Genomic DNA, 576,716 nt, shown 5'->3' on the forward strand with positions numbered 1-576,716 from the left:
ACAGCACCTAAAACTAGAGAACTTCATTTTTCATTTTAAAATCTCAGCAGCACTCAACCTCTAAAACACCTTGAGTACAGCAGTCAGATCCAAAAAAAAAAAGGATCGAAACCAAGGCTCCTAACTGTGGCTTTCTGGACTTAAAATGTCTGTGTCTCAGTGGTGAGTATAAGTCCACTGGGTACATCGTCTTCTACAGCTTTTATATAACAAAGCATCACAAATATTTAGATTGCAAATGATGCCTGCTTTTGTAATTCCTTCCTTTTATCTTTTTTTTTTTTTTGTACATCAAACTAACAAACAAATAATCAAAAGACTCTACACATTTTACTCTGTTGACATAAAGGTCAACTTAGGTAGATTTTACTTCAAAGTTTCTAATTCTTTGCTCATGCTGAACACTTTCTTCAGGGACTACAGAAAAGATGTAACAGAGGAAAAAAACCCAAACCTCTATTTCAGATAGAGAGTTAAAATCACATAGGATGCAGGTACTCTGATTAGTCCAGAAGTATGCAGTGGGTCACTGAAAACGTCTTTGTGAAAGGGAAATAAAACAGCAGTAGCAAGTACAGAGTTGCAGTTGTATTCTGGGTCATCTTCCTACAGGAAGAAATTAAAACTATGCAGCCAAACCAGGGTAGTTACCACTAATCATTTACGAATTTCCAATAAATACAGTCCACAACTTGCAATAAGAGGTTGAAGCTGAAAAGTAGTTTTCTCCAGCTCTATCTCCTTGCTTTTTTTGCTAAGTATTGTGAGACTGCTGATTGGGTACAAAAGCTCAATGTTACTGCATCTGCAGTGACCAAGGTGAGAAACTGAACTGGAGAAAGGAAGGTTTTCAGCTTTTGTTTGTTAATCATCATAAAGCGTTATCCCAATGCCATTCTTCATAGTCAAACTGCAGATTTGAAAGAAAAAGGTCAAACTTTCAAGCTCACAGCCATTTGGCAACAAAGTTACTTTAATATTTGTGACAGCACTTGAGCACTAGAGATCATAAAATGGTGTGGTTCCAGTTCAGAAATAGGCACTGTGCAAAAGCATTTGTTTTAACGCACCCTTGACCGTAGAAGATCAGCAAGTTCAAAATTCAGTCAGCATTATCCCAGGTCTGAGCTTTTGTCAGGTTAAATACAAGTTGGATGAGTGCAATCTGCTCTAGATACAGTGTGCATTATGAATGCACTGAAAGTTGGGCCGCAGAATTTGATAATGCCAAAATGCATCTTGCAGTTTAGCATACCTGTTTCTTATCACACTGACCATCCTCCATCCAGCTCCAAAGGAAACCTGGGAGCCATGTTGAATGAGTTTCATTAACCAAGTAATACATTCGCATCAGATTTCTTGAATTAAAAGAGCAAAGAGTGTACGCACAGCAGCAGCCCAGCCTGCCTCTTCTGGCCCAAGGTAGCATAACTTCTTCCCTTCTACAGTTTTCCCTCCACTTTAGTTTGGCTGTTGTCTTTGTTCCACACTGTCTCCAGCCACTTTTTACCATGCATTCACTTTCTATATCAGCCTTAGCCACCAGAATTAGAAGGTATACTTGCTGTATCTCTAGCGCATCTGTAATCAGACATGGACAGCACTCGACATTCGGTAGCAAATCTGTTTCTACAATTTCTAAGGCTACACGCACATACTGAGCCAAGATATCAAAGATAAACTATTTAAAAAGTGTATGTGAACCTGGCTACTTTTAGTTGTAATGGCTATGCAACTTCTCAGCAGTCCCTGCTATTTAACCAATGGGACAGATAATCTCTGACAGACAGGCAGCTTCAGGAAAGTAATTCCTTCTCCTGGCGCAGCTGACATGTTCACTCATTCATCTCAGAAAACAAATTAATTCCTTCAGTAGATCTCAATCTAAAACCAAGCAGATAGGGAGAGATGCACACGTTTCTAATAAAAATGTGATGACTATCTATTTCCTCTGTGGTAAAACAACTTGTTGCATTTTGACCAGTCACAACCTGAGGTCAGCAACTCAGCACCTCTGAAACAGCGCTGAGAAAGGGAAGCGGTTATTCTTTCTCTCTTCTGCTGTTCTTATTCATTGTTAGTATTTTTTAATTTTTGTGAGCACCTATTTATAGAGAGGGAAGCTATAAATACTCAGTGAAGGAGAATCCAGACTTCCAGCTAGCTTTATTCAAACTTATTTTTACTGTATTCAAACAGTGTTATTTCAGGCAGGGAGGAAAAAATGTTCAAAGAAATATGAAATAAATGCTATTCAATAAATTATCTATTGACTAATCTGCTTAAATGCTACCCAGATGTATATAATGATTAGTTACACAGGGAAGAATAGAAGGGAAACTAAGAGATGGATCTGAGATAGGCAAACTTTGAAGCAGTTCCACCAAGTCTGCTGATCCTAAAAAGGTGACCTAGGATTTCAGGAAAAGAGCTTAAGGAAAGGCCTTCCTATTGCAACAAACATATATTGGCAAGAACATATTAAGGAGAAGGCAAATCAGAAGTGAGTTTCAATTTCTAAAAGCACCTTTACACTCCGGTCATTGTTTCACCTTTCCCATATGGAAGAAGAGAAAAAGGTGTTAGAACTGTATGTCTGAAGTACAGCCACACAATTGGCTAGGAAGGAAACAAAAATGTCCAGGACCTCAGAACAGTCAAGTTCAGGGCAAATCTTTCAGCACTAGTGGCAGTAAAAGACATATGTGGAGCCATGGCCATGGCCTGATGTGAACAGCATTACCGGCCTCCAAGACTGTCAGAGACAACAATGAGGGAACCTCTGTTAAGAGCTATGGAGCTGTGTTGACTACACTGGTTTCAGGTTAATGAATGTGCTGGTTCCATGTCTAGCTGCACTGATCAAAAGGTTTAAAGAGTTGTGTGCTGAATTAAACGGGCCACCAGTCTGCCTGGGTTTTCACCAGCTGCGCCCTCTATGCAGTGTCTCAGTAGGAGTCACTGCTTCTCTGTCCACTGCTTTTTCCAGAAATCATATTTAATCAGTGCCTAAACAAGATACGTATTCCTCCAGAGAACTGGAAAAAATAGTTATTTACACTTCAACTCTCTGATTTCTATTTTAACGAATGGCTTCTTATTTTAGCTTTGAATTGAACAGGAGACTAAGACAGCTTCATTGTTTGGACAACAATTATTTTTGTTTTTTTTTCAAAGCAAATTTGGATCACTCATTTCTTCTGCCATTGGAAAAAATCAATGTACCATGCAAAACTCAGCTGGAGAGACACTTATTTCAATTCAGTTCAATTAAGCAAAAAGGAAATAATATCAATGTGTTCTTTGACTGCATTTCATACATAAGTTGTAGGCAAGCAAATAAATGAACTTTTTTTTTTTGCTTTTTTTTTTTTTTACATATATGTACGTTAGTCCACTTGCTGCAATGACACATTCATTCACAACAATAACATACTTTCTCAAATTTTTAGAATGCTTTTTCATTCACGTATTTCCCAGGATATCTGTGTAGAAGACATGGGGTTTGGAACTTGATGATCCTTGGGATCCCTTCCAACTCAAGCTCCAAGCTATTCTGTGATTCTACAACAGGGTAAATCAAATCCCAGCCTTTTGAAGGGAAACAGGAAAAAACATGGATGATTCTTATCTATACCTCATATATTAAGGCTACTAGTAAGAACAACTCCTGTACATCATGTATTTAGCATAAGCATGTTAGAGAACTGAGGCTGCTCTATAAGCTCCCAGCCACAGAGTCTGGAGGACTAGTTCATCTCTTTTGCCCCTTGGCTAAAGCAAACACTAAAATTATTTTTGTACTAAAATTAATGTCATTCCTCCTCCTTCCATTATCAGGCTGTAGGTGAGCTTTGCCTGTCTGAAGGATGTGATTGTTACTTGTCATCACTATTTCCATTGTGCCAATCAATACATATTTACATTCATATTTACAGGCATTTTCTGCCTTTTTGATTCTATGAGTCTACGAACTCCTTTGCAGTGGGTTCTACACACTAATATAGGATAACACTTTAATTTTGTCAAGCACTAGTAGATAAGTTTGTTGCTCCAACAAAAAAATAATAATCATCTAAAATTCTCAAATGCTTCTACAGAATTGAGTCATAGAATCACAGAATTGCTCAGGTTGAAAAAGACCTTAAAGATCATCAAATCCAACCACAACCTGACCATACTACGCTAACTGTAGCAGCCCTCCGCTAAATCGTGTCCCTGAGCACCACATCCAAATGGTTCTTAAACACATCCAGGGATGGGGACTCAACCACCACCCCGGGGAGCCCATTCCAGTGCTTAACAGCCCTTTCTGTAAAAAAGGTTTTCCTGATATCCAACCTAAACATTCCCTGATACAATTTAAGGCCATTTCCACTCCTCCTGTCACCTTCACCAGAAAGAAGAGACCAACCCCACTCTCGCTGTAAGCACCATTCAGTTCCCTTCTCCAGACTGAACAGCCCCAGTTCCTTCAGTCTCTCCTCATAGGCCATATTCTCCAAGCTCTTCCCCAGCCTTGTTGCCCTTCTTTGGACTTGCTCCAGCACCTCCAATGAGGTGCCCAAAACTGAACACAGTACTCCAGGTGAGGCCTCACCAGTTCCAAGTACAGGACCAGGATGACTTCCCTGGTCCTACTCACCACACCATTCCTGATCCAAGCCAGGATGCCATTGGCCTTCTTGGCCACCTGGGCACACTGCTGGCTCATGTTCAGCCCACTGTCCATCAGTACAACAAGGTCCCTTTCCATCATCAGGCAGCTTTCCAGCCTCTCCTCCCCAAGTCTGTAGGGTTGCCTGGCATTGCTGTGGCCAAAATGCAGGATCTGGCAGTTGGCCCTGTTGAAACTCATGCAGTTTACCTTGGCACATCAATCCAGTCTATTCAGGTCCCTCTGTAGTGCCTTTCTCCCCTCTCACAAATCAACACTTCCTCCCAACTTGGTGTTCATTTGCAAACTCAATGAGGATGCACTCAATCCCCTCATCAAGATCGTTAATAAAGATGTTAAATAGAAGCAGCCCCAGTGCTGAGCCCATAGGGTAGATACAGCTAGGTGCAGAGAATCTACAAAAAACTTATATAAAAGCACAACTACTTTTGAAAGACATCCTACCAAGGACACAAATCATTTGTGAATAAATTATCATTACATCCAATTACAGCTGTACAGAATAGAAAGCTAAAGTGTACCAATGTTTCATTAAAGTATAACAAGTTCCCATGGTCTAGTTTGTGAACTGAATAAGAAGACACAGCAAATCTTGTATAAAACATAGCACTCAGCCCTGTGTGCTAGTATCAAAGCTATCCAGAAGTAGTACTTTAGATATGTACATTTTGTTCTCCTCTCCTGGATATATACTTGTCATTTCAAATACCAAATACTTAGCAGTCATATATATATATATATATATATATATATATATATATATATATGTTTTGCTTTTTGTTGTTGTTGTTGTTTTCCTAAAAACAAATGTCAAATTTTTGACAGTTACAAGAATCACCATATTTTGAAAATAAAGAGCACTTACCTTTACTTCTGGAGATTTCTTGATTTTTTTCCTGCAGTAATTAAAATTCAAAGTAAAAATAAATGTATTGTTTTAAGTAATGCTCACAACCTAAATTGTATACAGACAGATTCAGAATATCTTACAGTCTAGTTCATCCTCCTTCTGTTCCAAGATATCAGCTATACTGTGGAAAGAATAGTATACTGCCTGTTTTTAAAATTTCCTAGTCTTTTTGACAGTGGCAGCAATTGAGCACTTGAACACTTGACCCAGAGAGGTTGTACAGGTCTCTGCCACATCACATCTATCTTGGGAGATACACAAAATTCCGATGGCTAAGACCTTTACAAAATCCTATGAACTTACAATTTTATGTACCTGTGGGACAGGCAATCCGCCCTTTCATACGGTGACCACAATAAACAAAATATACCACGTGTTCAGTGTTAGAAATACACTTTTTGCATTGTCTTCAATGACACAAGAAAAAACTACATGGATTGACTCAAGGCAGCAATTTGTCCCCAAAATTTCAAACTCTAATTTTTCACGGTAGCTGCTCAAGAAGATGTTCTCCGTTTTGCGTACTGCAAAGCATTCTTCAGAACTATTCTCTTTTTTATGAATTCATATCAGGAAAATGGTGTTGGGAACGGACTAAAGCACTGCTAAAAGTCTTTTTCTATTATAAGATATATTCATTTTATATATTTGAATAGAAAAAGGAAATACTCATTCATCACAGAATCATCAAGGTTGGAAAAGACCATCAAGATCATCCAGTCCAACCATCCGCCTGTCACCAATAGTACTCACCAAACCATGTCCCTCAACACAAAATCCAAACGTTCCTTGAACACCTCCAGGGTCAATGACTCCATCACCTCTGTCTAGCAGATTGCAAACAATTCAAGAAGAATAAAGCTGCAATCAAAAATGCAAGAATGTTTTATAATTCACAGGGACATGGAAACGTGTAGCCACCATTAAACTGAACAGTGAGTCAATCCGATTTCCTTTTGTAAAACGCTGTTGCAATGTTCCTTTCAATCCAATCCTGCAAATCTACATCAACATGTGTTCTTTTTCTCTTGCTTCCAAACAACCAATGGGTCAAAACCTGGAAAAGTATATATATAATACATTTTCACAAACACGCCTAACGTTTTCTGAATACAGCTAAGGTATTTCCTGAAAAACACAATTGAAGCCTAAATTTCCACATCAATCTGAAGCACTGATTTTCAAGTCATTCCAGGTTCAGCACTGCTTAACTCCTTTGACATTTCCTTTTAATCTCTGGTGAGCATTTGGTTAAAACAATGTAGCCAGTGCTTTCTTTTTGTCCTCACAAAAGAGAATATTTTTCTTTTCATTTTCTCTTTCTTCAGAGGTCAAAGAGCGAAGGTCAGACTTTGCTCTAACAAGCTAGCGTAACTCAGAGATATCTTATTCTTGTTCAGCAAGATGGAGTCATTAGGAAAGAAAAAAAATGCGGCAAGAAGTCAGAGCTGAGTTATGTTAGCCTTCAGACTCTGTAGTGTGTAAGCTGAGAGGACACTTTGTCACCTCATGAGCCTGACTAGTCTAATCTATGCTTCTTCCATTCTTTTAGTTTGCAATTAGAAAGAATGGGATGTTTTTTTCCAACAAAGCTGCAGAGCCCGTACCTGCTGCTTAGGCTACGATGAGCAGATCTGAAGATTAATCCAGGCACTGATTAATAAAACGGAGCAGCCTTGCAGGAAAGCAATCCTAAATTAAAAAAAAAAAAAAAAAAAAAAAAAAGACAGGTGCTATAGAAGAGTAAGATATCAAAGAAAGAGGAATTAACTCACCCCTCCCAGCAACACTTCATGAAAAAAGAATGCGTGGAGGAATGCAGCCTTCTCTGGTTCAAATTCTTCACTGGAAAGTGAGGGAAGACCCATGCAGACTCTGACTGCATACATTCTCCTGGAAGCACTGCTAAAATGGGGAGAGAGAGGAAGGGTGGATCTAGGCTCCCCCACTCGGGCCACTCACGTGCTCACATACTGGCTCAGGCTGTGACCTCTGTGGTCCATCAATATGGTGACAGTTTGAAAAATATTAGTGAGAAACTGACAGCCATGCAGCACAAGCCTTATTGCTTAAGGAATAATGCTGACACTGGGGCATTCACTTTTTCATTGGGGAAACTCTAGGAAACGATACAAAACTCCAAAGTGTGACACAACAAAGAAAAGAGAAGTGATAACACAAGCTCCCAAGTGTCTAAAATTTAACTAAAACAAAGAGCAGAGCTGAAAACATCAGAAACATTCATTCGACACAGGAAGAGAAGTGCTGTGAACCAAGGTAAGATATGATGCTTTAGTGGCATGAAGCTAACAGATGGAACTCAAGTGGAAAAAGGAAGTTAATGTGAAAAAAGTAGAGTAGCGACTGCATCCCTGTAATAAAATGAAAGTACATAGAATTAAGGTACTGTCTCCTGTGTAATTGTACACCCTCACTGTATGATCTCGCATCCTAACAAATGCGATTATTGGCAACTTGAGCATTTGATCAATTCTGCACTGGTCCAGCGAGCGTGAGTGCTAGGAGTGGCAAAATTAAGAAGATGCAATAAAATAAAACAGACTCCAAAGAATAAATGATTACCGGAATTACCAAAGCTAGCATTCTGCTAAATACTACCACACCGTATCTAGCATTGCATTATCTTTCTGTAACTCCAATTCCCTATCCACATTAAAACAAAATACTCTGAACTAGGCACATAATATGCAACTGTAGGCTAGAATTTTTTTTCTAATTACAGTGACCACCCACGATTAAGATGGACAAATTAAGTATTCATGGGACAAAACAACAGGGAATCTTTTCCACTTCACGACGGTAGGACGACAGACAAAACAGGGAAAAGAGAGAAATTGAAGTGCCCTTAGAAGTATCAAGAGCACCGAATATTTTTACGCTCTTTTGAAGCAGTGTCAAGAGTATAATTTCAGCAGGGAACTCTGTAGCTGCATCAGCCAACATTCCAGAAAGGAAATGGGTCAGGCAGTAAAAGCTCATTCTTCAAGTCTCTTTTATATCCCTGTACTAACGACTTAAAGATTATTAAGGGTTTTGTGAAGGCAGAAGATTTTTTTCTCCTCAACATCACTGTTTCAAACATTCATTCTGAATCAAAGAGGTAAACAAGGAAACGTGTGTTCCTGTTAAGATCAAAACTCTTCCAGAAGCAGTTGTCGAGTCTAGGCCCACTATCTTCTCATCACCCACCTTAACTTTAAACCGAGGGTTATCATATTGAAAGTATGACCTGGATTCATTAAATCAGGTGGAGCAAGAATTGGCCACATGGAAACTGAGAGTTTTGTTCATTCACCCACAGAGCCTAGTGAAATCGGTGGTAGAATCTAGAAGAAAAAGAGAAGAGCAGCAGGAAAGTTATTCATTGTGCTAAACTACATTAACAGTAGCACGACGAGGAATTCAAAGCCCATCTTAACACTCAGAAGTCAGGAAATGCATATTTATGGTTCCCACAGCCACCATAACTCACGGCCTTGGACATAGTCATTATTTTATATTGCATCCTGTTATTCCTGTTGTTTCTATAGTTGTGCTACTTTGAAATCCTGAACAAGAGAATGTAAGGCCAGTGAGAATAATCCTTCATTGGATTACACAGTCGTATGCTCGAGTCTGCCCAGTCTCTGTGAGCAAGCAGAAATTAAACGTAAAACCCAGACGCATTTTGTCGGAACTCAGCTGCACTGTAAATGATAGCACACCTAATTGCATAAGTCAGTCGGTATCAGTGCTCCACGCAGCTGAAGAAAACACCCTAAGGTTTGAAATAAATTAAGCTGGACACAAGTAACACAGTTGGCATAGTATGGAAAGACAAGCTCTTAAAATTCTCTGTGTTGATATGTCACAAAAGCTCAAGAACTGCGGTTTTCCACTGCAAGGGAAAGCAAGCCCAGAACTGTAGAATAGTAGAATCATCACAAGGTTGGAAAGAACCTGAAAGATCATCCAGTCCAACCGCCCTCCCATCACCGCTGCTACCACAAGCACTAACCCAGATCTCGCAGCTCCTCGTCCAGACTCCTCTTGAACACTGCCAGGGACGGCGACTCCACCACCTCCCTGTGCAGCCATTTCATGCCTGACCACCATCTGAGAGAAAAGCATAATTGTAAAAAAAAATTGAGTTTTCCTCTGCAAGTCACCGTCTTCCATAGAATTGACTCGAACTCTGAATACACAGGAGTTACCTTGAACGTACAAGAGGATAGGTTTGACTACAGACAGATAATGCCTTGAAACTACTTGTGCTTAGGATTTTACTGTTTCATTTCACTCCCTGCACTCGGGTATAAATAAGACAGAGAACAAGGTATTTCAGAAGTGTGGTGTCAAAGAGGGAGTTCATCTCGGATAAGCATCTTCTGCCATCTCAGCCTTCAGCATAAGCCTTATCCAGTCACTTCTGCTCACTTTTGCACAAAATTTCACTCGTTTTTATCCCAGTCTCTCCCCTTGAGGTTGAAATAACGCTGGCTCAACTAGGACAGTTACAGTGCAAAGTACCCCCAACATCTTCAAAAATAGCCTCAAATATTCTTTTAGACCACATTTTCATTGATATACAAGATTTCCTCTGCTTCCCTTTTCAAGCCATGCCCTTAACAACTTACCCATCTCCTTTGCCACCTTGGCAAAGTGAGAGATAGGGAATGGCTCTTGTAGGCTTGATTTTTTTTTTAATCAATCAGTGATCTCAATTGCCCTTCTTTTGTCAGTCTGGTGTATGAACCTGTAAGCACTCTGTCTATCTGGCCACATTACTATGGTACACTCAACAACAAACTCAGCAGGATACTAATAGGCTGTCTTCATTAACCTCTGTGGAGCGAGCTATTGTCCATTGTATTTAAGCCTTGCACATTTGTGATGTCTCAGAGATTCATAAGGGGGATGTTAATGGCAACAAAGCCTATGCACAAAATTAACTGTTCACTAAAAAGGAAGAATGTTTGCAGGTGATGACAGACTTTTTTTTTTTTTTTTTTTTAATCTTTTCCTTCATCAAAACTTTGGCAGCACTTGAGAGGGTAAATGGAACAGAGAAATTGATCAGAGAGACTTCACCAGTGATCGCTAGAAATAGGGCAAATGGCAACAGAAGATGCACCTGGTGGGCATCCAAAATAAAGAGACAACTTTTGAGAGAAAAAGCCATCAGAAGGCATCAGCGCTGGCTAGTGAGGCAGGGGCAGTTTGGTGTAATACATTCCCTTCTTGAAACATTACCATCATTGCTCACAAGACAGCATGGAAACCAGACTCAGAAAGCTGAGCTGCAGAACGATTTACAGTTAACTTGAGAGGTTAAACACCTAGCCTTTGATTTACCTGTGTAAAGTCCATCAAGTATTTAAAATGGGCTTCTTAACTTACAGCTCTCAAAGATTGAACACCTGAAATTCAAAGTAACATTCAAGCTGTGCAGAGGATGATTACTGAATGACTTAGAATTTCATTATTTTTTTTTTTAAAGTAAAAAACTTAAAAATGCTCTGGATTTCTTAAGGAAATCATTCTACACGCAGTAGTCTGTAAGTTTCTCACCTTCTCAATGCAATAATGAAATGACTGCAGGTTAGAAGCATATGAATTGCTTGCATTTTAATTAGAGTAAAAAAAAACAAGACTTACGATACTAACATTTCAAAGATATGCAAAACCATAAGTAGAGAGTTACAGCTGAATGAGCATAAAAGCAAATTTAAGATAGCCATGTGAATAAAAATGAGGAAGGAATTTTCAGAGCCTGTAGCTCTCACTACTTGATGATTTGCTTATATTAAACAAAAACAACAGACGACGGAACAAAAGTTGACATTGCTGCTCTATATTAAGCAGTGAGTACCTTTCTGGCTGCCATCTCAAAGCAACTCAGTAACTTCTCCTGGATGGAGGAAGAGCCCTTCCCTCAGACTGTGAGGAAAATTAAACCATAATTCTCTGTCTTTCAGTTTAACCCAAGTCTGTAGAAGAAGTCTATAGAAGAAGCCTAACTATATTGTACAAGTAGAGAAGAGCTGAAGTCTCCTAGACTCAGCAAAATCAGTAGAACGGAGACAGAATTCTAACTTCTGTATTTCTTATTTATACTTTGACAAAGCAAAGAGATTTGAAAGTTTAACAGTACACATGACTGTCCCATTCTGATTGCCATGCCTTGCGAAACTGCTATTTACCATCCCAAGCACTCTTCCAAGCAAGAGAAAAACCTTCATTACTCATCAATAAACATGAAAGAATGGTCTTAGAGAAATTTAGCCACTGGAATCAAACAGGTCTCCACACTACCTTTTAATAAGGGACTGAAGTAAGGGGCAAACCTCTGCAAAGGGTCAAACATTTGAAATGCTTTGCTCTACAGCATGGTGCCAAATGTAAAAAGAACAAGAAAGAAGGTGCCCAGTCTTTTGCTGGGCGTTTCAATAATTTTTGTGATTAAATTAAGTGAAAAGAGCAAGAGTTATTTTCAAAAAAAACATACACTGAGGAATAAGTACCTGTTAATTACATTGCTTTAGAGATGAAAAAGATGACCATCATTTGTAACCAGTGATCTGGAATGTTGTTTCTCTTTCTTTTTGAAACTCAGGCAGGAATATTTAAGATCCAAATTACTGATACCTGGTGCTTATTAGGCCCCCCCCCCCCCTCCTACTTTCCTTCCCCTATGCCACTAAAGAGGATTCATTCTTTTTTAATCTAAAAACAATTAATGCAAGATGTGAAAGGTTAGGTTTTGAAATAAGATGTGATACGAAGGGGATGGCAGGCACCCTATTGAGCAGCAGATTGGCTCTGATCTTCTGCAAGCTGAGTGTAATGTTGTTGTTCTGCTATGGATGAAAGGGCCCATTATCCCAAAGATAATTGTCCAGATGCCACACCGGTGAGGTCGCAGAAAACTCGGCCGCGGTTGCTGAACCGGTATTGCAGCTAATTAACGCTTAAGGCTTCGCGCAGCCATTTTATACGGACCTCTTCTCAGCTGCATATCTTCCTCATCCTATTAAAGTTAACTGCTTGCTCACCCTAAGTTTTGCTGCAGAATGAAAACATTGTCTTGTCTGTCCAAAGAACAAACGCTTCAATATTATTTCTACAGCATTAAAGTTCATCTTTTCATCACCCTCTTTGTTTCAAAGGAGCATCAATTATTTACCAAGGTCAACCAAAGATTTGGCATCTCCTCTTGTTTCATGCAGGATAAATAAATAAATTAATTAAAAGGACAAATCAGATATTGAAGGTAAAACTGAGGTTTGGAAAAGAGCTAAATGATAGGCAGCATGACACGACATTTTGACTTGCCACGATGACTATTTTATCTACTCTCCTGGATTGCATGTCTTGCTTAAGAGGAAAGCATGAAATGAGGCCATCTGCATTTGGCACTGTCAAAGACAGATCTATATTTCATCCATACCTGCTTAGGGGGGCAGTTTCATCAATAATGCTGCAGTAAATTCCATACTTGAAAAACTTCTGAGTCCCTACAGGCTCCCCCCTTGATTTTAATGGGTATTTCACATGAGTGCATGCATCCAAGCAGAGTTTGCTGAAGCAACAGAGGGTTAACCATGAAAGCAGTAGGCACGTCAAAAGGTAGTTTGTGTTCAACATTCATTTGCTGGTTTGTTTGTTTTTCAGATCCTATACATTCTTCCTGCAATTACCAAAACTTGACAGTTCTGCATTTCTGTAACAAAACTGAGTGGAGTTTCAACTCTTTGCCCTTGTGAATTCAAGTCAACTATCGAATATCTTTATAACTAAGAAGCATTTACTGTCACAAAAAAAAGTTCTGAAATTGATCAAAATGGCTTTAAAGATGGTCACATTTAATCAGAACAGTCTACTTTGTGCTTTTTATCATCAAAGTGAAAGAATTTGAGCTGTTCTGGGGACAGTTCTTGTCTTGTTTTATTATTCATATTTTATACTTATATATTTTGGGGGGAGAAAAACCATTCTAATATCAGCTGTTTCAATCTCTGTTAGCTTTATTCTCTGGACCATTTAACTATTAGTAGGGATCTTCTCCAAGATTTCTGACGAAATTCCTGCACAGAGAACTTGCAAAAGCCCGAATGACCTCCACTGCTGGGAGGCTTGATTTCGTCCAGCTTTGCCTGGCTCTGCTTTTGCCTGCTACTTGGAATGTTTTGACTTTGCAACTTCCAAACCTTCTCTTTCACTTTAGAGGGCCAGTGTTCCACATAGCCTCATGCAAGATTTATTCCTGTCTTTGCCAGTAAATTCAAATAAAGTCATGTTTTCTTGTTAGTTTGTTTCCCAGCAGCTTCTTTCCAAAACCCTTTTGGCCAAGTTTGCTTGGTTTATTATAAATATGTATTATTGAGGCCATGTCTGCTCAGCTTTAAAATTTAGATCTGCGTTTAAGTATATACATTATACGTACATACCTGTATGCATATCTTTGAGGAAGTATCACCACGGATACTCTAGGGTATTCTCCCAGATTTTTCTGATTATATGAAGGTGTAACATTTTTGAAAGCCTGGAGAAAAAAAACAAAAAACAATAATCCAAAGATGGGCAGTATAAATAGTGATAGCAGAATGAAAATAAAAAGAAATCTGAAAATGCATCTCTGGGGAACCATAGAAGCTGTTGTAGAATGGCTACAAACAGGTGAAATCTACACTGGAAAGAAGATATAGAGTTTATTTTTTCAGGATGCGTGAGAGGATTACATGCAATGTAAATCTGCTGTGAGAAAACTTGCAAAGACTAAGGTCATCTTTTCACTGAATATATAGCTTTCAAACAAACCTAGCCATAAAATCATCATTTTTTTGCATGCACGTGTATGCTTATACCTACAGTTTTACCACAACACAAAGAATGATTCATCAGCAGAATACATCCCATGAGGAAGAAAAAAATGCTAGGCAAATATTAATTCCATACAGGCTCAGAGCTGGTCACGGCCTCGAGGCCTGGTGTCACATTGACATTATTCTACGCATCCGAGATTTACAGGTTCTAAACTTGGAATAATGAAAAGATAGCGGAAGGTAATGCACAAAGTCTGACATGGAATGCAATACACTGACTTATCTAACACTAAGGGCCAAATCTATTTGTATGTAGTTTCAGAGTGCAGAATGTCTGGTTCATAAAGGTGCGATTTCCTTGAAAACACTGCTGTAAAAAAAATAATTTGCATTTTCTTATGGAAAATGCTCAAAAGTGCTTTTTCAGCCTTCCGAAAAGAAGTTTGGGTTTAAATATGTGAGCATAGTGGTAAAATCAAACTCCAGGTTTTGCATGTTTCTGTGTTAATTTATGTGGTATTACACAACTATAATATTCTCTTGCAGAGACACAACGCAAAAAAAAACAAACATCTGACCAATCATTAGGTGACAAGTCATCAGGAACACGGGAAGTGAAAAGACTTTGCAGCACATGCACATAAGTAATGCATATCAGAAGCTGAATCTGTTGGAGTCCTAGAATTTGCTTGCAAACAGGATTTAACATTCCATAGGTTGCTCAATATAAAGCGTAAATATCTAACTTCCAAAGCAGGCAAGGAAGAAAATGGAGAGATTTTCTGTTTTACATTAGTGCATCTAGTACAAGCTAGTTAAACTAGACTCTGAACAAGATGAAACTAAAGGTAAATATTTTTAAAGGTGAATTTGGAGAAATTCGTTCCTTGAGTTATAACATAAATAGTCACAGCAACTCAACGCTTGGAAATGAAATGCCGGTATCCAATATTGTCAAGCACAGCATGTGAACAATTTTGGAGAACAACGAAGATGTGAAACAAGCAGTATTTAAGTATTAATGGCACTGAGCAGGTACTTGACATTTTCAACGTTTAGTCAGTTTTGCCTGCAATGCAGATGTGTGTGCTCTTAACATGTCACCTTTTAGCACCATGGTGGCCAAAGTTTTGTTCTCCTGCAGACAGTGAAATAGACAGTGCCTTTGGAGTAACTTTCATCACCTAGCTTTCTTGAACCACATCTGCCAGCATAACATACATAACGACTTTCTGACTCTTTCAAAGTGAATGAGGCTAAAAAGGCATCTTTAACAATTTCCCGCTGTATTGGGATACCTGTTTACAAGACTTGTGTGGAAGTCTCATGAAGGTGGCCTAGTAATAAGCAAATAAGGAGGCACTCTGCTCCCTCCAAACAGTATAAATATAAATTGGTTGGTTTTTCAATCTATTGTATTTATTTAGTTACACTTATGCTCTCCTTTTCTAGGCTCCGGAACTGGATCTGATATGTGGTGACCTGGTTGAAGTATCTGAATAATATCCTGAGCAATTGCTGAATGCGATACTGGAACACAATCTTGAATATATGGGATTTAAGGGCCCATCCTGCTGCAATGTGTGGACTGAAGTTTTACATCAACATCAGCAAAGATATCTGTACTTCATCTATAGGCTGAGAATACCAAATATTCTTTCAAAGATCTCTCTATAATCCAGACCCTCTCTGTCTCCTCCAAGTCATGCAGCAAACCATTTATCATCCTTCTGTTCCACCTCTCCTGTTCTCGTGGTGGCCTGCTTGCCTTGCTTACAGAGCCGACCCAATCTGCAGAACACATTACTTGACAGCAATGAGATTTAATATATAACACCCAATCTTTAGAAATAAATATATAGACTGAAATAAAATAGTAAATATAAAGGAAATTTAGCTTTAGCTCAGGACTGCAGTGTCTCTGAAGGCATTAAAACCTCACAGAACTGAAACTTTTTAAAGCAGTTTAGAAGAACAATAAACCAACCCAGAAATACTGCAGAGAAGCAATAAACCACACTGAGCAATTTTCTGAGTTTCCTCTGACTGATAATGTCCCGGTGGGCAAGGAAGCAGAAACTACATCTCTGCTTCTAAGCTGCTTCCACTCCATCCTGCGGTCTCTGTGCCTGTTTGGTTCCAGGATACCTGCTTCCCAGTAAGAAATTCATCTCATCTCGATCTGTTTGACAGGTATGCACACTTAAGTAGAATAAGAATACTGAAGAGATTCAAAAACCAGGAAATGAAGAGAAATACGAGAGAAATTGAGCAGTTTTCTATCCTCTGTGTTAACTGTATCCCTGCCACTTAGCATAAGCTCTTCCACTTTTCTCAGGTAGTGAAAACAGCAGCCAGATCATCTTTTCTGAATACTGAGAACACTGAGGGTTCCAGGATGCAACCTGGCACCCACATATAAGCCCTCCCTTTGCTCCTGAAGAGTTTAGTTCTTCCATGCAATGACAAAGCACAAGAAGATGCACTTTTTGCAGGCTCAGAAGATTCAGATAATCCAAAAAACAATTTCTGCTTCATTTTTATGAAGACCTCATTGCTGTAACTGAGCGCAAACTAGTTTCTTTAACGAAGGCTCAGGGAAGAGGAAAAAGCAAAGCACTAATTTTGCTCATATCTCCCTGCTCAACTTCAGTCAAATTTACCTCAGTGGGGTTTTGTTCTCCCCCTATCCACACCATTCACTGTAACGGCTGAACAAACCCAGGCAAATCCAGACCCCTTGCTTAGGTCACCAGATAATGCCATCTCTGATCAAAGCAGGAGCTTCGTGGTGGTGTTTGCTGCCTCTGACCATCCTTCTTCTCATTCCAACAAACTCCTCTTTCTTCCATGCTCAGATCAGAGCAGTGCAGCGTGTGGCTGTCCTTGCTAAGCAAGCAGCAGAGACGAAGGTCTAGGAAGGCTGCGTGTGGAACTGTGAAAGGGTTTGCTGTATGTTCACAGTCTGCCTAGAAAGGAGAAGAAGAAAGCAACAGCCAAAGAGGAAGAAGAAAGCAACTGACAGTCTTTCCAGCTGTGCAAATGCCAATTTCCCAGGGTGTACTCCGCTGAATGAATCGCTTACATTCTGTCCTTCCTTTTTCTTACTGCTAACAGCTCTGATTGAAATTCCTTTCCAACTCTTCTTCACCCCTTCTCCAAATCAAAGTCATCACGTAATAACCCAAGCAAATGATATCACTACAATGTAGCCATTTGTTCTTCAAAGCTATTTGCCCGTTTCATTCAAAGTAGTTTCACAGTAATGGAAATGCCATTCAGAGATGAATAACTTAATCCTTTCACTTAATGGCCTTCCCTATCTCTTCTGTTTGATTTGGTGTCCATGCTGGCTCAGTATCTGTTTAACTGATATTTCTTAAAGCAAAGACTCTATTTTTTAATATATTTGTACAGTGGCTAGGCAAACTTATGAATACGCTCTTGTAAGTGCTTTCATTTTAAGAGAAGCACTGCAAATATAATGCTGATTTAAATCATTACTGCCTGTCAAAAACAATCAGTTATTTTTGACTTTTAGGTAATTACCCTAACTGAATAACTATAATATATAACTGTAAAATATATAGAGAGAAATAAAAGGAATCAACAGCAGAATGAGATACTGATGCTCTCTAGCTCCATACTGCTAAGTACACTGCACAGTGAGATGAGTTTCGTTGTAGAAAGACTGTCTGATTGCATTGTTCTAAGTATAATAAGTGTATTACAGATTACTGGACAACCTCATCTAAACCAAATTAATCCTTTGTAAAAAGCAATTACTGTGTTGGAATTCAGCCTTCCTTAAGGAGGACTGGCAGGCATGATATATCTGTTAGGGGCAAATTCACTTGTCTTGGGCACATTGTGGAACTCAGAAATCCGAGTCAAGGAGAGGCCACTTTCATTTGGCATCAGACATCTAAACACATCAACACCAGTCAGCATGTGCAGTCACACTATGATGAGCAGCTCATTCCAGAAACTTTTAAGGAGATGGTTCACCATGTCTTAACTTCATGTGGAAATACAGCAATTAACCACCAGCTGATATGTAATTCAACATCAGAAATACATAACAGTAATATTCCAAGTGTCTCTGTGGATCCTTTCATTTTCTTGTGACCTCTCAGTCTTGTGGGCGTCACAGTTACCAGATGATAACAAGATAATTAGTCTTATAGATTAAAACTGCTCTGTGTGTTGCCTATCCCTCAGTTAAACCAACCAATTTAGAACCCCTGTCTTGCTTCCATCTGGAGCTGTAGAAACTGTAGCTGTATAACATGTCACCATCTGAAATAACAATCTTATCCAATCCCGTGGCTGCCTCTCAAGACTCTCTTGCTGTTTACAACCTTTGTTTTCTATTGCAAGTTCTTCCAGCCTTATCGTTATTGACCAAGCGCATCCCCCAGAATCACAAAGCACACCAAGGTTTGGTAGGATTTACCTTACTTGCCTCCATAGCCATCTGCAATTCGCTGCCAGCCCAGACATCTTTTTTGCTGTTGTTGTCATCCTTTTTTTTTTTTTCTTATCTATTCCTGTTTAATTAAAAAGTTAAAAATAGCAACCTATACCTCGCTGTGTGCATTGTGCATTGTAGTAGAGCTGAGATAGCACAGTCAGAAGCTACACAACGCTCCAGTAGACACTGTGTTGTTTTCTTTCCTTAACAACCAACTCATTTTCCACTAAGTCATTACACGTGAAATCATGGATTATACATTCTACACCAGTACTGGTGTATCCCCTGATATTATCATAGATTCATAGAATCATAGACTGGTTTGGATTGGAAGGGACTTTCAAGATCGCCTACTTCCAACCCCCTGCTATAGGCAGGGACACCTCCATTTAGACCAGGTTGCTCACAGCCCCATCCAGCCCGGCCTTGAATGCCTCCAGGGAAGGGGCAACCCCAATCTTGCTGGGCAACCTGTGTCTCACCACTCTCACAGGAAAGAATTTCTTCCTGATATCTAGTCTAAATCTACCCTTTTCCACTTTAAAAGTATTTCCCCTCATCTTGTCACCAGGTACCCTTATAAAAAGTCACTCCCCATAATGCTACAGCTGTTTCCTACGAAGAGATCTATTTTTTTGAAGCAACAAAGAAAGCTCTAGAAGTTTCCTTAATATCATTCTTCAGTTGAAGAAAGCAAAAGGCATCTATGATCCCTCCCTTATACTTTTCAATATCAAGGATCCTCACAGCATCTTTTTTTCCTCCTACTATTACCAGATGTAGCAGTCATTAATACATTTTCACACTGCTGTATTTTTGGCTTTTTTCCTCACTCCTTTTAAATATTTGTCATGTGCCTCTTTCTGCCACGAGGAAGCAGTCATTTGTACACATTAGTACAGCTAATATTGCCAGAGTACATAAAATCCTCCAAAACTAATCATACTTTAAGACTACTGATAGATTCCTTTAGTTTTTTTTGGTTTGTTTTTGTCATGTGAATATAGAGCTTGCAGATATGACAGAAAACAAAACACTGCATAAACTTTGTCCTGATTATTTTCCAGGGAGCTTCAGCTGTGAATGGGATTCTTCTCAGCCTCATTTTCCTTCTCAGATTATTTTCTTAGTTTCTTTGATCCCTTTGCCACGCATGGGCCAGTAACCACGCAGAAACTGACAGAGGGGTCTGTTTCATTCAGTGTCTGTGTTTTAACTTCTCAGCTTCTCACCACCACCAACTCAGTGCTTCACAATTCTGACCAGCTGGATGTCTTTATGGGACAGCTCTCAATCACTTTGACTAGCACCTGTTCGCTGCTATCACAGGTCTGTATGGACTGTTGCACCCAGCAGAAGTAAAGGATTAACACTATTTCCAGTGACTTTTGGATCAGTTTAATCAGGCTAAACCATCTGGGTTATTTCAGCTCTCTTTCCAAACTTGCAATAATTACGATGTTTGTGTCAATTGTTGCCAACCAGCTGTGCTGAACTGAGTTCTGTGACTGGCTCATAATTAATTCTCCTTAAAATAATTGTCATTTCTCTGTAAATAGGAACCAGGATCAAACGGATGGAAAGAAATTTCCCTTCCATCCCCACCTGCCAGCTTTCAAAAAATATTGGATGTATCCTTGGCACCTCTTGCTCAGACCAAATAAATCTGGAACATGTTACACCGTCTATACAAATGGCATTTGTTTATATAGAGCAAAGCTTTCTGAATGCAAGACTGTCTTACTCTCCAATAAAAGCTATCTCCAGCAAATATATTAGCAACAAGTAATTTAATCTATGTTTAGTCAAGTAACACAAGGCCTTCTAACAGAGAGGAGGACAGTCAGGAGGAGAGAAACTCTAAAGGAAATGAGCTCGTGAGCAGAAGGATTTCAGGGCATCTCTGGCTTACATCTTGCAGCATATTCCTAGTTGGAAAATAAACATCATCAGCCTCTGAAGTAGTAGCCTATTCCTGTCAATAGCTGCATTACAATGTGTTAAGGTATAAGCCAAACCTCTGAGCTGTGGCAGCCGCTGGGCTGAGAAGCATCTGCTGCTCCCACTGTCACTTTACACCTTGGCTGCTACACCCCTCTGTGCCCTGGGTGTTAAATTAGCTTAAAACAGTATGGGGATTAGTTTCATCTTCCCAACTAACATACATTAAATAATAAAAGGTTGTGTGCAAAAGTGTATGTGTGTGTATATATATATATATATATGCATATGGTGTTTAAGCCAGATTCCCCTTTGCCCCAAAAAAGTGGGGATAAGCAGCTTCTTCCCCTACCCTGTCACCTCCGAGTGCCACAGCAAAATCTCCTTCCCAGAAACTCCACAGCCCTCCTTTCCTGAAGGCACATTGCCATCTAGCAACAGCAAAATGAAATCCACAGCCAGTAAAGGCACGACAAGGTGATTCACACAAAGCAGACACACGCACCGTGTCCTTCAGAGCGACCTCATGTCTGGCTGCAAGCCCAGGCTGGGCAGGGGGTAGGAAGGTGAGAGCTGCACAGGGCAGGTAGAGTCCAGCTCTTGTAGTGCTGCACACACCATTACCTCCTCCTGAAACCAGCCTCAGACAAGCTGAGGTGCCTCTGCCAGACAAAGTAATTGACTCAGGTCCTTGGGCATCCCTGGCAGGGGAAGATCCTTGGAGACACCAGAAACTCCCTACAGCAAGGTGGTGCCAGGAGTGGCTTCAGGATGGAACCTTTTGCTAGAGGAAGGGCTGGATGCCATCCACAAGGACTAAGACAGGCTTGAGAGGTGGGCCCATGGTAACATCATGAACTTCAACAAGAACCAGCGTAAGGTCCTGCACCTGAGTTGGGGCAATCGCAAACAGATACAGGTTGGGCAGAAAATGGCTTGAGAGCAGCCCTGAGGAGAAGGATTTGGGGATGTCAGTTGATGAAGGGCTCAGTATAAGCTGGAGAAGCATACTTGCAGCCCAGAAGGCCAACTGTATCCTGTGTTGCATCAAGAGAAACGTGACAAGCAGGTCAAGGGAGGTGATTCTGCTCCTCTTCTCTGCTCTTGCAAGACACCACCTGGAGTACTACGTCCAGTTCTGGGGCCCCCAACACAAGAAGGACATGGAGCTGTTGAAGTGGGTCCAGAGGAGGGCCACAGAATGATCAGAGGGCTGGATCACCTCTGCTACGGGGCAGGCTGACAGAGCTGAGGCCCTACAGCCTGGAGAGAAGAAAGTTCTGAGAAGACCTTATAGCAGCCTTCCAGTACCTGAAGGGGCCTACAGGAAAGCTGGGGAGGGACTTTTTATAAGTGCGTGCGGCAACAAGATGGGGGAAAATGGTTTTAAACTCGAAGAGGGTAGATTTAGACTAGATATTGGGAAGAAATTCTTTCTGTGAGGGTGGTGAGACATTGGAACAATTTGCCCAGAGATCTTGTGGATGCTTCCTCCCCGGAAGCACTCAAGGCCAGGCTGGATGGGGTTGTGAGCAACCCGGTCTAGATGAAGGTGTCCCTGCCTATAGCAGGGGGTTGGATCTAGGTGAACTTAAAGGTCCCTTCCAACTTAAACCACTCTATGATTCTATCATACTCTTCTGGCTACAGTAGGTACAGTGGGAATGCAAACTTCTCTGGTAAATGGGCTGAAAGAAAGGGCAGAAACACTGCAGGTCATAAAGAGAGACAAGAGTGGCTCAAGATCTTAAGAAATATCTGACTTAGTTACAAGGCAAAAAAGTTTTGAAGTTAGTTATCCAAATTATTTTTTTATCTTATATCCTGTGGGGTTTTTCCCACTCCTGTATTTTATACTTAGATTTTAATATAGAAAGTGGGACTTTGGCACTAAATTTGATATCACCCAATGTAGCTTGAGTTTAACTGTTCAAACTGCTACAGGTTTTCAGCACCAGTGACTTCCATCAATAATGGTGGTCTCTCTCATTACAACACATTAGATAAGGGAATGGGATACAACACATTGCATCAATTGCATTTCTCTGTAAAACCCACTGGAATAGTTTGAATGTTTTTCATGAGGATGCCAAACCTTGACTCAGGTCCTCAGCAATGCTTAAAAAGAAGAAAAGCAAGAAAAAAAAAAAACCGTAGGGTTATTTTAATCAATAGCACCCTCTGTTAGCAAGGTCCCTACATGTCCTAGATCAAAGAAACACAAATCATCCCTGGTAGGATAACATACCTCACAGCCAACTTCTGAGACTGAAGTGAACCAATCCATTTGTGAAGCTGTGCAAGCTTCAAGCCAAAAGCACCTCTCACTGATTTAGTGCTCAATACTGTACAGTGACACAAGCTATTGCTTGCCCTATAAACTGCCTTGCAATAATATGCACTCATGAAGGCCTCACAGAACAAAACGCTTTGATGAGTGCTACTGTGGTGCTTAGAATTACCAAGCCAGATTGCAAGTATTTATTTCACTGTCTCAGAAACGAATTGGAAAAAGAATTTCTATTCGGAACTGCACCGCAGTTTTATCACTCTCTCTAATACCTTCCTGGAAAGCCTGACACTGAGCTAAAAATGCCATAGCTTCAAACTACAGTTGTCCTTTGGACCAAAAAATGCAGGTAAAGTCATTCAGACAGAGCAGTTACTTCACAACACATGCAAATCTGTTACAGGAAATACTTTGGGCTTTTCTTTTTATAATGCCATCTCACGTTTTGATACCAGTTCACAATTCATTAAACATAGAGCCCAGAAAGTTAGAGTCATGTATTAACAGGTTTGAGATCACTGTGTGTTCACACACAGATGGAAATACGCAGCTATTCCAAAGGAGAAGATATCAGAAAGATAAGTAGCCATCAGGCTGAACACAGCTACTAGAATAAAAGGTAGCCTATAGGCAAGCCCCACTGATACAGCATGACATCATAGCTTTATCACTGCTCGAGGTTAAATTAATTCTTGCCGAATGTGACTCTTCATTCAGCAGTCCTTCCACAGCAATGATTCCAGACAGCCAGGTCTCCTTATATAACGTCCAGAATCCCAAACACACAGCAGGCTCTGCTGTCACAGTGGCACTGCCACCCCACACCTTGGCTGTGGCATTCCCTGGCTCACAGACTGAAACGGCTTCAGTCAACACTGCCCTGACAAAGGTGATGCTTTTAGGTGAACACCTGACTCACTTATCTCAACACCCCCATCTCAAGTTCCTTAAGCGTTGCTTATTTCTCCAAATTATGTCACTTTCTGAGATGTCAACGTCGTAAGATTTGAAGATTTCCTGTGGCAGTGCTGTTAGATGCAAGTTGTATGCAGCCAGTCATATGCAAGGCACATCCACATTGCACAGAAGAGCAGTGTCTGCATCCCAACCTGCCCCAGCATCAGATTCGATACAGCAGCATCCCCACAGCATGCTCCCAGACCAACCAGCTTTGCAGAGATACTAACTAGCACACGGTCAGCCACTACAACGCAGGTATGGCACATCCAGAAATCGAGTAGGAGTCTTTGTGTACTCTGGTAGACATCCATTTAGTCAGATTTCTTTCCAAATTCAGCCTGGTGACAGAGATGAAAAGGGTGCAGACAAAGCACCTGCAGAAACTGCTCCTCTAGCAGGCAAAATGGAACACTGGTAACTGCCAGAAAGGCTTAAAACCATCTGTTAAGTCAAACTGCTCTAGAATGTTTTTTAATTTATAGCCACAATTTCTTACAATTAGTAAAGTTCTCCCTGGCTCCCCTTGCCTACCTGATTCAGGAGCATCTTGGTGACAGACAGAGCTATAGCTGCCCCACTTGGGGCTTTCCTGGTTTGTTGTCTTCATGTTCCAGTGTCACTCAGGGCCTGGTTAGCAGAGAACATCTTCCTTCAGCAATCTCAGAGAAAAAAATCTCCCTGGATAGGGAAGAGAACTACTAGAAACAAAAGATAAATGCGTGAATATATGAAAATATGAAAATAATGTGCAGGTACTGGAAATTCCTTGAACGCTGCGTTGTCAGCACAGTCCATATTATCTAATCCAAACTGACCTAAGGTCTTCCTGTAGTTAAGAGAAACAAAGAAGGCCCTTCCTGGGTCACTTTTGAGCATTTAAGTGAGCTATAAATCACTCAGGTTTGCCTCTCTCCTCAGCGAAGGCAGAGAGAACGACGTTATTAGATGGTTAATTCAGCAGTCAACAGCCAGGAAAAAGTGAAATATTTTCATGTCAGCTTTAAGGGTCCACACCAAAAAAGGAGCAGATTTTGGAACAAAATGGTGGAACACGATTCACAGATAGAAGGTGCTTGAAGTTATGCTACTGCATACTGTGAAGAATCACAGACACATCTGTGAACACACAGCCTCATCTACACCACTGGTCTTGCTACGTGCGAAAACCAAATGCATAGGCCAGCTGTCTACTCATTTTCCACGCGCTGAAAGGTTGAGATTGACTCCAGGTGTGTTCCATGTAGGCCCAGGGACTAGAGAACAGCAGTAGTCCTTAAATACACTGATTAATCATTGGCTTGCCTGCCCTCGTACCAAGAGCATGTTCCCTGTCATACACTAAGGTCTGACAGCCAAATTTCACAGCAAATACAGATGCATTCAAACTCCTTGTCACTGTCATAACAGAATTTGACAGCAGCCACTACTACACAATTTTGTTCTCATTTTGCTAGAACTGCAGAACTCTGGCCCTTCATTTCAGGCATCTGTGGAACTACGTATTATATGCTTTATGAAAGCACTGCAGAAGACTTTATGATGCTGCAGGGACACATATAAAATAACAATGTTAAGGATGTGAATAACATCCACTAGCTAAGAGGGAAAAAAAAAAAGGTATAGCCCTCTTCCTTTTAATAACTGTCTGGTGAGAAGAAAATTTACACTGTGGGGCCACGAGGACCTCTGTCATCTCGTTGCTATTTTTTGGTAATAGATTAAACTTTAATAAAAAGTTGTTCATAATTCACAATTATAATGTAACACACCTCAGACATCCATTTTTAATATGACTACTAACCTCATAATAGATGTATGCTTTCAGTCATAACAATGATTCCTTATTACGCTAATGACCTTCTTGCCAGTAACGGAGGAGATGCTATTAATACATTTTAATTCTGTCAGAGGACACCGTTCATGTGCAAATCTATTTGCTTCAATCCGGTAAAAATACTGGAAAGTCACCAATTTGATGTTGAATGCATATTTAAGATCTCACCCCTTCTCCTCCCTCTTCCCTTCCCCCCCCCAAAAAAATAACACCAGCCTGCCTCAGCCTGAAGCTTCAGGTTACTGAATATCCTGGTATCTGTTTCTGGTAAGCTCTTACCAAGTACTGCAGCAGTTCTGTCCACCACATTATTCTGCAGACTCGGACACCACCTATGGAGCATGGCAGCATATGGCAGCATGGCACTGCAGAACACCAGGCCAAGAGGAGCAGATATCTGATGAAAACAAGTCACTATGTTGTGTCTGCATATGAAATCGACTCAGTCTGTCAACAGATAGCTTGATCCCTGCAGTCAGTCATAGCAAGTGGCAAGTCCTGAGCTGTTCAGATCAGTTCACTGGGTTATCAGAGGCTTCCAGGCCACCTGGGAGGTCGAGCAGGTGCTTTGAATGTTCTATTTTTAACAGCAAAATGAATTTTGAAACTTGAAGCAGATTTCTGGTTTTGACTAAATCTAATATTTATAGCTAATATGTGGCATTTCATCAGGAGTTGAAGATGTATTTGAGCAGATAATTCAAATTGAGCATCCTAAATCAAAGCACGATTTCAAAATATCGAAACAAATGCAAGAAAAATTCAGCCAGAAAAGTGCTCTCAACTACTAGGAAGAATTTCAGGAAAGGCTAACAAAAGGAAGAAAGAGAATAGCCAGTATTTGAGGTAGTTATTTTGAACAGAAAATGCTTAAGACTTAGTTTCCCCTACCTTATATCCAAGGGTGGCCCACACATGTTCAGCACAGCGCTGGATGAACCTGATAAATCTGTACCTTCCTTAGAGACCAGATAGGATGATAACCTGTGGCACCTCCAACAAGTACCAGTGTGAGAACAGCTGAACTGGACCTCAAGTGTAGGTTTTATCCCAGATAAAGTGATCCTAGATAATCTGGAAGTTACTTGTCTAAGCTTACATGGCAGAAAGCAGGGCTTTGAACCACCTGCCTGCAATTGCTCAGCGAACAATGTTAGTATCAGATAACCTAACCTTACTGGGAAACTACTCAGAGTTCACCATGTTTCATAGTAAAATTTATATTTTATATCGTTTATACCTTATATTATTCATATTTGATATTTTTACTAATTTATAGTAAAATAGCATCACACATAGAGACTGCCTATGTGTAGGATGTGAGCCTGTAATATTACCACTGCACTAGATAGTATATTAAAGATAAGCCAGAAGTATGTTTTTCACATTAAATATGTGTATATATATGGCTAGAGATTGTGTTGTTGCTGTAGCATATTTTCCATGCCATTTACAGTAGTTCACAGGTGCAAGCTTTTTAAGGTGACTTATTCATACTAATGATACACTTGAAGTCTTAGCTAAAGAGGTGAGGTTTAGGCTGCACAGTTAATAACTGATGAAACAGTTCTGTGCATGCATCCTTAAAACGTCGGTGGATCGTAGCATACTTTAAATATCTTCGGTGTAAGGGTGAGGAACTGATTCGAACAGCCTGTAGTTACTGCAAGCTGCCACTCCGGGGAGACTGTTACCCACCGTAAACTAAGGGCAGAGCTGCTGCTCACGGCGAGATCAGAGACTATTTAAGCCTCAAAGTAACTGAAACAAAGAACAACTAGCTCTCTGCATTAGCACCATATTGCTACAGCATGTAATTGCACTTTAAATACTGACAGAAAGAAGCAGCACCTCCCCCCCAGCCTCGGGACTCTCAAAAACAACGGAAAAGAAAGGGTCAGCAATGTTACCAAGTATATTTACTGAATATGTACACCAAAATATTGCCAATAATTTGTTGGGGGGTTGCAATCTTGTTGGTATTCCTCCTTCTGTGGCACACAGGCACCCTGATCTCGCTGTGCTACTGGTGCCAGAAACAGCTGCTTCCTGATAGGAGCTGTGGAGATCCCATCGTCAGGGGTCTGCAGAGCATCATGTGCTGGCTTTGCCTCACTGCAGGTCTTCCAAGTGAGGGAACAACAAGTGCAATGGCTGTCATGCAGTGCTGGGCACTGCAGGGCTTAGATGGGCCCTCTCCGCAAAATGCTCAGTAAAATTAAGTAGTACTCATTTGTACTGGTATTCTTGGTTAATAAACCAAGCATCACCCACTGTGGTGAGAAATGTCATGTCCCCTGAGATAAGAAGAGGCTGCAATGTCACAAAGCTTAGAAAGTCTTGTAGAAAGCAACAGAGAGCAAGTTTAGCAAGACTGAAAGCCGATGTCACTAGAGGCAACCTGCATGTTCTTAACAGAATTCCATTTTGTAGAGTCATAGAATCATTAACATTAGAAAGACCACTAAGACCATCAAGTTCAAAACCATCAGCCCATGTCCATGAAGGCTCCAAACCACGTCCCTCAGTGCCACATCCACACAGTTTTTGAACACCTCCAGGGACAGTGAGTTCTCCAGCTCCCTGGGCAGCCCATTCCAGTGACTCCTGCCACCTCCCCAGGCATTCCAGTGCCTCACCACTCTTTCAGAGAATAAATCTTCCAAATATCCAACCTGAACCTCCCCTGGAGCAACTTGAGGCCATTGCCTCAGATTGTGCCTTATTTCTTCACATTTCCTCCACGTACTTTACTGAATAAGACTTAGTGTTTTCATGCAATACAAGACATTGTGATTGCATACATCCTTATACCTCCTTCCAGATGAGAGCTTAGCTCTCAGGTGCTGAGAGCTGAAGTGAAGTGAGCCATTACAAAACTGGGTATTCAAAACTAAGAGCTCAACTGTGCTGTAAATGGTTCTGAGGTCAAAGCAATCTCTGCATTTTCCAATCAGCACCCCTCATTTTCTGTAAACTAAGGGGGAAAACACAAGTATTGTGTATTTCCTCTCTTAAATAATTAAAACTGATCATTTTGGGTGGACACGCAGACCATAACATTTAAACAAGACCTTATTTAAGCGGAGACTTTTTGCGCATGAGAGCATGTTCTGAAGCCCAGACCCAGCTGCACCAGCTGCCTGGGGACAGTGTGGAAAACTCCACGAGGTGGCAGGGCCAGGGAGATTCTGCACACAGCCATGGAGCCAGGGAACAAACCAGCACCATCCCAAGGTAACAGAAGTAGGGATGATAAGGAACCGCAGGGTGAGTGAACGCTGTTGCCATAGCTGCCAAAATCAGGTCACTGCTGTTTTCTGTTCCCCTTCCTGTCCACGTGTTGCCTTCTCTCCTTCTGTGGCACCACTCGTTACAGGAAACCGATCCAGCTAATTTTTTTCCCCTGAAGTTGTTTTCAGTTGCATCATTTTCTCTACCTGAATATTATGTGTCTGCTGAAATACCTTGCCAAAGAAGGGTCCACCATTTCCAGAGTTGCTACTGCTTGGATTGGCTTAACTAATAAAGCAAAGCCGCGCAGTGTGGGTAGCAGGGAGCAGGGAAAGAAGTAGAGAGAGAAGCAGAAGCAAAGGAAGATGATATTGCTAATGAAAGACAACCTCAAGAACATTCTCCATGTAAAGTGCACAGAAAGAGTGCACTGCTTTAAGCACTATTTCGGATTAAAGTTGCCACCTCTCCACTCTCACCCCCTCAAAAAAAAAAGTCCTTTCTTAAAATAGAACAGGTTCTTCTGAATTATTTAGCATTTCATATTTGAGGATTGAAAAATATATTCTTACATTACCCAGCATTAACATGATGTCTATATGAAGGATTTTGTTTGAAGGCAAAAAATTTATCCAGCTTGCAAATGAACCTGCTGATATATGCTACTTTGGAACAGCAGCACAGCTTTTTTAAGCCTCTACAGAGATTGGCAGCTGCAGACATTCAGCTTCCATGCATACATCACTAGCTGTGTGCATGGAGACATACAAGTATGAAATGAAGTCACCCAAACTCGGCTGATGTTATTCCACAAATCTAGTCCTTGAATGTTGGAATTAATTATCAGTTAACAATTCAAAGAAACTTTATAAAAATAAAGTTCCTGTGCTAATGCCAATACCAATGAGAAGGAAAAAACAGATTTATTTATTTATTTTTGATGGCCAATATCCCACTAAATCAGTACTGTTTTTCTATTCTTAAAGTAGGTTATAGTCAACTGGTACAAGTGCATGAAGCTTCCTATTACACAATGAATCTGTTCAGATAATAAGTACCAGCTGGATCCATCCCCGACAGCAATAACAGCCTGTAGAGCACAATTATAATGTAACAGATTGTGAAACAGAAGAGATGGCCTTGCTTATAATAAGGCCCTTATGTCAATACAGAAAAGAGAGCTTTGCTTGTACACAGTGCTTGTGGCAAGGCCCTTTTGTTAATATAGTAAATTTTCTCAAAGGTGAATTCCCTGAAAATATTGCCTGTGAACAGTGAAGAAACAAATTCTTAGGATTTTGATTACATGCACAAATGAGGGGCCATTTGGGCTCATTGCTGAATCCTGATGACACACAGGATAGGAAAGGTTGAATATCTCGCCCTGTTGTTTGCCAGCAAGACCAGTCTTCAGGAACCTGGAATCCCAGAGAATAAGGGCAAAATCCAGAGCAAAGACAACAGAACTCCTGGTGGAAGGGGATCAGGTAAGGTAATACTGACCTGGCAGACTGGATGCGTCCAATTGCCGTGATGGGGTGTGCATGTTAATGCTGAGGGAGTTGGCAGAAGTCATCACAAGATCACTTTTGATAACCTTTGATCAATTGTGTCATTGGGAAGAAGTGCCCAAAGACTGAAAGAAAGCAAATGTTGCTCCTGTTTTCAATAACGGCAAGAAGGAGGGATGGGAGGAAGCACAATTGCCAGCCTCATCTTGATCACTGGGAAGATGACAATGCAGCAAGGCCTGGAAATCATTGCCAGACATGTGAAAGACACAAACATCATCGGCAGTAGTCAACATAGTCAACACGAGTTCAATAACTTGATCACCTTGATAAACTTCTGTGCTGAAGTAAATAGCCTGAGAGGTGAGAGAAGAGCAGTGAATATTCCTTTTAAAGCTCTTCTCACACTCAGGGTCCCTTTCCTGCGTGGATGCAGCTTTAATTCAGAACTACTTTTCTTTCCACACTGAGGATATTTAAAGTGTCTCATCCCCTGTGTCTCTCTTCCTGGACATCAGGGAGACCTTTAGCACTGTGACCCTTCAGATCGTCACACAGAAGCTGCTGAAGCACTGTGCTGGGTGAGCAGAACATGACTGCACTGAAAACTGGCTGGACAGCCAGGAGCAGGGCATGGATATCACATGTAAAAAGTCCAATAGATATGCAAAAAGTCCAATAGAAGACCAATAATTAGTGGTTCAGGACTGGCTCCAGTCCTGCTTAACATCTTCATTAATGATCTGGATGATTGGCAGAGTGCACATTCAGCAGTTTTGCTGTTGACACGAAACTAGAAAGAGCGGCAGACGCACCAGACAGTCATGGTGCCTCCCAGAGAAACCTCAAGTGGCTGGAAAACTGGATGACAGGAGCCTCACAAAGTTCCTCAAGGAGAAGCAAAAAGTTCTGCACCAAGAGAGGAACATGCACCTGCACCCAGCTGGAAAACAGCTTGGCAGAAAAGGATGTGGAAATCTCAGTGGACACATATTTGAACAGAAGCCAGCAATGTGCCCTACCAGCAAAGAAGGCCAATGGTTTCCCGAGCTAGATAAAGAGTAATGATGCCAACAAGTCAGGGGAACACAGTGCTTCCCCCGCTGATGAGTCTACATCTGGAGTGCTGTGTCCAGATCTGGGCTCCACAGTACAACAGAGACCTGGACATACAGGAGCAGATATAAAGAATGGCCTGAAAGGTCCTTTTATGAGAGACTGGAGCATTTCTCCTTGAGGAAAGGTTAACACTGAGCTGGGCCTGTTCAACCTGGAGAAAAGAAGACTCAAGGGGATCTCATCCACATGTACAAATACCTGAAAGGGTGGGTGCAAAGAGGACGGAGCTGGGCTCCTTTTAGCAACACCCAGTGCCAGGACATGAGGCAACAGATGCAAACTGGAACGCAGGAGGTTCCCTCTGAACACCAGGCAGCTCTTCTATGCCATGCAGGTGCTGGAGCCGTGGCACAGGCTGCCCAAAGAGGCTGAGGAGTCCCTCCTCCTTGGAGATCTCCCAAAGCTGCCTGGACACGGGCCTGGGCAGCTGCTATGGGTGGCCCTGCTGCAGCTGGGGCTGGGACTGATGGACCTGGCAGCCCTGCCAGCCTCAGCCATCATGGGTTTCTCTGCAATCTTATACAAACCACTTCACAAGTACTGCATGCTTTTAGGAAATGGAAACACGTACACAGGCTAAACATCATTCGAAAGGAATTTGCAAGCATAGCTGTGAAAAAGACTCTAAATATCAACACGTAACTTAGATCTATGTATCACAATGTGCATAAATGCAAACGGTTTAAATTAGCTGATGAGGAAGGCTTTTATTTAAATCCCTCACCATGTGGGCTCTCTAAAAGCCATTTTTCTAAGCCGCATTTATGCTTGATTTTGAGATCTGTTGGGCTGTTCTGCTTTTGGCTGATTTCGAAGTCGTCAGTTCAGACACAGTGGGCAGTACCTCCCAGAGCGACGTCTTTCTTGTCCTGCAATTGGCAACGCTTACTGTGCATCTTCCTGAACTGAAAAGTAATTGCACATGAAGTCTTTTCTTCTAAAATCAGTGACTGAATAGTCAAGCAGAACACCAGCTTGGGAGTAAAGCTTGTTGGAACGCTGACTTGTTTGCAAATGCCTGTATACCAGCTCTCATCCAACACAGCCTGCAGACCTCCAAGAAACCGCCAGTGATGCACTTGTGGCCGATAAAGCAAGTTGAAGACAGCCCCTGCTGTCAGCTTGCATGATTTTGTTTTTCTAAACAAGGCTCCCAGCATTTGGTGCATGTTTTTTCCAAAAAGCTCCAACGTCCAGATTTTTGCTTTCCAGTTCTGATAGTACAACAGAGACTGAAACACGTTTTGCAAAAGCATGTTTTGGAGAAGATAATTGCTCCTCCAGGCATTATTACTGAAGAAAATCCATATTTATTTTTTTTTCACCCTCATCATGCATTGCATCTTCACCTGAGTAACCAAACTTATCTGCACAATATTACTCACATCCCTCTGAAGTATCAGAGCATCCCTCAGACACATTACTTGCATTCGTACCACATACAGAAAATCATAGGCAAAAGAATGCTAGCCTTCAAATCTCAGAAAATCCATACAGTGGACAAGGATAAAAAGTGTTTTATTTCCTCCTACAATTGCTGCCCTGTTTTTAGGTCGTTTCTTCTGATACTGGTGCACCAACAACATCCAATATATACGCCTAGAATGACCAAAAAAATTTGAACTGCATGTGGCCTGCACTTCATTCACATCAATGAATATATAACAGAAAGCCAACGCAACTAAAATAAGTTTGAAGACACCAATACCTCATTCCAGAAAAGAGACTTGAGTTGCAGAGATTACTTAATAGCTAGTGGCTGTATTTTCCTGCCATAGGATCTCCTTTTTGTTGCAATAAGATTTTCACTTCTCCCTCCCTCCCCCCACCAAGATTTCTATAAACCATTTAAAAGAGAGATTTCACTCACTGTGGTCACACAATTCCTCCAAATGTGGGCAGAATACTTGTGCCTCCAGATCTTCCACAGGTTTGAAGGCAGGCTGCTCAAAACTGAATAGTAAAGGTATCAAAGTTGGACTCTGTAACAGCTGAGTAGGATTATGGTTAGTATGGTTTAGAGCATCATGTTCTTAACTCTTCCATTCTCCATGGGCATGCTGATCACAAACAACAACTTGGAGCTGGCCCACAAGAACCACATTGGTGTTTTTTGGGCTGTAGATAACACACATAAGGAAAACTAAATGAATACAACTCCAGTATCTCATTACGCAGCAAATGGTGCCTCTTCAAGTAGTTAACACGTGTGGGGAAAAGCCTTCTATAAAAAGCCAGCACTTCTTCTAGTTATGTTCCTATCCTAGTGAAGGAAGAGATTCCATTTCATTTAGAAACTGTAAGAATTGCAGGGTTTCCCAGCAGCAACGTTAGGAGACGAAAGAGGAAAGGAATGAAATCTTTAGGTATCAAGAGCCATGTAACACTTTTACAAGCAGAGAAACCCCCAAATAGCTTTCCAGGCATCTCCAGGGGCTGCACAGTGACACAGAGACTCACCGTCCCTGCGGTTGCTCTAGAACTGTGTACAAGTGGCACTGAGGGACGTGGTTGGTGGGCACAGAGGGATGGGCTGATGGTTGGGTGAGATGATCTTAGAGGTCTGTTCCAACCTTAACGATTCTAGGAAGAACTGGTCTATTGTGCTTGTAAAAGGTGAAACTGAAATAAGTATGCACGTACACATTCTGCAGACCTTTGTAATACCAGAGTTTTTAGTCATTCCATTACTGTTTTTCTTCCCTAGGTATAAGGCCATGTAAGAGGTCGATAAATTTAGCTGAACTCTCATCTTCAAAAAACATAATTTATTGTAATAGGAAAAGAAAAGCAATGTCATCAGAATGCAGCATTCTATTAAGTGCATATTTTTAGCAGATTTGTGAAAGGTATCGATTGGGTACATCTGGCCAATTCCATGTTCCTAAAATCCCAGCACATTTCATTTATAAAATAATAGCTCAGGTGAAAGAAGGTGACCTTCACCGAACAAGCAGCGCTTTTTAGAAATGATTTACCTGTGTATCTACTGCTCAAGAAAGCTGCAGAGATGTTTGTTCTGTTCTTTTAAATCTTGGCAATGCTGAGCATGCTTCCAGAAAGAAAAATTTTTCCTTTGTTGGGGAAATAAATAAAAATTAACATAGATGTTACTTTACAAACATGCATTGCCTTTCTCAAGGGGCCTTCAGTCTAAATTATGCACCGTATTTGATGTAATAAGCAAAGGTAAACAGCAGGGAGGGGACCCAAGGGCAGATTGTGCTGACAACACATGGAAAGCTCAGATATTAAGCAAATACTGGTGGAGGTTAAATAAATGCACAAAGATTCCAAGAAGAACAGTTGAAGGGAGATGGGAAGCAGTGAAATAACATATAAAACACTAACCTGCAAGCCCCAAACAGCAGCCATGGCAATTTGTCTGACACACCAAGGTGAATAAATCTAAGGATCACTGCTGATGACCATGTTATGCCAGCCCTGTGTCCTTGTCCCTGCATGGACTCTGGGTGTCAGGGTCTTGCAGCACACTGGAACTGGGACATGGCACCTGGTGCCACTGGTGCTTGAACTGCTGTCGAGCAGCTTGCTCCACACGATGAGGGGACATGGCCACTCTCAGTAGGCCAGCAATTTGCATTCTTCCCCCGCCTCTTATTTACATGCACTTTCAGAGAATCAGAAATCCCTCAAAGCTGCTGCTTTCAGCCATTTCACTGTTTTTGGGTGAGCCACACCAAGGGGTGACCTTAATGAGCACGCAGAAGGGCTGAGGGCAGGACCTTCTCACTTTCAGAGCATGGGTTGCTACAGGGTGAGCCAACCCAGACTTTTTTGCTACAGAACAAGTACATAGCAAATAATATAGTCCTTGGGTTCATCCCTGGAACAAAACATGACTCAATTTTCCATCTCAATGAAATTATCTTATCCTTTGAAACACTGGATGATGCAGCTGCAATGTCAGGGAGGGGGGGAAATAAAAGGATTGCAAGGATTCTAACATTTGCTTACAGAAATATTGCAAAAAACAACAAACAAACAAACAAAAAACCCAAAACAGCACACTCATTTTTTCATCCTTTCACAAATTAGCATGTTTTCTCCATTCGCATTAAGCCTGGGGAATGCCAACTCCACACTTCATGTTCTTCGTGTTGCAAACAGGGACTAAAGAAAACCTCCTGCAGGCAGTTTGTGAAAAATTGAGAATTATAACTGTATAAGCCAATACTTTCCAGAGTGCTGGAGAAAAATTCAGCATTCCCCTTCATAGCCATGTTATAGAATTAAGATTGGGAAGACCACTAAGATCATCAAGTTCAACCGTCAGCCCATGCCTGGGACTGTTCCAGACCACATTCCTCAGTGCCACATTCACACAGTTCTTGAACATCTCCAGATGGTGACTCCACCACCTCCCTGAGCAGCCTGCACCAGCACCTCACCACTTTTTCCACAGAATCACAGAATGGCCTGGGTTGGAAGGGACCTCAAGGATCATCAATCTCCAACCCCCTTGCTACAACCTCCAACCAACCTCCCTATAATACTAGACCAGGCTGCCCAGGGCCCCATCCAATGTGGCCTTGGACACCTCCAAGGACAAGGCATCAACAAGAATAAATTCTTCCCAATGTCGAACCTGAACGTCCCCAGAGCAACTGGAGGCCATCAGTTCTCATCCTGTTGTTAACATCTGGAGGAAGAGGCTGATGCCCACTTCTCCATAAGCTCCCCTTCAAGTAGTTGTAGAGGGCAATAAGGTTCCTCTGAGCCTCCCCTTCTCCAGACTAAACAGTGCCAGAATTGTTCTGTGTGTCAAGAAGCACCCTGACAAGAAAATGCCCTGCCTACTGGCCAAAATCACTGGCAATTACAAATGAGAACATGCCAAGGTAAGCCCATCCTAAGTGTCAGGTACAGATCAAGCACATTGCATCAATGTTCTTCAGCACAGGGAAAAAGCTGCTTGTGACACTTGTACGAGAGGCAGAGGAACGGAACACCAGCTGGGATTAGGTGCAATGAATTTTTCAGCAGTATAGAGGAGATGGTCAAATATCAATCAAAGCTATTAAAAGTATGAGAACATGCTGATCAGGACAACACTACAACCAAGCAGAAGTTCACAACAAAGAAGGAAGAAAGGCTAACCCTGAAGGTACTACAAAACCACCACACACTCCTGCTTTCAGTTAAACCGTGCAAACTGAGGATCTCCCACGTCCCCAAACCTGACAACTGATTCATAAAATGCATGAGCAAAACATAATCCAGAAATATTCCAAGAACAAAAACAACAAAGCATGATATCCCAGGAGCTCAGAGGCATGCCAAGATTTAACAAGATGCAGAGTGTCCAGCACCTGCGACAGAAGAACTCCTTGCACTCAAAGGAAAAGCCAAATCCTGGGAAACAAAGGCAAAATTGCTGCAATCAGGCACCTAACTCCCAAGCCAGCAGTTGTAACCACACCAAAACCATGTCAGCATTGGGTTCAGACAATTGAAGTGAACGGGAAACCAGCTTATCCCCCAGCTGGTTGAATACAGAGAATCAAGTGGGGAGACGTTTTGAAAGCATTTGTCCTCAAGGTAATCACTGGATGTGCAATAAGCCTTTAAGGGAGCTGCGCCCACAAGTGATGGCATTTGGGGTCCCTAACATAAAGATAACATGAAGGGAACTACAGACACGTCTTCAAATGCCTGTCAGAAGTTAGAAAATGAAATTAAAACTGACTGCACTGCTGCTTTATGGGACACTTGCTGATGTTTGCAAGCCAATCCCCTACAGGGCAAGCGTGATGCTAGGTGCCTAAAGATATTATCTCACTTAAGCTATTCAGAAATTATTAGAATTTGTAAGCTACCCCAAACCAGCTTAAGTTGCTGTATTACATTATACGTCACCAGAAAAGGGGGGGAAAGCAACTCATCGGCTCCTTAACATCTGCAGCATGAATGTCCAGGAGCTGGAAACTATCTTCAAGGAAGCACAGGAGATACAAGATGTCAGAGGCGTTAAATAAACCTGCCACGTGCCCTTTTGATGAAGATCCAAACAGAGAACTGCACCTGAAAGAAGGCTTCTGCCTGTCCCTCTGAGAGCTGGCCATTGGGAGTGCCAGAATGGAGTCCTTCTATGAGCAAGTGTCCAACACCTGAAATGAAGGCTGCATAGTCCTGCAGGGTCGCTAGCAACACCAGTTCTGCAACCAGCTTCTGGAATCTAGAAAGCAGCACGTTTTTCTTGAGAGAGCATATATTGGTCAAACACGATTAAAAGCAGCAGAACGAGTGTAACACTATGGTTAATTGTAGAGCTTTGTGTATGTAGACAAAGAAATGAATCACAGAATCGCAAGGCTTGGAAGAGACCTCAAGAGATTGAGTTCAACCCCAAAGCCTGAGCTTGCCCCGTCTGGAAGTACTTCTGGCTTTCTGAACGTTGAAGTGTCACCTCCCGGCATTGTTTCTGGAGACTGCACACAAACCACGTCTGGAGAGGAAGGAAATGGGTGGTACTGTGCTCTGCACAGAAGCAGAGAGGCTATGTGAGCAAGCAGCAAAGATAAGTGACAGGAACAGGTTAACGGGAGGGAGAACGAAGCATCCGAAGAACAACGAGGCATGAGTGATGGAAAAGGGCATCTGTGCTAGAAAGAGGAAAAGCAGCTGAGGACACCCTTTCTTAGCCAACAAAGCACTTAAAACCAGCAGTTTTGGTTATACACATTAAAAAAAATATAGCCAACTATGCAATATGCACAGACAAGTTCCCACTCCTGGACTACTCAAGTCTGACAGGGACAGGATGAACCTAATACCACAGGAAGAAAAAAAGAAGGACAAGAAGGAAGGACAAGAAAGAAAAGAAGGAAGGACAAGAAAGAAAAGAAAGAAGGAAAAGAAGAGTACTATTTAATCTAAGAGAAGTTTAACGTGACAATAATGTTAGCATTACCTTTCGACTGCTGGGGCTGTGGCAAAGCCGTCCATAAAAGCAGCAACAGAAGCCATCTTGTCCCAAGACCGAATGTCTGTCAAGGGGGTTATATGAGGGTTCCTGAAATAAGTAAATTAACTAAAATAAAGCATGCAAACTTCTTCAGATGGCCAAGGTTGGACACTGAGTTGAGTTTAACATCAACTTTTATTACTGAGGATGCCATTAAGCGGCCTATGTTACTTGAAATACCTTCTTCAGGCACAACTCACAAATGGATTATTTTTTCCTCCTCTCCATGCACATTCTTCACTTTCACACCACACAGAGTATGAAACCAACACGAGCCTTCCTTTATAACCATTCACATGCTACACATACGTAAAAGCTTTCCTATAGGAACTCCTCTCTCTGGCTCCCAAACTCTTTCTGCTGGGGATACACAACAGTCGCTCATTCAGCAGGACGCACACAAACTTCCTCTTAATTAACAGTGGCACAAGTGTGTATCAAGAAAAACTCCACGCTGATGGTTTGCCCAACGTCACTTGGCAATGTCCCTTTAATATTAATACACAGAGAAGTAAATTTTTTTCATAAATTTGTTCAAGTATGTGGAACAATGTAAAATGCATAAGAATCAATATGGACATCATTAATGTTATATTTATTTATTTTCCAGCTTCGTACAAACTGGATGTAGAAGCATAAACATAGTACATTTCTACCATTTTCAACAAAAATATAACCAATATGTACAATTATTGTATTAAAAATACAAAAGGGATACAGACTCCACCAATGTCTTTCTAAAAGACATACAGGTACAAGTAGTATCAAAAGTATGAGGAAATCACCAGTTAATTGTACATTCTGCACTTGACATCACAGAGCGAACTGAGATTAGCAGTCCTATGGTCTACAATTACTTTATGCTTATATAACATTTGTGCAACTTGTGATAGAGCTAGGATTTTGTATTTCTATATGCACATGAGGTCCATAGCCTTGAGAATAAAACTGGCAAATAATGCATATTGCATGTAAAATTACAAATGCATAATTGACAACGTGATATATAAGCAAATAGACAAAAGCTATGATTACAGGAGAGAGAATTAAATAAAGCACTGACATTTGCCTGATACAGTGAAAAAACACTGCATTTTGATCTTTAAAAGTTGAAGTTATTTACGTTTATCTACTGATCAATATGATCAGCTGAGTTCAATGGAAAAAAAAAAAATATCCAAGACCAGCAGTTCCTCACATTTGAGTACTACTCGGATTGGCAGCCTTCACTTCTCCGGAGTCTGTGCAAAAACAACACAAAAATAGAGGGGAGGGTCATTTCAGTCGTTATAGGTTAATAGCAGCTGTGAGCAGGTGGTTGCTACACATTGGCCTTCTCTACACATGCAGTGTTCCACAAAGCCATTAACAGTTGTGACTATTTCTGCATTGCAAAGGCTGGCGTATCTAAAAAGGTTATTCTTCTTTACTTAAAGGCTTGTTTATCCCCCTAATGCCAAGTCAATAGATGGAGGCTATTAAATCAATATTAACAGCTGTCAGGAGCTGTGACATCCCAGCTTGCCTTCACTGCAACGTTATCCAGTTAATTTTTCTCGTAACATACCTACTACGGAGTAAAAAAAAAAACAAAACAAAACAAAACCAGAAATCATATATAACTTAAAGGTGAGGTTGCCATCTGTCTCGTTAGAATGGGATACTCTGTTTTGAGCACGCCGTCCTGTATCCCACAAGGCACAGGTACGAGGCATGGTGTCCGCCGTTCCTTCGTTGGAGAGCTGTAGGCGCACGGCTCTGCACTGATCCTAGACCCAACGCCATCCCCGCTAACGGGCACGAGTCTGGAAGCTTCCAGGGTGGGGGATGCACTAAGAGAGAAGCTGGATGGTTGGGAACCTCTGCCTTCCCTTCTGCCCTGCTCAGCCACGCGGCAGGTCGATGCTATCTGGGAGCTGAGGCTGGCAACCCTACTTACAGGTAGGAAATAATACTGTAATTACTAGGCAGATGCAGGATTTGATCTCGGAACGTACAAAACTGTAACAAAGGCATTGTAAACAAGCAAATAAGCACTGCCTCCTTGAAGGATTTCAATGCATTCCACTCTTGGTAGGTTAAAGGCCAAACGTAAATTGACAACTAGCTTATCTCATTATCCCAATGAGACTAAGTGCTAGGATCACGATTAAAATTGAAAAGGAAGATTAAAAAACCCTTCCAGGCATTGGGAAGTGCAGCCAGAATTATCATCTTGCTGTGATGATCTTGGAATTTGGAATGATACTGTGTGATGTGGCAGACAGCGACAGTGGTAGCTTGGAGATTGCTGCACTGTGCATTTCAAGCAACACAGTTTGAAAAGTGCCAGGGCGATTTCTTCACAGTATTTCACATGCAAAGGGGAGAGGGGACAGAAGGGGGGTTTGAGGGGGTGGGGGTGGAGGAAGAAGCCCCATGCTGCTTTAAGGCAGGGAAGGAGGCAAACAGGTCCACCATCCTTTAACTATAGTTCCAAGGCTCCTATTCTAGGGACGTCTTCTTGTGCTCTCCTTTAAGGTGGTTCACTCTGGATCCAGAAAAGCCCCAAGTCTTAAACAGCAGAGACTTGTTCATCTTCTGCAAACACAATAAGACAGGGGAAAACATCATTTAGTTCACGTAGACAAAGACTGCGACTAAATGAAACAACCTGTACTGTGTTCACATGCTTTCTGTCCCTATCAGGTACATTAAAAAAAGAAAAAAGGAAAGAAAAAAAAAAGACTATCTGAATATCTCTACATTTCAGGTCTCATGAGAAGCACTTCTCTGAAATTTTATTCTCAAAGAAAATAAGACAATTGCTATTCTGATCTAGGTGCAGTATTCTCAGGTCAAGAATGTGACAGCTACTCCTAAATATCTAACAGCTTCATAAAGCATTTATTACGTTTTTCCTTGAATGTATCTGATAGAAGTCACCATTTCCTAGTGGAAATTTTGAATTTTGCCTTAATTTTTGAATTAAGGTTGCATAAAAATGACCGTGGCTTCCATTGTCACTGGTAAAACACAAAATTCTCAAACTGCCACAGCAGTTCTGAAAGTTTGAGGTAATTCTATTAAAGGGATCTCATCTTTTTTGTCATGTTTGACTGCAGAGTTCATGCACACAGAGCTTTAGTAACTAAGCAGTTAGGGAGGGAAGGAGACAGCCTTTCTACCATTAGACATGACAAAGCATCAAAGATTCAGATGCATGACTTGAGCATTACCCTGCTTAGGCTGCAAGCATCTAGCTCTGAAGATGCAATCCAGCCACACTTACACTCCACAGAATAACAGAAAGACCACGTGCACATGGTCTTTATATTGCAATAGCTGAGCTAAAGCATAAAGACTGGCAAAGCAAGATAGCAAAATCATGTGAAGCAGTTGGTATGGAAGACCCAGCAATGGGAAACTCCACAATGTCAGAGTTTCAGCTACATCACTGAGTGATTACCCATCTGAACCCCACCAACGATGCTCTCTGGGTAGGCATTTGTAGACTGAGATATATATTGTGAGCTAGTGCCAAACACTGGATATTTTCAGGGCTGCCAGCTCTTTTTACCTGGAACGTAGGCACCTCAAAAGAAGCTGCCTAAGGCAACTGCTTGGTTGTCTAAGATTCAAGGCACATTCCAGATTTTAAATGATGTTTTGAGTGAACTGAATCCTTCCCCTTCAAAAAACTAAACAGATGGCAAGGTTTGAAAGATGGAAAATCAAATTATAGCAAGAATTTCTACTGCAGTAATCACTTGCATAATCTACCCTGCGACTGTGAAAACAATGAACACACTGGCACGCAGCACACTTAAAATTTAACAATTAGAAATTTACCATCTTCCTCTGTGGGAAACCCTTGAGACTGATAGTGAGTAAGACGTGGATCTGACTCGTTTGGTTTGTGCCACTGAGGTTTGCTCACAGGCCTGCTAGTTGAATGGCCATGTGACTGCTGCTGCTGAGCTGACGTCCCATGGGTCTCACACGTCCGTGCCACCATTCTAGACCTCTGAAGTGCTACGTTGTAATCCGGAGGCTTTCTAGTTGGATGGGAAACACCTTCTGCAAACTCAGCAATGGGTATTCCGACATAACCAGGAGGAGTTGGAGGTGGTTCCCGATACCGACCTTCTTTTCGTGCTGCAAGAAAAACAGATCATTATGAAGTGGTAAGACGAAAACTGCTCGAATTAAACAGTGAGAGTCCAACACTGATCAACTCATGAACCTGGGAGGAAAAATCCTGAAGAAGGCTGAAAGTTAAACACTACATAGTACATAATGAGATACTGAAAAATAAACCATATGAGAAAACCAAAAATATATAACATATGCACGATCCCATTATTCTTCCAGTAATGAAGTATTAATGAAAAGACATTCACCAAATCACATGAGGAGTTTGCTCTAACTTAGCAGCTGAAGCTGCTCCATCAATTACACAGAATGAAACATTCATTGGTCAGAGACCAGCGATGTGGAAGACACAAGAGTCCACAAAAGCGACAGCCATCATGAATATCAGCATCTCCCCAAAAGCATGTCTATCTTAATCTTGAAGATGGACTTAGTCCTTAAAAGCTCATCTCTTTCATTCTTAGCAGCTTGCTGGCAAAGGAAAAAAGGAAAGAAAAAAAATGAAAGAAAAGAAGAAAAAATAAAAGGACCGGATTTCTTTCTACAAACCTTACTAACTAAGGCAAAGCTACAGAGGTAAGAGACCTCATTCTCCTGCTTTTTGCATGCATCACCGACCACTGCTCTTGTGGTTTTAATTTCTGCAAAATTAAGTCTTGAAATCATTCCTGCAAGAACACTAGTTGAATAAGATTTTGTACAGGAGATGGAAAGCCCACATACTTCATGGATCTCATTGATGTTGAGCTGTTTACCTGAACAAGAGTTAACTCTGGCCATATCCAGTGTACCCTCGCAGAGAGAGGGAAGAAAGAACGATGAAGAGTTTTAAACAACTTCAGGAACAGACCAGATGGGCACTGATTTCATGATTCTGTATTGTGGAATTTCATATTTAAAGATGTTAATTAGGACTTCGATCTTGAACAGTTTTTGTGAGTCTAACCCTTTTATGTGCCTAGTCACAGTACAAAGGCAAACACGGCAGGTAAAAAAAGCCTGGCACAGCAAATTTACTCTTCCAGTCTTGTCATACCCTGTATATTCTTGCACAAGTGATGAGGACAGTATCAGCCCGCATTATGCAGTATGAAATTGACTGAAAGGGCAGTACCAGCTCACAACTGGCTTTACTGGGCTGGTGGGTTTTTGCTTTTACTATTAGCAAACCAAATCATCTCACATGGAATCCAAACGCTTTTCTTGCACAAATACATGCAACTGAACAAAGCAACATGAAGAAACTTTGAGAATTTTTGTTCAAAGATTTCAGAAATTTTGATTTTAAGTAATTTTGACATAGAATAAGTTCTGTAGAAAAATTCCACTGCAAGAGATCAATGATACCCAGAGCTGCATTTGCAAGCACAGGTATTAGCACTGAATGCATGGAAGTTACACAGCTGCAATTTTTGGATCTTTTTCACATTCTCCAAGGTCTATAAATGTATATAAGTGTAGTGGCAAGCTCAGCCATGAGAGGCAAGTCTGGAAGCACATCTGTTGGTGAAACCAAATGCATCAAAGAGTAAAATTAGAGACTGGCACAAATCAGAACCTCGAGTCCTGAACTGAGCAGCTCCCTCCTTTTCACAGTTCAAGGATCCAGAGCTGCACCCAAGCTTTGCAGCAACAGGCCATGGCTAAGCAAAATACTTGGGCAGAAAATGGAAAAGCAGCTTATCACAACGGTCTCAGCATGACTTCAGTGTGGCAGGCTTTTTCAGCTGTGTCAAAGCAAAATGGCTTTCAGATGGCTCTTCGTAATAACCTGAGGAAAGGCACTCCCAGCAAAGGGAAGTGAAAGATGCAAAAAAATGTGGAGGGGTCTTGGGTGGCCCTACGACATCTGGGATGTGTAGAAGGAAAAATATGAGAAGTGTTAAAACACTGCCAAAGCTACCTTTATGTTAATTTATACATTATTACCTCACTGGATGATTATAAATGTAATACAGCACTAATTTCTTAAGGAATTTCTTCAATTTGAGTAATCTAAAGAAATGCCTCAGCTGGTGTCTAAACACAAAGTGACCCCATTGTTACAAGGAAGGAACATTCAGAAGTAAGGAATCATAAGGAATCACCAGACTGGTTACACAACTGCAGGAAGGAAAACGCTTCTAAAAAAAAAATAAATCAGGCCACATTTATAAAGATACCTAAATATAGAATGCAGAGCCTTACTGTGAAGAGAATGCACATTTCAGAACTGACACCTATACACAACAACTCAAAACAATGTCCAGCAGTTGAACTAGTTTTGTCTTTTTTTTAATGATGTATGGCAGAGTGTCTCGAAACACGAAAGAGCTGCCTGAACTGAGAAGCAGCTGTAAGCGGTAATTTCTCTAGCAGCAAAAACCGAGTTAGAGGGCAAAAACTGAGAGACTACAAAATGTTCCATTGTGCTTTCAAATCAAACCAGACAAAAGAAAAATAGGTTTAGAGCAACGCTACACACTGTAGGTAAGTGAATTGAAATTGAACTCACCAATAAGCCCCTTTGTAGTACTTGACGTTACTGGTATGTGAGCAGGCACGGGAGCTGGCTTTGCCTCCTCTGCTGGTATGGATGCCACGCAGCTGGTTTCAGCTTCAATAGAAACATCCTTCCCACCCCTTCGCTTTATGGTACCTGTGTCACCTTCTGAGTCCTCTCCCCAGTAGCCCGTTGAGGATGCCCAGCTTGCTCTGGACTGCGCTTGCTCGAGGCCCTCCCTGCCTTGACTTTGCCGGCCGTACTTTGTGCCATGATCGGAGAACATCAGCTGGTCCACGTGACTGCCTGAGGCCCACAGTCCTGCCCCATCGCCCGAGTTATCAAAATGAATGTGTCCAAAAGGCAGCGTCTCCCAGCTTCTCTGGTGCTGTATTGTCTGTATGTTGTCATGGGAACCACTTGAGCAAGAAGTCCAGCTACCGCGGCCACTGTCAGCTGCATCGAGTGAAGCTCTGTCCCCCTGATCCTGTGACAGTTCTTCCGTGCTGGGAGAAGACAGAACAGTAGCTCCAGCATACAGGCCTCTGTTCTCTGACAGCGGTGCATAAGATCTAGATGCACATTGAAGAGGGGGAAAAAAACATCCAGCGTTGAAAGCAGAGGTCCCTTACAAAGCACACAAAGAACTAAGCAATCAAAAAAATGAGCACACTGAAAGTTTTGAATCAACTTACGCTGTACTTGCTCAAAAGACTAATCTGATTTTGAGCACAGAACACTTTCCTTTTAAGCTCATCCTTAACAGAGCCAATAGGAATAATCACTGGGCAGCTCTCTTGATGAAACTAACACTCTAGTGGAGTCACCTCAGAATGTAAAATCTTCACTTTGCAGCAGTCCTTTAGGACAGGCAAACACCACTGAGATACACAGAACAACAGGGAGCAGACTGCGAGACAGCTCCCTACCGCTTTTCCAGACAAGCAGTGCAAATAACCCAAAGTTAGAAACTGAGGTTTACCAGGAAGTGACTGAAGCTCAGCTTTAAGGCTTCTGCTCATTCACAACACTGAATGACAACTTACCAGTAGTTCTTGCAAAGGAAATTGACTGCAAAGTTACTTCTGGAGAAACATACTCCTTAATAGAGCAAGTACATTCTCTGTAGCCTTCCAGTGGCTGATCGAGTCTGTATCACTTACATAGCAGCAGGGAAAACTGACCAAGTGTCAGCTTGGTTTAGCAACTATCAGGACTGCTGTGAGTTGTGGTTTGAGGGCAGCTTGCTATGCAGATTGGGACCCTCATCTGATTTTATACATCCTATCAAAGAGCTTGCACAGCCTGGGATTCCCAGAGCTGAAGCACACCACTTTCGGAACAGGTCTGTCATCCACAGACCCTACAGGACTCAAAACCAGAGAACTAAAGTTTCCAAATAATAGCTCAGAAAAGCAACTGGGTCTCAGGCTCACTGACAGAGATTCAGAGAACTCCTTGCAGCACTAGCTTACCCACCTTTAGAGAAGTTAATTACCTAGAAAATTACTTAGAGAGCCAACAGCCAACCACGAATTTTAGCTTCCAATTATTGTTGACTAGGAGAGAGATTTGGGGTAAAATATTTCTCAGATAAAATTGCACTTTTCTGTAAAAACAGACTGGAAAATTACTAGCTATTTCTGCTCACAGTGCCATTCCCAAATAACTGCATCAATAATTTGTCATCTAACTCAGTTAATTCCCCATCTTAAAAATTGTCAGAATACTCATCTGCTACAGAGGGGAGTCTACAGAAACACTAAGTGCTCAGATAAGTCTACTGGAAGAAAGGTCTTACTGCCATAGACCTAAAAAACATGTGTGAGGGCAAAAGAAAACAGAAACAGAAGACGATCACAAAATTCAGTAGCGAAATAGTGGAATTTAAGGGCAGAGGAGAAAAGGAGAATTTGAGAGAGATCCAAGGAAAGTTATATAAACAAATATACATGCCACACACTGTATGAAAGTATAATTTAAGTGAGAATAAAATTCCTACCCTAAGCTGTATTGATCTGGCTCAATCACGATCCTTCTATCAATTCTTCCCACGCCAAGGTTAGTCTCCACAATGCTGACAGAATGCCTCTGTCTCCTCTCATCATGCAGGGACGCTGGCATAGAGTCAAAAGAAGAATTGCTGACAATACTAGACCTGGAAGAAATTTCGCTGTGACCAGAGTCTGAAAAGTTATCCACTGTGCCACTGGGAGCCAAAGTGTAACCTGCAAAGGGAAACATCACTTCAATCAGTCTCTTACAGGCCCACTCAGCTGGCAAGTTCAACTGCTGCAACTGTAGTAAATCAAAAGTATGATATGTTTTACACACAGAAAAAGCACTGAGAAGGAAAAAAAGCAGTTTAAGATTGTAGGGAATGTGAAACACTCATTTAGAAACCAGCCACTCACCTTCCTTCCCTTCTCCCTTCCTCCCCGAGATTATTTTCAAATGCATTGTATTTGTGTTCCTACATCATGAAATCTCACTTTTCATGGGAAAAAAAACAACAAACAACAGCCTATACATAAACACTGCCACCAGGTTTGGAACAGAACAGGTACACTAGACAAGATTAATGCTCAAAAGTAATCCATCAGACTCTCTCATGCAGTTTTTGTGCTCCCCAACACAACCCTTCAGAGGCGAACAACATGTGCCACGTGAAGCACATATGTTTGGACTCACTGTTTATTACATATCTTGGTGAATAAAAGGCCTATAATGCTTTTTAATTAAATTTAAAAAAAATAATCAAGGTTTTCAAGCCTTCTTTGTGGTACTTGGCTAACTAATTAAAATTCAAAGGACAGTATTTTTGAACTATGAGAATTACACCATCATTTGGAGGTAGCACTGACACTGCCAGACCTGCAAACAAGTCACATAGGTAAATTCAGCTTTTATTTCAACACTGACAAAATGCTCTTACAAGCTAGGTTGAAGGTCATTAAACAACACACACCTACAATTGTTTTGCTTTCTATCTATATTAAGTGTCAAGATGACTTGAATGATCTGTCTCCATTCACACTTGCTGAGAATGTGGAATGAACACTCTCAGACTTTCTGAAAGTACCTATCATTAGCTTAGTGTCACCACCAAGATCTTGAATTTTAAAATTTAAAAGCATCTTTATGATTTGCTTTTCAAACAGTAAAATACCTTTTAATGGCAGCTCTGACCAAAATTACCTAAATTCACTTTTTGCTACTACAGCATTTGGGAAAAATTGGGCTGAGATCTTACAAGGCCCAAGATGATAACCTAAGTCTTCTTCACATAGCATTCTCCTCAATCTCAATATACATCACTTCAATAGAGATTTTGGATAGGCTTTTATACTTTTATGCTATATTTCTCTCTCCTCTTTTCAGATCCCAGCTTACCCAGTTGGACTTATTTTTCTCCCTTTGGTTTCCATTAACTCCATCTATCCCAGAGCTCTATAGCAAATTGATATTCTTGCTACTGCTCTCAATTCCAAAAAGAGAGGAGGATCTGGATGGATCCATTAGTTTGGAGCCACAGGGTCTCGGTTACAGAGTACTGCCACCCACCAGGTTAAGGAAAGGGTTTAGCTATCCACTTGATGACAAAGTAGGAAAATTGATACCTGCCTGTTTCAAAACCTTATGATCTCCATCCAATTTGGGGAAAGTTACTTCTACAGCAAAGCCTCCAACACACGCATTGCTTTGGCATTTTATTACAGGAACTCAATCTCAATATATGCATTTTAAATTCATTTTAAATGTAACCAAAATCTTTTAAAAATTAACACCTCCAAGAAAGTTCCAATGTGCAATTCCATTCCTCAAATATCCGTGTTTGAGTAATTAATTATGCTTCTATTAAAATGATCGTTACTGATTTGTATCCCAACTATCTTAAGCTTGCCTGCCATACATAGGTCATTTCCCACCCAGCCGGGTGACAGAGCAAATAATTCCTTTAATAGGTTAATGAGCTTAATGAAGTTTAAAATCTTGTACAGCAATCTGCACGTACTGCCACTGGCAGAAGATGCTCTGATGGGAATATTTTTGTCAGAAGCAGCTGTAATGAGAGTGACCTAATGCATCACAACCCGTACCAGTTCAGGCTTCCTTGCCTACTACTATCAAGCAGGGCCTTCAGCTGTCCCACTTGAGCACCACCTCCTGCTCTCTTGCTGACCATAGGTGCCTGAAACAGGAGCAGTAATTTATTCTGAATGTACAGATTTTCTTTCAGAAACTTCCAAAGCCTACGACCTTCAGGAAACAGAGGGAGAAATGTTCTGCATCTCGTACCTTTCCTGGGAGAACTCTGTGGTGAGGTGGGAGGAGAAGACAGATGTGAAGATGCACTTGATACTGCGTCTTCAGATTGTTTCTTGTGGCGGTCCAGGCTTCCTTCTTCAGACAATGAAAGAATTTTCTTTAAAGCTTGTGGGGAGTTAATGCCTTTAAGTAAGAATGAACGCAGGCAGATGTAAAGTTTAATATAAATACATCTTCCTATTTCACAGTGCATTTATGGAGGGAACATCATCTAAGAAAAAACACTTTTCTCTTTAATTTGCGAGTTTCTAACAGTGGCTTAAATGAAGTAAAATTTTATGGATCCAAGTTGAAGGAGGGAAGATTTAGGTTGGATGTTAGGGGGAAGTTCTTTACAAGGAGAGCAGTTAGGCCCTGGAACGGGCTGCCCAGGGAGGTTGTGGATGCCCCGTCCTTGGACGTGTTCAAGGCCAGGTTGGACGGGGTCCTGGGCAGCCTGATCTGAATGTGTATGTTTGGTGGCCCTGCTGGGCAGGGGGGTTGGAACTACATGATCCTTGAGGTCCCTTCCAACCCGGGTGATTCTGTAATCCTACTGTTTGAAACACAGTGCTGCATTTCTGTAACTCAGTTAAACCAGTCTTTCATTTTTGCCACCGAAAATAAATATTTTGCTGCAGAAAATCTAATCCAGAGGTGGTGCTTTGCAGTACTGCCTGCACAACATACAAATCAGGAATAAGCACAGCTGTGGTCTCTGGCAAAAGAACTGAAATGATGAGAACACACAATGCTCAATGCTCAGTTAAGGTTTACATTGTGAGAAGTGAAACAGCTCTGTTTCTTTTCCAGACACAGAGCAGTCCAGAAGGGCCAAGGAAGCTAGACAGATTAAGAAGATTGGCTTACAAAATAAGGCCATCCTGCAGTTGCCTTTCTCCCTTTAGAGAATTATTTCTGCGCCGGTTTATTTTGGGAAACCAAAGAATAACAACATCTTTAAGATGATGTATGATGTAAAGATCTAGGGCACAAAAAATTGCTTTTCTGAGGCAACATTTATCTTTGTCTTTTTCCACCCTCTCCTCCCCTCAAAAAACACATCCTGGCATACACTTAAAAGCAAAAACGGAGCTTCTCTGGCAGTTTTGTAAATTTCTGTTTTGTGGTAGAGGACATTTTCAAACCTTCTACAGACTCTTCCTTTGATCTGCTGGATCACAACGCTGCTATCAATAATTCACAGCTCCTTCATCAACATAACCCAGTCAACTTTTCAGAAACTTTCCCACCATGAGGAAAAATACCATCTATGTAGCTTCAAAATGCTTTTAATATTAAAATTTAATGGTAAAATTAAGAGGGAGATGAAGACTGAGTTGTTTCTTGCCCATTTTGCTGCTTTTAATTCTTCTCTAGCAGTCTAAGCTGTGCACAAATAAACTAATAAAAAGCGAGAGATGACTTCAGCTCTTAAGCAGATCTTAAAAGTTCACTTTACCTACATATATAGGAACATAGATTTGGAAGACAAATTGGAAGTAATTCCAATACCCCTTAATCTTTCAGCTTGACACGCAGGCAGCAGCACCAGCTTAATAGTACAAAGCACTAGGGATCCAAATCCAGGGACCCAACTCTCTAATTGGAACGTAGGCCCACGTTTGTAATGATGAGCACACCACTTTTGTAATTAGTCTGGCACAACTGAATTTCTTATGATATGTTCAACTTTAAAGAGAGAACAAAACAAAACAAACAAAAAACAAAGTAGAAAAGCCATCAGAACTTCTGAGGCACTTCAGGTCACTGAAAAACCTGATGTTTGTTAATCCACTTGGAAAAGCCAAGGTGTTAGTGCAGATAGCCAGAAAAATTCATTATTTCCACCTGTTATTAAGAGGTAAATAATTACACTGATTAAATTGACAAGGATGCTTTCCTGGCAGATTTCTTTCTTCCCATTTCTAGAGAAGATACTTTTACACATATGCTGCATGAAACTGCATAATTTTCCTATAATGCTACCATAAATTAAAGTCTCCATCTTATTTGATTAAAGTACTTCCCTGACACGAGCAAAGAAACCTCAGAGTACTCCACTGAATGCTTCTTTGTTTGACTTACCAAATGGTGGGAGGTCTTTGACGGGCACTTTCTTGCGAGAGGGATAAAGAGATACAGCAGGGACCTGCAGAGCTTGGTTTGCTTTGTGTTGCTGCTGCTGCTGCTGCACTTTCTGCTGAATTCCTGCCCGGGGAGCCACTGGTGACGTTTCGGATTTCCCAGATCGCTTGTCTCCTGTATTCTTTGGCACTTTGCAAGAAATGGGAGAAAGCAAAGATTGACTATCAACCACAAATACAGTAGGAGTTCTAAGCTGAGAAGTGCCAAGCCCTCCAATTCAAAGTTTAAAAAGTGATGAAATACTGAAACTACAAATGCAAGAGGACACATCTAGAGCTAAACAGGAGGAAAAGGAGATTTAATTTCATTTAAAATCTGTAGATCACCAAAGAACCTTTTCTCTTTCTCAAAATAAAACTCTCATCAATTGACTATTGTTATAGTTCTTAAAACGTGACCAGAAGTACACTGAGCTATGATAAGGACTACAGTTGGTTTAGGGCAGATGTAATTGATACAATACAACCCTAATATCGTAATTAGCATTTTTCGCCATCTTGAAGGAAGGGAAAAGCATAAGATACAGCATTCTCTAATTAAAGTGTGACAGATTTCCAGTTCTGCTTTCCCCACCGTGCCTCTGAAATACCTGGACATGATGGAATTCCTTTTTCTCTCTCAAGATGAGGTCGCCTGGGACGACTAGCCCTATTCATACCAACACCCTGAGCGCATCAGAACTGTAGAGGATCTTTTGGTCTCTCTGGATCCTTCACACAGACAAATCAAAAGAACTCTTGTGCACTTCAGCATTACGCCATCCGAAAAGCCTACATAAATTTCTATGCTGTTAACCTCTAAGATGACTCCCTTAAGATTCAGAGATGCCCAGTACTTGCTCAAGATGAGTTATATGATTTTCTGCCTCATTTTCTAGTTGCCATTCCAAATAATTCCTTGCATTAGGAAGAAATACATTTAACAGCCTCCTTACAACCCACAGCAAATGGTAACGCTCACATGTGTTGGTGGCTGGCTCACACTGTAGAGACAGAGTCTGGAGGCTTTCTTCATCCATTTCCAGATCCAAGTTTGAGAGATACTGCTTCACTTTCCGTGCCATCTGAGCATCTTCATAGAGCTTTTTAGCATTAAGGAAGGAGCTGCGACGGACCCTCTTTTTATGACCCCCCGCTTGTGCGACATCAAGCACAGCTGCATTTGTACTGCCCTGGCTGAGAGACCTGGAGTGAAGGAAGGGGGATAAGAAGGGGAAAGGATGAGTTAGTTTGACACGGAATCGCTTAACAAGCATGAAACGTGCAAAAGATTGCATGAATGTCAGTCTATGGTCAAAGCTCACATGCCTCATTCCAGTAAGTCAAACAGCTATAACAGATAGAAGGATGAGGATCAGGAAAATCTTTTTATTTGGTTACAGGCACTACTTTGATTACATAAGTATTTTAACCTGTTCTGCTCCAACTAGGCAGTATCACTTCACACATCAAGAAAAGCATTCAAGCTAGCTCTCTCACATAAGCCAGCTATTGAGAAGACTGGGCATTAGGAAAAGCTCATGCAATAAGGCAATGCTGACAGAAGACTATAGCTGAAGTTTATATTTCAAGACATGTAACAGAAGGCATTTTTTACAAGTATCTTGGGAGCTTTCAGTCTGACCATATACAGAATGTATAACACAGCTTTAAGGAATAAAACTCACTTGTAACTTCCTAGCTCGAAAAGAGCTCTTTCTTAAAAATGATTTGCCTGTTCATGCTGACATAAAAGTCATGCAGATTTTAATGTATGTACGTCAACATAAAAGCTATGCATTTTTCCTGAATTGATAAGAATAAAAGTTATGGTTGAATTGTAGTGGGAAAAAAGTTTAGCAGGTTCTGGAGTTATAACGTTTGTATTTGACTTAGTAACATGGTAATTGTTTATCAGCCTTAAGAAAGTTAACACCAATTTTTAGCAGTTGCTAACTTCCCACTTCACAGTTTCCCTTTTACTTAAAGTCACTTTTTTGGCAACAGATATTGGAGGTGGTGGGAATAACACACCACTGCTATTTATGATCACTTGAGTATTTTACAGCTTTTGTGTATTAACCTCAAAAGAACTCCTGATCTAAAACATATTGTCAGTTAAAACAAAACAAAACAGGGTTAACAAAAGAAAGTATCAAAGCACCAGAAAATTAAGGATGGCAAGTAGGAAGTAATGCAAATGGCAAGGGAAGAATGAATGGCTGTGTGCATTGTCTACCACTTACCCCAAACTCCTCCATTTCTTCTTCCTGCAAGTGAGAGCCAGGAAGAGTAAAGCATGGGTTTAAGAAGAGACAGAAAGATCACAAGCTCAGAAAGAAAAAGACCAGATCTAAGGACAAGCAGTTTCTAGAAGCCCACAAACACTAAAAAGATTCAGCTACACAGTCAGATATTACAAACTCTTCTAAGTTCAAATTAAGAAAAACAATATGCAATAAGCTGATTTAACATAAAGGCAAAGACCATTCACTCCACATTTTTAATGACTCTAGCTTACACTGTTTCAAATACAATCCCATGTATTAAATCAAAATGATAAAGGTCTCACACATTGACATTTCAAGCAAACTAACACATCTCCCCCACCCTTCACCTGATGCAATCTTTTTTTTTGAAATAAAATAACCAGCAGCTAAGAAACAATAAAAACATCCATATGTGTGTGTGTGTCTGTGTGCAGAATCACAGAATTTAACGATTTCTCCCATTTCAGAACTTCCTTTGATGAATGCAATACACGGTTTGGGTTAATTGTTAACAACAAAAAACCCCTCCATACTGCTCCACTGCATCAAAGGGGCTCAGAAGCGTTAGACATCAGCCCTGAAAATCAGTAATATTTCCTGTTCATACAGAACTCGCTGAACAACTGCCAAGGACCTGCTGACAGGAAGAAAAACATATCCTTTACTCTCCAAGTGCACGGAGAGGCAAGTGAAAAGCACCTCTTAGCCTCCAAACTGGTAACAGCTCTGCCTTCCACAACAAGCTTACCTAGTTCTAAACATTAAAGCAGGATCCATGTTGACAGATGCCATGCGACCAACGTGGCGAATTTCCTTGGCGATCATCCTCAGCTTCTCAAAGTTGACTAAGCCTTCCACTTTGGAATCGTTTCCTAAAATCAACCATAATTAACATCACCAGTGACCGGGTGCCAAAGTGAGTTTTTCTTAGCTGGTAAGAGATGAAGCACTTATGTTTTTACCTTCGTGAAGGAATGTAAGGTCTTTTTTGATAACGGGAAACAGGGGAATAATAGGGGGCTGCAGATTTTGGCTGTTAAGGACATTACGGTATTTTGCCATGTTCCTAGATGGATCAAACAAGTCCTGTAGATCTTGGAACAGTTTTTCATACTTGCTTGGAAGCTTTTCCCAAGTAGTTCGGAGCCTTGCAACCGGTGCCAAATTCAGGCCACTTGAAACAAACAAAAAAGTGCAAGAAGTTAAAGAACAATAGGAAAAAGAAAAAAAAGCCATGCTCAACTTTTAGGGAAAAATATCACTTAACCAGAATAGCATAGCACAACACCAACAACACCACAAAACTGAAAACTTCCTTTCCCAGTGTGCATTGCAGAAAAGTTAATAACAACACAAGTAGTTAAACATTTTAGAGAATATCTACTTATTCTTACTACTTTGGAGCAGCTTCTGCACTGGATAACAATGTTGTATATTATAGGTCAGTATCAATTATTTCCAGATTCCCAGAAACGTCACCTACATAACGTTTAGGTGATGACAGCACAGGGACCCACCTTCTTGCTGCAGTAATCCACCTGACTTGATTGCATCTAGCTCAAATTTTGCTATGAAAGACTCCATCTATTTGAGGCTATTCTAAAGCTGTAGCTGGTACACTGTCACTGTCACTGAAGACAGTACCTCATGCAACAGCCAGCACGTCTTGCTTATAATTTCTAACTCTTGAAAAATTTGGTATAGTAGCATTTCTAATAGTATTTCAGCAAACATTACAGTTTCAAATTCAAATTACAGGAAAACACCTTCCTGATTGGATTGTCAAGTGCCACTGTTAGCACTATGAATTTAATGCATTTTTTTAAACAGAGATAGGTAAGGCTTTTCTTTTTTACTCAAAATAGAATTTGACATTCAATACCTAATGATAGCAAACATCGAGTTGAAATTCTTGCATTCTCTGCAGTGCAGTGCTATCTTAATGAAATGCTTGATGATTTTCATCCTTTTCAACTGGTTGGTTTCTCTTAGAATCTCCGAAGCTACCCAGAACGTTTCTTGATTTATCACTTCTTCAAACTTCTTTAGATTAGTGCAGCCTGTTTTTGATTTGAGTTTAAACAAGTCATCTATGTATTCTGTGGGTTCAATGTTACGGAATAGCTCAAAGTTCCTCATGGAGAGCTGGGTGGCCACCTCAACGGTACTGAGCTGCAGTAGGGAAATTTGACTCTCTCTTAATAACTCTTGAGCATCTTCATCTGAACAAAGAGTTTCTGTTTCCATGTTGTTCTTCAGGTAATATCTGTAAGAACAAAATTCCAAAACAGACTTGATACAGTATACTCAAATACCAGTGAAAATTAACATCTAGCTGTAACCACAGAATAAATTGAATTTTAACATGCTTTGATATTAATTAGAAATTAGAGAAGAGGTGATTTCTTGTAAAGAAACAGAATGATAGTAATTAAACAATGCTTCTATTAACAGGATTCTTACTTAGCAAACTAGCATAGTCAGCTCTAGCTTAGTCTCTAATCTCACCTGCCACTTAGCTGTATCCTGTCAGCAAGCTTGGATAACTGATCAGGAAGCCTCCTTTGTTTGATTACACCCTCAGGTGTGACAGAGACTTCACACAGTGAATACGCATCAGGGGTAGCAGTGAGAGCAAATTCCCTGATGGCCTGGATGACCACTTCTTTTGCAGTTGTGTCCTTACTGATCATGATGTAGCGACTTTGCTGGTCCGCCTTGAAAACCCTCAGAACTTGATCTGGTAAGTCTGAAAAAAAGTTGCATGCAAGAAGTACAATTCAGTAATGAGAGAAAAATCAAAAGAGCTTAAGAACGAGCAACATTATCAGTCACGTTGAACCAAACCCCTAATGCTATTTCTCTTTATTTCAGTATCACTGTTATCTCCCATTCCCACGGAACAAGAATGCTGTTCATTTTTTATTCTCGTTGTTTTGTTTTTAAATGAAAGACTAGTTCTGCCAACATTCAGAAAAATACAGCTATCAAAGGGGAAAGCTATGCAAACACTTCCCACGTATGGACAGACGAGCTAATAGGATTTTCTCAGGTGTTGAGCGCTGGTAAATTCCATTTAAGTCTGGGAGTAGCTAGAAATGCACATATAATAGCCAGCTGTATGCAAAATAGACTGCTGTGGTGTTAATGCATCCAAGTTCTTAACTACCAATGAGACTCCATCCCTGATAAATTTAACTCACTGTATCAAATGTGTAAATGATTGAAAATGTCATCACTAAAATGTCGTCACAGGGTGTAAGACTTAAACAGTCAAAGAAAGAAAGCTTTTCTAAGCATTTAGGGTTCATATATTCAATTCAGTTCACGTTTCAATTCATGACAATTCCTGAACTGAATGTGTACAAGAAAGCTGCTTTTAGGAAACCTGGAGAATTGTCATCCTAATTTCAAGGCTGCATTTGGTATTTCTACCATCTTATTAACAGTTTGAAATCTAGACCCATTAATCAACTCAAGTTAGATTGTTGTAATTGTATTATAAAAAGAAAACAAAGAACTAAAATTGTACTTCTGTCCAGCATTATTATTATTATTTTCAGCTTTTAAATGACAAGATAAAGTACTTTCAATTAATTTAATTTAATTTTTTGTCTTTATTACAAATAACCTTTTCTAGTATTGTACAGCATGTTATCTGGTCATCTTTATCTGATTAGAACTTTTTTTTTTTTATTATAAAGGTCATATGAACAAGATAATAGAAAGTAACAGAAAGTCTTCTGAATGTACAACCAGAAGTGATCATTATCTTCAAGACACTGGAAAAAATGACATACTGAAAAAAAGAAACATGCATGTTGAGAAAACAAAGGCCTTATTTGACGACTTATGGAAGAAGAGACCTGAAAGTGCATAATACCTATTCAAGGTACTGTATAAAACTTAGGTCAAGCAACAGAAATCTTGTGAGAAAAGAACAAAAATTAATGTCTTCCCACTACTGCTCCATTTCTCTAAGATCATTTGAAAGCAGCAAGGTAAATCCTTCTGATATGAATGGACACAGGTGCTAAAAAGGCTGTTGAGACATAAATGGAACCAACCCCATAACTGTCAAGCTCACGGTAATATTTTTTTGCATCTTGAGGAGCAATAATACTCAAGCACATTATGGCTAATTACATTATTATTTACCCAAAATGCATAACAGTGTAGGCCAATTTTAAGCCATTCCCAAGTACCTGAGTTAAATTTATGAATACCTTTGACAACCAGCAAGTCAATTTTGCCCATCACCACCAACTCATTGACCCATCTGTCTTCAGTAATTAGTTGAAAAGGGACCCAGAGCAGGGCCTTGAAGACATTTCAACATACTTTGACACTGTAGGGAAGGCAGATGCCAAAGACACAACCATTCAGAGGAATTACTAAGAATCAGAATGCTCTGTAGATCCTGTTGTGTCTTGCTGTTACAGAAATCCTTGCCACTCAAAGAACTGTCACGAAGATGGGAAGCTCTTGCACACAACTGGAGGAACTCACTTAACACTCAAAAGAAACAAGTGTTTTGCACGAGGAGAAACCCTGCTCTGCTAAAGCAGTGAAGTTAATATGAATTATTAAGTATGCATACCTATCAGAGCTGGTAGCAAAGCACTAAGCAGCATACAGAGAAGTCTACTACCAATCAAAACGATTACAAATGCAGCAGTATTAACATGTAATTCAGCACATGAGTTTTTAAGTAAAACAGATCTTGAAAAGAATTGTAATTATCCCCTTCACTCCTTTTTAAAAAGGAAACTGGAGTGGCAGACAGAAGAAAGCAATGCTTTATGGTAGCAGTCTAATCCCACAGAAAACTTGGGGAAGAGTACCAGTGACTGATAGGTCATCGTTACTATATTATTTTGGTTCCAATCGAAGACAGCACAAGAGAAGGGAAGTCAAAGTATTATTGACTATATGCATGTTCAAAAATAAACCTTTGCACGTACGTATTTGAAAACGTCTGTATGACTGAGAAGAAAAACTAAAAGGACTCCGTGCAGTTTTTAAGCTATTTCAAGGAATTAGGACCTCGTTTCCTCCCCAAAGACCACCCTTTCAACATCAGCTGTTTTATTTTTTGCCCTGAGAGATATCCCTTAAAGCCTCAAAGGATGGCCACTCTACTACTATGCATTCAATTTCCTGCAAGCTGCCTCTGTCTCCATCTTTAATATAGCCCAAGGTAATATAAGAAATTAAAGCTGTAGGCTTTAATTGTTTCCCTGTCTTAAAGCGTATAGTGGCATAACTCAACTTTTATCTCCAGCACAACTGCCTCTGAGGCCCTTAAGGTACGTGCTTTTGATTTCAGACCTCCCATTCCCCTATCGCAGAATGGCCAGGGTTGGAAGGGACCTCAAGCACATCATGAATCTCCATCCCCCTACTTCTCACTGAAGGAAAAAAAAAAAAATCAGAGCTGCAAAGCAATTTGAAAATATTCAGTAGGTGGGCATTTGATTAAGTTTTCAGCAAAAATAAATAAAATAAAATGAAATGGGATTTCCTTGAGTTCTGAGACAGCACTTCCCACAGTTCTGGAAGTGAGCCACTCGCTGTTCTTGGCACATGCTGGAAATTGCCCACTCTAGCAAAGTAGCAAGCTGGAGAATGGATTTTACACACACGTAACTTCTACAGCCATGGCACTGATTAAAGAGTTATAGGCTCTTATTGATAAAATATCTTCAAAGTATTGGACATAAACTGTTAGATTAAAAAATAAAGTAATCTTCCCACTCTCTAAGAAGCAATCTTTGGCACTGGGACAAAAATAACACCAAAAACATCAACAGCAAAAAAAAATTTTTTTTTTAAATCACTACCACACAAAAGTTTCTTGTATCCTTCTCTCATCGTGTCCCCTCTCTCCCCATTATATAAATGATGCTGAGCATCACAGTTTCAAGAGGGAAAAAACTGCACAAACTTCGACAGTCTGTAGACTGACATTCAAGCAGTGTCCTTTTAGGTAAGGTCTGAAATCCCTTGGACTTGGAGGGTACTCAATTTTTGGTTCTATTTTTGAGAAAAACACTAAAAATAACTCAGTATCCACACAGCTACCACCAGCACGTCATCCTTCAGAAGATAGATTTTAACAATAAAGAATCATATACCTAATGCAGAGAAAGAGTCACTTTAAGAACTTTTTCTGAAGCCAGATAAGAGCCCAAATCCCAACTCTCCAGGAGTTCCAGCTAAGCCCTTCTCGCATAAGGCTCTCAAGGTTGTCATATTCTCTCCCTTTCTCACCCTCATTTCCCCCTCATAGTTTGTTCCTCTCTACTAAATATGTGTTGGCTTGATAATTTTGTTCGATGGGGGATTTTTTAATTATTACTGAGAAAGGATTTCAAATCACTGTATACAAAGCATTCAGACACTTCTGTGGGGCAGGATGATTAATAGGCAACCCAGAAACTCTATGCCTTACAAGATTACATAAGAAGTGTGTTCAGAAAAAGACCAAAACACACAGCGTGCCCAAGCTCAATGCCTTTCTGCTTGATTGTAAGCTTGCAATCTCCCATGCTGTTTGAAAATACTGCAGTCTTATAAAGACCGACCTACCACAGCAGATTATGAAGCACCACGCACAAGTTTTCACTAGCCAGGAGTATTCAGTCAGGAAGAGATGCTCTGTATTCAACATACTTCCAAAACATTCACTTATACACAACTGGGCAAAGTGGAGGAATATAGCAAGCATTCATAAGTGGCTAATCAGGATGACGGTACAGCTAATAGAAACCTCTCATGTACTTCAGACTCTGAAGCCCAGAAAAAAAACAATAACAAATTAAAAATAATCAAAGAAACAAAATCATACAAAAAAGGATCCTTACCTGGAGTTGTATTGAAGTCCAAGATGCGGTGATGAGACTGCAGCAGATCAGGATTACTGGATGACAGGGTTCCACTGACAGGTAAAGCAGGAGGAATGTGCTTTGTTTGCCTCAGTCCTACAATGCTGTCATCCTGAGACTGGCCAATTCCAATGTCACTGCATCCAGAAAGAAGCAAATGTTCAGAGCTTGGATTATAACAGCGGGATGCAAGTGTATCTGTAATACTACATTATCCAGACTCTCAGGAATTACTATTTATGAATCAATATTCTCCAGAAGACAGGGATTGCTGTCTAGCTTTGTCAACAGCACCCAAACGTCCAATCGCCTCCATCAGATCAGCTTTTTCGTGCTGACAGAAGATTCCCATGCTTACCACTCAGCTCTGAGGAGCTGCAACTCTTGCCTTTCTTTAATGATTTTCTCACAGAGGCCAAGATCTGTGAAATGCTGGGTCTCAAAGGTCAGTAGTGTTAGAGATGGATCAGGGACAGAATTATCATACTACATGCTTACTGCATGTCGAGTTGAGAAGCTAGGCACTGAACTTTTCTATAAACACACAGCTGCGCATCCTTAGTAAAATATTGTGTGTGTAAAATGTTGAAATGCAGATGTTGTAGAGATTGAAAATGAATTAAAACTCAGCCATTATAGGAAAAGACTTTTAAAAAGATTAACACAACTAAATCTGTATCTACACACGTAAATAAAGCATAAATCAGCAACTTCAATTTCATTGCAAAATGATGCCACTCAATGCCAAGCTACTAAATTAGATGACAGAACACAAATGGCCTTTTGTACCCCAACCTAGGGGCCCTCTGGTTTTTGTCTAGTTTTCTATCCATCCTCTGAAAGCCCACACAGAAGTAATTAAGGGCCTGATAATTATCCCTGTAGAGCTGTTACAGCATAAGCATCCTTTTGTGTGCACAGGAGGATCACTTTGCCCAGTACGCTCTTGTAACACTTCTTTAAGTGCTATGAAGAGGGAAAGCATTCTGGGGAGCAAGGACGGTATCTGCACCATGTGAATGACACACAGCCACTGCTCTGCAGAAGGCAACGTCACTTGAAAGCATCTGTGTATGTTTTTTGTTATTTTGAGGTGAGTTTTTGTTTGTCCTTTAAAAAGCAAGGCAGCCCAGCGTTACAAAAATACTTTACGAAGTGCCATGAGAGAAAAATATACTCAAAACCAAAAAGGAGTTGCTGGATTCCCTCCGCTGTAAGATAAGCTGAATCTGAACATCTGTATTTCTGTACTGCCACATAAAGCACAAAATGCTGTGACAAGCAGTGATCTACACAGCACAACACCCTTACGCCAAGCCAGAAATCAACTTTGCTAGTACTAAAAAGCATTCCCAGCAATTGAAGCTTGCTCTTTCAAGTAGGAGCCACTCTCTACACACGAAAAAGCACACAAACAAACAAACAAGACGAACAAAATGCTTTCTGGCAATTATAGAAACTATGCAGTGTAGTTCATAGAAGTGCTAACACTAGCTTTTCTCTAAATTCAGTCAAAGGAAGACAATGTGCCCCCCCCCCCCCCTTACATTAAGTAGATTCAGTTACATCACATATTCCTTTTTGGGTCTGTCAGTGTTATATAAGCTTTTCATGTTTTACTGCACCAATCCTGTGCGTCATAACCGAAGTAGCTTCGCTAAAGTGGATCAACTGACAAACATCAGGCTTTAAAAAAAAATCAGAGAAATGTTCCTAAACTTCTTCCATCTTCCCCCTAAGCGTTCATATACTAAACTGGAAAGAAGTTACTCAAGTTGACTCTATTTTTAAAACAAAGAATACTCCCCCAGTTCCGAATTCAAGTTACACAAACAAGAAATGAACCTCAGAAATTTCAGATATAAATAACAGCACCAGAGGATTCCCAGGTCCCACGAAGACCAACTGCTCTCATCACTAGGCAAAACATTTCATTTTCTGGGTGAAAGGAAATCGTGCTTTTAAAGGAAAGCATTTATGTTATTTTCTGTAATGCTTGCTGTGCAGGGATAGCATTAACTGATAAATGACTTCCCTGCTGAATGTCAAATGCGGTAGAATGGGTAGAGGAATGGCAGAAGTGTCCAAATGCTTCTTGCTTCAGTGTAGCACGCTGATTATCCCACCAAAGGGCTGCAAATAGAGAAGGGGGGGGGTGGCTTCCTCCTAATATGAGGTGCTGCACTAGGGAGCAAGCATAGCTCTGTCAGAGCTGGAAGGGGGACAGTACTTAGTTCTTATTTGAAGGAAAACCACTGCTGGATGACAAGTGGTGTCAAGTGCTGCAACCAAGGTGCTTGAGTAGTGCCTACGAAAAGGAGGTTTCCTAGTAGCCCCAGAGGAAATGGAGCTGTTTGCTCAATTTGGGAAGTTACTCAACGTTATCGGAATGAAAAGCAAGACTGAAGGAATGTACTATCTCCTGATCAGAGTGATTTGTCTTTGATACTGGCTTGATGTCTCACAAAACTGATAAGTTACCTCAGTTAAGACTGGTTTCATTAGGCTACATATGGAAAACACACACTGTGTTCACTTTCAAGACAAGGTAGATACCTTAACCTCATAAGCTGGCGAACTGAGTCATGAAGTCTTTAAATACCTACTCTAAAATAAGTAAATCAGCTTTTTCATCCTCTTTACTGCTGTTTTTAAAAACTCTTGAGAATAAGTAAAGTCCCCTCATTTATGCAACATCAGACATAATCAAGAAGAACAAGATATAAGTTTCTACAGAACGTAAAGAAAAGAACACAAACAAGCAAATCTACAGCTACACATCTCTATGTAGAACTGTGCAGGCAAACAGCAACAGGCAGGCAAAACATCAAGAGGCTTTGCAGATAAATTGCTGTATATAACATGAAGTAAAGCCAGGAAAAGGAAAACAAAATAGGTCAAGTGGACTGGTGTTGTTTTGTTTTTTTTTTTTGTCTCTTACCCAAAGATATCCCTGAACAGAAAACATGCACAAACAAAACAAAGTGAAAACAAACAAGAGAATTTTATGTCAAAGCTATGAATCACGAGCAGTGCAAAAATCACATCAACAATATACACGGTTCATCAAGGGAAGACACGTGTAAGAAAACAAGAGATCATTCTAAGGACAAACAGCATAAAATGAGGATTTACATATGCTCCCCTACTGAAACCTACCCCCAGCAATTTTAGAAAAAAATCATTATTTGGATGTAATCTTTTATATCTCTTTAACCTCTACATATCAGTAACATCCTATTTATCCCATAGCTGATGTTTCAGAAGAGTATTATTTTTTGACAGTGCTGGTCATTAGCAGGAAAAGAACCTAGATTTTTGGCAGAAGCATCTTAACGAATTTTGAAAAGATTTTTCTCAATAGCATGCAGAAAGGAAAACACAGGAGAAAACTTTTATTAGACATCAACTATCCTCTACCATTCAGCCTTGCTGTTTCCACGTTCCTCCCATTGATGGCACTTGTCAAGGACAAGTTCTAGGTTCCCATAAAAAACATATAAAACTAATTGTTTCCAACAATCTTCATCAGAACTCTCTCTCTAAAATATGCTTGTAGAAGAAAAGGTATCAAACAAAATATTTCGCTTTCATAAGAAACACTCACTTTTATCAAAGACCCCAAGTTTCAACCTCAGCCTTCTCTTGATGGCAGCGTGCTTAAATTCTTACAGACCACTGGATTGTGTACAGGTAGAAATTCTTATTCCCATCAGCAATTTGCAAGCAAATCTGCTTTGCAGTTATACAAAAATTAATTGCCCGGGCTGCTTCCAATTAACAGTCATCTCAACAGACAACTGTAAATAACAAAGTATGCTTTTGCTGTACCTGTAAGAATTAAATACCTTCACACTGACACCACAAACTGCTTTGTTAGGAGTCTATGGACATGTGAATATTCCAACTGGTACTCCCCAGTATACTGAAGATATACACATGTTTTGCATTAATAACTAAATAAAAGTTTCACAACAAATTGTAAGTATCACATGAAGTTAGTAATATGTAACACAAAGCAAATACTTAGAAGAAATCCAAAAACTCACTTGTATGGTTTCTGAGGCAGAATGCTGATTCGAGTCTTGTCAAGTATCTTCTTTAACTTATTTCTTCCCCCAACTGTGTTGGCTTTACTTTTCTTATTTACTTTCTCTAATCCTATTACCTGTTCCACGTCAACGGCCAGATCTGGGATGGAGTAACGGCTCGCCTTTTTAATATCACCAATTTTAGGCAAGTGAGGAGCACCGTTTCGTTTTTCCTCTGACAACCGTGTTAAAAGTTCTTTAAAAACTGTACAAGACAAAAGGAATGAAAGAAGAACAAAAAACGTAAAAGAAAACACTGCACAGCTGACCAGTTCACTATTAATCTATAGCACCTTCTGTTACTTCAAATATTAACTGACTTTAGAGATAAGACTAAATAATTTACAGCTTTTTAAGAGCACGCTAATTTAACTGTAGTAAGAATCAGAAAAATCTGAAAATGAGCCCAGCATGAAAAAGAAATACACTAGATAATCATATTATTGCTTGGATGTTGTCAGCAGAAGAAATTTGACTTTTCAGTCTAAAGATATGGACTTCTGTGGGATAACAGCACAGTAAAAAGAAAACAAATTAAAAAGAGAAATAGGCAAGAAAATTAGCAACTTTGAAGGGAAGTTTTAAACTGACGGCCAGCAATGAAAGCTCAGAGGTGGGCAATAACAAGCAACATCAAAAGTCAGAAATCAGAGGGGAAACTCACCAAATTGTTAAAAAAAATAAAAATAAAATGAGATGCTATGAAAATTGTCTGACCTCTTGGCTTTTGTGTCCATGTGCCAGATGTACAAGAACACCTGGAATCTTAGAAGGCTAACAGGCTGGGTATAGCAAAAGTCAGAAGGCCAAACTTCATACTGCTCCCAAATTTCTCCCACATCACACTAGCAAACAGTCATCTACAAGGCAGAAATACCTGAAGAATTTCTGAATCATTTCTTCTACTCAGGTTTAAATTTAACCAAAATGTCAACGTATTTAAATATATTTAAAAAACTGATATGACAATGAATCCAGATCAATCTGAAACAAGACAGTACCTATAGATAAATAGAAAAAAATATCATATCTGATAATTTGATTCGTAATGGTCAAGAGAGAACAAACTGCAAGATTAACACTGGAGGACAGATAAAAGGGATGCACAAATCTCTCCTAGGAAGCAAGAAGAGAAAGGTTTTTTAAGTATTTAGCCAGAGAGGTTGAGGATGCTCCTTGCCTGTAAGCATTCAAGACCAAGTTGGACAGGGCTGGAGCAACTTGGTCCAGAGGGAGGAGTCCCTGCCCACAGCAGGGGGGGCTGGAACTTGGTGATCTCCAAGGGCCCTTCCAACACAAAGCTGTCTATGATTCTATGATTCTGCTTTTCTGAACAAACAGAAAGCCACTGCTATGAGCCTAGTACAGAACACACAAAAAGTAACAACTCATGCACGGTCTTGTATATAGGACACTGATGTAAGAAGGACTTCAGTTATTTACATATCCTTGCAAAGAATAACTTGTCTGTACAGAAATAGTCCAATGATTTTTTTTTTTAAGTGTGAATAATTTTAATCTCAGGAAAAAGAGCAGCTCTTTGTATTTTAACAGCTTAGAAGTAGAAGATCTTCAAAGAAAATCACCATAAAGAAGGAAGATATTTTAAGAAAGGGAAAGAGTAAGAAAAAAAGAATATTCAACCCAAGAGTTTGAGCTAGCACAGATTTCGAGAAGATAAACTAAGAAATAGGAATTTATGTTGGCCAATTGGCACTTGCTGCAGAAGGCTATATTAAATAAACAACAGGAATCTCTCTCAAAAGTGAAGAAAATCAAAAGCAAAGAAAGCAGTCGTCGTTTCTCCGGTATTTTCTATGAAACTGATGATTAAAAGTAAGGAATTGTAGAAGAAAAGGGAAAAAAATGGTAAGCAGCTAAGAATGAGAATTCAAAGTGAGGTTTTACTCCACTGTATCCATTTTTGCCCTTAATAATCTTCTCCTCCAGCGGTACACAAGAAATTACCAGGTAATCTTAACAGCTTCAAATATGACTAAAAGAAAAGCAAAGCAAAATTCGTAACAGTACTGTAGAAAAGGAGCTGGGGGCTAGAGAGACAGCTTAAATAACACGCAGGAAAATGCCAGTAAGAAATAGGAATCTCCTTTGGAAAATTATTGATAGGAATATTGCATGCAATTCAGCTGTCTCGATACACTACTGTGATGCCATTTCAGTATTAGGAGTGGATTCAAAACTTAGAAAGCACTACTTAAGAAATGGGGTTTAGCCTAAAGCAACGCACACAACTAAAAAAATCCAGAGATACTTTTGCAAACAATGTGCAGAGAAACAAGCACGTACAGCTAAAGAAGCACATACAGCTGCATTAATAAATGCTTTATTATAAATAATTGAAATGTTAGAATCATGATTGGAAAGGAAAAAAGAGAAGCCCCAGGATATAGATTTCACAAATAACTTTTGGAAATAGCCTATGCATATTTAACCATCAATTAATTAGTGCAGCGGCATCCTGTGGAAATATTCCGCCCTACTTATTTACAGTGAAGAACATCATCATGGAAGAAATACTTAGGGAACACATCACTAAATCATATAAGCAATCTAAGTACCTACTGGGGAAAAAAGAAAAAAAAAAATCAAGTAAAATGCACAAGATCTATTTCTTACGATAGTAACAGAGGTCCTGAGTTGCTTAAAGACTCCTTCAGGACTGTTTTGGTTACTTGTTAGAAAGAGAAATGGAGGGAATAGACTTGGGCAGTAACAATCCCGCTATCCCCCATCTGACTAAAGTTTTTATTAATCTTTCTGTACTCATCTTACAGCAGAGAATGAGGAAGTATGCAAAAGTACAGATTAAGATCACTGCCAAAAAAGCCTTTTTGTTGAGACAAAGCTAAATCTTGCAAGTGCCAAAGTGTTTCACAAATTCAAGCTAAATGGCCACTGCGGTTCCTGCCTCTTAACCCAAACATAAGCACTTCTGAGAGTTAAGTGACCTCAAAGAAGCTTATTTGTAAATTTTCCTCTGCCATTTTGAATTCAGATGCTTTAGGACACTCAAAGCTCCTGTTCCAATTCTTCCCACCTCAGAAGTATTTCAAGTAATTATTTTAAACCATTTCCAAATGTCTTCTGTGCAAAATGAAAAACTTCATCTAAATTAGAAGAAAAACCGCATGTGAACTTACCAAATAAATTGGTTTTCACAGTGATAGACAGATGAGTGTTATTTCTAAGGATTTCCATGGCTTTTGACAGCTGAACATTTTCGAAGTTCTGACCATTCACTTCCAATATCTAAAAAGACAAAGAAATTAGCAATATTTTAATTTAGTGCAGAGAATGGAAGAAAAAAAAAAAAGGAAAAAACCCCCCCATTTAAAATACATACCTGATCTCCACGTTTCAGGCCTGCTTCGGTAGCTTTACTACCAAAATCTACACTGTCAACAAAGATTCCAAACCCCTTTTCTGACCCTCCCAGTAAGATAAAAGGCAAAGGGGCTTCTCGAGATGGCTTTGTTAAGGTTATCAATCTTCTTTTCGCTTTAGCGGCACAAGCGATATTTAACAGCCTCAAATGTCCACCCATTTTCTACAAATAAAAAAGAAGAGCACGGTGAGTTATATATAATAACAGCCTATTCCTTGCTATCTCAAACTGTTAGAAAACAAACTTCTTACCTCCCTCTCCAAATTGTTCTCAAATTCTTCCAGAAATCGAGTCATAGCAGGATCTCCTTCAAAATCATTGAAGTGATTGTTCACCCACAACAATACTACCCGTGTAACCTGAAAATTAATTAATTCAACTAATTACCAAACAGTACTATTGCTAAGTTCTTTAAAAAAAAAAACAACAAAAAAACCTGCTTCTTACAGCTTCTGAAAGTTTTCATCAGGATCCTGAGTGCTATATACCCTAACTTCACTGATATGCAACCATTTACTAGGAGGAAAGAATGAAGCAGAAAAATTGCTCGAGTTGTTATTACTGAATAGAGGGAAGGGAATAGAGGATACACACGTATAAGGCATTGACATAGATCAGTTTCTGACTTGCATCAACCATTTCCTGTCTGCATATATTTCAAAACCTGCTTAACTCTTCAAGCACGTGATCGTGAAGTTTCTGATGTTTTCCTTAAACTGGCTCTTGAAACTCACAAAACTTGATATAAGCTACCATTAACTCCATTAGGCATTTGCCTGTGTAAAAGAGCTATTGTACATTTACAGAAGCAAGAAAAAGAAGCTACTGTGAGGAGCAGGAAAGAGGTCTTAACAGTGAATAGATGCAATTTTCTTCCTTACATTCAACCTCCCAGCTTACACCTCCTCTCTCTTCATCCTTACTCTCCCCATTCAACTGTGATTATCAAGTTCAAATGCATATTAGCTCGTACTTTACAATTTATTGAGAAAAAAATAGGGATGCTATCTGTCAATTAATATTACTAAAAGTAAAGCTAAAAAAACAAGAGCTTTTTTTTTTTTTTTAAATGCTGTTTTTTTAAATGTAGGCTTCCACCCCAAAATTTGATCTTAGTGCATGATTTGACCTAGAAGATCAGCAGCTCTTGTCCTCACAAAATGCAAGATTTCTGATGCTTAGAATTAAAATTCATTCACACCACTCTAAAGAGACTCCTGAATCAAAAATGGTGGTGCCACTCAGAGATCTCACAAACACAGTATTTCTTGTGTTAGGATGGGAAGGCAACTCAGGAGGGAAAAGAACTAAAGAATTCAAAAACCAAAGCTTAGAACGGAATCTCATACAAATTCTAATTGCAAAGCTAACCACTGTCAGTTCTTTGTCTGTGCACAAAATACAAACCCCTGCAGTTTCTTGTGCTAAAGATCTGAGACAAAGCATCCAAAAGCAAACCTCAGCACCCTCATGGGAGCCGTACCGTTTGTATTTACACTGTTTCCAAGCGGGTTCCCTTTTATGCTGAAAATGAAGTGAATTGAGAAGAACTGTTCAAGTTCTCAGCCAAACTAATCAAGTGTTTTAGAGAGACTGGATTCTGAAAGGGAATAATTACACACTATCTGTTCTACAGCCTCAGAAAATAGGCGAGGGGTGGCATTTCTGACATATTTGAGATTTTTCCTTCTTTAAAACAGAAGAAGGACTGCTTTTTTGTTAAGCATCCGTGCCATTTTTCATTAATGCAGATCACACTGGAAGACACAGACGATGTTTAGATAAATTTGGAGCAGTCACAAATTTTTAAAATCATCTGGGAAGTTGTGAGCCACGTAATGTATTTTAAATCACTGCAGTGAAAGCTTCAACATCAATACTGCTTTCAAAGTTGGGACTTAGTGCTGTACTCAGCAGACACAGCACTGAAGTGGTTTGAGCAGTGACTTCCAGAATAATGTCATCACTAACATTGGTACCAGCAGAGTAATGCTATTAAAAAAAAAGAAAGAGTAAAGCTTTAAAATCAAGTACCCTGATACTAGACAAAACCATAAGAAAGGCTAGATCACAAATATCCCAGACTGACTACCAAGTACTGATGGTACTCATGGTGTTTTACTCATTCACTTCCCTCTCCTCACCATCTGCCAGCTCCCAGTAGAAAACAGCCAAAATCCTCCAGATCTTGTTTGCCACTTATTTTTGCTCTTCCCAAGCTATTGTCTTTCCTGCACTTGAACCAAGCAGCATTTTTGTCAGCGCTGCTCAGTGTCAGAGGGCTGGTTCTTGAGATGGCAGAACAAAGAGCTGCTCTGTTTCCAGTGCTGACAGCAACTACACTTGCTTATGTTCTTAGAGGCTGAGAGGATTATCCATAGGAGGACAGGAAAAATAAGTTTAAAGATGAACCCTGGTATTAGAGCTCTGAAGCTCTAGCAAGTCTGTGCTAAACAATATTAGCTGCAGCTTTCCAGTGTACATAGCAATCAGATTTTCACAGGAACAGCTAGTACTTCTCTGAAGCAAAGCCTAACCTTCTGCCAAGAGAGGCACAGACACAAAGACAAAGATACACTAGCATTTCTAGTCAAAGAAATATCTGGGTTTAAATACAAGTCGAATAGCAAACTTTTCTTTAACCTTTCTGATATTATTTCCTTGGTTTCAAATCTTAAAATAAATTGTGCATTTTCCAACTAGTGTTTTACATTTGAAAAATGTATAAAGCTGTAAATAAAGCATTACAGTGTGAAGCACAATTTGGCCTCAATAAACATTGTGTGGCTATCAGTGTGCCATAGTTGGATAGACAGGATGCTCTTCCATCATGGTAGTCTTGTCCTGGGAAGGAGCTGTTTGACTGCTGTGTTTTTTTCCTAATACTGTGCAAGGCTCAGCAGATTTCTGACAATGGCTGTACTTTCTAGAGTCTTTATGTAAGAATAAATTATCACCAAACGTTTGCCAAGATGGATTAACTAGTATTATAACAGAAAACACAGGACTTCATTTTATGCTCAGATTTCCAGGCGCTACAGAACTCCATTGAACAATATTAAATAAATATGCTGATTATTGGGAAAAAAAGCTTTTCTTGTACTAGCAGCACTTGTATTCTGCTGTAGAAACAAAGAATGTAAAAGACAGCTTATGTATGTTGAACACTGTCATTCTTACTCTTACCCATGCAGCTTGCCATTAAAATACTTCACCAGCTATTTATATCTTATTCGGCTTAGTCACTCAAATTATTCACTTATTCAGTTACATATACTTTTTCAGTTTAGTCACTTTTTATTACTAATGGCTTATTTTCTTATATATACGATTAAAGGTATATAAACTTCAGGGGATTTTAACCTTATCCCTGAGGCTGGGGTCATTGAACCACTCCAACAACTTTTTCCCCACTTCCATTGGGCTGGAAAGAAAGGTCCGATATGTCAACAGGAAGTCTTCTATAAATGTTGGGTCTACCACAGAGTGTTCTTCCACCAAATGCATTGTTAACCTTTCCGCTGTTCCCTATAGAGAAATTAAGCCTTAATTATTAAAACATATTTTCAACAAATGAAAATTTGCTTTCTTGTAGCATACTGAAGATGAATGATGCTAGAAAGAGCAGTACTGTCGCTATTGACTGATGAGATAAATGTCACAGTTTAACCATTTTTACAGGAAATGTTAAAAAAAATTCTGTAATTATGTTTTAGAAAAATCACTTAGTTAATCATGTGCATAACATTTTAAAGTTAAAAAGTAGAATTTTACATCTTTTAATTTCAAAAACATAGTTTTATAATACATATCTCAACTAACCCTTGAGCCTTACTTCCCGATCATAGAATGGCCTGGTTTGGAAGGGACCTCAAGGATGATGAATCTCCAACCCCCTGCCACAGGCAGGGCCACCAACCTCCCCATTTCATAGCAGCCCAGGCTGCCCAGGGCCCCATCCAACCTGGCCTTGAACACCTCCAGGGATGGACAGGGCATCACAGCCTCTCTGGGCAGCTGTTCCAGCACCTCACCACTCTCTCTGTAAAGAACTTCCCCCTGACATCCAACCTAAATCTGCCCTCCCTCAACTTCAAACCATTTCCCCTTGTCCTGCTGTTATCTGCCCTGTCAAAGAGTTGACTCCCCTCCTGTTTGCAGGCTCCCTTTAGGTACTGCAGGCTGCAATGAGGTCACCCCACAGCCTTCTTTTCTCCAGGCTGAACAAGCCCAGCTCCCTCAGCCTGTCCTCATAGGGAGGTGCTCCAGTCCCCTGATCATCTCCGTTGCTCTTCTCTGCACCCTCTCCAACAGCTCCTTGTCTTTCTTGTACCGGGGGCTTCAGACCAGTACACAGCACTGAGATGGAGCCTCACAAGAGCAGAGTAGAGGGGGACGATCACTTCCCTGTCCCTGCTAGCCACTCCTCTTCTGATGGAGCCCAGGATCCCATTTGCTTTCTGAGCTGAAGAGCACACTGCTGGCTCATGTTAAGCTTTTCATCCACCAGGACCCCCAGGTCCTTCTCTGCAGGGCTGCTCTCAAGGACCACTTCTTCCAGTCTGTATGGATGCCTGGGATTCCTCCAGCCCAAGTGCAAAACCTTGCCCTTTGCTGTGTTGAACTTCATTAGATTCACCTGGGCCCACCTCTCAAGTCTGTTGGGGTCCCTCTGAATGGCACTCCTTCCTATCTCTGCCAAGTACAGAGGTTTATAAACACAGACATTTCCAAGACTTTCCCCCCTTTCTGCTCTTACCTTGATGACAATGTGACCTTTTCTTGTTCCAGTGCGATCAAGCTCTCTGTGCTCCTTAACCATCACAATCTCTCCTTCCTCTTCTACCTTCTGCATGTTCTTTTCCACTTGATTGAGGATGCGGCAATAATCTTGCTGAGCTATACAAACAAACTGGAAAGAATCACCACACACCAGTATTAAAAGGTAAAGTCTTAAAAAAACCCAAACATTTAGACTTACGATGCAAATACTCTATCATCAAAAAGGCAGTTGTTCAAACTGCAGTCAGCCAGATTTGTCTTATCAGCAGTTCAGCTGTAAGAAGCAGATGAATACACAGTACTTCCAAAACAATCTTGCAATTAGAGGAGCCCATTGATCAGAGCAGGATGAATTAGCATTACCAGCCATTTTTGTTCAGCAGCTACAACTGCCCTGCTTCTAGAGATGAAGCTCAGCATCCTATAGCTGATATTGTGCCCTTTTGTTTGCTACTTACAAGGGTAAAAGAGATAGAAAGAAAAACTTTGCTTCTGGTTTGTTTTTTTTGTGTGTGTGTGTGTTTATTACTATTCCAATTATTTTCATTTATTGTTAAAGAAGTCAACCATCAAGAAAACTAACATTTATTCTTTTTCATGAAAGCAACCACGTAAACACATCAATTCTGGACTAAAGCATACTGCAGGAAAAAAAAACGATCATCTGCTCAGCCAATACTTAGCACTAGATATCTTAAGAATACTCCAGCACCTACACTATCTAAATGTGACCACTCACTACAACTTGTAAAAAAATATATATGCTTTACAACTTTTTTTTTTTTTTTTTAAAATATTTGAGATTAAACTGTCTTCTTAAATAAGCCTAGGCCACCAACAGAAAGGAAATTACAGTGTTTGTCTTATTTGACAAGTTGCAAAATCGTTGTGTATGATGGTTTTGGCATGAGATTCCCAGGTAGAATTTCTCTCTCACTCTTCATAATGAATCAACATAACGTTTCTGCTTCCAGTAGTTACCAGGAGCTGAAACAGAGCTACTACAATCTGGATTGCTTGCAGAACACTATTCTAAGATGCCATTTATGTGCTTATTCAAAGTTAGATGGACAACCTAAACCAGGTGATTTCATTAGCATATTTTCACCTATTTCAAAGGGCATCTCATGAAAGCTAATTAGCCATCAAAAGCAACAAAAATGCTTAATTTACCTACATTAAGTCAGCAAACACTATGTGTCCAGATTGAGCTGGTTATTTTATGCTACAAGAAGTGCACCTTACTACTGACTGCTTGTGTTACAGCTAATGCCAAGACATTTTCCTTCAAAGGCCAGGCTGGCTGACACTAAAATATCTACTCTTAAAACCAGAAGACAGAGAGATGTATTCCTGTAAGATTCAGTAGCTGAGTCCAGTGAGGAAGAATGGCTATTATCTACAGAAGTAAAAGAGCCTTTAATGGGTAATGGACCTTGACATTCCACTAGAAGAATGAAACTGAAAAGCAAGGTTACATGCAATGGAAAAGTGAAGCCATGGATATATGCAGCAGGCTGCTGGGCCTTAAGCTCTAGAGAAAGCACATTAACCTCATCATTCAAAACCCTACCATCCCTATCCGGATGAAGAGAATTCAATTTCCAGGACCATGCATACAAACACAGGAGCCATATTTCTCCAGTACTGCACTGGTTATGCACTGCAGATCTTAAATTAAATTAAACGCTTAAATTAAATTAAACGCTCAAATTTAAAAATAAGGCTGTGTCTGGTTGTATTACTTCTTTGGTTTTGCTTGTACAATCGTACACTCTACCTGGCAGTCATCCACTTTGGTCCTCATCACTCCTTTCATATACTCCTTTTCCATGGTAGGGGAAACTCCAAAGCTGTTTCCCATGCACAGTATCTCTGTTCTTCCATCAGGATACGTCACTTCCACAGAGCCATTCAGAATGACTGACCAGGAGTCCAGCTACAAAGTAAATGTTGGAAGGTCGAATCACTTGACATTGTAATATCATACAATACAGTTGCAATCCCTAGGATTTTTTCCTTCTCAAAGGAACAGTCTTTTCTTCTGCATCTATTAACAAGATGTATATACTAGGCCATGTGTTATGAAGACCATTTTCTTAAACTTTTATTGAACAAGAAACACTGCATACGTACTTACAAAAAGCTTGTTAGGGCAGATCAAGAAGAGGCAACTTTTACCTGCTCAACATTACTTTAACTTTATTTATTTTTTTTTTTAAGTCAAAAAACAGGACCTTAACACTGTAGAAGCTGGGATGTCTGGTATAACAGGAGAGTCAAAAGTAACGCCCACTGACCTCTTCCCCATCGTTCAGCACAATAGTTCCTGCTCTCTCCACAACTGCAAACACCATTACAGCACAGAGCTCTCTCCTCACTGACATTGTCATGTTGGCAAAAGCAGGCAACTGATGCATGAATTCCAGTAGTTGTTCTGAAGGAGAAAAAGCCCACTGAGTCACGCATGTCAAAACAACAAAGCACAGCAAAGACGGTTCTTCAGAAAGATGCCTAAGGCTACTTAAGCTAAAATGCTGCACAATCGTTTCTGTATACTAATAAATCATATACAGAGGCCTGTTGTAATTATTGAGTATTTTGTAGGCATAGACTAGCTGGCCATATCGTCAGTAGAGACCCTGCAAAGTAAAAGTCAGCATAGTGGAAGAATTGTAATGTAATCAAAAGCTTTGAATACAGCCAATGAAGCTAATTCTCCATTCAGACAGACCAATAACTCCATTAAAACTAAGACAGGCTTATATGAAATGCATTAAAATATTAAGAGAGGAAATTTCACAAAATTGAGCAAGTTCCTTGTAAGTTCATTCCTTCTGCGTCCAGTATAGACTTAACAGTAATTTGTACATGGTTGTAACTTGAAATGTTCAAAAGGTCCCTTAGGATAGACTGGATAGAACAGGATTAGTGTTGTTCTGTCTTCTGTGTATACTGGAGTTCCACTTGTACTCAGTTACGAGTTTCTCCCATGTTTTGATTTTTCACACAGCTCATAGCTAGACAGAGCTCATTTTTCTCCTTCATAGAGAGTGATTATAAGCCCTAAACACGAGATGTTTTTGCATTTATTTTTATCTAAGTGTACTGGAAATAGTCCATCCTTTTCCTAAAGTTTTATTTATGCATAATCCTACGATGGCTGAGGCTGGCAGGGGCTGCCATGTCCATCAGTCCCAGCCCCAGCTGCAGCAGGGCCACCCACAGCAGCTGCACAGACCCATGTCCAGGCAGCTTTGGGAGATCTCCAAGGAAGAAGGGACTCCACAGCCTCTTTGGGCAGCCTGTGCCACGGCTCCAGCACCTGCACGGCACAGAAGTGCTGCCTGATGTTCTGACAGCACCCCTTATGTTTTGCTTTGTGCCCATTGCCTGTTGGCCTGGCACTGGGTATTGCTGAAAGGAGCTCAGTTCTGTCCTCTTTGCACCCTCCCTTCAGGTATTTGTATGTGTAGAAGAGATCACCCTGAGACTTCTTTTCTCCAGGATGAACAGTTCCAGCTCTCTCAGCCTTTGCTCATATGAGAGATGTTCTAGCCCCTTAATTATCTCATAATCAAACTTAATCATCATTTAGTTATACTCCGATTAAAGAAAAAAAATAAAAAACAAAACCCGAGCCAGTAAAACAAATTCAATTAGAAATGGTAATTACTGTAATTCTAGTTATGCATTGCTTTGCTTTCAAGATATTAGTCTGTACATTAACATAGCAAGTTAGTTTTAGTAGATTCACATTTATGTGAAAGGTCTTACGCCTCCTTATGCTTAATAAATAAAAGCAAAAATACTTACTTCATAAAGTCCTGTTATCTATTAGAAATAGAACATCGAAACACAGAAGGCCAGCACTGATTGTTTTCACCCGTGCCATGTGTATTTTCTGCACCTTTGGCTGTACTCATTCACTGTTCTGTATGAGTCAACTAATAATACGAATAACCAACTAACAGTAAGAATAAACACTAAGCTTACCAACTACAGAAGCCAAAAACTAAAATCCTCACATTTCAAAGGTACACTTTTTGGTGAAGTCAAAATAGATTTGATAGCATTTTACTACACTGTAATACTTACCAATGTCATCATCTGTCCTGTCTATTGGGTCCTTCTCCAAACAATCTCTGACAATATCTCTACTCATCAAAGGATCTGATGCCCTTTCAATGTCTTCTTCATCGTCATCATCCTCAGAATCCACTGCTGTCTCTGGCAACCCACTGAGATCCATATCACCAGCTTCACTTTCTGTAGCCTAAATTCAAGTACAAACATTTTTTTTTTAAAGTATTCAAATATGCTCAATGCTGCTCCCGTTTCCCACTTAGTATACAGACATCAATTCTATCTGATCTCTCAGCTGATTTTTATATATACATATTTTTTATGATTTCTTTTCAAAAGAAATCAAAACAAATCCAAAACAATGTTTAAACAGCTTTCAACATATTTTAATCAGTCATACATAAACAGGATTCAACATACATTATTTACTTAGTATGTCCTGGGGGAACTGAAAGCAATTTATCCCAAGAAATTGTTCCTCAAAATAGACAAAAAATAGATTACAAAAATACCACCAAAACAGTTAACTTAAAACATTTTATGTTCCTGCCCCAACATTAAATTTTCAGACATCTGTGAATGCAATCTTCTAATGAGAAAGTTTTAAGCTATGGCTTGGCAAAGCCAAGTTCTTCAGATGTTGTATGAATGCAAAAAATGCCTCTGTGTCTTTAAAAGTACTACATGGGACAAACACAGATACCAAAGCCTGTTTCAATGCTGTGAGTTACATTTAAAAACAAAACAAAACATAGGTTGGCCTGTAAACACAGACAAAGTAAGCCAAATTATAAAATAATATTTGTATTTCAATAGAGTTCTTCCATACTCATGCCTGACAAGGCATGGCTGACTTTTGTTACTTTAATGACTTTGCACACAATCTCCTTGCAAGTGACGGCGCGTGGCTGGAGGGGGATCAGACCAGCCAGCAATGCTCCTGAACACTTCAACCCTACAACATAACAACCCATGTTTGCAGCAAGCTTTCACACTATCATCTGCTAACGTGAAAATCACCACAGCAGCACCTAGGCCATATTCACATTATTCTTACTATGCTTTTAAAAGGAGAAAAAAAAACAATGCTGAGCACTCCTGAAACAGGATAAAGAAGCCTGTTTTCAGCATATAAAGGAATCAAAAGAATACAATACTGCTAGCAATGCTTTCATTAGCAGTCTTGCTGTGCTTAGCATCAACACTCCCTATGATACATTTGAAGCAGTTGCTCCAACTACTCTTACAAAACACATTTCATCAAAAAAGACTGGTGGAAAAATTAGCCATGATGAGTCAGTAGACTCACAGCTTATGACACGGATCTGTCAGAATAAATCCCCAGCTGTGACAATTCCAGAGACGGTGTGACTAATTCACATGTTGGTTTTGCAAATCCTCCCTTTACTAACGAGTGCCACTCTTACCTGCTCAGAATAAACTTTCTCAAAAGCAGGATGGAAAGCTGAATACAAAATTAAGCTTAGTCACACAGCGCTAACATACCAGAGGTACTCTGGAATCCAAGAAAATTCCACATATTGTATAAAAAAAAAACCAAAACTTGACTGCCCACTTTCAGTTTATTGCTTTAAGATCAAAGCCCTAAGAAAAAAAAGGATGTCATATCAAAAAAAAACCAAAACAAAACAAAACCAAGACAAATTAAATGCAACTTGGTATTCAGAAAATAGCTTAAACATCGTAACTAAAGGATACAAGTATTTCCTGAGGGATGATCATGTCTTACAGAGCTAATTAAATCCTTCTAGCAATGAGTCATTGACAGAAACAGGAACAGCTGCTTTATCATTCAGATATTTAATACTTATTGATAAGTACAAATCCTTGAAACTCAGAAATGAATACAGCAATCCACAGAGAGCAGCAGTAAAACGTAAGACATCTCACCATGCAAGAGGGAGATGCACTTCTTCAAGCATCATGTAGTTATCACACCAAAGTCAGCCAAGAAAGAATATGCAGCCTTTGCATGGAGGCACCACGCATTTGCTGTAGAAAACAGTGAAGAACCTCTTCCCACAAATACACCTACCCAGTTCAGATAGGCAAAAGTTTTGCACGAGTTTCGCTGCGTTATGTAGAATAATTGGATATGCCTTCATGTTAGAAGCACACATCCATGTATCTGCTCCAAATAAATTAGTTGCTTAAAGCTTAATAACATGAAATACAACATCAAGTGTTCGGTATCCTCTTAACTGCCACACTGAACCTCATCTCAATCTAGTTCCACTTTTTTACTCCACCATGAGTTAGAACATGCAGTGTCTGCATAGGAACTCTTAGTTATGGAAACAACAGCCATACATTTGTGTAAGACTAAAGGAAAATTAGTGAGCTCCATTGGGGATAGGGGCTTCTTTGTACCAAGAGAAAATCCAGAAAACAAGATGCATCTCCTGCAGAGTTTATCCCATGCTCAGTGGTGAGGCTTAAGGATTTCCAAGGCATTTTTCACAAGGATGAAATACATCTCAGCACGCTATACGCTGTCATAGGTACATGTTGTGTCCTTTACTCTCATGCACTCTTTTTACATTTACGTATGAAAAACTGGTTGCAGCTTAAATTCAAGAGAATGTCTCTCCAAAATTGCAATACCAGTAGCGATGAAAATTTTCTGCACGGTTGAAAAGATGTCACAAAACATTTGGTGAAGCTTCCAAAGGAATCGTGCAACAGTGACAGCCTGGGATTTCATTTGTCACATCACCAACAAGAAACTCAGGAGGCTGAGATTCTCAACCTTGAGGCGAAGTGTTATTTCACTTACAATGCATGAAGAGACCTACCTATTTCTAAGCTGTGCCTATTAAGACTAAGAATGAAGTAATACAAAAATGCTTGCTTCAGTCACTGCGTCCGAGACCAAAGTAAGTTCTGAATTTAAGTGGTGAAAGTTAATTAAGTAAATATAGTAAAATGATGACAGAAATATGAAAAGTAAAAGCGCACTAAGTTCTCCTCAGATAGCCTCTTGAATGATTTTCGTAGGGAAAAATGTAAATAAAAAGACTGCCATTCTCATTTGGCCCAACTTGGCAGACTGGAGAACGAAGACCTCGTTGGTTTTGTTCGACTGTGAGGCAAGTGATTAAATCCAACTTTTCTGGAGGTAACATGAACATAAGATGAGAAGGGATGGACAACATGAACCGCTAAGGAAGATGACTGCTTTTACAGTCTCCTTCTACAACTGATTTGGATATCTGTCACGGAACAGGTGAGAGGAGGTCAAGGGGACATGTGCTCATTCAACAAATCTGTTTATATACAATCAAGCAGCTCTACTTCCTTGCTCAATGCCTGCACACGCACCAAACACGCACTCTTTACTTTGCTAAAGAAAGAACAGAACAGTTCAGTTCAAGAGAATCATCCTGGAGGTGTTCATGGCCAGGCTGGTTGGGGTTTTTGAGAAAACTGGTCTATCAGAAGGTGTCCCAGAACCCCGGGCAATATTCAAGATGAGGCCACACCAACCCCAGATGTAATGGGGTCCTCTTGTGACTGTGGCTGTGACGTGTTTAATGCACACATAAGGGGGAAGAGAATGGAGAAATGTTCCATTTTTTAAGGTGAAAACAAATACATCAATTTTGAAGAATGAATGCCCCTCTGTGACAGAAAAATGCAGAATATGTAAACGTGCAAGAAAAAAACAGTGAAGAAAAATCAAGACTGTTATTGTGCAGATCAAAAGTAGGTTCATCCATGCCGTATTTCTAGTTCATAAAGGAAACAGACAAGCCTCATCCAAAAATATCCCACTTTTTTTTTAATCATTGTCATTATCACAGCCAAAGGGCTAAAAATGATGTATGTTTATTAGCATACATGTAAAACAGTGGATGTTTATTAAGTGAAAAGTGAAACGATGAATGTTTATTAGCAAAAATATTCCTTTTTTACTTTTCAGTGTATAAACTGCAAAACACCAAGGATGCTGACACTACAATATCAATAAACTGCTATGAAATTCAACCCCTACAACTAATTGTAATATGAAAATGTGTGTTACACAATTATTATAATACACATTGCAATCAATTTTAACTACTGCAAAAATACAAATCTTACACAACTTCAAGGTTGTCCAATTATTTTCTTACAACTGCACTGCCAAGAGGGCAAGGGGCCATGAAAATCCTACACAGACCTTGCTTCAAAGAGGACCCATATCAGACTCATGGGAAAACAAAGCTGACATCTTGACAATATCCTAGTGCTACAGGCATCCTGGGAGGGTCGTGGAAAGGATGTTGCCCACTTCCTTTACTGCTGGGAGAGTCTGGGACAGATGGGAGGGCACTTAGGGCCAACGGGAAGCCCCCAGTATAAGGACAGGATAAGGCAAAGAAAGGCTGACGAAGGAAAGACCTCCAACAACACAATGCCTTCCCAAGAGAGAGAGGGGAAGCCACACATTCACAGGCTTAAATCACACTCTCTGAGCAGGATCATCAGCTGGTGATGAACACGTCAGGGATAGGAAGCATTTAAAAAGCGTACAGGAAGAGATACATGACTAAACAGGAGAAGCTGCAACTAACACAAGGCAAAAGCAAAGTATTGTTCTTGGACAACACCAGTCTGCACACAAGCCACCAACACTCTGCATCCCCTTCCTCTGCAGCCACATTACAGTCACTCTTTGAGTCTGATTTCCTAAAATAAAAGTTCTAGCGTTTAATTGCCTTACTGATGGGCACCTGAAATGTATTTTTAGACTTAGGTGAGCCAAAGACAAAGGATTACTTGTTTTATTTTGGTAAATAATTCTTATCTTAAAAAGAAGTTCTTTCATGTGCAACATTTGACAAACAAATTTAGTTACAGCATTAATATTTAAAAGGAAATGATCTCAGCTGAACACTGAAAGCATCTACAGATTCAGCTTCATGATTTATTAAAAAAAAAGTCTGAGGAGGCCATGAATGTGTTTTTATTGCTGTTCTTCAAACTATAGGGCTAAAGTACATGTTCTAACATAAAATATTCCACAATAAATGCTTATAGCACTTGATGCCTACAGGGTTATTTTAATAAATTCTTGGGCATTGTGTGAATGTACAGATTACAATAAATCTGTGCCAAGAATTTTTTAAATGAGGAATTAACTGAAGATGAATTGACAAAATCAGAAAATATTTTTAAGCACGTGACAAAGTGTCCTCTTTCTAATTAGACTTTATTTTTTGTATACTGTAATAGTAAATATTCTCCATGTAAATACTTTTAAAAAAAAAAATCAGTAGCTCTCTCTACCATCCTGAAGACTCCATTTTTGTAAACAAAACTTACTACAGGAGTCATGTATCAAATTGGAGACCACAAGAAGCAGTGTTTTCTCATGCTTCTCCCCAGTATAGCCTTTTGATAGATCAGTTTAAATTAAATTTGATTCACCTTTTCAGAAATTGCTATGGTTTCCTATTAGAGGATGTGGCAAGAGCTAAAAATATCAAGAGAAGGATCTAGACTTCCTGAAATTATTTTACCTAATTTTTGTTTTAATGTATATTCATAACAAGCATGTGCACCTCAAACATTCTAGGCACCCTTAGGATCCATTTCACGTTAAATGCCTCTAAACTCAGGCTACTCCAAATGAAGAGCACAGGACTTTGCAACAAGAGCCTCCCCCCAGCAGAGTAACAACCTGAAATCTCACCACTCCTAGCACTGGGTCTCCAAAGGGTGGAGAAATGGGATTCATCCCTCAAGTCAGATTCTTCTCACTGAGAATGTTTTCTTTTAAGTACGTTTCAGAGCGTGAAGCCAATCCGTATCAGAACGGATACATCATTCAGAAAAACACTTTACAACATTCCAAATCTTTAATTTTGAAATTCTGATCTAGCTTTTAACCATAATGCCAGCTCAGGGCACTTCTTGTCAACAGATCTCAAAGTCGTATTGAAGTAGCAGCAAAAATCACAGCAGTTGTTCTGCAAATGGCAAAATAGATGCTCAGAAAAGGTGAGGCTGGCATCAGAACCAGAGTTCCTTTGTTGCTTTAAGTCCCACCAGAAAGCCCTGCAGAAGTGCTGCACTGGATCTTCGAACTGAAGTTGAGGACATGTCCTCTCCAAAAAAAATCACAAAATGCAAACAAAATTCACAAAGTGGAATCCTGGAACATTGCAAAACACTATTTATGCCTACACTGCTGACTTGAAGGTGACAACAAGTTACCTGCTGCGTTTTGCAACATCATGTTAAGTGTTAGATAAAATCTTGAAATTATGCTGATTCAAACCAAAATTTGTCTTTTGAAATCTGTTAGACACTTCTTCAGACAAGAACTGACAATACACAGTAATCCAGGCATTGATCCATCAACACTGTCAACACCTCCCAACCGGTGCACTCCAGTCTTACCTGGTAGATATCAGAAAGGCTGCTGCTTCCCGAATCACTTGTGATGCTACATCCTGAGTGACTGGATGAAACGTGGGTCACCTGTGGGTGGAGACTGTCAGTAAGGTGCAGCTTTGTGAAATCTGCAGGAAGCTACAGGTGGAGCAGAAAAAGCATCATTACAATTTGATGTGGACAGACAGACAAAGGAATTTAAATCATTTATGTCGCGCTTTACTCTCTGCCAGTACCAACGGTACTAAGAAAACCATTGGGGTCTGAGGATAAAGCATAACATTTCTACAGTTTTTTTACATTGGTGCAGGGGTCAGCAACGTAATGCAGGCACTGAAATACAAGAACAGATGCAAAGAAAAAAGTCTGAAAACAAACGTGATTGAAGCAATAATTTTTGTGCCAAGACACTCCAGCACTCCAGTTTCTTGCTACATATTTTGAGTAGAATTCAACTTCATGTGAATGTTACACTGCTACAAACATCAATGGTTTCCTTTAGACTAGGATTAACAGTGAGTAAAGCCACAGAATTACAGCAAAGACTGTTCTGGATTTGACCAACTCTTGCTTCCGAAGTAGGCAGGGTGCATTACAGATAAGTAAAGTAAAATCCAAGCCACTGAACCACCTGTTCTACTTTGGGTGAAAGAATACGGTGGCAAAAAGGAAACATGGAAAAACCAATACACCAGCCAAGAGCTGCAATCCTGAAATGAGATTGCTAATGTGCTTTGCTGAAGAATGAAACAAAATGGTGCATTTGATCTTTTAACAAAGATCTGTGATGTATACTTTACAATTGCTTTACACACACAGCTCCCATCAAAATCTGTAAGAACTGTAAACCCTACCAGATTGCAGAAAGGAAAGATTGATGAATAAACCTTTAAATGCTATTTCTCCTCTCCCCAAAAAGCTTTCATTCCCTTGATCACTAATAAAAGTATGTTAAACTATCAGTTTGACACGCAACAAATGCTTCAATAATTGGGGAAAAAAAAAAGAAACAAAAACAAACAAACAAACAAAACCCCTTTGTTCATTTTTTAATGCTTCCACTCAGACAAGGAAGATGCACATCTCAACAGAGTAACAATGCAGAGTTGTCCACCCACGTCAGTTATTAATGCAACCTTGGCACAACCACCATTTGCCTTGGATGGAAACGGAATTAAAAGCTCATCCAACATTAAGACAGGAGAAGTCAATCAGTAGGAAAGGTTAGGCAGAAAGTCAGCTGTAAGTCATAAGAACGGCTGTGCTTCAGAAAATGACTGGCTCGATACAGTTAGAGGTACTGCAAGGTTTTACAGCTGCATGCCTGACATAAGGCTGCTCACAGTACGTGCCCTGAAAGAACCCTGACTTCAGGATGTGTGGTGAAACCACAGGCAGCCAGAAACCTCAGTCGCATTTTAACTGACTGGCACTTCCTATTCCAATCTGCTGATCCTGCTACTGCCTTTTTCATTCCTTCAGTTTGAATCAGCACAAAACTACAGAGGGTGTGCTGATATTCAGGCCATTGTATTAATTTCTGATCACAATTCATAGAATCATCTTAGAATCACAAGGTTGGAAATGACCCGTAAGATCATCTGGTCCAACCGCCTTCTCCTCACCACTGCAACCATAAACTAAACCATATCACACAGCTCCTCATCCAGGTGCCTCTTGAATTCAGATCATTCTAAAAATCAGAACATATTCTATACATAGGATGTGGAGGAAGTGAACCTCCATGGTTTTTATGACACGTCAGTGAACGTTCCACTTGGTTCTGAAAATACAATCCCTTGAATTAAAGTACTCCAGGGATATTTGCAAATCCTATATATTATTTTAACACATGGACACACGTCGCCTAACGATAACTCACAAAATAATATAATATTTTGAAAGATTTTTCAACTCTTTCAATACTATTTTGAAAGATTTTTATTTCAGGAAGTAGCAACTGTTTCAATTACAAATAAACTAACTCCAAAGGAAGCTGATGATCGGCAGACTTGAGCTCAGCCAAACACATTTGTTTTTCACAGTGCCCTTCAAACGTCTCCAAGTCACTAATAATTGCATTTATTTTTAATCAATGCAATAACAATTCTTTTAAACCTTACATCAAAGCAAAGCCAGTTAGTACGTTTAAAAGAAAAAGAAGCCCATCTTTGTTTAGCATAATGACTGCAATTAGAGTTTTAAGTGGATCTTTGTTTTGCTCCTACATAGGGGATAGAAGAGGCAGGAGATTGCACCGCAGCTGATAAAAAACAAGGCAAATTAAAAGCAAGCCTTCTGAATTCTAGCTGCAGACAATCAGCTGAACGTCTGGTGACTACTGGTCTCAGAACAGCTCCCAGAGTCAAAGCCATGCCGCATGTGATGGGCTTGCCAAGTGGTGACAGCAGCAGATCAGAAGCAGGCATTTTACTTAGGGCAGCCCAGCCAGTCACTTTGATCTTAATCAAATAGGACTATTCACAAGCAGGAAGCACATGCTCACATCTTTGCAGAATACTCCATCACTGTGCAACATGCCCAAAAGCGACACCCAGTTCAACTGCCCTACCCCCAAACAAGTTAAGGTGAGAAGCTGTGTGAGAGAGGAAATAAAAGACAGTGTAGAGGTTGAAACATTTCAATTGCGAGCTCAATAAAGAGTGTGTGAGAAGTGCAAAGCGCATGCATTTCTGTCTTAGTCACACACTCCTCTTTAAATTATCTAACAGACAGAGCTGCACACCATGGGGAAAAGCAAGGTGCTGCTGACAACAAAAAAAGCATGCCTCTAAATCTTTGAGATAAGATTTGACAGCCCTTTCTATTGCAGAGGATGACATCAGGTAAACAGTTTTCAGTAAGCAGTGCAAGAATAAAACGCAGCTTTCAACACCCTGAGCAGTGCCAGCAACCTGCACAAAGCTGGCTGGCCCAAACCAGGGCATTTAGACTTAATTTCCTACTTGCAGCAAAAAAAGAGAGCTTGATTCGAAAATAACATCAGGAATCTCCGCTGTTACACCCAGTCAAGAAATGACTAAGAACATCAATCCCTGCCTTTGCAAGGCTTGACTGCTATGGATCTATTTGTAGCGTTCTGGAATATCTCTTTCTTGTGAAATTTAAGCACTCATGCTTGTTTTCAACTAGCATTCCATTCAACAGCTTTAAGACTGCCTTTAGCATTTAGAGTAAGGGTTGCCTTGTAGCACTGTAAGTGCATAAAGGCTACATACAGCACTTGTCCTCTGGATCCTACCATAATATCAGAAAACCTAAGGGCATATTGCTCTCTCCATGCAGCATCAACTATGAGGGACTTGAGGCATTACCAATGCCATCAGAGCCAAAGGGCACCTTGTGCATCCTTCTCTGCACTTCTGTTAAAACATGGCTAGTTTTAAGGAATCCTTCAAAGTAACAAGGGGAAAAATGCAACTTGTGCATTCTGTATAATTATCCCTGCAACAACACCAAACTACAGCTCTGCTGTAGCCAGCAACTTACAGTGACTCTGAACTTTGTCACCAAACACTCGCAGTCACAGCATCAGGATGAATTAGCAGATGGAGCGAAAACATGGCAGACTAATTTACAAAAATAAACGCATGATTCATTCTTCAGTAAATATAAGTTTAAAATATGACATGGACGCTATATTAAATAATTAACAGCCACGACAAGGAGTAGGTAACTGTCCTGCTAACCAATTTTCAGGGACACGTTTGGGATGTGAAAAATACTACGGTATAACACAGCTGGGAAAAGAAAGTTTAAAACAGTGCACACAGCTGTAGCTCTTGGAAAGCGTGCATGTATAGAGGAACGCATTTCAGATGGTTTCCATGCACATAGATAAAACGGAGGAGAAAGCATCTGGGAACTTGAAGCATTTACTGCTTGAAAATAATAAAACAAAGGAAAAAAAAACAATTCTGGGAAACTTTCTTAAGGACAAGCTGTATCTCCATGCTGAAACATACATATCCTAAACCATATCATAACTGTCTATCTTAAAAGCAGCGCTTTATTACTTCCACCCTCAGAATGAGTCACTATTCCATGCATGCAAAGCTAACAATTACTTTGCTCTGAATGTTTTCCTCCTATTTTAGGAACATCATGACTTTCTCCTATTCTCCAGCACGCCTTTCTGTCTAACAAGAGGCCATCACTACATGCCACTGCAGGGACTGTGCCAGGTTCATCCTCCTCCTTATCAAGCACTTGAGCTCGTTGGGTTCACCCTACTGAACAAACCAGTACAGAACTGCAGAGGCTGGAAGGAACCTCAGGTAATTAGGCAACCCAAGGTAGGCAAAGCAAGCATGGAGAACATGAGACAACACAAAATATCTCCTTCTATGACATGCTTATAATTTCTGACCTTAAATAAATACAAACATTAATTCTTTAGCCTCTAAACACATGCATCTCTGCACTTGTAGCACCTGTTGCTAAACAAAATAATGTAAAGACACTGTAGTGCTATGAAATACACTAATTCTTGTAATTACATGCTGTTACTAAATGCATATCTTAAGCCTTCTTACTAATGAGAGAATAATAAACACCATTATATACAATAAATACTATGACTTAGTCTTTCCCATTTTCCTCTATTGAAAACAGAAGTTACACTGTACTGTAGTCTAGCTTACAAACCCAGCATTCTTTATATTCCTATCAATACAGTAACATCTTATTTAGCTATTTGATGCAAACATTTAATTTACTATTAAATATTTGTAAATTTGCTTATGCTTTTTCTTTTGATACACTCACATTTGTCATATCTAATGAAGAAACATTTCTACTGATGTTAAGTATTCATCAGCACGCTATTTGTGTGCTATTTCAACACAATTCTTTCTCAAATCAAGAGAGACATCAAGGAAAACAATTTTTTATGGTTCAGTAATTGAAAACACAGCAGTCAATGTAAGTAATTACAGAATAATAAAGTAACTTCTATTGATTCTGCCTAAGGACGTGATGCAAGCTGACATGTCCAGCACAGAGTTAAATTAAAAAAAGAGTTCAAGCTACACGCAGTTCAAATTTGGATGCAATTCCCATGGAAGCAAGATTTCCTTTTATGTAGGGGTGGGATGGAAAATCTGAAGTATCTATGTATTTTCTCTGCTAACTTGAGCAAGAGAAGAGTTAAATGATAAAAAGGGAAGAAACAAGAACCTTCTGAGTTGAACGATGAATTTTGTGCACTGTTCACTTTATGCAAAAGTAGCTCACGCATCCTGAATCCAGATATTTCCCCAACCAAACAGACATCTTTGTGTGAAGTGGTGACTCAAAGCTCATGCAGACTTATTCTTAAAAACATTCTTCATCTCGAGTACAACATTTGAGACGTAATGCGCGTTCTGAAGATACTGCATTTGTACAACCTGTTAAGCAGACTGTTCACATGCAAAGCCCATGACAGAATCGCTTTAACAACAGAAAGCAACACAGACCTGCAAGGACTTTGCCAGGCAAACTCGTCAGAATTTTCCTGCACTAATACTTTTCTGTAAGTACTCCCCCATAAAACTATTCAGGGGCTTAGTGCAATGCAATGTGCCCTGCTGGTCTCAGGGAGAGAATGAGCAAGATGTAGCACATGTGGGAACTTCATTTGGTTTCCCTTACAAAACACACAACGCCTGCCACTTAATGTACATCTCATAGCTCTCAGCAGCTAATCCTATGAGCGTTTAATGCATCGAACATAATTATCCCTTGCTTGGAGGACTATTGACTTCTGCACAGGGACAGAGGTGGTGAAATGTAAATGGGTGTCAGGGGAATGGAGAAAAGCTCTCAGGGACAATCCTTTTCAAAAGAGATGTGCAAAATGGATCACTAACACATGCTTATGCTTCTTTAACTTAACTGCCTTATCTGCTGTAGAACCAGGTCTGTAAGACCAGCCTTTTTTTGTCAGCTTTAGTGCCATGGATTCAACATAATGTTCTACATTCAAGCATCTTTTGCAGGAAACTTCACGTAAGCATTATTCCTTTGGCAAACAAATTTACTGGCATCAACTCAAATAACGTATGAGAAAAGAAAAAGAGTATCACACAGATATTATAGTGACCATGAATCAAGAATACAAACCAGCAAAAAGTGTAGTGGATTTGAACTAAAACATACTGAACTGAGGATATAATTCTCCAAAGCTCCCAGTCAGGTTTCTGAGACACAAAGCGTTATAATATACTCTACCCAGTAGCAACAATTCTGCTGTCTGAAGCAGCAGTTCTGCAAGATCAGAGTATTCCAATTTAGAAGTTTACTCAGAAGTTTATTCAGAATTCTGTCTCGCTCAGAAGTGTAACTTCTTCATTCGGCAACAAAAGATAATTTGGTACTTGTAAAACGCTGGCTCTGTTGTTTTTAATGTCGGAGCAGTTCTGCCCAGAGAATCAAAATAAAGAACATATTCCTCAACTGCTGGCTGTGGATAGAGATGCACATAGAGACAACTCTTTGAACCTCAGCTGCACACAAGACAGAAGTCCTGCCCTCTCACACCATCTAGGTCGTGTTGCCTCACCTTGTCTTAGCAGCCACGTTGATTTTGCAGAGAATAACCATCGTAATTCAGGCCCTGTGCACATTCTTTTACTCTATCTCACAGAGAAGATGTGCAATTCTGTCTGCATCTGCAGCTGAACTGCTGCAAGATTTTTGCTCTATCTGCTAACATTCTCTCGCAAGCAGCAGAGCTGAAGTGAAACACTGCAGAATGAAGGAGGTAGGATTTGCAGGTCTTACTCCATTAATAGCATTGGATATTTCATATTGGTCAATTCTTTCTGTTTTAAAAAGCATCTGAAGTCTACATAGGGTTCTACTCCTTGTCACACTGAACTAATGCTCAGATGGTAAAAAGCAAGATCTCTGTTCCAGCATTTCAGCCTTGCACACGAGTAATGCTGCATCAGACAGCTTGGAATTACCCTCAGCAAGCATTTCTATTTGCAATCCTGGAGTCTGTGCTGTGTACAGCCCACAGCTACCTACAAGCTAACAGCTTCCCTCAAACACTGACTAAAACAGGGAAGATACTGCGGAAATAATGGAAACTGACAGACAAAGAGGCCTCAGCTACAACTGCAGACCACTGTGTTACATCCCAGTTTTCATCTGGAATGTCTTGAAGGTGAAAGAGTAGAAAAGAAGTTAAAATAATAATAATAATAAATAATCACTCTAATACCACAGTGTTTTAATCATCTCCCTTAAAGAAATGTACTGTCTCAACAAAAACCATACTGCTCTGTAGGTAAAATGGTAGAGAATGGTACCTGTGACCATCAAGCAAAAGACTCTAAACATGTCACTAAACTCAGTGGCCTAGACAATGGTTAAGGTAGGTCACACAGCCATAAGTATCCTACTTTCAGGAATGCAAACATTTCTGCATTGCTGTTAGCTCAGTTGATAATTCTGAAAAGAGGTCACCTAGTGACCAACTGCTCTGTCCAGTTAATGAGCCACTTCACTTCAGCAAAAGCTCCTGTTATTTAATTGCAGTAGATGTGGAGGACAAAATTAATAAAGCCTGGCTTTGCAGAGATTTGTCTCCTGGGAATAATTGATCTCCATACTAATCTAATACATGTTCCAGTTGATGGTATTTCTAAATACTTGGTCTCGTGGCTGCTTTGTTGTTTCATTTGCAAATGTCTGTTGCTGAACTAGAAACTAAATAGCCTACTTCCTGTAGTTTTGGAGATCTGTAAATGCTAAACTCTTTGACCTGCTACGTGCACTTGCGGAAGAGGAAGGATCAGACAGCATGGTTACCAATTCTGCTTCCATAGGAAATCAGAAAAAGATTTACGTTTAAAATTGTAAAAATAAAAAAGGTTCAAGAATACTGTGTGTATATATATGTTTACAGGAAATGTGAATTCAAACATTTTCAAAGAAAATGTTTTAAATCCTGCACTATGTTTTCATAAATGATGGGATGCACAAGTACACCTTGTATTCAGACTCAGCGTAGGTCTGCTAAGCAGCACTCTAAAATGCCAGGGCCAGCAGAGCTAAAAACTGAAGGAACCTCTAGACAGACCTTATTTCTGGCTTTAAAACATGACTGAGGTGCTTTGAAAACCACTGCAGAAAAGAGTCTCGATCAAAACTAAAAACATACGCTGTGTATGCAATGTCAAGTGTTGAAGATTTCATCAGAAGAGCTTTCCTACACCTTATGTTGATTTTGTTTCATACCCAATCACAGACATAAACTAAGGCCAAACCAAGCAGTAAATCTTTCCAAGCAGGGTGTAAAAAGCATAGAAATTGATAGAGGTGGGGATGCATCACAAACAATCCTGCTGGTACAGCACGAAGGGATACGGATGGCACAAAGGATGGGCAGGACACGTCCATGAGAGCAACGCGATGCCTATGTGGAGCTAAGGGCTGGTCAGTGTGCCGTATAAAAGATGCAAGGTCAGGCAATTAGAGAAAAACCAAACAAAACAATCACAGCCCAGGAATTTATCTGTCACAAATGATCATGGAAACAATTCCAGCCAGTTAACTGATTAGGTGACTGAACTGCTTAAGGTGATGCAGCAGAAAAGGAACCCAATGAGATCACTGCATGCATCATCCAGAAACACATTAGTTTGGGGCTCTTATCCTTGGCTCCAGGACAGATTTTCCCTGAAAGCTTGCACACATTCCCAGCTGTGCGTTTTCAATAAAGGTGAACTTAAAGTCACACATTTGAAGAGATGCAAAGAACTACCAAAATTATCATAGGAAGTAGTTTGAGAAGGTGTATAAAGCACCTTCTAGCATCAGCTGAGAAAGCATATTATCACTACCAAGAAATAGGAAGGACAAAATGAAGCATTTACAGTAAAAATGCAATGCAAGCGCAAAACGAGCAAAAAGATGAAAGAAAGTTGTTGCCTAGCGAAACACAGATTCTCAAAACCACACTGGACAGGAGCTGTGGTAGAGATTTCAAACTGAAGCTAGAGAAAGTCCTGAGCATGCTGTGCAACCCACTGCATAAAGCCAGTGACCCAGAAAATCCCTTCTAGGTCCATGTAATCTGTCCAAGCAGAAAAAGCAGCAGCCAGCTTGGTTTTTCTCACTTTCGTTGAGAAACAGACTAAGCAAAGGAGGAAAAACTCACAAGAGTCAACATGATTGAAGTTACATTTTAGATTTTAACTACTTGCAGTTTCTCAGTAAAGACTTGTATTCTCTAAACTTGCAAGGAAAAATTATTTTAAAAAATATAGATACGTAAAGAGTTTCTATGTAAACCGAAGATTTCAAACTCACATGGAGTTATACCTCTATAAAATACCAAATAAAAATACATCTGATGAAATAGACATGAGAATTCAGAAGTTACATGGTGGAGGTTTCTTTCTGCAGCTTTTTCTTTTCTTTGCTTTTCAAAATTACTATCTGTGGCCATATCAACATCACTACTGGAGTTTTAACTAAGGGATTATATTTGCTTACTACAGTACAGCTCATGAGAAAAAGAATTTCTAAGATGGCTTTGCTTTTCTATAACTTAGGGTATAGGAGGAAAACATAATTCTTCCACTCCTGCTGGTTTCCACGTGCTTACTCTGCCACAGAAGCTTATTTTATTTTCCTCACTCATCAATACAACGTTCACACTTCACCCTCAAAGTAACTGAAGAACTGTAATACTGCAAGATGCATACCTCAATACACAAATGAGTGAAGGACTACTAAGCTTTTTTAATAAGAATATTATGCTTGTAGTGTTTTTTAAGACAGAGCAGAAATGTGTGTTCCCAGAGTTGTATTTTGGAGATTCCTACTCGCATAAAGCGAGCATTCCTAAACAAAGAATGGAAACAAAATTTTACTAATTGCTTGGAAGAATGAGAGGCAAACAATTTTGCTTCAAAAAGGAAAAAAATGAGGATGCTCTTACTTGAAGATTTCTAAAAGAAAGGTACTAAAGTAAAAAGAGAATCCCTTTGAGATTAATGTACGGAGAGTAAGAAGGTTTCATATTTGCATTGTGAAATTAGTCCATATAATGTCTCAAGGTTTTTCTGGTAGTGTAAAAATAGCACAGCAGCTAGATGACAGATTATTTTTAAATAAGCTTCTCTCTTTCGGCATGGTTAATGCTGCAAAATCCTAACAATGTTTTTACCTTACCACTGATTCTTAATGCTACACCAACCTGCTAGTCAAACAGCTTCATTACTTACTTTTATTGCTCTGAAATTATAACAGTACTTACGTTATGGCAATATAATGGCAGAGAATGCTGCAGCAATGCTTGCAGCTTTATTACCTACGCGTTGCTTATGCTTTCCTTCTGATGGTATCCAAAGAAAATAATGAAAATGCTTCACACTGACACGAACATTTAGGACTGTGTATGGTAACATGCCATCCTAATACCCCTGGAGTATCTGTTCTGTAAGCACAGAACGAAGTTTAAGGTTCTTTAAATAACTGTGACTATTTGATTTTAATGGACAGAAGTCCTCCTTGCACGTGATTGTACAGAAGAAGGAAAAAAAACACTCTTTTTCTTCCTTTTGGAGAACCTCCAGGTAAGTATAAGCGTTCCACTAAATTCAGCATCCCTGTGCAGAGATGCTTGAGTTTATTTACGCAACTCAGTGCAGACCTTCTTGTACATTAACAGTACGTCCACTGACTTCTGAATCAACCTGCAGGTTTACTTTACAGCCAAAGTGTTATTCAATATACTAATATCAAATGCTAAGTTCAACAGCCCAGCCTTGTCATAACCTAACATTGCCAAATACCCACACAAACACATTCACAACAAAATGGTTTCCCAAAAATCTTTATCAATGCAGCTGAAAGGAACTACGTGGCACCTGCTAAAAACCAGAACATCTTTAGAGCAAGGAAATACTCAACTGAAGGATTGTGTTAGTCTGCAAAAAATGCTGACATTCAGATGTGGCTTCTAGAAATCTATTTGTGTCTGTACAGCAATGCACACAAACTTCAGATCAGCTCTTGTACTCCTTTCTTAGCATGAAAGCAGCATACTAATAAATAAATAATATCAATCCATGTAGCAACACATATTCGACTGATACCACAAACAATTTCACTGATGCCTTTTTATGAAGAGACATTTTAGATTGCCAAACTGCAGAAAAATAGTAAATATAGCAATAAATTAGAAACTTGAGAGAAATGCATTTAGAATCATGGAATCACCAGCGCTGGAAGACATACTTCCAAGACCATCCAGTCCAACTGTCCACCTGCTACCAATATCTTGCCCTTAAGCCACATTAGTAAATTTAATCTTTGTTTTTTTCTCCCACTGAGCAGAAGATTAGCTACAGAGACCTATAATGCATGTGTGCACATCCCTTGTTTCATTAGGCCACCTTGTGATAACGAGAGAATTTGAGAGCCAAATTCTAACCACTGATTGCTGACAGTATCCAAACTGTCTTGGCTAAGCCATAGACCTTTCAGTCATTTGCTATATTAACTGTGTTATCTTTGCATGCCTAAGTGATAAAATCCCAGCTCCACTCAAGAAAACATCACATTACTCTAACACAGGAATTCATAAATTTAGTTTTCCCGGAGTACCATCCCCACAGAAGTAATAATAACACACAATAATAATGGAAGTGTCAGGTGTGGGAGTGACATTTATCTACCTAAACAACCTCTTCCTTCTGCAGGAAGAGACAGGTAAGTAGATTTTCTGTATACTATGCTGACATGCATGGCACTGTTCAACAAACTAATGCTTCAGTATCCATTTATTTAGGAATACCAGCTGTATTCGGGAATCTTGGAAACTGCTAAATGAATTATCTGAAATCCTTATGAAAGTAGGAAGTAAAAATATTTGTTAGCAATTAAAAGAACATATTCTTTGGAATCAAGCAAGATCAAACGGAATAGAATCCCTGGAGGCAGACAATAAAAAGCAATTGCAGAAGTTATACACCAGCAGGTGCATACATTCAGTATGCACACATTATACAGACTCCTACAGTAATTAGCAGAAACAAATAGTTTTCATTTTAGTTTGTGTTTTGTTCGGCTGCAACATTTAAGATTTTGTTAAATATATATATATATACTCTTCATAGCTGCCATGAAAAAAAAAGCAGTGGGACACAATTTCCAGACAGAGTTAATTATTCAAGTTACACATTACAAAGGCTCTTAGGTCATTAAATGCATTCGTTTTCCTTTTCCTCATGGTTCCTCTGCAGCAAGGATTTGAAGGGAAGGAACAAACAAACGATTTTTATCTTTCAAATAAGAATCTTCCAAATAAGAACTTCTCTATCTTCAACTTCTTCAAAGGCCAAAAGACCCAGCTAACAATCCACAAGCAATGTGGGTCAAAACTGAAAACACAGACACACCAGGAAGGCATCTGGCTCTTTCCTGAGCAACACAGAATAGAAGAGAGGCCAATGCCTGCCAAGTATTTGGAAGATTTTTTTTCTCTCTAGCTTGCTATCAGGAATAAATGAAGATTTAGAGGTCAAGCTGTATTCTGATCAGGGAAGCAGCAGAGGCAGACTCCGCACAATGCAAGTTTTGAAGCACTTTTAGCTTGAAGGAAAGAAATAACAATCAGGAGAACAAAAACTGTAGTTGGGTCAACTGAAAAATAGATTCCACAGTTTGGATTTCCAAAATCTAGTCCGATTATTACTTTTGACCACAGCTGAATGCATCCAGCTTTCAAGCACGATGTTCTCCATCACACCACTTCCAAGCCATCAATCCCACTACCAAGATTAAATTTAGGTTCCAGTACCACAGCCACATCCCCTCCTGCTATGCCCCTGCAGAAAGTCTCCCATCAGACCTTTCTGACACTCATGCAACTCCTACTGCATTCAGGAGTTGGCAGGCATGCAGCAGCAGATAGGAATTTAGGAAACAATGCCATGGGTGGAGTCCTGAGAACACAATCCAGCTCCCATTCTCTTGACTCTGCAGGAATAACAGCCACATAGTACAGTGAAAGCCTATTTTTAACTGTAAAGAAAGCCAACATGACTAAATGCACAAAGGGAGCAGACCTACAAAACAGCACAGTGTCACTTCTATGAAATCATTCTTCACAGAAGGAAAAAAGGCTCTTATCTATTTTTCTGACTTGCAAAAATCACGGTTTGCAGTCAGGCTCTAAACTAAAAATCCCACCCCAATTGACATCCAAACGACATAATGCTCAGCACCTGTTCTAGTAAGAAAACAAGCTGACAGACTCCACTTTCACAGGGTAAAAGATCACAGACTGAGGAATAAGAGCCCTGCTTACGGTCCGGGTCACTGTGATGGCCCTTCCCAGGCTGCCCATAAACTTTTGAGGATCAGGTAGCTGTAGTTAGCAAGAAGATGCACTGCTGCAAGCAAACATCAGCAGTGGGTTCACCTGGACACCAGTACTAAATTATCTACAGATCAGAAATTACAAGTGCCACACGGAGCTTCATTTCATGACTGCATTAGCATTAACTTATTAACAGATATTAAATGCGGCTATAATAGGATGCAAACAAGAACAGAGCTTTATAACTCATGAGCTTGTATTTTTCTTTGATTTAGAAAAGAAATTGCTGAATCCAGCCAAGAAACCTGGGCGGAAGAGTGTTGTATCAGCTTTCATGCTCCCATTCCAAAGGAGAAGCACCATGTCCATTATAAGCTATAAAATCCATGCAAGTATTTATATACTTGAGCACAGAGAGACATCTTCCCATTCAAGCAAAATGTCTGCATTTTGTCAAATAGTTCAAAGATTTCTGTAGTCGCCATAGTGCCTAACTGAGCCTGCACTCATACAGCACGTAAAGAAAATTCAGGATAACATTCCCAGCTCAAGGAGGAACATTCATTCTCCCACTCACTCCCACCCCAGGGACCACAACACACTTCTTAACTTTGGAAAAGGCCAACTTTTTTTTTTTTTTTTACACCCTTCTAAGCTGCTCCAGTCTGGCTTTGAGAGGAATGGTGTCTTACAGGAGACAACCATTTGACCGCCTATAACACAGGGCTCCAGAACAGCTAGAATAGTATCCAACCCAAGCTGCTAGCTTAGCAAGCTGCTCTCCATTTAGAAAAATCCTCCAATGTGATGGAAACTTCAGATCACAAGCAGACTGCTGCCCTTATTTCAGCTTTTTCCCCGTGTTAAGGTTTGGACCAAGTAGAGGATGCTAAGTAACTAAGTGCAGTCAAGATGCATGCTGGTGGTGAGAGCAACCCAAAATACAGGATGCCTTCTGACCAGAGGCTGAGTGCAGCACCACCTAAGTAGCTGCATACCACAAATGCAAAATACAAACTACATCCAGCCAAGGTTTTCCCCTATCTTCCAGTTTTTTTCACCAAATATAATGGTTAAGATGCTTATCTTCTCCAATTTAAAAATAAAAGATAAAAAAATCAGACAGTACGCTTAGTTATATTAAGGGTTATACATCAACATCATTTGGGTGAGGTAATATGTTAATACAAGGCTATTTACCTTCAACATCATCTCCATAAAAGCTCTGCAATCTGTCATCCTTCATCTACCCTCCTCATATCCCCATATAACAGATTTAGGAAGGAATGACAAACACTGTTATGAATTCCAGCTCCTGGGCGTAGGATCAGCTTTCACAAACAACTCAGTGAGCAATGCTCAGGTAACCCTTCAGCACAGTTCATTCTTCCTGTGCTTTTCTGCTGAATCATCAGCATTTCAAAATGAACAGCAAAAAAACAAACAAACAAACAAACAAACAAACCCCAACCAACTACTGGCAATGTATGAAAATGGGAAGAACAGCCAACCATCCATTGCTGGAGTAGTGTACAAGTGTCAGTTACTTTTCAGGGACGGATTGACAGGTTAAGCACACTAAATGCATTAGGTACAAGACCCTATGGTCAAGGGCAAATCTTGAGACATCTTTCCCATTTTTCTCAAATCCTGAACATTGACTCCATTCATCACGTGGGGTCATCACAGTCAGTTGTACTTGTCTGCTGACAACAAAAAGTACTGGAAGCACTGCTTCAGGATTATCCCATATGAACTCATGAAATACCCTACCGTCATGACTTTTTTTCCTTTAGTACTCTTCTATTCATTATCAAGTGCAGAGAATGCTAATAAGAAGGCGCCAATCACAGTAACTGAAGAGAAGTGTAACTACATATAAACTACTGCAACTAGGATATCAGAAAATTAATATCAGATTTTAATAAGAATATCCCGAAACCTTGAAAATCTTGTATTTATTTCAGATAACAATCACAGAACTGTGTATTTCTGAGAGCTCAGTACAGCTTCTCAAACACCAAGGATGTTGTTAAAGACTAATTTGTAGTAATTTAAAGCCCAGAACACAACAACAAAACCAAGCTGGATAAAAATTATTTTGCAGCACAAAAATCACTCATTATCCCAGAGCATTGATGGTCAGAAGACGGTTTATATGTTACCCAAATCCAGTTTACAAAACTGAGCAGTAGGGAACTGTGATTTCTAATTGCTAAATCATGCGCTGCTGTCTTTTGGCACAGATAATTACTTCTGCAGTTCTGCAGACCTGTAATACTATCACATATGCAAGAATTTTTCAGATAAGCTCCAGGTCATCTTAGCAGCAGAGCAGAGTACAGACCACGAGGCACACATCCCCCTCACTCTTGCATGCTGGAGTAGCACCAGCAGCAATCGTAACTGATGGAACAAGCAACACCACCAACAGCAGTTTCTAATCTTCTTATAAACCAGGTATTTCTTTGCATATCACTATTTGAGGTGCCCTGCCTTAGGTAATTAAAGATGGAGCTTCCAAAAATCTAATTTACTCCATCTTGCTGGAATATTTTTATAGGTCCATTTCCTAGACCGTTACATTTACAGGCTACACGGCTACAACCATATCAAAACTCTTAAGAATTCTGCAAGGGAGAGCAAATACTTTTCAGGTGCAAGATGCTTGAGATACTGAGGCACAGGATTCTCTTAGCTGAACACGCATGCTTCAAGTAACAATGGACTTCATGTTACTCTATTTGCATATTGGTAATTCCCTACCCTACTTAGCACAGCATTCTAATATTCCCTATGTATCAGAGCTTCTATTAGTCCTCTGACTTATAACTGACTTATAACTGACTTATAAGAAGCAAACCAATGGTACCTTGAGGGCTTAAAGGACTTCTAATTTTCTTTCTTTAGAGGTTAGGATTTTTGGTTTTTTTTATTGCTGGGTACCAACAAATCTCAATATTAGCTGGATTTTTCAACTTGTCTGAATCACAGAATCACAGAATCCCAGAATGGCCAGGGTTGGAAGGCACCTCAAAGATCACGAATCCCCCCTGCCACAAACAGAGCCACCAACCTTCACATTTAGTACCAGACCAGGCTGCCCAGGGCCCCATCCAACCTGGCCTTGAACACCTCCAGGGATGGACGGGGCATCCACAGCCTCTCTGGGCAGCTGTTCCAGCACCTCACCACTCTCATAGCAAAGAATTTCCCCCTGGCATCCAACCTAAATCTCTCCTCCCTCTCTAGGTTTTTTGCATATCACTATTTGAGGTGCCCTGCCTTAGGTAATTAAAGATTATAAATGCCAGAGAAGCTGTGGGTGGCACCGCCATCCCTGAAGGTGTTCAGTGCCAAGGGTGGATTGGGCCCTGGCTAACCTGAGATAGTTAAAGGTGTTACTGCCCATTGTAGGGGACCAGAACTTGATAGCCTTTATGGTCCCTTCCTAACCAAACCATTCTATCATTCTGCGATTCTAAATTATTTCCAAATTTCATTCTGATGTCAACTCTCTATTCTGACCCGAAAAGACCTGCCTGTTTCTCAAGAAGGCAGAGAAAGCCAATTATTTGCCTTTTTTTATGTTTATAAACATCTATATAAACATACATACATACACAATCTGTTTTTGCACTACCTTTTCAAAAACTATATATATTTTTAAGTATATATTTCCACATATACAACGCAAGCACACAAAAACATGCATGCTGTACAGCCTCCAGGCCTTGGTACAGTAACAGAAAAAAGGCATGACATATACCACATGCCGAAGACATTTTCATTGCCATCTGTACAGGTCACTAATGCACCCACTGTCACTCATATGAGATGACCCATATTATGCCAATGATAAGCTATTGACAAAATTTGCCTTTCAATGTTGTCCTGGAGAATAAGAATTTATCCAGACTATCACAGATTGCTGGTATGACGCCAAGCAAGCTACTTAAAATTAACCTTTCAGAAACTCATTAGACCATGGGTGCCTGATCTGGGCCAAAATACAGAAAAATCAGTAAAAATCCATACTTTGAGCACTTACTGAAGTCAACATACACTGATAAACAAACATTTGAAGTTTTCAGAACTCTGTCATCAGATTTTGCCCAAGATTTAATTCATTAGGACTACCTGAAAAATGTAGAGAACGTCACTCCGTGCCACAGCTATGAATCTCATTAACTCCATAGGTACAAACTCCATAAAAAGCCACAAAAGGAAAAAACAGTACTTTTGTCTTCTGAATAGGACTTGAATAGTATGCCATAAACATAGTCTGACAGTTAAAGCAAACAAACCTAACACAAAACATCAAATATATACCAAAGCTTATCCATCTTGAGATTCATTTTAAGGAAAAAACTGTACGTGACCATGCACAATTAAAGACTATATTAAAGAGCATATTTGAAGTAGAGAAATAACTACTCCTAATCACTAAAAAAAAAAAATCCACAACTACGTCATTAGCCTGCAGAGAGAACCTTTTTCAAAATACACTAATGAAATGGAAAGAGCAGTCCAAAGGGAATAAAACAAATCTTGTTTGTCAACAAGCAACAAAAACAGATGTCCCTTAAAGCACAACTCCATCAAGTCCCAAGGTAGCGTGCTTCATTAAGACAGACGATCAAGATCAGCAGCAGCTAAAGCAGATAGCAGATTACTACCAAGTTGGAGGTAGGCTTTTTCATATATATGTTTGTTCATATAACTTTTTTCCTTGCGTGTGTGCATACACACAAACAGTATGGTCAAGTCATCTTGGATTGTTCAGCTTATCAAGCTCAGCATATACTTTTCTTCCTTGCAGTGTGTGATGCTTTCCCAAAAGGGCAAGTAACTATCCCTGGCTATGTTTATTTTCTGAGTTCTAAAACAGTACTGATTATCCCTTCCAGAAAAAGAAAATTATGCTTCTGCTATAACATTTCACGTTTCTGAGGAAAGCATCCCACAATCAACACCCTTATTGCACACCAAATTCAAATAGCCATATTTGCATAGTTGCAACTCAAGACTCTTCCTCAAAATATCATTCATTTCCTCCTCATTGTTGGGAGTGAGGGGGCCCATAGCACGGAATCACAAATCTTTGTGAACTACCACACAGCGAGAGCAAGCCAAAGACTTAATGCTTTCAATATCTTTCAGTAATCAAGACGTGTCAAGATCATCAAAAGGTTGAAGTGTCTATCTGAGCACTAAAGGAGAGTCACTGGGTTTCTGGTAAAACACATCCCTTATTTGCACACTTAATTTCTATAGTACCCAAAGTAAAAATGTAACTTTTCTTACAGACTGTTCATAAGTGATGGCAAGGTACTGGGCAATTGATGAGCTGTTAATCGTTACATAGTCATGGAAGAGCTACGCATCTCAAGTCACATCCTTAAGTCTTCTTATTTTAAATGTTCATTTAGTAATGCCAAGTAAAATTTCCACAAACAACACGTAGGACAGAAAAGGAGGAGTGAGATAGCTGCTGGGCAGCTGACAGTAATTCAAGGAACATCATCCACACAGCACCCAGCACACACGGGCAGCTGCAGCACTGCCTCAATCCCTTCCAATTTATGACAGATATATAAGACCTGTACTCTTCATGGATGCCACTGATCTTTAAGTTCTTACATTAATTAACCTACGAAATTTAAGTTTTCACTTCACCTCCTTCCAGTCCAACCATCATGAACATAATGGTCATTTTGCACATCATTCTTCACAGAACAGTAAACTTACTGCCAATTAAACTAGTGTTAAATTAGGAACTTGACAGCATTAACTACAATTAGTTTACAATTTCGAGAAACCCAGCACAAGAGATTTCTGCACTTGTTTCCAGCTTGTCTCAGCAAATCAAGCTGCAAGACCGCAGGTGGGGATGCCACAGAATTAAGGAAGGGTCTTTTCTTGAAGTCCATCAGACATCAATAAAAGATTCAGGGATTCTGGAAACATAGAAACGTGAAAATAATTTCTCCTCACCATTAATTCAGTCAGTTTTCCTTTTTGGCAAAGCAACAGAAAGTCTGAATACCATAAAACTCTGAACTTGTCTTCCCTCCCTACAATAACTCAAATCTCATGTTCCAAACAAAAAGCCTCTGCTTGGAGAACAAGCATGGAAAGTCTCATTGCCAAAGTAGTGTTTGACTGAGCTACACGTGTGCTAACAGTTTCATTTTAAACTGTACAAGCCCTTATCTATGAATTTTGTTAATGTAAAATCTGCAATTGTGTGACAGCTCTATGTCAAAAATATGAATTTTTTTTTTTCATTTATATGTCAGCATTTCTTAGAGCAAATTCATTTTCTTATACTATGATTATTAACTTTCACCTTTCGTCATTGCGGTATTTTGGTCTATAGAGTGGAATTTATCTCTGCGATTTAGTTAATTCAGAATAATGCATTTAAAACGTGTCAGAGTTTAGAATGTAAGGTCTCTAAGCTACTGAGTTATTTTTTCCCTCATTTACAAGCTTATTATTTTACATTAGACTTGCTGTGTTAGAAGAATCCATCCAGAAACTTTCGTTAACCTTCTCTGGAGAGCAAGAAGAATGCATATGCATCTGTCTCGTTTTATTTCAATTTGCAAATTCAGGGTATCCTATTCTATTTCAGATTCATCAGTACTTGTGTTTCAGGAGAAATGGAGTTGTGGTGGGTTTTTTCTTAGATTAAGTTCTAAATATTTCATGAACACCAACAATTTGGTAACATGAACTCCTTCATACTCGGAATGTAATTAAGAGGAGAAAGGAACAAAACAGTCCACAATAAGAAACTGCGATACGTCTGCTGCATGCATAAAAATAAATTCACTAGACGTGTTCTGAAATGTTTCTAGACTGGTTTGTGTTTTCTAGACAAAATCAAAGCTGAATTTGTGATGAAAATATTCTTCCTTTAAGAAGTTCCTGATACCACATTATCCCCACTATTTACGACTACCCTGAATATACTGTACGCATTCCCATGCAGACTCCCGTACACACACTAAGCACAGAATGTAGAGGTTACAAGAAAGAAATAGTGAAATTAAAAGTTACACATAAAATCTACCATGAAGATATTAATGTCAGCAAAGTGATAAGAATCTATTTCTATCATCTTTTTCTACTGTCAAGCCTAGATTTCCGGTTTCTGACACCTGAGGCCTTGTTAAATCATGTTTGCTGTTCTGCTTATGAATGCATTTATAACAAACAATAAACACAGGCAGCCCAGGGGATTAAAGCCTGACAAAGGTGTAGCTGACTCATGGGATCAATTATAAAGCATCAGTACTTATGCCTTTTGTTCATGCCGTGTTTTACTAACAGTTTCTGCATTTTCAGTGCAAGCCTACCACAGATGTTCAATGCCATGCTACAAGGCAACAGCACGCCCGTAGCACACATTACACAGAACAAATCTATTCTTACCACCAGCTACAATTAAACCACTTGTTACAAAGCTCAAATGCCTCTTTAAAGTTTCAACAAATGCACAGTCATTTTACCTGAATACTCATAGCTTCGCGACCAAATAAAGTATGTCAATATTTCCCGAGTGCACTTCTAACCTTCAAAAAACCGACAGAGTTGCCTTTCCCAAGCTAAAAAACAGCCTTTAGCACAGACACAGATTCTAACGCCACCTCAGGTACAGCTTTCCCTGAAAAACCCGCTATTAAATTCCCACACCAGGAGAAGTACACAAGGATAACGACAAGCAGTTCCAATTTTCCATGCAGCTCGCCTGAGACAGGTTAGTGATAGAACAAACAGAATTTGCAATACTTACTGAATGTTTCTCCTGCTGGCCCATAACTCCATGGTTAGCTGGGATTGCAAGTGGTTTCATAATGAAGAAACAGAAGCTGAACTGAATTTACACATCATGTACCAATTTCTTACGGATGGCAAGTCACCCTCTACAGCATTAAATTAAAACGAGGAGGAGGGGGGGGAAGCAAGCTGGAGCTAAAAGTGTCACTACGGGTAAGCTCAAAAAACCCCTCACACTTGTAGTGCAGAGAAGCAATCCAAACGACAGCGTTAGTCTCCATTTTTGTAACACAGAAAGTCTAACCATATCAGGATGCAAAGAGCCTGATGAAACCCTACATATCCAGTGCTCATCCAGGGGAACAAAACCATTCCCCGAGACAGAGAAATGGGAAGAAAAAAAAAAAAAAAAAGCAGAAAAAAAAGGAGGAAAAAAAGCTAAAATGGCTGACTGCACAGAGACTCCCTCAAAAAGGCTTAATAGAGTATTATGTTAGTCAGGGTGCAGGAACCAGCCCCAGCACCCAGCCAAGCATTGTTAATACTCCTGTTTCATTTGCAACGCTCACACACGCAGCCCCCCCCGCCACCACCCTCCACTCCCCCAAAATCAGGGCAGAGCATGCGAGCAGGGACCTCCTCCCCTGGCTGCCAGCGCTACCAGCAGTAGTGACCGGTGATCCGTGCGCCGCTCAGCTACCCAAGTTTGCACAATTAATCTCGGCGGCGTGACATTGACGGACATTGGATTTTATGACGCCCGCTCCTCACAATCGAGACGAGCACATCTACCCAGCAGGAGAGCCGGCAACAGAAATACAACACAGTAACACACACAAAAACCCAGAGAATCATGAGTCTGAATGCAATACGCCAATATAATTACGTTATTGTGCTTACTTTGGAAGACCATGGCTGCAGGCAGTTGGCATAGCAACGCACAAGGAAAGCCATTTCCTGGGCAGAAAGAATGCTTCCTTTTCTAAATAAAAAATTCCTCTTAGGATACAAACGGCATTGCTGCTTCCTGCAGAAAGCAAAGAGACTGTAGTCTGTCTCTTAACCTGCTCAGGCACACTCAATGCGGTCCTAGTGATGTAAGTGCATTTCTCACTCACTCCCTCCCTCTCCCTTTATCCACCGAAATATTTGAGTCAAATGGAAGACACATTCCTCGAGGCTCGTCCCCTCTAACACTTAACCTTTTCACTCATTAAGGTAGAGGTGGACGACGCAGAGAAAACAAGCGGCTCTTGCCTTGTATGATGTCAGCCCCTGAAGACGAAGGCAACCCAAGGGGGAGGGATGTGCTCACGGCTGCTCCTGAGGGCGCTGCCAGGGTAAGGACCAGCATGTATCTCCACCAAGCAGGACTTCTCAGGAAGATGAAGGCAAAGCAGGTTTCACATCACCTTCCTTTCCCCCCCCCCCCCCCCCCCCCCAAAAGAGAGCTGCTGCAGAGCTGTAAAGGCTGTTATCTAGTATTTATAAACAGTGCACTTGACAAGTTCTCGCAGATTTTCAGCTGTTTCGCTGTTAGGCAGGCCACAGACATCCATGGCCTGTAGCCCGTGAGCGTCAAGATCCTCTTAAAATGCAATTTTTCTTCCTGAATATAGATCTTGCTTCACTGTGCGCACTGTATACACAAATCCCCCAGAAAACAAAAGGGGATGCAAGATCTGAAAGAGACTGACATACATATGGCTTTTATAATCCCCCTCTCTGACCGTAATTGCATCTTAAACTAGGAAATCTCCCGGTGCCTCCCCTGGTAGGGCTGTGCTGCTGGTCGCACACTGCCAGCACCAGGCTGCAGAGGAGCCAAGGCGCAGAGGCCGGGCTGCAGCAGCAAAGCCAGTGGGCAGCCCTCACCGCAGAGCCCAGATCCATGGCACCTGGCAGTGGAGACCCAGACGAGACCAACGGGATCGTGCCACCTGCCCAAGCAAGCCTCAGCCTTCTCAGGGCATGTTTACAGCATATTCTGTCAAATCAGCGACCATCTGTGCTTAAAGCCACTTCAAAGTCTTTTCTATTTCCTTCAATAATAGGAGGGAAAAGGATTTAACAGTTGTTACAAAGGCGTAAACACAGGAAGAAATGAATGCTGCAGAGTACCACATAACCTAATCTGCAGCTGCCTTCCACCAAAATACATGTCCACTGCTAATTACGGAGTGATTTCTTTCTGCGCGGACAAAGATTGCTAGGAAATGAGGCTATAAATTTAATGAAAACCAATCTGATCTTTATTTTTTACACTTACTCTAAGGACACCACTTCATACGCAGCATATTCAAAACTAAATCTATTTACACTTATGAAAGTTTACGACACTTGTGCCCTTGGTTTCCTAGTATATGCTAAAAACTTTCCACCAAAGAGAAGTTACTCTTTAAAACGTCTGAATTACAAAAATAAGTTTGTTAAAGTCTTTGTGACGTGCCAATGCCACCCAACAGATGACTTTAAAGCGTTAGATCATGCTCGAGCCCTGTAAAACTGTGAAATGCTTAGCACCATCAATTTTCTGATCAAGTTCTGAACCAAAATAGGAAAAGATATTCACTTCGGGAAGGTCCAACAAAACCCACCTAGTACAACATCAAAAACTGCCACTTGTTGACACACAAAGCAAAACTTCCCAATTGAGTGACCTAGTGTATAACAGCACAACCAGAATCTGAGTTGAGTGCTACAAGCTCGTATCAGGAAAAAAAAGAAAAAAAAGAATTTCTGCCAAGACAGAAATTACTCAGCAGCGTAGGAAGGAAACACAACACTTTTCTGGACTGTTATGTACTTAACTGAGCTACAAACATGTATCTGCATATGGAAGGGGGGGGAGTGGGGTGGTTTAAACTAAAAGAGAGGAGATTTAGATTAGGCACTAAGAGGAAATTGTTTATTCAGAGGGCGGTGAGGCCCTGGCACAGCTGCCCAGAGAGCTGTGGGTGCCCCATCTCTGCAGGTGCTCGAGGCTGGGCTGGATGGGGCCCTGGGCAGTCTGAGCTGGTGGGATCAGTCCAGCCCACAGCAGGGGTTGGGGCTGGGTAAGCTTTGAGGTCCTTTCCAACCCAATCCATCCTGTGACTCAATTACCACCACCTCCCTCACTTCCCAGGTACAGTAGAGCAATGTAAACGTGTACCTCCTATTATCACTCCAGAAAAAAAAATGAAGACTGCTCTGAAAGTAATGCTTCTTATTTTATTGCGTTGGCCTATGACGTCAGAGCTGGATGCTGGTGATAGGATAGTAGAGGTAGAACCTTCCAACCAATGCTCATTTTGTTTCCACGGGACAGACGGCAGCAGAGGGGCAGTCTGACAAAACAGCACCTGACATGGAAATGAGTACGGAAGCAAAAGGGCACGTCTTTGAACTATTCCAAGCAGAAAAAAAATGGCACCCAAACCAAACTGACATTCACCAACGCTTGCTGAATGTTTCTGGAGACCAAATAGTGGAGGTGAGAAAAGTGAGGTGGAGTGTGGTGCGTTTCAGCAGTGGTGACAGCAACAGTGGGTCACCTCCCACAGTGCAGATTTCTAAAAGCATGCTATGCAGGCTCTTGTTCATCATTGGTGAAAAATGCATAGCTAATGGTGGGACCTACGTTGCAAAACGATGTTTTGTAGCTGAGAGTTTGCTTTATCAAGTGTTTCTGTGCTCTTCGCATCTGTAGTTTCCATAGAAATAAATAGGAAGCATTACTTTCAGAGCTACCCACGTAATCACATAACGCTTCATAAAAATTAAATAAAGAAGAAGTTCAATTAATTTTTGCATCTTTCAGCAAAGAATGAAGGGCATTTAAATTAGCTAAGGACACTAAAGAATTACATCCTGAAAAGTTGCTAACATAAACAACTAGGAAGCCCCTACAAAGCCTAAACGCAACATCGCATTCACGTGCATTTCCAAGTTCACGTACAAACTCCTAGTTTAGACTTGAAGTTTGACAAGAGCAAAACATGTCCTTGGACGTGTTCAAGGCCAGGTTGAACGGGGTCCTGGGCAACCTGATCTGAATGTGTACGTTTGGTGGCCCTGATAGGCAGGGGGGTTGGAACTACATGATCCTTGAGGTCCCTTCCAACCCAGGTGATTCTGTGATTCTGTGAAAAGGCTTTTTTTGCAAATGCTTTTGTAGGTGGTTGAAGTGAGATGCTTATGAACCTGATGTGCAATAATAGGACGCAATCAGTTATCCTCAACAGCTTTCAAAGTATTACACGAATAAGAAAGCAGGCATCTCTCCCTGAGCCTCATAGAAAAATGTAAAAAATTCCTAACAAATGTAACTACAGATGTTAGGACTTCCTTGGATGGAATTCAGAATTCATAAGCAGAAGTCCTGAATTTAAGGTAGAAACTGGTACAGATCTCAGCAGCGTGCACCACCTAAAATAACGCCTCTAAACTATTTCACATTCCAGAATACCATCTCACAGAGATTCTCCTAAATGGTGCCACTATTGCTTGGACTTTTAGATTAATGACTAATGCTGCAACAGATTTCCTCAAATCTTCAATTTCAAACAATCATTTTAACTCACAACTATTTGCAGGAATATTTAAAATTTGACACAGATGACATACACGCCAAATATTCTTTTTATCTCATAGACAGGAATTATCAGATCTTTCCCCTTTTCCTTTGAGCACAGTACAAAGAATCATTTCCTTCTTGTTCAAAATCTAAGTCAAAAGACATCAAAATTTTCCCAACCACCGAATTTACTGTCACTTTATGACTTCAGTGAGACAAAAAAAGAAGTGATCTAGAAAAGGAGACTAAGTAATAAGGCACGAGCTCCACAATCATTACGTGCCCTCAAAACACTTACAGCAAAGGGGCAATTACACAGACACTGCACATGGCTGTAGGAGAAGGCAACAGCATTTGTCAAATTAATGTTTCAGTTGATGCAACGTCACCATCATTACACTGACATTCACTGCACTGCTGGCAACACCAAAGTCTGGTTTAAATGGAGCAATCTGTGCTGCTTTGATAGCGCGTTTATTGATGGTCCAGACCATTTGAATAAATGCCCTTCTGCTGAGCTGCTGCTGCAGATGAACCTGTAATCTGGATCTTTAAGAGAGCGATGAGCCTGGAGCTGGCAGGCTGGTGCCTGAGCAGGGCGGATGTACAGCAGCCACCAATCTTCCCTGTGACCACAGGCTGGTTTTTCACCTCCAGCATAGCTCTGGCATCAGAAAAGTAAGCTTCCAGCATGTGTGCCAGCCAGCTCAAAGTAAAGCAAGCTATAACCTTCCTCTAAAACACTTGCCATCAAATTCTCCTTTATGACACATTATTTTTTTTTAAAGCTAAAACAATGTCTGCTCATCCCAAAAGTGGCAGCGTCCCATCTTCAGAACACCCAAATCTTCCAAAATCTACTTCAGCAAAGAATAACCACAGTAAGAGCACAGAGAAACTCATTTGTGCTCTGTGTTTAACCAAGCTTTAAATCTAATTTTTTTCTTCAAAAACAAATGTAACACATCCTTTGTGTCCCTGCAACATATACTGCAGTTGTACTTGTTAAATCTTATTTGCATGAAAAGATTTTTGATTATGAATGCTTGCAAAGTCACTTCACCACGGTAATGTTTTACTAATTTACTTCTTGACTATTGGTTACATAAGCCTCAAGTTTTATGCCATTAACAAGGCTTTAAAAGCATACATTATTTAATGCTAAGAACTAGACATTAAAACAGAAGATTTTAATGATTTCAACTAGCAGAACAATCACAGAGGATCGTTCTTAACTGTTTCAGAGCTTTAGGAGTGGAAACTGCATTCTGGCAAAATACAGGGAGTTTTTTCCAACGTTCATCAAGTTTTCTCCCCTCTTTGGTATAAGAACAAGAGATTAAAATAACATTAAGCAAATCAGAGAACAAGAGAATGCATCTTTTGCTTTGAAATTGTGAAACAAAAGTACACAAGCCAAAAAGAAAATGCTTCTTCCAAGGTCAAGAATTGATGGCATACACAATTAGCAAGGCTCCTTTGCCAATGATGCCTTGCCACCCACACCTGCTAGGGCAAAGGTTTGCTGCTAAGACACAAATCTCCCTACTAGCTTGGGGCAAAAACAAAGCAAATATAAATTGTATCACTTGGTTCCTAACAAATTCACAGCAGGAATTTCAGGGTTCTTCAGCGATGTGAGGTGCCCCCACATTTCACACTTCACTGCATGCTAAAGCAGGAATACATTACAGCTGCTGGATAATGGAACACCTCTGTCATGTGCGTCCTACTGCCAACATGGTTGAGAGGAAGAACAAAAATCAAGGATTTTTTTAAGGTCAGTTAACCACTCAAGTTGTAGCCCATAAGTTCTTCACCAGCCTCCCTGAACCCTATAACTGCTACTTGCAACAAGCTGACAGGTCTGAATTACAAGCCATACTTGTTCTGGCACAGAACTCAACACACCTGAGACCACCAGGGCAGGATTTCCAGTATTAAATGGTAATGGATTAAAAAACTAACAGAAGTCACTCCATTTTTTTCCTAATCTCACCTACACACTAACTGCTTTTCTGTTCTTTTGTTTGCTTGTTCGTTCATTGCTTTGGCACTTGCGAGATTTTGGCAGTAGTGGAAGGATATTTTTGCTTTAAGAATATATGAGATGCTTTCCAGCACTTGTCCTTGAACTTACATACAAGCTTTAAGAGTTTGTGAAATTCCCATCACTGTGTTCTCAAGTAATAAACCTCCATCTTCCACTAGCTTTCCAGTTTCCTCCCATGCTGGAAGTTGTCATTTTCTCTACCATATCTGAAAATGACTGCTTTCTGTCTGTCCTCTTGACTGTTTATTTGGACATCTCCTGTGGTCCATATCTAAGTATTGCTGTTATTTTAAGGAACTTTAGGTTTGACAGTGCTGGATGCTATTAGAGAGGATTTTCATTCACTTCAGTTATCTGTTGGAAGGAAATAACTCTTGCTTTTGTCTTCAGACACAGTTTCATCCAGGGAGATTCCCCCTGGAGCCTACTCCAGGGGTTCCCAATTAAAACCAACACTAACCATAGTTTAGCAGGATAACATCATTTTCTTTTTGGAGAACTCTCTCTTCACGTTGCTGCAATTTCTCCCTTGTGTAATACACAGCATCCTCTATCATACCCTGAGAGCCTTGTGTTATAGCAACTGCACAGAAATATTTACCCAGATCTTTTGCTTACATCAGTAACAATTACATACAACCTCAAACATTTCTCATAATTGTTTTTCAAAAATAAAATGGATCCATTTTTAAAGAGTGTAAAAACAGCACTCCATCTTTCAGAGACCTTCAAATGAAATTCTAAGTACCCTTCTCTCACCCCTTTATATTAAGTGAATATTAAATAAATCAGGGAACCAACTACCATCCACTGACAGAGGCCCTATTTTGCAAATTTAATACTGTATTTTTCCCTTGCAATTTTCATCTTGGTCATGTGGATATGCAATAAAGTAAGGCACATCTATCAAACTGGGTCTCTATTGTTTTGTATTGGAAGATTACAAGATTCTTATCTGAAAACATCAGCATGCTTAGTATTAGGATCACCTTTTGTGTCCTGGGAACATTTGCAGACTTAAAAAAAAAAGTTAGTTGCACTGCATGCCTTCATACAGAAATTACAGCATCTGAGAGAAGAATGAACTGCTGGTGAGGAGTGTAACGGAGTCAAGTGAAAAGATGAGGTAAAACATGGTACAATTTTAGCCTCTGCATGCACACACATGCATATACAAATGAAGCAAAACAGCACAGGAGCACTGTCTGTGCAGTTTTTATGCCAGGCACATCAATAATACACGTAACACTGCCAGATGTTCCGGGTGCATGTCAAAACTTTACTGCCTTTGAATTGCCAGATAATTAAGGCTAACTGCTAAAGAATAAACTCCCAAAACTCATTATAAGCATGCAACATAATACTAACACACTAACTAGATCTTACATACAAGATTATTTTTTTTTTTCCTGTTATAGCCAATATCCTTCCATCACAGATCTGTAGACGCCAGGAAATTAAGAAAAAAAAGTTCTCAAGGTAGTTCTAGGAGGATTTAGTTCCTCAGTGACCAGAGTATGGCTACAGGAGCACATTATTAGAATGGTAAGGAAAAGGAAAGAATTTACACGCAAGCCTCGCAGCAAATTCAAAGCAACTACTTCATTGTATGTAGCAGTTAGCTCCCCAAAACTGGGTGTCACGTAAGGCGAAGTACAAGCAAAGAAAACTGCTTCAACACAAGCTAAGACAAGGCTCTCATATAAACATCTGCTGAACAAAGTAATGGCTCAGGATATTTACAATTTGCTTAAAACGTTCATTTTAAACAATCTGAACTCAGAAGCACCTTTAAAAGCTCTCAGAAACAGATTGATGCCAAGCACTAGTAATTTTATCTGTAAGTCACCATGTCAGCACAGCTCACATTACAATGGCTCAGATGCTCGTGAAAATGAGCTGGCCATGCTCTAGAGGGCTAATACCATCACTTCTGCTGTCCATCTCTGCAGAGATGCAAATATCATAGTCTTAACACAGATACAATCTATATCTAGCTCCCATTTCCCTATACACATTTGACATGCAACCATCGCTCCTAAAACAACTGCCAACTAAGATAACATATGTAAGAAATATCTTAAAACACGTAGGGATTCGTTTTGTATTTAAATTGTCCTCAACTCTATTCAAGTTTAAGTAGCAGAAATTCCATATTTGTAATTAATTATACTATGCAATGATCAACTTTGGAAACCTCATTTTCTGCTACACAAATAACATTTCATTTTAACGATCAAAATCACGTTTAGTTGGGTTTTAGTCCTTTGCTCCACATCTCAGAAAAGCAGTATCACATATGACATTAAAAAAGAACACCACAATTCAGTAACAATAGAAAAATCTCATGCTATACCAGAAAATCTTTGCTGCTATTAACCAAAGTATCATGTGTGTGTTCATAAACTATTGTCAACCTCCACAATCTGTAAACAAGACCCAATGTCAGTAATGTATCTAAGCAATGGAATTGGCAGTAAGATTATTGACAGCCCAGTTGCATAAAATACTACATAATTTGAAGTACGTTGCTCTTTGAATTTCCAAATCCAATCACAATTACAAACCCAGTTACATCAGTGTAAGCCCTTCTAAAGGGAATGAAAGAACAGTAAATCCCAATGGATACATGAGTCCTTCAGCAGGGATGATGTAATACACTAAAATAGACATGCTTTGACAGAAGCTGCTAGTTGAGTAAATAGCGCACTGCATGTCATTAATTTTGCATTAGTTTGCCAGCAGATATTTCTAAAAGGAGGAAGATCTAACAATTTTGGTTTGCTGCAGGTCCTGCACAAAATGAAAACAACAGCGTTGCTCATATATTAACAGACTCCTTGCAGAATAAATGAAGGAAGGAAGTTGCACAGTTGTGAGGTTGCATTTTGCCACATAGGGACAGGAAATATTGTCATTACAGCATCATCTGTGGATATAGAATACAATGTGCTAACAAGAATACTTCACAGTAAGGCATATCACAATAACAGCAATAGTGAGATAGTCGAGCAGCATATAATGCTATTGCAGAACAGCATCAGAAAACAAGAGAGGTTACTTTGCTAACAGAATCCTGAGAGTTGGGACCTGTAAAGGTCACCTAGTCCATCTCCCCCCCAATGAACAGATCAGGTTGCCCAGGGCCTTACCTCCACAGCCTCACCTTGAAAGTCTCCAGGGATGGGGCACCCACCACATCTCTGGGCAACCCTTTACACCTCATCACCCTCACTATAAAAGACTTTTTCCTTATGTCCAACTTAAATCTACCCTCATTAAGCATGAAACCGTTTCCCCTTGTTCTATCACCACAGACCCTGCTAAACAGCCTGTCCCCTTCTTTCCTGTAGCTTCCCTTTGGATACCAAAAGGCTGCTGTCAGGTTACCTCGCAGCCTTCTCTTCTCCAGGCTGAGCAGCCCCAGCTCCCTCAACCTGTCCTCACAGGAGAGGCTTTCCATCCCTTGGCTGATTTTTTGGGGCCCTCCCCTGGACACACTCCAACAGGTCCATGTCCCTCCTGTACTGAGGACTCCACACCTGGATGCAGCACTCCAGGTGAGGCCTCACCGGTGCAGGGCAGAGGGGCAGAATCACCTCCCTCGCTGTGTTGGACATGCTTCTTTTGATGCAGCCAGCATGCCATTGGCTTTCTGAGCTGCAAGGGCACAGTGCCGGCTCACGTCCAGCTTCCCATCCATCAGTAGCCCCAGGTCTTTTTTGGCAGGTCTGTACTCAATCCTTTAACCCTCCTAGCTTGTATTGGTAGCGGATGTTGCCTCAAGGCACGTGCAAGTCCTTGCACTTGGATTTGTTGAACCTCATGAGGTTCATCTGGGCCCACTGCTCAAGCCTGCCTGGGTCCCTCTGGACGGCTTCCCATCCTTCTGGTGTGTTGACTGCATCCTAAAGCTTGGAGTCATCAGCAAACTTGCTGAGAGTGCACACAATCCCACTGTCAATGCAATTGAAGATATCAAAAGGTCCTGGCACAGATCCTCGTGGACACCATTTGCCAATCATCTCCATCCAGACATGGAGCCATTGACCACTACTCTCTGGATTCTATCCTGCAGCCAGTTTCTCGTCCACTGAACAGTCCACCCATCAAATCCATTTCTTTCCATCTTGGAGAGAAGGATGTTGTGGGGCACCGTGTCAAAGGCCATATTGAAGTCAAGACAGATGACATTGGTGGCTCTTCCCTTGCTCACTGAAGCAAGGACACCATCATAAAAGGCCACTAGGTTGATCAAGCAGGATTCGACCTCAGTGAAGCCATACTGGGTCTCCCTTATCAGCTCCCTGCTTTTCATATGCCTTAGCATAGATTCCAAGAGAATCTGCTCCATGATCTTTCCCAGCACAGTGGTGAGACTAACAGGTTGGTAGCTCCCAGAGTCATCCAGTCATTTGAAGTAAATTTTAATTGCAAGAGGATTTAGGATGTAGGAAAGCAAGGCTCCTACAATTTTTTCACTTGCTCCTGACTTTCAAAATGAGCAAGTTCTAATACTTAAACAAGTCAAAAAAGCCACCTTATTTTCACATACTTTTTTCAGGAGAGCCATGACTACCAATGAGACTCTCCCAGAACAGAAACGGTTTCATTCCCAGCCCTCCTCGTTCAAATTTTCAGTCACTCCATTCAAAAAACTCCCAAAGGACAATACTTGTCTGCCTGTAATGCTATCAGTGGGATGAATGGCCCCAAAGCACACAGCGTGTGAGGATGAAATTATTATTTTGGTATTATTACAAAATTAATTGTAACCTGAGGGAAAAGCAGAGGTTATCATTGGGCTCACACCCACTGCTCTTTTCCTTCCAACATTCAGGGCGTAAGTAGATTGCCTCTGGTGAACCTCAAGCCAAGTAGGATAAGAAAGCCTCCCGAAGGCAGCAGGAATCGTGCTGGGCTTCAGCAGGCAGCTTTAACAAGTCTGCTTCAAGATGCACCAGCAGCAATTTTCATCAAGATATTAAATAACCCAAACCCTCTCAGATTATCACGGAGAGGAAAAAAAACCACATGCTACACGTTTGGTTCAGGGCTGGTGCTTCAGCATTTTATCTATGGATCTACCAAAACTACTTCTACAGCTCTATTTTGAAGTGTCAAAAAGAAAAAAAGTCAGTCTAAAGCAGGAAAACTGAACCATTTCTCAGAAGGTAGAGCCCACGTTCTTTTCAGTCACACACAACAAAGGCTAATAACCAAGTTAAATCATCTTCAGGATAGATGCAAGCTAAAGACAATTTATGTTTTAAGTTAAAATTTGATTTCTAATACTAAGTCATGAGGTATTAATTCTAGTTAAAGACAGTTTCAGACACCACGAGAACAAATAAAAATTATTTTCTATCAAAAAAACCTGTACAACATTTCCCAAAATTAAATAAAAGTAGCTGAGCCTCACCTTATCAGAACAAATTCTTTCTACTGAGCTAAAACTGGTGGAGAAAAGGATGCCATTTTATTTCCACAAGCTAACAAGTTGTTGTTGCTTTTACCTGAGGAACCATGTTCCAAAATTAACACACCTTTGTACAATATTCCAACATTAGATATTATTTCAAACGGTCCTTAAAGCCAACTGCTTTCAGACTTGCTCAGACACCAGCACAAGTATTTGCCTGGAACTGCTCAGTCTGCAGAAGTACTTTGAAAAGGTGCCAGTCCAGAGCTCAGCGCTGCGTTCCTTAATGCCAACAACACTCAAACACCCATCAGAAATTCACAACTACAACAACAAGCTGGTGTCTTCTGCTGCTATGATGATGTTACAGCGGGCCCAGCAGATGCATCAAAGTACTACTGACGTGCTGATCATTAGTGATAGGACCAGAGGGAATGGTTTCAAGCTACGGCAGGGGAGATTCAGGCTGGACATGAGGAAGAATTGCTGTTCAAAAAGAGTGGTCAGGCACTGCAATGGATGCCCAGGGAGGTGGTGGAGTCGCCGAGCCTGGGGGTGTTCAAGGAAAGGCTGGATGTTGTGTTGAGGGACATGGTTTAGTGGGAGCTATTGGGAATAGGTGAACGGTTGGACTGGGTGATCTTTGAGGTCTTTTCCAACCTTGGTGATTCTACGATTCTACTTAGCGCAAGTTATCAAAACATTGTGAAGTATCCAAAATTCATTCCATCATTTGAGGACCAAACTATCACTCTTTGCCGTAACATTTCATTATCATACGTCACCCAGGATTCACAAACCCACTAAAAAATTGGTGAGACCTGTTCTCCAGATAAAGAGCTAGCTTCCTGGAAGGTACCACACTTACTGAAGAAAGAATTCCAGCACACAAGTCAGTTGAGACACTGAACAGTTTGATGAGACTCATTCTTAGCAAATACTGGATTTGCTCACTTTGACACTGGCAAAGTCAACTCATGCGCCAAAGGCAGCACTCAGGTCTTCAAATTACTGTATCTGCATTTGAGATCTGATGACAGCCAAAACTTCTTTATTTTTGGTGTCATTCTGTGATACTTGACTCACGTGAGCAAACTTTCCTCCCTACCTAGCAAGCCCAGTCCTTCAGCCTTTCAAATAATACATCTCACAAAAAAAATACATCTCACAAAACCTACAAAAAAAACCCAAAAAACAAAACCAAGCTCACAGAATCCAACTGCTTTTCACAAGATCAGTGCACACCACCAGGAAAGATGTGCAAAAGGCACTCTTCCAAGTGCTTATCCTTGCTCCTCATCTTGTCATATTCCATGTCACTCTTCTAGTGACAAAGGTGGAAAACAACTACAAGAGTCCTTATTTTTGGAATCAAGAATCAAAGATTCAGGCCCACGTGACAGAAAAGGTGCATTAGTAAAATCTCTATCAATAACTACATGTTTTAATTTTTTCCCCTTTGATTCATCAATCTGCTTTCTCTAAATCACAAGGCATGAAAGCAATGAAGAAAGGTCAATCAGGCTGGGCAAGAGTCATCAAACTCCACATTCACATTAGTATTTTGAACATAATAGCAAGACTGTTCAAGTGTCAGAGCAAAGGCTAGGACTTTCAGTTCGAGCACTGCATCAGCATTATCACATCACACTGCAAACCCACAAGTACATCGTTAGTGGACCATACACAGTAAGTTACAATACCTGAGGTTTAGTGCATTCCTGTGAGCCAAAATGAAATGAATGCCATATAGGAGGAAAGGAAAAGATGAACGTTATCAGACATGCCATAGTACATTCCACAGCTATGAAGATAATGTTAAAATTATGTTAATGAGGGTCCACTCTCTACTACATTTTGGCTTAATGTGCAGAAAGTCATGCCACAGCTAAGAGCACTGCATTTAAGTTTGTGAAAAGCACAGCCATGCATTTAAGATAGCTTCGTATTTCCCTCTACATTTCCATAAAACTTCCCTCAGAAAACAGTTTGGACTTCCTGAAGTATTGGAAACACAGCCTTAGTGATTTATCAACCAAAATTTGTAGTACGTGATAAATTAGAGTTTGAATTAAGAGAAAAATTAAGCAATTATACAGTTAGTACATTTAGTAACGATTTTGAGGATGCTACCAAAGCAGCTCTATTATTTTAAACATCATGCATCTAACACCTGAACAAGATTCTATCCACAACGAAGAGCAAATTTCAAAACAAATGCATTGCATTCAGTCATTTTCAACGCCTTTAACATTATTTATGCAGTGTTTGTACGTCTACTTCTATTTATTTTAAATGCTGCTCACTGTTCATTCCTAAGTGGAGCCAAAGATGAGACCCTGACTAATAAGCCCTTAAGGTCTGTGCTGCAATATGCTCTGAATTCCTGTGTTGTTGTTTTTTGATCCATAATTTCTTTAGTTGAATTGTCAAGAAATTAACACTAACAAAAAATGAGCTATCAGGGGATAGAAAATAGGGAGAAGAGACAGAGCAGTCTTTAAGATGCGTGTTTGAAGCAATAGAAAAGTTATTGGCAAGAGACGGGAGAGCATTACACAAGATCACTAAATGCTATGAAAATAGGAAGGAATAGAGAACATGGAGACAGAGCCTTCACTACACTGTAAAACTCATTTGAGTTCTGTTTGACTCACTGTTTGCTTTGAGAAATATAAAGTCACTCATACACATCATATTACTTTTCAAAGCAACATTTTACTGCAATTATTGCAGATTTTACAGTTTATTTGGTAATCTCTTCCAAATCAAGAAGAAATCCCTCTCGCAATGAGTTTACCAGCACATACACAAAATCATTATGAACACAACAAAAGCGGTGCAAAATAGGCTTTTGCTCTCACTGCCAAAGTTGAACTTAGAAAAACTCACTATGTATACCTAAAGTAGTACAAAACAGGCACAGACCTATGAATGCAAATGGCATTGCATATTATCTAATTATTATCCTATGTATTGAATAAAAATCACCCCAGAATGGTTTGCTGGGCTCACTGTAAACATCAAGATCAACAGAAAAAATTCTTCCTGTGCTCCTAAGTCCTATGAAGTACATTTCTGCATTTTCATTTGCCAAGAATAAAATCAGTAAACTGCTTCCTCTTCAAATCTAGTGAACTGGTTCAAATCATATTAAATTCAGAGGCAATTAAAACTGCACTGAAAATTAAACCATTGAAAACTGCTGTATAAACAAAAAACCAAATTGTTGGCATAAGTAATTATTCAACTTATGAGGAAAAGCCTGTATAATCAACAAGAGATGTAACCAAACATCTACACACTTAGAGACACACATTGAATACGCTGTGAACGGCCAAAGAAATCGAAGGATAAGGATAAAGGCAAAAAAAGGAAGAAGCCTACAGCTCTGCATTGGACCAAAGATGGCTATTTTAAAAGCTAAAGCTCTAATCCTGCACATTTATCTGCACGTGGTTTACACTGTGCAAAACTCAGCCAAATGAACTCACCAAGACTGAATATGCACAAAGTTACTTGCATCCAGGCCTGTATGGTTTTTGCAGATTTGAAGGCTTGAGCAATCAAGCGTGAGCCAAAGACAAACAGCTTTGCCAGTATTTTGGTTACAGTTGAAATCAATACAAACATTAATCTCAGAGACCTTTCCCCAGTTTAAAAGGCACATAACAAAACCTTCTGTAGAATACAATTTAATTACTATTTTGATCCCAGGAGAAAGTCCATAAGCTTTCAACATGTAAGATTATCCAATAAAAAGAAATCAAGTGAAATGACCAAACGATCTCCCTAATGAAGGGCAGAACACATAGCTCACTGAAACTCATGTATGTGAAGGGCTCGATGCAGATATCAATGAAGAGTAATTTGACATCTAAGCTCTAGATTCCAAGAAGAAACAACAGAATTAAGCCAAGAATCTGGCCTACTACAATGCAGTCCAGTCTTTTTTCTGGAACAGCAGTTATCATGCATGTGGATGAGTGCTTCACCAAGTTACCAAGACATTAAACCCCCTGCACTGTAATCTAATATCAAATAGAAATTAGAGCAGGTTTTTCCCCACAACTTCACATAGTAATGACTCCAACACTAAGAAATAATAGCTGACATTCACAGTCAGAAACCATGCTTTCAACCATGAGCTAAAAGGGAAGTTGCACACACTCACCTACTGATAGAAGCAAATTCACCTTACGTTAAGGGGAAACTCCTCCCCTGCAGAAACACGCAGTTTAAAGATGCCAACACATTCAGACATGTTGATTTTTACATTTAGCACTGTTTCTGTTGTTGTGAAACAAATGCAGGCAGCTTACCGTATGGTAGCCTCTGGGCAGAGGTGGCTTCCCCACGGGATAAGGATCAACAGTATCAATAATTGTTTGTCGCTCCCCTTTTTGGTTGATTTTCCTAAACCTCCTTCGAGATTGCCTGTGAGAAGCTTGACGCTGAAAATATTCTTCATTTTCATCCATATAATCAACCTATAATAGATTCAAGGAAGCATCATTTCCCATAAGAAATAAAAACGCTTTTGCATGTTAGAAATACAACTAATTCTAGTTCAAAATCAGCAGTCAGCTGTGAATTTCCTGCACTTTCAGCACTACAAAGAGTGAAGGCATTAAAAAAAAAAAATAGAAATCAAATGCCCAGAGAGATAATAAAGAAATATAGCTATGAATGGAAGTAACGAGTATCAATACTTCTTTCAAAAATGCTGTCTCCATCTGCTGTCTTCTCAGTTCTTTTTCTCGCATTGAAACTGCTGAAGACATTATTAAAAAACTTGTATAGGAGAGTACTTGGTAGTTTTCCTACTGACTTCTCTTTGACGCTGTAGATCTTTCCTAACCAACCTAAGGCAAAAGCTTTGCTTTTCAATAAGCAGCACTGCTTGTTATTATTTACTTCTATATTTCGAAGAGCATAAAATACATTTTCTAACAGATTGGATTAATATAAAAACAAATTCAAAACAATAGCAGGGAGAATAAAGATACCTATTAGGTTTATCCTAATAAGAGGCTAAAGTAAAGCTCCTTGGTTTCAGATCCTTCGTCATCCTAAATCACTAAACAACAGCACAGTGCAAAGAAAAATATTTCAACTAAGAACTCTGGCTTTCCTGAAAGAACACTGTTTTTTTTTAGTAATTTGGCTAAGAGTCAACATCCCTTCTATGTTCACCCTATCAACAGAAACACTACTCTACACCAACAGGGCAACAAGAGAAAGCTTTTCATTACTGGCCATACATGGGGATTCAGTTAATCCATTCTTCAACTGATTTGAACATGCCAGGGATAAAGGTAGAGGTGCAGAGAAGGGATTACCAGGCACCTAGCAAGGGCCCTCTGTATTTCTCAGTAAGGAAAATAAATATTAGACAAACACTCCCAAGGATTTGCAGCAAATCAGTCAGAAGTGTCACGTGCTAGCCAGCTCACATCACTGAACGTAGCTTCCAGTGTACAAGGGGTGAGCACAGTTTACCTGGTTTACCAGCTGGTGACCCTGCCTGTCCAGAACTTGACTTCTATTTTCCTTACGCCTACATTTCAAATGTGCCTATGCTTCCCAAAAACTTATCAGGGTAGAAATGGCCAAGACAGACAGATGCTCATACAACCAACTGAGCTACACCCCAGCAGAGAACATTGGGACCATGCATCCTTTCCTGAACTTGTGGTCAGACGCCAGTGACACAAACAGGTGAGATAAATCATGGGGCTGGCGCAGGGCATCAGCAGTGGGCTGCTGCTGAGGAGCTGCTTCTAAGTAAGGGAGAATTGCAGAGAGCTTCAGGGCCAAGGAAAAAGCAATCAGCATGTCTTACTCATGCCTTCCATTTCCGTACTGAATTAGCTTCATAAGACAGGTTTCTCAAGTAGAAATAGGAGAGGTGACCACTTGTTCAGACGATGCACCCTCATGTGACAGCTAAAAACTTGTGTGCCTATGAAGCCTAAAAAATGATGCTGTTCTACAACAGACACCACCGACAGAACGACTTGCACGTAGAAAAGCTGACAGTACTTCATAATTTTCAAACTGATACTTAAAACCTGATAGCTGAAAATACATTTCATTTAATCAAACAATTACTTAAACGAGCCTGAGATTAATACTTTAAAGTACTTACGCTTTAAGTAAAGCAGCTGCTAACTACATATATGTATTCTGCTATTCTGCTAACACAAGCAAAAGTTGTAGGGTTGCAAGGAAACTGCAACAGCATAAAAAGATGCCTCTCACTTAAGCATGGTATGCAAAAAAAGTAAAGTTATGTGTGACATCTTGTATTTATAAATGCTAACGTGCAAACAGATCTCAACATGTTTTATTGAAAACTGAAGTGCTTATCAAGGCTGGTCTGTAAAATAAAGCTCTATTCTGAAAAAGAAAAAAATTGAAGAAATGGAATGAAAATATTCTTACCACAATCATTTCAGAAGGCTCTAAAACAATGCATTCACAGCCACGCCTGAAGCTTCCTGCAGAACGCTTGCCAAAACTGAAGAACAAAAATACGTCCATCAGAACAAAAGTCAGATCCATAATAAAATCCATAAGCATTTTTACATTCTACCCAGCTCTTATAAAGCACAGAAGAATACATACATCCCTATTCACAACGTAACAGTTTCATGCACATGGCCTCCTACACATAGCTGCTACCCGCTGACACCAGGAGCAGTGTATTTCTGATTCACATAGTTTACTGAGAGTAACTGCCAAATAATTCCATTAGCACTAAAACAAATGTCAGTCGAGCACAGGGTACTTAAGATGCATGGCTGATTCTGAGCTACATCGGAGTTTGATCTAGTATCTTCTTCTGGCATTACAGTATTAAGTTACTTAAACCATCTGCATTTCTGTAAAGAAAGCTAACTAGCATGTAAAGGAAAGAATAAAAAGACTGATCAACTTCAATGAGCTTTTTTGTTTGGGTTTGGTTTTTAAGTCAAAAAAAATTCATGAAGTACTCTGAATGCAAGAGTATTCCCAAACTGAACAGATAAAGGCAAAAGCTTGTTCTGCTTTCCATTACATATTCCCACATTAGCACAACAATTAAGAAGGATAATATTTTTGCTTCCTATAGGATAAAACAAAATAGCAATTCTAGTTTCTATTTCTGAAGTGCTGGCCTGTATTAAATAAGTGTGTTCCTGCAGGCTCAAGTGCAAAGAATCAGGGAAAAGCAGCAGCAGAGGTGCAGCATAGAGACACAGTACATAATTCAGTGAAACACAATACAAGCCTTCCTATGCTTAGATATGCAGTCCAGGTGGAAGGAAAAAACAGCTGAAGATGGTTTCTGAGGTGTGTCCTGCCCTCTACCCATCCCCATCTGGTTAGCTCCTATTTAGACCTGACCTTTGCTGTTGCAAACAGGACAACGGGAGCTGTGGTAACTCTGGACTCACCCTGCAGCCTTTTCTAGCAAGCCTGCTCTAACATCCATCTCCCACAGGTTAATGTAATCATTTGGCCTTTTTGTTTCTGCAGTATTGGGCTCAAGAAAGCATGGAAAGCCTTGCCTTGACCTTATCTCCATGCAGCCAAGCTATTTGCAAGGCACTGGGCTTCCAAATGTTCCTCAGGCTTTTCAAAAGCCATCTTTGTTTCCTCAAATTCTCTTATATCCAGCATGGAAAAGAATATGGATACGTCTGTGTATACACACATTTCTCCATGCACAAATAAATGAGAACACACGCAAAAATAAAAGGCACAGGAAAAGGGGTTGAAGAACTTCAGAAGGCCGCTATTAAGGAAGCTTAAGAAAACCAAATCAGACTAAAAAAGATTGCAAGATCTACAATTTAAGCACTTATGGAATATGTAGGCACAGGGACACAAGCAGAGTTGGTGAAAAGTACCTTTTTAAAAAGCATTTTCTAATAAGCAAACTTCAGAAGCTCATATACCAATGTGAACAGCATGTCTAGCCAGTTTAGATCTGCTCTGCTGTCCTGCCTGGCGATTAGCAGAAATGAACAATTTAACTTGCTACCCCAAAGGCTAATCTCTTAACAACAGCACGTTATAGCTCCAAAAGAAGGCAGTCACATATTGAAAAGAAATGCCAGCTGTGCTTATTCATCAAAAAAATAATCGTGTTTAATGGTACACGGGACTTCGACAATAGAAAAAATTTTCCAGAATACTAAGCCTCTTGAAAAGAAACATGCAATAAAGAAATCTCTCAACAAAATGCATATTTTCCTAGAGGCAAACACATGCTTCCCTCTACAGCCCTGCGACAAACCACAGGGTGCTTCACTCTGCTGCGCCCTCCTGACTTTTGACAGAATTTCAACTCTTAAAGGTACAGGAAAATGAAGCTGTATCTCGATTCATTAGACCACTGAAGAAGTGACAAACTTATTTTCTTGGCCAGTAACCTGATGCGAGGCACAGTGCTTCCTTAAAATCTTGCATTTATCAGAGCACACAATCCTTGAACAAAGACGCCAAGTCACTTCAAGTTATAAACAAACCTAATCTTCATTCAGTATTGCATTTATGACAGCAAGTAAATCAAGGCCAAAAAATGCAATGATATTTTCAAGTGTTGCAGTTCTCTCCTCAGATGTGCCATTGCAACTGAACCTCCTGACCTCCAATCTGCTACTGAAAGCACATTATCAGCAAGGAGCTCAGGTAATCAGTGAGAAGGAGGAGCCCACTGCTTCTACACATGCTCAGCTATGACCAGCTCTGATGGTGGTGCAACATTTGCATGCTACCTGTACCAGAGCCACAGGGAGCGAGAGGATGGTCCAACCCCAGTATCTAGTCTAAACCTACCCTCTTTTTTACCCTCCAGTTTAAAACCATTTCTGGTTGGACCATCCTCTCGCTACCTGCCCTTATAAAAGGGCAGCTTTCCTGTAGCCACTCCTCATTTGATGAACTACACACATAGTCATACAAATGTGTGCTGGCACACAACTGACAAACAAATGAAATCTGAAGGCACCGCCAATCCCACTGATTCAATTCAGAAGGCCAACATCAAAATCAAGAAGTTTTCTTATTTATTTTTTTTTTAATATCAAAATTAATTTATCAGTGCTCAATACAAGAGCAAAAAGTAAAGACTAAAAAAGGACACTTTCTCTGCTCCAAAACCTCTGCTAAACTAACTAGCCACCAGGTAGAGGAAAACACCAAACAAACTTGATTTAATTGAACAAAAATAAGTTGTTTGAAATATTAGTAAGAACCAGAAAGAACCAAATAACCAGCACATAATACAGCCCATTCACCGAGCTAATCAACGAGCGCAAGCCGTGCAGCTTCTACAAAACACCAGAGGAATGGTTTGAGTTGGAAGGGACCTGTAAGATCATCTAGATCCAACCCCCCTGCTACAGGCAGGGACATCTCCCTGTAGATCAGGCTGCTCACAGCCAACCAGGTTGGACCAGTCAGGTACTGGAAGGCCACTATAAGTGCCCCCTACAGCCCTCCCCTCTCTGACTGAAGAGCCCCAACTCTCCAGCCTGTCCTCGTATGAGAGCATCATCCCTGGGATCACACTCCAGGTCTAAGAAACTCATTAGGTTTTCCTCCCAGCACGGAGCTCCACCTGCAGAGTCAAATGTCAGCCCCTGGAGGACTCAACATTACCTTCAGAACAGCAGCCCTGTTTCAGTAACTTTTGCTCAATACTTGTTTTTCCCAGATTTTGATGCTAGACCAGACTTAGATAAAATGAGTGTGACTACCCAGATTTATCACAAAATACGCAGTCTGTGAGAGCACTGGCTGGGTAATGCAAAATATAGAAAGCCCTTCCTAGCTGATTTGCAAGGTCTAGGGATTTGACAAAGGTATTCCTTTCCTTACTGTAATGTGAAATAAGGTTATGGATAATCAATTTCACCAGAGATCTTAAGATTACACCACATTTTTATGTTTAAAATGCAGTAGAGAATTTTGCATCATCTGCACGCTGCATTTGGTTCTATCACTCCTTAGTCATTTCATTCCAGCATGCCTTGTTGCATAAAGATAAAATCCTCTTCTCCTACCTAACCCTTACTAATTTCAGCTCCTACAAATAACCCGTTTGCAGCTAAGTCCACAATGCTGAGAGAATCCCAGCTTTGCAACAATATTCCTTCTATCAGTGATGTGCATGAGAATTACACCCAAGCTAAGGCACTTTAAAAGCTATCTTTGTGCTGGTGGCTGTCACTGGGGGATGCAGAGGTTAACAGTAATGCAGACAGCCAAGAGACTGCTGGGTTAGGATGTTGCTGCCCCACCTAAATTCCCCAAAGAACCTTGTTTTACAGCAGTTCTTCCAACACTTCTTTGCTGCTACGATACGAATTCTGACTCGGGGCCTCTTGAGTGTTAAACCTCACAGATGCTCTCCTCAGTACCTGTCCTGGAGGCAATTTTGCTTCTGAAGTCCTTTTGTATCACAGTTCCTTTTTTTTTTCCCCCCCCATAAAGCTACCGGATGCATGATGTGAATATAAATCTACATTAAAAAAAAAAGCCCTTTAAAATATACCAAACTATTTTATTTGCAGGAAATTTTAACACTTTATAGTAAGTCCTGGCATAACGATTTTGAAATCAGAAGATAAAAATGTATGTATATTCTTCCCAAGCAACACTTCCTAACTATAATATTTCCTAAAACAATTGGTGGAAAAGAAAGCAATTGGTGGACAATTGGTGACCAAGAAAAGTCTTGACTTGACTATTCAAAGGCATCACCTCCAAATAAATTCACTGTTACAAACATTTTGCTCGCTATTTATCTATATAAATATAAAAGCAGGTGTTCTAATCCATGGAAGTCATCTACAACTTTATTTCCACTGTCATGAATTCTGAAACTGAGCTCACGCTGTGGATGATACTTCCCTTCTCTGTAAATATATATATATATATATCTCAACTATTTCTGTTTAACTCATATACACCCATACAAGGGACTGATGTATTGCAGTTTACAATGTTCTGGTTAATGGAAGAAACCTAAGTGAAAACTAAGGGTTTCTATATCCCCAGTTAGGGTTTGTTTTGTTATTTTTTTAAATGAAAATTGAAAATGTCAAGTCTTTATGATAACTAAATTACAATTAATGCAAAAAAGCCGGTGACTGAAAGCAAAATGAGAATGACTTGAGGTTAAACAAATAATTAAAAATAAGAAGTACTTTCAACCAAGTAATTTTTATAAGCACTTACATGTAATAGAATATACACAACTGTAGTTTTGCTCTTTTTATCGAAGCTTAATTTTCTGTTACATTTACCACCTTGCAGTAGCTTAAACTAATTAATTCATGTATGAATGTAGTGGTACCAAGATGACATTTAAGTCTTAGAGAGAAAGCTCCACAAAGCACGGGCAGTTGGATGCATCTGTAAATGCAATATTCAGAGCCAAGCTGCTGCTTTAGAACAAACTCTAATTAATTGCCATTTCCTCTAATCCAGAAAGCATATTCCATTCAGACATGTTCCAACACAATGAAAAATACAGGCAGATCTTCCTTGCTTCTAGAGTTCACCAAAATTCCTGTGGTAGGTACATGCAAGCAATTATGTGCCATATTAATTGTTTGGCTTATTTTCTTTACCTAGATGTACAAAATATTGGAAGAGCAGGCAGTAATTTATGCCAAAACCCCAGCAACCAGATATTCAAACACCTCATTTCTTCTCAAGTTTTCAAACACGACACACAAATATGCCCATGGTGTCAGATCACTGCTTTGCAATATTTACCAGCGCAGGGTATCTCAGTGTGGAGATTAAAATAAATGCCTTCCCACCCCCCACCTTCCCTGAAACTAATCCTTCTCTCTTCCAGTCTGCACCTGAATAAATCTGTACACAGAAGGCAAAATGTGTAGTGTGGTTCAGTTGCCCATGCTTTTAATGTCTGCATCATAAAAACACATCTCTAGCTACGCAAATCAGTGCTGTCCAACTATTTCTGAGACAAATCACACTGCTCACTTGACATCCAGATTGAGGAAAATCACAGAAAACCACCCAAATGAAATACACAAGGATCGTGCTAATTATCTTCAGAACATGAACTAGACAGAAAAAACAATGGGGACTCTATTTTCTATCTGTCTCTTAGGGAGGAGGCAATAAGGGATACAGTCGAGTTCTCCCACTTCTTCTTTCCCCCTCCCCCAGACATCACTTCTTGCTTTGATATGCCCAGATTTTAAAAGGAAAAAGGGAGTCCTCCTTTAGTGGCTAATCTTCTAATTCTCATCTTGCTACTTTCAGCTTTGTTTCACATCAACAAGCTGGATGACGTGAAACTCAGATCACTCCTCCACCCAAGTCTCCCTTGACAGGGATGAAGGGCAAAAAGAAGTTCCTACTAGGAAGGGCACGTAGACATGCCAGCCATCCCTAGGGAAGAGCTTAAGTGTTCTGAAGAAAACTAAATTTGGCATGGCCAGCTTCTGACCCCTTGGATAAAAGGCAGAACCCTTCATGCATGCAGAGCAGCTCTAATGCGAGCAGCGCTGCGGAGGATGCACGGGGGGAAGGTAGCAGCAGGCTGCCTGGGTTAAAACTGCATGCTGAAAACCATGAAAGCAGGGATTTGACCACTGCAAGTCAGAGGCTTGTTACCAGAATTCAAACTGTACAATATAGGCTGACATCTCTGATTCTCGTTACATTTAATGCCTTAGAAAAAGCGAGCATGCAAGAGAAGCCCCAAGTTGCTCTGCCTTGTGCTAAATACTACTTCAAATTAAAATGTGACAGTCGTCTGCGTATCAAAATAAGAGGTTTTTGTGTTGTTTTTAAACCTCCTCTATTCTCACATTATATTTATGATTGTTTTCAGCAAAAGCAAACAGCTCCTCTAAAGATTCACTTTCCAGGTGAGAGGAAAATTGAGATGTCAGCAACTGGATTGAATTGAAAAGGCATTTGCAGACCTGTCTCTCCTTTGAAATTCTGAGACGTGAGCTCACTAAACACCATGGATAAGGATGATTAGACTTACCCAGTGTCATATGATAGCTTAGGTGTTTACACTCTCAGAGTCAACAGCTCCAATATCAGGGAAAGAAGTTGCTTATAAAGCCAAAGCTAAGTGGTGGGGGGGGGGGAAGCTCAAAAGGGAAAAGCTTAAAACCACACCACTGCAGCTCCCTGCTCGACTTGCAACCTAAATCACTATCTGTGAGCTAATAAGAACGATGGCACCCAGGTCAGATGCCATCCTACTACAGCAGAAGGATGCCGAGCAAGGATGAATCCAGCAAGTCCTGCAGAGAATGCCCAACAACAGCCAGGCTGCATGAAGGATAGTAATACCACAAGGGCATATGCTTTGGGCATAGTAATGCTTTAGCTAATTCCCACTGAAACTGCATTGAAATTGATCTGCACCAGCTGAAAGGTGTACCAGGTTCCTTCAGTGTTTTGAATGCATTCGGTCAGCACCCTTACAGATAACAGATCACAGTATTTTATCTCCATCATTATAAGCACTCCCTTATTTCTCATGCACACACAACCCAGATCTGGGTAAGATTAACCTACTAACATACAGCACATGCACTTCAAAAGAAGTTCCTAAAAGCCCACAGAGAATAATTTGAAGCTGGCTGGATTCTGGATGTTTCCTTCCAGAGAAAGGCCATTCAGCCAGTCCTCAAAATATATATGCCTGCCATTTGTTTTTCTTTTAGAAAAGATTAATATTTTTGAAGTTGGTCTCATTTTTAAATTCCACCTCGTTCTTAGACTGAACATGGCTGTGAGCCTGACTGCTTCATTTCACGTTAAAAAAATTACATCAAGTTTCAGATCTGTTGCTTTTCACTTTAACTTTCTAAAAGTTGAAGTTGAAAAATGGTCAAAAAGCCAGTCTGAAATTCCCTGAAGTGTTGCATATATTGTTTCACAAGCATACTGCAGATGATGGCAGGTGCCCAGGGCCCTTATAGCAGCAGGTAATCCCAAATACATCTCAGACTGGAATAGCACTTAATTCTTTATGACCATTTCAGATATACTAAGAGCAGAAATGAGCTTATAAGCTTTCCCCGTGATATTCACTACCTGCATTTAGACTGCAGGTACACAAATATGTAAATAAAAATGGAAAGAAGAAGTAATGAAAACAAATGCAGCTTGTTGCAGCTTTGAAGTATAACTTCGCAGCATCTGTAGTATAGAAAGCTAGAAGGCAGCTACATCAGAAGAACAGTTAACAGGAAAGATCTTTCTTAGAAATAAATCAATAGAAGGCCTCAATAATTTAAGTTGGGAAATACTCGAAGACAAGGGCTTTCTTTTAAAAACCTGATTATTTTGCAATTAAAAAAAAAAAAAACATTTTAATGAATGGTTTGAACAAAGTCAGCTTTGCTTATGCTTTGTCTTAATGACGTCTGCACTGCCACAAACATTTCGGTGACATCATGAGATCTGTATAATAGACTCAAGGAAGGAAAAGTCATAGGAAAACATTACTGCAGAGGCAAGACCTTGTCTGAATAGTCTAATTAACATTCATGAAATTCATTACAACAGAGAAGTATTTTTCCAGCCTTTAGATGTTCCATCCTTTTCTTACCCTGAAAAATAGTCAGTGAGCTTCTCAAGTTCCCTTGCAGATTTTCATAATGAAGTTACCAGAAAACATCATCTTTCTGAACTTTCTGACCAAACATAAAAATGAGTAACTTGACGTCATCCGAGTCTTCAGCAGTAAAATAAAACCATACATAGAGGCACTTCCCACCCTCACTGACGTGCCTAGTTCATTCACTACAAGCTATTCATTGACAGGCAGGGCTAAACACATGGCCTCACTAAATCAGTTTCCATAAATCTTAGTAAAATAACTTCGTAATAGGTCCCCATAACCATAAATGAATAAAGAAACTGAAAAAAAAATAATGGTGAGAGTCGTGTTTTAATTACTTAGATGATCATTTGCAAATTAATTATCCCTCATTCAGCAGGCTGTACTATGTCAAGTGTAACTGGATTTATTTTTCTGAACTATTTCAAGCTTTTAGACTTATCTGAAGGAAAACTCTCAAGCATCTTAAAGTTCTCCATGGCACTGAGTAACCTTTTCTTAAAAACAATATTGTTTAAAAAAAAATTGTTCAATTATGGTACCAGGACCGTGCTAATCATCTAAACACTCCCATTGATTACTTCCAGCCCTCCCAAGTCTTATAAATAGGTAAGTAAATGAGTCATTACTTCAGCTTCACAAGTCCATCCTTAACCAAAGGAAGCCTACAGATCACCTGAGTTTCAAATGAGGAGAAAATGCTCTTCCCCACTTAAACCCCCAAACTCCAGTGCAGCCATACTGATACTGTAACAGATTCATACCAGACACGCATCAGGAGTAGAATCATAGAATGGTCTGGGTTGAAAAGTACCTCAAAGATCATCTAGTTTCAACCCCCTGATGTGTGCAGGGTCACCAACCACCAGGACCAGGCTGCCCAGAGCCACATCCAGCCTGGCCTTAAGTGCCTGCAGGGATGGGGCATCCACAGCCTCCTTGGGCAACCTGTGCCAGTGCATCACCACCCTCTGGATGAAAAACTTGCTCCTAATATCCAACCTAAACGTCCTGCATCTCAGTTTAAAACCATTCCCCCTTGTCCTACAGGGCAGGATGACTTCCCTGGTCCTGCTCACCACTCCATTCCTGATACAAGCCAGGATGCCATTGGCCTTCTTGGCCACCTGGGCACACTGCTGGCTCATATTCAGCCCACTGTCCATCAGTACACCAAGCTTCCTTCCCACCAGGCAGCTTTGCAGCCATTCCTCCCCAAGTCTGTAGGGTTGCCTGGGGGTTATACACTCCCTTCAAGTACAGGGAGGCCACAATGAGGTCTCCCTCATTGTAGGAGCCTTCTCTTCTCCAAGCTCAACAAGCCCAGTTCCCTCAGCCTTTCCTCACACAGAGCTGCTCCAGCCCTCTGCTCATCTCAGTGCCTCCTCTGGCCCCGCTCCCAGAGCTCCACGTCCTTCCTGTGCTGGGGGCCCCAGGCCTGGACGCAGCGCTGCAGATGGGGCCTCACAAGAGCCGAGCAGAGGGGGACGATCACCTCCCTCTCCTGCTGGCCGCCCCTTTTTCATGCAGCCCACAACACAGCTGGCCTTCCGGGCTGCAGGCGCACACTGCTGCCTCATGGCCAGCTTCTCGTCCACCAGGACCCCAAGTCCTTCTGCGCAGGGCTGCTCTCAAGGAGATCTGCCCCCAGTCTGTATCAATACCTGGGGTTGCCCCGACCCAATGCAGCACCCTGCACTTGGCCCTGTTGAACCTCATTAGGTTCACATGGCCACTTCTCCATCCTGCCCAGGTCCCTCTGGATGCTTCCCTTCCCTCCGATGCATCGACTGCACCGCTCAGCTTGGGGCCATCTGCAAACTTGCTGAGGCTGCACTCGATGCCATCATCAGTCATTGATGAAGATGCTGAAGAGCACCGGTCCCAAGACCGACCCCTGAGGGACACCGCTTGTGACCGGCCTCCACCTGACACAGAACCATTGATCACAGCCCTTTGGCTGCATCCAGCCAGTTCCTAATCCATCCAACGGTCCATCCTTCAAATCCACACCTCTCCAATCTAGAGGAGAGGTCTGAAATGTAGTTTTCTTGGATGTTTCATCATACACAAACATGCAAAGTAATGTGTTCTAAAAATATGCACCTAAATGTGTCTGTTTTGAATATGTATCTATATACATTTAAAAAAATATTTACTTTGCAAGACTTGCAATTGTAAGCACAAGAGGTGTTGTAAAATGGAGTATACAAATTCTGATGGGCATGGTATTCATATTATTATATACTTTACTTCTACACTCCACAGTACAAATTACTAAGCAAAATTTTATTGTTGAAATTAGTTCATTTAATATCTCAGCTCTGCCCAGGAGTAAAGCTGCAGCTGGCTCCAATGTGACACGTGGCAGTGCTGGCACTGCTCACAGAGACCACCCCTGCAGCCCCTCACTACAGAAACATTGCCACAATCCCAATACAGCCATCGTTAATGAATGCCTTGTCTCCTACATAAGCATATGAAGTTGTTCTGATCGCTCCAACAGCGCACCCGAACACCAGCACCACGATCCAGAACCTCTCTCACGGCCATCGCCAGGTCTTTTGTAAAGACAAAAATCTCCAGCTCTAAGACGTAAAGCCAGAAATCAGTAGAAATCCAGCATTTGTCATCTCATGAGGAATTGTCCATTTTGTTCCCTTCGTAGCAGTCGGGCTCCCCTGAAAGTTATTCAGGTCATTTATCTGCTTCTGCTTCTGTTACCTTCTCATCTCCTTATTAGAAACTTGGAAGGAAGCCTGGCAGCACTAACCCCACTACACTAAGCTTCTATTTTTATTTTCAATGGATGGCAGCCTAATAGATTAAGTCCCTTAGCGTTTTATCAGTTGTGCAAGAACAAAATTCCAGTAGCACTGAAATAATTGCTTTGACAGGAACAAGGCCAGACACCACCCAATCTCATCAGTTAGGAACCGTGTCCTCTCTTATTTCCCCAACACCTCAGATTCTGGTCATGTTCCAAGTGTGCTGCCAATTTCAAACCTCAATGAACTCTAAATTATTCAGCACAAGAGGAGATGGGTGCAATAAAGCAAAATCTATGTAATACCAAATTCATTTAGCTGCAAAAAACATTGTCTTTTAAAGTATTCACCTTCTTTTTTTTTTTCATTTCTGTGAACCAGGATGGTTTATGATGACATTCGTAGTAGAAATAGCACGTGCCCTGCATCAAGAACTCTGCTGCAACAACGTATGGCAAGGCCTGGTTACATTTATGGCTCAGCTAATTCAGATATGGCCAAGGGTTGAGAGTAAATTTGGTTCAAGTGAAGATGCCAGATTCAGATCGCTGGAAACACAGATATTAAAGATGATACAGAGCAGTTTGGGTCACTTTCAGTATCTAAAATCCATTGTGAATTATTCATGGGAGGCATACACAATCATAAAGAGACAAACATCTCCACGTCTTCCAACTTTTCTTCAATTTCTTAAGTCAGTCTTCACTAGATTAAAATCTCAGATCACTCTCCCTCACCTCCCAACTTCAGATGATGGACTGAAACGCTGAACTAAGTCACTCAAGCCAGCCAGCAGACATACAGCACCAGCCATCAGCACACACCAGTGACACAGTCAGCACTCCCCACCGCTTCTCCTGGTACATCACAAGTCAAAACAGCATTAGGTGCATAGAGAAATAGTCAAGCAACAGGTCATGGCTAAAACCTAGCAGCAGAAAAAAATATTTTTAGTATTCAAGAACAAGCAGCAGCAAAATCACACCGTCAAGTAATTTCTGAAATGGATTTGAAAGCATGACCCGGGATGCTATCTTTATAACACTCTAACGTATCTCTTCATGTTTCTGTCGTTATGGTGAAAATCCTTAACTGTTAGCACAACTCAGAAACAGGAAAAGGCTCAGTAAGCTCAGCAAAGCACTCAACCTGCTCCCTATGTAGCTCAAATGACTGAAACAGCAGCTCTGAGCACCCCTCAAACCCTTCATTTTTTTTCGCCTCCTTTAAAAATCATTTCCTGCTCAGAGCAAAAAATCTGCTTGGAGCCAAATTCTAAACGTGTAATGGTTTAAACATTTGTCTGTACTGATCACTATCTTTCAGACAAATTACCAGTTGGATTCGAAGATCTCAGAAGTTTCGGCCAGTAACAGCCATTACTAATAAACATTCTGTTGTAAATATGTTAGTACTAATATATCAGGAGAAACGTACTACAGCTATGTTAGTCTTTATGATCAGGGCCAGAGTATTTAAACAAAATGAGCTCTTCCCTATTAATTTCTTCCATTTGAAAAATGGCTAAATAGCTGGAAAACCACTTCTTAATTCTTGTAAGAATGACAAGAAAGTAATCTTTAAATTATATTCTCTACGTCAGAAAGTAGAGATGCAGACAAATAAAACCACATCACTGCAATGGAAAAAAAACCAAACATTTCCAGGTTCATGCCTTTTAAGTAGTCAATTAAGTTTTACAAATACTGATTGTTAATTAAGCTATCAATCATGAGGCCCATATAGAGGCTCTTCATAAATGTATCAAATGCAGTAAATAGAAAAACAAGATTCAATAGTGCCAGCCTGAGATAGAAGAGGAAAGGAAACATCTGACAAAAACCATTCATAACACAAAGCAAGATACACTTCTGCAATAACTGACTGTATTATTGCTTTAAACAGATTCAAAGCAAGTCCATAATTTCTTCATTGGTGATTTAGCCTGCTAACCTTTTCTATAGCAAAACAAGTCAAAAATGGAACAGAATATCCAATTCTATTTTTACTTGATTTGCTACAGAAGACTAAAGGGCTCAATCATCAATATTTAAACTGATGTAATTTTGGAGAGAGAAGCAGACGTTCTCTCAACTTCAAAAGCTCATCTTTTAATTAGAGGAAAAGGCTTAAATTGCTTTCCTATGTAGGTCTGGTGAACTTGCCCAAAGGAGTGCAGCTTCTCAGTGCCACATGTTAAATGGTGAGAGGACAACAGAGTGGCTGTGGCAGTAAGGAAGGACAAGAGGAACTAAATAGTGCAGGTGACTGAACAGACACCAGGACAACCAGGTATGCACATGGCAAGTCAGCACTGAGATGTGTCTGAGCAGCACAGCAAGCACAGCAGTCTATCTCTGAAAGTCTTCAAGAGGCAGAAAAGAAGTACAAGCACCACAGCCTACCCATCTGAGAAAATATTTCAGGCAATTCCATATCTTGCTGATAAAGGTCAGCTGCGTCCTCCAGTTGTGGAGGCCACGGGCAAGCATGAAGCTGTGGGAGATCTGGAGGTGTTTTTGTACTGCAGCTCCAAATCAAACAAGATGAAGGAAGATGGTAAAATTCCCATTAGAAACTAGGTCCTGGAACAAGGACTACACAGGAAGTCTGAGCAGCTGAGCAAATGCAATGAGAGCACAGACCTGACCCAGCGACGCTGGAGGCAATTCCAAAGATATTTTGAGTGACTGTCACATTACTGCCCACAGTGACCACGTGAAGATGCAGGAGGGCCAGGACAACCTTCAGGGAACTGTAACTTCTGCTCATTTATTTTCTAGACTTAATACATAAACCTCACTCTACCACATGAACAGCTTCAGGGCACAGAAGCTCAAGGGAAGCAATGAGGGAAGTGAGTCCTAATTTGCACTAGTTTGGTGGCCGTTGTGGGAGGAACAAGTTGAAAAGTGTTCCATTTGACTGTAATATTTGCTTGAAGTGTTTAAATTAAGGGAAAAAAAAGTATGAAAAAATGTAATAATAAAATATGGGAGGCAAGACTTCTTTGCATTAAGCTGCAAGAAAAGAACTCATCGCTTCAACTTAAAAACATCCTGCCTTGAACATTATTATAAAACCTTTAAAGACTCGTCAAGAAGTTAGGTGCAAGAATATTTTAGTCACACAGTAAATTATCTAACTTGGGCAAAATCAGCAGCTGTGCCACTCTTTAGAAAGTATTTCAATTAGTGGCTATTTGACCACACAAAGTGTGTTACATAACTGCTTATTTCTGGAGCGCCGTGCCATTATATGCTTGTGGTTTGAATGGGAGAACAGAAGGGTGGTAATTTCCTAGGATTTTTGATTACTTCAGTTTTCATTTACTTTAAGAAATTCCTCTTCTCAGCTAGATATAATCAGTCTGCAAGTCTGTAGTCATCTCTTCCTCTCCTCAAATCATCTTAAGCACTATTTGTATTAGTCTTGGGAACGGTATTTTGGAAGGAAAAAAAAAACAATAAGGTTCCTTGACACAGAATGCACCAAAAATACATGAAACAGCACTTCTGGTGTTTCCAAAAGCGATCAGGACACTATTGCAGCCTAATACTCATGCAAATTCATGAGCTAATAAGGGTCACAGATGTAAATAACACACCAAACATACACAGTCAAACACATTAAACTATTTCCAACAAACAAAGTGTGGAACATTCACTCAATGTTATTTGAAAGGAACCTGGACAAAGGGATTTTGTCTACGTGTGGCACACTGGACTAAGCTTAAAAGGCAAGAATGCCTCTGAAGAAGGAAAACATGAGGGGTTATGGACGTTGAGAGGTTTAGGGATAGAAGGAGCTGGACAATAGGGCAACCTGAGCTCTGGGAAAAGTTAGGGAAAGAGGGCTTTCTGAGTCACTCAGATGTAGTGGAGAGGAACATTCTTGCTGCTCCTACGCACTCTTCTCAGCTCCATCCTCTCTTACTCACAGCTGCACATGTTGCAAAATTATTTCCTAGCAACTTTCTAGACTGACAAAGATGGATGGAACTTGAAAAACACTAATCTAAATATGAACTTACTGTAAGCTTGTTCCAATTGCATTGCTTTGGCCAAACAACAAGATCAAAATCAGATCATCTCCACCTAGTAATACTTAGGTCTCTTGGTATTCAAGTCAGCTATTCACAAAAACTTGCTCGATTCACCAAAATGTAACCAATTCCTCCATTTTGATGGCACCATTTCTGTGGGAGGTTTTTGGTTTTGTTTTCTTCGAAGCAGTGAAAAGACATCAAGATTCCCCAACTACACAATGATCCAAAAGGCTCTTGAAGAAGTCATTCCTCCCTATGTGCGAAAGGCCAATTTGAGCTGTTACCCAGTAACTTCCTTTTCGACTTCCTTCTCCTTCCTAGTTTGACTTTACATTTCCAAATACCTCCCCCTACCAGTTCTTTCTCATTAGCAGCCTTTTGGGGAAGGCTTCATCCTCTTTGTATGGAGCACCATAAAATTTGGCTTTAGCCCCTCCAGATGCATCCAGATCCCTCTAGTTTGTCTTATACACCAGCACTGCTTTGACAACTGCTTCTACACTCATGAGACACAAGTTTTCTGCATCATTATTAATAAATCTCCTGCACCTAATCCCAGTATAGGAACAGCTTACTACTTCCTCAAGAGGACTCCACTGACAACATAAGTAAAACCAAACAACTTAGTTTTATTCACAAAAGCAAGAAAAAAAAAAAACCCACACTACTGAAAATCACTTGTTACCCACCAGTATGGAATTTAACCCACCAAGTTTGGAATTTAACTTATTTAAGCCCTTCCCTCATTTTCCCCAAACTTCTTGTTCATGGATGAGTCAAAGGCCCAGATATTCCACCTTACTCATTTACAAAGCAGAAATCCTGACAAGCTCTGTCCTAAGCTTAAATAAAGTCCTTAACTATCCTCTTATTAACCACAACTCTGCTGAGCAAAACCTCTTACTAGGATGGATGTTTTTGCTCTCTAGTCATACCTTATCTCAAATCATTACATTGAAGATTCTAAATTTTGCTTTTATGGACTTGTTATCATGCTATCTTTGTTAATTAACAACTCATCTCTCACAGGCCTGCTTCCAAAGATATCAGCTTTGGCATCTACTCGACTCCATCCACATTTATGAAGCCTTGCAACGCCACATTCCACGTCCCATTTCTGCATTAGTCTGGGTGAGCAATCCTTGAATGCTTCTCTACACAGGCAAGATGCATACTTCTCTGTTCATTCTACCAGGAAGATTCACAAGCTCATTGTTTATATTATGAAATCTCACCTTTCATAGAGCATCAAAAAATGCCTGAAGCACAAGTTTTGCTGTATTTCAAAAGAGTAGAGGATTCTTGCCACAGACGACATGCAACGATCCCACATCAATTCAGATTTCACACGTCCCTTCTCCTGGCATCTAAAGGCAGCACTTTCTGCCAGCTTTTTTTTCTGGCATTGCCTCTTCAGGGATGACATATGGGACAATTTTCTTCCATCTGCTGGCAGCAGGGATCCTATAATTTGTTGTTGTGCTACTTTTTACAATAAGCAATTTTGCACCTTTATCACATACCGTACTGTTTGATGGCACATCAAGTATGCCTTTTCATCAGCAGTGCCTGGCTTCCTAAATATGCAAGACTCTTGCTTATGCCAAAACAGACACCATCATAAATGCAAGTCCCAAGGTCAGCATCCCTCTCCCACCAAAAGGCAGATTTGGATATTTAATTGTTCATATAGCAAGCAATGATAGCTTTCAATTGACTTCCCACCATTTAAAGCTGTAAGCAAGTTCCTGGTTCTTTTATTCTCATCATACCACACAGAGAACGGACATTCCTTCATTCTGCCTTTCACAGATTTCATAATGTTATTTACTTCAAAGGAACCTTTTTTAGTCGTTTGAATGAATATGCATATAACCAGCACTTTAAAGTTAATCTGTTCCGCTTCCACTAAAATCCTTGCAGTATTTGCATTTTTTCCATACCTCAAGGTAACCTTTTTTTTTTTTTATTTTAGTATTACAAATTTCGACAGTCTCGCACTCAAACTTCTATTTTCCCATTTAAAATAACCTTTTCTTATTGCAAATTCGCTTACATGAAGGATAACCTTAAACAGAGGTAACAGAACTGGCAGTAACACGATATAAGCATATGCCAGAACTTGTGCAAAGTCTTAGGAAAGCATCATAAAAGCTCTAGCACCTCCTATGATTGAACGTTTGATTACTCATAGGAACAGACCAATTCTATTTGTTGAGTTGAAAGGAGGCATTTTTAAATTCTCAGTCTTTTCATGACGCTTTTGGTGTTTGTACAGTGCACGTAATAAGAGGCTTTCAAGTCTAGCTGCAGGCATCACATAAATGGCCCAGTTAGTAAGGGAAGGAAAAACATGTTAACACGTGTACTTCTGCACTTTTGTTAAGAATCAGACTTAAGAATTAAAAGGCAACTAACTCATCAGCTGTGCTTAAATATAGTGTATCCAGAGTTGACATACCTGCTCCTTGGAAGAAACATCGATTCTTTAATGAAGACTGAACCAGACAGCAGGATATACCAACAGGTACCAATATCATCAGGGCTGCAATAGAGGAGAGAACAGGGAGTAAGACACTTTGGTGAAGAAACTCTTACCACTACCAAATTTCCAGTAGAAAAGCACGTCACAAAGAGCCAAAAATGCTCAAAATTCCAGAAGAAAGCCACAGTTCCGTCAATTACAAACCAATTCCAGTTTCCACCTGAAAACACACAGATTATTAGAATATTTTATTGGAATGTCTGATATCACTTATTTCATTGACATAACTACCCATTTAGGAACATCACAAAAATCCAATGAAATACATCTGAAAGTTATCAAAAGGAAGCCATATTTTTATACCAGTAAAAATATGGTACTACATTTTGTTGAATGTTACTTTCCTCTAGCTGAAGAGGACCATAACATCTTCCTCTCCATAAATAAGGCCTTCTTTCTTGGTTACAGAAATCTTCTTTTACTTTACTTGAAGGCAGAAATTCACACGTTGGCATCATTCTGCCTTTCCACACAGTAAGAAAGCATGGGACAAACTTGCAGATAGAAACCTTCAAGAGATTTGTGGTCAACATTATCTGCTGCTAAACTCATTCCCTTTTGCACTTATTCACAGTACGACAATAAATTCCTAATAAAAAGGACAAAGTTTATTTTCCCTACTCTTATTAATATAAGAGACCAAATTAAGATTTTGTCATTCAGTTCATTCTACTGTAGATTCGGATCTTGCTTCTTCAGTAACACACATTCTTTCTCATGGGCTTAAATTCTTCTTGGGCAAATTCAAGTAACGTTTAGAAGAAAACAATGTAGTTTCCTAAAGTTACTTGAAACAGCTGCAGTAAAGATCTTGTGCCATTTCATCGTTCCATACTGAAAATATCCTTACCTCACTTGAGCCTTTACCACTCCTACTGCTTCTTCCAAAGCAGCTCATAACAGCATACTTGAATCCAATTAGCAACTGTGCTAGCATTCTTAGCTGAAAATCATGTCCCTAGTGACACTCCAAGAGATGCAGATTACTTAATTAATCCACAGCACCTTCATTTTTTTTAAATTATATATCTCAAGTCTTTAGCAACAATTAGTTCCAACTTCAAGCAAGAACAGCCCACATCCTTTAACAGTGATGACAGCATAGTATTAAGATCCAACCTCAAATCTATGTAGGTTATGCGCAGTTAGCTGCATGTTTTTCATCTGAGGAAACAAGATTTTAAAAAGCACCTGCATGACGGGGTCTCTTAAAGAAAAGTACTATTTCCTCAGCACTCTTTCAAATGGAAAGATGCAGCTACAAGGACTGCTCTGATTACGTCAGCCCACAATGACATTGGCACGGGGGCACGGCAAAAGAGGTTGAACCTTTTCACCAACATCCCGTTGCAAGCTGTTGCCATGTAACAGATAAAAACAGAAGGGCAGTCTGACAGAACAGCATCAGACAGGGAAGTGTGCATGAAGCAAAGACGTCTCACCAAATTCCTCCATGTGGAAAAAATTGTACCACTGACATTCATCAATGCTCAGAGACCAAACAGTATCATTTTTTACGAGCATGGCATACAGACTCTTGTTCAGTGCTGGGAAAAATCCTGAGCTAATGGCGATGACTGTCTTGAAAAATACTGCTTTGTCACTAAGGATCTGCTCCATCAAATAGTGTTATTGTGCTCTATCTGCTGCTTTTTCCAAGCAAATAAATAGGAGGCATTACGTCCAGAGGAAGCCATGTAGAGAGAGAGAGGGAGCTGGCCTAAAAGAGCTGAGATCAAAACGCCAAACTATACAATTTAGGAAACTGTTTTGTTCTTATTTTACACTGTGTAATACACCCTCAAGAAAAAGAACAAGCATCAGAAACGTGAAGAATTAACAGCAAAAATTGAGAAAGTTATCTATGATCAAAAACTCCAGAACTGATCATAGAATGGCCTGGGTTGAAAAGGACCTCAAAGATCATCCAGTTCCAGCTCCCTGCTGTGTGCAGGTCACCAACCAGCAGACCAGGCTGCCCAGAGCCACATCCAGCCTGGCCTTGAATGCCTGCAGGGATGGGGCATCCACAGCCTCCTTGGGCAACCTGTGCCAGTGCCTCACCTCCTCTGGCCCCGCTCCCAGAGCTCCACGTCCTTCCTGTGCTGGGGGCCCCAGGCCTGGACGCAGCGCTGCAGATGGGGCCTCACAAGAGCCCAGCAGAGGGGGACGATCACCTCCCTCTCCTGCTGGCCGCCCCTTTTTCATGCAGCCCACAACACAGCTGGCCTTCCGGGCTGCAGGCGCACACTGCTGCCTCATGGCCAGCTTCTCGTCCACCAGGACCCCAAGTCCTTCTGCGCAGGGCTGCTCTCAAGGAGATCTGCCCCCAGTCTGTATCAATACCTGGGGTTGCCCCGACCCAATGCAGCACCCTGCACTTGGCCCTGTTGAACCTCATTAGGTTCACATGGCCACTTCTCCATCCTGCCCAGGTCCCTCTGGATGCTTCCCTTCCCTCCGATGCATCGACTGCACCGCTCAGCTTGGGGCCATCTGCAAACTTGCTGAGGCTGCACTCGATGCCATCATCTGTCATTGATGAAGATGCTGAAGAGCACCGGTCCCAAGACCGACCCCTGAGGGACACCGCTTGTGACCGGCCTCCACCCGACACAGAACCACTGATCACAGCCCTGTGGCTGCACCCAGCCAGCCAATTCCTAATCCATCCAACAAACCATCCTTCAAATCCACACTTCTCCAATTTAGAGGGAAGTATGTGGTGACGGACCATGTCAAAGGCTTTGTAGAAGTTCAGAAGATGACATCCACTGCCCTTCCCCTGTCTACTGATGCTGTCACTCCATCACAGAAGGCCACCAGATTGGTCAGGCATGATCTGCCCTTGGTGAAGCCATGCTGGCTGTCTCGGATCACGTCTTTATCTCGTGTGTGCCTTAACATAGCTTCCAGCAGGATCTGCTCCATGATCTTCCCAGGCACAGAGGTGAGGCTCACCAGCCCGTAGTTACCCAGGTCTTCCTTTTTCCTTTTCTTAAAAATAGGAGTAATGTTTCAAGATGTTGAAGCCTGTGTTTTCTATCCCCTGATCAGTAAACTGAACACAGGTATAGGACAAGATTTCTGTAAACATTTTCTACAGTTTCTGTGCTACCCTAAAGTTGTCAATCTTTAACTGCAGTTAAACTCATCTCCTCTTTCTTGCTCTACTTTTCACCTATGCTTGCTTTAGATATAGCTGAATTCTGCTGATGTCTTGAGGCCAAGACTCAGTTAGTTGTAACTGCAGTTACCTACTAGGGAATGACATCATGATTTTCAAGTGTGCAAGTAATGGCTCACAGTTTAGTTCCTAAGACAGCTAACATCACTAACATAACCCATGTACCTTCACAACTCTTGATAACCTCCAACTTGGAGTTAAGGGTATACCCAAAGTTAATCTAAATATAAGAATTTGAGAACATTAAGCAAATGCTGGAGGTGGATATATATATATATATATTTTTAATATGAAGTAGTTACCATTGATGTTGAAAATACAAGCATGCATGAGCTCACTAGAAAAAACTACCAGCTCCATGGTACCATAAGAAATGACTGCAAGCATAACCAAACTTGAAAGCTTTTGACAACTGAAGCTACACCAGTGCTCCTCTACACACCCTATGCATACCACTCATGAAACATCCCTAGGAATACAATTACACATTCCACCCTGGGTTTGTCCATGAATACCTAAATAGCATTCAGTTCTATTCATTCATTCAATGCAGAAGATTTGTCAAACACTAAAAGCCTGTTCCGCAGGCCAGTCAAAAATAAGCAGGTAAAACAACTCAGGTGACAACTTCTATGAACCACTCCTAAACAAAGTTAAATATGAGATTCAATCATTAAATGCAATGGAAACCCTGCTAATTGTCTGATCCTGCAAAGTATGCAAGTATCATAGCAAGTCACAGAAGATAATTGCCTCTAATGTAGCAGTACCTTGTTCAATATCAATTCACAGCCAACCAGTTAATTTATTAAAAAGAAAGAAAGAAAGAAAGAAAAATGGGCATGAAAGCTCTCTGGAAGGCAGTGTTTTGTTGCTGAATTCAAGTGTCTTGCCATCAAGCACATCAGTCCAAGGAAATCAATATTGCACAAAGATGACCAGATTAATGCAGAGGAAACCTCCACTGCAAAGAGACAGTCATCCTCAAAAGCATAAACATGCACCTCAGTTAAGTCACACCTTCAAACATACATTCCCTCACAGAAGTTCTAAGTTGAGCAGCAATGCTGGCTGTTTATCTGCCAAGTGCAAACCTGCTGTGGTGTTGCCATTTTTAATAGATATTCTAAATGCAAACAATCTGCAATTTTCCCCACTCATAATGCAGTGCTGATAGCATCGCTGAAATTGTTGCTGGTGGGATTTTTCAGCTCCTTTTCCTAAAAATTAGCAGTATAACTAAGTGTAAATGTGTAGTCTTACAAGAAAAAAAAATAAGTCACTGCTGGGATCTCTTTATAGACAGCTAATAGGGATAAGATTGCTCAAGTTTAATTGTTATTACCTGTCTGGTTTTGTTTTCCTTTTGATTTATCTGTACTTTAGTAACTATTTTTACAGTAATGTTTGAGAACCTCAAAGTTCTCCTAGGGCTTTTCTATCACACCGTGTAAAACAAAATATACTCCTTATTTATCCAAATAGACACATGTCTCTTCAGTACTGCTGTATCACAATTGGGGAAGGCTACCACAGACAATATGTACATTTAAGATATCTTCCTCAAAGATACTGCTTATTCTTTTCAGCATTCATTGCCAGCCAACAAAACATCACAAATATCTCCAAGACAATCTTCACGATCAAAGAACGCTGATGTATTTTCACTCTCGTCATCCTTATGTAGGCCCTGATGTCCGAATTTAGTCTTAAATTAGTCTTGAACCAAACATCTTTGAAAAGCTTCACACATGGAAAATACATTCTTTCCTCTAAAACGAGCATTTCCTTCCAAAGTGAAGTGCAGACTAGTGAAATACTGACCTATTCCTTTTACATGACAATATATTTAACTCTCGTGCTCCTCACCCCTTGCTACGCTTTCATTTGTTTAGAATTAAACCTTAACAAAGCTATTCTGGAAGCAAACTCTTTTGCTAGACAGCGCTATTATACAAACAGTGCACTTTTTTTCATTTTGAAGATCCTGTGCTTTACAAAACACTGCTCAAACCCAAAGTGGCTTTCAATCAACTTCCCATGTTTGCTGTACTACAGCTGATACTTGATTAACGTGCCCTACATTTCTCAGGATTTTTCTGCCTACAAGCAACCACGGGGGGGACTATAAGGGAAAAGATGGTACGAGCAATCTGTACAGAATCAGAACAAAATCAACCCGAAACTCAAATCCCAAGGGGCAGAGAGATTACAAAATTAATGCACAGTCATTCTGCCCTAGCTTTTTTAAAAGCCATCAAGAACCCCTCAGGTCCTGCATTTTGGTCACAACAACCCCAGAAGATTCTACAGGGTTGGGGAAGAGCAGCTGCAAAGCTGCCTGGTGGAAAGGGACCTTGTTGTACTGATGGACAGTGGGCTGAATATGAGCCAGCAGTGTGTCCAGGTGGCCAAGGCCAATGGCATCCCGGCTTGGATCAGGAATGGAGTGGTGAGCAGGACCAGGGAAGTCATCCTGCCCTGTACTCAGCACTGGTGAGGCCTCACCTCGAGTGCTGTGTTCAGTTTTGGGCACCTCTGTACAGAAAGGACACGGAGGTGCTGGAGCAGGTCCAGAGAAGGGCAACAGGGCTGGGGAAGGGCTTGGAGAATATGGCCTGTGAGGAGAGACTGAAGGAACTGGGGCTGTTCAGTCTGGGGAAGAGGAGGCTGAGGGAAGACCTTACTGCTCTTCAAATACCTTGAAAGTGACCGCAGCAAGACCGGGGTTGGTCTCTTCTCACTGGTGACAGGATGAGGAGAAATGGCCTCAAGTTGTGCCAGGAAAGATTTAGGTTGGATATTAGAAAAACCTTCCTTACAGAAAGGGCTGTTAAGCACTGGAATGGGCTGCCCAGGGAGGTGGTTGAGTCCCCATCCCTGGCTGTGTTTAAGAACCGTTTGGATGTGGTGCTCAGGGACATGATTTAGCAGAGGGTTGTTAGAGTTGGGGTCGTATAGTTAAGTTGATCTTGACGATCTTTTAGGTCTTTAGCAACCTAAGCAATGCTATGATTCTACGATTCTAAGTTCTATGACATACCAATACAGTTTTTGAAATACTCAAAATCTCAAAAAGCAGTAAACCTGAAAATGGTACAAAACAAAGTAAGAATATATTTGCCAATCAGAAGAGTTCATTCCTAGTCTCTACTTAAGTTACTTGTAGAAAATTTTAATCATAGAATCATGGAATCATAGAATATACCCAGCTGGAAGAAACCTATATGGATCATCAAGTTTAAACTCAATTCTAATATCACAGCCCTTGTGAGAGCAGAGGATTTCCTGAGGAATGGATATTTAATTTCCCAGAATGAAAAGGAGCGTTATTTACAGGAATCCAGGAGCTAGAAGAGGAAATCCAGAGACTGGTTCGTAATACTTTTCCATCACATTTCCCTCCTCAGCTTCCTTGACGTATTCCTTTTCATGCAACTACAGTCTGAAGCCAAACAGCACTTATCAACTATCATAGTGACACATACTGCCATGTAAACTCACAGTTGTTACTCAAACTGTTCTGTTTCAACAGTTCAGGTACACAGTTATTGAGGTCTTTGAAGGCCTCAAAATGCTCACACCACTGGCGGGGTTGGAAATAGCATATGACTGTTGTTTGAGACATCAGAGGAACTCCAAGTTGAAGAAGTGCTTATAATAATCGTAGTGTTTATCTCCAAAAAATCATAGGCTCTCTCAGCCTCTAGGACTTGTAACAAGTCCTTCATGCTGTCATGTACTTATTTTATTTGAAACTGCAGCTTATTTCCCAGGCTCTAGCTGGGAAACTGGGAAACTAGCTACTCCAACAAACCTCAAAACAAAGCTTCAAAACAACGAAGGTTTTTTTCCTAACTGTATGTATTTTTATTCAAAACAATCTGTACTACTTGCACACCAGGTTTGAAGGTACAAACCTGGATCAATGTTAACAGGATATATAAAAAAAGGCACAAGAAGTACATGCTCCACATGTAGTGATTTCTAAAGGACATTATTATAAACAGAAGAGTTCTTCCAATGTTAACTTCCAGCTTTTCTGATCACAATACGCTGAAAAACATTCCAAAGCACTCAGGTAAAACGAAGATTGAACTCAACCTGCTGAAAGGCTCAAATACCAACAGCCACAGTCTTTCTAGTGAATCCTTCACTCCCCTAACAAAACTTGATGTGTGACTTCTTTAAAAGGTCTTTAGTAATAGCTAAATTTTGGGGCCATAGCAACCCATTTAGTTCTCAAGTCGGGACGGAGCACGCTAGAAGCTCTGTAACAGATGGCATTCAGTTTATGCCTACTTGCAAACATGGTTTCACCAGGACTGTGCATGTCATACAGATGGATAGTGGCAAGATCTCATAGGTCTTTAGTGATGACTACTGTCACACATACTTCAATTCCATCAAAAGAGGCAACTTCCGTAGTCGTGTTCAGCATCTGGACTTCAAAGCATGTGGTAAACATAACTCTCTTCTGCTCTAACTACATCAGATTCCTCAGCTAACCCCTTTAAAACAGCAAGAAAAGGTAAGCAGTTTTCAGTGGAAGCCAGCATGGAAACTGATTCCACACAACTACCACTTTTATTCCTTTTACAAATGTCCTTATCCCAAGCACCAGAACCTGTGTTCTCCCTTCAACACTGGATATTCAACCCAGGAACCAGCAACACAAGAAGCACCACTAAATCAAACAGCAGCACCCAAAGTGATTCTCTAATTCAGAAGAATGGTTCTGTCTTTCTTCACACACACACACAAAAAAAAAACAACAACAAAAAAAACACCACCATGAAATTGACAAGATCATTTCCTTCATGTGTAAGATCTACTTTGAATTATTCTCTTCATGGATCATTAAAATTTAAACCACTAGAGCATTTGAGACTTGTATTTAAACAGTGTATGGCAGTACTCCTAGAGCTATGATTTACATAGTTATTTTGATAAAAGAAATGATATCTCAAACCAAGATGCAACTATCAGATCGTATTTTTATGATTTCATACTCAGCATGAAAGCTGAAGGTATTTCAGAATGCACACACAGTAATTCAGAAGAGATACTGTTCATACTCTCAAGTATCCACTTGTGGAACAGAGGAAATTTGACTTGTCAGAACTGGGACCTTCTTCAGGCGTTTAAGTGCTACATAAGAAGGAATTAGGAAGAACATTGCTCTGCAGGCTTATGCTCCATAGGATATTGTTTCAGCAGATTACTCTGTCTGTTTCTCTCTGCTCATTTGGACTCCTGTCTGTACGCTGAAACCTGTAGGTAGCGAAGCATTTGTTTAATTTAATAACTGCTGCTGCCATTAGACTGGTTTGGGACATCAAACACGTCCTCGAGTTTAACAGTCTACTGAGAGAACATCTCCTTGCCCATTGGGCCTGCCCACGAGCACCTCTTCCTTGCAATACTCAGGATTATCAGGAAATCATTTACTCATTGTCAGCACTGTCTGTAACCTTCATTACTAAGCTAGCTAAAGAGTTACCAGCTATCTGTCATGTTATTTTTTAGATATGCTTAATGACATTAGAAGGTATATCCCAAATACAGAAGTGCAACAGCTCTGGCACCGAACACATCAGTTCCACTGATCCATTTCTAACTTTACTTTTTTTAACACATCATAGCTATGCTTATTCTCACTCCTTATCTTTAAACATTAGAAAAAAAGGCAAAACATCCAGAGGCATAACTGTTAACTCAGATCAGAGCTAATTTTCACTAAACAGGCATCTTAAAGTGAATATTTCAACTCATGTAAAATATTTTCTTTTATTAATGGGCACTAGGTGTAAACTGGATTCTTGTCTCATGGTAGCTAGAATGGGAAACAAAGAACAAATGAAGCATTCAGCAACAGGAAGCAATTCCTCAGTGTATATGAAAACAAACAATGAGGAGCATGATTTTCTTCAGCATATTTCATTCCTAATTTTTTTTTTTAATAGACCATCAGTAAAACGAAACAAAATTCAGTCAAGCCAGATATTACTGCAGCATCATTAGCGAGTGCCAGTTTCATAGAGTTAGCTGATTAAACAGGCAGCCACTAAATACATGAAGCAACTGTGTATATATGCTGTTTAATTGGTATATTGGTGCCAAAATCGCACAGTGAATTAGCCCTTGATACCAGAGAAGAGAAACTCAGTATAAAACAAGTCATAGCCTCTTAAATCGTAAGGAAAATGATGGCACTAGTAGTAAAATAGTGTAAAATAGTATGATCTTGCACCCAAAACATTTTGTGGTCATTTAGCCAGACAATCCTTCCTTTGAATTTTACGTTTGCAATATCTAAAAACAAAAAAACCAAACACCTTAATCTCAAAAGCTCAGGAAAAACAAAAGCCTCAGTAGCCTTTAGTAAAACATACAGTATGGAAGCTGAAAATGTAAGTCTCTTCAAAAACCTTGGTTTAGTCTTAATGAAGGCTCAAAAACCAGGTCAGACATGAACACAAATTCAGAACTGACGATGCAAAGCCAACAGACTGGCATCGATCACGGGCACTATTAAGAGCAGAACATACCCAGGCACTTGACAAACTGTGCCCAAAGTGCTGCCTCGTGTTTGCGTGCCGTGCCTGAGCCGTGCTGAGGAAGCTCTGCCTGGTGCCCACCAGTCACTGCTAAGGGCACAAAAACGTGCTGTGCTGCAGCACGGCGATTCAGAAACATGGGGGGTTTTATTACTGGGTGGCTTCAGGTCATCAAAACTTAAATGATTTCTTTGCCAGTCAGATATCTTAAGGGAAGAAACAATATCTATAGGCACGGCAGTGATTTTGTTTCATCTAAAACAGAAAGTGATTACAAGCTATTTTTCAAATGGTCGTGATGTTTAATTATAGCATTAAACGGCAGGAACAAGACAGTTGTCATGCAGGACTTGTGAGGATGCTCAAGCAAATGAGAAACTGCCAAATACATACAGAAATACTGAACAGCACAACTGAAAACCAAATCCAGCCACTGTATGGCTAACGAGAGAAAAACAATGGTGCATCCTACTACAAGCATATTCATTAAAAGCTCACAAGCAAAACACTTATAGCCAAAGATTCTTCTCTATCATCATAGCAAACATTTCAATTTTAACCCCAGAAAGATGTGTTTAACTGTCAAGAGGTATAAACATTCATATACCACGAATCTGCTAACATCCTGTTTCCAAACAGATTATTAATCAGAATTTTACTGAAGGAAATGACTGCTAGGTTTGTGACTACTAGGCAGCTCTGAAGCAACTTCTTTCTTCCAACTACATGTGATGCGTGAGGTGGCCAAATTAAACATTGTTTAAATGGATCTTTAGGTAGATCTGAATTAAGAAAGCAGGTAAGAAAAGCCAGGTCTGAGCGTCAAGTGGAATCTCAATTCTGAAATTTTGCCTTGAAGGTTTGAAGCCCTTCCATCGTTAACTTCCAATCAAACCCAAGTAGTAGAATGACTGGCAAATGGAGAACAAGTCGAGCTGAACTGCCGCCTTTAATAACCCAGTTTCCATTTAAACAGGGATATGGCCGCAGGGTTCGAGAGTTTGTCACTACCATGCACCCCCTCTGATAGTAAAGTAACTGCAGATAAGCCAATTTCAAACAGCGTGCTTTGTTTTATCCCTTTGGCCATTCGAAAAAAGAGAGGAGAAAAAAAAACAAAAGATAAAAAGTTAACTGTATTTATACTGAAAGTGGATAATTATTTTTCAGCATTGTATGTATGCAAAACAAGCTTACCTTTCTACAAATGCAGCTGACAACACAAACAATTTCAACAGCGATTGAAATTCCATCAAATAAATGGAGGAACAGCATTAGTTTTAATGCTAGCACTTAGGGATAAGGCTTTAGCTTCTTGCTGAGACATTAAGTTGTGCCTCAGGGAGGTCACACACACAGGTCAATTAACGGCTGCAACAGTTGCAGCTATTTTAATAGATTTTTCTAATGAATGCAGAAGATTAGCACCCAATTTCAAATATTAATGCAAATCATATTGCTGGGAAAAAAAAAAAAGCTATCAGATTTCAAATTCAATCAAGGAAAGCAAAAACAACAACAACCATGGCCTCCAGGACCAACCTAAGAACTCTGAGTGAAGAGCTCAGGCCTGTTCAATGCGAATAACCAGGCTGTGTGCTCCAAGTCCATCTCCTAGAGCTTATAACCAAGTGCATCGACTCTAGTATCTACCATATCACATTGCTCACCTCCTGCAGCACTCTAATTCTTCAAGATGTGTACATTATGAAGTTGGATTTCTGCTTAGAAGACTGTATCTCCCTGTGTATATGTTGAATTAACGACGCAAAAAACATATTTCTCCACGTTTACTGTGCTAAAAATATATACTGAAATTGCTTGCAAGTTCCAAGTTATTTTCCCCACTAAATAGATCTCAAATGGCCCATTAAAATAAAATACAGAACAACTCAGATGACACTAGATATATGCACACACACTTGTACAAGTGTGCATAAATACACACACAGCTTCAAAACATTGAAGAATTTTGATAAAATCTTTCAGTCTTATCTACCAAGTTTAGACAGTTAAACAAGAAAATCAGTGATGTGAAATGCTAGAGAGTAAGCACGCTTCCCACCAGCATCTAAACCCAGGAACTGCAAAACTGCCAATTAAATCTACTGAATAAATCATGGGGAAACAAATGTCAAGAAGTGAGTAAATAGGAACGACAGGCAAAAAAGAAAGAAACAACCAAAGTGAGGTCACACAAAAGCAGTGACAAGGTAAATCAGTGCAAAAGTGGCAAAAAGCACTTCAAGTTATCCCAAGTTTCATGGCTTTCTGTTTGCAGATTATGTTTTCTTAGACATGTATCTCCTTGTTGCTTTTGCCTGCTTTGATGTAAGTAGCAGCCCTAATTGTATAATTCAAATTTAAAGCAGCAGTTAGAATTAGCCATTTGAGTCTGAACACTTCACAACACATAACAGACAAAACCCAGCTGCCCATACAAGGACAGAGCAACCAGTACAACGGTCTCTACCAAATTAATTTGTGAAATTAATTTACTAAGATTATATTGGTCTGATTACAGAATAATTTACCCACCAACGGATTCTGACCTTGAGCATTTTCCATACATAACCAATTACTATGTTTCAGTTGACATTAATTCCACCTTGCAGAACAGCTATGGCTCAGCACTAAACTTGTTCAATCAACTTCACAGCGGTCAACGTAGGAAAAAGTACACATGCATAAAAGAAGGCATGCAGGTACGTTCCTTTGCCTGCACAAATGTTCAGAAGGTATCAGACAACCCAGCAAATCTCCATTTGGAGGCTAGATTAGCTACGCTGAGTCAAAATCTGATACAATTGTTTCAGTAAGCTGCTGCGAATGAAGAAACTGCAGCTCTCAGATACATATTGTAAATCTGATACGACATTAGATCACATCCCTGCTAATTACAAACCATGTTAGATTTATTGATTTGGCAGCTCTGGCACAAGCAGCTAGTCGCTACTACTTCAACAAAACTGATGGGAAAGCAAATGACATCTTACTCTAATAAAATGGCATCCAAAATCCCTTAATTCTATACAATCTCATGGGTTACAAAAATTAATGCAATATATTTCACCAAGCGAGAGTCACTATTAGCCCTCCCCCAATCACAAGTAAATTCCTAAACTGTTTGATCACAATGAAGTGGCCTGTTTATGTTTACAGACTCTACTCTGGGTGAGGGAGCTGGCATTAAACACCGTCCTTAACGCGCTCCAGAATGAATATGCAATGTTAATACATCTAATCATACAGAATGTAACTAGATAACATCACACGAAAGCAAGGAGAAACACTTACTAGTACAGAACTTCATTTGCTTCATGCCTTTCATATCGAACAGTTTCACACATCAGCCTGAAAGAGAAAGAAGTCATTTTTAATTACAATTTATATCAGCATCACAGGACTTCACTTCCTGAACTCAGCCAGCATTTTCACATTTGCCTCCAGCTCTCACAGAAGCTAACCATCAATTTAAAGCTAAGATGATTTTTAATTCAGGAAAGTAAGTTGTTATTAAGTCTATCCATTAAAGTTATTAGCTTATCCAAGATAAGATCTGACTCAGGACGTGACACATAATTGCTGCCATGAAAAAAAATCTGCACAATGATGGTGATCTCGTTCTATAATGTTATTTGATAAAAGTAAGTTGATTTATGAAGAAACAATGCACAATTTCAGTAGTTGGTAGAAATTCACAGTAATAACACTCACAGATGCCATGATACAAAAACTGTTTGGGTTTGTTTTTGTTGTTGTTTTTAACTGAAGATCACATTTCTCGTTACTGTCCAGGAGACAACATGAGAACTGATACTGCATGGTACGTCGCTGCTTCTCATTTTGCTGGAATTCAGCAACTTAACTCAAAAATTGCCTGGAGATTTTAATGCTGAAATCCCAGAGGGCTCAACATGAAGAGAATTTCCTGCAGGAAAATCCCCTGTCTAGAAAGGAGGATTAAAACACTTCTACCACATTCGTCAGGCAGAATGAACGTGTAACAGACAGCAACCACAACAGAATTTAACACATATTAGGAAACACAACGTTAACTTAGCAGAGAGGGGAGGGATGGAATATACTACTTCTGTCTATTGCCTGGAGGAAAGGGTTCAGCAAATCACTGCAGGTGGGAAGGAAATAAAACCCACCACCTCCCTTGAACATCCTGGGCACTGAAATAAACTACGGACACCCAGACGCTTTGACAGATCATCATACAGAGATTTGCTTAAGAGGCTCATGTGGATGTTCAAACGAGGGACTACATTGAGATTTAGGAAAGAAATTCTCACTCCTTAAGAACCTCAGCGTACCAATGAGCAGCTACTGCTCACAGCCTCTTGTTCAGGCAACAAAGTCTCAAAGAAGTTGATCTGAGGATTTGAAGAGCTGCTCTGAGTTTGGTGGGACATTTGAAAGCTCCTTGTTGCCATTCCTCACAACTTCTCAATTCCTTCATTTCAACAGCCAGTAGATTACTAGAAAAGTCATCTTCATCCTCATCTCTTTCAAGATTTCACTCGTTAGACCTGCTCACTAAGAAATAATGCTTTTTCTGTCCATAAATGGCAGGTTTAAAGGGGTACCTTGACATTCAAACTTTCTGTGGAGAAGAATTGGGAACTTAATTCTGTTTGCTCAGAGTTTTATTATTATGACCCTTCACCCAGAGATCTCTGATAAGTTATTTATAAACAGAGCGTGAATTGTTTGCAAGTCTTACGTACTGTATACAAAATTTCTGCTAAAGAAAATAACTTCTGCCTTCCTTGCACAGCAAGAAGCTTCTAAACCACATGGCTTCCTCTTTTCCAAACACCAGTTCCCACCCTTAGAATGAAGTCTTGCTGAGACCATACAGACACCAAATTGCTACTGTCTGCTTCCACCACTGGGTCCATTGCATTCTATCTTGGGTCCTCTGCTTTGAGAGGGACATGAAGAACAGACGTGAGGTTAGAGGAGATAGATCAGAAGAAAATAAATGGGAAGTCATTGCTAGCTATCAGATTTTAAGAAGAGAATACTGCTTAAGGAACATACTAACTGCTGGTCTGAAAAGCTTGTGGGCAACAGGCCATTCAGGAGTAGCAGTTACAGGAAACAGAATCCCTTTAACAAGCAAGTTTTGTTCCCATGTGAATTTGAGGGAAAGGAAGTACATTCTTGACAAAGTCACGCAAGCTCATGACTGGCTCTCTTGAGCTTCACAGCCCTTGGGAACCATTATTACGATGGCAACGCAGAAGGTGGACGAGTGCTTAAATTCTTGAGCTAAGCTGAAACAATTAGAAGTTACAGTTGCAGAATATCAAAACCTAGACCAATTCCTCAAATATTTAGGGAATGTACTTAGATCTTGTCAAAGCTGCTGTTTAATTTTCACTCAAATGTGTTCCAGCCCAATTCCTGAATACACTTTATAAATCCAAGATGAGATCATCAGAAAACTATAAGCAATATTTATAGCTATATTTAGCAATATAAATATTATATATATATATTAAAATAGCATAAATATATATTGGCTATATTTAATACTAATACTTCAATTCATCTCAAGTTTCTGCGGTATTCCACAGCCACAATAAATGCTGCATTATAAAGGATGCTATAAAAGTTTTTTGTTCCACATCTGCAGAGATTCCAGCCTTTGCCATGTATGGAACTATAAACAGAAACTCTCTTCTAGGAATGCACTGTGCTGGGAGAGCTAGCTCAAGTTCCACACATTCCTAAGCAAGAACCTCATTTGGCACAGGGAGCCAAAAAGCACAAATCAACGCACCATGCAACCACATGTGAACACTTTGATCTCTATAAACAACATCACTTCAACTCCAGGTCTGCAAAACTTGATATTCTAAAAGACTTGCATGTAACAGCAGAACACGAAAAACTTTACTGAATGTGATTGTGGAATGCTTCCAAAGTAGAAGTAATTACACATCTACTTTGAAGTCAACATTCACAGTACAAAACGCAGACTGGGAGAAAGAAAATCCCACTTTTATTTTCTCACAATTACAGAACACTGGCTTGGGAATGCAGACTCTGACAGAATGATGAAGAAGGAAACCAGAAATTATAACAGCATTAATCAGAGTTGCTTCAGCATCTTCAGGTGTGGCAAAAGCTGACAAGCCTCATGATGCAATACAGTGACTTAACCTCTTCCTTTATAGAACATACAGGACATATGATGGTCTTTTTTTTTTCCCCAATATCTGCAAAATGATGCTGTTCAAACACCCTTAAAAGCCTCAGTTGGTAGTAAGATGTTTGTGTGAAGACAGCTGGAGCATTGACTTAAAATCAAATAAACAGGTCTTTTTAAAAAAAATACATAAAGTTTATCTGGAATGGTTTTATTACTTTATTAGGATGCTTTATGTGGCAAATCCAATTACACTTATTAGTAGTCTATGACTAAGTATCATTTGCATAGCACAACCTGCCTAGAAGTTCAGCACAAAAGCAAGCACAAACTGAAACAGAACCCAAATAACAAGCTGCTTTTGTGATTATTACATCCTAGAAATGGACCGTGTACCGACTTTTGTTCAAGACTGGAACCTGCACACTGTATGTAAAGCATTTACTTCCAGCCTGAAAGCTTAAACAAGAAGAACAAAACCATAATGTAAAAAATATGTAAAGCAAAAGCAGCATGCAGGTATACAAACAATAACACCTCCACAAAGAAATTGTTAAGACAATAAAAAATTGAATATATATTCATATATATTGAATATATGCAGCGAGCTTTGGAATGCAAGGTATGGTACACAACAGGCATGGATAGTTAATAAACATTCCGTTCATTTCTTTTATTAGTGCATTAATCTACGTTATTTTGTTACTTCAAATATTTCAGAAATAATGAAATAAAATTGATTATACATCAAAAAAGCTGTTAGTACAATTATGGCATATAACTTCCAATCTTCACTACTACTTTTCTTGAGAGTTTAATAGCTTTTCCTAGAAGAAACTTAATTGTATGGCCAAAGAAAGCAATATCTTTGTACTTGTTTTAATCAAACTTTTATTTTCTAAGTAACATTGCTGCACTCACCATCATGCATTCATGGAGTACCTTACTGTAAAGTACTCCACTTTACATTTAGTCCTCAATGAAAACAAAAAGATTGTTAAATGCTGTATAATCAAAGAATATTAGGATTTCATAATCACAAAATAAACAAGAGAGTTAGGCAAAGGAGACTATGATAACAAAAAACAGGATGAATAGAAGGCTTACCCCTATCCTGGGCTCACTCACAAAACACCAGCACAGCAGATCTCCAGAAGAGATCCTTCCCCACTGGTAGCCAGCTCTTAAATAGGGCTAGGAGCAGCACAGCTGAATTGCCTTCACCTGTGCTCCTCTGGCTGACTCGTGGCTCACCTCAGCTGATCAATCAGAGGTTCAGGCCTTGATTCAGCAGTTCCCATACAAACGCTTTCCTTTAAATAACTAAGAATGAAGATTATGCAAGAAGATATAGAGAAAAAGTGTAGAAACCATTGCTAGAACAGTAGGAAAATTCAGTTTTCTGGTAACAGGCAAATTGCACTTGTCTTTAGCCCAGGTCTACTCTTTCCATTGCAGGGAGAAGACTAGCCTCTTTACTCCACAATACCTCTCTCCTTACACCCTTCCAGACTATCATACCTCTCTCCTCTATTTGCTTCTCTATTGGTAATTTTCCAGTTTGAAATCTCATATAGAAACATGGATAACCACAGCAGCAGGTCTGCCAATAAAACTGCCTAAGCAGAGCTTATGCCTCCAGTCCAAACTTTTGGCTGTCCAGACACTCAAGATGACGTACGATTTAGAGACTGAAGGATGTAATGGATTTCAGTAGACCTTTCTATTATTCAGTGGAGAGCAGAGAAGAGGGAGTAGCACAGCACTCCACGCTCAGAAGTTCAAAATTATTTCTGGTTGGCCCTTCTGAACGTGTTCAAGGCTGGGCTCGTACCCAGGACAGAAGCAGTTTCAGACAGAAGCGTTCAAAACAGACAAATCTACTGTTAGCTGAAATCGTTCTCAAGTGGAAGCGCTGTAACTATCCTGACAGTACTTAACTTTGATGATATCTCTTCCTGTGAAAGTTCAAAGCTCGTGTAAAAAAAAAAAATGTGATAAAAGTTATGAACTCCTTCACATAAAGCATGAAATTCTGTTTTAATAAAACATATGCATAATAAAAACGCTGGCAGCAGAACTTCTTCAGCAAACTCCTTGGACCTTTCTTGATGTGAGGTCAAGCACAAGAGACGTTTAAAGTATTATTTCTATGCTTTATATAAAAATACTTTTAATAGAAGATGAAGAAGTCTGTAAGAAATGCAGATGTTTATAAAACTTTTCTCCACACACAAACAGAAGTATCTATGCAGCATCATACCTTAGCTGATGTTCTCTCAGATTAGACAAGGCTTCCATTCCATGTAAATACGAATACACAATCTCCAAATCCTACAAGCAGATGAAAAACACAGTTAGGATTCTCAATTAGGTACAAGCTGTTAAAATACTGCTTTCATAATTCATTCAGAACTCTCCTATTCCAGGCCATGGGAATATTGGAAATAACATGTTTACAGGCAACTAAGGGCAAGCTTCATGAAAACCTCTGATTCCCCTTTGGATATTGGCACAAGAAAGTATTATAATATGCCCACATCATAAAATTCAAAGACAGCAAACCTTTATGCTTTTGCTCAGTAAGCAAGCCTGGTCCAGAATTCTATGGAGCTACTTTGCAACTGTCCTGCTTCTCAATGGCTGCGCACCCAAAACCCTTCGCTTACTCCATAAAGAAATGTAACAGGAAAAACAGTCCTTCTGCATGCAGTGGAAAAAAGGCACAAAACAGTAAGCCACAATTACCCAATGTAGATTAACTTCTCAAAGAGAAGTTACAGTGAGAAAAGTTAAAATGACCACAGAATAACAGAACTGTAAGGTTTGGAAGAGACCTCTAGAGATATCTGGTCCAACCCCAACAAGCTGTTCTAGTTCAATGTATTATTGCACAAGTGTAATTGTACTGAAATCACACTACTGGTCAGAAAAGATGTGAGGAGGTACAGTGAGTGCTTGAGACTAAATAAACGTATCTAAAAGGAAGTCATTCCCCCCACACACACAATGAAAAAAAGAAGTAAATAGTTTGATAAAGTGGAAGAAACACACAAGTAAGCAGACTCAAAATTCTGCTGTTCTGGTCCTTCTGTTCCTTGCTCTTTGGAGGCTCTGGTCCTCCTATGAGAAGCAGAGGATGCATCAAGGACAAAAAACACTATGGATTGGAATGAAGGGACCTTGCACATTACAGCTTTGGGAACAAAATATAGCAGACACTTGCAGGGTTTTTTTTTTCTTTTTCTTTTTATACTAATGAAAAGATATAAAAGCTCATGTCCGCTGCTCACTTGCAGACAGGCTTGGGGTGAAGCAGAGGTTTCCTCTGAGGGCCTGCACTCACTGTGGGGAGCTGAGAGGAGATCGCATCTCCGCATAACGCATCACTATGGGCAAGAGCCTGGTCAGAAGGCTTTAATTCTGAACTGCCTGCAACGGGCAGGCACAAGAGTTCTTCTCTAAGCCTTTGCCATCAGGGCTAGCACTGCGGTCTCCCTCGAGTGGCATGGATTTAATATGCAGGGAATGATTCACAGAGTAACTGAAGAACCACTAGAGACTCTGAGTTCAGGGAATCCACAGATCTCAAGTGGAAGCACGCAGTCAAAAGGGTCCACAGACATCTTGCCTTCTTGTCAAAGCACACTGGCATTATCGCACTGCAGCTGATGTGCAGCAGTGCCAGATCAGCTGCTCCTCACAAGTGCTGCAGTCTCTCTCCAGAAGGTGTTCGACAGCAAACAGCTCCCTCTAGCACCACGAGTGTTCACTGACATTTGAGCGACCAATTCCAATATCAATCCAGTCACTAAATTCCCCTAATTGAAAAACAAAACAAAAAAACCCACAGCAGAGCCAGCCAAGAGCATTGGCTGTATTTTCACACACGAACAGTAGGTACTCTACTGTCCCATTCAGCTTGCAGCATTAACAAGTAGGAAGGCTTTCTGAAAATCATCACTATATTGAATAGGTATCACTGTGTGTCACCTCCATTTTCTGTTTATCTCAGGAAAGCTGTGCTTCACTTAGTTAGCGAACATGGATGTTTAACTGTTGTTGAACTTCTAAGTTAAAAGTGAGTTAATGGTACGTAAGAGTCCCGCAGAAGCATTTGTACCAAGCCTTGTCAAATGCCAACAGGAGTCAGGATGCTTGAAACGGTGGCAAAATAACAGCCATCTTACCCACCTGCCACCCCCTCCCTTCCCCAAAGCCCCTCACCTTCATACATACCAACTTAGGCTGAATGTTTTCTGTTTTGACAGCATAGACAAACCAGCAGAAAGCTGAAGACTCAAAGTTCTTAGGAAAAGGATTTTGCTTGAAGGAGGACACAACACACCTTTAAATTTATGCAGAATCACTGAGCAAAACCTTAAAAGCAGCAGTTAAATTACACACATGCTGCGTGCTGCGCTTTCTGCTCCTGCAATACATGTACTCCAATTACCACACGGTGGCAGCCTGAGCCATCGAAAGTTCTAAGACTGCAATTCTTCACACAGTTCCTTCTGTTTTAAAAAGTAATTGATACTTTATAACAGCTTATGAAGTCCTAAGCTTGCTGCAACAGATGCAAGAGGTTCACATCCTGCTACAATAACTTTCTGCTTTCTAACCGCATCCATAGGAGAAAGATGCCGCAGCAGCCAAGCAAACATAGAGCAGATCTTACTGCAAGAAATCCAGTCTGCATAAAGGCCTTGACAATGGTTAGAAAACACTGTCAATGGAAACTCTAAAAGCAGAGATTATGCTAATGCAGAGAACAAGTTAGCAGGGTTTTAAAGCATTTTCCTTATTTAAACGAAGAAACGGGCTGAAAGGCAGAAAACTAATCTGCACTTCAGTCCATGGTACAGCCCAAGTTGTATGCTTAGTTGCTGTAGGTGGAGCAGACTGGAATTTAATTCGCTGATATTTCTTGATTTGTTTCAGTGCTGTTAGCTGGCTCACGTTAATTTTCTGACTGGGCTACGGAAGAAAACAGGGAGACTCGGGATTTAACACAGCTCAGCTTCATTTAGAACTGTTAAAAAAAACACCTGCAGTCCTACCTTTGCTCTCACTTCTAATAAAAATCTACAGATACTGACACACAGATATTGCCAACACACTTGAAACAAATGCAACATCAGGTACGCAAGCCAAAACCAAAATGCTGACCCTAAATTCACTCTAGCTTTAAAAACATTCACTTCACTGATGTATACACCCCAAAATTCACTAGCTGTGGCTTACAAAAGCATGCCACCCAACGCCTTTTGAACTTCTGCTGATTTCAGTTCTGCTTTGCATTAAGACATTAAACTACCAGCCGAACTCCACTACTCCTACAGTCAAAAGTGCTCCAAGACATTTATTTCAAATCCAAGGGTAAGAACAAGATACAAGCTAATTCCTGAATCCACCATACCAGGGTGGAAAAGGCTCCTCAAAGCACCTGATATCCACCTCGAGCTCACAACTACCAGCCTACAGACTCCAGGCCCGTTTCCAAGAGCCTGGCCCTTGCCACATCAGCTCATCACTCAGATCAGGGCAGCCAGGAGCGAACAACAGAAAACACACAGAGAGCAGAGGCGGCTCTGGGACAGGCGGCTGCGCCCCGCTCACAGCTCCAGGCCCTGGCAGTGCCCCAGCCAAGCGGTTTCAGCATTGTGAAAATGGGAGCTCCCAGCCCTGCCACTCATCTGGCGCAGCACTGCTCAGCGGCTGGGTGTTGGGGAGATGGAGGTGGAAGCTGGCATACTTCTGCTGGCTTATGCACCCCGTAACAGCTAGCAGGGAGCGAGCGCTGGTAGTTTCAGCACGGCTGACAGAAGAGTTAGCTTGAAACTGACACTTCCTTTTCTCCTCAAGTATTGAATGTCACCCCCATACGCAGCCCTAGTCATATACTAAGGAGAGACTGAAGAACTAAGCTGTAACTGAAACCAACATCGCATCTTTCTTCTCTTTCTTTGCAGCTGTGGGATCCTCTTCCATTTTTTTTCCTTGCATCCAGCACCTGAAAGTACCCGACTCTCAGTCATTCGTGTACCTATTCCAAGCATTTCTTTCTTGCCCCTCTAGCATTCAATTCAGCACCCATCTGTCTAGTTGCCTGTACCAGCTCCAAGGCCAAAACAGTGCCAGTATTGCCGAAAGAAACAGACTGGATTACTGCAGCCACTCATCAGGCTCAACCAGAAGTGCCACAGAAGAGGTTCCTCCTTCCCAGCATGTCTGTGCACACAAGTGGCTTCCAACAGCTGTATCACACTCACCACAAGCTGTTCAGAAGGACTTGCAGGCTTCCTGCCATCAGAGCCAGCAGCTTCTGAGGGAAGGGCAGGCAGGCAGAAGGGAAGCGACTTGGGTTGTCCCAGCCAAACCCCAAGGTATGGCAAGATGTTGCCTTGAAAGTGAGCTCATGCTTTACAAATATTAAGCTGTCAAAAGCAAGAGCAAAACCACAGATTGAACAGACTTACGCCACAACACAAAAATCCAGCGTTGCCGACACTAAAATCCCTGCCATGCACAAAGGAAGATGAAGTACTCTACTTTTAGCTTCCCAAGGAAAAAAATTAAACTTCCTCATAGTTGCTGTGCAGGAACGTGTCCAGGTATGTGAGTATTTATCAGTGAGCCATACCAGGAATCAGTCACCAAAGAGATTACAATGAAGTGTTTGTCATGTAGTTCTGACATCGTCTTCCTCACATCAGGACCTCCACACTCAGGGGATGGGTGTTCACTGCATGGAAAGCCAGGCATAATCCTATGTAACACATTATTTTAAGTTAAATTACTCTTTTTAACTTCACTGTAAGCTATCACAGCATTGTTGCTGAAAGTTACCCCTACTACTGCACAGCACACAACGATTTGTGGCTTTCAAAACAATTTCTCTCTTCAGAATAAGGTGACCCAATTGGCAGCTACACAGATCTTACTCTGAACGGTGGGGACAGCAAGGCGAACTATCAGTGACTAATAATTTATCTCTGAACACAGAATAAAACTGATAATTCTTCATATACTGGATTTCCAAGAGTCACCTAAGACACCGAGCACCTCAGCCAGCCCAACACATCCCTCTCATAGCAAGGCTCCAAGCAGTAGATTGGCTCTTCTCAAAAATACAGCTCTCCCAGACAATGAGAAGAGGACTCGAACGGAAGAGTTCCTAAACACAAGCACCTTCTCAGCCATACTCAGAACAGGATCAAAAGGCAACTTTTGAATGCAAGGGTCTTTTATAGACATCAACTGTTAAAATGGTTATTTTAGAACATTGGCTAAACCTGCTGGAGAGCCAAAGTTCTGAAAAACGTTGCCATCTTCAACCTGTATGAATTTGTCTTGACTAGTATGCATCATACTTCAGGAAACCTATGACAAAACATGACTCCTCAGTAACCAGGCATGACTAAGCTTGAGAACCAGCCCCCATCAGAAGGGCTGTATGTGGAGCACAAGCCTCCACTTCCTCTGCTTTGGCTGTGTGGTGGGAAAGGAATACAGGCACTGTATTGATCTTGCTCAGGCTTGCTGAGACACGAAAATTGTTATTATTAGCTACGCTGTGAGGAAGGACATTTGTTCTGGGTTAGGAAAGGAATTTTCAAACCCAATTGGCAAAAGGAAAAGCAGGCAATTTCTATATGGAACTGAAGCACCCATACGTGAAGGTCATCAGGAACAACTCCAAAACCTCCTAAAGAAAATGGAAAATTCCCATTTTCATGGTCTGTCTTAGCTGGGCACTGTCCCAGCTCAGAACAAAAGCACGCTCCTGCAAAGCCTTCAGTTGAATTATTACTTCTAAAATTCAGAAGCTGGAGAAATACTACAGGATCGTGGCAAAACAAGCGTGGAGAAACAAGGTGTTTCAGTGGGATACTTAATTCAGCCTCCTCTCTTTCACATGTATTTTGTTTGGGTTGTGAATCCTTTTTTAAACAAGTTCCCCATGAAAGATAATTTCATTCATCTCCTTTTATGCTTTTTTTTTTTTTTCCTCCTAACAAAAAAACTGGGTTATAAACCTCTGCTCCCACGTGAAGCCTCAGAGATTCACATATAATAATTTGAGCAGTTGCTGGTTTTCAATCTTAACCAGCAAAACCTGCTCAAACGTATAAAATGGAGTTGGAAGGTTCAGTGACCCCTCCACAGGAATAGACTTTTAACCTTGGCTCAAAATTAGTACAATTGATTTTAATAACCTGCTGGTCATAAAGCTTTTAGCTGAGTAAAGAAATGAAGACAGTCATGAATATAACCATCCTACATGATGGGGTTACACGTGGAAAGGGTGGACGGGAAATTAAAGCCTGCCATCTCACTGAAGTCAGTGCATAAACTAATGAGCATAGGAAATTACAGGGTAGTGCTGTGCATTTCCTTTCTGCTTTCCAGACTCTCGGAAGTCAGACAATTAAATGCTTAACACAACAGCGTAAGTTCTGTAGTCAAAAATCCAATCTTTGGTCGCGTGTCCAAACGTAAACAAAATGGTTTCACCACAAAAGATCTCTCCTACTGATTGCACAGCTCATAATTATAAAAGGCACTTATGTTACTCGTTATTTGAAGTATATGTACTTGCCTTTTCACTATTTATAGCCGACAGTTGGAAGCTTGCATTAAATCTGTTCTACCCATTTCACATTCATTGTACCAAAGTTCACATATTTTGTTGCTCTTAGGCCAGTCCCCAGGGGTTTGGTTTCATTTTCTTCTCATAATGCTTAGAAGAGCCTCAAATTGTTTTGAGACCGTGTTATTTGTCCCACATTTTCCATTATTTATATAGTATAAGATTCAATATCTACTACAAGAAAATGACTCTTTTAACAAATGCCAGCTAATAAATGAAGTGGGACTTATTTCAAAACAACTATTTGCAACAGAAATGTAACTAACCGCTTAAAATTATAGTGGTTGACAGTTTTTGGACAACAATTTGGTAGGTTTTTGGGATTTTCTTTTTTTCTTAGCTTCATTACTTTACAGGTTAGATCCATAACTAAACCAGTCAAACCAATCCCCACCAAGTAAAGACATCCCATCCACCCTCCTAGTTTGGTCTTGTTGAAATCCTGATACACTTTCCTTGCAATGGGCAAGAGCTCTACTGTCTGAGAACTGTGTATTTCTATAAAGCTTAGGTCACAGTACTTTAACATGACAGCCAAGCACAACTACAAGGCACCCTTTCTTCAAACGCATCACCACAGCTATCGTGATCATTACAAGTCAAGCATACACCATACTGGCACCCACAGAGCATCACATTTGTTGGGAGGGGCGGCTGTTCCCAGCCACAAGCAAATAAATTACAGTGACATTAAAGAGCTGCCATTTGCCAACTGATCTGTGATAGTCATTCACATAAAGATTTCACGTTCATCATTACAAACAAGCTATAAATGTATTAACAGGCTAAGAAGGCAACGATGCTCAGCTGATGAATGGGCAACCCGGTAAACTACACCAGCACAATCAGACAAAGCCAGAGCCCAACTACTCCTGTTTTGTCTCATTTCTCTAGAATACTCCCATTTCCCCTTATCTTCTTTTTAAGGCTCCCAATAGCTTTGCTGTGCCTTAGCAGCTCCGAGCCCAGCTGTGAAGCACAGCCTTTTTCAGCACTGTCCCGAGTGCTGAAAGCCAGCAAACTCCACCCACCGCTTTCTGCATTTTTCCTTTGCCACTCAGGAATAAAAATTGTTATTATTAATGATAATACTAATACTAATTTTAAAAGGAAAGCAAAGAAACAAACAACCACAACCAACAAAACCAGGATTCCTAGAGGTCTCCAAGGAAGCCCCCAATAGCCCCAAGTGCTCTCCCGAGGTTCCTTGCTGCAGACTGACATCAGCATCCTCCGGGACTGGTGAGCTGCCTGCCTGATTACCATGACAACACGCAGGCAGGAAACAAAAGAAACCAAGCGCTGGGAGCAGCGCTCTGCCAGGACTTACAACAGAAATATCTCAGCAGTACTATAATCAACAGAAAAGAGCAAGTTACTTTATATCGCTGGCCTGCAACCATTTTGTGCTGCTGGCTTACAATCAGCCCAAGCCAAAACAGAAAACAAAACAAAAAGCTTAGCTCTCCAGCTGCTGACTGGAGCACTAACTGCAGCAGAACCGCACAGCTCCTTCATGGCATGGACAGCTCTATTTTCACTTGAGAAAAATCCTGTTTCTCAGTTCCTTTACATTCGTGAACCAATAAATAAAAGCACAAGGGAAGGAGGAGACAGGATTACACCGTGGCTGATTTCACAAGGGGTTCAAGTGCGATATGCCACTTTTCTCTCATGTTTAAACAACGTGTTAAAATTCATGTAGGCAGCCAAAATTCAAACATTCGGCTCCTCTGAGTTCAGTTTATAATTTAAACAAAAGCTTTATCATTTGATCTCCTGTTTTAAAAGGAGATAGCACAAAACTTTGAGAGGTTTTTTGAGCGTTTCTTCCAACAGATATTAATCTTTCTCCAAGCATCAGCAATAGGTCACAGGAAAACTATTCCCAAACAATCAAGCAAATGATCCCCCTGAAGCACGTATCTGCATGTCAAATCAATCTGCACCCAGCAGTTCACCTCGAAAGCTGCTCGCGGTCACATCCTCCCAGAGCTGCGATTACTCCTCCGTGCAAATGAGGTGATTAGAAAAATGCTGAAGTACTTTCCACGGAACAGCCTCTCCAAGCCTCGATCTGCTAGCTCAGGTGTTTCCTGAAGCAGGGGCTGCATTTAATAATTGCACATTTTTATCTTCTGGGTTTGGGGCTGAGCTTTTGGGTTTTCTTTCCTTCCGATAAGAACTGTAGGATTCTGAAAGGACTCGTCTTAAACATAACTTTGGGATGAATCAGTTCCCATATCTCAGGTGGGCTGACTGGAGACATTTCCCTGATCTGATATGGGTAGATTGTCATAGCCTTAGAAGCAGAACGGCTTCTAGACAAAGACATTTTCACGTCAAATGGTGAAACGTTCAGTCATTAAGCACTGTAGCGTTACGGCAGTGTTGAAGTGCTGTCCCTCTTCGGTCACCATTCTGCACCTAAATGCAGCTCTGAGTACCACCAAATAAGACGGGGAAAAAAGAGAAACACCTAGCATTTTTTGTTGCCAATGGTTAGCTTTCCTTTCACTCTGACAGTGGCCAATCTGAGTCCTCAGTGAGCCAACCCCATCTGCCAAAGCCACCTCCCGAAGGCTCAGGCTACTGTGTTGACCCATTAATGGTCTAAGTCCAGTGAGGCTATGCACATGCCCGCAGCCAGCCCACGTGAGGCCGCCCATGGCACAAGGAGCAGACAAGACCACTACAGCTCTGCAGCCACAAGATGAGCAGGGCTCAGCCCATCTGCTCTGCCTGTGCCCGCTAAGGTGAAGCCACACAGCTTCAGCAAATAAAACGGATCACTGCCCCGCAGGGGAAGGGCTTATTTCCCTTCATTCAGCTTCATCCAGTGCTGCATCCACAAGGGAAAACCATCAGGAACAGTAGCTCAAAAAAAATACTAGAGAGAAGTCGAGCATAACGTTTCACTACAACACTTCACCAGTCAAGAAAAATTGCATTTTAGAGAGAACAGGCCGTGCAAGTTGGCTTGGCTTGAATTGTCTGAAGGAATTTGGAAACACTTTTCTCTTTATCATTCCCCATTAGCAGCTCTAGATAGCCCTTCCTCAGTATTCTGAAGTCCCTTTTATCTTATCACTCAATCAGATCCAAACCCATTTCTTGCATCAGACTCCCAAACCCAACATCCAACACCTATATTCATAATTGAATCTCAAATTCCACACCTTAAAACGCTGTACTGGAATCAGGAGTTACTCTGTCCAATAGCAGTGACTGTTTACCTCTGATCTACAAGCTGTCAACTGAACTACAGCTTAATTTCTATTTAATTTCTATTTGCTACCAAGATAAGTGATGAAATCACAACTGATTTTCTTATTTTTCTCATTTTTTATTTATTTTATTAAGTCTCCAAGAACATTCAAGTGTCGTACTAGCATTTCTCCCCACCTCGTTCTCCTGTTCTAACAAATACCAACCAACATCTACAGGTCAGCAGGTATGGCAGCTGCCAAAGAACTGGCAGCAGGTTTTGCTGAATGGAAAAATCCAGCGCTCCACCACCTGAAAACTCCACACAGGACAGCAGCAGGCTGTCTTTCAGCATCTTAATTCACCCCACACTAAAAGCAAATAAGTTTTAAAACTTCACAGTCTTTTCACAGCGCCATCGGGTTTTATATTCTTTGCTTAGTATAAGATAACTCAGTTAAGTCTTAACATGAAAAAGCTTTCTGGTTACTTTGCAGACTGATTCAGACTGAGCACGACAGCCATCAATTTACAAAATCTTAAGATACTGCTTATCAACTGATGAACGAGTGACATTTGTTCTTTAACACTGAGTGCTTACCTTCACAGCAGCACGTGTCTGAACTACAAAACCGCACACTAAAGCACGTGCATTTTTCATTAGAGACTAGTAATTTACTGCCAAGTCTGACAACACTTCTTCACTATGAAAAGCAACCCCAAGGAGAGCCCAGCTCTAGCAGCAGAGAGAAACACCACACATCTCCCCAAAGGAGGTAACAGATAAGTTTTCTCTGCAGAGAACCCCACGTGAGCCCTCGTAATACCACTAGAAATCCTACTGTAAACACGGCCAGGCACCACATCAGTATCTACACATTCCTAAGGGTGTGCTAAGAAATATGACTAACATTAATTACCTGCTCCCACAGGTCTAGAGTGTTCTAAAACAAGAAAAAGAGACAAACATCTTTCCACTCGTTCTTCTGAGTCTAGCACAAGACCATAGAAGTGACAAGAGGGATGCCGAAAGGCAGCAAGTATTTTCTGATGACACCACAGCCATGGAACAGGACAGTGGCCAAGCAGGTTGGCTCCAGGAGCAGCCATGGCAACTCATGGCTGCACAGCACTCACTGGCACACCTGAGCTTTGGGCACGGAGGGAGAGGGGGTTACTACTGACAACAGTGGGTCTAAAAGCAGAGGTTTGGGCTTGTTTTTCTTTTTGCAAAGGCTGGGCACAGTGGCTGAGTTGCACGATCTGCTTGGCTGCAGAGTACTGGGAGGGTAAGGCACAGCCCTGCGGTGTTGGGCATGAAGAACCGAGATGCAGGCAGGCCTGTCATTAGCTGTGGCCTCCACTGGCCTCACGCTGGTACCAGCAGAGTTAATTGCTGCTTTTCTTCCTCACTGTCCAGCCTCACTGAGTAAGGCTCATTAAGTCAGGAACCTGACGACATCAAGACAGTCTCCACACATTTAGATAGCATTTCTCTGCTGGAAATAAGCCACAGAAACCCCAGAGAATGAAGGTGTAGAAGGCAGATCCACAGAGAATCAGCTCAGGAGTAACAGAACCGGATGATAACTCCCACTGTGGAAACCCAGGGTGTCTCTGTATCGTTCTCACTGCCCCAGGTCTAGAAACTCAGCTCAGGAGTTACTCAGTCAACCCTATATTGTCACAGGATTTCCTCAGAGCACTCCTTGTGCCTCCACGTGCTGCTCCATCTCAGCTCAGGCATGTGGCAGGACCTGACTTCTCCCAAAGATCCCCGCAGCACACGTACTCCAGATATTAACTGAGGTGGCAGCCTTTCAGGGGTGGGACTTCTTTTAGAAAGCCTCCTCCTCCCTCAGTTAGGCTTAGCACAGATTATGATGATTACGTCTAGTGACCACCATATCCAAAGGGTGGCTTGTTTGTCTGATTTTATCTATTTAATCGGCAAGTGATTAACAGCCTCAAGCAAACTGGTTCAAGAAACAGCAATTAGACTGTCAACATTTCATCAACAACGTGTTGTACCAGCACAGCACTTTCATGAGGCACTCAGTCATTTTTCCTACCTGCACAGCCCATTCATAGCAGCTGAGTACTTCTGTTGAAAGAAGTTTCTACCTTGCCACGTCAGTCTCTCTGCCTCCTATCCCTCACCAACATTAAGCCATCACTTCTAAACATCACTTCTACGTTTCAATAAAGATCTGTGGGGTTTCTTTGCCTTTCTTTGGCAATTGCTGTAGCTTGGCAAGCGTGTCTACCATTTTTTTTTTCCTGCTAACTAATTCAAATAAATTAGTTCATTGAATATCTAACCACATTCTCTCCTTTGCCTTCAGTATTTAGACAGAGCAAGCAGGAACACGGTTGATGGCCAGTATAAAAATGAATTAGTGGCCTGTAAGCAGCTGCTACAGGGCAAGTGCACAGCTTAAATAACCAGCAGATGAGGAAAGAAATTGTCACCTTCCTTGGCAGACGCTAGAAAAAGGCTGGACGTTCAGCAGCTCCAAGGCCCCACACATTTTATGGCCAGACAAACCTGGTAAAAGTTCTATGTAAGTTCCAGCTGTACTGCTAACTAAAGCCATTTGGCACTTAGGAAGGTGCAGAAGGCAGCTGGGAATTCTACAACAAGCTCATCAGCTGTATGTTTCTGGGGAAGCAATCAGCAGAGCAATATTTTTCTTGAAAACTTTGTTTATGGCTGTTCATAGAAATAAGGAACCCTACAGCTTCTCTTTAGAGTGCGGAATACCATGATCACACTGCTTATTTTTGGTGCTTACTCTTCCACAACAAACCGAAGGAGAAATAAAGCAAGACTTGGCTACCGATCACCATCACAAGCAACAGAATTCAGCGGCCTGCAGCTCTCATTGCACCTTAGCTGCACACACAGCTCAACAATCACTTGCACAAACAGCAGGACTCAGACACTGCTCAGGAGCTCTGATTGCCAGGTGCTCCAACTGCCACCATCACTGCCTGACCTGCCCTGAGCCAAATCTCAAACGACTGTTTCCACTTCCTATGTGCAATGCCCTTAAAATAGGCTACTTGCATGTTCTCTGTATTTCCAGGGATCCAGCACCCAATAGTGGCTTTGGCTCCCTTCTCTGCCGCCCAGATTGAAATTTGGGCCCTAGGAATTGGGAACACCTTTTTGCAGCCTGCCAGAGATCATTTTATCACCTCAAACAACGTACCAGTACAGCACAGCATGCATCTTCTCCTGCCAGTCCTGCAGCTGGCAGTGTACAGATGAAGGACAGCCTGAATGACAGAGATGGTCACAGCTCAGGTTTCCTCCAGATTTGCCAGAAGACATTCTCCAGCATTACAGCTGTGATTTAGCTGACTCTGTACAGTTGTCTCACCACATCTCAGAGGATGGTTCTGCAATTCTTTTTTTCGTTTGACATTGACTGGCACTTCTCTGTGATTCTTGCTTTTTTGGAAGACTCAATGAACGCAATAGTCAAGAACAGTAAGTGCCTCGGGAATTTTTTTCTGTTTCCTTCAGTAAATCAAGAAAATGCTGATTTCAACCCATTTAAACAGCAATTACAGAATAGCTTCCATTAGATACCTTGATTTTGTTTTCAATGGCACATCAAAAAAAGTTGGAACTCTGGACTGAAAGCAAGAATTCATTAACTCACAGAGAGAGAATTCACAGAACGTGCCAACCAAGTTAGAAGTTAGCTATTTACTAGATTAATGTTGCAGTCACACACAGTACAAGTACAGAGCACGGGTGGCCATTGAATTATACGCAAGGACTATCTGCCCTTCAGTGAACCAGCTGATAACTCCAGCTAGCTTAGGGTCAACAATATGTGCTTAACGTCATCATCACTGGGGTAGTGGGAGGCAGAGGGTTCCTCCACCATCTAGGGGAATGGCCCTAAGGATGAGGGTGCAGAGAAGACTGTATGTTCACACCAGTCCTCAGTCGGGTAAGACTGTGAGCAGGCTCTCCTTTAGTTTCTTCCACAGGAGCTTACAAGCAGTGCAAGAATGAGAATGCTAACAGCAGCAGAGGCCTACAGGAGGAAAACACTGAGATTTTCAGACCTTTTTCTTGCCAGATTACAAAACTGAGAGGAAATTTTGAAAAGCTAGACTTGCTTCTCAACCACACCGCAGGAAAACAGATTTCAGTGCCTGCAAGGTGACAATACCATATTCAGGCTACTGGTCACTTCTCTACTATGCAAGAGCTCTCAGGATTTACTCTGAAAATACTAAGTGACTTGGGAATGAATTATACCATTTTTTAATTTTAAGTAGTGGAATAAATTATTTTTAGAGCTACAGCATTGCACAGTAGATCCTTGGCCATTTCTCCTTTTAAGTCTTCGGCAGTAGCTAACCACCTCGTGGCAAGGGGATGTTCTGTCCTGCTAAAACTGAGAGCTTATTTACGGCCAAGCACCTTCAGCTTTGCTGTAAGAGAGTTAGGATTCATTCAGAACAAGGGAAGGGAAGCAAACAACTGATCACAAGGCAGATGCTGGCAAAGAAGCCCAACTTTCCTCAATAAATTGAATTGTAGAAGACTTGACTGCACACAGATTTTTCAGAAGATGCCCACAGTTTTCTCACCCAGTTAAATCTAGAGAAGTCTTTCAGAAAATCTCTTTACAGGACTAAATTGAGAGAAATGATAATGGTTTGCAGAGAAAGCCTATTTTTAAGCATGACTTTATACTTTGGCAGAAGAAGAGTGAAATACTGAACTAATAGCTTCACGGGAACTGGTGAAATCTGCAAACCTGATTTCAAAATTTAGTCCAAAAAAATATTTTTGTATTTTCTTCCAAAGATGAGGTTGACACAAAGAAGTAGTTTTTCTTATCAAACTTATCAAACAAACAAATTGAGGATCCAAGCTTTTGTTTCAATACATTCATTCTTTTGATTTGAGAAAGGTACTGTTGAGTGCAAGGTGTATTCCTCTGCTTTCTTGACTGCCAGCTAATTATAACCCAATCTGACAGCCTGAAAGAGCTTTCTGGCAGGAATAAAAGATGAAGAAATCAAGAATTTTTAAGAAACTGGAAACGTGAAGAATTCAAAAGGGGTGGGAAGCACAGAGGGTCCATGATGGGGACATCAAACACTTGAAAACACAAATATTTACACACATTCTTATGTTGTCAGAATAATCTCTTTTAAAAAATTAAAAAACACATTAAGTACTTCATATTAAAACACCTGACCTGAAACAAAAGTTCAGCTTTTTCAAGTTTAAGTTATAATTTAATACTGACCTTTCCTTAGCTTGGTTACTAAAACTGAGTTACATGTTAGCAAATCATAATACCCTACTCGCCTACATTCATCGTGTGCTCAAATGAAAAGTGACTTCAAGAAAAACAGAGCTTTGCTGGTCTTCAAGTAGAAACAGCCTGCCCAAATTCTCAGAACTTACAAGGGAAAAGCAACGCTGGGGTCTTTTCTAGGTAACTCTTGGTTCAAAGAAATGAACTGCCCAAGCTTTCATTCTTGGCTTCACAGTGAGCTGGCAGAGGAGCACAAGCAGCTTGATCATTTGGCAATGCAAGACCAAGAAGTCAATATCTGGCTGGCTGACAAGACAATTTTCTGTCTGTAATCTCATTCTGCTAAGCAAATTAAAACCAAGAAACGCTTCCATTGCCCTTCTGGTTAATGTCATTTCATTCACTGGAACAGCCTGCTGTTTGACTATTAATATGACTATTACCAAGAATAAGTTTTACTTCTGACCTCAAGCCAGAAGAGTAAAGTCCAAGAAACCCAGGGTACATTGACAGCACAGCCACTGCTAACATGCATTCAGATGAACCCTCAGAGCACACGTGGTTGGTGAGCACACGCGTTACTAAACACAAATACACATCACATGGAAACAGGTTTGCTGGAAGCCCCCTAACACAAAAATATATTAAAAAACCACAATAACTGAGCAAGCAGCACCACACAAAGCAAGCAAAGGATTCTTGTATTCACTGTTTGCTGAATAGCGAGGAATAGAATAGAAAGTAATTGGAAGTAGTATATCAAAACAGACTTGCACATAAACATGCGCTCAAATGCTTTCATCTCTTCATAGGACATTTCCCACTGCCTCTGGTGTCAAGATCTTTATTCAGTACACTTTATTAACAGATGGCATTGGGAGGCAGATCTAACAAGCTCATTCGATAAGTGCAGGTTTTCAGTAAGAAATTACATCACGTAATCATCCACATTCCCAGACACTGTTGAAGAAGAATCCCGTTACCACAGAAGCATTCTGGCATTATAAAGGTACTTGATTGAGCCTGGCAGCAGTCTGCAGCTCACGAGCACACAGTGAGGCATCAGAAGATGAAACAAAGTGATTGCACCTTTTGAAGGAGTCCTTTTTCTTTTTCTCCTGTTTTAAACTCTCCTTCCTGAACATGCCAATACTGCAGCTGAATCCCACAGTTATGACTTCTGTTTCAGGTCAGTATCTTAGAAAAGTTGTATCTAGTTAAATAAGCTTTTTACACAACACTGGAAGCAAAAGTAACCAAAGAACCTCTTACTGTTACTTCATCCGACCGTCTGCACTGTTTCCTACCTCACCATTTGAACCCCAGCACACACAGTAACTGTTTTGAGAAAGAGCACAAAGACGCCCTAATTATTAGAAATCCCTGAACAAACCTAAGCAGCAGAGTAAGATTAATACAGTCACAAGACCCAGAGATTAATCTATTTACCAAAGAATCTGTGCAACAAAGCAGTCTAATACCAGAAGATTACTGAAGCTAGATTTTCAACAAGATAAGAAGGGTCAAGAGACCTGGAGAGTGCAAAACATCTCCCTAATAATGGCTTCCTCTAAAAATAAAAATATGTTCCAGAGGAAAAAGGTTCTGTCTTGCCAACATTTAATTTAAAACAGCCTAATTTAAAAAACTACACATGAATGAAATCGAGAGTCAAAATTACAGTAAAACATCACAAAATAAGCCAAGTTACGAACTGACCAGTAAAATAAGTCCCCTCCTTTAATTACATCTAAAGAATGAACGCCAAAAAAAACAACCTAAAACACACACCCCCCAAAAAGGGCTCTGTATCTTAGAGCAGTATGTTTCAAGTCAGTAAACTGAATCCAAATTTTAATTGAAATTATTAAAAAAAATCCCCAACAGTAATTGTAGGAACTACTTATTCCAGGTTTTTCACAACGCAAGTATGGGATTCTTTCCTAAAAACTACTGTAATCACTTCAAAAGGAAAAGAAAAATAACCCAATGGTTCTAGAGCTTAAGAGTTAAAGGAAACAAATAAGACAGCTCATCAGCTGAACCTAGCTGAACCGAAGGAAGGCTCTGAGGTCCTGAGGCTCGATAATCATCTACAGCGTCACGCGACAGATACCCCGATTACAGGTTAACAGAAGGTGATGCAGTGACTTCAATAACCCAAAACCTGGAACAGGATGATTCCAAGTAGGAATTTAAGGGACCATTGGACTCCGCCGCTGTTCTCGCAGACTGCTGTTAAACATTCAGCCAGCTTAAAGGACGTAGAAAATCCCATCGCTTACACCGGGATCAGACAGTTTTCTAAAGGTGCATTCGCAGTGAATTATAGGTATAGTGCAGAAGACTCTACAGGTGCTTCTGCGTGTTGTACAGAAACTCAGACTGACCTTAGTACATTCTTGATCATTGGGTCAGACTTCCACATGCACAAATTCTAAAGGTATGTTCTCAACAAGAATTCCATTTCACACAAAGGACCTTAAGACAACCAAGAACTGACGTCACTTGAGTTTGCACCGAAAGCATTCTCACCATCACTGCTCCTACCATCCAATATTTTCCACTTGGCAGTACCAGTTTTTAATTCATGAACTAGATTAGAGACAGTCACCAATTCTAAAGGCTTCCAGAGACCTGTAACGAAGCTGAAGCTGCACTCAAACCTGAGTGAAAAGCTTGTGCACAAAGAGAGAAATTCTTCCTTCCATCTAGGGCATCCAGAGGGGAAAAAGCAGGGATGACAGCAGAGGGATTAATGAGTTACGGTAGCTCCCAAACTCCGTGCTCCAGTTTCAGAGGCAGGCCAGCTGGCCACAGTTCCCAGAGGAGAACCTCTCCAGCTCAAGCAAGCCCTAATACCAGGCAGTGCCAAGCAGACCCTGCAGTCTCCACAAGGCCATCGCGTTGCCTGCTGTTACCTTGCAGTGCAATGGGCACCAACTCCTCTCACTGAGAGCAGGAAGCATGCAGGGTGCTAGAAGGGTACAAGGTGCAGTGCCTCTTCCTACGTGCTGAATTTGTTTGATGTCCCACTCTCCGTCACCTTCAGAAGTAGATGATTTAACACTGCCAAACTGAAGGCTGACACAAAAACCAAGAGGGCCGTGTCATTCCCCCACTTCTCAGTGCCTACATTTAACCACGCCTAACTCAGTTCTAAAAGCAAGTCGTACCAGCCACATCCTCCCTTCCTTTTTGCGTTAAATAATTATCTTTAATAATACCTTTATAGCATGCCTTCATTTTCCCACAGTCTCATTAACCTGGTGATTTGAAAACAATAGAGATTCTTGCATGCAAAGACAGAGGATGCAGCTGCTTCCATCTATAAATAAGATGTTGTTATATCAGATGTGACTGCTATTGTGTCGGCACTCAATCAGTTACACGAGAAGATTAAAAGCAAGGGTGGAGGTGTATTTTTTTTTCCCTTTCTGGGAATCGAAAGGCCCTCCATCTTAAATAAAGGACCAATAAGGCAACCAGAAAATAAGTGCAATAGTTAATGCAAGTCACTTCTCATACACTCCAACTTCTTGACAGGTTGTGCTCAGGTTGGATGGGGCCCTGGGCAGCCTGGTCTGGTATTAAACGTGGAGGTTGTTGGCCCTGCATGCACCTGGGGGGTTGGAGCTTCATGATCCTTGAGGTCCTTTCCAATCCAGGCAATTCTATGATGCTATTATTCTTTCCAGAAAGGAAACTTGAACAGGAACAGCAAGCTGGACAATGGACTTGGTGTGCAATTTGAATATCATGTGAGGCTGTCCTTCACCTTGTACAACAGTACTTTAAAGCATACGTGGGGAACAGTAACCATCAGTTTTCATTAAGATTTTTGTGTTTGGCAGGTCTATCAGTACATACTTACCCGTATTTTGGAGGGAAGGAATTAGATGACCTTTAAGATCCCTTCCAACCCAAGCCATTCTGCTATTTTAATTGTACCTCAGATTTTCAAGAAGGACAGAGAAAAAGCCAGCATAGAAGTCTGCGTCATTGGCCAGCCAAGGGAAGGGAAGTGCTACAGATTATCAGTACAGTAAGTTCAGGATGTATTGGTACCTGCAGGTTGGTTTGAGGTGTGCTACACAAGCACTGTGAGTTAGCCCCCATCTGACCAGAAGAGACAAGTACAGATGCACAAAGAAACCCAGGTGGCTTGAGCATCAGTCTCTGGATAGATTCTTGTGTCATACATAAGAGGGAAGCCACAAAGAGGGGGAAAGGATAAAAACAACTACCCTACCCTTGTCACAGGTTTGAAAGCTTTACTGTCACATATTAGAGATCTCCTCTCTGATGTTTTCTTTCCTGATGGCACCAAGCACTGTAAACCACACCAGCTGCTAATCCAAATCAGTGCTATTATCACTTACATTTCATTAGGAAAGCTCAGCTATTTCATTCATGCTTCATTCACAGAAGTATAATTTGTGTTTCTCTTTGAGAAAGCATCACAACAATGCAGCAGCCCTTGCATCATCCAGGGTTGTTGTGTGCCCCCACCCCAGCTCACTTGCTGGGCTCCAAGCAGCCCCAGCACAGCCAGGCTGCTACCAGGGAGCACAGCTGGGACCCCACATTGGCGCCCCATGTCAGGAAACCAGGCCCTGCAGAATGAAGTGGTATCTCTCAAGGTACATCTGCAAAAGACAGCCTGCCAGGCAGGCAAATACATCCCAGTAGGTCTGTAAGTCAGGAGCAGCTGAGCTGATCAAGACTACACCTGTCCTACACAGATTATAAATAATTATCTGTTTCTTCCTGACAAGTTAGATTTGGCAGTTTGCATCCAACTATACACATCACTGTGGCAAACAGAGTTTTGGGTAGCCTATACAAACTTGAAAGGTAGGCATGCCTCCAGAAAAAAGAAAAAAAATGTAGGGTAGGGAGAAGAAGCACTTAAGGAAAAAGTTGCAGTCATCAGAATGAAAGCTGTAAGCATATTAGAATAACAGCACAAACCAACAGATAACAGAATGTGCTTAAAGATCAGTGGAGCTGTTATAAATGAAGAAACAACAAAAGAACACAGCTCTGTTTTGCTTCTTCATCTCAGATATTTTCCTGCATCATGCAAAAAGAAACTTGCTAACAGGAAAATCTTACTTCTATACACAACACTGCCACAGGCTTCCAGCACCAATGAATGCTATTTCCACCAGGAATAACAAGGGGAAACTCCATATTCACCAAATTCCTTACAGTACTCTTTAGATAACTAACAGCCACATTTATATTAAGGAAAACTATTCCAGATTGTTCACAGCAAATTGTACTGCCTCCACATTTACCCCCTGACAAATATCCCAATTGAGGAACACGCCGAGGTTCAAAACAGCATCACTTCTCAGTCTCTGACAACTACTGGTTTAGTTCCATCCTAGTCACTGCAAGAGCCATCTTCAAATAAATTCTGCCAACTCACTCGTCTGCAAACATCTGGGTGCTACAATAAAATCCTATCTGAAAACAAGCTAAGTCACTTATTAGCCTGGAAGAGGACAGACACTACATAAATACTCCCACGTTGCACCATGTGCAAGTTCTTGCATCATTCAGAAAGGATTGTACTTTTTCCAGCTCTTCTAAAGAAAAAAAAACATCAGTTCCGAATCGATGAAAGGATTTCAAGGACTTGTGATAGCTTACAGGCTACTAAAAAGCAAACTGCATTACAGTAGCTTATAATAAATTCATCAGATAACTGTGAAGTCAAAAACATCAACTTGTACAGCAGCGTGTCAAAGCCCTGACATTACAAAGTTGTCTTACTGCAATACTTATTTGCCACTTAGCTGTTTGGCTTTTTCCTGGAAAAAAAAAAAAAAAAAAAAAAAGGCCTTATTTTTAGGAAAAAAAACACAGAATTCTTCAAGTCTAAGGTTCTCTTTTCCAATTACTCTTTGAACACATTTCTCCAAATAAACACTGCCATGTTTATGAAGTACAATACAGCATAACTAATAGGTATTCTTCTAGTTTAAGCTCAGCATGACAGAATTTGTGTTAGACTACAGAAGAAAGCACCATTTCTTTAGCATACATTCAAAGCATAGCAGCAGTATACTAGATCTACTTAAACCAAATACCAGACAAGCTACAGCAGCACTCCACTTATTATCTGCATTAAGTACCATATATAACATGACTAAGCTGAATAGCTGCAAGTCTTTTCATAGGACTGTTCCCTGCATGTATGCTCTGCACGAAGGTCTTATTGGAAAGAAGAATTTCGATGGATCCAGCTGCCCAGATCTGAAGCTGCCAGGTCATCTCCACCTGACTTGTAGACAGAAGACCTCCACCTTGCTGTTTCTTGTGCCTCAGTACAAAGCAACTCCTTCTCCACACCTGTTCTCCTAGCCTGTTACACATAAAATGTGCAAGGCCATATACTGTAGCCACTGAGGTTGTATCATTAAGCGAGCACTATTGACAGCAGAAAGCATCGCTGTGCTAACGAAGGAAAACAAAAAAAATAGAGAAGGTGAATTCAAGCATGCCAGCTGCAGCAGGAACACAAAAACCTGTGGGCATTGCATAAGGACACATTTTGACTTCCCAGTGAAACAAACATTTAAGAGCAGCTACAGTGCTACAGCTCATCTGAACGCTTCCGTCACAACAAAGACATCATCAGGAAAGACCATGACCTGCACTGCTCCGTTTGGGCTTTTTTTATTTCTCAAGGGTATCCTCGAGCGCCAGCAAATTAAGGGAGCCGCCGTCCTCCTTCCTTCCTTTCCTCCCTGCATGCCTCCCCACCCCCAGCTACTTGCTACACCAGTGGTTTGTTTATAGACAGCCAGCCTTTTTATGTGTCTGCATTCTGATCGCTTCTGCTTTAACACCACTGCATATTCTTTCAACCAGCACTGACAGATATGGTCAAATTTACTCTGTGCTTGCATTTGGGATTTGAATGCAGAAGCACTGCACAATATACAGGTGATCACCAGCCCAGCATTCCTCTGAACTCATCTATGGTGAATGAACAAGCATTTGCACTTCCTTTTTTTTTTTGTCTATAGTATACTTTCTGAAAACACTCAGTGGTACAGTCAACACACCTTCCATAACAGCTGCAGGTGGAGATAAAATGCAGTCTTCAAATTGAACCGCATCTTTATAAACAAGGATGAAACACAGCACAGATGTAAGAGGCAAAACCAGAATTGTGAACGGAGAAAAAGGACAGAGGAGCGTAAGGCAAGCAAAAGGTGACAAGGTTGGTGCACTAAATCAGGAGGTTTGGTCATGGACCATTTTCATTCCATGATACTCAAACACAGCAAATCACACTAGGATTTTCAACACATCCGTCAGGTGATGGACAAATACATGCAGAACAAAATATCACCTGCAGAAGCTTCATTTAAACAGGAAGCACGAGCAGCCAGGCTTTCCAACTGTTATTCTTATCTCCAGGCATACAAGGCTTTCAAACAAATTTTAAGGTCAGAGAGAAAAACATAAGCTATTACAGCACAGCCAACAAGATAACCAAAACCAGATTTTTTGTTGGTTACATTTCGGTTATACTTGGGTGGATTTTTTTTTTCCCCTCTCTTAGAGGAAATCCAGAAAGATTGGCTGCTTTTAATGAACATCACATTGAATACAGTGCCACGTTGAAAACGAGTAAAGTTGGAGAATGCGACTGTTCGTAGCAAAGCACAGGAACACAAAACCCAAGGACTTCTTTCAAAGGGAATACAGCAAAGCAAAGTATTACAGAAAGTACCTTAAAAAGGAATTACTGGACTATCCTTCTGGACTGATCTTACATCCTATCTTGTCATTACTGACAAAATCAGAGAAGCTGCAAAGTCTGTCTAAGAGAGGGCTCCCAAAAAGTTGGCTATGTTAGCACACAGAAGAGGTCCAAGGAAACCACAGCACTCCAGAAAGAAAGACAAATAAAATATACAGAAGATGATTAAAAGACAAAGCTACAGAGCTAACCTAATAGTGTGAGCACCGCTGCCACGGGAATTAGGGAAGGAACACTAACAGCTCAGGAGATGCTCTGCTTCGTCATAGCCTGGCAACTGCAAAAAGCTGGATTTAGTCACCTAGGGGTGTCTCCTACTTCAGTCCTAAAACAAAGCTCAAGTGCATTATGTTGGAAAAACAAAACAAACTCTCCCCTCTCCTTTCATTAATAAGCCAGTTTCATAGTCCAAGCGAGCCTGTCAGGCAATTTGGTGCTACTTATTGCTTGCATTATTCCTTAGTTCTGCTTTTGATGAAAACTAAATCAACTTTTTAAAGTTTTCAGCAAGGACAGAAACAAGGAGAAGCCTTTAAAAAAATTACACTGAGTTCAACTTATTCCCCAGAAGCAGTAGGCTGCACTCACCTTCCCCTACTCTGCTGTCCCTAAAGAGTCAGTAACATCAGCCACCTGCCCTTCATCACAGAGCACCTATGGAGAAGGGACAAAGACTCTGCCCCAAAGGGTCACTTCAACAACTGCTGCCTCACCACCAGGATGTTCAGCTTTCAAGGTCTAAGCTGTTCTCACTGTAAAATGAATAGAATGTACCCGCACTTTATTAAGTATGCAAAAGCACAGCGAGTTCAACTCCTTCTGTTCCCAAAAAGTCTTACTCAGTCATTTCTGGTACAGGGGACAGTCATTTAAAAGCTTGAAGACTAAAAGCCACCAGGAGCAGAATAAAAGTGAGTGCTGTTTCACCCAAGCTGCATGCCACAGCCCACCTCAGAGATGCATTCCTGTAAAAGAACTTCACCAATTCATTTTATGCTGGAGAGGTTTCGTGGTTACAGGCCATTACCATTTGGAACAGCAGCCTTCACAATTTAATAGAGGCATTGGGCAGCTTGTGCAACTCCAGCAGGGCAATACTGAGTGCTGGCCAGAAGCCTCAGTCAGCTCTGCAAGCTGTGTGCCCGAGTCTGCCCTCCCCACGCTCTGCAGCACTTTGCACTTTCCACTTCCCTACCCACTGCTTGCCCCAAGCCATGTCCCTTGGTATGAAACAGCACATGTAGGGGGATGAATGAGTGACAGACTTGGGATTACACTCAGGTATCAGCTCGACCCTTGTTATGTTAATACTACCAAGGAGAACTATAGCCCCAGTTCCTCATCCTTAAGGATGAGGGCAGGCATTTTAATTGGTTTCAGGACTCTTGAACCTGTCTTTCATACTCCCTTCAGGTCTGGCACTCACTCTTTCCTGTTATTCAGGTGCTGGTAGGTAGGATGGATAAGGCTATGGATGGATAAGAAAAATGAGACATAATTAACCTCAAATTATTTTCCAGAGCCAGAATGAGAGAAGTCTTAGATCTCAGGCATGCCTGAGACGGTCCTTCTCAGCCAGTATCAGACTGTTCCTGAGAGCCACAGCTTACGATCATGTGAAATGTTCTTCCTGCCTTTAAAGCTTTCAGAACACACCATTTGAAACAAACTGCTTACTTGACCCTGTCAATCACTAAATTTAAAGTTTCAGAAGTAAATATCTCTATCATACAAAGTTTTATCATTGAACAAGATAAAAATCTAAATACTTATTGAAAGGTTCTTCTCATGAGCATGACTTTAAGCTTAAGTGTTAGGATCTTTTTCTCCACTCTCGCTACTCAACTGCCACAGTCAATATGCAGCCTGTCTGGATGCTAAGCATCTTATTCTCCTTTCCCTGAAGCTCCCAAGTGACACCAATGCTGTGGGGCACAGAATACAGAAGTCCACTTGTGCCTGTGAAAGAAGAGCGTGCTCTTTCAGCTCAACCCTGGAATAATGCTGAAAAGAATGTAGAAAAGCAAGACTGAGATAAACTAGAACAACCAGTGTTTCAGAGGGTATAATCAAAGCTACGTGTCCTGGAGACCAACACAACTTGGACTTCTCAGAAACCGCATGCAACGATAACCTGTTGCTCAATCAGCATGGCAGAAAAAGCATTACTCCTCTTTCTCTCCTCCTCCCATCAGCACTGGGCTAATTTAAGTTGCCACATAGGAATGCAGATGTGGTTACAGTTGTACTGAACTGGTGCCCTAGCTGAATGCACATGTGCACTCGAACACACTCGGCTATGTTAAGAAAAACAAAGAGTAGGGGAACGCATCAGGATAGAAAGAGGTATCAGGGCAGGCCACCACTGCTGAGGAGAAAACACAACCTGCCCACGTAACAGTGAGCCCTCTGAAAACAGATGGAAAAGAACGGTACTTGATATCAGTCCTTCATAAAGTCAAGTTCAAGCATTATGTCACAGCATTTGTTCATGCAGAATCAGTATTTCCTTAGCTGTGTCCTTTCTGATCAGAACTTCAGGTCAGAATGGAAGCAGGGTTTCTTCCCTAAGAGCTCCAGTATAGTTCAGCACTCACTGAACTCAGCACAATCAACAAGAAAGCAGAACTCATAATAATATATTATTATTTTAAGATGAAAAGTTATTTTCCTAATTCATCCTTTCTTTCCTGTCAAATGTATTTACTGTAAATGAAAATTTCCATTTACTCTGCTCATTCATAAGCAGCAAAGAAGGGCAAAGCCAACCAAAGCTAGAACAGCACCTTTGAATATTCACTTGGCTCTTCAGCTTTCATGTTCCACAGCAGTTATACAGCTTGGAGATAAACGACACTGGCAAGTTATTTGCGCCATGGAATGTGCCTCTGAAAGAAGGGAGAAGAGGAGATGAAGCTGCAAACTTGGAGTAAGGCACCTAGAAGAGAGACCAGGCACACAGCAATAAATCTATGAAAGCAAGTGTAGCTAAATGAAGTTATATTTAAAATCCTACACTGCTAATGAAAGCTGTAATTAATGCTGTAAGCATGGAGTCTATCAATCCAAAGTGAGAAATTCAGGACAAAAACAATTCAGTCAGACACTAAATCCAGAGCCCAGCTCATCTGGACAAGCATACAAATCTTTCTGGTTTATGGGATACTTCAGAGAACATCAAGATAACATACACCAAGTACAGACATCCATCTCCATTAAACACTTCTGCGGCACAAAGCTGGACTGCGACCAAGCCATGCCAAATACCTCAAAGCATTCCAGAAAGAGCAAGGGCTGGAATTCACAGTGTGCTCTTTATCAGTATTGAACAGACAACTGGCATCTGATCGCCCCCATGCAGCACACCACAATACCAACATACTTTAAGAATAGCAGCCAGTTTATGATTTCAGGTATGAGAGACTGCTCTGGCCCCAGCAATCCCCTCCCTGAGGACTACACTTTCCTCCAATTCTAAATCTAATCTAAAAGATTTTGAACTTCTTCCATTTAACTTGTGGTCTAGCAGCACGACACAGAGGGAGACTGCAGGCTTCTGCTAAGCAAGTTACCTCCCCACAGAAGTCAAAATCCACAGGAAGGGAAGTAAAAATCTCAAACAGAGCTCACCTCGTTCAGGTAACTCCCTTGAATGCCTTTTTCTACGTGTACATCAGACATGCAGCTCTCCAACAGAGCACTGCCTCATCCATACGTTTATTTCACATGCCCCAGTTAACACATCTAACATTCACACACTGGCACCAGAAAAGAAAGAAAGGTAGCAGTGTAAAACTGCAAGATGACATTATTCTTATTTCACAGGAGTCTATGACTTGGAACGCAATGGGGCAGTTACCAAATTGTGCCATGGAGCTCTTACTAAAAATAATATTCAGAAAGAAGAAAACCAATACAAAAAAAAAAGTAACATGAAAATCACAACCACAACATTAACATGAAAAATCCAGACAGTCCGAGCTATCAAGATGTCTGCCAACAGGGCTCAAAACCAGCTGTTGGCTCTGCCAAATCAGTGCGTTTCTGAAATGCATTCCTTTGTCATCCTCCCTGTGGCACTAAACAGGATTTCCTGCATTAAACTCATTTTTCAGCATTAAGTAGCATTCACAGTGAATCCAGCTTTAAAACTATTGACATTGGGAGCACATTGTTTATCCTCTGCATAGCTAGAGCAGCAACTCCCACTACCCAGAATTAGCGGTTCTAACAAACACATGATTCCATTTTTTCCAAGTTTCACTAAAATCTGAAAAATCCCAACTGTTTTGGTTTAGCTCAGCTGAAAACAACGAGTTTCGTTGCTCAGAGCAAGCAAAAGCTTCAAAGGGTGCAAGAGGCCCGGAACAAAAGGCACTACAGCACAGTCTGGGAGGACAGCAGTGTCATGCCATACTTCTGAAGTCTGTAACTGTTACTTTAGATAAGGAAAAAGCAGTGATCTGAATGAGACCGTTCTTTAACAGATTTATTCGGTGTTAGGATGAGTTCTGTACACCACCTTTTTCTATTATGTAAAAATTGTCGTTTGCTGTGGCAAACAAAGGGCTACAATTGCTTAAAAGAGAACTGCGGCTTAAGCTCATTTGCACAGTGATATCTCTCTCATTACCAAACAATTACAGTTTATTATCTCTAACCTGCCTTACAGCAAACGACAATTCCCATTCATTTGCACTTCATGAATACTGCAGAAGTAAATCCCTCGCAGCAGCTGTGCTCTATCAGCATATCAGAGAAATGAAGAGCCAAAAAGATGACTACCAACCATGGGGCACATTTGTCAACGGTTTACAGGCTGGTTCGGCCAAAACCATGACAACATTCTCTGATGCTATCACAATAATCTTTCCTTCTCCCTTACCTCACCACCCAATTGAGACAAATAGCTAAACATCCAGACACTGATCTTGCCCATACTTACCTCCTTTAACTTCAAACTCAAAAGGAACAATATGGGAACCCTCCTACAGGTCTATCAACAAAGCTACAGCAAATCAGAGCCCAAGCAGGTAAGCTAAGTCATGACGAAAAGGTGTGAAGTGAAATAGTGATAGTGCTAGACAGAACTCTGAAGGCAAGCCGCTGAAGAACAGAGTGCTATAGATCAGAACCATCTTTGGCAGCAACTTATTCAGGTGAAATTGGATTTAGTGGTCTTCTGTTTTGCTCCATGGAAATTCATCTCCTTGAGTACACTGCTCCAGCAAACATGTCAGAAACTCCCCTGCTGCAGTAGGTATGGCTTTGATACGCTGAAAGACATTGTCAGAGGTGTTAGTTCCCTCTTTCTCACTAGCTATCAATAGCACATATCAACAGCTTTTCCAGCATGCCTCTAATACTCCATCACAACCACGCACTCATCCTGACTCACGGTCAACTTCCAGTAACCTTTCATTACACAGAATTTAAAGAACAAAAATCCATGACCCGCCTCTTATCTTCTAGAAAGCAACTTTTCTTTTTTGAGTAGATATCCATTGGATATACACAACCAACAGGAAGCATTTTTTCTTTAGAGCTGCACAAAAACATAGGAAACGGTCACTGTTTTCACATCACAACAACACAAAAATATTTTTGTGAAAAAGAAAGCCATAAAGTTAGGTATTTGACAGACTATGTTTAGAACTGCAAGCAAATTCAAAGTTCTCTTAGACAACGCAGATTACATATTTTGTTTGCAGTAAGATCTCATTTTCTCTTTACATGCAATTAAAATCTTTGCTGTTACATCATTTTATATAAAGCAAGGCCACGAAATCACACTAAAGGATTTAAAGCACCTTATTTCAAAACCTTGCAGGTCTTGGCCCGTGACATCCACAAAGGCTACAAAAGCAAACATAAAGCTCTCAAGAGTAGGTGCCACTTTTAGTGAAGATAGGAGCTCAGTGATAAGGTGATAGATGGCAGATGCCAACCAAGAATTTACAACTTACATCCTTAGAATGGCTATTTCACTGTTGAAAAGCATTCAAGCAAGCCATTTAGTTAACATCACCAAGTCCAAGCATTACAGAAGCTTCTTAACTGAAATACTGAGATTATAAGCTGGATCAATTTACAGCGTTCATGACTTAGGAGGGCTATCTTTTTAGGCTTCATTTAATTACACTATAACTGTTGTGCATAATGGTGCAATCACACTACAGAGCTCAAGAATCCTTACTGCAAGTGATTAAAAGAAAACCCTGTGTTTCCTTTCAAAGGAATTGGTCTCTAAATAGTTTCAGTCCACCTGAAATTTGTACACATACAAACCATTATGGAGCCTGTTTTATGTACTCTGATATGTTCCACATTCTTAATAAGCTCAGAAACAAGCAGAAATAACTATCAAGCTAATATATATAAAAAATGCACTCTGGAGGATGCAACATAGCTTTTATTGTGCAGATAAATACGAGTGCTTCAGCAGCACCATTTCCAGCCCATGCACTGCACGGACACCTGGCAGTTCACCTTAGAAAGCTCTGCACCCAGAAGAAAGATGGACAGAAAGAGGTAAATAGAGCAAAATGAATGAAGACTGCAGAAGCTTCAGCTAAGCCTCCTAACGCTATCAAAAAGATGGAAGTTACCAGAAAAAAGGCTTCAATCAGTATCAGCAAGGACAGTACTAAGCCTTGAAATTTGCAGGCAAACAGTAGCTTGCCTTCCATTAATCACAGAACGGTTTGGGTTGGAAGGGCCCTTTAAGACCATCTAGATGCAACCCCATTGCTATAGGCAGGGTCACCTCCCTGTAGACCAGGTGGCTCAAAGCCCCATCCAGCCTGGCCTTGAGTGCTTCCAGGGAAGGGGCATCCACAAGCTCTCTGGGCAACTTGTTCCAGTGTGTCACCACCCTCACAGGAAAGAATTTCTACCTGATATCTAGTCTAAATCTACCACCCTCTTCCAGTTTGAAGCCATTGCCTCATAAAAAGTTCCTCCCCAGCCTTCCTGTAGGCCCCCTTCAGGGACTGGAAGGCCACTGCAAGGATCCCTCTGGAGCCTTCTCTTCTCCAGCCTGCAGAGCCCCAGCTCTCAGCATGTCCCCATAGCAGAGGTGCCCCAGCCCTCTGATCACCTTCATGGCCCTCCTCTGGTGCCACTCCAACAGCTCCATGTCCTTCTTGTGTCGAGAATCTCAGAACTGGAGGCAGTGCTCCTGACAGGGACTCATTTGGGCAGAGTAGAGGGGCATTAGGTCACACGCATTAACTTGATATTTAAATACAGTATAATATTCAACTTCTATTCATTTTTCTCCCACAATACCACTACTTTCTAGCTTCCTCATGAATTGAGACAGTGGAATAATCACCCAAAAAAGTTATTATTACCAATCTTGTCCAGACAAGATTGCTAGGATGGTTAGCTTTATCATTACAGTCCTGCATAACGACATCATCATAGCAAGTTAATAAGCGTACAACACAAGACTACATCTGCATGTTTATTTTACTACGTTTATTCCCTTCATATTTGCTACACCTGTGAATTGCCATCAGCTTTTTAACTGAACTTTAACTGCATTTTAAATAATAGCATAAAATTGCATATATTTCACCCAGTACAAATCAGATCCTTTTTCAAAGCCACAAGGGCTGTTTTGTTCCAGGCATTCACTTGTCCAGTATGCAAAGTATAGCTGTCCATCAGCAAGCATCCTTGACAGCATAATTGCTAAGCAGAATGTAAAAAACATGAGGAGGGCCAGAACTAAGAGAAATACCAGAAACGTGCCTCGTCACACGCCCTTATTTAAGATTCTCCTTCGTTAAGACTCCCCTCCAGCCACTATTGGAGCCAAACCAGGAATTTGTGAAAGTAAAGAATGCCTAAAAAGACTCTGTTCTAAAATAAATCATTTTTATAGCATTCCCAGTAGCTCCCAAAGAAAGCAGTAGTTCTAATCACTACTGGTAGCTTCTTTTCTCAGAAACAGGCTCAGCTTTTCCACTAGCCCTGAGATTCCATTTTTCTAGCTTCTTACCTCAAAGCGGGTGCAAATTCACCTCCATGGACGCTACATCTCACCGAAGGCATGGCTGTTCTTCTCATTTCACTGTTGCCCAGTCATTTTTCCTCTCACGCTGTGATAAAGCTATACACAACAGAAATGCTGAGGCAGGAACACTGCTAGCCAGCTCTTCAATAGGTCTAGGAGGGGTGCAGCCAGGCAGCACAGCTGAATTGCCTTCACCTGTGCTCCTCTGGCTGACTCATGGCTCACCTCTGGTGATCAATCAGAGCTTCAGGCCATGACCCAGCAGTTCCCATGCAAGGGGGAAACTGACTTGCATAATTCTGTTTATTTGGAAGGACACAAATACCTGTGGTAAGATTTATTTTCATACTAAGAATACATTTTATTAAAAGGTTTGGTACTAAATCAGAAGCATTGGTACTCTATCCACAAAACGTATTTAAAAATTCAAAGGTCTGCACTGGGTGCTCGGATGCTCCCTGTGGCACTCCGAATGAGCACACAGTCACAACTGACCCTGCGCCGCTGCAGAACAGGTATTTTTCTAGTGTCATAATCTACATCAGAGGATCCAGAAGTTTTTATTTTGAATTCACCAATCCTAACAGAACAAAAGCAATGTTTTGACTGCTGGCAGGCTGCCATTCCTTGGATTTCCAAAGAACAGCTTTCATTTTCAGCCTGTGCAGAATAGCCTACGCACAAGAAAAATCCAGCTCCTATGGAGTTGAGCATACAAGAGAAATACAACCCTATTCCACTTTCAAATCCTACTTCCCATTTAGAAACATTCATCAAAACAAACGCTTGTTCTAATTATACCTATGCCTCACCACCGCATCTGTTTTAGCACTAGCGATCTAGAGCAACATCCCAAATACCTTTCAAAGCCTGTACACCTGCTACTGCCTCACACTTGACAGTTATTTTCAAGGCCCGGAGTTAATCATCTCATTTCTACAATTAAAAATGAATATTAACTAAAGAATTTTTGGTCTCCTTACAGTTTATACTTGGCTTCCTGAAGCAGAACATTCCAAGTTTGCTGAGGAAAATGCTTGTGGCTCTCTGTAGGGGTTTTGCTAGCTACAACTGTGTAAATGTGGCACACATGGGCAAGGTGGTGATGGACCAGATCTTAGAGGCCTTTTCCAACTTTAATGAACTCGTATCTCTTTATATCTGCTGAAGTTAAGCAGCACGAGCAGCTTACGTAAATCAGACAGAATTTTTTCAGGTTCCACAAACATGAGCATTTCTGCAGTTCTACCTTTACTTAATCACAACTTATAAAAAAAAAAACAGCACAGAAGTAAAGGATTTCTCTGGGATTTCTGATATTTTACAGTTCACAACTTAGAAATGCTATGTTCTTATCTTCACAAAAACTTCTTGCAGGAACATAGGGAAACTGAACTAGCAAGACTGTACACAACCAATAGAACCAACTCTGGTTCGTGTCCCCCCTTCTCCACTCTGGGGGAAGAAAAAAAAAAAACTACTAACAGAACTACACAGATGGGATCTTTGCAGAAAGATCATCAATGAATGTCTGGTATCTTCAGCTGGTTTCCAGATACACCCTTTATTAACATTTTTGCAAAAAATGAAATCCAGAAAAGAAACAGATTAAGCACAACTCTGCTATTGCAGGCACCTTAAGGCCTGAGGTGACTACAAAAAGTGAATTTTTCTGTTTTGTAGTGTAAAGAAACTGAGCCTCCCAACGCCCTAAAGGCTTCCGATACATGTTTGTCCTGTTCATGGCAGAACTCATTAAGAGCTATGGCTTAAACCAGCATTCACTCGTGGCAGCTGCTGACGGACCACTCATCTGCTCACTGCTGGCTCTTTGCTACGCATGACACGTGCTGCTAAATGCAGGCTGTCAGAAGTGTTGAAATGATTCACTTCTAAATATGGTAAATCCAGGCTATGACTACTTAAAGAAGTTGCTCCTTAACTTCAGATGTTAAAAATACTGACAGTTTTACTGTCAAATTTGGCAGCATAGCTTTCAAAGGGTAGAAAAAAATTATCATCAGGTAGACGAAATTGTAGCTTTTTTCCTCTGTTTACAGAGCAAGGTTTAATTAAACGGTGAGGCCTCCTATCTGCAACAATGCAGCTGCAAGAAACAAAGCATAGACTACAGAAAGTCTATTTTTTGCCAAGATAGTTTACCCAACAAGCATTGTCTCTGAAATCACTGTTCAGCCATGGTGGCAACAGTTCGGTTTCCAGACTATAGGAATATGTCTCTCCAAAGTAAAGTCTGGTACCAGAAGTTCAGAGGCATTTTTTTCTAAGCACATTCATGAACATTATGCTATGGTTTTCATTTTCCCCCACCCAATGCATATAACAGACTCGAAGAGAACAAAAGCATCCCGACAACAAACCCACATCCCACATCAAGATTATTTACAGCTACAGACGTCGCTTGGCTATCTTAAATCTCAAGGAGTGCAAATACACTACTTCTAAGGACAATGGAAAGCTGGCAGTATTTTGAGACATTAGGTTGTGTTTCTACGTGGAAATAAGAGAGACTGAACTTCACTGCAAAAAGAAGGAATGCAGACTTAATGGAGATTTTCAAGTATATTTACTTCCTACGTGCAACTTAAGTTTCAATTCATGCATTAAACTGTGGATGCTGCCTCTATGTTGAACTCTTCCATATTCCACTGCTGGCAGTGCCCACCAAGGTCAGCAAAGATAATTTCTTTTGGTTTTCTTCAGGTTTGCCTGAGCTTAAGCCAAGAAGAAAGAAAGTAGGCCTTCCACCAAGAGTGTTTCAGCAGAGATACAAAGCTCCTGCTTACTTTTTTTGACACGAGTGGTGTTACTTTCAACTCCACATTGCCACAACCTTAAGCAACGAGCACTTAAAGCATCAGACCTGTATTTTCAGACACAATACTGGCAATGAAGGAGGGACATGAGGTCACCTAACTCCTCGGTTTACACCTTCTTCTAAATGAGTCCTTTTTTGGATCCAAGCAGAAAACTACCGAAAGGCTGTTTCTGTTCCTAACTCTATTATAGCTGCACTCCATCTTCCCACATAAAAATTTTACACGCACACCAAATAACTAGACAGTAATGAATCAATGTAAGCTGCAATTTTCCCCCTCCCCTCTTCACACCAGTAGCATTTCTATTCCAAAGCACGCCATCTTCGCAAGACCAGAAGTAATACTGCAGAGGATCTAATCACCCCACACTCCTGCATGTCCCTCTGAAATATGACATGCAGTCAGCAGTCCAATCCTTAAGCCAGCTTGCCTAATGGCTTCATGTTTCATATAGCAATATTCATCATCTCAGCATTCTCCTCTGTTCTCCAAGAAAGGTTTCAAGCCAGTCACACCATATTTTTGTAATTTATTGGAAAAAAGAAGGCTGTTTCAGTTTCTCTTGGTACTTCTTATAAATAGAAGCACAGTGAGATGAGACACATCCATCAACATCACAGACAACCAAAAATTCAGGAACACCTGCAGATCACTTAGCTTAACAGTCCTGTAATTCATTGGTGAAGTAATACTTGTACAGGAAGATACCAGGGAAACTGCAAACACTTCACTAAATTTCATGAAAATGAAAGCTGCTATTATCACTCCTACACCCTCTCTGCAGACAGTTTTATAAAAAGAACAGCCTACAAAGGCAGTCAGAGCTAGCTGACACAAGTGGAGACATCTGCAAAAGCTGCTCTGCCAGTGCACTATATGTCACTTCTCAGAACAAATAGAGTATTTTGTGATATAAAATGATCAAAAGTATTTTTGCTGGTTAAAAAAAAATGAACAGAGCGTCAGTTACACTTGTACTACTGCACAGGAAAGCATCACAGACATTACCTTCCCACGAGGATGCCAGCTTAGACAAACTCCTGCAGCTACAGTACAGGATGCAACTTCTTATGGCTCTATATTCTCTTAAGTCAGTACATGAATGATATTGTCAATATCACAGATCACAGATCACAGTGATATGCTGTGATATGCTTAGATTAAGGAGCTGCTAGAATCAGAGCGCATTGAAAGCACATTTCTACCTGGATAGCAATAGGGAACATACAGAATAAGTTAGAAATCTTGGCCATACTGAGAAAGCCCTTCACAATATCTTGCAGTAAAATAGTCACACGTAGTTGTGGAAACTGGAATTAACACAGTTCAGATGTACTTAAGCAAAAAAGAAAAAAAAAAAAAAAAAAAAAGGCCCAGCTGCTATGAACTGAAAGCCCACAACACACTCCTTATCCAACCCTCCTCTGGAAGTTATTTCCTTCTGCAGCTGCATTAAATGAAACAATTCGGGTTTTGAAGAACTACAAATCAACTAAGTTGCTGGAGGAGACAGTTAACAGTGGGGAGGAAAAGATGATACCTGGAAATGTGTTGTGCACTCTGACCCGCAGCGCTTTCATATTTTATTCTTTTTCCTGTATTATTCACCTGGGGCTTAGCCTGAAGAAAACCACCAAGCTCTTAGAAAGACGTGGGTCTGCTAAAGCGGTTAACGTTCACCTGCACGTCAGAGCAGTCACACAAAGCATCTACTTGGCTGTTCTATTACTCTTGGTGAACATCCCTGCACTTCGTTGTTCAGCGTTTTCAACAGCCTTAAGAAACTGTCTGGACTTGTGGGCTGAAGGTCATTAACATTTCGGAATACTTACAGGTACTGCTTCCAAGTTCTGCAGTAGTCATTATTGCCTGTATTATTCTTAAGCAGTGGCACCTGTTCATAAGGTGTGATCCAGTGAACACTTCCAGGCTTGCCATTATATTCATTTTGCATACAAATAAGTTTTGTTTTCTTTCTCTTCAAATCTTCAGAGAAACAGGACCAAACACTGACACCAAATCAACCTCGTCTGTTTTGGAAAAGGGAAGTATTACAGATGGTTGTTTCAAATCAAAGGCTTACAGTGAAAGGAGCACGGCAATGCTCAGGGTGACGCACAGCACCGTAATGTTGTTGGGTTTGACTGATGAAAGCTCTTCTTTCCCCCTCAAAATCTGCTGTGTTTTGATGGGCTAACCACGGGGACCCCAGCACCCACGTTATGTGCAACTGCATCAGCTACTGAGGACTCTGATCATTAGTTACACTATCACACAGTAAGTTGCACTGCAGGGCATCAGAAACACTATTTGCCATCCTTGAATAAGAAGATGCACAAAACCATTTTTTCATGGGAGCGTTAAAAGTAGGAGCGCCTAGGTGGCAAAAAGACAGGAGAGGATGGTGTTCTGAAAGTTAACTTCTTAGCGGCTCCACTAATTTAAATGGCTCTGAGGTGGCTAGAAAGTCCCTGCAGATAGCAGCTAGTGCTACTCCAATGGACAGAAGAGAGCAAAGCCTTAAGATATGCCTTGTTAAGCAGGCAGTGCCTCTGGGCTGTCCACAGGGTAGCAATTACAGAAGAGCACTGAGTTGTCATGCAGAACCAACTAGAAGTTCTTCCTAGATGGCTGTCATCGGAAGCACAAGCAACCACCAGAGACACTCAAAGGAGCTGGACACAAAAATATATCCCAGAGGGTTCATTTGCAAGAAGTCAAATTGGATGGGGAAAAAAAAAGAGCCCTCCAGTCCTCCACCCACTCCCGTCCTCCACCCGCTCTTCTAGCTTCAATGGCAACAGAGTGCAAAACTGCTTGTTGCTAAAATATTCCCCCCCTGCACGCATAAAATATATTTCTTCACCCTCACTTTACGCTGAATAAAAAAGCAGTTCTTAGGATCCAGATCCACAGTTCTTCCCACTAGTCTTGAGTGAAGTGCCAAACAAGGAGCAGTCAACAGAAAAAGCACAAGAAAAAGCTTATTTCTCAAAATTGCATAGAAAGACAATTTTTCCAGGGTCCCACAACAAGTTAACGCTGGATACAATCTATATTTTTTAATATTTTTATTTATGTATTTTTATATTTCTAAAAACAGCGTATAATTTCAATAATTCCTTATACAGCTGATGTTCAGGATTGCATCCTTAACAAAACTAGGGCAAGACTGAGAAACTACTGCCCTTTTTCAACCCACAACCCCAAGTCTGAAATGCCAGGTTGGAAAGAACACTTTTTACACTCACGTATGGTGTTTTACAGATCTCCTACACAATACGCTCCAGTTTTATTTCATGTTTAAAGAACAGGTTTCACTTGTTTGAACCAATGATAGTTCAGAACTGTTATGTCTATACCAAAACCAAGTATAACAGATGAGCTAGAAAAAAAAATATTAGAAGAAGAAAGTAACAAAAATGTTCCAAAATTGAATATTTAAAGCATATTCCTGTTTCAATTATTTCGAGCTATCAATGAATAAAAGTTAAGTGCAGCTAAGCTAGGTCAATTGCAAAAAGTCATTTATTTTTAATGCAAAATAGAAAAAAAAACCACATATATACCCCACAGAACAACAAATAATTTTTCTTGATTTCACACAAGTATAAACAGATGTTTGAATAGATTTTTTTTAACATACGAAAAGTCAGAAACCATTTCTAACGTGTGTCATTTCAGTATCATGTTGTTATTACTGGGAACTTCATTTTTTAATAAAAGGCAAATGTAATCCACTGAGACTATTGATTGAACAGAATCTTCATAAGTAATAAGCCAAAAAAAAAATAATAATAATAACTCCAGTGTGGGCTTGCTTTCTTTTTTTTAATTCATCATGCAAATAGATGTCAGTGCAATCGCCACCTCATCCTTCAGATTTTGATACTGCATGGGATCTGCAAGAGAAGCATTTCTTGAGGCTGGGGAAGGCATCTCCATAAGCAGCAAGTACAATTCAGTGATTATGACAGACCGAATTCCTCTTTATCCCTGAAGCGTTTTTTCTTACATTGTTCATTACCAAAGTGAATAGCTTCAGAATTTTATAAAGCTGAATCCTGGCAGCACAAAGGGATCAGAAATAGAGACCCTCACAAAGAAAAGACTGCAGCTGAAGAGAATAGGAAGAGCAGAGAACAAGCAGTACAATGAGAGGACAGAAAAAACTCCCAGTCAGTACCAACTGTGAGCCTCTAAGGGATGTTTTCCTTTACCTGGCTTTCTATCAGGTCATTATCTCGCCCCTACCTGGAAGTTTCTCACTCTATTTTCTCCATCTACCTTGGATCAAAATGCAATCTTTGGATTTTGCAGGTGTCCTCATTTTTATATATATATTTTTTTTTTAATTGTAGGAAAACATCTTTATGTTCTTAACAGTTCTTCTGAGAAGATTAAGTGAACTGGTGAATTCATTTCCTGGCAATTTCTTCTTAATATTCCTAAAGTAGGGAACTCACGAGCCAGTTACTCAGTGTTCAGAGAGCTACTCTACATAAGTGTACTTCCCAAGCTAGCGGGCTCATAACTCAAGCTTTCCCACTCCCTCACAAAATGCAGCCTCACCAGGTTTTGCAGGTATTCTCTAAGCAGATCTTTCACGACTTTCCACCAAAGCAGCTGCAATGCAGATCTCTCACGAGCCACACAGTCAGACCTGGAGTTTGCTCAAATGACTCAACCTCAGCGTCCTGCTGCCAAACAGCACGGTGTGGCCTGCAGTTCTGCCACTGGCTGCAGTAACAGCTCCTGTACAGAACAACCAGCTCTTGTTCCTCCAGCTACTTACAGTCACTACTTCATCTTCTGGAAACAAATCACGCATCTATCTTAAGGTAATTCATTCTGACATTTTAGAGAGCATTTAGATACGAAACTAAGATACAAAGTGAATGAAGTAAATGCATAAAACATCATTTTCAACACACATCGCCTGGCCTCTCACCTCACTTTAGAGCTGCCAGGTCTACTCATTAATCTGAGGACAGAATTGCTCATTTCTGCCTGCAGTCTTACTGCAGTGGTTTCAAGGCCAGCTTCCAACAGACACCAGACAGCCTGAAAAGATGCTTTTCTGCATTTTACAGCTGGAAAACAAGGCATAGGAGTTATTAATAAGGTCTGAGTGTTTGCTGTTGGTGTTGTTTTGTCTTAATTGTAGGTCCCTGTTATTTTACAGGTTTAGCGATCAGGAAAAGGAGAAAAATATAAAGCAGACTCTCCCCACCTACTGTGGTGAATATTTAGGAGTGAGAAATAAAAAGTAAAGCTCTAAAAACATTCAAGCTCATCACCCTCTGCAGACTGTATGGAAAAGGAAGCAGGAGCAGCTCACACACGGCTGAGCCCCTAGCCCTCACTATCAAAAGGGCACTTGTTTTTAATCTCATGTTTTATTTAAATACAGAATGCAAAATTGATAACACAACCAGCGGGGCAACAAGAAGGTTAGAAACAGGGTGAACGTACAAAACTATTTTGTTCACAGTACATTCTTAACAAATGCCACAACGTTTGCTGGAGTAAATTTAAATCAGTCCGGTCAGCACTTCAACCTGTAACAGCTAAGAGAAGCTTTACATTCACTAAGCTGCTTTCATAAGTCTCTTTCAAACAGTGCTACACGCTAAGAATGAGGTTATCAAATAGCAACAACTAAATTCACAGATCTGGTTTCTTGAAACCTGTTCAAGGCAACAGATTGGAAAGTCTACTAACAGTAAATAGAAAGTACTAAACACAAATCAAGTCCATTATAAAAACAAATCACAAAGCAGCCAGTTGCAGGGACCTGAAGTTCACAAGAAGTTCCACAATTGCTGACAGTCCTGATTTTCAAACACGAGTTTATGGCACATGGAAGAAACAAAACAATATGAAAGCAAGACAAAGGGCCAAACAGTCACTATAGAGTGCAAGTCAGTCATTACAACACACTGACACAAACAGGAGGAGTTACTGGTCATCAGACTCTGGAAGTACATAGGATTAAATGCAAAAAAAAAAAAAAAAAAAAAAAAAAAATTAGTAACCAAGACGACTTGGCAGCAGGGCTTTTGCTTAGATAAACATTTTTAATTTTGACTTAAATTATAGCTAACTTCCAAATTCCTTAGAGTAATACCTATTCCTCAAGAGCACTTAGGAGCACTGATTGCCTCAAGTAGTCACACCAGAAGCATACAAGTTCGGTCAGCACTGCATGAGCAGAACAGCACAAGCTTGAATGACTAAGCAGTGCTGGGCGAGAAATTAGCTCAGCGTTGAAGACCTTGCACTGAACTCCAGCCACCACAAAAGCAGTTGTTTCGTCAAAAGCATGTGTTGCACTTCTATCCCACATCTTCACCGCCCTCAGAATTACCACACTCTCTCAGAAGACCAGTTGAAAAGAATGCCTTTTGTTTGTACACGGGGGGGAGGAAAAACCTCTCCCTACCCTAGAATTAGCAAAAAGCCTTATTCATTTCATGACCTCGGGCTTTGTATTCTCATCTCCTCCTAGACGGCAAAGACAAAGCGATGTTGGTTCAAGACCATGCCCCTAAATGCTTGGTGGAAGTACACAGAACGGCGGAGCATTTCTCCCACGTGCATACATATTCCAGTTTGAAATAAAGTCATTATGACCTTCCAGTACTTAAAGGGAGCTTACAGATAGAAGGGAAAACAACTTTTTTTTACACTGGCTGGTAGAGATAGGAAAAGGGGGGGATGTTTGAACTAAAAGAGGGGAGATTTAGACATTAGGAAGAAATTCTTTCCTCAGAGGGTGGTGAGGCCCTAGCACAGCTGCCCAGAGAGCTGTGGGTGCCCCATCTCTGCAGGTGCTCAAGGCTGGATGGGGCCCTGGGCAGCCTGAGCTGGTGGGAGGCAGCCCTGTTGGCAGCAGGAGTTGGGGCAGGGTGGGCTCTGAGGTCCATACCAGCCCAAACCATTCTATGATTCAGCGGTCTGAAACCCCACGTGGGAAATGAGCCCCAACCCACACACAGACACCGTTCAAAGTTGTAATGCTTTCCAATAAAGTAGTTAGCATCTTCTGCAGTTCAATCACTGATGCGGACACCAAGAGATGATGAAAAAACAGTACTGTTATTGGAAGTGAAGCAATATAAGCCACAGGCAGCAGAGCCTGAAATCTGCAGAGCTGAGGAACTGTGCTTCACTGTGGAAAAATACTTTCTGTACAGTTCCTCACAGGAAGGAGCAGGGAGAGGACATGCCAGAAACCCACAACAAGTAGCATTTTTGGAATAAAGCACTTCCTGACCTTTGCTTCCAGATAAATCTGAAACAAGACGTCTATAAATAGAAGAAATCAGAAAGAAATCAAGTAAGGTATCGTATAATGCTTGTACAAAGTGGGATTTTTATTTTTCTTTTAAAATCAGATACCGTTTTCCCAAAGCAATGCAGTGTGGCAGTAGCCTGTCTTACCAGCATAAGGTGATGGCACGGCTACTTCTTCATCGCCCACCTCTATTTGCAACAAACTGATTTAGAATCATCTTTTGCTACTCTCAGTAAATTAAATGCAAGCCTTTCCACATGCTCATGCAACTCACAAGGCACTCTCATGCCCATCCTACAACATTAACAGCACCTATTGCATTATAGTGTAGTTTCAGAATTCAATATGTGCATCTCAATTTTGCTGTCCTTTCACACATTCAGCAGAGCTGCCAAGTTGCCCATTTCTTACTGCAAACTGAGAGCACCCTGGAACAGCCAGGGTAGGCATTAATTCATTACGTGTAGTTTACAAAGTCATCTTGGGAACTGCATTTTAGCAGCTGCAGAGGTGTTGGCTGCATGCTGGCCTGACAAACTGTGACAGGCACCTTCTAAAAATATACAACTGTGTAAGAGGGAGCAAGCATCATGAAGCTATCAGCAAGACTGCTTTTTTGAGGAAAAAAATAGAATGAAAAATACGCAATAAACCAAGATGCCTTATGAAACTAGCTACGGTTTACTGCAGTACTACTTCACCTAAGAACTATTTCTGAAGGCCAGGGCAGCCATTAGAGCACCTGTTCCAAACAAATCCCCTTTGTTTAAGAGACGTGTAAGGGAACTCCTGTGCTAAGATGTGGGCCAATGTCAACAGCGAGCCTTCCTGGGTTTATTTAGGTTGTGTCTCTGCAAACCGTGCTACTTTCGTCACAGCTGAATGTTCATTTACTATCCAGCTAAGACAGGCTGCACAAAGAGTTGTTTTTTCTTTTTTTACTTTTCTTTTACATTCACATGGAATATTCACTCACACAAGAACGCTAGACCTTAAAAAGCAAACTTAGTTCACCAGCCCTACACAGTTCAAGGTTTCATGTACGCCAATTCAAATGAGGATGTACTGAGGGTATTTCTACATTTCTTCTACAAGTGGACAATATTTTCTATGATATACACTGCAGAGTACTTTGTAAGTAAAGAGGAATTTCCTTCCTGCTCTGAAATTAATATGCATGAATGAAAGCATTAGCCAAGACTACCTGAGTGTTTCTCTAAGTGCTCTAATAAGAAAAATACAGGAGGTGGTTACTTTAAGGTACAAAATTAAAACCACCAGCAGGGGAATAAAAAGGGAAAAAATAGAAGCCATTGAATTATCAGGACAGATATTAAACCGCAGCAGCAGGCAAGGTACAATGAGTAAGAGAAGGGAGAAATGGATAAAGGATTCACGTTCCACCTGGGCATTCAGAAATATGGCATCTTCCCATGCAGACCAGTAGCACATACTGCTGCAAACCTCAAGATTCTCCGCTCCAGTCACTGAACACTGCTTTATAAAGCCAACAAAGCATTCTGTACACCAGCACATCATATACATAACCACTATTTTCCAGAAATATCCAGTTGTCTAGATATCGGTCAGCTTCTGAACAGAGACTTTACTAAGAGTTATCCTAAATAAAAGCCTTACAAGCTCCTTCAAGAGGATTTAGGTGCAATGGAGACCAGCTATTCATCAGTGCCACATCTAGCAGAACAAGAGCTAGCAGCACTAAAACAGACGGCTGCCTCAGACACAGCAGAGATGCAATAAACTCCCCTCCTCCCCCCTCTGAAAACCTCTGCACCAATTACTCTTTCCTCGGCACTGTTGCCTCAAATCATTTTTAACAGCCGAGCTTGAGCTGCGTTGCCATCTGATAGTCAACGAGCAGCCTGTGACCAAGGAGCAGGCATCATTCAAGTAAATCATCACAAATTAAAATGAGACATCAGCTGAAATTAGCATTTCCCATCTGCCACAGAGCAGTGCAACAAGGCTGGAAACACCTTTACCCTCTCTACAGCCCTCCTGGTCAGCATGCTGCTCCACACCTGCATCACACAGGAAGAGATGCTCGGTTCTTAGAGCAGGGTGCTCACAGCCAGATTTGATGCATCATCTACTAGTGTATACACATCAACAGAGAAGATGAAATGTAACTCAGATGCCTTCATAATTACCTTTCCAGAGTTTAGAGTGAAAACTGCTTTACTTGGTCCTTTACTGACTACTCACTACCTCTGTAGCTGGGAACAGAAAATACTTAGCCACTGCATCAATAAAAAAAGAATTTAATAAATCAGAGCACATAACTGGCACTTATAACAAACTGGTGCAAAATCTCATTTCTTGTTCCATTGACCATCCTCCATAAACTATAACTCCCATATTTTTTCTAGATATATTTGCTACTTACTCCTTTGAGATTACAGCCAGAGAGGAAACAATCCAATCAAACTGAGCTTCTCTATACCCTCAACCTGTATTTTATCCACAAGCTAAATGAATATTTTACAAAGGCACAGTACTAATGTAGCTTCAATCAATGAGCCATTTACAGCTGCCAGCAGGGAAGTGGCCATTCATTAGCCACCCTCATCAGGAAATCACAACTCAGGTCAAGACCAACTGGGTCACCGCAGCTTTTGGCATCCAAATGGAATTGGAAGAAGCTTCACAACATAAAACATCTTGGCAACACAGTACGCTTCAGGGCACCAGGCATCCAAAACAGCAGAGCCACCAAGGGCCACCATACGTCAACACGACAAAAGGCCACGATGCCAAAATGCTGACACAGCTACATAAATAAGACTGCTCCTTCTCCACCTTCCTGCAAACTGGTGTGGGCAGCATGCCCTGTGCACACCGAGGAGGGCACTCACAGTGCCTGCAGGGACACTGACAGTGGGTACAGAGATCTGCAACGGCATGTGGCCAAGGCACACTCTATCCACTCACAATATAGCTAAATATTTACTGCTGTGTATTCTGATACTCCTTCTGACAAAGCCGAAGCCAATACAGCCATTTGAGTTCCTGCTGGCTGCCCACAGGACTGCAAGGTGCTGCTGACCTTGGCGAGATTAAATATTTTGGGACGATGTTCTGTGCAGGTGAAGGAACGGTTTCCTAACAGGATGAAGCACTCATCTCAAAGGCAAAAGAGAAACACCACAAGGGTCTATATTGTAGGTATGTCCCATCAGATAAGAAACAGAGAAGCGTGCACTGTCACTCCACACCATACCAACAACAGCAGGTTCCCTTTACACCTTCATTTCCCTCAGAAAGAGCCCTCTGCATCCATTTCTCAGCTGCCTACAACAGAGCAATGCAATCGCAGACAGGACTCAGGCACACAAAGCCTATCAGTCATTAACATGTTACTCACTCAATACAATGTACACAAAGATAGTGCTGCTAGCTGAGTTTCTTACCATTGCTATACAGTAACAGGGAACAAACACCTACAAAACAAAGTTCTCACAAAGGTTTCCCCTGAAGCTAATCTCCAGCACAGCATATAAAGACAGAAGAGCTCTCTTCTCAAGACCTATCTTGCACATATGCATCATTAGCTCAAGAAACATTCTGATTTTAGAATCACAGAATCGTTTCAGTTGGAAGTGACCCTTAAAGGCCATCTAGTCCAACCCCCCGCAATGACCAGGGACGGCTACAGCCACATCAGGTGCTCAGAGCCCCAGCCAGCCCGACCTTGGATGTCTCCAAGGATGGGGCATTCATCACCTCTCGGGGCAGCTAGGAATTGCAGCAAGAATAAATACTCCTACAATATTCCTTTTTTTTTTTAAACACACCTTAAGAAAGTGTCTGAAAACAGAGCACTGATCAATTTGCAGAGGTTACGCTGCTCAGAGGTTCCTACACAAAGCCATAAGCATTTAGTCTCCACCTTGTAACACAAGCCTTCACACTTCCAGTTGCACCAACACCAACATTTGGAGCCATAATCTAAACCACACTATTGCACCACCAGGTCTCAGTAAGAAAAAGCCACACTCCACCTCTTGGAGTAAGTCACTTCTCTTTTGTTCGGCTAACAAGGTTGAATCACTTATCCTGTTTATATTCTGGCCTCACAAACAGGCAGATCAGCACGAATGAGGAAGCAGAAGACATCCCATGAGAAACAAAGCCCCTAAATAAGATTATCCACTAGAAAAAAACAATGCACCAGTAAAGATTCCGCCTCCTGGTTAAGTAAACCCAATCTCAAACAGAAGGATCTTCCAGCTGTATTGGTGGTACAGCCTTCATTTCCATCAAGTGCATACAAACCACAGTTCCATAACATACTATCTCACTTCCCTACATTTTTGGGGTTTGGTGTTTGTTTTGTTTTGGGGGGAGGGGGGCTGTTATTTAATAAGACATGAAGTCCATTCAAACTATTCAAACAGAAAAGGCTACCAGAAGTTTCCCAATCAACTACAGAACAAGTAAAATATAGATAGAGACACGAATATCCTTAAAAAATAAGGCAAAAACATGAAATTTTTTTATCCAGAAAAATATTAACATAGAAAAACTCCTTTGTTTTATCAGTGATTAAAAAAGGCACTTTTTTTTTCCCCCTGGGAACACTGAAATATTTGAAGTTGATCTTTTTCCTCTAGTGTTTTAATGATATTTATATACTGCTCATTATTGTTAGTCAGAATCCTTCAGAACTGCTGAAAACCAGATATTAAATCACTTTTATTCAGGCCAGACAATGGAGAGGCACACAAAGGAATATATCTACAGATATATGTGCATAACAGAGCTGAACGGAGACTAAACAGCTTATTCTCAACTGCGAAAACAAAGCCGTAAGAAAAGCTCTGCGACAGAGCTCCTCTCTCTCCTTGCTTTCAAGAGAAGCGCAGAACTCCCCGAAGTTCAGAAGCAGCAAAGTGGAGCCCCACTTCCATTTTGAGACTTTCTAAAATGCATCCTTTCACACAAAATATATCCAGCAAATTAAATCTGCAACGCTGGCGGCAGTGAGCGGCGTGCAGGCCAGGCTGCCTCTCACAAAGGCTCTTTGTGGAGCTATCTTTCTGCCAGCGCTCCTTTTGAATTCCCAAACAATACCTTGCAAAAATTAGATCTCCTACTGTGGGAAAGTTCCCAAGACACAAGCCAAAATACATTTTCTCATGAAGCTCTCCATGAGGAAGTCGGAATTCTTGCACCATCCGCTCAGTGTACATATGGTTGTTCTCGAAACACAGCAATCGATCAAGTAGCAGCATCTTGATTTAAGGAAAAAAAAAACCATCAAAATCAAATTGGGGATTCATCAGAATGAATTAGTAGCTATCACCTGTTAATAATTTGAGTAAGAATAAAGACTTTTATTTTTTTCAGTTCCAGAACTTTAAAAGGAGCTGTTTTTTAGAACACCTTACAGCAATTACAGTGGAGATTAGCTATAATACAACACATCTTCTGAGAAAACATTTTTATCTTTTTTCTCCTCTCCTCCACAGGTACAAAGTGTGAATAATAACCTGACAGACGGTGGAACAACATCCCTCCCTCCTGAGAGGGAAAACATGATTTTGGGCAAATACTTGCACCCTACTGATCTGTTGCTGCTTCTATGGCAAGAACAAACTAAGCCCCTTCTGCCTCTGCTGCTGAACTGATAGGTTTGCTTCTAACCAGCTTCAGCATTCATTGTGCCCACTGCTACAGTTACATTGGGAACTTCCAAGTTCAAGTTCCTAGTTGGGTTGGATTTGTACAGCTACCCCAGCCACGACCTGCTGATGCAATGAGAGAGCAGGCACGTGTTCAGGATAAGGCTTCAAATCAGCTGTTTCTGCTCTGCAGATAAAGGTGCTCTCATTGCAACCAGGGTTCTGCAGGCAGTGGCAAAGCTCAGTGCTGCACAGCACAGAAATCTGCACATGCACAGCACAGAGCAATGGCACTGCTATGGGGGAAGATTAATGAAAAAAAACTGAAAATTCAAACTTCTACATTCTTATCATTGCCAAAACTTAGCAACAAAGCTGTGAACACCTATGGAAAATTCCTTCAAAAAGGCCTGGAAATAAAGGGATTTTCTGCAAGAACGTGCAGCCAACTGAGCAGTGCATTACAACACAAGTCTTCAGCTTCAGGAAGCGCATGGAAATTTATGGTGGAAGTTCTGAATCAGACATTCCTGAACTTTTCTGACAGCCCGAGATGAGTGAGGTCGCAGGAAAGAATGCAACTGGGCAAGGGCTTGCAGTTCGGGTTACCAGGCACAAGAAGGCCCACGGGCAGAGTTGTTTGTTCAGTAGGATATTCTGTCACAAAATACTCTGTAGTTCAAGGGTAAGCAGCAAGAGAAAAAGTGCACTTCCACTTCAGAGGGATTCCCTAACTTACTTCCCTACTGAAAACATCACTTGCTCCGTCAGGTAAAGGCCTCGCTTCTTTTCACTTCGTTTTTCACATTCTCCCAATTACAGGCTGAAATGTGACAAGAAAAATAACTATGGCCAAGGCACATCTGTGTCCTAACTTCTTCCCGCTATCTGCAACCATCTTCCAAGTTATGGAAGAATGACAGAACATCCCAAGATGAAAGGGATCCCCAAGGGTCATCAAGTCCAGCCCTGTCTTCACACAGACCACCCAAAACCCAAACCTTACGTCCAACAATGGTATCAAGAGCAGTATCCAAACAGCCATTGAACTCCAGCAGCTCGGGGCCGTGCCCGCTGCCCTGGGCAGCCCGTTCCATGCCCACCACCTTCAGCTGAAGAACCTATTCCTAACCCCTAGCTGTCCCTGCCCTGACAAGGCTCCACGCCATTCCCTTGGGCCCTGTTGCTGTCACAGACTGCTGCCCTCAGTGCTGCACCCGCCATCAGCTCTCCCCTCAGCTCCTCTGCCCTAGGCTGAAGACATCAAAGTGATTTAGGTTCAGATCCAGACAGTGCCACTTCAGACACCATTCTGAGGATGCTAACAAATATCCCCTCTTGCATTTGGCACATTCACACACATGAAACTTGAATCTATCCCCCTGCATTGGATTCGCACATGGAGCACTTATCTGCTGTGACCCCATTGTTCATTTGCTAAGAGATCATTACAGTAAGGAGGAAATGTCCATTTCTGGCTTATCTTCATATTGCACACAAACACACTGTCGGAGGCTACAAGTTAAAAATAACGCCACTGAAGAACAAGTTGAAAGATTATCTGGAAAAAGCCAAGGTACATCCTATAATTAAACCATTGTTCCTCGCAGGCACTGGAAGTGGGAACATCTGCCCAGCAGTGGCATCCTGCTCTGGTGCCTTCTGACACATGACAACATGCCAGCACTGAGCCCAGGGCACCAGCAGAGCTTCCCTCGCCTGCTGGTGCCATCATCCCCCTGTGGCTTCTTACTGCCGGACCAAAGCACATCAACTGCTTCCAGAAGGAAACTTGAAGCACCAAAAGTATATCTAAAGCATACATACACTGAAACAGCCCTTCCTGCAGACGTCAATGTGCAGCATGCCAACAGTGAGCCAGTATGTGGAGCTTCTGAGGTAGGGAGCTCCTCGCGTACCACGCCATGCAACTGAGCTGCTAGGGCAGAGTGGGATTAGTGCTGGTTCTCCTATTGCAAAGCAAAAGGAGCCCTGTTTTGGGTTTGCGGGTTTTTTTTTTTAGGTTAAACTCCTCCAGAACAGAACTGCATGCTCTCTGAGGTGGTCTATGAAGCTAATAGCAAATGGTTTTGATAGGACTGAAATTTTATAGCTTTAATATAAGATGACATTTGGAGGGAAAAAAAAAAAACTAGATTGTTACTAGTCACAGCTCAAGGGCATAAAACCATTTGTAATTTATGAACATTTAGAATTTAGATTCCCCAAAGTAGTTAAATTAACTTTGCAGTTCAAGTCTTCAAAGACAAAATGAATAGTTTAATAAAGCAGTTAAAGAGGAAAGCTCTGTTACACAACAGACATGCTGAAGTGCAGGCTATGTACGTTTCCATTTTGTCTTCATTTAGGGTTCTAGTCAATGGAGTGTTGAGCTGTAATATGTAGAACACAAAGAAACTTTTAAACATGGACACACAGAAGACGTATGGTGCTAAGAACTTCCCAAAGCAGGTGCAGAATCGTTTGCCTTCCAAAAACAAAATTAAAAAAAGCCCTCTCCAATCATCACCAATGAGGTTTTTGCACTACATGCGCTCATGCAGTTTAGTTTGCTTTCTCCAATGGATTACACCAGCTCCAATAGTCACTGAAGCCGTACCTACACCTGAGTGCTCACTGTGCTGCTGTCACTCCGCTCTTTGCTGTGAGCCTGCGGTGAAGACGCTTCACTAAACTGGTGCAGGGCAGAGTAGTAATGTCAGATGCAAATTCACATCTCCCTAATTTGGGAGAAGCTGAGCCCAATGAGTTGGTTAACACGAGCAGGCAGCGAACACGATACTAACACTGCTGTCATGTTATTTCCTGTACTGACATGAAGACGATAAATATATTTTCTCTTCCCAACACTCTGTCAGCTCCCAATGACTTGGCCTAATGAGTTCCCAAAAGCTAAAAATAAGCATCTCCAGTAGACAGCCGGAGAAACAAAAACATAGGCAGAAGAAAACAGGGACAGAAAAGTCACTTTCAGGGAACAAGAAAAAACAAGGTCCTTGTGTCTTCATACAGAAACAACTTCTGTTTGTTTGCTTTTAATTTCACTTGATAATTGCATTACAGAGATATCTGCATTACAGAGATATCGCTCATAGCTACATTTCTTTCAGATTCCAATAGCACTGTTAAGATAAAACTGAGACTACTTCCAGAGTGGAAAACAAACACTACAGACTGGTCAACAGCATAACAGCGGGTCTGATGGAGCAGAGGGCCCTCTCCCCACCATATCACTCCCACCAGCAGCACTGGAAAAGCATGCCTGAACCCCAGCTCCTAGCACCCCCAGTGCTCGAACAGGCTGCCCAAAGAAGTTACAGATGCCCCATCCCCCGTGGGCAGCCTGATCAGGTGGGTGGCAGCCCTACTCACAGCAGGAGGTTGGAGTTCCATATCGTTAAGGTTTCTCCCAACCTAAGCCATACTGTGATTCTGATGACACACTCTATTTCCCACCAGCCTGGTCTATTTGTGGCTTATTTTGGCCAGTCAGCTCTGTGGATTTCAGAGTGGGTTTCTTTTCCTGTGGCAACTGCCACAGCACGCTTTCAGTCTGCTGATTCTTGAAGTTTTAGCGCATTAATGCAGCCCTGGTGTTCCCAATTTAGCTCTGTGCCCTTCACACTGGCTTTATCCCTGCTTTCCAGCTGATTTCCTCACTGCACCAGTTCCTACTTGTTCACTGCTCTTTTCAGCCACCCCTTGCAGAGAGCACAGCCTGGCAGGGCCAAGGCTCCAGCCTCACCTGGCACAGGCTCACAGCTGTCACGGGGAAGGGCTGGCTCCCTGTGCTCAGCCTGGTGGCCCCACGACCTGACTGACTGGTTCCTGAGCAACTGGTGGTGTCACTCCCCACCGGCAGCAGGCCACCACTCCACAACCACCTCTGGGACGAGCACCAACCCAAGGCTCCCACCCTGGAACTGTCCCAATGCAAGGGTCCGGCTGCCAGAGCGCCACACTTCCAGCAGGCACCAACGGATCCCTCCTGCACTGAGCTAAGGGACATTTGGAAAGGTCAATCAAGGACAAAGGAACCACTTGAGCTCCAAAAAAAAAAACAAAAAAAAACCACATTCCAGAAGTAAGCTAAAAAAAATAAGGGGGAGACTAGAAGATGCGTAAAGAAGACAGGTTAACGTAATGTCCACACGGCTAGCGTGTTTTTCCATGGGAGCTTTTGTTTTCTCACACATATTCCACCAGCACAGGGATAAAAATAACACGACCACAATGACGTCTCTCTAGCAAGAGGAATGACTTATGGATGCAGGCCGAAAGTTAAGGTTTCTTCTTTGCCCCCAATTTGAAACCGTTGCCAGCCAATCAGAGACTCGCCAAAATGATCAGTAAAAACATCCCTTCCTAAAAACCGGAGTGCAACGGGCTCCCAGGGCGCGGGGAAAATAGGGCAGATGGCACCGCAACTCGCAGCAAAGTAACTCCGCTAGCCTCGCTGCACGGCGATGGGGGGATCGGCGCAAAGCTCATTAGCCCGCAGACAGCTGGCAACGGCACCCGTCCGGGAGCAGCGGGAGCTCACGGCGGGGTGCTGGCTTCCCGGCTCGCCCCGGCAGCGCCCGTCTCCCACTATGGGGCTCAGCATCGGCTCCCGCCCCGCCGGAAACCCCCCCTGGTGCCCCAAACCGGGCAGCGGGAAGAAACTTGCACGCCTTCTCCTCTCCCCTCCGCTCCGTTCCGCTCCCCAGCTACAGACCCGCGCCCCAACACCCTCGTCGGCCAGCGGGCCCCCCGCCCGCCTCCACGCCCGCCCGGGGAAGGGGCCGCCTACCTGGGGGCTCCGCTCCGCCGGGTTCTTCATCACCGCCTGGCGGAAGCTATTATCCACGTAGGACGCCATCGCGCCTCGCTCCGCCGGCGGCCGCTCCCGCCTGGCTCGGAAGGGCGGGACGGCGGAGGAGAGGAGGGCCGGCAGCGGCCTGGAGCGGCGGTCCGGGGCGAGCGGAGGGAGGCGGCGCGGGGACCCCGGCGGCGCTTCGGCTCAGCAGCGCCGCCGCCCGGATTTAGGCCGCGGCCGAGCCCCGGAGGCGCGGGGGCTCCCGGCGGGCCGGAGGCGCCCGGCGGAGGCGGCTGCGCGCTCCCGCTCTACCCGGCGCTGCGCCTCCCGCCGGCTCGCTCCGCCGCATCCCCACGGGCACCTCCGCCGCCTCCCATCCGAGCTGCTAGGGGCTCCGCGCCCGTCTCGGCGACGGGGAAGTTGCTGGCTCGGGAAGGCGGGGCCGAGGCGGGGCGGAGCGGGGCGGGGCGGACCGCGGGGGGCCGCGGGTGGCGGGGGGCTGCAGCGTCCGCACACGGCGCTTTGTGCGAGCTGCCGGCCCCGGCAACGACGGGTGTAGCCGTGTGCTGTCCCAGACAAGCAGCTCCTGAGCGCAGCTGGCGGGGTCGGCGCCCGGGCCCGAGCTGGATTGCGCCGAAACAGGGCTGAGCTCAGCCCGGCTGCACGCCAGTCAGCCTGGGAAGCCAGCCCCGAGAGTCCACGTCCGTCGTTTGAGAGGCTGAAATCCTAAAAAGGAGGGCTCGATAGTCCCGAGGGATGTGCGGCACGAGAGCAGACGTTCTTCCAAGAGGCGGACAGCAGCTTTGGCGGGGCCACCTGTTGCCATTCCTCCCATCACAGAATCACAGAATGGCCAGGGTTGGAAGGGACCTCAGGGATCAGGAATCTCCAACCCCCTGCCACACGCAGGGCCACCAACCTCCACATTTAATACCAGCCCAGGCTGCCCAGGGCCCCATCCAACCTGGCCTTGAACACCTCCAGGGATGGACAGGGCTCCCTTTAGGTACTGCAGGCTGCAATGAGGTCACCCAGCAGCCTTCTTTTCTCCAGGCTGAACAAGCCCAGCTCCTCAGCCTGTCTTCATACGGGAGGTGCTCCAGCACCTCTCATCTTTGTGGCTCCTCTGGACCCTCTCCAACAGCTCCCTTTCTTTCTTGTACTGGGGGCTCCAGACCTGGATGCAGTACTGCAGATGGGGCCTCACAAGAGCAGAGTAGAGGGGGACAATCACCTCCCTGTCCCTGCTGGCCACCCTTCTTTTGATGGAGCAAGAGGGGTGGCCAGCAGGGACAGGGACCCCACTGACCTCCATTAACACACCAGCTGTCCCCACACAGACAAGAAGGAAACCAAGGAAGGGAGCACTGTGGCACCAAACCAGCACCTTTTGGGGCTGCCAGGTGGCCTTTTCCTTTCACCTAAGCATGGTCAATAAAGGGCAGTGATCCCGTCTCTTGGCCAGTACTGTTTGTTACTTGACATGAACACGTCACAAAAACAGCCCAGCAACACTAAGCGTGGAACTGCTATTAAGGTGTCATTACTGGCAGTGTAAAACTATTGCTGTGTTTGCTTTCATAAGCAGTGTCTATCTTTCACTGATACCTATCACCCAACGTAAATAATACTGGCATTAGGAAATCTGATTGGATTGATTTTCACTCACTGACATAGATTTACATTTGATCAGAAGAAACGTCTTGTAATGCTTATTTTTATTTCCGTATTTGAGAAAATGATGGACGTCAGTATGAAGAATGTTTTTTTTTTCCTTACATGTCTCAGGAGACAAAATCTTACACATTTAGACACAGATGACCCTCCTACTGGCCATGTCTTCAAACAGTATTCTTTTAAACCTCTTGAAATTTAGTTCATCAACAAAGATAACTCTTTGTGCTAATCCTACTCGTACATGTCAGCAAAATATTGTTGCATCTAATACTGATCATTCTGGGCAGGCCACAGGACTTAAATAGAGCTCCACATCCCAGCCATATCTTGCTAGTGGTTGCTAACTAGTAGTTCTTAATTCACTTTTTAACTAACAGACTGAAAATACAATGCCCTTTGCCCTGGAAAAAAAAAAAAAATAAATAGCAGTTTCAAATATTCCTCATATTCATCATCAGAGAGTATCATTTCTTCAAATTAGCCAAGCCTGCAGCTACATGAAAGTGCCAGCTTTTCTGAAGCTCACCTTACCAACCCAGAGCGCTAAGATTTCCTTTTTTTGTGGGGCATATGTATATGCTGAGTGCCACAGGAATGCAAGGAATGCTCTCCTGGGCTCTTCTCCTTCATCACTTCAGGGCACTGAATATCTCCTGTTACAGACGAGCTTGCCTGACGTGTTCCTATCTCTAAATCAAAACATAGCTACCCACTCCATTTTAATATGCAATTAGTTTTAATTCCAGACCTATTACCTTTAGCAGCATAAAGTGAAGTGTTTCACTGCGATTAATTTCTGTTGTGCTATCTGCTAGTAGAGTACCTGTGATTCACAATGATACTCAGCCTCAGCTGACACGATTTTGGGTGCTCTGATTCTGCTCTGATTAGCGTAACAAAACTTGATGGCTATCAGTGTATGTCAGAGGCCCATCACATGCCACAGACTTGTTAGACATGACAAGGAATGAAAGCTAGAAAATTACGTTCAGATACATCCAACACTTTTTCAAAAGCATTTAAGAACATGTTGTACCTGCTTACTCTTTCTTTAGTTTTCTGTAAGCAACACAGTATTATGTAAATGCTTCTCATTTTTTGTGTTCTCTATGGTGGATACGAGTCTGCCCTGCACGATGTTTGTTTTTTTGCCAATATTGTAGTAGTTCTTGCATCTGAATAGGAAAAAACATCAAATAATGATTTAGGCTAAGCCCTGCTTGTCATGCAAATGGTGGTGAGGTACAATTTACAATGTCACATATGTTTTTGCAGCCTTCACATTCATTCTTTCCCATTTTCTGTCTCAAACGGTAGATCAGTGTTTTGCAGTACACACGTGTATCAGGATTGCCATTCCTTTTGCATTTCTTTTTTAGTTAAATATACATATAGCATATGTATGTAAACATATAAATGTATACACACCATATAATTTCAGTAAGATATGTACCATCAGTGAGGATACAAACCCATGGATATCCTTTCATCTTGTTCCTCTGGGTAAATTGTCTTATTTTCTTAAATTTTCTTTTATCATCTGAAGATTATGTGACAGCTATAGCAAATTCACACAGATGAGTTCTGGTATGCAGAACTTCCCTTTTGCTTCCCAGCTCTCACCTGGCAGCTTCTCTGCAGACCTAAGAAGTTCCTTTCATACCCATTTGTGTAGGTGGAATGCAAAGGTGTCCATCTGATGGACCACTCCATGTCTGACATTGAGAATGAGAGCTGTTCCTATTGGACTGAGTAGAATCCAATTTATTGGATTTTAAGTCAAGGATGGCTGATCTCTACTACCAGGGGAAGACCAGGCTCCTTTAAATAGGTTTATCTCCTATGCTTGGATTTTTGGGATGACAACATTTCCTAGAACGCTGTTCTGTTCTTTTGAGGTTTATACATGGATGGGATTACTACCATTGCCAACTCCATTTTGTATTATCTTTCACAACATGAAAAGAATGGCTGATGATGTTTTTTTTGTTTTGTTTTTTACAACGTCCCATAGCTACATGTCTCATTTTCATCCAGACATCACCAGTGCACGAGCACAGTAAATAGCCACTACCCTGTATGCCTGTGGTGTAGGATAGAAAGATATCAGGGAGTTAACACAGTTCACGCTAAAGTAATTTTTGAACATTTACCATTGCTTTATTGTCCTTTTGCAGTTGTAAGGCAGCATAAAATCCAAAATGCTGTAAAAGAGAGCCTGGTCTGCGGCTCTAAACAAAATTTATCCCTCTTGAGACTAACAAGGAGAGTTTGCGACTACTATGATGTATTTCATATATCTATTCAGAGTTTGCCAGTTTCTTTGGTTACATTTGGGAATATTTATCATTCAACTTTTCTGTAGCTGCATCCATCTAAAGCAGCTTTAACTAGTGAGCTTAATCCTAGCAGAGGTAGCTCAGGGACCTGCACAAATTAGCTGTCCAAATACTTACAGTGTCTCCTGAGAGGAATTCACAGTCCACACAGCATTCAGATTCACAGGTAAAGGAACCTATCAAAGGGAAAGGTGGCTGAAACCTGTCTTGCAGGAACACCTTGGGAGCACAGTGCTGGATCACGGACCATTATGCCGGATACTGAATGAACACCAGATATATTAGCATGAACTCTCAGAGGTCAAGCCTGAATTTCTGAAGTAAGCTCAGATAGGCTCACGCAAGCTTCATGCACCCTTGTGATCACGTTGCAGGTGTGTCCATCATCTCTCAGTCATGGAAGTGCTGTTAGGACGTGCTTATGAGTCTTCTGTCCTGCTTCCTCCACTTGAAGAGTGGTCTTCAGGATTTCCTTTCGCCTTTTCATCCTGTAAAAAGAGGAACAGTTGGAACAATTCCACTTGTGTAGAATATTCTGACAATTAAGTAGCATCTTTTGTCAATATCAGGATGTTTCATATTAATGCTATGACCAATAGTCATAAATCGGTTCTTCCTTGCTGGTAGGCTTGAGAACAGTTTGCCCATGAGTAGAGAGAGGCACAAATCTTGATTTCTTGAATTGTACCCACTGCATGCTAAGAAAAGTAACAGACTAAAACCAGGTCTCTTTGGGATAGATGACATATACTGATTGATGCAGGTTAAAACTGCAGTCAATTAGTCATCCACGATCTGCTGCAGGCAGGATTACAACCATAGAGTCATAGTAGCCTTAGAGTTCAAAGGGACACCTGAGGGCATCTAGTCCAACAGCCCTGCAATGAACAGGGGCACCACAGCTAGATCAGGATGCTCAGGGCCTGATGCAGCCTGGCTTTGAGAGTCTCCATGGCTGGGGCACCAACCACGTCACCGAGCAACCTGTTCCAGTGCCTCACCTCCCTCGCTGTAAAAGATTAGGAGTGATTTCATCTGGTGAAATCTGTTATACCACAGTTCTGCGAATTATACATTCATCATCATCTGCTTTGCGAATATTATATTTAAGTAGCATCCAAAATAAGGACAAAATACTTCGTTCTTACTCACACGTGTTCATCACTGGACAAATTCAAGTTCAAACTTACATTTCAGTCTTCTGTTTTTAAACCAATATATTTCCTGGAAGAAAATGCATACATAAATCTTTCTTAAATAACAGTAATTGAGTTGTTTAAGATAATCTTTTCAAGCTCCTAAAACGTAAACATTACATGATTGTGCTGAAGTATGAAAAGGGGAAATTGTCTGGAAGCCAATCTAGACAGGATTACTATTTATTCAAAGCTGGCCAAGTCTTTGGAAGAATTTAGCTCAAGTATGAACAACAGATAGCCAGATACTCATTAATATCCAACGACACTGCTTTTCATAAAACACAGAAAGTTGACAAAATTAAATCTGTTGCACTAATGGATCATGCATAATGATTAATAAAACATCTAAATCTCTGCAAGGAAAATGAAACACGAAAGAAGTAGGAATTTTATTCCCGCGCAAAGATGTGAATTATTTATAAGTGAAAAGTTTGTTGTTAACTCTGTTCTTAAGACCTTTCACTGCAAATGTGGGGTTTTTTCAGTATTAGGGTTCTACACTGGTTGTCTAATTTTCACTATCATAAATCTTTTTTAAGATAATCAGTTTGATTAAGTATGATTGACGTGCTTGGCTTTTGGTCTATACGAACTCTTTATACATATGTATATTCATAATTTTTGGCATTACTGCAGGCTATTAATTTTTTTTTTAATTAAGTTTATGGCTGGTAGCATTTTTCTGTGTGAATTATTGAGTAATTATTCCAGATATTGCCTTTCCTCAGACAGCCACCAAGCGCTGTTTACTGCACTGCTCAACGAGCTCGTGTTGGAACTGCCTCTTGGAACCAACCCCCGAATGCCGCATTCCCCTCATGTTTCACCTCTTTACTCTTGTCATCATGTTCTATAGGAATCAGCCACACTCTCCCCTACTGCAGCCCTACGCTGCATCAGGAATATTCCCCACTATGATACTGAACAGCGCCCAATTATGGGTGCATTTAAGAGCATTTCCAATTCCACTGCTTTCTAATGACCTTTATAAATTATTCCATCGCTTCAAAATTAATAACTGTTGGACGAGTCGTGTGTTTGTGTGGTTCTGCCTGCTTCTTCCTTCAGTCATCCTTTAGATCAGTCCAAAGCATATGGAGATGTGTGGGTGTGAGCTTGAGTGTTTCTAAGCTGTGCATACATATCCTGGCAAAGCATATTCACACCTATATCACAGTGTGACAAGTACTAGGTACCAAGTTAAGCGGGGAGAATCAACTTCAAGATCTGTCAAAGCTAAAAAAGTTAATATGTTTGTTACTTACAATCAGTGACATCACACTTCATTAATTTATATTCCTTTTTTGTTTTGTTTTGCTTCCAGAGGAAACCATTTAGTACTTGGAATAAAACAGAACTAAAATTTAATTTTTCCTTACTCCAAAAAATGTATTTAAGATAGATCAACACTGAGGTGAGCTATCAAAGCAATCTAAACTTAACGTATTGCCTGGAATTGCCCTCATCAGCCCTGACAGTATAATGACAATATTCCTACCCTCATGCATGCGGAGTGCCGTGCTGCAACCATTAACTGAGCACATTCATATTCAACGATGGAAAAGGGTTCCAAATGTTGTTATGATCAAGTTTGTTTTCTAAATAATACCTTTATCGGATGTCAGTGGTGAAAATTAAGACTTTCTACGAGTCTCTTTTGCAGAAAACTTGTAGAGATTCCTGTTTCCACTCCCAGCCTTCTCTGAACAAATACAGTGACAAATCTGAGTATTACATCCATCTGAAGAAGGAAATCCATGATTAACATGGAAACAAAGATATGAAGGAGCTGACAAAAATAAGCAGCACTGCAAAGGTGACTTGTTACTAACCATGGGGCAGAAGTTCATACAACGAGCTACTTGTACTGCCAGGTCTGTTTCTAAGGCACACTTGAAATAAATAATTACTTTCCTTCTATTATTTTGTTTACATTTCACAATCTTTTCCATTTGTTAAGCAGATAATACTCTGTAAACGCTCAGCACCAAGATGATTATACCGCTATTGCAAAAACATGCTAACCTGCCGCTCGCTTCACTTCTGATTTCCAGAACAAAAGTTATTAAAAAATAATAATAAAATAAATAAATAAACGCCTCTCACATTTTCACTGCATGCAGAGGAAGCTGCCAACAGGAGATCTGCACCCAAGAAAATACATCTTGTGAATGTGTTTTCTAAGTCAGAATGGAAACTGAAGTGAAGCGATTGTACAAAAGTAGTAGTAGAGATGAGGGTTACTTTTTTGTGGGGAGCCAAAAGGACGCTTTGGAAGATGCACATCTTGAAAGACATATGAACCCTTCAAGATTTTGTCATGGGGAAGTTATTTTCTGGGACTTTTTTCCCTTTTTCACGCAACTTAAAATACTGCTGACTTTTTGGCGTCTTACCAGCATGACAAAAACACTGCACAAAGCCACAGTAAATACACCCTGGTGTATTTACCCATGTTGAATTTGTGTTTCTCTTCCTTCAGCTCCAGCTAGCTGGAATGGAGACAGCACAGTGTATTTAGTCCTTTGGACAAGAAAGTCTTGACATACCTCAGGAGTGTCCTCTTAAAATGCTGCAGGGTGGAGGCTGGAATCCAGTGTGTTTTCAATCCCATCCATGTGAGGTAGGGCACAGGTGGACCCTTTCTCCAGGTCCTCAGCTAATGAAAACCCATGTATTTCAAGGAGATCAGCTGGTTCCTGCCTGTTTAAAACAACACAGGATCTGCTCCTTGGCTCTGGTTCACGTTGGGGTTGATGGGAACTTCCATAATGTTGCAACAGAGGATGGCTATGCCCCCTCCAGCGAAAAATACTGAACTGTTTGAACCTCCCAGAAAGAGAGTTCTCTCTAAGTCATGCTCAGCAGTGCTGCTGAGAAGGGCTGCAGAACAAACAGAGAAACAATCTTGCCCTCGTTTGTCCAACGGCAATGTCTGTGTCTTGTTAGCAACGCAACAGCTCATGAAATGATAAGTCCCCAGGTTGAAGCTAGCTCTGCAACTTCATTCCATGGATGCAAGTAGCTTATAATTTTGCCTGAAGCCTTAGCATTACTCTTGCACTCAGGATAAAGCAGAATCTTCTTACCATGGAGGAAAAGAAACGAAGTACAAGAGAAAGTTTCATCTTCAATTTTTTTGCGTTGGTCCTTTGCGCTTCAGAAATAACACCAGCCCTCCTGAAGTTAAGCATTCACACAGATATTTTGTTGCATGCAAATAGACTTTCTTTGAACTACTTATCACTCTTAACCTCTGCTCCTCGCTGACGCAATTTTAGTAAGGATCCCACTCTCCACACACGTGAACGTGAGCCAGACAGCGGGCTGATACTCCTGGGCAATGTAAATACAATAGGTTAAAACACACATCAGCACGTCTCCAAAATGCAAAGAGGGGCCCTTCAAGCAATAGCATTACACGTTTTTTTGATACCAGCAGGAATGGTGCAGATACTCAGCTAATTTTAACTCGGAGGGCAACGCTGAAGCAAGGGAAAGTATTTCTCTACTGTGGTTAGATCGTGAAAGACCGATGTAGGCAGGAGTCGAGCTGCATTTCATTTAGTGGGAGCTAATGCTGATGCTTCCAAAGACAGTCTTGTGGGAAATAAAGGGCAGTGGTCCACAGGTAAAGTGAACTCACACCGCAGTGCTTGTAACTCTTGGTTATGATGAGATTTAAAGAGGAATAGAAGTGCTGGGTGCATTCAGAGCACTGCTTATCTTTAAGGCACCAATTTAAAACTCAAATGGTTTTGCAATGAGCATACGTGCATTTTGCCATCAAAATAACATAGGACTGAATAGGCCTGGTAGAGCATTTCTGTCCCCCAGATGTTTGAGCTTAAATCACAGTCTTCTAACTCTAGCAGGCATTTGTAACATTTAAGGGCAAATGAAAATGCTTAATTGGCCCAGATGTACTCACTTAAAAAATTATTAAGCTGAGTAGGATAGCCAACATTAAAGGCTGTGGATGTGGAATCCATAAAAAAAGTGATAACTTGTAATTCATCACACAGCAATTCTCTGGGACTTTTTCTGCCCATCATTCCCATGAATTCATCTGAAACTGCGTAATGTTTAGAAAACCAGAAAATAAGTTGCATTTCCTATTTCTCCAGAGTAATTTCTGGGGCCAGATACCCTTCCCAGAGCAGCAAGAGGAAGATAATACCTGAACGCAGAATTCTCTTGGGAAAAAAAAGAAAAAAAAAAAAAAGAAAAAAAGAAAAAAAGAAATGATCCTTTTGGGGTTAAAAAACCATGATTAGTTTACTCTGTTCCACTTCTCTACCCTGCTGTATGCAGCAGGTGAAGGTGAGCATCTCTGCCACACTAGGTTGCTCATTAACTAGTTCTCAGCATCTTTCTGAGAAGATGCAGAGTCCTGTTGAGACTGAACATAATTACATTTTTAAAAGAGGGAAACTGGAGCAATATTAAAATAAATGCTTGCTTTAAGCTATCTATCTTCAACTCATCCTTCTTATGACTTCAAGTAGACAGGCTATTCTCAGTCTATTTGCCCAGAAAGCATGAAGGAGATATAGGTCTAGAAAGCAGATCCTTTTTCTTACAGTCTCCTGCTTGTTTATTCAGGACAAGTGCCACTCCATCTCTTATTAAGAATTCCTTATTGGGATAAGGTTGCTACTGATTTCTAAACCTATGTCCTCCAGATACCTATGCATGCTCTGAGGCACACAGAGGGTGCAAAAACCCCTAATGCTGGTTATTAAACCCTCTTCCAGAGCTCACTGATCTAGTTTAGGAACCATATCTCACAATATGATCTCATCCCTAGCCAGATTTTTCCTGCTGGATGACACTTGAAGCATTTACTGGCTCGCCTGTGCAAGGTAAAGCATGCCAAAGTAGTCATGCCAGTAACAACTCAGACAGAATGCAAAATTTCAAAAATGCCTGCCATAGCTATAGATTATTCCAGCCCCGTCGCTTAGATGAGATGCAACATTACAAAAACTTTTGATAGAGCTGAGTTCACACTGGGGCCGTTGCTGTTACTGTAGCTACTTGAATTTTAATCCTACAGTTCAAATGGTAAAAAAAAATTAATCCTGCCTTGTCCTGTCACCTGAGAAGACGAGCAATTTTTACCCCTCTTCATAATATCATTTCCCTCCGTTTAGAAGTATGACGAGAAGAAGCTCCAGATCTTCCATCAGACGTGGGTCTCTTTGATGATGCCCTTTGGCTCCTGCTCTTCTGTGTTAATTGAAGCTGAGTACAGTAGGAAACCTGGCCTCACAACTTCTAGAAACGCTATGTATTTACCTAGTACTACTGTAACCTGAGACACATCTTAATTTTTGATGCCACTAATCACATCTTCCATATGGAGGGACATGCTCCCATGGTGAAACCATGTGATTTTCAGATAGAACACCAGAGAGGAACACCAGGGAAGTGTAAGGATTTTCTTCCTTTATAACGCTCACTGCACAACGTATCTTTGAAAGAAACACTGACCTGCGTCCCTCCTTGTTAATGAAGCTCATTACAAAATGCACACTTCCACCTCACAGAACTGTTCTGAGGACTCGAGCTTGCAGAGCCCTTTTGAGGATGAAAAGCACATATATAAGTACTATACAAGTACTGAGCTCTAAGCTCGGGCATGTGGACAAGCTGTGCACATTCAAAGTAAAAACCTTCCTAATGACATCCATCTGCATCTTGAATACAAGTGAAAAATTGTAAGACAGCCAGTGATCAAGGCCTTCTCATGCAGCTCACCCTACTGTTTGGCCGCTGGCCAGCCCAGAGAGCCCATGGAGGAAAATGGCTCTGCAGGAAGGCATGCGCGCGTTGAACAGAGGATAGCTTTTCTGAAGGGTGAGAAAAATGAGCCTAACACCCCCAGCTGCCAAAGCCTTCTCTGGTACATGGAGGAATGAAGCAAGATAGAAGGGGAGGCAGAAACTGCAGCAGGCAGTAGCCTGCTACTCTCATCGAAGCCTGTATGGCCTAAAAGCTGAAATAAAAAACATTTTTGCATCAGGATCAGGTCTGCTTTGCATTGAGGATGTCTCTGTGGAGAGGCTGGGAGAAACCAGGCAGGAATTTCCTGGGAGCTGCAGCACCTAAGCCAACCAGGGAGGCATACCAGCCTTTGGTGTTAATATTGCCACGATTGAACAAATAACTTGAAAATGGCTATCATATATTTAGATAATTCAATCTAGAAAGCTTTCTAATCTGTCATTAAAATTTTACACACAAGAGATTTCCCCTCTAATAAATCATAATTTACATTTAGATAGTACCTCTCATTCTAATAGCTTGTCTTTATTGAGAGGCCGATTCCAGTCATGAATCACACGTTATCTTTCATTCAAATGCCTGCCATAGCCAAAAAGCCCTGAATTAAATATTTAAGCAGCTTTTAATTCACATTATCTTGTACCAGATCAATTCAGCACAACTCATCAACTAACACAATCAATAATTAATGTGCTTGCAGTTTGTCTGCACCAGGCTTCTGTCAGTCCTCCTGCCTCCTCCTACAGCTTGCTGGGAGAGCCCATGGAGAGCAGCCAGCTTGGCCACGGCTCACCAGAGCATGCTTCATAGAAGAGCAGAGCCCACTAGGACAATGACTTCCCTGAGATCTCCAGGGTCTTTTTTTAAACAAAGCTCCGCCTTCTCCTAATAACTAATTAACATATTCATTGTCTGTATTGCCCTCAGGCCTGTCTCCACCTCAGCAGCACATCCTCCAGGGAGGCTGTGTGGCCCAAGGCAGTCCTGACACTTCCCATGCTGCTGCTCCAAAACTGAGTGCCCTTGTGCAGTCTTTATAATGGAATTTGCATTCTTTTCACTTCTAGAAATTTTGAAATCACATGGTATAGTCCACCAAACGTGAAGTACTCGAGTTTTCCTGTGTTACATCTTTCCATCACTGATCAGTTTTTATATACAAAATACGTCAGTTAGAAGAGAGGATTTTAGTCTCCTGAATACAAACGTCATTGACTGCAAAAGAAGTTCATCGTTAAGGCACGTAAGAAAAATAAAAGCTCTCTTTTTCTTTGGTAAGCAATACCAGCACACCTACCAACGTGCAGCATCTCATGAGGAGGTCCAACACCTCTTCATCCAGTGACATCATAAATGGCTACAAGAATCCACAGAGGTTTTTAAGAAAAGAGCAGAGGTCACACTGAGGGATGTGGTTTATTGCTAGGGTGGTGATAGGTTGATGGTTAGACTAGATGATCTTGGTGGTCTTTTCAACTATAATGATTCTAATCCTGTAAAGCTGGATACAGGATGAAATCACAGTCCTGGGACCCATCAGCACAGATGCTGGCAGGAGGCTGCACACAGCAAAGCCGTGGACTCATTGGGTGGAGGTTTTGTTGTGCTCCCACCCTTGCATGACAGAACATGAAGCCATCCAGCTGCAGGGCAGATGCAGGGAGGAGAAAGAGGTGTGAGGAAAGGGAGCAGGCTGCAAAAATGAGAGAGCAGCCAAACCAGACTGGGAGGAGCAGCTGGAGAATCAGGAGGAGGAGCCAGGAGCAAAATGTGGTTGGGCAAGTAAACCCGTGGTGATTCAGAGATCAGTGTCCACCAGCTTACTCAGAACATCAGAATTCACCATAATCATGCACAGACAAGCAGCCCCAGCCACGATCCCTGATACTCTCCATTGCCCTGTAGGGAAGGCTGGCACACAAATCAGAGCTGTCATGTACGAAGGTTGCTCTGAAAGTGACGCCTCCTATTTACATTGTCACGGAAATGACAACAGCTATGAAAAGTACAAGAACAGTATTTGACAGAGCAAATTCTCAGCTACAAAACACTATTTTTCAACACAGTAACCACCATTGGTCGTGCATCTTTTTCATCCGTGAACAGGAGGCTGCATGCTGTGCTCATAAAAATAGGCACCAATGGAGGTGACTCACAGTCACTGTCGCCAATTCTGGGGTGCACCACTCACCCCTCACCGTGCTCACAGCCACTGTTTGGTCTCCAGAAACGTTCAGCAAGCATCAGCGAATGCCAATGGGTGCCATTTTTTCCTACATGGAGGATTTCAATGATACACCTTTGCTCCATAAGCAATTCCATGTCAGACGCCATTTTGTCAGACTGCTCCTCTGCTGCCATCTGTCACACAGCAACAAAATAGAGCAGGATATGGGTGGGAAGGTTCAACCTGTACTGCTATAACACCAACATCTGCCTCTGACATCTCAGGCCAACATAATAAAGCAAGTGGTGTTACTTTCAAAGCAGCCCTCATATGTTCCACTAGAATATTTAAGAACTTTTTGTTATCCTTGATTATTCATTAATTAGAAGTTTTATCAGCTCAGACATGGTTGGAAACATATTGGAAATCTCTGCTGAGTCGTTTAGATATTACACGTATTGCTGTGGCACTGAAGGTTTGTTTTACTCTGCAGGAGTCCTTTGGGATCACACATACAGGAATGGCTAGTGCCCTAAGGTGCTGACAAATGAAAGAAAAAGAGGAGACAGCAGATGGAATCAGCAGCTGGAGTACCTGCAGAAAATAAGGCAGCTCTGACAGGCTCGCCAGCAAGGCTTTTGTCTGGGAGTCTTATTCTGTATCTTCTGCCATCACAAAAAATAAAAATTAAAAAAAAAATACCGAGTGAATCAGAGAAGAGACTTTTCTCTAGTGCTGAAAGACCAGTAATGCCCTCATGAGACCACTTCCATCGAGTGGAACATCCTGAAGATTCACAAGCTGTGTTACCATCATTTCACAGACAATTCCTAGAAATCCCTAAAAACTGGGATCTTTACAACACTTGTTTCTTAATGATACACCATTATACTTGTCAACAAGCAGTTTACAGTAGATTTACTACACCCAAAAAGACAGAGGCATCCTCTCTTGAGGTCAACTATCCAAGCACACACATGCAGGAATCATCTCCAGGAGCAGCACCAGTGGTCCCTATAGAACCCAGGGGACAATACATCACAATGTGCCCATGCACAAAGGCTGCTGGCACAGTGATCAGTGCAGCAGCCATGGTGCAGCAGAGCTGTGGTGCTGCCCAGGCACGGACAGCCTGCAGCAAGGCCCCGCTCCCTCGCAGGGCCAGCAGGAGCCAAGCACTGGCAGAGGGCAGGGTGGTGTTCTCAGGTAGGCAGCAATGCTGGGGGTCTCGGGGCATGCAGCTCCAGCAGGGACAGGGCAATGCTGGTATAAGTGAGAATAAGGTAGATGAAATAAGGGCAAGAGAGATGAAAGTGCCAAAAAAAGAACGTCTGTTACCTGGCACCGCAGTTTTTATTTCATCTCATGGATTGCCATATGCCTAGAGACTCACAGAGGGAAAACCCCCTCCTTTTGCTGCTTACATTTCCCATACCAAGTAAGTATGGAAGAGTTTTTCAACCATATCGTGCATGAGACATGCATGCATGCACAGTCAGAGATAGTGATGTGAACTGGAGACTTTTTCCATTTGGAGCTTTTGTGCTCCACTCAGCAGTTCTCTTCCATCACTTAAGAAGTGTGCCCTGCACCTGCATGTTGATGAAAAACTCACAGCATTGGAGGAGGGAGCATGGATCACTTGTGGGGGGCTGAATGAGAACCTCCTGCTGACAGCAAGCCAGGATTCCCCACTGGTCCTGGTTAGTGGCACTTACAAGTTGTCTTCCTGCTACAGCCCCATTTGAATTTCAAATGCACCAGTACAAAAGAGCAGGCTCAAGAATCAAAAGGGTTGGACTGAAAAAAAAGCACCTTTAGGAACCGAATCTGAATTTATCTTGGAGTCTGCATTTCAATTAAAGCAGTTGTCTGCATATCAATCCACACTAACAATGTTTTTTGAGTAATACAAATTTAGAGACAATGAATTTCATTGCATTTGTATCTGGCAATAACTGTAACTGTACGAATGACTTCAATATTCTCCTTCTTCGTTAAGTGCTGGAATACCACAAAGAATGACAAAGATGACATACACTGCATTAAAACACAGTCCCTACGTTTCAACTTCACTAAATAAAAGTCTATACTTTAGTTACACACTGCTGTAGCTTCTGCTATTGAGTTATAAGTCACAGGAATATACATGCTGCAGTTTAGGGTCAGATTAAGAACATATATAATCTAATATCCTTTCCAAAATTGCTATGAAATCTCACTCACAATTTTTGCTTTACAGCCTCTTTGCAGCGAAAGCTGACTCGATTTAGCTACGGACCATGAAAAAGATTTCCCTTTGATGTTTTAAGTATGTTCCTAGCAATTCAATTCTAGTTTTTGCTCTATGAAATATTGTGATTGTTCCTTGTTCACCTTTTTCTGAATGAATGCTATTTAATAGCCCTGCTGGTCATTTCTGAGAGTAGGAGAGAATAAAACGTATTCAAGCTTCCTGAAAAAGCAGAGTCAAAACCACTTGCCCTGATTCCAGCTTACCATTAATTTTCAGCTGGTGAGGGTAATGCACTGGCACAGGTGGCTACGTACACCCACACCAACCACTCTCAGAACATTTTCTCATTTTAACAGATCCTTACATGAAAAAACAGAGCAGCACTTCATACTCAGGTATTCTATCAAAGAGATATTCTATTTTTTTTTAAATCTAATATAGTGAAGTTAATGGTAAAATTGTTGTTACTCCCAGCGGATAGGGAGCGTTCACTCTTAGGAGTGTTGTTTCTCAGGAAAAAATGCTTTCCCCAGAAAACTCATCATGGAAAGTGCTTTGGACTCTTCTTGCTGACTGCCCTTAATTGAACAACACTGCAGCAGCATCGTGTGACAGCAGCATCGCTCCTGGGGTGGATCTCTGCCAGGCAATCCTGAGGCAGGACTAACAGCCAAGGTTATTTTTAAAGCACCAGAAGTAACTTAATCGTACCAACATAATCACCAACCAAGAATGCACAGCTTGCTATTAGTGACACTGATATCTTGTAAAATGAAAAGTAAGCTGCACCTGATTATTTCTGATGTTCTCTTGCTTGTAATGGAACAAGCACGTTATTGCAAATTCACAAGTTCGCAGATTGGTTCAAAATTAACATATTACTCATCCACATTATAGGACTTGTAAGTCCTCTGAGAAGCAAGCAGTCTCCTGTGTCTAATATTCCAGATAGGACTATGATTACTGTTTTACTGCCAGTGGTTTAAAGATCAAATTATTAACTTTTAAGAAATTACCTTAACTCCTTAAAGATAAAAGTCGAATTTATTTCTGCAATAGCGTCCATGAATTTCTTTCTTCTGATTTCAACAAGATACATGACTCTTTTGTCATGATCTAGTCTTTACAGAAGTAATACTCTCACATAGCTCCATACATACATCCTAGAATTTCTATTGGTTCAAGTCTTGTCTCTGGACCCATTCAGCAAGCCAAAGGTCAGAGGGGTTGTCATTGTCATATAGTCCCAGAAACAGACTTCTCAAGGAAGCAAAGATGATAAATCAGACAAACAAATCAGATAAACCTGATTTAACAGGACTTTGCACGGTAGAGAATCCTGAAAAAACTGCTAGAATGAGGAGACTGAAAAGTAAAGTTAGCTTTTACTTCTGCTGTCTTCCAGCCAGCAGCTCTGAATCAATTTAGTAGCAAAAGCTAAGACAATAAAAGCATATATAATGCTACTTGAGGTATGCTCTGCTGATATATTTACCTTTAGAAGACATCTAACAGTGCTATTAAGGTGATACTTCTTGTGTTTAAGCGCTTCATTGTTTCTGTTTCCTTAACATATACACAAAGAAGGAAAGCACTAAAGAAGCACGACAGTGCCATGGCCTGATGCTGCATGCTCTGCACAGAGCGAGAGCAATTCATGGTGGGATGGAAAGACTTAGGCTGCCCTTCCAACCTCTTTGCTCTGCTGGCTCTAGTGCCATGCTCACAGGCAGTTCCACTGGGGAGCATCTGCACCTGCAGAACAGCTCTGGGCTCTGACCTCCTGGGAGCGATGCTGCCCTCAGCCCTGCTGACCTCCTGCCCTCAGCTCACATCTCGCGCTGTTTGTTTTGGCACAACTGCTTCCCTCCCCCGAGGCCACATGGAAAATGAGATCAAGGAACTGATGCAAGTTAAAAATAAACAGGGATAAAAAACAAACATTTACTGTGCGGTTAAGAAACAGTTGTTGCAGAGCGATGGGCAGACGGGGGCAGGCAGGCAGAGCAGCTGAAGCTGTTGGAGAAATGAATGGCATGTGGCATCGGCCCAGCGCTGGCGGCTCACATTGGGTCCTGATCTCTGGACACTCTTCAGAGAGTGGGCTGTGGCACCAAACAGGTGCACACTGTGTTTGCCACTGGCTCTGATTAACTGAGCCTGGAGGTTGTTTTCTTTTGCTCTAGAAGGGGCCAGAAAAAAAAGCCCAAAAAATCATGAGGCAGGCACCCCGCTCCCTGTGCTGTCCCTAACAAGTGCTTACCTCCAATTATTTATTGCTATTTGGTGCTTCTCAAGAGGAGATGCACTTAGCAGACAAGAGATGGAAAGCAGTTCATGATTCTGAGTCTCTGCCTCTACCTCCTTAAGAAAACAGTGGGAATAAAACAAAACTGAGAGGCATATTTGCGTTTGCAGCAATGTTTGAAATTACGGTCTGTAGCAGAACTTAAGCTTTCAATATTTATTATTTTCTCATTCACAAATTAATATCTAGCACTTCCCTTGAACTGGCTTATCCATTTCAAGACAGAACAGCGAGCCGAGCTGAGAATTGCTGGCCTTAGGGCTCTGCTTTCCGAGCTGCTAACTGCTCCTGCACACCAGAAGCACCTTCAGCTCCCGTGGAAATTAATAGGTTCTGCTACAGACACACATCCTGGGCTGCTTTTGCTTTTTAGTAAGAATTCACAAAATGGCTGTTCCAAGATAACACCAGCTGCAGTTGTTTATACTGGAAAGCTATTGCAACGTTCCAGCAAAACTGGAACCAGGAACTCTTTGCTCCAGAAAAAGAAAATCCACACATGGAACTCATTTGAAAAACATAACCAGAGCAATACTGAGCTTGTGATGCTGGGTATATGTTTATAGTGTACTGGTCACATTAAAGACATGCATCACAAGGCGATGTTTCTGACCCACTTTCCTAAGTCTTGCCTCTCTGAAATCTTGCACAAAACATGTTAACTAGTTCTGCCAGAAGTGGCAATCCTAACCACCTACATCAGCTGGTCAAGGTATTGTCATCTGGAGGTTACAGCCTGGCCAGCACCATGAAACGTGCTGTTGAGGGAGTGGGAGGACACCAATTCCTTAATGGATTTTATAAATTCAAGCAGCAGTTCCCCATTTAGCCACAATTTGGTTCTACGTACTTTTACAAAAGCCCTACTAGTGCACGCGGTTGCTGGGAAATGAGACTGCTAAGAGTGACCTGATGATTTATTTACATCAAAATAATAAAATGTGATGTTATACAATTAATTTTTCAGCAGCAGCCATGAAGCAAAAGGAAAACCAGCCTCAGAGTTATTGGAATGACTCTCATTCTTAGCACCCTCTCTCCCTTATTCATCGCTCCAGGAACATAACCACAGCCTTCTCCAAAACCTTGATCAAATAAATATGCCTTTCACTAGAGTCAGTGCATCTGGACCAAGCAAGGCAGCATACTGCAGAGACTTCCAGTCTCCACAGAGCGCAGGGTGCCAGCAGTGCCTCTCTTTATCTGATCAAGAATAGCCAGCCGAAATGCCTTTGCTAAGCCAAAACTGCAGAGAGGCAGTCCCTCAGGAGTCAAGCCAGGGTTTTTTTCCAGTGACAGATACATTCCATCTTCGTCCATATTACAGGAACGTTCTTAATTGATTTCTTTGTTTACTCTTCCCCTTATTCTGCAAGGAAGAATGAAAGTCTAAACTCTGCTTTCTGTATGACAAGCGTGAAGGCATTCTTTGCAGGGTATTAATCACACAGTGATTATGTGTACTGAGACCACTTAACTCTCTATAAATTACAATTCTATTTCCACAGATTATCCAAAGACTGCTTCCCCCGAAGTCTAGACAAACAATAACACAAGAAATTAGTGAATATTCTTCTCCAGAAAGTGGAATGCACAGTCAAATGAGAGCTCACACTATGGGTGCAAAAAGTAATAAACCCAGTGGAAAAATCAGGATATACATAGTTGTAGGCTATATTTTTTCTAGCAGCAAAGTTGATTTATGAGTTCCCTTCTTGTTATCTTTGCACCTATGAAATTCACTGTCTCTGCAGTTGCGCCGATGAGACTGTGGGCTGTGTTATGAAATGGACCAGTGAGACAGACAGTGAAATTTCCCAGTTGCCTTTGGCTAACGGTGAAAAACATGACAAATTAGCACAGTCCCATCATGCAGAGGCTATGGATCCACAGTGTGCATCAGATAACAACCCAGACAAGAAAACTCAGGTGATACCTCCCCTGCAGGCTGTGGGTGCTGATGGTACAACACTGGAAACATGGTGCTAAAGGATGTTCAGCCCATGGGCTATCCATTATTAAAATGGGTTTCTAAGCTGAAATAGCTGGAATCTGGTTTTAAAAGGTGCCCCTCCTTGGTAACGCAGTGCAGCCAAAACAAAATCATCAGCCTCTATTGGGAGACTAAGCTGACTTTTAATTGGGCTGGCGTGGTCTTTGCTCCAACTGTCTCTGCACATAGTGATCTATTTTCAGTTAATATGGATCTTGAGAAGACATATGGCTTGGAAATTAATCCCTTGCCTAGTAATAGGAGTCAAGTATTATCTGCACTTGAAAGTTCAACTGGATTAACATATAATTATAGAAGCTATTCTGGAATAAACACTTCACAAAAGGAGTTCCTTTCCATTCCCATTTTGCTTCATTTCCACTAGCTGCTTGGGGAGGAAACTCCGTGTGGAAATTTGCCCTTCGTTTTGCAATGCTATTTTTATTTTCTGCCCCCTACAATAGTTTGGAGAACGTTTTTATCTTCCCTCAGATTGGATAGCTTTATTAGCTAAAGAGGCAGCATAAACATCAGTAGACCAGCAGGGAATTGATTTCTTTACCAGCAAATCGTCTGGCACCATCAGTGGCTGCTCCAGTAGAAGACTGTGTCAGCACACATCTGGTGGTTTGTCCTTCTAACAAAAATATGTGGCTTGTGGCTCTCCCCAGAGGCCCAAACCACACTGTGCTCAATGATCTCTTTCTGTGACAGTTTCAGGGATAAGCTTCCAGTGTAAAGGGAACTCTAGTTGAAGAGTTGTCTTCTACTGTAGTCATTTCTAGGGTTGGTTTATTGTTGTTTTTTTTCCCCCCCACAAATGTACAACAGGTTTTTGCTCCTCAGATGAAAGCCTGTGTGAGGTCTGTTTCCTGAATGATGTTTGGTGGGTAAATCCTAACAAAGTCCTCCCTATAGAGGCAGTGAGGGAAATGATAACAAGACTGTCCCTTCAGTCAGTAGTGATCTTCATAACTGAATCATACTAAATTTGCAGTACTTTTTGAAGCTATAATCAAAATGTTTTGTAATAACCATTAAGGTAGACACTGCTTTTATCTGCTGACAAGATACAACAGCCTTCAGCTTGGGCAGTAAAAATATCAGTAGTAATCCCAGGCTGTAAATTGATGCTACAGGGATTTTGGTGATTTATGAGTTTCCATGACACTCCTGTGCCCTGTCTGCACAGCTGAGAGACACAGCTTGCATTCGGGTTAAGTTTCCAGCTATCTGAGTTGCAAAAGCAGTTTTCTAAATACTTGGTTTACTTGTTTGTATTTAGTCAATACGGTTCACAACAGCATCGTATAAAGTTCACAGCATTCTTTGCTAAGAGCAAAATTGCATTCATTTCACGGGCTGTGAAATTGTGCTGTGGAGGCTAATGGCAATGAAATGCTGAGGTCAGATCTGCCTTTGCATCCACTCTCCTGTTTCTTGATTTTCAGTCAAAGAAAACTCAGATACTCTGGCTGCCTGGGAGCTGTGATGCCTTTCAGCCAAATGTCCCATTCAGAATCATAGAATCATAGTCATAGAATGGCTTAGGTTGTAAGAGACCTCATAGTCCAGGTTGTAAGAGATCTCATACCCCAGTTCCATTCCCCTGCTGTGGGCAGGGCTGCCCCCCACAACTCAAGCTGCCCAAGGCCCCATCCAACCTGGCCCTGAGTGTCTCCAGGGATGGGGCACCCACCACTTCTCTGGGCAGCTGTGCCAGGGCCTTACTCTATGAGTAAAGATTCCTTCCTAACATCTAACCTAATTCTCCCCCTTTTTAGTTTGAAGACATTCCCCCTCATCCTGTCACTACCAGATGGTGTAACAAGTAATTCCCTCTCCTGCTTCTAAGTTCTCTTCCAGTACTGAAATGACCTGGAGGCCAAGAACGTGGAGCACGGGTTTGATTAGCTATTCTTGTATTGTGCCTTTTGGATTTGCACCTTCCCAGCTGGAACAGCATTTCACTCTATAAATTCAGACTCTCCCTTAATTCTACACTATATTTCCTTGCAGGCACATCTCTGAACGACCTGAAAAATATCACTTAAAGATCACTGCACTTCATTAAAGTAACTTTAAAAAGTGACTTTGTGCTCAATGACACTTCAAGTCCATTATGGTGAATTAAAGCTCTGGATTATTAACTGGATTAGAAAGCCTAACATGACTTAATTTAGTAAGCTAAAGACATTTTAAATTCGTATCTTCCAACGTGTGATCATTTTCTGAACGTTTGCGTATCTAAAAGAGAAATCCAATTGAAAACAACAAAAAGTTGTTTAACCAGAAGTAGATGCCCAATTTTGTTCCATGCTGTGGCCCTTTTTCAACAGTTGTGTTCTTAGGGCAGGAAAAAGGAATATTTCAAGGGAAAAACCAAATATTTATAGCCCCCACTCCAGGGGAAACTAACACAAGGAACAACAAGTGCATAGACTTTTGAAGTGGAACAACTACATAGCTGTCGCACTAGAAGCAAGACAAAGGAAAATAAACCATACTGAAATGGGTGAGAAACAGAAACAATCTGAATAATTATTTTCTGCCTTCACAAGGCCCGGATGCCATTCGCGATCACAGAACAAGACGGCCTGAGCACACTCACTACATCGGATCAACATCTCCTGCAATAGAAGGTAGCAGTGATGCTGGCTACTTGTGGCGGCCAGCCTCCTGCTTCTCGTCCCCACTGCTCCGCCGATGTCAGTATGCCACAGAAATCGGATGGGGAGTGAGAGAGCTCAGCCATTTCACCTGGAGAAATCTCCAGAGCGGAGCGCAGATCAAGGTAAGGAGGACTTCATAGCCAAAAATACCAGAGTGCCAGAAGGCAGAACAAAGCCCAGCTCTGTTTTCTATTTTCGTCCTGGATCCTCACCAGGGCAGAGATCGTTCATAGACTACGCAAGGAACGAGGCAGAGCTCAGCTCTTTGGTTATCAGCCTGCAGAAGCCTCAAGTTATATCTCTGTAAGGTTTTGCTTGAGGGTGTGCAATCTAACACGCCACAAGCCTCTGGTGTTTGTGGTGATCCGTAAAGCCAATTAAAGCTTCCTGGACAAGGAGCACACCTGGTAGAGAGGACCCATCCCGCATGGACGGAGGGGTCAGGGTTAGGTGCCTTTCTCTGCACAGCCCAAAGAGGTGTGCAGCCCTCTAAATAGCTGTTGTGTTGATCATCATCTCCTGCCATTACCCAGCAAACAGTTACGGCTGAAATCAATCTGGAGCAAATCAGAACTTGTGAAAACACAAGTAAGAGTGTAAATGCATTATACACACACACAGCCTAGATGTATCAGCGTATGCGAGTTCTACCTAAACACGAGTTCTGTGGTATTGCTTTTCAGAATTCACTGATGTGCAGTTGAATTTTCTCCTTTCTTAACAAAATAGGGCACTTGAGCACCTTTGCATTGAGCCATGTCTATCAGAATCACAGAATGGACAGAGTTGGAAGGGACCTCAAGGATGATGAATCTCCAACCCCCTGCCACACGCAGGGCCACCAAACTCCACATTTAATACCAGACCAGGGCCCCATCCAACCTGGCCTTGAACACCTCCATGGATGGACGGGCCATCCACAACCTCTCTGGGCAGCTGTTCCAGCACCTCACCACTCTCTCTGTAAAGAACTTCCCCCTGACATCCAACCTCAATCTCCCCTCCCTCAACTTCAAACCATTTTCCCCTTGTTCTGCTGTTATCTCCCCTTTCAAAGAGTTGATTCCCCTCCTGTTTGCAGGCTCCCTTTAGGTACTGCAGGCTGCAATGAGGTCACCCAGCAGCCTTCTTTTCTCCAGGCTGAACAAGCCCAGCTCCCTCAGCCTGTCTTTATAGCAGAGGCGCTCCAGCCCTCTGATCATCTCTATAGCTCTGCTCTGCACCCTCTCCAACAGCTCCCTTTCTTTCTCGTACTGGGGGCCCCAGACCTGTACACAGCACTGCAGATGGGGCCTCACAAGAGCAGAGTAGAGGGGAACGATCACCTCAATTTTAGCTAAAATCCAGTGCTTATGCTTTCGTTTTCCCTTATTTGATAGAAACACTGCTGAGACCCTCTAAGCAAGCACATGCAAGACAACCAGCCTCACCAGAGTAAGGCTTTCAAACAGGTCATACAAAGTGCCTATTCTTAACTCACAATGCTTCTGCCGGAGTTAACACCCCCAAATTTCTGAAAAATGAAAGCACATCACATGCTGAACAATGGCCTTAATGTTGTCACCATAGAGATGACACTTTGCAGCCCTTATTTATATCTCCTTCATTGCACCAAACAAATGCTCTCTCTTCATAGACAAATGCTTTTGGTTTCTTGGGGGTGATTTCTCTAGATGATGTTTAAAATAATGCCTTTGTAAAGACATAAAGGTTATTTTGTAGTACAGGGAACTTTTCAAGATAAATAATACAGTAACATTTCTGACAGAAGAAAGACAACAATCAGCTAGAATAAATGCAAAGGGAATTCTTTAGTTAAAATGATCAACAGACAACACAGATACTCTCTTTGTCTTTGAAAAAAAGAATGAAAGAACCCATTATTTGCATATGGCCAATGAACTTCAAAATACAGAGAAGGAAATATTTTGGCTAAACAAAACCAAAAATATTTTTCTACTGTTGGTAAACCAAAATCACTCATTTTTTACTTGAAAACAACACAAAAAATAACATTTTGAAACACTTTTCACAACACTTTTCCTTTTTTCCCATTGTATCTGTTGGGTTTTTTGGTACAGTTTTGCTCTGCTCTTTCACCTCTAAGAAGAGCTGCCTTCTGTGCCATGCAGCCTTACTGCACTAAGTTCTCACGCTCCTGTTGGGCAATATCTATAGTGAAGCAACTTCCCCCCTCAGCTGCTTATTGTACAAATTCACAGTTCAACTTAAGACCTTATTAGCAGTAAGGAAATCTACACCTCTTGTAGCTGAATGGGAGATGCATCTGCTAGTCACAAACAGGTGTGGAGTTTGGTTTGGTAGGTCTAATTGCAGTCACCTTCCACACCTGCTTCCTGATCAGCCCCAGGCTAGACCCAAAGAGTAACAATCCCCTCAGTTTGTGCTTTGCCTTTTTTTTTCCCTTGACTTTTAATCCAGTTAATTCTTTTTGAATTGTCCTTGCTGCCGTGACAGCTATGCCCACAAACTCAAAACCCCTTAAAACACTGATTTGATACTACCAAAAAAACAGCAACCCACGTCCTTCTGCAGTGATCAACCATCTCCTGAGATAGAGAGCTCTGCAGGGTAACCAAAGGCCAAATCCTTCCCAGGAGACAAATCAACCACTCTGTAACCCTCCATGGCCACAGCAGAAGAGAAGAACCAAAAACACCTTGTATTTGGAGCAAGCAGCTGCTGATTCAGCTGGCTAGATCCTTGCCTTCATCACTGTAAAGGTGCCATCGCTGCAACTGCTGGATTAAATATGCTTAATAGCTTCTAATTTCAGAAGCTGATTAAATCATTGCTCTGGCCTTGTGGTTCACCAACAGCCCTTGATGTAGCTCATGCTTTCCCAAAACAGCTATACTGCTGTATAATCAATGAACATTAAGATGTTATAATTATGACATAAACAAGAGAGTGTGACAAAGCAGACTATGATAACAAAAGAGAATAAATGGCAGGCTTACCCCTATCCTGGGCTCACTCACAAAACACCAGCAGAGCAGATCTCCAGAAGAGATCCTTCTCCACTGGCAGCCAGCTCTTAAATAGGTCTTGGAGTAGCACAGCCAGGCAGCACAGCTGAATTGCCTTCACCTGTGCTCCTCTGGCTGACTCATGGCTCACCTCAGGTGATCAATCAGAGCTTCAGGCCGTGACCCAGCAGTTCCCCAGTCCCCAGGCACTCATGCTTTTGCCCCTCACAGCAATATGAATTCAGCTGGTTTGTGGTACTTGATGCTGTGTTCTGGAGACCACCGTACAACTGGTGCAGATGGGGTGGATATGCCTGGAGGAGTTCTGTTCTTCAAGCTGTCCTAGGCAAGGGTAACCTGGGAGAATCAACCTCCCCAAAGCAGGAATCACCTCCCTTCTGTGCAAACAGTACAGAACAATCAAACCTAATTAAAGTTTTCACAGTAATTTGCTGCTGCTGCTTTTACAAAAGTCTGCACACTGCTTATGTCTTCCAGAGAAGCCCACAGAACTCTGGTTTATCTCCCCTGGCATCTCTGACAAAGAAAGCTGCCACATGCTCCCCTTATCTCTCTATATGCCTCATCAGGGAAGAAAACACCCTGCAAAAAAACGTTACTCATAGTGACTGTGGTGATAGATGTCCCCACTGCTGCAGCCTGAAGCCCCTGAGGCAGGAAGGGAGGTCGTGTCCTCCTCTCAGCCACAAACACGCTGAAAAGCTCCAGTCCATCTCAGCAAATGGGATAAAGCTGTGTGCTGGAGTCTGTGCATCAGTGCCTATACAAATGTCTCTGTGCATCATACAAATCATATAGATCATATAAAGACTGCCTAGAGGGGGGGTGCTGCTGGCAAATGCACCATGCCATGCCACTTCTCTCCCCAAGGCAAGCGTAATGCGTGTGGCTATTTCACTCAGCAAGTGAAGTTTAAAAAATAACTCCTTATTGATGAATCATGACATACTTAGCAGCGATATCTGCTGTCCTATCTGCCTCGTGCCTCATGATTGCAGAGGCGGTTTGTCATGCACTTTTGCTATCGCCCCTTCACTGTTTCTGAGTTATGGCCGCTCGATGCACTTTAAAACAATCCCTCACCTTTCCAACAACTGTTCTGCTTAAATAATAACAACAGACAACTGCAGGGTGACGTTTCTCTAAGTGACATTTTATTACCTCTCTAGATCACTCTTCCCAAAAATTTAAAGGTGTCAAACCGCAGCCAAGCTCACCATCTCTGCAGTCTATGCACAATACAAAAGCAAGAGATGCTTGTTATTTTCCACCATCTCCGGTTCCTTTGTCACAGCTAAATGGACCTGGTCCTACTGGAGAATAATACCTTAAGGTTAACACTGTACATAATTCGATTCTGTTTCCCTTTTACAGAGAGGACAGATCTGGCAGGCTGCTGAAGATCAAGCAACACACCGATACCAAAGTCCATGGTAACCACTTATTAATTATTGAAAATATGTTCTAATTGCTACTGTGTAAGGATGTTCTTCAGGAGCACCTGCAGTAGGCCAGTTATTGGCATACTTGACTTTGAAGATTAACATATCTAACAAATTTACTGCTGGCACCCTGTGCTGCAGAAACCATTGAGAATGCAAAGCTAATATTTTGTCATAAACCAATGAAAGTATTCCTGCATTGAAGTACAATGCATTTCAAGCAGCTAGAAGGGGTCTCAGGGGAATATTTAATCCCCTTTGAAGAGAGAGTCCTGTTTCGCAGAAGCCCATTTAGTTTCTGATGAAATTTCTCCAGTTACTTTCATTAATACATCTTGAAAGAACTCACAGGCTTATAAAGTGATGATCAGAAACAATCATCTTCAGCTGAGAATTTGTTACAGAAACTGTAAAGTGACAGTAGAAAAAGCCCTTATGGGACTTGCAGAGTTATTCCAGCAAAACCATGCATGTGAAAAGAGATTGCATTGTGCTAGCAATACGTAAGACTTCAAGAGGTTCACCACAGCCAAGAGCTTTGACTACTGAGGCATTCATAATGGAGTCCAAGGTTAAAGATGAAGAGGTGAGGAGGACTGAGGGCATATGGAGAAGGAGAGCTCAAGGGGTTTTGCTTCACCTCCTCTCTTTCCCCCAGGAATTTCCCACTGGAAAACAGAGTATTAACGAGTGCGAGGCAATGAACTTCAGTAGAAAACAGGAAATGCTTAAATTCCCTATAGCTGGCCTGGGAATCAGTGGGGGATGACTGAAGTACGTCTTCCCACAGCGGGTTGCCACACATGCCACCTGCTCCCGGGGCTGCCAGAGTCTGTCCTGTCCCTGCTCAGCAAAGTAATGGGCTCTGCTGGCCTCAGGTGCCTGGGCAGCTCCTCTGAGCTGATCCCAGTACCTCTGGTGGCAGCAGCACTACTGGGAACAGACGAGCCAGCTGGTCTTCGATAGCTATCATCACTCCCTACACTGCAGCATGGCTACGCTTCCCACTGCACCAGGATTACAAAACCTCCAGGAACTGGCTGCTTATTTTGGCTATTACAGCAGTGTGTTGTTGAGACTCTCGTAGGCTGGTGACAAGCTGCAGCATCAAAAAGGCTACCACAAAATCTTGGATCCCATCGCTGGGCAACAGCCAGCAGCAGTCAGACAGCGCTGCAGCTTTTGCCGTAAGGCACTCATAAAGCACGTGTCTTATTAAGCACTTTGAAAGCAATCCTGGTTTAAATTGATTGTTGATCAAAGAAGCAGCAGTTTGCTGCTGGGGAATGCTCTATTTGCTTTTCATCACAGGAAGGTGAATAAGTAAACAGACACCCAAGTTGGAACCAAATAAATTAAATGCATTCAATTAGCTAATGGAATGGATCACAAAGGGGGGCTCTTTTGGAAAATTCAATTAGCTTTTCCTGATGTGCTGGGATTCTCATTAACACTATTATTTTATTTTATCTTAATATTCTCTGTAATATACAGGGGAATGACTTTCAACAGAGCCTTTCTCCTGCCCTTCCCATACCTTTCAGACCCAATTCTCTTCAATCTTATAATCAGTACTAATATGTGAAAAACATTTTTAAGCTAAATAACTGGCAAAGTTCATGAGTACAAGGAACATATTTCAGATTTTTCTAATGGAACAGGGTGTTCTCAGAGATCAGTTTCAGGAGTTGTTGCATGATTTAGTACCATTGCTTAGAGAAAGGCTTGACTCAGGCATGCTCACCAGTGCCTTTTTATGGAAGAATAACTGAAAAAGAAAGCTGGAAGATGTATTTTTCCTGTGCAGAGCTGCCTCGTGGTGTTGTTCTGGATGAGCTCCTTCTGCTTGCATTAGGTAAATTAAGGGGAACGTGGCATTTCTTGAGGTTACATACAGAGTTGCCAGGCGCACCTCCTTCATGGTGCCACAGTGGTGCTCTGTGTGGGGCTGCAGCCTTCCCATCCCCTTGCACTGTCCTCACCACAGCTCCGTAGAACCTCAGGTCAGGAAATGCAGTGCGTGATCAGAAATGGCTGTAAAACCCCACCTGGTCCTTCCTGAAGAGACAAAAGAAGAAGGGCCAAAATTTCCTGTGAGTACAGTTCTATTCAGCACATGTGTTTTCAGAAGGAGCTCCTTCCTCTTTGCAAGTGTGCCTGAGCTCACACCAAGCACGTGGTGACAGGTCTCAAATGCCCCCTGGTTGAGCTGAGGAGATACCGGAGGAAGGATGGAGAAGATCTCATCTGCCCCATGGAAAACCCAAAGCCTGCATTAAAGATGGCTCAACAGCAGGAAGCAGATATCCTGGGCAGGGTTGAGAAAGAGCAAGCTGGGGACAAAAAGACACTTGGGCAGAAAGCATTTCTTTCCCAGGCAAGCAAAATAGCCAGGTACAGATGGAGCTCCAATATCTTGATGGTCACGTGCTTAAACTCAAGTGCTCTGCTGGATGAGATCTGGCATGCCCTTATGTAAGGGAATTATTTTTATCTAGCCTGATAGAGGCTTGAATATTTTGAGAACTCATAGATCTCATTGCTATGGAAACTAACTCTGTATCTTGAGGTCAATCTTGCTATCTCCAACTTGCAGAGTCTGCATCAAATCTTATTTAAAAAAAAAAAAAAGAAAGAAAGAAAGAGAGAGAGAGAGAGAGAGAGAAAAAGAACAAGTCTGGCCTGGCTGTATGTGCAGTTTCAGCCCCACTCCTCGCTGCCCTTGTCTCACTTCTGTAGCCAAAGGCAGCCTTTACAGGGCAGAGAGGTTACAATACTGGCAGTTCAGTGCCAACTGGAAGTTTGGGAACTGATGCTGTTAGCACAGACAATCAGTGCAGAAGATCAAGCATGCAAACTGGGCTCACCCAGGGACAAGCATCCCCATGGGGAAGGCTTGCCTCATACAGATGGGCACTCCTTTGTTGAGTGACCAAGCTGGAATGCTCACTGATGCTCCAAAATACCAAACAACCCTTTCCCAACCCATAGATTTACAGCAGGAGCATTTGCTTGTCTTTTTTTTATGGTGAAAACTGCATGAATGAATGGAATTGCTGCCATGGGACCGATTCAGCTGGTGCCATCTCAGAGAAACAGATTGGCTCCATCTTGTGTCAGGACATCTGCCACATTGCAAAATTTGGGCTTTTCCCTCTCCCATCCGACTTTTCTCCTGCACCACTTCAGTTCCTCTCTTTTTACAGTTTACCAGACTTAGAATTGTTTCAACTGTAAAGTTCTACTTTAAAAAAAAAAAAAAAATAGATTCAGGTTTAGGCAAAAATAGTAAATTTCAGTTTATATAATCCCTGAGGTGTTTTTTTCCCCTCTTTCTGCCAAAAAAAAAAAAGAAAGCAGTGCTTGTCAGTAAAAATGAGATGCTTTCTTCCTAAATGCTAATGCTCACTTGCTACATTTGTTTCTATGTTAATGCACTCGTTACACTTCAGCACTTGATAAACGTGCTTTATCCAGGTGGCCTCAGCATCTGCAGCTAGAGGAGGAGCTCTGTTCACCTTCTTTGCTATTTTTAGGTTTGTGTAATGTTGACTTTCACCCTCTGCAGAACAAGGCTAATTAATCTCCTACCTGTGCTCAAAGTTGCTTTTTTGTTGGTTTTTTTTTGGTCTTTTGATTTTCTGAAAATTCATATTCCTACTGAACAGTTGCAGAACGTTTTTCTGCATTTTCCCCTCAGCGTGGGTAAAACCAATATCTCACTCTGCTCCCTTTTTATCCAAATCAAGCATCAGACAGGCAAGCACTCCGACTTCTGGAGAATCAGGGTCACGCGATGGTGGAAAATTAGAAGGAAGCATTTTTTGAAGGTTGAAGGGAATTCAGCTTTAACAGGAAAGGAAAATCCCACAAGTTTAATTCTTGTAATGGATGGCAGTGACACGCGCTCTGCTTTCTGGGATGAGTATCATTCCATAAAGGAATGCAACACGAACCAGTAGTTAAGCTAGGACAGATGTTGCTGGAAATATCTGAAAGATGTTTACTTTATATTATTAGTGATCAAATACGCAGCGTTCTTGGGTAAGTCATCCTCATGACTTCCCACAAGACATAATATTTTCCTTGTTGGAAAAAGCAAATAACTAAATTGTAGGCAGCTTTTAGTAACCCAGACATTTTGGCCTGGTGGCGTAGCTGCTGAGGTATCCACCAGCATCCCCAGCCCAACTGCTGCCCCAGCCTTGCTCCCCTTTTTCCCTCTGCACATCAGAACGATTCCCTCATTTCCAGCCCAGCACTGCTACTTTTCCCAATACCTTCACAAAGAGGAACGGCCACCCTGGAGCAAATTGTGCCTTCCTCCTGCAGATGCCCCTCAAAAATAACCTACTTCCACTTGCCACTTGCTCAGTGAGTCACTCTGAGCTTGATTAAGATGCAAAAAAATATATTTTTTCTTCTGATCAGGGTGTGCAATTGGCACATATGGGATTTCCCCTCACACAGATTACAAAGCTTTCAGCTACTACAGTAGAACTACTGCAGTCTTCCCCAAGGACACACTTGTAGATAGCAAACAATAAAATAAAAATAAAATAAAATCACTGCAGTTAATACATTCCTATAAAGTTAAAGCTGATTTAAGGCTGCCAACACTGAGTTGCATTAGTATAATCCCCTTTAACTAATCAGGTGTGAGCTGTATGTGGTACGAACCCAAGCCCTCTATTATAGGGGGAAAAAAAAAGACTCAGCAGCAAAGAGAGGGAGGTGTGAACCCTTCCTTCTCTTCACCCCTCTCTCCTTGCTGGGCCTGCCACCCTTTCATGATGGAGGCCGAGCAGTTTTTCAGCTCCCACAAACCCTGCTCTTTTTTGGTCCCCGACCTGTTGCTCACATCACTGGAGCTGCTGGGTTGGTGTGGCAGCTATTTATAACTGACCAAGTGGCATTTTCTGATTCCGTCACCCCACTGGTGATGGAAATGGATCAGAAGAAGCAAGCAGGCTGGGCTGTGGCTGTCATGCACTGGCCAAACAGCTGGCCTCCCCCAGACCCATGCCTTGAATGTCCATGTCCTAAATCTCCTGCTTTTATACCCCTCGCAGGGTACTTCCCTACCTTCAGGTCTTTCCTATATCTAAAATATGCTTGCTGCAGTATGGCCATAGATTACTTTTCTCATCAGCCTGGGGGCACAGGAAGTGATACAGCTCTTACTGCAATCCCATTGACTTCAGGGGAATTGCTTCCACTAGAGCAAGCAAAATCAGAATGAATAAACGTCCTGTTCCTCCATTATTAACAGAGTTGTGCCATGAAGCCCACTGGAGCAATTAGATAGATAGCAATTAGATAGCTGATGACTGACTGAGCCTCTGCCGTGCCGTCCCTGGGCATGTGGCAGGTTAAACTACGTGTCTGGATACCAGGAGAAGACAAACTAATCCTCAGTTTGTATTTTGCATCTCCCAACCCGCCAGCACATCAGGCAGAGGCTGCCCACTCCATCTAGCAGCAGAGCAGCCTTGCGTTCAGCAGTGCAGGGCATCCTCCTCCTTATCCCAGAGCCTGCCGAGAGCCAGAGCTGCTCTGGCAGAGCAGAGGAGGGGCACTGACAGAAAAACATCCTGCTCTTTGCTTTTACAATCCATTTGGAAACAGCTGGTAATTTCATTTTCTCTGTCTTTTCCCGTTGGGAATTTATTTTTTCTAACTCCTCCTGTTGAGAAGCAAAGTGCTCAAGCACTCGCAGGGGGTCCTTTCTCCCTCACTTGAGAGATGCGAAAACCCTGAGTCCCAGAAACATGACTTGGCCTTGGACGCAGATTTGATGGAGCCAGAAACAGTTCCCAACTCCAGAGTGCCATGTGAACACATGAGCCACAAGACCATCCCTCTTCTTCATCACTGGTTCACATTTAATTTAGATGCAAACACAAAAAGGCTGCAAAACAAAGCAACACCATCACCACCCAAAGCCTCAGGCCCAGATCCACCATGAGTCAGACACACAAAGCTGCTCCCAAACTGCACCCAGCCATCACACAAGTGCTGTAGGAAGTGCTGGCAAGCTGCCTCCCTGTGCAGAGGCTGCTCACACCTTGAAGATGCTGCCCAAAGGGGGCTGGGGTTACTGGAAAAGCAAGGGGAAGGATCTCCCAAAGCCAGACGCATTCTGCACTTCCAGATGCTCTCTCAGAATCAGGTCCAAGAACCACCCCAAGCCCTGACCCAAGTCACAAATGCCACAGGGATTACTGGGCTCATCCACTCTTCTGTATCCCACTGTCTGGATTAATGGAATCGCCCATTTCATTTTTTCATTCCAGAAGTTACTGGTGCCAGCCTTTCTCCTCCCAGTGTTAATGCATCTTTCTTGCTCATGTCCTTTTAGACTAAAAGGAATAATTAATATCCCAATAATTACCATCTCACAGTGCTTTGTAATGGATAGGCCATTTACTTTCTGAGCAGCTTTAATCTCCATGGATGCACCCACCACTAACAGTAACACTTGGGTGGTATCCTTTCTGTCTTGCCTTGGAACTCAGTTACATCTCTCAGAGTGAGCAGCAGCAAAATGGTTCACCATGTGGCTGTGTTCAGAGAGGAACGTGGCAGTTCCAGCTCCTGTCATACCTTGCTGTATTGCTCCCAAAGGTGTAGTTAATTTTCCTACCTCCTATTGCCAGCTGCACGAAAATTCATATTCTGGGCAATTTCCTTATGTACAAGACATAGGTTTTTGCTTTAAGTGACAAGCAAAAAAAAAAAAAAAACAACAACAACAACAAAACCCTCATCTGTGCCTTCTGCCAATACATTCTCATTAAGGAACTTCCACATTTCTCCACAACGGGGTTTTCTCTCCCCTTCTCTCTCCCTGCCTCCAATTCAGAAATGTCAGGAGTTAGAAGTGCTGACGTTGTTCTTGCTGCAGGGCTACAGGGAAGAGAGGCTTTTCTGCTAAGCAGAAATGTGACCTGCAGATTTCTTAGCCTTCAGCTGAAGGAAATAGGATGTTGCCTCTTGCACAAAGGGGTTTCACAAAGGACTCACATAACCTGTTCTCTGCCACTGCTGGTTAATAGCATGAGTTGAAGCTGCAAGCAAACGGTAAGGATCTTGCTGTTGGTCTAACTGAACGCCTTTTACTTCTTTCAAAGAAATGTGAAGGAAATATTGCAGCTCGGTTTTCTCCCTTTTCTCAGTAACTCCCAACTTCAGGCTCCCCTGTAGCAAAACAGCAGGAGCTGAGATCTAATCTCTGCTGCAGCTGACTTACGCAGGATACAACAAATCTCCTTGCAGATCTGCAGAAGGGAATAAAGAATGACAGGCAGCTCAGTCCGTTTGTTCCCACTGCAGCCTTCACTCTTGTAAAAAGCAGCTCAATTTCATATAATCACAACAGCAAGCCGCTATAAGAGAATACATTAAAAACACATTGGTGCAGTAAAAGAATGCTGTTTCACCAAAGGTCATGCTTTCAGTGCAGAGGAGGCTGCCAGTCACAGCAAAATGCCAGTACGTCATACTGCAAAGCATCGACTCGCCCATTCCCTAACTGCCTCAGCTGCAAAAAATGAGACTGGCAGTATTTACCTACCTCCTCAGATGCTGAAATAGTCAGTCATAAATTAAAAATACATGCTACTGAATATTTTAGAAGAGGCACGTGAAAAGTAAGACATATAGCTCCACAGAGTGGATTATATGTGAGACATGCATTGCTAGGAGTGTACACAAAACAAAGCAACCAATAGTCTTGGAAAAAATCCCAATAACTATGCTGACAATATTTCATTGGTTTTAGCATAATTGCATCTAATATTCCACAGCATTTATTTAGGACAAGGAGGCACTAAACTTCAAAGCATTTAACACAAACATTTCTTCAGTTTCAGGAAGGCTCCCCTCCCTTTCCAACTGCCCACAGCACAGCACTGTTTCTCTGTGACCATAAAGATGTGTCCATGGATGGACATCTCTTTTGCATTCTCATCCACAGCTCCAAAGCACTATTTCCTACCGGGTTGCCCTGCTTTCTGCAAAGCTTCCAGCACCAATGGAAGGTGATGATTATGCTACAAGAAAATTCACTTTTAACCTGGGGGTAAATTCGTGGTATTATGCAATTGGAAACCTGTTACTGAAGAGCTCCTTGCCCATTTACCTCTTAGGCAGTTAGTAAATGAAGGAATAGAGTAAAGCTGATTGCATTGACTACATTTTTGCCTTTTTAAGTTGAGCAAAAAGACGTGTACTCACCAGTCCAGGTAGTTGAGGAGGAAAACAGTCTGGCTTATGATATTCATTCTTCCCTTTTTCTCTTCTTATCCTGAGTGATATTTGAAAAGCAGCCCAGGTGTCTGCATGGCAAGCATTAGAGGCTGCTGCACCTGTCACCGTGGCTCCTTTTTAAGGAACTACTTGTTGGTGATTTAAATCTTTTCCAATACACCATTTCTTTAAAATGGCTGCTGGTGGGTGGGCAGCCTCCATTTCTAAAAGATTCAATGATAACTGATTGTTTTTCATCTCAGAATTGGGAAACAGTGACTTACATTGCTTTCCCCTTCCTAAAAAAGAAAATCAGTGAAAGGGTTTTGTTAGACATCACACCTTGCAACTCTGGACAATAGACTTGAAATTTCTCAAGCTTGCCATTATGGTGCAGTTGTACCTCATCAGCTTCCACCTGACCAAGTCCTACAGCTCGAGGCAAGCAGGTCATCATCCTCAGGAGAAATCTGTAAGAATTTGTCACATAAATGCAGCAGATATCTCCTGGCATTGCATGTGCACCACGTTCTTTGAACAGCTGAAGGGCAGGCCAGGCCTCACAATGAGAAGATATGGAAACAGTGTAAAGTGAGAGAGGGTGGCAGTGAAGGTGGGAAAAGATGAGAATAGGAGGGCCTCAAAACAAAAGCAGGAGCAGAGCATGGGGGAAAAGGCTGTAAGCCAGGAGGAGATAAAGCTGAAGGTGGACAGGTAGAGATGGGAACTGAAAAAGTCCTCCTTTAATCAGTCCTTTCCCAAACACATTTTGGTTCAGAACCTGACAATCAACAGACAATTCTGGAGCCTCAACTTCACACTGCTGGCAAACAGCTTTAAAACCCGATGGGGAAAAAGCAAGTTTTCTTATTCCCCTCCATCCCTGACCATAACTATAACGTCACCTTCTGCAACCTTACTGCTATTTTACTTTTTTCAATGTCATAAAACATCTCTACTGCAGCAGCATTAAAAGAGGATTGTATTTGTCTCATCTCTTAGCCCAGCTGTGGTAGGAAGGCAGATAATCAACCAGCAGTTGACTACCTGTAGCCTGTAGCACTTGGTCAGGTGGAAGCTGATGAGGTACAACTGCACCATAATGGCAAGCTTGAGAAATTTCAAGTCTATTGTCCAGAGTTGCAAGGTGTGATGTCTAACAAAACCTTTTCACTGATTTTCTTTTTAGGAAGGGGAAAGAAATTACAGAATAAATAGTATGCAGATATGAATTTCTCATCCCGTTATAGGTTTATATGCATACATTTATCTTCAGCATCAATCAAGGACCAAACCATGCAACATACACAGAAAGTTATGACAAATACCCTCCTACTCAAGGCAGGTTTAGAGGGAGAGATTTTGTTCCAAATGGCAAAATACTCGAACAAAAGCACTGATGATAACTACTACCAGTATGAGCTTTGAAATGGCTTATGACAGAGCCAGATTGGTTCAGTAAGAAAACAGGTTTGGGGCTGGTTAGTTGAGATTTTTTTGCTGGTTTTATGGTTAAGGATAGACAGATGGATAAGGATTTTATTATAGGTATTGGCAAGTCAGTGCTGCTGAAGGGCTGACACACGAAGCACTGACTCAAAGTTGGAATACCAGATTTTCATCAACACTAAATTTAAGCAGAGTTTCTGAAACCGTAGCCTGGATGCGCCGCAGTTTGCACACCACCTACCTCAAAAGAAGGATAACCACAAAGATTAGGAATTATTGTGTCTTAAGGATTAGCAAGGAACGTTCATCACAAAGAAAAGCCAGACCTCTTGAGAAGCCCTGTGTGCAAACATGAACGCTAGGTTCTGCTCAAGAGCACTTAGCAAGGAGCACATCTCACATCATCCATCAAAAAAATTCCTCATTTTCTAACTCCACACTGAAAACTGTTGGCTTGGAAGTCCTGACCCAAAACAATCCAGCTGGAAATGAGTCATCTCCACACGTGGGTGACACTCATCTTTGTTTCCTCATTTGTAGTATAGGCAGCCACTTCATTCCCGAAAGATCCTGTCTCAGCAGTTTCCCTTTTGAGGCAGTACAGTAAGGGAAAGAGCTAAGTAATCTATTTGTGGCTGTCAAACAGTACACTCGAAACTGTATATGCATGGGCAGGTGCCTGAGAGAGCTGCTCAGCTGTGCAATTTTAGTTATGCCGGGATGAGCAGGGGGAGAAAATGCCATGGAGAGGGCAGAGCTAGCAAAGAAAGGCTTCTGGTCAGTGAGAGAATAACTTGATCAGTGTGCGCCTGTGCAGAACGACATCTCGTTGCTAACACAAACCATTTTTTACCATTAATACCACTTCATCTTCAGTAATTAAACATCTTCCAAGAGCATCTCCTCTCATTGAAACAGGAGTTCCTTCTACACGTGGCCCCTACCTCTCTGCCTGCATGGAACCAACAGAGAGCTCAGTGGGAGGGCTTAGAAAAACAAGCAGCAAGCAGCTGCAAAGAAGGTTCATACTTTCCTGACTATTCCAGGCTTTTGGTCAGGAGGCATCAGGAACAAGGCAGGTTTGGAAGCTCCTTGTGGCGCGTGCTCAGCTCACAGTGCCTCTCCGCACTCAGCAGTGCAGCTGGAAGCCATCAGCAACCCGGCTTGGGCTCGTGACATCACTGCTGCACAGAATGCATTTTTCACATACTGAGGGAGCAGGGATGTGTCCTGCCAGCCAGGGGTGTTCGCTGTGTAGGCCGAGCACACTGCAACCCCTCTTCGGTTTGCTGAAGGGGCTGATGCAGCTGCCTGTAAATTGTGCTTATCAGTGCTGTCAGCTGCTTTACAAAACGTGCAGAAATCAGACAAAGGCTGGGTGAGGAAGGCACAGATTTAGCTGGGAGCCTTGGGAGCGATGCTGCGCTGCACACATCACAGCAGGCAGGCTCATGCAAGATGTCTTAGTCTCAACTTGGACAGAGCTCTTTTCTTCATAGTGCCTGGGATGATGCAGTGTTTCGGTTTTAGGAGGAAAAAATGCTGATAACACAGCTATGCTTTCAGTTGTAGCAGTGCAGTGCTGTGTGGAGCCAAGGATGTTTCGCTTTTCTCAGTTTCTTCTGCTGTCCTACCAAGGGGAGGGGGAGGTAAGGAGCTGGTAGGGGACAGAATCAGGACAGCTGAGACATATTCCATACCATATGACATCATACAAAAGGCAAGCTCTGGAAATGGGGGGAGTTTTCTCTTCCTTCTGTTGCACAGGGTCTGGCTGGGGATCAGTCAGCAGGCAGAGAGAATTGGCTGTGCAACTTGCTGTATACAATCACATGTACATTTCTATAGCAATAACTAGTATCCTTTTCTTTCTTCCCTATCACAGTAAATAGTTTTACGTCAAACTCAGGAGATCTATTTTTTATTTTTTTTAATTAATTCTCTCCCCCATCCCATGGGGAAGGAGGGAGTAAACGATTGTATGGTGCTGAGCCACCCGCTGGGTTAAACCACAACAGCCATTTATCAAATGAATCAGCCCAGGGCTCTGCCCTGCAGCCTAATGGAAGGCCTGCCGAGAGCCAGGCTGAGCAGCCAGTCCCTCACCTCATCATGCCTTCAGGAAAGAGGCATTGCAGTTGTTGAGAATTTTACAGTGCACTTTACAATCCCCAGGCAGACAGAGATGGACAAAGAGCACAAATGCAGCGAGCTGAAGGACCAGCTCACCATATCGCTCTCATGCCTCGCCTGCAGTTGATTGCCTGTGCCTGAGAGCACTGTGCAGCTGAATCAAGAGAGGGGCTGCATTTGGGGCTCGGAGAAGAGCAACAAACAGGAGCAGCCTTACAACAGAGCATGTTGCTGGTAGCCCACAGCAAACAGAAAGAAGCCGTGTGTTAACGGAGGCTGTGGTTGTCCACCCAGACCTTCTAAGAGCTGACACAGCAAAGTCCCCATCTCTTGATTTCAGATACCACGAGGTCAAGCCTCGCTCATGACCTCTGAAGGGAAAAATACAGAGACCTGATTTCAAAAATAAATACAAGGGCTCTAAAGTTCAAGTGAAATCCTTATTTCTGCAGATATTTTAGCTGTTTGCATCTGCCTACTGCACCTGTAAGAGCAAAGCAGAGAAGATATTTGCTCGTGCAGATTTGCATTAAGATATCAGAAACAAAAAGATCATACTCAGCAGTTCCAATAGAGAACATACTTGATTTTATACAACTGCATTTCTAGAAGCAAGTCTTAGTCAATAGTATGCAGTTTATGATATTGGTAAGAGCATGCCGTGTAAAAGTGTAGGAAGAAATATGATTTCTAGTGCACTCTAGCACAGAGCAGTTGCAGTGCTGTCTGCACTTCTACTTTGCAGAAGTCACATGGGAGTCAGCTGCTCAGCAAAGCAGCCAGGTCCTTTGGGTCTGAGCGACCTCTGATACCCTCCTGCCTTCGGAGTTAGGCTATCAACATGCTTTCAGTTTTAAGGCTTCAAAGTTCAGACGTGCAGCTGGTCACACAGGCAGTTATTAATTGTTTTTGCATTGCACCAAGAAGCCCTGGGTGCCAGCAAGAGTGAAAGACAGCAGGCATCTAGTTCTGTTGCTGGTTTAAAGGCACCTTTTTAATATCTGCCAGGTAACCAGGGCAAAGGAAGCGAGGTGATTAGTAAATTACAACTTAGAAGAAACTTCAGATTCGCTATGCTTAAAGTGAAATAACACACTGCAAAAGGTACAAAGACTCGGTTGTTTACCCAGTTGTGATAGCTGGGGTCTGAGATTTAAGGCTTTGGATGCAGCCACATCCACTTGGGCATCATTTGACCTTGTTCCTAGCAGCCACTGCTCAGGGCTTGTGTGCTTCCTTGAGCTGTCCCTTCTTGTTATGTATTTTTCCAGCTGACCCCATTGATCCCATCTGAAGGAGCTGAGCGGCTGCATGGAGAAATATCAGACCTGACAAACAACAGCTGTAGCTCCAAAAGAAGTCAGAAGGCCTTTTACATGGTGTTCTCCCCCACCACCCCTCTGGGCAACAACCCTGCTAAGGAGTCTGTCCCCTTCCTTCTTACAGCCCCCCTTTAGGTTCTGAAAGGCCCCTCTCGGGTCTCCCAGAAGCCTTCTCCAGGCTGAGCAGCCTCAGCTCTCTCAGCCTGTCCTCATAGGAGAGATCCACAAGGTCAACACCAAATGCATGTTGCTGTGTCACAGCCAGCCATCACCTTACTTGTCCTTCAGGCCGCAGCATCCCCGTCCTGTCTCTCTAGCAGCCACCTTTACAAGAGCCGCTTCTTGATCTCAAGCAGCCCAAAGAAATCATCCAAACGCCTCTGTTCTGAGACATGGCTTATATCAACTACCCCCAAGGCACCCTGTCCCCGTGGGGATGCTCTGCCCTCAGCTCCCCAGCAGCTGGCCCACATCAGCTCCTGCAGAACAGCTGTGGGGACTGCCATGGCAACACAAACCCTTGGAGCAGGACGGTCACATCTTGGTCAGTCAGGGCTACTTTTATGCTCTGAGTCCCACCGTACAGATTAAAACACATAGCACCAAGATTGAATCAGGAACTAACAGATGTTGCTACAGAGAACTGGAATTTACAACTCCATTTTACTTTGCCGCTCGTTCTTCTATTTCCTCCTGCCCCTACCCTTCCACATAGTTTAAAGCCAATATATTCTTAGTCGCAGTATTTCAGATTACACACGTGCTTCAGAGCAAATCCACATCATACCAGTTTTCTACGCTCAGATAAAAAGATGTTAAGACTCTGCATTGCCACAGAGGAATGCTTATTACAAATATCTGCACATCACTGCATAGAAGCATTGCCCATAAGCTGCTTCTGAGAAGCAGTGAGTTAACATCTTGCACACTCCACATGCCTGCCTATAACACCTTCCCACTGCTTCAAATGAGAAGCTCATTCAGAGACAACTGTCATCTTTCACTTCTGCTTGCTTTTTTTTTCCTGAAAATGAGCACATCCTGGAGCAGACATCAGCTCCTGCTATTTCTCCCTGAGTGTTGCCCAGCAGCCTGTCACAAGTTACTTTTTCTTCACTAGTTATGCATCCTAAGCCAAGAATAAAGATGCACAAGGGCAAAGAAACAGGTGTTTGGAAAACCAAAATACATTTCTTTGGCAGCAACTATGTTAGATTCCTTCAGCTAAACCTCTATACCCTCACAGGCACCCTTGCAATTGTGCACACATTTTTGAGGCAGCACATAAGCATGAGTTCATTTTTTATTTCCCAGAAGATAGACAGGTGCCTGGATGCCAGATACTTTCTCTGACTCTTACAGGACCTGCTAGGAAGGGAAAAGGGAAGAATAGGCCTCTCCATAACACACACACACCTAGCCTGGTTGGCAGGACCACTGGATGACAAATGCATTAACTTAGGACTCAGAAGTTCAGGTGCTAACCTCAGCCCCAGCCTCCTTTGCATACCTTTAGCACCCACCTCATCCTTCTGGGAGGAACTGCGGTCATTACCAAAAGGCCAGGAAAACAAACAGCAGCTTCTTTGATGTTGAGCCCCAGACACAGGGTGAAAATTCCTGCTCTGCTGCCGGTTGGATCTGCTCGAGAACTTGAAGTGGTGAATCAGCTCAGTTAGCTCAGCATGGCACCCAGATTAGGCCATGATACAGGGTGACTGCGGAGAGGTTCAGCGTCTCCAGAGCACTTCTTAGCACTGCCACATGCTACCATATGACACTGATAAGCAGGGTGTAGGCTGTGCTACTGGGATGTTCTATACCCACTGCAGTGCATAAAACCACCTCAAAGTTCAGCAAGCCCACTCTGAAGTTCACAGTCATATTGCAGCCTCAGCACGGTTCCACTGGGCATCACAGCTGAGGACAAGGGCGTGCAGAATGGCAGCCGACCATCACCAAACTACTGCAAGCGTGACAATGCAAATGTAGCCCGTTGCTGCCAGAGATGTCAGCCCTGACAGCCAGCAAGCTCAGCAGGGCGCAGAACTGTGGTTACAATGCTTTCTTAGCACCGCTCCCTTCTGCTGGAAAAGAAATGGCACTTTGTGCTATGAGCAACCAGCCAGCCTGTAGGTGTAGTTTGCTACTGGGGTTTTTGGGACAGCTGCTTTGAGAGATTCTTGCTTCATGCATGCTGTCTCCAGGAATGGAACTCACCCAGTTGTCAGCTTTCACATCAGACCATGGACTACAGTCTTCTAAGCTCCAGCTGCAGCCTCCACGCCAGCTCGCTCAGGGGCTGGCAAAGCAGCTGCTATCAGCAAGGCAAGATATGCAGGAAAACGTCACGCATTTTAATCAAAAGCAGAGAAAGCTAATTTAGGAAGAAGCAGTGGGGGAGGGGCAAGCCAGCTTTTCTGTAAAGCTTAGTATGATCCCAGAGATGAACTAGTTGGATTAGCTACTTAGCAGCAGTGCAGTTCAAACATCACGAGGCTCAGGAAAGGAAACCCTTTGAAGATGGGAACAGCATTCCTGAATTACCTGCTTTCTTACCTACTGCGAGTGCACTTGGGCACTCAATCTGGGAAGCCACCAGCTCTACCTCAGAGCTCATCGGATGCAAATGCATAACAACAACTCCTCCAGCCACACCCACCAGCCCATGAATTACCTACAACACTCAATTTATTTGGCAGCATTACAAATGGGCATTGCATCTTTTGCCCTTTGTTTTTCCCCACTACTAAGCAACAGACAAGATGACTGCGGGAAGGAAATGGCATCATGGAAAACCAGTGAAGGCTACCTCCCTTGCAGGGTACAGCCATGGTTGGGCTTAACACAGATGTTTTAAATGCCAGGAGCCTGACCAACTCACTTGAAACACTGGTGTTTAAGTTACATGCCTCATGGTAAGGCACTGACACAGCTGGGTCAATTCCTCACCAACTTTGGGAGTTGCCCCCAGTACAAGAAAGACATGGAGCTCTTGGAACGAGTCCAGAGGAGGGCACTAAGATGACCAGAGGGCTGGAGCACCTCTACAGGGAAAGGTTGAGGGAACTGGGATTGTTTAGAAGGCTCGAGGAGACCTCATTGTGGCCTTCCAATACTTGAAGGGAACATATAAACAGGAAGGGGAACGGCTGTTTATGAGGGTGGACAGTGATAGGACAAAGGAGAATGGTTTTAAAGTGAGACAGGGGAGGTTTAGGTTGGATATTAGGAGGAAGTTTTTCCCCCCAAGGGTGGTGAGGCACTGGCACAGGTTGCCCAAGGAGGCTGTGGATGCCCCATCCCTGCAGGCATTCAAGGCCAGGCTGGATGTGGCTCTGGGCAGCCTGGGCTGCTGGTTGGTGACCTGCACACAGCAGGGGGTTGGAACTGGATGAGCACTGTGCTCCTTTTCAACCCAGGCCATTCTGTGATTCTACGATTGCATCAGGCAGGCATGCAGAAGGCCCTGCTCAACAGGTCATCAGATTTGACGTCTGCAAGATGAAATGGCAGTTAAGCTCCTACAGGGGGCTGCAAGGCATTATTAAAAACAATGAGCCGAAGAGGAAAAAAAAACCAAAACAACTTCTTCTCAGCACTAACTCTGTTTTTGTTCAATGTTCCCACTAGGCAGCCAGCTCCCTGTGTTCTTGAACATCAAGGCCATGGTGCACGGGCCCGGCTGGCCTGGGATCTGGGCAGGTACAAAGGCTGCCTTGAACCCTCACAGCGAGCGGCCAGTCATGATCCAGCTACTCCCAGCCACCAGCACCAAGGAAAAAGGTGAGGCACCTTCTCCAGCAGAATTCAGAGCCCCGCACCACGGCTGCAGTACCCTTATCTGCAACCTGCAGATGGAAAGAGAATCTTGCTGGTTTGGAAACGTACGAGTACCAATATTGCACAAAGCACAGCCACACAACTAAACGTCAAAAGAGTCGCACACCGTAAGGAACCAAAAACAGTTTAAGAATTCAAAAGGCTTACAGTTGTCAAAGCTGATGGGAAAAGCTTTAGGAGACTTGGCCACCTTAAGGAACTCTATGGAGACAAAAAACAGCAACGCTCCTATCCACAAGCATGGCTCTGGGAAGACCTCAGCCTTCTGAATCAACCCGTATTTCTGCATCCACAAACACTTCTCTTCCCACAGGCTTACTGCCACAGTGGGAGACTCCTCATGGGAGCTCGCCCTCTGTCTGACACCATTTTGTGAGATCACAAAGGAATCTCCGAAGCTCCAAGCAGACAAAAACCAGTTCATGAGATTATATTTATTTTTAAGTGCTTGACTGTCACTCCTAAGCCCTTTGGCCTTGCGTTGACCTTTAGGATTTCTAGAGAAGATGCTACTTGTACTGCTTAAAGTGTTTTAGCTTTGGGATGGTTCCAAACAGCCAAGTGACTGCAACTATTATGAGAGTAATTTTCCAGCATGTGGATTACTAGCATGTGGCCACTTAAGCTATTTTTATATGGGATTGGAAGCCTTGCAGGTCACAGTCCCATGGTTTATCACTCAGCTGCATATCCTTTATGTTCAAAATCCCATTTAGCATTCTCAGTCCTGCTCTCTCTTCAATTGCATCAACACAGAAAGCCAAAGGATACAGTGTGTGAACAATGAATAGGAAAACTCTGCTGTTTTATAGGACTTCCTCATTTAGTGAAGTGGGAGAAAGACCGCACAGTATTGGCACAAGACTTGGTTGCTTTGCAGCACTGTTCGTGTTTACTTATGTCTGCTACAGCCTTCAATTCCTCATTACGTAGCACAAGGAGAATCTCCTCACTGGTTCTGCAATTCCCTTCACCATCTGTTGAAAAGGAAGATGGGTCAAGTCAGTTACAAGGGACATTAATAATTTAAGATGTGGGTTTTTTTTGTTTGCAACAGCAGAAATACACTGCATACATATCTATATATTTTTAAATAGTTTATGTCAGACCAAAGAAACTCCATGGGACCATCCAAATTCTGAGTAGAAGCCAAGGTTCCTGCACCGTGCAAACCATGGAGCCAACCCAAAGATCAACAGCTATCAAAGACATCAGAAGTTGGATTCTCATTGCTTTTCTCCTGCTCCTAGCTGAGGGCCCTGCCCCTTCCTTCACCCTATCCTAGCGTTTACGTGAGCCAAATTCTACTTGTTCATCCAGAAGAGAATCACCAACATTTTTTCCATTCAGGAAAATTGCACTTGCACTCAAGTGAGCCAGGGAACTCCAGAGCATGTGACAGAAGCTTGCAGATGCACCTAGCATGACAGAAACAAAAGGCTGGACACGGCAACAGTGTTTTCCCCATGTTAAAGTGGTTAGGTATTAAATTGCTGCAAGAGAAAGCCTCGTTTAAGCACAGAAGGAAGGCAGCTACACAATTTGCCAAGTGGAGAGCTAGACTAGAATTACAGTTCACCACAACGCTGCCGTTTCAATGGACTTTTCAAACTAAAAAAACAGACACCAAGTTTAGTTAATAACTATAGAACATCACCATACCTGCAGACACACAAACAGGAGTGGCAGCAGACAACGCAGCAGGCATTTCCCCTTACTTCAGCTGTGTGTATACAACCGTTCAGTACCTTCGACCATAAATAAGTACATATATTTCCAAATGCTTCCATGTTGATATTCACTGCAGCCAGACCAGAAAGCCAGCAGATATATTGAGAGCACTGCAGAACGTCCTTGATACCAAAGTGTGCATTTTCTTTCTTTTCCTTTGTTTTTGTTTGTTTTTTTAATTGTTTTACTCACAGTTCTTGTTAGCTTGGTCAACAAAGCAAATGTCTGAAGTGTCAGTCTACCAGAGAAGTGCTTACACACTGACAGCCCCACCTGTCCAGAGATATTGACCATAATTCCAGTTGAATTTCCATTTTTACTTGATAAAAAGGAGTTTCCAGTAAGCTGCAGAGCCTGCAGATCCCAAGCCCCTAACGGCCTGAGCTGCTCACTGCCTTCTAGGTAGCATCACAGAATCGCTCAGGTTGGAAAAGACCTTAAAGATCATCAAGCCCAACCACAACCTAACCATTACCCTAACTCTAACAGCTCTCTGCTAAACCGTGTCCCCGAGCACCGCATCCACACTGCTTTTAAATCAGCATCCAGCTGACAGTTTGAAATGGAGTAGCTTTCACAAATTAAAATCAGATGGATGCTGCACGTGCTTTTTTCAGTCTGGAGTACTAAAGCTGAAACTTTGCTCATGGAGTTTGAGAAATTGAAGACTACCTTGTTTAAAAACAAAAACAAACTCATTTGCTTAAGCCCACCAACAATCTCATTTTCAGGTACACACACAGTGGCACTTTGTTACTGAGTGATTTCCAAATAGAAGGACATACAGTGCAATAGTGGCATTCTTCTGACAGCCCTCTTCACACGCGTTTGAGCTCAGTGCCAACCACACACATGGAACCTCTGAGGAACTTACAGCACCAGCCAGGGTCATAACTAACTGCAAGGAACAGTGGAAAGCAAAACTCTGCTCGAGTTCTTTTCTTCCACATATAAACAGAGTAAGGCTTCCAACGCTACCAATGGTATTCATGTTTCAAAGCTTGGAAAGCCTTCCAGCTGGACGACTCCTGCAGCTCTCACTGATGTCACTAACAGGTAACAGGATGCACCGCTAGCCGACAAGCACAACTTGTCCATTTTAAGAAAGAAGATACCAAATGCCAATTACATGAATTTCAGAAAGTTTATTGCACCAAATGCCGCAGAGAAATAGACCAAAGTGGCAATGTACATAAACGACTATATGAAAAAAGCCATCAAAAACATGTAGCCTGACATCAGTATTCAGTCATTCCTAAATTAAAAAAAAACTTGTGCTCTCCAAACATGCAAAATAGCAACACATGTTTTTATCTATATGGAAATCCTACTGTGTATGACAAAGTAGCATACTTGATATAAAAAAACCACACATCTAGAGTGCATTCAGCAGTTCAGACTTCGGTTTGATCCGGGTCCTTTTAACTCAAGTAGAATTTATACTTGAGGAATAACTGATCGTTTTGTGTAAACTGTATACAAGAGTTTGATGCATCGAAAAAGGCTTTTTGACTTTTAAAAAAGGCATTCAGTAGGGGTGGCAAAGTCCCATCTGTTACTCTGCAGATGTAATTAGAAATATGAATTAATAACTAAGTAAGTATGCATTTGTTTCTTTTGGGGAGAAGACAGTTGCATACATTAAATCAGAAAGTACTTAGTGAAATTAAAATAATTCAATCTTGGTATTGTTTTAGGTTAAGGAGCTCACTGAAATGCTAGGAAATTCAGTAGTTCATCCCTCCCCTCTGTGTAGCAATGCTGAGTCTTGCCTGAAAAAATACATTCTGAAACTGCATTGTGTAAACTGCTTTTACGTGGGATTTTGGAAAGAGTGTGCACTCCCACTTAAAGTATGCATTTATTGAGTTTACAGAAAAACCTACATAATACTGATAAAAACTTTGGAGTTTTTGAAAACTCAGCTACATAATCAACTTTCAGCTCCTCTGTACATTCATATCACCTCATTCAATTAAAACAAAAACAGAAACATGCCCTGTAAGATGTCTAACAGCATCTGTAAACACCTACTGCCCCGTCATGCCATACTACGTCACATAAATGGCAAGATGCTACCATAAACAAGTTAAAGACTGAGTCAAAAAAGCCCTAGAAGGTGGAATCCCATCAACTGAGGTAGTACATTTGGTGGAGGGGAGAGATATGCATTCAACTCTCTTCAGACTAAAACCTTTTTAACAGTAATAAACAGATCTCATGTCGAATTCCCCCTCCCCAAACTAAAACTGTCAGAACAAGGTAGTTCTTCGTATGATTTCTGAAGAGCAGCAACGTGTTGGAGAAAGCAGCAAGAACTATAAAGTTTCAGCCTGGGCTGAAGAAATCCACACACTTGGACCATCAGCACACACGCCACTCCTAGATTAGTTTAATGCCTTGCCAAAAGGCAGATTTTTTTTTTTTTTTTTAATTTTATTTTTTTTAATAGTCTGTGTGGTAAAAATTGTGACAGCATTAGCCTTGAAATCACTAAGTGTGTTCTAAGGAAGTCAAAGCCAACTCTATGACAGCAAAGGTGTCTCTGCACACTTTGAAAAAACTGTCAGTGTGTTCAGATAAAAAGCCTACCAATGCCTTAGGAGAACTGAAACTGTCTTCTAATAAATTCAGCTATTAATTAAGAAGGACATGAAAAAGAAGAAGCACATGGGAATTTTTATATACACGCAGGGAAGGAGTTTCACAGTCCTACACACATGCACCCACGGGCTCCCCATACAGGGACAGTTCAGGAATACACAATTTGCTCTATGGTTCTCACGTGGTTTTGACCTTGTGAAATAGAATGAAATCTGCTAACAGATGCAGAGAAAAGCTTGCTTTCCAGTAGATACAAGGATTCACAGACCAAAGATATGAAAAATTTGCTTAATTACTCGTGGTAGGAGTACACCTGAACCACAGAAAGATTCTAGCCTCTGTAGGCTAGAGGCAAGTCTATGAAAATACAATAAAAGAAACACCTGGAATGTCAGATCAGAAAGCCAGCATACAAGGAACAGCTTTAGAATCTCTGTATCAGAATATTAGGTATCCCTCTACTTGGAAACAACCCCTCTCACAGTAAGCCAGCCTACCCATTTCCCCTCAAAAAGCAACACGAGGTTAATCAAGACCCCAATCACATTTAAACAACTCACAAAATGAACATTTCATAGTTTCAAATCATTTAAAGTTTACTGTAGAAAAGTCCAAACATCAAGGTAGTATGAAATAAAACCACTTTTAATAAAAGTGCATCCCTTCAGTGTTAAAAATCTCCAATCACCAATGAGGACAACAAATAACTGGTGACCAGAAGTTTCTCAGCTTGCTATTCCCAAACAATTGTTTTGCCAGCGACTCACTTGCAAGCTGCCAATTTCAGACCTCGCTCCTGCTGGCTCAGAACAAAATGGTCCAACATTTATTTTTCCTTTTCCTTAAGAATGCTTTTTTTGATTTCTTTTTCTCTCCTCAGTCTGGTCCGTGATTTCACATCCAGCTCAACAGTGCTTTATGCATTATTATTATTATTATTTTTTACATTCATGTTATCACCAACATGAAAACAGTAAAATACAAAATTTCCTTTTGCTTTCTAGAAATATAGAAGGTCAGTATCGACTCATGGAGAAGTAGTTTCTGGTCTCAAAGCAGTTAATCTACTAAGGAAAGGCACCCGTATGACAGTTTAAGACTCCTGTAGAATCAAAAAGGATAATTGCAAACATTCATATTAATAGCAAACATCAGGGGGGTTCGCCCTCTACATTTCATCTGACTTGAAGCAATGCTCACCTTTTACACCTAGCATGACCAACTAATAACCAGAAAGAAGTAATACTTTCGACTGAAGGTTCCATAAAGATTCTTCCCCCAGTAAGATTGTCTTCAGTGGGTGCCAACAGACTGGTGTACGTGTGTACACACGTGCACTACAGCACTGGGATCATACAGAAGTTTGTCAAAGTCACACTCCTCAGGGATAGCAATACTTGATGACACCAAGACACAGGTTAAATTCATACAGAAACTCAAAAAGGTATTGAAGTTGCATCAGTAACAAATGTAAACTTGTGGCAGAAATTCCATAAGGCTTTCCTACAAAAGAATCTCAGAAGTTCATTCCATTTTCGGGGTAGAATGACTTCTAGTCATAAGCCATTTGAATACCTCATTACAAGAGAAGCAGCGGCAGCTTTCTTCATTTCTTGTCCTTCGAGGAAGAAGTCACATCACCTCACGCACACCACCATTTCCAGGTAACATTTGGCTGCTAAAAACAGACTCCTTTTCTGAGCTGGTCACTTTTACTATACAAAATCATGCTTTTGCTCTGCAGGAAAATCATGTTCCATCTAATACACTTGTGTATAGGAATGCTATATACATAGTTTACAGCTTTTCTTCCCCAGCAAAGAAACATACACCACACTCAGAAGTACACTGTGTGGAAATCCTTTCCAGCCCACTTGTTCTGTAACTGTTACTTCATGGTTTCGAGCAGCGTTTTGGATGGCAGCTCGCAGTCTGCCACATAGTGTTAGCTTTTGTCCTTTGATTCAAAACAAAATGCAAGGATGCAGTCACTAAGTCAGAAGAGAGATTATAAGAAACACCTGAATGCCTTTTATGTTATGTAAACTGATGTCCTCCAACCAAACATCCAGCTGCAATTGGAATGGAAAGGTGGTAGAAGGTACAGTTATCTGCTTTTTTCAGTGTTCCCATTTACCAGTATTTGGCACCTCTGTTCCTCTTCCAACATGCCCGTATTCTTTATTTTAAGGGAATGACTATCCTGAGATTTTAATTTATAAGAGTATTTGAGCAACGTATGGGGAATGAGTACTTGCTATAGCAGCCAACAAAGGCAAGTCATTGGATTCAATCCTGGGGGAAGAAACAAAAAAAGAGACTTTAAAATATACAATCACTTGCACAAAAGAATAGAAACAAGAGGATATTCCTCATCCATTTTAAGGAAATTCAAAATGTCTTACTGTAACCAAGGCCACTGCTTAGCGATTCGTTCCTAATGTATCAACAAAAGCCTAAGATGCTTCAAAAAACAAAGGAGCAAGAAGCACACTATCATTTGAGTGAGAAAAAAAAACCTGCTAGTCTCCTTATTTAAAGCTACACTTCTCAGAATGAGATCTTGAACAGCTGGGATAAAGACAAACTAAGTTTTAACCGCAGTGCTAAAACTATCTTCCTGAGAGTGTATGTTCACTTCTTGCCCCTTCCTCTTCTGCTTCCACAGCAGGTGCATCCTTAAAGCTTGTGCTCTACTCAAGTACCATTTTTGGACGACCTCACAGTTACCAAAAACTTTCTTCATTCTTAAGATTAAAGAATGACTAATGATTAAGTCTTGCTTTTGAACTGCCTGCTGATTTTCAGATGGCTCACTGGAAATTATTTCTACACTTTTAGACACGTGAGAGAAGGGGAATGCTAAATATGGAATAAGCAGCAAGTCCCCACGGGAACAAAATGATTACATTCAGAAACCGTAAAGGAAAATAACTGGTTTAAGTTTCACCATAAGCTAAGACTGATATCTACAGTACTCACCCTAATACAATTCCTAGTTCTTTTATGTGCACTCTTGTATGTCCTCGCAGATATTCTGAAAGCATTTTGCTTTTGAGATACATCTCTTGTAGTCTATCCTCAAGATGCATTATGCACTGTAAACACAGACCAAAAACTTCAGAATGACTTGAAAAACTGCAGCATCACAGACATTAGCTACAATAATGCACTGACACATATTAGCAAGAAAACGTCAAAAGTCCCCACTCCAAAAAGTGGAGAGGATGTTACAGTTCTGCTGGCAAGTTTAAAAAAGAAAAAAAGAAATACACCAGCCTCTCTCACCTCAAGGAATTGGAGCATTTCCACTTTTCTTAGGAAGCAAACTTGTTGCAAAAGTAAAAAAGAAACAAGACCCAACACAACCAATTCTCCTCAAAGTCAGGCGCAGCGTTTTGCCAACCTGTTTTTAAACAGGCTTATAGACAATTAAGATCTCATTATGCATCTAACTTTAAGACATTGAAGACCACTCTTTACTTTGAGGCTGACAGAACACTGGAACAAGTGGCCCAGGGAAGTTGCGGAGCCTCCTTCTATGGAGATATTCAAAACCCCACCTGGATGCTTTCCTGGGCATCCTGCTGTAGGAAACCTGCTTTGTCAGGAGGGTTGGACTAGGTGATCTCCAGAGGCTGCTTACATGCCCCTTACGTTACTGTGTGATTCTGTGACTCATCAGGTGAGCAGGTAGGATGCCTTATCACATATTTTGCACCAAAACTTAAGGTAACTCAATTCAACATATTCCTTCTTCCCACAGGGATGTCCGCTTCAAAAGAAGTTAAATTAGTTCAGTTCTCCAAGCTCCAGAAGATGAAAACAAGAAGCACATATGCAGAACCTCATATTATCAAATACATAATCATCCAGCAGGTGGAGACTGCAATTAGAAACAGCAGTAAATATCTTCAGGCCATTGTTCTATGTATAGTTTAAGTTTAATGGAAACCATAAGCATTAGAAATGAGAACTTGTGAAAGCAGTTCTGCTAATTAAATAAAAAAAAAAAAAGACTCCTACTGGCAGGTAGCCTAACGTGTAGTTTTCTGATGGTCTTGAGCAAGTTAAAGATTCCTAACAATACTGTGAATTTTTATCAGGTATTAATTGTGAAATGCAAAGAGACGTTTGAGCAAATGTGCTAAGTAACAGTAAAACAGCAGCCACTAGTAGAGGAAAGGCAAAAGCTTTCTGACTGCAGTTTGATCTGTCTGTTTCAAGCCAGTTTTCACCCAAGCCATTATAATAGCACTCCTGGATTCTAGCCTAAAGCCATTCTTATCTTTTCCATTACAGGTAACACTAATGCAGAAAGCCTGTTAGCACTCCCCCAGTGCTTCACAAGACATGCTGCTGGTTCCCAGAGTAGCAGTTCAACACACACTTCAATTCCAGTACACTAGAACTGAACAATTACAGATACTCTTTTATTTTAAAGTTGAGGAAGCACCTAAAGACAACCTGTACATTGTCTTAAGAGAGATTCTTTATATAAAATTATCTGTTATTCCTGAAAGCTAAAGAAAATACTTTTTTTCCTTTTGTTCTCCATCCATTTTGTTAAAAAATAGTCATGTAAGCAAAGTACAATAAATAAGTCGTAAGTCTTTTTTCTTTTGACATTCAGCTTCCTCCTTGGCTTCTTGTTGACTAAATGAATCAAAAAAATTGAAGACATTGAAAAACACAGGAGTAGCTCAACATGAGCTGCAAAGAGCAGGTGAAACTTTTGACATGCTGCTGGCAAGCAACAATTGCAGTTTCTACTACCCTCTCACCCTGGCACACTGCAAAGCTCTCTACAGGACAGCTGCCAGCCTCAAGCACCACCAAGACACCACCACCTGTCCTTCCTTCAGTCTCAGGTTGGGTTTTGACTACTGTTGTACCACAACAAACTGAAACCCTATTACGTGAAAAGTGACTGCAGGCTTGTGCTTATAAAGGAATCTGCAAGCATACAGCATCACGTAAGCATTTGATCTATACTAGTACATACACTTTTGTCCAAATTTAAGTCAGTGTGACCATGACAGAAGAGCCACACTTCTCCCCCTGGAGTTCAGAGGACCAATTCTCCATTCCTTCATTATTCTGCTCCTGCTGGCAAAAATCTGTACAATCTGACAGAAGAACCAAAGTATCTTTAATGCAGACTACAGAAAAATCACAAGTGTCCATGACTGTCATTTTATTGCAACTGTTCGTTTAGAAAAGGAAACAAAAATGCTCCACTTCCTCAGAGCATACAGAAATTGCATATAAAAAAATCCCAAAGCAATAGTGGAAAAAAACACTTCCATCGCAGAACCAACGAGTTCAAAACTGCCAGAAAGTAAGGTGCTCCAATGCCAGCACTACAATTAACCAATCCCACAGGCTTTCCAGTGCCCAAAAGAATCCTGAAAGGGCACTTACATTCACATTCACATTCTTGGCCCCAGTACTTGATTTCAAGAACTGAAAATAATCGGTACCACTAATTTTATCCCAAACAGAGTCAACTAACACTATTCACAGCTGTTAATACTGGGCTCCATCATTCCACTCCATCTACCAGCCCAGTCATTTCACAGGCTTCCTACAAAGTTTTTCAAGGCTATGTGCTGTAGAACAAACTGATTCTGCTTACTTACAACTTAAACTCCTATTACTTACACACCTAATCTTTCCCCAGATATAATGGTGTGTTTAAAACTGTATTATAATTACTGCTGTCATACTTGTGGGTAATTTGTTGTTTTGGCTGATTACAGCAACTCAGAAAGAGCCACTCATTTGCTTTGATGAACTCTACTACTGAGGACAGGAAAGGATGCTGTAGGAAGAGCATTATGCAGTATAAGAAAAAAATAATGTCCTCTGCTGCAACCCAAAGGGTTTTCTTCAATATCCTCCCAGGAATCCAGTGGGAAGCATGTCAGCAAGGTGATCTGAGGCAGGACTGATTGACAGAGAATATGACTAGAATATGCATGAAATTGAAAGGTCAGGTAGACATGCACAGGTATACACATTTGGAGGGAAGATAGAAGGCATCCACTAGCTGCTGTTTGAAAAAAAGAATTGCCCAAGAACAGAAAACTGTATGGTAGAAACTGGCTTAGGTAGACAGAAGCTTCCAACAGCAGGGAATTGGGAAAACTACAAAAAAAACAATCTAAGTCAAATTTAACAACCCTAATCATAAATATGTGAGGGCCGTGCTAAAATCGCCGAAGTAACTTTAGTTCTGTCACATCTATTTCAAAGCAGTTGATTTTAACCTATTACAAATAAAGTTGATCACAAATGAAGTTAAAAACAGTACGAGTGAGTGACCTGTAGCATGTCTGTGGTTTGTTTTTTGTTTTTAAATCTGTTATGCCAACTTACCTACGTCAATAAACTAATATCTGACAGGAGCCACTAAAACACACAGCACACAAAACTCTGCACTTGTTAACTAAGCTAAACAATTTTCATTAGCTTTGGTTTTCAGCAAAGTAATACTTACAAAGTCAGCTGGGAGGTTGAGTTTATAAAGCTGTAAAATAGACTGCAGTAAACTGGATACTTGACTTGACACCAAGACATCTTTGCCTAACTTCATATTGTCCATCATTTTTCTCTGGCTTGTAGCTACTTGTACATTCCATTTATCTGTGTCTGCAATGATACAGACAGCTTCTGCTATTGGTTCATCTAGCACTGGATGCTGCAATAGATACAAGACAAACATTATGCCACGCTTGCATACATGTTTCCACAACTTAGTTTGCTGCCCCACTTTCATTCACGTTGTGGCAAGGGATAATAAAGTGATCCAAATGAATGTTTTTGTCCAATAGGAAAACAGAATTATCTCAAGAAAAATCAGACAGAATACCAGAGAATTCAGAGAGATAGCTGACATCCAGTAACACTGTTAAGTATAAGCTGTCAATTTGATAAAGGCATTTAAATAGTTTTTTTTAGTAGATCTTCAGAATCTCAACTCCAATACTTGTTCTTCACTAACGGTATTCCAGCTTCAATGAAAAAGTTCTTTCAAAAGGAATGGGGTATTAGTTACACTGGTGCAGCTGTAACTAAACTAAGTTTGATGTTTCACCTTTGTGAGGGATTTCACTACGCAGAGCAGAGATAACACGTGCACAAAGAAACAGTGTCATATTAAAGCAATTTGACATTTAAAAATAAATTGCACACATCACCATTTTGGACACTGCACTGAAGTCATTCCAGCAGGATAATTCTTAACTGCTCTGTAAAGAAGCAGGGAGCAATCACTAAAATATGTAAAATTGCACACTAGATGCTCTCAATGTTACTTTAGTGAAGGCTAAATTAATCATTTGGTGTACCTAAGAGTAAGAATATCAAAGATCTTATCTGCAGTCAACTAACTTTATTTAGGAAGTCAGTCATTCCTGCTACAGTCTAGTATAACACAAGCTTCCACAAGACTTATCTGCCTTGCAACAAATGCCACTCAGTGGCAAGCTGTTTCCAACAGCTCACTTAACACCTTCATAAAATACAGATAACTGCCTCCAATTGTGACTGAAAATAAGTGGTTTCGCAGATTTTTTTTTTCCTCGTAACTTCAAGCTGCAACCATTTTTCCCTGTGTTTATCTTTTAAGGGAAAACTGAAGAGAATACGAGGGAAAAAAAGTGATTCTTGTGTGAAGAGATTTCTCATGCAGTGATTTAAGGAGCTTTCTTTCAAGAAGGATGATGTGTCAGGTGTGGCTGTTAAGAACCAGCAAACAGACAACAAAGCAAGTTCTAAAGCACAAAATACCACCTTTCTGGAGCTTCTCAGTAATATCAGCAACTTCTGCTATGACTCAGAGCAGTACTTTCACTCACATGCATTGCATGAAGTAGGTCAGCTAGTAGACACTGCTTCAGTTTTTCATCATTGCTTACTCCATGCAGCACTAGATCAGGCACATAGGTATGACAGTAACCACCAAGAAGTGATCTCCCAAAGTTTTTCACACACTGTCTGCTGACTGTGTTTGACCTGAAATAAAAAAAAAAATAGAAAGCAGCTAGGATTCTTGCTTGACAGACTCCATTCAGATTATAACAACATTTGATTAACCCTCTCCTCTTGGTTTTACTGCAAATTTTAATCAAGAATTGTACTAAAAATACTGTCAATCAATTACTCTTTGAAACCATAATTTTGTAACTTCAGTGCTGTACTGATTCCTTCAAATTTCAGAAAAGCCAAATCTACATGCACTGGAACTTGTGATATCTATGATCCCTGCCTTTCTGTGTTTAACGGGTTTGCTAAATTTGAGTTCCCAAACTCAGCTCAAGCAGCAAAAATATCTTTCTAGCTACTTAACATGCATCAGGAAGCTCCACATGCATCTGTAAAGATCACAAGTTTTCGAATGGGATGCTCTTGTTCAAAGTTGCATTTAGTCATCATCAGTTTTAGCAACACTGAAGTTTGCTTGTCTTCAAATAGGACAGCCTACACCAAGTGTTTCAGGCAATTAGCCTCATCACTTTTATTAAACATCTGAAGAACACAGTCAAAAAAGTTCACTGCAAATGACAGCTTGGTCTTGGTCATCTTTTTGAAATACACTGCCTGGCTCTGTTATGGATTTGTTTGCAAGCAACTTAACACCCCAGCAGGCTTCAGACTCCAAATCCTGAACACCTTTAACGTACCAACAGCTTTTGACTCCCCTCAGTTGTAAGTTCATTTAAACTCCTTTACCTTGGTAAAGGAAGTTCCACTTCTGCAAACTCTTCAGGGCGCTTGCTGACGTTGCCGTGACGCACTCCATCAGGAATACAACAGTCACCTTCTTCGTCGCTGGCTCCAAGAGCACTGTCTGAACTCTCATTCCTTGGAATGTCCCCCTCAACTCTGAAGGGGGTTTTTCTTCTAGCATCCCCACAGGGGACATCTTTAGCACCTAGTTTAGGGGACTCTTTTTTGACAGCAGAAGAATCTACTTCCACACAGCCAGGCGAATAGCTCTTCAGCTTGCCAGAGCATGAAGTTCTAGTTTCTTTTACGCTTGGCAATGTTACAGTTTCTACATTATCAACTGACAAAAGTAGTTCACCCGAAACTGTGTTCTTTAAATGTACTTCAGTTCCTTTATTTTCCATATGTTGGTTATTAAGCATACTCCCCTGCCCCTCACAAGATGAGATCTGTGCGTAACAAATACTATGCTTACTGTATGGCAAAGAGGCAGCTTCACAGCTTTCTTTTTGATTCTGGGAAGCACCCACAGTCAGATTTGTAGAACTGGAGGCACAGTGTATTATCACCTCTGGATTTTTTCTCAATACCTTCAGATTCTCTTCCATTTCTCTCCTTCGAGTTTCTAAGTCTGACTCTGGTGATGCAGAGCTTCCAATCCGAAAGGTGACCTTTTCTAAATGTGAACTCCTGTGGCCAGACCTTTCAGGACAAGGTAAAGCAGACGACCTACCGGACAACCGCTTTTCCACTTTCCTTCCGTTCTGGCTTTTGTTCTTCCTTACATCCGTTACATCCTCCAAATTAGATGGCTCTTCAAAGTGGCAGGGCACAGTTCCTGCATCAGCGACAGCTCTTTCCCCACTGTCAGTTGCTCCTTTATGTAAAGTGCCAGTTAGACAGTCGACAGATGTTTCAGAATTCTGACTGACTTTTCCTATTGTTTCTTTCTTTTCTTTTGAAGAGGCTGGCACAGTGCAAGTGCCTTTTGGGTTATAGACCCACTCTGCAACAGCATGGTTCTTACTTGGATCATTTTTTGGAGGTAGGATTGGAGGCACAAGAGCAGGTTCATTTTTGACAGTGACAACGACATAGTCCGACTCTTCTATCTCTCCTTTCTCTAGCGCAGTTGTGATCTTGCTTCCATTTAGCACTTGTTCCTCTTCTCCAACTGCCTCGCTCCACGTCAGCTGATTTTCCTGTAGCTCAGAGCACCGAATGAAGTAAGTTAGAACATAGAGCAAGCGCTGCACCAACTCTTTACGTTTCCCAACAACAACAGTTCGAGTCAATCTAACCGGAGAGCCTATGGCACCATAGAGATCACCTAGACAGGAAAATAAGAATTTCACATGGAATTCATTTTGAAACAGCATTCACTACAGGCACAAACAGACAGTTAATTTATTTCATGGTCATTTGTAGGAGCCTAAAGCACAGAATAACAAAAGAAATCCCTCCACATTTCCCACACCTGGTTCGCATCCAGAAGGTTTTTGCTGTTCTTGTGAGGGTTTGGCTGCTATTATTCAGTTTCTTCCTGTTCAGATTTTTATTTATAAAATGGTTACAAGATATTATCACGTAGAAATTGACATAACAGATGGTGAAGAAGAAAAAAAGTCTCTCTCTGAAGCCAGCTACGCTATTTCCTAATTTACTGCTAGCTATTTTTTATTCCCCTCACAAAGATACTCTGTTTGATTGCAGTCACTTTTTCCTCCCCTTTCAGTTAAACACATAGACTCTATCTATATGAGAATTTGTATCTTTCAGGACTGAGATATAAAATAAAAAACAGAGAAAGATCCAGTATCAGTTTAATAAATGAGATTAAAATGAAATAAAATAAGCCACATGTGCTTCTGTATGTTAGCGAGGTTGACTCCAAGTAGGAACCTTTTACTTTGGCAGAGAGTAGAGGAGGACTAGGGGATATATTCACTATTCAAAGCACAACTATAACGTGAAAGGTGGGTACTAGGACATAACCTGAAATAAAAATGCTCCTTTGTTCCAAAAGAAAAAACAACCACTGTATTCTACTTTCACTACCTTCGTTGCAAGACGTATTTATCTTCCAGCTGCCTATTATTTTCTATCAGCTGGAGGGTTTCCACCCAATGTTCTGAGAGAAATAAACATAGGCAAACAGCCAATAAGGCAATTTTTGCATACTCTACTATAAATAAAGATGAACTAACTCAAGACACGTCCACTGCCTGTTAACGCAGCAGATGGGAAATCGCTACCAAAAGCTCTATTTTCTACAGGCAATCTAAGTGTTCACAATGAAACCCAGTTTCTCTAGTTTGGGCTTTGTAAGCTGCCAGCTAACTTAGATTAGTGCTCTAAGTACTGAGCACTTACTGAGGGCTGCTCATATGTTCTGAACCAAGTATCCCACCAGAATTCTTGTACAGACCTCACGAAAGAGCATTCAATGAGACAATCATACCTTTAGAAAGATTTCTACCAAGAGCAAGAGTAAATGTGGTTTCAACATGAGGAAGGCAAAACAGTGAAAGAAAGTGCATGCCTAACCTCCTGTGAGCCATAAAGGACTCAGAAGCAATAAGGCTCCTGACTTCATTCCTGCAGGAGAAGCATCAATGAGACAGTTGTTCCACCACTCTCACTTGCAGTCTCCCCTGCCAAGATCTGTCAATTCCCATGATGCAAGCGATGCACTGGAGAATAGAGGCACTGCTAATCCTGTCCTCCCCCAGGTAAGGGTGCTCTTGCATACAGTCCCACAGATTAACATGCAAGGACATTGATTCCTCAGTATTGCAAACTGAGCTACAGACTATGCAATTGGGATTTCATTAAAATCAGTGCCAGGCAGGCCATGAGGGCTAGCAGTTTGGCAAGGCCATAGGAGATGTCTTCTTTCAAGCCGAACACAGTTACTATGGAAATCAGATTCAAGCTTTGTGTTCATTTGCACAATTTACTTTAAATGTGACGTTAATAAGACAGTAAAACTCAAAACTGCAGTCATCAAAACATGCAATTGTGAAGCACATTAGATTGAAGATGACATTTAAAAGACTGTCTTATTTACAGTTGTACCAATATGTAATTGCAATCAGTACATAGTGGGAACATAGCTTTGAAGGTGGAAAAAGCAGGTACATAAAAATACTCGACAAGAAATCGTTTCCATCTTAAAGCCTTAGGCCTCATATTTTTTTTCCCCCTTTCTAAAGAAAGAGACCAGCAGAGGGCAACATCTTACTTCGCACATCAGCTACTGCAACCACTCCATACTACTACTGGGCTTTGAAAGAACAAAACCAAGTCAGAAAGCATTTTGAGAATTCATCTGGGCTGGTAGCAACACACAGCTTAGGAGGGCAAGAGGAAGAAACCATTTCTTGACAAGTTACCTGCCGTACCTCTGGGAGTCACCATAAGACCCACTGCCCACTTCACACCTGCACTTCAGCTTGTTTACCTCCAGCTTGGCTCCATCCTCAACACCCTGAGCAAGCTTCTGTCTTCTTCCTCCCTGGGAACTTAAATCCATTGCTACTCTGTGTTACCTTTTAAAGACATGCTAAGACAGGAAACAATTCCACAACTACATCTCTGAAGTAACAATTCTTAGTTTCTCAATGACTGCGGAGAACTAAGCTAGACAATAAGCAAGAAAAAGCAGGCAGCCCACGGTGTGCCCATGTGTTACTTCATATGCCAATACAGTACATCATTTAAAGTTAAGGCTGACCTGCTGCCCAGACCACCAACAATTCTGTTGCCCACCAGAATTTTCAAGGTTTGATCGCTGGCATCCTTATTCTCTCAGCTCTCTTTCACCTACTTGTTTGACATAAGTAATCCCCAGTATCAAGATAATTTGTAAGCTGCGTTATGTTAGAGAACAGAGTGAGGAGCTGGGCATAAAGAGAAATCCTATCCCAAGCTCCATTCCTGTAACTCTGAATGAATGGAGGCACTGCTAGTTGCTAGACTTTTTCTCTGCTTCTTGGTGTCCACGCTGGCTCTATAAAGAAAAGGGGTGCCTGGTCAGTCCCAACTGTATTCTCTCCATCCAGCCTATTTCCTTTTATTCTTCCCAGGCTGTTCAGGTCATTCACAGCACTTGCAGCCTTCTTAAGATGTCTAAAGAAGTTACCTAACCAAGCAGCGTTACCGAGAACAACTGAGAAAACCAGGCCATACTAACAGATGTCCAAACACACTTGCTTAGCTTGATTCAAGTCATCCGTTTGTAACTCCGCCCAGCTTATACCAAAGAAAATTAGCAAATGTGATCCAGATTTCTATTACCACTCCAATTCCTCAAGTCAGTGGCAGAGGACAGCAATGACAATGAAGCTCAGCCATAGCAGTCCAGGTCTAGTCTGAGAAACAACACCTGATTTTAACACGACACGGAGGAATTCACGCTTCCAAGCAGCTTACGGAAGAGGAGTGGATGTTAGTCATAGAGAAAACTGAAGCTTTCAAATTTTCACTGACCAAGCTGTGCCCAAAGAGGGTTATATGGATGGGATTTTGCCAGCATGTTCACAAACTGCGAAGTACGCTTCTCAGAGAAGGCCTTTATAGGAGGATGGTCAACTGGCATTACTGTTGGGACCCAAGCCAGGTGATACGTCAGCACCGCAGTTAACAAAGCAGCAAAGAACCTAGGAAAAAGAAGATAACGTGACCAAAGTAACACTGGTAAAGAACATCACATTAAATGCTGGAACATGTCCACGTGCTCTGAGTAGCACACAAGCTCTCAGGAAGTATCGCCGGCAGGAGGTATGGAGTGGAAGATTAAGCTTACTGGTTTTTGTTGATCTGTTCTATCAGAAATGTGAATTCTTTAAGAAAACGCTGGCACAGCTGGTTCTTTTCCAGGGTATTGGACATCATATTAAGCCACACTGGCTCTGCAATCCTTGGAACAGAATATAGGTTCCAGATGGTAATTCTGCTCAAAAAAAAATAAAAGAAATCCCCCAAAAGTCAGGTGTTAACATGTACATATCGAATTTGCAAAAACAAGTAGAACATTTTCTCTTCTGTTGTCCAATGCTTTTTATTTATCTAAGAGCTAGGAGACAGAAAATGTGTTTGCCTGGAAAACATCTCCAATTACCAGTGTCCCACAAAACTAGCCTGTTCAAATCTGTGTACAAATAGCAGTGTCTTCATACAAATCACATCTCCTTCTCTCTCTTGCATTCCTCTGTGAATTTGTATTTAGAGAATGAATTTGTATTTAGAGAAGTGCAAATCATTTACTGTGGGGGAACAACATTCTATTCGTTGCAGCACTTTCATCCCACGTTTTGGACTTTCAGAACCCACATCCCACCAACACCTTGTCTCCCTGTTGGCCTGCCTTCCTTGAAGTGTGATCGTCCCTTTCTCCCCCAGGTATCAAAAACAAGTTCACAACAACTTTCCTGTCAGTTCCACTGCCCAGCATCTAGTTAGGAGTAAACAAGTGATCTGCCTGAATGTAACAATCAATCCACTTGTCTGCACAGACATCAGCAAAAGTCAAATCTTGACAAAGTCTTCAAGAACTGACAGTCCAAAGTGCAATTGAGCAAAACAAAGTGTGTTTCACTTTCCTTCTGAAAAAGGCCAAGACAGTTTTGTTTAAGTTCTCTAAAAAAAATTTATGCAATACTCAGCACAAAATCACAATAAATTCAAGACCGGTTAAATTACAAAACCCTGCAACCAATTGCTTATGATTCAAAGAGACAAATATCTTTAGAGACGTGTGAGAACAGCTCTCCTTTTAAGTCAGAATTCCATCAACTCACCTGAATTCTCCCAGGGCATCCATGACACGGCTGATATAAACCTGCACTCTCTGGCTGGATTCTGCTATTTTTCTACATGAGATCATGGCCTTGATTAAGAGTTAAAGACACAAAACAGCTTCTTAAAGGACTGGCATTCTTCATTTTTTAAGGTTCATAAACACGTCAGATCTAGCCCCAGTGTTATGCAGCCACTCAGGACAGCAATGGCTGCCAACCTCCCTCCATCTCATGATGAAAGACCAATCCTAGAACTAAACAAGGGGAGATAATAACCCATTGCTGATAGTAAGGGGAAGGCAGCAACACAAATTTGGTGTCACTCTTTTAGTAACAGCGGGAAAAGGATAGAACATCATTCCCACAGTCTCTAGGGAGTCAGGACAACCTCAGTGAAATATGACTAGAACAAAAGAAAAGCCACCCACAGCAGAAAACTCTCCATTTTCATCCTGACCAGAAAGGAAACCACACCTCCTTTTCAGCAAATGCTAAATTCCAACACTGGGCACAAGACTGCATGTATAAGGAGGGAGGGAAGCTTCAAACCACTCATCTCCCACTCTTCATCTATCAGTCTCTAGAATTCTTCCTTCTGTTCGACACTTGTTTTCACATTAAAAGAAACCAGCGTTCTGTACCTTTTCTATTGCATACTTCAGTTTGTTCATGTGGGATTCAAAAAGAGGGAAGTGAGAGAAAAAGAAATCTTGGAAGTTCCTCTGAGCATCTTCTTTTTCAGGCAGGGAGAAGATTATGCTGATGGCAATTTTTTTCCTCCGGACCATTGCAGGATTGGAGCTGCAGCTCTCGTCAGCCATACTAAACATCTCTTCAGTTGACCTAAAAAATAATGGTTTTGTTTTTGTTTTTTGGAACAGTTAACTATGTACAGATAAGTCATTTGTCTTGTATCCTTAGCTCTATACATTACAAAGAAATTTATTCTTTGGTCTCCTTTGACTATTTACATAAACCTGAAAAAACTATCTTTATGTACATTATACCAGTAAGTACAACAATATTGTCCAAATTTCTTTTGGAAGGAATGTTTTAACTGAAAAACTGCTTCTAATCCACACTGAGGAACTATAAGGAGAGAACTTAAGACAAAAAAAAGCCACAGGAACAGGAACACATTCGTAGCAACAGCTTTTAGAGAAGTAGCTTACTTCTGGACTTCGTTTGGGAGTGAAATCTACAATGTCAGAGTGCCATAATTAAATGCTTGAAAGCTTTCAATATCAAAATTATCTTGAAATGAAACTTGTCACATTTCTAAGCCACTGTGGAGCCATTATTAAGATGAAAGCCGGAATCCTAAGCTTTCTTTCTAGGCTTATTCTAAAAATAAGTGCTTTACAGTTTAATTGGTTTATTAAAGCTACGTACACAAAAGTTTCTCATCACAAAAGGTACAAGTCCAGGAATACAGGAAAAAATAAACAAAACAAAACCCCAGCAAAAACAGTCTGTGGGAAACTGGAGCTCAAGACAAAAACACAACCTCATTTGAACTTCAGGAACTTGCATGCAGAGACAAAATTCCCAAGGAAGTTTGGAAATGATGGGTCAGTGAACATCTCAGAAACATCACAAGTATTTGTACTGCTTCCCAGGAACAGAAATTGAAGAATCGCAGGCTGCAAGAAAAGCCTTTCAACAAAGCAGCTGATCTAGCTTGTCTGCCAATGGCCACATGAAGTTCCAGCTACACATCTCATTTTCTGAGCTATTGGCCTAAAACATCACTCACTGAAAGCGTAGAGTCTTGGCTGTACAAACTGAAATGCAAGCTCTGTTGTCATTGAAGTGTTCAGCCAGAAACCTACTGTTTCTCCACCAAGTGATTGTAAAACAAGTATTACAAAGAGGCCTTTTGGCACAGAAAGAACCCCCAGCCAAAGGTAATTCTAGACAGTTGAACTAACAATGCCCTGTTTCTGAGATCTTTCTACAGCATGGATTCTCCAACACGGAATAAAAACAAGCTATTCCCACTAGTGAATAACAAGCCCAGTAGGAGTGGGGTAGCGTTTAAGTAAGTTCTTTACAGAGAGAGTGGTGAGGTGCTGGAACAGCTGCCCAGAGAGGCTGTGATGCCCCGTCCATCCCTGGAGGTGTTCAAGGCCAGGTTGGATGGGGCCCTGGGCAGCCTGGGCTGCTATGAAATGGGGAGGTTGGTGGCCCTGCCTGTGGCAGGGGGTTGCAGCTTCATCATCCTTGAGGCCCCTTCCAACCCTGGCCATTCTGTGATTCTGTAATAGTTCAGTGAACAATCAGCCCACTTTCCTTTAAAACATGTTTTATTTTTCTAACACTTCAACAACACATTCTGTTTCTTAATGTATTGGATTCAATTATTCCAAAGAGGAAATAATTCATTTTCCTCTCAGTGTTTTAACTCCTTTAGCATATACACATAGCCTTATTGCTCTAGGAAACTAGACAAATAATATTTCCATTTACTGAAAGCAAAATGTTCGTTAGCTTATTCTCAACTGCAAGTGTGATTGATTTAGAAAGCGTGATTGCTAAGTGAGCACAACAGCACAATTAACATTACAAATATTTCTGCAAGAATACCCAAGAAAAGGGTTGAAAGGGTTGAAAGTAAGAAAAGCAGTTGACTCTGAAGGACATATTTCAAACTGGGCTTTTCAAACAAAAGGTGTTTTTGACTGACCGCATTTCAGCCAGCAGTTTTTAAGATTCTCCTAACCAAGGACAGCAAAGAGAGACAAGCCAGATAAGTAGAAACTGCTCACAGTTCTCCACTAATTCCACACTGTCTCTGGGTGCAGGTAGCTGAGCACACATGAGCAGATAATCAAGACTCATTCGCTATTTTGCAGCTGACAAGCACATTCTTGTCTTATTAGCTACAAAAGATCTGCTGCATTCCATGCTTTGTTGTGCCACTGAGCTGTAAAAGATATTAAAATTCCAAAACAGAAGCCAGTCTTTTTTTTGTTTTGTTTTGTTTTTAAATCACAGCTCTTTTCCTCCTCCTGTTTTGGCAGAAGTCACACCTGAACCAGCCACTACTTGGCTATTACTCCAAGATTTCAGTAAAAGCTCAGTAGTCAGACTTCATCATAACCTAGCATAATTAAGGCAGAGGTGTTGTTACAGGCTTTCATCTCAATTGATTGTTCCTTCAGAAACAGTTTACTTTTCAGAATGAGGTCTTCTGACACAGCCTATGCATTCATCAAAATGAGTGTACTTCAAATCAGGCCTCGTAGCTCACATTCAGTTAAAATCTTTCCTCCTATAGGCAACCTTACATAATAAGGACAAGTCAGAATGAATTGCCAGTATTTTGTAAACCACAATTTCTCACTTTAAATAAAAGAGGCCTGAGATCTATTCAGCTTAAATTATTACCAAGCAACTGTGGGAAGCAGAAAGGTGTGACACTCACCATCTTGGAATAATTCCATTCTCTAAACTGGTTGTCTGACTTCGGAGCCAACGACGTTGATAGCTGCTAGAAGATGATGATGAAGAGCTTGGAGATGGAAAAGGAGTAACCAGAAGACTGCTCAGAGATGCTATCAAAAAAAGAAGGAAAAAAAAGCAAACACATACTGAATTATATCGAGTGCCAGTTAAACACTTTTCTTTATACGTTGCCTGGGAACAAATTCACACAAATATTGTTCTTGTTTGCTGATCTTTGTGATACAGCTAGAATTGTTTTCATTTCACTCACTGCAAAAAGTGGCATGATTGTTTTAAACAATTATTCTCATCTTAGGACATGCTACTTACAGGGTCAGAGATCTTCCCTGCTAGAACAAACTAAAAGCAGTCTTATTCTCAGTAAAAGCGTTCTGAGATAAGAGGTGCTTGCACTCCCATTAGACTAGAGAGACCTCTTGGTTTCTCAGCCTCCTGTTTCTACTCAGTGCTAAATTCTCTTCTCTTTCCTTGCTAAAGCAGGATGTTCCAGCCAGTTCTTTCTATGCTTATAAACTGGTAAAAAGCCAGTAAGTCATAGCTAAAAAATATATATATATATAATCACGAATATTCTTGCATAAAGGCTTATGACAAAAGCAGAGAGAAAACTTAACAGATGCTAAAAAGACTGGATTTCAGTCCTTAAGGCGCCTAAATTCCAGGTGATCCAGCAAGTCAAAGAACTGTAACATCATGTCAAAAGTAGGCAAACAAAACAAACAGCAGATACCTGACCGAGCAATGCCGCTGTCTCTGTCCTCATTTTGTCCTCTGCTGGGCATATCGACAGGTGTACTATGAGCTGAAACAAACAGATCAATAGAAAAACCTTACTTAATTTGTTGCATTATTTGTCAGCGTTAAAAAAGAATGTTTAAGATTAAAGGTCAGAAAATACTCAAGTTACATCCTGAAAAGATACTTCAAATAAGCAATATGTTGGGAGCAGAGGCAGTAGCAAACTCCACGCTCCATACTCATTTTATTTTACCAGAGGAAATTAGTTACTTACCCAATCTAAAGCTTCCTCTAACAAGCTTAAGAATGTGAATTCTCTTTCACCAGAAATCACTTTGCTAAAGTGGACAGGTGGTACTCCCACCTGTTAATCTTGACATTTGTTTTGTGTGCAAGATTGTAATTTTACAGAAGTCAATGTTACAAAGGAACAGCCAAACATGAGGTCCGTTAAGCTCCTGATTCCCTCTCCAGGCAGTAGATTTATTAACTACAAAGTCTCACAGGTAAGAAATATTCACTTTATGTTTTGCTACATTGAGATGTTAGTAGTGGAGTCACCAGAATTGTAGAGCATGCAAGATTTGCAAAGGCTGTGAAGAAATGCATTGGCATTTTAGTTCACCTTGTTTTTTTTAACCACTAACAAAACTAATTAAGCCCAGTATCTACCCACCTGCATGGATCATCACAAGGCTGTAAAAGGGCACTATGTGAAGCAGTCTTAATTTTTGGAAAATTAAAGAAACTGATATTGCAAAAACCTTAATGCTGCTGACACTTAGCTCAAGAAGTAATGCTGAAAGCCCTCTGTCACATATATATGTTATAATAGGTACATTTTCTGGGGGAGAAGGGGAGAAGTAGTAAAGCACAAAAAAAGAAAAAGCAAGACACCTCCACACTAGCAAGAAATCAGCCATAAAGCAGGAAGACAGCAGTTCTCTAAGAAACGTAAGGGCTCGTTCAATATCAGATGCACTGCATAAAAATATCTTTAAATATTGGAATGATAAACAAAAGATGAAGAAAAAACAATTAATCCATCTAGGTTTTTTTGGTTGGTTGGTTGGTTTTTGAAGAAAAATTTTGAGTATAAAGCCAGATCTCTGCTGGCTTTCACATCTCAGCCCTTTCTATTTCTAGAGAGTGATTATGCATTCTTTGCAAGGATTCAGAAAGAGCTGAATTTGTGTGTGCTTATGGATGGGTCACACTTTGGTTGGCATTCCACACAAACCTGCAAAGAAAGAAGCGCTGCGGATGAGCCGGAGGGGACCTCCTTCAGACACACCCTGCAGCAGTTTGCTGCTACACAGCTGTAACACACCTAGGAAACAAAAGCAATGTAGAGAAAATACAATGCAAAGGGAAAAAAAAAAAAGGTGATGCACAGGAGAAAAAAAAAAAGAAACCAACCCTAAATGAACAGATGGTATCATGGTATCAGAAAGACACAGAATATGGGAATGTTTACCTAAATTACTTCCACTGCGACAGGTACCCAAGCCGTTCTGATGAGAGCTCAGCTTTCCAAGGCTGGGATCTTGGTTAATGTATTCAAAGCTATCCTGTAGGCTATAAGAAAAGCAAGTGAAAAGCAGGAAGTTTCTAACTTGATCAACAGTCATTAATATCAGCTTGAAGAGTAGGTTCTCTTTATATAAAAAAAAAAGAAAAGCTGAAGATTAATTTCACAATAAAACTGAAGGAAGCAGTATGTTTTCCTGAAACTAAAAGAAAATAGTGATATTCTGTGTCAATTCCCCTCTTCAAATCACCTGTGGGCTTGAGTTTAGTTAAATTTGCAAGTTTTGAGACAAGAAGGGAACAAGTGAGAAACAGTGCCTCTTCTGTTAACATTAAAGGAAACTGAATGGACACAAAGCTACTTCAACATACAGGGTGGCATGCTTCTAGCAGCAGGAAGAGACAGAAGTTTTGAAACTCTAAGTAATCTCTGGAGCTTGTTGCCTTGGATAAAGTTAGCAGCAGGAACTACATTTTTCTTTTTTTGGAACTTGAATAGCCTGACAGAGATCTATGGAGTCAACACTTCTTGGCAATACAGCCTCCATTTTCAGTTTTCTACATCTTTCCACTTGAGCTAAATCAACTTTAAAAGCAGTGACAGAAGATCTACAAAAAGAAAGGTGAAGGAAAGACAAAAGCACTGGAGAGGAAACAGGGTGCCAAGGACAAAAAAAAAAAAAAGGATGTTCTTACTTGTTGTTGCTTCCACTGAAGCTTCCTACCCTGGCTGAGAAGACTTTACTTATCATCAGCTGTGGGGGAGAGCTGAAAGGATAAACAGCCATTTCAGTGAGTCATCAGTTCCAAGCACATGACAGAGCACACCACGGAAAAGGACACTCACCGTATGTAGTGAATTTTCAAGGTGGAGCCTTTGTAACTCATTGCCACTGAGCCAAACATCATTTCTCCCAGCATATTGACGTCAGAAGCTGGTCTGGTGTACTGCACAGTTAAGAAGGGAAGAGGCAGTAGTGCCTGTTTCAATATTACTTCAATTTCAAGTAGTGTTAGAACGATAAATGTTGCATGGAGAATACAAACAAATTCTTCTCTCCTACGAAAACTAAGATCTGGTGAGGTGCTCACACAGTGAATTCAAGTACAATCAAGGACAGTGAAGTTACAGTTGATTTTGCTCACAAAGGGTTCACTGTTACACTTCTTCCTGGGGTGACTCCAGAAAGAAATAAGGCAATTTACCATACTTCTAAAGTAAACAAACAACACCAAAGAAAACCAGCTTCATGTCCAGCAACATTCCTATATAACAGTGTTAAAAGAACTGTAGATGCTTGCAGGATCCAGATCCTGTGGCCTGGATCCCCAGGTATCAAACCATCTTATTGATTTAAATTCTTAAGTACTTCTTCCCAGCCCCCACAGAAAGCTTCCTGGAAGCATCTTCAATCAGAAAGTATTTGGTGAAGACTGTTTCTAAGCACAATCAGACTGATTCCTTCTCATGTTTCCAAGACTGATCAACAATAAATATTGAGAGAAGGTTGTCAATTCTGAAGGAAGTTTACCTTCTATTTAAATATAGTTCTACCCTGATCTGTGGATGCTTCAAATTGTATTTTACTAGATGAAATACTTACGCTTTCACTGAAAGACAGCTAGAATACCTTAAAAATAGTTATGCTAAGAATTTCACGTTGCAGTAAGATGTATCAAGAGTCCCTTTGGTCCATGCTCAACAACTTTTTTTTTTTACAGCTGACCTGAAGCACAGTCATATTTATAAGAATAGATGAACGAAGCACAGTCATATCTATAAGAGCAGATGAACATCTAGTGACGATTTCCTATGACTTTCAGAATACTGCTAGGAAGTACTTCTGTAATGCCTTCACAGATAAGGCCAAGACAGAATAATACCTTAAGATATGTCCGTGCATTCTTACTCAGCAACATTTTAAAGATAATCACAAGCTTGAGCTATTACTCAAACCTGTAATATACTGTAACTACAGGTTCAGCCCATGCAAGTTAAAGCCTCTTTATATGAACTTCTTCAGCAAAAGAGATAAATACAAGAAAAGTAACAAGCATTACCTGATACTTTGGTATTTGCTCTTTGACATTTTGAGTAACACTTATTGAGAGATCATGGGAAGAAATACTGTTGCTCCCACTGCTTGCTTGACAGGTCCTGACAGAAGTCTTCACAGGAGCATCCTCTGCCATTTTCTATGTCAAAACAGGGCATTGCAATGAAAACGATCAAAGCAAATATGAAAATCCTCATCTGTAGAAATACCATGACAAAAGCTTTTCCTAAAATACACTTCAGCAACAGAAACAAAAGTAATTATTTGGTCCAAAATGCACAAACCAGTTTCTAAAGATAAAAAGGCCCACGAGATAGAGAAAGTGGTTATCTCACATTTAGATCCTCACACAAATTTCCACAGTAACACAGAATAATTAGGCAAAGCCATATTGGAGCAGCATTCCCAATTGTTATGAACACACGCTCTGTGTAATGTTTGCCAGAGTTTACGTAAACAAATCTCAGCTTATGAGTTGCTTATAAACCAACTTCTCTAACCATCTGCACAATTAGTCACTAACTGTCGATTATCCTTGCTCCCTGATCAACAGATCCTTGCACAGAAGACAATAAAAAACAAGGAATACAACACATCGTTTGGTAGAATCAGCTCTTAGTTCAACCTGAATAGGAGTTACTAAAGCCAATCTAATGGATGCTCAGACAACTGTTTAAGTTCACTCTCAAGTCACAGTGACACAACCTCCTAGAACTGATCAAAACAACGTAATGGAAGCCTTGGAAACACGTCGATTACATTAATACTGTTTGTATATGTTTCATAAGAAAAGATGCATTTAATTCATGGAATTTTCTTTCAAGAAGCTTCCTTGAACAAAAGAAAAAATGACGTTTCCAATTCCCTGATGTTTTTCCTTCTTTAAATTAAAAGTCAAGGAGATTAGTTAAGTCAAGGAGAAAAGTTAAGGTGACCAGATCACAACAAACGTTTTTCACACTCACTTGAAGGGAGCAAAACTAACCTTGCAATGAAGACTGCTTACACTGCCCTAGAAACCTATCAACTGTACATTCCAGAAATGTTAAATGTGTTAACAACAGTACATTGGGGATATGTTAACGTAAGCATTCCTTCCTTTAGTGCACATCAAATTGAAGGGCACTTTTATCCATCTCGTTTCAACGCAGTTTGTACTTCGTTGGGAATATGCACTGGCAGAGGTCGAGTTAATTAGGTTTATTTTCTTGTAGGAGACTACATTAACAACACTGAAAAGAAATTGAGTATTTAAAACAAATGTATGGTTAAACAGAATATAAATCTGCTAGTTACCCCAGGTAAGTTGATGGCATTGTCTGCTTTCCAGCTATGCATTTGAAAACCTGATGTTAAAAGATCTACTGTATGTCAACAAGGTGGGTAAATGCACAGTATATACACAATCTTGACTTCAGTTTAAACAGAACAGACCTTAAGAGCATTCTCTTATATTTGATCAAATCAATTTCTAGGTTCACTAGCAACACAAACGTTGAAGAGTGATCTTGACATTTTTCTTTTAAAAGTGCACCTAGACCAGTGTTTGCCTAGCAAACAGACAATGTTATTTGTCATCTTTTATGAGAAAGGTTATAATCTGCTTTATGCCAGTGTTGCACAGCTTTATGCAAAACATTTTGCAGCTAACCTTTAAAGTGTTAAAAGCAAGCAAAACAATGTGTGCTTTTAAGTGGAGCCAGAAACATTTCTTCCATTCATTTACTTCCCACATGTTACGTGTTCTAAACCAACTTGAAGATATAAGCTAAGAGCCTGGATACTTGGATTCTTATCACAGTGGGTGGTGGAGAGATTAACAGACCAGTCTGACCCACATATCCTCATAAGAGGATGATCAGTCATCAGCTGATGATGCTCATCAGTCCGACTGATTTGGAACCATTATGTATTTGCAGAATGAAGTTGTCTGAAATTGCTGGTTTTGTTAAACATCTGCGTAAATAATTTCAACAAGTCACAGCTATTTGGGTATAGCTAGTGATTCAGTGTTGGTCTGCTGGATTAAAACTCCTGAATTTAATAAAGACCTCTGAATTTAAAAAAAAAAAAAAAAAATGGAAGCAGAAAAGAAACAGAGTTAACATAGGAAAAAAGCCATATATTAATTTTCTTCATCTTTCAGTATCACCAAATTTTACCTGACATGTTGTTTGCATTCACACAAAGCCAACAGTTCTACTAATCTAAACACCAAAGCAAATCTAGTACATTTAGAGATATACTAGACACCACTGGAACAACTGGCTTGAACAATAACAGCTAACATCTAAGCCAAATCCCATCCAACACTGAAAAGGTTGAGGTAGTACCTAATTTAAAGATCTCTTGGCCTTGAATTAAGCCAGGCTTAAGTTCTTACGTTTCAATATTTGTATTTGAAACTACCAAATAACCAACGTGTGTTCACAGACTTCTTGGAACTTAACATTCTTCCACAGAAAACTTACTTGTAACTTCCACAGAAAACTTACAAACAGGATTGAAGAAATTGACATTTAAAAGTTCCTGCTTTTTGCAATGGAAACAAAAGCCAAACGAGCAGTTCATACCTGAATCACAGCTTCATCAATTTTGCGGACTGCTTTGGAATCAAACAAGACCTGTCTGCCTCTTCTCTCACAGTCCTGGTAAACTATCAGGCGGATTTCATTCAAATCAAACTCTGATGAGGACCAGCTGCAGATTATAAACAAGACGTTAAAATAGAATGCTTACTTCGCATTTAAGCAAACAGAAATATATTTAGCAAATACATCTCCTACTCAGCATTTACAAGAACCAAGCTGCAATAACAGCACTTGGACTGAGGAGGAACTGAAAGGACAGACACACAACACAGTCAGGCTTTTTCAAAGTTTTCAAGAACATGAACTAACACACCATCTCAGTCACCTGGTGCTTAAATACATTAAACTTGTTCCGTTCTCCATACACAGTTTTGATCACTTCCACTGCAAGTTAGATGTACTATTTTACACAGTTCTCTTGGCAGTGATAAGAGGCAATGGATTATCATCCTCTTTAAAACAGCCCTGCATATACTGGGAGGTTTGCACAGTTCCTCATCTCCATCTTCTCTAAACAACAGAAAACTGAATCTTTTCAAGCTTTTCAATGACAACGAGTAATGATTTTTTCTGGTATTTAATTTTGCAACTGAAAGACTGAACTGAAAGGTTTATGTCGATCCTTTATTCCCCCTCCCTTCTCCAAACTGTTTCAGGTTTAAGAAAAGATTAACAAAAGGATTAACAAGACAGTGACAAAACTCCTTCAGTACTGCTGAGATTCTCTCTCAAGTAGAACAACTCCCTAACCTGGAGCACATCTGCCTCTGTCAGACAGGCCTGGGGATGCAACTTGGCTCCTCCAGCCACCACGTGAAGCTCAAGAGCACAAGTGACCACGGCTACAATGGTGAGAAACATTCCTTCCAAATTCGTGATGCATTTGGCGTACGTTGGAGCACGGAGGTTTGCTTTGCCCCAGATTCAGCCACAGAAAACACTTGTCACATCCTGCAGCTGACAAGCTGGAATTAATGAACAAAAACCCCTGGTGCTACATAAAGCACTGCCACACAGCTCTGGCAGCAACCTGGTCACATTGCCTCGTCCCTGACCTGCGTAGTCCACATCCAGGGGTAAGAGTACAACTGTTATTATTAGCTGTTGGTTCAACAGATTGCATAACAGACTTCAGTCAAGGCTGCCCCGATCTCCACCACTTAGGAATTTCCCCAAATTATGCCTGATGGAGAACAAAGGTGGAGAACTGAGGAAAGAGCACAGAAGTGCTAAACAGCTGGAAGGCGGGGGCTTCTGAAGCGTCTTCTTTGATTCCATGCTCCAGTAGTCATAAATCAGTAATGAGGCAATAGCATCAGCTCCTGCTAGTCAGTAAGGTAACCAGGGCAACTGCTTTTGAAGCACGCTCACAACTACAAACAGCCATTACAAGACAACTCAGCCTACTTTCTTCGTACTTCATCTTGGATTTCAGAGAACAGCTTCCCTTTCTACTGAGAAAGAAATTGGGCTGAGTCACAGAACAGTAGGGGTTGGTTGAGACCTCTGGAGATCATTGCTTGGAATGTGCCAGAGCATCCTTTTCCTTCACCTGGAAGATTTAACCCTAATTTTAAGTACGTTTGAACAGAATAAACCATATCCCATCTCCACTTTGAAGCGGCAATGCAAATACACGGTATCTAATGGCCTGGCACACACAGCTAGATGGTGGAACAATGCTAAAGGCTGTTTTGCCATCAACAGTAAATAAACTTGAAACATTTGGAACGCCTTGCCTCAACAACTCCAGGAGTGCCAGACACTGCTTTTCAAGTTCCCCCTTGAAGAGGGAATCACAGCTTTAAGCTAACCTGCACGACAGCAGTCCTGATTCCACAGCTGACAGCTGCCTGAAGATCTCCTGCACTCCACATACACATAGAACTGCAAGTAAACCACCTGTTTTACAAGCCTTCTGTTAGTTTCTCAGGTGACCACCTGTGCAACTCCATTACAAAATCCAGTTGTATCAAATACAAGAGTCAGAGCCATCAACAGACTTCAGGCTGTTCTAACCAAGGAACTAAGCTCTTTTCAACACCTGGTGCTCTGATACCTCTCCAGTACACAGCTGATCCTTTACTGACACATTGTGGTAGCACATAATACCATAAGCATTCCTGAAGTAAACGTGCTACTTTATTAAGAAGGCCAGAGGTCACCCTTCCTTTCAACAACAAAGAAAATACACATCTTTACATCTTCAATTTAAACCATAAGCAAGAACAAAGCTTCCTAAAACTAAAAAAGTTCTGAGGCAGGCACAACAGGGTCAATAGCTGAGATCATAGGACTGCAAGTCAAATCTGAGAAACATACATCTCAGGCACATTTAGGCAGTGCAGTCCTGTATTGGACCACCAAAGCTAAAAGCACCTTATCACACCATCTCAGAATCAAAGGGCTTGGAAGGGACCTCAAGGGATCAAGTCCAACCCCCCTGCCAAAGCAGGTTCCCTACAGTAGGTCACACGGTTAGGGGTCCAGATTAGTCTTGAATATCTCCTTAGGAGGAGACTCCACAGCCTCTCTGGGCAGCCTGCTCCCTCACCCATAGCATAAAGTCATTTTGCATGTTAGTACGGAAATTCCTGCGCTCCAGTCTTAGGTCATTGCTCCCTGTCCTATCTCTATATGCCACCGAGAAGAGCCTGCCCTCATCCATTTGCCTCCCACCTTCCTTGAGATACTTATAAACATTTATCAGAACCCATCTCAGCCTTCTCAACCCCCGGCTGAACAGACCCAGGTTACTCAGACTCCCTTCACACGGGAGATGCTTCGAGGCCCTCAACCATCTGTAAGGCCCTCCGCTGGACTCTTTCTTTTTGGCCCCTGTGTTTTTGGACTGTGGAGCCCAGTTACACTTGTGTTGCACAAGTTGAGGTTTCTTTATGAACAGGTGAACTCCCTTATTCTACACAAAAGCAAAGTGCTCAATTTTAAGTAAGAAACAAATAGGGTTTTATAACAGAAGCTGAAGCAGAAGCCAGTTTGAGAGCCTGCTCAGATGCCTTTTTCCATGAAGCAAAGCAGAATTAAAGATACCTGCAATCTTTCAGAACTTCAGGAAGCAACAGGCTGAGACATCTATTAAAACACATCATACAAAGCTTCATGTGAGTAACAGAACCACAGTAGGGAAGTAACTTCAGATAATGCTCCTGGCAGTAGTCAGCAAGCATCAGACTTATTTTAGCAAAGCCTTCACTTTGAGCCTTTGCACTGCACAGAACACTGATGCAGTCCTCACAGCAGTCTCACACATTACAGAAGCGATCCACCCTATTAAACATCATTTGGTAAGCTCAAGGACATCTACGGGCAAGCTTACAGGCATATAAATCCATTGTCTCATTACCTGCACATGGAAGCAGGCACAAGACTAGACAGATGACTTTTTTTCCCCCTTACACAAAAGTTGATGAGCACACTGATTACAGTACTTCCACCCCTTATTGTTTAAGCCAGTCTGTATAACACAGCCCTCAAAACAAAGACAGCACCATTCAGCCATTTCCTAAAAGCAGTGCTGAAGATACACAGTGCACAGACTCGCAGTACACAAACTCTGATTTCACGTGCATGAAAGCCAAAACCAAACCACTGCTTACATATCTTCAAATAAGCAAGAAGTTAATACAGCAATGCTGAAAGACACGCTTCCTTTTGTTCCTTCACCTATGCCTTATGATGAAAAGGGAAGATTATTTTACACAAAGTACCACTCATTTGAAAATGAAGCTCATTTCTGCATTGCATAGCTTAACTTCCTTTATGTTTAACTTAAAAGAAAAACCCTTTCATTCTCTTGCATCAGTTGTTTCTAAAAAGAGACACCAAAACATCTGAAATAAGCAGAGATATTTTAGTGTATTTTTCTTAAAAGCTCCTATGTGTGTACAGTGTGTTGACCTTGATCAATTATTTACAAATTTCTTAATCAATTTCCACTGCCAAGCTTGACCAAAGGACATACGTTTCTATGCATGTCATGAAAATAAATCCTGAAGGAAAGAACAGACTGTGAAAGATATGTATAAGGTGGGAAAACAGAAGATTCTGAAAACATTACGTGAGAAATTTACACCAGTTTGCACATTATTAAATTGTCATTTGTCAGTGAAAATAAAAAACCACCCATACCTAAAGCTTCATTCATTCTTCTGCTTATGGACTAGACAATCAACACCCAACACGCTTACAAAAAGCCTCCTGCTTGCTGGCTGCAGCACATGACAAGATGCTGGCAGTCCATTCCACGCTCAGCTACTAAATGCTGACAGCTAAGCAAACCAGAATTGCCTTTTCACTTCTTCAGCAGCATTCCCAACACTCCCCAACTTCATCTCTCAAGACTGTGTTCCTTACACTCGTTTGGCAAAATCAAAGTGGGCACATTCTTGATCGTTTCCTTTCTCCCTCCTTCCATCTAAAACAGCTTACCAAACTATACTTTAAGTACCTGAGGAAATTATGTGATAGTTCTATTTTACATACGCACCTACTAATCAAAGTGTTACTTCTTGTCAGCAAACAAGGTAATTCCCCAGGTAAGCATCAGTCTTGATAATGTTTTGTACAGAATGTGATACAACCATTACTTCTGTAAAACAACTGCTGCTTCTTCCAGTTACTTTTTAAGTCTCCCAAAAAAGTTCTCCTAAACACTGGAACACCACCTGCCATGGCCACGTTCAACTGCAAGCAGAATCAGACAAATTTTTGCAAGTGAAGATTTTCAATCTTCAATTCTTACTAGAGAACTACGTAACAAAACACAATGCAAAAGTCTCCCACACAAAAACAACGTGTTCTGTGTTGGAAGAACTACTTATTGCTTAAAAAGCACATTTGGATTTAAAAGGAAATTTTACAAACAAAATAAACAGGGTTTTGTTTACCTGGTATTTTTTTAAGCCCTTTGAACATCAAAATACTGCGTTACATTCAAATGGAATTCTGGTAACAGCACGCTATGGAAAAGGAAGAGCGTGAAGAGACTACAACCTAACCAACTTGTTTCACTTCAGGTCACAAACCATCATTATGTGAGACCCCAAATATTGTTTAAAATTAGATAAATTCAGTAAATGAACATGACTTTGTGTAGCTGTTCCTCTTTCATGTTAAACAAGGCTAACTGGACCAAACAGTTTTCTTAGTCAAGCAGAAATACAAAAGCTTAATGCGTCCTTTCTCCCCTTTTCCCAACTATGTGAGCATCCTCTAACACGTGTTGGCTGTGGTAGCTGCTGGACTCTGGCTAAAGTCTCCATAGCAGCAGAAATTTATCCCAGACAAAAGAATACAGCTCAAAAATTTGCTGAAAAAGGGAGTAAGTAGAAGGCAATGCAATCTCCACCTCCTGGTGGCAGCATGAGTTACGCTAACTCACCTCATCCTTGGAGCTGGATATCTCCAGGAAAGGGTGCAAGCTCCCTGTGTCCTTTAACTAAGTATTGAGGCTACTGAGAGCGTTAATTGGGTTCTCTTGTTCCCGGTGTCTGCTTTCTGCCTGCTTACCAAGGTGAGCTGACTCCCTAAGGGAAGTCGGTTCCAGAAGGGTTGGAACCACTGGAGCCAGCAAAGGGGGAAAGAGGACACAAGCGCGTTGCCAGAAAGCAAAGGACAAAGAGGCAATGTCACTACTCCCTTTAGCATCAGCAGTCTGTTTGAACCATTCAGCTTATCTGATCTCACCTTCAGAGTGGATCTCTCCCACATCAAGAAGATGCTAGAATAAACACCACCCTCAAGTCTAAATAAGGAAATAACATCAAGCTGGCTACAGTCATACAACAGGAAAACCAGCTTACCTGTGCCTACAAAATTAATAAGGACAATTCCTGTTAAACTTAAGTTCACTTTATCTCTCCAATGGTGGCACACACGTCACTGTCCTTTGGCTTTTTCACAATTCCTTCCATTACAGCTCACAGACACTGAGGCTCAAGTCTCACCGAGGGGAAAGCAGAACTGTTTGCTTTTGGAAGGGAGCCACAAAGGCTTGGCCCATACTGTCTTAAATCGCTATTCTCAGTTAGTAGAGATCTAGAGATCTCCAAACTCTTAAAAAAAAAAAGTAAGCTTTTAGCTGACTTTTAGAGCAATCAGAACACCTGCAATAACTGAAAAAGTGCCCTATTTATTTATATTTGAAGATTACTTCAGCAGACCTTAGAAAGTGACTAATCACCACTTCAGTGCAACACCTTCAGGTTAGAGAAATAAGAAGCCCAAAATCTACAGACCGACCTGCTGCTTTTTCTAAAGGCAATACTGAACGTACAAAAGTTATTCTAACGCTGTTTTAGAAGAATTTGGAAAAGGCTGCCCTCAACCACATTTCCACAGTCATGCAGCATGCTGGCACACACCTGAAAGAAGGCACAACGTAAACAAATGCTGTTGATGCTCGTTTACTTAGCGCTCGATCTAGAGATCTTTTACAAGCAAAGCACAGGGTTGCCTCCCCTATTCCCCCCCCCACTTCAGAGCATTCTCTCCTGCCTGCAAACCAGTGCTATCTGACCCAGTAATGCAGAAGGTGGCAAAAAAAAAAAAAGTGGAAAAGCAATTAGAAAAGGAAGGTAAGGTTATATAACCTTAAGTGAAAAGAGTCCACTATTCTTCAGAGAACATCAAATGTCTTACCTATCAACAAAACTCCATACATACCTGTTTTGCAGCAGCCTAGTCACTCTGCTCACACAGCTGACGCTTCTGTCTCTCAGAGATTTTCTAATCCTCTCATCTAATTTGGTACAAGAGAAATCATTTCCAAGCGGTACATCACTGTTGTTTCTTGCTCTTTCTATTTGTTCCCCTGCATTTGTAGTTTTTGGTGTACCCCCACACATTTTCTTTTGCTACAAATCCTCTTGCAAGAAGCTGAATAGATACAGCCTCGAGTAGGTTTCTTTACTACAGATCAACCATTAACGATGATAATTCCTATCAGATTTCTTCCCTACACAGGAACACAATCCAATGATTTCTTGTTGGAGGAAGAGGAGGCAAATACACGCCATTCATGAAGAAATACAGCTGAAGCTACAGTACCAATGCAATTATTCCAGACAGAAGAGCAGACACTACTTCCAAGTTTCAGAAGCCATTCTCTTGCTGTGTTAGTCTCCTACCAAGCCTGGCGCAAAGCTGCAGCAGATACAACAGCTAATATTGACTTAAACTGTGTTTGTTTCCTGGTATGCGATTAGGTAGCTGGCAATTATGTAGTCACAAGACCAAACCATATGGCCTCTTAAAAAAAAAAAAAAGCATAGTTGCTTTTGCAGTGACTCGCCCTTCGTTGCAAGGTTGTTCTAACACTGGCTACAACACCCTGTTAATGGCTCTCATGTGAGCAAGTGTCATCTGACAACTCCTAGCAACCTCATATAGCACAGGAGCAAATAAGAGTCTGTCATCATCGCCATATGGTTTATGGGGGGAGGGGGTTGGAAACTACCACCAAGAAACACTAGCTGTTTTGCACTGTAATGATTTTACTTTCAAGGACAAAGGACATTTACTCTTGAAGGAGAATTTCGAGGTACCGTTTTGAAAAGCTGTTAGAAAGAAGGGAAAACAACCAGTTTGTCACAGATATTGCCCGTTTGTGAGAACTTACAGTCACAGGCCTATTAAAACAATTCAGTGGCAGTATTGGTGACAAACACCTCATAAAACACTTCTAGCAAAGATCACACACAATTTGAAACAGGCCAATGGAACTTCACACTTGATTCAAGTTCATGTAATTCTGCTGGAGAACTGAGTCTTCCTTCCCAACACTGTTCTTAAAGAAACTAAATAAAACAAACACATCCACACAACTGCCAGTAACTCCTCATACACAGCTTCTTAGCTAAGGAGATATTAGCCTTCTGAATTAAAAAAGGAAACTAACCTTGCCAATGGTCACCCAGAAATACAGCAGGAGAGTTGGACAAGATGTCAAACCCCAGCGGTACAAGATACCTGCTGAATAGCACAGCATCCTCCTTAAAGGCTTTTTGTAAGCTCTGTAAACCACAACATCTAAGCCCTGGAAAAAAGACAAGTGGTCAAGTAGAGCATAGTAACACTGAACACCTTGCCCAGACACACAGGAGGAAACCTGAAGCAGTTAAGACCAAAAAAAAGAAGAAAACAGTCCAAATTATGTGAATACACACACAGACCTGGAAGTTCTGGATGAGGGAAATGGGTGCAGAGTTCCAAAACATCCAGTTAAATCCCAGTGTCAGAGACTAGAAATACGACACCAAGAAGCCCCCTAAAACTCCACAAGACCCCCTGGGAGCTACACAACAATATTTCATGGGCACTCCTGACATACTGAGGGAATTATGACTGGAAATCTACGGAACACGTCAAGTCTAAGGAGCAGATACTGCAGAAAATGGAAGAAGGCGCCCTCAGAAGTTATCCTCTGAGAAGCAGAGTTAAACCATTATTCTTTTTCTAGGCAATGTGACAGCACATCACCTGTTCTGTTTGTAGGTCATTTCTTGTCCTTCATCTCACTCTTACAGAGTTGCATACGTTATTCCAATCCATTCCCAGTAAGGAGATCTGAGGCGAGGGGTGGGAAGAGGAAATATATATGATGGAAGCTAATAAGAATTTTCTGTAAAAGTTACAGTTGTCCACTAAAATCTAAACACCGTTTTCAAATAACAAAATATTTGTGAAGTGTCCAACAAGGTTTTGTTTCCCAGATAGCTTTACAAAACGTAGAAAAAACACAGAAAGTTCGCATCATGCCTGCTGTTTCAGTGAGAATTTCATTCTATGAGTCATACTTACAGAGCTGATACACAAAAAAACAATGCCCACAACCCAGACATTTGGGATGAGCGCCAGAATGTATCTGTAAGTAAAGTGAAATCTACTTCGGATTGCTTAAAGACGAATTTCCCTCTTTAAGGCTATTTAATAGACAACGTAGATGTATTTTCCCTTCTCCTCTCCCAAGACAGCGTTTACTCCACGCTGCTCCTCTTTTTTACTGCCTCGGAAGAGCTGTGCCGATGCCACACCGCATTCGTTTTCCACAATCATTTAAAGTAGTCCTAATATGGTAAAGCACTGTTTAACCTTAGCTGAACCGCCTTGTTCCAGCATGATACATACTTACTAGCTTCATACAAGTTAGGCTGGATATATTGCAGATTAGTCACGCAACAAGTGAAGGAACATGTCATTTGCAGCACTTCCCTCACCTCGAGTTTTCCTACAGAAAGAGCTGTGGTGCAGCTCTCCATGTTAGATCACTGCCCACAGATGTTGCCTTTTTAGAAGAATAATTTCGCATGGTACTGCACGAAAAAGAAAACAGCGCTGGGTGTATTTGTTCACTGCAAATGCAGACCTAACTGAACTATCTGCACACAGTCAGAGAATGCACTGAATCTTTGCAAGGTTGGAAGTGTTTTTCACCATCTCCATCAAAAATCATCCCATACACATATACACACCTGACAGAAGCTAACAAGCAGTTCCATGCCAAGTTAAAGTCACCATAAACTGCCCACATCAGCTTTTCGCAACCAATGAGAAGAGCCTAAAGCAGCATTTCGCAACGCAGCCAACTTTCATAAGTTTGGATTCACCGTCCAGAGGCTTATCTCTAAGTCTGGGAGCCAGGTTCCATGCAATGTCTCAATGATAATGTTAAATAAAACAGGAAAAAAAAACCAAACCAACATACCAAGAACAGCATGTTTAAAGTAGCACCATACCCAGCACAAGACAATGTTTGGGGTTGCTAGCCCCCAAAACACAGTGCAAAAAAGAGCACAGGGTGTTATTCAGGGAACTGTAACCCCAGTAGCTTTCCAGCAGCTGGCAGACTGCAGTTTGTCCAAATTAAGTCACATATTCTGCAAAAGGGGTTTTACAGCATTCATCTTGATGACGGCAAAGAACCAAAGGCTCGCTTGTCCACAGAGCATTCTCCGGGCTTTTTTCTGCTTTAGAAAGATAAGGAAACCTCCAGGAAGCAGCTCCCAGCTGTCTCTGGAGCCAAAGCAGCCGTGCCAAGCGGCAGCGGCCTGGCAGGAGCGAGCAGCGCAGGTTCCGGCCCTCGGCCAGGAGCGGGCCGCCCGCCTCCTGCTGCCTCAGCGCCAGGTCTGGCCTAACACAGCGCTCACATGGCCCTCGCTCCAGCAGCGCCATGTGACCGGGCCGGCAGCCAGGAGCAGAGCTACTAAACGCACACGCTGCCGAGGCATGTTGGGCAGCTGCCTCTGCCAGAACACGAGAGCAGTACAAGCCTCCTGCCCCGCCAGCCTCACTGCCTGTGCTTCCAACCCTCCTTTTAACAGAGGGAAGCAGAACTGAATGTCGCACATTTCAGAAAAATAAAAATAAACTGCAGCAATGCAAGGCAAAATCTGGTATTCATAACGCTGAACCAGCTCATGTAGCATTTCAGCACTAAGGGGAAGTAGGGGCTGATCTCAGACCTATCATCTACACAGGCAAGCAGGCCCACACAGACACCACCACCACCACAGCTCCAGGCAGCATCCCGAGGCACTGGCTTGGTTGCCTGCTCCTTCTTCCTCTTCTGCAAAACTTGGGTTTGCTTTCTTTTTATTTATTTTTTTCCAAGTCCGTATGCTTGGAAAAAATACGCTGCTTTCAAACGCATGCTCAAAGCAGTAGGGTTAGTACGTGAAAATAAAAGCTATTAAGAAACAATATTATTAGAAATAAGTAGATGCATCCTCGTGCCAACTGATAAAGAAGATATGAACAACGTTGTCTGTGCTGTCTGACACTGAAAGATTCTACCAGCTTGCCAAAACAAGGACTGCTCCCCTGTTATGATGTTGGTGTGCGATGTCACAGGCAGCTGTTGGTGGCACAGCAGCAGAGGCTGAAGCTTCCCACCAACATTCCGCTCCATGTTATTGCTGCGCGACAACAGATGGCAGCAGAGGGGCCGTCTGACAAAATGGTGTCTGACACAGAAATGTGTATGGAGCAAAACTGTGCCAGCAAACTCCTCCAGACAGAAAAAAAAGGCACCCATTGACATGTGAACACGTACAGAGACCAAACAGTGGATGTGAGCACAGTGAGGCTGTGAGCAGTGTGTTTCAGTAGTGGCAGCAGTGGCTCTCCTCTGCTGGTACAGACTTTCATGAGTGGCACGCAGGCTGTTGTTCATTGCTGTGAAAAACGCACAGCCAGTGGTGGTGTCCACACTGAAAAAGTGTTCAGTAGCTGAGAATCTGCTCTATCAAACAGTGCTGTTGTGCTCTTTGTACCTGCTGTAGTTTCCATGGAAACATATGCCAGGCATTACTTTCAGAGCCATCAACGTATCCTTTTGGTAAGAACTCCAGCACTTGGAACTCAAAGTAACTAAAAGCACTTGCATGTCAAACTGAATAGAATACAGCTCAGTAACAAATTGCATCATCAAATTCACAAGTAAAAAAAAGGTCTTTTCATTTGGATGTTTTTTTTCCTTTGCTTCTTAATATCCAGTACCGTGGTTTTACAACTCTACTCTTGTATTTCATTAATACCTGTGACAGATAAACCTTAAGATAGCAAACGTGGCACGCCAGCACTGCTGAGAGCTGAAGCAGCTCAAATTGGTCAGCTAGCAAAACATGGCTGAGTTCTCTGTAAATAGTTACAGCCAGCTGTTGTAAGAGCAAGATGCTTCTTAACTCCTTTGGAAAATAAAAAGAGAATCAAGAGGTAACTGGAAAGTTAGCCTGCAACAATGGGAATGAAAAACGAATAAAGTATGTTGAATACTTTTGGAAATGCACTGATTTACCCTGCTGGCAGGAATATGGCAAAGAACACAGGCACAAGAAGGCAATACATGATCATCCTAAAGTTGCTCATGCTATAGCATGAACAGCAAAAGCCCATCGTCTCTCCATAGATGAATGCCAGGAAATCCTGACTTAGATTGAACGAAGTGATAACACAGATGGATATAACGTCAGCTCCGGCGTTTTTCATTAGTTATGGCCAAAAATACTGTGTTTTTGTCTTTGTTCTTGTTGTTATGACCATTTGCCTATTCCATCCAAAACACTTTCCTTAACCCTCAATTGCAGATTGTACTGAAAGCAGTTCTCCAGCACTGAATCCTGAAGGCCTTGTGCATATTTATTCTTACGTTTCACTACAAAGGAAAGAAGCCACGTCTCAGAACTCTGTACGAGTTCAGAGTAGTTAAATCACTTCTAATTTACCACCCTCTCAGTGAAATAAGAGAGACAAAACCAAACAAACCACAGTTTAGCCACAGCCTGGCATGGCAGATGCAGCCTTACTGCAAGACACTATCCAAGAGACTTACGTTTTGTTTACTATACCAATTGCATAGGATTTTGAATGTATAAATAGTCATTAAGTTATGAAATAACCTCTTGCTTAAAGTAGGCCAACCACTCTAACTACTCGCATAGATTCCTGAACATTTAATCCAATGTGATGGTATTGTATTAAAAGTTTATGCAGTCAGGTTTATAAGTACAAGTTGCTCATGCCCAGAAACATGCTAAAATAGAGTTTGTCAAAAGTGAAATATATAGACCAAAAGCAAGAAACGCACAGAAGTGAGCCACGTGCAACCTTGCTGTGCAATAGGAACATGTTTCACACATCTGGTAATAGGAACAACATAAAACTTCTAAAGCATCAAACTCGTGTAGCAATTGTCTACTTACCTAAATCAGAAACCATTCTCCCTGTGAGCAAGTAGGAATTGCTCAAGTGCTCAGTGAAGAACTGCTCAGTGATCCTCAGTGACACATTTACATAACCAGGTGCTTTATAAGAGATCTAACTTTCTCCTGAGATTAAACCTACAGGAGGAGGCTTATAAGGAATCACTTAACCACTACACATTCAGGACAACCAACAAAAAAAACCAAACCAACACAGAATTCTCATTTTATTTTCCAATCAGAACAGGGAAATCAGACAAAGAGATCAGGCAGATGCAGTGTAAATTGTGTAGTAAGATTTGCAGAGGTGGTTGACAAAAAAACCACCACAACAATCACTCATATTCATTATGAGATCCAATATTCTCTTCCCACTCTTTCCATTCCATTCTAGCCCTGGACTCATTGTCCAGTCCAGCTACACGCAGCCCTTTTATGAAGTTATCACACGCCACCATAAAATGACAAAGCAGCTTAGATTCAGATACTCATTCTTGTATCTCCATTCAAAACTACTCCCAAATATATTTGTATCTGTAAAACTTCTCATCAGAAATATTCAAGTCATCAGATGTCATTCACTCACGCAAAGTTGGAATCGCATGTGAAAGTGATCAGTGCTCAGTAAGTACAGACAGATGTTACGAATGGTATCCTGACAAAGGGAGTTAATTCTTCCCAACTCTTCACCTTGATGCTATGCAGAAACTCACGTAATGGGTGGTAAGGCAGAAGCTGGCGCTCCCGAATCTGTTTGAGCTGACTAACACATGAGAGCAACCTTCCTCCAGTCTAAAAGCCAGCATCCGCTAAGGGCTCAGATGCACGTTACCATGGCTATCAGCCAAGTGAACCAAAGTGGTTACCAATTCCCAGGCCTTTATTACAGTCATCTCAGTGCAGCTGAGGACCAGAACAACAGCTCGATAGCTATTTCTGCCTGCAGTCTGATAGTTCAACACAAAGTTCTGCAGGAGATGGTTATGTCACCAACCTTTAAACAGACAGGACTATCAACGCCGCTGCAGAAATGACAAGTATCCAGTGAGTAACACCAGCATGGGAGAAAGTGACATCATCCCACACCACTGCAGCCTGTTTTCCAAGAGCAAACCCTTGACATACACAGACTCAACTCTGCTGCTGCACAAAACTGCACCAAAAATCCCTTCTTCTTTGTGCCTTCCTACATGTTACCAACCTTCCTTACTGGAAGGTGAACAGGTCACTGCCCACATCGTTTAAAAAGCCGTGACTTACAAGAAATAAAAGGCCCACCAGCTTTCCAATGGAGCAAAGCATTAAAAATGAAGATCATAGATGGTCATTTTGTGGGAAAGGCAAGGGAAGATGACAGATACAAGCACTCCGTTCAGTACCAGTTGAATGAGTGAATACAGCCACACACAGAAACAAAGAAAACAGACAATCCGTGCGACCACAGGCTCATTCACAAGCTGCAGATTTTATAAAGTTTCCATAGCTGTCTTCTCTCAGGATTTGACAAAATGTTGTAATGTGAATGCAGTAAGCACCGCCTGATCTGGAAGCGATGCACTTCTAACGAAAGAACCTACTTAGAACTATGTGTTCAACAGTTTCTAAGTCAATCTCTTGAGGGTTTCCTTCAAAAAACCATTAACTAGTGTACTCTGCTCAAATTTCCTGTGCTCCTGAAGTTTTGCATTCACACACCCAGACCCCCAAGTCAAGCAACTTCAGTTGTCAGATAGCGTTCAGATTCAGAATTCAGTGCAAACAATTTTGCACAGAAATCCAAAGCACCAAATTTGTTCAAGCCATTGTTATTTCCATAAATCAGCATGCTTAATGCTAGCAGAAGCTAGGAGATATTGCACAAGAAGCTTCCTGACTTCATTATAAAATATACTGTAGTAAAGCATGCAGAAATCTAATCGTAAAGTGCTAATATCCAACTCAGCCCTTAGCACCTCTATTAGACAAATATTGACCAGTTGTTTACATAACACACCTAATTTCATTAGCACATCTGAGGCTTCCCCAGCACCTGGGAGGAGAAAAATTGAGCCGCATGACATTTAGATAAGAACACACTGCAGAAAAAGCTCCATACCGATTCGATAATTGCATGACATACATGTAGCACGAGTTTGATTTCAGCACAAGTCATGGAAAGAAAACCATGAGTCAGTTTTAACAACAATAAATGCTTTTTAAAACTCTCATACCTACTAATCACTGCAATTCTAACCACCTCCCCACCATCCAGCACGCATCTTGACCAACATAACCAGAAATATTTTGGCTGCAGTCACATGAAAGCACCAGTACTTGCCCTAATCAGGTCTGGAAAGACAGATCTATAACCAAACTCCCTAAGCCAGCCTTCTCAGTGCCTCAGAAGAATGCATCACCTTGCAGCCTTGCTAAAGCTTGTCTTGTGACCTCAGTCTTGTATATAACGCATGACACTGCTACAAATGTTTGCACAGCTGATGCATGCAAATAGGGCAAATGGAGAGCTGGAAGAAAGGCGGTGAGAACTGTCAGCATGAGGAGAAAGCCAAATGGAGAAGAACCTGAGCCTGAAGGTTAAGAAAACTGGGAGGTAGAAGACACACAGAAGCGGTTCACAACAGGCAAACATGGTGAATTGCCATGTCCAGGCTGGTTAACCACACTGGTGGCAATCACACACTTCATCGCAAGGAAGTGCTTGCAAAGGGACACACCAGCCACATTTGGTGCCCTCACACACAAAATGCCCAACTCAAAGTCCTCCATTTCTCACATACTGCTGCAATCGTACTGCTGAGAAGCCTCACGTGGCACAGAGCGATAATTAGGATAACATAAGAACGTTCTTCTTATGGCACTTTGTCCAAGTGGCATTCAAGACGATGCCGCTCTCCTAATCAAGGGTGCACTTAGTAGAACCAGCAGTTGGCAGATACAGAACAGAACACGCTGCTCTGAAGCTGAGCCTTCCATTCAGGAGCCATCTCTGAACGCTGCTCACGAGCAAAGCAGATTACAGAAGAAAGCAAACGATTGTCAGCATCACAGGGAATCCCTAGCACACAGCTACTACTAACCCAAGGAATTCGCTCTGAAAAAGGAGAAGAAAAAAAGGTCTGAGCTGCTTCAACAGCAGTATCAGAACAAGAGATACATTGCTTCTGTGGGAACAACTACTCCATTTTCTGGCCCACCTGACCCCAGCTATTTTGTCACACCTGAACTCACTTACCTTTCAGAGGGCTGTCACTGAATCACAAGGAGAAGTCATACTACAAATGAGAACTACATCCAGCAGCATCCAAGTAGGGCAACATAACTTAATGACCATAATGTTCCTGTCAAATCTCTGCTACCTTCCATCCTTCTCAACTTTCAATCAAGTTTTTTTGTTACTTCAATAGAGTTTACTGAAGAGTCTACTAAAGCACGCCTACAGCACTTCTTCTGATTTGTCTATGAGTGAATGTCCAATTTTCTACTCTGCACAGTGTGTTGCACAGGTGAGAGCACTCACCTATGCATCCTTTGGCATGAGAACAGCAGAAGTACCCTAAGAATCAGGCCTCAAGGACCTGGTATCCAACTGCACACCAATTTAAGAGCCAAGCGCGTAGGAAACACGTTATTAGCTTGTTAAGCCACACAGTTAAGTTACCTGTAAAACAGAAACAAGATAACCCACTGGTAAAACCTATTTGTTCAGTCAAGCAAGAACATGCCTTTTTATGGGAGCAAATAAAATGACCCAGGTGATCTCTCTCAATGTCAACTGTGGTGTAAAAAGACAACAACAACAACAACCCAACAGGAATGCCACACAGAGGGTTTCTTCTGGCACCCTCAAGAGAGAACAAGAGCAACTCGCAGAGCAAAGCCAGAGGAAACCAAGAGGTTGTTCAGTGATGGCAGCCTCTGGTGGAAGGGAAAGCCACACAGTGTTAAAAGGGAGAACAGCTTTGGTTCCTGCACAGCCCAAAAGCCAGAGGACGTGGGTCTTTGTCTTCCTCCAAAACAGCCCCAGGCTGGAAGTGTGGTTTCCATGTCAAAAGACCATCCTTTCAATCACTTCCTCGCTAAGCTGTTTCTTGGGTGAGACTGCTTGCAATAAATCTCCTTCCGCGGAGCAAACTTCTTAGCTCTCATTAGTGAGGAGAGGCCAAGCCAGAACAGAGGCAATAACGCTGCACCTTAAGGCTCACCTTCAGCCATCAGCAAGCAGGTAAAAGGCCACGGCTTCCTTTAAACCTTCCCACGCCCATGCTCAGCGCCCTGGGCTGCATCTCCCTTCCAATAGGACAGGGCTTTTGTGTTTTTTTCTCCCCCAAATGCTTTTTGTAAAGGGCTCACAATCAGATTTTTAGGGATACTTCCACGCATAAAGATGTACACGCGTGCTCAGTATCTCTACTGCCGCATGGGACGCTCACAAAGCTGCAAGAAGCTTCAAGAGAAACCTAATTAGGCTAGAGGAATTTACAGACGAGTGTCTCATTATAACAAAGAAAGATACAACAAACTGACACGGCTGGCATATGCAAAGCTCACCACTGCTTTCTTTCCTTTTTCAGAGGGTGGAACATCACAAGGCTGGTAATAAGTGCTATGAAATAATGCCTAGTGAGTAGGATCTCGCTGAGCATTTCAGCACTGTGACCAAAGGAATTATTAATATCAACTGCCAGACAAGTGATCTCATACACCAACACTAACAAACTGTTACCAGATAGATATCCTGCAGCTACAACATGACATCCGTTCCATTACAGGCACCAGAAGGAGCAGCTGATATTTAAAGCTGAAGTAAGAGCCTGTTTGCAAGTTTTGAACCCAGCTGAAATAACACATTTTTTTATAGAATCCATGTAAAATAGAATTATTGCCTATTTCACAATGTTTCTTCACAAAACATACAAAATAAATCTTATCAGTGGTTGCAGCACAAAAATTACATATTTTCCAACGAGAGAGCAATCTCAAGTATACGTCCTTTCATTTTTATATCCCTGGATACAGGTGCTTCATAATCAAAAACAGCTACAAACCACACAAAATATGAAACTACTGTGAAATCTCAGCCCTCTGCTTGAGACAGCTTCAATCTTTTGTGTTTGAAAGTACAGCAAAACACTGCTGTGTGGTCTCATCCCAGAGCCAAGCGAGAACTACAAACTGCTGCAAACTGAAGAGCAAGCTATCCACAACAGCTAACCTTCTTAAAGCCACCCAAAACCAACACTAACTTGTTTAGCCCTTGAGACATTCTAGCCTCGACGTAAACTTTGTGGTTATTCAATTAGAAATTCTAGGGGAGGAGGATGCTTTGTTCCTGCCCTAATAGCCGCTCTTCTGCTGCACGTGAACCTGGTAGCACTCCAAAATCTGTACAAACTACTCTAAGTCTATCTTGGAAGGGAAGTCACATTTGATAAGCAAATAAGAAATACGTATCTACACACATGTGCAGATATTTTTACTTAAGGGAAGCAAAAAACCAGTAGTAATGAAGAACAGAAGCTGAAGATGTGTGTTCAAAACTGCTTATAACAAATACAACGTCATGTCACGAGTACCCATCTGCTCCCCAGCTGCTTTTATCTTTTTTGAAGAGAAATCAGATATTCTACAGTTCCACACGCTGCCCTTTCGCCACCTTGTAGTGCCATTATTCTGCAGGGTGGTTCAGGCCAGCACTAAGTCCTGCTATCCTAACAGCACCTCATTAAAGCCTACACCCCGTGTTTACCTCCTTCTCACCCAGCAGGTAAGGGCTGTGTTCCCATTAGCACGCAGTGCAGCCCAGCAGGACTAGATCCACGCAGAGCAATAAAATAATTGGTGCTAAGGACCTGACACCCACACCGTGCATGTTGTGAGGTTGTGTGTTTCAGCAGCAGCCTGCTCCAAGGACTGAACATTCAGTGGTTGGAGCACTTTCTAATTTCACTCAGTCCAACAGGAATGCAGTTTGCACAACGAAGCCACTTAGCTATGGGAGCCAAAGTTCTGTAAGCGGGGACAATTGAGAGGATTTCTTTAAAAGAGTGCTCCTGGTCCAAATTAGAACGTTAATGCTCCTGCAGCCAAGAACCATTTCATGTGGCTCAACATTCAGCTATAGGCACCACAGCTCTCTTTGCTTGTGAGACTGTGCCAGCTCATCTTGGTAAGCAGCATCCAAGGCAGCTTGCTTTTCTCTCCAGAACCAAAGAGAGGAAGCAGCTGTGATGCTCGGTCAAGTTGTAGCTCCAACGAAAGGAAAACAGCACAAGCAGTACTATTCACACACAGGCCTCAAGTCTGGTCCAGTGCCCTCTGCAACAAAGCTTCTCCTCTCATCCAGGGAACATCATAAAATGTACTGAGAGGGAAAAAAAGTTGTCATATGAGGTAAACTTGGGGAGTTATTATCTACAGGAATCTTCTTCAGCAAGTCTGTTCCTGCTTTGGGTGAGGGGCACACATGAAGACACTCAGGCTTTCAGAGTTCTGTAACGATCCAAGGGCCAAGGATACAGATAACCACTGGTCCTACAGATTTACATACAGCAAAACACACACCAAATGCGGAATGCTCTCATTAACTACTAAACTTACTAAAATCCTTGAAAATACAGGCTTGCTATTAGACCAGAAAGCGATCCTGCCTCTCTGCCTCTAACACTGACCAGCACAATATGCTTAACACAGAAGTTACCAAAGGATTAAGACTTCACTTCTACTTCCAATCACATACGGCCATTCAATCAGAAATTAATGTTCAACAGAAAGCCTATTAAGAATGTTGCTTTTAAGATCCACTCATTATAATCCTGCAGGTCACTAAAAGACCACTAGAAAAATGAATTATATATATTGCAGCACATTTGGAAGTTGTGAGAAAGAATTTTAATGCAATATTAACATTAAAAAAAAAAAACAAAAAAAAAAACCGCAAAAAATGTCCCCCCAAAACCTTTAAGATGCCAAAACCTAATCAAGATTCAGGTAGTAAAGGATTTCCTGGGATGGACACTAAAGAGTGATGAGTGCCCACAATAAAATTGTAATTATTACTACTTTTAAGAGCCATGCCATCTACACACCACGAAACCAGTGTGGAATATCTTACCCAGCGAGCAGGAAAAAGAAATATATAGGCCCTAAGCTCATAAGATACTGCAGATAGAAGAAACACAGCTTTTAACAGGGGATACGCTATGCAGGGAAACGTGGGCATTCTCAATGCGTCCAAGGGAAGGAACGGAGCGCCGGGCTCTGATACAAAGCACTCGGTAAGACCGGAGCAAAACAACAGGGCAGGCACGGAAAACATGCCTTCTTTCCAACGGAGAGCCTCGATTAGACCTTACGCGCCGCACACAGCGAGCAGCAGGGCGCTACGGCTGCCCCACATAGCCCAGCCCCGCTCCGTAACAAGAAGGCGGCCAAAGCGCCGGCCCTGCGACCCAGCCGCCCGAACGCCGCTCAACCTCGCGCTCCGCCGCTCCCCTACCTGAAAGCGGGTCCCTCCCCCGGAGCCCGGCCGCTGGGGGCCGCCGCGCCGCCGCCCCTTTTGTTGAAGAGCTTCTGCAGCAGAGTGGGGGCCATGCTGCCGCCCCGCCCCGCCCGCGGCCCCTCGCCGAGCGGCTCAGTTGGCGGAGGGCGGCCGCGGCTTCGTTCGCGCGGAGCCGCCCAGCATCGCGCGGAGGAGGCGAGGGGCGCCGGCGGCCGCCCGTCACCTGACAGCGCCCGCTGCCCACCGGCGGGGACGCGGACGCGGAGGCGCCGCGCCCCACGGAAGGCTCCGATTGGCTGGGCAGCGCGCCAGACCCCGCCCCCAGCGCCGGGAGCCAGCCTTAAAGAGACACGAGCCCCGCGCGGCTGCGTGCGTGCGGGCAGCTCCCGCGGCTGAGCTGTGTTCCGTGCACCACGCGTGTTTTTGTACTCGTGGCAATATGCGGGCGCGCGTGTATGTATAATGCACGTCTATAACGCATCTCTGCGCGTGCGGGCACGTGGGTACGTTTATGCCTTAAGTTATAACCCAAATGCCATTCTGATGTGCCTCTATTTGTGTTTGCCTAATGTGGCTGGTTTCATAGAAATGCAGTGCATCCCAGGCTGGAAGGGCTCCTAAGGGTCATCGAGTCCAACCCTTGGCTCCACCCTGGACACCCAGTATTCCAGCCCTGTGTTTGAGAGAGGTATTCAAATGCTGTTTGAACTCCAGCAGCTCAGGGCCCTGGGCAGCCTGTTCCGTGCCCACCTCCCTCTGCTGAAGAACCTTTCCCTATCCCCCAGCTGCCCCTCCCCTGACAAAGCTCCATGCTGTCTCCCTCAGGCCCTGGGAGCCGAGCTCAGAGCTGTAGCCACCACCAGGCCTCCCCTCAGCCCCCTTTGCTCTGGGCTGAACAAACCGAGGGACCTCAGGTGCTCTTCATACAATTTGCCCTCCACAGTCTTCACCACCTCTGCAGCCCTCCTTTGGATGCTCTCTGATAGCTCTACGTGTGGTCTTGTCCACCAGCAGGACCCTATGTCCACCCAGCCACTAAGAGAACATAAATCCAAACGCTCACCTTTAACCAGCTGAGCAATAGCAAAGTAAAGCAGAATCCCACTCTTCTTCAGTAAACTAGGAGACAGGACATGGAGAATGGCAAGGCAGACGCAGGGCCATCACAAAACCTGACATCACCTCAACATCCAGCAGTGCCAGAAGACACGGACAGCCTGCGCCTTGGAGCCAACTTTCCAGTGTCAGGAGTAGCTGGTGTATCTTTAAAATAAAAGCCAGGAGGTGACAGCCCGCTGGCCTGATCAGGTCCTCCCTCTGAAACATGGCTGAATCTGGAAAACGCTCAGCTGACCACGTCAGAAGGGATCACCATTCCGAAGGTTCTCAGTTGCTTTATCCATGAAACTGAGCCCCCAACGTACTGCTTTTAGGTCTTCATTTCCACCACCATCACCACCTGCACCCAGTCGTTACTGCCAGTCCAACCCATCAAAGAAGGGCAGAAACACGAGGGCACAGCGCCCTGCGAGGGAGTGAGCAGCAGGGTGCAGCTATATGAAATGACAGCCATCGTGGCTGGCAGAGCAGACGATGTCAGCGAGGAGCTGGGCAGCCAGATCCAGAAATAAACACTGCACTGTAATTCTCACAGAACAGTCCTGGGAGACTTCAAGTTGCAAATGCTGTGACTGCCAGCACATCAAGCGGGGCCGCGTCAAAGTGGTGGTGGCCAGTGAGGGAAGAAACGCAGACTGAACCAGTTGGCTTGGAGAGCCCAAAGCCCACATCATGAACACTTCACTGGGTGTTATTTTGGACTGGCTGTAGGCTGCTCCTGTGGCTAGAATGATTGGCGGTGGCTGGAGCGCATCGAATGTGTTTCTGCAACAAAAGGCCTGGTTTAGTTTTATCTGAGAATAATTGTCATAGTCCGTATGCACTACCCCATCCTGAATCGAGCTTGGCTGCAAAGAAGACCTGGCAAAGAAAACACAGTGACTTTTTACTATCCCAGGAGTGCAAAATATGAGCAGATTCAAAAATGCCACACCATCTTCCAGGCAACGACCGTTTACAGCAAGATAGTATTTCCACAGCCCTCACTCTCCTTAGAATACATGAAATAAAAATGTGGCGCAGGAGAATCCAAACCTCATTTACAACATCTCCTAAGGGGCAGGGAGGGCACATTGTGATTGATGAAACTTGGGACGCAAAAGGAGATCGATTCTTAAAAATCTTAGAAAAATATGACACTGCCTTAGAAAGCTGTCAGTACATTCAAAAGATCCACCAAATGCAGGAATATCTGGATGTTTGGGCGTTTCTGTGCTCCACAGACCATAAATCTCTCTGAAGACTCTCTCCTGAAAAGGAACTAGGCTATATAGCCAGCACAAACTGACTTAAAATCCCACTCTCCTACATCAGCCTCGCCGTCGCTGAGCCCCAGATGAAACTTGGAGTTCCATTACAACTGTTTCCTTTCCATCCCTCAGTCCCAAGCATTCCTAAAGCTTCCTTGTGAGAACGAGGCTTTGGAGCGACCACAGAATGAAGCCGGAACATGAAGGTTTTTCCAAAGGCTCACTAACCGAGGATGTTTGGTAATTACTTACTGCTCAGTGATTTGCGCTGCGTGAAGTTTCACAAGGGCAGATTAAATCTTGCTACACTTTGTAAAGCATCAGCTGCATTTTGGATTCGGTAAAATAAATCCAATCTGATTTTTATTGCCGCCGAGGAAAATGTGTTATCCATTAATGTCTAGAATTATTGCCTCTGCATATCGTTATTACTACTGTTTAGCACAGTGAGTCTAAATTACTCTCCACAGAGAACTTTAAAAGCCTATTCCAAAATGCATTCCACTTTTCAGGCAGGGGTAGAGACTGACAGCAACAGAGCGCCTGGGACCGCAGCTCCTGCAAAGCAGCTCCATCATCCTTCACCGAATGGAGCATTATGTAATGTGTGCTGTTGCTGCAGCAACTTTTCCCAGCCTCTGAAAAATGCCACAGAGATGCTGCCTTAATATAGATAAGCAGTTTCTCTCTTTTTTTACATGGAAGAGATAGTCATTTAAAAAGGAAAGTCTAAAGAGAAGCAATAATGTAGGGAAACTGTTTCAAAACCACCAGTAATTATTGATGTATGAAATGTTCAGTTTTTAACAGTCTTCGGTATTAAAAAACAGGAAGATCAGATAAAGGATCTCTTCTCTCAATCACCACAATACAAATATTGAAGTTTGGGAAGAATTGTGTACAGGCTAGAGGTATTTGCAGCCCTTTGTAATCACTCACTGCTTTTACTTACGTATTCTGTCAGGTTTCCTGAAGCAAAGGTACAGAAGTGCCTGAAGAAGTGCCTGTGGATGTTCAGGCACTTGCCTACGACCTGCCTGGTTCCTCCATACAGCAGGACTGTCAGCATTCACAGATTGTGTTTCTCAGCCTCCTGCCTGGGACTTCATCCAAAGCTTAGCAAGAGATTCCCCTACCCTAGATTTTCAAAGTCAAAATCCACTGTGGAACTTCCTATTTGCAGGCTGTGCTCTTGTCTTTAAATCCGTGTCAACGTGCTTCATCTTGGACTCCATCCTACCCACATCATGCTTACTGTATCTTAACAATAGTTATCCTAACTGGATATTTTAATGTCTCTGTGATCAATAGCAACAGTAAATAGCATCATACACTTACATGGAATTACAGTACCATACAGGACATACATATGTACCAAAAGAGAGAGCACAGAGCCCAGCTACAGAGTTAATGTCCCACCCCAGCACATGGACACCAGCACCCAGAGGGCAGCCTACACTCCGCTGCACCTCTCCTTCATCCCAGCCCTGCCTTGTACCACTAACAGCAGCCATGGCGATGCTGCTGTGCCTCTACACATCCCAAGGTCCTGTGTGATGCCCTGCTTGGTCATGTCTACAGCATGCACTAAGCAGAGGTAAAATAGCAATTAAAAAGCGTTCCTATTTTTGCCTGGTTCTTAACTAAATGATGTGAAAGTCAGTGACCAGTACCTGCCTGACTTCTCTTTCAATTTCTGGCATCTCAGTGCTGCAGACACTTTGCTTATTAAAGCATGGTGAGGCAAGAACATAGGATTCTTTCTTTGGTTACTGTTGTGTTTTAATTCAGCTGAGAAGAATCCCAAGCACAGATACAGATGGGGCAGAGAGTAGCTTGAGAGCAACCCTGCAGAGGATTTGGGGGGATGTCGGTTGATGAAAAATTCTATGTGAGCCAACAAAGCATGCTTGCAGCCCACAAGGCCAACTGTATCCTGGGGTTGCATCAAGAGAAGACCAGCAGGTTGAGGGAAGTGATTCTGTACCTCTGCTCTGCTCTCGTGAGAACCCATCTGGAGTACTGTGTCCAGTTCTGGGTTCCCCAGCACAAAAAGGACATGGAGATGTTGGAGCAGGTCCAGAGGATGGCCATGAAGATGATCAGAGGGCTGGAGCACCTCCATTATGAGCACAGGCTGAGAGAGCTGAGGGTCTTCAGTCTGGAGAAGAAAAGGCTTTGGAGAATGTTATAGTGGCCTTCCAGGACCTGAGAGAGGCCTACAGGAAAGATGGGGAGGGCTGTGTGTGTGCTTCAGCTGCCTGTCAGCTGGTTACAGTGTAAGCAGGTGAGAAACCATTAGCCTTACACAAACTGATATGGCTGTTAGCATCCCTAGCCAAGGCATTTCTGTGCCGAGCTGAAGCATTCCTCTATGGGGAGGTTCTTAAGAGCTTCTGTTTTCAAATACAATATGGAGGCAAAAAACAAAAAACAAAAATGAAAACAAACAAACAAAAAAACCCAAACCAATAACCCAAACAAATAATAACCAGAACTCTTACTGTGAACATGCACGTGTTTGTCAACCTACGCAATCGTAAGCAATCCTAATTTTACAGGTTGTTCTGTGGAGCAGCATTTGCCAGGTTCCACTGTAACAGGACACGCTTGCTCACGGTGTCTGTCAACACAGCACAAGAACATCGCTCTGAAAAGTCTTGTCAGAAGTCACACTGCACGTTTTGTTTTACAGTCTGTCCCAGGCTACACACCGATACCTGGAGAGGTACTCACTTGGCTCATGTACTTTCCAGTCTCCTCTAATGACTCAGAAAAGGTTGCTTCAATTCCCTCCTGTTCAGCTCACATCTCAAAATGAGCAGAGCAGTATTTGTTTTCCCTTAATCTTTCTCTTGCCTTTAGCTCAGACACAGCTGGTGGATTGCAAGCTGCTTGGGACACGGATTGCCTCTAAAGTACATTGCACGTGGGGACTTCTGAGCAACTACTGTAATACGAATTACTAATCTGGAGTATAAACTGTTCCAGCTTGGCCAGGAACATGGTTGCAGCAGTGTGTGAGCCTGCTGCTGGAGGAATGAATCACTGCTTCTTCCCGAATGCAAGCTGCCAGCAGCTCTTGTGGAGGACACACACACAGCGCACTTCACTCTGACATCTGCCAAAGACTACCGTCCTCACGGCTTGACCATTCCACCTGGGTGATATTGTTAGTCCTGCCTCTCTGCACCTCGCCTATGCGAAGTGTAATGACGAAGGAATCCAGCCTGCGCCCTGATGCCTGCTGACCTGCACGTGGCTCACGGCGCTGGTGGCCTCTGACACTGGGGCATGTGAAATCCCTGACACAGCTGCACGGCCTGGCTCAGAGAACAGAATGCTTTCGCGTGGTTCCACTAATTCCTCGCTAAGTGCTCCCAGATGCTGCCTGGATGACTTTTCCTTCTGTCCAGGCTTCCCAGATGTGACACACAAGAGCACTTGGTGCCGATCACCTCCAACCGACATCTGCACGGCGGCTGTGGGAACCATCAGCGCGCAGCGTAGGTCCTGCAGGGTTATTAATATCAGGGCTACCGCATTTCTCCTTTCGGGCCGGGAATCAGGCTGTGAGGAGAGTCTGCCTTTCCTGGTGGCTTCCGCAGCCCCCGTCCAACACTGGTGGCTGGGAGGGATGGTTTGCCTCAAACACGAATGGCTGAGAGAGACGGTCTGCTACAGAGCGCCTATTGCGATAGTCACGATTTGAGAAGGATTTTGCTCTCAGACCTTTCAGTCAGCGTTTCCAACCATTTCTGACCGTAAACCCACGCTAAATTAGGGAACCTCCCTCCCCCTCTCCCCGCGCACCCACACAGCAGCACAGCGCTCCCCAGCCCCCGCGGCCGCCACTCGTCGCACTGTCGCCGGTGGGCGGAGCGGGCCGCGGCCCCGCGGCGGCCGGAACGGGGGGAGCAGCGGGCGGAGCCAGAGCGAACGGCGGGCGGCTGCAGAATGTCGCACCCGTCCCCTGCGGAGCGGCCCGGCAACCCTCGCAACCCCCGCGCCTTCTTCGATGTAGACATCGGGGGAGAGCGAGGTGGGCGCGGCGGGCGCGGAGCGTTCGGGACGTGCGCGAGCGCTGCGGAGCCGGGGAGCGGGCTCGTCTCGGAGCGAGGAGGGGATCGGAGCGGCGCGGGGGAATCGCACGGCGGGGTGGTGGGCTCCTCGCCGTTCGTGCCTTGCCGGAATCGATAAGCCGGGGGGGGGGACGGGCAGAAAGGCAACATGGCAGCCGCGCCGGAGCCGAGCGAGAGCGGGGCGGTGCCGCGTGCGTGGCCCCGCGCGCCTCCACGTGCGGCGCGGCCGCCATCAGCCGCCATCAGCGTGGGACGGCGGGAACCTCGGCCGTGCCTCGGCAGCCCCTGTGCCGGCCATTTGCGACGTGTGACGGCGGTCAAAATGAAAGCAGGCCCTTCTGAAACGTTTGATTCCCTTTGCCCTGCGGTACGCGGTGCAGCACCGTCCCGAGGCAGGACTGACGCGTTAATCGTGTTCTCTCCGTCCTTCCAGTCGGACGAATCGTCTTTGAGTTGTTTGCCGACATCGTACCTAAAACTGCCGAAAATTTCCGCGCGTTATGTACGGGAGAGAAAGGAACGGGGCCGACAACCGGAAAACCCCTCCATTACAAAGGGTGCCCTTTCCATAGAAGTAAGTCGTCTGAAGTTCCCATAAGCATCGATCTTTGTGCCTTTCCTGACTTGCTGCTATAATAAACAATAAAAATCATTTTCTTTTGCAGTAATTAAACAGTTCATGGTCCAGGGTGGAGATTTCTCAAATCAAAATGGCACAGGTGGAGAAAGTATATACGGCGAAAAATTTGAAGATGAAAACTTTCATTATAAGGTACTCTATTGGAAAGTGTAATTTCATTCGGTTTGTGGATTTCCAGCGGTGTTTAGCTGTCCTGCTATGTGAGACCCCACCACAGCAGCAACTGAACAGTTGGCAGGCATCGCTGTCCAGTGGTTGGAACAAGCCCCCAGTGCAGTTCCATCAGTTACAGCCGTGGGATGTTCGCTTAAGTCCAACGTTTCCTCTGCTGGTGCCCCAGCACTGCTGCACTAAGGTTATCTGGCTTAAACGTTGGGCCTTGTGGGAGGACTGCGTAGCACTCTGATGAAGGACATCTTTCGGCATCACTGCTTTCTTGTAATCTGGGGATGATTTTGAATGGAGTGAAAACAAGCCCTGCTTCTGTGCTTCTGTAGCCAAAGTTATCAGTGTGTCAGTGATAAGCTGGAGAGCTCATTGGGTCTGGTACAGCATTTGTTTCCCAGTCTCCTCATTGTGGGTTGCTTGACAAAGTCTGTTAGGATTTTAGTTGGAGTTAACTTGCCTCTACAGAAATTCACTGGACAGTGCACTTAGTATCTAGCAATCCTGAACAGCATCTTCAAACCACTGCCTGGCCAACAGTCGGCTGCTTTTGTTCATGCTGGACAACCCAGCTGCTATCTTTTTGATTTTGTTGTATTTGTATAGTTAACCTGTGAACTGGAATCATTTGCAAGACTTGGTCAGTGGCAAGCTTACCAAGCCTGACTACTCCCAGAAGGTTATTTTTGTGTTACGTCTCCAGCTAATGGCTGTGTCACTGTGCAAGTCTCCCCTTTTGCAGTCGTGAAGCCCATGTTATTGTGCCAGAGTTTGCAAGCTGAGGATCTGTCACAGTCTGATTTTTCCAGACTTTTCACTTGCTTTGCAAGCATACCAAATGAAAGCTGGAACCATCATGGCACAGCCACTTTATCTGCATTGTTTTTCCAAACAAGAAAACGCGTGCATTTTAAGATGAAGTTATTAAGAGTTTTGTTGATAAGCAGGACTCTTTGTGGGACTGATGCTGAGACTTGGCCCCAAACAAAATGGAGTTGTGTGGAAATGTTCTGAAGGTCAGAGCCACCACACGTCCATCTGAAACTTCCTGACGTGCTCTGAGTCTTTACAGACAAAATGTGCATGCGTAACGCATCGCCAGAGCTTACTGTTGGCTTTTTGTATGTTAGGCATTTAGCAATGCCCAGTGTTAGTTCTAATTTAAAAAAAAAAAACAACAAAAAATCAAGGTGAGACATTCACATCTCTGTTCCAATTCGGTGGGGTGCACTGACTGTACAAGAAGCAGACAAGAAATGTTAAGAGCCTCAAGTCACGTGCGAGTGGCTCTGCTTGCTGGAACAGTGGGTGGCAAGTAGAGAAGCAGGACTGGGTGTTGGCCCCCTTTGGCCATGATAAGTAAGATTAGCAGCCAACTGAGTGTAACTGATTTACCTTATTGTGTCTGTGCTTGCGACATATATTACAGTGATTTTGTATATGTTGGTTGTGACATATTGTTTTTGTTTTTTTCTTTCAAATGCAGCACGATAAACCAGGGCTGCTGAGCATGGCCAATGCAGGACCTGGTACTAATGGCTCCCAGTTCTTTATTACAACAGTGCCCACTTCACACCTGGATGGTAAACACGTGGTCTTCGGCCAAGTGATCAAAGGAATGGGTGTTGTAAAGATACTAGAAAACATTGAAGTAAATGGAGAAAATCCTGCTAAGGTAAGCAAAATCTAAGGCAACTAGGGATGAGATGGAGCTTTTTTGAGGGTGGGAGGGGACGGAGCTGTTTTAATAAGCAAAACTGTTATTGACAGTTTTTTTCTTTCCCAGCTGTGTGTCATTGCAGAATGTGGAGAGCTAAAGGAGGGAGATGACTGGGGAATTGTTCCCCAGGATGGTTCAGGAGACGCTTATCCAGATTTTCCAGAAGACTCAGATGTAGACTTAAAGGATGTAAGTATTTTTCTTTCAAGCTACTTATTTTACAGAGTGCAAGACCTGTAAGTACTCCGAGCTACATGGTGTCTGCAGTGGCATTCACTCAGCCTTTATTTCTAATAATCAGGATCCTGACTGACTGGTAATGTCCACTTTCAGGACAGTGAATGCTGGGGAAGGAAACTGCTATCTCTTTATTCAGTGCTAATTACAATTGATTTTTTTTTTCCCAGTAACTAACAGCACAATATTGCACTTATTTCTTCTTCTGTTCATTTCTTTTTACTCATTTTTTGCTTGTGCTGTAGCGGCAAGTTGTAATTACTAGATTTCCAGCCAAGAGACAACTAACTTAACATCATACATATGCACTTTATGCAGCTTTTAAAATATCCACCCTTAAAATGTTGCCTTACAAAAAATAGCAAAGGACCAAGCCTTACAAATATTTTTAGTATATAGTAGCTAGGTGCTGCTATACACTTGAAGTATGTGCCACACTGGAAAAATAGAAATGATGGATTTGATGCACACAGGCACTTTTCTCATTCCATAGAAGTTTGAAGTGTTTTGAGAAAAATAAATGAAATGTGTGTTGGTAGAACTTTTAGTTTAGAATGTGCAGAGTTCAGGTGCCATTTTCAGAGACAGAAGGTGAAATATCCTTGCAAATAAAGCTGTCTTTGATGAGTGCTTTGATTTTAGAGATATAATTCTTTCTATGAATAACGATCAACGCTGCTCTATAGAGCATGTAGGGGAAGGTTGAACTGCTGTGTTATCTCTGGTGTTTTCTCCTTTACGCTGTAGAAAACCCATTACGAGTTTAATCTTTCTACTGCATACCATAAAGTAGAGAATATTACAGGAGTGGTTTGAAGCTAGGATTGATCTAAAACTGAAATACTTCTGAGAGTTCATAGGAGTCTGTGAAAGAGAATGGACACGGAATCCTACTGTTAAAAATTAGGTAAGCCAAGACTATTTTCACAACAAATTTATCTGTTATATTTTCCATCTATTAGGTTGACAAGATTGTGGCCATAGCAGAAGACATAAAGAATATAGGAAATACTTTCTTCAAATCGCAGAATTGGGCAGTGGCAGCTAAAAAGTATAGTAAAAGTTTACGGTAAGGCTATCATCCTTAAATGAGGTAGTTCCTGTAATCCAAATCAGTATTGCTATCAAGCAATTGTATGTGCATTTAAAAAATGCGTGGTGCTCTGCTTTTTTTGTTGTTGTTGTTCTAAACAATAACTTTCAGAGCTTGGAAGACATTTGGTGGAGTTTTAGCTACTTGCTCATGTAGATCTTCTGCTTACTGCTAGGTGAGAGCTATAGGCAATAAGCATTGTTTAGAATTGGCTAAATGTTCCTCTGTTAATGCTCCTGCTGAGCTGGTGCATACCTAAGAAGAGAAGTGCGATAGTATACTGGGTGTTCAGAACAGAAAAGAGGGAGGGAGGTAGTGTTGATCTGCCAGAGTGGAGAAAGGCTCTACACAGGGACCTGGATAGACTAGATCAATGGGCCAAGGTAAACTGGATCAATGCAACTGGTCTTGCATTTTGGTCACAACAATCCCAGGCAAACCCTACAGGCTTGGGGAAGAATAGCTGGAAAGCTGCCTGATGGAAAGGGACCTTGTTGTACTGCTGGACAGTGGGCTGAATGTGAGCCAGCAGTGTGCCCAGGTGGCCAAGGCCAATGGCATCGTGGCTTGGATCAGGAATGGAGTGGTGAGCAGGACCAGGGAAGTCATCCTGCCCTGTACTCAGCACTGGTGAGGCCTCACCTCGAGCGCTGTGTTCAGTTTTGGGCACCTGAGTACAGAAAGGACATGGAGGTGCTGGAGCAGGTCCAGAGAAGGGCAACAGGGCTGGGGAAGGGCTTGGAGAATATGGCCTGTGAGGAGAGACTGAAGGAACTGGGGCTGTTCAGTCTGGGGAAAAGGAGGCTGAGGGGAGACATTATTGCTCTCTTGCAATACCTGAAGGGTGCCTACAGGGATAGCGGGTTTGGTCTCTTCTCACTGGTGACAGGACAAAGGGAAATGGCCAGAGTAAGTTTAGGTTGGATATCAGGAAAACCTTTACAGAAAGGGTTGTGAAGCACTGAAATGGGCTCCACAGGGAGGTGGTTGAGTCCCCATCCCTGAATGTGTTTAAGAACTGTTTGGATGCGGTGCTCAGGGACATGATTTAGCAGAGGGCTGTTAGAGTTGGGGTAGGATGGTTGGGTTGTGGTTGGATTTGATGTTCTTTAAGGTCTTTTCCAACCTGAGCTATTCTATGATTCTATAAAAAAAAAAAAAAGGGAGATACTTCTCAGATTTCTAATAATCAGTAGGTTTAGGAGATTGCCATGTTCAAGACAGGACGCTCCCTAACATGATGCTCTATTTGCTACTGTTTTTTATTTTGAGGCACCATGCCATCATCCTGACTCCAGGTATAAATCAGACTTGCCTTCAAAATCATAACCTTCGTGGTTCTGTTCCCATTCTGCTCCTTTATCATGATATTAGTTTCATTTCAATGGTTCTCCCAGTAACTTTATACTGGCCTTCAACTTGCTTTATAATCACTGGTTTATCAGCAGTAACATCAGTAAAAGAAATTGTGTTCAGGAACACTTAATGCTGTGTTTTAAATTACTAGATTTCATACAAGTGATGTCTTCCTGAAGCATAAAAATTCATCTTTTAATTATAGATAATAACTCAAGATGCAATTTCTGGTGTCAAGAATCTTTTCACACTTCAGTAGCAAATGTGAAATAACTGATTGACACAGAAACTTTCTAGAAATCATAAAGAAAAAAGGCTGGAATGAGCCTTAAGGAACTTTGCGTTTTAACCAACTATTCTAAGAAAAGTAACAGGTATAATTATGCCATCGCTCACATTTAGTTGTCATGCCAACATGAACACATCTGACAAAGGCTCTTTCAGTCTGTGTAGACCTCTTTTTGATACTAATTATTTATCCTAGTGAATAGAAAGCAGCTTCTCTAACAAGACGTATCTGTTCTACCCATAAAGAAGAGCTGGAACCTGTTTTCATACTTGAGTGGACATGCCCCACAGTTCTGTCATAAAGTCTCATACTTTAGGTAGTATGGAATAGTTCTGACAGCTCTCACCAGAGGCAGCTCCCTTGTCTTAGTTACAACTCACCTAGCAAACAACAACAGCATCTGGCAGCGATGCTTTAAAAGCAGCCTTGCGTTGTGTGTTCTTTCTTAGATTCCATTCTAACCTCCAGTTCTTCATTTTCCCATCTTAATGATGCTTAACCAGTTGTTTTTAATGTAAGAATTCACAGGTTTTCATGCAAATGTATTATTCCCTCGTTTCCCTTCATACTGAGCTTAGAGATTTATTTGACTTGAGAGATCTAATTTTGTTTCTGGAGTGGCTGTGGTCTTTCATGCTTTAGTGTGATGTCTAGATCCCATAGGTGTACTCTATTTGCTTTGAACATACTAATTTACTTATTGTTTTCCACTGCTTTTGCACCTTTGTTCTCTCTCCTGGCTTCATATCTTGCATGATGCACAGCAAACAGACAAATCAACGTGTCTCATTTGTATTTTAAACATGGCTTATTTCTATACTCCAAAATGATCTACAAACCATCTACTACTCAAAAGAGAGGAATACAAAACTGAAATTGCATTGGCACTAATCTGCAAAGATTGAACACATGGCGCAATTAAAACATGAGTGTCTGCAAACATGATTTTGGTCAACTGGCTTTGTGTATTTTGAAACCAAAAGTTCTGTCAGTAGGTCATTGAAAGAGTCAGAACTTTTGTATCCACAACAGACCTTTGACATTTGAAACAAAACCTGCCAGCATTGGCACATTGTAAATTGAGTAAAAGAAAATACAACTTACCTGCCAGTTCACCTGTGATAGACACAGGTAAGCAATATGGTCGTTGGGCATAAACAGTCACAGAGATAAATTCTAGTGGTTTAGTGCCATCTAAACAGTCTTTTCTAAGAAAAAAAAAAAAAAAAAGATACTGTTAGTACAGCGTGGGGACAGGAGCACGTTCCTCTTGTCTTCTTACAGTCACATGTAATTTCACCTTTTGTTAGGATAAGTCTCATATATTGTGGTGCAAAAATATTTGTAATAATGGAGTGGCAACTGCATTAAAAACGCCACTTTAGAGAAGGCAGCTGGTGCCTAACTGTGGAAAGTTAGCTGAGGGCAGAACAAAACTGAAGCCGCAACAGTAACGCGTGTTCTTTGTGAACCTGTTTTTCTCCAGGTATGTAGAAGCTTCTGAAGCGGTGGCAGAGGAGGGAGACAAGCCAAAGCTGAAGACCATCGGGTTAAGCTGTGTCTTAAACATTGGCGCTTGTAAACTGAAACTGTCCGATTGGCAGGGAGCCATTGAAAGTTGTTCAGAGGTAAAATTAGCATTGAGTAATTTGATTAACGATTAGCCTGTGGAGAGAGTGGAGACTGAAACCGCAGTGCTTTTTTAAAGAGTCTCATGACAACACCCTGCTCTGACAACAAAGCAAAAGGCAGATGGTGAAATTACTACTGAGTCTCTAGCATTGGTCCTTTCAGAGAGGTTTTGAAATGTAAATGACTTACTAGCAACAAGCGGAAGAGGGCTGTTACTTACTGCCAGGAAAAAACACATGGGGGTTGTCGGTTTTGTTCCCTACAACAGAGCTAATGTTTATAGTATAAAGAGTTTCATTGTCCACGATGAAAAAAATTCTATTTTTTAGAAGATTATGAGCAAACGATTGTTTGAAGATTCAGCAGGCTTGTATTTTATTCCTTGAAGTTAGCTTTCTAACTAACTAAACCCCTCTTCCTGGGTTTAGTGATGAAATTGCTGAATGGGAAGAAAGAAGGAAGGAAACAAATAGAAATATTGAAAAAACAGAATTAGAGGCAAGAAAAAAGAAAACAGGGAAACAGAACTGAGTACATATCAATAAACTTGAAATAATTCATCTAACTCTGAAATGTTGGAAAGCAAACAGCCAAAAGCAAACGAGTATTAGAACACTTATCTGTTAGTAGAGGATCATAAGGAGCATCCAGTAGGGCTACCTGCTGAAAGCAGGAGTCTCAGCTCATCTACACTGAAGTGTTTTTGAAGAGCTGGCTCTCTTCTGCCTGCTGATGGCCTTCTGCAGAATTTTCACAACTGGCTATTCAGGATGGACAGATGGAAGAAATCAAGTGTAATATGGCATCCGTCCTCCAGAAAGTGATAAAAATCAAAATAGCATGTGTTAGTTATACAAATTATAAACCACGATACTTGCAAGTCTCAAAAATACATATATATGTACTTATGATTGCAAAACTGCTGAAGGCAGCTCCATAACTAGAGTAGCTATCTGTAACGTAGTTTTGGTGTCATAACAAATGTAAATCAGTATTTTAATCAGAACAGCAGTTTTCTACAGCTAGTAGAGTTCAAGGAATTGTTAATGAGAAATTAAGCAGTTCTAGTTAGGATTTCTTGCGGCCAAAAGTTTCTTGAATAACCAATCTGTTTGGCCCAAATAACATTACAAAGAGCCAAACCTGTTGATACAAACCTTGCCTTACATGAGCTGTAAGTTACAAATAAGGAATGCTACATTCATATACGTGGGGCAGGCACCTCGTTTCTTGAGCTCAGGACTCCAAAGACTTCTAGGCTTTCAGCAGACAGATCACGATGGACTTCCAGAACAATACTTACTTTATAGGAAGAGCTGATGCTGAAGGGATTGGAAATACATCTGGATACTGCTCCTATTGTCTAGATTTCCTAATGAGTTTAAAGTTAATAAGACTAATAAAGCCCCACATTTACACAAAGATTTCCTCTAAATCAGAAAAAGCTGTATTTTCAAAAAGGTACAACAGAATTACCTTTGTAGTAAGAAAACAGCACTGATTTTCACAGGCAAGAAAATAAAGCTCTTAAAGAATGGAAGTAGCCTAATTAAGTGAAGCACTTTAACAAATAGTGATAAACAAGTGGAACAATGTCTTCATCATTTTATTTCCTGTTTTGATGCTGTCATGTATGTCAGCTGGAACGTGCTTATCAATGAAACCATCCAGCTCAGCAAAGGTCCAGAGACTAGACAAGGTTCCTGCATCGTATGATTGTATGCATCTTTTTGTCATCTAGTGAAAAGCTTTTTCACCAAAGGATAGGAACAAAATTCTGTTTTACTTACGATAGCATTTTTCAGTTTTGTGTGTGGAGGAAGGAGCTGTAATATAGAGTTGTACACTGAGCCTCAGGCTTAGGATAGTTTGAACTGCAGCAGCACCTTGACAGCTGTACAGATGCAGTTCCATTTTATCTTAATGCATGCTGGTCCTTGACTAAAGCCTGCTCGTGGTACAGCAGCAGTAGAACTGATTAGATAGCTATTGAGCCTGTTACATTCTAGTGCTTTTTTTTTTTTCTCCTGGTAATCTCTGAAAGCCTACCCTCAAATCAAATAGGGAGATTGTCTACTGGTGGGAACGGTGCCATTTGTAGGGGTGAGAGCTGTGAAGTGCTGCATGTTAACGTGACAACTTTGTTAAATCCACAGGCTCTTCAAATAGATCCAGCGAATACTAAAGCTCTCTACAGACGGGCTCAAGGATGGCAGGGAATAAAAGATCTCGATCAGGCACTGGTAATGATCACAGTATTTAATAATAATTATTATTTTAATATAAACATTGAATCAGAACATTCATTTACATTTCTCTTTCTATTAAGGCTGATCTTAAAAAGGCTCACGAAATCGCCCCTGAGGACAAAGGTAAAAATAAAGCTGTTTCTTACAGATTCCTTATTTGAAGAATGTAACAAAGGGTAGTACTTACATAGAAAACCATACCACTGTGATGGCTGAAATGGAGGCGCCTACAGGCTGCTGAAACTTAAAATGCCACTGTGTTAAGCACAGATCTGCTGACATGGAAACATGCTCTTGTACAGCACTGATGCTTCTGGCGCCCTGCACAACCTGCTTATGTAGGTACAGAGGTCAACAGCACAGCTCAAAGTGGTCTTAGTGACCCCCAGGTTGCAGTAACATCTAATAGGAAAAGATTTTTACATCATAAATCCAGTATGCATATCAACAGTGTGCTTCTTACACCCTTCTCTACCTGTTACCTTAGCAGGTGAAACAAAGCGTGGGACAGAGTGTGTTTGCTGTTAGTATCTGACCTAATAGAAAATGAAATGCAGTGCTAGTGTATAAAGTAGTATTTGCAGCACTGAGATCTGGTCTTGACATACTGAGAAACCTAATGTAAAGACATTGCTATAACCGTGCCATGGATTTTCTTTTCAAACAGCTATCCAGACAGAAACACTCAAAATCAAACAGAAGATAAAAGCTCAAAAGGAGAAAGAGAAGGCAGCTTATGCTAAAATGTTTGCTTGATTTTTTTATTCCTAAATGTTGAATTCTATGCACTAACTCATGCAAAAGGCTAAACAGAGCTGTAAGTAAGTGTTCCTTCTTTCGTTTGCCCTGTACTGCAGTTCTGTGTTTACAACTTACAAGTCGAATAATAAAGACATTGGTCAAAGGTCAAGTGTTGTTCTTTTAAGCTGTAAATAACTCGTGTTTGGTGATTCAGATACATTGTTAATGCATTAAAGCAGCAGTGGTGTTTCTATGGCTTAATGGTGCTTCCTAAGAAGTCTCCTTTACCACTGATGCAATTTGGGCAGATTCTGTTTTTGTTGTTTTGTTTTTCTTCATTTATTAGTACAGACCAGATTCCTTGCCAGAAACAAGTGCTGGCACACATATCACAGGGGTGCAGCTAGGAAGCATTTGTTAAACCTCCTTACAGATTGTAGTGCAGATGGGCTCCCCGTCATCATCAGGAAGAAAAACAAAAACAAGTCTGACTTTTATGTTAAACGTGTAACACAAACAGTGACAGTTTTCTAGATTAATGCATTTTCCCTACTGTGAGGTAGGACTACAAGTAAAGCACTTCAGGTAGACAGAGAAAGGCTTTTTTTTTTCTTTTGGTAAGTATAGTCACTAAACTCTTCCACCACCCCACACCAATGATTTTGGCTATGGCTCCTACCAACACCGAATTTCAGCAGCGTATCCAGGATGCAAAATTCATATGTTAGTCTGGAGAATAACTTTCTGCCATAGGACTCCTCAAAAGTTGTTCTATTTAAATAAGTTGTTCTATTTAAATAACTAGAGCACACTGACTTTCTGTTTTATACAATGGTCATACCTACAATTGAGAATGGCACGTTAGTCTCAAACGGAAACATTCAAATCAGTGCTGCACTTTACACTTCAGCATAAAATACTCCAACCTAGGTGCTGGTTGATCAGAAGTCACAGAAGTCTTCTGCCTGTTTACATCCCATTATAAGCTGGTCCTCCACCACCTTCGGGCACTACCCAGTTAATGTTCTGACTTGGGTCTTTGATATCACATGTCTTGCAGTGGACACAGTTCTGAGCATTTATCTGCAGTCTTGATCCTTCTCCTGTTTCCAGAGGGATGTATTCATAAACGCCTGGGGAAAACACAAGAGTTTGTCACTTCACTGACCAGTTTCTCCCTGCACGTATGGTCAAATGCTTCGTTTTTATTACCTACCTGCTGGGCAAAATCTTTGTTCTGGTCCATCAAATACAGCCAGATTCTTGCTCACAGGGATGCTGTCATCTTTCAGAGTCAAATGAGCAGGCTGGTCATGTTCGTGATTTGTACCACTTAAAGCCACAGATGACAGGAGATCAAAACTGATTTTTCCATCAGGCTTGGGGTATTCAATAGGTGTGCAGTCTTTGGCTGGCTTGAGCTGAGCAAAATCTGATCCTAAAACATTATTAACAAATAAGAGTCAGAGTAGAGTTATAAAAATTTGCAGTCACTCTTGAACAATTTAATCAAGCTTTTTTGACTTCCCTCCTTATCAGAACAAACTACTTCCAAAGAGGAAGTCCTTTTCAAAAGGCTCATCTATGCCCATGTGCAATACTGCTTTAATGCCTTTGTGTACGTGATGTACTAGGTAATGTAACATGTCTGCTTCACCAATTAGCCACTGATTCCTAGAGTTCTTGCCACTTGCCCACGAACGCTCTAGCTTCAAATAAGATCAGGAGTAACACGTGCATCTTCTTTCAGGAAATAATGAAATTACCTGGATGTTTTAACGTCCACGGTTCCTTTCCTCTGAGAAGCCAATAAAATATGCCTGTGTAGATCATCCCTCCATACACACCAAGCATGCTATGGCAGGACGGCCGGATGTTTCTAACTGAGTACAGCTCTTTCCAGACCCAGGACTTTTTCAGGTTCTCCTCATATTCTTGCACATCAAGTCCTACGGCAGGACATTACTTGTTAGGTACCTGGAGTAAAGGCTATCCTTAAAATACAAAACCATTGTTGAATAGAGACAGTTGTTAACGAGGAAGGGAGCAAAACCAGAATTGCTAATTATTAAGGTAGGAGTGTCCTAAACAGTGCATTTCAGCCTCCTGAAAAGAGCTGCTTTGTTGGCAGTTGTAAGCAGGTGTCTACCGTGGAGCAGACAGCAGTACTGGCACCTCTATTGGAAAGCAACTGCTCTCTTGGATTCTAAGATGTGACCAGGGCTGTTTACTTGCAATTCAAGACTCAGGTTTTTCATTTTAAGTTGTCAAGTTACAAGATTTCTCTTCACAAGTTAAGCAACCACAAACGTGCTGCTGTCAGTAGCTTTGGCTGTGGCCTAAATGGAGGACACCACTGCTAGACAGTGGTATTTCTCTCCCTCAGGAGCCAGCAAGTTAACAAGGCTCGTTTGACTACAAATTCCTGATTTTTGTTGAAAATACTGTAGACATTGCACATGCCACATCTACTACAGTACACTTACAGCCAAGTGATAAGGAAAAAAACAGGTTTCATATCAATAAAGTTTCCTGAGAGCCTCCCCATCACCATTCAGTTCCTACTGCACAGGATTAAACATTCTGAATAATTAAGTTCTAAGGGTTTGTCTGTCTGTGAAAACATGCTTCAGTCTCTATTTTCTGCCTCCTTATCTACACCCAAAGCTGTAACTGGGCAGTAATACCCTGTGCTGACAGAACCAGTAGCAGCCACAGTAACCCAGTATGAGTGATTATTATCATCTCAGATGGGTTCTAAGCACTTTATCATGTTGTGCTAAACTAGGAGGTTAATTTACTTGTTCAGCATACCTCTCTGCTATCTCTTGCTGCATGTTACACCTGAACAAGAGCTCACTAAGAATGATCCACTGCTACAAAGGGATTTCTGAAATAATTACCACGTGGCACATGGGTATGGTCCACTTCCAGAGTGACTGAAATCTTAACGAGGTTACCTCCTGTACAGCCTTTGTTAACAGATGAAAGGGAACAAGCAAGGCTGAAGTATAACACTACATGTGGTCAGGATCAGATGATCACTTGAGCATGTTTAACTTACATAACAGAGAATACACAATCTCACACAGATTACTGCAGAGATAGAAGCATCCTACCACAGAAGGAAAAAAAAAACCAAAACACAGCTATCCTACTAATGAAGTAGTGAACTTAAGAAATTGCACCCTCTTTTGCTTACATTTCATCAGGTCCGTGTAATTTTATTGCTTTCTGATTGTAGTCTTTCAGTAAGACTTTTTGAATAAAGAAGCACATTCTAACACTTGCAGGAAAAGAAAGACCATTCTTGTTCTCTTGTATAGGCAGTATTATAAGCTTACTTTTCAGATGCTCATTTGAGGCTTATTTAGCTCTAGCAGCAGGATCAGTATTTACTAATAATTAAAAGCTTATTTCTTAAATCAATTCATCACACAAATAGTAAATATAGCCACTCCAGGATTTACTCGTATTTCCTTCAGACATGAAGTTACAGCTAAGCTATTGGTGGTTCAACTGAACACCAAGTAATTCCACGTGACAGCAGTGATCTTACCTATGGTCTTTGACTGGAGATTTTCTCTGGTTAATTGGCTAAAGATGGCTTCTGAAGCCAACATGCCACTTTTCATCGCAGTATGTGTCCCTTTAATCTTAGGCACATTCATGAGTCCAGGACTGCAACCAATTAACAATCCACCTGGGAAGGTGAGCTTGGGTATTGACTGGAGAGGAAAAAGAAAGTAAGCATGTTTTCTGTTTGATTTTGAAGTGAATACAACATCCTGACAAACTGGCATGAGACTTGACCGGCCTTTATGCTTGGATCTGTACTACCTAAAAATGCACTGGAGCTGCTCAATTTTTGCATGGTAAGCCAATAAGAATGCAGCCACCCTAGTAGATCTGAGTACAAAATAACAGCACTTGTTCTTTCCTCATACCCTCCTTCTAGTTGCTTTATTTCTGATAAGGCTGGTTACTGTCACCCACAAGCATCACATTCCACCTTCAAGTGAATTGTTTTTCAAATTACATTTGTGCTTCCATTTTTCACGCAGTCTCACCTGGCAGCACGTTACACACTGCTATCTTTGTTCTGTTTCACAACTCTTCTCTGTTAAACTGCATAGTGCCCCTCTCCTAAAATGTGTGTTATTTGGGAGAAGTTGCTCAGCAGCCAACAAATGTATGTTTTTTGTGCTAAGTCATTTCCTTACTCCTGTTCAGCAAGGAGCACAATTAACTCAAACCTAAGACAAAAAGATGACTTGCAAGCATCACGTGTATTTCATTAATATACATTTATCCTCTCGTACTAACTACAAAGAAAGTATCCCTTGAAATTCAAGATAATCTGAAATAACTCTTTCTTTTCTTCTGCTTGTTTTGTCAGTACCTGCTCACTACTTACCCAGGGCAACCCACTTTTGAATATCCAAACACTGGTCACTAAAAAGCTGTACTACATGCATGGCAAAGCATGGCATTCCCCTGTGTCTTGGGCAATTTGTTGAATCACAGATGTTAATTTTGCTCTACTTCTCAATACCAGGTAATTTTAAAGACTAAAGAACATGAGATAAGGTTGTAGAGAACAGACCAAGAAATAACCTTACATCAGTAGAAATGTTAGAAATCTATTTGATGTAATGCTGTCATCAAAATGGAAAGTGGACTTAAACTTGTTTTTATATTAGGAGTAGTGCAAAGTAAAGGACGTGTTGGTTTAAGTCCAGAAAAGAAGTCCAATGATTTGGAGGTAGAGAAGTAAAAAAGCCACACCTCCTGTAACTCAGCTCACCAATGGCTGTAAGTGACAATAAAAATACCACATTCTTTTAGCAGCGTTTGAAGCACTGTAAGCACACAAGTGCTCCCATACTGACTACTTCATCCAAGCCAGAAATTCAACAATGACTCTCTGTGACGGAGAAACGAGCACACCAGAAAGAGCAGCCTTGATCCTGAGATAAGCTGAGACACTGCAGTTATCGTAAACCCTTTGCAAAAAACATGACAACACACTTCCAGTTCAGACTGCAGAGCAGACTGACTGAACACGGTATCACAAGCACGAGCAGTGAGTTACTTCATGAACCCACACGACTCAGTCCCAGGCAATGACACTTGCTCCAAAAGATTACACCAACAATTAACCTGCTGCTGAAATTCTGCTTGGATTGCAAAAGCTGCCTTACGCCACTTTTATATTAAAGGAGGGATTCAAATTAAAAAGAAAAGTCAAAGCTGCCAGAGAACAGAGGGTATCAGCCCCATGAATTGGCTGGAGGTAGCAAACAGCCTGACTACCATCACCAAGCACACAACAGAACACTCAATTATGAAAATCCCACCACCCTCCACTCACCCAGAAAAACAGAATAGATAAGTGCTGCCTCCTTTGCCCCCATGTTTCCAAGCAAAATGAAGAATCATCTGTAGCTCTTTCATTGTTAAACACATTTGCTTGCAATACAAACCCCATTAACAATGTAGATAGTGAAGCGACCATGTCAGAAGGCTGCTAGTATTACAGAATCCAAATCTAGCAAATCACAGCAACTGCCTCCAGCCAGACAACACGTTTCTGTCATTTCCCCACAGCACAAATCTGTATCTGCAGTGCTACAAAGGTGGCCATCAAGATCTGAAAGTAAACAGCTTCATTAAGTAATTACCTGGAGACCACCTTCATTCAGCGCTCTGGCACCATACGCAATCCTTTTTCCGCCCTCCAAAGTAGGTTCTACAGTAGGATGGTGCTTCCACCTCTGAAACTCCCTAAACGGATTCAAATAGGGATTTTGGTAATCTAAGCCAACCTTAAAAAGAAGCGTAACATTAATGGAAATGAATGATGAAATTTCAATAAAAGTTAGGAGCAGAAAACAACCGCGTATTAGCAATCAACTACTTCTGTCATGTCACACTGAGCCAGCCTTAGGATCTTTGTGCTTAAAGCACTGCCAAAAACAGGGCAGTGCCAAGCAAGTCTGAGAACTCACTGCCATAAGACTGTGACCTGCCTAAAACCTGAAGTACTTAATTGCATTGTAACCACCTTCCACCTGCCTTTGAAATAAATCAGTGAAATTAAGCATGGTTTAATGGGTAAGATAAGGAGGAAAACTCATATCAAATTTGTTTCAAGAACTACCCCTTCTTTCAGCTTGTCTAGGGCAAACAATTATTTCTAGATAGTTATCTCCTCACCCTCATACACTGAAAGCAGTTCACATCATTTAGCCCAGTCAATTATTTCCCATTAGGTGAACACCAGGGAAGAAACGATGAAAGAAGAAAATAGGAAGAGACATGCGTCTGCTGAATGCCCACAATCTGCATTTTACTCATTTGAGAACCTGTTCAAAGGTACATCCTACATTTCCCATCTTATTCACGGAAAAATATAAGTTGTTGAATTTTCTCTTTTGCCCAGTGGAATAATTTCTGGATCCTCCAAGTTTTATTTGAGAAAAATCAGCGAAATACACTATGAGTCAGCACCAAACAGCACCTGATTTCTCTCTGTTCCCTGCTCTTTGAGGACTGCTTGCATCCACTTTCATCACTGAGCTTCATGAAAGTGCACTATAATAACCAGTACAAGAATCAGCTCAGACTGACAGAGACATCAACTCCAAAGGCAAGAAGTGACCTGCTTTTGACATTTCTCCACTTTCAAATATTTCACAAAGTTTTGCAAGCACAGTTTTGGTTAATCACCTTTTTATGGCTTTAGGAAAATTTGTAACTTCTACAAAAAAAAAGGAAAAAAAAGCATTTAAGTTCTTCATTTTATCCTTCACAGAAGACACGACCTAAAGACAGAGTAATGTGATGAATTCATCTTGCCTTACACAGGACTAAGTGCACTCAAAATAGCAGAAGTACTGAATTTGGTCTGTTGCTGCTCTTGTGTTTTCATCTTCACATTAAAACAAAGAAAATGTTCAGTCTTCATTTTTATACAACAACAACCACATATGAGACAAAATATAACTTCACATACCACAAATCCAAGGGCAACTAAAGGTTCACCCTCATTTAAGTGATAAAGAAAGGATCCTCCATAGGTATGTCTGTCTAAAGGCCAGCCTACAGTATGCTCCACTCTTCCTGGTTTCCATTTCTTTTCATCAATAGTCCATAACTGAAATGAAGATCACCAATAATTATTTTAGACTGCAAAGCAATAGGCTTTCAATAGCATGAAAGGCAAACCCACAATTAAGTGCTGAGGGGAAAAAAAAATAAAAAAGATAAATTATTTCACTGCTGAAATTATGAAGTCATTCACCTGAAGGGCAGGTAACAAAGTATGAGAATTTTTTTAGGTTACCATTTACAAATCTGACAGCACTTCTCTCCCTTGAAAAACTGTGCATTAGAAAATATGACTGAGACTCCAGCGTTATACCCAAAATTCTCATTCAACCACAACTGGATTCCTCTAATGAAAGGCTTTTTTTCTACTAAAATATTGTTTTTTTCATATCATTTGCTACAATTCCTCACAGGATTTTCAAAGTCAGGCTTAACCACGTGGCTGAATTGGCCCAAATATTGCTGCCCAGCTATTTGCCCTCTCTCCCCTCTCCTGCACATCTCCACTACTCATTTAACCCATGGCATACTCACATTTTCATGTTTTCATTAACAGGTCAGTTTTCTGCTTACTTCACAAAACATCTCTTCAGTATGAAGTTCTGAGTCAAGTGTAATCTAATGAGAGGGGAATGGAACTACTCCTTCCAGCAGTTCAGTGCCATTAGAGCACCTCAAGCACAGAGGATACGTACACATGGATGTTTCAGTTTGGATTAAGGGGCACATTTTAAGCTGGTCTTCTGGTTGCTCCCTCTTACTGTGCTTTAGTTCACATTAAAGAGCAGGCACAGGACACATGAACTGAATTCCTTTCAGATGAAACTCAACTCCAAGACTGGCCCCAGAAGCCCATCTAAAGCATTCCAGTCACAAAAGAGTAACCCAGATGGCAGGACTCAGAGCTAGTCCAAAGTAAAAATAACCCTCAGACATGCATAGCATGGATACTGGCTGATCAGCATCACTTTATTTCACTTTACAGCTCCACCTCCTATTTGACTATTTCCCAAAGCAGACAGCTATGCTCAAACCAGTCTTAATTGTACAACTTAAGTATGAGAAATTTTAAGACTATGCCACTTGTAGGTACTTTTCATGACTAATATTTCCTGAATATAGAAGATTTAAAAACTAAACCCAATCCCTCTCTTGATTTTACAAGCCCAGTGAAAGAATTGGCAGGGGCAGGGGGCAGAAAGTAAGTTGGGAAGCTCATCCAGAGAGCACAACTCATCTGCAACAGCACGTTCCTCTCTAATGGATATACAAGAAAATCAGACAACCATTCTTCCCATCCTCAGGTACTAAAATACCCTAAGATTAGGCAGCAAGAAATCCCCTCTTATTCACTAGAAGCACTGAAAGCAGATTTCACAGATGAGAAGGATTTTAAAGTGAAAACGGTTTTACAGATAACTCTGGATAAAAAGAGAAACAGCAGCTGAAACAAACATTCAGTTAAGACATTCAGATAGAATGCCACTAGCTTCAAAACTGCCAAGCTTCTGACATCTGAAACTGTTATTCAAATCATTGCAATGACTTATGCAAAGTAGTTTGAATGCAAACTACATTGTATCTTGACATTATTCTCCTTTATCATTAAAATAATGCAGATCATACCTCTTTCAACCCAATGCCATAGGTCTGGGGTTGGCATTTCTCCCTTAGGTTGTATTTTGTGTACAGTTGTTTGGCTAGATGCCCATGACAGCCTTCAGCAAAGACAGTGACCTTCGCATGGAGTTCCAAGCCTCGTTCAAAAGTAGCCTGCAAAAATAGAGCATCTCGTAAGCTGTTACAACTGTCACCAACTCCCAGGAAGAAAATGGAGAGCAATAAGGTGATTTTACAGTACTCTGTGGTCCTGATCAGGGTCTACAAACCACTGCCAGCTACGGCTCTTGTCCAGTTGTATTTTACAGCCACCTATGATACAGTTCCAGCACACCTTGCAAGGCGATTCTAGTAGAACAGCACTGCACTGAACCCCCAACTCTGCACTGGGCTTCTCATGTCAGATCAGTTTGCTCACACCGTGCAGAGGAATCCCAACAGAGCAAAGAAACTTCACCTCTAACTTCACTTTCAGCATTAGACTAGAATAGGCTAGTAGATTAATCCTGCACTTCAAGGATACTAGATTCTAAATATGTATTATCTAAATACTCACATTTATCACAGGCACATCACATGCATTCTTACCTTCACTGTTTTGTTTGATTGGGGCTGACTACAAGGTGAGACTGTATTTGTTAACCACAGTATTTGATTAGGCTCTGTATAAATACACTGAAGGTAATTTTGCTTTGAAGATTATGCAAAATCTATTTACCTGAATCTTAATGCCCAGGAAGTACTATGAGCTGACAGCTAAAGCACTCGAACGCTCAGTTTATTGTAGCTGCACCTTAATTATGTACAAATTAATGAACTTAACAGACAATATTATTTTCATAGATATTTTCTACAAGAATGAGTGGCAATAAATAAAATTTAGATCTTCAGGATTCCTTAAAAAAAAAAAAAAAAATTCCTTCTGAATTAAACCCAAACTCTCTTTTATTACTATGACATATTACTTGCACCTCCTACTGGATGAAATGTATACCTGGAAAGTGCATGTGTGTGTATCCACTGTGGAAGACAGACAACTTTATACTGAGAAATGTATCACTTTTCCCCACCACTGCTTCCTCCCCCATTGCTTTTTTTGCCTCTTAAAACAAGGACAAGTCTTTTCTTCTCAATCCCTGCCTTAAATGAGAAAAATAGCCCAGATTTTTACATAAAAGTAAATACTTCTTGGAAACATAATGTAAACTAGTAAGAAACTTCATCTAAGAAAGACTAAGTAAAAAAAAAAAAACAAAAAAAAAAACAACTTGCGCCCAGAATTTCTGTAGCCTCAACTGTGCAAAACTTGAGCTATTCCGAGGTGCTGAACTCTCCCTATGCACTGCATGAGGAAGAAACATGCTTACCACAGGTTATGGATTCCTCTAAAAATCAGCTGAAGTCTGAACTGAAGACAGAAGGTCACGTTTTGTGCTGGCTGGACAGCTGCTGCATCCAAAGGTACAAAGACTGAGAACGTACCTTGCCCCAGCAAGGCAGACAGACTGTCAACAAATGTGGCAGCAGTTGCATGGAAGAAGATAAATCAGCCAGAAGTACACTCTTATGCACTGACAGCCATCAGCTGGACAACAGCTTCTGTTCCACCTTTGCACCTTTCTTCTAGGTGTTCCTGAAATTCTTTCCCTTGTTTCCTGATCTCTCATAGGTCAAAGCATCCTTTCAGACTTTCCTTCAAGTCATCCACAGCCAAAACTCCTTTTTTCAAAGGCTTTTTCTGCTTATCTCAGAAGGAACTTACAATGTTCTGAGACCAAAACTTTCCTGTGTAATTAATCAATTTCATATAGAAAGGAAAAACAGGCACTGAATGTTGTTATTCCTCTTGGGCTGCAGTGATATCACTGACAGCACTGGAAGCAGACACATCACAATTACAAGAATTAGATCTCTGGTTAAGGAAAACATAGCTACTTACTTTAGGTGCTCCATCCTTTTGAATGCCTACGTCATTAGTTGCTATTCCTTTCACACTCCCATCTTCATGAAAAAGAACCTTTGGAAATATTAACAAACAAAAACCCATTTAGATGATCATCATTCACAAGACCTAACACACAACTTCTAAACACCACGCCTTTCTGCTGTCTAATGGTACAACTTGGAAGACAGTAATTATTAATGTACTTGCTGATCTGCTTTGCTAAATCTGGGCCAGGGAGTTCAGTCACTGAATGTTGTGGCTGTACAAATGCTGTGAATGTACCAATAATATGGGGTGCAGCAGGGGGGGGGGTTCCAAAATGCTTCTTGTATGCATACTGATGTCATTATTACCTCAGCAGCTGCATAGCCTGGATACAGCTCCACACCCAGAGCTTCTGCTTGTTCACCCAACCATCTCACAAAGTGTCCCAGACGTACTATGTAATTCCCATGATTAACCATTGGAAGTCCTGGGCAAGAAACAAATAAGCATACAAACACACCTGAAACAGAACACTAAGCAAACAAACACCAGCTATATACAGCACATGTTGTATCTTTTCCTACAACTACTATTTTCAAAATAATACTGCTGTGCTATTACAGCCATCATCTCACAGACCCAAACATTGCAAGTGATTCTCCATACACTCACAACACTACATTGAATCAAAGTTGTTTGAGGCACAAAAAGCCTGAAAAGGAAACTGAAAAGACAGTACAAAGAGCTCCTCCCCACACCTTACCTGGCAGAATTGGTACTGGAATTCTAGATTTCTTTGTTAAAATTCCAAACTTGTCTTCAGTTACAGGAGTATGAAGTGGAGCCTACATAAAAGAGAGAAGAGAAAACAGCAAGTTGTTTTCACAGCCAATCCAGAACAACAAAAAAATCCAACACAGCAAAGCAAAAAAACAATTACTGCCCACACCTTGCAAGATCAACATATTTTATACAGTACTACACAACACAAGATTGAGTCAAATGGATGAATTTATTACACACCAGTAACGTGTCTGTATGTTCATACATACCCCCCGCTCCTTCCAGTCTGGAAAGAGTTCTTCTAAGGATCGTGGCTCAAGACAAGCACCAGACAGGGTATGTGCACCAATCTGAGATGCCTTTTCCACCAGACACACACGTATTTCTTTGCCCTGCTCAGCAGCTAACTGTTTGAGACGAATAGCAGCAGAAAGACCTGCAGGGCCTCCTCCAACAATGACAACATCAGCTTCCTCTGCAAATCTTTCCATGTTTACCCCTTCAATAGGAAAAAAAAAAAGGATGATAATTAGATAATCCAATCCCTAATTTCTCCCAGCCTCTTTCTGCTACACCTTGCTTAGTGATACTGGCTATTTGGTATCAGAGAAGTATTACCTGTTGTAAAAGGCAGCTAACATTTAACAGAATCCCTTCAGTACTTGGAACAGTGCACAAGGACATTAGCCTTTCAGTGTAACAGAAAACAAGCCATGAAAAACAATCTCTATGCACCACAAATATCAGGAAGTTAACATTAAAGTTAATTAGGAGCCCAATTGGCTAGCTGTATCAGAGACACCTGGTGAAATTCTAGGGAAGGGAGAAAGAACTAAAAAAAGAGCCTCAGTTAGGACAAATTCCTTTATTTTACACTAATCCATTAGAGTCTTTTCCAGAAGGGGAACCACTAAAACTGATAAACGCAGAGACTGGAATACCCAGAATGAATATTCATCTTATTTTTGCACACTCTCACAGTAAACACAACTGAGGAGAAGTCCAACACATCCATACATGACACAACTAAAACTTGCTGTGTTAGTATAACACTCAAGTTGACTGTAGATTTCCTTGAAATATCTAGGATTGGATTTAATCTAATTTCATTTCAGAGCAATAAAGACACTCTGAGATGGCGAGCATAACATTTCATTTGCAATATAAATATTGTACTTAATACAATTTCTGTTAAAAAGAAAAACAGCAACAAATTTCAGCACTATTAAAGCTCAATCAGAATAGAAGTTTTTAAAATGCATTTTGCCCCCACCAACCTTCCCATCGTTTGTCTTTGTCCCGAGGATGGATGGTGTAATGCGTGGTTATGCGAGGCACAGCAGCAGTGGATGCCCATCCTGCTGTATGCAGCGAGGGAAGGCAGTCCCTCTTTATGAGCTTCAGAGCACGAAAGCACTGACGTGCTGCAAAAACAGAAAACAGGTTTGCCAAAACAGTCCTTTTTGAAAGCTTTCCATTTTCCACAGCACAAGCAGTACAACAAATACGATAGTCCCCCTCCTCCTCCAAAAGACTGCACAGAAAGGGTCAGGACACACCAAGTAATAAACATAGGCTGTGATGAACTTTTAATGTGAACTCTGTACGTAGCCAAGAGAGCATAAGAGCTATAACCCTGTCTTCTCACAACCCTCAAGCATCCTTTGCCCGCAAACAGAAGCTGTGTGGTGTGGCTGACACATCTGAGGGATGGGATGCCACTCAGAGACCTAGACAGGCTTGAGCAGTGGGCCAAGGCAAACCTCAAGAACCACAGAATGGCCTAGGTTGAAATGGAATTTGTGGATCATCAAGTTCCAATCCCCTGCTGTGGGTTCAATAAGCCCAAGTGCAAAGTCTTACACCTGGTCATAGCAAGCTTCCACTATCAGTGCAAGTTGGGGAATGCAAGGATGGCGCATAGAACTGCCAAAAATGATTTGGGAGTACTAGTGGATGGCAACCTGGACGTGAGTCAGCAACATGCCTTCATGGCACACAAAGCCAACTGTATTCCGGGCTGCGGGCTGCGCGAAAGAAGCGTGGCCAGCAGGGCAAAGGAGAAGATCCAGCCTGTCTACTCTGTACTGGTGAGACCTCACCTGGAGCACTGCATATGGAGCTCTTGATGCAGAAGAGATAAGGACCTGTTGGAGCTCATCCAAAGGAAGGCCACAGCAATGATCCCAAAGATAGAACATCTCCCCTGCAAGGACAGGCTGAGAGAGCTGGTGAAGAGGAGGCCCTGGGGAGACCTGAGAGTGGCTTTTCAGTATCAAGGGCTGGGCCATAAGAAGGAAGAGAACAGGTTCTTCAGCAAGGTCTGTCCTGACAGGACAAGGGAAAAGAGCCGCAAACTATAAGAGTGAATGTTTAGATCAAATATAAGTCAGAAGTTTTTTACAACAAGAGCAGCAAGGCACTGGGACAGCTGCTCAGAGAGGTGGTGGGTGTCCCACCACTGGAAACATTTAAGGTCAGGCTGGATGGGACTCTGAGCAACCCGATCTAGCTGTAGGTGCCCCTGTTTGCTGCAGGGGAGTTGGACGAGGTGACTTTTAGGGGTTTGTTCCAACACAAACGGTTCTACAAGAAGCAATATAAGGACATCGAAGCCTATCCAGCTCCACTGTGAGCAAAATTGTTTTCCCTTCTACTTATAAGCTTCTTTCTGGTACTACACGGCCACTGCGATGCCTCCCCAGAGCCTCCTCTTCTCCAGGCTGCAGGAGTTCCCGCAGCCTGCCTTCACAGGACGCTTAGCTTCACTTCTGACAGGCCAGCAGGGCTGTGGGCACCCAGTGTTACGCGGCCCAGACCCGCACCGCGGCTCCTTACCACACAAGTCCCCTCAGACAGCACCGAGAAGCCCCCAGGGCCCGCCAGCCAGACAAGGGAACGGCACCGGCTGCCACGCAGCGGCGACCTTTGCTCCCATTCCGCGCCAGACCCAGCCCCACCGCGCCGTGCGTGCAGCCATGCGGCCGGTTCCCCGACTTACCTCGGCTGGAGGACGGACAGCGAGAAAACAACATGGCGGCACCACACGACCCCACTCCGCGCCCTCAGCACCGCGGGCATCTGCCCCCTGCCCCACCGCGCGCGCGCATTCGACAGCGCTCGCCCCGCCCCTTGGAGAAAACTACCGCTCCCGGCATGCCGCGCGGCTCTCGCGAGACAGGACGGGATCGGAGCGCTGTGCGGCGCGGGCTATGGCGGAGGCTTCGCCCAGCACCGGGCCTCGGCGGGCCCGCAGCGGCAGTGAGGGAGCGGCGCCGGCCGGAGCCCTGCAGCTGGAGGAGGTGGAGATGCAGATCGGCGACGTGAGTGCACGCCGAGTGGGCGGGAGGGGGTCCGCATGGACGCGTCTTTCTGTCAATCTGTCTATCTCATACTATTCTTCTGGGGAAACTGGCTGCCCGTGGCCTGCACAGGTGCACCTTTCTTTAGCTAAGGAACTGGCTGAGGGCCGTGCCCAACGGGAAGTGGTGAATGGAGTGAAGTCCAGCTGGTGACCCGTTACAAGTGGTGTCCTCCAGTCGGTGCTGGGGCCCATCTTGTTTAATATCTTTATTGATGATCTAGATGAGGGCATGGAGTGCACCTTCATAAGTTTGCAGATGACACCAAGCTGGGAGGTGGTGTGGATCTGCCTGAGGGTAGGGCGGCCCTTCAGAGGGATCTGGATAAGCTGGATCGCTGGGCTGAGGTGAATGGGATGAGGTTCAACAAGGCCAAGTGCCAGGTCCTTCACTTTGGCCACAATAACCCCATGCTGTGCAATAGGCTTGGGGATGAGCGGCTGGATGACTGTGAGGAGGAAAGAGACCTGGGGGTGTTGGCTGATGCTCAGCTGAACAGGAGCAAGCAGAGTGCCCGGGTGCAGGCATCTTGGCCTGCATTAGAAATGGTGTGGCCAGCAGGAGCAGGGAGGTGATCATCCCCTGTACTCAGCTCTGGTGAGGCCACACCTCGAGTATTGTGTTCAGTTTTGGGCCCCTCACTACAAGAAAGACATTGAGGCCCTGGAACGTGTCCAGAGAAGGGCAACGAAACTGGTGAGGGGTCTGGAGCACAAGTCTTATGAGGAGCAGCTGAGGGAGCTGGGATTGTTCAGTGTGGAGAAGAGGAGGCTCAGGGGAGACCTCACTGCACTCTACAACTTCCTGAAGGGAGGTTGGGGTAAAGAGGGGTTTGGCCTCTTCTCTCAGGCAACAAACAGGACACGGGGAAGTGGATGCAAATTGTATCAGAGGAGGTTTAGATTAGAAATGAGGAAGAACTTTTTCTCTCAGATGGTGGTCAGGCACTGGAATGGCTGTCAGGGAGGTGGTGGAATCGCCATCCCTGACAGTGTTCAAGAGGCATCTGGATGAGGAGCTATGAAATATGGTGTAGTGCTTGTGGTAGCAGTGGTGATGGGAGGACAGTTGGACTAGATCATCTTTGCAAGTCGTTTCCAACCTTGTGATTCTATGATTCTATCTGTCTGTCTGCCTGCCCTCAGGCCGCCTTCTCGCTGAGCCGCCTCCTGCAGGCCACAAGCGCCGTGTCGGCACAGGTGGAGGCGCTGGCGGCTCGCTGCTTGGAGAACGCGCGCTGCCTGCGGACGTGGCGGGACCTGCTGAAGGAGGGCTACGACTCCCTGAAGCCCAGCGAGTGAGCTGCTGTGGGACCGAGCCGTATGGGCGTCTGTTTTGCGTGCGTGAATTGCAGTCGTGTGAAAATAACGTTGCGACTTTGGACTTCCTCGGAGGCTCAGGTGATCTCAGGTTCGTGCTGAAGTAACGCACACGGAGTTACCCTGCACCCAGTGCTTTGCGGCCTTTTGAACACTCCTCGTTGCTGGATGTCTTTGTGAGAACTTCCACAGCCTCCAGCCTTCCCGTGCCTGTGCTCTTTCATTATGGAAAGGATGGGATCGTGTGGCAGGTTGTGGCTTATTTACAAGCTTTAGGTAACCCCCCCTGTCCCAGACGTTATTATTTTATTGTGGTATATTTCTGTGAGGTTGCATTTTTGTTTTACGAGAAGTTTTATTGCTGTCAACAATTCTACACTATTTTCCATTGTAATAAAGTGCCTTATGGTGGTCCACATCAGCAGTGTTTACTGTTAGGATGAATTGTTCTGAAGCACAAGGAAAAGCTTCCATCGCTTAGGACAGAACCTGTGAAACGGACTCTCCCATCTTGGGGAAGAACTTTTTTTTGTACTTGATGCTGTTTTTATGTCTTGCCTTAAGCAGTTACTAGTTCATTAGTTTGGTGCTGTTACCAGGGCCTTTGGGTCTGGAAGATCACTGTTATGTAATAAATATCTGTACCGAAACTCCTGTGCCTTTTCCACAGCTGCAAATGCTAAAATACAAGGGGAAGCTGCAGGAGAATGTAGCTGTACCCTGGATCAGCCACATTTTCCCTGGTAAAGCTATTTTAAAGAGAAGCTGTAGTTTTGTAATCAAAGCAATAAAGTTCTTACAACAAATTTTGAACTGACAGATATTCTTGGATTACTCATAGAAATGAAGATGACATTGAGTGCATTTAGAATCAACTTAAAAGAAAAATAGGAACATTGATAAGGACAGACATCCTATTGAAAGCAGGGGAGCAGCTTTCTGAACGAGCCTTAGATTACACAAACCCTGGTGAATTGAGTTCTGAGTGGCTGGGTTAAAGGTGATCTACATTGCAGGATTCCTCTTAGCTGTTGTTTTTGTTTGTTTGTTTTCCCAGTAACTCAAAGTGCTGCCAAACAACTTGGAACAGAAGTCATTTTGTTCAATGGACAATCTTTTATTTTGATTGAACTTACAGTAGATGCTTAACTTTTGATTTCAAGATAATCCAAAGTTCTGTAAACAGCTGAAGTGTGAGTCACACTATTTTTAATTCTACTTCTTACATTATTAAGAAGTTAAGTGCAAACACCAGAAGTATCTTTTAACTTCATTTTAAAAAGCTTCAAATCACCAATACAAAAGAATTTATTTTACCTTCTTGGGCTTCCAAGCCATTGGGCTGGGAATGTGGTACTAAAAGAAGAAAAGAAATCACAGTAATTCTTAAGGGAAAAGATCTTAGGTGTGTGTATGCAAAAGAACTGCCTCTACATCTATCCTTAACACCTTTTTTCTGGGGTGCAGAGGTTTGTTTCAGCTTGATGACATTATTGTGCTGTTCTATTACAAGGAGGAAAAAAGCAGCCCAAAAAGTGCAGATCTGTGCTGTTCCTAACATTTTTTTAGCCATATTGCATCTGTTCAGGTATACAAGGAGACTGAATGTATATGTGATGAAGCTTACTAAGACTGACAGTCATCTCTTTGGCACCCTCCTGTTATTCAACATGCAGAGATAGATAAAGGCTAAAACCTGTTGAAGTGTGTAAGCTGTTGGGAGCTATTTAGTGTAGCTCATAATGAAATGGTGAGGAGAAGAGCAGCGTCAAGATATTGGGGTGCTCAGTTTGGTCTTCCTAACTCTTCCAAAAGGAGAAATTTCCTCTAGTTAACAGCTGGAGGACACACAGTTGAGAAACACATTTAAAAAAGAATATTCTGATTCTGCTTGAATTACAACAGTTGTATGGGTGAAACGGTTGATAAAAGGAATAATGTTTCCACCTTTTTGACCTTGACAAATACAATAAAGTCATCTAATTATGAAATGAAAATATTTTCTTACTGCTATTCCCAAAAGCTTTTAAGAGCTGTATGCAGTCTAAAAAGTCTACCACTCAGAAATCTCGAGAGGAGTATGATTTTGAAGATGAAACCAGTCAACTCTGAAAAATAAAAGAGCTGTTGAAATGGGTATTTTTTTTAAACTATAAAAAGTTTATTGAAAATAGCCTTTTTTCCCCCAAAGATAGATGATTTTGAAATGCTGTGATTTCAATATGAGATGTTTTAAATATCACTTCATTTTTTTTTTTTTTTTTCCCCACACTCCTGGCTTGCTGGAGGAAAAAAAAGAAGGAAGAGATTGACTTCTCATTCTGAACTAGAACGAGTTGTCAAAATAGCAGGAACTGTTGCAAGGTGGAAATAACACTTGATACATTGGTTCTACCTGCAAGCAGCCACACTGTGCTTCCTCCTGCTTTGAGTTCTGGTGCGCAGGAGCCCAGGCGTCGTATCTCCCTCGCTTGTCATCGTTGTTGCAAAGCAGCAACTCCACAGGCGTGCAGACATCGCTGTGAAGATTCCAAACGTATTTACGTGCAGGAATTTAGTCTTGTTGACTGTGTAGTGACAGAGGCTTCAGAGGAGTCTGTACAAAGCACAGGGTTAGTTAGCTTTGGTGTGATTTCGTGCGTTGGCCACATCTCTACCCAAATGAAGGACGGACCGTAAGCTTTCTGACTGCCTTTGCCCCTTTTGGATCTTCTTTGTCTGTAGTTGTACCAGAACTGGTGAATCATCTCTTTGAAGGGTCGTGTAGTCAAAGTGTAGAGAAGAGGATTCAGAGCACTATTTATGGGCAAGATAAAAATCACCACCCAAGATGTTATGGTACCTTGGGGAGAGAAAAAGAAAGGAAGCTGTAGTAGGCATTATAGCATTTCTACCCATTAACTAACATGAGCCCTCGATGCTTATGAAACAGAGCTTCCTGCTTAGAGGGGTGGCTGCACACTTCCAGCTTGGCTTCATATCACAGGTTGTTTCTTCTCACTATTATTTTTGCACTACCCTTTGCTCTTGTCTCTTCTCTATTCTTTGCTTCCTGTCACTGCCTGGGATCTATATTCCCTATTCCTCAGTATTATTCATTATAAGTCCCCCCACAAAGCTTTTAAAGTTTTTAATCTTTTACTGGTTTTACATGGGAACGTATTTTTAGCATGAAGAAGGTTAGCTTGATTTTACATAACTTAGTGCCTGAAGTGTCAGTTTGTGCTAGAAAGTTATTTCAGGGTAAGAATTATATGGTTAAATCGAGATATGAAATTTTGTGTTGGCTTGAGCCCTAGTTAGGCAACAGAATCTCTGAAAGCCAGAAGATGAGAAAGACCAATCCAGTGCAAGCTTGGTTTACAAAATCATCTGATATATCTTATAGATATTCTATTGGGACAGACTTCAAAGATTTGATTTTTTGTTGTTATGTCCAAATTAAACGTGACTAACCTTGTAGATGATAGTAATATAATCCAGTGCAGTAATAAAGCAAAGTATAATTCATTATATTGTGTGTTCATCTATGAAGATAAATAAGCATATAGTTCATTACAGTAATATAATTCAATACATTCAATTCTTTCTTCTTTTAAATGAGAAACTATCTTCATGCACAGCCAAAACAGCAGCAAGGGGAAGAACATACCTGGTATTTCTACTTGCAGTAAAGAAAGGAGTTTCAAAATAAAAATGGGTATCCAACACAGTGCGTCAGTAAATACAATGAAGAAAAAACGTTTGGCCAGTGTCATCTCTTTTTTGATATGATTCTGAATCTCAGTAGCCATAATGGCTGTTTGGTGAACACTGTAGAACATACTTCCGTAGGAAAAGACAATGATGAGAAAAGCTGCCAAGTTTACACCTGTTGAAAAGGCTTTAATTAGTTACTTCTTAAAAGCAGAACTGCAGTTCCACATCACTTGTTTGCAAGTTGGGTAATAAAGAAAAATCCTTGCTCTAAACTGCCAATCCCATAAAATTAAACAGTCTTCTCTCAAACATGGAATCTCTACTCCAGTAATCACATCATCATCACCTGACAAGTGTTTGCTATTGGAGCCGAACAGCGCAGCTCTTCTCTTTACTTCCCTGGCAAAAATCTATTCCTTCAGGAACTCAATGATTCTACCTTCTTTCCAACTTCTGAGCCCTTCATACATCTTAAGATACCTAAGCATCGATCTAATATAACAAAATAGATTGGAAAAGGTCTGCATGAAAAATGAATATCCCAACAAAGCTGCCAAATCTGTTTGAAAATCAGGACTGTTATTGTATATAAGGAAGGCTTTAATCATGTATCAGGAAAAAAGGCAACTTACCTAAAAAAATGACAACAGAATAAATCTGACTTCCTGAACTTTCTGATTGCTCTGAGTGAAGAGGGAAACAGACGCCATTGGTGCCATAGTAGTTCCTGAAAAATTCCTTATTGCTCAGTGGAATAAAAGCAACAACAAACCCAATTATCCAGATAAGAACTAAAATGGAAATTGTCCTGCATTTTCTGGGCTTCAAACACCTAAAAGGATAAACTATGCAGATGTATTTCTCCAAAGTCAGGTAAGTCAACAGTAAGACTGACACCTCTGTAGACAGAATAGCCAGCGATCCCACCAATTGACAATGAATACTGTCCATCCACAACTGAGCGTGCTTGTTGTATTCTCCACGATATTTAAGATCAAAAGCTCCAATCACAAATAAATATATTCCCATCAGACAGTCAGCACCTGTGGGCATAGTGCTTAACATCATTATTTACACATCTGAATTTCCCGTTCTCTTTGTGTATATGTCTGTTGAAAAACAGACATGCACACGTTAGCACACGTTTTTAAGCCAGCTAATACACAGTGATAAAACCAATGTTAGAGTTGGAATGATACCGTGAGTTATAGCGAAGGCCACATAATTCAGCTCTGTTACTCCTTTTTGTCAGCTTTTGTTTGAGCTAATAGTCTATGTTTCACAGTTGTTTTCAGACTTATATATTGAACCCTGAATAAAATTGGTTTTCAAGCTGAAAAAGCATACTTCAATTTATAGAAATATGCTTTCAACCCTTTTCTTGGGTTGGATTAAAAGTTTAGTTTTAATTCGTCAATTTAATTCGTTCCATTTAAGTTTAGTTTAGATTTGTCCATCTTAGAATAATTCAAAACTGATGCGCACAAGCTTCTACTAAGACTTGAAAGCAGTCAGCAAACACAATCAACAGTGCTCTTCCTCCTGATTAGCTTAGCAGGGAAAGGCAGAAGGTAGAGGGAAGCTCCTGTGCGTGCCTAGGGTAATGCTAGAGGATTGCTGTGACATTTGTTGAGCTCCTTTTGGAGCATTAGAGTGAGTGAGCTTGTATTGTAGATCTCTCAGGATGCGCTCACCACTCCTCACGTGCTCAATAATGTTGGCAGGGTAAAAATAATCATTAAATTCTAGCATTTGCTTCACGTTTTCAACTCTAGTGCAGCAAGAGAAACAATGAGCCTTGATTGCTTATATTGAAATATCATGACACCTCTTCTTACTCCTATTATATTTTATATGGACTTACCAAGAAAAGGCTCAGTAACAAATATTTCTGCAATGCTAACACTACAAACTGAAGAGGAGCTGTCAACACAGAGCTGAAGGTGTCTCGTGTACACACACACATACATGCTTATGCATAGTCTCAGTGACTAGAAGTTTTGCATGGTGCTCAGATTTTTCTAATGGTTAAGCAATAACAATTTGAGAATCACTGACATGCAGTATATAGAAATGCTGCCATTTTATACCCTGCTGACAATTACATTTAAAAATGCAACTAATACCACTTGTGAAATGTTTAAGTTTAGATGGATTTGTACTGAGATGGGCTATTAGGAATGGTAACAGAATCCCATGCAATTGTTTAGATTGTTTAGCCTGGAGGAGGCTCAGGGGTGACTTCACTGCACTCTACAACTCTACAAAGGGAGGCTGTGATGAGGAGGGGTTTGGCCTCTTCTCCCAGGCAACAAACAGGACCCGAGGGAATGGCCACAAGTTGTACCAGAGGAGGTTTAGGTTGGACATGAGGAAGAACTTTATCTCAGAAGGTGGTGAGGCCCTGGCACAGCTGCCCACATTGCTGCGGGTGCCCCATTCCTGGAAGAACTCAAGATCAGGCTGGATGGGACCCTGGGCAGCTGAGCTGGTGGGGGGTAACCAGCCCATAGCAGGGGTTGAGACTGGGTGGGCTTTGAGGTCCCTTCCAACCTTCCAATGTCTACAGCACTAAAATCATGAAACCTTTGCAATCTATCAACAGTTTGTTGTTACAGAACAAAGGTAGCATCCAACAAGACTTCCTGGTGGGGAAGACATGGCATTTTGTATTGCCGTTCACACGAGCATGAGGGTTCAGTAAATCTAATGCTGGAGATGTGTCACCATTTTGTAATAACAAATACTGTACACACTATGAGCAGATTAAAACAATATTCTTCTACTTTCATGCATAGAATACTCACAGCAGAGAGACATTATTGAGATGCCGTGGAGCTTATTTTCCGATCTGATGTAAGGCCTCATACAGATAACAAAAATATTTCCAAAGCAAGTGATGGCAGATACAACCCAGACAAACACTCTCTGTATAATGCTAGCTAAAAGATTCTCCAGGGATGAAATCCCATCAGTATTAGGCTTACAGCTGCGCACGTGAGGGGCATATCCACAGTACTGGAACTTCTTGAAATATCTGGTCGTGAGAAAGAAAGACAGAAAATAGATGGCTCTATCTTTGTAGCCAGAATATAAAACCTCTTTGGTAAATACTCAGAAAATGTATCTCAAAAGAAGATAAATGAATTTTAAATTACTTAATAGCCGTTTTTTCTTATTCAGTAATCTGCAAACTGTGAAATTACAATCAAAGAAAACAAGCTGGAATGATGATCTACTTACATGTGGGAAAGGTTTCTAAGTGGAATGAACATTCTTCTCTGGATGTTTGCAATTTCAATGCCCTCCAAGCTGCTGTAAACAATATATTCTCAATGAAATGCAGTAGAAACTCAGTGGCAGAAAGACAAATTGGGTGAGCATTTATATTGTATTCATATCATGAAACTGTGCATTCATGTTATGAAATTAGAGATGAACTTAATTGTGTCTACTCCATCATTCTTTTGGAACTTGAATAGAAACCCTAAATAAAAGCTAAAGTGGAACAAAATGAATCACACTTAATTTTACTAAACTTGCTATTTTCCAGTATCTCAAAGAAGGCAGTTTTGGTGCTCTCAGCAGTGCCATCAATGATTGCCCTTCTCAAGTGCTGTTCTACCAACTCTCTTTCACCATCCCTGGAAAAATCATAACTCGTTCCAGCAGTGATATTTTAAATTTCTGCCTTCCATCCCAAATACTGCTTTACTAGGCAAACACATCACAGCAGGAACGCAGGATTTTATTGTGTCAAGAGCAGCAGGAAGCTGGTACACAGAATTCTGCATATTAGGGAAAACGTTGGACTTCTGGTGACAAATACATAGGAATTCTTATTTGATTTTTTAAAATAAATTCTAATACTCCTACAGTAGTAGACCAGTAAAGTGTAACTGTGCAGGTTGCTCTTTCAGAACTTCAGTTTCTGTATTCTAGTCTAAAATAATGAGATGTGTAACTTGCGAAAACATTCGGTTTTCCTTGTGTGGAACCTTGTTTGAATCCACTTTTAAATGCCATGAGTGCAAAATGCTTGCGAGTTCTGGGTATATTTAGGCAAAAGAGGGCAAAAGTACCAATCTTAATGGCTTTTAGTTTTGGGAAATTCTGCTATGAGACAAGAATAAATCCCCAAATATAGAAACCTGTAAATTTTAGTTAAGCCCTGAAATTAATCCTGGGCTTGATTTCCCTAGCTATATCTACTATTTTAAGCTGGGAAAGAGGGAATGGATATTCTACAGACTGAGGGCTGAGGCATACTGTTTCATGTAGATCTGTCTCAAGGTTCATCAGCTTTCCTAACTTGAAACATGGAAGGTCCTGAGCACTGAGTTGCACGAGTTCTTTGAGTGTTAAATAATGAATGAAGGACATGCTGTAACTTGAAAAAAAGAAAGAGGTAGCTTATAATTCTTTGCTGTGCTCAGATACTTGTTGTTGCTGTAACTTGTACAGACCTACTCCCTACATCACACGGTCTTTCCAAGCTGGCAGAATTCACGTTAGAGCTGCTGTGTTAGCCAAGATACAAAATTTTCCTCTCAACTCCCTAAAAAAGATTTGTAAAATCCCACCCCCTCTGACAAGACGGCCGAACCATGATTGCTTTGTGGGTTTTTTTGTTTTGGTTTGGTTTTTTAATGGTGTTAGTAGTAGATTCTGTAAGAGGTGAAACAGTTCCCTAGTCAAACCTGTACGTACATCAATTTCCTTTTGAATTCCTGCCTTTACTGATTCTAATGCTGTCTACCCATGGCATTCAATAGCCCCTGCTGAGCTTCACGTGACTCTAAACCCTATGGACAAGTTGTTCAAGATCAAAGCTGGGTTCCATTAAACTTGCTCTTTAACACTTGAAAAGACAACATCCTTTGTGAAGTGGAACTCACGATTTCTTTTCATTTGAGAAATATCCAGTAAGAACCTCGTATTTAAATGGAGGTATATTGGATTATTGCTAGTAGTTACTTTCCAGGCTGAAATTTGTGAATAGCTACAGTCTGGTTCAAAGGAAATTTCTTTTAAAACATGTTTTGTATTATGAACTTCTGAAGAAGATGTGCTTTATCACAAATAAACATAGGTAACTGTTTGAATAGAAAAACTTGATACTTACAGGGATTTGAGTTTGGTTAGAAAATCAAACTGGTCCATTTGTATTTTCTTGATTGGATTGTAAGAAAGGTTCCTGTAAATTCAACAGAGAGTTAAAGTAACATCATACATCTTCTTTAGAGCCTCTTCAAAGATAAAGTAAAACTACTTTTCAGCCCTCTAGGAAGGACCTGCTCTATTGGCAGTTGTGAATATAAGTAACATCGTTTCTGCAGTGTTATTCAGCTTGGTAAATACCCTTCCAAAGGAAAGAGTAGCCAGATGCTTCATTCTATGCTACTGCCACATACATTCACATGCACATCTGCATCCCCCAACCTGATGCTTGAAGGTTTTGAGTAAGTAAAAGAATGTAGCTGAACTGCACACATTTAGAAACAAAGTTTAGTTTGGTACTTGATAAAATCCATCACTTCTAATGATTTCTGTGAATACAGATATAGTTCTAATTTCTTCTCCCTATAACTCTTCCTTATGTTTTTGTTTAGATAAGGTAAATTTAACATGAAAGCTCAGTATCTGCAGCTGGCTACACTTGATTATCCCAAGAGTTGTGACTGATCCCAAGAGCGCTGGAAAAGCAGAAAAATAAGGTATTGCACATGCTGGGTCCTGGCTAGAAACAGAGATCTTCTCAGCTGTGTCTGGCAAGGGTAAGAACAGGGACTTTGCACAGGTGGGTTAACCTCCAGTAAAACTTGCTCATGGCAATGAACAAAAAAAGAAAGAAACAAAAATAATCAATGCTTTCTCAAAAGGTACATTGGGTTTACACAGCTTTGAGTGCACTGGGGAGTCTGGCTGCCTCTCCGTACTGTCTTCCTAGTTTAAAATCAATGCAGGATTAAATGTGCTGGCCTGAGCTCTGTGGAGAGATCTTCAGTTTTCTGACATAATCTTGCAGATTATGTAAGAAAGACTGGGACTTTTCAGCACTTGAGAGTTTTTCCATGCACGTTATGGAAAAGAAAGCAAGCCTTTTTTGTTTGTTTGTTTCATAATGTCTTATTACACTTTTTTGGATCTCTTTTACAAGAGGAAAGCACTTGCTAACGATGCTATTCAGTTCTTACTCTTTTAATTTTTAGAGCCAAATCATAACATCATGTTAAAAACTCCCATCAAAACGATAAAGTTCTCCTAATATAGCTAGCATAGGTCATTTTGCATACACTAGCAAGATCTGGAAAAAATTAGAATTTGAATTTGCTCAAAGAGAGCAAATTGGATATGGAAATGACATATTTTACAAAATTATTCAGGGCAAAATGGTAAACATAAAATTAAAGGTAAACGACAAACATAAAATTAAAGGTAAATGACATGTGAAATTGCTTTTGAGTCAAGTGTTTTTTAGGCAAAGCTTATACAGAGATGCTCTTTTTTTCCTGGCATTCATGAATGAAAGCATATCATATGAGTAATGTACAGTATAATAATAATAATAATAATAATAATAATAATAATAATAATAATGAATCCTTACAGTTGTGAAAGTTCCTTTAGATCCTTAAACACATATGCAGGAAGTGATTCAATCTCATTGCTAGCCAAGTCCCTGCAGAAACAGCCATAGGTGAGACGTAGTAAGTTCTCAGTAGGTTCAACAATTCTGCTGAAGAGTTTTGTAATTTCAAGACACACAGTTTCATTCTATTTGACAAATATTTCATACTAGATAGATTTTACAACACTTGGACTATAAAAGAATGCTGTTAAAATAACATGGAAAGCTAGAGACACCAGATTTCTCTTGGTCTAGTTATTTTGGAGACATAATTAGATCATAATTTGTTATTATTTCATTTGCATCAAAAAGAGTAAAATACCTTTAATTTATGGTAATTGATATATGGAAAATAAACTATGAAAGTCTGGCTTGTCATACAAGAAAGAGAAGAAATGGACTCACAGTTCATCTAGCATTTGGAGAGAAGAAAAGCTGTTTTCATTCAGAGATCTGATTTTATTTTGCCTCATCACCCTGGAAGGAGAAAACAAGCATATATTTCTGCTGCTCAAGGACTGCTTGGCTTTAAAGAAAACTTTTCAAAACTTTTAAGATTCTTTCTTATCTGGATCTTCAGAAATCAGCCTCACATATTCAGTTAACGAGCTCATCAGATACCCAATTGCACAAATAACTTGTGTTGCATGTATGCAAATGTACTGTGTGCTCTTCAGTTGTATTGTTACCTACCAACAACTAAAATAATTAACTACTGATTGCTTTGAGATTTCAAGATTATTTCAGGAATAAAACTAATTGTTGGGAGAGGTTTGAATGTTCAGGCTGTTCTTTCTGGCAAGCTCATTTAACGAGGCTGCCATTCTAGTGCTCTTCAGTCACCCCAAACATTCCTTTACCCATAGGAGATCCAAATACATCTTCTGAGAGCAGGAGAAAAATAAATTGGGCTAGAAGGCTTGGGACCTAACAGCCTTCAGGACATAAGCTCATGGCTGTGCAATTCCTTCACCCATATATCACCTGCTACTGCACTTGATCCTTGATTGAACGATCAATGATTTAATGAACGATCAATGATTTAATGAACAAAGAGAAAACCAAGAATAGGAGTACCATGGAAGAATTAAAAATTGGAAGTGAACAGGCAGGCTCCTAATCTATCAAATGGCTGACAGGATTTCTGAAGACATCGTGACATTACAGAAGAAACTTGGAAGAGAATTCTACAATTCTCAAATTGTTGGGCCAACCAGCCAGGCTGTTGAACTTTTTGAAATGAAGAAATGAGCCAAACGTGGTTTGTGTTTTTGCTGCATTTTGGTCTGTATTTTATTTTTTTTTCCTCCTTTTCCAAGTAAAATGTCAGACTGAAAACTTCTAAATATTGGTCATAACCTCTTCAGCGAAATTTAGCTGGGCACCTGAAGGCTGAATTCTGATACAAATTTAAACAGTGGTTATTCTGTACGGTGCTGATTTATAATTAAGTTTCCTTACATGTAAATAACCACAACATTAAGGAAAATTTCAGCTCATTCTCTCTAGCTAGTGTATCCCTATTACTTACAATACAGTTAAACTGCTGCAGGAGATGAAAGTGACGTTTCTTAAGTGATGAATATGGTTGCCTTCTAAGTCTCTAGGATATAAAAACAAAACATGCAAATAAATTTATTGCAATCAGGCTGTTATTCTAATGTAATTAAAGAAAGCTACTACCAGAACATTATGACTGCAAGAAAGAGAACAGAAACTAGACATCTAATTTCTCTGCACACCGGACTAATGACTCCAGGTCATCAACCCTGCTGTGAACCAGCAGGCATTCTGTGAGATCACTCCACTGTCCATTATAAAAAGTGCTACAGAAGTGCAATACACTGGATGTCAGGTGGAAATTCTTTACAGAGAGAGAGGTGAGGTGCTGGAACAGCTGCCCAGAGAGGCTGTGATGCCCCGTCCATCCCTGGAGGTGTTCAAGGCCAGGTTGGATGGGGCCCTGGGCAGCCTGGGCTGCTGTGAAATGTAGAGGTTGGTGGCCCTGCCTGTGGCAGGGGGTTGGAGATTCATCATCCCTGAGGTCCCTTCCAACCCTGGCCATTCTGTGATTCTGTGACACAAAGAAAAGAAAATATTTTCTAGTGGAAAATAAGGTATACTTACAGCCAGTTCAGTCTCGGCATATATTGGCACAGAGGTTTGTCAGGCAAATGAGCAAGAGAATTATTCATCATCTCACTGGAAACAACAACAACAAACAGTATAGCTGGCTACATTTGCAAAAAACGACATTGTGGAAAAAAAAAGCTCTTGTGCTTTTGAAAAAAAGGCAGAAAGCACTCAAAGCTTCGTTCATCTCTCACAGCTTTAGGGATACTATTATTTTCTTAAAATTCTGTACAACTCTGTGAAGCACTGCTTTCTTCCTTATCGCGCCAGTTACCGGGTAAAGGAAAAATATTTATTTCATAGCTTTTAAAATTAAACAAAGCAAGTCATTGTGAGTGTTTTGACTGTGCTGTCATAACATGTAATTTCTCTTAGTGACATGGGAAAGGAGAGATGGAGGGAGGTTTCTCTCTGGGCTGCTGGAGACCAGGGGCAGCTTATGGGCAGAGACTTGGAAAGGGAAGTAAGAGCAGGAGCCATGGGGCAGTGGTGGCTCCCCATAACCTCCCAGTAGGTAGCTGGCATATTTTTTTCCTAAGGAAAATACTGCAGACTTTCTTAGGAGTGAGTTTAGTGCTCGCCCAGGGTTTTTGTTGTAGATTCACTTTGCAAAGCGGAGGGTCTCACACATCCTCTTTAATCTCTGTTGTGGCTTCAGGAAAAGCAGTTCCATTCCCATTGATTGTGATAATTCATAACCACAGTTGGGCAGTTTGTCTGTGTGTGAAAATATGGGCTCCACAGGAGATGCTTCTGAAATAGAAGCTCTTCTGCAATAGCAGACAATATGGCGTGATGAGCAATCACAGCCATTATAAACAGATGTATGTATTTACTATATATGATCTTTTAAAGTAACACTTTTGATTCTTATTCCATACTTACAGGAGAATAAGTGATTTGAGTCCATAAAACGTCGATGGAGAGATCCGATTTATCCTATTGTTTTCAATTATCCTATAGCAAAACACATATCAAACTGAGAGCTGTCTACAGTCTTAAATTAAACAGATGAAAAAAGACAACAAGATTTGAAGTCACATTCTTCAAATACTCACTCAAACTACTTAAATGGTATTGGCACACTCCTGCATAGCAGGTCAGGGTATACATACTCACTTTCTTTCAGAATAATGTAATATTTTTAAGAAATATTTTTAACTTAGAGGAAGTAACTGCTTTCCATTTTTTCCCCCCACAAAGTGCAGCATGAGTCCCTTAAATATTATCTGGTACAAAAGCAGTGCTATGCACAACAGTTTAAACAGTCCAAATATTTCCTTTAACTTGCTTTAATTACTCCTTGAGAAGACAAACACATCAATGAGAAAGTTACATACAGCCATTCAAGTTTATGGAGATCTTCAAAGACGTGAGGCTTCAAGTTGGTTATCTTGTTGTTACTCAGGTATCTGAATCAAGATCAATAAAAGACAAACAAATGAGATGCATCAGATGCATGAAAAAGTGTTTTAAGATCTTTCCTTGATAATTGATGCAATTTCTTATCGTCTGACTTTTTGACTGTGGGAAATTTCTCTTTTTTTCTTTTTGAAAGATAGCCCACTTACAAGCAAACACACACTGGTATGTGATTCCAGTCTCTGTGTCCCCTGGAAAACCAGCTTTCTTTGGCATCAAGAGATGTTTAGGCATGAGTCTTTCATTGAAACGTCAGAGCAACTCAAATAGATAGATAGCAAGAGAGGAACTCACCACAGTGAGGGCTTTCTGAACAATTATGTGAAATATTTTGCCTTACAGATAAGAAAACACGGCACGCTGAGCCCTTTCACCATGCTACTTTGGAGCCCCATTCCAGTTTCATTATGTGGAATAATTAGTTCCACGAATTTTCTGCGGTCACATTCAGTCTTTGCTAAGGATATTAGTCATAAATGGAGATGCCCAAACAGTGGAAAAAGAAATGTGCACTATAAGACATCTGGGAGAGTAATAGAGGCAGTTGCCTTTATTACAGATAACTTCACACTTGTGAAGGAAATGTAAGGTGTACAATATTAAAAAAGAAATAAGATCCCATCACAAACACAGCAGAGACAAAAGACTGAACCGAGTGATGGAATTTACACATCTTCTCTTTCACTCAGCTCTTTCCTTACAAGTCTGGACTCCCTTACAAAAAGATACTACAAAATTATGGGAAAACAAAAGTGTTCTTTTTATTACTGATACTGGCTGCTCGTGTTCACTTCAATGAACCAGAATAGCACGTTAAAGAGTTCTAATTCAGTACAAGATCTTGCTTGTGTTTTACTCCTTTTTCCATTCTTTCTGACTATCATATTGTCTCCTTCTATTCTGCATATTTGGGCAATAGGAGTAATTTATGGAGCCCACTTGCATTGTCAGAGTATTGTCCTGACAGAGCACAGATAGCTCTCAATCTTTGTTTTCTCTTTCATACCATGGAGATAAAGATTTGGACCATTATTTAATCTCCTAACGTTGAAACAAATAAGAGAGTGATATCCGCAGCAATTCTCAGAGCTGTTCCAGTTTCTCTTAAATATTCTTAAAGCAATACTTACAGTTTTGTCAAGTTGTATAAACCCTTGAAAGCATGTTTGGACACGGCTCTGATTTTATTGTCCTGGAGATACCTAGGAAGATAGAACAAAACCAACAACAATCGATTCTCTGTTGCATGCAAAGTCAAAGGAAGCATAAGTAAAGAATTACAGTTTATCAGCTAACCTGGCAAAGAGGCCGTCAAGCTTTCTGACATCCTATATTTGACAATTATCATTTCAGAACTAGAGTTGCAGGGACTGCAAAGGTGTTTTAAAAGAAATAAAAAATCGTGGGGGAAACATAGAATGTGTGTAACGGGACATTTGGTTTGCCTACAATGAACAAGGAAATGGTTATGCTCCATCTCCTGATAGATCAGCCCTGAGGTTCCTGCTGTGGTGACAAAAACACCAGTTTTTACACAACAGGTCTGTGATGTTCACTGCTCAGGAGCTTTCTAAACACATGCACTCAGAGATGTGCAAAGTTCATGTCAGCAACACATACCTTCTTCAGGGAGGTATGTCTGTACTCTTAATGAAAACACATCTTTAAAGTCCTTAAGGCAATGGTACTTAATTAACACTGTGGACACAAGATGGTGCTGCAGTACAGAACACTTGCCATAAGAGCTGACATCCAGTATATTTCCTAGGAACGTTTGGTTTTAGGATTTTGCATGCAATCCTTAATGGAACTAATTCTATATCAATCACATTCATTAAAAGCTACGATTTTGAACAACACATGCATTGCACATCATAAACACACCTCCTGTTATACTGCTATGATAATTTGACTAGTTGAGCCTATAGCAGGGGATTGCAACTAGATGATCTTAAAAGTCCCTTCCAAACCATATCATTCAATGATTCTGCAACATCAGCAGATTGGTAGCAGGCACATTCAGAGGTAAAAGCTAATGCCATGTGAGTAAGCTTCCCATTCCAGTGGAAAGGCTTCAAGCTTTGATTTTGCTGAGTAAACGATTCATGCTTCCACTTCCTTTGGCATATTACAGAATCACAGAATTGTAGGGGTTGGAAGGGACCTCCAGAGATCATGATGTCCAACCCCCCTGCCAAAGCAGGTTCCCTACACCAGGTATATTGCTATTCATCACAAGTCTAACTTCATTCAGGCACGATGAAGTTTTAACATTTTGCTGGTACAAAGCAATCAATATAAGAAAAGTTAAATACACAGAAATCATAGCTTTGGGGAAAAAAAAAAAAGATGCCAATCGAATTATTTGAAGCAAACAGGTTTCATGATTAGTGAAGTACTGGAGTGTAAGACAAAACAGAATTTTGAGTGTAAATGAGGCCTGTCACATTAAGGCTTGTACAGTGTGTCAGAGAGAGTGAGAGAAAGAATGAATATTTAAACATCTTAATAGATATTTTAAGTTTAAAGCTTCCTTACAGGTTTTTAAGGCCTTGGTATTTTCTGAAAACATCAGCATAAAGTTTCCTTAGCAGATTCTTCTGAAGAGACCTGTAGGAATGAATGCACACAGTAAATCTGCTCTGTAGGTGTATCGAGGACGAACTTATCCTATTTCACACATTTGTAACCATTTCACAGATTCCGATGCATTTTCACAGTAAATCAAACGATTTGACAGAAATTTCTATAATAATTGGCTTTTTCCAGTAGAGTCAGGTTATATGTTTTGGACTGCTTCTGCACAGCTTATTAACTGAAAGATGTAGCTGTGCTCTTTACTGTCACACTCTCTTTTTAAAGTTAAACAGAATCAAATCCATTTGCATCAACCAATTCAAGTAAAGTGTTTATGCTAGAAGTGAGCTTGAGTTAATGGAGATTGTAAAAAGGCATGAAAGGAGAAATTATTTTACTCATTGTAATGTTGTAAGCAGCTGCTATTCCCATTTTCCACTTTTCATACAGACAGTATCCTTTCAATCCTCCCTGTCCAGACAATTAAAAAAATGTGATTAAAACACCATGGACTAATTTTAACAGTATAAGACCACAAATATAATCTGTAGACCTGCGGAAGGGTCTCTGTCACTACATGGTTGTGTCACAAGGCACTCCAAAGAGCTGGCAAGCTCCCAGTCAGGATGGAAAGTAGTTTTCAGCCTGAGAAAAAAACACACACTCTTCATCTTTGAGACAAGAAGCTTCCTTTGGAAACTTGCTGTTCATTCAGCCCTCACGTCAGATAGCTGACATGAGAAAAATAAAAGCTCTGTTCACTGGGAATTGAAAGAGTGAAAGGAAGACAAACACCAGGTGAAGACTGTGGAGACACCAATGCATAGCTTTGCCTTGGGCCTAAAAAAGTGGTGTTGCTGTTGTTTGCTTATGGGATAGGATTCTGCAGCTCTGCTGTCTGCCATTTTGCTGGCCTAGGGGTTGGTGATGCAGGCAGTAAACACCTATTTTTTGCTTTTGTCTCCTGGCAGCCAACAATTGCAATGGGTTGGGCTCATTGAGACTAGCAGTTCTCACCAGCTTCCAACAGTGCTGCAATGATTTTTTACTCTGTAAGAGCATCTTTCATACTGCTAATATACTAATATACTAATACATATAATACACATACTGCCCAATGCTTTATCATCTAAGAATACTCTTCAATGTTCTCGAGGAAGAAGACAAAGTACTGGTTAAATCCAAGAAGTGAAAATATTTGAGTATAAAGTAAAAACACAGATCTATTTCAAACTTCAAATGCATATACAGCTTATTTCCCTATTTGTGTTTCTCTACGTCCCTGTCTGCACTGGGCACTGACTCAGGTGTTCTGACTAGAACAAAACCCATTTAGGACATGGTTGAAGCCTAGTCAGCTTCCCTGACTCACTGCTTTTTTCTAAAGTCATAGCTGCACCTTTATTTTTGAAGCCTCTGCTGTCTCTGAGCCAGCAGCTGGTTTAAATACATATTAAATACATATGACATTCTGCACTAACCTGAATTCGAACTACTGAATGGGAACCGACAAGAATCCCATCCAGATGCAAACAGAAACTCAACAGAGATCTGTACCTTTGATTTTTCAAGAGAGATCCTTGGGACATTTGATACAGCTCTTCACCATGCAGAAAGTGGCCTCTCATAGAAGTGCTGGCAAACAAAGAGCAATACCAGCCACTCTTCCAGAAGTGAGTATTACACCTATTTATCTGTATGATGACTCACCTCAGGTTAAATCCTGCTAAATAAAAGCCTGTTCAGAGGCATTGAATGAGAGCTATTTGCTCAAGTAGGTAGTTTTACTAGAATCAAGGTTATTGGCAAGAATATAGAGGGGGAATATTGCCAGGATCGTATAACAATGAAACAGTAAAAAAGTCCTAAATGAAACATTTATTTTTAAATTTCTTTAGATTTTCTGATTATTATTATTATTATTATTATTTTGCTAGCACAAGTCACTGTTACAAATATGGAATGACCACTCTCAAGTTTTTCAGTTCCTTTTCTCCTGTGGTATGCAGTGAAAATCTGTACTTCAAACCTTAGTGGACTTGTTAACAGAGAGTCCCTATGCTTTCAAAAACACCAGCTGAGCCAACTGGTTCTAATCACACAGCTGTAGTTCAGAAATGGCTGTAGAACTGATTGTCAAGCCTGAGCATAGCACAAGACCCCTGTCATGCTCTACTCACATCATGGTGATGTTTGAAGGGACCAAAGGCACGGCACGCAGTTGGGCAGCATCGCAGGAGACCTCCAGCCCTTGGCACGTACATTCTGCTGGTACAGCACCAGCCACTGCAGGAAGGCATGAACGTGGAGGAAGATTGGTTTTGCGTTGCGATGGGATGCGGAGGAAAGAAATACAGTGTAAAAGAACAGTGAAGCTCAAAGATGGATCTACCGGCCTGTGTCACATGGAGTTTAAATTAAGGAATACTCCTTTTTTACATCATTTAAATAGATCTCGGAATGCCCTAATAATAAATGTAAAGGGACATTAAAAAAATGCTTCAACTCCCAGCCACAGAGAAAGAGCTTTTACAATAGAGCTTTAGGCTTGATACAAGATGGCATGCTACATTTTTTCAAATTTTTCTGACTTTTTAGATCATTTGATTCTTTTACATCTACCAGAACAAGCAAGGTTCCATCTCTGTGATTAATCTCAGTGCTCAAACTAGACCACTTCTGTATGAATGGACAAATGACTGTAGGGGTAACAGAGAGTAGGGTTCAATAAATATTTGTTGAGTGATGAAGTGAATTTGAAGGAATGTTGTCTTCATTTCACTCTGAAAAATATGCATTTCATGATCTTTTCAGCTGTATTCATGTATTCAATGAAACATTCACATTGCCCTCCTAACTGGCAAACATTTGGCACTCTAACAGAAAACCAGTCACCCTATTGCAACTGAAATTAGCTTACATACATTTGTTAGTCTGAGGCATTAATTTTATTTCACTAGAAATGAAACTGCGCTACATTTCTATTTCTGATGAGCCCATTTGCTAAATATTTATTTCCAGGACTTGTCAATAATAACAACTTACAGCACTCCGATGTCCTGGTCTGAAACGCGTACAGGGATTTCACTTTGCTGTATTTCCTCTTTGCGTAATGCTTGTCGAACTGCAGAGACCATCCATTGTTGTCTTCTAACAGAACAAACAAACAGCACACACATTAGAATAATACCTTCACTAAATTCAGTAGCATCTATTTTCTGCTTTTTTTTTTTTTTTTTCTCAATAATGTGATTATTCTAGAAGATTTCATGGAACAGTAAATGAGCTTGTTTGAATATACCTGTCCAATTACTTCTATGTACTAAGTTTGTAGGTTGCACGGAAGGAGTATCTTCTGATGCCTTAAGCAACTCAACAGTCTCTGTGCAAGGGAAGGAAAAGGGGGGAAAAGGGGGAGAAAAGGGGAGGGGGAAAGGGGAGGAGGAAAAGGGGGGAGGAAAAGGGGGGGGAAGAAAAGGGGGGGAAAGAAAAGGGGGGGAAAGAAAAGGGGGGGGGAAAGGAGGAGGAGGAAAAGGGGGGGGGAAAGGAGGAGGAAAAGGGGGGGGAAAAGGAGGGGGGAAAGGAGGAGGAGGAGGAGGAAAAGGGGGGAGGGGAAAGGGGGGGAGGAAAAGGGGGGGAGCAAAAGGGGGGGAAGAAAAGGGAGGGGAAAGGGGGGGGAAAGGGGGGGAAAGGGGGGGAAGAAAAGGGGGGGGAGAAAAGGGGGGGAAAAAGGGGGGGGAAAAGGGGGGGGGAAAGGGGGGGGGAAAAGTGGGGGGGAAAAGGGGGGGGGAAAAGGGGGGGGGAAAGGGGGGGGGAAAAGGGGGGGGGAAAAGGAGGGGGAGGAAAAGGGGGGGAGGAAAAGGGGGGGAGGAAAAGGGGGGGAGGGAAAGGAGGAGGAGGAAAAGGGGGGGGGGAAAGGAGGGGGAGGAAAAGGGGGGGAGGAAAAGGGGGGGAGGAAAAGGGGGGGAGGAAAAGGGGGAGTGAAAGGGGGGGAGGAAAAGGGAGTGGAAAAGGGGGGGGAAAGAACCTTTGACAGCTGCGGTCTGCTTTTTGTCTTGCTAGTTTGAGTCTGACCTCTCTTCAGCTCTGATGATGTCCAAACGTTTCTAGTTTAAAGCATCTCATTTGAATAAATTTGCACCTGCAGCAGCAGTGCTCCTTAGGATGGCACTCGCTATCTGGTGAGCTGAAGCATCAGTAGTAATCAGAAACATTATTTTGTAATGATACCTGCTGTCAAAAAATACTTACACGAGAGCCCCAAGGATGGCTGTGCTGATTTTATTATTACACTCCTAGTTGCATTTGTTTAATACATTAACACTGGCTTCCTCCATTCTGCATGGGAACAGTCCAGTTGTACTAGTTAAGTACCATTCCTCATGGACATTTTTTTTTTTAATGTTCAAGCAAGAACTGTTGTCTCAAAAAATAGGCAGGGAGAAGTGAAACATGTTTAATTTTTTGTAAATTCTCCCATTCTGAAATTGTCTCTTATTCCTCGTGTCACATTACAATGCATTTTCCTCAGCTATGCAGGGAAATTACCTTGCAAGCATCTCCTGAAGTGAGCCCACAGTGTCAGCAGATGGAGCTCTTCTGAGAGATGCTTAAGCTGAAAAGCTGTGTTCTAATTAACAGGTATTCTGAATGAGTAGGAACTTCAGACAAACTATCTTTAATCTTCTATTCATTTGTTATGCATAAATTGAAAAAAAATTAAAGCAAAAAGAAATCTCTGTCTTCAGGAACTGTTTTATAAAGAGGAAAAAAAAAAGGTTTGATTTGAAAATACATGTTAACCATATTATGCCCTGCAAGAACGTCCGTTTCCCACCCACAGAAGGCACTTTTTTCATTAACTTCCTTGAGAGCACCTGGTGTCTGCTGAAGCATTAGCAATTTTGCCCAGTCAGATCATTAAGCTGATTATCAGAAGCTGCATAATTCATTTTGGACAAAACAAAGAGAGTCTAAATCTGCTGAAAGATTGCTTGGCTTGTTTTAAATACTGAGCAGCAATTCAGTTTTAGGACTGGATTACAAACCCAAAATTCTATAATCAATGAAATGAGGAAAACAGCTCCTTTGTCCAGCAGTGATTACAGACCTCCTGTCGTGCAGTTAGAGCTGTAATGGGGTTTCCCCTACCACCATTTCTGTGTTGTTGGTTTTTTTGGGGGGGGTTTTGTTTTGTTTTGTTTTAATTTTAAAAAGGATTTCACTCTTTAATTTGCAAAACTGGACCCAGCAACTGGGGAGCTGGTGGAACTCCTAGTAATAGCACATATACAGAGGAGGTGAGATATAAGAGGAATCTTTCATTGAGGGTTGTGAAATAGAGGTTTTTAAGCATGCATTAAAACTGAGTTTATTCTCAGAGAATAGTCACAGCAAACAAATACCCTGCAGCCAGGAATACAGTCTCAAAACACGGAACTTCTAATCCATAATTAGAATCATAGAAAGGTTTGGGCAACTAACTGCTTCTCTGAATGCATAGTTAAAAGCCATCAATTCTAATCCTCTTGTAAGCTGACATTTAAGGCATCACTTTTTTTTCTGTCTGTACTTCTCTGTTTCTGATGCTAAAGGGTGGATAGATTAAATCTGATTCCACTCTTTAGTACTTTTAAAATGCTTTTGCCACGTGACAAAGCGTTTACAAAGGACGACCTCTGCAGTCTATATTTGCAGAGAGAAGGCACGAGCAGAGCTTCCTATGCTAAAAGAAATGAGGGAACAGTTCACAGTGAAGTGGAAGTTCACCAGTGGTTCCAAGTAAGTCGAGAGACAGCTGTGTATTTTTGAGCAGTCATAAAAGAGAAGGGAGGAATGAAGAAAAATGAAGACCGATTATTTTGTACTGGAACCATTAGGGCTGTCTAGAATGTGTAAGTTCATTGCAAGAAAGAAAACAGCATTTTTTTCCTTCTTTTTTTTTTTTTTGACAACATTTGAAAAATGCTTGGTTTGGGCCAAGTCTTGTGTAAAGTGTGGAACAGTCCATATTTCACGTGAGTTGCTTTGTCAAATCCCAGATGAACGCGCTGCATGAACAACTGTTTTGTGCAGCCATTCAGCGGAACACCAAATGCCAGAACTCTGAAACGCTTTGTAATTCTTTAGGGTTTATATGGTACGTTTGTGACCTGTTTACTACTGTTGAGATGAGGTTCTCCAAACTGTTTAAGAAATGACTGGCAATAGCGCTGGTCCTGAAATTCAAAATCCATCGTTTGAGGGAGTTCAGCTCAGAAGAAAAGTTACTTTTTCCTGAGCCAGTTCTAAAATAGTTTATGTTGGCTGTACTTCAGTGAGAAGGAGATCTGAGAAAACAAGGCGTAAGTGAATATTCCCCTGTGTGGGAGAAATGAACTAAATAACTGTAAACTGGACTTAGTTGAAGGCAGATTAACATACTGTTCCTTCCTGGAGGTTGTCAATTAGCATTTCTGATGGGAATGAGAATGAGTGTGTTAATCTTGTCAAATTATCTTCTCAGTGACAAATCCCAGAAAAAACATCCCTTTTGCTCATTTAAAAAATGTTAGTCACAAATGATAAATGTCCACACTGTATAATATATAAGTACAGCCCTTATATAAAGAACATTCTCTATAAAACTTTCTCCTTCTCTTGACTGTGCGTTCATTATTACGAAGAGAAATGATATCAGTGAAATGAACAAACACTTCTGCATTCTAAAGAGCCACTGGGACACTCTTTGATTTTGCCTTTTGCTGTTGATGGACATAATTCATGGGTGTATTTATTCCAATATATTTTCTCTCACTGTAAGAAATGACTTCAGGATTTAAACATAATACTTTTTAGTATTATGTTTAAAATCTGTGTTCTATGAGCAAGAATGAGGGAGCAACTCCTTTTAAAACATTCTCATAACTGCCCTTTTCCAGCCCGAGGATATGCTGATACATTCCAATAACTCATGGCAAGACCAAACCCATACTGAGATTTTACACAGAGAGTCTTGCAGAGCCTGGAACATTTGACTCTGGGAGTAAATTTCTCAGCCCAGTTTAGATATCCAGGTGAAGACCATTTAACTTGCTTGTCAAAGCAAAGGCAACATGCCCCACGCCAAAACGTGTGCTACTGTACACTGATCCTTCACTGTACCTGCTAATGAATTTAAATATAACATGCCTATTTATATATGACAATGTTATCTCAAAAACAAACAAACAAAAAGGTATTATATCAATTCAAATGAGATTTACACTTTTCTAAATGAGCTCGATTTCCTGCTTGCATGTGTTTATTCTTGATTTTAAGACACCCATATTAAACCACTGCAAATTTAAGGAGATAAGCAGGCTCCAATTTCCAAAAGATAAATATCATCTCAATATTGTACCTTTATTCCTGTAAAGCGTTTGCACAGGAGAGCTTTCTAGTTTATAGAACAGAATTTTTCATCTATATACATTATTCGATTTTTCTGTTTTGTTTTTCTAGAACTATTTACCAGTTTTGAAATAAGTGTGACAATAAATTAATACAAGCTAATAGCACAGATATGCACATAACACCTTGTATTGCTCTGAAGATCCACTATGAGTGAGCCATGACTTTGGAGACCCAAGGAGAAAATGTCTAGAAAAGAGCTTCCCTCAGCTATCAAAAATCTTTCAAGATCTTATTGGTTGATTGAATAAAAACCTCCAGAGCTTCAGCAAATCTATCTGATTGCTTTAGATCAGTGTAAATCTAATAATTTCAGTGGTGTGTGCAGCTGGATGAATAGCCAAGAAGAAGAAAAAACTTGTCCCTATAGAATTGCATATATAAAAAATCTGATGTGACACTCAAAGATCTGATCTTTCACCAAATGTTTGCTACACTGAACACATGCTGCTGAATTCCAAGTGTTTTCTTTTTGCTTTATAAAGAGAATTTACAGGCTCAAAGCTCAGTCTTGTCTCATGTTTAAATCTCCCGTTTTAAGCATTATGTACATAAATGGCATGCCAGGAAAACGTTAGACTAAGTATAAATATCATTTATTATTTGAAAAACAGAATTGTCCAGCTTGTCTGCAATCTGCTGAGGCAAAGCCAAGAATGTCACATTCTCTGAAATTTCCCATTTTGCAATTTTGCAGTATTAAAGCATGTAGCTTTCAGACATCCCATAGAAATTTAGTTTTCTGCTATGGAAATCTAAAGTATGATTTACTAAATCTATGAACTGCAGTAGTTCTCCCTAATTTTGTACATCTTCAAAGAAATACATGAGGGAAAACAATGACAACTGTACAGAATTTCATTACTTTCATCCTGTCCAATTTTATAGGCCCTTTTATAAAAGGGGTAATAATTCTTGACGTAAGGCCAGCCTGATGGCACGGCACACAGAACAGGTGAGCCCATTGCTTGTAAATGGAAATAGGGGCAGGACTTCAAAGGGTTTACTGCCTCATTTCTTTCAGCAATCCACATCTGTGATTTCCATTGCATATCCAGCTAGAGAGACCGTAACAAACGTCCATACATAAATATGGGGAACTGAATGCTGCCTTTTGTTCTGAGACCTCTCAGGTCTGGGAGCAATACAATGGTAAGAGCATTTAGCCAGTGACAAACTCCTCTGGAGAGTCAGAAACATCTTAAATTAAATCTGCATGCCTGTTCTTGCTTCACTGGACTGGAAAAACACGGCTATGACACTGTGATTAACAAACAAACGCGCACACACTACAATCACTGCCTAACTGCCAAAAAACAGTTCTGCAGAACTATCAGCTAAATTGTCCAGATGCCAAATTTCTGAACACTGAAGAAACTCTCAAAATAGCTTCAGCAATTTTTTCCCATTAATTATTGCATAATTAAAGATCCTGCTAGTGAACAAAGGATAGAACACAAAAAGGTGTTCTTTCTATTCCCTTTTTATTATTGCTTCTAAGTGGAGTTACAGTCAAACACATGCCTGTAATTTTTCTACTGGCTTATTCACAATGCAGAAATCCAGCCTAGAGAAATGCAGGTAATTAGGCACAAAGCATGCGGATTTTTTGCTTTGGAATGAATATGAATGCTAAAGTGCTTTATTTATTTGTTTCGTACAATTTTTACTCTAAATATACTTTTTACCCTACTTCTGATATTTACAATCTGCAGACTTAGTGGTTGTTTGCTAGCAATAAGTGAAGAATCCATTTCAGAAAACAGCTACAAGACTGAGCATAAAAACTATTCAATAGCATGAAACAACTCCTGCACTAATTTTGAGCAGAGTATAAGGCACATCCAGTCTGTTCCAAATTAAGTCTAAGAGAAGAAGTAAGGCAGTTATTTATGATGTCTATCACAGACAGCATGAGAGGACACATTCTCTATTTCCTGCTTCCACTACAGGTTGTAGATCACAATCTAGAATTCATCTCACCGAGAAAAAAATAAACAAAATAAATCACTGCTAGCACAGTGTTTCTAAAAATGGCATGAAATGCTAACACGAGTCACAAATGCACTTTGAAACATCTGAGATTTTCATTAGTTTCCTAATTTAGGGAAGTTATGAATCTTTGCTCACTGAAGCCAGTGGGAGCCTTTCCATTGGCGTTAGTGGAGTCAGTCCAGATTAAACCTCACCAGGCACACCTGGCTTCATAGAATGTATTGTGATCAAAGCCCAGGAGGTATGACTGAAGGCTTTACGTTGGTCTTATTGTTTGCATTTCTAAACTAGAACACAACATCATAAATCCAATAGCTACATAGATAGAGATTGCATGCTCGCGTGCTATGAAACCCTAATGGAAGTTAGGAAAAAGTGCTAGGTCTGAAAGCAGAAGGATTATTTACAAAGAAGTGAGTGCACCAGTACTTTACATCTAAGAGATTTTCAGAGCCTGTAACAGACTCAGAGCTCTGAATGTATCAGAGACAAACCATCAGGGCTTCATCTTAGACTTCAACAAATACCGAAATGTGCTTTCAAATTGACCAGGTAAAACACAAGTGTTCTCTGGAAGCAGAAAAGCTCAGTACCTTTTGGAATATGATTCCGTTCCTTTATTTCTCCACGTACAGTTTTGTACCAAACTGAACTCAAGAGCCGATGGTTGGGTTTGGAGCAAAAAACTGAGGTCAGCGGCTCTGCTCTTGGCTGGAAGAATTCCCATCATAGGCCATTCGCTGCCATCTTATCAGCAAAACTATTCCACACATGTATGAACAAATCATTGATTGTACGGAGGAATGCTAGGAGCACTGAAGTCCACTGCAACAAAGATCTCAGAAGATCACATGTAAAGCATCACGCTGATGTAAAGTTCAGCTGCACTGGGAATTTTTGCAGCACCTTGTAAGAAGAGTGCAAAAGGATAACTGACCTACTGATTTATTTAGAGTTGATAATTACACAGAGGTTATTAGACTGATAATCTTATATTTTTTACCACTATGAGTAATTGAAATATTTATTCAAGAAAGCTGACTTTTATCTAGGACAGAAGTTTGCTCATTCAGCCCTCTTAGGCAGATTGCATAAAAGTGAACAATGAAGTTTCTAAATGTAATACTCAATCAAGGAGCAGATTAAGAGAAAAAAAAATATCTAAAGATACTCAGACTTGGTGATTTGAAAAATATCTACTGATGATTTCTGGCATCTTTACTGCTTTCTGTCCAAAGAGTACATTTGTGTTATGATCTAACTTTTCATACACATCAGGATTTGTTCATATAAACAAACGTACTTGAAGATAATAAAACACAGGTGGACTTGCTGAAGAGCTACATCAGAAATACTGTTCTGTTATTTTTGTTTTGATTTCAACAGCTGTTGCTTTTGTCTAGCACTGCTGGTTTTAGTTCTGCTCTGCTTATCACTGCGTATCACTGTCAAGCCAGAGATCCCAAAATGCTTCTCTGCATGAGCATGCACTTGGCTCTTCCAGCATGCCATTGGGCTTCAAATGGCCTTGCACAGAGCTAGGTTAGAGTACCTTAGCAGTAACACTGTAGTCTTCGATGTGAGAAATAACTTTTTATTCTGCTTGCTTCATAAACAATTCCCATATCAACCTAGCCAAATTTTGAAAATTAAGCTGAAGCCATTATGAGTGAAATCAAATAGATCCTTGGTAGGACAATCAAACCAAGCTGTTCTGCCTACTTGTCTTAAATCAGGCTTGAGCACAGAAGGATGCTGGAATTGCTACCTTTGTGACTATTATGTTAACATAGATACAAAAATAGTTCCAAGAGAAACACGATCATAGAATCATAGAATCACCAAGGTTGGAAAAGACCTAAAAGCTCATCCAGTCCAACCGTTCACCTATTCCCAATAGCTCCCACTAAACCATGTCCCTCAACACAACATCCAGCCTTTCCTTGAACACCCCCAGGCTCGGTGACTCCACCACCTCCCTGGGCATCCATTGCAGTGCCTGACCACCCTTTCTGAAAAGTAATAATAATGACCAGCCTGAATCTCCCCTGCCGTAGTTTGAAACCATTCCCCCTGGTCCTATCACTGATGACACGAGAGAAGAGGCCAACCCCCAGCTCACTACAGCCTCCCTTCAGGAAGTTATAGAGAGCAGTGAGGTCTCCCCTGAGCCTCCTCTTCTCCAGGCTGAACATTCCCAGCTCCTTCAGCCTCTCCTCATCAGCCCTGTGTTCCAGACCCCTCACCAGCTTTGTTGCCCTCCTTTGAACACGTTCCAGGGCCTCAATGTCTTTCTTGCAGTGAGGGGCCCAAAACTGGACACAGCACTCGAGGTGCGGCCTCACCAGTGCTGAATACAGGGGAACAATCACCTCTCTGCTCCTGCTTGCAACGCTGTTTCTGATGCAGGCCAGGATGCCATTGGCCTTCTTGGCCACCTGGGCACACTGTCGGCTCCTGTTCAGCCGAGCATCAATCAATACCCCCAGGTCCATTTCCTCTACGCCGTCCTCCAGCCACACCACCCCAAGCCTGCAGCGTCGCCTGGGGTTGTTGTGGCCGAAGTGCAGGACCTGGCATTTGGCCTTGTTGAAACTCATCCTATTGGCTTCAGCCCAGCTCTCCAGCCTGTCCAGGTCCCTCTGTAGGGCCTCGCTACCCCCAGGCAGATCCACACTTCCAGCCAATTTGGTGTCATCTGCGAATTTACTGAGGGTGCACTCGATGCCCTCATCGAGGTCATCAATAAAGATATTGAAGAGGACAGGCCCAGCACCGACCCCTGGGGAACACCACTCACAACCGGTCGCCAGCTGGATTTGACTCCATTTACCACCACTCTCTGTGCCCGGCCCTCCAACCAGCTCCTCACCCAGCCAAGAGTGTATCCATCCAAGCCTCTGGCTGCCAGCTTCTGCAGGAGAATGCTGTGGGAGACAGTGTCAAAGGCTGTGCTGAAGTCTAGGTAGACCACATCAACAGCCTTTCCCCCATCCACCAGATGGGTCACTGGATCATAGAAGGAGATCAGGTTGGTCAAACAGGACCTGCCCTTCATGAACCCATGCTGGCTAGGCCTGATCCCCCGGTCACCCTGCACATGCCGCATGATCTCCCTCAAGACAATCTGCTCCATCACCTTCCCTGGCACCGAGGTCAGGCTAACAGGCCTGTAGTTCCCCGGATCCTCCTTACGACCTTTCTTATAAATGGGAGTCACAATGGCAAGCCTCCAGTCTTCTGGGACCTCACCAGTCAACAAGGAGCCGAGCCGCTTTCCATCATCTGTCAGCGCTATCACCTCCATCAGTTCCCTCAGCACTCTCGGGTGGATCCCATCTGGCCCCATCGACTTGTGGCAGTCCAGTTGGAGCAGTAGGTCTCTGACTGTTTCTTCCAGAGTCACAGGGGTGTTCGTGTGCTCCCCAGCTGAGATTACCAGGTCACGATTTAGGCTAAACTGCTAAACATCATACTTGGTTGCTTTGGGAAGAACTCAGTATTTCAGAAAGAATGAGTACAGGGCAGAAGAGCAGGGAAAAATTTACTGCCACACTTAACCTTAAAAAGGAAAATTCCTCAAAGCCACAAGCGTTTATGACAAATGATAAAACTTCACATAACTCATTTTTGTTTAAATATATTGTATTTATGGAAAATGTACAGAGCCACCTGCTACTTGATGGACTATGTTTTCACATTCATAAGGAAAGATTGTATTTTCCATGCACATTTAAGGTTATCTAATGTTAGTTTGAAAAGAACCTGTTATCACTTAGGGCTTGATAAATTGCTGCTCTCCTTCTCTTATAGCTGCCTCAAGCTCTTCCCCATCAGGATAACACACACACTACTTTATTGATTGAGAACTCAACTGGGTGAAAAAGGCACATGGATTTTCAAAGATGAGCAGCTTCATTCTGGATATCCCCTCTCTAGAAGGGTCATGAAGAGGAAGAAATGCTGAAGCTTAACTGCCAAACAGAACATCCTCACCTTGAGGTTAAGAACGGCCATGGCCATCTCAGATCTAAATGTGACCCTGTCTATTATTCTAATTTCAGGCTGCATCTCTTAGTTTTTAACTTATTATTCTGATAGAGATCTCAGTGGAAAGGAAAGAAAAAATGTGTGAAGGAGGCTCCACAAAGCTAACTGTTACATGCATGTATTTAACAGAAAGTGCTATTACTGAACAACTGAAGACAGCTACCAGTGAGTGAAGAATCCTTTTAATTTCAAATATCTGTAATCATATTTTACTGCTGCAGGGCATGCAGTGTGTGAAAGAGAAAAAACACTGCAAATCTTCTCAAACATAATGATATAAATAACACTGTATGAATAAAGAGGGAAACTACAGAACTCTGCTCAAGATGAGAGGAAAGGGGCAGAATTGCCAAGAGGTACCTGGAATATTTAGTGAAATCTCTGATGGTTTCTGATCTACATCTACAAAATGTCTGTGGTATGCATACAGTGGGGGCACAGAGCAAAGATGTCTGGGTCTAGAGGAACATCCAAGAGGCCAAGGGGCTGGGACACACATTCTCAGTAGCCTGGTAAACTTGCAGTGTATGGTAATGGGGACCATTAATAACAGAGAGCAGACACCAGCCTTCTTCAGACCGACTAATGCCAGTATTTTCAGACTCCTGTTATGTTGTTCTCTCTTGCATCAATGCATGGAGAGGAGATGCTCTTTCACCTTTTATTTCCAACCTACCATAAAGCCATGTGAGATCTAAATATGGGTTTGTACATCACATAATAAATTAGGCAGACAAATTTTAAGCTGTGCTACTGATTAACCATACTGCATGTGGAATTTCAAGATTCCAACTTGAGTAACTTGCAAGACCAGAATACCCAGATGGCTTCTGTATCTCACTGTAATTGACAGCCATAGAAGAAAAACCTATGCCTTTCTATTGTAAGGTCACTTAAAGGTTTTTACAAAGCAACTCTCTCTGAATATCTAAGAGTGCTTTTATGCTAATTACTTCTCTGCTTGTTTAATTCATTGATATTTCTTAAAAGTGCTATTTTGGTAATCAGTTTCTATTAATACTCTGCACATCTAGCAGTTACTGTTGAACAGCTGGACCTTGGGTTGTCTTATGTTCAGGGTATCTCTTTTTTTCCAAGCAATTTCACCCAATTTTTGCAATGGCATTATTATGCTCTTCAAAAGAAGTGTTTTGTTTTTTTTCTTTTAATCTTCATTGATATCATCCTTTCCACCAAAGAAAGGACTACTCTTTGTGAGAAATTACTTTTGCTTTGCATCTCCTTTCTTTATCAGACTGGTTTAAAATAAATGCAAACCTCTGCTATAATATTTTTCTCTAGGCTTAAGATAGGGCTTTGTCATTACTGAAGACATAATTGGTGGAACTGTTGTTCCAGCTAGCTGTACCTGAGAAGCATTTATCTTACATGTCTGAATTCCTTTTAGGGCCCACACTATTTTTTTCCATCCCCACCACATGTGCTGGCTTGAATGTGGTAGACTGACCATCTCAAAAGTCTTACTCAAATTTATGCAAGATAGAAGTGTGCAAGAATTTAAAAGTCGAGTTACTTAATTGGGGTACCTTGTGGATAAGAGTAAAAGGTCCTATGGTGCTGCACAAAACAATTACTTCAGTGAAGTAATTTAATTTTGAATTGCTTTTCTGTAACCAGGAGCAATGATTCCAGCTGTACATTAAAAAAAAGGGTATAAAGAACTAGCTATAACTCCTGGCGTAATGGCAGGCACACTGAAATAGCCCTGGGAAACTGCAGCATAAAGAAATAGCTGGATAGCATCCCTGTCTTGGGAACTAATTGGTGACACTTCCTTTGATTTTAAGCAAGATGAATGGTTGGACAAAATCCTACTCAACAATGATTTCCACGCATACTTCAATGTAGGAATGTTACAGAAACCCCAAGAGAACATTTCAAGTTCTCAGGCAACGTAATTACTCTTCTTTTAGTCAAACAATGAAATTTGACTGCTGCATCAGTTTTAGAGCTGAATATGAGCACAGTGCATTATACAAGGTATGCATTTTGAGAATATCAGGTTATGATGCAAGAAGAAAACACTAATTTCTCATAGAGCTGATACAAAGACTTATCATCCTTCATAGCTCAGAAATGGTCTCTAGCTCATTGTTGTACTTGGAAATGGATTCTATACTGCAGCTGAATTGCTTTGCAGGCTCTGTTGTCCTGCATATCCTGTTGCAAAACTGTGTGTGTCCAAATCCCCACTTGATCAATCTGTACAACTTTAGCAAGTCCTTGCACAATAGACTTTCTGGTACTTTACAGAAATGGAACATGCATCAACAGTTTAAGAGGCAACTTATACACAGAAGAACAATAGAACAAGAGTCAATTTTCTTCAAGATTTAAATCACTGGCAATGAAATGGTGGAAGTGACATCAATTTACAAGGTGGCACAGGTCTGTTAAATGGGATTAGAGCCTAAAGTAATTTTCATATGGTAGAATTTCATAGGCAGAGAAATAAGGTACTGCATGCAGGCACAATTTTGAGCTCTGAAAATATGGAGTGAAAGCAAACACGGTTTCAATCTCTCAGTGATTTTGCTGAGATTGTTAATGAAAAATACATTTACCATATTTTGTTTGAAGTTATACTTTTCAGAAACATTAGTGTGTATATATAGTTTTCATTTTTTGCCTCCATGCTCCATTCTGATGGCAGCGTGCCTGGCTGGCATCTTCACTCCATGGAGATGGAGGCAGAGTGACAAGGTCTGCAACAACAGGCAGCAGCAGCCTATGTGCATTTCCTCAGATATCTACATTTCCAAAATCTGGCAGCCTTGCAGCTTGCAGAACTCATACAAGCATGGCTCTGGTTTTTTTCTCCTGTTTTAGGGCGTGAAAGATTTCTGGCCAACTTTGAAAATTAGTTTAAATTCTGCTTCCCAACCAGCTTTAACAGTTAAGTCAAGCATCGTAGGTCAGCATGTAGGTCCATCTGTCTGCAGCAGGGGCCTTTCCTAGTTCACACACACAGGTACACATCAAAATGAAAAGCAAAAATGATAAAACTGGATAAACTTCTACGATATGCAAATGTAGCCCTTTCTTCCTAGCAAATGGCTTGTTGAGAGGCTTTATCAGGGAAAGCCAGTATCTGCTACGTCCTCTGAAAACACATAACGTTCAAACGGCTTCTGCTCTGTAACTCTCCACTTGGTGCAAACAGTGCATGGGTTTCAGTGACTGCCAGAAACAAAGAAAAGCCTTAACAACATACCACAGTTGTCTTCGTCAGCATGATTCCCACAGTCATCCTCACCATTACAGTGAAGTTGTTGGGGCAAGCACTTTGTGATATTGCCACAGGGAAAGTAGCCCAAGGGGCAGGCGGCACTGCCTCTGGAAACAGGGTCTTCCAAAGTGTCACGAACGACTAAATAGAGACAGAAGAAATATGCTTACTTTAAGATATGCTCTTAGAAGTATGCAGATCACTGAGACTATATTTTTATAAATATTCATTTTCATTGGAGTGTGAATATCAAGTCATAAACACATGCCAGTTCACGGGACGTGCAATTACAAGAGAATATTAAACACTCCTGGCAAAAAAAGACCTTTTATATAGTGAGATAATTAAAATCTGCTTTGATATAAAGAGACCAGGTAATTCCTTCCCATGCATCCTAGTAACAAATGCAAATGCTAATCAAACAAGAGAAATGACCTAAGGCCAATATTTAAAAGGATAATTTTGCTTTGCGCTAAAAATTAATTTACTACAGCAATAATCCAGATAAGCTATATAGATATGGACTATATTAATTTGCACTGCAATTTGATACCCAGGTGGATAAATCCTTTTTCTACAAAGACAGCATGACATACTTCTAAACGTGTTCTAATTTTAAAGCAATTACTGGACATAAACTGCTCAAGGATCAAAGAACAATGACGGTAAGCTCAAGTCTGTGACACAGCTTTGCCAAAGAATGACTAAGGCACAGAGGCACAGCCACAAATCCTGTTCAAAATCTTTGGAGGCGTGGTTCAGAATTTATTGAAGTTTATGGAAAACAGGATCTGTGCATTTAAGTCCACAGCTTATAGGAAATCTGCTCAAAGAACCCAGGGAACTCATGGAAGAAATGAAGCAAAATGCTGATGAGGGTCAGCCATGGCAGCTGGAGGAGTTAGCAACTGGATTCTACCAGTCCTGTGCTCTCAATTTGACAGCAGCTTCAGCTCCCCACATTTACAGATGCACAATGCCTTATCAGACTCCTCAGGGACAAATTCTGCCACTGTCAACAGTTTTACAGGACAAGTGCAACTGATCTACGGAGAGCTTTTGTAGTGTAGCACTTTTACAGAGTGCTAGCTCAAATTTCCTTTCAATATCAACTTCTTTCCATTAGCAGATGACAGAGTTGCACTGGAACACAATTGATTCTGTTTCCCATGTAACAAAAAGAGAGGGAAGTGTCACCAGCTCACAATGCTACCTGGGGCTCTTCCCACACCCAAGGCTTCATGCAGTGGCACTCTGCAAAGGCCTGCTAATTTCATTTTTGAAGTACTTTCAAAATATGCCAGATAATCTTTATAAGTAACCTTTGATTTGGTGGAGCTGTAGTGAAAGGATGAAAGTTCTAATTTAATTTTCCTTGCTTCGTAGGGCACTTGAAAGGCTATACAATCTTTACTATATGTAAAGGGATACTTGTCTTGTAAATGGCCCTACAGTATCTGCACATGCAAATTTTTTTCAAGGTTACAGTCATAAGACAAAACATGATTCTTCTATGAAGCTTTATATGGTTAAGAATGGGAATGTTTTTATACAACACTATTCTTGTCCTTGTTTTCTCCTAAACTAAGGGAATCACCTGTAAGTGAATTAAATACTTCAAATTCGTAGCTCTTTGAGAACTTTCACCTGTTCAACCCTTGATAACATTTACAACCTTCATAAACAGAAACGTAGGAGTAGCAGGAGGAAGAAATTCTGGGATCAATATTTTGTTTGTTCCCATAGGCACAGAATCCCTCTTTGCTATCAGAGGTGTCCAGCTGTATATTCCAGCTAACAACCACTGTATGATTTTCTGATTTCAAAAACTTGATTGACTTCTATGCACCACTCTGTAACTTACGTAAAGACTCAAGTGCATTTTTGCTTTAGGTCTCTATAGGTACAACAGGGATAGAGAGGTACTGATGATAAAGCTACATTTTAATCCCAGGCTGAATCTGCTCGTGTGTTATTCTCTGCTGCTCTGTGCTCATACTAACAGTGGTTTTGGTTTTAATTTATTCCACTTAATAATAATTGGAAAAAGTCTTAAGCAGGCTGATGATATAAATAAACAAACAGAGCATCACAGAAACACATGTGGTCCTTAATGCCTGAAGTCACAGAAATCACAGACAATCAAGGCAGTAATCTCTCACAATCTGAGCAACTGAGGTACCTGGTAAGAAACACCAATATGCAAGAACCAAGTAGAAATGAAATAAACAAAAAAACCAACCTCAAAGTCTTTGTATTTTGTTATGCCTTGTACACTATACACCAGAGATTTATCAGGCTGAAATCCCTGAAAGCGCAGGTCTTTGTCTGCTGACTTGTTAACAACCTTTTGTTTATGCAAAAAAAAGGAGAGACAAGTTTGGACCATACAGATCATAGGGGATTTATGAGAGGGAAACCTCTTGGGAATTATTTGTTCAAGTTGACAAAGGAAGGGAGGAGATAAAGAAGTAAAACCCACTGTAAAATGCTAGACAATATTCAAACGTTTCTCTACAGGATTAAGGAACATAAAATAGTGTTTCCTATGTAGGAGAAAAAGAAAAAAGAGCTGCATCAACAGAAACAAAAAATAAATATACACTTCCTGTTTTGTGAATGCAGACTGTTCTGACTGGAGTTCATCATGTCAAGAAAATGACCTATCATGTCATGTCACGCAGTATCAAAGGTGTCAACGTTCCTACCTGTTACTGCTCTTCCAATATGAAAAAACTGAACCACTCTTCTCATATCTCATGTTTCATTTGTGCTGTCCTTTCTAACACCTACATTTCCTGATAAGTAGCTCCAAAATTACTGCTGAATGGTTATTCAATAGTGTCACTAACCATCTCACGTTGGTGCTAAATCTAAAAAAGGAACAGATTATTCTGTTCTCCTTTCCTTAACCCATATGTTAGGCCACTGCTGCATACATGTGTCAATATTCAAAGACAAGCCTCTTTTATATGTTTTTGTTTTATATGGGTATTTTATACACATCCAGCACGTGTTCATGATTCTGCAAATCAGGATCTGTTCCTCACTATTGGGCACTTTGTGATCCCCCTCCCCATCCCCCACCATCTCAATTGCTCCCAAACTTTCAATAAGAGAACAAGAATTCATGCTGTACGCCTTAAAAGCTTGTCCAGACTTGCTGCTTCAAGGCACTTATTTCTACAGTGTCTGTAATCTTTGTCTTGGAGAATGCAGAAAACTCTTTTCCTATTGTTCTTTAAAATGTGAGACTAATTTAACACTGCCCAGGTCTTCCTTTCTTAAAGGAATAACTGAAATTGGCTTGATGTCTAGTGCAAGGTAAGCCTGACTTCTCTAGGGATGCAGAAATAATGTGTAAAGGACATGTCAGCCCCTCTTTAAGCATTCATCATAAGTAAGGAGCATTCAAGAGAACACATCAGGGAAAGCCAAAGAACAAGACATTCCCAGTAGAGCACAGCTTTCCGTCAAGATAAACTGATTGATGAAGCTCACTGCTTATGTGCATTCTCTTAAAAACACCAGAAACAAACAAACAACCCTCAACAAAGCAAACAAACACAAAAAAAAACCCTCGAGAAGCAACAAAGCCTCATGAGCTCTTGGGAACAGGCAATGGCTCACCAGTAGTTTTTGAGAAGCCAAGAAAGAGGTGCACGAGAAGAACCACTCGTTCATGCAGTCACATGTAGCTGTCATAAAACAAATGAATATTATGCAGCAATGAAAACAAGACTGGGCTGATTAGACAGTGCAATTAAGCTAATCATGACTCACTGCTTGGTACCTGCTCGTCACATGAGTCTCAGATGTATTACTGTGGGTTCAAGTAAGGGCATATCATAATGTCAAGTAAATATTGCTGTATTTTCCAAAATTACAACCAGATGAAGACACGCTGTCAGGAGTCCAAAATGATTCTCAAATACCATCAGCTAAGCAACCTAATGTTTTTCTTCACTTTGAATTGCTTCTCAGTTTGAAAGCTCAGAAGTTGATGAAATTCCATGTTTTCTTTTAAAAGCGAGGAGATTACAAGTTTAAAAGATTACAACTATCTTGGTACCAAAGAATCCACCCTGTATTTTCTGTCATGCAAAGCTATTTTACTTACAAAAGCCTTAGAGACCACTGTGAATTTATCACATCCTAAGACTTTTTCACCCCGTAACTTTTTAAATTGCTACAGTACCTCTAGGCGCAGTGGCAAACAGATTAGATCAAGAGAGGATTGCAAATTTCCTTCTGAAATAGCTGTTTTGAAAATGAATGTTTTCCTCAAATAGTCAAAGAAAACTTTCAAGTTAAAATTGATTTTGCCTGTCATTTTTGTACTAACTTGAACACCTCAAAGTGACAGGAGATAAAAATGTTTTTTCTCTGCTGAAAGATATTTGAAGGGCCTATGAACTGGCTTCCAAAAACCTTTAGTGTGATATAGAGGAGGTGAGCTCATGGGATTGTAACCTTTGTTTTCAAAGGCAAATAATTAGAATAAGGTTATAGAACAAGTTTATAACTGAATTTCTTTAGCTTAAAAAAATGGGTGAGTGATAAAGAATGGTAATGACAAGTGGCTGATGAGATGTAATCAGAAGCATTTTAATCACTATTTGGCAGGAAAAAAAAGATGACTGTGCAAAAACAACAGCTGTTTGTCTTTTAAATGAACCATTATCTGAATTTGTGCATTGCAATAAAATCTAGAAATGAATGATATTTAGCTATTTGTTCCAAATTAGCTTATTCCCATTCAAAAGAACATTTTGGGGCAAATAAAAAGTGCAATGAAATTAATCCAGCTCTTGGATGAGAATGCAAAATTAACTTTTGACACTTATTTGACTTGCTGCAGATTCCTCATGAAAACTGTGGAAATACTTTCAGCACCTAATTTTAAAAAGGCTCTAATAAAGTTGATTAAGAAAACCTTACTAGTGATTTCTGCTAGTGAGAATGTCATTCTATTAAAGTTATAGTTATTAACAGAAAAAAGCTGTCAATAAGTAATTACTGAGAACAGATTCTATTTTTTATACAAGAATAAGGAACAATTTACACAGTTGAACACTGTTAATATGTTCATTTGGAGTAACCACCCAGGGCAAAAATTGTAGGCCAATGCACTCCACGTTCAAGTGCTGAAAGACAGTACAATACTAATCCTGGAGGCATCACTGGCTTGAAAGATTTCCACATCCATACAAGATCTCCTCAGGAATATTAATTCAACTGTTATCATCATTGCTGCCTTTTCTGCAATTTGCTCCTCTTTTCCATTGCTAATTGTTCAAATCTGATGTCTAATTTATTCATAAGCTCAAACGGTTGCAACAATTTCATTTCTAATGCCCTGTCCAGTTTTTATATATTGACTGTTGCAATACCAGAATTACAATTTTCACAAAGCACCACGTTTACACTTACTTGACCACATCAGCTGTAATTCTAGGAACGTGTAGTACTTGAACTACAGTCGCAAGTTTAAATAGCGCGTAAAACATTTGCTCCACTAAACACGAGGATTTCAGCAAAAAAAATGCATGTATTTGACTGTCTATTATGGCATGCCAATCTTGAATTTTAATTTCATACTGTATCTTTATGTTTTGCTGTGTGTATGAAAATGCTTTCGTACCAGGAAGTTTCCAAAGCACAAAATATGCACTTTTGCAAAATAGAGACTCCGATCTCATAGCAATATTACTTAAGTTATTTATCAGTTATGCTCCAGATAATTCAGTCTAATTAATCTGGCTGTAGCACTGGAAGATCCTCTTTGTCTAACTGCCAGATAGATCTGCTCTGAGGCCAGAAATTGTAAGCAGAGCAATTCAGCAATGGTACCTTGCCAGAGGATTTGTACATCTTTTATTAATTTGCTTTTTTGTCCCACCGAACTTAGGATAAAATGATTCTGATGCATAGAAGAGATCTTAAAAACCTACTGCTGCCTGAGAAGATTTCCATACGTAGTATAGAGAGTTTTGTCTGGAAACTCAAATTTTGGCAGGCACTCCCAGAGGATGAACGTTCAGTGGTATCTGACAGAACGCAAATTACTGAGCAGGAACAAACCCCTTTGCTACCCCCCTTCCCCTCTTCTTTCTTTCCTCAAATGTGCAGAATTACAGTGATGTCTGACTATTACTTTTGTTAAAAATAAGCTCTCTCTCCCTGTATTCTGACACATTTTCCATTATATTAAGGTAGGTTTTCATTTGCCCTAGCATTTTTATTTATTTATTTTTTTAATGGGCATTTCTCTGTTGGTGCCACCAGTTTTTATTTCATATTGTTGCAATACCACGTAGACATATGAAACGCATGGCCTGGGCTAACAATGAAGGCACTAGTGTAGATGTATTAAAGAGTAATACCAGACCAGGCAGTACCACCCCACCTAGAAGGCCCAGAAAGGCATTAACTAGCCATCGGAAACAGGGATAAATCCTCTGTCAGAGACAAATCCTTCCTCACAGTCATCAAGGAGAAGGCTTGGGCTGGTTCTCCAAGGTCTGAAGAGAGAAGAAATCAATCACTTCCCCTTCCTCCCCCCTTTTGTAACACCTCATTTATAACAGTTAATGATTGTTTATCTCAGCAATCAAATAATCTGAGATGTGCTTAAGCCAAGAAGATCAAGAACCGTTACTTATTGATACATTGGTGTCCCTTAAGCAACAACCACTTGTGACATCTGGATAACCAGCACTCAGAATTTCAATACAAAGTGATGGTGATGAGGAAGGAGCTCACCTCAGACTTGCTGTTCAGCGTAACTCAGTCACCCATGAGCCATTGTATAGTCAAGCCAAAATAAAACACGGATTAGTGGAAACTCATCTATTCAGATTAACAACAGGCATTTATAATAGAACTCTTAAGTATCCATGAAGGAAACTTATAGTTTATTTTCATGAAACACTGCCATACACAGAAGTCTGTGTATGTATGTACTCATGTGCCCATGCATGCAGGGAAGTAGGAAGTTATCTCTGAGATGAACAAGATGCACTTGTAGCATAGTGCTAAGACACAGCCGCAACAAAAACATGAAAGAAATCAGAAAGGCCACAAGCAGGGAAATTACTTGATGCTACTCATGAAGTGGTACTATTACATTGCTATTTTCAGCTGGAAAGTTGTGTGTTTGACCTATATTATCACATATCATCTATCCAGAGAAGACATAGTATTTTCACTCCTAAAGCTTCCCAGTATAGAGAATACTGTTGGACACGTCTGGAGAGTAAATGCTGAAATCTCAATCCTGAAATGCATCATAATAAACACCCAGCATTATTTCAATCAAGAGATAATCTCTCAGTGGTGTGTTTTCGTTTTACTAGGTATCTCACTCTGTCCATATTTTAGTTTTATAGATTGAATATAAAAGCTGTATCAAGAATAGTATATTTTTAATTTAGGAGATCACATTCTAGCACTTAAAACAGCTGTTGACATGACTGATTAGTAAAATCAAAACCTTTCTAACCGGGCAATACTTTAAAATCTCTCTTAAATTCTGCAGTTTTCAGAGCTATTTCTCTGGGCAAGAAACCTACCTGACTAGAAAATGATATGAAAGCAGTGGTGAGTACGTAAATAAAACATGTAAAATAAACAAAGAAAACCCTCGTACGTATAACAATGATAAAAAGTCTAGATATGATTGCTAGAGAAACCATAAGCACTTAGTAAAAAATAACAGTTTTTTCTAAAATATATCAGGAAAAAAAAATCTCACATAACTTACACATAAGCCTTAGGAGCGTAGAAAAGCCAAACTGCCTAATATTCATTTCTGACATGAATTTGGAAAGAAGGAAGCGGCTTTGTTCTTTCTCCATGATGCTGAAAACGTGTATGAGAGATAAAGCAACATTTCATGCTATTTTCAAACCAGGCGCAAGAGGAATTTGAAAGGAACGAGTTGAGAAACACTTTGAAACTAACGTTCTTATATAATGGGCTTTGAAAACTGAAGAAAATACCAAGAGACAAGAGGCTTGATACATTATCTGAATACAAGAAAACAGTGTCTATAGTTCCTAGGTGAAACTGGACAAGAGTTATTTTAAGTGGCATAGCATGGAATTGGAGACTAGAACACAATATAGGTGAGTTTACTCCCATGGTAGATGGGCATTCTCAAACCAACACTCAAAACCACAATCATCTTTGTCTTTGGCAACACCACTAGTCAGTCTATCCAAAACATTTTACCCACGATCACACGGGTTTTAGTCTCACTAATACAAATTCATTTTCTCCCTGGAATAACAGCACAAACCTTAGCTCTGCGTTGTGGCCAGGCCTTCATGCAGTTATGTTCTCAGTAGCTGATTCTGAAGTGGTGCTGGTCTAACTCAACTACTCCAAAGCTTCGTATTAAACTGCAATTTCAGAATGGTGAACCTGAAATTATTCATGGATTTGCTAGCCCAAAACTAATGCAAGAAAACCACAAAAAAACCAAAACTAAACCAAACCTAACAACACCAACTCAACAAAACCCTCACTTTCTAAGCATTGTGCATTTTCTCCCACTCCCACGTTCAGCACTGCGTTGACAACCACATCTAGTCAGAGAAAGACTCTTCACCCAGATCAAGTGAATTTCAGAGTTTCCTCTGCAGAACAAAGGAGGAAGAGGCGGTATCCTCCTCTGATGGTTCCACCCTTAGCTGTCTGATGGCCTCTGCCTCTTTGATTGCCGTGCTGTAGTTGTACTTGATCTCGGCTGGGCCACATCTATTACTTCAGAAAGAAACACTGACTGAGCAAAGCCTTCAGGATTGCTATTGGACACACAGGGGGAAAGGCAGGGGCCTGTGATACAGAGGGCTGGGTGACTCAGTGCCCTCTCTGGATAAGCTCTACTCAGCTTGACATGCACTCATCCACAGTATCAGAGGGCTCTCCCTCCTCACTGCCTGGCCACTTCCTGCCCCAGTGTGTGCTATGCAGGAACAAGTCTGTATCCCAGGGCCAGTTTCCCCCACCAGGCCACAGCTGATTGCTGAGGAGCCTCTTCCAGATCCATGCTTCTCCTAAGGAGCCATGCTCCCTTGTATCTGTACTGACGTGTCATACAGGCCAAGTGCACACTGGATCCCCCACAAGCACTGAGGGACAAGCACAATGGGTAACGAACATTACTTTTGTCTTACTTCTTAGAATACACAAAGCCACTTCTTCATATCACACACTGTCTTGCTGGCTTGGCTTATAACACACTTTCAAAGCTGTGCCTCATATGTTTTTTCCTCCCCTACGATAGGAACCAAGTGCAAACATCAGTTATTAGTGTACTTTGCAATGCTGTCACATACAGCATTTAAATTTCATACATTTCTGCAAATGCACATCCACATAATGCTGTGGATGCTTTCCCTTCACTTTGGTGACCCTTCCAACAGATTACTGGCATCCTGCTGCTTAGTCTGCTATCTACCCACTTTTAAGTTACAGTATTAAATCTACAATAATTAGAGAATATTATCTACAATAATCAGACTTTCTTTTTTCAAGTCCCCATAGACTTGAGATTGCGGTTTAGAATAAGGAATTTTTATTCAGACAGAGAGCTTGACGCAACATGGTAAATGTTTCTCCTAATTTTAGGTTTTAGAATCAGCTTCCTAGATTACTTAAAGCACAGCTTTCACACATTTCACTGAAATGATGTGAAATATTCACCACTGCATCAGGATTATCAAGCTGACAACTTGAAAACCCAACATATAATTATTATCTATTTATGAAGCCATTTAGAGAATCCCTGTGGAGCAAGATGCAGGAATAGAAATCAGTTTTCCAAAGCAGAGTTCAGTCGCCTTCATCCCAGGAACATCATTTGGTAATCCTCAGCCTCAATCATAATTTATCTTCTGCCACAAATTAATAAGTACTCACACAGACAACATAATTGACTGCACTCATTTCTGACTCATTCTACAAATGCAGTCCACAAAGAACAAATTCTCAGGAAGTTACAGTGTGAAGAAAATGTACTATGGGTACGTAAGAGAAAGTAAACATAAGTACCAAGATGATGCAAACAGCATTTGCAAAATTGATAATGCTGTTCGATACAGATAACATCCTGGACTCTTAAAGAGGAAATCAATTTTCCTTCCACATTTCATAAGATGACACCCTGTCACATCACCTGTTCACAACCTTTAGCTCTCCAGACCTGAAAGCTTTAACTACCAGCCCCTGATCAGAGACGTTATGCAGGAGGTGGAGACATTTTGCAGTGAGAGATCTTGAGCTTCCTTTCCAGCTTTGTAAAAGATGGCTCACCTCAGCAAGCACAGATCCTTTTTTTCCTCCACTTGGCTATGGCTGCTTACCCCACTTCCACCTCCTCTTGCCTGGCACCACTACCTACTTCCCCTCCACTCATCTCCTGGCAGCATGGAATCACCATTCTCTCAGCTTACTCTCCAGGCAGTCTGGTTTCCTCTCTGAGCTCCTCATCCTTTAATTCACTATTCCCTGCCAGCTCCCTTTTACACAGCCTTTTTGTCAGTTTCTGCCCTCTGAGATTTACAGCTTTTCTGATTTCCATTTCCTTTTCTAAGTCTCTTCTCTCTTGTCCCACCTCCTCCTTTTAATCTCTACTTGCTCAGTCCTTTCCAATACATTTTCAACTTTCTGCTTTTCACACACAACTTCAGCTTCTCATAACCCCAAAATGTTGTTTGAAGTGGTGATGCCTGATTTGATGGCTTCAAAGAATAGGGGATACAGCGTTACCAAGAAACCCTCTCTGAGATCACTGGTGACAGCTCTGATGTACTCCACATTGGTCTCTAGGGTTGAGGAAAGTCTGTTGGAAACAGGTGATTTTTAAGAAGTTTTTCACATGAGTTGTACATAAGTGTAACTCAGCTTGAATAAGCTCTTCTGGTCTAGCAGGGCAGCTCATGAGAGCACTGTCTCTCACACACAGGGATTTTGCAGAGAAACTTTGCAGATGCTCTTATTCTTTTAAGAAATGGCATTTTCTCCTTTAAGCACCAAGGAAAAGAAATATTAAAAAAAAAATAATTAGATTCCAAGCGATTACAAAGCATCAGAGAAAATACCTGTGGGCATAAAAGGATTTAGTATCCTCCCTCATACAGTGCTGATGGTGCACCGGCAATTTGCTTTGCATGGAAAATTACTACATTCAAATCTGGACTTCACTTAGGAAGCACAGAATATTGAAATTTCTATTGATTAGTTGCAGAAATCTTTATAGCAGGCACGTCAGTTATCTAAGTTCTGTATAGAAAGCCGAAACTACACTTCGGTTCAAGATTATTCTCTTTGTCAACAAATTTCAAGCATCTGATTCCAAGCAAGAAGTGTTTGATTAATATAAGATTTCCAGAATCATTCAACGTGTGCATTGTCAATTCCTCTTCTTCTGGAAAGTTCCAGTGCTTTTGGCAGCTTTACACAAGCGTCTTTTAATTCAAGGTGGAAAAGAAATGAAGTCCATATGGCACGCTACGTGCCAGAGCAAGCAGTTAAAGCCTGGTGGAGTTGCCATAAGAGTTAAGATAGGTTTGCAAATCAGGAAGCCCTGAGCTTTATTACCAAAGGGGCAGAAGCAGCCTTGCCCAAAGGTGGATGCAGACAGCCTGTGCAGACGATAACGCTCTGACTTACAGAGCTTTACTTGGTCAGTGCATAAACTTGTCACCATCACTAACTGAAAGTAAAGGAAGCCTTTCTCAGGAAATCTAGCCTTCATCCCTGATTTGCTGTAAGGATCTTGCATTTTGTTGCACATATCGATGCACAAGCGAAAGCAAAGAGAAATTAACCAAAAATTCTTATTGCAGAGTGATAAGAGCTCATGCAGTGGTTGAGCAATTTCACTTTCCCGTTTATAAATCTGGAAGCAATCTCAAAATATGTTACATAAAATGTAACCAAGAGCACTATCCTGCATTATCATAAGTATACACTTCTGCAGATGATTTGGGTTGGTCTCTGTCCCACATTTGACAGAAAGCATTTGTTACAAGAGATCTTGGCCTTGAAAACAGCCGTCATGTGCAGGAAGAGCAAGATGGGCTAACAAGTTTCAGATGGCCTTAAGAAAGCTTCCCTTGTCATTTTGAAACGAGGCTAAGGAAAGGAAGGGGAAAAGAAAAAGGACGTAAAGAAGAGAGGGAGTTATAGGGATGAGAAGAAATAGGATTGGAAGACTTCAGGTAGGGGCACAGATTGTACAGACAGACACGGGTTTAAGACAGTAAGCGATCCCACTTTGAGTAGTTTTAGACACTGATGTTCTTCAGCTTTTCTTAGTTGATAAATGGATTGTGAGAAGGTCTGTCTGTGAAATGGCAAGTTTAGGAGGTTGAAGTAGCATTTGTCCCCACATGGTAAGTCAAAGTGACTCTAGAGACAAATACCCTCACTATGATGATTACAGCTGATGGCTTTAACAACAGGGAAATTGCAGCAGCACCCAGTGCAGGGCCAGCCATGTGCCTAAGCAGCCTCTGAGGGTCAGTAGGCGAGCAAGCACTCAGGCAGACATTCATCCTAAGTACCCACGGGATGCTGTCAGCTCCAGGGTCATCATATTACCATTGATACTTCTACACTCAAAGATCATAGTACAGACATTTTCAAAGAAAATCCTCCACACGGTATAAAATAGCTTGCATGAGATTACACTGCAGTCAGGCAGTTGCCAAGATTTACTGGTATATATAAAGCTACATTTCCACCAGTTGTTTATTGGTTTGGGTTTTTTTTTTCCTTAGTTTTTTATGAAGAATGAAAAAAAGGAAAAGTTTTCACATAAAATGAGTTCATGAAGAACTTGGAATAAGGTGAATCGGCAGTTGAAATTATTTAGGTGCAACTGCAGCTAGTGAATGTTAAAATAATGGAATGGATATGGGTGGGTCAGGCAAGAGGAACTTTTGAGGGATTCCTGTTTCTCATTTAACTCTTTTAGGAGCATCTGTGAGTTGTGGAAATTAAGAAAATGAATAAATACATTCCCTAACTTCTAGCAGCCCATAACAAACAAATTCAAATCCCAAACACAACTGTAATTCCTTCAGAAGAGTGTGTTTTAAAATCAGCTAGAGACTGGAGCAGGATTTGAATCCATCATGCGGAAGAAGTGTGTGAGTGAGGTTACAATGCAGACTGCTGGCCAAAGCTCTGGAGGGCAATGGAGCCACAGACTGTGCCCTGAGCGAGTTCAGAAGTGGCACTAAATGAGAGGAGTGCAAAACAGAGCCCTAACAGGTTGCAGAGGGCGTAGGCATGCACAATCTGATCTGCAGCTGCTGCTCATCTATCACATCTAGATAAGCCATGTGATTTTCTCCTATGGCTGTATTGTGCCAGGGATGAGGAGACAATGAGTACCTAAGAATGGAACGGCTGTCAAAAGCACGGCATTGGAAGGCCTGTAGTCATTCACAGACCCCATCTGCAATCCCATTTTGCAAAATGCTTTAAAATATTCCATTAAATTTTATAAATTCTCCAGCGGAGGTGAATGTAAGGCAACAGAAATGATACCAACAATAATTTGCACGTCTTGTATGAACGTCTCAACATTTTCCTGCTTTGCTATAGCAACAAGAATGTGAAAGGCTTAATTTGTTTGAAATTCTGCAGTTTATATTCTGCATAACTTGAAGTACTATCTTTAAATATAGGAGGGCTGCTCATGGAGAATGCAGACACATATTGAAGCCATACTTTTCTCACAGGCTTGTTAAGATCTCATTACCACAGCCTGCTTAATTCCTAATAAATTAACATTGCTGGTTTCTTCCCCCCCCCACACTTGCAGCACTCATATCATGTATTCCTCCAAAACATTATAGAACCACTTAGAGTTTTCCCACAGTTAACTGAGCTTTGCTACCATAAATACAACAATAAACAGGGCTGTATTTCCTACTCTTAATGAGAGCAACGTCCCTTATATATCCTTTGTTACGTGGCTTAGTATGCACAGGAAAACTGAAACAGGCTTAATTTAAAAGCAGCAGAGAGCCAGCTGTTGTTCCATACAAAAGAATTCAGCCTTACACTATTCACTACCCTACAAAATTACTGAAGCATTACTCTCACGTTTACTACTGCAACAACAAGAAGTGTTTAACATAAAAAAATCAGAATCAAAGGAAATGATAGCCATTACAACAATCCCATGTGCAGATCTGTGTCAGCAGCTGCACAGGGGCAGCTTAACCTGAGTAAAAGCAGCACCTACACACATGGTACTCAGCTGGAATGAGGAAAACGTTACTAAAGGTGAAACTCCCACCTTACTGAAGTGTTTTGCATCTGAGGGGAAACTTGAATTTAATTCAACCTTCACCTTTCCTGCTACTTGAACACCACATGCTGAATCAGGCGGCATGATTTCTGCTACCCGAGCACGATCTACTTTTTAGGAACAATCAGTTCCAATAGCACTGTGCAGTATTGTGGCAAACTACTGCACGAAGTCTAAAATGTGGATTTCAAGGCAGGTAAAAGGAGTTGGTTCTACAGGTACCTTCATGAAATATTTACAGCAAGCCTGCTTGCAGCTTAAACCGTTCCTTTTATTTGCATTCTGGCTCATAATTAGTGTTAGCAACTCTCAAAGCATTAAACAAAAAAATCAGTTGATCTCAGAGTGTAGCTACTAACATTGAGAGACTGTATTACACTCAGGTTCCATAAAAGAATAATTGCCATCAAAAAGGATAAAACAGCACTGAGATACTGTAGTTCAAAATCTGCTACTTAAGTTTATTAGCTCTATGCTTTGCAAAGAAAAGGAGACAGATGTACTTACCCTTTGTTCCAATAAGCAAGAATATATAGATGCACCAGTCAGATGTCATATCTGTCCTTCAGCAATTCAGTGAATAAAGTCAATAAGCGTTGTCCCTTAAATTGCACCCCACCGGTGAGCTGCTGCTGCGCTCTGCCTCTGACAGCCTTCAGCAGTGCATGAAACAAGCTCCCTTCTCTCCCTTGGCTTCCTTGCTTGCTCTCCTTTGCACTGGGTCTCTCTCTCCCCCTCCTTGGCACACGAACACACCTCACAGCAGAGATAGGGGAGAAAGTTTCAGGGGGACACGCCAGCTCCTCAGCTCTGCCGCACGCACCGGGGCTGCTCTGCTCAGTGGCAGGAGAAGGCTGGGCTCTGTGCATGGACACAAGTCCACCCTGGGGAGAGCTGCTGCTGCACAAAACACAGCCAGATCCAGAGAACTGTCATCATTGTCATCAATAGTCCAGATTTTGCTGGGTTTTTTTTTTTTTTTTTCTTTTTTAAAGTTGCGATACTGCAAGAAGCCTGAAAAGTACCATTTTATTAAGGCAACTCTGTCTGAAACTAAATATTTTGTACAGTTTAGATAAAAGCTGGTGGCTTCTCGAGTAAGGGGAAGTGAAACATGTAAACACAGCCCTTTCTACCCATCCGGCCCCTCTCTGAAATGCAGAAAAACGCACAATGTAATTTATTTCCAATAACAGCGCGTCACTACTTTTACACATCGCGGCCATAGCTGAAAGAACTAATCTGAGAGAACAAAGAGAGACATTCAGAATTATATGCTATATGGAAGTAAGTTTTTTGCAGATTCTCTCCTTATTTAAGTGCTTTGAAAGTTCCCCTCTGCCTTGGCTTGGCAGTTTCCAGTAGATCCAGCAGGTATCACCTTAACTCAACCACATACACACACGTGGTTTTTAAAATCTTTTCCAACCTTGTGAAGGCTAATGGTCACCAGTAAGACGTATTTCAGAGAGTCACTATGCTGAGATGAACTCAAGGGGAGGACTTAAATTTTATCTGTCCTGAAAGAGATTCTGAATATTCATTTTGATTCAAAAAATCTCGGTGTTTCTAAGAGTTTGTGAGGATGGCTCAGGCCATGCTGGTAACATGGCACCAGCCACAGCTGGGTTGTTGGGAAGAAGGCATCTCAGACTAAGGAAGCGTACACATGCATGAACACCTGCATGAAAAGGCATATTTAGAGACTGGGAAAAATCTACACCATAGGCAACCATAGCCTGCACTGTTGCTATGGCAAAGTTGTCTGCAAAATAGATATTACAAGCTGTCAGTCATCTTGTTTCTAACCTAAAAAGACAACAAAATATAGGAGGTAAACCAAAAGGTTCTTGCTTATGGAAGCCCCCCAAAAACCTGTTGGCATCCACTGTGCCAATGCTAGTATGAGGCAGTGCCTGAATAAAAACGGGTTAGGGAGCTACAGAAGATTTATTTTATAAGGTGAAAATTACTTTTGAAGCATTTCAAATAAAGCCACAAACAACCTTTCAAAGCTTGACACTTAGACAGCCTATGGCTAATGTCTGAGCTATGCAAAATGGGCTTCCAAGGTGTGAAAATTAGAGGAAGAATCTGAGCATGAAGAATGACAAATACACTTTCAATAAATATGCTTGGGAAAAAATAAAATAAAAGCTCTACAGCTTTACTGCAGGATGAGATAGGTTCTAGAGAAAACTTCCAGAGAAGCTCTTTAGCACAGCTTCCTCTTCGGCCTTCTCATCTAGTCACCTCCATTTGAAATTGGAATTTACATGCTTTGGGAATAGGATACTTTCACATAATAACACAACGAAACAAGAGAGCTGTTTCTTCAGAAACAGCCTGCTCTGCTACAAGAGCTTCAAGATTCTCTAGCTCAAAGTAAACAGGGAAAAAAAATGTATACATATATCACAAAATGCAAGACGTATCACCCACACGTTTTCTGAAGCTCTTTCCCAGCGGGAATTGTCACTGCCAGCTAATGCTTTCCTTTCTTTCAAAGACCTTTAGCAAGTGCACTCATTAGAGTTAATTCTGTTGCTAACTCTATGGAAAATCCACTGAGATCTTCCCTCTTCTAAACTTCATCTACATTCTTAATAAGAACACATAAAGCAGCAGAACTTTCTGGTCTTTAGGAGAGAACCGTAAGAGAGGCACCCGTTCCCTCAGTGTAATTATATTCAAACCAAGGAGCTACAGTTAGACAAAAGCAAGAATGCTTTGAAATACAGAGCGAAAGAATCAGAAGGAAGCTCATTATCAGAACATTAAATAGGACATTATTGGCTTTTAAAAAATGGTTCAGCCTTGCCTGCAAAACATCTACACATTTTTGTGCACAGTAAGAACTGTTCTTACGTCTAAAGCATAAAAAGCTATAAATACTGGTGTTCTAGAGTTCTGTTTTCAAGAAAACAATAGTCTTTACATGTTAATTCCTTTTAGAGTGAGGAAATAACATATTAGAATAACATATTACTGCTAAAGAAGACATTCAGCTTCAGTAGGATGGTCATCATGTGCTGACATTACTACTTAATTCTGTAATTAAACTCCAAGAACATCAGAGAAACCCACAGTATGGGTTATGATGTTTCCTTTACCTCATCTTAAACTGAAAGCACTCCAGAACAAAAGGTACTATTTAACATTTTCTGCCTACTTATACAGGCTAGCAGTTTGATTTGTCTTGACAGGTATACAGTGTTGGTCCAAAATTTCAGAGCCTTGAAACTCTGCTATTTGTCAGATAAATGGAGAAAAAAGACCCAAACACTCAACTAACGCTGTGCCACAAACTATCAGAAAACATTCATGAACTAAATCCAAATAAGCACAATTACTATTTTACTGAGAATTGTCACCTCATGTGAGCACCAGAAATCTAATTACGTACACAGGGGCTAGAATAAAATAATCCTAACTTGGAAGCTCTTTCAGATAAACATTTCTTGAAAAAAATTGCCACTTTGTAGTGGTATTTTCTACAGTTCACATTTGATGCTGTATAGAAGGAACCTCATACAAGTAAACGAATCATATCTGTGTATAACCTTTGTAAATATCACAATTAATAAAAATACCAACCTGTAAATCATCGCTACTGCAGAAATAAAGTAGAATTTATTTTCAGCTTGGAGAATAAGATATGCTTATCCACAGGCTGCAGCTTCACCCTTGGAGGTTAACAAATATTTTATCTCAAACTGGTATACACACATTACAGCTGATAAACGTCAAGCAGATTCACCAGTACAGGTGGAAGCAATTGGTGGATAAAAGGTGGATACTGCTATGTTTTAATCTATGGGGAGGAAGTAAATGCATATAAACTCTACCTGCTACTACACTGCTCCAAGTACTAAGCAGTACAGACCTACCTAAGAGTTATTTTTTACTCTTTTCTAATGTGGGAATTTTGCTTGGTTTAATTAAGAGATGTTGTGTTGCATACTAAATTAAGGACTGACGAGACAATAACTATGTCAATGGTGATTTCATAACCCTAAGAGCTGCTCATTAAGCAAAGGAAATCTTTAGATTAAAATACTGTCACCTGTTGTCAACTGCTTCACTTCCCCAGTGAAATGCTGAAAACCATCCAGTCACAGAGAACGTATGGCTCATGTATAGGAAGAAAGGGAACCTTCTGCTTTCTCAGCTATTTGATGGACAGCCCTTAGGTTCTGTAGTATAGCAAAATGAACAGTTAATATACAGGCAAAACTTCAGAACACAGCATTTAAAATGTAAATTCATTATGCATGTCAATCCTACAATCCCAATCATTTAATTATGCAAATGAGCTTAATTGGCTAAATTGTAATTACTTTACATTGCTTTTAAAGCCCCATCAGCATGCTTTGCAGATACTGTGATTGAGAATAAGACGTTTATGTTTTACAAGTGACTGTTATCTTTGGAGGATACATTCTTCACGTAACACTTCCCTAAATTTGGAGAGAGGTGAGCTAAAAACTCCCTAGGAAAAGTGCAAGAGTATGCAAGTGGCATAAGCAGAGAGTATCCCATCTACATCTTCCCAAACCACAAGCTGCACTCAGTGCTTTTATTTATCTCAGACACTTGTGGCTCGATCAGTATTGTAAGAGAATGACAACATGTTCCCTGTTGCACAACTGCAGATTTAATAGGACTTACCTTCCAAAATCCAAAGAGCTTAGGGCACTGGGCCTAACAGTCCAGGCTAACCAGAAAAGGACCTCTGCAGCACTATCTTCTGAATTCTCATTTCTCCCTCCACACCTCTTATCAGCACAGCTGCAGCTGAGCTGGGATTACAGGCATTTGCTTCTGAAGGAAGGGAAGAGACCTTCCTCTGTTGGAGAAATGATCTGAACTTGATGTTTACTCTTGCAGGGGTTTATTACAGGATAACACAGATTTTTTTTTTTTTTCTCCAGCATATATATATGTTCAATAGGTGTCTCAGAACAGAAAGTGGCAGATACCAGTTCTGCCATGCTTATTTTAAGCTAAGGTAATCGTACAAAATTTGGCTGTAGTGCCACAGGAGAAGGTCAGCAGAGAGTAAGATTGGTCCAGGACAACAAAGGGGAAGAAGCTACTTAGACAAAAACATCAGTACTCAGTTAATCTATCCTCCCAATGAACAGGATTCTTCTTGCACCTCTTATTTTCCCAAGGCGCTGTTTCCAGAGCTTTCTGGTCCCTGCCCTTGCCTCTCGCTGATGCTAAAGGAGTTCACTTCCCAGCTGTGGTGCAATCCTTCAGGTTTTAGCTGAAGACAAATTTCTCAAATGCAAAGAGCTGAATAAACAATATTGGAAGATGTGAGATTCATAGAACGTTCACTAGTGATGTTCTAACATGAGATGGTACCAGTTAAGCCATGCTTTGAGAGAGTGAACTCTAAAAACATTGAGTATATAAACCACGGAGAAGGCAAAACAGAGGCTTCGATAACTCAACCATGAGGACTCTGTGTTAGAGAACTGTCAAAGCCAATTTCAAAGTTGGAGAGAAATACTTGCGTGGTACCAGGATGGCCAATCCTAGCAAGGTAGAGATCATGGAGGGAATATTTGGGTCCATGTAAAGCAAGCATAAGGAAGGCACTGCTTTTGAAGGCCACTGTGAAAAGCCCTGTTCAACTCCCATCAACTGTCTAAATGTCAGTAGCTTCTATACGGACTAAGATTCAGCAGAAGTCAATATCCATCTACCACTAAATTTATGATTATGCATATTTCTTCTAAGCAAAAGGGAAAAACCAAAACATGTTGGTATGAACATTTGGAAATGCCATCTGCGTCACTTCCATTTAACCCTATGCAAACATAAAGAGTCAAGACTATTCACCCGTGGAGGTATGTGGAGCCCATGTTAAAGAAGGAGCCACTGAAATGAGAAATTATCTGTAAGAAAATCCATATCCACAGTTTGCTACTGGATTATTGTGAATAAAATTCTGTAAAATGAACCAGCCTTTTGTAAAGTAGGTCTGGTTCTAATCCCACAGCTTCTATGTAACAGCTTAAATTACAGTCCTGATTTTGTGTTTCAGGAACAGCCTCCAGAAAACAGAACTGAAAGGGCAGAGGGAGAGCTGTGAAATTCAGAAATCCCAAGGTCATTGCTATATAATTGCAGGTGACCAATAAAATATCATTTTGCTACTGTTAGTAAATATTCAGGACCTAAATACACTGTGGCTCTAAATTCATTGTTTGGGCTGGCGTTTAGATTTGTACTTTTGCATACAGCCACATTTGATTCAATTGGCTAAGGAAGTACAGCATTTATCTGTATCTAATACTGCTGTCTTTGAGAAGCATAAAATGAAAATTGCTTGTTAGAGCCAGAGGAGATGTTGGTTGTCGACACAGCTGTTACTCTGATTGCCTGTGGTGAAGGAGTTGACATTAGCAGAGATTTATTTTATTTATTTAGGTGAACTTCTCTTTCCACCAAGTTGCTCATGAAAAAAATCATTATTTCTAAGAGCAGCTTGAGCCAACATGAGGAATTGATTTCGATTTAATCATACAATTCAAAAGCACTGTTCATGATACAAGTGGAGAAAATACTTTCAAAGCAATCATGCAGAATGAAGGGTTAAACCACAGGACCTTATGATCTCTAATTCTTTCTTACTTATTTTCAGATTTTATATTTAAATAGAACTGAAACTGCTGGGCTAGAAAGACTGATAGTTTTACATAATCAGCAATTAAAGCAAAACTATATGGCATTTTCTCCACCTGTTTGGATGACTAACACAACATACTGTTTTCCCCTGGGTGATACTTTATTCCAATTACCTCCAACGTTCTGACACTATTAAGAATATAAATTATAGTTTTTATGAATAGTACGATAACTAAATATTACATTTAAGGTTTTTTTTTCTTTTTTTTTTTTCTTTTTAATCTGAGGCTGATTTCTGTGTTAATTCAAGAAAAAAATCTTCACGGTAGAGACAAAAACCCTAGAAAACCCGAGGCAACCACTAGCATTGCAGTGGCATGTTGCAACTCGTGCTCTCCTTTCTGCCTCAGTTTGGGATTATTTTTGGTCCCAAAACGTACCTCCAATAAGGGAAACAGTTCAGTATCTTCCCTTTGATCCCTTGTAAGCTCCTCCATGATATGAGAGAACTGAACGGAATCTTCTGCATCTTGCTTAAAAGCTTTAAATGTTGGTCTGTGGCATGAAAGGAAGCAATACGATCGGTACTGGTCAGTGCTGACACATGCTTATGTTAAAGAAAGCAGCAGGAGCCATCATTATGCTTTGTATAGATGCTGACACTATTTTGGTGCACAGGTGTGCTCTGAAATTAAGTCTTCGGAGTGCTCAGGCAGAAGAATGCCTACTTTCTGTATGCTGTTGAAGCAGAGTGAAATAAAACTCTCAGGTGCTTTCACTTAAACATTACAGGCCACATCCGCAGTGACCCAGAAGACGTAATACAGCATTTTGCTCACATACAAGCTATATGATTGCAGTAATCTAGCACCCTTTCTGGCTTTAGTCTTTATAAAGTGCTTAAAATAAATGGTATTTTTCTACAGATTTTGATCAGTGTACATTTTTTTTTACTACCTACATTTCTATTCATCTTTTATCTTCAGACTTATGAGAAAACATAAATTAACAGTTATCTTTCTTTATTGATCTTATAATTGCCCCCAAATGGTAAACAAATAATCAGAAACTCATGGACTCAGCTCTAAGAAATAATTACTATCTTTCTGGTCTATATCTGCTTTACTCAGGCATCATTTCAATGCCCGTGCAGTAGAGCTGCCTTCTTCCAGATCTGTATTTATCAGCTCACACAGCCTTTCTATTTCTTTATTACAAAAGATGAATCAATGACTGCATGCTGAAATGGTTTTAGTGTAGTTAATTAAATTCAAACAATGTTGAGTATAAATCCAACCTCCTGAGCAGAAGGCATTCAGCACGAGGGCTGTCCACGTCCCTGTTTCAAGCCAAGGATTTCGTGTGTCATCTCATGCCCTCAGCACTTTTAATATTTGTGCTAACAAAAACGCTGAGGAAAAGGTTGTGCCTTACGGACTCTCCTGAGCCAGGGCTGGCATGAGCAGCACTTACTATCACAAATTCCCCCTGAAATAGCTTTTCCCTACAAGACTGATGTGTTTCTTCATGAAACCATCAAAGGAAAAGCACATTTGTTTTTATCCCTTTTTCCAGCCACTGGCTTTAGGGTATTGCCCCCATGTGCAACAGAGTAAAACTCAACCATCACTGACCTGTGAATCCTGCAGTACCGGAGACACGGAGCACCTGTTGAGACCGATGTCTTTCAAGCAGGTAAAAGGAGTTCTTCTTTAGTTTAGGAAGTAATTGTGAAGGTGCCCAGGACAAACTCTGGCACGGTGAGAGCAGAATCCCCAGTTGTTCCCTACTGGGAAGTCCAGCCATCCTTAGAGGGGCTATCTGTGCTCACAGCCAGCAATTTCTCCTGTTGTGTCCAGAAATCTGTGTCCCAGCACTTTGGGCAAGGGCCTTGTCAGGAGGTAGGAAGTAATGGCATAGCTCTGGGTCATCAAAATTGTTCTCTTCCAAGGGGGACAAGGCTGAAGATCATGTTTCATACTGTCCTCCGGTTACAAATATTCCAGTCATAATTCTGTACCACGTAGAAAACCACAAGGAGAGAATGAGAGCCCCTGAACTCTGAGCAGCAGGGAAATCAGGAGAACAGAATGCAGGCGCTGCTGATTTTGACCAGTTTGCTTTCAGACTCGTTGCACAGTTTCAGGAAAAGTGTCCCCACAGTATAAGAAAGAAAAGGAACAAGGTTGGTTGAAAAGAAATAGGGTTGGTTTTAATTGTTTTTGGTTGTTGTTTGTTTTAAAATACACAATCAGACTACGGTGTTACACTGTCAATGATGTCTGACAGTTCCTGAAGGAGCTCGTCCGTATCCTTCTCACTGTCCATGTCAATGTCTCCTAACTCATCTCCAATGATTTCCATCATCAACTTCTCGATGTCATCATCCTCACAGACGAGCGCTTTCCCTGCCTCTGTGCAGGGAGGTGTTTTAACTGCAGCAACGGTCACCAGGCTGTCCCCAGGCAGGGCTGGAACGATGGCCTAGGAAGAAACAAGACAGTGTGTATGAAGCACGGCTCAGAGCTTCCTAAGTAGCTTCTTTTCCCAGAGAAGCTGTGGATGCCCCATCCCTGCAGGCATTCAAGGCCAGGCTGGATGGGTTTCAGGCTGTCAGATCTCGTGGCTGGCAGCCCTGGCCACAGCAGGACAGCTGGAACACTGGATGATCTTTGAGGACTGCTCCTCCATCCCCTGGGCACTGCTGAGCCTGAACCCAAATACAGAAGCACGGGGCTCCTGAAGAAAGCCTTCTCTTGAGGGTTACAATGACCTGGGGTGCTTTTAACAGCGCAGCATTCGTGGACAAAATCCTTCACACCACAGAGCAATCTGAGAATTGTAGAATCACAGAGTCTTACATAATCCTTGCTCTACATCTACCCAAAATAGAGGTCTTCCACAAGTACCCTGTGAGACATCTGCTGCCTTCAAAGGAAACAGCAGACCTGCAGAACACTTGAAATGTCTACCTTGACTTCAAGTGCAGTGTAAACCTTCCGTATGCACTGCTGCTGTTCTGCTGCTCTTACCGTAGGCAGTTTTCGGGCTGGGGGCTCATCGGTGTCCTCAGCAGCAGACGGTTCCATGTCCGCTGCCTTCCGCTTCAGTGTCTGCTTCGTGGGGAAGGTGGATTTCCAAGCAGCAGACCTGAGGAACACCTTGCGTCCAGCTGCAGTAAAAGGAAGAGGTTGCTGATAAGGTCTTGCTGTGGCCCAAGAGAAATCCCCGTTCTCCTATCATTCCCACAACCCAACCCACAACAAAGCTAAATACATTTGGCCAGCGGAATTACATTGCCATGCCCAGGATTCTCAGCAATGTTTTGCACACAGCCATCTCTACCAACAGCGCATCGAAAGGAACAAAGAAACCCACGAGCTGCACTCAGCAATAGTCCAGGGCAAGGAAAACTCTGACACACAGCAATGCTGAGTGGCAGCATGACTGTGCTGAGGCACTGCAACAAGCTCCTGCTGCTCACCCTTGATTCTCTTCTTGAGAGGCAACTCGCTTGCTTTGGCCTTCTCCTCACATCGCTTGCGCTTTTGCGCAGCCGGGCCATGGGAGGAAGATGGGATGTCACCTGCAGAGAACAGTCCAGGAGAGAACAATCAGAACATGGGAGTAGAAAGGCAGCGCCTCAAACCCAGATGCCTGTTCAGTGTCTGTACCTCTCGCTGCTGCCTTCTCAACCTCTGTCTGGCTCTCCAGACTTTCTGCAGGGCCGCTGTTCAGAGGAAGGCTCGTGTCAGCTTCTGGCAGAAAGGAGACAAGAAATAATTGAAGAGCATCTCTTTGGAGGAAGGTTTCAGCACACCAAGCCACAAGCTTCCAGTGTTCAAGCATAGTTTCTTGCGTTTGCCTTTCCCCTGCTCAAACGTTGTGCCATTTCTGCAGTCGGCACAGACCTGCAATGCATTTACCCCTCTCCAGCAAACACCCACCCCTATTCTGACAGCCAAAACACAAACCAATATTTCACTTATCACCGCTCTTCCTTGCACTCCCCAATGAATGTTACCTGACATCCTGCACCCGCTCAGAAGTAATAGTCATCATTAAGTCTTTCGTGCTTCATGCCATCAGGAACTCACCGTCACTTGGTGGTACAGTCGGTCCATTCCCACTGCGTTCCTTCAAGTGAAGGAAAGGGCAGTGGGCCTTCTGACAGCCTCCCGGCTGATTCTCCCAAAAGCAGGGAATCTCACTGCGCTTCTTCTGAAGAGAGAAGGAAAGGAAGGGTCATGGAAACAGGCAGAGGAGGTTTGCAGACAGATGCAGCGCTGCAGCTCGTGCCAGAGAGAAGCGGAGAGCTCATCTTTAGGCAAACACTCACATCAATTTTCGTGTGTCTCAGCCTGCAGTCGCTGCTGGAACAGCGACCCTGCATCCACAGCTTGCAGACCTCTTCACTCCCCAGAGCTGCTTCGCAGTGGCGGAATGGACAGCTGTCTCCCTGCCAGCAAAAGGAAAATAAGGGCACAGCCTGAAACACGTCCGTGCTGTCGGCCCAGGTTGGTAGCAGGGAGCGCACAATCCCACCGCTGATGAAGGCAACGCATCGCCAGCAGGTCTCCCCCTGCTCCACCCCTTCCTCTTCAAAGCGGGGAAAGGAAGGAAATCCAGGCAAAAGACACCCAACCATACCTTAAAGCAGACAGAGTTGAAATAGAAGTGGCAGTCGACTCCTTTCCGAGGCATGGGGAACTTCTTGGAGCAAGTCCCTCTCCAAAGGAATTCCCCGCTCTTGGAAAGAGGCGGCTGCGCTCTGGGACTGCTTGGACCCAAGATCACCTTTCAGAGTGGAACCCTAAGGAAAGAGTCAACAAGGGAAGAACCATGAGGAATAAGCATTTTCCCAGCTTTCTTCTTTTATGCTGACTTTCGAGGAGTCTCAGAAGCAGCTGGCTGCAAGAACTCTGCCAAGTCTAGATCCAACTTGTGTCTAACTGCCACGACTTCTCCCACCAAGCACTGTCCTCCATCTCACCACCAGTTATACACCTAGCAGCACACATTTTGCGTTCCTGACATGAAAATGACCCCCTTCAGCTTCTCCTCTTGCTGCAGCTGCAATGGCTGCACTGGTACGACTCCCACGTTTGACAAACCTACAGTTCTGGCTTACCAGGCACAGCTGCAGTCCCTCTCCCTTCCAGCTCACACTCCAGCCCAATGGCTGAGCAGCACCGTCAGCGAGAGCGGGCAGCACCCGTCAGCCTCCACCACTCTCACTGCCAGCCGGGACGAGAGCTGACGCAGCGTGTCCACACTGCTGCGCAGCGCTCACGGCTGTGGCACTCACTGGTGGCAGCCACGGCCCCAGCACAGTGCTTGTGATGTCACCGTGCCTGTGATGTCACCGGACAGTGCATGTCCCCAGCTGAGCACCCGGCTCTCCACCGGGACTTCAGGGGGGTTTTGGTAAAAATGGGCTGGATACGGCACAGCCAGCGCTCCGTGGGGCATTAAAGCACAAGTTGCACTGCATCAAGTCTGTGCTCTTCTTCCTTTGTCCTGTCTGAGATGAAGGCTGGGGCCCAGCAGCAGTTTTGTAGTGGCAAAGCTGTGTGGCAATGGGCAGCCACAGCTTGAGGCAGTGATTGAGCACCTGGTGGGAAGGCAGGGCAGCTCAGGTGCACGCAAACTCTTCCCAGACATCACTGAAGGGTTGGCAGTGGAGGCAAGGGTGTCTGACTGGAGATCCCTGCTACCTGAGGCCTTCCAAGGCTCAGCAGCTTTTTTCCTTTCTTTCTGTGTCCGCAGCTGCTGCACTTGAGCAAATCCTCCCTTGCTGCAGCCTAGGACTTTGCCACCCTGTTGTTACTGCTGCACTTTCCGTGGCACTGCAGCGTTACACAGGGGAGTGACGGCAATTCGTCATCCTCACCCAAACGGGTGACTGAATCTCTCAGAGAATCAATTTCCCCTGGAAACAGCCATTGGGAAGGGCCTCGTTTGAGCTGGCAACTCCCCCCCAGCCCAGCTTTGCTGCTGAGACTCCTTCCAGCCACCACGCAGCACCAAGCCCAGCTCACCTCTTGGTCCAGGTCAGTCCAGGCTGTGCCCAGGTCACACACTCGCCAAAGCGGTGCTTCTGACGGGCTCTCAAGGATGATCCCTTCCACAAAACGCTCAGAGCTCAGTCTCTGTGTGCCACTCGCTCACTAGAGCACCAGCTCTGCTCGCCAGGAGGGCCAAGCCCTGCCACCCCAGCAACGACTGTGACCTCAGCACGGTTCCGCATCACTCCTGCGCTTTCATTCTAAGCAAAGGAAGCGCACACCTCCGAGATCCAAATTCTAAGAGACCGACACAAGGGTCACCCAGTGGGGTTATTGGAAGTAAGATAACAGAGAAATTAAGGTGACTCTGTGCAGCCATCTCGGGTCAGCCTCTCACTCAGGCTCTGCACGACTGCACCCAGGAGATGTTGCCTTCGGGCTGCCTCCTGCTTGGAGGCCTGAAGGATTTGATCTTCCAAACAATCAGCAAGCATTTGGATGAGCCAGCCCTCTGGTTTTTACGCAGACACACACGTCCTGCTTGGGAAGCCGGCGCGGCCAAGGCAGAATAGCTCTGGCCGTGGGCCGCAGCACTCCATGGCAAGGCGCAGCTCCAACTCCTGGGCTGCATTTCCTCCTGGGCTCCCGCGCACGCTCTGGCTCTCCTGCAGCTTTCTGCAGGTTTTGTGGCTTCCTGCTGGGGAGCTCCTCACGTTCTTCTGCAGCTGCGCCCCGACATCATTACTGCCACCTCTGGTACCGCACCAAGAGATGCCTCAGCGTGCATCAGCCTGGACTTCCTGCTCCCATCAGCAGCTGCTCCCACGCCGACCTTCATCCATAGTGCGACCCTGGCCACTTCCAGCACGAGCTGCCCTGCAAGGCAGAGAAAGGAAACGTGGGATTAGCACAAACACGGAAGCCCAAGGCTGTGTCACCACCTCCTATTGCAGTCTTGGGGAGTCAGTTGCAACTGCAGCCTTTGTCTGAATTCAAACAGGCACCTTAGATTAAGTGGGACCTCTGAACTGAATAATTGCCACAATCAGAAATAGACACTGAAATTGCTTGCTGGAGTTCAAATTTGAATTCTTGTGCCTTTTGGAAAATATGCACTTGGAATTGAAGGATACAAGAAAAAGGGCATCTTCTTCACTGTAGGCGGTAAGGGTTGGAAGTCGGACTCTCACAAGAGGAAGTTTTCCTTTTCCTTGTAAGGCACAAAGCGATGGGATGATTTCCCACGCCTGCAGAAAGCCTGATGTGCTGTGCCACAGGTGACTGAGGGAACCAAAAGCTGTGCTGCCCATTCAGAAGCACGTGGGGCATGGGCAAGGGGGGGTTACACACCTGCACGTGGGATGTGAACGTTCCTTGGGCACCTTTTCCACCGTAAGAGAAATCCCTTTTCTCTGCCATGCCATGTCCCTACCTGCTCCGCAAGGCTGTGTGACAGTCAGCACAGAAACGACCCAAGCGTTCCTTTGTCATCACGGCGGTTTTCAACAGATCCACATGATGAGACTTCAGTTTGCTGTGCGGCTCCTGGCTGACACCGCCATTTCCAAGCCATTGCTTCCTAGGGGCAAATAAAGGAAAACACTTGAATGAAATTTCATGCAGAGATTGCGCATCTCACCAATCTTTTACACAAACCACAATGACCAAACAGGAGATGTGTGCAGCAGCATCAACGTCCCAGCTGATGAAGGAAGGTAGAGACAAATATCAAACTTCAGAACATTGTTCTAACACAACAAGGGAAGCTTTGTTTTACAAAATATGAACAAACAAACAAACAAACAAGCCCTCAGTCCCTTTTTGGGAGCCAGGATCCCACACAGAATTCTGTGTCCCCCTTGGAATGTTGGGTTCTCTCCCTGTGTTCCTGAGTTCTTGGGGCACTCATTGGGCTCCATGTTCCACCTACCACCCTTCTGAAGACCATTTGATATCTTTCCTCAGCACTGCCCCTCTTCCCTTATTCATCCCAAGGGCTACTCACCAGCACCCGCCCAGGCTCCAGCTCCTTCACCGCGTGGAAGACATGGACTTTGGCACCAATGGCACTGCCAGGGCTGCCCTGGATGAGGACACAGAAGGCATTCAGCACGAGGGCTGTCCACGTCCCTGTTTCAAGCCAAGGATTTCGTGTGTCATCTCATGCCCTCAGCACTTTTAATATTTGTGCTAACAAAAACGCTGAGGAAAAGGTGGTGCCTTACGGACTCTCCTGAGCCAGGGCTGGCATGAGCAGCACTTACTATCACAAATTCCCCCTGAAATAGCTTTTCCCTACAAGACTGATGTGTTTCTTCATGAAACCATCAAAGGAAAAGCACATTTGTTTTTATCCCTTTTTCCAGCCACTGGCTTTAGGGTATTGCCCCCATGTGCAACAGAGTAAAACTCAACCATCACTGACCTGTGAATCCTGCAGTACCGGAGACACGGAGCACCTGTTGAGACCGATGTCTTTCAAGCAGGTAAAAGGAGTTCTTCTTTAGTTTAGGAAGTAATTGTGAAGGTGCCCAGGACAAACTCTGGCACGGTGAGAGCAGAATCCCCAGTTGTTCCCTACTGGGAAGTCCAGCCATCCTTAGAGGGGCTATCTGTGCTCACAGCCAGCAATTTCTCCTGTTGTGTCCAGAAATCTGTGTCCCAGCACTTTGGGCAAGGGCCTTGTCAGGAGGTAGGAAGTAATGGCATAGCTCTGGGTCATCAAAATTGTTCTCTTCCAAGGGGGAGAAGGCTGAAGATCATGTTTCATACTGTCCTCCGGTTACAAATATTCCAGTCATAATTCTGTACCACGTAGAAAACCACAAGGAGAGAATGAGAGCCCCTGAACTCTGAGCAGCAGGGAAATCAGGAGAACAGAATGCAGGCGCTGCTGATTTTGACCAGTTTGCTTTCAGACTCGTTGCACAGTTTCAGGAAAAGTGTCCCCACAGTATAAGAAAGAAAAGGAACAAGGTTGGTTGAAAAGAAATAGGGTTGGTTTTAATTGTTTTTGGTTGTTGTTTGTTTTAAAATACACAATCAGACTACGGTGTTACACTGTCAATGATGTCTGACAGTTCCTGAAGGAGCTCGTCCGTATCCTTCTCACTGTCCATGTCAATGTCTCCTAACTCATCTCCAATGATTTCCATCATCAACTTCTCGATGTCATCATCCTCACAGACGAGCGCTTTCCCTGCCTCTGTGCAGGGAGGTGTTTTAACTGCAGCAACGGTCACCAGGCTGTCCCCAGGCAGGGCTGGAACGATGGCCTAGGAAGAAACAAGACAGTGTGTATGAAGCACGGCTCAGAGCTTCCTAAGTAGCTTCTTTTCCCAGAGAAGCTGTGGATGCCCCATCCCTGCAGGCATTCAAGGCCAGGCTGGATGGGTTTCAGGCTGTCAGATCTCGTGGCTGGCAGCCCTGGCCACAGCAGGACAGCTGGAACACTGGATGATCTTTGAGGACTGCTCCTCCATCCCCTGGGCACTGCTGAGCCTGAACCCAAATACAGAAGCACGGGGCTCCTGAAGAAAGCCTTCTCTTGAGGGTTACAATGACCTTGGGTGCTTTTAACAGCGCAGCATTCGTGGACAAAATCCTTCACACCACAGAGCAATCTGAGAATTGTAGAATCACAGAGTCTTACATAATCCTTGCTCTACATCTACCCAAAATAGAGGTCTTCCACAAGTACCCTGTGAGACATCTGCTGCCTTCAAAGGAAACAGCAGACCTGCAGAACACTTGAAATGTCTACCTTGACTTCAAGTGCAGTGTAAACCTTCCGTATGCACTGCTGCTGTTCTGCTGCTCTTACCGTAGGCAGTTTTCGGGCTGGGGGCTCATCGGTGTCCTCAGCAGCAGACGGTTCCATGTCCGCTGCCTTCCGCTTCAGTGTCTGCTTCGTGGGGGAGGTGGATTTCCAAGCAGCAGACCTGAGGAACACCTTGCGTCCAGCTGCAGTAAAAGGAAGAGGTTGCTGATAAGGTCTTGCTGTGGCTCAAGAGAAATCCCCGTTCTCCTATCATTCCCACAACCCAACCCACAACAAAGCTAAATACATCTGGCCAGCGGAATTACATTGCCATGCCCAGGATTCTCAGCAATGTTTTGCACACAGCCATCTCTACCAACAGCGCATCAAAAGGAACAAAGAAACCCACGAGCTGCACTCAGCAATAGTCCAGGGCAAGGAAAACTCTGACACACAACAATGCTGAGTGGCAGCATGACTGTGCTGAGGCACTGCAACAAGCTCCTGCTGCTCACCCTTGATTCTCTTCTTGAGAGGCAACTCGCTTGCTTTGGCCTTCTCCTCACATCGCTTGCGCTTTTGCGCAGCCGGGCCATGGGAGGAAGATGGGATGTCACCTGCAGAGAACAGTCCAGGAGAGAACAATCAGAACATGGGAGTAGAAAGGCAGCGCCTCAAACCCAGATGCCTGTTCAGTGTCTGTACCTCTCGCTGCTGCCTTCTCAACCTCTGTCTGGCTCTCCAGACTTTGTGCAGGGCCGCTGTTCAGAGGAAGGCTCGTGTCAGCTTCTGGCAGAAAGAAGACAGGAATTAATTGAAGAGCATCTCTTTGGAGGAAGGTTTCAGCACACCAAGCCACAAGCTTCCAGTGTTCAAGCATAGTTTCTTGCGTTTGCCTTTCCCCTGCTCAAACGTTGTGCCATTTCTGCAGTCGGCACAGACCTGCAATGCATTTACCCCTCTCCAGCAAACACCCACCCCTATTCTGACAGCCAAAACACAAACCAATATTTCACTTATCACCGCTCTTCCTTGCACTCCCCAATGAATGTTACCTGACATCCTGCACCCGCTCAGAAGTAATAGTCATCATTAAGTCTTTCGTGCTTCATGCCATCAGGAACTCACCGTCACTTGGTGGTACAGTCGGTCCATTCCCACTGCGTTCCTTCAAGTGAAGGAAAGGGCAGTGGGCCTTCTGACAGCCTCCCGGCTGATTCTCCCAAAAGCAGGGAATCTCACTGCGCTTCTTCTGAAGAGAGAAGGAAAGGAAGGGTCATGGAAACAGGCAGAGGAGGTTTGCAGACAGATGCAGCGCTGCAGCTCGTGCCAGAGAGAAGCGGAGAGCTCATCTTTAGGCAAACACTCACATCAATTTTCGTGTGTCTCAGCCTGCAGTCGCTGCTGGAACAGCGACCCTGCATCCACAGCTTGCAGACCTCTTCACTCCCCAGAGCTGCTTCGCAGTGGCGGAATGGACAGCTGTCTCCCTGCCAGCAAAAGGAAAATAAGGGCACAGCCTGAAACACGTCCGTGCTGTCGGCCCAGGTTGGTAGCAGGGAGCGCACAATCCCACCGCTGATGAAGGCAACGCATCGCCAGCAGGTCTCCCCCTGCTCCACCCCTTCCTCTTCAAAGCGGGGAAAGGAAGAAAATCCAGGCAAAAGACACCCAACCATACCTTAAAGCAGACAGAGTTGAAATAGAAGTGGCAGTCGACTCCTTTCCGAGGCATGGGGAACTTCTTGGAGCAAGTCCCTCTCCAAAGGAATTCCCCGCTCTTGGAAAGAGGCGGCTGCGCTCTGGGACTGCTTGGACCCAAGATCACCTTTCAGAGTGGAACCCTAAGGAAAGAGTCAACAAGGGAAGAACCATGAGGAATAAGCATTTTCCCAGCTTTCTTCTTTTATGCTGACTTTCGAGGAGTCTCAGAAGCAGCTGGCTGCAAGAACTCTGCCAAGTCTAGATCCAACTTGTGTCTAACTGCCACGACTTCTCCCACCAAGCACTGTCCTCCATCTCACCACCAGTTATACACCTAGCAGCACACATTTTGCGTTCCTGACATGAAAATGACCCCCTTCAGCTTCTCCTCTTGCTGCAGCTGCAATGGCTGCACTGGTACGACTCCCACGTTTGACAAACCTACAGTTCTGGCTTACCAGGCACAGCTGCAGTCCCTCTCCCTTCCAGCTCACACTCCAGCCCAATGGCTGAGCAGCACCGTCAGCGAGAGCGGGCAGCACCCGTCAGCCTCCACCACTCTCACTGCCAGCCGGGACGAGAGCTGACGCAGCGTGTCCACACTGCTGCGCAGCGCTCACGGCTGTGGCACTCACTGGTGGCAGCCACGGCCCCAGCACAGTGCTTGTGATGTCACCGTGCCTGTGATGTCACCGGACAGTGCATGTCCCCAGCTGAGCACCCGGCTCTCCACCGGGACTTCAGGGGGGTTTTGGTAAAAATGGGCTGGATACGGCACAGCCAGCGCTCCGTGGGGCATTAAAGCACAAGTTGCACTGCATCAAGTCTGTGCTCTTCTTCCTTTGTCCTGTCTGAGATGAAGGCTGGGGCCCAGCAGCAGTTTTGTAGTGGCAAAGCTGTGTGGCAGTGGTCAGCCACAGCTTGAGGCAGTGATTGAGCACCTGGTGGGAAGGCAGGGCAGCTCAGGTGCACGCAAACTCTTCCCAGACATCACTGAAGGGTTGGCAGTGGAGGCAAGGGTGTCTGACTGGAGATCCCTGCTACCTGAGGCCTTCCAAGGCTCAGCAGCTTTTTTCCTTTCTTTCTGTGTCCGCAGCTGCTGCACTTGAGCAAATCCTCCCTTGCTGCAGCCTAGGACTTTGCCACCCTGTTGTTACTGCTGCACTTTCCGTGGCACTGCAGCGTTACACAGGGGAGTGACGGCAATTCGTCATCCTCACCCAAACGGGTGACTGAATCTCTCAGAGAATCAATTTCCCCTGGAAACAGCCATTGGGAAGGGCCTCGTTTGAGCTGGCAACGCCCCCCCAGCCCAGCTTTGCTGCTGAGACTCCTTCCAGCCACCACGCAGCACCAAGCCCAGCTCACCTCTTGGTCCAGGTCAGTCCAGGCTGTGCCCAGGTCACACACTCGCCAAAGCGGTGCTTCTGACGGGCTCTCAAGGATGATCCCTTCCACAAAACGCTCAGAGCTCAGTCTCTGTGTGCCACTCGCTCACTAGAGCACCAGCTCTGCTCGCCAGGAGGGCCAAGCCCTGCCACCCCAGCAACGACTGTGACCTCAGCACGGTTCCGCATCACTCCTGCGCTTTCATTCTAAGCAAAGGAAGCGCACACCTCCGAGATCCAAATTCTAAGAGACCGACACAAGGGTCACCCAGTGGGGTTATTGGAAGTAAGATAACAGAGAAATTAAGGTGACTCTGTGCAGCCATCTCGGGTCAGCCTCTCACTCAGGCTCTGCACGACTGCACCCAGGAGATGTTGCCTTCGGGCTGCCTCCTGCTTGGAGGCCTGAAGGATTTGATCTTCCAAACAATCAGCAAGCATTTGGATGAGCCAGCCCTCTGGTTTTTACGCAGACACACACGTCCTGCTTGGGAAGCCGGCGCGGCCAAGGCAGAATAGCTCTGGCCGTGGGCCGCAGCACTCCATGGCAAGGCGCAGCTCCAACTCCTGGGCTGCATTTCCTCCTGGGCTCCCGCGCACGCTCTGGCTCTCCTGCAGCTTTCTGCAGGTTTTGTGGCTTCCTGCTGGGGAGCTCCTCACGTTCTTCTGCAGCTGCGCCCCGACATCATTACTGCCACCTCTGGTACCGCACCAAGAGATGCCTCAGCGTGCATCAGCCTGGACTTCCTGCTCCCATCAGCAGCTGCTCCCACGCCGACCTTCATCCATAGTGCGACCCTGGCCACTTCCAGCACGAGCTGCCCTGCAAGGCAGAGAAAGGAAACGTGGGATTAGCACAAACACGGAAGCCCAAGGCTGTGTCACCACCTCCTATTGCAGTCTTGGGGAGTCAGTTGCAACTGCAGCCTTTGTCTGAATTCAAACAGGCACCTTAGATTAAGTGGGACCTCTGAACTGAATAATTGCCACAATCAGAAATAGACACTGAAATTGCTTGCTGGAGTTCAAATTTGAATTCTTGTGCTTTTTGGAAAATATGCACTTGGAATTGAAGGATACAAGAAAAAGGGCATCTTCTTCACTGTAGGCGGTAAGGGTTGGAAGTCGGACTCTCACAAGAGGAAGTTTTCCTTTTCCTTGTAAGGCACAAAGCGATGGGATGATTTCCCACGCCTGCAGAAAGCCTGACGTGCTGTGTCACAGGTGACTGAGGGAACCAAAAGCTGTGCTGCCCATTCAGAAGCACGTGGGGCATGGGCAAGGGGGGGTTACACACCTGCACGTGGGATGTGAACGTTCCTTGGGCACCTTTTCCACCGTAAGAGAAATCCCTTTTCTCTGCCATGCCATGTCCCTACCTGCTCCGCAAGGCTGTGTGACAGTCAGCACAGAAACGACCCAAGCGTTCCTTTGTCATCACGGCGGTTTTCAACAGATCCACATGATGAGACTTCAGTTTGCTGTGCGGCTCCTGGCTGACACCGCCATTTCCAAGCCATTGCTTCCTAGGGGCAAATAAAGGAAAACACTTGAATGAAATTTCATGCAGAGATTGCGCATCTCACCAATCTTTTACACAAACCACAATGACCAAACAGGAGATGTGTGCAGCAGCATCAACGTCCCAGCTGATGAAGGAAGGTAGAGACAAATATCAAACTTCAGAACATTGTTCTAACACAACAAGGGAAGCTTTGTTTTACAAAATATGAACAAACAAACAAACAAACAAGCCCTCAGTCCCTTTTTGGGAGCCAGGATCCCACACAGAATTCTGTGTCCCCCTTGGAATGTTGGGTTCTCTCCCTGTGTTCCTGAGTTCTTGGGGCACTCATTGGGCTCCATGTTCCACCTACCACCCTTCTGAAGACCATTTGATATCTTTCCTCAGCACTGCCCCTCTTCCCTTATTCATCCCAAGGGCTACTCACCAGCACCCGCCCAGGCTCCAGCTCCTTCACCGCGTGGAAGACATGGACTTTGGCACCAATGGCACTGCCAGGGCTGCCCTGGATGAGGACACAGAAGGCATTCAGCACGAGGGCTGTCCACATCCCTGTTTCAAGCCAAGGATTTCGTGTGTCATCTCATGCCCTCAGCACTTTTAATATTTGTGCTAACAAAAACGCTGAGGAAAAGGTGGTGCCTTACGGACTCTCCTGAGCCAGGGCTGGCATGAGCAGCACTTACTATCACAAATTCCCCCTGAAATAGCTTTTCCCTACAAGACTGATGTGTTTCTTCATGAAACCATCAAAGGAAAAGCACATTTGCTTTTATCCCTTTTTCCAGCCACTGGCTTTAGGGTATTGCCCCCATGTGCAACAGAGTAAAACTCAACCATCACTGACCTGTGAATCCTGCAGTACCGGAGACACGGAGCACCTGTTGAGACCGATGTCTTTCAAGCAGGTAAAAGGAGTTCTTCTTCAGTTTAGGAAGTAATTGTGAAGGTGCCCAGGACAAACTCTGGCACGGTGAGAGCAGAATCCCCAGTTGTTCCCTACTGGGAAGTCCAGCCATCCTTAGAGGGGCTATCTGTGCTCACAGCCAGCAATTTCTCCTGTTGTGTCCAGAAATCTGTGTCCCAGCACTTTGGGCAAGGGCCTTGTCAGGAGGTAGGAAGTAATGGCATAGCTCTGGGTCATCAAAATTGTTCTCTTCCAAGGGGGAGAAGGCTGAAGATCATGTTTCATACTGTCCTCCGGTTACAAATATTCCAGTCATAATTCTGTACCACGTAGAAAACCACAAGGAGAGAATGAGAGCCCCTGAACTCAGAGCAGCAGGGAAATAAGGAGAACAGAATGCAGGCGCTGCTGATTTTGACCAGTTTGCTTTCAGACTCGTTGCACAGTTTCAGGAAAAGTGTCCCCACAGTATAAGAAAGAAAAGGAACAAGGTTGGTTGAAAAGAAATAGGGTTGGTTTTAATTGTTTTTGGTTGTTGTTTGTTTTAAAATACACAATCAGACTACGGTGTTACACTGTCAATGATGTCTGACAGTTCCTGAAGGAGCTCGTCCGTATCCTTCTCACTGTCCATGTCAATGTCTCCTAACTCATCTCCAATGATTTCCATCATCAACTTCTCGATGTCATCATCCTCACAGACGAGCGCTTTCCCTGCCTCTGTGCAGGGAGGTGTTTTAACTGCAGCAACGGTCACCAGGCTGTCCCCAGGCAGGGCTGGAACGATGGCCTAGGAAGAAACAAGACAGTGTGTATGAAGCACGGCTCAGAGCTTCCTAAGTAGCTTCTTTTCCCAGAGAAGCTGTGGATGCCCCATCCCTGCAGGCATTCAAGGCCAGGCTGGATGGGTTTCAGGCTGTCAGATCTCGTGGCTGGCAGCCCTGGCCACAGCAGGACAGCTGGAACACTGGATGATCTTTGAGGACTGCTCCTCCATCCCCTGGGCACTGCTGAGCCTGAACCCAAATACAGAAGCACGGGGCTCCTGAAGAAAGCCTTCTCTTGAGGGTTACAATGACCTTGGGTGCTTTTAACAGCGCAGCATTCGTGGACAAAATCCTTCACACCACAGAGCAATCTGAGAATTGTAGAATCACAGAGTCTTACATAATCCTTGCTCTACATCTACCCAAAATAGAGGTCTTCCACAAGTACCCTGTGAGACATCTGCTGCCTTCAAAGGAAACAGCAGACCTGCAGAACACTTGAAATGTCTACCTTGACTTCAAGTGCAGTGTAAACCTTCCGTATGCACTGCTGCTGTTCTGCTGCTCTTACCGTAGGCAGTTTTCGGGCTGGGGGCTCATCGGTGTCCTCAGCAGCAGACGGTTCCATGTCCGCTGCCTTCCGCTTCAGTGTCTGCTTTGTGGGGAAGGTGGATTTCCAAGCAGCAGACCTGAGGAACACCTTGCGTCCAGCTGCAGTAAAAGGAAGAGGTTGCTGATAAGGTCTTGCTCTGCCTCAAGAGAAATCCCCGTTCTCCTATCATTCCCACAACCCAACCCACAACAAAGCTAAATACATTTGGCCAGCGGAATTACATTGCCATGCCCAGGATTCTCAGCAATGTTTTGCACACAGCCATCTCTACCAACAGCGCATCAAAAGGAACAAAGAAACCCACGAGCTGCACTCAGCAATAGTCCAGGGCAAGGAAAACTCTGACACACAGCAATGCTGAGTGGCAGCATGACTGTGCTGAGGCACTGCAACAAGCTCCTGCTGCTCACCCTTGATTCTCTTCTTGAGAGGCAACTCGCTTGCTTTGGCCTTCTCCTCACATCGCTTGCGCTTTTGCGCAGCCGGGCCATGGGAGGAAGATGGGATGTCACCTGCAGAGAACAGTCCAGGAGAGAACAATCAGAACATGGGAGTAGAAAGGCAGCGCCTCAAACCCAGATGCCTGTTCAGTGTCTGTACCTCTCGCGGCTGCCTTCTCAACCTCTGTCTGGCTCTCCAGACTTTGTGCAGGGCCGCTGTTCAGAGGAAGGCTCGTGTCAGCTTCTGGCAGAAAGAAGACAGGAATTAATTGAAGAGCATCTCTTTGGAGGAAGGTTTCAGCACACCAAGCCACAAGCTTCCAGTGTTCAAGCATAGTTTCTTGCGTTTGCCTTTCCCCTGCTCAAACGTTGTGCCATTTCTGCAGTCGGCACAGACCTGCAATGCATTTACCCCTCTCCAGCAAACACCCACCCCTATTCTGACAGCCAAAACACAAACCAATATTTCACTTATCACCGCTCTTCCTTGCACTCCCCAATGAATGTTACCTGACATCCTGCACCCGCTCAGAAGTAATAGTCATCATTAAGTCTTTCGTGCTTCATGCCATCAGGAACTCACCGTCACTTGGTGGTACAGTCGGTCCATTCCCACTGCGTTCCTTCAAGTGAAGGAAAGGGCAGTGGGCCTTCTGACAGCCTCCCGGCTGATTCTCCCAAAAGCAGGGAATCTCACTGCGCTTCTTCTGAAGAGAGAAGGAAAGGAAGGGTCATGGAAACAGGCAGAGGAGGTTTGCAGACAGATGCAGCGCTGCAGCTCGTGCCAGAGAGAAGCGGAGAGCTCATCTTTAGGCAAACACTCACATCAATTTTCGTGTGTCTCAGCCTGCAGTCGCTGCTGGAACAGCGACCCTGCATCCACAGCTTGCAGACCTCTTCACTCCCCAGAGCTGCTTCGCAGTGGCGGAATGGACAGCTGTCTCCCTGCCAGCAAAAGGAAAATACGGGCACAGCCTGAAACACGTCCGTGCTGTCGGCCCAGGTTGGTAGCAGGGAGCGCACAATCCCACCGCTGATGAAGGCAACGCATCGCCAGCAGGTCTCCCCCTGCTCCACCCCTTCCTCTTCAAAGCGGGGAAAGGAAGAAAATCCAGGCAAAAGACACCCAACCATACCTTAAAGCAGACAGAGTTGAAATAGAAGTGGCAGTCGACTCCTTTCCGAGGCATGGGGAACTTCTTGGAGCAAGTCCCTCTCCAAAGGAATTCCCCGCTCTTGGAAAGAGGCGGCTGCACTCTGGGACTGCTTGGACCCAAGATCACCTTTCAGAGTGGAACCCTAAGGAAAGAGTCAACAAGGGAAGAACCATGAGGAATAAGCATTTTCCCAGCTTTCTTCTTTTATGCTGACTTTTGAGGAGTCTCAGAAGCAGCTGGTTGCAAGAACTCTGCCAAGTCTAGATCCAACTTGTGTCTAACTGCCACGACTTCTCCCACCAAGCACTGTCCTCCATCTCACCACCAGTTATACACCTAGCAGCACACATTTTGCGTTCCTGACATGAAAATGACCCCCTTCAGCTTCTCCTCTTGCTGCAGCTGCAATGGCTGCACTGGTACGACTCCCACGTTTGACAAACCTACAGTTCTGGCTTACCAGGCACAGCTGCAGTCCCTCTCCCTTCCAGCTCACACTCCAGCCCAATGGCTGAGCAGCACCGTCAGCGAGAGCGGGCAGCACCCGTCAGCCTCCACCACTCTCACTGCCAGCCGGGACGAGAGCTGACGCAGCGTGTCCACACTGCTGCGCAGCGCTCACGGCTGTGGCACTCACTGGTGGCAGCCACGGCCCCAGCACAGTGCTTGTGATGTCACCGTGCCTGTGATGTCACCGGACAGTGCATGTCCCCAGCTGAGCACCCGGCTCTCCACCGGGACTTCAGGGGGGTTTTGGTAAAAATGGGCTGGATACGGCACAGCCAGCGCTCCGTGGGGCATTAAAGCACAAGTTGCACTGCATCAAGTCTGTGCTCTTCTTCCTTTGTCCTGTCTGAGATGAAGGCTGGGGCCCAGCAGCAGTTTTGTAGTGGCAAAGCTGTGTGGCAATGGGCAGCCACAGCTTGAGGCAGTGATTGAGCACCTGGTGGGAAGGCAGGGCAGCTCAGGTGCACGCAAACTCTTCCCAGACATCACTGAAGGGTTGGCAGTGGAGGCAAGGGTGTCTGACTGGAGATCCCTGCTACCTGAGGCCTTCCAAGGCTCAGCAGCTTTTTTCCTTTCTTTCTGTGTCCACAGCTGCTGCACTTGGGCAAATCCTCCCTTGCTGCAGCCTAGGACTTTGCCACCCTGTTGTTACTGCTGCACTTTCCGTGGCACTGCAGCGTTACACAGGGGAGTGACGGCAATTCGTCATCCTCACCCAAACGGGTGACTGAATCTCTCAGAGAATCAATTTCCCCTGGAAACAGCCATTGGGAAGGGCCTCGTTGGAGCTGGCAACTCCTCCCCAGCCCAGCTTTGCTGCTGAGACTCCTTCCAGCCACCACGCAGCACCAAGCCCAGCTCACCTCTTGGTCCAGGTCAGTCCAGGCTGTGCCCAGGTCACACACTCGCCAAAGCGGTGCTTCTGACGGGCTCTCAAGGATGATCCCTTCCACAAAACGCTCAGAGCTCAGTCTCTGTGTGCCACTCGCTCACTAGAGCACCAGCTCTGCTCGCCAGGAGGGCCAAGCCCTGCCACCCCAGCAACGACTGTGACCTCAGCACGGTTCCGCATCACTCCTGCGCTTTCATTCTAAGCAAAGGAAGCGCACACCTCCGAGATCCAAATTCTAAGAGACCGACACAAGGGTCACCCAGTGGGGTTATTGGAAGTAAGATAACAGAGAAATTAAGGTGACTCTGTGCAGCCATCTCGGGTCAGCCTCTCACTCAGGCTCTGCACGACTGCACCCAGGAGATGTTGCCTTCGGGCTGCCTCCTGCTTGGAGGCCTGAAGGATTTGATCTTCCAAACAATCAGCAAGCATTTGGATGAGCCAGCCCTCTGGTTTTTACGCAGACACACACGTCCTGCTTGGGAAGCCGGCGCGGCCAAGGCAGAATAGCTCTGGCCGTGGGCCGCAGCACTCCATGGCAAGGCGCAGCTCCAACTCCTGGGCTGCATTTCCTCCTGGGCTCCCGCGCACGCTCTGGCTCTCCTGCAGCTTTCTGCAGGTTTTGTGGCTTCCTGCTGGGGAGCTCCTCACGTTCTTCTGCAGCTGCGCCCCGACATCATTACTGCCACCTCTGGTACCGCACCAAGAGATGCCTCAGCGTGCATCAGCCTGGACTTCCTGCTCCCATCAGCAGCTGCTCCCACGCCGACCTTCATCCATAGTGCGACCCTGGCCACTTCCAGCACGAGCTGCCCTGCAAGGCAGAGAAAGGAAACGTGGAATTAGCACAACAAACACGGAAGCCCAAGGCTGTGTCACCACCTCCTATTGCAGTCTTGGGGAGTCAGCTGCAACTGCAGCCTTTGTCTGAATTCAAACAGGCACCTTAGATTAAGTGGGACCTCTGAACTGAATAATTGCCACAATCAGAAATAGACACTGAAATTGCTTGCTGGAGTTCAAATTTGAACTCTTGTGCTTTTTGGAAAATATGCACTTGGAATTGAAGGATACAAGAAAAAGGGCATCTTCTTCACTGTAGGCGGTAAGGGTTGGAAGTCGGACTCTCACAAGAGGAAGTTTTCCTTTTCCTTGTAAGGCACAAAGCGATGGGATGATTTCCCACGCCTGCAGAAAGCCTGATGTGCTGTGCCACAGGTGACTGAGGGAACCAAAAGCTGTGCTGCCCATTCAGAAGCACGTGGGGCACGGGCAAGGGGGGGTTACACACCAGCACGTGGGATGTGAACGTTCCTTGGGCACCTTTTCCACCGTAAGAGAAATCCCTTTTCTCTGCCATGCCATGTCCCTACCTGCTCCGCAAGGCTGTGTGACAGTCAGCACAGAAACGACCCAAGCGTTCCTTTGTCATCACGGCGGTTTTCAACAGATCCACATGATGAGACTTCAGTTTGCTGTGCGGCTCCTGGCTGACACCGCCATTTCCAAGCCATTGCTTCCTAGGGGCAAATAAAGGAAAACACTTGAATGAAATTTCATGCAGAGATTGCGCATCTCACCAATCTTTTACACAAACCACAATGACCAAACAGGAGATGTGTGCAGCAGCATCAACGTCCCAGCTGATGAAGGAAGGAAGGTAGAGACAAATGCCAAACTTCAGAACATTGTTCTAACACAACAAGGGAAGCTTTGTTTTACAAAATATGAACAAACAAACAAACAAACAAGCCCTCAGTCCCTTTTTGGGAGCCAGGATCCCACACAGAATTCTGTGTCCCCCTTGGAATGTTGGGTTCTCTCCCTGTGTTCCTGAGTTCTTGGGGCACTCATTGGGCTCCATGTTCCACCTACCACCCTTCTGAAGACCATTTGATATCTTTCCTCAGCACTGCCCCTCTTCCCTTATTCATCCCAAGGGCTGCTCACCAGCACCCGCCCAGGCTCCAGCTCCTTCACCGTGTGGAAGACATGGACTTTGGCACCAATGGCACTGCCAGGGCTGCCCTGGATGAGGACACAGAAGAATCTGGGGCTCTTGTTTCTGAAGCAGTGTTCTGTCAAAACGTAGAGGCAGAAGCCTGAGAAATTATGCTGGAGGTGGTCAAAGGTGCAGCCATGGCCCACACCCAGGGCTTAGCAGGTGGCATTGGTGAGGAATTGTTTGGGGACGATATTGGGGTTGGGGGCAGGGTTTGGGATGGTGGCACACAGCCTCTGTGGGTGTTTGGATGAGCAGGACGGTGCTGGGGAAAGAGAAGGAGCAGCAGTTAGATTAGTGGTCCTGCTGGAAGGGTTCCACAGCCCTCCAACCATCCTCCATTTCTCCTCCACTCTTCCTCTTCACCCACTTCTCCATCTCTTCTTCCATTCATTTATTTCTTCCTCCTTCCCTCACTCAATACTTCAACCATTTTTCAATCCCTTTCTCCCTTCATCACTCTTCTCCAGCCCTCTTTCCTCATCTTTTGCTCCCTATCCCCAAAAAAGTCATTAGATGGGACGCACTACTTGTTAGTTTTTTTAATACGATTTTTTTTGTTTGTTTTACTTTAAGTGAATTTTGTGTTTCTTTTGGCATAAGATTCCCATTTAGCTCCGTTCATATGGTTTTAGCCATGGGACAGCACGCGTATTTTTCATGTCACAACTATGCTGCAATGACATGCAGTTTTGCATTTGAGGTCAGGTTTCTTCTGTTCATTTCCTCATGGAATGAAATAACAAATAACACAAAATACTTTGACAAAGAAGCTACCACCTTTAGGCAGACTTTGTTCCCTGCGTGTTGATCACATGTACGACTGCGATTGCTCCTTTACAGCATCTGTAAGTAATTTAACAATAACAAATCTCTGAAACTTTTGACATGTTTGGAGAAAATACAGCTGCAAGGAAGCTAGGGCTTGGAAAGCTGGTGCAGTACAGAATAAAAATAGCAAGCTTCAAAAAAGCAGACTTCATAAATCAGAGGTTTTGTAGGTGGACTCTCCTGGGATAATGATTTGAAATTAAAAAAAAAAAAGAAAAGCTGAAAAAATCTGGCAACTCTTCAGAGATGAAGTATTTAAAGTGTAAGCTACACAACTGTGGGGGGGAAGAAAGGCAGAGGAATAACAAATTAATTTTGTTACTCTCTCATATAAAACTGGACTGTACTAGAAAAGGAAACAAAAATCAGATTGCTGAAGATGATTTCAAAAGTATAGATCAGGCATGAGGCCCAAAATCTGCATAGCCAAGGGGATTAAGTGAGGTGCAACTAGCAAGGGGCATCAAGAGGAACAAGAAACTGTTGGGCACATAACTGAAAATAAAGGACAGGTTTGGGACTGCGCTTCGTGGTAAATGTAACATCAAGGCTCTTTGCACAATTGCATTTGAAGTATTTAATGACTTTTTCCCTCAAAAGTGCAAGGAGATCAAGTGCCTGACAAACAAAAAGGGCAAGATCTATGGCCAAGACATTAAATTACAGTTTGAAGAATATATAAATAAGTCAGATACATTCCTACAGTCCTGTGCAACAATCTTTGTTCTAAATTGCCTTGAACTTCTAGCCAAGCTGATTAGAGAGGTTAATGGTTATCTTTGGAGACAGATGAGTTCATGAATACGTGACCTATTTTACTATTCCTTCATTTAAATTAATATCTGTGGAAAGGGGAGTTAAAAACTAGGAAAATATGCTGCAAAAATACTAAAAATAATTGAAGATCTTTAGTGAGTCATACTCTATCAAAATAGAGATCAAAAGGTAACTTGATTATGGTTTATAAACACTTTCATGTGGTTGCTTTAGCTTGATACGAATGGGCTGTTTAATATAACAGAGAAAGACATGATGCAAAGCAGCAGTGAAGAGCTGAAAGACAGACAAATGCAAAGTAGAAATAATGTGTGGCTTTCTAACAGTGAGGACAATTAATCAGTGGAATACATTACCACAGGAAGTACCACATAAGCTGTTCCTTAGTCAGTATACTCAAAATTTGTGCCCCTTTTGGGGGAAGCTTCTGTCACATTGACTGTATGATATTTCTTCCTCCCTCCTGCTAGTGCATGTGAATGTACAATCTGTTAATTTCTTCTCACTTCCCCACATGACTAATTAACGGCTTAAATCCGCTTTCTCATTTGAGTCAGTGGCAGAACTCTAGATCACATATCAGAACAGAGATTGCATATTATTAATCATTACCCAATTACTTCGACTATATTTTAGCCAAGATTTGGGCATCTTGTTTAGATTATTACATGCTTTTAAAATCTTAAAATGTCACATAACATTTGCCAAGTGCTCTACGTCACTGTCGCATGGCAGATACTATAATGTAGAATCATTCATCCACAGATACTATGCAGATGCCAGTGAGAATACAGAAGAATACTGTTCCTTTATTTCAAAGAGCAAAGCCACAACAATAATACCTCTAAGAACTCCATATTTTTTAGCAAGAAATGTCCTTTTCTTTTTCAAAGGTCCAATCCAGTATGTGACACATGTAGAACTGCAAGTTTCACAACGTAATGAGAAAAAATTCAGTACAGTCCACAGCTTAGTGGATATTGTTATCAATAGTTCAATAGAGACGTCAATTAAAAGTGTGAAGAAGAAATAGAGAAAGATAGGTACACATCTTAAGGTGTCAGTGTGTAATTTATCTGGAGCCAGCAGGCAAAGCTGGTGTAAAAATAGAACAAACAACATTAATCAAGTGAGTACTACTATTGAAAGTTTGCACAGAAGCAGAACTTACCAGGTTAGGAACTCTGAAAATTCCTATTAACTAACCATTGAAGCAACAGGAAGTCTATTTTCCCTTGCATAATTCTTAAGTATAAAACTTGGGATATATTACGGTGAAGATACTGTATGAAGAAGTGCTTGCTAAGTAAGAGCTTGGGACTTCAAAGGAGTGGTTACTTTCCCTGGAAACAGTCAGCAGACCTGTTTTGTTTTCTAACAGCAGAGCTCAGGAGTGTAGCAGTTGAATGAGTGGCAATGCTCAGATCAGTTCATTTTTCTCTTTCCCTCGTCTGAAATGGTTCTCAAGACTGAAGGAAGTCCAAGCAATTGAGTGGTATTATTTCAGTGGTTACATGAATTTAAAAAAAAAATTGTTATGTATTTCCACCCCATTTTGGGAGATGCCATTTGCAGAGTATTTAGTTGCTGATTAAATTGACAAGGCAGTTTTTAGTTGAACACTGCACTAATATTGGGACACAGGTTTGAAAAATGTTCTATACAGATAGAAGAGCTATTTTATTTATCCATATTTCTGCAAATATTTTATAAATGCTTGATGAACCTAGGAGATACTGAGGGCTTCCATTCTTTCATTCTCTAGGTTCTGCTGTTAACTCAGTTCAGAACCAGTGGTATTCCTTGGGATGCAGAAATATGAAGCACCTCATAAGGAAGAAACAAGTTACACTTTTCTGTTGTGTGTTCATTTTTTAGGTTGCAGTTTGTTCATAGCTTAAAAGCTAGAGTATACAAACACACTTTTTTGTACATCCATATATAGAGAAGTGAAAAAGTTGGCTAGCATTCTGCCAGTAATTACCTTCCTTTCCATTTATTGAAAGGAAGCAGAAGTCTACTGCTTTGTCAAAACACTGTATTAAACGAATAAGCACTTTCAAACAATCAATGCAAACCAATTAAATGTGACTCCATGCTTCTAAGCTAACAACCAGAGAGTTAGATTTAAATTGGGATTTTAGTCTGCAAAGATATAAGCTGCTCTTCAATGCAGCCTATAAAATTTACCAGCTATAAATGTCCTGCTCAGATTAGCAGTTTCCCCTCTGTAGGAGCATAACAAAGACACCCAGCAGACACCTTAAAGCTCTGGAGGATATTAGTACAATGCTCAAAATCAGCAAAACCAAGTGTGGCATAGAAGCTGATCATTCAAAATCTCCCTGTGTGGCACGGACAGCTGCATCTCTTGTTTCCTGTGCCACCTTGAGACACTAAAGCCTATGTTATCATATCAGACACAGGTTTCCCAGCCTCACGTACTATGAGGAGATGGACACTGTGAAAGATGCAGCATGCCATGCTGAAGACATTTGCCAGTACTTAGAAGCTAGTTTTCCTCAGACTGTTGTCATACACTGTTCAGTGACTTTCATGAGAGTGCAGCAGATATTCCATACGGCTGGAGAGCATTGTCCTAATGCTGCTTGAGCTCCAGCTGCCTGGGGTCATGCCCACTGCCCTGGGGAGCCTGATCTATGCCCACAGCCCTCTGCCTGAGAACCTTTTTCTCAAGCTCCTCCTGACCCTCCCCTGACACAGCACTGTGCTGCTGCTCCCTGGGGTTCTATGGTACCCTAACATCCCTATACCCAAGTAGGGTAACAAACAGAAGACGATTTTTTTGTGCTGACTAATCAGTAGCTCCTCCTGTCCAAAAATAATGCAAAGTAATGCAACCAAGAAAGGTGATTCACATCTAATTTAGACCTAATATAGATGTTTGTAAAGGAAATCTCATGCGGCATTTACAAGCAAAGATTCTTGGACTCCTCAGCTGTCTATAGGGAACTGTAAGAGCTTACTTAAAGTTTACCTTCTATATGTGCCTCCCAGAAGCTTTAGACAGCCATTACAAAGTACCAGAAAGTGCTGAACAGTGTAAAGTACAGTTTAACTGTGTTTACATTATTACTCACACTCACCAAATACTGTTGGTAACATGGCACATTAATGTCTTCCAGACTGCTTTCACCGTGGCTCAAGTTAATCTCCTTGATGAAAACAACCACCTTGGCATTCCTATGATGATATTTCTTCCTTTTTCACTCTCTCCACCTATGGCATCCATTCTCACATGTCAGATGTATTTTCCTGGAAAAAAATTGTCCTGAAGAAATAGGATACATTACAGTCTCCTTCTGTTGGAAACGATACAAGCTCTTGCCCAAAACTACTTTTAAATTAAGAATATTGCTTAAAAAAAAAATAAATGAAATAAGTTATCTTTAAAGTTTGAACAGTACAAACAGTAGCATAACATTCAAATTTGAGTATTAAAATATTTGGTTAGGCACAGTCATTTAAATACAAGTAATAACACTGTAAGAGGAACAGTGCTTTCTTTCATATTTTCTCTTTAAGAATAATTGGCTGTTGGGTATACAATTTTATCTGCTTTCGTGCTTTCATCCCTCAGTGAGGTAACCTTCAGTCAATAAAGTAAAAAAAAAACCAGCACAATGAAAAATATTCAGGCTTATATACTTCATTTAATTCTATAAACTTTGATAAAAGACGTGTGTGCTTATTATTTAATGCTGTTTCTCAGAAGTGTTTGTATTTAAAACATTACTTTGACTCTCAATTAGATTCAGAGAGGAGGGAGCCATTAAAGAGTTAGTGAAAAACACGCTTGGTTACTCTGAAGTCTGCAGCTCTAGATGGAATGGTAAGCAATCACTTTTGTGTTACAAACACCGCTTCCACCAGGTGCAGATGCTTTATTCTTGTTTGCTGTTCAGCTTGTCATTGCTTCCCCCAGTGTAAATTAGTGGTTGGAAAAAAAGCAGGAGGGTGGTAAGTGTCATTCTCACATTAGTGCCAACTGCTTCCCAGGAGAACATGCTGTGGCAACATTATTAGGTTCTCTTAAAACAATATTGGGTTCTGCAGGTGATAAAGGCCAAGGGACACTGTGACTTAAATAAGAAAATGTTTAGCTTCAAAAGCTGCAGCGAGTTCTCTGGAGATTCTGGAGATTTTAAATCTAAAGGATAGAAGAATGATTACATCTTGTGCAATTTGCCTTTACTGCAAAGAGAGTTAAACAATTATGACTTTGATCCTGCAATCAGATTTGGCAGCGTGAAGTTCTAGCTAGAACATAGATGGGCAATAATACAATACCGTACAACAGCAAAATAGATTTTTTTTTTGTTTAAACTCTTCTTTCTAAAGCCCAGCACTCCCCTAGGTAGACACTTTCCTCAGTCGATTGATTGGAAAACTGAAGAAAAGTTATCAAGAAAAATCATTATGTTGTCTCTCCTTAGGTATCCTGGCCAGTCAGCACCGAGAGAGGCAATCATGGATTTATTTGTCACTTTTATGGGATTCATGGACTCAGACTTTAAGAGCTCAATTTGCTCTGGTTCTGGCAGAAATTTGGAAAAAAAAAGTTTGATTTGGTTTTGCTGTCTCTCTGGAATTATAATTTTAGAATATTCCAACAAGGAATTTCATGAATTTCCATAAGATTATGTCTATAATTCTATTACCATCTCAATAAATAGATTTTGGTGGTATTTTTTTCCTTTACTGCTACAGACATCCCTGTTTTCCACAGACTCTTCTTCATTAGTACAGCCTATTCTTGCCTCTGCACAAACTACGGAATTTCTGCCTGATCAAAAATCAACTCACTGTGATTCCCGAGGCCCATGATTAAAATCCTTATGCGTTAACCAGCTGGAGACGCCAGTGGTAGCAGCTGCAGCTGGTCTACATGATTTCTCTCTTCATCCTGCAGAAAGTGATAGTTAAAAAAACCAACAAGATACACACAGACTCTTTTGGGATTTTAGCATTTGACTGCTTTTAAAAATTCTCCATGAACTTGCCCTCTATTTTTAATAGGGAATGACAGAATATTTAGTTGTTTTATAAATACGGAATACCACACGTCTGAGCATGTTATTACAACAGTAACACTGAAAATATTGTTTATGAAAAATTTTACAGAGCCTCAAATAAAATGCAAACTGTAGGGGTATAAAAATTCAGCATCTGATGTTACCTACCAATCACTTAAAAGTGTTAGCAAATTCAATTTCACGTGATAACTAATATAAACATCTACCTCTTACCGATTAAAAATGTTCAGATGAAACTATGCATGTAATTTAACTTCTGAATTAATGTGAAAATGCCCTTGTTTTAAGATTTACTTGAGTTTCACAGACAATCCTATTCTTTTTCCACATCTACACTTCTTATATAGCTGCTGTAAAGTCAGATTAAAGCTCATGTTTCTTCTTTTTGTTATAGATTTGAGTAATAGTCTGTCATTAAGCTAACCAAGCACTTCTTTAGTCTGGGCAGCAAGGTCAATGTCTAGAAAGAGGAAACCTGCACTAAGATTTATTTACATACTTTTAGTATTACAGAGATCTAAAATAAATAAAGCATTCTTGTGCTTAGTTAAAAGTGTGTGTTAAATAACAGTAAGATATGCTTGATATGTAAGTAACTAAATTATCTCAGACCACAGAGAAAGCATGAAGCAGGACATGAAATGCTAAACCCATGAAAGACACGAATGCAAGATCAGAGCATTAATTTGCATAATTCATTTTTAAACTGAGGGTTGTTTTTTTTGTGTACATTGATGTGTAGGCAAACCCACTGGGGAAGAAAAATCACACTGGCAATTCTTGGACAGGAAAAGGAAACTGTTTCCTGATCTTTATTTCTTCCATTGTGGCACCATCATTCCTTGCAATACAACTTATTGGAGCAACTCCTGTTATATTGTCTGTACAATTGCTACCTTATAGAATCATAGAATCACCAAGGTTGGAAAAGACCTAAAAGCTCACCCAGTCCAACCGTTCACCTATTCCCAATAGCTTCCACTAAACCATGTCCCTCAACACAACATCCAGCCTTTCCTTGAACACCCCCAGGGTCGGTGACTCCACCACCTCCCTGGGCATCCATTGCAGTGCCTGACCTTTCTGAAAAGTAATAATAATGTCCAGCCTGAATCTCCCCTGCTGTAGGTTGAAACCATTCCCCCTGGTCCTATCACTGATGACACGAGAGAAGAGGCCGACCCCCAGCTCACTACAGCCTCCCTTCAGGAAGTTATAGAGAGCAATGAGGTCTCCCCTGAGTCTCCTCTTCTCCAGGCTGTTTATACAACTGACAAAGACCATACATATGATTTAGTGATTATCTTCCACTTCTGATCTCTGATACCTGCCTAATTCACAGCGCCCGACATCTAAACAGAGTAACTTCTGGTAACAGAAATGAATTATAAGAAAAGATTCATAATGAACTATTTTAAGCATCCGAAAACTATACTTTTCTTCTTTATCTTCATATTGAATCAAAAATCATTATCTTTCTTACAGTTCTATCTGAACAAAGGTTGTTGCTTAGGAAAGTGCAGCAAATTCCTCCCCATACTTCACTAACAAATGGTACTGATGACAGCTTTTTCCAGAAGATCTCATCTTGACTCATTGAAGCCTGTCTAGCATTAAACGTAGAGGTTGGTGGCCCTGCCTGTGGCAGGGGGTTGGAGATTCGTGACCCTTGAGGTCCCTTCCAACCCAGACCATTCTGTGATTCTGTGAAGCCATGGCCACAATTGTCCTATGCTATTTATTTGTACATCAGCCATACTTGTGTACTTCCAAGACAGTTTAATTCCTGTTGCTTGCACCTGATTCAGCCTAGCAGTATAGGAAAAACTGGTCGTGAGAAAGGGCTGGTAACACACTGCCTAAAGATGGCTTCTAAAAGGAAGGAAAGATTGACATAGACCCCAGCTGAAGCGTGGGCCAGGGTGCATGCAGCCCTCACACGATCAAAGCTTGTTTAAGAGATGAACAGGAAGAATTCTGGATTGCATTTCAAACCACTCATCTACAAGTTAATCCTTGGTTTTGCCAGATTTCAAAGAACATTCTATTTGTGCGATAACTTGCCTTATATAAAAAAGCAAAGGAGATGAAGGTCACTGATTTACACAGCAATTTTCATTTCAGATATTCCCATAAATCATTTCCCTGAGGTAGCACACAGAAATTATACAGGTCCCAGAGCACTATAGAATGTTTGAATATATCATTAAAAGCAAAGAGGACAAAAATAAATAGTTCAGTGATTTGAGCAGTCAGGCTTGCAGTCCCTTCTTGAACGGGTGTCTTTCTTCCCATGGTAACCTTTTCATTAATTCATTAATAGATTTTCAGTCCCCAAAGTTTTTTCCTTTAATTAACATGAAGTTCGGCCAAGAACACTAAAGCTCCTTCCACCTGCTCTTCCGAGAAATCATGTTTAATGTCTTTGAGCCTTTTTTGACTAAGTAAAGGTACTGAAATCAGATGAGATGAGAAACCTGTCCTTTCCATTTCTCTCTGAATTTCTAACCACCTGCTTGCAGTTTCTGGCACTCAAGAGCCTCGTTTTAAATTGTGCATGTCTTGCCATTTTTCGCTTCTGGACACAGCATCACTTTCAGTGCATATTAATGCCCTTTTAATTAGTGCAAGCTTCCTTTAGAACAACAAAAGCTCTTTCCAAGTTACAAACATCATGGTTGGTAGAAATAACCTAAACTTGTTGCTTTTATATTTTTTGCAGCTGGAAGCACCTTTATCTCTCCATAGTATATTCACTGTTAACAGATTATTAACTATTTTCCTTGTCACCTACACAGATTATAGAAACTTGCCAGTCTACAGCTGAACGAGATTCACCTTCATTTCAGTGACATCTACCAGCCTCATAAAAGCACATCTTCCCTTTCACAATAGGCCTTCAATTTTTTTAAATTTTCAAACGTTATTTCCCCTTCATTTTCTATACATCTGGAAGAAAAATTTTATATTTATATGTGTGTATATATATAATATTAAATATAACTATGTATATTATATATAACTAATACATATTATAGTATATATATAATTGTATATATATAGTATCAATTTCTTGCATGTTACTGAAGCACCTGAAGCTTGCAATGAACAAAGTGACTGTGTCTTAACTAAAATGACACAGAGCCCCCATTACAGTAATTCATTATAATGACAATCAGAGGTCTATGTGAGCATGTGATGTGATCCAAGAAATCCTAGAATGAGCTTCCTGCTACTGGCACTGTCAGATGTGCTGATAATCCTTTAGCACTCACACCTCTTTCAAGTCCTTTAGCACCTTCACCTGTTTCATTTTCCAATGGAATAGAGATGGTTGTTGTAGGTGATGAAGACTGCTGATTTATGCAGGCATTATGATTATGTTACTTCGGTGTGACAGTGAACAGAATACCAAGAAGCCCAGCCAAAAATATTCAGGCACTTTAAAGGCATCTGTGGAATGAAACACTCATCTACATGAACTTTACAGACTCCAGAGAAATGGTATAATCGTATTTCGAACAATTATATTATTACTTTACTGATTGCTATATTACAGCTGGGAAATAAAAGATAAAGCTTTTTTCTCTCTCAGCATTCACTTTCATTGTGCCTCTGAATGTAGCCAGCCTGCACTCCGTAGCTTGCCTCTGCTAATAAAGATGGAGGGCTGCAACAAATACTTACCTGAAAACATTTTTGCATAATGCATATTCTAATGCTCGTATTTAGCTATATGCTCAAACCCCTTTTCAGCTGGGGCAACGCATGAGTACTACGATTTCAGGTCATAAGACTATTGCTATGACTACACATATATTACACCATTCATCCACAAACCATACACTAGTATCACATTTATTTGCATATATTCCCTTATGTATTTTTTTTTTCTAATTTAAGAAACAGATACTAAGCAATTGATGTTATTTGTATTCAGCAGCTCACCCAGGCTAGGTTGCAGGTCACATATTGGCTCAGTGCAAGGTGCACTTTGAAGATAACTATTTAATTTTCTCTTCCTTTTCTCTTAGTTCCACTGAAAATATGGAACATCTTAGCATTAAAAAAATGTGTACCTCAGCAACTACATTTCACATGATTTGAAGTATGAGGTAATGGCAATGTAATAAGTACACGAGTACTTAGAATTTAAACTTTCTGTTCCCCACAAATAGTAAAATACAAAGCACAGCCTAACTGACTCTCTCAATGCCCATTAAATGCCTAGGTACAGAACAACTAGCAATGGGTCCACAGTAGTACATTATAAGGCACCGAATTTCTGCAGCGCCCCCTGGACCTTCTCAGAGATGAAAACTAATAACATGGTGCAGAAAACATTGTGACCTCTGTAATCAAATCCTTCTGCTGTGTCTGTTAGCTGCGTGGTTGCCAACCTTAAGAAGAAGGGGAGAGGGGAGGGAGGAAGCAAAAAGACAAGGCACAGCTGCTATTTGGCAGCTTGCAATTCATAATGTCAGCAAGCAAGCCTTAAACAGACTATTGGCACCGGCATGGTAGAAAAGTTGTCTCCTTTTCCCTTTCCATAATACTTCTCAGTATCTAACAGTGTCACGAGTTAATAGCTAGCTAACAAAATGGTTTATAGATAAGGAAGACATGAGACATGTACAAGATATCTAGTGAGCAACATTTAATTGCACCATTACAATTCAGTGCTTTGAATTTAAAAAAAAAAAAAAGCTTATTTATTTCATGAGTTTCCCTTTATTCAGCTCCCTCTCACTCCAATACAGTAGGGCGCAGTGTTCTCATAGCTCTCCTACAGTTCTCAGGCCAGGTCATTTATAGGAATGCTATTCTACCATCAAGATCAGTATTTCCTCTTTTCCTCATTCTCTTCCCTTCCTTTCTAAAGCCATTTTGCTACTTCATGTAACCCTCTTCCATGTTTTTACCACTAACCGTTCTCTGCTGCCTCCCCTTCCCCGTGTCCCTTCCTCCCACCCCTGCCTTCTGTGCCTCATGGATGGGGTCAAACAGAACACTCAGCCAGCAGTGCCCTCGCCCCAGCCTGCCCCTTTCCTTCTCACAGAACGCCTGTTACTCCTCAGGCACAGCTACTCTGCTGTCCTCTCCTGCAGTGATGCTTCTCTGCCTCTGTCACTCACCTGTTCTCACTAAGGCAACCCTCCTTCCCGTAAAATAAACATCCATCTCTTGAACTGTTTCCTTTGCTTCTGATTCACAACGAGAACCTTCTCTGTTAATCTCTGCTTCCCTACCAGTTTTTCCTTCAAAATGCTGCTCTGCTGTAACATCTGTTGGCGGTAGGTTCACTCTATCTTTGGAACCTTTGGCTAAATTCCTCCTTTGTTGCATTTTCATCTATTTTGTCTAAACCTCGAATACTCTAAGCTATTTTTCTGTGCCTTATGTCTCCCATATCTAACTCTCGCTACCTGCTCTTAGTCCTTTACCTCATCACTCCTCTGACTCCCTAGATCCTACATTTCATGACTTTATTGACAGTACTTCACACTTTGAACAATTCTTCATTTTCTGTTAAGCTCCCTCCTACGTCTTCTGCTAAAAATATCCCCCAGCATCAGCAGTGCCACTTCCAATTACACCAAGGTTCAGCTGTCTGCTAAGATGCCCAGTGAGGAGGTGCCACAGACCGCAGTGCCCTGCTGAGGGGCAGCAAACCCTGAGGTACCACTTCAGAAATCGTTGATTTACTCACAGTCATCCACTTGGCCAGGCTAAAAGAAAATGCCCATACAGGAGAGTAACCAGTTTCACTTAATTGTATTTTAGAGACAATGTGTTCTGCTACACCATGCTATGTCTGCTACAGAAAATAGAATAACTCTGTGTCCCTGGAGTTGCTTGTGAGGCCACTGGGCAATTTATAGGTGGATAAAAGCTGCATTTGAAAAGTATGAAAAAGGTAATAAATAAAAAGAAGGTTATCTGGAAGTTTCCAAAGCAACTTAGCTTTTAAGAGAAAGTCAACTACACACTCAGGAGAGAATAAATCAGTTGGTGGTTGTTATTTCCTAGAGAGAATTTTTTTTCTTTGTCTTATTTATTTATTTTTTTAAATTTCTTTAAATACAGCTGATAACTTCTATAGTCCTAAAACTTCCTATGACAAGATTTACATCAGACTGCCACTCTCATTGCTCTGCTCATTGCAGAATGCCACTGCTCTGCTGTCTTTTCCCTACCAACAATTTCAGCATTTTCAAACACAAACTTGTTACTTTGACCATTCTTGGAATAAATCTGTGACCAGTTTCAGGCACGCTATAAGCTACAGCTACTAAAATCATGTTTCAACTTTGCTGACATGACGATCATCCTTCCCAAAAACAATACAATGAAGTTCTTTGATAGATTGAAATGAAGGATTTGGGTAATAAAATACATGCATACATACACACACACACATATATATATTCATATATATATTTGCCCAAATATTAACAGCACAGCTTTGGAGAATGTTTAAAATCTGTTCAAATAAGTGAACCGAAAAATATCACTGTTGAGTTCAGCTTGTGCATGCTCTGACCACTTTAAAGCAAAATAGGAGCATGGTTCTCCTGTTAACATTGAACAGTGCAGCCTTGACAAAGCAAATTAAATTATAGCTTTTTTCCTTCATTTCCTTTAAAAACAAACAAACAAACAAACACTTTTCAGAGAAATTATTTCTATTAGGAAAATATTAATACACTTAGAGAGGATCTGTTCAGAGCTCTTTTAATACCCTGGGTGCCATTCCAAATTATTCAGATTCAGAGACACAGAAAAAAACCCTGCTAGCATGATTAGGGAAATGGAAAAAGACTGTTGCAAAAGTACCTCAAGACAGAAGAGAAAAAGAAAACAAGTCCCTTAACACCCACTGTCTGTGCTGCTAGCACTGCTAAGCATGTGTTTATTGTCTTACTGGGTTACTGACGTTAGATAAATGGAAAATCCTACTTACCAGCCTGATACATGACAGAAAGAAACAGAAAGAAAGAAAGTGTGGCTGCTTTCTTAAAATACTTGGTGGATGAGCAGGGGATGGAAGTCCCCATAAAAGACTGAGGAGAACAGATGATGCCAACATGAAAATGCACGGCTAACAAGAAGTACAGAAAGACATAAATTGAAATAACACTGTGCCATTAGTTGGAGGGTACCAAACTATCACCAAAAGGAATTGGGGGTGTGAATGGTAAGTAGAAACATGGGAACTGATGTCTATGGAACGGATTCTATTGAGTTCTTCGTCGTTTGTATCATAAGAAACAGCGGCCAGATAATCAAAAAGCTTCCTTCCAGGTCTTTGAGAAATCAAAAGGAGATAATGAAGGCTTAAGAAACATTTAGTGAATTTTTTTTCAGAGCTTTTCTTGTAAGTTTCCTTCTGAGCTGTAGTGTTTCATCAGTATTTCAAAATAAAGTGAATAATAAAAGAACTATACACATGTAAGACTGGAGACATAGGGGGACATGGAGATTTTGGCAGTCTCTCTTTTGGATATTACTGCTTAATAATAATCTCTTGGGATTGTTCATTTAGCATGACAGTTTATAATTGAGTATTTAATAGAGAGAAATGGTATGCAAATAGTCTAATTATAAAGCAAATTATAAAAAGGGATGCAGGAACTGTCAATATAAGCTACATTCAAACAGTAAGAATTATAGGCTACTTCTTGTTATTTTCAGAAGGAATAAAATAGTACCGCATTTAAAATAGTATTTAAAATAGTACAAAAGTAAAGTTGTTTTGCTTTTTTTATTATTATTATTATTATTATTATATTTAATGTGTTTTTCAGCTATGAAACGCGATTCTTTAGTTTCCTTAAGAAAACTCCTTTTGGCTTTTGTGAAGGTCTGAGATTGTGAACAGAGAATAACCAAAGTCAACTTACGGTGCTCCCTACTTCCAAATCTTCAAAATTGCCCTAAGTGTATGAAGAAATTTCAAGCAAATCTGCACGTGAAGAGGAGGGTGCCCTTCTGACTCATGGCCCTCACCGCTGTGTAGTTCCAGGCACTGCTGAAATACACATTGCTTGTAGTTCTGCAGATGTGCACTGTGTGGGAGCTTCCTCATTCAGAGCAGGAAAATACTCCTCTGACTGAAATACAACGCACCATTTTGCCTCACACTACAAAACGAACAGGAATCAAGCATTTACAGCAGAACAAAAGACGACCTCAGCAACAGCAAAATAACTAAGGTATTAGCTCCCTATTACACCCAAGTTCTTCCAAGGCCACTGAGAAAATGAATTTATTACTCTCAGTTTTTCTATGGCATGTATCTCAGGTGCCTACGATCTCATTCTTCAAACAGCATTTAGTTGCCAGGAAAGATTCTTCGTATTACTGCAATGCAGATGCACCTGTAGAACCATTAGGGCTTCTTGGGGTTTCGTGTAGGAAGGTGACCTGACCAAATCAGGTCAGCTGCACCTTCATAATGCCCCAGAATAAAACTCATTTGAAAAGTCAAGGTGTGCATGACAGAGGATTCTTCCATATATACTTTCCATCTATGACTTGAATAAGCAGATGTAATCATGACCAGAAGTAATCCATTGCATAATGTTCCAAACACGCCTTCCTGGATAAATAAATGGAAATAAAACATTTTCTTTTCTCTTTCTGAAACCAAATATTTACCCACTATATGTTGCAAAAGTACCTCAAGACAGAAGAGAAAAAGAAAACAAGTCCCTTAACACCCACTGTCTGTGCTGCTAGCACTGCTAAGCATGTGTTTATTGCCTTATTGGGTTACTGATGTTAGATAAATAGATACTGAAATTACTTGCTATTTATACACGTTCCAAGATGCTTCATGATCATAAGGCAGAGCTGAATCTATTTTCCTTGTGCGTATCTAAGCCTATTTAAGAACATAAATTTATATATGTAGACTATTTGAAAGGGATTTTTATCTGAGCCTTATGAACTTCACTTACTTGATGTGTGTTTCCTTCGATGGTTCCTGGACCTAGAGTGATTATTGTATTTATATCTACCCATTAAAATGCTGTAGACATGATCTTAATACCTTTCTCATTTTCTTTGGCAGGGACTTAGAACTGCTGCTTAACTCATCTAAGATAATTCACTGTTAAGTTAAACATAGAATAAAATCAAATGACACTTTCTTCCTCAAGGTAACAGAATAGAATTAAAAAGTGCCTGAGGAGTTAACATACAGCACTTGCCATTTAAAAAGAACACCTGTGTGCAGTTTATCACTTCTAGTCGAGGTTATTAAACAGCTTTATTAGGAAATGCATTATTTATTAATGCATATCGAGTCGACCCTTTGTTGTCACATCTCTTTCTGACTGGAGAAAAAGAAAGGTCACTGAAGCTCTTGCATTTGTCAGGAAGATGAACGTGAACAAAAGAACAGCTGAGTTTAGGGAAACTGTCCAGCCTCATCTGTCTCTGGAAACCCGTGGCATTGCCTTGGAGACCAGACAAATTCAGAATTTCGAGGCCTACATTTTAAATACTTGGAAAATTGTTATTTTCCAGTGCTTAGAGATATAGGAGGAAAATGTGAGGCATAACATTCACAGCAGACTACTGTTCTAACCAGAAAACCAAGCAAGATGCTGAGAGACAGATGTGGGAAGTGCAGAAGCATCCCACAGCTGGACCAGCTGCCTCTCCTTCTTGCTGTAGGAATCACCAGACCATTACAACAAAGACAGATGCTCGCCTAACCGTGGTTCTGTTACATGCCTATCTTTACAGCCTTTAGCTATTTGCCATTTTTACTAATTTTAATGGAAAGAACACTCTTCTCTTGCACAGCTTAGGGTCAGTCTGTCTTCTTGAGCCACCCCATTTGTCGAGTAGTTGCTTCAGAAGATTTTTGTCTCTGTACAATATACTGATTGGGTTCTTACCAGCGGCGTGCCAAAACATGCTGGAAGGAGTACAAATTGCTAGGAATAGTAAATCCTTCTGGAGCTGCCTTTATTTTTAATTCCCTTCAGTGAACTTTGTCAGATCCTCGCATAGTTGAAGTAAACTAAAAATAGCATTGCATTTCCTGCATTTCAAGAGAGAGAGGGAACTAAACAAATGGAACTGTGCTGCTTTTGGAGCAGCTACGGTGATCCTGTAATAAGAGCACTTTGTCATCTCACAACACGTAATATTCTGTGGGGATTCTATGACCACCAGTCAAACACAGTAACAGAGACCCTTATTTTCCAGCAGAGGGAAATTTCTTGCTTCATTTCATGACACAGAATAGGCAACAGAAATGACTACTTTTCCAGTTGTCATTCACAGCTGTGGGACAATAAGTCTTTACATGCACCAGTTCCTGTCAAAGGCAGCAGAAAACTATCCCCATTAACCACAATGGAGTTTAAACTAGACTTCAATAGAGCACAGCATGCTAAGGCTTCACATTCATTTTTCCAGGAAACTGTCCTCTATGCTAAAACCTACAAAAAGATTTTGAAACAAAGCAGATGATGATGCTTTCATAGTTTAAAATTTGTGAAAATTCAGTGGTGTTGGTCTGATGAGATGTTTGACAAAGTACAAGAAAACATGCTGTCCTCTTTAATCCACTAAAGAATGGTAAATTTTCAAGCTGGAACATTAAAGGCAAGAATTCTGATGGGGTTATTTTAGCTATTAAATCATCAGCCACACAAAACTGTTAAAGAGAACATTAAATTGCCTGGAGTTCAGCAACAGATTGAGTACACTGAGTGTGAAACTTTATGACGGACTAATAGCAAACAAGTTGAACTAATAAGGCTTCAACTCTTGCTTTTAAGTTTCAATACAGGAGAAATACAATCCACAGAAAAGGGGAATTAAATTTATTATTAAATTTAATCATATGCACTCATTAAATTTGCACTTAAAACAGAAATGGAGGCAAATTTTAAAGTATTTAAGTTTTCTACTTTTTTTTTTTTAAAAAAAAGATGAGCTAGCTTAAAAAAAGTTACATTTCTTATTTAAAGAATTTTGAGCACTTGTGGATGAGCATTTTGAATTAATCAAATATTTTCGGTTTTGTAAGGCAGTAAAAGTAAGCGTGTTCTTCATTTGACAAACAGAAGCTTGGACTGTTTACATTCAGCCATCATCATGCAAGAATGGTGGAATCCATAAAGGCACAACATTTTTCTTTCAGCTAAGATTTCAAAATTGCAGCTGATTTGGCAAAAATGTCAGTGGAAAAACAAGAGATGTGAGACTCCCAGATGGTCACCCTAACTCTACTCACCACTGCATTGAAGATTGTTTGTGCCAATTATAGGGAGACCAAACCAAAAGAGCCTTCTATGTATATCCGATATACCGTAAGCTCATGAAACTCTAATAGTGTCACTTACATGGAGGCTTCACAGAAGCCTCAGGAACAAAGACATATCACCCAAGAGTGTGCTGTATGAGGACTGCATTAATCTTTATGGCTCAGCTGAGAGTACAAATGGTTGAAACAGACTTTGATAAGAGCAGAAGGAGTTTTTCCTCTCAATTCTCTTCTGCTTTACATCAATCTCAGCTCCAACATCAACTCAGGTTTTGACAATTACTCACACCCTCAGAGCAGTAGCGTTAGCTTAGGTAATAGCTTCCATTTAAGCACTGTAGAATTGTCTTTTGAATCTTTAACCATGAAACAAGTGAAGTGACCTACAGAAATTCCTAATAAAGTGATTTCTGAACACAAAAGAACAAAGTATTACTTGTTGCAACCTCTCTGCTGCGAGCAAGTCCTTATGTGTTAACATTGTTCAAGAATTTTATTGGCAAATCCAGAAGATATCAGGAGATACTAACCATTGAAATGCTATCAAGGTTACTAAATAAACTGTCAAGGACATTGTGATTTTCTTCCATGAATTCTTAATTATTTGAAGTATCACACAAAAGAGAAAAGATTTCTGAGACAAAGCACACTACTTCTCTGGTTAAATGCTGTCTTTGAAGTCATTTCCCCTTCTGTGTCTTTTATGCCTTAATGAATTCTCATGCCTCCTACATCCTGGGAAAGAAAGGGGAACAAGCAACATGTTCTACCACAAACTAGACAGCTGACTGCAGGAAGGCATCATACAAGTCTCTCTGACATTCCTACAGCCAGGAAGAAAGACTTGGAGAATTTCATTGTCTGTGTCTCATCATAAACCGAAGCAAGTGTGGTTAGCTGTCCTGTGGGAAGAAGGGAAGAGATGCACGTGTACAGAACAAGCAGGCAGATGTTTTGAATGGTTTTGCAGAAGCTCTAAAGAAGAGGATCACCATGGTGTTGGTATGTCAAACAGATGGCCCAGAAATAAAAGGTGGAAGCTGAAAGAGGAACTAAAGCTATACTTCTAGGAGACAGAAGCACAGATGAAGCAGTATGGCAGAAAATAATTTTGCTATCATTGGGAACCAAAAAAATCAGGTATTCAGCTAGCTAACGTTGTTGCAGGAAAGACAACATGGCACTGCAGGGTATTTAGTAAGTACATCAGTAAGGGGTTATTCTTTTAGTTACAATGGTGGAATCTCAGTCGGCAAGACAACATTCAGTTTGAAATGTGTTCTTAAAAGACAAATAGAAACTCTAGGAGAATGATCAGAATGATGAGAGGTTTACAAGGCAAGATGACGGTTTATTTTCTTTTGGAAAAATAATGGAAGAGAGTCTTGGAAAGGAATTATTTAGATTACAGAAGTATTTGTTGTTGGCTCTTCAGAAATGAGCTTTCTCCTCAGGAAAAAAAAAAAAGGTCAAAATGTTGGAGAGCTGTTAGTGCTCTCAGAACACAAACTACAGCGTGGACAGGGAGCATCAAGCAGAAAAAAGGAACAGGAGACACTATCTGAAGAGGCAACCATCAGAAGACATGCCTGGTGCCACCTCCTTGTGCACAGAGACATTCAGCTGGAACAGGATCCACTCACAGGTATATATATACACACATATACACACACTTTTTTTTTCCTTATTGTTGCAGCAATCTGGAGACCTGCTAGTGAGGTGTGGGAGTGCGTGGAAGGATTAGCTGCTGATTAGCCTATCTCCTGCTACTTGCCCTGTCTGTATATTACCTCTTATTATCTCTAAGAATTTGTCAGTCCTCTTCTGATTCACAGAGCAAAATTCCCTTAGAACAACTTAAACGAACTAAGTCAAGCTGAGAGCCCAGCTGTGACAGTTTCCTTACAAAAGAACAAGAAAAACTTAACCATTTTCATAAGTGAAGCATCAATAATCACATTATTTCTTCAGCACGAGCAGACATTTTACACCCAGTTTTTGTCATTGATATGGTGCTTTTTATTTGAATGTTGCCTCCTACCAAGGCTATTCTGAATGTTGAGAATAAGCAGGTACACAGATGGGTTTTTTGGCTTTTCTTTTTTTTTTTTTTTTTTGGTGGAATTGTAGATTTTACTGAAAGCAATCAAATGCTTTACTTAAAGTAATCAAAACAGCACAGCTGTGGCATTGAAGAGAACTAGGCACTTCTACTACCAAATCTGTGACATTTTCTTAACAGAAATATAAACAAAAGAGATGGCAGAAATACAAACGGCCACTGAGCTTTCAGCTTCAATCCAGAGCATGACCCAATGTATCACGTGCTAATGACTTTGGGATAAATTTCTCTATGGAAATAATACAAATGCTGCATAAGGATTTTTTGTTTACTCCAAGAACAAGTAAATACCATTTCACATTCTATGCAATGCCTCCCAAAGAGCTCGTCCCCTATCAGAAGGCAGCATGCAATAGCTACATCAACCATTCATCAGAAGTGCCTCTTTGGCATGTTACATAGCAGATTTTAGCAGGACCCACAAGGTCTTTAAGACAAATTAAGAAGTTTGTTGCTTCCACTGCAAGACACAGGGAAAGTATCAGTGCTAACAGTGTGAGTTAGATTTTGGCTGGGACACTGTGGTCTGAGACTAAAATCATTCAGTCATGTTTTGCTTATTTAAGAAATTATTCTTAAGGAAAAATATTTATGGCACGGTGACTTAAGTCATAGAAGAGACTAAACACGTTCACATTCAGTTTCAATTTCAACTCTCTCACAAGGGATCCCCCTGTGATACGCTAGTTTAATTGTACTTAAAAAAACTAAAGGATATTAAACATCAAAAATCACACTATCCTCTTATATATGTTTTCTGCATATTAATCATCCTTTCTGAGTTGCTCTTTCACTTCAGACACTAAGAGCTTCACCCTCTTCACAGCCACAGCTCAGCTCCAGAACATCCTCAAACCCTGAAGATGCTTTGGTTCACTTTCAGACTTTGCTTCATATCACTCAGTTTACTCCTTCTCAAATTGACCCTAGCTAGGGCAGCATAGTTCAGTGGTCATATTTTAGCAGAAGATCCCCTGCTCCTGCGAGGTTATGGTCTTAGAAGGGTGAAACATCTGAAGTATTGCAAGGCAGTCTTTTTTTTCCAGCTCAGCTTCTAAAAAGCTGCTATTTCCCCTCCTTAACTTCTTTCAGCTCTGTTAAGATTAATGAGTCCAGTTTAGGACATGAAGTGGTCTGTTAATCCTTAGCTGTCCACTTCTCTGTTCACAGACCCCATGAAGAGAGAGATCTCTTCTGCTGTAAAAATAACACTAAAAATGTTAACCTGAAACCCCATATGTCTTCCTGGGCAATAATTTTAAAACTTCAGTGTAAGTAAGGAAGCACTAAAAGGACAATTAGCAGAAGGTATACAAAGTCTGTTCGTATAATTAGACAGAAAAAAATTCAGATAATTTTGCACAGGAAAAAAATGGATTCTAAATGAGTATAAATTTAATCCCTGTAGATATGTCCTCTGGGTTAAAAAATGAAGAAAGAAAAGTGCTGTAAAATAGTACTGGGATGAGAACAAATGAGCTAATGGTGGTCATATGCATTTTTGGAACAGATAAGAGGAGAAAGTTTCTACTTTCTTCTTTGTTTTTCCACAAAAAAGTTGTGGATCATTATCTGTTAAAAATGGCAAGAAACTTAATTATAGTCCAGATGTACTTGTTACATCTTTGGAAATGACAGTATAACATTACTGCATGTGATAATATAACAGTGAAAAATATTAGTCCAAAGAAAATGCATTACTACTAACAGTGCTTGCAAGAGAAATTAAGAAATCTGTTATGAAGTCTATCCCACATGCCAAGATTCAAGTGTTAAAAAATTTTCATAGAATCATCATAGAATGCCTGGGTTGAAAAGGACCACAACACTCATCCAGTTCCAACCCCCTGCTGTGTGCAGGTCACCAACCAGCAGCCCAGGCTGCCCAGAGCCACATCCAGCCTGGCCTTGAATGCCTGCAGGGATGGGGCATCCACAGCCTCCTTGGGCAACCTGTGCCAGTGCATCACCACCCTCTGGATGAAAAACTTGCTCCTAATATCCAACCTAAACCTCCCCTTTCTCACTTTAAAACCATTCCCCTTTGTTCTATCACAATTTTCCTTTGTATATAGCCATTCATCCTCCTGTTTATACACTCCCTTCAAGCATTGGAAGACCACCATGAAGTCTCCCCGCAGCCTTCTCTTCTCCAAGCTCAACAAGCCCAGTTCCCTCAGCCTTTCCTCACACAGAGCTGCTCCAGCCCTCTGCTCATCTCAGTGCCTCCTCTGGCCCCGCTCCCAGAGCTCCACGTCCTTCCTGTGCTGGGGGCCCCAGGCCTGGACGCAGCGCTGCAGATGGGGCCTCACAAGAGCCGAGCAGAGGGGGACGATCACCTCCCTCTCCTGCTGGCCGCCCCTTTTTCATGCAGCCCACAACACAGCTGGCCTTCCGGGCTGCAGGCGCACACTGCTGCCTCATGGCCAGCTTCTCGTCCACCAGGACCCCAAGTCCTTCTGCGCAGGGCTGCTCTCAAGGAGATCTGCCCCCAGTCTGTATCAATACCTGGGGTTGCCCCGACCCAATGCAGCACCCTGCACTTGGCCCTGTTGAACCTCATTAGGTTCACATGGCCACTTCTCCATCCTGCCCAGGTCCCTCTGGATGCTTCCCTTCCCTCCGATGCATCGACTGCACCGCTCAGCTTGGGGCCACCTGCAAACTTGCTGAGGCTGCACTCGATGCCATCATCTGTCATTGATGAAGATGCTGAAGAGCACCGGTCCCAAGACCGACCCCTGAGGGACACCGCTTCTGACCGGCCTCCACCCGACACAGAACCATTGATCACAGCCCTGTGGCTGCATCCAGCCAATTCCCAATCCATCCAACAGTCCATGCTTCAAATCTCCTTACCTCTCCAATTTAGAGAAAAGGACATGGTGAGGGAACTACATCAAATTTCTTTACCAAGTCTTTTTGAAACCAATTCCCTACCACCACCATCGTGATTGGGAGAAAGAAAAGAATCATCCTCCGAGATTAGATTCTTACCCAAACTAAACATAAGATAAACTTCCACGGCCATAATAGATATAAGGACATTCAAAGTGACATATCATTAAAACTATTGGAAACCAAAGAGGACACGGGTCAAGATTCCGGATGAAGAGGTTGCAGGAAGAACTTCTGGGGTGTAACAAATAGGCCACCATCTCACTTAATAAGTGCAGGCTCAGAGTGAGAAAAAGGAGCTGCGCGATCTATTGCTTGTGCAAATTTTGTTCTGTGGATGAAGATCACAGGAGAGTTTCATTTCCTGGTTTGTCCATTTAACACATTTTAAATGCACTTACTTTAAAACTGGAATAAATTACTTAGCAGTGCCAGTAACTTGCCCTGAAACAGAAACATATTTCTTACTTGGATGAATAACATCTAACGAAATATCAGCCAACGAGCTGCAGAACATCAAAGGTGAAAATGGTTATAATAAGTTTAATAAAAGAAATAGTTGCGCAGTGTGGAGGGAAAATGACTTTTGGTTAGCACAGATAATTTCCTTGGGATCCAGGATTGGCCTCATTGTTCCCTTACACAGAATATATATGCATTTTAATTAAATGCTGCTCTGATATATACCTTAAAAATAGGGCAGATCATTTACTGTATCACAGGACATGCTGCCCTAGGATGCACAATACTTGAAAAAATTAACCAAATTGGGCCCAACTGTGAGGGTCAGGTCATATAAGCAATAAATCTGGTTTCCATCATGAAATGAACTGCGTGGAAAACACTTTCTGTTTAAATGGTTTCATTGTCAGCCACGCAAAGGCCAACAGCCAAAAAAAAAAAAAAATAAATCTCAGCCTGATTATCTGGGGATTGGCTTGGATTCAAGGAACACTAACTGGTCTGAAGGAATCAAGTGAATGGAAAGCAGAGTACAGTATGTAACAGAAACCTGGCTTACTAAGCAGATCAAAGTCTGTAATCAGAACATGATTTAGAAGGCCTTTCACTAAATCTGTATTTGCCAGTAATGCAGTCTGTTCCAGTCATTTAATTGTAGATTAAAAAGTGATCAAAAATATTTGAAAAAAATAGCAGGAGAACGTAAGATGTCAAACTTATGCAAGCCAGCTTCTCCAAGTTGTTACATTTTTTGAAACTATGAGACCAGAAGGAGCTAAAAAGAGAACAGTAGAAACAAATTAAATCAAAAGCAAACAGAAATTTTTATAAAAATAAAATAAAAAGTAATTAAAAATAAATCAAGGTATCCCCAGACTTATTACCAATAGCAAGAGCATGCTGGAAATCAGAAGGTTCCAAAACTAAGCATCTTTTGATACAGAAACGTGACAGTCAGCTTTCTGGAATGATCATCCAGATTTTTCATGTACTATTTTCTTCTTGGGACTGTATCAACAATGTGTGAAATACACCCTGATTTTTCTGCGTCAAGCATCATGAAAAGCCTAAGCAACTCATTAATCCATTAAAAAGAAAAATTTGAGAGTCAGGAACTTTAACCTAAACCTTGAAGACTCCTCTGGTCCCATACGATATGAGAAAAATTACATCTTAAATGTTTCCAGTTGTTATCATAGAAAAGCTTGGGTTGGAAAGGACCTTAAGGACCACCTAGTTCCAAATCCCCTTACATGAGGTTGTACACAGCCCCATCTTACCAGATCCTGCAATGTTGAGTCACAAATCTGCCCTAAGGATTTCCCAGCAAGTTTTGGAAGCCCCTCTTTTTAATGCCTCAGGAAAGTCCTAGAAAAAGCTACTTGAGGAAATAAAGGGTAGTTTGAAATATGAATTTTGACCTGTAACGACTTAGATATTGCTCCTAGTCTTGTGAGCTGACGAGGAATTATATAACCACTGTTAAATACACTCTACCATTAATCTGCTGAGTGTCCTCGTAAGCAGAAATCACTCTCATGGCTTGTCAACTCTGAAAATAATTTGCCTGTCTCTGTGCATGGACAGGAGCACGCTTTCAACAAGAAAGGACACTGCTGCCTGTTGTACTACACTGGCTCACTAAAAACCTGGCTGCTGATCATATCATATTCTTTTAGTACTTCAGAGATGATTATTTCCTTTGCATCTAGTGACAATTCCCTTTGTGCAAAAGGTGATGCATTGTTTAAACTAAAACAGTTACTTTTGTGTACAAAGACACAGTATCCAGTAATTTGGAAAACACAAAGTCATATGCTTTGGTACTTTGCTGCATCCCCAGGCACTTGTCATTTTTAGGTTTTTTCGCTGTTCTTCACGCCTTGATTTTCTTGCAAATGATTAACCTTTCAGACCTCTGGAAAACAAACTGCTAGCTTCTGCTTCAAAAGGAGGGAATAAATAAAAAATAATCTAAAGAAAAATATATTGCTTACTGCTCCGATATTTATTTCTCAAGACAGAGGAATTTGCAATATTCTCTATCTTCAAGGTCATTTTTTTGAAGCTGTCCTGCCGTACTTCCAAACAGTCCTATTCATGTATCTACTACCCCAGTCTCATGCCAGCAACAGGAATGAACTGCAGAGTCATCTCTCTTCTGATCTAGCACCAAGGTATTTCCTACACATCGACCCTTCCCTGCCTCGCAAAATCACTTCAGGAAGCATTCAATAGTTTTGCCTCATGGAGTTCCTCAGATATAAATAACTTACAGCAAATTTAAGTTTACTATCCAGTAATTATCTTCCACTCTGAAATGTGGAAATGCCTCTGAAATGGACAGGGTTCTGAAAAGCATTTCTCCACGGCAAGTACTTCAGAGCACAAACTAATGTTTTCCCTCCAAGAATTGATTATTAATCGACGTACCGGCAGACGGAAAACAGAAGATTGTTTATTCTGTTTTTGGAGTTCTCCCCTAGTTAAGAAGCCGCCCAGGGAAGCAGGCAGCCAGCACAGTGGTTATTGTGTGGCCTCCCATCTCTGGCTTGTGGAGGAGATGCGACAGTGTCACTGAGCTACATCTGCCCTGGAACAAGCCTGCTGAAGCCAGCTGTCAAATGAAATGAACAGGGCTGGGATCAGGACAGCTTGGAGACAGCCCACAGATCAAAGGAAGGAAAATTAAGCTGATAATTTTTCTCCTGTGTGAATCTGATGGGTAGTCAGTTATTTATCTACCAGAAAAGAAAATTCACTTATAAATAATAATGTTACATAGCTCCAGAGGGGAAAAACAAATTAAAAAATAGTCAAGCTAGCTTCTAGGTACTGCAAGGCCTCCTTTAGAAAACTAACATTTACTCTTGCTGTTTATGCAAAAAATAATTTATCCTCTCAAGGGTTTGGCTTCAGATCAATGATGCTGCTTTTTGTTGCTGTTGTTAACATTCACAATACTGAAGAATCAAGATCTAGTACATGTATTTTACCTTTCTCATCAGATTAACATGCAGTAATAAAGCAGAAGACAATCTTCCCAATATTTTGGGTGCCTTCCCCTCTCATTTAGTTTTTTTAAAAGTGCAATAATTGCTAGAAATCTCAGTCTAAGATAATTTCGTGTTTCCTTTTCACTCAAGTGTACATATCAACATCTGTTTAAAGCAGTCTTTACTCTCTTCTCATATTAGAATACATATTCTGGAAAACCTTGACCCTATATGTGCCAAAGTTTACTCTCATCTAAGATCTCACACTACGAATTGAGCTGGATTGATGCATCACTAGTACAAATAATGAATTATGCTGATATATATATTGGGAATCTGATGATACATATTTTATTGCTTTTATCAGTGCATCTTATGATGTACATATGTTCTTGAGCAATTCCTCTTCTATCTTACATTCACAGCTAAAATTGTCTAGTTACTGTTGACACATGGTTGTGACTATAAAGATTTTGCTACTTAAATGAAAAGATATGGAAATCAAACGTGCTTCTCCATTACCAACAGTAGGCAAAAAGTAATATACTTTACTCCTGCATTCACATCTTTCTGAAGAAAAGGTTTTAGCACAAATAGTGCCAAGCACTGGAGCTGTTATCCTGACAGAGTATCCTTGAAGTGAAAAGCAAACATCCAAACCAACCAGAGCTCAGGTTCTCACAAAATTCAGACCATATCTGCATTAAAAAACACCATAGCCATGGACAAACATGGACATGTGAGCAGAACAAAACTGACATGCATTAAGCGTACTGCAAAAGGAATCCAGTTTATACATTTCAAGACTAACTTGTTTTGTCAACAGGGACAACAGGGAGATTTACTTTACTCCTGACCAGAACTAAAATCTTACTGTTGACACGTCCCAAAAGAAATGTACAGAAAAATAAGAGATTATTTTAGCAAATTAAAACAAAAAGAAGTTGGGGATTCAAGGCCTACTCGCTTCAGTGAGATTTTGGAGCAAAAGTCCTCAGCTTTATTCCATGCTTATTTTACACTGTGTCACACAGAGAATAGCACAAGCAAGGTCTAGCTGCTGACCCAATTATTCTCTGGCCAAGTTGCAAGTAAGTTCCACTTGCTACTGTAATTCTTGGCTTATCTTGATGTTTGACATCAAAGTAAAACATCATGACGTACTTCTGCACTTGGAGATCAAAGCTCCTTGACCAGCAATTCCTCACTCTTCCTTTGAAGTCCTTTTGGACTATCCCTTAAAAGACTTCCTTCCAGAGAGGCCTCTTGGACAAAAGAACTTGAAATACTTGTTTATGTTTCGAGTGGAGCTCTGGACAGATACAGATCTGTTACTTTCTCATAGCAGCACCAAGAAATCATCACCCAGATTCTTCTAGCAAACACAACAGTAGAGTAGGGCTAGCCAAACCTTGGATCCTGCTTTTCTACAGCCTTGCCCTATCACCTGTGGACTATGCTTTCTTGACTTCACTCAAAAGAATGAAAGATGAGTGTCCAACCTTTGCTAGAGTAAGTGCAGGATGTCGCAAAAAAATAAGGGGGAGGCCAGAGAAACATAGGGGAGAAAAGTCTCTTTCTCCTAAAAAGACAAAACTATTACTAAGGTTTGCCCAGGTTACTCTATTCACCAATACTTCAAACCTTACAGATTGCACATGAAATAGACTGATGAACCCTCACAACACCTAACACTCTGAAATCAACATCTCCAAAGTAAGAAGCTGTTTTATCTTAGCTGAACTTTTCTTGCTTTGATGGGTCTTACAGCTGAGCCCTAATGTTGCCAATATTCTCTTCTCTGTGATAACAAACAGTGGTATTTATATTTTTTTAAGCAGAAGGGACTGATTAAAATATGACAGAAGAAAGATTTAAACTAAAATATTTGTTAGCTAAATCACCCTCGACATGCTTTTGCTAGATAAAGATTTCATTTTTTACTTTGTTGTTTTCACATCCTTGGTATTTCCTCAGACAAATTTTACTAGCTCGGAAAAAAAGGAAATAAATCAATAATCTAACTGCAGCAAAACCAAGACCTGTGTTGAGTACATCTTGAAACAAATGACTTTGTTGGTGTCAAGAAAAAGGAATAACAGAAGATGGAATCATACTACTTTTCCAGAAGGCGAGTAAAGCTTCTTTAGGCAACATTACTGACGATATCTTTTAGCAACAAGGAAGATATATTTTCCCTGGAAAATATTTTATAAAACACCTATTCCCTTATAGAGTTAATATATTTCTAATTCAACAGCAGTGTAAAAAGCAGTGGGTCAGTTCCAGCGTTAGATAACACACAGGGCCCAGCAACTTAACTCAGAAGCAAATAATATTTTTCTGGCAAGTACACTTAAGCTTCTTGTACCAAGAAATTCTTCCGATGTCTTAAATTAATATTTATGCATCAATTAATGCTTACATTCCTGAATAATGCTTTCATTTTGTACCTATGAGGGTTGCTTTGAAAGTAATACCTCCTATTTTATTACACTGGCCCATGACATCAGAGGCAGATAGTGTGGTAGAGCAGTAGAGGTTGAACCTTTGCACCAGGATTCCATTACATGTTGTTTTTTGTGTGACAGATGGCTGCAAAGGGGAAGCCAGACAAATGATGTCTGACATGGAAACGTATCTAGAGTAAAGGTGCATCACTGAATTCCTCCATGTGGAAACAAATGGCACCCACTGACAGTCATCCATGCTTGCTGAATGTTTGTGGAATCAGGCAGTGGATGTGAGCACAGTGAGGTCTAACCTATGTCGTTATGCAAAGGCATGAACTGATGCTTTGGCTTCATACCTAACTCATGACCTAACATAGTTTGTGTTATCTTCAGCATAGCAAACATTTCTTTGATGTACTAAACCGCTGATTAAGACTATGTTTCTCATTTGCATCTTTGTAATATTCTTTATGGAAGGTCAGAACTTGACAGGACACGCGACTGAACAACAAAGTGCTTCTCAAATGTTTTCTGTAGTGCAATGGAAAGCTTACAGGTAAAAGTAAACAAAAGCAAATATGGAAAACAATGGACAAAACTCACTAAGTTATCTGTTGCAGTACTTGTAATATAACTTGTAACATAAGCAAATACAAAGTAGGACTGTAGTAGCCTGATGCATGAAACACTGAACAGAAATTTAACTGGAGTTTCAGTACTCTCAGGTGTTTTTTTTTTTTTGTAGTCACTGTTTATGGGGGTTTTTCTGGCTTTTTTTTTTTTTGGCTATCTGGATTTTTCCTATTTTTTCAATGGTGAATGAGAGCCTGGAAACCTGGATTCAACTTCAAAAAACTTGTGCTAATTTTACCTGTGAGAGTTGAAGAATAATTTTGCACAGTAGAACTAGAATAAATTTAAATTGGGGTCAAGAAGAGCACTGAACAGTCTGACTTTGGTTTTCACATATAAAGTTAGTTATGCACCCTTATCAGCCACTGAAATATAGAGTTCAAGGTGTATGGTCACCTTAAGTTAAAACAACTCTGTTCCCAGATTGTTGAGAGCACTGCAATTTCTCTATTGGCTACAGCAAAAGAGAGATGTATCACAAAGAACTCCAAGCTTCCATAAGTGCCATAGAATATCCAACAGACTGCACAGTCCTGATTTACCTGTGTCAAAGCCAAGCACAAAAATTTGGGAGCAAAGATCTCAGTGAGTTTTCTTTCTCTCCTTGTTCTGCTGAGACCCTTTTGCTGACTACAGTAAGAGGAGAGGAAGAGGGGGGCAATGACCAGGGTAACACATCCTTTAACTAGAGGCAACCTAGATATAAGGAAGATTATGTGCCAAGCAATACTTTGTTAGCAATTGGCTATTTTATTACACTTCCCTCAAGAAAGGGAAATATAGCCTCGCAAGAAATGCTTGTACAAAGACTACAGCCTGGACTACACCCTTGGTGTAGTCTCTTGAGTTTACTCTAAAAAGAAGCAATCTGAATCTCTTCAGACTGAATAGAAAGGCCGAGATTAGAGCTTAAAAAATAAAAATGCTGCCTTATTTAATATGCTCTGAGTATTTAATGTGCCCTTAAGTGCAGAGAATAGAATCACAGAATCACAGAATCACCAAGGTTGGAAAAGACCTCTAAAATCATCCAGTCAATCATCTACCTATCACTAACATTTCCCACTTAATCAAGTCCCTCAGTACAATGCCTAAATATTGGTTGAACACCTCCAGGGACTGTGATACCTTTATGTCTCCTTATGTATCCCAGTCAGTATGCAGGGATGGAAGCATTGATGTTTTTTCCCTTAGCCATTCAGTCATTCTTAGTCTTTGGATGATATCTGTTGGTGGGAATTACGACTTAGCTTTTAAGTACCATAGAGTCCAAAGTCTGATAGTGCTTTTGAAGATGAGTTCTTGTGTTCCTGGGCTTTCATCCAAACAGGGGACTCTTTGAGGGATTCTTCTGTCCTGTGTTTGTCTTGGTAACCAACAGAACAGAATGCACCCTTATTCTATACAAACATGATACACTTGTTTACTCAGTTGACAACAAATGAAAAAGCATTTGTAGAGAAAAAGAGTTGTCTGCCTGGGTAACACAACCTTGCTGAAAATGTGAGCTTTGTGCTAGAAACTAAGCAATAGGAGAGGAAGTCTGTGGTTACCTTTACTGTCAGTGTTTAGATGGCTGTGTTGGCACCAGTATTTCAGTTACAACTGTTTAAAAATCTTGAGAAATGTTCCACTACAACTGCTAAGACAAGGTTGTTTTAGCTGATTTAACAGCCATAAATCCAATGCATTGGTGAGAACAAATGTTTTTATACATATGCAAATACAATTTCCAGTTTTTTGTATTTGCTCTTTATTTATTTCCTAAAATTCCCTATCAATTTTATACAGACTGTGCCAGCTTCCATTTTGGCAGGATTGTGTAGATGAAACTAGGTGGTCTCTCAGTTTAAACACAGCAATTCACTGTTAGAGAAGTTACTCTGCATCGTACAACAAAAACCACAGCAATAAATGAAAACTGTCTAAAGAAACTCCCACGACAGTCTCTTCTAGGCTAAAGTCATTTCTTTATCCTAAACCAAAACTTTGCTGTCTTCTTCACTGTGATCGGTCATTTCCCCAAAACTAAGGGCAAACAACAGCTAGAACACCTTGCAGTCAAGGGCTGTGGGATGGCACTGTAAGGCTAATAGAAGGAGAACTCAAATGCAGAACAAACATTTTCTTGCCCTTTGATTCCTAGAAAAGCTCATGTGCACATCCTCCGAGTTGCCAAACTGGATTGATCACATTGGCTTTTGAAGTCAAATCCAACAGTTTAAGAAGCATTCAGTTTTTGATTTTTAAATAAATACCCAAACTACCATCAACAAAAAATAAAAATAAAATAAAAATAATCATAAACTAAGGCGCAATTCTGCCAGACGTGGAGCATCTCTGTGCTATGCATTCTTAATGGATCCCTAACAGAGAGCTGCACTTCTTTACTGTTGCCGCAGTGAAAATCCCTTTGTAAATTTGGAGGTCACCTTCAAACAGTTCCCCACACAGCGTCCCAACCCGAGTTCCTTCTACATCTCAGAGATTTGATTCTTGTGCCGTGAAAGGATCCACATGGAAGGAATTCAACTACACCTGATGCAAAGCAGACTGAGAAATGCAAAGGTTTGGGTGTTTTGTGACTTATCCTCAGCTCAATTTTCAAGGCTGAACACGTGCACAAGAAGAGATTTCGAGCAGTTGGAGAACAACATTTACCAAGTGGGATAAGTTCCGTTGAAGAAGAAACTGTGACCATACTATACAATCATAAAAATTGATATAAACCTAAGTTCTTACTTGCTCCTCTGGAGACAGCACCAGGTATTTCAGAAAGGAAGGGAAGAAATCTATCTACAATCTTTACATAACTTGATTCCTAAAGTGTTTTCAAATCACATCCAGGATTTTTTTTTATATTTCTTGTTCATCTGCTGAAATCACACAGTAATTTTAATCTTACTACTCACAAAAGCTGCTGGATTTTAAAATCCAGGTTTTCTACTACTTATGTTTGAAAATACCTGATTAGACAGAAGGCAAAGAAATGAAAAGAAAGCTCTATATTCAAAAGAATTACAACAACTAGTAGTGATGAAGCCTATTAGCTGTCTTCCCTAGATCTTCAGAACTGTTTAGATGTGAAAGAACATTCTGCAGAAATTACACAACAAATCACACAACAAATATATCCCATCACATAAGTGGCACAAATTGACACTGAAAACTTATTGCTGACTCTTGTTTAACTCACCCTTCCCGAAGGCTGTCCTCTGAGAGTCACATTTTTCTTCCACTGTATCCTTCCAACCAAAGGTGCTTTAAAACCGTGTTCTGCAATGACTGATTTTCAACCGAGTTCTATTCTGCAAAGAGATACGTATTTGCTGCATTTTATTTCCACGTTTCTCTTTATTTCTAATGAAACATAATGCCTACGTAGTAATGGCTCCTTTCAGACTTGAAAATGCTTTCAGTATTAATGCAATCTCAATTTGTATGCTGATAGACCTGATTTCTCTTTATGATAATCATGAGATTCTAGACTTCAAAAACTTTTTTCAGCCTGTTTGTAATACAGAAACAAAACATAGAAAGTTCCTAATAACTTTAAAAGTGATACCATGGCTGAAATAACTCCACTGAAGAAATAGCACCATATAGCTTATGATCATTAAAAATACCTTTGAAACAACACCTACCAATCATCAGAAGACATGTAAAACATCCAGGAGATGAGGCCATGCAACTTGTTTCAATAGGCATCAGCAAATAAGAGCAACCTTCCTAACTGCAGCAATGCTTTATAAAGGCTTGAGAAGCAGCAGGTCTTTTGTCAGGTGCAACAACTAAGGGCTTTATTAGCTCTACAGGTGGATTAGAATCTAATTAACTCTTTTCTAGTTGTGATGGAGACAGCTGATTTCATGTATTAAAGGAACGGCTGCATTAACAGTCAATTCACACAACTTCATGGCTCTCAGAACATCTTCCACCAATGCCAAACATTTGCAGCAGAATGTTTGTTATAGAAAGAGCTGCACGTAGGAAAAAATAAACTACGAAACAGAGTACGTTTGTGAAAAAACCAATCTGCTCAGTGTTGTTTCATTTTGTCTGTGAGGCACAGTGATCATAATTCCACAGCAGCAACGTCATGGCACGTTGCTATGGAAAATTCTATGACGCAGTTTCGCTAAAATATGTCCTAGTTGCAATCTGCCTTCCTAGAAAGGAGCCCATCAAAGCTGAGAGTGAACAATTCCTGTTATCTAGTTAAAGCCATCACAGAAAACTGCTACATTTTTAAAGAAAGATGCTAGGGAAGAAAAAAAATTTTGCAATCGGCTTCTTAACACAGATGCATTCTTTTTAAGGGATGGTTTGCTCAAATGCAGAGCTAATAAAATTGTGTGTGGTTTTTTTTTGAATAGTGAATGGATGGTATCTCTTTAAAACAGTAAAAAGATTCTAAGACGAAACAAAAGAGCAAGCATTGGTAGAAATGCCCTGTTTAGGGCAAATGGATATTTATGTAATGGACATTGAACTTAATATACTCAGCTAAAGGGGAAGGAAGAGAGATACCTATCTCAGAGTTCCCTGGCAAATTTTTGTGTGTTTTTAAGCTCCAAAAAAAGAAAATAAAAGCATCATAGGGAAGGCAGCACACACTGTCCTGCCGATGCTCTCACCCCACTGCTCTTAGATTGATCTCTGGCCTGCAGACTGAATTACCCAAGTAAAGTACAGCTGTGTGCCACGGGGTGGGAATTACTGCACAGAAACCTGCCAGCTGGGTTTGAACTGTGCCCATTCATATCAGCCACAGAGCAGCTGTCAGCTGCAGCCACGTTACACTGCTGTGAAGTTGGTCATCTGGAGGCTCAACCTTTCAGATCCCCCAAATGATGCACTTTCAAAGCACTTTTCGTACTTCTCAAATCTTCATGTTGTTCATTTTGCCTTTTACTGAACGGCAATGACTAATGCTTGAATTGTGCTGAGACTCGCAGGATGTGAGAATATGCATTTGAAGATTAATTAAGTTGCTTTGACTAATCAGACTGTGACTTAGTCTGCACCATTATCCTTAGTATAACGATAAGACTATTTCAAAGCCAAAATCATTTCAAAGCGTGAAGGAAAATAATCCTTCAGTTGATACAATCTCTTTGACAGAAGTCCCCTTTAGACTAATTTTCCTTCAAAGTGTGAGCATGCACATAAATAGTTGTAACAGCAACAACAGTGTTATTAGGGAAGTACCAGAAATAAAAATTCTGTAAGCTAAGCAAAGGATAACAAAAGAAATGGGGAAACATCTCTTGCTTGACTTGCCTGTGATTGAGCCCATCGTTCTGCCCCACACAGATGAAGGTTGTATAATAGTACTTGCTTGCATGCTTAGTGTATTGAGTTTAATAATGCTTTATGACAGCTCTCAGCTATAGAGGTTAAAAATTAAAAAGGATACTGTAGAAAACAAAGGGCTGGGAAAAAAAGATTAAAAAAGAAAGGAGGGAAAGATGCAGTGGGATAAGAGAATAAAAGTTTTGTTCATCCTTGAGATGCCTCACTAACGTTAACAGCACAAGCCTCTACTTTGTATAATACAAGCCTGAAAATTAACTGCTGTGAAGGAAGCCATTAGAATTCTCAATCGTGAATCTGCCTCATGTTCTTAAAACCTAACCTGAAGATGTAACCTGAGATGCATTTGGGGGGTTCTTGCTTTATGTACTCCTCGAGATTGAATTAAAATATTCATGAAATATTTATTTCCTCAATTTAATTCGAAACAACTTTCAAATCGTGAAAGGAAAGAGGAGATGTTGACACAGAAAAGAATAGAAGGTGGATGACTGGGATTTGCTGAGAGCAAATCATTTATTTCCCTAGTGAAGCACAACAAAACAGTTATGTCACTGTGGTAACCACCAGCCTGGAGAAACACTGAAACCACTGGGAGACGTGGGGCCCTCTGAAGCTTGACCTCCTCTAAATGGATGCTCTGAGAAATGCTCACATCTGCCCATTCCCAGTGCAGCGTCCATTTCTGTCTCCATCTACGGAAATACTGCTGTTCCAATTAAATAATATAAAAACTGCTAAGACTGCAAAGATGATTCTTTTTCACATCATTTCTAAGTAGTTTTTTTTTTCTTTTCTTTCTTTTTTTTTCCCTGTTCTGCTTTTCCCCTCTTTATTTTTTTCCCCCCTTTCTTCTTTGCTGGATTACTTCGGAGAATGAACATAAGCTGACTGGGAGGTGTCCTGTCTCAGATACTGGACATCCCTGGCAGCCCAAGGTGGTACGAGGGTGGCAAGGACAAAGCTGTGTCTTTTGGCACTTGCACCTGCAACTCTGAACGTGATTTCCCATCTACTTGGGCCTTTTTCTCTGATTCTAACAGCAGGTAGAGAACTTAAGCAGACTTACAGAGCAAGCAGGTTTATGCTGATTGTTTCACCCATGCTGTCGAACACTCGTGCACACGTGCACCACTTTACAGCATTAAGCCCAAAGAAGCATCCCACCAGTGCTTCTAAATGCTCCTGCACAGTTCACTCATCCCTTCTGCTCATCATCTTCTCCTTTCTCATCTTCTTCTTCTTTCTCTTTATAAGGCTCTTTCCCCCTGTAGCCTGACACCTTTTTCTTACTTTCCATTCCTAATTTTCTCCTTTGTACTCTACTTATTGTCCTTTCATCTCTTTGTTGGCTCCAGTTATTCTCGCCCTCCTCTGACTTCTTCACCCGATCTCACATCTCTTCTTTCCTGTTGCACAGCTACTGTTCCTTCCTCTCTTTGGCTCTCTTGCTTTCCCCTCTTTTGTTTGGTGTCCTCCTTTCTCTTGCTTCTCACAAACTGCTCCATCTGCCTCTTCATAAGCTTTCTGGACTCTCCAACAAAAAATCTTCAAATTACCTCGTGAAATTACACTGAACTCCACTTAGCTGTCAGCATTGTATTGCTTCCTGAATTTTGTCTTTTTTGACCCACGTGCACCGCTCTTCAGTAAAGAAAAGGTAAAAGGTGCTGATTGCAGACACTCATGAGCTCATAACATCAGTAAAGAGGCCCTCATATTTCTCACTTCCCTTTAGCTGCCCAGCTCAGTGTGGATCTCTAATATTTGCCAGCGCTTTAATTTGGCTTTGGAGGAGAAAATATGTCATCCAAAAACTCTAACAATACCAATCTTTAATTAACTGATTTGCTATTGGTCAGTTGAGGTCAACAATTGCAGAAGTAGCTACGAGCGGCGAAAAAGAAAAAACAACCTACAAAACTGTTGATGGTTTTGTCAACTTCTGTCAAGAAACAAAACACACAGAGTCCCCATTTCCAGTTCTAAGTAGTGTGCACTTTTGAAAGTCCATAGAAGTGGTCTGTATGGAAAAAAGTACCACAGAGGTTTTTGTGATTGTAGAAGTGTTTTGGGAAAGCCTCACCTCTGAACTACTTATGCTCACAGTTTTCTATAGAACAAACATACTTACGCCTCTCAGTTTTGTTTTGTTTTAGCTGAATTACGCTGTTGAAGCTGGTTGAGACTTCAGCATAGCCTAAATCCACATCACACTCCTAAAATTAAGACATAAAACATAGGCTGAGTATATTCATAATTTGAACATGAAGTTGGATTGACGAGTCAACAGTTTAATTGAGGAAACGAGTTTTATTCAGAAAGATCATTCCATGGTATGGGAACACATAAGCAAATGGATGGTATGGGTGAATGCCAGCATTTTTACAGGTATTCAAAGCAAAGAACCCAAGTCAATTTTGCACATAATAAAAGTCTTATGTTGGTTAACGCAGAAACCTGGTGAGTCAGCTTACAAAGTTGCAAACAGCTTGCTCTGTAGTGTATTCCCTGTTTGGAAATGTGCATGCAATAACAGAAAATATTAATAAAAAGCAGGTTTTTAAGGAATAGAGAAGTGTCCCACAGAACTCTGGGAATTTGTCTCATGAGATCTACCTTATGAAACAACTCTACTCTGCATTCACAATATCTTTATGTTCTCAGGTTCCTGATGTCTGCAGCAGAAAGCCAGAAGCTCAGTATTGGAGGGGATTAAGTATAACCTAGGATGGAACTAAGTGGTTAAAAAGGCAAGGTAACAACAACAACAGCAACAAAAAATAGCATAATGAATTTAGACTGCAAGAGGAAAGGCAGGACAGAAGGTTCAAGAAGGTTTTCTAATGACAAGATAGGAACTGAAAATGATGGTCAAGGTGCCAAAATATGCCCCTTCTAGCTTTAAGAAGAAAAATTTATCCTTAAACACAGAGCTTTTCCTTACCTACCAAAATACAGCAGTATTCAGCTCATGTAATGTCCCTTTTATGAAGTTGAATTTTTTTTTTAATGGTTTTTAGCAACAGACGAGAATGCATCACAGATAACATAATCCTCTGTCACACAGACACTGATGGTCATTCTTCTTGGTCTCTGACAAAGCTTTAGTGTCCTAGATCTTTCCAGATTTGCGTGCAAATCTGATGCTTGCAAATATTGGTCTATAAATTCAAGTGAAGTTAACAATTTGTGATTGTTCCTTCTTGTCAGTCCTTTGGTACAGTTTGATTTTTCAGCATGCTATTGAGCATGATTAATGCTTTGTGTCTATTATTCAAGCTCTCTGCAGCACACCTATTTTTTGTCATCGTTCTTCTTTCCCCCTATGATCCCAGCATGCCTATCAGATAACAGATCACAGAAGAAAAGCTTTTGGTTACATTCTGCTTTCCGTGCTGCATTATATTATGCTATAAATGTGAGTGAGTAATCTGTCATGAAAGGCTGCCATGTTTGACATCGAGAAATTGCCCTGCATTTTATTTCCTCTGAAAATCAACAGCCTGTGTCTGTAGACTGAAGTGCTACACGTGTGCCTGAATGTAGGCATGACTGTAATACTCTCTTGCAAATTTACCTGCCTAGTAGCATTCCCCGTGTAACGATTACACAAATTGCCTGTCCTTGTCACACATAGTAAAATTGAACACCAAGTTCTTTAGTGTAGTAAGTAGCACAAGCAGCTGATTAAGTGGCCATTCTCCAAGCAACATTTGAAACCAAAGATAAATCATACCAATGGTGGGAGATATCTTTTGTTTCTAGTCTTCAGCCTTCCAAGTAGAAAGGGTCTAGCTAATCTCCTGGAACAGTCATGCATGACGTGTCTATAGAGCTGAAGAAGGGATTCCAACAACTTGGAAATTTGGAACTAAGAAATTTAGGCATCACCGTGCCATTTTAAGCTCAGTTCCACATCATTCCAGTCTGAGATACTATACAGAAAGATGCGCCAAAGAGGACAAGTGAGGAATTACCTTGAAAGTACTTTTTACTGCTTCCTAAACAGAAAATTCTAGGCAACGTATAGAGAACAACCTTTAGGGTCAAAGATATTCACTGACTGAATGAAATGATATTTGCAGGCACAGATTTTCCACTAGAAATGATCAAAGCAGTAACCTGTTTGAGAAAGAAGCTCCTCTCCAAAGGGCCACGTGTCCTGCCTGGCACCTGGCTGATCCACCACAGGTCCCACTCACATATCTGCTACTCGAGAGATGAAAGACTTCACAGCATATCACACCCTTATTTCTGTGCTCCCATTACAGCATCATAAATAAAACTGCAAAGATGCAAATCTTTTTGTGTAACGCTACGGAATTTAAACAGATAGGGATCAGCCTTTTAGATAAACACTTAGAATGGTACTGTTGAATTATTTCCACATTAATTTCATAAGGAATTTGCTTTCACTCGTTGTGTGGGAGAAACTGCCCTGCTATTTCATTACAAATGTTCTTAGAGCAAAAGCAGACCTGCAAAAACATTTGTACAAGTCCAATTTATGACCTTCTTAATATAACTTTAGTTTAGCATCAGACTTAATTTCATCTCAATATCTCATAACAGGAGACTGAAATCTAAGAAATCGCATCTCTTCACAAAGGAGAATCCTAAAACTCTCAAACACAATTGAGGAAATTCCACTGTCCTTACGAAGCGTTGGGGAATTTTTATTGTACCTATTGAAGCAAATTAGACACAAGCATGTGCTTAAATAAAATTAGTGAACAATCTATTGGGCAGAGTCCTGCTGCCACAAGCAGTTCTACAAGGAGCCTGTCTGTAAAGAGATGTCACGAGCTGCTCCTGGGTCATGAATTATCACTGCTGAGTGTTAGTTTGAAGCTGCTCTGCACTCTTCCCTTTAGTGACAAACAAAACAAACTTCCATCGTTACAAGTCTTTAAAATGCCTCCTTATGCTTCTTCTTATCGATTTCTAAAAACAGTTGTTTCATTTCACTCGGGGTTATTCCTTTTTCTCCCGATTTTTCACCTATTTGGAAACGTAGAGATTTAAGCCTTGCCTGGTTATCAGTCAGAGCATCCGACAGCACCAGAGGACTAGGATAATAAGCTTTGGTATAGAGATTTAGATGCTGCAACTGAAGTTTACAAAGACACTTACTTTCATTTTCACCTGATTTCATCTTTTCAAATTGTTCATCCATTTTTGAATGATTGTACTACGAGATAGCTCAAGCAAATTTCTGCTGGCGTCATTTACCTTACTGTCCCATGAAAATCATGCACCCATCTGTTTCAGCTTATGTATATTAAAGACAAGTTAATTTAACCAGGTATAAGGCTCCCCTATCTGGAAGCTGTTGATATGTTTGGGCCCTGGTACAGCCATTCTGCTGGGGGGCAAGTAGAACCCATTGTCTGTCCCTATTTTTACTCTTCAGTTTTGCACTCTACTTGTTAGCATATGGGTCCTAAGCAGGAGGAGGCTTGAGCCATTTTCCTAGTTTGTTTCTGACTTTTCCTGGTGAGGGAGTACAAACCTGAGGTCAGCACACTGAGGAGATGTGAGGGGCACCCACAAGAGAGTTTTGCCTCAATCCCCCTTGAAGTGAGAAGCATTTAGAGCCTAGGCCATCTGGCTTCTGGGCCCACACAGAATGGAGGCAACATGAGCCAATGCTTGTACTCAGCAAAGGTACGTAAGTTGCTCCAAAAGCAATGCCTCCTATTTGTTTCCATAAAAAATACAACAGATATAAAAAGCACAATAATACTGATAGAGTAAATTCTCAACTATGAGATGCTGTTTTTGACCATAGCCACAATCATTAGCTATGCATTTTTGCCAGCAAGTAGGAAGAGCCTGCATGCCATGACTGCGAAAATCCACACCAGCAGAGAGAACCCACTTTTTCACAGCTCCTATGAAGGTGCCATTGCTGAAAGGCACCACCCACACCCTCACTGCGCTCACGTTCACTTTTTGGTCTCCATCAACATTCAGAAAACATCAATGGATTCCATTATATCTGCATGGTGGAATTCAATGCCACACCTTTGCTCCATCACTCTTCCATGTCAGATATCATTTTGTTAGACTGCCCCTGTGGTGCCATCTGTCAGGCAGAAATAACACGTAACAGAGTACTGGCAAGTAGGTTCAACCTCTACTGCCATACCACTAACATTTGCCTCTGATGTCATGGGCCAAGTAAGCAAAAAAGGCATTCCTTTTGAAGCAGCCTTCAAAGACAAGGAGAGGTTTGACTGTCATCAAGAAAATAGAACTTTGACCTTATCCCCTCCAAAGTGAGGTCCGCACGTGAGACAACTCACTGCCACCTGCAGAAATAAGTCCGGAGTTCAACTGGAGCTTTGAGCTGCCTCAAACCAAGCTCACTCTCACTTGACAAAACAAGGATCTTTTACTGCAGTTTTCAACACTCCCTTCATCCTCCCCAGTCTTTATGCCGTAAGCATCAATTAAAACAAGAAAAGCTTTGCTCACCATTGATCCGCCATCCAGGCAGGAGATATGGGCAGGGTGATAGGGTGATGAGGATCCCTCACTTCTAACGGTGGTGCTGTCTAGCCCCAATCCTCACACCACAAACGTGGGAATTTTTACTGTACTCTTTGAGGTTAACTAAACACAGGTCTGTGCCTAAATATGAAAAGAAATAACAAACAAATTAATGCTTGCAAAAACAAACCTACAAGGAGCTTACAAAGCTGCACCCCCCAGCCATTCCTTATCTACATCTGCAGCAGCACTAATCTTGGGAGTGTCAGCACCAGGTGCCTTAATGAACAATTTGCTCATCCCCAAGGCCAGCTTTGTTTAACAGATCTGTCTTCTGATCACAACAGTTACAAGCCAAAGCTGCTGTCTTTTTCACTTCACTAAATGACAACCTTGCTCCCCCTCACGTGGGGCCAATCTGTTCCAACCCGTGTGCCCCTCCTAACAACACGGCACCTTCCCAGAAGTAACTAACTGATACTGGTAGTAAATTACTCTGCAGTTCTACAACTGAGCACTGTTCAGACATTCATTTTCCCAATCACAATATTTACGAGAATCCCAGCCAGTGAGCTGAACTCAAAACACCGCAAAGTGTGGGGCTGAAACTCCGTGGTTGAAACTCAACAAATCTTCAGCTTTTTTCTTACTTGATGGAGAACTCATACTTTATATAATCACACCAATTTACTGACTGAATAGAGAAGGAATTACGCTAGAGTTTGGCAGAGAACCCTATCTTCAGTGCCACAGAAGCAGTCTACTTAGGAATGTGGACCAAAGTATTTATCTGACTATACTGATTTGTGCTTGTAACAATCAACTAGCAAACAGAAAGAGACTGAAAAAAAAAAAGAAAGGCTACGAATTCTACTGGAGAAAGACAAAGGTTTGTTTTGTTTTTCACTGTGCAAAACCATCCAAATTATCAGTGTGATGTTTCCTTGGCAAAAGCTGCAAATAGTTCTCTGTTTTTAAGAGTCCTGATGGCCATGGTAGGGCCTGAGTACTTTCTGCTTGTTTGACGTTTCTCAGGTTGATGTTCATGTTTGAAAATATACGATGAGTACACAAGAAAAGTCGTTGCTCTTAAGTTATAAAAACTCACTGACTGTAAAGTTCACAGTAGATACACACCTCTATTTGCTTGGAACTGAAGGCAGAAAGAAAGAAACAACAAATGAAAATTCACTTTAAATTACTGTCTTAGGAATTCCAGGAAAATGTTTTTGAAACAAATGTCTAAATGAAATTCAGCTTTGTGAGATCATGACACATACAAAGGTAAAAAGCTTTAAGACTGTGCAGTTGGAAGACCTTGAAGTGTTTTCATCAAAGGACCATGTGGTGATGATGACAGTGAACCAAGCTTTAAATACAAAGCCAAAGACAATAATAATATCAAGCTCTATAAATAACTTTGGCAAAGCAAGCTTTCTATACAATTTAAGTTACATCAAGCAAACGCTGTTTTATATCATGTTAGAAAAGAGTGTAGTGTTCCAGGAATTTTCTTCTTTGTGTTTTGTTTAAATAATACTCTGCCCTGACATTTCGCCTTAATGAAAAAGCTGTACAAAATATTCTGGAGTTATTCATCCTTGAAAATAAACATTTTTGGAAGTGAAAAAGTGAGTGATGGCAATAAAATACTTGGCTTTCTGTGTCACTTCAGTATTGCTAGCCAACATGGGAGGGATCTGGTTTGGGATGCTGATAGAAGGTGCACAAATTGAAACCGAACAACAGCTCTGTTAGCTACTAAATTCTGCTTCTCTTTTCATACCTCACGCTACAACTCCTGTGTTACTTACCTGGCTATAAGTTTTTACAATGGACAGAACACATCTTGCAATGCATTTTTTTTTAATGCAGAAGTTGCCCATCCCTGCAATGGAAGACAGCAAAAGCTGCCCCACACAATTTCACTGATGACCCCATCAACTCACCAGTTCATAAATTTGTATCTGAATCTTCCCACCATAAATCAAATTGAAATAAGAGATAGAAATAAAATCATGAAGAAAACAGCTATTGACCACAGTTTGTTTGCAAGCCTATCCAGTGCCTAGAGTGAACCAGACATACACCATCAAGGCACTCACCAAGATGATGGCTGCCTACAGGATACTTCAAGTCACTGAGTGTGACCAAGGAACTCATTTTATTGGTACAGTAGTACAGTGCTGGGCAGAAGAAAACAACACTGAATGGCAATTCCATCTGCCATATAATCTGATGGGGGCAGACCTTACTGAATGCTATAACAGTATTCTTAAGGCTGCCCTGAAGACAGGCTTTCATTCCTGCAGAGGTGGCCAAAGGGTCTCTGTGAAATCCTGCTGGACCTGAACAAAAGGCCTGGAGACAGCAAATCCAGTGCCATGAAGATGCTACAGACAACATGGGCCTCCCTGCTGAGGATCTAAATTACTGGCACGGTTGTCAGGTAAGACATCAAAAGGCAATGAAAATAATATACTGCTCCTTGCCCCAGAAAACCTAGAGCCCAGAGCCCATAAAATAGAATGGCTTTGGAAGGTGCAAGTAGGACTGAAGCAGTGTGGCCTCCTTGCACCTTGGGGAAGATTACTGGAGGTTGGGGGATCAGTAACCCCCCTAGTAAGTAATAGGTACATGGCCTGCAGATATCGCTGTCAACACTCTGGTTTTCATCACTAAGGGAACCTTAATCACATCCCTGTGGCAAATCTGGACTCCCCCTTTGGTAACAAATACAGGTACACAGCCTCAGATATCAGGCCAAAGGATATGGTATAGACAGCTGGGACATGCCCTGGTGCAAGGAGAAGTGTAAACCCAGGACAGGAACATGGCCTGTATCTTGCCATGGAAGGTGAACCTTCCACTTCTGGAAACATCTATATACTCTCCATGAGTCTCTTTGAGTCCACAGGAACATCAGGAAGAACAACATGACATAAAAATGCTCCACTATCACTATTAGATCAACATGATACCTGATGAAGGAATATATGGGACTGATGGAATGTGAGCTGAGCCTTTCATGGTCCCAAGCTACTACATGCCTCCAGTAACACCATCGAGCACTGGCCCATGAAAGAACAGGGACTTCAACCATGAACCAATCATCGGCCATCTTGAGTTATGTCAACCTGAACCACAATGGGCAATTGTACAAGTGTTGTGGTGCACTGGATCCCTGTATTAGGGCTAACCCTCCAGCTGGGCTAACATTAGCTCATGGCTTTAAGGGATGGAGTGCATGGGAACTGCTGAGTCATGGCCTGAACCATTGGAGACAAGACCAGCCCTGGGAGCATAGATGAAAGCAATTCACCTGAGTGACTGGGAAGGGGGTAGCTTGGCTTCACCTCTCTTAAGACCTCATTTAAGGGCTGACTGCCACTCTGGAAGGGTTTCTTGTTGGTGATCCCTTCTCTGTGGAGTTTCTAACTGTGAGCCCAGATCCTTGGAGATGGGTGAGCATTTCTCTTCTTTGTTTTGTAACGTTTTCCCATTGCGCTGGTCTCTCTGCTGTTACACTCCCTTAACGTCGTAAAAAGTAAATTATATTCTATTAAACAGGACGTGCTAAACAGACTTGCTCATAGCTGCAGTGTTACAGGTTTAAATTTTTGTGGTTTTGTGTAACAATTCAGATTGCATCAGATTTTCTAAACAACATAACAAAGTCATTTGTTAAATATCTCATATTATTTCCACTTTAATGATTGATACTACCATTAGCCCTCCTGTGATTATTCCTTTGTGCATATTTACATGCCCCTTCATTGCTACTGCATGCTCAAGCATGTGTGACATAACTCTAAATGAATGCTGACAGCAATACCAGAGGCTGCCCATATATGTGTATGTGTATTCTAATGATATTCAAATAGATAATACACAAGTAATTCTACTGATTAATTCTAGTGATGATATGACAGCTAAAAACTATTGGCCTTGTTTCATAATGGAGGTGGGGGTGAGGGCAGAAAACACATGAGGTTTGTAAAACAGCTCTGGCAGAAGATGGGTGTACATTCCACAGTGCCTGTATTTTGTGGAGAATAATTAAAATAATTCTTCTGAGAGGGCAAGACTGACTAATAATTGAAAATATGAAAGTTATTTTTCTGGATAACCAGACTTCTGGCTATAAGTAATATACACTTGGGTCACAGCCCGATTGATTGTTAACCCATGTTATTCAGTAAATCGTTTCCAATAGAGTTTAACCTCCAGTTATGTAAACATGTTTGAATTACTAATAATTGTTTGCTTCTTAACCCAGTTTAACTGAGAATTTACCTGACTAAAGCATGGGAGGACAAGCTGTCCCAGGAAGGTTTAGTTCTTGTCACCCAGCCCAAGGAACACTTCTCCTTTGCAGACGATCCTTCCTGCTGAACTATTTCGGAGGTAAGCAGAGCGAGAAGAGAGTTGTGAGATCAGCAGAGCAAGCAAGAGCTTAGAGAGAGTTGCAAGTAACAGGGTCATCACTAAGTACAGAGACAACATGAAGATGCTTTACAAGCACACTTTATGTAAATATACAGCACATCACTCAGGTCTTATTTTGCTCCAGGCTAATTAACAAATGCTGTTAAGATCCAGCTCAGGAACAGACAGTGATCCTACAAGCTGCTCTGGCTTCTTCACAACACCAGGGTTCTGTCAGCAGTGGGGTCAGAGGCATGGCTTCAGGAACAGGCCAGCCCTGCTGTGCTTTACTGAAAAGCTTAAGGCATCTCTGCTACTAGGAGAGACGTTTTTATCATTACCTGACCAAAGCATGCTGCTGCTATTTAAAATCAACCAGCTTCTGCCTGTTAAGCTGTTTTGAGAGCATCCTTAAGGCCCTTTCCAGGGAATTATATTCTCCTCCTCCCACATTTCTGTCCACCACCCAGGAACTGCTTAGGCACATGTATTTTGTCCACCTGAGCCTCCTGTCAGGACTGTCCTATCTCAGCCCTGTTGTTAATGGCTGGATTAGCATGCTGCTGTGGCTGCAGCTTGATGCACCTCAAGCTGCTCATCCACACCAGGCCACCTCCTGTGAAACTCCTCCATCTGAAGGATGTGCTTCTAAATCTTATTTTAAAATGGTAGAAAAGATTCTGGAAATTTTAGAAAGAAACAGAAGTAGAAAGATTCTCTGTACTGCCATCAGTATGGTACATACACACATACGTTGGATGCCCCATCCCTGGAGATGCTCAATGTCAGGTTGGATGGGGCCCTGAGCACCTGATGTAGCTGTAGGTGTCCTTGTCCATTGCAAGGGAGTTGGACCAAATGGCCCTCAAGGATGCCTCTGAACTCAAACGATTCTGTGATATTTGCCGTCTGTAGGAATTGTTTGCGGCTCGAGACATTTAAAAATCTGCCAGACAGCTTCCCCAGAATACAGAATTCATGCAGAAGATGCAGATTCGGAGTTGAAAGAAATGGCAGGGTAGCAAATGAATGGTGAATGATGCGTTTATCACACATAGCCTTTTCTGTGTTTAAAAAAGCAGCATTTTGGAACACAGCAGCAGAAGTAGAATTATTTTCTTCCTCGGTCACTGCTTTGTTTCTGATGTCACACGAATGACATGAAATGCTGCCTAATGAATAGACCAGTGGTATATGGATTAGTTGTGCAATCTTTGTTAAGGAATATACTTAATTTAACTGAAATTCTTTTCTGGGTAAGCAAGTAAAGCATTTAATCCCATTATAAAACTGACAAATATTGTTAGAATTTGAATTAATGTTTTCAGTTGCATTTAAGAATATTTTTTCTAAAAAAATTAAATTTGCCTCCGATTGTCATTCAAGCAGTCATAAAAGGACTAAAATACTGTTTTGCTTTTGTTCCATGTCCCTCCCTTAATAGGTTTAAACATTATTAGCCAGCATGAGTGCCTACAGATATCTAAAGGAAATCTACACAATAATGGGAAGTTGTGCCAGGTCCTGTTTTTGAGAACAGACACGAGGAGAAACAATGGAATTATTACCTGAGTAACTAGGAAAATAACGTGCTGATGACACACTGCAGCCACGGGGGGGAACACTGCACTGCTCTCAGACAGCAGCAGCGGAGGTCGCGCTTCCTCTGGCATCCGATGCAGGGCTGTGTGGGGCTGTAAGGGGCAGATCCTGAGTTACTATTCCGTCCCATTAACCTCCAGCATGATGCAGTCCCTACAAGACAAGTATAATTGATGCAATATGCCCGATTCTGATCAATTTGCTGAAAGTTCTCTCAACCTGGATAATGAGAAACTCTCACTTCAGCTACATTGCTTTATAATTTTATTACTGCTTCCTCTTGGCTCGATTTGTCATCTGCACTCATTGAATTCCTGCTTGTATTCCATATCTTAATTAAAAGTTTGTTTCTTCTGCTTTTCTTAGTAATCTTTTTCATGCCTTCTGGAGTATGTCCAGTAACTGAGGCTTGCCATCACAAGCGAACACAAGCTTACATTTGGACCACTGTCTCAAAGTAGGGAGAAAAGCCACTAAGGCTAATCTAAAGAGCTCTCCACCTGCCTCAACAAATGTCCACAGACAGCTTTTCCCCCTTGAAGAAACTTGACTCTTCAGTAAGAAACAGGAGAGAGGCCACAGCAGATGCTATAGGAACAAGTAGGGTAATCGTTCATAGGCACAGTTTGAATTGCACACGCCTTCTTGAAATACTCATTATAATATCAACCAGAGGCTCTTTCTGAATTCCCAGTAAAAGTAATGCAGACACAAAATTTACACTGTCGTCTTAATGAGTATCAAATGTTCTATACACAAAGCACAGTAAACGAAGCCTGCCAATCATCTGTCTCAGAGTGCTTATTTACAATACTCACCTACACAACACCTACTGAGAAATTTCAAATTGGAAACGAGGCTTTCTTTGAAAAATCACTTTCTTTTAAATCTTTGCTCAGATAACTTTGCTCTGTGGTCAGTTGTTCTTGCATTACAACACAGCGAGTAGTCATTCCTTATTCACAATAACTTACTGGCACATTTTTCTCATGTTGGTTCTCTAATTCAGGACGAGGAGTTCTAATTAAATAACAAATTATTGGGTACAAGGTTACAAGGTTACAGTGTTTATGACTTCTAAAAATGCCACTGTACATCTATTTTTGAGACTAGGAGGGCTGAAGTTGTACGGTGGAATACTGCTGTTGCAAGATCTCCTTGTAGGGGAGTTGGACCAGCTGACCTTAAAGGTCCCTTACAACTCTTAAGGATTCCATAATTTACTGTTTAGTAATTTCAAACATGCTGACCACAAAGTTGACATTTTGAGGCAGCTACTTGCAACGACTTATGCTCCTCCTTAGTTGCTATGTATCTAAATTAAGTGTATCCTACGTGCCTATATATATGCATACTGATATTTGCACAGTTAGGGTTACTGTACTGTATAGACATACCAGTATCTTGGACTGGTGACATCCTTTCCTGTGCTTGAATGGCAGCTGTAAAATTTGATATTCTGAATCTTTTTCCATGAGCAAATTGTCACTAAACAAAAAGCTACGGCTTCTGAAATGTTCTCATCCTTTAAATTTTTCAGAAGTGATTTCACAGTGCAACACCTCATTATCCATCTAATGGAGTCCAATCTTGCTGATTTCCTTCACCAAAGTAATATAAAAGATCTCCAAATCCTGGACAGGGCAGATCTTGTGGAAAACCAGAAGCAGATATTTTCTTGTCTTTTCAGCTCCAATGGTCATGCAGACTTTTAAAAAAGACTTAGAAATGATAGAGAGCATTAAACTTCACACAACAATCACTTAAACAGCTCTAACCACAAACAAATTCTCTACATCAGACAGTGCTTAATATGCAATATTTAATATTAAGATATGATCAAAATCATATGCAATGCCATTTTTTAAAGCATCTGAGAGTTTACTTGTGTTATGGGGTTATCTAGCTCTATCTGTGTTCGTGACAGAGGGAGGTCCGCAGGCCCAAAAAGGGGAGAGAAGGGGGGGGATGTTGATGATTTACAGGCTGGTTTGGCTCAGATCTGTGAGAAATAGGGCAGGAGACCCACAGATCCACGCCCTGGGAAAGGGGGAAGGGTAGGGAGATGGGAGCTGGGCCTAAAAACAGAACAGCGGTGAGAATCTGAGGAGGAAAGATAATTTAATAAATATGATACCTGAATGCAGAAAGCAGAGTTCTCTGGGGTGAGTATTCTTCTCTTCTGAGAGCTGGGTATCCAGAAAGTTGTCAGTGCACAGAACTGGAGTACTAACTCTCCAATTCCTGTGCTTCACATGATGCTATGATGTGGAATACGGATAACAGAAATTATAAAACTGTGACATTCCACCCCTTTTTCCACATCACTTATTATCCATACATATATACAAACAAGCAGTAATTAAAATGCATTACACACACAGATCCATATACATATATATACACAGAATCACTGATTGCACTCTCCCAGCATCAAATTCCCTTGGTACACACTAAACATCCCTATCTTTCTGTATCACCCATCAAGTTCACTCAGATCCCTGTGCAGTAACAGTTCCACGGAGAGGTTTACCCTTTCCAGAAGCTGGAAGGACCCAAACAGCTTTTCCCAACATGCTCTTAATGTGTACCACAAGGACCTTATCTCCCTCAAGGTCTCCATCTCAACCGACCGATCCTCTAGTGTCGACCAGCCAGGTGGCTTCTGCAAAATGTTTCCCCCAATGCTTAAATGTTCCACCACCAATTGCTTTCAGTGTGGTTTTTAACAACCCATTGTATCGTTCAGTTTTACCAGAAGCTGGCGCAAGATAGGGGATGTGATAAATCCACTCAATGCCACAATCTCTGGCACAAGAACTTACAAGGAGATTTTTGAAATGAGTCCCATTATCTGATTCAATTCTTTCTGGAGAGCCACATCACCACAAGACTTGTTTCTCGAGACCCAGTATGGTGTTTCAAGCACCTCAGTGGTTGTCTCCACCATGGTAATCACATAACACTACTGTGAGATTGTGGCAAACTGATACAATATTTTTTTTGCCGTTGCCCTTCCCCCCAGAGAGGTTTCATCCTCTTGGCTTGTTTAATTATGGCAAATATTTCAAAGTCATAAATAACCTGTGCAACAGCATCCATAGTTAAGTCCACCCCTCGGTCTCTAGCCCACTTATATGTTGCATTGTGAGAATACAAGAAAAACTGTTCAGAGCAGAAGCTGTGGAGCAAGATAAACAGCATTGCATCTCTCTTCCTTGATGGCCTGAGGTTTCATGGGCCCACTGAGGAAGAAATAATTCACCCTTGTTTTGTCAGTCCAAGTCTATTTCAGCCACCTCAATTTTGGCAGCTCAATCCACCTGATGGTTATTTTGTTGTTCTTCAGTAGCCTGACTCTTGGGCACAGGACCATCGACTTGACACAACTTTATATCAATAGTCTTTGTTCGGGCAGCAATGTCTTTCCACAGTTCAGCAGCCCAAATAGATTAACCCCTTCTTTGCCAGTTATTTTGATCCCACTGCTGTAACCACCCCCATAAGGCATTTGCTACCATCCATGAGTCAGTGTAAAATAAAGCACTGGCCACCTCTCCTGATCCGCAACATCTAAGGCCAGTTGGACAGCCTTTACCTCTGCAAATTGGCTTGATGCTCCTTTCCCTTCAGTGGTCTCTGCAACTCGTCGTGTGGGACTCCACACAGCAGATTTCCATCTGCGATGCTTTCCCACAATACGACACGATCCATCTGTGAACAGGGCATATTTCTTTTAATTCTCTGGTAGTTCATTTATGGTGAGGCTTCTTTAGCACGTGATACCTCTTCTACTGCTCATGTTCCAAACTTTTTACCTTTAGGCCAGTCCCTGACTTCTAAGACTCCTGGATGACTGAGATTCCCCATCTAAGCTTGTTGTGTAATCAGCACAATCCACTTACTCCAAGTGGCATCAGTAGCATGATGGGTGGAGGGAACCTTTCCTTTAAACATCCAGTTCAGCACCGGCAGTTGAGGTTCCAGAAGGAGCTGCGTTTCAGTGCCAGTTACTTCAGAAGCAGCCCAAACCCCCTCACACGTGGTTAAGGTCTCCTTTCCAGTTGGAGAGTAGCACTCTTCGGACCCTCTGCATGCTCCAGAATCCCAGGAGTTGGCCTCAGGTCTCTCCAGAGGTTCTTTCTCACAGACCCCAAGTGGGACCTTTCTCTCCAGCAGCAGTGTAGAGGATGTTCTTTATGCCCTGTCCCATCTGTACCAGCCCCAGGGCCACGGCACAGGTTATCTCTTGTTTGATTCACTCAAAAGCCTGCTGCTGCTCAGGGCCCCATGAAAAATTATTCTTCTTCCACATCACCTGAGAAAGGGCGCTAAGAATAAGACTATCATTTGGAACATGCATTCTCCAAAAGGCCACTACACCCCCAGAAAAGATTGCCTCTCTTGCTAGAGAGTGGAGACACAGCAGTGATTTTGTTGATAACATCTGCTGGGACATGAAGACACCCATCTTGCCACTTTACACCTAGGAATCGAATCTCCTGGGCGGGTCCTTTCACTTTGCTCCGCTTAATAGCGAAACCAGCTTGCAGAAGAAGCAGCAGCTTTCCCATAAGGGCAAGAAAATTAGACTAAATGACACAGACAATAAACAGATTTCCAAGGTTACCAAAACAAGGAAATTTTACATTTGCAAAGCATCTATCTTCAACTAAAAATTAAAGGTAATTTTCTTATGAAAGGAAAGCAACAAGAAAAACGGGTTAGATTTAGAAAAGATTTAGATGTGTAACTACAATTACAAAGTAGCAAGGATACAGTCTTCTCCATGTGCTACATCAAGGGGCCAGAAGCTCCTCAGGAGGCATTTTAACAGTGACATAAGTTAAAGTAGCTGATTTTTCTGCCCATAAGGACATAAAAACTCACAAAAGTTGATATATGAAATGTCTGTTAGTAGCAAACAGCTGAGTTGTGACAGCATCTAAAACTGACACAAACCACATTATGAGAAACACAAGTGAAAGCCCAATTAAATGATGGAAGTCTATTAAGACCAGGTCTTTCTTGATGCTAAAACTTACTTCACCAAAATAGGTACAGCCAATATGGAAAAATTGGCAGTTGCCAAAGTGATTTAATATAAAAGGTATGATGTACTAAAGAATAAAATGGATTGATACCACAAAAAAAACAAGTGTGATTGTACATGTGTAAATGGACACACATACATACCCTTGCTTCACCAAATCAACTGTTGCTCACCAGACTACAAGAATACAACGGGCACTGAAGTACAGTAAGTGCAATCAGTGGAGAAGGAAAAACAGAAGGCAATCACTTCACTTCCATGTCTGCAAAAGCTGGAAAAGCACAATACGTGTTAAGGGTGAATAGCCTCACAAAAGGCAAGAAAATGCTGTCTATGTTGCTAGAACTGCAAGTTGCAAGTGCTTAACTTAGAATTTTTCAATGTTTTTTGCTCGCATTATAAACATAATATAAAATGCTGCCAATCTCTAAAAATATTCAAACATTTTTTGTTCCACGTAGCTTTGGTTACCTATAAATAGTAGCTTTTTTAGGGATTTAAGAACTAAATTTCAACTACTGCACTTAAAAATGCTAGACACAAACATGTGAAACAGAAGCTAAAGATGAAGGCACACATACTCTTTGCAAATATATCTCTAGGGACTCACCACAAGCCAACAGCCTGAACTGTTCCTTTGAGCTTGATGGCACAGTATGCTTCGAGGATACAAACTCTGATAGGGTTTTACACAACAAATTCCAGCCTTGCAATTGCACACAAAAGCAACTGGAAACCACAGTCAAAGCATCCTGGAGCCTGTGGCCTTTGCATTCCTGAGGTTCTTCCTTGTCCAGGATCAAAGCTCAGATGTGTAGGACTGCTGGGAGCAGTTTTTGCTGTGCAACTCCTGAACAAGTGTACCCCTCCCCTCTGTCATTAAGGAAAAATTAGTCATCTGTTAGAGGCCACTATTTTCCCTTGGTCCACAAATGCAAAATGTCAGGTTGCTCTTGCAAACGGGCCCTTTGGTGCAGTAAGCAGCACAAATCTTCAGCCTTTCAAGTGAAGAAGTCTTTTAGATTTTTAAGACACATTTTGTGGTAAGCATCAAGAACATGAGAAACATCTCCTCAGCTAAAATACTGCACTTCACAGTCACTTGCTACGAAGGTTATACATTTAGCTAAAGTAGAGTCCATCTGTCATTGCACAATCCTGGAATACTACACTAAATTTCTTTTTGAAAGCCAGGGGTCAACATAAAAAATGACGTTCATTGCTAGCATACATCATTTGACTATCATTTTATTTTCATTCCAGATGCAAAAATGCACAGGGATCAGGTCAGACTGTTGAACTGGTATTCAGTCAACCCTGAATTGTGATTGAAAAAGAAACTTCTAATGTAGATAAAAAACAGAAACATATATAGAGATAGTAAATGCATTTCACTAGCTGCTTTAAAGGACATGGGAGTGAATGTATCTATTTTTCTAGAGATTAATAATTTTTACAAAGAATATGAAGGAATAAAAAGAACTATGGAAGAAGAGCAGCAAGCCTAGGAAGGCAAATCGATAACGAATACAGGGAAGGAATAACTAGGTGTGAGAGCTCTGAACAGGTGATGCTGAGTACCCTTGTTGCAAACACCACACCCATACAAAAACCTAATTTGGAAACTCCCTGTCAACCTGTACCTGAAGGATTAGTTTGCTTTTAAGGATCACCAGAGAAAAATTCTTGTAACAAACTCAAATATATTCTTACACATTATTAAACAGACCCAGACATATATACGACATTATAACTTTCTTCAAGAAGTGTCATTTTCCCATCTTGATACTACTTGATTTTTCTTTCAATTACACATACAAAAAATTAAGCAACAACAGTGAAAAGAAATACTCCATTCAGTTGTTTGACTGATGTAAAAACACAGAGCTTTGCTGATATAAGCAGAGCCATGGTCATTTAGATCAGCTGCAGAATTTTCTCTCATTAGACATTTGCTGTCAGGCTGTTGTGTATAAACAGCTCTATAAACAGAACTCTGTGGGTTCAGCATTTTAACGTTCAAGCCGTATTTCATATTCCCAAATTCAGTAGCATCTCAGAAATCAGTGGAATACTTATCTTCATAATATTCCACGTGACCACCTTGAAAAGATAGTTTGGAATAAATACATGTTTAAACCAAACCTCCTGATGCATTAACATAATGGCTTTTTAATACATAAGAGCTGCAAAGAGATGGTGGTTTGTTCAGTTTTTTTATTTTCCCATTTGCAAGGCAAAAAGGCAAATCAAATAGGAAATGTGCTAAAAAACATTTAACAAAGCCAATATGAGTCTTCCCAAACAAGAATTGTAATTACTGCCTTAACAATAAGCAATTAATTTGTCAAGTCTCATAGCTTTACAACACAGACTGGAAGACTGTACAAAATTGCATGTGGGTTTGTTCCAGAAAGCCAAATAATGCTTTGCAGAAATGAGGAAGTGCAAAGTTGCTCCTGCAGTAGTAGATTCAAATGTTTCCTACAATCCAATCTGGTAGAAAAATACTGGGCCCACACCACACATGAACTTACGAGCATCCCTCAAGACAGAGCAAAAGCCTGAACCCAAGACACCTCCACTCAGGATACTCACAGCACCAAACAAAAGAGGAAACCATAGGAACAGACAGGGCCTACAGCACTACTTCATGTAGTGAAGATGGGAAACAGGTGGTCAAGGTTAGAGGTAAACTAGGTCCCCCAGTTCAAGCAATGCTGCTTGTTTATTCCTAGCACAGCTGGGGACAGATTACACAGCAGTGGGAACTAGGTAACTTTTAAGGTTCCTCTGAACCCAATCCATTCTGTGATTTTTCCAGACTAAAACTTGAATGAAATTACAATGTAATCTCAACATGCTACAAATTTCAAGCTGCGGTATTAAAGCACATCATGTTATCATGTGTGTCCATGAGTACAGCTTATAAAGTAGATGGAAAACATAGTCATACTGCTGCTCTTCTTGTTTTTGTTTTTCCCCTAAGACTGCAGTCTGAGTGTTGCACTTTTCTAGACAGATTTAGTCCACTCAACAAGAGCTCAGTAAAAACCCCAACAATTCATACCATGGTCATGATTTCTACATAATGTTATGGCATTTAAACAAAGACAGTAGCAGCAAGCACAAGTTTATTTTTCAGTACCTTCTTTTTTTCTTTCTGCATTTCCTTCAAAACTTCCAATCTGCAATGATTGGAATATTTTTATATGAATTGTTATCTTTAAAGAATAATGCCTCTAAATAAGAAACAAGTTTCACATCTTTGAATCTTAGGTTCCAAAACACAAGTATTTCCAGACATAATATAGTCAAATCAGTAAGACAGCATTGGAATAAGATGAATTAGTAAACACACACAGAATATTGACTCCCTTTCTCCACCATCACAGCAGTGAACTGGAATTTATGGTGATGCAAGTTTCATACCTAAACCAACAAAATCACTAACTATACAATCATCTGGCTTTATTTAATAAGATCCTTTGATATCCTTGAAATGTGGAAATAAACATTTCCAGATTTTCTTGCCTGCTAAAGGTTTTCTTTTTTTTTTTTCTTAACTTCCCTGAAAAAAAGTTATGCTAAATGTTGGACATGCATTTTGCCAATAGTCGTTGACACACACTGCTGTGCTTTGGATTATACAGGACAGCAGCACCATCTACCGGTAAGAAGATCTTCAAACTTTAGAAAAAGCTGTGGAGAGCGATCCAGCCAAAATGATGCAAAATGCTACTGAGAGCAATACGTAGTTTTTCAGGCCCTGGATAGATGAAAGGAGAGAAAAAGAAAAATACATCATAATTTATATCTCTTCACAAAAAAAAAAAACTAAAAAAAAACTAAAAAAAATAGGGTTTATGATAGGGTTATGATAAAACAAATCTATCCATTGCATGAAAAGCTAATCTCATCCATAATGGCAAATTACACACACTATGAATCTTGTACAGAATAGCTAAGGAAATCTTAGGCTACACTGCCATGCTTCAAATTCCATTAGAAAAATCATGTCAGCCGTGTTATGTTAACATCTAGTAACTTAGCCTGTTCTGTGCATATCAGTTTAAGGATCTCTGTATTGCCCATCAGAAGGATGCTCACTGCTTGGTCCTTTGGAGGATTTGATCCTGGTTTATTAGTCCATGGGACAACTGCTAAATTCCCTGCTCCCACTGAAAGAACTGGCTCAAAAAAGGTTATGCTTGGCATCCCACCTCTTGACAATGCTACAGCTTTTATTTACCCCCCCCTGCTGCTCATAGCTCTGGAATTCCAATCTTCATTCCTTTGTTCAGAGTTCTTAGTTTTTCTTGGAAAACTTATTACTGCACGACCCGACTGTCAGCTTCATAATGCAATACTTGTAAGGTGGAGAAATTGAAGAGAGACAGCTGTTTATCAAGTAATGCTGCTCTACAAGCTACAGACAAGCACAAGAGAGACTAGGTAAAAGGCCTACTAAGATTACCTTGATTTCTTTAAATACAAGGACTCCCCACATTGCAGCAATGAGGCCAGGACCCTGAAGAATAAGATTCATTTGTACATTACAGCATTTCATTAAAACTTGCCACATTCTCATTATTGTTTTAAGGGTGCTTGCATTTCAATTGGATAGCAAGTTTATGCATTTCCATCCTGTATTATTACAGCATTCATGGAAAAAGCATTACCATCACCAAAGTGACTGTACCTTACCCTAGGAGGTAAGATACAATAAATAATCAAGAAGGGCTAAAGAAGTAAAAGACTGTTTTTACAGAGGGCATAATTTCTTTCTGAATTACACTGTGGAGTCTGCACTAGCTGTTACATGTTCTTTTAGAGTCTCCAAATAGTATGTCCAAACTACAGACTTTCATCTATCACCACATTTCAGAGGATTATTCAGGGTTTTTTTTTGGCAGCCATCAAGGATATTCTACTCTACTGCGACTAACCTGTCCAACAAAGTTTGATTTTATCACTCGGTATGATATCAAGACACTGGAAAATTAAGGTTATTTCCTGTATTTCAGGGATCTGGACAAAGCACAAAGCCAGACAGTTAAGACAGGTCAGGAAAACTAGTGTTTTATCTGTGATGTTGTCTTACAGGTTTCCTAGCTAACAGCAAACAGTGGCACACAATGATATTTTCCAGACGTTCCTGGTAATACAGTTTATCTCCTCTGTGTGCAATGACCTGAATTCTCACGTCTGATAAGAAAATGTCTGAAACTGTCTGCAAATGCTTCCCATTACAGCTGCTCTCTGCAACACCTGACAGATGTTTAGACAGTCATCTTCCTCTCCCTATCTTAAGTCAACTCAATAGGACAAAAATTTATACCAGGAGACAACAGTACCTAATGCTGAGTGTGTTTGCACATGCTATTTCTGAGTGAAATTGCAAAGTATTATTTACATAATAACTAAGGTGATATTTCACTGTCTAGATAACTTACATTGCCAGAGGAATGCATTTTTTAAATGAGACAAATTGTTAAAGGGACGTGGTGAATAACTGAAATTCCCTCCAGGGTGAAGTAAAGGAGCAATTCCAAAACTGCAGTGAAAGACAGGCAGCTTCTCATCAGTGCTGTCTTTAAAACGTTTCATTTAGTGATTTTATATCCTTGCCTTTTACGTATGCTGATAACCAAAGTTACTAAAGCTGCTTTCCACTAATCCTTCAGTTTGTAATGAGAATGATGCCAAGTTTTTTTTTTCATTGCATACTGCAGAGTTCATTTTGACTAACTGCATCTTGAAGCAAACTTTAATCCCTATTGTTTTATTAGTTTTTTTTTTTCCTCTTCAAAATAGAGCTGTTCAGCAGAACATTGATTTTGATACTTATAAACTTCAATTTGCCAGAAGTTATCCAGCTTTGCAGTACCATTCAGTAGACTCCTGAGAGAGTAACAGCAAATTTGTACACAGTGATGGAATTTATGCAACTCCTGGATGTTAACAGTTTGAAAGGTACAGCATCATAAGCAGGAATCCAACAGCCATTTTCCCTGCCTAGGTATAAGAAAATTATTTTCAGCAATTCAAATGCTGTTAAATGTGTTCAGGAACTGTGGTAAAAAATACTTGACTTAATTAAGCAAAACAAGAGAAAAAAATCCAGAGCAATATATACTTGGTGAGATGAAAGTATGTAACTTCTCTGCCTTTGATCACCTCAGTTCACTGTTTCATATTGATACAGTTATGTTTCCAGAGCACTGGCTTCAACACAGTTTGAAGTCTCTTACTTTCAACTCCTCCACTTTAAATTGGACTTTCAGCTCCACTTACTTTCAACTCCTCCACTTTTCACTGGCCAAAATGGTGCTTGTCACAGTCATGAAAGTTTCCAATAAAACAAAAGCTAGCACAGACAAGCAAGAGAGGCAAAAAAAAGCCCTAGGTGTGTCAAAATTTCACCTTAATTCCACAAACAGCAGGAAAAGAACTTTCACTTCAATTCTAGTCAGAGATTTTGTCGTTACATACTTACTGCAGTAATTATTGGAAAGCTGACCACAGCACTGAGATAGTGATTGGCGATGAACCAGCAGCAATTGGCTACAGCCCAAAGCAAACCAGAAACAAACCCTAGAAAAATAAATCCAGATCAAAAACATGTACAGAGAAGTATAGACAGCCATTTGTGAAACATCTGTATTTACAGCATAATAGCCAAACTGAACATTTTAGTACGGTAACTACTCTAACAAGCTAGCTCTGATAACCCAGACCAAAGCTCAAGGGATAAAATCAGCCACCTCAACTGAAGTAGCAAATTATCACTGAAGTTCAAGCTTTCCTGGGCAGTGTGTTATCCTCTAAGGCAGAGTTAGTTCTTGAAAATCCACCACTTGCAATGTCACTTTCCAGATCAGAGCAAAATTAAGGTTTTGTCCTAACTTTAATTAACCCAATAGGAGTATCTTTCAAACCAAAGTCAAATGAAGAGACTTCAAAGGCTAACTACAGCTCCAGTACACAGACTGAAATCACTGCAAAGAAGTACAAAGAACTAACAGTCATTAGCTACTAATTGAACAGTATGACATACCTGGCAGTATGGCTTGGGGATAAACATTAGGTTTGTTTTTCCTGACTGCACAGTAGATCAAAAAGTAGACGGTACTTGTAAGAAATATTCCACTGAAGTGTGCAAAAACATAATCTAAATCTGAGAGAGAAATTGAGAAATTGGTATTAGCCTAAAATACCAGCTATTAATTTTAACTACATTTATTTAACTGATTCTATTCCTACAGACAAAAATACATAAAATGCCACTGCTAACAATTCAGGTTCAAGTTGTGGTTATGAGTAACGTAACAGTCTGACTGTGGATAGATTTGGTTAGTCAGACACATCCTCTTAAACATGAATTAAATGTTGCACTGACTTCAGCATTTATCACAAGCCTTTATGCATTCCTGTGAGTTATTTTTTGTAACTCTGTTAGTCAAGCAACTGAATTAATTTATAAAAAACTTGAGAAAACCCTTAAATGAGGCCACAAAAGTGATGGGGAGTTGTTTTACATAACCACATCCTCTCTTAACCATCTACATCTGCACTCCTGTAGACAGTCATTTTGTTTCATGTCATACATTTAAAACTGCACGTGACTGCACAGATAACTGCACACCAACTGATACCAGGGAAGATAAACATGGCCTTTTTTTTCTTTCTTTCTTATCTTGAGGAATGCATCACAATTTTGATCACTCTAATCACTAACAACAATCCTTTACAGATTGGGTAGGTGCTAAATAAAACATTCCCAAGGTGGTTAAGCTGAAGCATGTAGCAAGGTAATTTCCATCTCCTCCCACCTGCAAGTCCTCATCAGAAAAGGCAACTACAATAATAACACATTGTGTCTAGTTTGGGAATACATGAAGTTCATTGTTACACTTCAACAAAAGGCTTCCATTTAAAAAGCAATGCAACGTTAATTACTTAAACTTCTGTATATCTCTTCTGCTCATTAATTATGTTCTGTCTTCTTTCCCATTACTAGTGCACTAACTTGGCAGCTGAGTGAGCTCTTGTCCCTCATGTTCCTGGCATACGAACCTGGTACTTTGAAAATGTTAGCTACATTTGGTAACATGTGAAGTGAGATAAGCATGGTATCTTCTGGGTTGTTCCTCACTGTTCCTTTAATGCAAGTCACCTCTGGGAAAAAGGGAGCTCTAGTATTTGGATGGCAACAAACTTGATAACACGTAAGGTGGTGTAGAAATTGTGTTTTGTCACTGTACTTCCAGCAGTACAGTTTCATCCTGTGCCTTTATGAAAGCAGAAGATTGCTGTGTAATAATGACATAAAGCAGAAGGGCTTATTAGCCTTTACCAAATTGACTTGCTCTTGCATATATTGTTCCATTTCTTCTTCCATGGTCCTTGATATAAAGCACTGGTACAAAACTGGAACCGTAGAGTACTCCAGCTATGACAGCTAGGCTACATCCTCTTTGAAAAGAGCAAAGAAATCAGGAAAAAGAAAACAGCCTGGTGTTAATTAGGGAAGTAAGTAACACACCTAAAACATCTAAGAAAATTGCCAGCAATGCCATAAAAATGGTATGTTAGCACATCTTTTTTTAAAGCAGAACTTGTTCAAAACAGTTATTTAGTTTTCCTGCACCTCATGGCCAAGTAATACAGACAACTCTTTTGTCGAGAACCTGCAACCAGTATTAACCACATCAACCAAGCAATATTTCTTTAGAAGTGAAGCTAGGAGAAAACAAAAGATATAGTTAAAATGTGCCCACTCTCAGCTTCACTTTGCAGCCAATGTTTTCCACATAAAGATTTCAAGGATAATGCACCCCTTCTCCGCTTCCAGATAACTGGGGCCTCAGCTGTCATAAGTCCCCTTGCTAGCTACCAATTCCACCTTGGACCATTTCTGCTGTTTAGTTACCATGGTGCCATGCTTCTTGCAGGTGTTTTCATCTGGAAACCACACCCGGAAGCATGGAATCCTTCTATGCTGGGTGCCAATCAACAACATGATATAAACCAGCTCTGTAATTACTTAATTGCTATTGATGTTTACTTTGCAAATGTTGTTCTTTGGTAGGGTAAAACACACTGAACATAGAAGAAAATTATCCAACTAGCTTAGCTATTCATACACAGACATGTGTACTGTTTGTTAGAGCATGACTATGCCTGGAAAACAAATTAACAAATCATGTTCTTATTGTGTGTTTAATTACTTTCTCTGTTAACGACTTACACAAATCTTTTTTTTACTGGAGAAAGATTGGTCACCCATGAGACATCAGAGGTGTCTTCAGAAGCATTAACAGACTGTAGAAAAAGTAGAGTTTTTACTCAGTCCTGCTTTTTTCCCTTTAAAAAGAAAACAGCATCTCAGACATCATATTAATACAGCAATTCTGCTCTGAGAAAATGATAATGGAAGGAAAAAGAAGAGGAATTTACACAAATACTTTGAATAAAGAAAAATCATTTCAGGGAAAAAAAAAAAAAAAAAAAAGAACAAACCTAACAGTAATAATTGGATCCATCTCCAAGTCTGTAAATGATTGCCTATGGATTTTGGCTTTCCTACTTTACAGAGCACTCACAAGCATTTTTAAAATCCAAATGCAGGTCTGCCTTCCAAAATTTGTCCTGTGCTGTGGATCAGGGACTGGTTCTGTAACGTGGCAAAAATCTAGAAGCACTTAAGCACTCAGTTACCTTCCCACTAAGCATTCTCCTGCTATTACAGTTAAGTCTCTATTAAAATTGCTTCCTCTTCTCAGAGAGGGAAGAAATACATGCTGTCTGCAACTCTGCAATAAGTACTTGTAAGTAATAAAGCTGAGAAAGTAATAAAGCTGAGAAAGAACATTTGGGAAAGCCTTTTCTGTTGCTCATGTTTGACTGAAAACACAATTAAAATATAATCAATGCATATTTATACAGTCTTATGTAGTTTACCATGAACTTTAACAAAATTTGTTAACATTCAAGCAATTTTTTGCTGTTGTTTTTAAACGGTTACATATTTTCACTGCTGTAAAGTAACAACTATAGAGTACTTACAGATTCTCTCAGTAATGGCGTGCTTTCTAATGAAGCTGAAGATGTTTGGACTTCAGTTTTGATAAAAAAAAATATGACAGCACTCAGAAAAGAAAAACATACCAATGATTACTACAAGTCAGATCACAAGGATATAACATTTAGTATCCAGAAACAAAAGGTGTATTTGGAAGCATGCTAGTTCATTGCCATTACTATCCCAGACTCAATTCAATACATTTTTAAAATGCAACTGCTTTGAATAGTTTTAACAAACCACTTCAGCAGGATTGATCTTGTTTTAGTCTTTAATGTTCTCTCTTCTATGTAACGCTATTGAAATGCCTCCTTTCTGTGGGGTGGTTACAGACACATGCTAATATTAGCTGTGGTAGATAACAGTCCCTTTGGCACAGCACCACACATGGTCAAACATCTGCACAGAAATTCTATATGGAAAAACTTCAACCTGCACAGAACTGGATTTGTTCCCCAAGGGAAATTAATTCTTTCTGAGTCTTTTATCACGTGCAACTGGGAGAACACTGCTCCTGCAGGGTCTCATGCACGTGCAGGAGGGGAAGGAGTATTGCCTAGTGGTGCTCCAATGCACTGACTGATTGAAAGAAAGAAGAAAGGGGAACATTTCTAATTTACCCCCAGCTCTCAGAAATCAGGTAAGCATATGTAATCAGTCTGGTTCTGGATTGGTTTTTTTTCATTATTTTTCAGCAAGATAATTTGATGTTCTACAAATTCTTTCTCGTAGCCGTAAACAGAAAGCCTCCATTTGAGGAGTGATTTATCTCCTGCTGAAGCCATATGGAGAGACACAAAAAGATGCCAGCTTCCTCCAGAGGGACTAGGTAAATATGCACAGGTCCCACCCAGGAGGCTAAAATGAAACACATGCTTCTGAGCTCTACAGAACAATATGCATATGCTTTGTGCAGCTTGCCAGGAAAACAAGTCTAGTAAGGATCTTTTCCCTTGTTGATCACTTTTTCCTCATATCTCAGGAACAGGCAGGAAGCAGCTGGTGAGCTGAATGAATTTATCAGGCAATGCTACGTTCAGTGAAAACCTCTCAAAACCATGCACTGCTAATGGGTAAAAAGTCACAGCAATCAAGGATGGTCTCCACTTCCCCCATGTTCTTAACTCTCTTCTTTTGTGCATTTTTTGGGGGGTATTTTGTGCATCTATTGCTTAGCATGCCTATGGCAAGCCTATTGCATTCAGGGCTGCCCTTCTGCTCCTGGAAAAACCTCCCTGGCCAATCAGCTGGAAAGCAGAGACAACTGCTACCTAACAAAGACCATCGTTACTCTATGTTTAGCTCAAAACATGAACAAATAATAAACTAATAATAAAATGAGAAGTCCTTCCAAAGGCCCCAAAGGAAGCCACTGTTTGGCAGTTGTTGGAGGGAAGGTAGACAGGGAGCTGCTACAGTGAGTGCACCACACATCTGTCTTGACCACGTCTACCAGCATAAAAATACTGTTCTGAACTGTTTCTGTTCTGAACTCTAGGCATGGAAACCAAAAAAAAACCAGCTATGGACAACCCAAAAATGTCATGGTAAATCACTTTGCAAAAAATAGTTCAATCCATTTGCCTGCCGGCTGCATTTTTCCCGTGGTTCTAAAATACATTTTTAATGTTACAAAAATTCATCATTACTTTTTACCTTAACAGTGAAAGTCCAGCTCCAATATAATTTAAGACTGGTCTTGCTACCTCTTCTGGGTCAATTCCAAACCATCCAAACCTGAAATGTTTAACTATTTATTCTTAGCTGCACTGATTGCACACCAAATACTATCATCTAGTCTCGAAAATCTTTATACACAGAAATAATTCAGCTGAAGTTTACATTAGAAATATTGGATCGATGCTTCATTTGGCTTGCAAAAATTCATGTTTATTCAAGAGTAATCTTTAACTTAATTGAAATTGATTTTTTTTTTTTTTTAAATCTGGGTATTTAAAAGTCAAAGTTAATTTGAATTGTTTTATCAATCCATGCTGCAGAAGAAAGTGCTCTAGTTTTATGTAAAAAACCCACATTATTTATTTACTCAATTATGTTAATAAACATGACTGGGCATTTTCTTGCTATTGAGGCAAAGGAAACAAAAAAAGATAAAATAATTAATCTGACTACTTTCCACATTGAAAGAGAAGATCTTTTAAGTATCCTTGTTATTGGCAGTGGTGCTTACAGTCTAGCTGTTAACAAGGAAAGATAAACATCAGTAACGTATGATTTAAAATGCTTACCTGGAACTTGCCCAGCCTGTCAGCAAATTGAAAGAAGCCCATATCAAAAGACCAAGAGCTAAGCCTATGGTTTTAATAATAGGAACAACTGTGATGTTGCCTGAAAAAGAAAGAAAAAATAAATAAATAAAAATCAATGACCCACAACACCAAAATTGAAATCAGTTATAAACCAGACTGTGGTCTTGCATATTTTAGTTTGGGGTTTGAGTTTCAGTTTAGTCTGAGAATGTTCAGAAGGGGATGCAATTGAGGCAATCACAGGTTGGTAGCAACAGCACTTTTTAAAAAAGAAATGCATTGAAATCACAGACTTTCCCTCAACATCATTTTAAAAGTTATTTTTGGTGCAAATTTGCTGCTTATCAAATAAAAAGCTGGAGGCATTAAGTAGCTCCACCCAGCATACGCAGTATTACTATTCACAATTATACTTGCTCCAAAAGTAAAGCTCCATTAATAGCAGGACTAGAAAAGCCAAATCATTACCTCATATAGGGAAATGGTTTCGCTGCTGTTTTGTGATGAGTTAGGATTATACTTTGTTTCTCAAGGAGTGGAACACTTACCTGTAGCCCACAGGAAGCCTCCTACCATAGCCAAAGGCCAAAAGCGGGGGCAATTCTGGATTAAATTGACCACCAAAGAAACTATCCATATGGAAGCACAGAGAATCCATTGGAAGAACATTCCTATGGAAAAAGCAAATGTGCACAAGAGAGAAATGGCAGAGCATGGCAAGTGTGAGTCTCTTGCCTCTGAACATACTCTTTTAGCTTAGGTAGTACACGAAAAAAATGAAACCTGGTCACTTTCTGTCAATCTATCCTGTGCTATGCACTCTATTAAAAAATAAGATAAATTGGTGGGCAATGTTTACACAGGCCCAATCCCCAAATGCATGAAAGTTCTGATAGCTTTCTGACAAATAAAAGCTAGAAGTTATTGAAAGCTTCTCCCACCACCCCATTAGCAAGACAAAACTCCTTCAGGGCCCAGCTCATTAATACACTGAGGATGACAAAGTTTGGACAAATCAACCTTCACTGAAGGGGCAACTAAGCAGACTGTTTAACTTCATGCCAGCTAAGGCTTTTACTTTAAACTATCCTTGTCTTTCTAGGACTGCATGTGGTACAAAAAAAAGAAGTCTGTAATACACACAATGATATTAAAAGGACACAGCTGTAGATACGTTTCTCTGGGGATTGGTTACTGACTATGCTTCACATAAATGTGCAAATACAACATGAAACCAGTATCATAAAAGTGATAACATCCTAAGGAGATTATAAGAAAACAGAAATGATGTTTCCTCTTATTAGCATTACTAATTATAAGTATAAAAATATCCTTTTGTGATTGGTCTCAGGTCCACAACCAAAGGGCAACACTCCAAAAGCCTTTTACAGTGTTATTATAAATATATATTTATATGTATATAAAATATGCATATATAAATGTATGTACTTGAGAGTCCCCAGCATAGTAAAAGTAAGGACACTTCTTCACATTCTGCTGGAAGATGCTCATGAAATCATCATTACTGTTAAAAAGAGATTTACTGTATCCTGAACTAATGCATTACTGCTTTATACTCTAACATCAGAAAGAAAGTTTGAACCAGGCTGTATTGATACTTATAAATGTATCTATAGAAACATTCACATTTGCAGGTGAAATATTATTCCTACTAGCAAAAGTAATAAAAGTAAAAATGTAGGTTAAGTTTACCGTCACCAGTATCGTATTTTTTAACTGGCACAAAATTTGTCCCAAATAGAAGAACAGCTACTGTGGAAGAGGTAAATCCAATAGCTAGATCTGTGCTATTGCTGATGTTAAAGGCATTGTAGGCTCTCTCAAAGCTCATTTTTGCTCTGAAGGTGTCCCTTTTTGTAGAGTTTTTCTTTTGTGCTGCAGGTCTTGAAAGATTCTGAAATCAGAGAGCAGAATTAAATACGTGAGTATAAAAAATACCACTCTAGTTCAGAAACCTGCAATTCAAAGGACCCTAACGTTTCTCTCTGAGAAGTCTGAAAAAACTGGGAACTATATGATGGAATCCCATGCCACACAACTGTAATCACAGGTCAATTAAAAACAGATGCAGGCAATAATAGGCGCATTTCGTAACTTCACAGAAATTGTGTCTGAAAACACGATGCCATGAGTGCAGAAGATTCGAATCTGTGCAGGTCAGGGGAAACCTTGCTGCCTAGGGAGACACTGAATCATCACATTCTTACTCCTGCAGGCAAACTGGTCACACAGGTGTATAAAAAAGCAGGGATTTGAAAATTAGATAAAACTATCACTAGAAGCTAGAGTAAATTGCAACCTCACTGCCTACAGGTCACGAATAGGCACAGAGATTCAACAGATTGCCTTAGTGAGCTTCACATAGATTATTAGCAAGCCACAAGAATTGCTCTAGTTGGTATAAAGCAGGAATAAAGGTTCATCTTTTCCTTTGAGTAGCAGGACAAGCTGCCTCAACAGTTTCTTCTTTCATTTCATAGAATTACAAGTAATAGCCACAGATTTTTTTCATCTCATAACAACCTCTTTGGTTCTTTTGGATGGAGATTCACCTTGAGGTTACGCTCAACAGAAGTGTCCCATACACCTCTCATATGGATTTGACAGAAAAAGTGCCTCTGAAGAAAACTATCTAAGAAAAGCAAACATATAAGAAACAAATAGGGAAAGCACTTGGAACTGTAATCTGCAATACGATATTTAATTGGCAGTAGGTAATTTAGTGGTTGTTTATCCTCTAGACTTCCTTTTTTCAATGAGAGATTTCCACAGTTAGAAACAAACAATTACTCTGAGTATAAAGGGACATATTTATAGAGGTACGCAATCCTGTTGTTCATGTAACGCTGCTCATTCTCATTGTAATGACTTCCCACTGCAGTCTGAAATTCCCCAGTGTAGTGGACCAAGTGCTGCCTGGAGGAAAGAAGCTAAAAAAGGATGGAGGAAATTTTGCCAAATCAGCTAAGGGGTGCTGCAACCGTACTCTGCAAAAAAGGAAGAGCTGAGCCACAGCATGTGCTTTCATCTTGCTTAACCCTCCAGCCTCAGCTGCTCTGCAGTCCTCAGAACACTGAGAACCACATCTGCTGAGACAGTGCTTTTATCTAAGCTTCAGCAGAATCATCAGTGCTGGCTGAATTTAATCAGTTGTATTAGCGAGTGAAAAGTTCAGTCACACAAGTACTGTTACCAATTAGTTTCTCTCCATGAAAGATCATTTTTTCATTAAATACTTCTGAAAACACCACAAATGACATCTAGCAGACTTACTGCAAAGGTACAATGGCACAGGTATTTCAGCTCTCTTTTTCTCATTTACACTTCACTTTCCTTACTTATTTAGAAGATAACCTCCATAACCTCCACCAGATGATTTTCACTATACTTAAAGATTCTGTAAAGTACATTTTGCCTGGGAAAACTTCCACTTTGTCAGTGGATATAATAAGGCTGAGATTTCTTCCAAGACTGAACTCGCAGGCTGAGAAAAACCTTGTGACATCACAAGAATAAATCAGAATAGATACAGGCTTACATCAGCTAGCTTCATGCCATCAGGACTGACTCAAAGCGTGTTAAATGCCTTTCACGTAAGGCACTAAGGCTGGCTTTTTCCACAAGAAATTATGCTATTTCTTATGCCTTATGCTATTAAAGACATAAAAATAAAGCTGATCACATTGCGTCTCTCTGAGTGCAGGGTTCAGTTCTTCAGTTTTTAGATAAATAAGTATAAATAAGTCATTATTCACTTAAAATATTAAGAACCTTTCAAATTCAAAATGGCTTGTCATCCTTCTTGATTTTTTTAATTACATATAAAGGTCACATTAAAAATACTTCATTCTTATATCCACTAGGAGAAAACCTGTGTGATGCAGGGCAAGATGGTATCTAATGGATATAAAAAAATGCACATTGAAGACAATAGCACAACTGTAGAACTATAACTACGACACAAAACCCACACATTCCAGTTAATTGAGGAGGAGGAGGAGCATGCTCCATTCAGTCTGATAAAAACTCTGCAGCTCTCCAAGGTTTTGGGTACTTACTCTCCAAATTTAGCTAAACATCAGGGCCAACTTCCAACTCCATTTTAATGAGTTCAAGAGCAAGTTCAGCTGGACAAGACCTGGAGCAACTGGATGAGCTTCAGTGACAGCACTGCTTTAAGTGGGGAGTTGAACTACATGACTGTCAGAGGTCCCTTCTAAATTAAAATTAATCTATGATCCAGTGTCAAGAGCAAATAATGTACTGACACACAGCATTAAGTCAACTGCACTTTTGTTTGCACGTACCGGGTCAATGACCTTAGTCTTGTTCTGAGAGTTTCAGAGGACTCCTGAAAAACCTCTTGTGCTGTCTACAATCCTGTAATTGCCAGATGAATAAGCTTACGCACCTCCAATGGCTTACAGCTAACAAATGCACAGCAGGGCTATAGCTGAAGTTACCAGGATGTCAGAACACAGTGCTTCTATCTGCAAGTCACAGACAGTTGTCACAGTTACCAAAAGAAGTTCTTCAGTAAGTAGCTGAAAGGTATTTCAGGGTTTCTGAACTACAGAGGAAATATAGTTTTGTTTGTATACATTGGCTTTATCCCAGTAACTCCAATGGCCTAACTCACTAAAAGTTCGTGTTCTCTGTTTTCACTGTTTCCTCAGGAATATGCCACCATGTTCCTTCACACAGAGGGACGTGAGATCCTGGCACAGGCTGCCCAGAAAAGGTTGGGGTACCCCACTGTATAATCAAAGAATATTAGGATGTTGTAACCACAAAATAAACAAGTTAGGCAAAGCAGACTCTGATAACAAAAGAGAATAAATGGCAGGCTTACCCCTATCCTGGGCTCACCCACAAAACACCAGTAGAGGTGATCTCCAGAAGAGATCCTTCCCCTCTGGTAGCCAGCTCTTCAATAGGTCTAGGAGGGGTGCAGCCAGGAAGCACAGCTGAATTGCCTTCACCTGTGCTCCTCTGGCTGACTCATGGCTCACCTCAGGTGATCAATCAGAGCTTCAGGCCGTGACTCAGCAGTTCCCATACACCCACCCCTGAAGATGCTCAAGGCCAGACTGAACCAGGCCCTGGGCATCCTGAGCACAGCCTGGGCAACCAGCCCACAGCAGGGAGGAGGGACAGGGTGGGCACTGAGGTCCCTTCCAAGCCAAGCCATTCTGTGACTCTATTACCTTCACCCTCCGCAACAGTAACACAGTGGTGCAGACCTTACAAACAGCTATGTAAGCAAGAAGCCACTGCAAGTTGGATCCACAGTACTGCCACAATCTGAAACTGCTCATGCTCATTTGATTTGCTTAAAAGCTGTATCTAACACTGCTAATTTGCACATTTTTCCTATGCCACATTTCCCATTCAGGATGGATATTTTCATCCTCATTTTAGGAGGCTCCTGTTGGCTCCTTGGTGACACAGCAGCTTGCTGAGGTGACACCGGGCCCACTGCTCATAGAACCACTCTATTTGGAAGTTTTCTATTTTCCAAACCACTCTGTTTGGAAAAAGACCTTAAAGACCATCGAGTCCAACCACAACCTGACCATCCTACCCCAACTCTAACAGCCCTTTGCTAAATCATGTCCTTGAGCACCACATCCAAACGGTTCTTAAACACATCCAGGGATGGGGACTCAACTGCCTTCTTGGGGAGCCCATTCCAGTGCTTAACAGCCCCTTCTGTAAAGAAGTGTTTCCTCATATCCAACCTAAACTGACCCTGGCTTAACTTGAGGCCATTTCCCCTCGTCCTGCCACCTGTGAGAAGAGACCAACCCCGCTCTCACTGGAGGCACCTTTCAGGCGTTTTGAAGAGAGCAATAATGTCTCCCCTCAGCCTCCTTTTCCCCAGACTGAACAGCCCCAGTTCCTTCAGTCTCTCCTTACAGGCCATATTCTCCAAGCCCTTTCCTGATGAGCTGAGTGTTTCTGCTCTCCCTATGACCACGCTTTCCAAAGACAGGCAACGCTTTCACTAAGCACGCAGCACGGAAAAACGTGCTCACCACGTTGCCAGACTCTGCCCTCCTAGCAGCAGGCTGCCATTGCCCCAAGGCCGCCATTAGGCGGAACACGAGCGAGCAGAGTGCGGCTGCGCTCCCCCAGGCTCCCGCAAGCCAAGCGCTCAGACACCGCTTGTGGGCAGGCCGATAGCAACGGCCCCGACACGCGCCCGTCCCGCAGCCCCGCCGCCCACCCCAACCCCGCCACGCCGCCTCACCGGCCGCCCCGCCGCTCTGGCCTCCCGCCCGCCATGCCCCGCCCCCTGGGTCGGCCCGCCTCCGCGCTCTGTCCCCGGCTGCGCGGCGGGCATCCGTCCATGCGCCCGGGCTGAGGTGAGCGGCCGCCGTAAGCTGCCGCATTGTTCAGTAATCAAGTCGTAAAAAGGAAATATTTCACGCGTATATCACGGAGCTTTCTCGCTGTTTGCCCTGTAAGGATTTGACCCGCAGCAGTTAAAGCACAGACTTATTAGTCAGCATGTTTAGTAACGAAGCAAACATCTCTGTCCTCTCAAAGTACAGTTCCCAGATGCCAGCTCACGTTGACAGCCTTAAAAACACAGCATAAGCCCAGCACAAGCACAAGCACTGCGTTCCAAAATCCATGTTAACTATAATAATGACTCCTTTTCTTCCTGCAGGCCCATTGGCCCCGCACAGGCAGCACTGCACCATTCCTCAGCCATTTCAGTGTGAATATCTGCCCCTGTGACAAACACAAACTGATCTGGTTTCTTCTATAAATGAGCACACTGATGCTGCTGTGTTTCAGCAGTTATAACAAGACAAAAAAGGTTCAAAAAATTCAGCTGTTCTGTGTCTAGGAATGAAAAGAACTGGAAACTACTTCCTAATTTCCCCTCTTCCATCCATTGCCCGTTTCCATTCCATCAAATCCAATATTAGGTTTGGTATTCCAGTGCCCCTAGGCTTAGGAATAGATAACACTGGCTGTGGAATATTGGTATATAAAGAAGTGACATGAGAAGAAGCTGACTTTAATGGACACTGATGGCAATACCATGAAAATAGTTTGCAGCAAGAAATAAACACTGACCTGTAAGCTATGTATAGGTGCAACAATTGAGGTCAGTGTTGGATGAGACAGCTCTCATAGTTCAGTCTATTCTTCCAAAAAAATACTCCAGACTTTTTGTGAACACAGAGAAATGACCCTTTCAGCTCACTTTTGTGCCCTGCTGCATCTTTGTGTTAGTAGTTATACAAGAAAGAAGAATTCTACCAAAGAACAAACGTGTCTTTATCTTTCCTGAAACACAAAGAAAAGTTGGTTTTCCAAACAAGCCCGTAGCCATTTGTTGGTTATTTTGTGAAATCTAGTAGGGCACTGGAGCTGTACACAAGCACTGAGATAAACAATGTCTGAATGTGTTATCTTTTAAAGATCCAGAAAAGAAATTTAGATGCAAATATCTGTGCAGTTAACAAGATATTGAATTCTATGTAGTTGAACACATGCAACCTGGATCCTATGTAGTTAAACACATGCAACCGTTCATTTCAGTAAATTTAACAAGAAAGAATTCTCTTTCCTGAACATGAAAAATTAAGAAAATACTATGGCCATAGTCACAGCAATCATAAAAAAAAAAACCTTCAGTGATCAACACTGCACATCAGTGGGTACAGCTCATTTTAGCTTCTAGGCTACAAAGGAACTCAGGAAGGAAAGAAATATCCCGTATCCCTTTATAATTTCCACCAGATAATCTTTAAAGAATTCCTGTAAGAAGATTGCGTAGATTACAAAATTTAAAAGAAATGCCATGCCAAAGGAAAAGTATTAATAACTGGAACAGGCAGTGTTTCACAACTGCTTGATTGCCATGGTCAGGCAATTGTTCAGTCCGCACGCAGGAACTGGACATTCACATATACCGTTGCAGTGTGATACATTCCCCGGCCTGTGCCACTAGCAATGCAAGGTGAAAAAAATAACAACATGCTGAGATAGTTGAAAGAAGTACAGTGGTTACAACCTTCATGCTGATTTGTTTCAATGGTCTGTTTACTTCCCGTTATTTATCTTTAAAGAGAGAAACCTGTCTTACGCATTTCAAAAGACTTTATGTGTATGTGCAAATATGCTCCGTGCCCTGATTTTACCCGTATAACTTGCAGATATTTAGCACTCACTTTGTATCTTTCTTAGGTGGAACACAGGAGGCCGTTCATAGGACCCACTTATGTTCTCTCTTGGTCAAAGCTGGCACCTCTTCAGTGACCATTCCACCTTTCAGCAGGACCCTCCAACATGTAAGGCTGATTTGAGAAGGTCCACATCATGCAATCCTTTTAATGTGTAAACAATTTTAAGCAAGATTAGCCATATTTATACTGATATTATTGATAGACTCATCCGGAGCTTTTTGAATTAAGTAAAGAAAAGTGGTGGTCAGTGAAAAAAATGTACTCACAAAGTTTTGTAACTCAAATTAGACCCATGTGAAACATAAGTCTATTCTTCAATCAGTCTGATCCCCCCTAGGGTGTTAATTGTGGAACAGGCAATGTCCCTATTAGTTTAATTGCAGCAAACATATCCATTTTATTGTTTTGAGCTTATGCCAGACAAGGAGTCAGAAGTCATAGCTTCACCACTGTCTCACTGCTCAGCTCTGCACAAGCTCTTCTTACTGCCTCGACTCTCCTATCTGCACAGTGACTGTGCTGTACTCATTTTGGAAAGCTCAGATACAAAACCCTCCTGTTTAGTAGCACATTAGTAGCATTTTAAAAGCCACTGTTTGTTTCTCCTCACAAGAACGTATGATTCTCAAACATTTCAAAATGCAGAGGGCCTTCTTATAAAAAGAAAACCCTAGAAAAATGGGGATTTCTTCTGTTCATTTGTGCGCAGTGCACTAGAGGGCCCTCAGGAGTTAGAAACGGATGGAATGTACTTTTGGAAGGCACTTACTTCACAGAACTTTTCATTACAGAATTTAAAATAGAAGAGGGCTTTTTTTTTTTTTTTCCCATAACGTGAGGTTCATGTAAGTTTATAGCAGTTCGTATGCAAACAACCTCTCAGCACGGTTCGGTTCCAAACAGTATTTGGCTTGTAATGAAGTACATAAATGTGAACTATACTTAAAACTGAAATATGGGCTAGCATTCTTTGAGAATGTCAGTTTTACTAAGTTATTTTTATTAACCTAAGGAATTCACCAGGACAAAGGATGAGTCAAGCTGAATAGGTAAGAGGTTTTATACCTTTTATAGCTATAAGTATACTATATGCACTTATTCTATCTTTGTTTCTTTGAAAGGGTATATAAGGTACTGTGATTTTATTTGAAAAACTATTGCTAGATCCTATTTTATGGCTTCACAAGAGTGTAAAGAATTAAATATCTTTCATTTTTAATGTGAATTTACAAGTAATATGAACTGTATTTACTAGGGAAATTTGTTACTGCTACTTTATTTTTGTATTACTGAGTATATGCATATTTAACTACTACAGTTACTGCTGGTTAGTAGTGTGTAATTTACAGCATTTCCATAACATGAACTTTAGTAAAGACTGTCTTATAAGAAAAAAATGACAATTTGGATTGGATAAGCTTTTCTTCTAATGTTGGAAGACAGCTAGCTGAGATTACAGTTTGAGCCTGTATTTTGTGATTTTGGTGTTTAATTTACATTGTAACTAGAAAGTGAAAGATGTATTCTGGAACATTTCTAGATGCATATTGTCTCATTTAGAACTTCTGTCTCTTTAAATATAGAACCACAGATGCTGAATGTGTGTAATGAAATGAAATGGTACTATTAACCATTTTCTTTTTGCAGTTTGCAAGGGAGAACTTCAGATATTTTAGACTGCAAGTGAGTAAACTTTGCTTACGTAGCTGGCTCCATTCATTCTCTGAAACCAATCACTTGCCCTGTGGTGGCTGATAAGAATTCAACGGCTTGCAGACGTGGAGTGTCAGCATCCTTAGCACTAAACACATTCCCAGGCATATCCATAGTCTCTGTCCATCACCCATGCAGGAAGCTTTCTGGAAAAGGAGAAATAGAAAACAGAGAAGGGAAATCATGCATCAGCATCCTGGCTGGAGTGTACAGAAGACTGTATGCTGTTTTCATCATGCAGATTCACTAGAGAAATGACCTTCTTTGATCAGCCAGGTAAAATAAAAAACTTGTTTATTTGCTGCCTGTGCTCCCCACGGACACTGAGGCTGTGGACTTGCAGGCGCCTGAGGACAAGGAGGAATCTGCTGTTGGGCACTGCGTGTGTGATCTACCTGGGATTCCTCGTCAGTCAAGTGGGCCACGTTTTACCCCAGCACAAAGGAGGATATGAAACGATCAGTTCCAGAAGTCTCCAGGATGCAGCGCAAACTTCTTTTCTGGGCATCCCACTGGACAGCACCCTGTCACCACCCAGCTTCCAGGAACCCAATCTGGATGGCAATGGGACCTTGGTGCCACCTAACGTGGTTTATATCACCCTACGGTCCAAGCGCAGCAAGCCTGCCAATATCCGAGGCACGGTGAAGCCAAAGAGCAGGAAGAAGCACGCAGTCCCATTGTCCTATGGGCAGCACTTTCCAAAAGCCGCTTTCACTGGCCAAAAAGAGATCTTCTTCCAGCAGCCAGGGAGGGACATTCACGCTGTGGGTGCCATAGGAGCAGCAACAGCTCTGGAGGCAAAAAAACACCGACTGGATATACTCCAGCATAAAGAAATGGCAGTCAGGGAAAGGGGACACCAGAGACCTGGGGGAATTTCTGGGAGGATTAAGGCACAGCCTCAGGCTGAAGAAAGTAACATCAGGATTTACAGCGAGAGCTCTCCCTCGTGGCTGAGCAAAGAAGACATTCTAAGCATGCGTATGTTGGCAGATTCTCGGATAGAGAGCATCCAAGAACTACCTTCTCATAAAGCTGTCCTGGTAGTGTTTGAGAGGGGTCCCAGCACCACAGGAACTGCCTGTAATCAGGGGCACTGCGGCATCATCAAAAGACCCCTTGACATGAGTGAAGTGTTTGCCTTTCACTTGGATAGGATCTTGGGGCTTAACAGGAGCTTACCTTCTGTGAGCAGGAAATCGGAGTTCTTCCAAGGTAATGCATTCCTATGATTTTCAGCTCCCCCATCCCCCATTAACCACAGGACAGCAGCTAGTCCGAGAACTAATCCCACTGTTAGAAGGGTGTAAAGCTGACGTGTCTGTAGTTTCTGTCAGGTAATCGTGCTGTCCAAATGTTGCAGTACTTCCAAATTTAGAATAAGTACAAAACCAGTTGAGTTGCTGAGAGCACTAATGATTCACTGTCCAGGAAAAAAAAACTAGTAATGATAAAAAAGAGAGAGTCACAAGTATGTCGCATGGCATTGTACAGACTGACTAAAGAAATTCCAAAAGGTTCCTTCTGATTCATTGGATATTTGCCTTTTATTTTTTTTCATCTCTTAGATTTGACTTTAATAAAATATTATTGGAAGGGAACACAAGAATTCATCTGTCAAACAGGTGGTAGGCAGAAGGCTTTGTATTTTGTCAGGTAACAACCTACTTAAAAAGGTAGGAGGACTTCCTGAAGAAGCTTGATGCTACTTGCATGCTACTAATGCCTCTGGGCACTACTTATTTTTTAATATTATCCTCTCTCCCCTCATACTTAAAAAACTACTATGTCTCATTGAATCCTGCTTGATGTTTTGAGGCTCATTACATATTATATATTATCTAGACAGAGAAATACTTGCAGGAATTGTTGCAATATGCCTGTTAACACCAGTGGTTTAAACAGTTTTCAATGAAAACTTTGGCTTGCTATCCCATAGAGAAATTAAAGATAGATTCAGACATGCAATGCAAGTTAGAAGTCTACATCTAAGCTAGCTACTTACTAAATGTCTGCAGCCTAATTGCTATTTTTGTTCAGTCACAAATCACAGCCCTAAAGGACTACGTTGCATTTTAGTGAATCATTGCTGAAGTGGCTGGCTATTTGTCTTTGCTGTTCATTTCTTACTGCTGAAATTAGCTTAAAGGAAATATTTCTATTTCAGCCTGTCTTAAAAAAAAAAGAAACAAGTAACACAGGAATGGCTTTCTAAAATCTGATAGCAGGAAGAGGACCTAGTGATCTCTGATTTGTTCCTGCTTTGTAAACGTCCCTTTTGGCAGCCTGTACAACAATGTGAATGAATCTCTAGGAATAACAGTTCAGTGGCTTCTGAATATTATTCATACTTGCAGGGCATGGAAGATACATTATGCCCAGTTTATTTTTAGGCACAAGATTCGTCGCTATAGAGCTGTCATGAGGAATTAAGGTAGTTCAGTTTGAGGAATTCTGCACAGCGCGGCTGCAGAGATGACAGACTGCAAGTCTCTGTGAACGGCCATTAGGCTAATTGCACACTGTGTTGCACGGCGTCTGTCACCTTACAGTATGTTTTGGACTGTCTGGGACAGACAGAGTCATTCTGCTGTCTTTTATTTTCCTTTCCACATAACTGGCTACGTTCCTATAGCAAGAAGAGTGTTGCTAGGTGATGAGAAGAGAAATAACATTATTTTGGTCCCACTTCATTTTTTCCAGCCAAAGAGCGAACGGAGGATTTGGAACAGTTACTGTACCTTGTCTCTCCATTTCTTTAGCCTCAAAATATTCTGGTGCTCAGATGCCTCATATGTCCTTGAGCTCACTACTATTTGCATGCTTATATTTGGCATAATCTTGAAACCATCTTCACGTTGACAAAATTAACAAAACTGTGTTCTTAAAAAACAATGTGAACAATTAGCGAGCTCATTTCTGTAGTTTGCATGCATTTAAGATGAGGTGGGCACTCCTAAGATTATTACAGGCTAGCTTGTGTTATTCATGGCTGTTCACATGACAAAGAGAGTGCTACATGATTAGAGACTGTGAACAAACGTACACAATTTCTGAACTGACATCTCTCTCCCCATGACACATCCCTTTAGCTTGCCTCACTTGTGATGTGATGCAACAGGACGTGTTTGATGTAGCATTAAAATCTTAAAAAATGGGCTTTTCAAAACTGTCTTCCATTTTGTCGCAAGCAGTTTCAAAGAGTCACATATAAACCCATACACAGATTTCGTTTCCTTTATTCCCACAATTCCCTCACTGGTGGGTTTTTCTTTAAAAGTCTAGCAGAAGACTGTATGCAATGTCTCTGTTCATAGCTCTCTCATTTCTTAGTTAATTGTAAACCCTCATGTTAACTAAAACTTTTTTGGGGAAGGTTATGTTATTTTTTCATCATGCATAGACAAATCAGGTATGATAACTCTCTCATTTTTGTAATTAAGTGGCCTAATGTAAAAATCCTGGGGTGTACAAGTGGGCAAAGCCCTTTCAAGTTACAGGCAGTGAGCACAATTCTGGGCATACACAAGTAGATACTCATTACTCCTATTGCTATCTACATAGCATGAACACATTGTGAGCTCCAAGACACCTATAAACAAATGATTTGTCTGTGAAACAGCAAGAACTATAAAACTCCAGGTGCTGTGGAAGAAAGCAGAGAATGGCCCATTGTGTGTATAAATTCTGGCATACCTCAGAATGGAGAGCCTTCATTATTTCATAATCCTAATCTGAAGAACAGAAGAGCCTCAAGTGTTCTTGCTATGTAGCACATCTTAGTCACAGACCAACTTTAATCCATACAAGCCAAGTATGGTCGTCAGCACAGATTCTAGCTCAGCAGCTGCCAGGGTTTGCTGTGCCCCGAGCCACGGATGAAGCGATAACGGCTGGAGGGCTTTGCTCCTTTCCTGCAGCTGATTGCCAAACGGAGAGAATTGGATCCCTTGGACTTTACCATAATGCTGAGCTCTTACTCAGCCTTCCTCACGTAACACACAGCAACTGCTGCACAGTTTTGTTACATCTCTTTGCCTAAGGCCTGAGCATGCTGACAACCTCTCTAACCCACAGTTTTCTATGGTAAATTTGGCTAAATATGTTTGATCCTGTGAGAAGACTACGCACGTGTATATTCAATTCAGTGGAACCTCTGTTAGCTGAGACTGAGCCAACTGTTTGCCCAGAACTGCTTTTTGTTCCTGAAATGTGCCAGAAGATCTTCCTTTGACTAATACTTTTCATGGCTAGTTAAGTGCAAATAGGTGAATAACTCATGAGACAGATAGCTCACTGGGAATACTTGCTTTGCTTTGCTGGTCTCTACAGGATGATGAATAGAGCCATAGGTTTTTCACCACTGTACCTTACGCTATCAGCCTGCATTTGTCATTCCACCAAAAGCTGCACAACAGCAGGTAAAGGTGTTATGAATGTCATTAATTTTAAGGCAAAGAACAAGAAAAACCTAGCATTGCCTTATGCATTTAAAATGCTTTAAAGTGCTTCAGTTTATCCGTGCTACTTCTGTCAGCCTGAACAACTTACACCATCATGTCATACATGTCTCCAAGGGTACCAGAGGTATATTTCCAGTATCTTGTTGAGTAGAAATGTTTGTGTGTAAGTCCATATTCTCGAGGTCAACTAATACACATTTGATGTATTCCTTAATTTGAATGCCCATGTGCACACAGGTCAAATTTTGCAAATAAGGTGTACAGGTAGGATAAATAAATGGCCTAAATCATGTCCTTTCTGCTTCTGTACTTTATATTTTTTCTCAGAACATAATCTAAAACAAACTCTCAAGTCCAAATGCAGCTGTCAGACTCCCTCAGCTTTCCATAAAAGTTACGTGGGCAACTAAACTGTTCCTTTTAAATGTGACAGCAGTAAACCACACTGCATTGCAGCTAACAGTGATGAGTTTGAAAAGGGCTCCAAGCACCTCCTGAAATACCTGCTTTCTTACTGAAGGTCTCTTGGGTACCTTCAAAAGTATTTTCTTTGAAAGTTAGTCTGCTGTAAGTTAGCAGACAAGGTAGAAGAATAACATTAGCAAGAGCATCTGTGTGGTGAAGCAGCATGCAGTCCAATGTTAAAGTGACACGGCACGTGGATCTCTGAGATGATGCTGATGTAGAAGAAGCCAAGCAGTGGTACACTGCTTAACTGTGAACAGAGTGGTCTGAGTACCTTGTGGCAGCCAAATGTGGTGACCTGGGGTTTCTGTATTCAGCTTTGGATTCCCCACAGCTGAACCTTCTAAGGACCAAATCAATTTGTAGAAATATTTTGATGCTGGAAAAACCCACACAGATTATTGGGAAGCAGATTCCAGTACAAATTCTGAAAGCCTATTTCATGCAGTTTTCCAGCTCATTTCATCTTCAGGTAGCCAACTAGTTAAATGGATCTAAAGCAGCAGGTGAAAAGAAAACGAAGTTAATCTGCTTTGAGTAAGTTTCCCTGTCTCCCTCTTAGTATTTCCTTCTCTCACTGTGAATTTCTCAGGAGTTTTTTCAGTCCTTAGGTCCTTCAGTAACAGGCAACCACGGCATTCTTGGTAATTAGAGCCACAGTGCAGCTGCAGCAACAGAAAAACAGCAACCCTTTGTGTTACTATATAAAACTGATTAGGGAACAGGCCCATTCAGGACAAATGGACTTATTCTGAAGTGTGCTGGACCTCCTCAGGTCTGGCTGTATCAGACTCGGTGCTCTTGGTTGGGCCTTGTTTTCCACTGCTCTGTTAACTCTAGCCCCATCCTCAGGAGGTTTGAATCAGAAGAACTGCCCATCTCCATGGGTTCATGCCAAGTCATACAGCTCTGAATCATCCCCTTATCTGCTTTAATTCAGCAAATTTGTGTTTTCCTGCTAGTGTAAAAAATTTAAGTTGCTGCTCTTTACCAAAGCTGCTGTTTTGTATTCCCATAATTCAATTTAGATTACAGAGTTGAAACATTTTATTTTGGCTCATCTTTTCTACTCTCATTTCCTCTGGAATGCAAACATTTCCTGTATTTAACCTAGCTCTTTAATTTTTATTTTTTTTTATCATATTGGAAACTAAGATATTATTCAAGTATATCACTATTATGTATATTACTATTGTTAATACTGTATATATAATTTTATATTATCAATATTATTATTATTATTATTAATATATTATTAATATAATTAATATATTAATATTATTAATATTACCATTGTTTATCATGCCTCCTTTGAGTAAAAAGGAGATGTTTGTTTTGTTAGAAGGCGGTTTACATATTTAATTTGTTGAAAAAGTTGCAAGTTGCTTATTTAAGCTGCTGACAAAGGTCCAAAAACAGATCAGATTTTGATCCTGAAGGAAGCTGGTTTTTTGACTATATATATATGTATTTTTTTGCATGTGTGCCATTTTGCAATGCTTTTATAGACCTTCTCCAGCAGCCTTGGAAAAGAGGCTTAGCTGATGGCTGACCTGACTTAAGTATCTACAATGTCAGTGATGGAGACAGAGTGAGGGAGATTGGGAAATGGCTAGGAATTAGGAAATTAAACTCCTAAACACTCATTCAGGCATCTCAGTAGAAAAGGAGCTTGATTTTACGGGAGTGCTCAGCACTGTTCCTCTCCCATCAAAGGAAACATGCTGATGCGTGATGCTGATCGTAGTAAAAGGGCACTTTTTGGGTTCAAAAAGGACAAATCAAGGATCTAATCAAGGAGGGGAGTTAAAGAGCCACAGTTTGCCTTGATTTGAGGACTACCTTGTATGCATATGTTATGGCATAGAGAAGATCAAGTACATTCTGGTGTTGGAAAAGAGTTTATTTTTCTCTACTTAGTCTCTCTTAATGGAGCAGACACTGGGACATGATTGTGCATGGAGTCTAACATCCTAAATCATTCCGAAAGTAATGCCTCCTATTTATTTCCATGGACACTACAACAGATACAAAGAGCACAATACCATTACTTGATAGAACAAATTCTCAGCTACAAAGCTCTCTTTTTCAACAGTCACCATCACTAGCTGTGTGTTTTCAATGGCGATGAACAGGAGCCTGCATGTCGTACTCAACAAAATCTTACCAGCAGAGGTGACCCACAGTCACCATTGCTGAAGCACACCATCCAGCCCTCACCATGCTCACATCCACTGTTAATCTCCTGAGTGTTCAGCAAGCACTGATAAATGTCAGTGGATGCTGTTTTTCCCACACGGAGGAATTCAGTGGCACACCTGTGCTATATATGCACTTCCACATCAGATGCCATTTTGTTAGACTGCCCCTCTGCTGCCGTCTGTCACATGGCAACAGAATATAAAGGAATATTGGTGGGAAGGTTCTACTGCTGTACCACCAACATCCTCCTCTGGCATCATGGACCAACACAGTAAAATAGGAGTCATTGCTTTTGGTGCACTTCTATTTTGTTGGCAGTACAGTGGTGGATCTTCACATATAATTCACTGCTAGTTATTGGCAAAGAAAATTTATTACTTACTGTGATCAGTCAGAAGAAGGTGCTGTGTGGAGATCCATCAACCATCCTCACTGCTTACAGATGGAGGATTCACATTGGCACCTTCTACCTCGCTGTTCATCACTGGTGCCAGTCTTCTGTGTTCTGACATCAATCCAGGTTGCCTCTGAAGAAGGTGCCATGGAGCACGTTGCCTGCATGAGAAAAGGAGAGCTTCTTTTCAGATACATCTTTATGTCCAAGTACATACAGAGGACAGATAGTTTAGACTGCACGAATTGCACGTTTGGCATGTAGGTTTAAGACCTTCAGGTTGGATATAAATGAATTCTAGAGCTTTACACACATCTCAACACCTGCTAGTAAATAACTGGCTTGCAATCAAGTGATTCCCATTCTCTGTAACAATGCATCATATTTCGGTCTTCCTGCAAAACAAGATTTTATTTTAAAGTTTTAATAAACCACAGTCAGTTCTCGGTCCTTGACTGCTTAAGGCAGCAACAGGAGCATTGCACTGGCAGTGAAACTGTCCAATTTTCCTTAGAGGACACACATGCCTGTTATTAGATATGGGGTGAAAAATCTCTTAGCTTATTTTAAACTTTTTCAGTGGTTTCTTCCCACTAAATACTATAAAACTTGGATTCAGCAGTGCTAATACACTCGACTTAGTGATTTCAAAGGAAAGTGGAACACTCTCAATATAGGGGGAAAAAAAAGTCAAAATAGTTGCTATACAAAGCAGCTCTCATGTTCTATCAGTCTCTGAAAAAAAATAATAACATTGCCAAGGTGTTTATTCATGCTAAGCTAACACTACAGTATTCTCATACATCACTTCAGGACTGTGAAATCATACATTATAAGCCCACAATACTAAAAATAACAGAATAAATCCACTTTGAGTATAGGATTTCTAATCTTTTTATGCCCATTATATGGGAAAATGCACTTTGAGAGAAGTTTTCAAGCTCTTGTAAATCATCATCAGTTCACTGCAGAAACGTCACCGTTGGTTCACAGCAGCATTAGGGTATTAATCTACCTGTGCACTTCGTAATACTTTGGTTTAGTGTATGACTTAATATGTTAATCTCCTCCAAGTGGAAAACTTCTGTGCACTGAAGGCATCTGTCTGTGCTTCTTCCATTCTTTTGGTGTCTGGTTTTAGATGCGGAATAAGACCACATAAACCAAAGGATGTTCAGTCATTAGCCTGTGGCAACATTTTTTCTGTTACATCTGTAAGACACTGTGACTGTGGATGCTTAGGCAATGTCTAAAGTCAGTCTGACAGCATCCCAGTATAACTACAACCTATTTCTCCTTTTTCAGCTGGTCAAGCCTGCCCTGTTATTCTCTGGGACTCTTCCCTGAGTCCGACCGATAACAATACTCACTCTTCAGTGAGACTAACCTGGGGAAAATATCAGCAACTACTGAAGCGGAAATGCTGGCAGAATGGTAAAGTTCCCAAAGATGAGTGGGGCTGCACTGAAATCCATCACCATGAGTGGTCCAAGATGGCAGTCTTCGATTTTCTTCTGCAGGTAGGCATTTAATGAACACATATCTGCCTCAAAAATCACAGAAACACACGTGGGATCTTAGAAAACTCTTCTTTTTTTTTTTATTAAATGCACAATCTGAACTTGCTCCTGGTTACATTTGATTAAAACGTTCAAAATGACTCGTAGTCAAGGAAAGATCAGAAACCAGACTGACCCACTTAGAGATGTTTTGTATTACTTCACCTCTGAGGCAGGCAGTGTTTCTCTGCACATGGTTCTTGACAGTGTTCACAGCTGTAAAACACTTATGATAAGAAAGGGTTCAGCTGCTTAGCTTTGGTCAGGTGAAATTGGGGTCAAGACAAGAGCTGTGGAAGTAAATTTCCTGAGTTTTTACAAATTTATCATTGATTTAATGTTTAGACTTAATGACCATAGCTGCTGTTTTTCAGTTAGGTATTGCGCATCAGCATTTGCTTTCCAAGCAGCACCACACTAGGGCTTTGTCCTGTGGTATCATGATGTGAATACAGTTACGCAGCAGGACATTAATACACTCTCTGTATTAATAAGGACTGAGCTGAACTAACTATATATGGCTGGCAGCTGATTTTATACCTCGCTTAGCATTGCTTCCAATTGTCTCTGCCTGCCTCCTGCAGCAATTACTGACGTCTGTAAAGCTATTGGTATTTAAAATTGAATTTAGCACTGTGATTGAGCGCTCACATAATTCAACTTTTTAATAGAGTTTCATTTCTTGAAATATAAGAGTCATTCTGCCTTATGAATAGCCTATCTCTGCCCTTCTCAAGTCTGTTATAGGATTAACAAACGCTTCCTATGCTTGCATTTTTGCAGTCTTGTTAAACAGAGCATGAAATTTTCCTCTGAAAATATATTGTTGGTTGTTTAAAGACTCCATCTTTAGTTCTACTATGAGCAAGAAACTCTTAGAAAGTAGCATAAAGTCACACATGGATTACTTTGGTTCTAAACATAACACAATATACCCCAAACAGAAATAAAGCAGAATACATCAGTTAATTTTCTCATGCCAATGTTTTCTTGTTGAACAGTTTAAAAATTCTTAGCAGTTCTGTGCTGTTTTTTAATTTTAAGATCTTCTAGGACAAGTTTTTAAACTTCTTAAGGGAATTCCTGTTTTCTAGAAGGAGAGGTCAGTTAAAAAAAACCATTCTATTCTAAGATGGAATTTTTATCCTCTGTGCATATAAGATTGAATAAGAATGAATAATTCAGAAAATAGAAAGGGAATTTGAAGAACTAAGGTACCTGTGTAATGTGCTTACAGGGGCTGTGCTATGGAGATAATCTAACATCTCAGAACTTGAGGGGCATAAGCACCATGATGGTATGAGACTGTTCAAGATAGTTAAAGAGGCCCTCAGATGTAATAATCTTAAATTGGTTCAAGAAAAAAAAAAAGCCTTAATAGTCTAAAGCCCAGTCTGGTAAACTACACAACACTGCTGTAAAAAAGTGCTTCATAAATCATTTAGTACTACAGTGAAAGGTTAAACATAATTCTATCAAAGAAATGCCTTTGGTGCTCTTAAAGAGGTTCCTAATCTCTGGATTCAAATACTGTAAACCATAGGAGCAGGCTGACAAATGCTTGTTTTTGGCCTTTGCTTGCCTTTTTCAAGAACTCAGGTGGAGTAAGGACACAAAAAATAAAAATGAATTCAATTTTTGTGTGCATACATAAATATATATCAAAAATCAGTAGCAAGCTGTTAAGGTTCCAATATCAGTTCCAGAGTATCACCTTGCTCTGTTTTAATGCTGTAATGTTGCAGTGCATGCAGAAGGCTATCTGTAAGAACACAATCTACTTGTCTATTTAACACACGCAATGAAATGTGGTGAGGATGAAATAGGGTTATGTACAAGAGGAATCTTGAAGCTGCTCCTTCACTTTTGGACAATGAATTCTATGGGAAATGAGGTAGGATGCTTCAAACAACACTCTTTTGTTCCTGCTCAATGCTGAGCAGCAGAAAAGAGAGGAAGAAATCTAGTTCTTCTCCCAGGATTCTCTCAGTTGAAAATAAACGCTCCTGCCAAGACCAGTGGCAGCAGTGCTACATGCTTCAGACGAAAAAAGAGCTCTCAGGCTTTCATTTGATGAACAATAACAGGAGACCTTTCAAACATTTATCAGTTCTCCATCAGAAGTCACAGTACTTCATTTCACTGAGGTGCCAAAAAATAAGACTAATTTTAGAAGGCTTTGTGCTTACAGGAGCAGTATCATTTTCACGCCTAGAGCAGTTTTAAAGGTTAACACTACATAGTGAACAAGAAGGGCAGAAAAAAAGCATTACTATCAGTTAGTTTATTCACGAAGTCTAAATGCATCTTACCTCATTCCTGCTCCCAAAACACCTATGAATAAGATTAGTCCCCAGGAGAAACCAAACCTAGAGTTGAGGGCAACCACAAAGCAGGCCTGGCAGTGTTTAGCACGTGGCACAGGGTCATCAAGTCAGAACCCCTATGCAAGCTATCCAGTAACACCAAGTAACAGGACAAGAAGCACATGCACCTCCAGCAAGGTCTAAAAGAGCTGAAGTGCTGAGCCTGAGCTTAAATAGGGCTCCTGGGCCCATGGGCAATGTGTGAACGTTCCAGGTGAGACTGTTTAAGGCAATTAAGGCCAGTCGTGCACTCAGGGTTCTGGCAATACTGTTATCTAATCAGCAGGAAATAGGAGTACCTGTGAAGCGCGATGTATCTTTCCATGCTCAACAGTTAGCCTAAAATGGCATCCTTTGCTCAGGGAGTGCTTAGTTCTTGTCATTGTTTACGTGAGGACCAGAAATGACTAGCTCAGGAGAGATGCTTAGCATTTACACTGCTATAGTTAGACCAGATGTATTCCTCCAGCTAAGTGCTGTGTGATGACTGAGTGAGTGTTCCCATGGGAAACAACAGTCCAGACCTTGATGTCATTAAAGTATGCATCACAGGGCAGCTTGCAGAGGCTTCTCTGTGGTTACAAATCTCCTCTTCATTCCTGCATTTGGTGCCTTCTGGCTGTTTAACGTGCCCCTTACCCATCTTTAAAAAGAACAAAAAATTTGCATGTCTGATAGAAAATTGAGGCCTTTTGTGTCTGTCAGGCTATGCTATTTCTATTGTGCTCCCACAGACGACATGTAAAAAAAACCCTACAGCCTTTGGTAAAAACTCCCCAATTGTTATTCTAGTTACAAAGTGGCATTGTTCCATTATTTTCAAAGAATTTCTACTGACATAACAAATCATGGCTATAAAACGGATACAATACACAGTCTAGCAAATTGCTTTTAACAGTATGAGAAATCTGTGGACCAGGTCGTTAATGCCATTTCAGTGCTGCCTTTAATTATGCTTCTTCTGGGCTTGTTCTCTTGCCAGCTGTGCTAGCGAGCAATGTCTGACAGTGGCACCATGCCCCAAATACTTTGATGCTGTTCTCACTCAGCGCTCTGCTGTGCTTGGTTTTAGATCTATAACCGGCTAGACAGACACTGCTGTGGATTCAAACCTCTGAAGGAGGATTCCTGTGTGCAGCAAGGACTGGCTCTGAGATGCAGTGATCAGGATGCCGTTGACTTGACGCACATAGTGCAGAGAAGGCACGATCAAAGGCACTTGGCCTTTATAGCCAATAAAGGTTTCTTTGACAGAAGTGAGGACAATCTCGACTTCAAAATACTGCAAGGAATCAATGAGTAAGCTTTAAGTTAATAATTTTGTCAAATGAGTTGCCATATCATAATCTAAAAGCAAGGGACGCTAAGTTACTGGAATAAATAGCAGCAGCCCAAGAAGTGTGTAACGACTTACAGGATGTGTCCAAAAATGTGTGAGTAATCTTAGTTGTGTGAGAGATGCAGTTAACTCATGTATGATTAGGCATGCGTGGGCTTCATTTGCTGAGTCACGGTCTGTATTCGTAGAACTGATTGCTGAACCACAACGTGAATATTGCAATTCAGAGCGATGGCAAAACTGATGATTTTCTTTGTGCTCCTCCAGATTCCCTGAGTCTGCAGTTTCAGTGCTGAGGAGCCAGCGTTTACGGGAGAAGTTGCTTCAGTCTTTGTTCCTTGACAAAGTGTACTGGGAGAGCCAAGGAGGCAGAAAAGGAATTGAAAAGCTTATTGATGTCATAGAAAGGAGGTCCAAAATTCTTCTTACTTACATAAATGCACACGGAGCCAAAATACTGCCCATGAATGAATGAGCTTCTGAGAGACAGTCCTTAAAATAACTTGTGTGGGGCAAAAATCGAGAGTAAAATTCATTTATTTCATAGTTTTATTTAACTTCTATTTTTCCAGACTTCCAGATGTATTTTTGAATAAGAAGCCTTACGTGGCTTAAAAGCATCACTTAAACATCAGCTGCAGCTCAACGCAATGCACTTCTAGGTCGTCAGTGAAATAAAAAAAAGGTCAAATAATACAACAAACGATACAGAAATAAGTATGCACCATGAACACTCCTATTAAACCATTTGAAAATCAGCAACAAGATTTTCAGCACATTAGTCTGGATTCCCTCATTCAAGTCAGTAATGTTTTACTGCAAATTTAAATGGGAAGAGATTTTAGTCACTTCGTACATCAGTGAAAATTGCCATCACATCTGCATGCTGTAACATACAGGAATTCATCTGATTAAGAACACTACAATTCCAACATTTCCAAATGATTATTTTGTTTTATTTTGGTCTTCTGAAATCTGAGGACTGAATTTATCTCTTTTAAGCTTTATTTCCATTGGACACGAGGAAAATTTAGAATCAGAAAGAGGGAAGCATGGCTTTAACAATAATAATTAATTTGACAAATACAGTTTTCACCTGTCTGATGTGGAACACACTTTGTCACGAGTCATTTTTTATAATGTGTTATTTCCAGTGCAGGTTGGTTTGTTGTCTGACTGGGTCATCTGATATTTCTGCTTATTGATTAACTGAGTGTTACTCACACACTCATCCTTCAGCACCACCATTTCATTTTTAGAAATTTAGCTCTGGCTTTGTGTAAATATGCTGCTAAATTGAGTATAATGTTTGTTTTTGCAACATTCTTGACACAGTTTATTAGAATGTTATCAAAAGGCAGATCTAATAGTGACGCAAACGTTGTTAAAATCAGAACTGAAAATCTTTCTGCTGCTTGTTTAGCTCTTGCCAGCAACCCAAGCTCTGGTTTTAAATTAAGACTGACGATTTTGATTCCAACTGATGACTTGGCCCAAATATTCCCATAAGTAAGGTTGTTTGAGAAGCTTGGACAAGCACTTTAGATTCTCAGCCTGGATCTATTCCAGAAAATATTCTGTTCAAAGAGCAAAATATCAACTGCTATAGTCTATCCCAAAATATATCTTCTACCTATCTGTTTAGAAAGGTTCTTACTTTTTTTTTTTTTCTAAATAAATATTTATCCTTTTTTTACCATGAGATAATAGCAGAAGTTAAATGCTTTCATCTATTTTTCATGTATAGTGAAAAAAAAAACAACACCACTAATATAGGATGCAGAGCTTTTAAAGATATTTTTGGAAATGCTTGTGTAACATTTTTCATTATTAGAAACTGAAATGTAAATATGGATGGGTGAAGTTATCTTAAATAACTGCGATTCCACTGCAGCTAAAACAGATTTTCTTCCTTATTATCATAACATCTATTAACAATTGAAGAAATAGATCTAATTGGAGGCAGAGTTAAAGACTCTTAATAAAATTTAAAGAGCTTGGCCATCTAAATAATCTTTTATTTTATTCTGTTAGTAAAGGGCAGATGCACTCTAAAGCTTCCTAGAACTTACCAATTGCCTTGAGAGGACATGTTTTTAAGTGCCTTGGACTTTTTAATGACACCAAAGCAGAATTTTATAGGGTTTTCATGTTATCCCTTTCTTAAAATGTTATATTAGCCAGATAATTTCTATTGCAGAAACAAAAATATTAGTGTAGCTTGCATTTTCACTGAGCCTAGAGAGAGAAATAGTCCTCTGGATCCATTTCGCATGGTATTCCTGTTGCATTTATCACAAATTTCACTCTGATGACTGTTACAATCAATTTGTCCTTTTTTCTAGCCTATCTCAGTTTTCTTCCTGCTAGATACTTTTCTATTGGATTATCACACACTGCTAAGAATGAAGGATGTGACTCTCAGCTGCACTGAACTTCGAAGAGGGCCAAGGAAACGTACAGCACTGCAGTTGATCATGAAAGAACCCTGACTGGAACTTTCCTAGTTTTTCCTCTTCTGGTTCTAAGACAACACACGCAGAGATCTGGAGCATCTCTCCTGTGAAGGGAGGTTGAGAGAACTGGGTTTGTTCAGCCTGGAGAAGAGGTAATCTGCAGGACAGAATGATGTCTAGGCTTCAAAGGAAGTCTATATCAAGTCTTCTCAGAACTCCTGCAGGGACTGATAAACTCAGAGTGAATATGCACAACAGGATAAGCTGTTCCTTTCCAAGGGCCAAGGAATACTTCTTTCTGTGAAATTCTGAGTTTGAGCACACTCTAGGAGGTGTGCTGTGTATGCTGCATCATGTTCTCACCTTACAATCATGTCTTAGTATTATTTTATGTGAAGCTGGGAGCATTGCTGTCTATATTGCATTAAAATGCCCCATTTCCAAGTCCTACCAACACTCTTGTCTTCAGACAGTCAGGAGAGGCTCGTGGAGGCTGGCAGTGGGACTGCAAAATGCTCCTAATCCAGTAACATTGATCAAAACTCCAGGAAGTGTCTTTTCTTCCTGACGTTTATACTGTTGTATATCTTTGTGCTTGAGTTTGGTACAAGGAATGATTGGTAGAGTGTGTCTGAGTACACACAAGCCCAGTTCTCTCATTTTCTTTTCTTCTTTCAAAAATGAAGAATTCTGTACTTTTTGAGTGTACTTGGGTAAACGCTTCAGTAAAAAATACAGAAGAAGCACTTTGTGTAGCTTGTTTATTCACTGCTACTACATTCAAGACATGGGCTCTCCTCTCAGTAGGACTTAAATGTACTGAGAAATCAGTCCATTTCCTTCTAAAACAGCATGAACTTGGACTGACATTCCTGCACAGAAGCCTAAGTAATACTGACAGACAGAAAGAAAAGGAAGAAGCCTTGATCTACCTATGGTAGGGATCAGCTGAGAGCCAAGGAACTAGGTTTTAGTCATTTCTGCTGGGCTGCCTTCCATTTAAGGGCATATGGGACCAGACAAATATTCCTGCTGCGCATTACTCGGAAGGGTGTAACCAGCGGCAACAGTCCAAAATCTGTGGGTGGGAAAAGAAGATTATGTCATTCTTGAATCTCCCTGAAAGCCAGAACCACATAAAATGGAGTAACTAAGAAAATCAGGAGGGTTCGCTGATTTCATAACATTGGAAGACGGAGCTTAAAATAAGTAGCACAGGCACAGATGCCTTGAAATTCCTCAGGAGCTTGCCAGCAAGTTTATAATCTTAAGACTTTTCAGAAGCTGAGAACATGAAAACTTTTGTGGAGCGCTGTGGGAGAAATGTCTCTTTCTTTTTCTCTTTCTTTTTTTTTTTTCCCCATACATTCTATCACGTGCTATGTTAAAGAAAGATAAATTCCACAGTTTCAAAAGTGCAAATACATGCTTAGGGGACATTAAGGGACAAGCTTCCAGTAGCAATTCTGGGAATGCTTTAAAGCACATTTGTGTATGTGAATAAGAACATATATGAATATATGTAACTTATATATACCTTAGCTTTTTTGTAATAAAAGGCTCCGTTCTACTCACAGAGTGAGTATGCAATTTGTTGTTTACATGTAGAATTGTGCTGTTTGAAAGTGTAAGTTCAGTTGTGGGTATATACAAGTCAATGCTTAAACAAAGCATTGTAATGGAAGCATCTTTTGTTCTCAAAGCATTAACTCTTCCCATGCTAACATATCCGGGCAATGTAAAAAGTTTTCTATTTACAATTGTAAAGAAAAACAGCTACCTAAGTTAAACAGCCAGACAACAGCGCTATCAAATATGAGGTGCTTTTACATTAGATGCAGGGGTTCCATCTGAAACGTGATTTTACATGCAACTTGTTTGTCCTCTTGTAGTGACACTAAAGGCATTATCACAAACTGTGAATGCTGCTGTTGTCACCTGATGCCCTGGAATATATAAAATAAAACGGTGTGTTCATCACGTTTTGCTTTCAGACCTCTGAATTGCAGTAACAGAACTATACTGCATATTAAAGAAGTACGTGGATCATTAGATGCTTTTAAAAAAAGCTGTGTCCTTGAAACTGTGTCTTCAGAGAAACAATCCGACACGACACAATCCAAGAAGTGTTATGAAGTTCTTCCTGTGGAAAAATTTTCTAACTGTTTCCTCGTGAGACTTGTAACTAACTTAGCTGATTCACTGTGGCTGCGGAGCTGCTGGATCCTGCACCATTGCTGTTACTGTATTCTTTAGCCATGCTGACAATGCCTATTCACACAGGCATTGAGCAGAAAAGGCCGTGCCCTTTTATGATGCCAGAAGAAAAGCATTCGTCAATGACTGCTAACCTTTATAATAGACAGTGAGAAAGTACAGGAGTAGCAGAAGGATGGTGAAACCTCTGCGGCACGGAGACTCACACAGAGTTAAAGTAGCCCAGGAACTTTCAGTCTCTGAAGTTTACATTTTTCTTGTCCAAGAGAGACTAATGAGAAACACAAAGATGCAGAAACATTTTTAAACATTCTCTTTCCCACACAAAGTAATTTGATTTGTTTTATGGAAACGTTATTTATTTGTACACGTTACCACATGCTTCAGGCTAAATAATCTCAAATACATTTGTGTACATTCACTGTGGTTTTGTTGACTTGCTCCATTCTGCATAAAACAGTTTAGTTCGCTTAGACTAATCAATGTTCTCAGAGGCTGGAGGACTGAAACCAAAGGTCAGAAGGAGACCTATGGAGAGTGACAAACAAATAAGATGGAGAGTTGCCTTAAATATAGAACAGATGTGGAACTAGCATGTAAAATCTAATATCTGTGGGCTCCAAGCAGGATTTACAAGATTTAGCTGAAGTCTGTCTACCTGTTCCACCTGTATCTCTATGGGAAGACCTAACCTAGCCAAATATAAACATGTGTGATCAATAATTAAAGTAAGTAGTGTAGAACTTTCTCCTCTTGATCTGTCAGAAAATACCTGAACTCTATTTCAAAATGACAGTGTTAAAGAAATGAGTTTTCACAGTGTATGAACAACAACAAATGGTGAAGAACTCCAGAAGAGCCTCATGAGACGGAATAGGTCAAACCTGGCAGATGAGCTTCAGTGTTGGTTACATAAAGACTTGGGCACTATTTAAACTTTGGAGAGACTGCATCTTGGATTGTGTGTGCAGCCTGTTCCCCTCTTCTCCAAAAGTCAAAGTCAGTAGAGAGGAGCAAGTGAAATGATCAGCGACTGAAAAGGCTGTCTTGTAAGGAGAGACGGATTTCTTTAGTTTGGAGAAGGTTGGAGATATTGGTAATTCAGGTTTATAAAATCATGAAGATGAGCAATTGGGTGAGCATAGAAGGTGCAATTGTTCAGCAAATCCTGCAATACAGGAGTTGTGAAGTACCCAATGGAACCGGTTTCTCTTTCAAAGAGAGAAAATAAAGCTATTTACACATCAGGAGCTGGGCTTCTTGAACTTGATGCCATGAGAGACTGTGGGAACAGCAAGTCTCTCTCTATATATGGGCTTCATAAAGACTAGGCAAGCCTGAATCCTATAACATTCCTAATACAACAATTCTGAATTCTGAGCAATCTAAGGGAAAGGGACCCTTGGCTCCTGTGTTCGTCTCACATTGCCACAGCCTAAGATGTACTGCTGGATGACCTATGGGTGTGACACAGAATGGAATCCCTTGTACTCCTATTTATGAAGATGGTTCAACAAAGCAGTCTTCGGTGAAAGAAAAGAATGAAAACGGATGGCAATCTTCTAGAACCTAATGGTAGTTTTCCATAAGCTGTTTCACAAATTTTGTGATTCTTGAAGAGAAGAAATGCACATGAAAGCCAGATTTATTTATTTATTTATTTGCCACTGTGCTGCACTGTTCTATCTGTATTCAGCACTAGCTGTAAAGATTCAATTACTTAATTAAATCACATCTTGAAATAGGTGGCTGAATTTCTCAAAAAAAAAAAAAAAAAAAGTTCTATTTTAATATTTTCTTTTTTGGCTTTCTACAGTACATTCACTTATTTAATCATACAGTTTCAGAATTCACTGCCAAGAAGCATTATCTGTATTTCCTTCGATTGAAAATCTGTCATGGCATTCCTTGGATGTCTATTAAGCTACACAAGAGCACCTTATCGGAGGTATTCTTCAGCTAGCTATGTGAAACACTTTGAGATTTGGTTAGGATTTATTAACTGTTGAGAAAAATAGCACCAGTGTGAAAGCCAGCCTCATGAAGTGTGAGAACTATGCCTGACAGATGGCAAAAGCTGGCAGCCCAGCAAGCTCCTCTGCCCTGGGAATTCCGAAACAACAGCAAGTCATACGTCTTAATTTTCAGATGGACGTGTATATATCACATTCCTAAGGCAGGGTCATTTCTGGCCATGTAATTTTTTTCATGCCTCAAGATGTCTGGAAGAAGGAAACATTCAGTCAAAAAGTGAAAATGAGAACTGACTGAAGGGTGCTCTGAAGACAGCTGTGGCATAGCTGCAGTAAACATGGGAACTGATGGTACGGAAAGGGGAGCTGGAGCTGCCTGATGAAAGCACCGTGCTGAAGGAGATTAAAAGAATTTATCCTGCTAACCATGACAAGATCTATCCTTAAGAATTTCACCACGTGAGGAAAGAACCTGAAGTGTTTTATCATCGATTTGATGCTCAGACCCACATGGCAGTAGCAGATCTCTCCCCAGATTCATTCTGCTCCCTCTTATCACCATCACATTGGTAACTCTACTGCACAGGTCTTTGCCTATAACATGAATACTACTGAACTCAGAAAGCTCTCTAGGTTTATACTCCCAGGATACTCCTGAATCATGCTGATTCTCTCCATGCAATAGGTTTGATAAGAGGATAAGTCCTCTTCCCTCTGGATCTGATGCACTTAAATGAAAAACTCCCAAGATGACACACGTGCTTTTATTTTGCACTTGAATCTTACAAGCTGCAGGTCTTTTTTATAGTCTGTAAGTACTCATCTACTTTTCATTTGGTGATCTTCAATGATGTGAAGCACTGGTTCTATCTCTTAGCTTCCTAATACAAAAGTAATCTCTTTTTATCTTCAGAGCTTTTTTTTCCATATAATGTTCCTATTACATCTGATATATCTGCTGCTATCCAGAATAGCTACTGCAGCTTGGATTCACAACTGCCTGAAGGAAATCTCATTTATTTGGAGCGTATCATTAAGTCATAGCAGAATTTTTGAGAGGAGGGCATGAGTGGGATACAGCCTGTGATGAGAAATCCCAAAAGCGCAGTTCTTTTGAAGAGTCTGGCCTCAGGGAATATAAGACTTGTCATCACACAGCTAACCACACATGGAGGCTGCTGTCTCCAGCTTATTGCTTCTGTGGTGGGTTCCTTTCCTAGTGACTCAGTTTTTTCTACACTTTTACCTAGGAGATTTCCACTGTAGGTGAACAGTACTTACGCTGTAGACGTTCCACTTAGCTGAACAGGCTTTGGAGCATAAAAGGAAAGGGGAAATAAAATACGCCAATTAAGCTGTAAAAAATGTCCATTACATGCACTAAAAATGCAGCGTGTTATTTTCTTACTAATCAGACTTGAAAAGGTTTTGTTATGAGATGCTGATTGAGCACTTGCTCAAGTATCATTCTGCCTTTGGCCTTTTACAGAGAAGATGCTCAGTAGGTTTGGTGTTCCCCCAGAACCAATGCACTGAGCAGCTGCTTCCTACAGTTGCTTTCCAACTGAGGCTCTCTCCATCCAGTTGCAGGGATCACAGTGCAAGGGATCTCAGCTGAGGCCTGTGCTGATGCACAGGATTTATACCATGCAAGGCAGTGCATGGAGTACTTACTGCTAGATAGAGTGCAAAATGCTGCAAAAACTTAAAACTTCTCATCGCACTTGAATGCCTGCTTGGCTGCATCAGCACGTTCTATGCCAACAAGACAATTCATGCGACAGAAGTGTTGATGTATTCTGAGAGCCACAAAAGGTCAAAGAACAAAAGAGATTAAATCCCCATTAAAATCATAGCTTTCCACTTCATTTTGCTTTGCGTGCTCGTATGTCTAAACTTGAACTTGAAATGCTAGATTGAAAGTGGACGTAATGTGCAAACACAGCTTTTGTCAAATTGTTAGTGTTTGTGTTCTGAAGCAAGAGATCCAAAAAGCTAAAGAACAACAGATTAAAGCTTTGCAGTATCAACACTGTACTGGGAAAGAATTCTTAACCTCTATCACAGTCTTATCTGAGCGATAATCTGCATTGGGCATGGAGAGCTGACATATATTTTCTGTTAAACTGTTGCCTTAGCACTAAGATTTCTTTGATTTTCTGCTGTCAGCTTTACCACCCAGTGGAGATGTCCTCAAGCATTCACAGTCACTGCCTTTCTTAAGAAAACAGAACTACCATGTGTTTCAATGCTTCCTGGCATCCTACCTTCCACATGTAGTTTAGGGCCAGTTCTTCAGCCTGTTTCCTTTCCTTGATTTTAAGCATAGTTAATACTGTAATTAGCAAGGAAAAATAAATCATTTTTCCCTTTCAGTGGGGAGAAGTCACGCCAAAAGCTATGAAAATGTGCCTTGTCAGGAGTGACTTCAGATCACCAGAGAAAAATGTACTCCATAAGCGTAAATCTATAATGTGATCTGATAGTCATTTAGTTTCACCACAATAACTTGTAGAGCTCAGTGTCCAGGATATTATACATTTTAAGTACTGGGTGGATATTTCAGAAGACCAAGGTAATTTCCTCAACCAAAAGTTTGTATGAGTTGCCCTGCCACTATATGACGACAGAAGCCTGGAAAAGTCCTGCCCTTTGGATGACTTTCACTGGTGGACCAAGTTTCTCACATGGTCAGCTCTAATCTCCTCTCCCCTAAACTCCTTCCCTGGGGCCACTGTAGCAGCTTCAAGTCTTGGAGCTACAGCATGATTGTGTTGCAGCAATTTCTCTAGTTTTGCTAGATTTTGCCCTATTCCTGAGAACATTTCAAATTCTTAACAAAGTTGCTCAAACCAGGGAAACTTCTGTGGTTATTCATTGCATTCCCAGACTTTGCTTCTTGTTTCTCAGATGGCACAGAAATATCACCAAGATCTGGTCAAGCCTTCTGGACCGAAACGTAGCATGTATTATGCAACTTCAATATTTTTCAGTGGAGAAAAAGCTTTTTCTTTTTACAGAAATTTCCGTAAACTTAAGCCTTCAGTCTTCCTATTGAGTTGTGCTTGCTGCATTGTAGATCCACATATGTCCCTATTAAAAAGGCAACGATGATAGTAGAGATAAGAATTTAATTTCTCTGCATCTCAAAACCCACAAAGCTTTCTACTGGATGCTGGTTTTTTTTGAGAGTCAGTTGGAATACGTTCATCAGAAGGAATTGCAGTGGCTCCTTCCCTTATAAAGAAGACTCAGTCTATTGAATTCAACCTTATCTGAATCTAGGATGCCTAGGTCTAGGTTATCCAGATTCAAATATTATTTAATAGAAGATAACTTCAGTCCACTTGCTCTCAACTCACAGTTGTGCTCTAACTGTTAGGATTCTCTGGATTCAAAGGACCACTTTGGCAAAGCTCACAGATCTCAGTTCCCAGTAGGAAAGAGTGGTTTCCTCCAGTTTGTACATAGATGTTTAACTTCCAGCATTTTCTTCTGTCTGTATTAAGAGATTGCCTAGTCAGTGTGCTATGTTCTGTGACACAACTCCCAAATCATGAATGATGGGGAAAGAAGGGGCCAGGAATATAATCAGAAAGAAGATAGCTAGAGGAAGACTGGGTAATATGCGGCTGTATCTAGGTTCTCTCAATTTTTTCAGCTCCTCCCTAAATACTAACATTGTTTTAATACATCCCTGGGGATGAATTCACAAAAATGGAAACCTTGAAATACCTACATTAGTTTTCAATGTATTCCTAATGGGGCTCTGATTCTCATTCTTACCAATCGTTTTTTAATAGCAAATTCTTTACAGGAACATTAGCATAAGATTCTTCAGTTTAATAATCCCCAAATACATTCATTCTATACTTGCTAAATTAAGCAATAATTCCCCAGAAGTAGAGGGAATTACAGTAGGTAATGGTGAATTTCTAGGTTGGGCATGGTGTGACATCTTTCCATTAATGGCAGATCAAAAATCTACCCCTCAGAGACATTCTGTGAGTGCTGTCCAAGGCTCTTGCAAGAGTACAGACAAGCAAACACATTATACTCTTATCCACACGTGAAATTTCCACCTGTGGTTCATGTTATATTAACAATACTTTTCATTTAACAAACAATCCAAGTATTATTTCCACACACTTCGCAAATACAATTCAGAGTTGTTTTTCATTTAAATCAATTTATCAGCATCCTGTGTGGAAGGATATGAAATTATCAATATGATTTGTGAGAAAGGACATTAATGCTATCCTTTCCTCCTGAATTAATACAAATATGCAATATAATAATAATTATGTCCCTAAACTGGACATACTACATATTACATACAGCTGCAATTTTGAGGTGCAAAGTAATATGCTTCGAGTAGAACAAAATATTTTCAGAAGAAAATAAAAAAAAATCTCCAAATCATTTTGGCTTGGAATGCACTCCCAGCTAAAACAGGAAGTCTAATCTGCTTGGATGCTTTATTGAAAGGCCATTCCTCATTTTGAATCTGGTAGAAACCTCCTTATAGACTCATGGCAGCAATCCTGGGGAGTGTGGTAACCATTGGCTGAGGCAATAGGGCTTGTTTGAGAGTCAGAATACTCTATACTTCCCAGCTGGATAAGTTAATTAAGAAATTGATTCCAGGCAGACAATCAAAGCAGAAAAAAAAACCAGCCACGAAAGACAAAAAAGGAGGTATAAATAATGCAGCAATCTGAGTCTAAATGTAATTATGATGAAGATGAATGAGCGAAACGTATTTGGAAACTGGGCAATTTTCTCAAGGAAGGCTCAGTTTTTTGTGGGTCAGTTTTCTTACGACACACAGATGTTGGAAAGCACTGAGTAATTAATTTTTTTCAGAGTGGTCAAAATGAGTATGAAAAGGGAAAGCTTTCTTCCTGTCTGTTACGAAATAAATATAGAAAATGTATTCATAAGCATTGCGAAGAATCCTGAGAGCAAAACTTTCTAAAGCACACAACAGGAGAGAAAAGAAACAGAGGGCAGAAGTGAGAATCAGCTCTGATGCTGCCTTTTCATAAAAACTTCCCTGTAGTTCATCTTATTTCTGTTTTACTGAAGACAGAATCCTAGCTGTCACATCAAATAAAGTTAGAAAATGACACAACACTAAAGTTCTTAAAATGTAGATTACTTCCTTTGTCATTTAGATTCATTCTAGTAGATGTATGACACACAGAAACTGCTGGATTCCATTTGATTTCTCCCTGAGGGCGGCACATTTTTTAAAATTCGGATCAGAAAATGCTTCATATATCTAATGTTATTATTGCTAACTATTTCTGAAACTGTGTGACTTAATCCTGACTTAGCTGACAACAGCTTTAAAAGACAATGAATTGGGTAATGACGATATGCCAGTGTATGACAGTATGGCTTCAAATCAACCATCATCGCAGGATGTTCAGGTGGATACTTGCCATTCCTGAAGCTGCACCTCCATTAGACTGCTTTAATTTACTTGTAAAAATACAAGACGATTTCAATTCAGTCTCTGATAGATGTGAAGCAGTTGTTAATTTTCAGCACAGAACATTAATCTTCAATTACGCCAGTCTAATTCAGAGCCAAATTCTGGAACTGATGACACCTGCCAGCATTTTGGAGACTGCTGGATTGCAAAACAAAGGTCCCCAAGGAACTTTGTTAACGAAGCCCTGTTTACTTCACCTGGCTCTCGGCAACAAAAATGTCCTTTATCTACTTTTCTTTGGGTTACTTCTCCTACACCTCTACACACAGCAGCTTTCTTGTACTTTTTTTTGCAGCTCTGAGAACAGACACAAGTGAATTCTCAGGAGTTAGGAATACCAGTGCTAATGCCCAGCATCAGAGGTGCAGACATCTAATCTGTCAGGCCGTTTATCTACAGCCACAGAGAAGTATCTCCTTTCCAGTGTGCCTGCTTCCTGAGACTTTGATAGAGCTCGTACTTCAAACGTACAAAATTTCTCACACTCTCAAACATTTCACTCACATTAAAAAAAAAAACAACCAAAAACACTCATCAAATGTGATGGAGTGAAAAACTAGTGCATTTTAAATATTACATTTCATTACTTGTTTCTTATTTGAATTTTGGAAACTATCCTTAACACAGAGCATTCAAATTAGGATTCAGTTGGAGCACAGTATTTCTCTTATTTAGAAACAGATTTCCAGATTTGTTTGCAGATTGTTATTTTTCCATAATATTTTCCTTCTGCCCCAAAGTGGGATGCATGTGGTTAAAAAGGTAATTGCATGTCTATACAAAACGTTAGCAGAAAGACCTGGCTATGCCATGGGGTTGTGGGTTTGGGTTTCACCTCCAGTAGAAGTGCTTGGGTCTCTTCCACTTCAGGTGCCCCAAATGTCTCTATGCAAATATCTAAAGAGCAGATAGGTATGTGCAACTACACGTGTCTAATTCTTATGAATATCATTGGATTCTTTGCTTCACGGCCCCTAAAATGGTGACTATTTCCTACTGTACTGACCTGCTATGCTGGAACTGCAAGAGACAACTTTGTTGTTATGACTAAAATTTTCATCCTGATACTTGCTAATTTTTTTCCCCTTTTCCAAACGCTACCAAACATTTTCTTCACAGATATCACCTATTTCTGTAAACTGCTTTGCTCGAGAATCAAGATGGTTAGTATAATAAAGGGAGCCATATGTCAGATATATATCCTTTCTTCATTGTTATTGTATGTTTCCTTGACTTCTTCTCAGTTTCTAAATCCCAGTTGATCATGTTTCCTACAAATCAAGATAGAACTAGGAGGGTCTTGCAATACATATAATTTTGATGATGAAATTAGTGATGTTCTTGTATATAAAATTTCTGATATAGTTAAAAGTCCATTGCTCAAAAGAAAGATGTATGTTTAAAAATAGAGTGACACTTTCAAGATAGGCTATTAAAAACAAACAAACGAGGACGGATAGTGGGTTGTATCTATTGCAGCTTACATTAGTTTTGCTTGTTTTTCCATAATTCAGCCATGCAGAAATCAGTGTTTGAGCTTTCTAAGCTAGCTTTATAAACATTATCAAGTTGACTTTGGTGAAAAACAAAACAAAACAGAACAGAAAACCCCCTGAACAGCCAAAGCATTAACTGAAAATTAAATGAACCTTCACCCCTTAAGTCTTATGACTACTCAACACAAGGAGATTTTTTTTCCTAAAATAAGCTTTGGTGCAGAATACATTTCTAATGCAAGATGAGCATCTCTGTTTAGGACACAGGGCAGCCTCACTTTTGTTCCAACATTTACAAAAGTAATGTGATGATGCTACAAGCCTAGCCTTGCATCCCAGAAAACCACACTAATAGTTCTTTTTGTTATTCACTGGCATGAAACTGGGGAACATTAGGAAATTCTGAGTCTGTTTTGAGCGCTGTTGTGCAACTGTTGCACGTAGAAAACTTGCAGAGCACTCTCAGTGAATCCTAATAGGCCATAACCATGCACTGGATGCTAAGTAACAGCAAAGACCTTTTTTATGTTTCCTCCAGATCAGCTCAGGCTCAATTTCTGAACTTTTATTTCCAGGATAATACGGGCAATTTCTGTAAAGAGGGACAAAACTTGGCCAGAATCTATGAAGTAAAAAAAAGGCCGCTTTGTGCAAGCCCAGCTGCCTGGAACTGTGCCAGCACATATCCTATAGGAATTAATCTTCTTTTTTTGGGCCTAAATTACTGTAAGACACAATTTTCCATTTGTGAGGCTTGCTTAGTACCAGACTGCCTTAATGGAGCACGGTGAGTCAAGTCAGCAACTGGAAAATGAGCACCATAAAGCGTCTCCTTGAAAACTTTCACTCACTTTGGCAGAAGTGATCAGCAACGCCTCTGAGTCTCCTGCTCTTCTGGAAAAGGAGACCCTGAAGGAGTGACTTTGTAATGCCACTGAACAATTTCATGTAAATGAAGCAGATGCAGTGGGACAGGAGCATTCAGTTGTACGACAAGCAGGGCCACAGTCTAAGATGGGGAAAGACAGGGGAAACAAGAAAAATACTGGAAACAGCTGCAATCAAAACACTTCTAAGGTGAAGTCATGCTTCTGTGATAAAAGCATCTTCAGTCACGACAGCGAGAAAAATGTTAAAAAGCATGATTTAGATATGCTGTACGTCTGAAGGAGACCAACAGCAAACTAAGGGAAATCAGGACGTGTGTTTGATATAACTCCCAGAAATGGGTCATCCCTGCTTAGGAGGTAGCACCAAATATATACGAGTTCATTTCCCTTATAGCCCTTGTTCTTTGGACATGCATAAATGTATGCATGTTTCGCTGTTGTGCACTACTTTTCTCATCAAGTTATCATGGTGTTCTTCTGGGAAAAATACAAGACAAACTATAAAAACAACTTGAAAGTTCACCATTGTTTCAAACAGTTCCTCATTGTCTGCATTATCTAAACTGGTCTGAAAAACCAGGCCCCTGGTTTGTTTTGACTGGCCTCTCTCTGATACCATCTCATGGTTTTCTTGCCAGCAGCTGAAGTTTAATGAAGATCTTTATCTTTTTCCTCAAATCTTTGCAGATAGTCCCTCTGCCACTGTGGACAGCATTAGTAGGCAGCTTGTCACTCAGGCTTATCAGTTCACTGTCAAATTCACCTTTGAAATTCTGTGCAGCATCTTTAGGGCACAACTTTCTCTCCTCCACCATCAGCTAAGTGTTTTGTACAAGTCCCATGACAAGTATTAAGTCCTAAAACACCCAAAACACCCTTTTCTCTGGGGTGTGCTGGCTGGTTGCTATGTTGCCTCCATTCACACTGCTAGTAAATCTTACAAACATAAAACCCTTCTCTCCAGATCTCACTGCTAGCCTTCAAAACTCTAACACATCAAATGCAAGCAATGGCGCTTTCAAGATATTTTACATCTGTCTTACTTTCATCTGGGATGGAACTTTCTTCTTCAGAGTGCCTGGTATGATGCTACAGTTTGGTTCTAGGAGAAAAACGCCGTGGATAACACACTGATGTTTACAGCTGCTGAGAAGCAGTGCTGTACAGAGCCAAGGACATTCCCAGCAAAAAGCCCAAAGAGCTGGGAGGGAACAGCACTCCTAACTACATAAATGGAACGAGTGAAAAAAGAAAAGACCTGCAAAATATGTGGAATCCAGTCTATAATACTCGCTAACACGCGGATGGAATGCAAAAAGAGAAATTAAGCCATTTCCATGATTAACAAATGCTAATTATAGCTTACGTGGATACTCCCCCAGTTCATGATAAAAGTGTAGCTTATTATCTGTGATACAGTTTTCAGTATGTTGCTCTGGCTGAAAGTCAGATGACAACTAAGAGAACTTGGTCTTTGCACTGTAGAAATTAGCTTCAAGACACCAGATTTCTGAATAAAAAAAACAAATAAATAAATTTAGAAGCAACTTGCAAGCCTGATTGCTTTAAGTGTGTTAATTTTGCAAATAAACTGAAAATGCTAAGATCTCTGTGGTATCAGAGCATATGCTGGGAACAAACTTCACTATAGGCCAAGGGGAACATTGCAAATAAGACAACAGCAGATTTGTTTCGAGAAAAGTGAGAAGGTGATGAGATTTATAAAGTTAACTTGTTCTTGTGTTGCCTTGGTATTTTGCTGCATGTGTAGGAGGATTTGCAAATTTAGTCAACAGCAGCCCATAAGGCAGAGCCTTGACCAGAGCTGAATGGACCATTGAGAACATTCCTTTGAATAATAGCTTTCTAATACTTCATGAAATTCAGTAAACATATTATTTGCTGAGCTCATTTGACAGACTGTCTGGTTTTAGAGGGAGTAAAATCTGAAACACAGCTACAATGCAACCAGTAATTGTAAAGAAATGTGCCAGAAAGGTTATTCTACACATAGTAATCAACAAGCTCTCAGCCTGATGAAATAAAAAGACCCCAAAAAATAAAACAAAACCAATCAAAAAGAGAAATCTCCCTTCCCTGAGTTTCTATTTGCAGTCAGCGAGTTGGGAAACACACAGCAAATGACAAAGCTGATACTAAAACCATCAGCTTCGGCAATATCATTGCTGCATAAATTGGTAAACTCGCATTTCCTTCTGAAAAGCCATGCTCTGAGACTTTGGTGACACTTGTTCTGGAGCCAGAGAGCATGAGCTGAGCATGGTGGTATGACAGTACTGAGAGGGTCAGCGCAGCTGTCGCGTAGCACAGAGCAGAGCAAAATTCCATCAAATTTCTGCTGTGCAGGGTGCAAGTGGGAACATTTGACCCTTGTTTTTAGTTTCCCAGATGCACAAACCACATGTCTGAGCTGACACACAGGGAAGTATTGTTCATCGGTTAAAGATTGGCATCGATTACTTCCTCCCTTTAGGCCATACTGGGAACAATGTTGTGGCTCCCTAGCTGCTGGGGCAGCAGAACTACATGCTGCCCCACACTGAAGGATTAATTACAAGTCTAAATGGGAGATCTATGCGATACAACACAAAACTGGGAGCACAGAGTGTGACAGGATGAAGCAGGAGACAGACAAATGTGCGACCACAAACTGTAAGAGATAAAGATACTCAATGCACAGGCCACGTGTCAGCGCCATGCATGTTTGTCTCTCCTCTCTTCATTTTTTTTTTTTTTTCCTTTAGATTTTTAAAAAATATGCACAGAAATCCAGAAGAAAAGGAAAAACTCAAAGCAGAGAAGTGTTGAAGCTTCCAGGATCACAGCTGGGCTGCGGTCGGAGCAGTCGTTTTGCTTTGGCTATTGCTATTTCCCAGGCTGACTCCCCCATGTAAACCACAGCTGTGAGCAGGTGGCAGCGCACATCCATGTGTGACCTCTCTTAGCATCTTGTGCAGTTTTTCATGCTCAGCTGAAAACTTAATGTTCAATGGCAGGCAGATGTAAACAAGGATCTCACAAGATGAAAGCAAAATACTTAGTCCAAACTTCCTAACGTTTTGGTTTCCTTTTGCAGATATACTTGATATTTAAATATACTTCATAATCAAAAGCATCTTCAGAAAGAGGTCACTGTGGGTGAATATATAAGATAATTTCCTCTTCAGATGAAAATGGTTTTCTTTCTTGCTTTTCTTTAGCTGGGAAAAGGTCAAGCCTCTTTCCCGTTGCTACATCTTTTTTTTTTTTTTCTTTTTTCCATGGAGAATTGACTTGATTATTTTCCAAACATTGTTTCCTGTTCTTCACAGAGGGGAAATGTTTGTTCCTTGTTTCTAATAATCAGACATACTGTAATGACTTGCTCACAGGGAAGAAAAAAATAATCAGGAAAGTTAAGGCTGACAACTGACACTTTCGTTATGCTGCAGTGTTGAGAGCAAGAGTGGGGGCTGATCTAGTGAAATAGGCATAATACACTGGGAAGCTTGGATAAGCTGGCTTCAAGCAAATATGTAGCAGAGTGTATGGTGGCATTTATTTGCCAGAGGAAACGGGCAGGTTTCTTTTCCCCTTTGGATTTACTGGACCTTACTAATGTCCAGCTGTCACCTTCTCATGCAGAAGGTCACTGCTCATTCACAGGCACGAATCTGTGTATACACAGCAAAGTTACGACTGCTGGATTGGAAGGGCATACACCAATGATATTCACCTAATTGATTGATTTTGGTTTGATGGCAGTGGTCACAACATTGCATTCAAGTGCTACTTCCACATGTCCCAGCAGACACCGTTTAGATAAGATCTGCTGCAATCACTGCTTCAGCACGAAGCCATAGCTATTCCTTATCAATCAGATCTAGGAAAATCAAAGTTTTGCCCACAGGACTCTGTCAGTTATCCTAGCATCATTACCACTGAGGCCAAGGCACACAGCTGTGCATACCAAAAGCTCTCTGAAAATAACACAGCATAAGCCAAAACAAAATATGGCAGTTAAAGCCACAAGCACATGATTTTTCTGCCTTCGTTATTCATCTAAAGTCACACCATAATGTATGCTGAAGTTTTTTTTCCATGCAGTCAAGACCAGGATTTATGTTTTAACTTATCTACCTCTATGCATAGATTTAAGACATGCCATATTCTGCTGGAGTAAACAGGTTATTTGTTGCTTTCTAATTAGCAGAAATGTGTCAATGCATATTAATGCTTTCAGTTGTTCACCAATGGGATCATTTCAGCATAGATTAATTTTCATATTGTAAATGGATGCTGGATGTAAATGGACTGGATGCTGAGCTGGTAAGACATTTTAGCTGTGCAAAGTCTCCTCCACCTATTTTCATCCATCTCAGCATCACTTCTCAATCTTTGAGTGCTAATTTGAGCCATGGTAAATGAATATGAATCTCCACCATGTTCCTTCTATTCTACTCTGTATTTCCTGCCAATACTTATCCAGAGCAATGCTGCTCCTAAGGATTAAAAAAATCACTTTTTTTTTTCTTCTGAATCTAATTCTCCTTCCAACTGTTCACCTTAAATATTCACTTCCCTTCTGTGCAATGTGTTTACAGCAAGAGCTGTTATTATCCCAGAAAAGAGCTAATTCATTGCTATTAAGGCAATCCCTTGCAATTTTTTTCCCCCCCGCCAATTCCAATTATCTCAATAATAAATCCAGAGCTGATATCTTTAAAGCAAAGAGTATCTGGCTTAAAGTCCTTGCTTTGAGCATTCTTTCTGCAGTTTCACTCTTCTCAAAACTGGAAGACAAACAAGCAGATAATTTATATGTTCTTTATATTCTTCCCAGATGTTCCTATTCACTAACTTGATGTTAATTCTCCAATGTAATGGATTTTGTAATGGCTGATCTAAATTAAAATATCAAAATAAATCCTAATTAATTAAGATGCAAATGATGATTGGAGGCAATGTAAACAGCAATGAAGAGAAGTAAAACGCACAAAAATTCCAAGACAAACTAACTTCAACAGAAAGTAACACCACTAAGTGCAAAGGATGTTAATTAGAAAAATTACTAATTTTTTATATCAACTCTCTGGAGAAAAACTAAGTTTTTTTAGGATTGTTCTCTAGCTATTGCAATTATGAATCGTGTTTATAAGAAGAGGGGAAAAAAAGCCTAATTCTGAGAAAAGAACAAAGTCAACCTGCATTTGAAGAAGAGTGTGACTGCTACATAACTATTTGCATGTCCTTTCTGAGGTGGTTATATCTGAATTCCTGCTGATAAAACAAGATGGGTTCTCTATCTCTCCTTATTAATCTATTAAATTTAAGGAATCACACTGAGATCTACGCACTGCATTAGGTGGAAGACACTGATAAGCTGGAAAGATGTCGGGAAACACCAGCAAAACTGAGAGGAGGCGTAGGGTGTGAAGTTACAAGGGGAAAAAAAAGCCCAAGGCAGCATTCTTAGCAACATTCCTTAGCTCAAGATAGCACTACTATACAACAGTCTATACAGTCTATGATCTTTGAGGTCAGAGAACATGCATACTTGTAAGAATGTAAGAAGAGCAGGATGGCACCCATTGTGCTTGTGTAGTAAATACTAAAAGTAAAAATTATCCATCAGTGAAAGTCTGTGTTTCTCATTGTCACTGTGTGCACCTTCCAGGTTAGACAGTCATGTAAAAGAAAATAGTCCTATGACATCTGGAAGGCAATAGGTGGCACCCACGTGGCTCACTTGCCCAGTGCCAACCTCTGCATTCTTCCAAAGGACAGAAAGCTTGGATTTGGAGAGAGAATTTAGACAGAAAAGGACAGAGGACAACAGTACTAATTGGCAAACATTTTATGTTCTACAGTATTAGATCTTAACTCTAGATTGCACAGTAGAGGAAAGAAAAACATACGATTTTGCTTCTACCAGCACAACAATGTGGTCAAGTACAGAGGCTACAGATGTTACTGATTCTGTGCACACCATTTCTGCAACTGATGTGCATTACATGAGCCAACAGTAAACTCTAAATTCTCATGAAGTAGAGCTAGATCTGTCATCAAGAGCACGAGTGAACTGAGTATATAGAATCGGCGTATCACAGAATCACACAATCATCAAGGTTGGAAAAGACCTTTGAGATCACCACATCTATCACCTCATAGGTTTAACCTACCAAACCCTGTCACTGCACCACATCCACAAGTCTTTTAAATATCTCCAGGGATGGGGCCCCTACCAGGGCAGCCTATTGGAGTACTCGACCAATTCTTCCTAATACCCCATCTCAGACTGGCACAATTTATATATTTTAAATATGTATCACCTCTTACTGGCATGACTGCATAAAAAGAACATAGAGGATTTTACACCTCAATATTTACTATTTCAAGTTACAGGATTACTTGATGGTATGTGAACATCTAAAAGAAGAACTGCACCCAGAGATATCTCTTTTTTTCCCCCATAATAAAAAGGTGATGTCTTGTGTAAGTAGCTGTGGATGTCTAAATTTCCCATCAAGCAATAAGAAATAATTAGATCGGTTGACTCAGCTACAACACTATTATTATTTACTGACTGGGCTTACTTGCAACAGCCTGAAGTTTGAATTTTTACACCTTAAGGGAGCTGAAAAATTAGACTATTTCGCAAGGTGCCACAGCCCTAAACATGATAAGCAATGGGTCAGCATACAATGGCAAATAAGAATTTTGCTTCCTGTGTGCTTCCATCTGGCTCACGCACACCTCAACAGGAAGCCCTAAATCCTGCTGTCTGCATTTGTTGCAGTACAACCCTGGATTCAGTGGCCTTTGGCATCTCCTCTCGGGCTGCCACCCACCCTGCGTTTGCAGGACACACATCAGCTCTGAAGTCAAGCTGGCAGAGAGCAGAGATTCAAAGCTAAAAAACTTTGTATAGATCCCAATTCTCACATCAGTGAAGTGCTCCCATGGCTGCCCAGTAGCTGCTCCTGTCTCTAGCTCCTTCTCACTGTGAAGCTGTCTTGTACCACACTCATCTTCCCTTTTGTCATCCTTGGTCTTCTCTTCTGTGCCCAGCTTGGAGATGCCAGTGGCTAATGGGTTAGATGCACTCAACATAGGCTTGCAACCTGGTACACACTGTGATCAGGATGTGCCTCTTGCTGAAGACGCCTATCTATTGCTGACACTCAGAAAACAGGAGGCTATACCAAGATTATTTTAGGTACAATTGGTTCCCACAGTTTCTCCTTGAGCATCTGCTGCAGCTGTGATATTACATTAGGAGGATGTTTTTTTTGCTTGTGTGGACTACGGCTGGGGCATGTCTATCCACTCTGTTGTAAATTACCTATGTTAATTCGAATGAGCAGGCTTAAAAGAAATAGGCAATTTTCATTTTTTTCCTACATGCTCATTCATTTACTTGTTGCACTTATCTTTTAAACTGGAAAAAAATTTAAAAAAATGATATTGTAGAGACTTAAGGTTTATCCAATGAAAGAAACCTTTCTGTGATTCACTGAAATGCTTTTCAACACTCTGAGATGTTGGTATTCTAACTTTTCTGTGGCAGTAACAATGGCCAAAGTAATACTCTTTTGACCTTAATATACTGCACAATACGTACAGAACTATAAATTTCAATCTATAGATGCAAGTGGTTGTGGATGATAACTGTGGATCTGCTGCTCATTTTACATTCATGCAGTGCAAATGAGACTTTTTCCCAAAATCTATAGGGGATTGAAGAACAGAAAATAATGAATAGTCTATCATGCATGCCAAAGAAAACTATGGGAATATTAGTTGCTAGGGGAAGAGGTGAAAGGGGCAGAAATGACACGCAAGAGTTAAGTAGTGTCACTGTTGTAATTTGCTCCTGATTACAGGGCTTCTTGTCAAGACTGATCATTTGTTTTAGGGTTAAAATAATGACAGCTTGAGAAAGCTCTACTAGAACTGCAGTGATGAGATTTTTGAGACAAATACACTTTCTCCAAGAGCTGCTAGAAAATTAATATCAGTGCTAATGAAGAACTTGTCTCTAGGGATATTAGGGAAGCTGTAGAGTTAGAAATGTGGGGTTGTTTTTTTTTGTTTGTTTGTTTAGTTTTTGTTGTTGTTTTTGTTAATTATTCCTTATGGAGGAAAGACATTTCAGCGCTTTTTCTATCATTACAGGGTTAAGATATTTGGATTTATAAGTTCCTAGGATCAGAATAGCACATATATAAACTCATACCCACACAAAGAAAATTTACTATGTGGAGTAGAGCTGGAATCTGTTTATTTGAGCTTTATCATACTGCGTGCACAAGTACCTCATGCTAATTCAGTCTCCTTGTTAGGTACATTTATCTAATACTGTGGGATGGTTTTTTAAGAAGCTTTAGATCACTGCCTTAGAAGTGCAGTGGCTGAAGGAAGTGTATCACAAAGTGTCACCTAAAGCAACGACACAAAACTTAAGAAGCCCAGTAATTAATACTCATCAACACTGAATGAAGGTCAGGAAGAAAACACATTTGTAAAGTAGGATTTTCTTCATGAAACCTATTCCTGGGTTTCCAGGCTATATGTTATATGACTTTTTTGTCATGGTTGGGAATACAAACGTTTTACAGAAGGAGGGGCCTAAAATAAAAATTAGGAGGGCTCTAAATTAGTGTAAATTCTTTTTGGGACCCTAGCTGTATGGCTTTTCTCTCTCCTTTCCTCTCAGCACTCACAGTGATCTCTCATTAGCCCCCTGGAATTTAAAAGCTTCTGTATCTTTCAATGTTTCAAAAATATGACTTCTTGAAGTAGAACACTAACTATAGATTATGAGTTCAGTTATACCTTATATCATTTATTCTCTACACAAAGGGTTCCAGTGTCCATACGTAAGCAACAAAAAGCAGAGGTGAAACACACTGCTTCTCTCTGTCTCTCTTTAGCAGAAGTTCTGAAGTTCCTTGCAAGTCCAACAAAAATAGATCAAAGAATTTAGCAGCTATTCAGATAAACTGAAAATCAGATTAAAAAATAAGAAATAAAAAAACAGACGATCTGATGGGCACATTCACAGGAAAAAAAGAGCACTGACGTGAGATCAGATTGGACTAATGATGTTTATCTTTCATCTGTATTTTCAAGGTGAACCTTTGATAGAAGATCAAAAACATTCATTTTCACCTCACACAAGTCTGAAAATGATGCCAATACTGAAGTGCACAGCATATTTACGATGTTTATTTCCTCTGTCTTTGGTGGAATTGTCTGTTCCAGCCTCTTTTGTGGCACATCCTTATCTAAATATCAGGAAGAAGTGTCCACTCCTTATCTTTACCATTTGAAAAACAGTCTTAACCTTTGTGAGTGGATATGTATCTGCTGTGCCAGATATCCCACACCACCACCGCATCTGTGATATAAATGAAATAACTGCAATTAATTTAGCAAACCTATTGCCAATTTATATATGTCAGAGACAAAAATTCAGTGTCTTGCTCAGTATCTCTTGAACTAACCTATCTTTAGTTACAAAAGCACAAGCAAAATGAAAGTAGTCCTATCTTGATACGTGTCCAAGATGTCACATAATTCTAATCCCCTTTGTCTAGGTGGAAGCAGTTTTTTTTTTACAAATTGTTATGCCTATAATAAATCAAATAAAGCATCAGATGCAGCAAGAAAGGAGATTTAAAAAATAAATAAATAAATTTGATTTTAAGGAGTTATCTGCATCTGGGTACAATATTTTGTGAGATAGAAAGAAGGACGAGAAAGTGTGAGATCGTACCAGCTTCCAGGCTCTCTTGAACTGACATAACTCTACAACTGCCTTGCTGAACTCAGTAAGGACTTAACAGATATTAGGCAAACCTCTACCTCTTCCCAGTCTTCATTTTCTGGTAGTTAGAAGTGATACTCTACAGTGTAGTTTGCACACAAGTCTTTCCTTTCATATACTGCAAATAGTGCAATGTTTGTATTAATATTATTCTTGTGATTTTAGCTCAATAAAGAGTGACATCCAATCTCTCTGTGAAAGCATCATTAATTTTTATCTCATGCAGACCATTTAGTACATCCAGACTAGAAGGCACAATTTCTTCCTAACTTGAGATTAGCCCTCCCTAGTCATTCCTGAAAAGTGCTGTCATTTTGCTTCTTGCAGATTGACCAAAGGTTACCTCAGAATGATAACAGAAATGGCTAAGCACTTTTCATAAAGTAAATAAGAGGAAGGGTATAGCAAAAGTGGATCTAGATAAGAAGCCTTCACTAAATATCTATCAAGTCACTGGATCCTCACTTGACCTGCTCCAAAAATATTTTTTGTTATTAAAAGACCTTTCCACTTCTGCAAAAGAGTAACAAAAAACCCCAATAATTTTCTATTCATAGGAGCACATCCAGGGAAGTAGCTACTTTGTTTAGTTACGTGCCAGATGGGGAACAAAGCTCCGTTTCCCCTTATCACTCCAGTCCTTCACATAGTAATTTTGCTTAATGAAAGCTCATTATCTTAAAGCCTCCCCTTTCTACGTTTGGATAAAAATTCCCAATTCCTTTCTCATCAGAAAGAAAAGGTGCAACAGTTAAAAATGTTGACTCTTCCGTACTCATTCAGACTAGTTAGTCTGATCCAGCAGCCCACAGTAAGCCACAAAACACTTTACAGTAAGTCACTACAGACTATTCCACATATAAAGAAGCTGCACAGTGCAGTAAGAGGTCAGTATTGATCCACAGATGCAGAACTCGATATCTTTCCTTGATCAAAAATGAGATTGCATTCTTTAATGCAGCTGAATTTCTACATGCCTTTTATAATATAAATCAGTTTAGTCGAACGTTGTCTTTCGTGCAATCGAGATAGCAATATATTTTTTATAAAAGTGTTTAGAAAATGGAATTTTAACTGGCAGTCAGCTGATGATTTTCCTATGGGAGAATCCTGAATTAGAAGGGAAATAAACATACTGACCTATTAGGCACCCATGGCTGGATATCACAGAAGGCAGCAGGAAACTCTTAGCTAACGTCTTAGCAAACCAGTGCTAAGCACAAATGCTTCTATTGTAACACCACGGCTATTTTGGTGGTAGCATCTAACACAGCTTTGTGTCTTCTGTGCTACCATTCAGCTCAGATTTTGAGCAGGAGACATTGTAGTGCTGGAAAACTGATGTTAGAAAGATTCCTTTTGATTTCTATATAATCGCAGAATTTGTTAAGAAATCTTGTGTCCTTACAGTTGTTGACACTATTTGAACACGTCCTCTCAAAAAATTGAAGTACCTCTTAATATAATCTCAAATTTTGCTTTTTTTTTTCTAATTAGTATTTAATATTTTCTCCTGGGTAGATATGAAGCTGAGTCAGCTTTCCACTTCAGTTAGTTTTTAATGGCCAGTTATAGGACAGTGTAATCTCGTTTAAAATAAATGTGATGACAAATACTCAGATCACTTTCATTGTTAGATTTAGCATCGAGTTCTTTAGCTGTGCAACAAAAAGACCCTGAAATACTATGTTGGTCATAGTCCACGCTGCATCCTTCCCTTAAAACTGTTTGATTACTGCCATAAAAGTTTTTTGAGTAGGATTTTTCCTGCAGTCTCATGCTCCTTACTTTCTGTTGCTTCTAGCCTATCCATTTTGAAAGCTACTCCCTGGGCAGAATTCTGAGATACTCAACAACATTGATGATTTGCTCACGCTCCATAATGCCAAACCTCCAATACTAATTTCTTTATGATAGTTAACTGAGGCTTAGAAGGACATCTTAGGCAGTCACAATATACATTATCTTCCTTTCTTTTGTGCCCTGGGGCAGCACATCAAGCTGCAATAAATGTAGTAAACTGATGTGTACGATCTCCTGTAATGTTTATATCTCATGTCAGACACAGCACTGCATTTGTGTTCTGGCTCAGTTTCAGCTAATTCCTTATGACTTACATGCACAGTCCAAAATAACCCCCCAGGCTGTATAGTATCTGTATGCACAGTGTGCAGCTTTGCTTGTATTGCTTCTGGGTCTTCAGCAAGCCTGTGCAGTTGGGCCCCTGGGTTTGAGGGAATTGTCCCAAAGCAACAGACATAACATTATGCATGGTCTTGGATGGCAATAAAATGGTGCTGCACTTCACTGCCTTACTTCATTAGCTGAATTGTGAGTTTGTATTTGACTGACAAAGCCAGGATGCCCTACCACTGGAAAGAAAAATCCTGGGACGTTAGGATGGAGGCACAGATCTCTGAAAAAAATCACTTAGGGACTTGGATAAATTCTTGGGACAAAAGCACAATTACATTCACTTAAAATTCTAACACAGTTATTGCTAATATTAGTCAAGATATCCTTTTGTCTTGGAATTTCGTGTGATTACCCTAAGCAGAAACAGTGCCTCAGTAGCACACGAAGGCTTCACAAGACAGTTTGTTCCAGAAAGCAGGAGCTATTCTTAAATGTGAAAAAAGATAAGTACAGGGAACATTGCCTTCAACTCTCAGTTGATCCTATCAGAAAGCTCTTGAGTTCTCATACATAATTATTGCCTTCCCAACTCTTGCCTAATAAAGTCTTACACAAACTGTGTTTCCTAGAGTTCATTTATAGTTCATAAAAATGGAGCTCCCAAGTAAACAAAGTCTATTTCTGAATATATGAAAAAGGATAACTCTGTGTTTTTCTCTCAAAATTAACAGTACTTTTAGGTTTTGTGCCTGTTAGCAGTTACGTCTGTCTTGTCACCTGTTCCTTTCTGCCACTACGCCAACTCCTTGCTACTAGCTCTACACATTTCTCTATGGATCTCCTGTCCTCTTCCACCAGAACACTGACAAGTATGGGAGATTCTTTTCTAATGGACTCTTGATGAGTGTACAATTGGAGGGATTTTTGCCTCTGTAAAACGCCCTGGACCTTAGCACTTATACAGGACTGGACTCTGGTCTAATCCACGTTGTATAGTGCTAATGGTCCTCAGCACAAGATGAAGGCTTTTGTGACTTCAAGATTTGCTTCTGCTTCAACATTTAATAGAATCAAGCATCTGCATTTTGCTCTTTGTAAGTATACTTTCAAACAGCAGATTCCAAGAAAAACACAGAAATGAAATTTATATCGTTCAACAGTAACTGTTAGCTATCCATGATCATAGAATCATAGAATCACAAGGTTGGAAACGACCTACAAGACCATCTAGTCCAACCGTCTCCTCATCACCATTGCCACCACTAGTACTAAACCATATCATGCAGCTCCTCATCCAGATGCCTCTTGAACACTGCCAGAGACAGCGACTCCACCACCTCCCTGTGCAGCCATTCCAGTGCCTGACCACTCTGTGAGAGAACGAGTTCTTCCTTATGTCTGATCTAAACCTCCTCTGATACATCTTGCGGCCATTACCCCGTGTCCTGTTTGTTGCCTGGGAGAAGAGGCCAAATCCCTCTTCACCACAGCCTCCCTTCAGGAGGTCGTACAGTGCAACGAGGTCTCCCCTGAGCCTCCTCTTCTCCACACTGAACAATCCCAGCTCCCTCAGCTGCTCCTCATAGAACTTGAGCTCCAGACACCTCACCAGTTTGGTTGCCCTTCTCTGGACACGCTCCAGGACCTCAACATCTTTCCTGTAGTGAGGAGCCCAAAACTGAACACAGTAAGCCCAAAACTGAACACAGAAATGATGTTAACTGTGCGTACTGAAGTCACATACGAGTGCTCATTAGAAGGAGACAAGTCAGCTACACAAGTATGTTGATAACTGTGAAGATACGGCTTCATATTAAATACATGCACTTCTCTGGTTCTGCAGTGCTTACTGCTGATAAACTTTTGTGCCTGAAGAGTCATTGCAGTCCTGCTGAATAAATTTACTAGAGGGCTGCCTTAGGCTGTTTCCATTTCAGTCCTTTTTGATGTGTGAACACACAGATCTTAGTATTTCTTACACTGCCATAGATTATTTACAATGCATATGCATTCTGCATGTACATACCAACAGGTAACATAGCTAATTACTTAATTTAAGGGTTAAATTACGCATATGAAGTGTAAGGCTCTTCATATGAGCAAGCAGAACAGTGAACCTCCTTATCAGTTTCCTGCTCTGAGACATTTAAAGTTCTAATTAGTGAATAAGTTCAACTTTGATTAATGCTCCCCAAGTGTATCTTTATCATTTGCATCTGTGATGATATTCTGGAGATGTCCAATTGGAAGTCTTCTAGTTATTTGGCTAGCTTAACAACCCTTTGGCAAATGTCAAAGGGTGAATGCTGCAACTGGGTCAGCAGGGCAGACAGCTGACATGGCAGAACAGAAAATGATGTAGTATTTGTAACTTCACCCCTCAGTTCCCTCTCTGAATAGAGATCTTTCTTTCGGAAGTCTACATCAAATCCAGTAATTTCATTGCTATTCTTGCATTCTACCAAAATGTACAGTGGTCTGTGGTGGTGACAACTCCAGGCCAAAACTGCGTTTAAAATAAAATACGAGCAACTTTTCATATAGAGGCCACATTCTGCATGCAAATATATGAAGCATTAGAAAAAGTTCAAAACAGAAATGCTTTTTGCAAGTCAAACTTTTCCTGTGTGTAACTGGACACATCTGTTAAGAATAAGAAGGTTCATAAATCATAGCAATAGGAAAAAATGAGCATTCTCAGATCTCTCAGAGAGTGCCTGTAATCTCCTTTCATCCTCTGAAAGACGTAAATTTTCAAAATGCTGGTTCAGTACCTCTGCAGTGATCCATGTTGGAAAAGGACAAAATCTCAGAGCAGTGCCATACATACATGCTTTCAAATCTCTCTTCAGCTACTTGCACTTTTAAGGAGTTAGATAACTTGGCAGCAAAAAAATTAATCAAGAGGGAAGGTTAAGAATTGAACAGTACCTCAGAATTGACATAGAGCAGTCTTTCTGATACTGATAACATGCTGTGATCTAACTTTTATTAAGTGGAAAACAACTTCATTAACAATATGAGATACGAGTTTATAGGAATTACACAGATTGAAAATTCAGTTATTTTAGAGATCAGTTCTGGGAGCATCTTGACCTTAAAGGTAGCTCTGCAAAAACTTCCCACTCATTTCAATTCACAGGTTACTTACTTACGTGCCCTTTTCATCTTAACAGAGTTATTGTGGCCATCCTTCCCAGGAACTAGCTATGCATTCTGAAGCAGACATTATTAATCCAAGCTGAAATTTTCAAAGGTAAATGCTAGTTGTTCCTGAAATGCAATTCTGTCTTACTATAACATATGCATAAGATGTTTTGCTCTAGCAGCAGACTGTCACAGTGAGAAACCATGGTTTGTAAGGCATGATTTCTAAGACCAGTCAAGAGAAGAAGTTAAATTGATCATCTGAAACTAATCCTAAGGGCTATTGCATGCTGTTCCATGAAGACCTACTTGAAACTCTGTAAAGGCTGACAGAGATGGGCATTCAGCAAGTATGGATGAGGACCACTGAGGCAAAGAAAATAATCCTTTCTTGTTTTTGCTTTTAGCCATTCTGGAGGATGCATTCTAGCCTGTGAAAAAACTCTGCCCTTTCTGCAGGATATCAAGTGAGATATCTATTCATACCGTTGTTAGCACTGCAGGGGTTCCACAGGTTGTATTCATAGGCAGCACTGCTAATGTTTGCAGACCACTTTGTGAAAGCAAACACCTAAAAGTAGATTTTTTTGTCCTCCCCACTTCTTCCGTCTATCCATTCAACAAGCATTAAAGAAAATATAAATTTCTGTCTGAAAGAACTGTATTTCATTCATTTGTCCTGTATTTGAGCAGAAGGATAAAGCCACGACGTTTTATTTAAATTATGAGTTGGTGTAGAGATCACAAACAATCTCTCTCCTTCACAATGTTCTGTTTCTAACATGAGGTGGTACAGGCTAACTGATAGGAAATAAAAATCCTCAGTGTGACTCCTCGCTTGAGGCTGGCTTCTAAAAACACACACAGAGGGAAACTCCTGGAGAAGTTCATTTTATAAACAGGTAGACTATTATTGGGAGTGAATGTACTCTCGATGTTTCATATCTTTTGGTATCTGATGATGATTTTTAAATCATATACTTGTCACAACTGAAATATTTTCAGAAGACATAATGCTTTGGAGTAAGCTCTACCTGCACCAAGCACGTCATCCACCAGCCCAAGCACAACCTCAGGTGGATGTGCTCCAGAAGTGAACTTATTTTTCACTGACAAATGAATAATAAATCACAGAGGTATCAGCAGTGTTATCTGAAATTCCTTTGGTTGGTGACAGCTAACTGTCTCCACAAAACATCGCTCAAGAGAGACAGATATTAGAAATTATTCCAAAACTGCTTTAAAAATAAAATAAAGCTTTAAGGTGCTTAGAGAAACGTGGAAATATAGAAACTGACAAGGTGGCCTCTGCACGCCAGCTCTATCTTCAGGTAATTTATCTTGCTACGACAGTGAAGAATGTGTTTTTATTTCCCGAGATTCAATAACTAATTTTGATGCATCTTGCTTGGGACTGAGATTTATGCAATGTCAATAATATGTTAGGTTATCTTTCAGCTGAGGAAGCAAAAACTGGCACCTAACAATCTATTCTTTGCGGCCACTGATGTTAAAAATCAAGGATGTATGAAAATGTTTCTGTCAGTTTCCCAGCTGCAGCAATAACCTATTAGCTTGAAGATGTTTGTGTAGCTACCACAGAAACAAATACATGGTACAGGAAGAGTAGCACATTACATCATTTGAATTCTTGAATGTTAGCTCTTGGACACTAGTTTGTTCACAAATCCACAGAAAATAGAAATGACTACCTGTCCATACCGATGTCTTCTATTATGAATTGCCAAGGATGAACAACACACCAAAAAGCCTTCAGAGCAGTTATTGCAGACTATGAAATCAGACAGTTCAACTCCTTTTCAAGGAGTTTCAGAATGCAAAGGCTGCTTGATTATACTGACTATTGAAACATATCATGCATGTATTTGTGGACTTTTTTTCATTACACCTTCATACAACAGAGATCAGTTCAGTGAAAACAAACACTTTAAGAGGCCCCACTTGCTTTTAACTTTTGATGATAGATACAAGGGTTTCTAGATCTTGAACAGAAGAATACACAGATGACTACTAGCTTTAATTTAAAAAGTCATGCAGTTTGCACTATTAGAGTGAAAGAATCATTAATCTGACATTTATATTCTGAAATGCTTGCAAAGTAGATAGGAAGGAACTTTTATATCTTCATAGGATGCTGGGTAGGTTAGATTTCCTGCAATGTGCCAGAGGAAAAAGTCAGAAATTAAGCAAGCAGATAATGTCAGGTTTGTGTTTGATCAAAGTGATGTAACTGCAAAACATTGTTTTATTGGCAGATCGGTAATTTTAGGGTGGAAGATTAATGGGAGGATCATGTTGTAAAACATATAACTAAACACATCTTGCAGGGATATTTCTGATGCAGTCAGTCAGCGGGGAAACAAGTTGAGGCTTCCTGTGTTACACAAAGTAATGCTCTAAAATGGGCTCTGGTTTTCAACACTGCTGTGGCCAGCAAGACTCAGAGGAGGCAGAAGACATGCTCATAGATTAACACTGATATAGAAATGGGCATCAAGTATACACAAAGGATAGGAGCCCTGGCTTTTCTATTTCATGATCACTGTTCATTTAATCAGATGCTGCAAAAATAGTCTAAAGAGGTTTAGATTCTAGAAACCGACCCCTATAAAAGAAAGGGTAGAAAAGCAGTATGAAAATTGACTAGTTCTACTCGTTTCTTTGTCTCCTTCACTTTCAGACTCAAAACAGGCTCTTTTTCTTAGAAGTCTCAATATTATTTTTAGATGCACATGATAGGAACATTTAAAGTAATATCACTTGTTTTCCCCTTCACTTAACACATAAGAGCTTCAAGACATATTCTTCATGTACCACTGTCAGGCCCAGCAGGAGGCTGAGTTGCTGTTAGAAGAATTTATCCTTTAACTACCAGAGCGAATTAGTGATGGATTGACCAGAGAAGAAAAGGCAAAAGAGCAGGAACCATTACACAGCAAGTTAGGAGCCTGTAAGCATGAACTAATTTTGGCAGATAAAGAGAAATAACCCTTATTTATGAATTGAATCTTAAAAGCTCACCTGTATACGCAAATAATGCATTTTTTCATCTTATTTATGAAGCTCTCATTATACTCCTTTGTCAGGTCAGAACACTGACTGAGAAAAGAAAACAAACAAAAAAACAAGATAATGATATAAATCTGTAGAGATTTGAATACGTTTTACTTGCACACAAGCTGTTAGTGGATGTAGGGCAGCACTGATACTAATTATGTTGCAGTTGCTGTAGAGGCTGCCTCAGAGCATGAAAAGGCACCTGTGATGCTGCCTGAGAATTGGTGCACAGCTACCTGAGGTACAAAACAAGCACCTGCCTAAGGCAATAAGTTGCTGCTGCTCTCCCTGACTGCTCTGCTTTCCTGAAGCTATAGAAAGCTATGAACCTGGTGAACCCTGGAATGGTGAGCACTTGAATTTTGATGGACAATCTATCTACCCGTCCACGGAAATCACAAAGGCAAAACAAAACAAAAATCTACCAGGACAGAATACTGCCACAGGTAAAACTCTATAAAGATCGTAGGATGGGAGGAAAAGGGAAAGGAAACGAAGAGTGAAAACATTTCATATGAATGTGAATGGCATCAGCTTCTCCTCACCTCAAACAGTACCTAAAGGAAGCCCTTCCTAGATCCTCCAAAAGTAGTTGCAGCCTTATGATCCACAACCATGCAGTTAATCAGTAACAGTACTGCTACTGGTTAAACTGCTAAAAATAAAAGGACTAAGTATTCTTTGTGTTTGCCATATGAACCTTGTTAAGCTGTCTGTGACCCTGCCTCTTGGAGACACATACATCTAGATGGCTGCCAACAGCCTGCTATTTTTGTCAAGCGCTTCCCAGGATGCGGTGCACCCTTAATATAGGGCCCAGCTCGAGGATGGAAGCAACAAGGACTGATTCAGCCCATTAAGGTACACCTAAGGAAGAGAACACTTAGTTTTGCAAAGTCCCGAGGCTATGTTTGGTCACAGAATGCCTACTGTTGTCTCACAAGTTATTTGCTGGCTCTGAGTGATGACTGAGAGGAATGGTTGAAAAATATTAATCTATTCAGAACGAACCAAGAGAGCCCTTCTAAGAAAGGTACCCTGCTACTGACATTTTAAGCCTTCATTATACTCATTATACTACACTGACAAGCAACACAAACCCTAATGCACTGAGGGCAGCTCTCAAACTTAATGTGGTCGTTTTTCAATTGATTTAGCACTTGGATAAATATTTCTGTTCTTTATTCTTTGTAAGCGTGTGGACAGTAAAGAAATTGTTAAGCAGTCACTGAACAGCCATCAGAAAAGTACTCCGGGTCTATAAATATGGTTGTCATTCCGTTCAGATTGATTTCGTTTGTAAGCCCTGTGGTAATTAATTTCCATTAATTTCCTTTCCTATGAGAGCAAGAAAATTTTCAATCAAATGCATCTTTTGCTGTTCCTTTCTCGCCAGCGCAAATAAGAATTTCAGTTGATTTTTTCTTTCTTAAACTAAACTTCAGACAAGCTATTCTGGATTAAAATTAGTCTGCCTTGTAAGTTGCAGTTGAGTGTACAACTTACTGTAATAAATGATTATTACATATATTTCTCTTCAAAAAGCTTACCTAAGAGGACTATTCTGAGAGCTGCCTTCCCTACATTCTCTCAATGGACCAGAAGGTGGAGAACAATCAGAGATCCTAAAATACCTTTTTTCTCTGAAAAGTGGACAAACATCTTTGATCACCTTTGGTTAATTTGATATCTATGATTATCTATGACTATCTGAATAGTTGAATTTGGATAGCAGAGGGCAAGCTGCAGACATAATTGATATTGCTAAAAATGGAGAAAATATTTTTCTTATGAACATTGCCAGGCTATTTTTTTTTTTTTTTTTTTAAAAACTTTCTCTTGAATAACTCCATAGTTGCTTTTCATAATATCAGAGAGGACCTGATTTGAAAACTTCTATATGAAATCATAGCAGAATGAATTGAACTGCATTTTTAATTTGCCAAACTAGTAAGCAGCAATGAGAATTACCTTCTCATGTGAAAAAACTGGGGCATAAAACATTTATCCAGCAAATAGTAATTATTTAAAAAGTGAAGACCTGTCTTCCGTGGTGACAATTAGAACCATTTCTCATAGAATTGAAACTTGTGGGGATGAAAGAAAACGTCTAAATGTCTCTAACAGCTAAAAATACTGTCCTTAGCATACACAAAAATATCGTGATGCTGAAGAGAGCTTTAAGCTTAAGGAAAAGGAAACACCACATTCATTCACATCCCTCCTAAGGAAATAAGGAGACTGTGTTATAATTGCAGGTCATACAAGAGTTAAGCCCAAAATAGGACTGACAATTGAAGTGTCCACCCATGTCACATTTTCCCTTGAAGATGCAAAGACTCTGAATGCCACATAAAGCAGGGCACTGAAAATATAAACTCTAAACTTGGAATTTTGTCAGCTTTCATCTATTCTTATTCTGCTCTTGGCAAAACTTTAAAGAATTGGGTAGGTCATATCACGTTAAAATGTGGATTAATAGGAAAAATGTGCAGGGACTTTGATAGTAAAATCATGAAATAAATTAACATGTACCTTATCTGTGAGATACTGTTTGTGCATATTTTGAAGTAGAGAAAGTACAGGGACTTCCTCCTGGTGCTTTAATCTTTTCCAGTAGGTAGTATGAAATCTTGTTTCAGAAGAGTCAAATGCTTGCTAATGCTTTGTACTTGATATGAACATTTAGGTCACCACGCACTGCATTGCTGATTTACCACACAGACCCCACAGATACGAAAGCTCAGCTTAATGCAACACGTGATTTGCTAAAAAGAGACTTAAAAGCACTTCGCAGATCATCCTTTTTATTAGGCAAAAGCCATCCACTTCTTTGTGCTCTATAACACATTGTTCAAAGTTCTTTCATTTGTTGCATTCTTACAGCTGTGATGGGAACAAACTCCTTGGCGTTAAAGTCAGCAAAAATATCCTCCTCATTCACTCAGCAAATGTTTACAAGAACACTTAAGAAAGAATTTCTCCCTAAAGTATGCTTTCCTGCCTTGCAAATCGTGCTGGCACTGAAGGTACCACTGAGTGTTATGGGTGGAATCTGTGAGCCAACAAAGATTTTCATTTATCTGTTGACCTTACCTCAAATACATCTAACCATTAGCAAGATGGCAGAGAGGATGCTGAAATGAGGAATAATTTATGTGGAAATCTGTTTTCCAAGTAGAAAAGCAAACGGCAGCAGTCTTGAGAGATGAAATGAAACATTTCATTGCTGAGAAGTCATAGGAATTAGATCTGAAAAGAGAATTTTTAAAGACCTAAGCTTAAAGTAACCTTCTCTGCTGCTTGCTGAAAATTAGAGGACTATAAAAAAGAACTGTGTTGCCCAGGAAAATCATGGATTGCCAAAATGTTCATTTGGACTTGAAACCGTATGTCTACCAGCTGTTATCACACAACAACAAAATGCCTCCAGCAGAAATCACACTTTTTTAAAGAACTATTTTTTTCCTAAGAAAGGTTCATCTAAGAACAATAATAACTGTAAGACAATCTTCTAATTACAGACATTCCTCACTAATAATTACCCTACAAGTAAGAAGCAATGAGCGGCTATTCGTTTTCTCAAGTATATTTTTAAAGCTAGTGTAAAAGCAGGGAGAGTTACAGAAGTAATCTTTCAAATTCTCGCTAGAAATAATATTGCCATTAAACAAAACAAAAGTTTTGACTTTAATTTGGAAGGAGTTCCTTGCTTGTTCTTCAAACCTCAGCTGGGATCAACATGAGAGCCAGCTACAGAAGTAGGTGCTTAAAATATTTCAGTGAGAACAAATTTTGCATTTATTGCCTATTTCAGAAAGTCATAAGATAGATTTTGATATCAAGTCAATTGAACAGAAAATCGTGTAATTCACAAGTCTCCACTTGTTCGCATTTCTGTTGCTGAATAAGAGGAGAACGGTAGCCTTTAAGTAGTAGAAAATACAACCAGTCAATGCATTTCTTAGCTGTTTCAGGCCTTCTTGCACATTTCCATGACACAACATCTGTAAGCACAATGGCATAATGCCCACTGGGGAAAAGACTGGAATGCTATTTGTTCCCAAAACTGCATTTCCTTGTAAGGGAACAAGCTTTACTTGGCAAACAGCTTCCAACCTTTCACTACGTTCAGATAAAAATCAAGGTTGCCTTTTTATTATTGCTACTTTTTCTTTTCTTACTAGAAAAATAAACATCTTTCTTTGGTTGGTCATGCTGAACACAGACAGGATTCTTCCTTTCACAGACCCTGCAAAGATCATTCTTAAGGTACAAGAAAAGTCATGTCACTAGATATTTATTTATATAAATAGTTACATATTTAAAGCTGGCAATGACTGTGATGCCTCCTAATATTTCTTGAAGCTACGTTGGTGAAGTGTAACAGAGCTGCAGTGATGAGAAAGCACACAGGCTACTCATATTTACAGGAGAAAAGCAGCACTTAATTGCATAGACTTACAAAATGTTTTATTTGCTGCAGCTGACTAGCATTTCTTCCAGAACAGCAATTCCAGAAATGGCCTTGTAGCTGAAAAGTTAGATGCTACTTTGACTGCTACTGCCTCTCAATTTAGACCCCAAGTAGCTATTCAAACATTTGTTAAATGCTTGACATTACACTCCTTATGGGAGCTATTCCCAAGGCCTAGATTAAGTCATAACATAACACAAAGCATTGCCTTGTTTCTCTGTAGGTTAGGATTTTCAGTAATTTCATCAGAACAAAACAATTCAGCTGGACTTTTTTAAAGCATTCTCGTCATGCAGTGCTTCTCTTTTTATGGAAAAAGGAGCATGTTTCAGAAGGATAAGATTCCAGTGAGGAGGAAAAAAAGCAATGGAAAATGCTTTGTGTTTTTAGAGCAACAGCAGGGCAAAGAACCGGAAGCAAGAAAAGATTAACCCCAAGCAGAGCACAGACTAAAGACTTGTGAAAAAGATCTGTGATCAGAAGGCTGGAAAACAAGTTCAGGAAATAAGATGGACTGGGAGAGGGAGCTCCCACCAGAAGTTAGCCAAACAACGAATTGGAATCTCAGCTTCCAGAGACATGAGTGATATTCCTCTGGAGCAGGAAAGCAACTAACTGGGTGCACAGTACCTCCCAACTCAGGTCTTACACTTGCTGTACTCTCTTTCCATCCACATTGTAAGCTAAAGAGCCTCCACTTTACCTGGAGAGAATAAACTGACGTATAACTCATGAGATAAGAATCAAGACAGAAGAGCCTGGCAAAAATTCATATTTCCTTGAATTCATTTGTCTACACTGGGTGAAAGCTGAGCCTGGATGTTTTCTTGCATACAGTGTATTGCTTGCATACAAGCATTTCTTTGAGCAGAGGAGTAATGCAGCAGGTTGGCTGCAGGTCTGCATTCCAAGTCTGAAGCGATTTTGCACAGATTTAAAAGCCTTCTGTGGAACTGAGCTTGCATTGTCTTTCAGTGCTGTTACAACACCTGACTGTAGGCTAATGCACAAAATCCATACTCACAAAGCAAGCAAAGTCTTCAAATACTGCAAGGTCTGCATTCACTCTTATACCTCCTTAGTTCACAGCTGCACATATACAAAAATAGCCCTGAAGTAGTTTACCTAATGAATCAGTCCAGTGAAAGAATACTTTACAAAGGCACATACAAAATGTATACTATCCATTTTTTTCCTAACGAAGGAAAAACAAATCTTTCGGAAACATCTGGCTTCCCAGAATCTGTAGGAAGTCCCTGGTTAACTCCCTCCTCAGTAGCTTGTTACCTTGAATTAGCAGTGTTATAATAAAGCAGTAGACATCATCGTGACCAGGGAAACGACAGTGACAGATAAAGTATTTGTGGAAAAAAAAAATATGCATATGCATCTGTTTAGAATGAATTTTATCAAAAGATAACATCTGATCTCAGTCCTACTTAATTATATATAGTTAACACAAAATTAAGTAGAGATATACAAGTGAGAGGAAACTGGGAGGGGAGAGGAAACTAGGGAGGGTGGAAAAGAATTGTTTCTAAATTTTCATCCAGAAAGCATTATCAACAAATCTCCCACTTTGAATTGCATTTTGAGCTTAAGAGAACACTGACATTTTAGTTAGACAGTTCTTCAGCAGCTAAACCTAGGAACTACAGGTTGGTGAGCATCACATCTTTGCATGGGAAGATCACAGAACAAACCCTCCTGGAAGATATGTTAAATCACATACAAGAAATGGAGATGATCACAACACAGTTTCACAAAGGGCAGTGTATAATCAAAGAATATTAGGATGTTATAACCACAAAATAAACAAGAGTTAGGCAAAGCAGACTATGGTAACAAAAGAGAATAAATAGAAGGCTTACCCCTATCCTAGGCTCACTCACAAAACACCAGAAGGAGGGATCTCCAGAATAGATCCTTCCCTTCTGGTAGCCAGCTCTTAAATAGGGCTAGGAGGGGTGCAGCTGAATTGCCTTCACCTGTGCTGCTCTGGCTGACTCATGGCTCGCCTCAGGTGATCAATCAGAGGTTCAGGCCGTGACTCAGCAGTTCCCATACAGGCAGATTGTGGCTAACCAATCTGTAGGCCTCCTATGGAGCAATGGACAATGTAAGGGCAACTGATGTTGTCTACCTGAAGTTGTGCAAGCCCTTTGACTTGGTCTCACCCTGCATCCTTATCTCTAAATTGGAGAGAGATGGATTTGAAGGCTGGACTGTTTGGTGGATAAAAGTTGGTTGGTTGGATGGTGGTAGCCAGAGGATTGTGGACAACAGTTCTAGGTCCAGTGGAGGCCAGTCATTAGTGGTGTCACCCAGGGACGCCACGATGTCATCACTACTGGTCTTGGAACCAGTGCTTTTCAACATCTTTATCAATGTCATTGACAGTGGGATTGAGGACACAAGAGAAGGAGGGAATGCTATCCAGAGGGACCTGGCCAGGCTTGTAAAATGAACCAGTGAGAACCTGCCTGTCCAGAGAAGCTGTGGATGCCCCATCCCTGTAGGTGCACAAGGCCATGATGGATGGGGCTCAGGGAAGCCTGAACTGGTGGGGGGCAGCCCTGCCCTTGACGATGGAATGGGACCAGATGGACTCTGAGATCCCTTCCAACCCAACCCACTCTCTGATTTGATGATCTGTCAGATTCAGGACAGACTACAGACAAAACTCATTTTTAAGATATTTGCTGCCACCTTGTGTCTGAACACCCATTTCCCCTCTGATATATTCTATGATATTAAAATCATAGAATCGTAGAACAGCCTGGGTGCAAAAAGGACCACAATGATCATCCAGTTCCAACTCCCTGCTATGTGCAGGTCACCAAGCAGCAGCCCAGGCTGCCCAGAGCCACATCCAGCCTGGCCTTGAATGCCTGCAGGGATGGGGCATCCACAGCCTCCTTGGGCAACCTGTGCCAGTGCCTCACCTCCTCTGGGTGAAAAACTTCCTCCTAATATCCAACCTAAACCTCCCCTGTCTCAGTTTAAAACCATTCCCCTTTGTCCTATCACTATCCACCCTCGTAAACAACCATTCCCCCTCCTATTTATACATTCCCTTCAAGTACTGGAAGGCCACAATGAGAGTCGGACTCTATCAAGAGGAAGTTTTCCTTTTCCTTGTAAGGCACAAAGCGATGGGATGATTTCCCACGCCTGCAGAAAGCCTGATGTGCTGTGCCACAGGTGACTGAGGGAACCAAAAGCTGTGCTGCCCATTCAGAAGCACGTGGGGCATGGGCAAGGGGGGGTTACACACCAGCACGTGGGATGTGAACGTTCCTTGGGCACCTTTTCCACCGTAAGAGAAATCCCTTTTCTCTGCCATGCCATGTCCCTACCTGCTCCGCAAGGCTGTGTGACAGTCAGCACAGAAACGACCCAAGCGTTCCTTTGTCATCACGGCGGTTTTCAACAGATCCACATGATGTTCAATCACATAATTCATCCTGCAATCACATGAAGCTTATTACTTTGAAAGGAAATGGCCAAAAACACTGGGTTTTGTGGTTGAAATAATCTGCTACAGAATACCATTCAGTCACCTTGTTACTATCTGGCTCACACTTGTCATTCCTTTCTGTCTTTAATTTTGGGAATAGTTCCCTCTCCCCTAAATATTTATTTCCATGGAAACTGCAACAGACAGAAAGAAAAAGTACAATAACACTATTTGATAGAGCAAAAATTCTCAGCTACAAAACACTACTTTGCAACACAGTCACACCAGTAGCTATGGACATCGTCACCAGTGATGAACAAGAGCCTGCATCTCATGCCTCTAAATCTGCACCAACGGAGGTGACCCACTGTCGCTGTCACCACTGCTGAAATGCAGCGTTCACTGCCTCACTGTACTCACATCCACTGTTTGGTCTCCAGAAACATTCAACAAGTGTCAGTGAATGTGGGGGGTGCCATTTTTTCCACATGGAGGAATTTCCAGACTGCCCCTCTGCTGCCATCTGTAGCACAGGAACAAAATGCGACGGGATTTCGGTGTCAAGACGTTGTGGGCCAACATAATAGAATAGCAAGCATTACTTTCAGGCCACCCAACATAATATCCTGTTACCGAAACATCTCGAAGGAAAACACATTTGGAATCTGGAATCTGTAAAAGGGAACCTCAAATAATGATGAAATATTATAGCATCAAGATGATTATCTATGACAGAAGGACTGGATTTTCAAAGAGAAGCATATTTATGCAGACTCTGTGTTGCAAATTCTAGGAAACTGTGTTGGGATTTTGTGCGTTTACACGTGTGTGTACGAGGCAGTGATCAGGAAAAAGTTATTCTCAAGTTTTCAGTATCTGCTTACGTGAATGAAAGGTGAAAGATTCTGCGTGAGATCCCTGCTCTATTTCTTTAGAAATCTTTCCATTGTTAAGGTGCTACAGATGAGATCTGTTCTAGGACATCTCATAATCAAAGGATATTAGTGCATCATTCCTACTGTAAGAACTTAAGATAAAAGTTTTTTCAAAGCATTTTTCTTCAGGCATCCCCATCCCCTCCTCGTCCTCACCCTTATTATACTCCCAGGGAGGGAGATGCCCAGCCCCCAACTTCAACCATGTCTGGGTTACAGGGACAGTCTTTCCCAAACCCACCAATTGTCATTCTATCTGCTTGGAATTTGGTTGGATCACCATAAGCAATTGATGTTTCTGCACCCACAGGTTGGTTTTCCCCTCTCCTGGCAGGTCAAGACACACTGCAACCTTTTGCAGATGATACCTTTTTATCTTTCTGACCATTAGTCAAACCTCCAGCATCAGTTAATGCTCTCCTACCTCTGCCCACTTACACCAGTTATCACAAACCAAATCCTCAGGAAACGTAGGCTTTGGGTGGATCTCACATCTTGGTAATTGTGTGGTGGCTCTCTTGGTCATCCTGCTGACTCCACCAATTTGGCATCACAGGAAGTGACAACTGCATTTCACTTGGTTCTACTGAGAAGCCATGCAAGAGTTACTGATAATTTAATGATATTGATAATTTTTAGCTCAGTCTAACGTTATGACAGCACTTAATCATTAAACAAGGAGGAGTCCAGTCATGTGATTTAATGAAATACACGATAATTAAACAGAGGCCTGAGTACAGATTCAGAGATGACAAGATCCAACTCACTAACAGGATGCCCTACGTCTATGTACAGATACAGACAGAAAAGGACAGACAGAAATATGTGGATCAAGTAAAGCAACAAAAACCCTTGTGCAACAAATGCGTATAATTAAAGGGCATAAACAAGTAGGGAGGTGGATGTAAGAAGAATGAGCTGGCCTCTGCTCACGGTTACCCTCACCTTGAACGTAGAGCAGGCATTCACCAAGCACTGCCATTCCTCAGCAGATGACAACTGAGGCTGACTCGAGTGGCAGGACTTTGCCCCGGCTTCCATTGATCCACAGCCCCGAGGATTTGGTCGTCCCTGAGAGGCGTCCCAACCCAGGTTGGGCCAGGTGCTTGTACAGAGCAGCTCCATGGATGGTGCCACCTTCTGCTCCTTAGCGCCAGCGGCACAAACGCCAGCACTTGCTGGCCTCACCAATTCCGTGCTGCCCCCTTGGCCAGGATCCAGAGGAACGGGTGCACGGCCCCTGAACTCTGAGCAGCAGGGAAATCAGGAGAACAGAATGCAGGCGCTGCTGATTTTGACCAGTTTGCTTTCAGACACGTTGCACAGTTTCAGGAAAAGTGTCCCCACAGTATAAGAAAGAAAAGGAACAAGGTTGGTTGAAAAGAAATAGGGTTGGTTTTAATTGTTTTTGGTTGTTGTTTGTTTTAAAATACACAATCAGACTACGGTGTTACACTGTCAATGATGTCTGACAGTTCCTGAAGGAGCTCGTCCGTATCCTTCTCACTGTCCATGTCAATGTCTCCTATCTCATCTCCAATGATTTCCATCATCAACTTCTCGATGTCATCATCCTCACAGACGAGCGCTTTCCCTGCCTCTGTGCAGCTCAGCTGCTGCATGTGATGTGCTGCTTGTGAGGCACAAGGCACAGCGTCTGCCACAGAGTCTGCCTGGCTTCCCAGAAGCAGTTCCAGACTGGGGAGAACAAGGAAGAGAACAATCAGCACCTGACATTTCTAACTGCAGATACGCTTTCAGCTACCAGCTCTGAGATCTGTGGTTAACCCCTCCCGCACCTCACGCTCGCATAGGGATGGCGATTCAGTTAACCTGAGGCTGCCTTTAGAGTACAAGATACCAGAAGGCACTTTTCACACAGTGGGAATTGATGTGTACAGATCGAGCAGTTTGAGTCCAGCCAACAGGGGCCAGGTAGCAGAAGCACACTGCCAGCCTCATTGTTAGACTGTAAATGCGTGAAGAAGTCATCCTCTGCATAAAGCTGTTTACTGACTGAGTTCCTTCTCCCCATGACATACTCAGCAGAGATTCTGAGTGAGCAATTTAAGTTATTGCAGATGACCTCTTTGTTGGATTATGCCACGGCACATCTCAAACACCCCATTTGTCCCCTGGTGTGAAAGAACTTATGTCCAATGTAAAAATGGCACTGACAAAGAACAAGTTGTGGTCATCACCTGCTCGGAGGTGTTTTAACTGCAGCAACGGTCACCAGGCTGTCCCCAGGCAGGGCTGGAACGATGGCCTAGGAAGAAACAAGACAGTGTGTATGAAGCACGGCTCAGAGCTTCCTAAGTAGCTTCTTTTCCCAGAGAAGCTGTGGATGCCCCATCCCTGCAGGCATTCAAGGCCAGGCTGGATGGGTTTCAGGCTGTCAGATCTCGTGGCTGGCAGCCCTGGCCACAGCAGGACAGCTGGAACACTGGATGATCTTTGAGGACTGCTCCTCCATCCCCTGGGCACTGCTGAGCCTGAACCCAAATACAGAAGCACGGGGCTCCTGAAGAAAGCCTTCTCTTGAGGGTTACAATGACCTGGGGTGCTTTTAACAGCGCAGCATTCGTGGACAAAATCCTTCACACCACAGAGCAATCTGAGAATTGTAGAATCACAGAGTCTTACATAATCCTTGCGCTACATCTACCCAAAATAGAGGTCTCCCACAAGTACCCTGTGAGACACCTGCTGCCTTCAAAGGAAACAGCAGACCTGCAGAACACTTGAAATGTCTACCTTGACTTCAAGTGCAGTGTAAACCTTCCGTATGCACTGCTGCTGTTCTGCTGCTCTTACCCTAGGCAGTTTTCGGGCTGGGGGCTCATCGGTGTCCTCAGCAGCAGACGGTTCCATGTCCGCTGCCTTCCGCTTCAGTGTCTGCTTCGTGGGGAAGGTGGATTTCCAAGCAGCAGACCTGAGGAACACCTTGCGTCCAGCTGAAGTAAAAGGAAGAGGTTGCTGATAAGGTCTTGCTCTGCCTCAAGAGAAATCCCCGTTCTCCTATCATTCCCACAACCCAACCCACAACAGAGCTAAATACATTTGGCCAGCTGAATTACATTGCCATGCCCAGGATTCTCAGCAATGTTTTGCACACAGCCATCTCTACCAACAGCGCATCGAAAGGAACAAAGAAACCCACGAGCTGCACTCAGCAATAGTCCAGGGCAAGGAAAACTCTGACACACAACAATGCTGAGTGGCAGCATGACTGTGCTGAGGCACTGCAACAAGCTCCTGCTGCTCACCCTTGATTCTCTTCTTGAGAGGCAACTCGCTTGCTTTGGCCTTCTCCTCACATCGCTTGCGCTTTTGCGCAGCCGGGCCATGGGAGGAAGATGGGATGTCACCTGCAGAGAACAGTCCAGGAGAGAACAATCAGAACGTGGGAGTAGAAAGGCAGCGCCTCAAACCCAGATGCCTGTTCAGTGTCTGTACCTCTCGCGGCTGCCTTCTCAACCTCTGTCTGGCTCTCCAGACTTTCTGCAGGGCCGCTGTTCAGAGGAAGGCTCGTGTCAGCTTCTGGCAGAAAGGAGACAAGAAATAATTGAAGAGCATCTCTTTGGAGGAAGGTTTCAGCACACCAAGCCACAAGCTTCCAGTGTTCAAGCATAGTTTCTTGCGTTTGCCTTTCCCCTGCTCAAACGTTGTGCCATTTCTGCAGTCGGCACAGACCTGCAATGCATTTACCCCTCTCCAGAAAACACCCACCCCTATTCTGACAGCCAAAACACAAACCAATATTTCACTTATCACCGCTCTTCCTTGCACTCCCCAATGAATGTTACCTGACATCCTGCACCCGCTCAGAAGTAATAGTCATCATTAAGTCTTTCGTGCTTCATGCCATCAGGAACTCACCGTCACTTGGTGGTACAGTCGGTCCATTCCCACTGCGTTCCTTCAAGTGAAGGAAAGGGCAGTGGGCCTTCTGACAGCCTCCCGGCTGATTCTCCCAAAAGCAGGGAATCTCACTGCGCTTCTTCTGAAGAGAGAAGGAAAGGAAGGGTCATGGAAACAGGCCAAGGAGGTTTGCAGACAGATGCAGCGCTGCAGCTCGTGCCAGAGAGAAGCGGAGAGCTCATCTTTAGGCAAACACTCACATCAATTTTCGTGTGTCTCAGCCTGCAGTCGCTGCTGGAACAGCGACCCTGCATCCACAGCTTGCAGACCTCTTCACTCCCCAGAGCTGCTTCGCAGTGGCGGAATGGACAGCTGTCTCCCTGCCAGCAAAAGGAAAATAAGGGCACAGCCTGAAACACGTCCGTGCTGTCGGCCCAGGTTGGTAGCAGGGAGCGCACAATGCCACCGCTGATGAAGGCAACGCATCGCCAGCAGGTCTCCCCCTGCTCCACCCCTTCCTCTTCAAAGCAGGGAAAGGAAGGAAATCCAGGCAAAAGACACCCAACCATACCTTAAAGCAGACAGAGTTGAAATAGAAGTGGCAGTCGACTCCTTTCCGAGGCATGGGGAACTTCTTGGAGCAAGTCCCTCTCCAAAGGAATTCCCCGCTCTTGGAAAGAGGCGGCTGCACTCTGGGACTGCTTGGACCCAAGATCACCTTTCAGAGTGGAACCTAAGGAAAGAGTCAACAAGGGAAGAACCATGAGGAATAAGCATTTTCCCAGCTTTCTTCTTTTATGCTGACTTTCGAGGAGTCTCAGAAGCAGCTGGTTGCAAGAACTCTGCCAAGTCTAGATCCAACTTGTGTCTAACTGCCACGACTTCTCCCACCAAGCACTGTCCTCCATCTCACCACCAGTTATACACCTAGCAGCACACATTTTGCGTTCCTGACATGAAAATGACCCCCTTCAGCTTCTCCTCTTGCTGCAGCTGCAATGGATGCACTGGTACGACTCCCACGTTTGACAAACCTACAGTTCTGGCTTACCAGGCACAGCTGCAGTCCCTCTCCCTTCCAGCTCACACTCCAGCCCAATGGCTGAGCAGCACCGTCAGCGAGAGCGGGCAGCACCCGTCAGCCTCCACCACTCTCACTGCCAGCCGGGACGAGAGCTGACGCAGCGTGTCCACACTGCTGCGCAGCGCTCACGGCTGTGGCACTCACTGGTGGCAGCCACGGCCCCAGCACAGTGCTTGTGATGTCACCGTGCCTGTGATGTCACCGGACAGTGCATGTCCCCAGCTGAGCACCCGGCTCTCCACCGGGACTTCAGGGGGGTTTTGGTAAAAATGGGCTGCATACGGCACAGCCAGCGCTCCGTGGGGCATTAAAGCACAAGTTGCACTGCATCAAGTCTGTGCTCTTCTTCCTTTGTCCTGTCTGAGATGAAGGCTGGGGCCCAGCAGTAGTTTTGTAGTGGCAAAGCTGTGTGGCAATGGGCAGCCACAGCTTGAGGCAGTGATTGAGCACCTGGTGGGAAGGCAGGGCAGCTCAGGTGCACGCAAACTCTTCCCAGACATCACTGAAGGGTTGGCAGTGGAGGCAAGGGTGTCTGACTGCAGATCCCTGCTACCTGAGGCCTTCCAAGGCTCAGCAGCTTTTTTCCTTTCTTTCTGTGTCCGCAGCTGCTGCACTTGAGCAAATCCTCCCTTGCTGCAGCCTAGGACTTTGCCACCCTGTTGTTACTGCTGCACTTTCCGTGGCACTGCAGCGTTACACAGGGGAGTGACGGCAATTCGTCATCCTCACCCAAACGGGTGACTGAATCTCTCAGAGAATCAATTTCCCCTGGAAACAGCCATTGGGAAGGGCCTCGTTTGAGCTGGCAACTCCCCCCCAGCCCAGCTTTGCTGCTGAGACTCCTTCCAGCCACCACGCAGCACCAAGCCCAGCTCACCTCTTGGTCCAGGTCAGTCCAGGCTGTGCCCAGGTCACACACTCGCCAAAGCGGTGCTTCTGACGGGCTCTCAAGGATGATCCCTTCCACAAAACGCTCAGAGCTCAGTCTCTGTGTGCCACTCGCTCACTAGAGCACCAGCTCTGCTCGCCAGGAGGGCCAAGCCCTGCCACCCCAGCAACGACTGTGACCTCAGCACGGTTCCGCATCACTCCTGCGCTTTCATTCTAAGCAAAGGAAGCGCACACCTCCGAGATCCAAATTCTAAGAGACCGACACAAGGGTCACCCAGTGGGGTTATTGGAAGTAAGATAACAGAGAAATTAAGGTGACTCTGTGCAGCCATCTCGGGTCAGCCTCTCACTCAGGCTCTGCACGACTGCACCCAGGAGATGTTGCCTTCGGGCTGCCTCCTGCTTGGAGGCCCGAAGGATTTGATCTTCCAAACAATCAGCAAGCATTTGGATGAGCCAGCCCTCTGGTTTTTACGCAGACACACACGTCCTGCTTGGGAAGCCGGCGCGGCCAAGGCAGAATAGCTCTGGCCGTGGGCCGCAGCACTCCATGGCAAGGCGCAGCTCCAACTCCTGGGCTGCATTTCCTCCTGGGCTCCCGCGCACGCTCTGGCTCTCCTGCAGCTTTCTGCAGGTTTTGTGGCTTCCTGCTGGGGAGCTCCTCACGTTCTTCTGCAGCTGCGCCCCGACATCATTACTGCCACCTCTGGTACCGCACCAAGAGATGCCTCAGCGTGCATCAGCCTGGACTTCCTGCTCCCATCAGCAGCTGCTCCCACGCCGACCTTCATCCATAGTGCGACCCTGGCCACTTCCAGCACGAGCTGCCCTGCAAGGCAGAGAAAGGAAACGTGGGATTAGCACAAACACGGAAGCCCAAGGCTGTGTCACCACCTCCTATTGCAGTCTTGGGGAGTCAGCTGCAACTGCAGCCTTTGTCTGAATTCAAACAGGCACCTTAGATTAAGTGGGACCTCTGAACTGAATAATTGCCACAATCAGAAATAGACACTGAAATTGCTTGCTGGAGTTCAAATTTGAATTCTTGTGCCTTTTGGAAAATATGCACTTGGAATTGAAGGATACAAGAAAAAGGGCATCTTCTTCACTGTAGGCGGTAAGGGTTGGAAGTCAGACTCTAACAAGAGGAAGTTTTCCTTTTCCTTGTAAGGCACAAAGCGATGGGATGATTTCCCACGCCTGCAGAAAGCCTGATGTGCTGTGCCACAGGTGACTGAGGGAACCAAAAGCTGTGCTGCCCATTCAGAAGCACGTGGGGCACGGGCAAGGGGGGGTTACACACCTGCACGTGGGATGTGAACGTTCCTTGGGCACCTTTTCCACCGTAAGAGAAATCCCTTTTCTCTGCCATGCCATGTCCCTACCTGCTCCGCAAGGCTGTGTGACAGTCAGCACAGAAACGACCCAAGCGTTCCTTTGTCATCACGGCGGTTTTCAACAGATCCACATGATGAGACTTCAGTTTGCTGTGCGGCTCCTGGCTGACACCACCATTTCCAAGCCATTGCTTCCTAGGGGCAAATAAAGGAAAACACTTGAATGAAATTTCATGCAGAGATTGCGCATCTCACCAATCTTTTACACAAACCACAATGACCAAACAGGAGATGTGTGCAGCAGCATCAACGTCCCAGCTGATGAAGGAAGGTAGAGACAAATATCAAACTTCAGAACATTGTTCTAACACAACAAGGGAAGCTTTGTTTTACAAAATATTAACAAACAAACAAACAAACAAGCCCTCAGTCCCTTTTTGGGAGCCAGGATCCCACACAGAATTCTGTGTCCCCCTTGGAATGTTGGGTTCTCTCCCTGTGTTCCTGAGTTCTTGGGGCACTCATTGGGCTCCATGTTCCACCTACCACCCTTCTGAAGACCATTTGATATCTTTACTCAGCACTGCCCCTCTTCCCTTATTCATCCCAAGGGATGCTCACCAGCACCCGCCCAGGCTCCAGCTCCTTCACCGTGTGGAAGACATGGACTTTGGCACCAATGGCACTGCCAGGGCTGCCCTGGATGAGGACACAGAAGGCATTCAGCACGAGGGCTGTCCACGTCCCTGTTTCAAGTCAAGGATGTTGTGTGTCATCTCATGCCCTCAGCACTTTTAATATTTGTGCTAACAAAAACGCTGAGGAAAAGGTTGTGCCTTACGGACTCTCCTGAGCCAGGGCTGGCATGAGCAGCACTTACTATCACAAATTCCCCCTGAAACAGCTTTTCCCTACAAGACTGATGTGTTTCTTCATGAAACCATCAAAGGAAAAGCACATTTGTTTTTATCCCTTTTTCCAGCCACTGGCTTTAGGGTATTGCCCCCATGTGCAACAGAGTAAAACTCAACCATCACTGACCTGTGAATCCTGCAGTACCGGAGACACGGAGCACCTGTTGAGACCGATGTCTTTCAAGCAGGTAAAAGGAGTTCTTCTTTAGTTTAGGAAGTAATTGTGAAGGTGCCCAGGACAAACTCTGGCACGGTGAGAGCAGAATCCCCAGTTGTTCCCTACTGGGAAGTCCAGCCATCCTTAGAGGGGCTATCTGTGCTCACAGCCAGCAATTTCTCCTGTTGTGTCCAGAAATCTGTGTCCCAGCACTTTGGGCAAGGGCCTTGTCAGGAGGTAGGAAGTAATGGCATAGCTCTGGGTCATCAAAATTGTTCTCTTCCAAGGGGGACAAGGCTGAAGATCATGTTTCATACTGTCCTCCGGTTACAAATATTCCAGTCATAATTCTGTACCACGTAGAAAACCACAAGGAGAGAACGAGAGCCCCTGAACTCTGAGCAGCAGGGAAATCAGGAGAACAGAATGCAGGCGCTGCTGATTTTGACCAGTTTGCTTTCAGACACGTTGCACAGTTTCAGGAAAAGTGTCCCCACAGTATAAGAAAGAAAAGGAACAAGGTTGGTTGAAAAGAAATAGGGTTGGTTTTAATTGTTTTTGGTTGTTGTTTGTTTTAAAATACACAATCAGTCTACGGTGTTACACTGTCAATGATGTCTGACAGTTCCTGAAGGAGCTCGTCCGTATCCTTCTCACTGTCCATGTCAATGTCTCCTAACTCATCTCCAATGATTTCCATCATCAACTTCTCGATGTCATCATCCTCACAGACGAGCGCTTTCCCTGCCTCTGTGCAGGGAGGTGTTTTAACTGCACCAACGGTCACCAGGCTGTCCCCAGGCAGGGCTGGAACGATGGCCTAGGAAGAAACAAGACAGTGTGTATGAAGCACGGCTCAGAGCTTCCTAAGTAGCTTCTTTTCCCAGAGAAGCTGTGGATGCCCCATCCCTGCAGGCATTCAAGGCCAGGCTGGATGGGTTTCAGGCTGTCAGATCTCGTGGCTGGCAGCCCTGGCCACAGCAGGACAGCTGGAACACTGGATGATCTTTGAGGACTGCTCCTCCATCCCCTGGGCACTGCTGAGCCTGAACCCAAATACAGAAGCACGGGGCTCCTGAAGAAAGCCTTCTCTTGAGGGTTACAATGACCTGGGGTGCTTTTAACAGCGCAGCATTCGTGGACAAAATCCTTCACACCACAGAGCAATCTGAGAATTGTGGAATCACAGAGTCTTACATAATCCTTGCTCTACATCTACCCAAAGTAGAGGTCTTCCACAAGTACCCTGTGAGACACCTGCTGCCTTCAAAGGAAACAGCAGACCTGCAGAACACTTGAAATGTCTACCTTGACTTCAAGTGCAGTGTAAACCTTCCGTATGCACTGCTGCTGTTCTGCTGCTCTTACCGTAGGCAGTTTTCGGGCTGGGGGCTCATCGGTGTCCTCAGCAGCAGACGGTTCCATGTCCGCTGCCTTCCGCTTCAGTGTCTGCTTCGTGGGGAAGGTGGATTTCCAAGCAGCAGACCTGAGGAACACCTTGCGTCCAGCTGCAGTAAAAGGAAGAGGTTGCTGATAAGGTCTTGCTGTGGCCCAAGAGAAATCCCCGTTCTCCTATCATTCCCACAACCCAACCCACAACAAAGCTAAATACATCTGGCCAGCGGAATTACATTGCCATGCCCAGGATTCTCAGCAATGTTTTGCACACAGCCATCTCTACCAACAGCGCATCAAAAGGAACAAAGAAACCCACGAGCTGCACTCAGCAATAGTCCAGGGCAAGGAAAACTCTGACACACAACAATGCTGAGTGGCAGCATGACTGTGCTGAGGCACTGCAACAAGCTCCTGCTGCTCACCCTTGATTCTCTTCTTGAGAGGCAACTCGCTTGCTTTGGCCTTCTCCTCACATCGCTTGCGCTTTTGCGCAGCCGGGCCATGGGAGGAAGATGGGATGTCACCTGCAGAGAACAGTCCAGGAGAGAACAATCAGAACGTGGGAGTAGAAAGGCAGCGCCTCAAACCCAGATGCCTGTTCAGTGTCTGTACCTCTCGCTGCTGCCTTCTCAACCTCTGTCTGGCTCTCCAGACTTTGTGCAGGGCCGCTGTTCAGAGGAAGGCTCGTGTCAGCTTCTGGCAGAAAGAAGACAAGAAATAATTGAAGAGCATCTCTTTGGAGGAAGGTTTCAGCACACCAAGCCACAAGCTTCCCGTATTCAAGCATAGTTTCTTGCGTTTGCCTTTCCCCTGCTCAAACGTTGTGCCATTTCTGCAGTCGGCACAGACCTGCAATGCATTTACCCCTCTCCAGAAAACACCCACCCCTATTCTGACAGCCAAAACACAAACCAATATTTCACTTATCACCGCTCTCCCTTGCACTCCCCAATGAATGTTACCTGACATCCTGCACCCGCTCAGAAGTAATAGTCATCATTAAGTCTTTCGTGCTTCATGCCATCAGGAACTCACCGTCACTTGGTGGTACAGTCGGTCCATTCCCACTGCGTTCCTTCAAGTGAAGGAAAGGGCAGTGGGCCTTCTGACAGCCTCCCGGCTGATTCTCCCAAAAGCAGGGAATCTCACTGCGCTTCTTCTGAAGAGAGAAGGAAAGGAAGGGTCATGGAAACAGGCAGAGGAGGTTTGCAGACAGATGCAGCGCTGCAGCTCGTGCCAGAGAGAAGCGGAGAGCTCATCTTTAGGCAAACACTCACATCAATTTTCGTGTGTCTCAGCCTGCAGTCGCTGCTGGAACAGCGACCCTGCATCCACAGCTTGCAGACCTCTTCACTCCCCAGAGCTGCTTCGCAGTGGCGGAATGGACAGCTGTCTCCCTGCCAGCAAAAGGAAAATAAGGGCACAGCCTGAAACACGTCCGTGCTGTCGGCCCAGGTTGGTAGCAGGGAGCGCACAATGCCACCGCTGATGAAGGCAACGCATCGCCAGCAGGTCTCCCCCTGCTCCACCCCTTCCTCTTCAAAGCGGGGAAAGGAAGGAAATCCAGGCAAAAGACACCCAACCATACCTTAAAGCAGACAGAGTTGAAATAGAAGTGGCAGTCGACTCCTTTCCGAGGCATGGGGAACTTCTTGGAGCAAGTCCCTCTACAAAGGAATTCCCCGCTCTTGGAAAGAGGCGGCTGCACTCTGGGACTGCTTGGACCCAAGATCACCTTTCAGAGTGGAACCTAAGGAAAGAGTCAACAAGGGAAGAACCATGAGGAATAAGCATTTTCCCAGCTTTCTTCTTTTATGCTGACTTTCGAGGAGTCTCAGAAGCAGCTGGCTGCAAGAACTCTGCCAAGTCTAGATCCAACTTGTGTCTAACTGCCACGACTTCTCCCACCAAGCACTGTCCTCCATCTCACCACCAGTTATACACCTAGCAGCACACATTTTGCGTTCCTGACATGAAAATGACCCCCTGCAGCTTCTCCTCTTGCTGCAGCTGCAATGGCTGCACTGGTACGACTCCCACGTTTGACAAACCTACAGTTCTGGCTTACCAGGCACAGCTGCAGTCCCTCTCCCTTCCAGCTCACACTCCAGCCCAATGGCTGAGCAGCACCGTCAGCGAGAGCGGGCAGCACCCGTCAGCCTCCACCACTCTCACTGCCAGCCGGGACGAGAGCTGACGCAGCGTGTCCACACTGCTGCGCAGCGCTCACGGCTGTGGCACTCACTGGTGGCAGCCACGGCCCCAGCACAGTGCTTGTGATGTCACCGTGCCTGTGATGTCACCGGACAGTGCATGTCCCCAGCTGAGCACCCGGCTCTCCACCGGGACTTCAGGGGGGTTTTGGTAAAAATGGGCTGGATACGGCACAGCCAGCGCTCCGTGGGGCATTAAAGCACAAGTTGCACTGCATCAAGTCTGTGCTCTTCTTCCTTTGTCCTGTCTGAGATGAAGGCTGGGGCCCAGCAGCAGTTTTGTAGTGGCAAAGCTGTGTGGCAATGGGCAGCCACAGCTTGAGGCAGTGATTGAGCACCTGGTGGGAAGGCAGGGCAGCTCAGGTGCACGCAAACTCTTCCCAGACATCACTGAAGGGTTGGCAGTGGAGGCAAGGGTGTCTGACTGGAGATCCCTGCTACCTGAGGCCTTCCAAGGCTCAGCAGCTTTTTTCCTTTCTTTCTGTGTCCGCAGCTGCTGCACTTGAGCAAATCCTCCCTTGCTGCAGCCTAGGACTTTGCCACCCTGTTGTTACTGCTGCACTTTCCATGGCACTGCAGCGTTACACAGGGGAGTGACGGCAATTCGTCATCCTCACCCAAACGGGTGACTGAATCTCTCAGAGAATCAATTTCCCCTGGAAACAGCCATTGGGAAGGGCCTCGTTTGAGCTGGCAACTCCCCCCCAGCCCAGCTTTGCTGCTGAGACTCCTTCCAGCCACCACGCAGCACCAAGCCCAGCTCACCTCTTGGTCCAGGTCAGTCCAGGCTGTGCCCAGGTCACACACTCGCCAAAGCGGTGCTTCTGACGGGCTCTCAAGGATGATCCCTTCCACAAAACGCTCAGAGCTCAGTCTCTGTGTGCCACTCGCTCACTAGAGCACCAGCTCTGCTCGCCAGGAGGGCCAAGCCCTGCCACCCCAGCAACGACTGTGACCTCAGCACGGTTCCGCATCACTCCTGCGCTTTCATTCTAAGCAAAGGAAGCGCACACCTCCGAGATCCAAATTCTAAGAGACCGACACAAGGGTCACCCAGTGGGGTTATTGGAAGTAAGATAACAGAGAAATTAAGGTGACTCTGTGCAGCCATCTCGGGTCAGCCTCTCACTCAGGCTCTGCACGACTGCACCCAGGAGATGTTGCCTTCGGGCTGCCTCCTGCTTGGAGGCCCGAAGGATTTGATCTTCCAAACAATCAGCAAGCATTTGGATGAGCCAGCCCTCTGGTTTTTACGCAGACACACACGTCCTGCTTGGGAAGCCGGTGCGGCGAAGGCAGAATAGCTCTGGCCGTGGGCCGCAGCACTCCATGGCAAGGCGCAGCTCCAACTCCTGGGCTGCATTTCCTCCTGGGCTCCCGCGCACGCTCTGGCTCTCCTGCAGCTTTCTGCAGGTTTTGTGGCTTCCTGCTGGGGAGCTCCTCACGTTCTTCTGCAGCTGCGCCCCGACATCATTACTGCCACCTCTGGTACCGCACCAAGAGATGCCTCAGCGTGCATCAGCCTGGACTTCCTGCTCCCATCAGCAGCTGCTCCCACGCCGACCTTCATCCATAGTGCGACCCTGGCCACTTCCAGCACGAGCTGCCCTGCAAGGCAGAGAAAGGAAACGTGGGATTAGCACAAACACGGAAGCCCAAGGCTGCGTCACCACCTCCTATTGCAGTCTTGGGGAGTCAGCTGCAACTGCAGCCTTTGTCTGAATTCAAACAGGCACCTTAGATTAAGTGGGACCTCTGAACTGAATAATTGCCACAATCAGAAATAGACACTGAAATTGCTTGCTGGAGTTCAAATTTGAATTCTTGTGCCTTTTGGAAAATATGCACTTGGAATTGAAGGATACAAGAAAAACGGCATCTTCTTCACTGTAGGCGGTAAGGGTTGGAAGTCGGACTCTCACAAGAGGAAGTTTTCCTTTTCCTTGTAAGGCACAAAGCGATGGGATGATTTCCCACGCCTGCAGAAAGCCTGATGTGCTGTGCCACAGGTGACTGAGGGAACCAAAAGCTGTGCTGCCCATTCAGAAGCACGTGGGGCACGGGCAAGGGGGGGTTACACACCTGCACGTGGGATGTGAACGTTCCTTGGGCACCTTTTCCACCGTAAGAGAAATCCCTTTTCTCTGCCATGCCATGTCCCTACCTGCTCCGCAAGGCTGTGTGACAGTCAGCACAGAAACGACCCAAGCGTTCCTTTGTCATCACGGCGGTTTTCAACAGATCCACATGATGAGACTTCAGTTTGCTGTGCAGGACCTGGCTGACACCGCCATTTCCAAGCCATTGCTTCCTAGGGGCAAATAAAGGAAAACACTTGAATGAAATTTCATGCAGAGATTGCGCATCTCACCAATCTTTTACACAAACCACAATGACCAAACAGGAGATGTGTGCAGCAGCATCAACGTCCCAGCTGATGAAGGAAGGAAGGTAGAGACAAATATCAAACTTCAGAACATTGTTCTAACACAACAAGGGAAGCTTTGTTTTACAAAATATTAACAAACAAACAAACAAACAAGCCCTCAGTCCCTTTTTGGGAGCCAGGATCCCACACAGAATTCTGTGTCCCCCTTGGAATGTTGGGTTCTCTCCCTGTGTTCCTGAGTTCTTGGGGCACTCATTGGGCTCCATGTTCCACCTACCACCCTTCTGAAGACCATTTGATATCTTTACTCAGCACTGCCCCTCTTCCCTTATTCATCCCAAGGGATGCTCACCAGCACCCGCCCAGGCTCCAGCTCCTTCACCGTGTGGAAGACATGGACTTTGGCACCAATGGCACTGCCAGGGCTGCCCTGGATGAGGACACAGAAGGCATTCAGCACGAGGGCTGTCCACGTCCCTGTTTCAAGCCAAGGATTTCGTGTGTCATCTCATGCCCTCAGCACTTTTAATATTTGTGCTAACAAAAACGCTGAGGAAAAGGTTGTGCCTTACGGACTCTCCTGAGCCAGGGCTGGCATGAGCAGCACTTACTATCACAAATTCCCCCTGAAATAGCTTTTCCCTACAAGACTGATGTGTTTCTTCATGAAACCATCAAAGGAAAAGCACATTTGTTTTTATCCCTTTTTCCAGCCACTGGCTTTAGGGTATTGCCCCCATGTGCAACAGAGTAAAACTCAACCATCACTGACCTGTGAATCCTGCAGTACCGGAGACACGGAGCACCTGTTGAGACCGATGTCTTTCAAGCAGGTAAAAGGAGTTCTTCTTTAGTTTAGGAAGTAATTGTGAAGGTGCCCAGGACAAACTCTGGCACGGTGAGAGCAGAATCCCCAGTTGTTCCCTACTGGGAAGTCCAGCCATCCTTAGAGGGGCTATCTGTGCTCACAGCCAGCAATTTCTCCTGTTGTGTCCAGAAATCTGTGTCCCAGCACTTTGGGCAAGGGCCTTGTCAGGAGGTAGGAAGTAATGGCATAGCTCTGGGTCATCAAAATTGTTCTCTTCCAAGGGGGACAAGGCTGAAGATCATGTTTCATACTGTCCTCCGGTTACAAATATTCCAGTCATAATTCTGTACCACGTAGAAAACCACAAGGAGAGAACGAGAGCCCCTGAACTCTGAGCAGCAGGGAAATCAGGAGAACAGAATGCAGGCGCTGCTGATTTTGACCAGTTTGCTTTCAGACTCATTGCACAGTTTCAGGAAAAGTGTCCCCACAGTATAAGAAAGAAAAGAAACAAGGTTGGTTGAAAAGAAATAGGGTTGGTTTTAATTGTTTTTGGTTGTTGTTTGTTTTAAAATACACAATCAGTCTACGGTGTTACACTGTCAATGATGTCTGACAGTTCCTGAAGGAGCTCGTCCGTATCCTTCTCACTGTCCATGTCAATGTCTCCTAACTCATCTCCAATGATTTCCATCATCAACTTCTCGATGTCATCATCCTCACAGACGAGCGCTTTCCCTGCCTCTGTGCAGGGAGGTGTTTTAACTGCACCAACGGTCACCAGGCTGTCCCCAGGCAGGGCTGGAACGATGGCCTAGGAAGAAACAAGACAGTGTGTATGAAGCACGGCTCAGAGCTTCCTAAGTAGCTTCTTTTCCCAGAGAAGCTGTGGATGCCCCATCCCTGCAGGCATTCAAGGCCAGGCTGGATGGGTTTCAGGCTGTCAGATCTCGTGGCTGGCAGCCCTGGCCACAGCAGGACAGCTGGAACACTGGATGATCTTTGAGGACTGCTCCTCCATCCCCTGGGCACTGCTGAGCCTGAACCCAAATACAGAAGCACGGGGCTCCTGAAGAAAGCCTTCTCTTGAGGGTTACAATGACCTTGGGTGCTTTTAACAGCGCAGCATTCGTCGACAAAATCCTTCACACCACAGAGCAATCTGAGAATTGTAGAATCACAGAGTCTTACATAATCCTTGCTCTACATCTACCCAAAATAGAGGTCTCCCACAAGTACCCTGTGAGACATCTGCTGCCTTCAAAGGAAACAGCAGACCTGCAGAACACTTGAAATGTCTACCTTGACTTCAAGTGCAGTGTAAACCTTCCGTATGCACTGCTGCTGTTCTGCTGCTCTTACCGTAGGCAGTTTTCGGGCTGGGGGCTCATCGGTGTCCTCAGCAGCAGACGGTTCCATGTCCGCTGCCTTCCGCTTCAGTGTCTGCTTTGTGGGGAAGGTGGATTTCCAAGCAGCAGACCTGAGGAACACCTTGCGTCCAGCTGCAGTAAAAGGAAGAGGTTGCAGATAAGGTCTTGCTGTGGCCCAAGAGAAATCCCCGTTCTCCTATCATTCCCACAACCCAACCCACAACAAAGCTAAATACATCTGGCCAGCGGAATTACATTGCCATGCCCAGGATTCTCAGCAATGTTTTGCACACAGCCATCTCTACCAACAGCGCATCAAAAGGAACAAAGAAACCCACGAGCTGCACTCAGCAATAGTCCAGGGCAAGGAAAACTCTGACACACAACAATGCTGAGTGGCAGCATGACTGTGCTGAGGCACTGCAACAAGCTCCTGCTGCTCACCCTTGATTCTCTTCTTGAGAGGCAACTCGCTTGCTTTGGCCTTCTCCTCACATCGCTTGCGCTTTTGCGCAGCCGGGCCATGGGAGGAAGATGGGATGTCACCTGCAGAGAACAGTCCAGGAGAGAACAATCAGAACATGGGAGTAGAAAGGCAGCGCCTCAAACCCAGATGCCTGTTCAGTGTCTGTACCTCTCGCTGCTGCCTTCTCAACCTCTGTCTGGCTCTCCAGACTTTGTGCAGGGCCGCTGTTCAGAGGAAGGCTCGTGTCAGCTTCTGGCAGAAAGAAGACAAGAATTAATTGAAGAGCATCTCTTTGGAGGAAGGTTTCAGCACACCAAGCCACAAGCTTCCCGTATTCAAGCATAGTTTCTTGCGTTTGCCTTTCCCCTGCTCAAACGTTGTGCCATTTCTGCAGTCGGCACAGACCTGCAATGCATTTACCCCTCTCCAGCAAACACCCACCCCTATTCTGACAGCCAAAACACAAACCAATATTTCACTTATCACCGCTCTTCCTTGCACTCCCCAATGAATGTTACCTGACATCCTGCACCCGCTCAGAAGTAATAGTCATCATTAAGTCTTTCGTGCTTCATGCCATCAGGAACTCACCGTCACTTGGTGGTACAGTCGGTCCATTCCCACTGCGTTCCTTCAAGTGAAGGAAAGGGCAGTGGGCCTTCTGACAGCCTCCCGGCTGATTCTCCCAAAAGCAGGGAATCTCACTGCGCTTCTTCTGAAGAGAGAAGGAAAGGAAGGGTCATGGAAACAGGCAGAGGAGGTTTGCAGACAGATGCAGCGCTGCAGCTCGTGCCAGAGAGAAGCGGAGAGCTCATCTTTAGGCAAACACTCACATCAATTTTCGTGTGTCTCAGCCTGCAGTCGCTGCTGGAACAGCGACCCTGCATCCACAGCTTGCAGACCTCTTCACTCCCCAGAGCTGCTTCGCAGTGGCGGAATGGACAGCTGTCTCCCTGCCAGCAAAAGGAAAATAAGGGCACAGCCTGAAACACGACCGTGCTGTCGGCCCAGGTTGGTAGCGGGGAGCGCACAATGCCACCGCTGATGAAGGCAATGCATCGCCAGCAGGTCTCCCCCTGCTCCACCCCTTCCTCTTCAAAGCGGGGAAAGGAAGGAAATCCAGGCAAAAGACACCCAACCATACCTTAAAGCAGACAGAGTTGAAATAGAAGTGGCAGTCGACTCCTTTCCGAGGCATGGGGAACTTCTTGGAGCAAGTCCCTCTCCAAAGGAATTCCCCGCTCTTGGAAAGAGGCGGCTGCGCTCTGGGACTGCTTGGACCCAAGATCACCTTTCAGAGTGGAACCTAAGGAAAGAGTCAACAAGGGAAGAACCATGAGGAATAAGCATTTTCCCAGCTTTCTTCTTTTATGCTGACTTTCGAGGAGTCTCAGAAGCAGCTGGCTGCAAGAACTCTGCCAAGTCTAGATCCAACTTGTGTCTAACTGCCACGACTTCTCCCACCAAGCACTGTCCTCCATCTCACCACCAGTTATACACCTAGCAGCACACATTTTGCGTTCCTGACATGAAAATGACCCCCTTCAGCTTCTCCTCTTGCTGCAGCTGCAATGGATGCACTGGTACGACTCCCACTGTAGTTTGACAAACCTACAGTTCTGGCTTACCAGGCACAGCTGCAGTCCCTCTCCCTTCCAGCTCACACTCCAGCCCAATGGCTGAGCAGCACCGTCAGCGAGAGCGGGCAGCACCCGTCAGCCTCCACCACTCTCACTGCCAGCCGGGACGAGAGCTGACGCAGCGTGTCCACACTGCTGCGCAGCGCTCACGGCTGTGGCACTCACTGGTGGCAGCCACGGCCCCAGCACAGTGCTTGTGATGTCACCGTGCCTGTGATGTCACCGGACAGTGCATGTCCCCAGCTGAGCACCCGGCTCTCCACCGGGACTTCAGGGGGGTTTTGGTAAAAATGGGCTGGATACGGCACAGCCAGCGCTCCGTGGGGCATTAAAGCACAAGTTGCACTGCATCAAGTCTGTGCTCTTCTTCCTTTGTCCTGTCTGAGATGAAGGCTGGGGCCCAGCAGCAGTTTTGTCGTGGCAAAGCTGTGTGGCAATGGGCAGCCACAGCTTGAGGCAGTGATTGAGCACCTGGTGGGAAGGCAGGGCAGCTCAGGTGCACGCAAACTCTTCCCAGACATCACTGAAGAGTTGGCAGTGGAGGCAAGGGTGTCTGACTGCAGATCCCTGCTACCTGAGGCCTTCCAAGGCTCAGCAGCTTTTTTCCTTTCTTTCTGTGTCCACAGCTGCTGCACTTGAGCAAATCCTCCCTTGCTGCAGCCTAGGACTTTGCCACCCTGTTGTTACTGCTGCACTTTCCATGGCACTGCAGCGTTACACAGGGGAGTGACGGCAATTCGTCATCCTCACCCAAACGGGTGACTGAATCTCTCAGAGAATCAATTTCCCCTGGAAACAGCCATTGGGAAGGGCCTCGTTTGAGCTGGCAACTCCCCCCCAGCCCAGCTTTGCTGCTGAGACTCCTTCCAGCCACCACGCAGCACCAAGCCCAGCTCACCTCTTGGTCCAGGTCAGTCCAGGCTGTGCCCAGGTCACACACTCGCCAAAGCGGTGCTTCTGACGGGCTCTCAAGGATGATCCCTTCCACAAAACGCTCAGAGCTCAGTCTCTGTGTGCCACTCGCTCACTAGAGCACCAGCTCTGCTCGCCAGGAGGGCCAAGCCCTGCCACCCCAGCAACGACTGTGACCTCAGCACGGTTCCGCATCACTCCTGCGCTTTCATTCTAAGCAAAGGAAGCGCACACCTCCGAGATCCAAATTCTAAGAGACCGACACAAGGGTCACCCAGTGGGGTTATTGGAAGTAAGATAACAGAGAAATTAAGGTGACTCTGTGCAGCCATCTCGGGTCAGCCTCTCACTCAGGCTCTGCACGACTGCACCCAGGAGATGTTGCCTTCGGGCTGCCTCCTGCTTGGAGGCCTGAAGGATTTGATCTTCCAAACAATCAGCAAGCATTTGGATGAGCCAGCCCTCTGGTTTTTACGCAGACACACACGTCCTGCTTGGGAAGCCGGTGCGGCGAAGGCAGAATAGCTCTGGCCGTGGGCCGCAGCACTCCATGGCAAGGCGCAGCTCCAACTCCTGGGCTGCATTTCCTCCTGGGCTCCCGCGCACGCTCTGGCTCTCCTGCAGCTTTCTGCAGGTTTTGTGGCTTCCTGCTGGGGAGCTCCTCACGTTCTTCTGCAGCTGCGCCCCGACATCATTACTGCCACCTCTGGTACCGCACCAAGAGATGCCTCAGCGTGCATCAGCCTGGACTTCCTGCTCCCATCAGCAGCTGCTCCCACACCGACCTTCATCCATAGTGCGACCCTGGCCACTTCCAGCACGAGCTGCCCTGCAAGGCAGAGAAAGGAAACGTGGGATTAGCACAAACACGGAAGCCCAAGGCTGTGTCACCACCTCCTATTGCAGTCTTGGGGAGTCAGCTGCAACTGCAGCCTTTGTCTGAATTCAAACAGGCACCTTAGATTAAGTGGGACCTCTGAACTGAATAATTGCCACAATCAGAAATAGACACTGAAATTGCTTGCTGGAGTTCAAATTTGAATTCTTGTGCCTTTTGGAAAATATGCACTTGGAATTGAAGGATACAAGAAAAACGGCATCTTCTTCACTGTAGGCGGTAAGGGTTGGAAGTCGGACTCTAACAAGAGGAAGTTTTCCTTTTCCTTGTAAGGCACAGAATTTTCAAGCTCTCCTGCTAACGTGATCGTTTTGGGTCATAAAACTTGAGGTGCATTCCTCTCATTCTGTACTGCAATTTGTTGTCTGTGCCTGCTGACTGACCACTAGCCACTCAGTCCTACTGAAGAGCTTTTAGGGTTGGAAAATACCTGACATTTCTCCTGCAGCATCAAGTCTTTTCAGCACATCTCTGAATGGGTATTTTTGGAAGCTGTGCACAGTCTAATATGTGGAAGAGAACATCTTTTAGCTCTGGAATAGTTTTTGTCTCAGGTCCCTACCTAAAAATATGTAGCAGAGACAATTAATGAAAGAATTAAGATATGTAAAAGAAATATCTAACCTAACTTATAGCAGTATTTGACTACCTCTGCACAGGAGATCAGTGAGAATAGATTTTCAGTTACTGTAACAGTAATGAAACAGTAAATGCTTCCCTGCTACAGTACAACACCTGACTATATGAACTGGAATTCCAAAAACACGAATTCTAAGTCCTAAATCCTTCCAGACTCAGATTTCATATAAGGCATTCCTGTTACGGCAATTGTTAAGTCTAATCAAGACAATGTAATACAGATAATCCATTTGAACAGCACAAAACTAAAATATTTGGACAAAGAATCTTTCCATGAAGTACGTCATAAAATGAATGATAATTTCAGATTATCATGGCAGGATGTTTGCAACAGGAAAATGAAAGGCGAGACAACTGATGAACCCTGGAGGGCTATTGTAAAAAGGTGAGACTAACACAGATCAACATAGCTCTTCAACAGAGACCAGTCATCAAATAAAGATGCCATGAAACAATCTTTCTTTAATAGGATGATCTGCATAGTAAGAAACACAGAAACACGACCATGAAAACAGCGCTGTCTACTGCATTAGAGTGATGTTGCTTGGGCAGACTGAGCCATAAAATGCTCTTGCTGAATAGGAGTAATTTGTCCTAAATCCAGTGACCATTATTACACTGCATCATTAATGCAGTTAATGTCTGTTCTCAGAGCACATTTGTGTAGGCTTAAAATTAGAGATTAATTGCTCATATTATAGATTTCTATTTTTGCAAATCAAGGCTGTTCTAGAGTGAAGACATGCAAAAACAAAAATTGCATTAACTTGTATTCACTTGCAAATAAGTTTTTTTAAAAGAGAAAAAAAGGATAATGTACCCTAACTACTTCAAATAAGCTAACAATATATGCACTGATTTTTATGGTTTGGTAAAGTTGGTTATTGAAATTTTTCAATACATTTTATTTGATAGCTTTATGCACAAATACCACTGTAGCCTAATCTCCGTTTAAGAAACAATTCTAAGGTTTGCACATGCTTCAAGTATTCTTTCTGGAGCTTTATTACTGAGCTATTCAACGTTTATATTTCAACGACTGCTTTACAATTATGGTTCTTGCAAGTTTGCATCAGAACAGACTTGGCTCTAAGCTGCTCAGGTCAGCTGGTCACTGCTTTGCAGTTTTGGTACAGTCAAAGTCACACAAATAATAGTCTAAAACTGTAACCAGATTGAGTTCTCCTGCAAACTCCCGTCAGTTCTGTTAAAATTAGGTATACAGAATCATTATAACCCAGCCCTTATGCAAGTTCCCAGCACAGAAGGTGAGGCTGCATACAGGACAGGATACTTTGGAGACAGTGGGCTGACCCAGGTGCTAGGTGCAAGTTAGAGGTCAGATTCTGCATTTTTTCTTGGTTTATAGGAGAAAGATAAGGCATGAGTTTTGACAGCCTGCCTAGCATAATTGCTTGCTAAATATAGTTCTAAGCACAGTTCTAAGCATCTGCTCCTAATCAGCTGTGAACACCAACATGCCCCTTTATGTTAGGCTCTCTTTAGGGTATTTAAGCCTATAAAAATAAAATAAAACAAAAGGCCTTCAAATCACAGATACTTCTTCCTACAATGAGAAACACACTAAAATGCTGAGGAAAGTTCCAAAATTCCCAGTTCCAAAACCTACCACTACCAGTTATCAATACTCAACTTCACATTTTTGCCTTCAATCCCTTTGGCAGATTTTCAGAGAGAAAAGTGATTTTCAACTCATTTCCTGCAGGACTATGCTGTTACATTACTTGGTCATAATATGACAGAATACTTCTGCAAATACAAACTGCAGAGAAAGACTGGAGATTGTACACTCACAACACAAGGCATTTAATGGGTCTTCTCATCCTTTCATTGTCCCTGGAGTATAGGGACTTACTGTCTCCTCTGACCTCCTTTCTTTTACTTATATCCTTGCGTATTCTTCTTTCTCTGTCACCCCCTTCCTTCTGTTTGTTATTGGATGCATCTCACTTACCTGAATTTCCTTGACTTTGTGGTGGGCAGATAGTCCACATCTGGAAGAGAATGAAAAACATGTGAGGGATGTTGTTCTCCAGGCTCCTTATTTAACATTTAGCTCACCTAGCAACTTCTCCGGAAAAGATGTCTTCTTCACTAAAAAAAAATACAGAGAGTGCTGATTCTCCCAGTTAAATTTAATTTCTTGTAATATACTGCTTATGCATCCAACTCTTTGCAACATTTGATGGAAGCTTGAAATTGAATTCCTTCAGCTTATTGAACAAAACCCCTACCAACCCAAGATTTTTTAACCTAGCCAGGTGTTTGTTTTGAGCTGCTCTGGACTTACAGTCTCTCTCACTTGTTTTTACAAAAGCATCTGTGCTGGTTTAAGTGGAATTTATTAAATCTCTGCACTAGAAACATAATAAGCATGTAACACATGGGAAATGGACTTGCTCTCTAGCTTTCTCACTCATTCCTAACCAAGATTTTCCATTAAAATAGCATGCAGCCACATATGTTCACAAAAACACTTTTACTACACAGTCCTTGAACAACAGCACATACCCCACTATTAATGCTTTTGGTAGAGGAACACTCTGACATCTTTTGGAATATCTGTCACTGACATGATAACAATTTACCTCAGTTAGCTTGTTTATTATGGAAAGCATTTCAAGCATTAAAAGCGATGCCCTGGAAAAGAAAATGCATTGCAAGCTGGGGAGTATGGCCCTGCAGCAAGTCATTGAGACAGCCATATCCACTAGGCAGACACAGAATTATCTTGGGTCTGATGCAGATGGATTGAAAACTAGTGTCCTGTAACCCCTGGTGCAGGTTTCCAGCGAGGAGGAATCATCGAGTCTGGAAAAGACCACTGTCTCCTCGATGAAATTCTTCCTAGTGTACAATTTAAACTTCCCATGGTGCAACCTGAGGCTGCTGCCTTGCATCCTAACACTTCTGAAGAAACAGAGATTAGCTGCCTCCTCATTGCAGCTTCCTGTCAATTAACTAGAGAGCAAGGAAGTCTCAGCCTCCTTTTCTCCAGACTAAACAGCCCCAGTTCCTCAATATCTCCTTGTTTTCAGACCCTTCACCAGCTTTGTTGCTCTTCTCTGCACACACTAGAGCAATATAACATACTTCTTGAAGCGAGGGGCCCAAAACTAGACCGTATTTCTAAGGGCAGTTCTTCTGGCTGGACTAAATCAATAGCAACACAGGGAAACGGTAGCTAGACATAGCTGCTCCATTTCTTTCATTCTTTGAAACCCAAGCAAGAATTTCACTGAAGCATCACGAAGAATTCCGTCTCGTTACAAGACATAAAATGGTGTCTGCATTGTGGATTCCTGGTAATGGCAGCCACGCCATTTTCTCCGAGCACTGGAGGGCACTGCAGCATCAGGAAGGAGCGTGCTTCCGTTGGACCTTCCAGAAAATAATGAATGTTTGCAAATATGAGGCGGGGCTGGGGGGATCTGGAGGCAGCAGAGCACTGATCGTTCATTACTGCGTGGCTCAGTCCACCTCCAGCTGGAAGGGTTACAGCTTTATACAGCCCTGTGAATGTCTCAGCAAACCTCTACGTAGGCAGGCTCTGTAGCAGCAGATCTGTGTTCAGTGCTTCCTTGTAAGTGCATACATTCCCCTTGAATAGGCTTGGGTTTTATTTTTTCTTCTTTTCTTTTTTAATGTTTTACAGTATGGTTGAAACACATCAGTAGCCCTACCCGCTCAAAATACTGCATCCAGGTAGGCTGGCAAAGGGGCCCCCATTTCAGTCACTCCACAATAAACAGCTCATTAAGTCATTTTTTGCTTAGCTCAGTAATGATTTCCTTACACCAAACCAACCAACCAGAAACCCCCTGCAATCACACTACTTTTTTTTCCCCTCCTGAAGCCAGGTCTTTCAGCTCTGTATGAGCAGCTCCATCTCCCTACAGTGAAAAGGGAGGACTCTCACTAGGGGGGGATCCGCTTTAAGAAACAAGAAAAGAAAGAGAAACCAAGAAAAGCTTATCTGTAGTAGAAATGGAATAACATAAAATCATCTTAAATGTCCCCTTTTAAGAGAGATCCTTGCTGTGATTCTCACAAGCAAATCAGTAAGAGCGCAGCAGATGAGATGGTATTCCTACATTTGCAGTCAGAACATGTATCAAAAAATAGCTTTCTTTTTCTTCCTCTTTTGATTTTCTTCCCACTCGTAGCATTTACCCTTCCTTGCATCAACAGTCTCTGATTGTCTTCTACTCAGGCACTTTAATATATTGCTATTCTGTCATTTTCCATGTTATTACACCAAGTCTTGTTATATCTTTTCCCCCTTGCACTACAGTTCTATTCCTTCATCCTCCATTTTGCTGGGGGTGTTTAAAACCCCCATCCTTTTGCTTGCTATCATTTTTCACCATCTCACCTATTCCTAATCCTACAACTACATCAAGACATCTCCTTTGATTTCACCTTTATGCCTTCCACCACCCCTTTTTTCAAGGTCAGACACACCTTCCTTTGTTTAGGAGATGCTTGGCTGCAGCCCTCCCCTGGTAACTCTGAGAGTGAGAGAAGTCATAATCACTGAGAGGTGCTTGGGACCATGGGGCAAAGCAGAATGCAATGCTAATACGAGGAGCAGGCAGACAGACCTTCCAGGGTGTCTGCCAAATTTCTTCCAAACGCCCATTTTACCCAAGGATCAGGTTTTAACTTCTAGGTTGCAATGACCTCAGGGCATGCACAGCCCTGATTCTGGTCTGTCCCAGGGTGGCAAGCAGCGATTTTGCTGAGCAGAAGGTTTTGCCACCTTGTGAGAAAAACTAATGGCAAGTACAATTACTGACAGCAGACAGCATTAGCTCCCAGAGCCTGGAACAAGGTATCTGGAAAAAAGTGCAGTTGTCTTATAAACCTATGATCCCACTCATGCTGGTCTGCATACTAAGTTAAGAAAGCAGCTACGCGTGCTTTACACTTGTGGCAAAGTCCAAACCAAACTCTTACTGTGAATCTAAAACACATCCAGTGCCAGGTCTCAGCAATATAAGCTATTTAGGCAGAACTGATTGTGTTAAAAACAAAAACAAAAAAAAAAAAAAACCAAAAAACAAAAAAACAGAGTCACCATTTTGATTCAGTAGTATTTATGTCAATATGAACTAAAATGTCGTATTCGAAGCCTTGTGAAATTATTTATTAAGATAAGTAAATACCAAAATACCAGAAGGAAATCTCTGTTAGGAGAGGGAAATGAATACTTTCATTTCCTTTTTTTCACCATAGACCTAAGTTACTTCCAAATGACAAAAATGTACTCAAGCTTATAAAATCTAAATAAAAATAGATTTCTTGCTGTCTGTCTGCTAGCGTCTGAGCTAATCAGTGATGGGAGGGGAGAAGAGAGGAAAAAAGCCAGAGCTATTTTTGCACTTGGAATCGCAGGCTCTGTCTTGTGATAACATTACGTTGGAACCATTCACTCATTGCCCAAACTTGTTTGGACTAAAAAGGTCAACTGAAGGCACAGAAGACAGATTTCCTCATACTGAAGAGATGTAGCATCAGGAAAATGTAAAGCTCTGCTCAGATAAAATAATCTTCAAGACGACGGCATATCTGCACAGAGGACTAGAAAATGAAAAACTTGTTGTGACAGAATTTTGATATGAAATTAAGAAGCTTTTCACGCTCTAACTTGTTTGATTGCGCAGAGGCCAAAAATGACCTATGCCATCCCTCTTCCAGCTAGGGTGAATAACACTGCAGGGCACAGAGCAGGCAGGAGATAACACCCTTCAGAGTCTGTAGCACTCCTCGCATATAAACATGACAGGATAGGCAGAAGGCACGCCTTGCTTCCACCTCTGAAATGCACTGCAGTAAATGCAGCTTGACAGTGCAAGTTTTCCCTTCAGAGCAAGGCAATCCTACGAACCAGAGACCAAGCTATGGACTGTTTCTGTAGATGTTTGCTCAATCATTATGGCACAGACTCATTTTCTGCCTAGGGAACAATGTAATGTCCACATGCTATAAGGCAGTTCTCTGTATGCCGGGTTTCTAAGGTAATGAAAAATTATCCAGGTGAGTAAGGCACTTCAAAATGGTGTCTTCAGTCTCATTAAGGTGTAAGATTATTCAACCAGCTCATTTTGACTCTGGTTCAGGAGCTGGTTTATTTTGTTTGTCTAGAGACATTACGGTGGATCCAAAGCAAGTTTCCAATTTGAAATGAATGCCCATATATGTGAAATATTTCTAATTGTCTCCAACCTGAAGTGTTAATACTGCAGATAGCATAACAAGCTGATCTGATTATGCCTTAACATTATTCAGCAAGGGAAATGAATTCTCTCAATGTTGCTAGGCTACAAGCCTTATTTACAGATAGAAGCTTTCAGGGCAGAGAGATCCAAAAAGCTTCAAGAGCAGATGTAGGAAGGAGAAATCATAAATGCCACTGATGATGCATTAGAATTAACTTCAATTTGTTTTGTACTTTGGAATCCCAGTGAGAGAGTGGTTAAGCAGCATACACCTCAGCATTTAAATAACCTATTGTGCTGCAAGCAATTCGGAGTCTAAGAAAGCAGAGAGCAAAAGGAACAGTAACCACTGGAATGTCACAGAAGTTAAGCCTGTCCACAGATACAGTTTTGCTTTTTTTCCTCTCCAATTTTTAGAAGCCAGCAGTTGTATAGATAACCAATAACATATACAATCATATACCAATAACAAGAGCAGAAAAGGGCATCTGTGGAAGATACCATTAAGAGGAAGATCTGCTTTCAATACACAGTTAGTTGGGCTAGCTTAATGAAAGCCATCCATTTTACTTGAACTTTGTTTTCATTATTTCAGTTGGACACAGAACTTGGGCACTTTGGGGTAGTGACAGAATGACAGAGACAGGAAGGGACCTCGAAAGGAGGTTTCCTACTGGAGCAGGAACACCTAAATCCAGGCAGATTTTGAACGTCTCTAGAGGAGGAGATCCCACAGGCTCTCTGGGGAGTCTGTTTCAGTGTTCTGTTACCCTTAACATTAAGAAGATTTCTTTCATATTTATGTGGAGCCTCTTTTGTTCCAGCTTGCACCCTTTGCCCCTTGTCTACCATTGGATATCACTTTGTTTAGCTAGGTAGCTACGTAGAAAGAAAAGCTTTTCCTCCAACAAGCTTCATACGGCTCATTTTGGAGGCCAGACAAACAAAGCAAACCTACCTGCAGCAGCTAGCAGCCTGCTCCTAGGGCCATTTGCCAGCTTTGTCTTTGCAAGGGTGCAGCAAGGGCCAGCTGCTTCCAAAGGAACCAGGAACCGAGGACCTTCCCTGTGGCACTATCCCATATATCTGGGTTCATAACAGAGTCTCTGACAAGAAAAATTGACTGCATGCAGGCTCCAGCCATGAGCAGCAGCAGATTAGAGATAAGACCACCTGCACTATATCTCAAACAGGAGAAGTGCTCAGGGTCTGGGCTTAAATAGTGCCTGTGGGCAGAGGGGGTGTGGATGGGGGCTACAGGTGAAGCAGCTCAGGGCAATCAGGGCCTCTTGCTGATCTCTGTGTAATGTGTTCCCTAACAAATCAACCGTATGTGAGAGAGAACAAAGGGACTGAGGCCTGAGACTGGGTGACCGTGTGTTGGGGTGTCATTGAAGTGCACACTTGGAACCTGAAACAAGGAAGCTTCCCTGTGATCCTGATTTAAGATCACCTACTATGTTTTCTTACAGAGGGAACAATTTATGTAAAAAGAAATCAGATTTCTAGAATAAAATCTCATCAAATACAGAGTGGAAAATATTTTTTTTTTTTTGCCAAGACAGCTCAAATTGTTTCCTGTGAGGAAACAGGTACCTGAATTTCCAGAACAAACTGCTTCCACAAATATGACTGCTTCAGATCCAACTGTTTTGGAAACATTTCTCTTGCCATTGTTACTGAAAGAGATGTAAACTTACAAGGGGTCTTAACGAAAAAATCCTGAAGATACACAAGAGTGGCTTGTTCCAGCTGAAGGAGTAGCTGAAAATATTTGCAGTGGATTAAATGCTGCAGTCTGGATGCTCACCATAGCTGCACCGTAAGTCTGATGATTAAACATTGTGAGCCATGTTAGGCTGCACCTCTGTGCTCTGCCTGGCTGGGCCTGTTTGTGTCAGCGTGATACAGTGCAGAGGAGGCAGGTTCACAGCTGAGAAAAAGCACGTTAAGAAACAAAGAGAGAAACAAGCAAAATGCATTTACAGCCTGCTCCGTTGGCTTGCAGCTGCCATGCACCAACATCTACCACTTAAATGTTTAAAGCTCTGTTACTCAAGCAGACGAGTGGCAGTAGCTACAGGCACGGATGCAGGTTTTACTCTGTTAACCCTCCAACACCACCTGGAGTAACTTCTCAATGCCTCTGCAGCTCCTTTGTTTTAGCCTAGTGTACCAAAGAACAGAGCTTGACTCACCTAATTCAGACACACTGGGTGAGAGGAAAAGAGGCAAAGTGTGTAGGTGTTGTCAAGTGCATGGAGGCCATTCATAATGCTCCTTCTTACAGTGAGGGAGCCATGGGGCTGTGCTTCCTTGACAAGCTCCCACAAGCATGTTCATCAACAGCAAATCCCACAAGACTCAGCTGTGGCTAGTCATGGACTTGACTCAGGCACGAGCCCGGCAGCCTGTCCTCTTGGGTGGCTGATTTGGAGATGTGCAGCCTCTCACAGCCAGTGGTGCCCAGATAACCAGTGGCACCCAGCACTGTGTCCTCGTGCTACACAACCACACGGAAGGAAAGTTCAGTAGTTCAGAAAGTTTGAAAGGACGCAGTGTTTCACAATCTCACTCAGAATCAGGGCTTTAATTCTTGGGAGAAGTGGGACTTAAACTACGCATGCACCACCAGCGTTTCATGTAGCTTAGGCAGCTGTCTTGTGAGGACTGGTTTGTCCTACACAATTAGTGATATTCTGTCGGACCTCATCCTTCCCATCCATACCATGTGGTGATAAAGCAGCTGCCCCTCCAGGATTGTACACGGAGTTACTGCAAAAGAGCTGAGGAGAGCTGAAAGGTACAGGAAACTTCCAGACCCATGCTGATTCATGATTTTCCTGTTTAAAAACAAAATAAAACCCGCACTGATCACTGCAGGCCCTTCTAATATCTGATCTGAAGAGTTTGAACAAGTGACTTTTGGAGTCTAATAGGACCCCCTGCAGTACTTCTTCCTGTTAGATATGCATTCTCCTTCCTCAAGTCTAATGCTTGATATCACGTGCTTGAGGAAAAATGCTATTTTCTGGATACCTATGGGGAGTCTTTGCTCTGCCATATTTATTACAATATTAAAATTTAGTCGAAGATGAGAAATATGGGAAGGAAATGAATGTTTCATCCTTTATTTTCTATATTTATGCTATAAATGCCCCCAAAGAAACGAAATGTACTTGGTGGGACCTAGAGGTGTTTTCCTCTTTTTTGATCTCTGAAGAACAACTCTGGAAGGAAAACTTTTCACTCAACAACGATGGAAACATCTAGAAAAACTTCAGTGTTTTTGAATTTACTTAGAAGAAGCAAATTATAAATTGATCTGTTGAGTTGAGCCAAATATATTTGATTGGAAATTTATTACTCCCTAGGCCGCTTGTTACAGCAAGTGTCAAAAAATTTTACATCAAAAACTCTTGGGTTTAAATATAGTTTTTTAATTTTTTTTATGAAACTGCTTTCTTCAAGGTAGATCTTATTTTTAAGTGGCAAAGTAGGAAAAAAAAAAAAAAAAGAAAGCAAAAAGCCTGAACATTTGCATTCCTTATTGGCTGTGATTAAACTTTTAACAGGGATCTGGTTTATTGATTCAAAAGTATCAATTGATCAGTTTCATCTTTTTTATCAAAACAACAGCAATCCATAACATCTGTATTCATGGGTGAAAATATCTAGCTTGGTTTTCATTCATCACTTGAATAAAGAAAGCAAATGCTTTGAACCTTTAATGCATGTGATCTGTGAACTATCTGAAACACTGAAAGATTTGGAGTCGTAATAAACTGTTCCTCTAGAGTTCCAGGCCCCTTGTTTTGTACAGTCCATGCTCTCCTTGCATCCACTCACCATCTTAAACTGATTCTTGCACTTCAACTTATTTTAGGACTGATAAATCAACAAATCACTGTGAAAATACAATTGTCTAGCAGTGAGAAATTTTAGAAACATTCAGAATAAATTGCTTTTCCTCTCTCCACTGGTGCTGCTCATCAGTAATCTTAGTGATAACAGGGTACTGAGACTTTTTGTCTCAATACAAAATGTATGTTTATCTCTTAGGTGACTTTTCAACAATTAAGACTCAGTGTTTTGAAGAAGACAAATGCTGTATTCCTGTGGCCTTCTTGAAGAAAAACTAGCATGATGGGATAAATCCTATTTCTAGTAGATTTTCAATGTAGTTCCAGATAATTTTTAAGACTATCAGCTTTCATGCAATTTTGATGTGCAGTTAGCATTTCTGAAGTTTCTGGTTTTATCAGTATTTTCTCTGGAATCTCTTGCATTCATTTCCCTACACCTGGCACAGAAAAAAATGTTGGACTGAGATAAGAAATGGAAGACTTGCAGAAATTCTAGAATCCAGGTACATTTTCTTGTGTATTTCAGGCTTATATTCTTCTGCAGTTTTGCTTTGTTTTGTTTTGCTGTCTGCATCTGGACAGCTTTTCCAGGGAAGAGATTCCCTTTTCTTACTTGGTCCTTTTTCTTTTTTTCTTTTTCTTTTTTTTTTTTTTTGCTTCACTTTGTGCTATTTTAGAAAAGTAATAAGATGCAACTAGGCTACCCTTATCTGAAGTGGCTTTATAACTAGGACAACGTCGGAATGAATCTCTTAGCACAAACTTGCACAAATACAGATATTAATTTCTTTTGTGTGTGTGCGTGAAATATATTGGTATTATATAATATAGGGCTAAATTTAAACAGCTTCAAAAAAGAAAGGTAGCAATTATTGTCTTATACTTCATTTGATTTCAGAATAAACAGTTATTGTTTGATTCTTTTTTTTTCTTCCTTATGTTTTGATGTTTGTTCTGAACGCTGTGGCTTTGTAATACACGTGGGAATATCATTGGACAAAACTCTCTTGTTTTGACAATGGGAATGTCTTATTAAAAGCAGGCTGTCTTATGATGTCATTTTTACTTCTGCTCAGGAACAGCAGATGCACAGCTGTACAGGAGTGGGAAGAGCAAGAAGTGAACTGAAATTTTAACCTCAGAGGAAGATTAGTTTGTATTTTCTGGATGCAGTCGGTGTCATCAGGCTAGGTGCCTTCCCTTTTCCTTAAACAGCTTTTCTTGTTCAGAGTGGCATCTCACTAACGATGTCACCCTATCTGCAGGAGAGAGACCCTCTTACTTTCCTCATGCTTTTGTTGTACCTCTAGGCTACAAGAAAGTAGAACTGGCCATACTTTGTTCCATTTTTTTCCCCACAACCTTGTGTTTGTGATTAACATCATGTCTGACAAAAACCCCCACAATGTAGTGGGAAAATGTGATCCAACCGGGTCAGAAGGAAGAGAGGTGATTTAAACAGGGCACTATGACAGGTCTCCATCTGTGCATTTCAGCTGTCACATGAGGCCTCCCTGGATGGAAACTAAAAGTGTGCTAATAGGCTGCAACTTCCCCAAGGTATGTAAATAGCAAATGCTCTTTTTGACACACGACTTGCAAAATATTATAACAGTTTTAAAAATGTCGTGATACAACAACAACAAAAAAGAGAATTTTGATGCAAATTCACAAGGGAAATTATCGAAGGGAAGTAAAGAGAACCTTAGGGGGAAAGGGAGGTGTCAAATTTGGCAGCCATCAAAGCTTCAGATGACTGAGAAGCAAATCAAATGGTCGCATCTTCTAAGGAATCATCTGGAATTTCATTTGATTATCTTTATCCGTTTTGTAAGCTTGTCATCAGGAACCCTTGCTTTGCTGGAAGGAGATGTGTTCTTGTCAGCTTTCAGAATGAGCCAAATGAAAATAGATCTACTAAGGAGTTCTGTTCTACCTCGGGTTCAAAGCCAAGTAAAAGTTTTGTGTTTCTGGGCCCTATATCTGTTCTAGATCTTCTGCTAGACATCAAGGCTCAGTTGCAAATTTGCTCTAGTCTTTGAAGGAAGCCAAAGTATCATATGTGACCATAGGAGGTTTATCTGAGGACTGTCAAAGCACACAAGGATCACTAGAATATGACAGACACCCTCGTGCTTTTGAGGTACAATGATTAACTGAAGTGTTTATAAAAACTTAGGAGATAAATGTTCTCTTTCCTATCTCATGAGATACCTAAACACAGCTCTATTTCTTAAATCTTCAAGAGACAGATTATATTGTTTGATATTTGCACAACCAAAAGAACATTGCTAAGAACTGTTGACAGATAGGCAGTTCATTCTTAGAAGAAGGAAACTGTGGCTGATATGGAAAGATTATTGTCTGAATCTGAGATGTAAAGTTGCTCCTAATGAGGCACACAAACTATCTTGTGCATGCATCACCAGCAGCACTGCTATAGGCAGAATGGTCTTCAAAAGGCAATAGAAAATGGCTTGTGATTTTGTAGTGGGACATTTGACAGCAATTAAGGCAGCTTAACTGCTTTTTTAGAAGAGATCACATTTTATTTACAATTTTATTTAGCTGCTTTCTTATGCAAGTAAACAACTACTATATTTCTAGAGTTGCTTAAACATTCCTCTGATGATAAAAAAAACTAAAGCAAAGTCTTGCAACATATATCTCATGTTCATTAACAAGGACAGGCTGATATACTTTTCAACACTGTTCAAATCTGAATCCCAAGCTGAAGTGCTTTTATACCAATGCACACAGCCTGGGAAATAAGCAGGATGAGTTGGAAATTGTGATGTACTTGGAAAGGTGTGACCTTGCTGCTATCATGGAAACATGGTGGGATGACTCCCATAAGTGGGATATCACCACTGAGAGTTATTGGCTCTTTAGAAGGGATAAGGCAAGGTAGGAAGGGTGGAGGAGTTGCCCTCTATGTCAAAGGGTGGATAGACTGTGAGGAACTCCTTCTGAGAAAGTCAGGAACAGGTTCAGAGCCTGGGGGTTAGAATTAGGGATAGGATAACACAGGCCAGCTGGTGATAGGGGTATACTACAGGCCACCTGATCAAGGGGAGACTGTTGACAAGGCCTTCTTGCTTCAGCTGAGACAGAGATCGTGCTCACAGGCTCTAGTCCTGGTGGGGGACTTCAACCACCCAGATATCCATTGCAAAGACCACACAGAGAGCTGCAAGAGATCCAGGAGACTCCTGGAACCAACTCATTGATGATAGCTTTCCGGTTCAAGTATTGGACAGACTGACCAGAGGTGAAGCGTTGCTGGACCTGCTGCTCACCCATGCAGAGGAGACCATTAAAGGCGTTAAGGCTGGAGGCAGCCTGGGCTGCAGTGACCATGCCCTGGTCGAGTTTGTGATCTCAAGGAACGCGGGCCTGGAAAAGAGTGGGGTCAGGACCCCGAACTTTGGAAGAGCAAACATTGGGCTGTTCAAGGAGTTGTTGGCCAAGATTTCCTGGGATGCTGTCCCTAGAGACAAAGATGTTGAAGAGAGCTGGCTACTCTTCAAGGGTGCCCTTCTGAGAGCACAAGAGCTCTCCGTCCCTCTGAATAAGAAAGCGGGCAGAGGAGGCAGGAAACCAGCATGGCTCAGCAAGGACCTGCTGGGCAAGCTGAGGGCAAAGAAAGGTGCATACAAACTTCAGAAATCAAGGGCATGTCACCTGGGAAGAATATAGGGATGCCATCTGGACTTGTGGATGTGGGATCAGGAAAGCCAAGGCGCAGGCAGAACTGAACTTGGCGAGGGACGTGAAAAACAATAGGAAGACTTTCTACAGGTACATTGGCTTCCCTCTGTAATTTTGAAAGTGATATCTCTATGTAAACAAGTAAACTTTCATTCTGCTAAAGCTCTGAACATAACACATTCTGGTACAGGGAATGATAAAAAATTATCCTAATCAGAAGTTGGATAGACTTCAAACTGTATAGTTAAATACAAATGCGGATTCTAAATTTTGGGCATCCTGGCAACACTTCTTTGCACTCCTTATGTTTCATAAATGATTGAATCAAACAGCAGCAGTTTACTGTGCTGAATTTTGTATGCGTGGTTAAAATGCCTTCCATCTATAGTCAAAGAAAATGAAGTAATAATTTAATAGTTGCATGAGCTTTAAAACAGACTTGTCATTTAAATACAATTAGTGTTAATAGGGTGCTCCTCCACAAATATCAGTGCCTCTTTTTTTTTTATTTATAAAGAAAATTGCATTATAAGGATTTACAAGCTGTAAATAACAATCATTTTTTTCCTGACAGAAAGAAAAGCAAGCTGAAAGTCTGCTGC

At 41.6% G+C, this 576,716-nt stretch overlaps 11 protein-coding genes and 2 long non-coding RNA genes across 34 annotated transcripts; 4 read left to right on the top strand and 9 right to left on the bottom strand.

Annotated features, from left to right (window-relative positions):
* Positions 1 to 39,340: 39,340 nt before the first annotated feature.
* RAPGEF2 (Rap guanine nucleotide exchange factor 2) lies at positions 39,341 to 210,737 on the bottom strand. 7 transcript variants are annotated; one of them, XM_052690324.1, is made up of 30 exons: positions 210,372 to 210,737; positions 159,068 to 159,138; positions 153,936 to 153,992; positions 140,808 to 140,891; positions 123,352 to 123,427; positions 121,227 to 121,394; positions 118,608 to 118,625; positions 83,745 to 83,876; positions 77,349 to 77,526; positions 75,551 to 75,687; positions 75,031 to 75,189; positions 73,228 to 73,380; positions 71,832 to 71,996; positions 68,720 to 68,827; positions 68,427 to 68,630; positions 68,224 to 68,332; positions 65,021 to 65,267; positions 60,951 to 61,108; positions 56,593 to 56,833; positions 55,967 to 56,350; positions 55,047 to 55,258; positions 54,833 to 54,956; positions 54,061 to 54,084; positions 52,797 to 53,020; positions 51,777 to 51,965; positions 49,680 to 49,832; positions 47,383 to 47,608; positions 45,393 to 45,886; positions 42,596 to 42,901; positions 39,341 to 41,344 (listed from the first exon to the last, which is right to left on the bottom strand). In XM_052690324.1, the coding sequence occupies exons 1-30, from the start codon at positions 210,438 to 210,440 to the stop codon at positions 41,319 to 41,321; spliced, it is 4,896 nt and encodes a 1,631-aa protein (XP_052546284.1). In that variant the 5' UTR covers positions 210,441 to 210,737; the 3' UTR covers positions 39,341 to 41,318. The 7 variants fall into 7 exon arrangements, with proteins under 7 accessions (XP_052546284.1, XP_052546281.1, XP_052546286.1 ...); XM_052690321.1 differs by having other exon boundaries at positions 45,393 to 45,952; positions 210,372 to 210,736; XM_052690326.1 differs by lacking the exon at positions 118,608 to 118,625 and having other exon boundaries at positions 45,393 to 45,952; positions 83,745 to 83,825; positions 210,372 to 210,735.
* Positions 210,738 to 224,640: 13,903 nt separating this feature from the next.
* On the top strand, positions 224,641 to 254,155 carry CUNH4orf45 (chromosome unknown C4orf45 homolog). Its single transcript, XM_052690102.1, has 4 exons — positions 224,641 to 224,755; positions 232,648 to 232,880; positions 237,144 to 237,202; positions 253,999 to 254,155. Exons 1-4 carry the CDS (start codon positions 224,641 to 224,643, stop codon positions 254,153 to 254,155), a joined length of 564 nt encoding a protein of 187 aa, XP_052546062.1.
* Positions 254,156 to 257,071: 2,916 nt separating this feature from the next.
* On the bottom strand, positions 257,072 to 303,901 carry FNIP2 (folliculin interacting protein 2). Of its 6 annotated transcripts, none has more exons than XM_052690330.1 (18): positions 303,676 to 303,901; positions 283,444 to 283,570; positions 280,875 to 281,009; positions 279,661 to 279,761; positions 279,510 to 279,581; positions 278,761 to 278,861; positions 278,524 to 278,613; positions 277,276 to 277,347; positions 276,505 to 276,634; positions 273,719 to 273,920; positions 273,078 to 273,166; positions 272,084 to 272,230; positions 271,768 to 271,937; positions 267,280 to 268,606; positions 266,406 to 266,562; positions 265,046 to 265,246; positions 261,526 to 261,641; positions 257,072 to 260,838 (listed from the first exon to the last, which is right to left on the bottom strand). In XM_052690330.1, exons 1-18 carry the CDS (start codon positions 303,768 to 303,770, stop codon positions 260,760 to 260,762), a joined length of 3,411 nt encoding a protein of 1,136 aa, XP_052546290.1. In that variant the 5' UTR covers positions 303,771 to 303,901; the 3' UTR covers positions 257,072 to 260,759. The 6 variants fall into 6 exon arrangements, with proteins under 6 accessions (XP_052546290.1, XP_052546292.1, XP_052546289.1 ...); XM_052690332.1 differs by lacking the exon at positions 303,676 to 303,901 and adding an exon at positions 299,698 to 299,720; XM_052690329.1 differs by lacking the exon at positions 303,676 to 303,901 and adding an exon at positions 290,146 to 290,667.
* Positions 303,902 to 309,948: 6,047 nt separating this feature from the next.
* On the top strand, positions 309,949 to 320,420 carry PPID (peptidylprolyl isomerase D). The gene is made up of 10 exons (XM_052690403.1): positions 309,949 to 310,089; positions 310,563 to 310,703; positions 310,795 to 310,901; positions 312,421 to 312,609; positions 312,721 to 312,843; positions 313,854 to 313,960; positions 317,116 to 317,257; positions 319,418 to 319,504; positions 319,591 to 319,633; positions 320,178 to 320,420. The coding sequence occupies exons 1-10, from the start codon at positions 310,005 to 310,007 to the stop codon at positions 320,264 to 320,266; spliced, it is 1,113 nt and encodes a 370-aa protein (XP_052546363.1). The 5' UTR covers positions 309,949 to 310,004; the 3' UTR covers positions 320,267 to 320,420.
* A 140-nt stretch (positions 320,421 to 320,560) lies between these two features.
* On the bottom strand, positions 320,561 to 334,829 carry ETFDH (electron transfer flavoprotein dehydrogenase). 3 transcript variants are annotated; one of them, XR_008208499.1, is made up of 14 exons: positions 334,699 to 334,829; positions 332,975 to 333,121; positions 331,967 to 332,196; positions 331,678 to 331,759; positions 331,283 to 331,401; positions 330,924 to 331,001; positions 328,991 to 329,137; positions 327,270 to 327,410; positions 325,936 to 326,079; positions 323,811 to 323,979; positions 322,018 to 322,200; positions 321,468 to 321,689; positions 320,899 to 321,384; positions 320,561 to 320,862 (listed from the first exon to the last, which is right to left on the bottom strand). XR_008208499.1 is itself a non-coding variant. In XM_052690362.1 (13 exons), the coding sequence occupies exons 1-13, from the start codon at positions 334,730 to 334,732 to the stop codon at positions 321,221 to 321,223; spliced, it is 1,860 nt and encodes a 619-aa protein (XP_052546322.1). In that variant the 5' UTR covers positions 334,733 to 334,829; the 3' UTR covers positions 320,561 to 321,220. The 3 variants fall into 3 exon arrangements, 2 of the variants coding, with proteins under 2 accessions (XP_052546322.1, XP_052546324.1); XM_052690362.1 differs by having other exon boundaries at positions 320,561 to 321,384; XM_052690364.1 differs by lacking the exon at positions 328,991 to 329,137 and having other exon boundaries at positions 320,561 to 321,384.
* Positions 334,830 to 334,856: 27 nt separating this feature from the next.
* Positions 334,857 to 337,184, top strand: CUNH4orf46 (chromosome unknown C4orf46 homolog). Its single transcript, XM_052690413.1, has 2 exons — positions 334,857 to 335,020; positions 336,205 to 337,184. The coding sequence occupies exons 1-2, from the start codon at positions 334,910 to 334,912 to the stop codon at positions 336,358 to 336,360; spliced, it is 267 nt and encodes an 88-aa protein (XP_052546373.1). The 5' UTR covers positions 334,857 to 334,909; the 3' UTR covers positions 336,361 to 337,184.
* A 290-nt stretch (positions 337,185 to 337,474) lies between these two features.
* Positions 337,475 to 399,400, bottom strand: RXFP1 (relaxin family peptide receptor 1). 2 transcript variants are annotated; one of them, XM_052690355.1, is made up of 20 exons: positions 399,105 to 399,400; positions 398,977 to 399,044; positions 369,552 to 369,707; positions 355,886 to 355,990; positions 355,021 to 355,126; positions 352,802 to 352,873; positions 351,394 to 351,465; positions 350,182 to 350,253; positions 349,727 to 349,798; positions 348,836 to 348,910; positions 348,240 to 348,311; positions 347,114 to 347,185; positions 346,688 to 346,759; positions 345,203 to 345,274; positions 343,321 to 343,392; positions 342,885 to 343,114; positions 340,710 to 341,120; positions 340,031 to 340,249; positions 339,053 to 339,220; positions 337,475 to 338,974 (listed from the first exon to the last, which is right to left on the bottom strand). In XM_052690355.1, the coding sequence occupies exons 1-20, from the start codon at positions 399,146 to 399,148 to the stop codon at positions 338,919 to 338,921; spliced, it is 2,286 nt and encodes a 761-aa protein (XP_052546315.1). In that variant the 5' UTR covers positions 399,149 to 399,400; the 3' UTR covers positions 337,475 to 338,918. The 2 variants fall into 2 exon arrangements, with proteins under 2 accessions (XP_052546315.1, XP_052546314.1); XM_052690354.1 differs by lacking the exons at positions 398,977 to 399,044; positions 399,105 to 399,400 and adding an exon at positions 384,409 to 384,975 and having other exon boundaries at positions 337,475 to 339,220.
* LOC128084388 (zinc finger CCCH domain-containing protein 11A-like) lies at positions 392,470 to 395,304 on the bottom strand. The gene is made up of 7 exons (XM_052690410.1): positions 395,194 to 395,304; positions 394,883 to 395,002; positions 394,641 to 394,764; positions 394,218 to 394,301; positions 394,028 to 394,129; positions 393,576 to 393,715; positions 392,470 to 393,027 (listed from the first exon to the last, which is right to left on the bottom strand). Exons 1-7 carry the CDS (start codon positions 395,245 to 395,247, stop codon positions 392,800 to 392,802), a joined length of 852 nt encoding a protein of 283 aa, XP_052546370.1. The 5' UTR covers positions 395,248 to 395,304; the 3' UTR covers positions 392,470 to 392,799.
* LOC128084400 (uncharacterized) lies at positions 396,400 to 398,588 on the bottom strand. Its single transcript, XR_008208515.1, has 3 exons — positions 398,557 to 398,588; positions 397,902 to 398,130; positions 396,400 to 397,427 (listed from the first exon to the last, which is right to left on the bottom strand). It is a non-coding gene; the product is annotated as an uncharacterized LOC128084400 (long non-coding RNA).
* A 66,459-nt stretch (positions 399,401 to 465,859) lies between the features above and the next one.
* TMEM144 (transmembrane protein 144) lies at positions 465,860 to 483,302 on the bottom strand. 7 transcript variants are annotated; one of them, XM_052690396.1, is made up of 12 exons: positions 483,261 to 483,302; positions 478,700 to 478,901; positions 477,535 to 477,657; positions 476,966 to 477,065; positions 476,373 to 476,453; positions 474,701 to 474,782; positions 473,883 to 473,956; positions 472,989 to 473,107; positions 471,690 to 471,809; positions 471,129 to 471,226; positions 469,107 to 469,160; positions 465,860 to 468,398 (listed from the first exon to the last, which is right to left on the bottom strand). In XM_052690396.1, exons 2-12 carry the CDS (start codon positions 478,836 to 478,838, stop codon positions 468,315 to 468,317), a joined length of 1,074 nt encoding a protein of 357 aa, XP_052546356.1. In that variant the 5' UTR covers positions 478,839 to 478,901; positions 483,261 to 483,302; the 3' UTR covers positions 465,860 to 468,314. The 7 variants fall into 7 exon arrangements, with proteins under 7 accessions (XP_052546356.1, XP_052546353.1, XP_052546359.1 ...); XM_052690393.1 differs by lacking the exon at positions 483,261 to 483,302 and adding an exon at positions 483,046 to 483,157; XM_052690399.1 differs by lacking the exon at positions 483,261 to 483,302 and adding an exon at positions 482,759 to 482,780.
* A 3,770-nt stretch (positions 483,303 to 487,072) lies between these two features.
* On the top strand, positions 487,073 to 502,920 carry GASK1B (golgi associated kinase 1B). Its single transcript, XM_052690366.1, has 4 exons — positions 487,073 to 488,145; positions 495,760 to 495,974; positions 499,452 to 499,678; positions 499,986 to 502,920. Exons 1-4 carry the CDS (start codon positions 487,149 to 487,151, stop codon positions 500,191 to 500,193), a joined length of 1,647 nt encoding a protein of 548 aa, XP_052546326.1. The 5' UTR covers positions 487,073 to 487,148; the 3' UTR covers positions 500,194 to 502,920.
* LOC128084401 (uncharacterized) lies at positions 494,566 to 498,579 on the bottom strand. Its single transcript, XR_008208516.1, has 3 exons — positions 498,326 to 498,579; positions 495,842 to 495,997; positions 494,566 to 494,615 (listed from the first exon to the last, which is right to left on the bottom strand). It is a non-coding gene; the product is annotated as an uncharacterized LOC128084401 (long non-coding RNA).
* A 39,131-nt stretch (positions 502,921 to 542,051) lies between the features above and the next one.
* Positions 542,052 to 552,623, bottom strand: LOC128084386 (zinc finger CCCH domain-containing protein 11A-like). 2 transcript variants are annotated; one of them, XM_052690409.1, is made up of 8 exons: positions 552,549 to 552,623; positions 545,440 to 545,559; positions 545,198 to 545,321; positions 544,775 to 544,858; positions 544,585 to 544,686; positions 544,133 to 544,272; positions 543,517 to 543,584; positions 542,052 to 543,013 (listed from the first exon to the last, which is right to left on the bottom strand). In XM_052690409.1, exons 1-8 carry the CDS (start codon positions 552,600 to 552,602, stop codon positions 542,758 to 542,760), a joined length of 948 nt encoding a protein of 315 aa, XP_052546369.1. In that variant the 5' UTR covers positions 552,603 to 552,623; the 3' UTR covers positions 542,052 to 542,757. The 2 variants fall into 2 exon arrangements, with proteins under 2 accessions (XP_052546369.1, XP_052546368.1); XM_052690408.1 differs by lacking the exon at positions 552,549 to 552,623 and adding an exon at positions 545,751 to 545,902.
* Between the last annotated feature and the right edge of the window lie 24,093 nt (positions 552,624 to 576,716).

The sequence above is a fragment of the Tympanuchus pallidicinctus genome, unplaced genomic scaffold (genome assembly GCF_026119805.1).
Source record: "Tympanuchus pallidicinctus isolate F22 unplaced genomic scaffold, pur_lepc_1.0 scaffold26, whole genome shotgun sequence".
Taxonomy (NCBI): domain Eukaryota; kingdom Metazoa; phylum Chordata; class Aves; order Galliformes; family Phasianidae; genus Tympanuchus; species Tympanuchus pallidicinctus.

Bases quoted from the DNA above. Each gene is read 5' to 3' on its own strand.
- FNIP2 (XM_052690329.1), bottom strand. From the start codon at position 290,327: ATGTGTGGGGGTACACCAAAAACTACAAATGCAGGGGAACAAATAGAA. The intron at 272,231-273,077 runs GTGAGTTGATGG...TTTTTTGAGCAG, and splicing joins GATGCCCTGGGAGAATTCAG to AATTACCATCTGGAACCTAT. The intron at 266,563-267,279 runs GTAAAGGAGTTT...TTTTTATTTCAG, and splicing joins GTGGAACTTCCTTTACCAAG to GTCAAACACAGTCAGCAGAC.
- GASK1B (XM_052690366.1), top strand. From the start codon at position 487,149: ATGCTGTTTTCATCATGCAGATTCACTAGAGAAATGACCTTCTTTGAT. The intron at 495,975-499,451 runs GTAGGCATTTAA...GCTTGGTTTTAG, and splicing joins TCTTCGATTTTCTTCTGCAG to ATCTATAACCGGCTAGACAG. The intron at 499,679-499,985 runs GTAAGCTTTAAG...GTGCTCCTCCAG, and splicing joins ATACTGCAAGGAATCAATGA to ATTCCCTGAGTCTGCAGTTT.
- ETFDH (XM_052690362.1), bottom strand. From the start codon at position 334,732: ATGTTGTTTTCTCGCTGTCCGTCCTCCAGCCGAG. The intron at 331,002-331,282 runs GTAATAATGACA...ATATTTCCAAAG, and splicing joins CAGGCTATGCAGCTGCTGAG to GTTCTTTTTCATGAAGATGG. The intron at 323,980-325,935 runs GTAATTACTTAA...TTTCCTCTCCAG, and splicing joins TGAATGAAGGTGGTCTCCAG to TCAATACCCAAGCTCACCTT.
- LOC128084388 (XM_052690410.1), bottom strand. From the start codon at position 395,247: ATGCCTCGGAAAGGAGTCGACTGCCACTTCTATTTCAACTCTGTCTGC. The intron at 394,302-394,640 runs GTGAGTTCCTGA...CCTTTCTGCCAG, and splicing joins GACTGTACCACCAAGTGACG to AAGCTGACACGAGCCTTCCT. The intron at 394,130-394,217 runs GTACAGACACTG...TGTTCTCTGCAG, and splicing joins TGAGAAGGCAGCAGCGAGAG to GTGACATCCCATCTTCCTCC.
- TMEM144 (XM_052690393.1), bottom strand. From the start codon at position 483,102: ATGGCGGCCTTGGGGCAATGGCAGCCTGCTGCTAGGAGGGCAGAGTCT. The intron at 473,957-474,700 runs GTAAGTACTCTA...CTTTTTCTACAG, and splicing joins CGCCATTACTGAGAGAATCT to TCTGTTAATGCTTCTGAAGA. The intron at 469,161-471,128 runs GTAAGTATGTAA...CTTATTCTTCAG, and splicing joins GCTTTCCAATAATTACTGCA to GGTCCTGGCCTCATTGCTGC.
- LOC128084386 (XM_052690409.1), bottom strand. From the start codon at position 552,602: ATGCCTCGGAAAGGAGTCGACTGCCACTTCTATTTCAACTCTGTCTGC. The intron at 545,560-552,548 runs GTATGGTTGGGT...TTTTGCTGGCAG, and splicing joins TCAACTCTGTCTGCTTTAAG to GGAGACAGCTGTCCATTCCG. The intron at 545,322-545,439 runs GTGAGTGTTTGC...TTCTCTCTTCAG, and splicing joins TGAGACACACGAAAATTGAT to AAGAAGCGCAGTGAGATTCC.
- RAPGEF2 (XM_052690321.1), bottom strand. From the start codon at position 210,440: ATGGCGTCCTACGTGGATAATAGCTTCCGCCAGGCGGTGATGAAGAAC. The intron at 159,139-210,371 runs GTAGGCGGCCCC...ATCTGCTTGTAG, and splicing joins CGGCGGAGCGGAGCCCCCAG to GATTTGGAGATTGTGTATTC. The intron at 77,527-83,744 runs GTAAGACTGGAG...ACTTGAATTTAG, and splicing joins GCCTTTCTGATATCTACCAG to GCTACAGAAAGTGAAGCTGG.
- RXFP1 (XM_052690354.1), bottom strand. From the start codon at position 384,457: ATGACATCTGACTGGTGCATCTATATATTCTTGCTTATTGGAACAAAG. The intron at 349,799-350,181 runs GTATGTAACTTT...GTTTTGCTATAG, and splicing joins CTCCATAAACTTGAATGGCT to GATAATTGAAAACAATAGGA. The intron at 339,221-340,030 runs GTATGTTCTTCC...TCTCTCCCCAAG, and splicing joins ACTGCAAGTAGAAATACCAG to GTACCATAACATCTTGGGTG.
- PPID (XM_052690403.1), top strand. From the start codon at position 310,005: ATGTCGCACCCGTCCCCTGCGGAGCGGCCCGGCAACCCTCGCAACCCC. The intron at 312,610-312,720 runs GTAAGCAAAATC...TTTCTTTCCCAG, and splicing joins ATGGAGAAAATCCTGCTAAG to CTGTGTGTCATTGCAGAATG. The intron at 317,258-319,417 runs GTAAAATTAGCA...TTAAATCCACAG, and splicing joins CCATTGAAAGTTGTTCAGAG to GCTCTTCAAATAGATCCAGC.
- CUNH4orf46 (XM_052690413.1), top strand. From the start codon at position 334,910: ATGGCGGAGGCTTCGCCCAGCACCGGGCCTCGGCGGGCCCGCAGCGGC. The intron at 335,021-336,204 runs GTGAGTGCACGC...GCCTGCCCTCAG, and splicing joins TGGAGATGCAGATCGGCGAC to GCCGCCTTCTCGCTGAGCCG.
- CUNH4orf45 (XM_052690102.1), top strand. From the start codon at position 224,641: ATGGTGCAGCAGAGCTGTGGTGCTGCCCAGGCACGGACAGCCTGCAGC. The intron at 224,756-232,647 runs GTAGGCAGCAAT...TGCCTTCACAAG, and splicing joins GGGCAGGGTGGTGTTCTCAG to GCCCGGATGCCATTCGCGAT. The intron at 237,203-253,998 runs GTAACCACTTAT...TGTTCCCACTAG, and splicing joins CACCGATACCAAAGTCCATG to GCAGCCAGCTCCCTGTGTTC.